The sequence below is a fragment of the Culex quinquefasciatus genome, chromosome 3 (assembly GCF_015732765.1).
Source record: "Culex quinquefasciatus strain JHB chromosome 3, VPISU_Cqui_1.0_pri_paternal, whole genome shotgun sequence".
In the NCBI taxonomy this organism is placed as follows: domain Eukaryota; kingdom Metazoa; phylum Arthropoda; class Insecta; order Diptera; family Culicidae; genus Culex; species Culex quinquefasciatus.
The window spans coordinates 114,915,367-115,492,082 of record NC_051863.1 but is presented as its reverse complement, the minus strand read 5'-3'; the positions used below and the strand labels follow the sequence as shown (position 1 = coordinate 115,492,082).

General features: G+C 37.5%; 29 protein-coding genes, 1 long non-coding RNA gene, 1 other non-coding gene and 2 pseudogenes across 54 annotated transcripts; 11 read left to right on the top strand and 22 right to left on the bottom strand.

Annotated features, from left to right (window-relative positions):
* Positions 1-25,446: 25,446 nt before the first annotated feature.
* Positions 25,447-30,040, top strand: LOC119770010 (probable serine/threonine-protein kinase kinX). Its single transcript, XM_038264038.1, has 3 exons — positions 25,447-26,305; positions 28,196-28,369; positions 28,457-30,040. Exons 1-3 carry the CDS (start codon positions 25,735-25,737, stop codon positions 29,767-29,769), a joined length of 2,058 nt encoding a protein of 685 aa, XP_038119966.1. The 5' UTR covers positions 25,447-25,734; the 3' UTR covers positions 29,770-30,040.
* Positions 30,041-32,365: 2,325 nt separating this feature from the next.
* LOC6040145 lies at positions 32,366-32,962 on the bottom strand (annotated as a pseudogene).
* Positions 32,963-36,155: 3,193 nt separating this feature from the next.
* On the top strand, positions 36,156-38,468 carry LOC119770311 (cell wall protein DAN4-like). Its single transcript, XM_038264960.1, has 2 exons — positions 36,156-37,690; positions 37,750-38,468. The coding sequence occupies exons 1-2, from the start codon at positions 36,185-36,187 to the stop codon at positions 38,455-38,457; spliced, it is 2,214 nt and encodes a 737-aa protein (XP_038120888.1). The 5' UTR covers positions 36,156-36,184; the 3' UTR covers positions 38,458-38,468.
* A 3,133-nt stretch (positions 38,469-41,601) lies between these two features.
* Positions 41,602-41,673, bottom strand: Trnap-agg. Its single transcript has one exon. It is a non-coding gene; the product is annotated as a tRNA-Pro (tRNA).
* A 17,230-nt stretch (positions 41,674-58,903) lies between these two features.
* LOC119769212 (uncharacterized protein K02A2.6-like) lies at positions 58,904-63,260 on the bottom strand. The gene is given in 4 exon segments (XM_038261131.1): positions 58,904-61,400; positions 61,403-62,406; positions 62,459-62,787; positions 62,838-63,260. Coding segments are annotated over 4 exon segments (3,756 nt in total). The 3' UTR covers positions 58,904-59,400.
* Positions 63,261-66,824: 3,564 nt separating this feature from the next.
* LOC119769211 (nicotinamide riboside kinase 1-like) lies at positions 66,825-67,130 on the bottom strand. Its single transcript, XM_038261130.1, has one exon. The coding sequence runs from the start codon at positions 67,128-67,130 to the stop codon at positions 66,825-66,827; it is 306 nt and encodes a 101-aa protein (XP_038117058.1).
* Positions 67,131-67,219: 89 nt separating this feature from the next.
* LOC6031311 (nicotinamide riboside kinase 2) lies at positions 67,220-67,636 on the bottom strand. The gene has a single exon (XM_001842076.2). It carries the CDS (start codon positions 67,634-67,636, stop codon positions 67,220-67,222), a length of 417 nt encoding a protein of 138 aa, XP_001842128.2.
* Positions 67,526-72,653, bottom strand: LOC6031310 (dolichol-phosphate mannose synthase subunit 2). Of its 3 annotated transcripts, none has more exons than XM_038262947.1 (4): positions 72,507-72,653; positions 72,282-72,434; positions 71,924-72,066; positions 67,526-67,660 (listed from the first exon to the last, which is right to left on the bottom strand). In XM_038262947.1, the coding sequence occupies exons 2-3, from the start codon at positions 72,394-72,396 to the stop codon at positions 71,936-71,938; spliced, it is 246 nt and encodes an 81-aa protein (XP_038118875.1). In that variant the 5' UTR covers positions 72,397-72,434; positions 72,507-72,653; the 3' UTR covers positions 67,526-67,660; positions 71,924-71,935. The 3 variants fall into 3 exon arrangements, with proteins under 3 accessions (XP_038118875.1, XP_038118874.1, XP_038118873.1); XM_038262946.1 differs by having other exon boundaries at positions 72,488-72,645; XM_038262945.1 differs by having other exon boundaries at positions 72,282-72,429; positions 72,488-72,642.
* On the top strand, positions 72,323-77,019 carry LOC119769210 (2-iminobutanoate/2-iminopropanoate deaminase-like). The gene is made up of 4 exons (XM_038261129.1): positions 72,323-72,455; positions 75,511-75,622; positions 75,681-75,806; positions 77,007-77,019. The coding sequence occupies exons 2-4, from the start codon at positions 75,558-75,560 to the stop codon at positions 77,017-77,019; spliced, it is 204 nt and encodes a 67-aa protein (XP_038117057.1). The 5' UTR covers positions 72,323-72,455; positions 75,511-75,557.
* Positions 77,020-77,360: 341 nt separating this feature from the next.
* Positions 77,361-78,090, top strand: LOC6031309 (annotated as a pseudogene).
* A 197-nt stretch (positions 78,091-78,287) lies between these two features.
* LOC6031308 (rutC family protein UK114) lies at positions 78,288-79,009 on the top strand. Its single transcript, XM_001842073.2, has 3 exons — positions 78,288-78,447; positions 78,513-78,742; positions 78,810-79,009. Exons 1-3 carry the CDS (start codon positions 78,383-78,385, stop codon positions 78,947-78,949), a joined length of 435 nt encoding a protein of 144 aa, XP_001842125.1. The 5' UTR covers positions 78,288-78,382; the 3' UTR covers positions 78,950-79,009.
* A 7,573-nt stretch (positions 79,010-86,582) lies between these two features.
* LOC119769209 (acidic leucine-rich nuclear phosphoprotein 32-related protein-like) lies at positions 86,583-100,045 on the bottom strand. Its single transcript, XM_038261128.1, has 3 exons — positions 100,017-100,045; positions 93,361-93,491; positions 86,583-87,356 (listed from the first exon to the last, which is right to left on the bottom strand). The coding sequence occupies exons 1-3, from the start codon at positions 100,043-100,045 to the stop codon at positions 86,605-86,607; spliced, it is 912 nt and encodes a 303-aa protein (XP_038117056.1). The 3' UTR covers positions 86,583-86,604.
* A 522-nt stretch (positions 100,046-100,567) lies between these two features.
* LOC6031306 lies at positions 100,568-164,734 on the bottom strand. 3 transcript variants are annotated; one of them, XM_038265509.1, is made up of 4 exons: positions 150,518-150,841; positions 144,712-145,160; positions 101,305-101,697; positions 100,568-101,244 (listed from the first exon to the last, which is right to left on the bottom strand). In XM_038265509.1, the coding sequence occupies exons 2-4, from the start codon at positions 144,836-144,838 to the stop codon at positions 101,081-101,083; spliced, it is 684 nt and encodes a 227-aa protein (XP_038121437.1). In that variant the 5' UTR covers positions 144,839-145,160; positions 150,518-150,841; the 3' UTR covers positions 100,568-101,080. The 3 variants fall into 3 exon arrangements, with proteins under 3 accessions (XP_038121437.1, XP_038121436.1, XP_038121435.1); XM_038265508.1 differs by lacking the exon at positions 150,518-150,841 and adding an exon at positions 164,531-164,734 and having other exon boundaries at positions 100,568-101,697; XM_038265507.1 differs by having other exon boundaries at positions 100,568-101,697; positions 150,518-150,855.
* A 30,258-nt stretch (positions 164,735-194,992) lies between these two features.
* On the bottom strand, positions 194,993-279,937 carry LOC6031304. Of its 6 annotated transcripts, none has more exons than XM_038264147.1 (9): positions 279,870-279,937; positions 278,883-279,157; positions 253,669-254,058; positions 245,033-245,170; positions 229,183-229,320; positions 222,226-222,370; positions 208,540-208,869; positions 207,805-208,245; positions 194,993-197,944 (listed from the first exon to the last, which is right to left on the bottom strand). In XM_038264147.1, exons 3-9 carry the CDS (start codon positions 253,871-253,873, stop codon positions 196,987-196,989), a joined length of 2,355 nt encoding a protein of 784 aa, XP_038120075.1. In that variant the 5' UTR covers positions 253,874-254,058; positions 278,883-279,157; positions 279,870-279,937; the 3' UTR covers positions 194,993-196,986. The 6 variants fall into 6 exon arrangements, with proteins under 6 accessions (XP_038120075.1, XP_038120073.1, XP_038120072.1 ...); XM_038264145.1 differs by having other exon boundaries at positions 279,260-279,930; XM_038264144.1 differs by having other exon boundaries at positions 278,883-279,483; positions 279,870-279,930.
* A 5,778-nt stretch (positions 279,938-285,715) lies between these two features.
* LOC6031303 (intraflagellar transport protein 172 homolog) lies at positions 285,716-291,388 on the bottom strand. Its single transcript, XM_001842070.2, is given in 4 exon segments — positions 285,716-286,656; positions 286,659-289,090; positions 289,208-291,249; positions 291,305-291,388. Coding segments are annotated over 4 exon segments (5,220 nt in total). The 5' UTR covers positions 291,344-291,388; the 3' UTR covers positions 285,716-285,949.
* A 2,751-nt stretch (positions 291,389-294,139) lies between these two features.
* Positions 294,140-299,851, bottom strand: LOC6031301 (regulation of nuclear pre-mRNA domain-containing protein 1B). Its single transcript, XM_001842069.2, has 4 exons — positions 299,486-299,851; positions 298,724-299,427; positions 294,753-294,896; positions 294,140-294,684 (listed from the first exon to the last, which is right to left on the bottom strand). The coding sequence occupies exons 1-4, from the start codon at positions 299,634-299,636 to the stop codon at positions 294,529-294,531; spliced, it is 1,155 nt and encodes a 384-aa protein (XP_001842121.2). The 5' UTR covers positions 299,637-299,851; the 3' UTR covers positions 294,140-294,528.
* Positions 299,852-302,505: 2,654 nt separating this feature from the next.
* LOC6031300 (C-type lectin domain family 4 member F) lies at positions 302,506-409,222 on the top strand. The gene is given in 9 exon segments (XM_038258851.1): positions 302,506-302,608; positions 308,347-308,686; positions 332,163-332,186; positions 338,647-338,919; positions 338,922-339,086; positions 343,456-343,470; positions 404,717-404,817; positions 404,928-405,036; positions 408,343-409,222. Coding segments are annotated over 8 exon segments (1,011 nt in total). The 5' UTR covers positions 302,506-302,608; positions 308,347-308,604; the 3' UTR covers positions 408,585-409,222.
* Positions 369,246-370,179, bottom strand: LOC6031299 (perlucin). Its single transcript, XM_038258852.1, has 2 exons — positions 370,080-370,179; positions 369,246-370,026 (listed from the first exon to the last, which is right to left on the bottom strand). Exons 1-2 carry the CDS (start codon positions 370,156-370,158, stop codon positions 369,617-369,619), a joined length of 489 nt encoding a protein of 162 aa, XP_038114780.1. The 5' UTR covers positions 370,159-370,179; the 3' UTR covers positions 369,246-369,616.
* LOC6031298 lies at positions 382,624-383,576 on the bottom strand. The gene is made up of 4 exons (XM_001842066.2): positions 383,478-383,576; positions 383,183-383,420; positions 382,986-383,122; positions 382,624-382,929 (listed from the first exon to the last, which is right to left on the bottom strand). Exons 1-4 carry the CDS (start codon positions 383,539-383,541, stop codon positions 382,640-382,642), a joined length of 729 nt encoding a protein of 242 aa, XP_001842118.2. The 5' UTR covers positions 383,542-383,576; the 3' UTR covers positions 382,624-382,639.
* Positions 409,215-417,331, bottom strand: LOC6031296 (chymotrypsinogen B). The gene is made up of 3 exons (XM_001842064.2): positions 416,565-417,331; positions 409,546-409,932; positions 409,215-409,488 (listed from the first exon to the last, which is right to left on the bottom strand). The coding sequence occupies exons 1-3, from the start codon at positions 417,244-417,246 to the stop codon at positions 409,235-409,237; spliced, it is 1,323 nt and encodes a 440-aa protein (XP_001842116.2). The 5' UTR covers positions 417,247-417,331; the 3' UTR covers positions 409,215-409,234.
* A 377-nt stretch (positions 417,332-417,708) lies between these two features.
* On the bottom strand, positions 417,709-419,151 carry LOC119765020 (perlucin-like). Its single transcript, XM_038263328.1, has 2 exons — positions 418,303-419,151; positions 417,709-418,244 (listed from the first exon to the last, which is right to left on the bottom strand). Exons 1-2 carry the CDS (start codon positions 418,382-418,384, stop codon positions 417,844-417,846), a joined length of 483 nt encoding a protein of 160 aa, XP_038119256.1. The 5' UTR covers positions 418,385-419,151; the 3' UTR covers positions 417,709-417,843.
* On the bottom strand, positions 418,640-419,119 carry LOC6031294 (perlucin). The gene has a single exon (XM_038261127.1). The coding sequence runs from the start codon at positions 419,117-419,119 to the stop codon at positions 418,640-418,642; it is 480 nt and encodes a 159-aa protein (XP_038117055.1).
* Positions 419,152-422,811: 3,660 nt separating the features above from the next.
* On the top strand, positions 422,812-424,801 carry LOC6031293 (C-type lectin mannose-binding isoform). Its single transcript, XM_038263261.1, has 3 exons — positions 422,812-422,974; positions 423,029-423,108; positions 423,166-424,801. The coding sequence occupies exons 1-3, from the start codon at positions 422,887-422,889 to the stop codon at positions 423,517-423,519; spliced, it is 522 nt and encodes a 173-aa protein (XP_038119189.1). The 5' UTR covers positions 422,812-422,886; the 3' UTR covers positions 423,520-424,801.
* Positions 424,265-424,746, top strand: LOC119769208 (CD209 antigen-like protein 2). Its single transcript, XM_038261125.1, has 2 exons — positions 424,265-424,269; positions 424,347-424,746. The coding sequence occupies exons 1-2, from the start codon at positions 424,265-424,267 to the stop codon at positions 424,744-424,746; spliced, it is 405 nt and encodes a 134-aa protein (XP_038117053.1).
* A 231-nt stretch (positions 424,802-425,032) lies between the features above and the next one.
* On the bottom strand, positions 425,033-433,350 carry LOC6049116 (elastase-1). Its single transcript, XM_038263259.1, has 3 exons — positions 433,155-433,350; positions 432,420-433,098; positions 425,033-425,537 (listed from the first exon to the last, which is right to left on the bottom strand). Exons 1-3 carry the CDS (start codon positions 433,317-433,319, stop codon positions 425,098-425,100), a joined length of 1,284 nt encoding a protein of 427 aa, XP_038119187.1. The 5' UTR covers positions 433,320-433,350; the 3' UTR covers positions 425,033-425,097.
* Positions 433,351-433,600: 250 nt separating this feature from the next.
* Positions 433,601-434,438, bottom strand: LOC119769742 (perlucin-like). The gene is made up of 3 exons (XM_038263260.1): positions 434,207-434,438; positions 433,958-434,143; positions 433,601-433,892 (listed from the first exon to the last, which is right to left on the bottom strand). The coding sequence occupies exons 1-3, from the start codon at positions 434,388-434,390 to the stop codon at positions 433,642-433,644; spliced, it is 621 nt and encodes a 206-aa protein (XP_038119188.1). The 5' UTR covers positions 434,391-434,438; the 3' UTR covers positions 433,601-433,641.
* Positions 434,439-439,891: 5,453 nt separating this feature from the next.
* Positions 439,892-440,750, top strand: LOC119769993. Its single transcript, XR_005278611.1, has 4 exons — positions 439,892-439,996; positions 440,054-440,177; positions 440,235-440,411; positions 440,471-440,750. It is a non-coding gene; the product is annotated as an uncharacterized LOC119769993 (long non-coding RNA).
* A 2,249-nt stretch (positions 440,751-442,999) lies between these two features.
* LOC6031287 (C-type lectin 37Da) lies at positions 443,000-443,739 on the bottom strand. Its single transcript, XM_038263507.1, has 2 exons — positions 443,561-443,739; positions 443,000-443,491 (listed from the first exon to the last, which is right to left on the bottom strand). The coding sequence occupies exons 1-2, from the start codon at positions 443,709-443,711 to the stop codon at positions 443,073-443,075; spliced, it is 570 nt and encodes a 189-aa protein (XP_038119435.1). The 5' UTR covers positions 443,712-443,739; the 3' UTR covers positions 443,000-443,072.
* A 5,626-nt stretch (positions 443,740-449,365) lies between these two features.
* LOC119769207 lies at positions 449,366-451,017 on the bottom strand. The gene is made up of 2 exons (XM_038261124.1): positions 450,832-451,017; positions 449,366-450,694 (listed from the first exon to the last, which is right to left on the bottom strand). Exons 1-2 carry the CDS (start codon positions 451,015-451,017, stop codon positions 449,366-449,368), a joined length of 1,515 nt encoding a protein of 504 aa, XP_038117052.1.
* Positions 451,018-453,207: 2,190 nt separating this feature from the next.
* On the bottom strand, positions 453,208-453,925 carry LOC6049115 (CD209 antigen). The gene is made up of 2 exons (XM_038263604.1): positions 453,745-453,925; positions 453,208-453,683 (listed from the first exon to the last, which is right to left on the bottom strand). The coding sequence occupies exons 1-2, from the start codon at positions 453,893-453,895 to the stop codon at positions 453,268-453,270; spliced, it is 567 nt and encodes a 188-aa protein (XP_038119532.1). The 5' UTR covers positions 453,896-453,925; the 3' UTR covers positions 453,208-453,267.
* A 428-nt stretch (positions 453,926-454,353) lies between these two features.
* LOC6031285 (mannose-binding protein C) lies at positions 454,354-455,016 on the top strand. Its single transcript, XM_038264545.1, has 2 exons — positions 454,354-454,451; positions 454,507-455,016. The coding sequence occupies exons 1-2, from the start codon at positions 454,358-454,360 to the stop codon at positions 454,941-454,943; spliced, it is 531 nt and encodes a 176-aa protein (XP_038120473.1). The 5' UTR covers positions 454,354-454,357; the 3' UTR covers positions 454,944-455,016.
* Positions 455,017-469,295: 14,279 nt separating this feature from the next.
* Positions 469,296-575,302, top strand: LOC6040986. 15 transcript variants are annotated; one of them, XM_038262491.1, is made up of 9 exons: positions 469,297-469,532; positions 485,478-485,724; positions 489,698-490,304; positions 529,665-530,182; positions 540,811-541,057; positions 568,510-568,840; positions 568,898-572,315; positions 572,386-572,626; positions 573,681-575,302. In XM_038262491.1, the coding sequence occupies exons 3-9, from the start codon at positions 490,228-490,230 to the stop codon at positions 573,871-573,873; spliced, it is 5,025 nt and encodes a 1,674-aa protein (XP_038118419.1). In that variant the 5' UTR covers positions 469,297-469,532; positions 485,478-485,724; positions 489,698-490,227; the 3' UTR covers positions 573,874-575,302. The 15 variants fall into 15 exon arrangements, with proteins under 15 accessions (XP_038118423.1, XP_038118419.1, XP_038118417.1 ...); XM_038262489.1 differs by lacking the exon at positions 485,478-485,724 and adding an exon at positions 469,689-469,876; XM_038262490.1 differs by having other exon boundaries at positions 469,297-469,540.
* Positions 472,152-472,709, bottom strand: LOC6049114 (perlucin). The gene is made up of 2 exons (XM_038262500.1): positions 472,625-472,709; positions 472,152-472,572 (listed from the first exon to the last, which is right to left on the bottom strand). Exons 1-2 carry the CDS (start codon positions 472,701-472,703, stop codon positions 472,163-472,165), a joined length of 489 nt encoding a protein of 162 aa, XP_038118428.1. The 5' UTR covers positions 472,704-472,709; the 3' UTR covers positions 472,152-472,162.
* Positions 575,303-576,716: the final 1,414 nt, after the last annotated feature.

Sequence of the window (576,716 nt, the reverse complement as noted above, 5' to 3'; positions counted from 1 at the left end):
TTATTATTAATAAAATATTTTTGGGTGTCCAATAACAATCGATGATTTTCAGCTCCTAAAAGCTGAACCATGTACACCAGGACAGCATGGGCTAAAATAACATCGGGTTCGGTTCGTATCGTTGGGGAATTCCCGCAGGGTCTCTTCGCCTTAACTGGCACAACCCCCACCTCATCTCATGTCATCTCATCTCTTAGATGTGTTCAATCTGCCACAGTGGCCTCAAAATCGGTTAATGAAATGCAACGACCAGGCGATGAAATGCAAGTCTTTTCCGCATCCCAGATCATCAGATCTTTTGACGCTGCTGCTGCTGCCAGGCCACATGATTAATGCAAATTGGACGGTTGGCTGAGGCTAAAAATAACCTCAACGCCCAACATAAACGATGAAGAGAAATGCGCCTGGCCAGGCCATCGCCATCAGCAGCCTGGTTCTCTTTCAAGTTCAGGCTCCAATCCGACAGTAAGGCGCCCAAGTGCAACTCATGTCCCCCCTCCTCTCCTCTCGCTTCATCGTGATTTTGCTGGTTAAACGACAGCAATTTAAATCAGAAACTACTAATGGGTACCTGGTTCGAAATTCAATCAGCAAACCTCTACAACAAAAATAAGGTGCGTGGGTTGAAATTTCAGTGCAATTTGTGTGAAAAGAGAAAAGAGCATTTTCAGCCCAAAATAATGCCCGATTCCGATCGGACAGCGATGGAGTAAATTTGCTCCAAAACGAGTGTCGTGGGTGGAATTGTAATGTCAGAAAGTCAGCGAAACCGACCAGGTTTATGCCGCACAAGGTAATGAACTCTGTTCGGACACTTGGCAGTAGTTTCGCATTTGTAATCACAGGAAATTTCGACGCTAAGCAAACTGCACATAAAACAAGCATTTAAATCATCTCAAATTCAGCGAGCATGCAAAATTCAGTTCTTTTTATCCGTTTCAAGCATTGCGAAACTGACTTGTAGGCAGTAGAAAGCCAACGGCTAAATATGTTGTTACGGAATGAAAAATTCTGATTTTAGACTAGAGTAGTTTAGTTCTACAAAATAGCTAAAACTGCACACGAATACACTTTTAAATAGAATAACTTTTATTCTATGACGATAAATTTCATACAATGCCAAAAACTAAAAAAAAAACTATGTTACCTAGGTTACCATGCAAGGATTTCATTCAAATTTTAGTAATAGTCACAACTTTTGAAATTCATAAAAGTAAATGTCTTCGCTTAAATTATCGCAGTTTGGTAAAAAAAAGCTGTGCAGCGCTGAAAAACCCAGTTTTAATTTTCAAAAAATCGTGTCTAGTAAAACTTCACCACTTTTTTATATATAAATTGACCGAGGAATCCGATAAAAATAATATCAAATATAGGCTTTTTGGTCCCCAGAACGTATTTTAAGTTTTTAATACGATTGTTCAAATATTAGGCTAGATTTTCAAAACTTCTAAGAAAGCTAAAATCTAAAAGTTGTAGGTATAAGTAATAAAATTTAAAAACACAAAATTGTCTTTGACACCAAATTTCTATAGGTTTTACTTCATTTTAATTCTGTATTTATCAAAATTTCATAGCTTTGCCATTTTTTGTCATCTAAAACTTACCATACATACACAAATAATGTTTTGTGCTCTAGTGTTAAAAAATTAAAGTTTATTTTTTAGAGTAGATATATATTAGGGTGGGTACGTTTTTCAAAAAGTTCTCAAATCCAGTTTTAGTATGGTTCCCCTTGTAGGGCATGCTTTCATGCCAAATATCAGCTCATTTGGTTGTAAACTGGCTGCGCGCATCAGGGTTAAAGTTTACATGGGAATTACTATGGGAAATTGGAACTTTTTGTTCAAACGCTCCTACAGGTCTGGGAAAATCACGCGCCAACTTCTGGTATGGTCAGGCCTGTGGGGAATGGTCTAGAGAACAATTTACCGAAGAGAGCAAATGGATTCGTTGTCCCTAGACCTGGCGCATCGGCAAACAATCCGATGTCTCCGGAATCAACGGTTTTCCCTCAAAAAGCATATAATTTTCCTTAGCATGCTATGAAAGCTTGATGAACACCGCGACGCCATACGTCAGACAGCTACCACGTGGTAGAGAAATGGCTGGAATATTCAATTGCAAACCTTTTTTTAACTAGAAATTGATTATTTCGAGCAATCCTGATATTATTTAGTCGAATTCAGAATCTTTGCATAGCAAATTTGTATTTTTTTGCAAATATTTCAACCACGTGGTAGCTGCCTGACGTATGGCGTCGAGGTGTTCATCAAGCTTTCATAGCATGCTAAGGAAAATTATATGCTTTTTGAGGGAAAACCGTTGATTCCGGAGACATCGGATTGTTTGCCGATGCGCCAGGTCTAGGGACAACGAATCCATATGCTCTCTTCGGTAAATTGTTCTCTAGACCATTCCCCATAGGCCTGACCATACCAGAAGTTGGCGCGTGATTTTCTCAGACCTGTAGGAGCGTTTGAACAAAAAGTTCCAATTTCCCATAGTAATTCCCATGTAAACTTTAACCCTGATGCGCGCAGCCAGTTTACAACCAAATGAGCTGATATTTGGCATGAAAGCATGCCCTACAAGGGGAACCATACTAAAACTGGATTTGAGAACTTTTGAAAAACGTACCCACCTAATATATATCTACTCTAAAAATAAACTTTAATTTTTTAACACTAGAGCACAAAACATTATTTGTGTATGTATGGTAAGTTTTAGATGACAAAAAATGGCAAAGCTATGAAATTTTGAGAAATACAGAATTAAAATGAAGTAAAACCTATAGAAATTTGGTGTCAAAGACAATTTTGTGTAAAACTGAACGCCCAATTTGATGGCGTACTCAACGTTCCGAAATAACACATTTTTCATCAACAACAAGTTGAACACAGTTTAAAATAACCATGCCAAATCGTGAAACATGTCATTTTATGGGAAATTCAATGTAATTCATGAGTCTGCAATAATCTAGATAGGTATTTTTTCGTTAGGGACCATCCATAAACCACGCGGACACTTTTTTTGAAAATCTGAACCTCCTCCCCCCCAACCCCTACTTCGTGGACATTTGTCCACACAAAATAAAAACATTTTTGTATGGAGCGTGGAAAATCGCGATTTTTTTAATTTTATTTATGAAAAACGCAATTTAAGTGATAGGGCTAGTACTAGTAATGGTCTAGGAGTATGGACAAACCAAAAAATTTGTAATAGGTTATGTAGTTTTGGTATAATTTGTAAAGGTTCCCAAAAGCCGGTTGGCACTGCCTTAATTTTTGAGGGTTGGGAAACAAGATTTTGCAGGGATTATATGGCAAAAAAGTGGACAATTTTTGTTGGACGATTCCTGACACATGTACGTATAAATATTGTGCATTTTATCCATTTTTAACATCAAAAACTTAGAGGTATTTAAAATGTCAAAAAAAAACGCGGAAAAAGGAATGTGAGCAATGAGAACTTTCATAAAACCCCTATTTTTTCAATTTGGATAAATTTATTTCAATATTTGAATTGATGAAAATCTGATTACTGCAAATTTTGCGTTCAACTAGACTCTAATGTTGATTGGTTTTAGTTAATTTCTTTGACATTTCTAATTTCTATATGCTGCTTCACAATAATATTTAAATTTGTAGGGCTACGGAACTTAAAATTAAAAAAAAAATAATTACAGGTTAATTAGTTCTAAACGATTGGATTGAACGATATCTTAACCACTAAAAACATTACATGTGCCTAATCCAGAATCAATGTTTAAATCATTTCAGAATGAATGACTAAATTATGTATACTACACTGATCTATTTGTTATCATCCTATTGAATTATAGTTCTATCACAAAATCATTATTTAAACCTTTGATGAAATATTGTGAGCAAAAAACCACTTAAAATTATAAAGCAATTGCAAAACCAGGTTGATGGATTTAAGAGCGAGTCCACGAACAGGGCATACCCCTTTGTATGGGACGTCGTTTGGACCTCACCAAACTGCCTGAAATTTTCAGGGGTTGTTTGTACATATAAAACTAGCATCTGGCCAAAATATGAGCACTCTAGGTCAACGGGAAGTGGGGCAAATCAGGACACAAAATTTGAAGGTTCAAAACGTCAAAATCGTAAAAGGCTGTAACTTGGGCAAAATTCAATTTAATTTCAAAATTCAAAATGCATCTGAAAGGGCTTAAAAAATGCAACAAAATGCAGGGTAGAGTATCCCAATTGGTTGAATTTAAATGGAGTTATTGGTATTTTAGTGAAAAAATACCACAATTTTCAAACTCAAATAAAAAAGTGTTCCATTCAGATATCAACTCGGTTCAACCTGCAGCTTGTAGGGGGCATCTGGGACTACCATCTGAGACTGAAAACGCTTTGGGTAAGGCAGTTCAACATATTAAATAGACACTTTTACTTTTAGTGATTTTTTTGGTTGTAAATTTTTGCTCGGGGGACCCCTTAGATCCTGTTTTCTGTTGATAATTTTATCATATTCGTGTTTCTGAGACAATTTCACAATAGAAACATGCATAAAAATGTTTATTTTCATCCATTTTAACCCTTTAAAAAAAGAAAGTTAAAAAAAATCTTCGATACACATTTATTGAAATTCAAGTTCGTTTCCAAGGATACTACATGACACCAGAAAAAAAGCAGCATCTCAATTTTTTTTAGCTTTCATTTTTTAAAGGGTTAAAATGGATGAAAATACACATTTGTATGCATGTTTCTATTGTGAAATTGTCTCAGAAACACGAATATGATAAAATTATCATCAGAAAATGGGATCTAAGGGGTCCCCCGAGCAAAAATTTACAGCCAAAAAAATCACTAAAAGTAAAAGTGTCTATTTAATATGTTGAACTGCCTTACCCAAAGCGTTCTCAGTCTCAGATGGTAGTCCCAGATGTCCCCTACAAGCTGCAGGTCGAACCGAGTTGATATCTGAATGGAACACTTTTTTATTTGAGTTTGAAAATTGTGGTATTTTTTCACTAAAATGCCAATAACAACGTTTAGATTCAACCAATTGGGATACTCTACCCTGCATTTTGTTGCATTTTTTAAGCCCTTTCAGATGCATTTTGAATTTTGAAATTAAATTGAATTTTGCCCAAGTTACAGCCTTTTTACGATTTTTGACGTTTTTGAACCTTCAAATTTTGTGTCCCGATTTGCCCCACTTCCCGTTGACCTAGAGTGCTCATATTTTGGCCAGATGCTAGTTTTATATGTACAAACAACCCCTGAAAATTTCAGGCAGATTGGTAAGGTCGATGCGAGATGGGTATGCTTTGCTCGTGGACTCGCTCTTAAATCATGCTCAAAAAATCAAATATTAATCTTATTCTTCAACATGTGTCCAAATTACCCCAAAAAAGGTGTCCATATTACCCCACAAGGTATGTCCAAATTTCCCTATAGGGGTGTTCATATTACCCCCACACAAAAATTAACCTTTTAATTTTTGCGATAAAAATGGGTTTTTCATCAAAATTTATCGAATTAAATGACATTTTTCCATGAAATATGATCTCTGTTATCCTTTGGTGTCATCCACTTTCCATACAGCCCGTGGCACAGCAACTTCCTTAGGGTGTCCAAATTACCCCACACTTCCCTACAATGTTTCGGGTCAGACACAAATTTCGATATTAAACAAAAATGTTTTGCATATATTCTTCACGAGTTAGGTTGTTGGTAATATTTTTCAAAGTTTATGTCTACTTAGTCAACCTTGTTGGCTTTGTCCAGAGTCGAGGGACATAAACAACAAAAAATATTTGCAATGGCCTTATTATAATTTTACGATATTTTTTTTTTTTTGGAAAATCGATTATTTGATTTTTTTTTCTTTTATTTGGTTGCTTTTAAATATATTTTTTCGAAGATCAGCAAATTTGTATAAGAATGACGATTGTTTTGGCTCGTACATTGCTAGAATAAGGGGATTTAAAAAAAAGATACATGTTTTCATGACAATTTTCAATTAGTGCACGAGCCACAACAAACGTCCAAAGGGGTTTTCTTTTGCAAAACTTAATGAACTTTCCGGAAAAATACACAGGATTGAGTTTAGCGGTTAAAATTCGGAAAATTGGTAAAAAATTGTCAAAATCATGATTTTCTCAAAAAAAAACGTTACTTAATCCAGTAGGTTCCTTCCTCGCATATTTTTATCAAAATATCTGAGATCCGGCATCAAAAAAAAGTTTATAAAAAAACTTAAGTACTTATAGCTATTGATAGGGTTATCAAATCTTCAATCTTTTGGGCTTGTTGGAAAGGTCTTTTGATTACCTATCCAACGATGGGTCGCATGACAGATCCGGACAACTTTTTCATCAACATATTCGAGATCCGGCCTCAAAAAAGTGTATAAATAACACTTCAGTGCTCATAACTTTTGATGGGGTTATCAGATCTTCATTCTTTTGAACGCATTGGAAAGGTCCTTCAAATACCTTTCTTACAATATAAAGCATGACGGATTTTCTTACAAAAACCACCCTTTTTTACAATATTTCAAACTACAGCCGAATCGTTTTTTTAGCATAACTTTTGAAGTACTTTTCTAAACTTCATAATATTAACTAGGGTCTTGTGGGACTCCAAGACGGATCAAATGAGACCAAAACGGTCCAAATCGGTTAGGCCAGTCCGGAGATAATCGTGTGCATATTTTTCGGTGCACGGACTTACAGACATACACACGCACAGACATTTGTTCAGAATTGTATTCTGAGTCAATTGGTATACGCGACGGTGGGTCTACGAGGTCGAATAAAGAAGTTCATTTTCAAGTGATTTTATAGCCTTTCCTCATTGAGGTGAGGAAGGCAAAACTTATTCTTTGAATTCAGATAACTCGTAAAGAATACATGTAAACTCCATATTAGGATGTAACAAAAATGACTTTTTGGTGAGAATTTAGGGATTTGTTCCGGTGGGCATATTGAGCCTAGATCCCAAATATGAGCTTGATAGGACGTAACAGGAACTGGCGCTCCGCCCTTACATTTAAAATGGGATTTAATTCATAAAAAAAGATTTTTTTCAAAAATGTCTATTTTCAAGGCACTTTGGTCACTAAAGCATTTATTTTCAACATCACTGGCATGTTGGACAGATCCTTGCGCATCTTTTGGTATATCTTTTGTAAACAACATTGATGTTTGGAGCACCCGGGAGCTCAGTACATAGGGGAAATTCTCGTATGTTTGGCAGGTTAAGCACTCGCTCCTAACTCCATCCAATTAGCTGATTTTCACTATTTAAACAACTAATTTTGCAAAACTTTTGATAGAAACTTACTTGCTCACTTCTCATTGAGCAGTTTATCACTCGATTTCAGTTGAAAACGCTTTTAATTAGCTTTAATTGAATGTCAAAGTTCTGACCTGCCAACATTAGAGGCACGCTGGAATTAGATGCTGTTCCCCTACCTTCAAAGTTTGTAATTTTTCGGAAAATTTCATATTGAATCTGGACAACACGCCTATGATGTTGAAAATAAACTCTTTATTGGTCTAAGTGCCTCAAAAATGGACATTTTTGAAAAAATCTTTTTTTACGGGTTAAATCTAGAGCGTCCAATTTCCCGTCCCGGGAAAAAAATTCCCGGGAATTCCCGGGATTTCCCGAAAAAAAATATTTCCCGTTTCCCGGGAAATTTGTAAATTTCCCGGGAATTCCCGAAATTCAAGCGGAAGTATACATTTTCTTAAATTTTTGGAACTATTTTTTGAAAATGCTCTGAAAAAATTATAAATGAACAAACTCAACATGATTTTGTTCAATTCAATGTATTGTTTGGTTTATATATAATTAATCAGATTATCAGAAATTATGATATCAGAATTATAACTGATAATATTAATTTTTGAAGCAACTAGGAAAAGATCTTGCTTAATAAGTATTAAATTATTACAATTAAGTAAGCATTAAACAGATTGATTTTATTTCATCAAAACAATAATAACTCCGTATCTCTAAATTATAATTGAGATTTGTTTACGTTTTTTGTTTACCATGATTAAATGAGATGAAAATCGAATTTGAGCAAAAAGAATTAATTCAATTGGTTGAATACCTAGCACTAAAGAAATTACAATTTGAAGTAAAAGAATTATGGAGCACTAGTGCAACTACAGGTTAGAGGGTTAAATGTGAAAAAATGTAGACTTTTTGTGGAATGATGTTAATTTATCGTATAATTTAAATCATGTTGCATAATAATACAAAACAAATCATTGAAAAATTACATTCTTTTGTTTGTTCTCAAAAAATGCAAAAATATATTCAAAGCAACCTTCAAATATTTGAAAACATTGGGTTGTTTGGAGTAAAAACAAAAACTAAAAAGTTTTACCATTTGTTCAAGAGCTGAAACGAGTATTGGTCATGAAAAACGTAATTTCTGCATGTTTTTTTTTCTCATTTCAATAAACTGGTCACAGAGGCAAATTTGAAATTCTTCATAAAAAAAATACCAAAATACATTTTCTTGTAGTTGAATGATTTTTTACATGCAGTCAAGCTGTTAATTGATATTCACACTTATTTAAAACATTATTGTTGATGTTCTATACAATTTTGTTGCATAATATTAATTAAAACCAAGATCATAACAATTTTCAATAAATTTAAAATTTCCCGGGAATTCCCGGGATTTCCCGGGAAATTGTCTGAAAATTTCCCGTTTCCCGGGAAATTTGTAACCCCGGGAAATTGGACGCTCTAGTTAAATCCCTTTTTAAATTGAAGGACGGAGTGCCAGCTCCTGTTACGTCCAATCAAGCTCATATTTTGGATTTGGGCTCAGTATGCCCACCGGAACAAACCCCTGAATGCCCGCCAAAAAGTCATTCTTGTTACACTCTACTCCATATGTTTACAAATTCATTTTTTTGTTTTTGTCTGCCCTGCAACTCTGCAACCTTGTACAACATTAGTGCACTCTAAAAAGTAACCCTGCAAAGTAAAACCACGTTATTTTTTTTTTGTTTTTAATGAAAATATGACCTTGCAGATTCGAAAAGAACATCAAATTTCTTATAAAATTACAATCTCTCAAATTTGTACGGTTAATTAACGGGAAAATACGTAAAATACATAAATACAAATATATTTCAGAATTTTCCGTTCGCCATCCCATCAAATAACTGGAAAGCGTGTTTTGGTTAAAATCCAGTAATATCAAAGGGGTTGTTCTGCCCCACCGTTACGAGATATGTAAAAATGGACCTTGCATTCGTGATCATAGACCAATATCTACCCTAAGAGGAAATATCAATGAGAATTTTTCGGGGTAACTTTTTCGAATTTTGTGTGCGTTGGCGGAGACTTACCCCTTTTTTAAGGGAGTGGTGATTTTCAATATTTATGATCGAACATGTTTGAAAATTGTTTTTGTTTGAATCATCTACATTATTTATGATCGTATTTTGTTGACAGATAAACCGAAGCTATTTTTAGCTTCAAAAAAGCATATCATCTGCATAGTTTCCTTGCATTCCGAACAAAGATCAAATCTTTCGCCCATTTGTATGCAAAATCGATGAACGTCGTAAAATCGCCACCGCAAACAAAAGTCGTACAAAGTAGACGACCTTTCTCCTAAACGACGACGCCCTGCGTGACGGGATTAAAATGCATCTCTTAACGATCACAGCATCTTTCTCTCTCTCTATCTCCAGTGAGTGTCAATCTGTCCGCGATGCGTGGACAACATTCTTCCTGTATGATATTAAATACCGTACAATCTCAGAGCTGATGACAGGTCGAGATTTATACAATTTTGTAGGTTGGAATCGTTTAGAAATCGACATTATCTGTTACTTTTAGTTTTTTGGTAGAATTTATTGAAGAAGGATCATACACAATCAGCAAATTCACCGTTGCTTGTCTTAATACCTAGTATCCTCAAAAGTAGGTTTATTCCAACCATCGAATTCAGAACCTCGGCTAAAAGTGTCGTCCCCGTTCAAACGCCCAGCGGCGTCGGTCGCGTCTCGTCTGTGTCATTAGGCAAAGAAGTTGTCGGTAATAAAATTAATCACCAACAAATCGCGCATCCACTCACGCACAGCACAGCAGAGCGAGAGAGAAATGGAAAGAGATCGTTGCGCTGGCAGAAGCCCTTGATTCGTTCCTTATTATGTAGTTTAAGTCTCGATCACACCTATCAGCAAATGGCCTGCAGCTAAACAGTCAAACTTGCTTCGGTGGAGGGTGGAGGAAGGGGCTTGTTTTTCACCCGATCTACCCTATTTAAGGTGAGACTGGGAGGTGTGCGTGTGGGTTACCTCTGGGAAGATTCTCCCGTTATCTTGCATGCAGTCAGCCAGGGTTAAGACCACGGGTCACGGTAGGTTTGCTATCGGATTTTAATCGAAAAATCATTGAAAACCATGAAAGTTTAAATGATTTAATAGTCTCAAGAACAGAACATTTCTCATACAATAATCCACAACCGAACCCACCGTGCCATGAAGATCCAAATGAGTAGAACTTGAAGCAGGACGGCGCCTGCCGCCACTCCCAGAGTCCCAGTAGTGGAGTGGTTGTTTTTGTTTGTTGCGTCGTCCGCTGCCAACTCGCTGAAGTGACCACCAACCTGCTGTCCGCGGAGTTGCCCTTTCCAGCAACTCCCCACAGTTCCATCCCAGATGTAGGGGCGCGGCGGCGGCAAACGAAGTGACCACATTCGGTTCGATTCGATCGCTTTGAATAAATTAATGGCCAGATGAATCTCGGGTGCTAACGGGATTTTTTTAATACAGGGAAAAACGTTCTTCTTCTCTGAGGTCCAACTAGAGCATAGACGGCAAAAGCAGCAGATCTTTAGCACCCGAGGATGAGCTCGGAATTGGCCAAGCCACAAACTGCAGAGATAGCATGTTGTTTACGGCACAAAGGCTATGCGAGTTCGATCTTCATCTTACTTTGATTAGCTTCAATTAGCAGCGATGTTCGTTAGAATCGTCATTAGAGTGGGAACGAGCTTTTTTTGTTGGGGGGATCTTTTCTACAAATTAGTGGCCGAAATTTGTCTGGCATAACAAAAATCTTCTATTACTAGCTTAGGATCTTCTTGATGAAGTTGCCAACTCCATTATCTCTTTCAGCTCATATTTTTTAATGTCGATAGCAAACCAAAAGAGACAAAAGCAAAACTAAAGCCCAGCTTTTACCTGTTTCCGCATTGCTGAGAAGCTACTCATTCATCACTCTTCCCTTTCACAAGCGAAAATTCCGCAACTGATAAGTTGTCGGACTAGACATCTACAGGTCAGTTGGACGTTATTTTTAGACACACTTGTTTTCTCTATTTGGCTCCGCTGGAAACCATTCCAGGAACCTTGTAAAAAAAACATCTATAGCCAGAAGCAATCAATAAAGGTTAAAAACAATAAATTATATCGCTGGTAACGAAACCGTGACCATCTGAGGACATCTCTAGGCAATCTCTAGGCAATCTCTGGGCCCAAATATCAAATAAGAGCTTGATTCAAAACAACGGTGGCTGTCCCTTATCATTTTTATTGGACAATGGACCTTATCGTTCAAGAATTTTGTTCATAAACTTTTTTGTTCGTAAACTCACGATAACTCGTGATGTTTATAAGCAAACCCCTGATTTTTATATTTTTTAATTGTCTTCTTTACAACTTTGTTGAAAGTAAAAAATAACCCTGTAAAGTAAGAAAATGTACAAAATTTTAAAATGACCAAGTTCGTTCTAAATGAAAAAATGATCCTACTGGACACTGTAGATTTGAAAAGTACATTAAATTTCAATTAAAATGACATTAAAATAAGAGTTGATTAACGAAAAATGGTAGAGGTTATAAAAGCTTTGTAGTGTTTTTTCGATGATAAATACGTTTTTTTCGGAATTCTGAGTATGCCATCAAATCGGACGTCTAATTTTACATATAAGTTCCTTAAACACCAAATTTCTATCTCGTCACCGTTTCAGGATGCAAATTATTGAAAAACACCTCTTTTTTCGCATGTTCCAAAATTGAAGGAGTCGTACCGCCCCTCCGTCACGAGATAACAAAAATGGACCTCGGATTCGTGATCGGGGACAAAAGTTAACCCTTAGGACAAAGTTTCACGCAAATCAATGAGGGGTCGGGGCAACTTTTCCAGATTTCGTGTGAGTTGGTAAAGAATTATTCGAATGTAACCAGTTTTATAAAAATATTGAAATTTTTAAAAACTTGGAAATCAATCTACAGAGCAATTTACGTCAATACAACATAAATTTATGAACAATGTTAGTCAAGATATTTCCATTTTGGTAAAATTAAACGTGGCTTTTAACACCTAGATCAAGGAAAAAGAGGAAATTCAACACAAATTCTCCCTTTTCTCGAGCTTGGGAGTTAAGGTGTTCAATATCCAAGAAAATGAAATGCTTCAACAGGCTCAAATAAATTCATTCACGGTTAGAAATTTGATAAACAGTTTTAGCACCGTTGCACTTGACAAGAAAATTATATTTAAATATTTCTGGGTTTTGGAAGCAAGTCACGTTTTATTTGCTAAATTGCAAAATCTCGACTTATTATGCACATAAATCTATACATTGCTACAGGAACTTGTTATAATCTCTTTATAGCAGTGTTTCCAACTGGTTTAATGAAGATGCAAAAGAAGTCCAATGATTTTAAAACCTTTTGCAAATCTTGAATCCTTACCTTGTACCTTCATTGACACTGCATTGATTTAAATATTTTTTGACATAGCGATGCCTCTGTGCTCTCTCGTACTAAGCATGCTGATTTTCCTATCTAGTTAGCATAAGAGAGCACAAAAGCATCGTTATGTGACTTTCTTTGATATGTAACAACAGCATTTAATTTTCACTTGGATTTCATCTTATAGAGTGGCTAAAAATACAGCTGACAAAAACTAAAATTCAAAATATTTATCGACGAAATCATATTTCCGTCGAATTGTGCAGAAAGGGAATTCGGTACGATACAAGTTTCTATATTATTTTAATGATGGAAAATTCCTTTCTTCATTTATATTTTTTATTCTTTTTGCATTTTTTACAGAAACATTTTTTTTTAGAGATAAAATTTTTTGTGAGTTTTTGCATTTGCTCAAACATGAAAAGTTAATTTACTATCCATTTATGTAAATTATTACATCGTTTCAAACATGAGCAGTTCTGGAATGGTTTTGAGCTGCTTTTTATTTTTAAAGCAACTTCATGTCTTTTTTTTAGTTTTTATTATATGAGCTGTTGTTGAAAATATAATAAAAATGTAGATTTTCCTCGTATTTTTATTTTATTTTTTATAAAGAAAACTGCACCCAAACGGCGGTCGCATGATTGTGATGCATGGCGGCATGAAAGTATATCAGAATCTGCATTAAAACTGTCCTTATGCATTTTTTGCGATATAGGGGTATGACATTTTTGCCCGTTACCGACAATTATCGACATTACCGACGGCTTTTTGGTTGTATTTCACAAAAAAAACCCTTTACAGAACGAGGATTGAACCACCAACTTCTGGATTATTGATCCGACACGCTACCACCGCGCCATGGACGCTTGATGAAATGCGTGTGAAAGAGCACCAACATATTCGTCTCTTTGGAGTGTTGCTCGGGGAAGGGTCAGCATTATATGTGTTGGTGAGAACTGCAGATCGCTGACATGTTTACTCGCGGGCAAAAATGATCTACGGGCTTGCTGCAAAAATGTTATAAAATGTTGCAGATTTAGAGATATATTTTTCCTTTGGGTGTGTACAAAAATGTCTGGAAGTTGCATCTTTAGTTTGTCCATATAATTTTACAAATTTGGCAACTTTCAATACAAAAATGATCTATGAAAATTCAAAAATTTGTATCTTGTGAAGGAATTTTTTGATCGATTTGGTGTCTTGATTTGCAAAAAAACACTATTTTTTAATTACTGATATGTTTTAGGGAACATCAAATGCCAACTTTTCAGAAATTTACAGAATGTGCAAAAAATCATTGAATGAGTCTTGAATTTGTTTAATCAATACTGATTTTTCAAAAAATCGAAATATTGGTCGAAAACAGTAGTTAAAATCTGGGTGCTGAAAAGACAGAATGCGTAACGTGATTTTCGAAAGCTCCCCACTGCTCCCCACTAATACATCTGCACTACAGCTGTAAACATAAACAAAGTAGAAGGCTATGTTCAAGCTCAAGCGTGACATATTTTTTGCTGCTGAAGTGAATTATTATAAAACATTTTGGATCTGTTGATGTTGATGTTTTAGATGAAAAATTAAGTGCTTCGCACTTTTTTCTTCGTAGACTAAACGATGGGCGGCCAAAAGAGGCCTTTTTTGTTTTCCACGTGATGAAAAATTGTGTCAAAAGGGGGTGGAATTTCGTGAATCAGAAGAGCAACCGAATGGAAGTTCCGAGATTATGTATCTTTGATGTGTAGTGATAATATCGGAGTATCCAATATTATTTGGAAAGTAGATAGTTATTGATAATTCGTCGCTAACATTTAAAAAAGCGTCATAAACATAGATTTTGTAGACATAGCGATTATAAAATTTTAGCGACGAATTATGCCAAACTCGATTTCAAACCTCTTATTAAGATGTTTTGACTACGAATACCTCAATAGTCATCGATTTTTTTTTATTCCTGACTAAATAAATTTTAGATCGATCACAATACTTGCCACTTCTTGGTATAATTATGCGAACAGTAAATTGGTTCCGCTTTGACAGTTCTAAATTGAGGCCGCTTTGCGGACAACTATTCTGCACCCAGGTTAAAATCGAATTTTCAATCGAAAAGTACTTAAGTGAAATTTTGATATAGTGTACCGTAAAACGGGGTGACTTTGATAGCTGGGGTGGCTTTGATAGGTTTGCGATTCTTCCGCAAAATGAAGAGTTCAATTAAAATACTTATGGAATGGTTAAGAATCATACTGACCATGGTAGAGAAATGTTTTTAAAGTACCTCAAGAAGTACTTTTCATAAAAATTTTAAATGTTTAAAAAGATAGTTGAATATAGTTAAGAAAATTATGGCGAAAGTCATTATTTTAAACTTCTCAAAGTGACATGATTTTCTCAATGAACATGGTTTTGAATCGGAAAACGGAATGCATTTTCGGATTCTTTGGACTAGGAGAAGATTAAATAAGTTTGTAAATAATAAACAATTTGTGTTTTTGAAACACAATTAAAAAAATCTCCAAATTTATGGACAACTTCAGTTGAACACATTTCATGTAAAATGTGAAAACTTGCGATTCGTGCTTTAAATTCAGTATAAAAAATGCAATATAAATCGATAATTTTATAAACAAAACTAGTTTTAACAAATTTCAGGCAAGATTCTGACTTTTTAACAATTTTACCTTAAATTCATTTGTTTTTTTTGTTAAAAAAGCTTAGCATTTTGTTACTGGTTGGGACATCGTACCCTCTGGGCCAGGAGGCCTTAGGACGCCCCAGCCGGTTGGTCTTAGAGCCACGGCTGACTGGGGTGGGCTCTGGGCCTCTTTTGCGCGCTGGCGGGACTAACTAAAGCAAAGAGCCTTATCATCAAGGTCGGCTCGAAACCGAATCAAAGACACAAGACCTAGGAATTACTTTTTAACTTTTGCCTTCCTCACTGAGGTAAGGCTATAATCCTGCTCTGAAAATGAACTTTTTATTAAAAGCTCCTAGACCCACCTTCATGTATACATATCGACTCAGAATCGAAAACTGAACAAATGTCTGTGTGTGTGTATGTGTGTGTGTATGTGTGTGTGTATGTGTGTGTGTATGTGTGTGTGTATGTATGTATATGACCAAAATTCTCACTGAGTTTTCTCAGCACTGGCTGAACCGATTTTGATCGAACCAGTTGCATTCGACTTGGTTAAAGGTCCCATACATCGCTATTGAATTGTAGGAAGTTTCGATAAGTAGTTCAAAAGTTATGTATAAAAACGTGTTTTCGCAAATATGGATCTCAATTATATGCACGTAAACGATGTCCGGATCCATCATCCGACCCATCGTTGGTTAGGTAATTGAAAGGCCTTTCCAATGAGTCCAAAACATTGAAGATCTGGCAACCCTGTCTCGAGTTATGACCACTTAAGTGATATTTATGTACTTTTTTGAAGCCGGATCTCACTTAAATGTATGTAAACTATGTCCGGATCCATCATCCAACCCATCGTTGGTTAGGTAATTTAAAGGCCTTTCCAATGAGTCCAAAACATTGAAGATCTGGCAACCCTGTCTCGAATTATGACCACTTAAGTGATATTTATGTACTTTTTTGAAGCCGGATCTCACCTAAATGTATGTAAACTATGTCCGGATCCATCATCCGACCCATCGTTGGTCAGTCAATTGAAAGGCCTTTCCAATGAGTCCAAAACATTGAAGATCTGGCAACCCTGTCTTGAGTTATGACCACTTAAGTGATATTTATGTACTTTTTTGAAGCCGGATCTCACTTAAATGTATGTAAACTATGTCCGGATCCATCATCCAACCCATCGTTGATTAGGTAATTTTAAGGCCTTTCCAATGAGTCCAAAACATTGAAGATCTGGCAACCCTGTCTCGAGTTATGACCACTTAAGTGATATTTATGTACTGTTTTGAAGCCGGATCTCACCTAAGTATGTAAACTATGTCCGGATCCATCATCCGACCCATCGTTAGTTAGGTAATTTAAAGGCCTTTCCAATGAGTCAAAATTATTGAAGATCTGGCAAGCCTGCCTCGAGCTATGACCACTTAAGTGATATTTATGTACTTTTTTGAAGCCGGATCTCACTTAAATGTATGTAAACTATGTCCGGATCCATCATCCAACCCATCGTTGGTTAGGTAATTTAAAGGCCTTTCCAATGAGTCCAGAACATTGAAAATCTGGCAACCCTGTCTTGAGTTATGACCACTTAAGTGATATTTATGTACTTTTTTGAAGCCGGATCTCACTTAAATGTATGTAAACTATGTCCGGATCCATCATCCGACCCATCGTTGATTAGTCAATTGAAAGGCCTTGCCAATGAGTCCAAAACATTGAAGATCTGGCAACCCTGTCTTAAGTTATGACCACTTAAGTGATATTTACGTACTTTTTTGAAGCCGGATCTCACTTAAATGTATGTAAACTATGTCCGGATCCATCATCCAACCCATCGTTGGTTAGGTAATTTAAAGGCCTTTCCAATGAGTCCAAAACATTGAAGATCTGGCAACCCTGTCTTGAGTTATGACCGTTTAAGTGATATTTATGCACTTTTTTGAAGCCGGATCTCACTTAAATGTATGTAAACTATGTCCGAATCCATCATCCAACCCATCATTGGTTAGGTAATTTAAAGGCCTTTCCAATGAGTCCAAAACATTGAAAATCTGGCAACCCTGTCTTGAGTTATGACCACTTAAGTGATATTTATGTACTTTTTTGAAGCCGGAAACTTAACTGTACGTAAACTATGTCCGGATCCATCATCCGACCCATCGTTGGTTAGTCAATTGAAAGGCCTTTCCAATGAGTCCAAAACATTGAAGATCTGGCAACCCTCTCTCGAGTTATTACCACATAAGTTATATCTGTGTTTTTTTCTGGAACTAAACAAAGCTGAAATGTGTGTCCAAACCACTCATATTACCCATTTTTGGTAAAAAGTGAGGAAGGCATCAACCACATAGGTGGATTAGGTTAGTTTTTGTATTTAAACTTACGGTGTGTGAGTGTGTGTGTGGTTAGTGCGGTGGGCCGGCCTTGCTGCTGTTGCTGCTGCTAGGAGTTGTACTCACTGCTTGCGCTGCTACGTGGTGCTGGTTGGCCGGTGAGGCACAGCGGGCCACCGGGCCAGACGTGGCCGTTCTCGGCCTACTCCTGGGGGGGGGGGCTCCCGTGCGCGTGCTCGATTTCGGATTCGCCTCCGAAACTCGTGCGGCGATCCTGGACACACGTGCTTCTCGAACTTGCTGGCGCTTCGGTAGAAACCCAGCTTCGTGGACTCCAACCACGTGCCAAACCACCGAAGTGCGCCGGTGGGCGGGTTGTCCTCTCCAGGATGGACACATCTTGGCCACCAGACTGGCGATCGTCCGGCAGCGATCTTAGCTGGCAATTACGGGTCCTTCGGGTCGAATTAACACGATTTGGGGAAACGATAAGGTTAGACATGTCACGTATCGCTGTTGGCTCTCAGCATATCCAAATTTTAACCACAATGCTACCTGGTGTGACGATTCTTGGTCCAATATGTCCTTTCCCAATAATTACCACAACGTGGTATCACTTTTGAGCTGACCGTGACCTTCGGTCAAATTCTTGCACTGTCTTTGTGTTGCTGGACGATCTGGCTTGTTTGACTGTACTTGTAGGAAAGATCGTATCAGTCGTTTTAATGGTCAATCTAACCCTCTCATCTACGTAATCGTATTCTCTTTTATTCCCTTTTGTGATTCTCTAGCTGTTCCATTTGCATGTAACGATCCCAATGGTCTCCATTGTATAGCACCACAACCGCTGGGTTAGTAGGTAAAGTGTGTGGACAGATATTGGGCCTACGGTTCGTTAAATGTGGTTTATTATTTATTTCCCTAACTGTGCTCTGTCTCAGTTACATTTAAACATTAATACAATAAATGAAAACAATACAAAACAAAAGCCTTATTCCCTACAAAATTAAATTAAAACTTCAAATTAATAGACGTGCTCCTATTTGCCATGGGCGAAGTAAAATGGCAAAATCGAGCGATTACCCGCAACGGTAACAATTTTCAGGTAACTTTTTTGAAAAAGTATCAGATATTCATTTTTAAAATTAATGCCCATGCTTGTCCACTCTTGAAACAAAATTGTTTTTTTTTATTTTCGATTCGATTTTTTTTTATTTTGGGATTCGAACCGGCGATTTCTGGATTGTAAGTCCAGTGCGCGGTCCGATTGATCCACACAGGCAGATAACCCACCTTTTTGTAATGTCGATAACTCAAAATCAAATTACAATTGGCAATTGCAAACCTTTTTTTACATCTGAGCTTCCATCCACCCGGGATTCAAACTGACGACCTTTGGATTGTGAGTCCAACTGCCTACACGGAGAAAAAAGAGTTCCCAAAATCGTGAACAAGCGTTCATGAATTTGGGAACCACGAACAAAGTGTTCAAATTTCATGGTACGTTTTTCAAAATCGTACCATGATATTTGAACACTTTGTTCGAGGTTCTCATTTTCATGAACGCTTGTTCACGATTTTGGGAACTCTTTTTTCTCCGTGTACCAGCGACTCCACCGAGGCAGGACCCATGGAGACGACTCCTACACCTGGACTGAGCTAACGACTTAACCTCTCGGTTAGACCGGAGCCAACACTTACTTCCCCGCCCGACGGAAGGCGTGATCAGACAAATCTCGTCTCGAAAAATGTCACCGGGACCGTCTGGAATTGAACCCAAGCCGATTGGGTGAGAGGCAACCCCTACACCACAGTTCTTAGCAACTAATTGTCCGATTTTCTATGTTAAAATATGAAATATTCGTGAAATTTTCTGATCTTTTCGAAAACAATATTCTCACTTTTTTTTTTTAAATCAAGAATGACATTTCAAAAGTGCGATATATTAAATTTTTTTCCCGGAAAAATACACCGAGCTTAATTAAACTTATTGTAAAAATGGTTTGTCCAAGTTTGCATCTAAAAATCGCACATCTGCAGAACATGCTTCAGCTCTGAACATGCCTGAAGGAAAGAATCATCACTCATGCTGGTCACGGGAGAAATCAGCGGAAATTAGCAACGCAAAATGGCAAGCACCAGGTAGCACCGACGAACTGAGGACCAACTCTCCGATACCTTTAGCTTGTGATCGAGCCAAGTCAAACTGCATAAGTTAAATAAAAGTGAAAATTTTGGAAATTTACGACTGCAGTGCCGAGTGCAAGAGAGAAAAAAAAAACAAGCAAAGGAAGGAAAAATCTTGGCGCAAGGAGACGAATAATAAAGAGTACCATTTGACGACGGCGCCGACATGTGACATCGATGCCTCGCTGGAGCGGAAAGAAGCGAACCTGGTTTTTTTTGTCGCTGTAACTCAAATCGGTAATTGGAAGGCTGCTGATTTTTCGATTCGCTAATGACCGGTGTGGAAGTTTTTTTGGTGCTTTCAATTGTTTGCGATACATTGTTGCAGCATTGCATTGTCAAGCAATGACATTTAAGTATCTGTGAGTATTAGTTTGATTTATTTTAAAAAAGCTTCACATCCTAAACTAAATTCGATTCAACTGCTAAGTGATTTGATCGAGTTCGTCACGATTCGCAAAAAAAAAGTCGTTTCTCCAATTCGCAAATTCTTCAATCGTATACGTTTGTAGATACCTACATGTTTCAAGAGTCCTCGTAAGCACAAGAACAAGTATCAATCGTACCCTCAACGTCCCACTCGCAGTCACCACAGCAGGTAGCGCGAAACGCTCTTCCCTCGAGACTAACTCAAGAGAAGCTGGCCATCCATTCCATTCTTCGGCGTGTTCTTAATAATGTGAGTGGGGTAAAAAGGGAGAGGGGGAAGATGCTCCCGCAGGGTTCTAATGCTGCTGGTTCTTGCGCCAAAAGTTTTCGCCAGCCTCCACATCTTCCCGCGGAGTGTGGTATGCGAGGGAAAGGAGCAAAAACACAACAAAGTAAACAAGTTTGATTCTCTGGAGAAAAAAGAAATTTGTTGTATCATCATGTTGCATTAATTTCATGTTTTCTACGACTAAAGATTTAAATTTTCTAACGTTACACATCATCTTAGCAACAATATTATAACCTGTAGAAATTTTTCTCACTGTTCCTGCAAATTATCCTGCAAGATGAACAATCGCTCGTACATCCATATTTTTTTTATATTTTGTTATGGAAAATTGTTTCTAACAACACAATTACTACCACATAATTAAGGCTTAGAATTCGATTTTCGATACATTTTATCGAAATGCGAGATTCCTAGATAGGGTACGTTATCCATTAGTGGACCCCTTTCCACTATTTCCGCCCTCTGAAGGGTTTTTGATGAAAAATTCAATAAAATTACAATTTCAAGCGTGTTTTAACTACGAATCTCTTATTTGGCAAGTTCAGCATAATTTAGATTATGTTGAAGTGTCAGAATAAGTGTTTTGAGTTCGACGTCTGAAATCAGCCTTGGCCACTACCATTTTCACAACAAAACAGCATTTCTATTTTATGATTGAATTAACCATGCAATCATTTTTTGATTGGTTATTCAACTTCAGTATGTCAAAATAATGCAAGTTTAAGGAACTTTACTTAAATAAAGCGAAGAAATGCTCATTTTCGAGCAAAAATTAGGGGGTCCAATATAGGACAACGAAAATCGTAACTTTTCCAAAAGTGGACCCCTGTTAATTTTGCCTTCAAAAATGAAGAAAACTGTGTATTTTAGCAAAAGTTTCTCTTGAACATACAATAAATGCTCTTAAACATACAATAAATGTTTTTGAAACGTTTTCTCTGATAACTGATGAAACAAAAAGTCAAAACTCCTCAATAGACTTCAGACTTCATTGTTTTGTACAAAGGGTTATGAGAAAGTGCTAAAAATATTGCAAAATTGTAAAAATGCGCTTCGGCTCTACTAGGGGGTCCGCTTATCGTTAAAATATTAGAAAGAATTCTTTCAAATTTTACAGTAAAAAAATGTAAATTTGGAAGGTGTTATTTTGGTAGGTTGAATATTACTTTTTTATGATTTAATTTTACCTTAATTAAGATTGAAAAAATTACATTACACTAGAAAAGTGGAGCAGTTCACTACGGAATCGGTCTTTTTTCTTTATTTTAATTTATGTATTTTTTAATCCGGCTGAAACTTTTTTGGTGCCTTCGGTATGCCCAAAGAAGCCATTTTGCATCATTAGTTTGTCCACATAATTTTCCATACAAATTTGGCAGCTGTCCATACAAAAATGATATGTGAAAATTCAAAAATCTGTATCTTTTGAAGGAATTTTTTGATCGATTTGGTGTCTTCGGAAAAGTTGTAGGTATGGATATAGACTACACTGGAAAAAAATGATACACGGTTAAAAAATTTTGTGATTTTTTATTTAACTTTTTGTCACTAAAACTTGATTTGCAAAAAAAACACTATTTTTTTATATGTTTTAGAGGACATTAAATGCCAACTTTTCAGAAATTTCCAGAATGGGCAAAAAAATCTTTGACCGAGTTATGATTTTTTGAACCAATACAGATTTTTTCAAAAAATCGAAATATTGGTCGCAAAAAGTTTTCAACTTCATTTTTTGATGTAAAATCGAATTTGCAATCAAAAAGTGCTTTAGTGAAATTTTGATAAAGTGCACCGTTTTCAAGTTATAACCATTTTTATGTAACTTTTTTGAAAATAGTCGCAGTTTTTCATTTTTTAAAATAAGTGCTTATGTTTGCCCACCCTTGAATAAAAATATTTTTGAAAAGCTGAGAAAATTCTCTATATTTTGCTTTGCGGACTTTGTTGATACGACCCTTAGTTGCTGAGATATTGCCATGCATAGGTTTAAAAACAAGAAATCCGAATTTCGGAAAATTTCACGAATGTTTCATATTTTAACATTGTAAATCGGACAATTAGTTGCTGAGATATCGACAATAGAAACATCAATTTTCTTGTTTTTAAACCTTTGCATGGCAATATCTCAGCAACTAAGGGTCGTATCAACGAAGTCCGAAAAAGCAAAACATAGAGAATTTTCTCAGCTTTTCAAAAATATTTTTTTCAAAAGTGGGCAAATATGGGCGCTATTTTTTAAGATATCAATAACTGCGACTATTTTGAAAAAAGTAATATAAAAATGGCTAAAACTTGAAAACGGTGCCTTTTATTAAAATTTCTTTCAAGTACTTTTTGATTGCAAATTCAATTTTACAACAAAAAATGAAATTGAAAAAAATTTGCGATCCATATTTCGATTTTTTGAAAAAAAAAATCATAGCTCGGTCAAAGATTTTTTGCACATTCTGGAAATTTCTGAAAAGTTGGCATTTGATGTCCTCTAAAACATATCAAAAAATAAAAAAATTAAAAATAGTGTTTTTTTGCATTTTTTTTTCAGTGTAGTCCATATCCATACCTGGGTAATTCTCCGCAAACTCACACAGCAGTTGCCCCGACCCCTCTTCGATTTGCGTGAAACTTTGTCCTAAGGGGTAACTTTTGTCGCTGATCACGAATCCGAGGTCCGTTTTTTGATATCTCGTGACGGAGGGGCGGTACGACCCCTTCCATTTTTGAACATGTGAAAAAAGAGGTGTTTTTCAATAATTTGCAGCCTGAAACGGTGATGAGATAGAAATTTGGTGTCAAAGGGACTTTTGTGTAAAATTAGACGCCCGATTTGATGGCGTACTCAGAATTCCGAATAAACGTATTTTTTATCGAAAAAAACACTAAAAAAGTTTTAAAAATTCTCCCATTTTCCGTTACTCGACTGTAAAAAATTTTGTAACATGTCATTTTATGGGAAATTTAATGTACTTTTCGAATCTACATTGTCCCAGAAGGGTCATTTTTTCATTTAGAACAAAATTTTTCATTTTAAAATTTCGTGTTTTTTCTAACTTTGCAGGGTTATTTTTTAGAGTGTAACAATGTTCCACAAAGTTGTAGAGCAGACAATTGCAAAAATTTTGATATATAGACATAAGGGGTTTGCTTATAACCATCACGAGTTATCGCGATTTTACGAAAAAAAGTTTTGAAAAAGTTGGTCGTCATCGATCATGGCCATTCATGGTCACCCGCGACAGACACGGACGACGAAACAAAGAGAAACGCAAAAATTAACTTTTTCAAAACTTTTTTTCGTAAAATCGCGATAACTCGTGATGTTTATAAGCAAACCACTTATGTCTATACATCAAAATTTTTGTAATTGTCTGCTCTACAACTTTGTAGAACATTGTTACACTCTAAAAATAACCCTGCAAAGTTAGAAAAACACGAAATTTTAAAATGAAAATTTTGTTCTAAATGAAAAATGACCCTTCTGGGACAATGTAGATTCGAAAAGTACATTAAATTTCCCATAAAATGACATGTTCCAAAATTTTTACAGTCGAGTAACGGAAAATGGGAGAATTTTAAAACTTTTTAGTGTTTTTTCGATGAAAATACGTTTTCGAATTCTGATTACGCCATCAAATCGGGCGTCTAATTTTACATAAAAGTCCCTTTGACACCAAATTTCTATCTCATCACCGTTTCAGGCTGCAAATTGTTGAAAAACACCTCTTTTTCGCATGTTCAAAAATGGAAGGTCGTACCGCCCCTCCGTCACGAGATATCAAAAAACGGACCTCGGATTCGTGATCAGGGACAAAAGTTACCCCTTAGGACAAAGTTTCACGCAAATCGAAGAGGGGTCGGGGCAACTTTTCCCGATTTCGTGTGAGTTGATAGAGAATTACCCACCTACAACTTTCCCGAAGACACCAAATCGATCAAAAAATTCTTTCAATAGATACAGATTTTTGAATTTTCACATATCATTTTTGTATGGACAGCTGCCAAATTTGTATGGAAAATTATATGGACAAACTAATGATGCAAAATGGCTTCTTTGGGCATACCGAAGGCACCGAAAAAGTTTCAGTCGGATTAAAAAATACAGAAAAAATCGAATGACCGAAATCTCAGAGAATTGCTCAGTGGTAAAATTAAACATTTTTTCTGACATAAAAGGTGTAGATTTAATTTTACCATGATTTTTTACTGTGTACTTGCACGTTTTCCCTATCGTAAAGTAAATTCTATCATATCGTCGCTGTCGTGCTAACTTGTCGTACGTATATTTTTGACCAAATTGAGTTAAGAACGCCATTTTGACCTTCACAGATCCCCAAAATTTGATGTCAAACCTGCCTCAGAAATCTACGCAATACTTAGTTCCCTGAGAATCCCTGCTAATCTATTCCACTGACCACGATCCTCAGGCCGTCGTAATCATGTGCTTCGGAAGAAGACGGAGCGAGAGCGCGAGTGTGATCTTCCAAACCCGACGAGTCCCGAGGTCAGCTGACCAGGGAGGTCGACCGAAAGAGCACGACCCTGCGGGCCGGCGGTTGCCGAGATTCTTTTCACACCATCTCTCTCTCTCTCTCTCTCTCTCTCGCTCTTTCCTCTCCAAGACTGGCGGGCGCGCGCACTGATTGCATAGAACTTTGGCCTGACGGGCGACCACGATCGGCGGGAAGAGACGAACCGCGCCAACTAGCAGCAGCAGCAGCAAACGGCCCCGAACTAAAGGAAGAGAAGGTGGACTAGAGCGAGAGAAGGAAAGCCAAAAGGCGAAAAGAAGGAAGGAAAGAAAAAAATATAACGGGTCATCGGCTTACGACCAACGGTGATATAAAATCGAGCTTCTTTCTCATTTTACATTCAGTCGGAGACATTAATTGGCTAAGTGCAGATCGTCGTCGATCACCCACCAGCGAGCGAGGACGAGGCAGGGCAAAACCAAAGCATAACACTTGTAACATAACTATAATTTTTTTTTGTTGCGGAAGATTTTGGGCGAAAGTGTGATAGTGTGACGACTGATAGTGTGTAGGAACTGAACAAAATTTTAAGTTTTTAGTGAATTATTTGTGCCAAAATCCGCCTTCGACGATCTCGGACACGGATCTCGAAGCAGAATCTGCTGGAAATGAAAGTTCTCTTAATTTGTGCGTTAGCCTGTGTGGCGTTGAGTGGGGTCCTGAGTGCCTCGATCATCCGGGTAGCCCGCGAAGATGTAGTGGTGCCGATTGTGGAAGAGCTCATCAAGGAGGAAATCGTGTCGGAACTGCGCAAGGATGAGATCCCGGTCGCCGTCGAGGAGCAGCCCGCCAAGGAACAAGAGATCGCCGTCCAGGAGGAAACGGTCGTCCCGGTCGAAAGCCAGCGGTCGGTTGCCGAAGTCGTGCAGGTCGCCGAACCGGTGGCCATCGTTGCCGACGAGAAGGTAGTGGCCGTTGAAGAACCGGTCGCCGTCGTTGCCGTCGAGCAGGTCGCCAGCGTCGATTCTCTGCGCAGCGTTGAGCCCGTTGTGGCGGTCGAAACCCCGGTTGCGGTCGTTGTCAACGAGGTCGCCGAAGCCGTCGTTCCGGAAGCTGTCGTGGAAAAGGAAGTCGCTCCGGTTGACTCGCTGCGCAGTGTGGAACCAGTGGTCGAGGTTGTCGAGCCCGCCGTCGCCGTCGTTTTGGAGGATGTCAAGAAGGAGGAACCCGTCGTTGAAGGTGAGCGGGGTTTGGAGTGATCTTGAAGTGCTACTTGTAATGGGTCGAATTAAAATAAAATTTCGCATTTTTCAACTTTAATTTCATACGGGAAAACTTTAATGAAATGAAATGAAATGTGAGAATTAGTGAAATTTTCTCCCATACACTGAAATAAAAAAATAGTACCAAATTCCTTTATTCTAGGATTTTGCCTCTTTTTCTTATTTAGCAATCGGGTTTTTTGTATTACTTAATAAGGAAAGGAGCCAAAATTCCTAGAATTTAGGAATTTGGTACTTTTATTTTTTTTCAGTGTAGCCTCAAAAATAAAAAAATGTGTAAGTGCAAATTCTACTGAAAAAAATGTACTAACTCAGTTGATTTTATTCTAGAACTAAGTGCATTAGGTTTTTAGAAAATTCACGCTACAACCTTACACGCTTTATAAAAAATGTTTTTCATATAGATTAGTTTAAAATAACTATTTTTAATGTAAAATAACAAAAGTGAACCAAAATTAACCATTTAAGGATATACGGTCAAGATTTTACTGTATATCTCTTAAAAATTGAACATTCATTTTATTTTTTCTTATTATTTCGTTATCAGTTTTTTTCAAGATATATTTAAAAAGAACTTTAAAATTGGGATGGAAAAAATAACTAATAAATGTTTGAGGCTCTTATCCAAAAACAAATCGTCAGAAAACTGAATCAAATTCGTTTTTTTTCTCCAAATCTTGCATATTATATTATTAGTGGAACAAATTTGCTGTTTTTAATGTGCTCTTCATGCAAATATGGGTAGAATAATGCCCTTAATCCCATCAAATATGTTGGTAAAGTATTTGGTATAAAATAAAAGAAATAATTTGATATCTTATTGCCATTTTTGAGACATCTCTTTTCCTTTGTTTTAGAGGAAAAGCTTCTCATGTTTTGTTTTTTTAAGTTTATTTTTTCACTCGTTTTGAATTTCTACGTTCAAGAAACTATTATAATAATTTTTTTCTGATTATTGCTGCATTTTTAAGCTCATTACAAATGAGAAATTCCGGGACAACAGATTGGAAAAAGATTCATCGATATTTTGCAAATTTGTGTCAAAGGCAAAAAGTGTCATTCCACTTGCTTTTATTTGAAAACCGTAATTTTGTTTTTTTTTTGCCCCCGCTCTCGACTTTAGCAAAAGCCGAAAGCCTACCAGCCTCAACTATTATTCGTTTTTTTTTGCTTATTTTGAGTTTTCAAGTATTTTCTGATTTTTTTTTAAGATTTTCATCAGTTTATGACAACATTTATTTTAATTTTTCAACCCCTCCCCTCAATATTTGCTTAAGGAAAGCAGGTTATTTTTTAACAAATTCCTCCAAATTGAAATATTAATGAAAAAAAAAACTATTAAAATCGATTGTAGACTTGTTTTTCATGAATTTTGAAATGTTTATTTTGGTATGTGTAGTAAAAAAATCACTAATAGACTTTTGCAAAAATATTTATGTTCCACAAATCGGAAAAAAACGAAAAAGTTCAGAAGAAATATCAATTTGATTTATTATCATTTTGCACCTCAATAGTTTTTGTAAAATCATTCATAAATTATTTCATCAGCTCAGAAAATTCTACTGATCGTTTTGCGTGAATTATTTTTTGGATCTCAAGCAGTTTTCAACTTTTTTTCAAGCAGTTTTCAACCAAAAATGTTGCAAAAAAGACATTTTTAAGACATTTGCTGACAAATTACTTGAGTTATAGTTTGAGATGATTTGTGATCAAATAATTCCTTTAAATAATTGTTTGCTCAAATATAATGCATGAGAAGAGCATGAGAGACAGAAATAATTGTTTGCTGAAATATAATGATTTCAAATATTAATTATAACCTTTTATTAAATTTCCCCTTCAACAGTCGTCGAAGGTGCCGTCCGCTCTGCCCTGCCCGTGGTCGCCGAAGAAGAGAAGCCCGCCGAAGTTGTTGCTGACGCCGTCGCCACCGCTGTTGTCGAGAGCGAGAAGCCCGTCGAGGTTGTCAAGGAGGAAACCGTCGTGCCCGCCGTGAAGACCGTTGCCGAAGTCATTCTGGGTAAGTTGAGTTTTATCGACTTTGGTCTGCTCTTGAGAGGGCGCCGGTTATGACTGAACTGACCTTGAATTTACTTTTTTCCCGCAGCTGAAGCCGCCGCCGCCAAGGAGGTCGAAACCGTCAAGGAAGTCGAAGCCGTTAAGGAGGTGGAAGCCGCTCCCGTTGCCTCGCTGAAGAGCGTCGAGCCGGTCGTGGCCGTTGAGGAGCCCGTTGCCGTGGTTGCCAATGTCGTCGCCGATGAGGAGGAGAAGAAGGAGGAACCCGCCGTCGAGGCCCTGCGCAGCGTCCCAATCAAGCCGTTCGTCGAGATGGTCGAGGAAGCCAAGGCCGCCCAAGCCGATGTTGTCGTGGAGAAGGCCGTCGAGGATAAGGTGGTCGCGCCGGTTGAGTCGCTGCGTTCTGCTGCCCCGGAAGTTGGCGTGGAGGAGCCCGTTGCCGTTGCCGTTGTTGAGAAGGAACAGGTTGTCGAGAAGGTCGAAGAGCCGGTTGCTGAGGTGAAGAGTGCCATCGCTGCCGATGAGGTTGCCCCGGTTATTGCGGTTGAGGAGGAGAAGGTCCCGGTGCCGGAGATTGCCGTTGAGGAGAAGGTTGTTGCCGTCGTTGAGTCGCTCCGATCTGCCCTGCCTGTGGCCGTTGTGGATGAGCCCAAGGCTGTGGTTACGGAAGAGAAGATCAACGAGGTCGTCCCGGCTGTGAAGGCTGTTGAAGCTGAGAAGGTCGTGGAAGAGTCGGTTGATGCCGTCAAGGCCGTGCCAGTTGTCGAGGAAGTTGCTCCGGTTAAGGAAGGTGAACAGGATGTTGAACGTTCCGCTGATGTGAAGCAGGATACTCCCACGACCGCTCGCCCGAATCTGATCCAGCAGATCATCCAGCCCGTGAACAACCTGATCCAGAACAGCCCACTGGGACCAATCTTGAACCGTGGATCGACCACCACCACCACCACCACTACCACTAACCCGCTGGCCGGTGAGAACGGTGAAGCTGCTGCCGATGAGCAGGCTCCCGCTCCGACCACCACCGCTCCCAACGTGTTCCAGCAGATCGGCCAGAACATCCAGAACCTGCTGAACCCGAACGCCCAGAACGCTCAGAGCGCCGAAGGAAGCACCACTGCCCGGCCAAACATCATCCAGCAGGTGCAGACCGCTGTCGGATCGGTGTTCAACCGCCCATCCAGCAACGCCGAACAGCAGCCCAGCCAGCAGCAGGGACCCATCCAGAGTCTGGTGAACAACGTGCAGAACTTCTTCCGGCCGTCGACCGCCGCTGCCCCTGCCTCGGAGGCTGCCACTCCAGCGTCGGCCGCTTCCCCGCCGGTCGAGGATGCTCCCATCGAGGAGCAACAGCCCGCTGACGAAAGCTCCGCGCCTGCCGAAGAACAGCAATCTGCCGTCTGATTAAGTCCAACCCTGCACACTCACTTTAGTTAGGGTCTCTGTACTGTTTAAGCCATATCACACACACAAACACACCCATGAAACACTCACACAGAGACCGAATCCTTTCTTTTGCTAAAGGAACACGTCTCTGGTGTGAGTTTTTTTAAAACGAAAAAAAAAATCATCAAGTCAAATCATTTCGCTTGTATCGTCACGCCACACAAATTCTACGCGATAAAATTCCTTTCTTCGCACCCTGCCAGTTTCGTCCAGTTTCCCCCATGCGGAATCGCCTTCGTCAAGTTCTTGCCCGCCCAGGCGGGCACATGAAAGTTTACGGCCGCGATCGCGGAAACAAGCTCGAACCGGGTGCAGACGGAAGGTTGGTTTTATCACACCTAAGTTATTTATTTTAAAATGAATCGAAAATATTTATTTAATTGTGATGCCCCAAAAAACGAGACGAAAACACACACTGACAGACAAGCGAACACAACACACACTACCGAGCTCTGCCAAGAGATCAAACATCAAACGAAACTAAACAAAAAGTGAAAATGTAAAATTTTTGTAAAAAAGCCGAAAAAAATAATAAAATAAATAATGAAATCAAACGTGGTCGGTGTTATTGCCTCTCCGAAAGACCTTCGAATCGCGTTGTTGTCGCAGGAAATTGAAATAATTGCAGGTTGTTAGCTGAAACTTCTGTTCTCCTTTTAGGCCCGCCAAGTGCCCATTATTTCCCCGCCCCTGACGCTCCTCCCCCTCTTTGGCCCGATCATCCTGCCTTGATTGTATAACAAACCTGTGCGCTTCGCGCACGTAATCAAACACTCTTACTCTGCTTCGTTTTCGTCTTCCCCGAGCGTTTTCCTTTTTCGCGCGATCGTCGTTTCTTCGTCGATTTTCCTCTTCTCTTTGCGATCGCGAAGAACCTGGTCGCTCGCTGTTCAAGGTCAAGTTCAACGAAAGTGCTGGCTGCTTGCTTGCCTGCTTGATTTGTCTTCTGCTTGCTTCTTCGTAGGTTTGTGCAATTGCACAACAATTGTGCGTGTTGGTCGGCCCTTCGGGGAACGACCATATGATCATGTCGCCGTCGTAAATTACAGCCCCGCACGCCAACGGATTCCCATTATTTTTGCCTTCTCCTGCCGGGATGGATCGCAATCCGGGGGGGAACAGGATAATGGCCATAAACATAAATTACGCCGGGCGCGATTTGCGATCGCAGGGCCGGCGAACCCGCTCTATGTTGAGGTTAGTTTGTGTGTTCGCATAAATATCAGGTAGGACGACGAAGGGAAGAGAGATTTTCCATTAGTTTAGAGTTATTGCGGTTCAAGTTCAGCCATCGAAGGAGCGAGCAGAGCCAATCTTCAAGAAGGTTGGGAATGGGTTAAGGAAACTTGCAGAAAAGGGCTTGATTGCTTCTGGTGATATTTTCCAGGAAGATGGCATGTTTATGATTGAGTTACATGTTGATATTAAAAGGGATCTAAGTTCATTGAACTTATGTGAGATTGCCATTATGTTGAAGCGAGTTGTGGTGCTGTGATTTCAAAAATGAAGTTATGTTTTAACATGCATATTTAAACTTGATCGATTTAACGAATCTTTTTTGCGGTTGACCTTACACAGGTAGGCCTGGCCATTGTAGAGACGGATGCTGAAAATGATTAACCCAGCATACTCCATGATACATTCGAAATAAGACACCTACACAGAAAAAAAAAATTCGGTAAATTTACATCATTTATGATGTACCAAAAGTGCACGTCATTAATGATGCGAAATTACATCAAATTCATTGTAAATTTAAATGCCATCCGATTTAATCGTGCCGAACAAATAGCGCTTCAGAAAATGTAAATTTCCGATGAAATCTACGTAAATTTACCGAAGCCAAATTTTTTTTTGCCCCGTTGAATCTAGAATCTGATGTAATTTTCAAACGTTTTTGTAAATCATGGTTCAAATAGATAAAATTCTACCTCATTTTGGACATAGTTTGACTGCCAATAATAAACCACATATTGATCAATAATAAAGTTAATATGTCTGTACTGCTAAACAACACAAAACGTTTGAAAATTACAACAAAGTATAGAATCAACGGAGCAGTGAACATTTCTTTTCAACAACAACAAAAACTTAACTGTCGACCTTACGCAAGGTTCTTAAAAAGGAGGTGATTTTACAATACGGAATGTACTCACCTGTAAATAACTTCGAAAAGGACGATCCGCGAATCCAGCTTCCAGCTCTGAGTTTGGCGAAGAGGACCAGCTGCGAGATAAGTAACGGGCAGAAATGGCCAAATTGGGCCAGATGCTGGCTGCTGGCGATAAGTCAACGCTGCCATGTACTGAAGGAGAAGCGACGAAAACGGACGCCCGGCGTGCCCAGCAGGATCAGGGAGTAACTTTTCCGAAAGCAAGGCTATAATCAGAACCATCTGCCGGAACCGTTTCGGCGCGTTGACATCGAGACCGAGTACTTTTTGAATGACTACACCCAGGTCGACCAGGAAACGTTCATTTCGCTGTGCTGGACAAATATCAAATCCTTTCTGAAGACGAATTCGGAACTATTCAAACAACGAAGTGGCGTCGACATCTTAACCATTAAAGTGTTTTTATATTTCCTTGTTTGATGGAATATTCTAGTTCCCACACAAGCAAGAAAGCATCCCCTTGCAGCTGTCCCCCGGAACAAGGCGACAACAACAACGACAGCCACCCAGCAGCATCCGCACCCAAGCAGAGAGCGCTTACTTCTTGACGGCCTGTCCGACCTTGGCCTTCTTGGTTCCGCGCACCTTCTTCATACGGTTCTTGCGTTCCTTGCGCTGCTTGCGGGTCATCTTCTTCTTCTCGTACAGTCCGTGGCGGCCCAGTCGGTGCTTGGGTTCGAACTTCTTGGCGTTGTCCAGGGTGTCGTAGATGAGCCCGAAGCCGGTCGACTTGCCGCCGCCAAAGTTGTTCTTGAAGCCGAACACGAACATCCGGGGTGACCTTGTACATGGCGGCCAGCTTGTCGCGGATCTTCATCTTCGAGACCGAGGCCAGACCCGGGTGCAGCAAGTCGCAGATCATCTGCTTGCGGCACAACAGCCGGTTGGTCATGAAACGGCGGGTACGAATCGTCGCGGTCGACATCTTGGCGGTCCTTTTTAGCAGACAGAGGAAAAATCCACACGTTCTGGCACGGCACTTTAGCGTAAAAGCTGAAACCTAGAATGACATTAAATTTAGTTGTAGGGAGATTAGGTAGCAATCTCGCGCGTAACTCACCAAGGTCGGCGCCTAAATGACAAGAGGTTCCAGCGAAAATCGGTTTGGATCGGTTGCCGGGCTGGCCAGTTTGAGATCAAAAACCTGGACTGCATTATGAATGACTGCAAAATTGAAAATTGCGGGTTTTGTTTACATTCAAAGCTTTGACGTTTACTCTCAATGACCTGCTGCGCTAGTAGACTGGTATGTGAGGAAATGTCGGATTTGTTGTCGGAGTCAGGGATGCCAGATAATCAAATTGCCGAAACAGCTGCAAAAAAACTGCAGACTGCCGTCTAAATAAAGAAAAAAGAAGAAATCATATGAATAATGAATATGCTTTTCCATCGAGTACGTAATGTTGATTTATCTGCACCTTGACGTTTATTTTCGTCTTTCTACAATCATTTTCAACTGAAACACTAAACCATTAAGTAGCTTTATAAGAATTGTGCAGGTTTGATTTTTTTCAAGGTTTTTCAAAACCTTGATATTAAGGAAAAAAAACAAACCATGGGTGAGAGATTGAAATAGGGTCAACCAAAACTTTCAAAATATTTTTTCTAATTCAATAAAGTTGACGATTCCAAGAATAATATTACAATATTTTTGCTTTTTGTCAGTACCTGGATACCCCAAACTAAAAAAGGATTCAAAAACACCGAAAAAACATTTAAAAAAAATTTCTTTTCAAAATAATAGAAACCACAAAATAACGAGTTTCTATCGGTATTGTTGTTTCTGATATTTGAAAAAAAAAAGTTCTTACTAAATGTACTTGTGTTTTCAAAAAAAAAGTTTTGTTTTTATATTTCGAAAATTGTGGTGACATTACATGTTGAACAATTCTTTTATAAGTTAAATGTGGCTAATGAAAAATCGTTGAGATCCAGAATTTCAACATTTCAATTGAAAAAAAAATGGAAAATGTTTTAAGCTTCCGTATAGTTAACCTGCAATCATTATTTTCAAAAACGAAACAACATTTATTTATTTCATCGAAAATTCACTTAAATTCAAATTATTTTTAATAAACCCAAACATGCTCAAATGATTTAAAGTGCAAAGGAATGCATATTTAATTAATTTCAGCTGAATGCTCTTAAATTTAATTTTTAACTTTTGAAAATATATTTTTGCTCCTGGTTTTCGAGTAAATTTTTTAATAATGGTGGAGGGTGGGTTGATCGACGAAAGCTTTGTAAAATATTTGCTGCAAACTTGATCGCGGGCCATACTTTGGGCACCCCTGATTTACATCTACGGATTCACCCTATTAAAAAGTTTTTTACGGAATTAACATAAGACTTTCAGACCATATTGCGAAATTAGGTCAATATCGAAGACATTTCTAATAAATTGAATTACCCTAATTAAAACCAGTAAAATAATTCCCTTCTGCAGTAACTCCGACAAATTCCAGCATATACCTTGAAAAGTTTATACCCTTGCCACTTGTCAAGTTGCACCTGGCAACACGACAAACATTTCAAAGAGCCACAATGAAGTGAAATAAAACAGTCTATCTCGCTCACATCTTTGAGAAAAGACATCTAAACAAGCGAGATGCATTTTTTTAGCCTGGGGATACGCCCAAGTGAAGTATTTGCGGTGAAATCGTTTGGTAAAAATGTAAGTCTAAAAGGGAAACAAAACAATATACAATAATTGTGAAAAAAAAGTCGCGTGAGAGCATCTGATCTGAAAACCCTCTTCCGGGATTCTAGGTGTCGGACCATCAAAGTGCTGTAAAGATGTTTATCCGCTTCCTGCAGCAGGGCAAGCTGGTCAACGTAGACAGCTCGTCGAGTACGCCAATCTTGAAAAAATCCGGAATATCCTGGGAGACTCGACCGTGTGATACGAGACGGATTCATACTTTAGAGTGGACATGAGTGAAGAGGTGATTGACCAGCCAAAGATGCAAATCGGAAACGGAACGTCCTCTACTTACCTGGTTCTGCAGAAAATGGTAGACACTGAGAAAAGGACTAAGAAACTCCGTTGCAATCAGGACCAAGGTGTTTCATTCAAGTACCATCATCAAGAAACTTCCGTGAATCCGAGATTGGCAGTCCGGATCAAATCTCACGTCGAAAGTGGTAGGTAACAAAATCAAAAATGTGTTCTGCAAAAGGAAAAATGAAAAAATACTCACCAAAATCAACAGCTGGAAGACGCCAATTTCCTTCCACTTCCACTTCCTTCCGAAAAGAATTCGCGATTAAGATATTCTCTAGGCGAAACGCGTTTTGGTTCAAATGTTCCGGTGAATGTCACCGGACTCTGGATTCAAAAAGTGTCCCCACCATCGATAAAGATTGCCAATTTCACCATAACAGTGGTCCGCCGTAAAGAAACTTACATTTACGAGCAACCGAACCGACCCGCGGCAGCACACAATTGTTTTGATTTTGCTAAGTGTCAAACACAAAAGTAAGGAAAAATTTAGGATTTTACAACATTTTAGCATTTACATGAAACGTTTTTAAATGTTTTTCACAGTTTACATGTTTTTCATCCATTCAAATTTGTGGGTTTTCGTTAACATTTTTTTCATTTACGTAAGATTCACCGGTTACGTACAATCTCATTTTACATGATGGGTGTTTAAATGACATTCAACCATTTACATCGGATTTCAAATTTACATAAAGCGATTTTACGTCCAAAACAATGTTTCCGTGTCGGGTAATTTTACACTTTTTTTTCTGTGTAGGGTAGTTGGATTCAATAAGATTTTATGCCAATTTTCAAAATAATTGTAAACAGGTTTGTGATGAAGTCTATAAAATCTATATAATTCTAGAGCTGACGCAGCCTTTGACGTACTTATCATCGAACCCAAAGGAAATTTTATCTTCAACTTGCCTCTACACCTCGCTCTACACCCCTTCTGACGGCCATCGACAGTAGCCGATAAGGCTTCCAACTTCCAATAACTGACCAAGGGAAGTTTTCTCTGCCGACCATCACGTTGAAGTTCAATGCTGACGTGAAGTACCATGCTGTTGACCATGTTATCACTTGTTTCTGTCTGTTTTTTTGATATCAACAAAGGTGTGACGAGAACATTTTGGCAGAATTTTGATGATTTGCGCCGCTGGTGAGCAGTCTGTTTAGATAGTTTGCGGAACTTGCACGTCAAGATTAGTAAAATGTGGTTAGGTTTGAGGCTTGTTGTGTTGCTAGTGGTTATTACAAGCGTGAAACACGTTTCCACGGCAGATGCCATTTGTGAACGAATAGATTTCAATGATTTCAGATCTTTGAAGATATATCAGTGCTCGGGCACATACAGAGAGATTTTGCGACTATCTGCCTATGGCTCGTCGTCCAAGTTCACCTCATACCGTCCAAACGTAGTGTACTACTTGTCTAATGTCGTTCCGGGCATCAGTTGTTGTGAAACAATTGAAAGTTTCTTCGTGAATGCCTTCACTGAGATTCGCATGATTTATCAGCTATCGTTCCGCACCACCTCTTCCCTAACCGTAAGACTGCTGGATTTAGATCAAAAGGATTCTCGAGGAAATCCGGCCGTGGCACAAATTTGGTCCACACAAACGGCCACCGCAACGTGGAGTTTATTTTTGGGACGAGTGGAAAAAGAAATCAAACGAGCACTGATACAGATCGAAGTTGATATGAGTACCGAGGGTAGCATTGCTATCGAGTACTTGACGGTGTTCAATCCACTGGTGCTGGAAGAGTTCTGCATGCAACTGGACGAGTTTTATGTTCCTCCTTCGACGACTAGCACCGCTCGACCTACCACCACAATTAGTCGAACTACCACGAGAAGGACTACCACGCGGAGAGCAACATCAACTACCACTACGGAAGTCCCAACAACAACAACCACAACAGAAGCTCCAACGACTACAACAACAACTACAACAGAAGCTCCAACAACGACGACAACAACAGAAGCTCCAACAACAACAACAACCACAAAAGCTCCTACAACGACTACAACAACAGAAACTCCAATAACGACGACAACACCAGAGGCTCCAATTACGACGACATCAACGGAAACTCCAACAACGACGACAACAACAGAAGCTTCAACAACGACAACAACAACAGAGGCTCAAATTACGACGACAACTCCTGTAGCTCCGACAACGACGACAACAATAGAAACTCCAAGGACTACAACAACAACAAAAGCTCCAACAACGACGACAACAACAACAGAGCCTCCAATGACGACGTCAACAATAACATCAACAACAAAAGCTGCAACAAGAACAACAGAAATTCCAACAACATTACGTACAACACCGACATCAACAACAACTGCAACCGAAACAAATACTACTCCAGTGTTTCCAACTACCTTGGAACCAATTTCGAGTATCTCAACAATTCTGGAATCAACAACTGGTGATTTCACCACTATAACGACATCAGTTCCTACAACATCGACACCTTCCCTCCCCGAGACAACTACAACACAGCTATCAACAACAGAAAGCACAACCGAATCAACCCAGGCACAGTCTACTCGGACCACATCGTCAACCCGACGTACCCGAACTACAACGCGAAGAACAACACCGACACCCGTTCCAGAAACATCGACAGTGGAACCAACGACAACCACCTCTACAACGGCAGAGCTGCATGAATCGACAACAACACCGCTGTTGACCACGGTAAGAGACGATTCCGCCTGTAAGATTACTCAAACTGATAAAGTTCTCCAATCATGCAGCCTACTGTGGAAGAAACAACAACCGTTGTTTACACGACGCAACAGCCTACTCGGACGAGCTCATCAACACGTCGTACGAAAACACCTACGACTACGTTGCCGACAACCAGCTGGACTTCTACGATTTCATTCAACAGTACGACTAGCCTGCAGGAAACAACGCTGACCACCGGTGGGCAACATGTTTCGACGACTTTGCCGCCTACGACAATGTGGATCGTAACGACTCCACAGCCTACTCAGCTGGGCACTGTTCGCCCATCGTTGCTGTTCTACCGAGATCCGGCAGCCTACAACGAATCCAAAGCCATCTGGAGTTCGCTGACCGGGATCTTTCTGATGCTGCTCGTTCTGTTTGCCGCATTGGGAGTGTACTGGTACGTAACCCGTCAACACACGGCTATCCCAATTGGCCGCGAGCTCGAACTCTCCGAAGTGCAACCAAGCGAAGATTTCTGCTCCAGAAGCATACACCAGCACGTAAATCCATTCGCACAGCGGAACTTCCAGCATCGACAGCTGATGCAACGAAGCCAGCAGCTGCGCCAGGAGGAGAGCATCCGTTCTACGACCAGCGATAACAGCAGCTACTTCCGGAACGCGCGCCGAAACACGAAGGAACCCATACTAAGCTCGGTCAGCCGACCCTTCTCGCTCGCGGAAGAGATCAAGAAGGCTCGTCTGAAGACTCGGTTGAATAAATTTTAGCGACCGTTGAACTAAACCCCGACTAATTCCTCAATCATCGCTCTCCATTAATCGGTAGCAAAAACGGTCATCCGATGCGGTCGTAAAGCACTGGAACCACCTCCAGGTGACAAATCGATTGTTTATGCAAATAACTTTCATCTCCGCTTTTGGGCGCTAAACGTGCCAAAATTATCGCCTCATCCGAAATGTCAGCGACAGAAATTGCCAGATCCCGGCAACGAAAGTGTGAAATTTGGCCATTTCTTCGTCGCACGGGGAAGATCCAAACGCTGAACTCCTTTCGCTTTCGATCGACGACGACGACGACGTCTTCGCCGACGGACAAATAAGTTATTCAATCCGTGAAATCGTTAAACAAACGATAAAAGTCAAACAAATGCGCTGCGACGGCCCCGTCTTGGGCACTTGATCGCGGCGATCGGTTCAGCTCTAGTTTAGGCCTAACGACGCGTTGTTCCGAGAATTGTGCGTCATGAGGGTGCGGACAATGATGGTCGGTTTTGGGAGTGCTTCTGGTATGGTGGCGTTGGATACGCACGCGTCTGGTTGAATGGTTTAGAACATTTCTAGATCAGTCGTAGTCTTCACTTCATAAACAATAAAACTGATTTCAAATATACAATTGTTTAAAGTACAATTGGTGAACACAGCGAAATTGTTAAATACTGTTGATTGGCAAAATGTTCAAATGTATGTAGCTATTTCAAACTAACTCGTTAGGGGTGGAATCGATATCATGAACATTTTTGTGTTGCTTTTAAAATTTCATCCAGAGATTTTTTTGGACCCCAAACCAAAAAGATATGCACAATGGTGTAAAGTCTCTATAATAAAACAAAAAAAAAAATGATATGTTGCTGACATTTTTTTTCCTTATAACTAGATATCACTATATTGAGAAGTTAACAAATTTATATTTTTGTTAAATCTGTTTTAAAACCAACATCATTTTTGTATAGAGGAGAAAAGCAACTCGCGACAAGGCTAGAAATTTTGACAGGTATGATTTTCATAAAATATTCGCCTCCTTTTCTCTCCCACAGAAAACTGAGGACAATAAAGGAGAAAAGCAACTCGCGACAAAATTTTGAGGCTAGGAATTTTGACAGGTATGATTTTCATAAAGTATTCGCCTCCTTTTCTCTCCCACAGAAAACCTGGGAACGAGGTAGCTGTCAAACTAGGCAAAAATGTTAAAGTCACTCACAAAATGACCTTTGAGTGATTTGAATTCATTTCTGACGTCACGATTTTCTCCTCTATAGGCAAGAAAACCGTGACGTAGCTAATGAACTCAAATCACTCAAAGTTCATTTTGTGAGTGCCATTTGAGTGGTTTGACAGGTGTCAAATCGGGACTTAGCATTTTTTTTTTTTGAATTTGAATTTGCTTCCGATTGCGCGAAACGTCATAATATAAGTTTTTTTTCCGTATTAGTGCCCGTGTGCTTGTCCGTGCTTCTGGCCGTGTTCGTGTACGTGCACCTGACCAAGTAGTTGCCTGTTCCTGGTCGTTCCCGTTCTCTAGACCGTGTCCTTTTCCGGACTCCTGCCCGTGTTCATGCCCGTGCTTCTGACGGTTTTCGTGTGACTTGCCGTGTAGGTGCCTGTTCCTGGCCATTCCCGTGGCCGTATCCTTGCCGTGTTCCTGGTCGTGTTTGTGTCCATGCGAAACGGACCAACCGGAACAAAATTATAATTTTAAATGCTAAGCGGAACTGACACCTGTCAAAAAGTTCATTCGGTTGTTTACCTTTGAGGTTAAGTTCCGCGCTTTTCTCCTTTATAGAGGAGAAAATCGTGATGAACTCAAATCACTCAAAGTTCATTTTGTGAGTGACTTTAACATTTTGGCCTAGTTTGACAGCTACATTATAGAGAAGAAAATCGTGACGTCAGAAATGAACTCAAATCACTCAAAGTTCATTTTGTGAGTGACTTTAACATTTTTGCCTAGTTTGACAGCTACCTCGTTCCCAGGTTTTCTGTGGGAGAGAAAAGGAGGTGAATACTTTATGAAAATCATACCTGTCAAAATTCCTAGCCTCAAAATTTTGTCGCGAGTTGCTTTTCTCATCACTTTTTGGTCACTAAAATGCAAATATCTCGGCTTTGCGTGGACATTAATTGAATGTTAAAAAAGCAAAATGATCTTCGTGCAATTTCCCATAAGTTGAATGCATTAGTTTCGGCTGCAAATTAATTTGGCTCGTTTTGGGGAGTGATTTTTGATTTTTTTTTTTTGCTGAAAAACACAATTTTTTTCTCCCTGAAACGCCCTGGCATGCCCAAACACAAGCTTTTACGGACTATGTCTGTACAGGAATTTGTTCAGGGGACATTTTACTATAACTTGAAGCCCATGGTGACCAAATTTGAATGACTTTGGTATGATTGTTACGTGCATTTCTGAAAAAAAAACACGAAAAAAAAAGTGTTACTATTCCATTTTATTATATTTGGTACAGTAAAATAGGCTTTTTCATCGTTCAAGAATGCCAGAAAAAGTAAGTTGTTCCACGACAAAATTGCACAAACATAATTTCTGCATTATTATATTTTTTTTACTTTATGTGTCAATGTTATTCCTAAACATTTGATCACAGAGATAAATTTGATAGTACTTCCTGATTAAAAAATTATTACTTCTCAAAAAAAAAAAAAAAAACTAACAGACAAATGATATTTATGGATTTGGAACGATTGAAAGATGAAAGACAGCAAATAAAATTAGAAACTATAACTATCGAGAAGATAGTATGGTGCTAGCTCCTACAAAATGGTACAGCGTTTTCAAATCTGGCCTAAAACGTGATTTACGAGCAAAAAAAAAGTTTAAAAAGTTGTAGAACACCATCCAAAGCATCGGAATATGAATCCGGTTTCAAATTAGCGTACAAACAACCATATTGCACCCTATATTGGACATGAGTTAAGATGATAATTTTAATCATTTCGGTAATATTTCAATAGACTTCAACATACCCTATAAGCATCATAATTAATGAATGGTTATTATTTGTTTTATAAATTATACTTTTTGATTACCAAAATATTTTTTTTAGTTTTTTCAGTACTGTTGTTAAACCTTTCATCTAAAGAATATTCCATGTTAAAATATAATTTGCAAAAAGATCATGTGGGCTCGTCCGGGATTTGAACCCGGGACCTCTCGCACCCTAAGCGAAAATCATACCCCTAGACCAACGAGCCCGTGTTGACGATATCTTACAACCATTTCATGCTGTTTCAAAAACGTTCGGATCACTTTTTCAAGACAAAAAAGAAAAAAAAAAAGACAAAACTACACCTTTGATTGCTCGGTGGCGGCTCAGATTCGGCGGATACACTTATCATCCGAGAGCATCCCCCTCCCCCTCTCATTAGATGATTAACTCCAGCGCAAAATTCAAGACGCAGTATCACTTCCTGTGTGATTCCCACTGATTGCGATCATATTTCTTAGCCAAGCTCAAAAAACACAGGCTGAAAAAAACAGACAATCCAATCCTTCTCCTCCAAAATCGCAGCTCTTCGTTTCCTGTGTGGAAATTGGGCATAAAAATTAAAACGCGATTTCCATCGAATCTCGCCGGTGTGCGACCAGGTAAATAAGTAAGGTGTGCGCGGTTATAATTAGGGGGGAGCTCGCAGCCTCAAAGAGCTGGGAGATTCTGGGAATTGTGTAAATTAATTCGCTTGTTTAGAATCGCGCCCCTTCTTTTATGGGGGGAGGGGGAACCATCGCCCAGAAATCATTCGTTTCACTTCGATGGCCTTCTTGGCGGACGAATTGCGCGAATCTTCTTCAACCTTGGTTGCTGTTTTTTTTTCTTCTCTCCGATTATTGCAAAACATCCGCCGGAGCCTACACGGAGCCTTTTCCGATACTTGCCAAAATTGCTTCGCACTTCTTGCAGGGGAGAAGAGCGATTGATCCACCTAGTTAAGGTATTTGAGTATTTTAGATGTTAAAAAAGGTATGAGTGTTTCTGTCCATTTAAGACAATTGAAGACAACAAAAGACAACTAAACACATTTGAAGACAACTGGAAACAATTGAAGACAACTGGAGACAATAGAAGACAGCTGAAAGTAATTCACGACAATTCAAGACGATTGAAGACAACTCGATGCCTCTGTGCTCTGATGTTCTAACTGACTTTTGGGCCAAAATGAGTTAATGATGACATCTTCTAGCTAATTAAATTCCCTACAAAACGCTTCCAAGAGATCTGAAAAATTCGTTTCCTACGCGGAGATATCGCCCTGCAACCATTTGTACTAACTGACATTTTCGAACGCATCATGGATGTGCTCTCTTATTTTTCATCATGGCTTGACCTTTTGAAAACACGCAAATCCATAAAAATACGATTATACTATAATATTATGGTAAATTGCCAGGTGTCCTTACTAATTTGAGCAATATTATGGAGCACTATTTTGGAAGGCAATTAGCACAAGTATGCACATTTGGATACGTGAAGAAGTTGTAAGTTAGACGAAGTGTGTCAAATAATTATTTAGTGGCAGAGTTTTATTTTAATTTGATGACCCCTGAGTTAAGCTAAGTGTGACATTGGTAGGTGAATGTTATTGTTACGTAGTTTTTGGATTGGACGACCCCTGCAGTTGTTCTAAGTGTGCACAACGACTTAAAAATGTGTTAAATTGGATATTTGGGTTGGGCTAAGTGTGATATTGGTGAATGGATGATGTTGTTACGTAGTTTTTTTATTGGATGACCCCTGCAGTTGTGCTAAGTGTTTTAAAAAATTCAAAAAAAAATTTAAATTGGATATTTCGGATAGGCTAAGTGTATGATCAGTTAGTGGGTGATGTTGTTACGTAGATTTTTTTTTGGATTGGATGACCCCTGCAATGTGCTAAGTGTGCACAACGACTTAAAAATGTTTTAAATTGGATATTTGGGTTAGGAGAAGTGTGAGATTAATTAGTGGTTGTTATTGTTACGTAGTTTTTTTTAATGAACGACCCCTGAAGTTGTGCTAAGTGGGTTAGGCTGAGTGTGAGACTGGTTAGTGGATGATGTTAAAGAATGTTACGGTGTAACGAATGTTACGGTGTAACGAATGATGCGGTGTAAAGAATCGAATGTTACGGTGTTAGGAATTTTACAGTGTAACGAAAGTTACGGTGTAATGAATTTTACTGTGAAACGTATGTTGCGGTGTAACGAATGTCACGGTGTTAGGAATTTTACGGTGTATCGAATGTTACGGTGTAAGGAATTTTACGGTGTAACGAAAGTTACGGTGTAATGAATTTTACGGTGAAACGTATGTTGCGGTGTAACGAATGTTACGGTGTAACGAATGTTACGGTGTAACGAATGTTACGGTGTAACGAATGATGCGGTGTAAAGAATGTTACGTAACAACAACATCCACTAACCAATTGCACACTTAACCTAACCCAACTATCCAACTCAAACACCCTTCAAGAAGTTGTGCACATTTAGCACAACTGCAGGGATCGTCCAAACCAAAAAAACACGTAACAACATCATTCACGTAGTTGTGCACACTTAGCACAACTGTAGGGGTCGTCCATGTTCAAAGACTAAGTATTGATTTTTTTTTGGAGCACTTTTGTTCTATTCGATACAAACTAAGAATTCATTGCAAGAGACACACTTGTTCTACACGCAAAGCCGACATTAGTCTTTTAAGACTTAAAATTAGGCTTTATCGAACCTAACCGTGTTAAGTCTTTTTAAGCCTAATGATGGGTTAGTCTTAAAAAGACTAGTTTCGTTTTAGTACGAAAAAGGCTAAATTTTAGGCTTAATTTTATCGTCAAAAAGCCTAAATTTTAGTCTTTTTCGAGAATGCGAGGGGATCAGAGCGGACATAATCCAAGATGGCGGAACTTGATTAAGACTTATTTTTAGGCCTAAAAAGACTTATTTATAGGTTTAAAAGACTACTTTCTAGGCTTTTGCTGGAAATGGGAGGGGTCAAAGCGGACATAATCCAAGATGGCGGAACTTGATTAAGACTTATTTTTAGGCCTAAATAGACTTATTTATAGGTTTAAAAGACTAATTTCTAGGCTTTTGCAGGAAATGGGAGGGGTCAAAGCGGACATAATCCAAGATGGCGGAACTTGATTAAGACTTATTTTTAGGCCTAAAAAGACTTATTTATAGGTTTAAAAGACTAATTTCTAGGCTTTTGCAGGAAATGGGAGGGGTCAAAGCGGACATAATCCAAGATGGCGGAACTTGATTAAGACTTATTTTTAGGCCTAAAAAGACTTATTTATAGGTTTAAAAGACTAATTTCTAGGCTTTTGCAGGAAATGGGAGGGGTCAAAGCGGACATAATCCAAGATGGCGGAACTTGATTAAGACTTATTTTTAGGCCTAAAAAGACTTATTTATAGGTTTAAAAGCCTAATTTCTAGGCTTTTGCAGGAAATGGAAGGGGTCAAAGCGGACATAATCCAAGATGGCGGAACTTGAATAAGACTTATTTTATGGCTGAAAACCCTAGGGAATCAAAATGGAGGGAATAAAGGGTGGAAAATAAAATATTGTTATATATTATTTAAATATTTTCAAAAATGTTTTTATTCGGTAATTCGGCAATTTCGGAATACGACAGATTCACGGATGCGTTCAGCTTTAACCTGAAAATAAAAATAAAAACATTTTTTTGAAGATGAGTTGTGAGAGTTTGATAGTTATTTAAAAATTGAGTGATTTCATTTAAGAGTTTATCAGTAGAAAATCTGACTATAATAATTTATAAATTTAGGGATTACGGAATTAAGGAATTTTGGAATTGAGGAATATAAGAATTTAAGAATTTAAGAATTTAAGAATTTAAGAATTTAAGAATTTAAGAATTTAAGAATTTAAGAATTTAAGAATTTAAGAATTTAAGAATTTAAGAATTTAAGAATTTAAGAATTTAAGAATTTAAGAATTTAAGAATTTAAGAATTTAAGAATTTAAGAATTTAAGAATTTAAGAATTTAAGAATTTAAGAATTTAAGAATTTAAGAATTTAAGAATTTAAGAATTTAAGAATTTAAGAATTTAAGAATTTAAGAATTTAAGAATTTAAGAATTTAAGAATTTAAGAATTTAAGAATTTAAGAATTTAAGAATTTAAGAATTTAAGAATTTAAGAATTTAAGAATTTAAGAATTTAAGAATTTAAGAATTTAAGAATTTAAGAATTTAAGAATTTAAGAATTTAAGAATTTAAGAATTTAAGAATTTAAGAATTTAAGAATTTAAGAATTTAAGAATTTAAGAATTTAAGAATTTAAGAATTTAAGAATTTAAGAATTTAAGAATTTAAGAATTTAAGAATTTAAGAATTTAAGAATTTAAGAATTTAAGAATTTAAGAATTTAAGAATTTAAGAATTTAAGAATTTAAGAATTTAAGAATTTAAGAATTTAAGAATTTAAGAATTTAAGAATTTAAGAATTTAAGAATTTAAGAATTTAAGAATTTAAGAATTTAAGAATTTAAGAATTTAAGAATTTAAGAATTTAAGAATTTAAGAATTTAAGAATTTAAGAATTTAAGAATTTAAGAATTTAAGAATTTAAGAATTTAAGAATTTAAGAATTTAAGAATTTAAGAATTTAAGAATTTAAGAATTTAAGAATTTAAGAATTTAAGAATTTAAGAATTTAAGAATTTAAGAATTTAAGAATTTAAGAATTTAAGAATTTAAGAATTTAAGAATTTAAGAATTTAAGAATTTAAGAATTTAAGAATTTAAGAATTTAAGAATTTAAGAATTTAAGAATTTAAGAATTTAAGAATTCAAGAATTCAAGAATTTAAGAATTTAAGAATTTAAGAATTTAAGAATTTAAGAATTTAAGAATTTAAGAATTTAAGAATTTAAGAATTTAAGAATTTAAGAATTTAAGAATTTAAGAATTTAAGAATTTAAGAATTTAAGAATTTAAGAATTTAAGAATTTAAGAATTTAAGAATTTAAGAATTTAAGAATTTAAGAATTTAAGAATTTAAGAATTTAAGAATTTAAGAATTTAAGAATTTAAGAATTTAAGAATTTAAGAATTTAAGAATTTAAGAATTTAAGAATTTAAGAATTTAAGAATTTAAGAATTTAAGAATTTAAGAATTTAAGAATTTAAGAATTTAAGAATTTAAGAATTTAAGAATTTAAGAATTTAAGAATTTAAGAATTTAAGAATTTAAGAATTTAAGAATTTAAGAATTTAAGAATTTAAGAATTTAAGAATTTAAGAATTTAAGAATTTAAGAATTTAAGAATTTAAGAATTTAAGAATTTAAGAATTTAAGAATTTAAGAATTTAAGAATTTAAGAATTTAAGAATTTAAGAATTTAAGAATTTAAGAATTTAAGAATTTAAGAATTTAAGAATTTAAGAATTTAAGAATTTAAGAATTTAAGAATTTAAGAATTTAAGAATTTAAGAATTTAAGAATTTAAGAATTTAAGAATTTAAGAATTTAAATTTAAGAATTTAAGAATTTAAGAATTTAAGAATTTAAGAATTTAAGAATTTAAGAATTTAAGAATTTAAGAATTTAAGAATTTAAGAATTTAAGAATTTAAGAATTTAAGAATTTAAGAATTTAAGAATTTAAGAATTTAAGAATTTAAGAATTTAAGAATTTAAGAATTTAAGAATTTAAGAATTTAAGAATTTAAGAATTTAAGAATTTAAGAATTTAAGAATTTAAGAATTTAAGAATTTAAGAATTTAAGAATTTAAGAATTTAAGAATTTAAGGATTTAAATTTTTAATTTTTTGAATTTTCGAATTTTTGAATTTTGGAATTTTTAAATTTTTGAATTTTTGAATTATTGAATTTTTGATTTGAATTTTTGAATTTATGAATTTTTGAGTTTTAGAATTTCAGAATTTTTGAATTTTTAAATTTTTGAATTTTTTTATTTTTGAATTTATGAATTTTTGATTTTTTGAATTTCTGAATTTTTGAATTTTCAAATTTTCTTATTTTTGAATTTCTGAAATTTTAACATTTTAAATTTTTGAATTTTTAATTTTTTTGATTTTTAAATTTTTTAATTTCTGAAATTTAAATTTTTGAATTTTTAAATTTTTTAATTTTTGATTTTTTTTAAATTGTTGAATTTCTGAATTTTTGATTGAATTTTTAAATTAATACATTTTTGAACACACACACACACACACACACACACACACACACACACACACACACACCACTCATACACACTCATTCACAAACACTAACACAACCACCACCACCATCACCATCATTTTCACCGTCAACGTCGGTGGTCCACTCCCGCCTCGTTGTCCTTTTTCGCTTCCACTTTGGAATTCAATCCCCGGCGGATTGATTCCGAGATTTTCTGTCCTCTTCCTCCAGCACTCAGAAACACAACGCCGTCCACAAAAAAAAAAGTTCCTTCCCTCCTCCATCCGCAAATAACACGGCTCAATTCACGCCTTCCCGTCCTCCTCCACCGTACCGAGGACCGGAATTTGGGAACCCGGTAAACAGCAGACATTATTGTTCGGCCGCTTACTCACTCCTGCCGAACCTTCCGGCAGGAAAAACACAAAAACTTACCTGCAAACTGGCCAAAATCCTGCCCCTGTCCGACGAACAGCAACCACCACCGGCAACTTTCAACTTTTTCTGATTTGACATGTCAAATCGTGAACCAAAGTTTTATAGTACAGAAAAGCCTTAAATTTAGTCTTTTTCTAAGTTTTGCACTAAGTTCTAAAAAAAGCCTAAAATTTAGGCCCGAAAAAAGACTAATTTTTAGGCCTTTTTCTGACAATACTGACCGAACTTCAAAAAAGGCTAAAAATAAGTCTTTAAAGACTAATGCCGGTTTTCCGTGTAACTGCAATCTACCATAACAGTTCTATGGTTTGTGTCCTGGATATCTTGCATTTCTGAAAAGGTCGTATGACATGATGGAAATAAAATAAACTGACTCAAAGTTTTTACGAAATCATTTTCTTCTGTTTGTAAGCGTAGAACTATTCGGTTTTCGTCATAGTTGGTCTTATTGAAGCTATTTCATGGATTATCATACTTATATTTATGAAACCTCACACTTCACTGAGTTTTTCTTCATTAAATTCAAGTTTTAACGATAGTTGCTCTCAAAAACTACAATTTTCACCATAAATTTAATGATAAACAAGTCTATTAAAAAAGTATTGTTGAGAAAAATGTTCCTTAACTAACAACAATTCAAAGTTAATACGCAAAAAACATTGAAACAACAAATAACTACTATTTTTACAATAAAATGACTCTGCGCACTTTTGTACCAAGTGCCACGTTGGAAGTATACACGACTCTGCCATCGAAGAAGCATTTCAGCTCAACTGCAAAATTTGCCCTGTGCACGTTTGTGCTAACTCATACAAATCACTGTTCAAGACACACTTGTGCTAATTGCAAGCATAATTTTTTTTCGTAAATTCTCTGCCAATTTTTTTTTTGCATTTCAAAAGTTTTCATATTTTACCATATCTTTAAGTTATGTCAGGAGCATACTTTAAAATTATTAGGACAATTGTTTGTCGACTAGTTTCCCAGAAACAGTTATTCAAAGTTAAAAAATCGATTTTCTCGTAACCACCAAAATGTCAGTTAGTATAAGAGAGCACACAAGCATCGAACTGAAGACTGTTGAAAACAGTTAAAAGTATGTCATGACAATTAAAGACAATGGCAGACATTTGAAAACGATTGAAGACAAATAAAGCACATTGAAGACAACTGAAAACAATTGAAGACGATTGAAGATATTGGAAAAAAGATTGAAGACAACTGAAGATAATTGAAGACAACTGAAGACAGTTGAAAACAATTGAAGTCAGTTAGACCCAAGCAACATACTTTGTCAGATAAACGTATTTCTTAACTAGTTGTATAGCCAATCAGCCTCGTTACCACAACTTGTTTTACAATTCCTGTGCATTGGAAAAATCGCACTTTTTTCTGTTGTATAAGTTGCTAGAAAAAAAGCAAGTTATCAGAGTAAGTTGTACAAATGTATTTGACAACACTGTGCTGGCTAACAAGAGATTCAACGAAAAAAAGGGGGCGTGGTTAACGGCTGTGCTGACAAATAAAAGCGCACACTAAAAAGGAAAGAAAGATTGAAAAAGTTGTATAACCGTTACCCAACTTACATTCAAACAAACAGTTCTTATTAGAATTTCAATCAACGACGAAGCCAATAAGAATAGTATCACTAACCATTTTGGTACGCTTGTTAATTTCTGCCCGATTTATTTAGATGAAAATAGAAATTGCATTTAAAAAACCATCCTTTCGCGCTCTCTACTGTGATTCTTGTGAAACGCTCTTCATGGCATACTATTAGATTTTCCTTTTTTGATGAACTTCGTCTTTTCCAAGATTCGATCCGATGACTTCGACGATTTGTTGTTATCTCCACGGCAGGTCCAGGCGCGCTTCCACAACTCTCCACGAGGCTTCATAGTAAACAAGCTGGCTTAAACGTCAATAAGAAGGCTGCTGTCAATTTTGTTATACAGCAGTGAGCTATACAACTTAACTCCAGAAAAGGCTGTAATTGGAAATTAAGTTGTGTCAAGTCAGTTTTTGTAAATCCATTATGTAACTTTGTTATAACAAACCGTTTCAACTGTCATTTCGATTATCTTACCACGGAGTAACATTGAAAATTGGTGTGATTTTAATTTGTTGTTTTCTCTATCATGAACCCTGTAAGCTGATATTTTTTGTAGCTTTTACCGGCGATATGTTTATTAATAATCGGTCAACAATTAAAATTATTGCAATCTTCGATAAATAAACATTATTGAAACTCTAAATACCTCACGTACAAATTAACACCACCTAACAACACGCAATGTCAAAGTGAATATGTTTGTTGATTATCAGTTATATAACCTATTCTCCAATAACATTTGTGTAACAAAGCGAGAAAATTAATTACAGCTCATAAAAGCGTTTTCGACTGAAATCAAGTGATAAATACCTCAAACGGAAGTGAGCAAGCAAGTTTCTATCGAAGGTGTTCCAAAATAAGTTGTTTAAACAGTGTAATTCAGCAGAGCAGTTCTCTAGGATTTCGGTCATTCGATTTTTTTTGTATTTCGATGTAAAATCAAATTTGCAATCAAAAGTCTTGATTTGAAAATTTCGAAAATATTTTTTTCGAAAAGATCGGAAAATTTCACAAATGTTTCATATGTTAACATTGAAAATCGGATCATAAGTTGCTGAGATATTGACGATAGAAAATGGTGGGTTGTTTGGGTGAGACTTAGAAAACTTCAATTTTCCTGTTTTTAAACCTATGCATTGCAATATCTTAGCAATTAAAGGTCGTATCAACAAAATTCGAAGAAGCAAAATATAGAGAATTTTCTCAGCTTTTCAAAAATATTTTTTTCAAAACTTGGCAAACATGTGCACTAATTTAAAAAAATGAAAAACCGCGACTATTTTCAAAAAAGTCATTTAAATATGGCTATAACTTGAAAACGGTGCACTTTATCAAAATTTCACTTAAGTACTTTTTGATTGCAAATTTGATTTTACATCGAAAAATGAAGTTGAAAAATTTAAACGACCAAAATTTCGATTTTTTAAAAAAATCAGTATTGATTAAAAAAATTATAACTCGGTCAATGATTTTTTGCACAACCTGGAAATTTCTGAAAAGTTGGCATTTGATGTCCTCTTAAACATATCAAAAAATAAAAAAAAAATTAAAAATAGTGTTTTTTTGTAAATTAAGTTTTAGTGATAAAAAGTTAAATAAAAAAAATCACCAAATTTTTTTTACCGTGTATTATTTTTTTCCAGTGTAGTACATATCCATACCTACAACTTTGCCGAAGACACCAAATCGATCAAAAAATTCCTTCAAAAGATACTGATTTTTGAATTTTCATGCATCATTTTTGTATGGACAGCTGCCAAATTTGTATGGAAAATTATATGGACAAACTAATGATGCAAAATGGCTTCTTTGGGCATACCGAAGGCACCAAAAAAGTTTCAGTCGGATTAAAAAATACAAAAATTAAAATTGAAGAAAAAAGACCGATTTCGTAGAGAATTGCTCAGCAAATTGGATGGAGTTAGGAGCGAGTTCTAAACCTCCCAAATAGGTGAGAATTTTCCCTATGTTGTGTTTTAAAGTTGGAAAAGAGTGAAGTTGACTGTGTTTCAACACTTTTGTGGCACAAAACACGATAGTTACATAAGTGAAACAAACTGTTATTTAAGTTATGTTCAGATTTTTCTCGTATGTTTATCAAAAACAATTGTCTTACTATTATTCAACAGTCGACAAGTTATGAGTGCTACTTGTGGCAGTAATTCAAAGCATTTGAAAACAGTTGAAGACATTTGAAAATGATTGAAGACAAATAAAGATAATTCAAAACAACTGAATATAATTGAAGACAACTAAAGACAGTTGAAGACATTTGAAAACGATTGAAGACAACTTATGGCAGCAGAAAGCAATTCAAGACAATTGAAGACGATTGAAGATATTTAAAAAAATATTGGAGACAACTGAAGACATTTGAGAGACAGCAAAATAGTTCAAACTGTCAAAATGCTTATCTGCCCCTTTCTTGTGCTTCTCTAGAGAAAATGAAATTAATGAAATTAAAAGAACTGAGGACAATAAAAGATAATTGAGGACAATTGGGTCCTAAAATGAAGCATAGATTGTTGATATTATTGTTTACAGCGATAAAACTTATTTTTCTGAGTACAATGACCCTTTGTACGACCACAAAAAGTTTAAAATGGGTTTTTTAATGAATTTTGAAAAATTAACCTCGCGGTCCTTCTTGACAGAAAAGCTCCTACTTGACAGCTCGTTCCAAGGAGACCATAGTTAATCCATTGAAAAAATGTTGTCTTGTCAAAAAAAAATTTTGCATTAAAATGAAAAATAGTGATCAGAAATGGTTTTTAATCGTGTTTTTTACCGTTGTACATAAAAATTGACATAGGGCTTTAGTACCGAATTGAAGACCACTGATTACGAAGGAAGACAATTGAATTAATTGAAGACAACTGGAGATAATTATAGGCAATTAACAAAAATTAAAGACATTAGAATTTTTAGAAGAAAAATTTTAGAAGAATAAAGACAATTCAGAACAATTGAAGTCAATTTGAAGACAAATGAAAAAAAATCGAAGAAACTTGGAGGCAATTGAATATTATTTATGATAACCTGACACAAGATTTTACAATTTAATTCCGAACGATCTCAAAACTTTCTCGGATGAGCGAAGCTTCCATTTGAAATCAAGATCAACGATCAAATAATCAGTATCATCTTCTTCTTGCTATCAATTCCGCACAAAACGTGAGCTAACGAACGAGAAACAAGATCAATAAGATAGCTCCCAGTCCAAGTCAGTGGCCATTGCCATGGTCCAGGGTCCAGACCAGGTGTACCGCGCCAGGGGACATGGGATGATGATGCGGGCTCGCCGCGCAAAGTGGCCACAGTTCGTTGGCAGCAGCAGGGAATCAACCGGCAGCAAACAAAAAAGAAAAGAAAAAAAAGACGGGGAAAAGTGGATGAGCAAGTGAGAGAAAGATGGAAAGAAAGAAGAAATGGAAGAAGGGAAACAGGCAATGGGTTGCGAAAAAATAACGACACGACGACGCACCGCACACAGTTCATTAACTTATTCCTATAAATCTCTGTCCGCGCAGAATCCCGCAAACTAACAGGGCAGAGCGGTTACCTCAGCGTTGAGTCGCGGAGTTAGAGTTATGTTTAGCTTGGGAATTGGGGCCGAGTGCATGGAGATTGTTAAGTTAGAACGATGAAATCGGACACTGGTTGCATTTTCGGAATGAACACGTTTTCAATTTAAATCGAGAATTGGAAGTAGTTATTTGTTGGTTTTGTAAAATGTATAATCTTGTATTAGATTAATAACACTTTTGCTTTTGCATATCAACTTATGAAAAGAATCTCTTAGTGGAGGTGACAATGGCTCTCGCGAAGAGATTGGGTCAAAGTGATTTTCCACGGCATTTGCAATATCACAGGATCTTAACTGAATCATGGAGAATGTCTTCGGTTGACTTATGATAGAAAATCAATTGCTCGCTTTCTATTTATTAAATTATTATTTGCTTTAGACTGATAACTGTTTTTAGAAATTAAGCAATTCCTCAAGAAATCCGGAAATGGATTAAATTTGATTTGTTTTATTTGGCTCAAACTTTGTGAGGGCCTTGCCTTTGAACAAAAAAACCATGGGAACCCAAAGATGGTTTCAGAAACTTCCATATAACTCGCGCTGCGGGGTCTAGTGGCAAACTATTGAGCACAAATTCAACACATTTAAAGCACTTTTACAACAAAAAATCGACGAAAATCTAGAGCGCGTTGACGGACGAACTAGCTGCTAATCCACAGACAACAGGACCTCGGACAAAGAAGCGGAAACAAATTGTTCAGAAAGTAACAAAGAAAAGCAAGTCGGTGTTGTATGGAAATATACATCCTCCAGTTTTGTTGCCTCTTCCAGTTCCCGTTCCGAAAATGATACAATCGTCGACATTGACAACATCATCAAATATGGGAGAACAACAAACATCAACTTTGCAAGCACTACTTCCCGTTCCAAAAGCTTCAACTTCTAAACAAACGCAAGAATCGTCCACATCAATGGATGCACCACATGCCCGACTTGCTGGCAGGTACAATATATGCAGATCTGGAAGACTACTTGCCGTTTTACTACTGACGAAGCAAAGGTTATGAAATATTGTACGATAAAATAGATCAAGCGCCATTTTGGGAAAGATGCAAAATATCTAAAAACAGTTTATTGTGGGATAAGCAATACATACAAAAATACTTCCATGATGTCATTCCGATGTAAACCTGCCAGATGATCTTCGGACGGTTTTGAGGCAGTTCAAAGTCGATTATGTATATCAAATTGAAAATAAGATTGTGCTGGACGAACAACTGAAATTCGATTTCGAAGTGGGCCACATGTTTTCCTCAGCTGAAGCAGGGAACAACTACGAGGCAAAAAGCTTAGCAAACTGCACTCGTACTCTAAAACTATTCCGAAGAAAGTAAACTTCTTAAATGAGTAGTTTCGAAGTTGTCATTAACAATCACGTTTATAGCGTTTTGAACCACTGTGGGCCAGTTTTCTTACGTCCGAAGTAGAGATGATGTCTGCAACTCAAATTTCGGTTCGTGGAAGCAGCAATATGCCGTGCGCTACTATTTAAGCCAACAGATCGCCTCTGGGGGATTTAGTGTCGATCTGACTTTCATTAGAGACGGTCCCCATGTTTTCATTGCTCACACACACATGCACACATCAATAGTAGAGCAATTCTCTACCATAACCGGAAATGGATTTTATTTGTATTTTTTGATTTGGCTCAAACTTTGTGGGGGCCTTCCCTGTGACCAAATAAGCTATTTTGTGTGATTGGTTCATCCATACAAGTCTCCATACAATTTTGGCTGCTGTCTATACAAAACTTTTTTTCACTAAAACTCAATTTCCCAAAATAAGTATTTTTTGATTTTCGAGATTTTTTGATATCTTTTAGGGGACAAAATCCGCAACTTTTGAGCCATAGAGAAACATCGTCAAAAAATCTGCCGCCGAGTTATGATTTTTTTTTTAAATAGTGATTTTTGGAAAAAATCGAAGTTTCATGCAAAAATAAGTTCGACATTTTTTTAATGCAAAATTGAATTTGCAATCGAAAATTACTCTACAGATTTTTTGATAAAGGGCTCTGTTTTCAAGATATAGCCACCGAAAGTTTGATTTTGTCGAAATATTTGCTTTTTTTCAATTTTTAAAAAAGTGACCTTGAGTGACCGCTTCTAAAAATATTTTTTTTAAAGTTCAGAAAATTTGCTAGGGTATTTTAACCATTAGTGGACCCCCTAGTAGAGCCGACGCGCATTTTTCACAATTTTTCAATATTTTAAGCACTTTTTCATAACCCTTTGTACAAAACAATGAAATCTGAAGTCTTTTGAACACTTTTCACTATTTGTTTCATCAGTAATTTGTTTTTGAGCAGAAAAATAGCCATTTGAAAAAAAAAGTTTTTTTGCCTGTTATGGACCCCCTTTTCCAATAGTGGACCCGGGTCCATAATCCGATTGTGGACCCGGGTCCACTATAGGAAAACTATTATTTTTATACCAAATTAAACCGATATTTGGTGTTTTGATGCATGGTGGAGGTCTTATGATAGATATAATGAATAAAAGATGGATTTTCTATCATAAACAAACATGTTTTGTTTACAAATTTGGCTTAATACAAAAAAAACTAACGGACATTTAAACACATTTATTTCCGAAAAAAAAACAAAGAAAACGTTTCAAGAACAACTGTAAACAATAAAATGATTAAAAAAAGTACCGTAAACCGGGGTGACTTTGATAGGATTTCAATTTGTTTTTGTAAGATTTTCCAACATGTAAGGTTTTTCTCAAGATTATTATTTTTAAAACATGTACTGGGGTAGGCCACACAAAGTCCATGCATTATTTTGGAAAAAAAGTTTTTGCAATAGTGTTTAGAAAAATAGTTACGTTAAAAATTCTTAGTTTAAATTCCGGGGTGACTTTGATAGTCATAGTTTTTCTTGTTAAAATCAATTTTAAGATGTTCAAACTTTATTTGTACGTTAAATGTACTATCACTAAAGTAGCTGATATAGTTTTAAACAAAAAAAAATCAATGTTTATATTTAGTTAACTAAGTGTACAAGCTGTTTAGCAAACTACATATAAATTTTAGGTAAAATTGTTAAAAAGTCGGAATCCTGCTTGAAATTTGTTAAAACTAGTTTTGTTTGTAAAATTATCTATTTATATTGCATTGTATACTGAATTCGAAGCACAAATCACAAGTTTTCACATTTTACATGAAATTTGTTCAACTGAGATTGCCTATAAATGTGGAGATTTTTTTAATTGTGTTTTAAAAACACATATTATTTATTATTTACAAACTTTTTTAACCTTCTCCTAGTGGAAAATTGTCCAAAGAATCCGAAAATGTATTCCGTTTTCCGATTCAAAATCATGTTCATTGAGAAAATCATGACACTTTGAGTAGTTTAAAATAATGACATTCATCAACATTTTCTTAACTATAGTTAACTAACTTTTTAAACTTTTCAAAATTTTATGAAAAGTTCTTTTCGTGGTACTTTGAACACTTCTCTACCACGATCAGTATGATTCTAAACCATTCCTAACGTATTTTAATTGTACTCTTCATTTTGCGGAAAAAACGCAAACCTATCAAAGTCACCCCGGCTATCAAAGTCACCCCGTTTTACGGTAATTTTGATGCACATTTTTCATATCAATTACATAAACAGTTGACCTAAACAAAACAATAGATTTGTTTACAGTTACTGATAAAACTACGCATGTTTATTTTCAAAAAATGTTTTGTTATTGATTTATTCTTATAAAATATCATTTCAAACAATGATTATGATGCTTCTTTTAAGTACAATTAACTATAGTTTGTTATTAGTTATGATTTCTTACGGCTTCATCATTTTTGATACTTTTAACATGAAAACAGCTATACACTCAACCCCCGGTGGTTGGTCACTTTTTCGTTTGACACTTTTTTAATTTGTACCCCGTTGGTTGGTCAAAGTCAAACTAAAAAGTGACGAACTGTCACATTTTACACGGCGCTCACGCACACTATCAAAACAAACGTTTGGTAGTTTGTGTGAACTCCGTGTAAAAGGGGTGTCAAACTAAAAAGTGACCCCGTTCGTTTGACAATGGTTGGTGTCAAACCATTGGGGTTTGAGTGTATTTATACTCATAATTGAAAAAAATATACAATTAGGTTGAGTACAACAAGCATTCATTGTGTGTTTAAGAGAAACTTTTGCTTAAATACACAGTTTTCTTCATTTTTGAAGGTTAAATTAACAGGGTGCCACTTTTGGAAAAGTTAGGATTTTCGTTGTCCTATATTGGACCCCCTAATTTTTGCTTGAAAATGAGCAGTTCTTCGCTTTATTTTAGTATAGTTCCTTAAACTTACATTATTTTGACTTACTGAAGTTAAATAACCAGTCAAAAATGATTGTATAGTTAATTCAATCATAAAATAGAAATGCTGTTTTGTTGTGAAAATGCTAGTGGCCATGTCTGATTTCAGATGTCGAACTCAAAACACTTATTTTGGCAAAAAGGACAATTCAATGTCAGTCAACATTGTTTTAAATGATGCTGAACATGCCAAATAACAGATTTGTAGACAACAACACGCTTGAAATTGGGTTTTTATTGATTTTTTCATCAAAGACCCTTCAGAGGGTCCACTATAGGAAAGGGGTCCACTAATGGATAACGTACCCTATAAAATTGTCTAAGAGACATTGAAGATTGGACCTCGGGATGCTGAGATAGAGCCGCTTTAAGAAAAAGAAACACGAAAATTGAAGTTTTCTAAGTCTCACCCAAACAGCCCACCATTTTCTAATGACGATATCTCAGCAATTAATGGTCCGATTTTCAATGTTAATACATGAAACATTCGTGAAATTTTCCGTCCTTTTGGAAAAATTATTTTGAATTTTTTTAAATCAAGACTAGCATTTTAAATGAGCGTAATATTCAATGTTTGGTCAATAATGCCTACAATAGGGTGGGTACGTTTTTCAAAAAGTTCTCGGATCAAGTTCTAGTATGGTTCCACTTGTAGGGCATGCCCATAGGGACTTTCATGCCAAATATCAGCTCATTTGGTTGTAAACTGGCTGCGCGCATCAGGGTTAAAGTTTACATGGAAATAACTATGGGAAATTGGAACTTTTTGTTCAAACGCTCCTACAGGTCTGGGAAAATCACGCGCCAACTTCTAAAACTTGATCCGAGAACTTTTTGAAAAACGTACCCTCCCTAACCTACAACTTTGCCGAAGACACATTGATCAGAAAATATACTCAAAAGTTACAGCTGTTTGAATATTTACATACCATTTTTGTATGGACAGCAGCCAAAATTGTATGGAGACTTGTATGGGTGAACCAATGACGCAAAATAGCTTATTTGGTCATAGGGAAGGCCCCCACAAAGTTTAAGTCAAATTAAAAAATACAAAAAATAAAAATGGTCGAAATCAGCCGATTTCGTAGAGACAACTAACGGACATTTAAACACATTTATTTCCGAAAAAAAAAACAAAGAAAACGTTTCAAGAACAACTGTAAACAATAAAATGATTAAAAAAAGTAATTTTGATGCACATTTTTCATATCAATTGTTGTGTACCCGGGGGCGCGAACCAAACGAGCGGCCACAAAGTCGCAAGAATAAACTAGACTTAGGCTTAACAAATAAGAACACGTTTATTCTGTAACAGCGACTAACAGTAATGATATGCAGAAAAACTAAAGGTACAATTACATCTCCGATCGCGCCTCTCTCGACCTGGGTGCTACCAAGGAGTACAGCGAGTCGCGAAATTGTTAGAACGGCTGGTGGTTCTGTGGGAACCCAACATATCCCCCTTTAAGCCCAAAGTCCCGGGGTGTAGCGATCCGGAGCTCTGCGGTCTCGTTCAGAACGGCGCGGGAAAGGTCGATCGTCTCCAGGTAGAACAGGTGAATCTCCACTCGGCAATGGCTGCGTCTCGATCTCGAAGTTGTCCAGCAGGATGTCCAGCGGAAGTGTGCCAGGTTGAGCTTCCGCCGATGTTGCGTTAGCGACGCGACGGCGTCGTATCTGGTTGGTGTGCACCTTGATTGGACGGTTGGATCCTTCGAGTTTGATGACGTAGTTCACTGCGCCGACCTTCTCGATTACTTGCCCTGGTGCCCACGTGAAATCGTTGCGACGGAACACGTGTGCGAAGATCAGGTCACCGGGCGCGAAACACCTTTCCACAGCTCCATGTTTCCGGTCGTAGTCAGCGTTCTGCTTCTCGTTCGCAGGAGTGGGCTTCGGCGGCATGGAGGAGCTCGTAGTAAATCGAATGTTGATTTAGGCCGACGACTCAGCATCAGCTCCGCAGGAGATTTACCACCGGGTGCTTGCGGGTTCGCAGTCGACCGGTACGCTTGAAGAAAAACTTGCAGAGTTTCCTCCAAATCCTCCCCTTCGTTGATCTTTTTGAGAGCTCGCTTCAGCGTGTCGACGAAGCGCTCAGCTTGACCGTTGGACGCCGGATGGTATGGAGCGGTCGTCACGTGCTGAATTCCGTTCTGCTTCAGGAACGTTCGGAACTCAGCGCTCGTAAACTGCGGACCGTTGTCCGAAACGAGAAGGTCCATACGACCAAAGCGAGCGATGCACTGCCGCAGCTTGAGAGTCGCCTTGGTGGAAGACGATGGGGTTGCGAAAATCTCCGGCCACTTTGAGTACGCATCCACTACGACGAAGAAGAAAACTCCATTCATCGGGCCAGCGTAATCGATGTGGACCCGCTCCCAAGTGCCGTTCGGGGTCGGCCAGGACTGGAGCGGTGCCTTGGTTGGAAGCTTGGCTGCAGCGGCGCACTTTGGGCAAGCGCGCACAAGGTCTTCGATGTCCGCGTCGATTCGGGGCCAGAACACGTAACAGCGCGCAAGCGACTTCATGCGCACAATTCCGGGATGCGCTTTGTGCAGCTGCTTGAGAATGCGCCTGCGGTATACTTCCGGTACGACGACGCGCTCACCCAGGAGAAGACATCCTTCGACCACGCTGAGAGCAAAACGGCGGCAGAAGAAAAGTTTCGCTTCGGGTTCAGCGATCATCGTGGAAGACTCGGGCCAGCCTTCGTGGTGGTACTTGATGACCGCTTGCAACGACTTCGACTCCTTCGTAGCATTCCGGATCAGGGCGTGCGTGACCGGGAAGTTGCTGACCGACGAGTCGATAAAAACTCCGAGTTCGTCATTCAACGAGATTGCGGCGATCACGAAGTCTTCGTCGTCTTCTCTGCTGTGCTGGCTGATGAGACGGGAGAGCACGTCCGCATAGCCAAACTGATCCGTAGCGATGTACTCGATACGGAAGTCGTAGGTGAGTAGTATGATGGCCCAACGCTGCAGTCGGTTCGCCGAGTGAACTGGGATGCCCTTGTGCGAGCCGAAGATTGAGAGAAGGGGCTTGTGATCGGTCTGCAGGGTAAAGTGTCTGCCATAGATCATGGAGTGGAACTTCATGACACCGAACACGAGTGCGAGACCTTCCTTCTCGATCTGTCCGTAGTTCTTCTCGGCGGGGGTGAGCGAACGGCTACGATGCTGCACGACCTTGATGGCTCCTGTTGGCAGGCGATGCATCAGGCAGGCACCGATTCCGGTGTTGGACGCGTCGGCAGCAACGATGATCTCGTGGCGAGGATCGAAATGCGTCAACAGGAGATCTGACGACAGGAGGCGCTTGAATTCCTCAAACGCGCGTTGGCAATCCTTGGTCCAGTTCCACTGTGCGTTGGCCTTGAGCAGCTGGTCCATCGGATGGCGCAAACGGTGCATCTCCGAAACGAACTTGGCGTAGTAGTTCACTGCGCCGAGGTACGAGCGCAGCTCTGAAACGTTCTTCGGAGGCGGCATCGTGGAGATCGCTTGGAGCTTGGCCGGATCGGGGCGGATACCTGAACTGTTGACTACGTGGCCCAGGTACTTGATCTCGTCCATGAAGAAACGACACTTGGAGAGCTGGAGGTGGAAACCGTAGTCGCGGATGCGCTCGAGCACCGCGTGCAGGTTGTGTAGATGCTCTTCCTCAGTGGCCCCGCCAACCAGAATGTCGTCCAAATAGACGCGAACTCCGGTCAGGCCAGCGGTCATGGAGTCCATGATCTTCTGGAAAGCGCCCGTGGCTGGACGCACGCCCGGTGCCAAACGGTTGAACTTGAAGAGCCCCGGTGCGTGTTGACCGTGAGGAGGTTCTTCGAATCTTCGTCCATTTCGATCTGTAAGTAGGCGTTGGAGAGATCAATTATGCTGAAATGGCGCATTCCAGCAAGGGATGCGAAGATGTCGTCCGGCACTGGCAGCGGGTAATCGTTCGGCTGGAGCGCGTTGTTGAGCCCGGTGGAGTAATCTCCACAGATCCGGATGCTGCCGTTCGCCTTCCGTACAGCCACAATCGGCGCGGCCCAGTCGGAGTGCTCGACGAACGAGATGATCCCCAGGTTCTCCAAACGCTTCAGCTCGTCCTGCAGCGGTTCGTAGGCGGTCTGCGCGACTGGCCGGCGCGGCACGTACACGGGCTGTTGATTCGGCTTCAGAAACAGCTTCACCTTCGTTTTCGTGCAGAGGCCCAGAGTGTCCAGAAAGACCTCCGGAAACTTGCGCTGCAGCTGGTGAACTTGATCCAGAACGCCGTCCGCGACAGTCACCCGGTTGCACACCGAAGATAGCGGGACAGACCACAAGTCGAAAGCGTCGATCAGGTCCAACCCGAGCAGGTTCAGGTTGCTGTTGGGTGCGACGTAACAGACGGTTGAGCGGCAGGAATCCTGCAGCGTCACGCTGCACTCGAACTCTGCCTCCAGCTTGACGTGGCCTCCAGACGCGCTAGTAGCTTCGTGACTTGTCGGGCGAGTTGCGGGAGATCCAAGAGCCAACCAATTATCGCGGCTGATCACCGTGATGTCCGAGGCCGTGTCGATTTGGAGCTTGATCGGCTTACCGTTGATCAGGATGCTGACAAACTTCCTTCTGCGACGGGTGCTGGTCTGGTCGCTCGAGACCTCCTTCACGCTGGAACGCTGCGGTTTCCCGGACGGCCTCGCGAACGCGCAGTAGCCGTCTTTGTGCCCGATTTGTTTACACTCTTTGCAGACGTGTTTTACAAAGGGCAGGCCTCCGTGTAGTGTACACCACCACATAGCCAGGGGATTTTGGCGTCTTCCTTGCGTCCGACTTCTGTTTTTGTTGTGGTTTGTCTTGCCGTTTCTGGTTTGACTTGCCACGATACTTGTCAGAAAGAGAGTTGACAACAGAAGTGGAGGAGTGTGCGGCGTTCTCGATCAGTGCTGTGTCCTGCTTCAGGTTGAGGAGCCGCTGACATTCGGTTGCGAGGGTGTCGACCGTAAGTGTAGCAGCATCCGTCTCGAGTTTGGACAGCAGTCTGGTGCGAATTTCGGAGTCCCGGTGCGAGCGTAGTCCGCAAACGAAGATCAGCGCCTTGAACTCGTTCTCCTTCAGGCTGCTCAGCTTGAAGTCCTCGCAGAGTCGATTCACCGCGCCAGCGTAGGCGATGAAGTCGTCCGACTCCGGCTTGATGAACTGCAGGCACTTGCAGCGCTTGTTGAACAGGGATGTTCGGCGGGAAAAATCTCCTTCAGCTTCGTCACGGACTCCTCGAAGTCGTTATCCTTCGGCTTTTTCGGCAGGATGAAGTTGGCGTATCTGCTGTGCGCCCGAGTGTCCAGCTTCCGCAGTAACAGTCTCACCTTGCTGGCATCATCGAGCTTGCAAGCATCCTGGGAGAAAGTGTCCGCGTACCGCGAGTACCAGACGTCGAACAGGCCGTCATCGCTATCCGGATCGTAATGAAACTCGACCATCGTGTTGGCCAACGACTCGAGTAGGAACTCCTTGTTGTCGTTGGTGTTGGCGTTGAGCTTCGGTGGCGCGATGATAGGCTTGGCCGTGACGGTCTTCACGAGGTCCTGAAGCGCCTTCTGCTGGGCTTGCTGCTCCTTCTGGAGGTCCTGGTTCTGGAGGCAGACCTCGGTCAGCTTCTCCAGGAGGCTCTTCAGATCCGGGTCGCTCATTGTCCGGTTGAGGTTAGGTTCGGCGGGTAACGTAGAGCCGGGTTCTTTTCCGCAAATTCCACGGGTTGCACAGGACACCAGAAATTTGCAGCGTCCTCGTCGCCAAAAATGTTGTGTACCCGGGGGCGCGAACCAAACGAGCGGCCACAAAGTCGCAAGAATAAACTAGACTTAGGCTTAACAAATAAGAACACGTTTATTCTGTAACAGCGACTAACAGTAATGATATGCAGAAAAACTAAAGGTACAATTACATCTCCGATCGCGCCTCTCTCGACCTGGGTGCTACCAAGGAGTACAGCGAGTCGCGAAATTGTTAGAACGGCTGGTGGTTCTGTGGGAACCCAACATCAATTACATAAACAGTTGACCTAAACAAAACAATAGATTTGTTTACAGTTACTGATAAAACTACGCATGTTTATTTTCAAAAAATGTTTTGTTATTGATTTATTCTTATAAAATATCATTTCAAACATTGATTATGATGCTTCTTTTAAGTACAATTAACTATAGTTTGTTATTGCTCAGTACAGTTTGAGTTCTTTGTCATGCAGGTTGTCTCCTGGCACCGGAATATAGAAATGATTTGGGACAATGTGGTTGGAACTAATTTGGCAGAATATTGGCCACAGCCTGGAGTAGCCGATGCCCTGAAGGAAGGTTTTCCCGGGGGGACATTTATCGAACCATACGATATTGGTATCAAAAATCACGGCGCACTATACGTCGCGGAATGACAATGTCCACTCAGGAAATGCAGATGACGACCCAACTGCTGCTACCCAGATTGTTGTGACTGTGACTTAAGGTGAGAACAAGATTGTCCGTTCGATGCAGTGGTGAACGCAGAACGCTGTGCCAGTTCGATGTTTCCATCAACTGTCAGTCTAACAATCTGCAGGGGTTGCTATGTTCAATAGAGTTATCTACGCGCGCATGTATTGCGTGTACGTACACGAAAGATTTCTAGGTTAAAATTTGTACCCGCCAGCAAAAACAAATGGTAAGCTAGTGTGCGTGACATCGGGCTTAGATAGCTCTATGGTCGATGACTGGCAGGCTATGATGACAGGCGCAAAATTTTGCGTTTGCGTTCAGGCCTGACGGACAATCTTGTTCTTACCTTTAGTACTCCACCTCGAAGTGGACACCGGGTGCTGCGATTCAGACTCACAAACGGCCCTTTTTAGTAGAGAGCCTATATGGAGAGGCGAAATGTCACTCTCAGGGTTCCAATCGAACTGTCAAATCGGGGTTCCAATCGAGCAACAAGATTATGTAAGAACAAGGTTGGAATCAATTTAAAATAATTTTGGCAAAAACAAGACTTATAGCAATCACAAGTATTGTAAAACTGTCGTTGATAATAATCTGGTAGTTTTTGTTATGTTTGTGCTAGTTCGGTACAAGAAAAGTGCCAGCACCAAAGAAAAACTACAAGTTTTTCAACCTTATATTTGAATGACTTTGGGTGTTTGAAATTTCTCCCAGAACATTTCATTTCCCTTTGTAGGTCCCTACTTTTTAGGGCCACCAAATTTCTCACGAAAGAGTTGTATCTTGAAAAATCTGAAAAGGATTTAAGATGGGTTAACCCTCTACCGCCCAAATTTTTATTTTTTGATTTTTTTTTATTTTTCCCTTGTTCAGAAGGTCATTTTGAGCAACTTTGATCTACGAAAAAATTTTATTCTCTTGTTTTATGTTTTTCTTGTTTTATTTCTAACATTTTAATTCGCATTTATATTGTTGAGCTTATGTTTTCTTTTTTAATTATATTTATTTAGATTTTCTTTTCCATGTACATTCATTCAGTTAAATAAATATTGAGTGTCCAATCACAATCGATGACTTTTCACCTCAATTTTAAATACTAGCAACTTTCATTTATTCATGAAATATTGTAGCTTTCGCTATTCAGTTATTTCAAATGTAGAAGGTCCTACATTTACAAAAGAGAAAAGGGAAACCTTAAAACTAACTTATAAACTATATAAAGAGCGGATAAATGCAGCTGAAGACTGCAATGATTTTTGTCGAAATGCATCAATTGCAAAAAGTGATTTCTGACAACCTGGGGGCAAATCAGGTAAGTCAGAAGTAAAAATATTGTATAAAATTGGACCCAAAATGCTTCCTTGAGGGACGCCAGCACGTACAGGTCGTTCATCAGATTTGCTATTCTGATAACATACCTGCAGAGTACGATCCGTCAAATAATTTTGAATAATTTTCACGATATAAATCGGAAAATTAAACCTTTTCAATTTCGCAATCAAACCCTTATGCCAAACACTGTCAAATGCTTTTTCTATATCAAGAAGAGCAGCGCCAGTAGAATAGCCCTCAGATTTGTTGCTTCGAATTAAATTTGAAACTCTCAACAACTGGTGAGTAGTTGAATGCCCAAGGCGAAAACCAAACTGCTCATCAGCGAAAATTGAATTTTCATTAATGTGCTTCATCATTCTATTAAGAATTATTCTTTCGAATAATTTACTAATTGATGAAAGCAAACTAATGGGCCGATAGCTTGAAGCTTCAGCAGGATTTTTATTCGGTTTCAAAATCGGAATTACTTTGGCATTTTTCCAACTACTTGGAAAATATGCCAAATCAAAACATTTGTTGATAATTTTGACCAAGCTACTCAAAGTTGCTTCCGGTATTTTTTAATTAAAATGTAAAAAATGCCATCCTCACCAGGGGCTTTCATATTAAATTTTTTTTTGATAATAGATTTTACTTCATTCAGATCCGTATTAAAAACTTCATCTGATGAATATTCTTGTTCGGCAATATTCTGAAATTCTATTGAAATTTGATCTTCAATAGGACTCAAAACATTTAAGTTGAAATTATGAGCACTCTCAAACTGCTGAGCAAGTTTTTGAGCTTTTTCCCCATTAGTTAATAGAATATTATCACCATCTTTTAAAGAAGGGATGGGTTTTTGAGGTTTCTTAAGAACCTTTGAAAGTTTCCAAAAAGGTTTGGAATAAGGTTTAATTTGTTCAACATCTCTTGCGAACTTTTCATTTCGCAGGAGAGTGAATCTATGGTCAATAACCTTTTGCAAATCTTTTTGAATTCGCTTCAGTGCAGGATCACGAGAACGTTGATACTGTCTTCGGCGAACATTTTCCAGACGAATCATAAGCTGAAGATCTTCATCAATAATGGGAGAATCAAATTTGACTTGGACTTTAGGAACAGCATAAACTTGCTCTAGAGAGACCACAAAAGACATGGGGGTCGTTAAAGTGGATCATTTAAACTAAAGGTTTCTTTAAAAATTCGAATTTCAATTACCTTTTTTACTTCTATTCAACGTCAGTCTTTCTCAATTTGTAAAAAATTGCACCATTCACATTTGAAATGTTTTATTTATTTAAAAATATTAGTCAAAATTTACAAGCGGTCGAAAATACTACTCGTCTTAGCCCTTGTATGAGTTTAAAAGTCAGTTATGTTTCAAGAATAAAAAGGAACCACAGTTACCACAACGCCTGTATTGTTGAAATTATCGTTAGTTTGCTCTGGCTCGTCCCTGCTCTCTGCTCACAGCAAATTCTTGACGCAGTTCAGCACGTAGTTGAAGATGTTCTCCTTGGCAATCTCTCCGTTGAGCATGAAAATGTCCGGCTGGTCCTTGAACTCCTTGAAATGCTTCTCGTACAGCGGCCAAACGCACATCTCAAAGTAGCCCACCACGTCCGGCGGATCGTACGTCCGTTCAATCCGCCTTGCGTAACACTTTTCGTACGGCAAATGAAGATGGAACTTGATGTTGCACAAATCCAACGTGAACGGATGGTTGAAGATGAGGAAGCCTTCGATCAGCAACACGTTCAGCTTGATGTTCATGTTTTGGAATGATTCATTTTTGGACTTTTTGATGAGGTTAGAGGTTCTTTGGTTTCCGGCAGTGGCCGCGCACGCCTCGTCGTATCGGTTCAGGTAATTGCTGAGGAAATGATCCGCGAAGATGTTGTCCTCGTCGGCCGCGGAATCGGGTTCGACCTGTTCGGCAATGTTGTTGTCTCCTCACTCTTACTCAGCTGGTGGCAGTTGTACAGGATGAACTTGTGGCCGAGGATCTTCATGATGTCGTGGCACATCTTGTCCATGTCGATCGACGACGGAATCTCCCAGTTGATGTGGTTCAGCTTCTCGACCACTTTGTGCTTGGGGCTGTCCACCGGCAGGAAGTAATCGTCTTGGGACAGCATCGTAACCTTGTTCAGGGTAATGTTCTCCTTAAAGATGATCTTGTTCAGGTTGTCGCTGAAGTAGCTGAGCAGCGATTTGGCCAGCGTGGTTTTACCGCCGTTGGTAACGCCGGAGATTCCGATCACCAGCCACGTCTCCATCGTGCATCGAGCCTCGAGGTGGACCTGCGAATGGAGAGTAACATAAGAAATTGTTCACTAAGATACTGTAGTGCTTTGATCAGCTTGATGCAAATGTCAAGAGAAAACTCTTCTCATCTAATTTGATTAGAAGTGTGCATATAAGCTCAAATCACGTTTGGTGGAATAGCTTAAGTAGGAAGAATGTTTAGTGTTAGGGCTGTCTATGGACAAGTTAGAAAACTGTATAACAACTTGGAAAACAAAACATACAACCCCTTAGGCGCTTATGCCGAAAAGGACAAGCAGAAGGTTGTGTTTTATAACAAGCGAATTGAAATATTGTGAAAAGTGACTAAATTTTCTTGCTTTTGGATTTCAAGCATTCACAACAGACAAATAGCGTTAATGGTAAGTAATAACTTTATTTTCTAGTTAAAAATTGCTAAATTGGGACTTTATAAAGCATTTATTCTAACGTGAGGGAAAGCCACGACGGCCGACTTTTCACGAACTAAGCGTAATTTTTTTTTGAGGAACGCATGCTTAAGGTACCTACCTACTTGAATCTTACGTTTCAAGCAGAGATGATGTCTGCAACGCAAGTTTTCTGTTGCGTGGTAGCAGCAGCATGCTGTGCGATACTATAAAGCTAACAGAAAGCCTCTGGAGGATTTAGTGTCCACAAGACTTGCATCATATACGGTCTTCATATTGATATTTTCGTAGCTCACCCACCCATGCACACATTAAAAAGTGTAGTTTGTGCACTAATTTGAAAGGAGTTCTTTGCCATGCAGGTTGCCTGGAGGCACACCGGAATATACAATGTTCTTTTGCACCTTAGTTAGTTAGTCACTCACTTGAAAAATGATCCCGAAAAATGTAAATAATTAGCAAGCACCATCAAAAAAGCAAACACGCTAAGTCTTTCGACGTTTCAATTTTGACTACCCATTTCAATCGAAGGCTGAAGAAAACGCGAGCGAGGAGCTAAGGCACATAAAGAACAAAGGGTGGCCGCCATCACCGCCAACATGCTGGTGCAGCGCTTGTTGGAGTGAGCAAGTGCTGCCAGGAAACTTTCGCTATAAATGCTACTTTTCATGAGTGTTTGCTTGAAATTTCATCAATTTTGGCAGCACTAAGCAGATTCAAAAGAGCGCTGGAAGAAAAAAAAGAACTAAGCTGAAAATAGAAAAATGGGCGTGGCCCAATGCAGTCGACTGATTAGAATGCATTTTTGAAATATTTTTTTAATGCTTGTAAAAGGAATAGCATAAATTTTAATAAAAGTGAAGAAATGTTCACAGTAAGTTGCTCTACTCGTTGGTTTACTTGGTTTTAGTGAATTTCAAGGAACAACCCAGATTATCCAGCATCATTCAAACACGACCGCTTATTAGGCTTAAAATTGGCATATTTCCCCTACATCGCCGCAATTTGGGCCGCTTTTTTGAAATTAAAAATTCTGAATCATTTTAACGTAGTTAAGGGGTCACAGTTAATTTCATTAAAACAGATTTTATTTCGAGAGCTTTGTGCAACATTCTTTGTCATATTGGTCATGTGTAACATAACCGCCTGCAAGATTAACCAAGATTTATTAAATTGACAAAAATAAATCACTCCAGTACCATGAATAATTAATTCCAAACCAATTATCCAACCTCAATTTCCTTCGGAAAAATTTCACTTCGGATGTTTTTTATATTTGAATGTCGAGCTTGAGTATAACTCCTTATCTAATCTAATCTAATCTAATCTAATCAGACCCTAGCGCAGCCAATCTTTCGAAGGGATCCTGGAGTGTGCCTTAGGTTAGATGACGCCTAGCACTCTTCTTGTCATTTATTAACATTTGTAGTGCGCCATTGCATCGGAATGCATTGAAACAACACAAGCGTTAAAGCGGCAAGGCCTACTGCGTAAAGCCGTATCGCAGAGATGACTCGTAATTGGGTTGAGTTTGAGCACTGGGTGTTCGAACAACAACACAATTCTGAATCGACAGGGGAGGAAGAAGCGTGGGGACACACCACCATACGCTCCGAGATTTGGTTGTATTCGTTGGGAGCACCATGCTAAGAAGGTTTGGTACTCCGGGACCCTCTGGGATGGGACATTGTATTTCCACGAATGCCCTGGACACTATTTGCCGTGGTTATAGCGCCACAACTCGCTCTCTGTAACAGTATTCCTAATTCCAATCCACGCTCACCAAGTCGTCATGGCCTAGTGGTTAGCATTTTTGCTTACCAATCCATAGGACGGGGGTTCGAACCCCGCCTAGAGCGACTATGATTATTCGTTCAATTTCAAATTTTATGTGTTCTTAACTTTCTCGTTGGGAGCAGATGGGCATCGAACCCAGATCCATTCGCTTACAAAGCGAACACCATAACCAGTCAGCCACAGCCGCTCCCAGCTTGAGTATAACTCCTTATCTACTCTAAAGTTGTTTTGATTTTAAAAATCCAAGGTGTCAGCAAAAATAGCAGTGATGAAAAATAGAAAAAAATGCATTGGGTAGTTTTTGAGGCAATCAACAATTTAAAATGGATTAAAATGGGGTCGCAGGATTCGAAATAGTGCGCTGTGTGTGTTTCTTTGCCCAGAACAGTGTTAGGGGCTGGGGGGCAGAATGGCCCGCCTAAGGAAAATGCACCAAAAACCATAGAAAAACATAAAAACTCATGATTTCAGTGTGGTAGGCTTATGCTTTGGGATGTTCCCTTCATTGTTGTATACTTGGTTGATGAAAATTTTTAGCTTAAAACTATTTTGGATGCAATTTAAAAAAAAAAGTTTTTCGACTACTTTTCCAGGGTGCGGGGCAGAATGAGCCACTTTAGAAAACAAGCTATTTCGTCTAATACAACGTTGGAGGGAGACAAGAAATGACTTAAGGGACCTTTCTAATATTCCATGAACTTGGTCACTTTTATAAAAATAGTCACTTAATAAAACAAACATTTTTGAAAATAGTGTAAATATGTTTAAAAAAGACATTTTTTTACAAATAAACTTTAAAACAAGTAAAAAATCAATTAATGTTGCATTAAACGTGCTACCAGGAGTGAAATAATCCATTTAGCTCAAATTTTGTAACTTTTGATTGTTTTATAAGGCAGGAAAAGGGTGGTCCATTCTGCCCCCAAGTGGATTTTAATTTAACAGTTCCACCACCAAGCCTCCAAATGATTTGAAGGGTCCGTTGTTGTTTGTTTACCTTGGTTGTAACATCTCGTTACATTCTAAGCATTGAAAAAACTTTTTCAAACGTTCCTAATTTTCAGAAAGCTTTTTTTAAAAACCTCTAAATAAACAACATTTGCGTGGTCTTGTCAATAGATTTTCATTTTTGTTCATGATTCGAAAAATACAATGAATTTAAACGTCGTTTTCGGTATGGTGATGTTATCTGACGTCCTTTAAAAGACCCTTGTCTTACAGCTGGTCTAAATCAATTCTTAAGCCCAAAACCAAGGTTGGTCCATTCTGCCCCCTCTGCCCCTATTCAATTTATATTAAGGTCTCTTTTAAGTCATTTTTCAAATTAGTTTCGTTAGCAAAAACATTGGTGGATTCAAAAAAGGATTGACCTCTAAATTTAAGATTTCAACTTTCGTTACTTTTTGCTTCAAAATTTAGATAAAATTCCTAGCTTAAAATCTGACATTGAACTACTAAATCAAGACATTTTTTTATATGATGGGTTCAATATGTCCCAATAATATCACGCAGCTCCGATCTTGGAACCCCGTTGGCGAACAGCTCCAGGTGCTGGTGTTAATCCCACCAAACCAGAGAGAACAATATGCTGATTTTGATTGAAGTCTTTTCTGGGTTTCTTCTCATTTCTACATATTTCGACTCCAATGCACAATCAAAGTTCTGATTTATCTTCAGGTTTCGATACACTAGGACACCCTGCTCGTTTTGAAGAAGTTGGTTTACCTTTTTCTCACATGAAATTTCATTAAATGGTTCCACAAGGTCGGTAAGGTCGCATTTCTCTTGAATGTTTTCATTAAGTTTAATTGGGTTGTCAAAAGAAAAGTGTTTTTAACAGAAACCACTAAATACATTTCGTAATGCCAGTTGCGGTCAGATTGGTTAAGAACGGCAATGTTTAAGCGTATTTAAATTCGTGGCATGATTCTACGACATTGAACATGTCGCATGTCACGGTTTAAAAGAATTCTTCTCCATAACACAGGTTTTCTGTACAACTAAAAATCAAACTAATCTTACTACTTACCCACAACACCTTTCTAGTAACACTGTTTCTACGTACAAACTTACTTGTTAATGGTATCAGTTCTGCTTGGCTCTCCTCAAGTGATACAGCGTAAATACCGACAGTCCTCCGATGAAGCACACTCCAAAAACAGCCGGAACCAAAAATGCAAACTTCCTATCCGGGAACAGCGAATGAATCCAGCTGGCTGCAAGTACAAATCAGCAAAGTCAAGTCAATTCGAGTGCCTGCTCCTCTCATTGAGCCAAATCAGCATTGTGTAACAGCACTTAGCGCGTTTTAGCCCTGAGTTGAACTAAGCAGAGAGAGATGACCTGCAGCATTTGATTACAATCGCTCAAGCCAATTTAGCCCCGCTTAGGGATGCTCCTCCGTACGAGAGATTAGACAGACAATGCTTACCGTCGCTAGAGTCAATCACCATGAACGGCAGTACGCCAACCCAGAAGAAGTAGTACGCAAAGACGGACAACGTGAGCGCCAAAATCAGCTTGCCCAGCAGCGCATTCGAGGCCATCCGCAGCAGGAGAGCGGGATTAGATTCTGTGAACTGAGCTAGAAGTGCGATTAAAACAGGTTGTCAGCGATGAAAAAAAAATAATGTTTACTCAAGCTTAGCAGACGAACCCTGGGGGACCACAAAAAACAACACTCTTGCACTTGACTTATCTGTCCTTGGAGAATCACGTCGTTTGCGGTGTTTCGCACAAAACAAAAAAAAACGGAACTCGGTGTGTATGTAAACAAAGTGCGAATGCCGACGACAGCTGCTGTCAGAATGAGAGATTCACAGGGTGTTTCGTGGTGGCGGCGTGCTGTGAGGGTTCGAGCAGCTGGCAAGTCGAGCAGTGATGCTCGACGAAAGTGGGCTGGATTTTGAAATGGACGTTGATTTGGGATTTATTTATATTTCTATAGTTTTAGAACTCTACCTTTGAAAATAAGTAAAAGTAATTCTCAAATCAGAATGCCTGACAATTTTTGTTACTGGTTTTGAGAGATTGATATGGTCGCTGTCGTGCTATCTTCTCTTGTGGTCAGCCAAACAAAACGTGTTTGTTGTTATTTATATAGAGGAGAAAACCAACTCGCGACAAAATTTTGAGGCTTGGAATGATTTTCATAAAGTATTCAACTCGCTCCCACTCGCTCCCACAGAAAAACTGGGGACAATGTAGCTGTAAAACTAGGCCAAAATGTTAGTCACTCACAAAATGAACGTTGAGTGATTAGAGTTCATTTCTGACGTCACGATTTTCTCCTCTATGGAGGAGAAATAAATGATACTCAAATCACTCAAAGTTCATTTTGTGAGTGACTTTAACATTTTGGCCTAGTTTGACAGCTACCTCGTTCCCAGGTTTTCTGTGGGTGAGAAAAGGAGGCGAATACTTTATGAAAACCATACCTGTCAAAATTCCTAGCCTCAAAATTTTGTCGCGAGTTGCTTTTCTCCTCTATAGGCAAGAAAACCGTGACGTAGCAAATGAACTCAAAGAACTCAGTATTCATTTTGTGAGTGCTATTGAGTGGTTTGACAAGTGTCAAATCGGGACTTAGCATTTTTTTAATTTGAATTTGATTTCGATTGCGCGAAACGTTATAACCCGGGTTTTTTTACGTATTAGTGCCCGTGTGCTTGCCCGTGCATCTGACCGTGTGCGTATACGTGCACCTGACCACGTAGTTGCCTATTCCTGGTCGTTCGCGTGGCCATGCTCTAGGCCGTGTCCTTGTCCGGACTCCTGCCCGTGTTCGTGCCTTTGCTTCTGGCCGTTTTTGTGTCCCTGGCTGTGTAGGTGCCTGTTCCTGTCCATTCCCGTGGCCGTGTTCTTGCCGTGTTCCTGGTCGTGTTTGTGTCCATGCGAAACGGAACAACCGGAACAAAATTATAATTTTAAATGCTAAGTCCCGGAACTGACACCTGTCAAAAAAGTTCATTCGGTGGTTTACCTTTGAGGTTAAGTTCCGAGCTTTTCTCCTTTTATAAAATAATTTTCATAAAGTATTCGCCTCCTTTTCTCTCCCACAGAAAACCTGGGAACGAGGTAGCTGTCAAACTAGGCCAAAATGTTAAAGTCACTCACAAAATGAACTTTGAGTGATTTGAGTTCATTTCTGACGTCACGATTTTTTCCTCTATAGAGGAGAAAATCGTGACGTCAGAAATGAACTCAAATCACTCAAAGTTCATTTTGTGAGTGACTTTAACATTTTGGCCTAGTTTGACAGCTACCTCGTTCCCAGGTTTTCTGTGGGAGAGAAAAGGAGGCGAATACTTTATGAAAATCATACCTGTCAAAATTCCTAGCCTCAAAATTTTGTCGCGAGTTGCTTTTCTCCTCTATAGAGAAAATCGTGACGTCAGAAATGAACTCACTCCTCTATAGAGGAGAAAATCGTGACGTCAGAAATGAACTCAAATCACTCAAAGTTCATTTTGTGAGTGACTTTAACATTTTTGCCTAGTTTGACAGCTACCCAGCCCGGGAGCATGTTGACAGCTCCCATACAAACTGAGCGTACCCCTTTTTGTGGGCCCAGTGGGCCTAAGATGGCGGCCTTTGATATCATCCAGCCAAACATTTGAAAATGGCGAATAGTTTAAATTAATATAGTTTTTGCCTTGTTTCGGGTTAAAACGACAAAATAAGCATTTTGAAATCATTTTCTTGAAAAACTTGTTAAAAGATACGCCACGTTAAAATATTTGTCTAGAACAGTTGGAGGAAGCGTGCCGTGAAAGCCGTCACGAAACAAAAGTTTCCCATGCAAATTTTTAGTTGCGTTTTTATTGGGCGGACTCCGACGAGGCCCATTTGCCATCTGTCCGTGGATACGCGCAACTCACGAAAACTGTCATGTTAGGGGACGGCTGCAGCTACCTCGTTCCCAGGTTTTCTGTGGGAGAGAAAAGGAGGCGAATACTTTATGCAATTCATACCTGTCAAAATTCCTAGCCTCAAAACTTTGTCGCGAGTTGCTTTTCTCCTCTATTGTTTAAGTCACTCACAAAATGAACTTTGAGTGATTTGATTTCATTTCTGACGTCACGACTTTCTCCTCTATTGTTTAAGTCACTCACAAAATGAACTTTGAACGATTTGAGTTCATTTCTGACGTCACGATTTTTTCCTCTATTGTGGGAGTACCACACCCAAATTTAAAGAACGAGGGGATAGTCCTCACGAAAAGAAACGTGAGAGTATAGTCCTCTCGTGTCTTCATTCGTTCATTGGAACAGTTCATCCTATTGAGTGGCTTATAAGGACAAATGACCGCCACTTAGTCACCGAACCATGGTGGCCCATACGGCAAAGGCACGGTTCATTATGCCGAAGGTCTTGGGTTCGAGTCTCGGTACCAGTACTTATTATTTTTTGATAGAAGAACTTTTTTTTGAAGATGAACCCATGACTAAAGTACTCTCGGTAATTTCGGGATTTATCCTCTCAGTCCGCACACAGTACCATGTTACTACCGAATCGTGCTCTTTTTCCTCTCGTATGCCGATGTCCAGTTCTGGGTGCAAGAGTTTTGACTGGCAGGCCTTTATCTTATTAAAATTGATAAGATTTCTCACTAATACTTGGACTTGGAAATTTGGACAAAATTACGGTGTCTTCAGTAGAATCTTAACCAGTTTAGGCGAAAGGTTTACAATTTCAACGATCCACGATGTCCAAGATCACTAGGAAAGTTGTTTATACCAGCAGGAATCCCAAACCTGTTTCCCATTTTAGGTAAGTGTTTAAACATATGTAATGTGGAAAAATACCAATTTGAAATTTTGTCTTGAAGTCAAGCCATCATCGCTGACCGGACCATCTACTGCTCGGGAGTGATTGGCATCGAGATGGACGAGCCAAAGGTTGTGCCCGGAGGGGTGGCGGCCCAAGCTGCCACGGCCTTGAAGTTTGAGGTTAAGTTCCGAGCTTTTCTCCTTTTATAAAATAATTTTCATAAAGTATTCGCCTCCTTTTCTCTCCCACAGAAAACCTGGGAACGAGGTAGCTGTCAAACTAGGCCAAAATGTTAAAGTCACTCACAAAATGAACTTTGAGTGATTTGAGTTCATTTCTGACGTCACGATTTTTTCCTCTATAGAGGAGAAAATCGTGACGTCAGAAATGAACTCAAATCACTCAAAGTTCATTTTGTGACTTTAACATTTTGGCCTAGTTTGACAGCTACCTCGTTCCCAGGTTTTCTGTGGGAGAGAAAAGGAGGCGAATACTTTATGAAAATCATACCTGTCAAAATTCCTAGCCTCAAAATTTTGTCGCGAGTTGCTTTTCTCCTCTATAGAGAAAATCGTGACGTCAGAAATGAACTCACTCCTCTATAGAGGAGAAAATCGTGACGTCAGAAATGAACTCAAATCACTCAAAGTTCATTTTGTGAGTGACTTTAACATTTTTGCCTAGTTTGACAGCTACCCAGCCCGGGAGCATGTTGACAGCTCCCATACAAACTGAGCGTACCCCTTTTTGTGGGCCCAGTGGGCCTAAGATGGCGGCCTTTGATATCATCCAGCCAAACATTTGAAAATGGCGAATAGTTTAAATTAATATAGTTTTTGCCTTGTTTCGGGTTAAAACGACAAAATAAGCATTTTGAAATCATTTTCTTGAAAAACTTGTTAAAAGATACGCCACGTTAAAATATTTGTCTAGAACAGTTGGAGGAAGCGTGCCGTGAAAGCCGTCACGAAACAAAAGTTTCCCATGCAAATTTTTAGTTGCGTTTTTATTGGGCGGACTCCGACGAGGCCCATTTGCCATCTGTCCGTGGATACGCGCAACTCACGAAAACTGTCATGTTAGGGGACGGCTGCAGCTACCTCGTTCCCAGGTTTTCTGTGGGAGAGAAAAGGAGGCGAATACTTTATGCAATTCATACCTGTCAAAATTCCTAGCCTCAAAACTTTGTCGCGAGTTGCTTTTCTCCTCTATTGTTTAAGTCACTCACAAAATGAACTTTGAGTGATTTGATTTCATTTCTGACGTCACGACTTTCTCCTCTATTGTTTAAGTCACTCACAAAATGAACTTTGAACGATTTGAGTTCATTTCTGACGTCACGATTTTTTCCTCTATTGTGGGAGTACCACACCCAAATTTAAAGAACGAGGGGATAGTCCTCACGAAAAGAAACGTGAGAGTATAGTCCTCTCGTGTCTTCATTCGTTCATTGGAACAGTTCATCCTATTGAGTGGCTTATAAGGACAAATGACCGCCACTTAGTCACCGAACCATGGTGGCCCATACGGCAAAGGCACGGTTCATTATGCCGAAGGTCTTGGGTTCGAGTCTCGGTACCAGTACTTATTATTTTTGATAGAAGAACTTTTTTGAAGATGAACCCATGACTAAAGTACTCTCGGTAATTTCGGGATTTATCCTCTCAGTCCGCACACAGTACCATGTTACTACCGAATCGTGCTCTTTTTCCTCTCGTATGCCGATGTCCAGTTCTGGGTGCAAGAGTTTTGACTGGCAGGCCTTTATCTTATTAAAATTGATAAGATTTCTCACTAATACTTGGACTTGGAAATTTGGACAAAATTACGGTGTCTTCAGTAGAATCTTAACCAGTTTAGGCGAAAGGTTTACAATTTCAACGATCCACGATGTCCAAGATCACTAGGAAAGTTGTTTATACCAGCAGGAATCCCAAACCTGTTTCCCATTTTAGGTAAGTGTTTAAACATATGTAATGTGGAAAAATACCAATTTGAAATTTTGTCTTGAAGTCAAGCCATCATCGCTGACCGGACCATCTACTGCTCGGGAGTGATTGGCATCGAGATGGACGAGCCAAAGGTTGTGCCCGGAGGGGTGGCGGCCCAAGCTGCCACGGCCTTGAAGTATCTCTCCGACCTGCTGGAGGATGCCGGTTCGGGCATTGATAAGGTTGTCAAAACAACCATTCTATTGACTGATATGCAAGATTACGACGCCGTCAATGTCGAGTACAAAAAAGGTAGAGGTCTGGTCTACTGGAAGTTCAAATCCTAACGATTCGCTTTATTTTACAGTATTTAGTAGCAATCATCCGGCCAGAACATGTGTCGCCGTGTCCAAGTTGCCTCTTGGTGCAGCCGTTGAAATCGAAGCAATTGCCATTCGTTGGGGACGTTGAGCATGTATCTGCATGAATTTAATTGGGTGCTTAAAGTTATGCAATAAATAATCCTCAGTCAATTTAGTTTCCATTTTCCTGATTGCCAATTGAATAAAATTCTAATGATACAGATAAGACAGCTTATCAATTTATTTGGGGTTTTCGATACAGATTTTTTTTTATATAAACAGCTGTCCAAAAGAGAGGAAGCGAGGTGGTAGCCGACTCTATTTCCAATTAAGCCTTGCTTGATTACTCGCACTCACACCGTCATGCGATCTCGACTTAGCAGTTTTGACACAGGCTCAAGAACAGCGACTTAGTCTTGCCTAAGCAGTACCGGCGTAAGGTTCGAATCTCACCACGCACCCTCACAATGTCGAAAGTTATTCGGAAGATCGTGTCGTGCAGCAAGTGCCCCAGACCTTTGGCCCCTTACAGGTCGGTAATCGGCACTCAGACGACTTAACTTTATAAACCTGTGACGTTCTCGCCTCACCTTCCAGCCAAGCCATCGTCGCCGACCGGACCGTGTACTGCTCGGGAATGATTGGAATTGAGCTGAACGAGCCGAAACTGGTTCCGGGAGGAGCGGCCGCCCAGGCGGCCACGGCCCTCAAACACCTCACCAATCTGCTTCGGGAGGCCAACTCGGGCATTGATAAGGTCGTCAAGACAACGGTTCTGCTGGCTGATATGCAAGACTACGCGGCCGTCAATGAAGAGTACAAAAAAGGTGCGACTTGATGGGGCTTCCCTCTGGGCTGTTATCAACTTTGTTTTTTTTTTTTTTTCGTTTACAGTTTTTGGTAGCAACTTCCCGGCCAGAACTTGCTACGCAGTGACGAAGCTGCCTCTTGGGGCTGCCGTCGAAATTGAAGCCATCGCCATCGTTGGGGACGTGGAGCACGTAGAATCGGTTGAGCTCGGTTTGAAACTGTGATTATGGGGGAAGTTTGTTAAGTGAATGGGAAAAGTTCTCAAATAAATATACTCGAAACTATTCGTTGTAGATTTACTTTTATTCAGTTTATAATGACATCTAGGTGAGAGAATAATGTTGCTGTAATACTGATTGTGTTTGATCGTTTTTAATATGTGCAGTATGGAATTGGCATTGATTACTTTTTAAATTTATTGTGATGATATTTTTGTTATTAAATATATCCGTATATGTATTATTGAATGTTATAATACTGATTACTTTCTACATTTTTATACTGATTTTTATACCAAACATTCGTTTGCCCTCATTAAGATTTTATATATTTATTTCACTTTTTTGATGTTGTTTCTAAACATATTTTTTTATATATGCATACATTTTCTTTTTAGAGTAAAATATGAATGTTGTGTTCTTATGTATTTAATCAAATCAATATGTTACTGATGAAATTCAATTTGAATGGTCATGAACAAATTAAGCATACGGTTACCCTACAGTTTGTTGCAGTTTTCGTTATTTCAAAGGAATCTTGAGAAAAATATGCTTATATTTTTTCAAAGTTTGTTCAGATATTGAATATATTACCAATAAATTCAGATTATTGAATATACAAAAATGATGTTAAGAGCTCGACAAATTACTTTGGACTTTGAATCCACTTTTTGAGAGGAATGTTTAGTTTATCAAATATTATTGAACCAAAAATTCAAAATGAAAAAAGTACCCCAATTTTCATGAAACGTTGAACAGCAGAAAAAGTCGGAAAGTCGGGAAAGTCGGGAAAAATCGGAAATTTGCCAAAATACATCAAAAATCGGGAAAAGAACACGGAAAGGAGTTCCATCTTAAATTTAACAATTTAAATTAGCTGGCGTCAAATTGGTGGGACAGTGATTTTTTGGTTAAATAAGCTAAAATTACAGGTAAATTCAACAACTTGGGATTGGTGAAACAGCTAACCCTGTTTGCTGATTTGCTATCCAAAACTGACAGCCCAAATCAAAATGACAGGAGAGATTTTACCAAAAATAGTGATGTTTCAGCACAATTTTGCCTACTTTTTACCGAAAAACTAGCTGGAACCGGCAGCATGGATTTTTTGACAGATCATCAGTTCGAGACCAACACAAAGCAAGAGAACGTCGCGTATCGTGTTTGATCCTGTTTATGCCGCTCAGTTCGCGGAGTTTTGTGACGATTCTGCGTTTGAAAGTCGAAAGTGCAAGTGCAAAAGTTGGAGATGGTGCGTGAGTGAATGGATTGAAAGCCAGGAAGACTTTCTGCGGGCTGAGATCTTAAGTTGATTAGATGAGAAGTTTTTTTTTGTGTTGAGGGAAAGAGGTTATAAATTGAGGCTCTAATTTTTGTTTGGACGATTGGTGGCATCCCTTTGTCGTGAACCCTTTGGCGGGGGAGGTGGAGGCTGGCGTTTGTCCACACTCCACTTTTTTTGTATGGACATCTGTCTACGTGAGGGGGAGGCTGCGGGTACAGAGTGTCTAGATATAGACTGGCCAATGTTAGACAGATCCGAACGAGTAGGGCACTTTATGCCTTTGAAGCACATAAAAAAATAGAGTTAAATAATATTAAATTACTTTAAATTAAGTGAATATTAATTTGAATTACATTTGGTTGAATTTAGAAAAAAGTAGAATCCAGTTAAATTAAGTTAAATTGATTAAATTTTGTTAAACTTAGTAAAATAGATAAATTTTATTAAATTTAGTTAAATTCTGATAGATTAAAAATCATGTTTAATTAAGAAAAGTTAAGTTTAGTATAATTAAACTGAACATAGTAAAAAAGAAATAAATTTATTCAAATGTGGTTTATCTAGAAATTTTTGTTAAATTTAATTAAACTAAGATACATTTTTTGAAACTTCGTTACATTTGGTAGAATTTAGTTCAATTGTTGTTAAAAGTTGTTTGGTAAAATTTAGTAAAATTAAGTTGAATTAAGTAAAATTTAGCTGAATTTGGAAAAATAAATTTAAATAAAGTTGAATTTAAATTAAGTTAATTTCTTTTAAATTCAGTTAAATTGAATTAAATTAAGTTAAATTAAGTTGAATTAAGTTAAATTAAGTTCAATTAAGTTAAATTAAGTTAAATTAAGTTAAATTTAGTTCAATTAAGTTAAATTAAGTTAAATTAAGTTAAATTAAGTTAAATTAAGTTAAATTAAGTTAAATTAAGTTTAATTAAGTTAAATTAAGTTAAATTAAGTTAAATTAAGTTAAATTCAGTTAAATTAAGTTAAATTTATTTAAATTTAGTTCAATTAAGTTAAATTAAGTAAAATTATGTTAAATTTAGTTGAATTAATTTAAATTAAGTTACAGTTAGTTAAATTAAGTTGAATTAAGTTGATTTGAGTGGAATTAAGTTCAATTAAGTTAAATTAAGTAAAATTATGTTAATTTTATTTTGTATTTTTGTATTTTTGTATTTTTGTATTATTGTATTACTGTATTTCCTTTTTTTAAATTTGTCAATAGAATATCGCAACAAAGCCGTACAATCAGGATGATCAACTATACCATAGTTTAAAAAGCCTGGAAACTATTGAAACATCCAAAAAACTTGCTGGACTACCAAAAAACGTACCATGAATAGCGGAAAATCTTGCTACACCAGCAAAACGTATTTTTGAAAATAAAAAACAACTTTACAGGCAGCAAGGGATTTTTAAAAATGATTTCGAAATTACCAGTTAAAACAGTCGAAAAATTAGCTGGACTTACCGAAAAACGAAGCAAGAACAAAAAAGACACGAGCTAAATCAGCCAAAAGGCTGGGTGGATAATGCGTGCTTTGCAGGCAGCAACGGAGGCTTTTGAAAGAAAACTTGTAGATATGGTGGAAAAATTAGCTATTCCAACCAAAACACCTACCAAGAAAAGTGGAAAAGTTAGCTAAACTAGCTAAAAAGACGTGTGAAAATACCTGGCTTCGCAGCCATCAATGGAAAATTTTGAGAATGATTCCAAAAAAACTAGTCGAAACAGCCTAAAAACTCGCTGGGCTAACTATAAAACTTCCTAGAATACCAAAAAATTTAGCTAAAATAGCAAACAGACCTTCTCAAAAGATACAGTTTTTGAGACTGACAGCATTTTTCCAGCTTGTAAATTAGTAAAATTTACTAATATTTTAGCTGGATTTATCATTTTTAGGACCTGGATTCAGCTGTCAGATCCAGGATTTTTTTTAGGATTTCCAGCTAAAAAAAATGGTGGTTGAAAAAACAGCCAATTTTTTTAGAATTTTTAACCAAAATTTAGCAAGATTCACGATAAACCTTCTTTCCGTGGAAGAAGACCTTTTTGATTTTTTTTTTCCAACTCGTGAATTGTTTTGAAAAATGTTGTACAATTTTTCAATAAAATTAACTCAATTCTTATTGTTTTACTTTCAATTGAAGGTTCCTTTTACAATTTTAATCTCTTTAAGAATGAAAAGGATATTTAAGACATTAAAATTCTAAAAAATATTGCATGCATTTGTCACAGTTTTTTTTTGTTCTGATTCATATGGTTTTTGTTTATTTTATATTTATCAAAACAGAGGTAACGTCTAACTTTAAACAACAACAAAGTTAATAAAAAACTGATATAAAAATTGTGCCTTTTTTAACTATTTTATCTTGATTTTCAGTTGTCGTAAAACTTAAATATTAAATTAAATCCAATCCAATGTTTTAAGCATTCGAAGATTCAAAATATAATTTAATTAACCCTCTACAACCGAAAAAATCCATTTTCAACCAGTTTTTGATCCTTAAAAAGCATTGGAAAGAAGAACTCTTAAAATTTTAGAAAATTTATGAGTTGTAAGTTTATCTTGTTTTATGTGACTTGGCCAATGTTTTAAAAATGACATTTTTTTAGGTGTCAACTTTGGCTGTGTATTTTATTAACATGTCCTATATTTCAAGTAAAACGAAGTATGCATTATTTTTTTTAATGTTCCAGACTATGCCTCTAAGCATTTTTTATAATCTGAATGATAATGGTGCCATTTTATAACAGAAAATGTGAAAAATGAGCAAAAAATTGGAAAAGTGACTGTAAAAGCATGAAAAAATTAGATAGGCAAAACTAAACCTGATAAATGCAAATTAAAATACTAAAAATAACACAAGAAACACATAAAACAAGAGAATTAAAGCTTTTCGTAGAACAAAAGTTGCTAAATTCAATTATCTTTAATTTTCAACCATTTCCAGCTGATAGAAGTTTAAAAAATTATAAGTTTGCCAATTTTGAAAATAAACATTGAAATTATTAACTTTGTTAATGGATCATCCGTAAACCACGTGGATACTTTTATGAGATTTTTTTACCACCCCCACCCCTACAAAAAAAATCTGTTCTGTATGGATCGTGGACAATTGCTATAACCCCCTCCCCAGGTGTCCACGTGGTTTATGGATGGTCCCTAAGCTTTCGGTTATTTTTCAAAGACAAATTGTTTCTACTCGAAATCAAAATAATGAGTGCATCTATTTTTAAAGTTTTTAACGAAAATGGTCAATTGTTTGTTTTCAAAGAGTATTTTTGTTTGAAGTCGTTCTTTAGATAAGAAATGCCTACTATCGGGAATTTGAAATGGGATATGAGTGGTCACCCTGATTGTTCAACGACTCATGAAAATTTTAGATGATAGATTAATTCATCACTAGGCTAAATTGCAAATTAGAGCTCATTCAAACCATTGATCGATTTGGTGTCTTCGGAAAAGTGTTAGGTATGGTTACGGACTACACTGGAAAAAAATGATACACGGTAAAAAAATGGGTGTTTTCAATTTAATTTTTTTTTACTTGAACTTGATTAGCAAAAAAACACTATTTTTATTTTTTTATATGTTTTAGAGGACATCAAATGCCAACTTGTCAGAAATTTCCAGGTTGTGCAAAAAATATTTGACCGACTTATGCATTTTTGAATTAATACAATTTTTTTTCAAAAAATCGAAATATTGGTCACACAAATTTTTCAATTTCATTTTTCGATGTAAAATCAAATTTGCAATTAAAAGGTACTTAAGTGAAATTTTGACAAAGTGCATCGTTTTCAAGTTAAATACATTTTGAAGTGACTTTTTTTACCCATTTTTTATAAAACATATTTTTGAAAAGCTCAAAAAATTCTCTATATTTTGATTTTTTAAACTTTGTTGTAGCAAAGGAAAATTGATGTTTTCTTAGTCTCACCCAAATATCCCACCATTTTCTATTGTCGATGTCTCAGCTACTAATGGTCCGATTTGCAATGTTAAAATATGAAACATTCGTAAAATTTTCCGATCTCTTTGAAAAAATATTTACAAAAATTTTAAAATTGCGTAATATTGAATTTTTTTTCAAAGGTAGGCAAACATGTGCACTAATTAAAAAAAATGAAATACTGTGAATATTTAAGCATTTATAAGCATAAGCATAGGTGCCCACCCGCAGTTGCTACTCCGTTATTGACCAGGACCTCCAGAAGTTACATCCACGAGCCGTGGAAGATGAATGGGTGCTATCTTTCCTCGCTTCGCAACTTCTCAAAGGCCCCTATCATGCTGATCAATACCGGCGCCGGCCACGACCAGTGGTAGAGTCACGGGGAAGTGGATGGGAATGTTAGTCCGATACTTGAGTGATAGAGACCGCCCAATCGACTGCTTCTCCGACAAAGTATCACATGAGTTTTGAGGGGGTTAGTAGACGGGTATGAGGTCAGGATTCACGAGTGGCAGTGATGTGACCATGAGCATTTTGTTTATCGGTTGAAAATTTTTAATCTTAGGCAGCCGGCTGCGGAAAGATACATAATTGATTATTTAAAAAGTGTTTTAATCGAACGCGTGCCAACCGAGCAGTAGTGCTATGGGCTGGACTTTTTAGTATATTTTTACTGTTTGTACAATTTAGATAACGCGAGCAAATAACAAAAATAGTAAATAAAAGACGCTTTACTCTTCATAAAATCGGTAATTTTATGAGTTAATACTAAAACTGCCAGTTGGAATAAATTATTATGATCAACGAATATAAACGAAAAGAAAACAGGACACCACGTAACCGAATGTAATGAAATTAAAACAATAACTTAAACGAACCAAACCGGCGGCGTGCCTTCCAATCAACGATGATAAAAGAAGGACTTATAAAACATCAAATAAAGAGAAACGAAACTAGCGACGCGAAGTGTTGTTACTCAATTGCATTTGCCGTAATAACATAAAAAAATTATTTTCTATCCCGACCGCCGCGTAACTCGTATTAACTTTTCTTGGCCTTGCGTGTTTGAAATGAATTATTAATCAATCATATTATTAAAACACAAAAACCTCGACGAACTCAACCGGTGAAATGAAATACTGTGAATATTTTCAAAAAAAGTCACCTAATAATGTATTTAACTTGAAAACGATGCACTTTATCAAAATTTCACTAAAGTACTTTTTGATTGCAAATTTGATTTTACATCGAAAAAAGAAGTTGAAATTTTTTTTGCGACCAGTATTAGTATTGATTCAAAAATGCATAACTCGGTCAAAATTTTTTTGCACAACCTGGAAATTTCTGAAAAATTGGCATTTGTTGTCCTCTAAAACACATCGAAAAATAAAAAAAATAGTGTTTTTTTTTGCTAATCAAGTTCAGATAACAAAAAGTTAAATAAAAAATCAGCAAATTTGTTTTAACGTGTATAATTTTTTCCAGTATAGTCCGTATCCATACCTACAACTTTGCCGAAGACACCAAATCGATCAAAAAATTCCTTTAAAAGAAACAGATTTTTGAATTTTCATACATCATTTTTGTTTGGAAAGCTACCAAATTTGTATGGAAAATTATATGGACAATCTAATGATTCATAATGGCTTCTATGAACAATTCGAAAGAACCACCAAAGTTTCAGCCGGATTAAAAAATACAACAAAAATCCAATGACCGAAATCTGAGAGAACTGCTCATGGGAAAAATCGTATAAAAGTATAATGAAAAGTAACTGTTTTGCCATTTTACCAGTGAATGGTGCCATAGTTATCCGATTCAAATCGGAAGCTTACTCGGAACTAAAATCGAAGCTAAAGTTATCCAGCAAAAAATCTAAAAAATATGGTTTCTTCGGGTGAGTTTTTCCATGTTTACTGAAGGTTCTACAACCGAGAAATGGTAAGAATTGGAAAAATATTGCACAACAAAACATTTTGTAGATTTTTTTCATACAATCTTCAAGCGATAAGAATGATAGGGTCTCATGGTCAGAATTAGCTTAAAGTCGAAATTTTGGCCTTGTGATGGGCCAATCTTTTATTTAAGGGGGTAGCCCGGATTTGGCTACCCTATTGTATAATTATTCTTCAAATAATTTATGTTTTACGAGCTTTTTCATTGGAGGTAGTCATGGTTTGCATGTATTATTTTTTAACGCTTATGAAGTGATGGAATGCAGCATGAAATCAAAAACTAATCAATAAATTGTTTCTCCTGAAAACACGTTAATTCGACTTAGCAACAATAAAGAATAATATTCCACTTGGCACGTAAAATCAACAGTTCTTGAGGTGTTAATTAGCTATCGTTACAAAATTCGGGCTAAACTCTGGCATCTTATTCAAATTAATGCTGTTCGTCGACTATACTTACTAATCTTTACCATTCATTTCTTCAACTTCCTCACCATTGGGTATCGACTCTGCCAGCAACTCATCGATGGCTGCATCCACATCACCATCTTCTCCATCATCTGCTTCATCTGGCTCGTCCCCTTCCCCTGGCCCTTCCTCCTCACTCCCCGATTCATCAAACCCATCCAGCGCCGTCATCGATGACATCTTTGCCTTGAATTCCCTCAGACTTATTTTCCTCCTCGGAAACTCGCCGTCCTCGTCACTGCCCTCGTCATCTTCCCGGTCCCGGGGTTGGTCAAACGAGTAAAACCTCGTCAGCATTCGGTTCAACCGCGCCGTCGAGGGCATTTTCTCCAGCATCCTTTCCACATCTTCGAATCCTTTCAGACTTTTCTCGCTGGAATTTTCCTCTTCAACGTGGCCTGCACCTTCACTTTCGTTGATGATGTTGCCTTCCGAATCGACGGACTCACCTGCCGGGGCGGCCTGTCCCTCGGGATCCTTTCGGTCCTCCAACCTCAACGGTGACGACGGGGCCTCGGGTTTGTCTTCTTGACCCGAAATCTTACTACGCAAAAACGCCTCTTCCGGTGATTGACGGTTGCTGTCTTCGTCTGTTTTTTCCTCAATAATACTGAGCTCGATGGAGTTGAGCTTGAATGTGAAGTGATGAATCCGGCTTCGCCGGCGTCGTTCCGCCGGGGTTAGGTCCGGGTCGTCATCGTCGTCGAAGTATTCACCCTCTTCGTCTTCGCCGAAGTTTAGTTCTGTGAGATATATAAATTGAATTGTAAATTTTACCTGTAGTGAAATCGCGACTAAAGTAACAAAATTATAATATAAAGTAGCAATAAAAACAGCAGAAATTGTTGGCCGAAAAAAAGCGACTTTCATAAGGTTTTTTTTTTTTTAAATTTATATTTATTCATTATATATTATATATTTATGTTTATAAGTGGATACAAACATTTAATATATTTGTTACATTTAACCTGGATACTTTCAATGTGATCCTTGTAAGTAAGGTTTTTGTCAAAACCAAGTCCAAGATATTTCACTTGATCCTCCCACTTTAAATTTACCTCATTCATCTTTATAATGTGATGACTTTTTGGTTTAAGAAAATCAGCCCTTGGTTTGTGAGGGAAAATAATAGGTCTATTCACGTACTGCAGAATTCTGCAATTCTGCACAAAAACGGCAGCAGAGCGTTTCCGTACTTTTCTGCAACAAAAGTAACTTTTCTCTCAGGTAGAACTTCTGCAGTGAAAGAGGTAGAAGTTACTGCAAAACCGTTCCCGTACTTTTCTGCAAGCTCTCTCTTCTCTTTCTTGTTGAAAAGTTACTGCAATTTGGTGTGATGGATGTTGAGTACACGCTTACATAAAAGTTGCAAATTGGGTGAAATCATGCATTTTATTATTAGTTGCAATAAATTTTATGTTTTATTATTACTAAATTGAAGTAATTTTTTTTAAGGGACGTTTGTATATTTTGAATTAATGGATTTTTGGGGTAGTTTTTTTTAAATGTCTGTTTTTATTGAGAACGATTTCAGGCTTAGTTCATTATCATATAGTGATTTTTTTAGTGTTAATATTTTAACTTGACAAAAAAAAAGATAACTAAAGTCAGTATTACAGCACGGCTAATACCTCAACCAAAAAATGTATTATAAAAACAAACTATTTTAAAAAACTTTTAAAAGACACATTTCTTTTGTGTTTAATAATTTCAAATAAACATTTGTTTAGGAATAATTTTTGATCTTCAATTGTTTTTGAATAGGCTAAATATGCGTGTTTAAATAATAAGTAAATTTAATTGGCAAATAATACATTGTACCTTAAACGGTACTACCAATTTGTATTCTTATATGAACCAAAAAATGTGATGTAGTTTTGTCGAATTCTTCTATTTTAAGAAATTTAAATTCTAAAATTCGGAAATTTTTAAATGCCGCCATCTTGAATCATAAAAAGTACAATTTTTATTGGAGTCATATTTTAGGTTAGAAGCTCAGATTAGAGGTTTTAGAGGCTGGAAATTTTGAAAATTTCTTCGGAAAATAGAGTACTAACTGTTTCTATTTTTTGAATATTTGAATTTTAAAATTTTTGATTCACAGAATTTTAAAACTTTACTTATTTTTGAAATTTTTTAGTATCTTTAATTTTCTTTAAATTGTAGCTTTTGAATTTTTTGTGTTCTGAGCTCTGAAGTATTCAAACTTTTGATTTTTTTTATTTAGAATTTCAAAATGTAAGAATTCTTAAGTTTAGGAACTTTTAAGTTAAAACCCTTTATTTTTTTTATTTTGAATTTTTAAAATTATGATTTTTTTGATATTTTAAACATCTTTTTGATAAATTTAATTTTTAATTATTTGTATTTTTCAAGCTTTGAACGAGGCTTTGAATTTGTGTTTTATTTATTTTTATTTTTCTGATATAAATATGAGCATTTTTAAATTTCTCAGATATCAGATTTTTTTTTAGGTTTCTCAATTTGAAAATATAAGTTTTTTTTTTTGTAAATATTTTTAATCATGAATTTCTAAATGTCCATGTCCATGTGTAAAACGTACCTGCATCTCTCACTATTTTTTACCTAATGTAAAAGTTTTGAAAAATTTCTAATGTATGATTTCTACCTAAGCATAATTAATTTCTAGTTACCTAATAAATGGTACACGCTATTAAATAAAATGTTAAGTTGAATAAAAAAAATAATGCCCCCGTTCTACAGGTAAACTCCTTTCAATTACTATTTTTCTGAATCCCTTTATTTTAATTTTTTGAAATAATTAAAAATCTTTAATACCCAATTTGAGTAAATCCACTCAACTGTGTACAATATTGCAAAAAGTACTGGAACGCGCTACCCAGGTAAATTTGTTGCTGCTTTTCTCCTTGCAGAACTTCTGCAAAAGAGAGAGATGAAGAGAGCGAGCTGAAAAGTACGGGAACGTGCTGCAAAAAAGTAACTTATGCTGGCTGCAGAATTCTGCAGAAGCTGCAGAAATTCTGCAATTCTGCAAGTACGGGAATAGACCTAATAAGTTGAGTTTTTGCAGCATTTGGAGTAATTTTCCATTCTTTCAAATAAGAATTGAAAATATCCAAGCATTTTTGTAATCTTCTTGTGATGACACGAAGGTTTCTGCCTTTGGCGGAGATGCTTGTGTCATCAGCAAAAAGTGATTTCTGACATCCTGGGGGCAAATCAGGCAAGTCAGAAGTAAAAATATTGTATAAAATTGGACCCAAAATGCTTCCTTGAGGGACGCCAGCACGTACAGGTAGTTGATCAGATTGGCTATTCTGATAACATACCTGCAGAGTACGATCCGTCAAATAATTTTGAATAATTTTCACGATATAAATCGGAAAATTAAACCTTTTCAATTTCGCAATCAAACCTTTATGCCAAACACTGTCAAATGCTTTTTCTATGTCTAGAAGAGCAGCGCCAGTAGAATAGCCCTCAGATTTGTTGCTTCGAATTAAATTTGAAACTCTCAACAACTGATGAGTAGTTGAATGCCCAAGGCGAAATCCAAACTGCTCATCAGCGAAAATTGAATTTTCATTAATGTGCGTCATCATTCTATTAAGAATTATTCTTTCGAATAATTTACTAATAGATGAAAGCAAACTAATGGGCCGATAGCTTGAGGCTTCAGCAGGATTTTTATCCGGTTTCAAAATCGGAATTACTTTGGCATTTTTCCAACTACTGGGAAAATATGCCAAATCAAAACATTTGTTGAAAATTTTGACCAAGCTACTTAAAGTTGCTTCTGGTAATTTTTAATTAAAATGTAAAAATGCCATCCTCACCAGGGGCTTTCATATTTTTAAATTTTTGATAATAGATTTTATTTCATTCAGATCCGTATTAAAAACTTCATCTGATGAAAATTCTTGTTCAACAATATTCTGAAATTCTATTGAAATTTGATCTTCAATAGGACTCAAAACATTCAAGTTGAAATTATGAGCACTCTCAAACTGCTGAGCAAGTTTTGAGCTTTTTCCCCATTAGTTAATAGAATATTATCACCATCTTTTAAAGAAGGGATGGGTTTTGAGGTTTCTTAAGAACCTTTGAAAGTTTCCAAAAAGGTTTGGAATAAGGTTTAATTTGTTCGACATCTCTTGCGAACTTTTCATTTCGCAGGAGAGTGAATCTGTGGTCAATAACCTTTTGCAAATCTTTTTGAATTCGCTTCAGTGCAGGATCACGAGAACGTTGATACTGTCTTCGGCGAACATTTTTCAGACGAATCAGAAGCTGAAGATCGTCATCAATAACGGGAGAATCAAATTTGACTTGGACTTTAGGATTAGCAATATTCCTAGCATCCAAAATTGCATTAGTTAAAGATTCCAAGGCTGAATCAATATCAGCTTTGGTTTCTAAAACAAAATCATGATTTAAATTATTCTCAATATGATGCTGATACCTGTCCCAATTAGCTTTGTGGTAATTAAACACAGAACTATTGGGTCTGGTAACTGCTTCATGAGAAAGTGAAAAAGTTACTGGAAGATGATCAGAATCAAAATCAGCATGAGTCACTAAAGGACCACAATACTGACTTTGATTTGTCAACACCAAATCAATAGTAGATGGATTTCTAACAGAAGAAAAGCAAGTTGGCCCATTCGGGTATAAAACAGAATAAAGACCAGAAGTGCAATCTCTGAATAGAATTTTACCATTGGAATTTACTTTTGAATTATTCCAAGATTGGTGTTTGGCATTAAAATCACCGATGATCAAAAATCGAGATCTATGACAAGTAAGTTTATTCAAATCCCCTTTGAAATAATTTTTATTTTCCCCAGTGCACTGGAAAGGCAAATATGCAGCTGCAATCATAATTTTCCCAAAAGAAGTTTCAAGTTCAATGCCCAAACTTTCAATAACTTTTAACTTAAAGTCACGTAAAGTGCTATAAGTCATACTACGGTGGATAACTATTGCAACTCCACCGCCATTTCGATTCATTCGGTTATTAGTTATAACTTTATAATCTGGATCACTTTTCAAATAAGTGCCATTTTTAAAAATGTTTCGGTTATAACAGCAACATGCACGTTATGAACTCGTAAAAGTTGAAAAATTCATTTTCTTTCGCTTTTAAAGAGCGAGCATTAAAATTCATAATATTGATGGAATTACTTAGATCCATGATTAAACTTCAGGGTAAGAACAACATCATTCGCAAATTTTAATCCAATCTGGATTGCTTCCATCATGGATGTAGCATTACTCATTGTTTGAATCAAACCAAACAGTGAGTTTTGCAAAAAGTCATTTTTCAAACGTAACATCGCCGAGATCAGAAGATCCCAAAGCGTTGCCAGCAGAAAAATTTTCAAATGAGATTTGAGGTACCTGCCCAATTTCAGAAAGATTGGTAGAGGATTTAAAATTCGTGGATGAACCCGAAACGACGTTAGCATAAGAAATGCCATTGTTGTTACCTAACTTTTCCACGGTAGGGGTATTTCTAGAATTGTTCGAGTGAGACAGCACGAACGTTTGATTTAAAGATGCAGGTACAACCTGACTTTGAGAAAATTTCGGTTTGGATTTCGGCTGATGCTTAGCACGAGAATCCAAAACCTTTTTTCTGATGGGGCAATCCCAGAAATTTGATTTGTGATTTCCACCACAATTTGCACATTTAAATTGGGTGACTTCTTTCACGAGACAATTGTCCTTGTCGTGAGAAGAATCCCCGCAAACCATGCATTTTGGAACCATGGCGCAATGATCAGTACCGTGACCGAATGCCTGGCAACGCCGGCACTGGGTCAGATTCTGGCAATTACCGCCATGTTTCTTAAAATGCTTCCACTTTACCCGTACATGGAACAAAAACTGTACTTTGTCCAAAAGTTTCAAATTGTTGATTTCATTTCTGTTGAAATGAATCAGATAAAATTGTGAAGTCAAACCAAAGCGAGAAATATTCCCGTTTGATTTTTTCTTCATTGGTATTACTTGGGATGGGACAAAGCCAAGCAATACCTCAAGTTCGTTTTTGATCTCATCCACCGACAAGTCGTTGGAGAGACCTTTCAAGACCGCCTTGAATGGCCGAGCATTCTTGGTCTCATACGTGTAGAAATTGTGTTTGGAATTGGAGGATTGACCTCACATTCAGAATCAGAATCAGACCTCAGAAGAGGCTGTTTTCTTTTTCTGTTTCCGTTAACCGGTTTAGCGTTCAAACGCTTCACCGACGTAACGACCAAATCTTCAGAAGATTTGCGTTTACCTTTGTTTTGACGCATTTTGCAAGCAAAGTTCTCTTAAAAAGATGGCTTCGTTTGTAAAATACAACAAAATTTCAGGTGGGGTTAGTCTTGAAAAGACTGTTTAGAATTTTGGAAAATAACTCAGGTAGTCTTTAAAAAAACTGTGAATTTTGTTTTGAAATAACACTGAGCTTAGGTAGTAAAAAATACCGCAGCTCTAGTGTCCGTTCACCACGAAGGTTCACAAGACACTGACTTCCATAAGGTTAATTATTGATGTTGCAAAGTAAAGAATCAATAATCAAACGCACATCAATTAACACTTTTCGGCAAAATTGATCCATTGAAATCTACCCCGTTACAAAGCCCAATTTCACATTTCATTAGCTCGGCATGGTAACGATCAGTCAGTCAGTGTCAACCCGTCCCACGTGGCGGCGTTGGATCATGAAAAAGCAATTTTCAATTAAGTTTTCATTGAGCTTATCATTCTCACGTGTGTCTTCTGCGTCGTTGGTTGGCGGCTCCCCATGAGACGAGCTCCCGGCAGTACCGTCATCAGCTTCACCGCCTTCCGGTTTCCGCTGCTGGCACGTGGGTAACACGCTAGCAGCACCGGTACCGGAGCTGTTGCGCGACACCCAGCGCCCCGGTAGTAATTAGACGATCCGTTGGGCCAAAGAGGGGGCAAGGGACGAAAAGAAAATTTAATTAAACTATTTATTATTCACTGGTGCCAATTACTTTGGCTTTTCGACCGTTGTTCAGGTGTGGCATGAAGAATAGAGTTAAACGCTACAGGCAGTTAGAGAAGGAGAGAAGAAAGATAGTGAAAATGAAGAACTTAATATATATATTACAATCCACAGATACAAAATTTCTAGAGTTTTTTTTTATATATAGTTTAAAGGTTTTTTTTATAAACTCCAGATTTGGTTTTATCATGATTTGTATAGTACACAACAATCTAGAAATGGCATAAGATTTAGGGTTTTAAAAATCCACATGGCAAAAAATGTGACAGCAGAGCAATTCTCTACGAAATCGGTCTTTTTTCTTCAATTTTAATTTTTGTATTTTTTAATCCGACTGAAACTTTTTTGGTGCCTTCGGTATGCCCAAAGAAGCCATTTTGCATCATTAGCTTGTCCATATAATTTTCCATACAAATTTGGCAGCTGTCCATACAAAAATGATGTATGAAAATTTAAAAATATGTATCTTTTGAAGGAATTTTTTGATCGATTTGGTGTCTTCGGCAAAGTTGTAGGTATGGATACGGACTACACTGGAAAAAAATGATACACGGTAAAAAAAATTTGGTGATTTTTTTATTTAACTTTTTATCACTAAAATTTGATTTGCAAAAAAACACTATTTTTAATTTTTTTTTATTTTTTGATTTGTTTAAGAGGACATAAAATGCCAACTTTTCAGAAATTTTCAGGTTGTGCAAAAAATCATTGACCGAGTTATGAATTTTTGAATCAATACTGATTTTTCCAAAAAATCGAAATATTGGTCGCAAAATTTTTTCAACTTCATTTTTCGATGTAAAATCAAATTTGCAATCAAAAAGTACTTCAGTAAAATTTTGATAAAGTGCACCGTTTTCAAGTTAAATCCATATTTAGGTAACTTTTTTGTAAATTGTGGCAGTTTTTCATTTTTTTAAATTAGTGCACATGTTTGCACACTTTTGGAAACAATATTTTTGAAAAGCTGAGAAAATTCTCTATATTTTGCTTCTTCGGACTTTGTTGATACGACCTTTAGTTGCTGAGATATGCAATGCAAAGGTTTAAAAACAGGAAAATTGATGTTTTCTAAGTCTCACCCAAACAGCCCACCATTTTTTAATGTCGATATCTCAGCAACTAATGGTCCGATTTTCAATGTTTATATATGAAACATTTGTGAAATTTTTCAATCTTTTCGAAAACATTATTTTCAAAATTTTCAAATCAAGACTAACATTTTAAAAGGGCGTAATATTGAATGTTGTGCACTAATTTAAAAAAATGAAAAACTACGACTATTTACCAAAAAGTTACCTAAATATGGATTTAACTTGAAAACGGTGCACTTTATCAAAATTTTACTGAAGTACTTTTTGATTGCAAATTTGATTTTACATCGAAAAATGAAGTTGAAAAAATTTTGCGACCAATATTTCGATTTTTTGAAAAAATTAGTATTGATTAAAAAATTCATAACTCGTACAATGATTTTTTGCACAACCTGGAAATTTCTGAAATGTTGGCATTTTATGTCCTCTAAAACATATCAAAAAATAAAAAAAAATTTAAAATAGTGTTTTTTTGCAAATCAAATTTTAGTGATAAAAAGTTAAATAAAAAAATCACCAATTTTTTTTACCGTGTATCATTTTTTTCCAGTGTAGTCCGTATCCATACCTACAACTTTGCCAAAGACACCAAATCGATCAAAAAATTCCTTCAAAAGATACAGATTTTTGAATTTTCATACATCATTTTTGTATGGACAGCTGCCAAATTTGTATGGAAAATTATATGGACAAACTAATGATGCAAAATGGCTTCTTTGGGCATACCGAAGGCACCAAAAAAGTTTCAGTCGGATTAAAAAATACAAAAAAAATCGAATGACCGAAATCCTAGAGAACTGCTCAGCATTTCAAAAGGATAAGCTTGTTACTTTCTAGTTTGATTTTAAGTGTTCCAACACAAATCTAGTCCTTAAATAGGCTCAATCTTTTTTCAGGCAATATAAGCTTATTAATGCATAATACTTACCATTATCACAAACTTGATATACAGATACCATGGATTTTATTGTTATACGCCATTGAAAAGTAATTGAAAAATCTAAATTTATAAAACCTCTCAAGTTCGGCACAAATTGTTCATTTTTCCAATAACAAAATATAACAAAAGAAAAAAAACATAACGTCATCAAGATTATAAAAATATAAATTACGAGTCATAATTTCCACATTTCAATGAAAAAGTGTTTGAAAAAGCATTTTACGTCAGTCCAGTTGTTTTGCATTCATTAGTTTTCAAAAAATCTAAGTAAAGTAGCCCGGGCAATTTTGCGCACCTTACAAACATCGTTCTGGTTTCTGGCCTCGGGGTGCAGTATTTTTGACCAGTAGTTTTAATTTTCAATAGCTTCAATTTTTTTAAACTGTCATATTTAAATATGGAAAAATTAAAATAAAATAACAATAATAATAATATTGAATGTTTGGTCCTCTTGAATTGTTAGTCTTGGTTTAAAAATAATGAAAGTATTTTTTTCGAAAAGCTCAGAAAATTTCACGAGTGTTTCATGTTTTAATATTGAAAATCGGACCATTCGTTGCTAAGATATTGACATTAGAAAATGGTGGGTTGTTTGGGTGAGACTTAGAAAACATCAATTTTCTTGTTTTTAAACCTTTGCATGGCAATATCTCAGCAACTGAGGTTCGTATCAACAAAGTTAAAAAAAGCAAAATATAGAGAATTTTCTCAGCTTTTCAAAGATATTTTTTTCAAAAGTGGGCAAACATGTGCACTAATTTTTTAAAATGAAAAACTGCGACTATTTTCAAAAAAGTCACCAGAAAATGGCTATAACTTGAAAACGGTGAACTTTATCAAAATTTCACTTAAGTACTTTTTGATTGCAAGTTTGATTTTACATCGAAAAATGAAGTTGAAAAATTTTTGCGACCAATTTTTCGATTTTTTGAAAAAATCAGTAGTGATTCAAAAATGTATAACTCTGTCAAAGATTTTTTGCACAACCTGGAAATTTCTGAAAAATTGGCATTTGATGTCCTCTAAAACATATAAAAATATTTAAAAAAAATAAAAATAGTGTTTTTTGCAAATCAAGTTTTAGTGACAAAAAGTTAAATGAAAAATCACCAAAAATTTTTTTGACGTGCATCTTTTTTTTCTAATGTAGTCCATATCCATACCAACAACTTTGCCGAAGACACCAAATCTATCAAAAAATTCCTTGAAAAGATACAGATTTTTAATTTCACATATCATTTTTGTATGGACAGCTGCCAAATTTGTATAGAAAATTATATGAACGAACTAATGATGCAAAATGGCTTCTTTGGGCATAAGAAGGCACCAAAAAAGTTTCAGTCGGATTAAAAAATACAATAATTAAAATTTAAGAAAAAAGACCGATTTGGAAGAGAATTGCTCATGGGAATTTATGTTTTATGTTTTAGACCAGTTTTGAGCATCTTTTGACAGACGCAAGGTAGCAGATTACTTTCTTCGGGAAAGTTTTAGAGAATTTTCTCAATTTTAACGCTATTGTGTTGGTTTGAAAAAATTAGCGGAAAATAAAAATGATAAAAATCAAAAAATAAATAGAAGGTTTTCCCAAATAAATTCCCTTGCAAAATTAAAATGTAATGCACTAAGAGTGGACGCAACCAATTATTGGCCTAAAAGCAACAGAAAAAAACATGTTCTGAAAAATCGACCTTCTCGAGCCATCCGAATACCCATAGACCCATTCACCAACCAATTAAGGCCAGAAAAGGCTGGTACGCACTTTCGTCCCGGTTTACTCTACTGACCAAAAAAAATATTTTCGCGAAAAAAAAACTTTTTGCAGGAAAATGCATTTCAAATTGTTTTCAGTTGATTTTAATTTTTAGAAAAAAAACGTTACTTTATCCGCCTTTAGGTGGTTGGTGCCTTCCTCGCATATTTTAATCAAAATATCTGAGATCCGGCCTAAAAAAAAGTTAATCAAAAACACTAAACTTATAACTTTTGATAGGGTTGTTAGATCTTCAATATTTTGGGCTTGTTGAAAAGATGATTACTGCTGCATAAGGTTTACTAATAGCAGAAATGCGATGTGTACCAGCGATGTACCGTGAAGTGGAACCAAAAATCAAATCCCAGTGATCACTATAAGTTACTCTGTGCCCCTGCTCTATTTTAATAAAAAAAATTAGAAGCCTAAAATCAGCCTAACATATATTTAAAAAAAATGCAAGCAAAACATGTACTCTATTTTTAACTAACAGTTTTTATGACAGTTCGGAAAACCCCCATATAACCTGGAAAGGCTTTATGGCCTACTTAAAACCTAAAACGTCAAAAGGGGCAGACATGCATCGGAACCAAGAGCTCTTCTTAATGACATTCAGCTTGTTCTAAATGGCATTTTCGTGTAAAGTTATGTTATGCTTCACGCAGAAAAATAAGGCATATTTGAATCAACAAAACGTTTTGTTGATTTGAAAATCAAGATTTTTGTTGAATCAACGCTAAACGTCAAAGCAACTTTTTCAAAACCTTATAAGATTTTTGTGGAATTAAGAAAATCAAGGTTTGTTTCAGGATTCCTTTGTGGACCATCATTCAGTGAGGTACTCCTGGATTTTAGCTCCTGAAAAGTGCTTAAAAAGTGCAAAAATGCCTCAGGGCAAGAAAAAGAGGCGGTCCTCACCAGCAGGATCGGCAGATTTGAAGAAGCTAAAGAATGCCGAAGCGCTACCTGCAAAGCCAGACAGTTTGAGTGAGGACGCTCAAAAATTGTCTGGAAACCAGTTCGCTACCCTCCCTGTGGACGTGAGCGAGAAGGAAGAATTTGAACGACGGGAAAAGTTGCCACCCATTTTTGTGAAAACATCGTCATCGGATTCGGTGCGAAAGTGGCTGACCGGGTTTATCAAATCTGGTGCTTTACGAGCTTCCATTCGCTTGTGTGCTGATGGACTCAACATTCTGCTACCTACCAAAAAGTATTACAACTACGTTCGGGATTTCCTGAACAACACAAAGATTGAATACTACAGCCATGACGATCCAGGTAAACGCTCCATGAAACAGGTCCTCCGTGGCCTGTACGACATGTATGTGAGTGTGCTGAAAGAAGAGCTCAAAACTCTTAAGTTGAACGTGATCGAAGTCTTCAAGATGACGAGACACAACAAGGACATCAAGTATCGTGATCAACTGTACCTGGTTCATTTCGAGAAAGGATCGACAACGCCGTCTGAGCTGAAAGCAGTTCGGGCAATTTTCAACATCATCGTGACTTGGGAACGTTATCACCGAGAACATCGAAGTCAAATGCTTCAATTGCGGTGGCGACCATTCGACCAAGAATCGAAGCTGCCCAAAACGAGCTGAGTTTGTGAAAATTCAACAACAAGCGACGACGAGGCACCAACCAAATCGTCGCAAAACACCACCAACTTTCACGGACGTAGATTTTCCTGCTTTGGCGTCACCAGGAGCAGGATCTACTCGAGTGGTTCCAAATCTGCAGCCATTGCCGTTGAATCTGCAGCAAAGAGTTACAGAGCATACAGCACCTCCAGGCTTCAGTCAGCATCCGAGGGAAAACCAACCAACATCAACGGGTGAAGGCAGTAGTGACCTGTTTTCACCACAAGAACTTCTGAACATTTTCATCGAGATGACAACAACTCTGCGTGGGTGCAAAACTCGCCAGGAACAAGTAAGAACTCTTGGAGCATTCATCTTAAAATGCAGTTCGTAGTTTACTCGTTCTAGTGATTTTAAATATTTCAATGGATTTTTTTTTTTTTAGTTTTAGGTTAGGATTAGCTGTTAAAGTGATTTTTTTCTTTTTTACCCAAATGTATTCAATTCAATGCAATAATGTAAAACAATTTGAAGCAAATAAATAAATGTGATCAGTTAATAATAAAACGAAAAATACAACAAAGATGAAGAGCATAAGGCCATACCACTTATCATGTAAAAGAAATGTAATTATTATAAGAATGTTCAATAAAGACATATTTAATTTCAAAAAATTAAAAAAAAGGTTTGTTTCAACGCAAAATAGGCGTTGATTATATTCAACAAAAATTTTATTGAATCAAACCTCGTACAGGCTGATTCTACAAAATATTTTTCTGCGTGTTGTTACCCGTTGTAAATGACATGTTTTTAATATGGATAATGTGTAAAAAAAAACATTGGTTCATTGGATAAAATGATTTTACCTATCATTTCATGTGAATTTTCTCAGAAGAAGAACTTCTTAAAAGCTCTTTGAGTGCACTTAATGATTCTTACCAGTGTTGCGTTCCTTACGCGCTCACGCACTCGTGAGCGCTCACTTTTCGCTCATTCGTGAGGAGGAGCGCTACGCGAGCCAGCTCACGTTTGCTCCACGCTCGCGCTCGCGCTCATTTCGTTCTTGGCCTACTTTCAGGGGCTAGAAATTTGTTGCATTAGCACAAGGTGCAATCATATTAGCAAAAGAAATCCAAAGTTTCTATCTTTCAAGGGTTGATTCACGGCCATGACTTGAACTACCCTGAGGTTTTGAATGATGAGTATCTAAACTTGTCCGAAGAACACGATGGTGATATAAAAAAATAGGGAGTCGATCAAAACCACGTTTTAAAAACATGAATTGTAACATTAAAAACTTGAGATTTCTTTTAACTATCGATAACGAAGGTCGAGTTCATAAGAGCACTCAGTTTACATGGAATGGCTCATAGCACAATTACGACGAATTAATGTCTTGCGTTTTTTAAAGTAAGAATAAACATAGTTGGATTTGAAGCATGAGTTTTTAATAGCTGACAAAAATACTTACCCCGGCAGAAACGAATATTCGAACAAGTTCTGAAAAAGTGTGGTAGGAATTTGCTATGCATTGCTAAGGATGTGATTTATCATGAGATAAATAAATCGTGAGAGAGATAATTTACAACATTAAGATTTATTAGTATGATCTCATCTTTATTTACAATATATTGCACTTGCTTTTCACGTTATCGTCATACAAAATGTATCGACAGTTGAGTGATACTGAACTGAGAAGTTGAATATTAGTTCAAAAAAAAAAGTTTAAAACCGAACAAACTCAACCATTTGGATATGATGATCTGTATTTACAAAAAGCTAAACTGTTTCTTACAAACTATCTAGAGGCATGTTTAAAATTGTTCTAAGGAAATCGGGGTTTAAAAATATCTTCTGCTTTCAAAAATTTGTACAAAAATGTTGCAGCAATTCTTAAGAATATTGATTTTCTGTTCATTTCGTGTGTTGCATCCGCTACCAGATGAGGGAGGTGTTTTTTGTGAGTTTTGTGCGTTTTTTCTTGCGCAAATGTTGGTTTTGTATTAATTTTAAGGGGGAAGGATTGTTGTTGTTGATTTTTGTTCGTGGGGGGTGTTTGTGCTGTGATCGGTGCCCTGCTTAGTGCCCTACTCACGCTGCATCCCGCTGCTTGGCCTCGACGACGGTCGCGGCGGAATCGGCGGTCTCGGACTCGGTGGCGCCTCCGTCCGACGAGGACAGCAAGCTGTTCATGGTGGCTTCCGGCGTCGGCGGACACTTGGGGTCATTGTCCAGTATTCGCTCGATTTCCGGTTCTGGCGAAGAGGTCAAGCTATCAATTGAGTGTGTCGGAGTGAGTGAGTGCGGTTGGTTACCTTCCAAGTTGAGAATTTCGATCGTGCCGTCCTCGGAGGACGTGATCCGGGTGGTCATTTCGTTGGCGCAATCCGCGATTCCGGTTTCCGCGTCCCGGATGAGGTCCTCCGTTTCCTTCATGATGTCGTCCGCCATCTTGTCCGCTTCGTCGCCGAAGCTTTGCGCCTTTGTAAGCATGTTGTTTTTCATGTTTTCCATGTTTTCGTCCAAACTTGCTTGCTTGTCTTTGAGGGGGATGATCTTAAATTCCGAGCTGTCATTGCCGTTTATCTGCGGATGTTCACTGTCGTTCATGTGATCCGAGTCTTCTTTGGTGGATTTTTTGCCTCCCAAGACGCCTTCGATTTCGCTGGCCACGTTTTGAACTGCTCCTTTCACCTGCTCGCCAACGTCTGGAAATGGGAGAAAACGAACATGGTTTTATTTTGGAAAAATGATACAATTTGATTAATTCTCTAGAATTTCGTATCTTTTTTGATATTTTTATTTTTATATATATCAGCAATTCCCCACGAAAACAGCATGATTCGAAAAAAACGTTCTCCGATCGGGCTCAAAATTTTTCTGGGGGATCCTTGGTCGAAATAATTAGACCCGTATTTTTTTGTTTGGCCATTAGGGTGACCTACGCCGTGTTAGGGTGGTTCAAAAAATGGCAATTTTCGTCGATTTTCGCAAAAACCACTTTTTTTTTTAAAAATCATTTCTCCGCGCCATTTCATCCAATTTTAGCTGTCCTAGACGCAAACGAAAAGTATGATTTTTTGGTTATGATTTTTTCGACATAAAAACTGAGTTTTTCGACGCGCCGCGCGCAAAAACGGGAAAATGAGGAAAACGGGTAAAAATCAACTTTTTTCACTAAAACTGTGATAACTTGAAAATTTCAGCGATGACCTTTACATGTCTGGGTACCAAAATTTTTGTAATCCAAAGTCTTTGGTCCTGAGACCTTGAAATCGGCAAATGAAATTTTCATAGGACCTTTTCAAATATTCAGCTAGTTTATTTGGATCTCAACATATTTTTCCTTAAATGCCCAACTAATAACCTTTCTTTTGAATTGTGGCGCTCCAAAAATGGTTCAGCCGTTCCGGAGATATGATTTTTTTTTTAAATGTGGTTTTTGCGAAAATCGACGAAAACGCAATTTTTTGGACCACTCTATTTCGGATAGAAACACCCTAATCGCCAAACAAAAAAATACGGGTCTATTTATTTGGGCCAAAGAACCTCCACTCCAAATTTGAGCCAAATCGGAGCACTTTTGATTTGGAGACTTCCTGTTTGACGTGGAATGGCTGTATATAGTTCAACCCTCTTATGCACACATTTTCTTCGAAAGTTTTTTTTTTCTGAGTTCAGGAGGTGATTTTGAGAAAGTTTTGTTCTTAGAAAAACTTTACTTCTCTTGTTTTAAGTCTTCTTGTTTTATTTTTAGATTTTAATTTGCATTTATGTATCGTGTTTAATTTATGTTTGTTTTGATAGTATTTGGCTTATTTTACCAACTTTTGTCATTACCTTTTTTCTACCTAGTGTTTTCATGTTTTTAAAGCCACTTTTTTAATTTTTTTTTGCTTGTGTTTCTCATTTTCAACTATTCAACGATACCGTTATCATTAGAATTGTAAAAAATGTCAAAAACACAGCCAAATTTGACCCCAGAAAAGTTACATTTTTTAAAACATTGGCAAAGTCACATCAAACAAGTCAAACATCTAAACAGTCAATTTTGTTAAATTTCAAGATTTCAAGATTTTTTGCTTTTTAAAGATCAAAAATTCGTTGAGATTCGAAGCTCACCTAGAGGCGGGATTGGGTTGTAAGAATTTGGGATTGGGAAGATTTTTGAAAAAAATATAAATTACAGTCTAGACTCGATATTTCGATGTTTATATAATCCGAAGTCCAACTATCCGAAGGTTTGTATAGGATTTTCTTGTTTTCAACATTAAAGTTGAATTGGGTGATGACGTTTAGGTCAGTTTTAATGGTTGATTCAGGTTGATTACGTATTAAATGATCAAATGCATTTTCTCAAAATTTCTTTATCGCTTTTTTGGTCATGACTTTGGAACGAAACATTCAAAACAATTCTAAAAAATTCTAGGCAACATTATATCGACGTCGTCGTGCTATCTTGTCGCACCCGCCATTTTGACGTTCCGAGAAAAACGCGTTTTAATGTTTGACCTTGAATATTCAAAAACGAGAGCACGCAATGTAAACAATAACAAACACGTTTTGTTTGGCTCACCATTATGTGCATTGTCCCGAAGTTTGGTTGAAGTTGGTTGCTGGAGTCCCGAGTTATAATTACAAATGTTTACGGTAGTCTAGCTTGTACGTGCGACAAACGCATCCTGACTTTCCTGGCCTGAAATCCCTTTGGCCTTTTGTCGCACTTACATCAATTTTCATAGAGTGACAAGATAGCACGACAAGATTGTAACTACTTTCATATGTAAAGTGACAAAAATGCACGGAATTTTTTCGGTTTTTGTTGAATATCTCAGGATTGAAATAGAATTTTGGGGATCTGTGAAGGTCAAAAGGTGAGGCATTGTGAGCTGCACAAAATGGTGTTCTTAACTCAATTTGGCCCAAAATGCACGTACGACAAGTTAGCACGATGGCGACGATATGCAAAATCAAATTTGCAATTATGGATGAATTTCCATTTTTCAAGTTATGGGCTCTTGGAAGTTTTATTTTCCATTAAATTCTCAGGTTTTTGGAATTTAAAAATATTTTATTTAAAAAAAGCAAAACAGTTCCACTAAGTGACTTCAACAGCTAGTATAATCTCATTAAATCTCAGAATTACGTGATATTTTGGCTTTTGTCGTTGCATTGCAATAAAAAATACTCCAATGTTCTCATCACACAAATGGAAAAACACATTAAATGCACCCCCGCACAGACCTAAGACCGACCCACGTGCGCTGCTTTTCGGTGCATTTCCGGTTGGTTTGGCCAGTCACAGTTGCCCATCAGGTTACCCCGGGTCGCACTCTCGTGAGGTTTCCAATCGTGAGATTGGCCTGTGGTTTGTGGGAAAGGAGGGCAAAAAATGAAAAAAAAGGGAAAAAACTGGGCCATGTTTTGACCAGCAGGCCAAACGACCAGACGGGGAAGCCATAAATAACATCCTTCCTGGGAGGGGATTTTTCCAGCGCAAACACTGTGCTGCATTTTACGTCCAGCTCTTGACTCGTTGCAACGTAAATTACATTAATTAACATTTAAGTGTTTTTTGTGAAGGGTTCGGTGCTGGGTGGTGGATTTGAGGCGGGAAAACTCGTCTGTTGCAATCTTGGGCTAGGGTCAGCTGATTGTTGTTGGTCTATATTGGTCATAAGTTTGATTGTTAATCCAACATTATTTGTTTCGTATTCGAACTAATGAGCATTTGTTTTATGAACAACTTTAACGTTTCGTGTTTATACCTTATCTTACTTTTTTAATAAATCTTTTAAAATTTGTTTAAAAAACTTTATATGATTTTTTTTTTAATTACGTCAAGTACCAACTTGCCAACAGTTCTTTACACTACTTTGTACTCTTTTGTAAGAGCCTACCCTTTCACAACACCGTGTCCATTCAATCTCTACAAATGGTAAACATCAACAACAGTCAGTCACTGGTCGGAAAAGCGCCACTGAGTTTCTGTCTTTTTTCCCTTAAAACGTACAAAAGCAACTAGAGGGAAAAAAAATATGTAGGTCGATATGAACGTATCTATGTACAACAGTCCCGACTCGGGAAAGCATGCAACTGGCGGAAAATGTTTTTCCTTTCTGACTTTGGTTTGTTTGACAGAGGAGGAAAAGTGAGACAGTTTCCCCATCCTGATGTTGGTTTCTATTCTTGAGGTTTCTATTTTCCCGTTAGCGGAATAACGCTGAATTTTAAACATTTCGCAGAAAATATTCATTTGCGAATAACTCTTTCTTTCCGTGCAATTCCACCCACGACATTCCGCCGAGCAGAGCAGGCGGTGCACGTGTCGAATGCACGTGGCGGAATCCAGCTCTCGGGTCTATTCACAGCTTTTCACGTGGTTTAGTTCTATTAGAAGGGGGTGGAAGCATGTAAACAGGAATCAAAAGGCATTAGTGCACCTTTTCCACATTAGGCTCGCGGTAACGGAACCATCGCCGTCATCAACATTAACGAATACACTGAAGGAAAAATTGTTTCAAGATTTCTTATTTTAATTTTTACCATTACTTCAACAGAGATCTAAAAGTAGTTGATATTTTCCTATTTATGACAAATTATATAATCATAAATCTACGTGCTCCAAAAAATCTAATTGCACTCTCATTTAACGCCAAACAAAATGGATTTGAAGTTGTCAACAAGAGTTCTTCAAGGCCCCCCTCATCAGCCGGGCACGGTATAGGTGCTTGGGGGCAACAAATTATGAAAGCGCGAAAAAGTGCACTCCAGAAGCAAGGTTTTCCTTTCTCCGGTGTATTGAAAGGATGCTGTTCGTGAATTGGTAGCACTAACCCTTACGTTAACAGAAAAGTTATTCAAAATAAGAAGAAAAAACGAGAAGAGTAAATATAACAGATGGGTCATTCCATCTGAAGCGGAACAGCACTTGAAAATTACCATCTCCGATTCTGCCCAAATTTGGCAGAGCTGTTGAGACTATCAAAACATGCAAAAATCCCGAATTTCATCCAAATCGGACCACCCCCTCCATTTTTGTAACCTCCCAAAAAATCGACTTTTTGGCGATTTTTGAGCGAAACCCCTGTCTTCAAACGGCGATTACTCAGGAACCACAAATCTTAGAGGGTCGGTCTTAGACTCAATTTTGAAGGAAATCGGACGTAGAATCCATTTCTTTGATACAAATTTAGATTAAAATATGTTTTCAACCTGTATTGCGCAATTGAAAACTTTAAATGGCCGTATCTCAAAACAGCCCTCACCATCGTATTCCCCGTCCGATTTTACATAAGAATCACTTATCGACAGAAAGGAATATGTTTCGTTCCAGAGATATCGAATTTTAAAGTTTTGAGTATTTGAGATTACCTAAATTAGCTACACTCGCCGCCTCTGCTAGAAGCACTAAGTCGTGCTGATGAATAATTACTACCTGGCGTTCTGTAAGATGAATTATTTTTATAATTTTATACGATTTTGAGATAATCAATACCTTGAACACTCTATTTTTTGTTTAAGGAATATTTATTGGGTGATTTTCAATGCACTGATCTTCATGATCTCAGTATCATTAAACCTTATTAAGTAAATTTAAACTTTGAATATTTATTTGCAAATGCTACAGAGTTTTTACAATACAATTTTCAAAAAAAAATCTCTTATTTTTATATTTTTCCTTGTTCCTCATTTCTTCCCACTTTATCAAATTATTTCTTTTATTTAAAGTACTGTATACTATTTTTTAATTTAAGATTATACAGCAGTTTCCTACAGTGGTGTACATTCAATATTTGCTAATGATTATTTGGGATGAAATCTTAGTTTGTTTGGCTGACCATTATGTACATTGTCCCGAAGTTTGGTTGAAGTTGGTTGCTGGAGTCCCGAGTCATAATTACAAATGTTTACGGTAGTCTAACTTGTATGTGCGTCAAACGCGTTCTGACCTGAAATCCCTTTGGCCAGTTGTCGCACTTTCATCAATTTTCAGGGAGTGACAAAAAAGCACGACAAGATTGAAACTGCTTTCATAAGTAAAGTGACAAAAATGCACAGAGTTTTTTTTTCGGATTTTGTTGAATATCTCAGGATTGAAATCGAATTTTGAAGTTAACGTCATGATTCGAATTCCAGGACGCTTCGAAACCCGGACACCTCATTTGATGAATTCTAACATCAACTTTCATTTAAAGTTATTTTGAACGCTGTAGTTAATGCCAAAACAGTTACATAAAATAAAATTATAAGTTAATAAAAAATGTGAAACATTTCACTGGAATATTTCATAGGCGTCTGAAGCACCGTGAAAGCAATGCAGAAATTTATGGTTTTGATTTCTTTGAATTCTAGCAATTTTGAGACCTAAAAAATGCCATACTCTAACATTTCCGTCCAAATTTGTACGATTCATAAGCAAAATCAAGTGTCCGTCATTTTAATTTTAAAATTCTGATGAAACATTGCTAGAAAAGACATATTTTGCATGCATTATCTTAAAAATAACTGTTTATACAGCAATTCCCCACGAAAACATCATGATTCGAAAAAAAAGTTCTCCGTTCGGGCTAAAAAAATTTCTGGGGGATCCTTGGCCGAAATAATTAGACCCGTATTTTTTTGTTTGGCCATTAGGGTGACCTACGCCGTGTTAGGGTGGTTCGAAAAATGGAAATTTTCGAAAAAAACCATTTTTTTTTTTTTTCAAAAAATCATATCTCCGCACCATTTTATTCGATAATAGCTGTCCTAGACTCAAAAGAAAGGTGATTAGTTTGGCTATTTGGAAAAAAAATAGCAAGAAGTTTCAAAAATCTTGTTTAACATTTGAAAAGGTTATATGAAAACATAAAATGCTGCTTTCAAGGTCTCGGGACCAAAGAGCCTATGTCTGAAAATATTTTTATCGGATTCCTCGGAAAATTTCACATATGAGCAATTCTCTACGAAATCGGTCTTTTTTCTTCAATTTAAATTTTTATATTTTTTAATCCGGCTGAAACTTTTTTGGTGCCTTCGGTATGCCCAAAGAAGCCATTTTGCATCATTAGTTTGTCCATATAATTTTCCATACAAATTTGGCAGCTGTCCATACAAAAATGATGTATGAAAATTCAAAAATCTGTATCTTTTGAAGGAATTTTTTGATCGATTTGGTGTCTTCGGCAAAGTTGTAGGTATGGATACGGACTACACTGGAAAAAAATGATACACGGTAAAAAAAAATTTGGTGATTTTTTTATTTAACTTTTTATTACTAAAATTTGATTTGCAAAAAAACACTATTTTTAATTTTTTTTATTTTTTTATATGTTTTAGAGGACATAAAATGCCAACTTTTCAGAAATTTCCAGGTTGTGCAAAAAATCATTGACCGAGTTATGAATTTTTTAATCAATTAAAATTTTGATAAAGTGCACCGTTTTCAAGTTAAATCCATATTTAGGTGACTTTTTTGAAAATTGTGGCAGTTTTTCATTTTTTTAAATTAGTGCACATGTTTGCACACTTTTGGAAAAAATATTTTTGAAAAGCTGAGAAAATTCTCTATATTTTGCTTCTTCGACTTTGTTGATACGACCTTTAGTTGCTGAGATATTGCAATGCAAAGGTTTAAAAACAGAAAATTGATGTTTTCTGTCTCACTCAAACAGCCCACCATTTTTTAATGTCGATATCTCAGCAACTAATGGTCCGATTTTCAATGTTAATATATGAAACATTTGTGAAATTTTCCGATCTTTTCGAAAAAAATATTTTCAAAATTTTCAAATCAAGACTAACATTTTAAAAGGGCGTAATATTGAATGTTTGGCCCTTTTGAAATGTTAGTCTTGAATTGAAAATTTTGAAAATAATGTTTTCGAAAAGATCGAAAAATTTCACAAATGTTTCATATATTATCATTGAAAATCGGACCATTAGTTGCTGAGATATCGACATTAAAAAATGGTGGGCTGTTTGGGTGAGACTTAGAAAACATCAATTTTCCTGTTTTTAAACCTTTGCATTGCAATATCTCAGCAACTAAAGGTCGTATCAACAAAGTCCGAAGAAGCAAAATATAGAGAATTTTCTCAGCTTTTCAAAAATATTTTTTTCCAAAAGTGTGCAAACATGTGCACTAATTTAAAAAAATGAAAAACTGCCACAATTTTCAAAAAAGTCACCTAAATATGGATTTAACTTGAAAACGGTGCACTTTATCAAAATTTTACTGAAGTACTTTTTGATTGCAAATTTGATTTTACATCGAAAAATGAAGTTGAAAAAATTTTGCGACCAATATTTCGATTTTTTGAAAAAATCAGTATTGATTAAAAAATTCATAACTCGGTCAATGATTTTTGCACAACCTGGAAATTTCTGAAAAGTTGGCATTTTATGTCCTCTAAAACATATAAAAATAAAAAAATTAAAAATAGTGTTTTTGCAAATCAAATTTTAGTGATAAAAGTTAAATAAAAATCACCAAATTTTTTTACCGTGTATCATTTTTTCCAGTGTAGTCCGTATCCATACCTACAACTTTGCCGAAGACACCAAATCGATCAAAAATTCCTTCAAAAGATACAGATTTTTGAATTTTCATACATCATTTTGTATGGACAGCTGCCAAATTTGTATGGAAAATTATATGGACAAACTAATGATGCAAAATGGCTTCTTTGGGCATACCGAAGGCACCAAAAAAGTTTCAGTCGGATAAAAAAATACAAAAAAAATCGAATGACCGAAATCCTAGAGAACTGCTCATATCATATCAAATCATATCATAACATATCAAAAAATGGTTAAGTTATGTTTTCGATACTCTGAGATACGGTTTTTTGAAAATAAAAACTGGGTTTTTCGACGCGCCACGCGCAAAAATGGGAAAATGACGAAAACGGGGAAAAATCGACTTTTTTCACTAAAACTTTTAATTTTCAAAAAATCGCATCTCAGAGTATCGAAAACTACCAACTAATTGCATGATTTTTTTGCCAGCTATAACAAAACTGACATGCTACTTAGCATCCGGATTTCGAATCATGACGTTACTTATGTTTACTTAAAGAATCGAGCCAGGGGATAACACTTGAGATTTTTCAGAATTTTAAAACATTCTTGTCACCTTTGACACCTTGCCATAATTTGCCCGTTAGAGTTATCGTCAATTTTCCAAAAAAAAAATGTTGAAATTTTTCCGTGTTCCGGACTATTTGAACGCTTATCTGACCATATTTTGTAAGTATTTTTCCGTATTAAAAGAATTTTAAAACTGTATAATGAGGCAAGTAAGAAGTCAACAAGAAAATCGTTAAAATATAGTTTTTTAGAGTATTAGTGATTTCAATCCAAAATCTTCAACAAATTACGACAATTTTGAAACAATTCGGCTGAAAATTTTACCAAAGCCAAATTTAGACCAAAAAAAAAGCCAACTTTGATTGAAAACTTTAAAAAACGTCTATCTATGAAGGTAGCAATACCAGGGGATGCGCATGCTTTGTTTCAAGTTTACGATTAGTTTTCTTTGACATCTCGTTCCATGGAAGTGCAGTCGAATCCTCGCAAAAGTTTATATTTTTCACTTTAAAAAAGTGATTAGGAATAGTTTTTCAACATGCCTTTGATTGTTGTTTGCCACAATTAATATTTGGCATTAGGATTCTTTTCTTAAACCCTGATTTTATTTAAGAAAATAAAAAAGGATAGTTAAAAATTTGGCTAAACCCCGGCAAACTTTTCAAAAGTAGAAGAGGCTCATTAGAGGCTAAATGTTCCAACCCCGGTTGGTTATTCGCACCACGAAAGAAATTTTCATGGTTTTCTTCGGGCCTTTTGTGCTCGAAAACTGTTGTTAGGAATCTCCCGTCTAGAGAACGTCGAGTGAAAGCATTTTTCCGGGCTGTTGTTCTAGGATTTGCGGTGCAGCATTTTCTTCTACCACGGTGATGGAAAGTCAACTTTTCGTGTCAAGAAATTACGATGATGGCGGAGAGGTGTTTACGCGGCTATTTTGAGTTATTGCAGCTCATTTCAGGGTGGGAGGGGTTTTGCGGTAATTTGTTGACCCACTTTGCTTGTGGGTCAAAATTGTGGCGATGGCATTGAAAGAAGGAAACGACGGGTTGTGGAATGCTTTAACGAGCTTTTGATAAACTAAGGTAAACACGGCATAATTACTTTTTTTTTTCATTTTTCAAGAAAAGTTATACATTGACAGATATTTTAAACTAAAAGTATTCAAAAATATTTATAATTTAAAATCAATATTACCTTAATGGAACTACCTAAAGCACCAAATTACTCAACTAAGTGCTTTCAATAACAAAAGAGCATTACACTCCTAGGCCTAATCCAAACACGGACTGCCACAACCAGAGCTCATCATCGATACAATGTCAGAAGTTGTTTGTCAGTTCCATGTCAACCACCCACACCCCACCCAAATCGTACCCCAAGGCAGGACCTTGAACCATAAACTTATCTCTATCCCCTTCAGACCAGAGTGTATTGATTCCATCAGATCGATAAGGCTCAACAACATCAACGAACCAAAACAGACATCAACCTGTCTTCGAGTTTCACCCCTCCTCATCACCCCAGAAAAACATAACCTCTACTAACAACCCACGTGGGAAATTGGCCCCGAAAGGGGTGAGTTGCGATGCCCGACCGTTCGTTAGCCCCAAAATTAATCAATAATATTTGATCAGGTGTTTCAATTTCCGCTCTCGTCACGCTAGCTTCTGTTGGGTACTCTTTTTTATTGTTTGGTTTGTTGTTGTTTTTCTAGGAAAATTACGCTTTTCCTAAAGTGGAGTCCAAACTTGTTGCATGTATTTTAGATAACACGCAATGTTCCAAATAATGTTCTATTTTTGACCTACCATAGAAGGAATCACGAGAATCCAAATGAATAAATCACTCCAGAATGAAAAAAAAAAACTAAATAATCTCCATTAATCTCACTTAACTCACCCGCTTCGTGCACACATTCAACAAGTATTTTCAATTTCATACTCATAAATAAACTCAACCCCGGAATGCCCGTAAATTTCGGAGTTCAGCAGCGGTCCTCCGAGGATTCCGTCTCTCCCACCCATCGCCGTCGCCGCTCAAATTATTTAATTATTAAAATTGATGACACTCAACTGCCTCAACTGCAACCCAACCCACGTGTCAGTCCCAGCCCAGAAGGCGGCTGGCGAAAGGATATTCAACTCCGGGGTTGGTTTTGTTTTTGTGCCCCGTTGTTGTGCGGCCTAAAGGCCCGGTTATGAATAATGCAACATGCAAACCCCTCAATCGCCATCCATTAGAGAAACGATAAATTTGGTGGGATAGAGCTGCCGACGGTGCCGCCGCCGCCGCCGTCAGATTGAGTTTGGGGTTGACCTGGGAAATCAATTACAATTTGAATTTCGCAACAACAACGACGCGATGCCACGGCACAATGCAACAGTTACACGTTTTGGGGCCGGGATTTTTGGTAGAGTTACGCCGTGACTAGGTTATGGAATTTCGCAGTGTCAGCAGGTGTTTTCGAATTGAGTCAACATTTTCTGGAAATCCAAAGTGAAATACCGTGCCTTGTTGTTTTTGGAATAGACTTTTTAGATGCAATTTTTTTAGTTGACTGCTGGGAACAGCAATACCAATTTTTTTTGAGGGAGATCTGTCAAATTCGAAGCGATGGATTTTTTTCAAAATTATAATATCAAATTAAAAAAAAAAGCTTTTTAATCACATTAAAGTATAATTCGATTATCAAATTTTTGAATTTTTTAAGTATTTTCATTATCCGGTAATTCTTCGCCAACTCACACAGCAGTTACCCCGATCCTTCATCGATTTGCGTAAAACTTTTTCCAAAGGGGTAACGTTTGTCCCTGATCCGAGGTCCGTTTTCTGATATCTCGTGATGGAGGGGCGGTACGACCCTTTCATTTTTGAAAAAGCGAAAAAAGAGATATTTTTCAATAATTTGCAGCCTGAAACGGTGATGAGATAGAAATTTGGTGTCAAAGGGAATTTTATATAAAATTGGACGCCCGATTTGATGGTGTACTAAGAATTCCAAAAGATCCTAGTTTTCATTAAAAAAACACTAGAAAAGCTTTAAAAACTCTGCCATTTTAGGATAAATTTAATGTTCTTTTCGAAAGCACCTTAACCCAGAAGGGTATTTTTTCCATCCAGAACAAAATTTTTATTTTAAAATTTCATGTTTTTTTTCTAACTTTGCAGAGTTATTTTTAAGAGTGTAACAATGTTTAACAAAGTTGTAGAGCAGACAAGTACAAAAATTTTGATATATAAACATTAAGGGTTTACTTATAAACATTACGAGTTATAGCAATTTTCCGAAAAAAGTTTTGAAAAAGTTACTTTATGCGTTTCTCTTTGTTTCGTTGTCCGTGTTTGTCGCGGGTGGGGGGGGGGGAGGTGAATTGGACGAGCTTTCCGGTTAAAATATTTGCGAGAATGAAAAATCATGTTTGCATATAGAAAATGCAAAAAACCAACCTATTTTTTCGACATTTTATTTTTTTAACCGCTGTATCTTCCCAAGGATTGGACATAGGACAATGGTCAATATGGAGACTTTTATGTAAAATTGTCTGGATAATCGTTTCCCATTATCGTTTTATTTTTAATTTTGACGTTTAGACCACTTTTCAAAAAAAAAAAACAGTTTTAATGATTTTTTTTGTATTTTTTAAGGAGCGACAAAACATCTTGCATTTTTCATCAGTCTTTTTGTAACATTTTAGCCTACCTTAAAATTTGACTTTAAAGCTTAAAAATAAAAAGGTGCAGGTGGTTATGTTCTACATGACCAATATGACAAAGAACTTTGTACAAAACTCCTTAAAAAATATTCTATTTTATTTTATATTTTTAAAACATTGCCTATGTATTAAATCCTAAATAATTTATTCCTATAAAATGTATTCAATCTTTGGCACCTCTGTGGAAATAAATTGCCAAAACAAGTATGGTTCGGAAAATGTCCAATCAAAATGGTAATTTTCATGTCCAGTATCAAAAACCATGAATTTTGGTACCCATATTGCCCCAAGTCGAATAGTTCGATTAATGTCCCCCCGGTAGAACCTTCCCGAGGGCAATTGCCACTCCGGGTGTGGCCAATCCGGTCAAAATTGTCATTTTCATTACCAGTTTCAAAAACCATAAATGTGGATTCCCATATTGCCCCAAGTCGTATGGTTCGATTAATGTCCCCCCGGTAGAACCTTCCCGAGGGCACTGGCCACTCCAGGTGTGGCCAATCCAGTCAAAATGCCCATTTTCATTATCAGTTTCAAAAACCATGAATTTTGATACCTATATTGCCCCAAGTCGTATAGTTCGATTAATGTCCCCCCGGTAGAACCTTCCCGAGGGCACTGGCCACTCCGGGTGTGGCCAATCCGGTTAAAATGGCCATTTTCATTACCAGTTTCAATAACCATAAATGTGGATTCCCATATTGCCCCAAGTCGTATGGTTCGATTAATGTCCCCCCGGTAGAACCTTCCCGAGGGCACTGGCCACTCCGGGTGTGGCCAATCCAGTCAAAATGGCCATTTTCATTATCAGTTTCAAAAACCATGAATTTTGATACCTATATTGCCCCAAGTCGTATAGTTCGATTAATGTCCCCCCGGTAGAACCTTCCCGAGGGCACTGGCCACTCCGGGTGTGGCCAATCCGGTTAAAATGGCCATTTTCAATACAAGTTTAAAAAACCATGAATTTTGATACCCATATTGCCCCAAGTCGTATGGTTCGATTAATGCCCCCCCGGTAGAACCTTCCCGAGGGCACTGGCCACTCCGGGTGTGGCCAATCCAGTCAAAATGCCCATTTTCATTACCAGTTTCAATAACCATGAATTTTGATACCCATATTGCCCCAAGTCGTATGGTTCGATTAATGTCCCCCCGGTAGAACCTTCCCGAGGGCACTGGCCACTCCGGGTGTGGCCAATCCAGTCAAAATTGCCATTTTCATTATCAGTTTCAAAAACCATGAATTTTGATACCCATATTGCCCCAAGTCGTATGGTTCGATTAATGTCCCCCTGGTAGAACCTTCCCGAGGGCACTGGCCACTCCGGGTGTGGCCAATATCCTATAAATGTGGTCCCAAGCCCATTGCCCCAAATTATTCTGGTCCGGTGACCGTCCTTACAATCTTCATAAGAACAGAATTCCTCCCAATTTAGTGCACAAACTGTGTCTTTCAATGTGTGTGTGTGTGTGTGAGCAATAAAATTACCACCGTGGATCCGCTTTTGTCGAAACCTCGTAAGGCACTGATTTTTCTGAGGCTATCTGTTAGCTTAAATAGTTCGCATGAAATGTGGCAACATGGTGCAAATTTTGCCTCCTCTCCTGTTTACGTGGAACTGTCACGCGAGAATGTTGCACCACTGTTGCCACATTTCATGCGAACTATTTAAGCTAACAGATAGCCTCAGAAAAAAACAGTGCCTTACGAGGTTTCGACAAAAGCGGATCCACGGTGGTAATTTTATTGCTCACACACACACACACACGCACACATTGAAAGACACAGTTTGTGCACTAAATTGGGAGGAATTCTGTTCTTATGAAGATTGTAAGGACGGTCACCGGACCAGAATAATTTGGGGCAATGGGCTTGGGACCACATTTATAGGATATTGGCCACACCGGAGTGGCCAGTGCCCTCGGGAAGGTTCTACCAGGGGGACATTAATCGAACCATACGACTTGGGGCATGGGTATCAAAATTCATGGTTTTGAAACTGATAATGAAAATGGCAATTGACTGGATTGGCCACACCGGAGTGGCCAGTGCCCTCGGAAGGTTCTAGGGGACATTAATCGAACCATACGACTTGGGGCAATATGGAATCCACATTCATGGTTTTTGAAACTGGTAATGAAAATGGCCATTTTGACTGGATTGGCCACACCGGAGTGGCCAAACCATGAATTTTGATACCCATATTGCCCTAAGTCGTATGGTTCGATTAATGTCCCCCCGGTAGAACCTTCCCGAGGGCACTGGCCACTCCGGGTGTGGCCAATCCGGTCAAAATGGCCATTTTCATTACCAGTCTAAAAAACCATGAATTTTGATACCCATATTGCCCTAAGTCGTATGGTTCCGTAAATGTTCTCCCGGTAGAACCTTCCCGAGGGCAATGGCCACTCCGGGTGTGGTCAGTCCTGCCAAAATGGCCATTTTCATTACCAGTATCAAAAACCATGAATTTTGATACCCATATTGCCCAAATTTGTATGGTTCCGTAAATGTCCTCCCGGTAGAACCTTCCCTCAGGGCAATGGCCACTCCGGGTGTGGCCAATCCTGCCAAAATGGCCATTTTCATCACCAGTATCAAAAACCATGAATTTTGATACGCATATTGCCCCAAGTCGTATGGTTCCGTAAATCTCCTCCCGGTAGAACCTTCCATCAGGGCACTGGCCGCTCCGGGTGTGGCCAATTCTGCCAAAATGGCCATTTTCATCACCAGTATCAAAAACCATGAATTTTGATACCCATATTGCCCAAATTTGTATGGTTCCGTAAATGTCCTCCCGGTAGAACCTTCCCTCAGGGGAATGGCCACTCCGGGTGTGGCCAATCCTGCCAAAATGGTAATTTTCATTACCAGTATCAAAAACCATGAATTTTGATACCCATATTGCCCAAATTTGTATGGTTCCGTAAATGTCCTCCCGGTAGAACCTTCCCTCAGGGCAATGGCCACTCCGGGTGTGGCCAATCCTGCCAAAATGGCCATTTTCATTACCAGTATCAAAAACCATGAATTTTTATACCCACACCCAAAGTTAAAGAACGAGGGGATAGTCCTCACGAAAAGAAACGTGAGTAAAGTGCTATATTGCGAGAGTATAGTCCTCTCGCGTGTTCATTCGTTCATTGGAACAGTTCATCCTATGAGTGGCTTATATGGACAAACGACCGCCACTTAGTCACCGAACCATGGTGGCCCATACGGCAAAGGCACGGTTCAATATGCCGAAGGTCTTGGGTTCGAATCTCGGTACCGGTACTTTTTTTTTGATAGATGAACTTTTTTGGAAAATGAACCATGAGTAAAGTACTCTCGGTAATTTCGGGATTTATCCTCTCCGTCCGCACACAGTACCATTTTACTACCGAATCGTGCTCTTTATCCTCTCGTATGCCGATGCCCAGTTCTGGGTGCATATTGCCCAAATTTGTATGGTTCCGTAAATGTCCTCCCGGTAGAACCTTCCCTCAGGGCAACAGCCACTCCGGGTGTGGCCAATCCTGCCAAAATGGCCATTTTCATTACCAGTATCAAAAACCATGAATTTTGATACCCATATTGCCCAAATTTGTATGGTTCCGTAAATGTCCTCCCGGTAGAACCTTCCCTCAGGGCACTGGCCACACCGGGTGTGGCCGATATCCTACCAAATTGTTCCCAACAATTTCGGTATTCCGGTGACCGTTCTGGCTACCGTCAATAACTTCTTGGACCTCCTCTCAAGTTCGTGCACCACCTGCGTGTGTGTGTGTGTGAGCAATAAAATTCCCAACGTTAGGTCCGTCTTTGATGAAAGTCTGATGGACACTAAATCCTCCAGAGGCTAACTTTTAGCTTAAATAGTTTTCACGGCATCTACGCAACAGAAACAGAATGTCACGCCGAGGGCTTGCGACGGTAACGCTACATTTTCGAAAAATTTTGCATTGACACCGCAGATAGAGCTTTAAGGGCTAAGAGAACCAGCTGGGAGTTTTTTCAGTAAAATTAAAATATCTCGAAAACGATACATTTTCTCAACAAACCGACCCGACATTTTGTAGCCAGCATTCTTACGCACCTACTGGTTAAATATGAGCTTGATTGGTTAAGTCTAGCCTGAGTGGTTGTCTTTTTAGTAAAAGGTACTAAAACACGTTGAAAAATGCCTTATTTTCCTCCCAACTTTTTTAAGAAATGAAAGCCTTTATGGAAAATCTAAGCTCGACAGTTTGTAGTCGAGAAAATTACCTGCAATTTGATATATATAAAGCCATACTTTAGTTGTAAAATAATTGAGTGGTTATCTTTTCCCCAAAAAATATCTGAAACATAAACAAATTCGCGCAGATTTCTACTCTCTCATTTTTTCTCAAGCTCGCGTGCTGACAGTTCGTTTGCAGTGGTGCCAGAATATTTTCTTTATATTTTTCAAAGACTTTTTAAATCATTATATTTTTTTAATGATTTTAGAAATTTCAGGTAGGTTTTTTCTGAAGCTATAGTTAGTTGGTGGTTGATCTTCGGTCTGTTGAGAAGTTCTAGGATATCTACCAACTCTACGGAGTTCAGAGTTGAAGGTCAACCTGATCATTAGTTGCTTATTTCAATAACTATGAAGTTGGAACATCTTCAGGTAGCTTCAGTGAGTTACACTGGGTAGATCTATGGCCTGTTGAATAGCTATAGGACATCTACCAACTCTACGGAGTTCAGAGATGAAGGTCAACCTGATCAATAGTTGCTTTGATCAATGACTATGAAGTTGGAAAATCTTCAGGTAGCTTCAGTAAATTATAGTGGGTAGATCTATGGTCTGCTGAGAAGTTCTAGGACATCTACCAACTCTATGGAGTTCACAGATGAAGGTCAGCATGATCAATGGTTGCTTATATCAATAACTGTGAAGTTGGAACATCTTCAGGTAGCTTCAGTGAGTTACACTGGGTAGATCTATGGTCTGTTGAATAGCTCTAGTATATCTACCAACTTACGGAGTTCACAGATGAAGGTCAACCTGATCAATGGCTGCTTATATCAATGACTATGAAGTTGGCACATCTTCAAATAGCTTTATTGAGTTACACTGGATAGATCTATGATCTGTTGAGAAGTTCTAGGACATCTACCAACTCTATGGAGTTCAGCAATGAAGGTCAACCTGATCAATGGTTGCTTGTATCAATAACTGTGAAGTTGGAATATCTTCAGGTAGCTTCAGTGAGTTACACTGAGTATATCTATGAACTGTTGAGAAGTTCTATGACATCTACCAACTCTATGAAGTTCTGTTGAGAAGTTCTAGGACATCTACCAACTCTATGGAGTTCAGCGATGAAGGTCAACCTGTTCAATGGTTGCTTATATCAAAAACTGTGAAGTTGGAACATCTTCAGGTAGCTTCAGTGAGTTACACTGGGTAGATCTATGGTCTGTTGAGAAGTTCTAGGACATCTACCAACTCTATGGAGTTCACAGATGAAGGTCAACATGATCAATGGCTGCTTATATCAATGACTATGAAGTTGGCACATCTTCAGGTAGCTTCATTGAGTTACACTGGATAGATCTATGATCTGTTGAGAAGTTCTAGGACATCTACCAACTCTATGGAGTTCAGCAATGAAGGTCAACCTGATCAAGGGTTGCTTGTATCAATAACTGTGAAGTTGGAACATCTTCAGGTAGCTTCAGTGAGTTACACTGAGTAGATCTATGAACTGTTGAGAAGTTCTATGACATCTACCAACTCTATGGAGTTCTGTTGAGAAGTTCTAGGACATCTACCAACTCTATGGAGTTCAGCGATGAAGGTCAACCTGTTCAATGGTTGCTTATATCAAAAACTGTGAAGTTGGAACATCTTCAGGTAGCTTCAGTGAGTTACACTGAGTAGATCTATGGTCTGTTGAGAAGTTCTAGGACATCTACTAACTCTATGGAGTTCACAGATGAAGGTCAACATGATCAATGGTTGCTTATATCAATAACTGTGAAGTTGGAACATCTTCAGGTAGCTTCAGTGAGTTACACTGGGTAGATCTATGGTCTGTTGAGAAGTTCTAGGACATCTACCAACTCTATGGAGTTCACAGATAAAGGTCAACATGATCAATAGCTGCTTATATCAATGACTATGAAGTTGGCACATCTTCAGGTAGCTTCATTGAGTTACACTGGATAGATCTATGATCTGTTGAGAAGTTCTAGGACATCTACCAACTCTATGGAGTTCAGCAATGAAGGTCAACCTGATCAATGGTTGCTTGTATCAATAACTGTGAAGTTGGAACATCTTCAGGTAGCTTCAGTGAGTTACACTGAGTAGATCTATGAACTGTTGATAAGTTCTATGACATCTACCAACTCTATGGAGTTCTGTTGAGAAGTTCTAGGACATCTACCAACTCTATGGAGTTCAGCGATGAAGGTCAACCTGTTCAATGGTTGCTTATATCAAAAACTGTGAAGTTGGAACATCTTCAGGTAGCTTCAGTGAGTTACACTGAGTAGATCTATGGTCTGTTGAGAAGTTCTAGGACATCTACCAACTCTATGGAGTTCAGAGATGGAGGTCAACCTGATCAATAACTGTGAAGTTGGAACATCTTCAGGTAGCTTCAGTGAGTAGATCTATGGTCTGTTGAGAAGTTCTAGGACATCTACCAACTTTCTATAGTTCAGAAATGAAGGTCAACTTGATCAATGGTTGCTTATATCAATAACTGTGAAGTTGGAACATCTTCAGGTAACTTCAGTGAGTTACACTGAGTAGATCTATGGTCTGTTGAGAAGTTCTAGGACATCTACCAACTCTATGGAGTTCAGAGATGGAGGTCAACCTGATCAATAACTGTGAAGTTGGAACATCTTCAGGTAGCTTCAGTGAGTAGATCTATGGTCTGTTGAGAAGTTCTAGGACATCTACCAACTTTCTATAGTTCAGAAATGAAGGTCAACTTGATCAATGGTTGCTTATATCAATAACTGTGAAGTTGGAACATCTTCAGGTAACTTCAGTGAGTTACACTAGGTAGATCTATGGCCTGTTGAATAGCTATAGGACATCTACCAACTCTACGGAGTTCAGAGTTGAAGGTCAACCTGATCAATAGTTGCTTATATCAATAACTGTGAAGTTTAAACATCTTCAGGTAGCTTCAGAGAATAGATCTATGGTCTGTTGAGAAGTTCTAGCACATCTACCAACTCTATGGAGTTCAGAGATGAAGGTCAACCTGATCAATGGTTGCTTATATCAATAACTGTGAAGTTGGAACATCTTCAGGTAGCTTCAGTGAGTTACACTGGGTAGATCTATGATCTGTTGAGAAGTTCTAGGACATCTACCAACTCTACGGAGTTCAGAGATGAAGGTCAACCTTATCAATGGCTGCTTATATCAATGGTCAATATCTATGATCTATGGTCTGTTGAATAGCTCTAGGACATCTACCAACTCAATGGAGTTCTGAGATGACATTCTTTACAAAATCGACCGACATTATAAAATTTTGATTTTCATATTTTTGTATTTTATAAATATTATGAGGAAACTCAGAAAAATTATATAGCACCTTCAGAAAATCAGCATTTTTGAATAAACTTTTTCCCACTTCTACAGATGCCTCTTTTGTTCATTTATTTTTATGAAAAAAAAAATATATTAAAAAATGCAGTTTTCAGATTTATTTTTTAAATAATTATTTTATGATAGTTAAGTTATGTATTTTTTTAAGAGTTTTACTATTATTTCAAAACTCTCTTTATCATAACTTACAAATTTGCTCAAGACACTATATCAATAAAACAATTCCTTCTAGAGATCGGCAGCAAATGACCAAGAAAGTTAAAATACCTCAAATAAACTAACAAACAACGACATCCTTTCCAAGATACGGATTTTTGAATATATACAAACAATTTTTGAACGGACAGATATCAAAATTGATGCAAAATACTTTCGCTTTTTTGCATAAGGAAGCCACCTATACATTTTTGGCCATTATTTAGATTTTTTCGTTTATTTCTCTTTTTTCGAGAAATCTGAAATAACTCAGGGGGGCACTGTTGATTCCCAAAATCCACGGGTAAGCGTGAAGTTTCAATGTTAAAGTATCTCGTATATCATGAGTTTTAGTAATTTGCATGCTCTTGCAAAAATAAAAATAAATAATAGGATTTTATTTTATTATTATTATCTGGAATCATTTTTGGTGGGAAAAAGATAGTTTATCTTCAAACTATGTATATAAAATGATAATTGGGGAAATTTTTGTATGTTTGGATGGTTAAAGACTCAAAATGAATTCCGTCTAAATTATTGCAAATGTTCTGATAGAAACATGCTTGGTCACTTTCCATAAGCTATTTACTATCAGATATTGAATTTCAACATTTCAATGAAACAACCATTGGAAATGGCATTATACACCCGAACAGTGGATATGCAATCATTAGTCATCCAAAAATGTATGATTTGACGAAAACAACCTAATTGTTAAAATAAAAGCTTTTTTTCTTTTTGTACATTGAAAATTTAACAAAATTCCAAAGATTTTTTAATTAATCCTAGCATGCCAACAATTATTCTAAACGCAGGAGAATGTATATTAAATTGATTTCATTTGATTTCACTTGAAATTCCATTACAAATTTGAACTTTTTAGAAATAATATTTTTTGCCCCTTTTCAAATTTAAGAACATCTAGAAAATCTAGAAATTGAATGAGAAATTTATGAGAAATTGTTGAAATTGAAAAATATTTATAGTTTGAAATATTTATGAAATTCGAATCATTTAGTAAAATTGGATAAATTATAATTAGGCAGAAGCAATTATTTTTTGAAACTTATGTCTTTCGACTCTGAACAAAGTCGAGAGGGGGGGGGGGGGGTAAATTTTTTGCATTTAAAAAATGAAAAAAGTGTTTTAAAATGCATTGAACACCTGTCAAGTTATTTTGCAATCATATGTTCCCAAAATATCTAAGCATTGACGAAAATTTTATTCTTGAAAGAAAAAAAAGTTTTTGCGGTGCTGAACATTGTAATTTCATAAAAGTTCAACATATTTTTAAACGAGCTCAAACAAGCTAAATATGATAATCAATGCAGAAAGGGCATTTTAGATTGTTTTGTGTTGATTAGTGCTCTATTTTCATAAAAAAATCAGTTTCATGAAAAAAAAAATTATTTGCTTATATATTGAAGAAATTGAAATAATCAAGAAATATAAATAATTTAATGAAATTTAAGGACATTTCAAGGAATTGACGAAATTTGAGAAAATTAAATATATCATAAAATACAGGTAATTCATAAAACTCATGATATTAAAAAAATTAACCTAAAAAATTCAAGAAAATTTTAGCAATAAAAAAGGTAATTCAAGCGTACATTATAAAGAGGAATTATTTTTTTTTAGTTCTAATATTTCTAATAATAAAAAAAAATATAAACAAATAAATGATACATTTCAAAACCAATTTAGATATCCAAGAAATTCAGGAAATTTCAACATAAAGTAATTTAATAAAATGAATAAAAAATAGAATTTCAATGAAATCCAATAAAATTAGGAAGCTTCAAAGTAAAATTTTGAAAAATGCAAGAAACAAAAAAATTAAATAATGAAATTTAAGTTTAAGAAGCTTGAAGAAATCAAGAAATTAAAAATTATATATTAAATTCTAAAAACTCAAGAATTTCTAGAAAATTAAACATTCTTGATAAAAAATAAGAAATTTAGGCCGTTTCAAATATTTTTCAAAGTTTATGTCGCCCCCCCTCCCCCCTTCAAAATTACTCTGAAAAATTAGGGGGCAAAACTAATATTTTTCCAATAAACTTCAATAAACTTCAAAATAAATGATACATTTCAAAACCAATTTAGATATCCAAGAAATTCAGGAAATTTCAACATAAAGTAATTTAATAAAATGAATAAAAAATAGAATTTCAATGAAATCCAATAAAATTAGGAAGCTTCAAAGTAAAATTTTGAAAAATGCAAGAAACAAAAAAATTAAATAATGAAATTTAAGTTTAAGAAGCTTGAAGAAATCAAGAAATTAAAAATTATATATTAAATTCTAAAAACTCAAGAATTTCTAGAAAATTAAACATTCTTGATAAAAAATAAGAAATTTAGGCCGTTTCAAATATTTTTCAAAGTTTATGTCGCCCCCCCTCCCCCCTTCAAAATTACTCTGAAAAATTAGGGGGCAAAACTAATATTTTTCCAATAAACTTCAAAATTTCCATGAAAATAGAAGTCTAATCAACTGAAAACAATCTAAAATGCATTTTTCTGCATTGATAATCAAATTCAACATAATTGGGCTTGTTTAAAAATGTTTTGAATTTTTATGAAATTCCAATGAACAGCACCGCAAAATATTTATTTTTCGCAAAAAATAAAATTTTCGTCAATACTTAGATATTTTGGAAACTAATGATGGCAAAACAACTGGACAGGTGTATAATGCATTTTAAAACAGTTTTTTTTATCAAAATGTTGAAACCATGGCTCGTAATTTAAATTTTTATTCTTTATTATTTTTTTGCGGCTTATGAATTGATCTCAGTTAAAAGGTTCTCCAAATCTCTGAATTACAAATGTAACATCCTTGAACAAAACTGCTTAATTCTAATAAAAACACTAATTGAATTTAAATAAAAATGTTGCCTTATTTTTCTGCGTGTTTGATAAGTTGTTCGAAATATATCTTTGATCTCTAATCCAGCCCACAATAATAAATAATTGAAAAATATTTTTCTACCTCATTGAGTAACTGTATAAAAAAATCAAATTCTTCAGACTATTTGGGAAACATGTTGCAATCATTTTAATAAATATTTTCCAACCAAAAACTGTGGAGGCCATCATGATAAAAATGTAGTTCTTGAACAATGTTTGATTTTTTTCAGTATTTACGTATTTTTGTAACAATTTATAGTACTTGAAAAGCGCGATAAAAAATGCATTCTAGAACAATGCTTTGTAATTAGTTATAGTACTTGAATACAAAACTCTTCAGTTTTTTTCAGTAATACGTATCTAATACTTGATGAAAAAGTTTGCAACTAAACATTGTGGGGATCGTCACGATAAAAATCTAATTCTGGATCAGTACATTATTTTTGTTGTATCTTATGTATTTTTGTAGTATTTGATTGTTTCAAAAAAATATGTTTCTAACACTTCGATGCCTCTGTGTTCTCTTATGCTAACAAGATTCGAAAACCTGCAAGCTTGGAACAAGTGAGCACAGAGATATCGACAAATTGAAACATTTTGCAATCAAAAACTTTGGCGGTCATTGCTATAAAAATCAAGTTCTCGAACAATGTAGATTTTCACTGTATTTACGTATTTTTGTAAAATTTTGCCGGGACCGTGGTATAGGGGCAAACGTGGTTGCCTCTCACTCAGTCAGCCACAATTCAGACCCCCCCCCCCTTCTTCCTCTTCACAAATATGAGTAATATTGCAGGAATATACGCACTTACATCAAAACAAGATTTTTCAAAGTTGAAAAATTATTTTACTTTAAAACTCATTAAAAATTGTGGAGAAAGCGTTGAATTGCCAAAATGTCATAATAATTTTCCAAATCACGAAAAATCTAAAGTCTCTATATTCAATTTTTTTAAATTAAAAATAACAGTTTATGAAAATATTCCTAAAATTGCATAAGTCCAAAAATCCACAGTAAAATTCCAAAAAGCCTGGTAATGTTTCTTATCAAAATAATTTTTCAAAATGTTGAAAAATATTCAACTGGCTGAGAGCAAAAATTTCGCAAAGTCCTGAAAATCTAAAAAATTCTACCAAAAATCTTGTCGTGATACGGATCCCGAAAATTTTCTAAGTGCCGGAACGATTTTTCTAGGGGGTATATCAATAATTATTAAAAACCAACTTTCGAATTTCAAAATTTCAATGAAGAAGTTTTGTTAGGGACATTATTTTAGGAACAAACTGATGTTTTTTGTAAAAATCGGACAAAAATGTCCTGTAATTTCGTCGATTTTTCCGAAATTTTGGTTCAAAGCAAAAATAAACATCAAAATAATTTATCATGTTTCCAAACTCCCGAACATTTTCTAAGTCCCAAACAAATGCTTTTTCTGTAAAAAGTAAAGAATTAAAAAATATACGCAAAAATTTCAAAGTCCAGCATAAATAAAATCAAACTTTAAAATATCAGCTCATGAAAATTATTCTAAGTATCGGAAATTGAAAATTCGGTCAGTGACTGCAAATTTTGCTAAGTCCAGCATAAATTTGAAACAAAGTCAAAATAATCATTTCATGATGTTCGGGTAAAATTTTTGAAAAAAATTAATTTTCGAAATTTTTGCTAAGTCCAAAAAACTACCACTAACAGCTCAATATCAACTGTAGATAATGCAGTATGATCATGGAATATACTTTCCATGATACGCAGTCGGTTTCAAAAGTCGTCATAACTCGAGGAGTTTACAACAAGATGCAAATAAACAAGCCAAGATAGTTCGAAGTTATCGCAACCAACCCACTTTCCGCCCGGGAAATTAAATTGTTAAATATGCAATAAACTGTAGTAGGATTTGAAAACTTTTTTTTATTAAAAAAAATTACTGACATTTTGACAGTTTCGCAGGTTTGAATTTGATTGATTGGTTGTTTATTTGATCATTTTTTCTTGAACAAGAAAAGCCACTATACAATTGTAAAAAATGTACAAATATAAAACAAATATCTGTGGCAGAAGACAAATAACTCTAAAAAAGTAAAGAACTTAACCCTTTCAGGCCTGAATTTTTCTGAGCTGTGTTAATCTACAATTTTGGTACCAGTAGTTCATTTTTTCCATGAGTAAACAGAAACAGGCAAAAAAAAGTTACATTTCATCATTGGACGTTCTGGGTCCTCCAAAGTGTCCTGGAATATAGATCTTGGAGTCTAACGCCGTAACAACACGATTCTACCAAGTTTCCGATTATGGTTCATATTCAGTGATGTCCCTGGGACCCTTTGGCAACACTATGAGCTATGTGGATCACTTTTGGGATGTTCTGGGTCCTCCAAAGTGTCCTGGAATACAGATCTTGGAGTCTACCGCCGTAACAACACGATTCTACCAAGTTTCCGATCATGGTTCATATTCAGTGATGTCCCTGGGACTCTTTGGCAACACTAGGAGCTATGTGGATCACTTTTGGGATGTTCTGGGTCCTCCAAAGTGTCCTAGAATACAGATCTTGGAGTCTACCGCCGTAACAACACGATTCTACCAAGTTTCCGATTATGGTTCATATTCAGTGATGTCCCTGGGACCCTTTGGCAACACTATGAGCTATGTGGATCACTTTTGGGATGTTCTGGGTCCTCCAAAGTGTCCTGGAATACAGATCTTGGAGTCTACCGCCGTAACAACACGATTCTACCAAGTTTCCGATCATGGTTCATATTCAGTGATGTCCCTGGGACTCTTTGGCAACACTATGAGCTATGTGGATCACTTTTGGGATGTTCTGGGTCCTCCAAAGTGTCCTAGAATACAGATCTTGGAGTCTACCGCCGTAACAACACGATTATACCAAGTTTCCGATCATGGTTCATATTCAGTGATGTCCCTGGGACCCTTTGGCAACACTATGAGCTATGTGGGTCACTTTTGGGATGATCTGGGTCCTCCAAAGTGTCCTGCAATACAGATCTTGGAGTCTACCGCCGTAACAACACGATTCTACCAAGTTTCCGATCATGGATCATATTCAGTGATGTCCCTGGGACCCTTTGGCAACACTTTGCGCTATGTGGATCACTTTTGGGATGGTCTGGGTCCTCCAAAGTGTCCTGGAATACAGATCTTGGAGTCTACCGCCGTAACAACACGATTGTACCAAGTTTCTGATCATGGTTCATATTCAGTGATGTCCCTGGGACCCTTTGGCAACACTATGAGCTATGTGGATCACTTTTGGGATGTTCTGGGTCCTCGAAAGTGTCCTGGAATACAGATCTTGGAGTCTACCGCCGTAACAACACGATTCTACCAAGTTTCCGATCATGGTTCATATTCAGTGATATCCCTGAGACCCTTTGGCAACACTATGAGCTATGTGGATCACTTTTGGGATGTTCTGGGTCCTCCAAAGTGTCCTGGAATTCAGATCTTGGAGTATACCTCCGTAACAACACAATTGTACCAAGTTACCGATCATGGTTCATATTCAGTGATGTCCTTAGAACCCTTTGGAAACACTCTGAGCTATGTGGAACACTTTTGGGATGTTCTGGGTCCTCCAAAGTGTCCTAGAATACAGATCTTGGAGTCTACCGCCGTAACAACACGATTCTACCAAGTTTCCGATTATGGTTCATATTCAGTGATGTCCCTGGGCAACACCATGAGCTATGTGGATCACTTTTGGGATGATCTGGGTCCTCCAAAGTGTCCTAGAACACAGATCTTGGAGTCTACCGCCGTAACAACACGATTCTACCAAGTTTCCGATTATGGTTCATATTCAGTGATATCCCTGGGACCCTTTGGCAACACTATGAGCTATGTGGATCACTTTTGAGATGGTCTGGGTCCTCCAAAGTGTCCTGGAATTCAGATCTTGGAGTATACCTCCGTAACAACACGATTGTACCAAGTTTCCGATCATGGTTCATATTCAGTGATGTCCCTAGAACCCTTTGGAAACACTCTAAGCTATGTGGATCACTTTTGGGATGTTCTGGGTCCTCCAAAGTGTCCTGGAATACAGATCTTGGAGTCTACCGCCGTAACAACACGATTCTACCAAGTTTCCGATTATGGTTCATATTCAGTGATGTCCCTGGGACCCTTTGGCAACACTATGAGCTATGTGGATCACTTTTGGGATGTTCTGGGTCCTCCAAAGTGTCCTGGAATACAGATCTTGGAGTCTACCGCCGTAACAACACGATTCTACCAAGTTTTCAATTATGGTTCATATTCAGTGATGTCCCTGGGAGCCATTGGAAACACTATGAGCTATGTGGATCACTTTTGGGATGATCTGGGTCCTCCAAAGTGTCCTGGAATACAGTTCTTGGAGTCTAGTAATGCTAAAGGATGCCAGCTCCTGGCGGGTTTCGCTTTGTAAGCGAAAGGATGGCTTGAATCCAATCTGGCGAGGCAAAAGGGGTAGGTGGCGTTCGAGGGAGGATTTTGACTGCAGCGTTAGTTGAATTTGTTCAAGTCATAAACCTGCCAAAACCCAACACATTCAATCTCTCGAACGATCTGTGGGCGGCTGAATCTGAGCGTTGAAAAACTCCGTAGCAATACACGGAGAAATGCCTCAACTGCAACATTCTACTCGCTAACATAGTCTCAGGCAAAATTCGAGCTGAAAATTGGGCTATATGATCGGTATCGAACTCTATATGGGTCAAAAATATACGAGGTTTCCCCTCAATCTCACTTATCTCCACGTCCGCGGATTGGTTTCTCGTGTTCGTCAAAGGATCCCAGGGACATCACTGAATATGAACCATGATCGGAAACTTAGTAGAATCATGTTGTTACGGTGGGAAAATCCAAGATCTGTATTCCAGGACACTTTGGAGGACCCAGAACATCCCAAAAGTGACCCACATAGCTCATAGTGTTTCCAACGGTTCCAGGGACATCACTGAATATGAACCATAATCGGAAACTTGGTAGAATCGTGTTGTTACGGCGGTAGACTCCAAGATCTGTATTCCTGGACACTTTGGATGACCCAGAACATCCCAAAAGTGATCCACATAGCTCAGAGTGTTTCCAAAAGGTTCTAGGGACATCACTGAATATGAACCATGATCGGAAACTTGGTACAATCGTGTTGTTACGGAGGTATACTCCAAGATCTGTATTCCAGGACACTTTGAAGGACCCAGAACATCCCAAAAGTGATCCACATAGCTCATAGTGTTTCCAACGGGTCCCAGGGACATCACTGAATATGAACCATAATCGGAAACTTGGTAGAATCTTGTTGTTACGGCGGTAGACTCCAAGATCTGTATTCCAGGACACTTTGGAGGACCCAGATCATCCCAAAAGTGATCCACATAGCTTCGAGTGTTGCCAAAGGATCCCAAAGACATCACTGAATACGAACCATAATCGGAAACTTGGTAGAATCGTGTTGTTATGGCGGTAGACTCCAAGATCTGTATTCCAGAACACTTTGGAGGACCCAGAACATCCCAAAAGTGATCCACATAGCTCATAGTGTTGCCAAAGGGTCCCAGGGACATCACTGAATATGAACCATGATCGGAAACTTGGTAGAATCGTGTTGTTACGGCGGTAGACTCCAAGATCTGTATTCCAGGACATTTTGGAGGACCCAGAACATCCCAAAAGTGATCCACATAGCTCATAGTGTTGCCAAAGGATCCCAAAGACATCACTGAATACGAACCATAATCGGAAACTTGGTAGAATCGTGTTGTTACGGCGGTAGACTCCAAGATCTGTATTCCAGGACACTTTGGAGGACCCAGAACATCCCAAAAGTGATCCACATAGCTCATAGTGTTGCCAAAGGGTCCCAGGGACATCACTGAATATGAACCTTAATCGGAAACTTGGTAGAATCGTGTTGTTACGGCGGTAGACTCCAAGATCTGTATTCTAGGACACTTTGGAGGAACCAGATCACCCCAAAAGTGACCCACATAGCTCAGAGGGTTGCCAAAGGGTCCCAGGGACATCACTGAATATGAACCATGATCAGAAACTTGGCAGAATCGTGTTGTTACGGCGGTAGACTCCAAGATCTGTATTCCAGGACACTTTGGAGGACCCAGATCATCCCAAAAGAGATCCAAAGGGATCGAAGTGGCCCCAAATGGTCGTGAGGATGTGACTGGTAATAACTAAACTTCATTTGCCTTGAAAAATCGTTGTAAACCTGAATTATCTTCAACATTTTCTGAAGTTTCCAAATTTCAGGTTTTCAGGATGTTCTAGGTTGTCAAAAAGGCCATTAACAACCACTCAAACATTTTTTCCTAGGTAGAGAAACTCATAAATTACAACTTTGCTGAACAATGTTATATGTTTTGAGCACTGTGTGATTTTATACAACCGAATTTCGGTATGGGTCATATATGACCCATCAGGCCTGAAAGGGTTAAACAATCCTAAATAATATTTGAAAAACTTTTTTTCAATTTCCAATTATTTTTCAAAAAATTGTTCTTGTTAAAAAGTGTACAAAAATCTCGTAGAAACCAACAAAAAAAACAGTCACAAATGCCTGAGAAATATTTTTGTAAAATTTTGTAGTACTTGAGTACAAAACTCTTCAGATTATTTAAGAAATATGTATCAAATACTTGATGAAACATTTTGCAACTAGAAACTGTGGGGGTAATCACGATTACAGTTGAATTCTAGATCAATGTTTGAATTTTGCTGTATTTTACGAATTTTTGTAATATTTTGTAGTGTTTGAATACAAAACTCTTCAAATTGCATTTGAAAAATGTTTCCAACGCTTGATGAAACATTATGCAACTTAAAACATCGGGGGTCATTGCTATAAAAATCAAGTTCTCGAACAATGTACGATTTTTTGAAGAATTTACATATTTTTGTAATAATTTATAGTACTGGAATACAAAAATCTTCACAATGTTCTTGAAATAATAATTGAAGATTTTTACATCAGAAGTAATATGGAATCAACGGCATAATTATTGGTATCACGTTCATGCGACGCAAAAGTATGCCTATCGCCTTGCTGGCAGCACGGTGCACACGGCGAGAGAGAATAGAGAGAGAAAGCAACGCACGGGGAGAGCGAAATCTAGCAAGCGCAAAACGACAAAAATCGGAGCTCGGTCTTTCTCTTAGCCCTTAAGACAAAGTCCTTTGTCAAAAAAATCTCCTAAGTGGCATGTATTTTTCTTTCAGTGTATTTTTTCCAAAAATCCCGTCCAATTTCGTACAAGTTTGTAGGATACAATAATTTTTAAATGAAAAAAAAAAACAAAAATATTCAAATAACTTACGCCTTTCTCTAATGTTATTTTTAAGAACAATTGGCTCCATATACACAAAAATGGCTTATATAGGCCTAGGATAACATGTCTACAAAGTTTCATTTAAATCGGAGACGGTCGGGTGCAAAAGTTCCAGAATAATTCCTGATTTGAGCTGGAATTGCTCCTAAATGAAAAAAATACCCGTCTGGGTCGATTTAGAGACGAAAACTACATTTAATTTCCGTTAAAATAACATGCTCCAATTTTTTTATAGTTAAGTTACGGAAAATGGCAGAGTTTTTTAAATTTTTTTAGGCTCATTTAAAAAACGTTTGTTCGGAATGTTGAGTACGCCTAATCGGGCGTACAATTTTAAATTTAAGTCCCTTTGACACCAAATTTCTATTTCAACACCTTTTCAGGCTGCAAATTATTGAAAAACATCTCTTTTTTCGCATGTTCAAAAATGATAGGGGTCATACCGCCCCTCCGTCACGACTTAAAAAAAATGACTTCGGATTGGTGATCAGGGACAAAAGTAACCCGGCAACTTTTCCCGATTTCATGTCAGTTGGTAGAGAATTACCCAAATAAAAATTATGTCTTTTGGACCTTTGAAAAAACTGTAGCAACCATAAATAAATTTATTTATTCATTTTCACACTTCGTATCAAATTCGAGTTCATTGACCTGAGAGCAGTGTTGGTATTCTCTCGCTTTTGCGAGAAAAAAATCCTCTCTCTTGAGTTCTCGCCGCGAGTCCCGAGCTGCCGAGAGAAACTCACCGATTGCCCGTGCTCTCCTCCGCTCGCGAACGGGCTTTCTCGTGGCCAGAATTTCCCCGCTCGCGAGAAGTTGAACGTGTTAGAAACGAACAAATAACAACACAGCTGAGCTCCCTCCGTGTACGCACGAGAGCATGCAGCTAGTGCTCAGTGCTCCATCGTTTTTTCGATTTTTTTCGCCGTAATTGATTGTGGTTACCCGCGAGTTTGCTTCTCCAGCATGCCAAAGGCCGGCCGTGGCCGTGGCAGTTCGAGTGCGGCCTCGAAAAACCCGCGAAGTTCGTCTACCGGCCGTGTGCAAAAAGGTAAACAAACCAACGCCGTGTCGGCCGCCATCGCGCAGGGGAGCGTCAGCGCTGAAGGCATCGACAAAAAGTTACTACATCCTGGATATGTCCCAAGATCACCAGTGCGAACCCGTTCCGGTACTTCCGGTGCCACGACCAGTGGCACATCAACATCCGCCAACATCCCCATCAGGAACGAGTTCCAGATGCTGAGCGACGACGAAGAAAATAACAACTCTGACGGTAGCAGCACTACCGACGACGACGACGACGATGATGGTCGTGCACGGAAAAAAGTGCCGACGTCAAAAAAGAACAACTCTCCAGCGGAACGTAGACCACCTCCAATTTTTGTTTTGGACACGTTGGCGGACGATGTTGACGAGTTGCTGGAAGGCCTCGGATATTGTCTGAAAATCGGTAAGTCGGCAGTGCAAGTGATCACACTGACCAAAAAGAATTTCGACCTGGTGTTTGAAGAATTGAAGCGTAGCAACTTCAACTTCTACACATTCAACCCCGAGAAGCCCCCTGTTAAGGTCGTCTTACAGGGTTATCAAGACCGTCCGATCTCCGACCTGAAGGGTCACCTTTCGGACGCCGGAATAAAACCGCGGGAGATTAAAGTGCTCTCGCGCAAGACAACGGTAACAGGTACACACACTGTACCTGTTGTACTTCGACCGCGGCACCGTCAAGATCCAAGACCTGCGGCGGACTAAAACGTTGGACGGTTTTTGGGTAAACTGGCGGTTTTACACCAAGAACCCGACGGACGTAGCGCAATGCCACCGTTGCCAGAAATTCGGCCACGGCTCGCGGAACTGCAACCTCCGGCCCCGCTGCGTGAAGTGCGGTGAGTCACACCTCTCGGAGGCGTGCGCACTGCCACGAAAGGCGGACTTGGGGGACAAGGCAGAACAAACCAAGCCGCGCGTAAAGTGCGCGAACTGTGACGGCAACCATACCGGCAATTACCGCGGATGCGTCGCGCGCAAGGTCTACCTCGAGGAGCAGGAAAAGAGAAAAAAGAAAGCGTCCCACCCTCCTCAGCGAAGTACGAGCGCAGCCGTTCCTGCAGCTGGACAGCGTACGGTTCCAGCGGAAAACTCAGCGTTCCCTCCTGGTTGGGGGCGTTCGTTCGCCAGCGTGGTCGCTGCCGGTAGCGGCAGTACGGCCCAGCAAGAAGTCACCGGGGAAGATCTCTTCACCCTGCCGGAGTTCTTTGCTCTCGCGGGAAGATGATGACGCGGTTTCGGAGCTGCCGGAACAAGGCAGAACAATTCCTGGCCCTTGGGGAACTGATGATCAAACACATCTACAAAGGATAAATTTTCTGTGATCTAGTATTAAGCTTTCTCTTCCTCTATCCCCTTTCCTTTGCAATTTCTGTAAGTTTTTTTAATAGTTTTTTCTTACTCTTGCTAGTGCCTTAGTTAAAGAAATAATTGTTCCTAGATGGATTATGATGCAACACACAGCTGTAAGGAACTCCAAAACTCTGTTATGCACTTCAAAATAACTCATTGTATCTTGATTATTCACCAATAAAACCGAATTGAAAATTGAATTGAAATAACAACACAGCTGTTGATGTTACACCTCTATACCATCGCTTGGTTCGCATTCATAAGCCTGATAATCTAATTGCTAGCTTGGGACGAACGGCTAGCACGAGGCGAACGCGAGCGCTCGCTCAAAGGTTGGTTGATTTACAGCGAGAATGCGAACTAAAATACGAGCGCTAGCGAGAAGAAAAAAGTACTACAAGTTCGCTCCCTCGCTCGCGAGCGAGAAATGCTTTCCATCTTCTCGCTCGAATTTCAACACTGCCTAGGAGTCAAATTCGAGTGGTTGATTGCTTATTAGGGGAAATATACCCATTCTAATCACTCTAAACCGGTAGACCAATTCTCATCACTTTTGCAGTTTTCCGCTTTTAAATAAACATTTTTGGATACGCCAATAATGAAAAGTTGCTTGCTCACTTTATGAAAGCTGTAATTCATGATCAAAGTGCTGATAGGCCGATAATAGAAATACCCAACTTTCCATTATTGGCGTATCCAAAAATGTTTATAATCAAATTACAAAAAAAAAACCAACATTTCACCACCACATTTTCCCAAATTTCATTAGAGAAATAATCTGCCTTTAGTTGAAGATTCGGCATATTATGCCAAGTCAATTATTTCGAGAAAAAAGCGTTTTTGTGATCGTCATCCTTTCTTCTCCAAAGCAGGCACAGTAGGCTATGGAATTTCTAACTTTTTACTGTTAAGAGATAGAGCTTTGGTGTCTTCGGCAAAGTTGCAGGGCTGAAAATTTCCACAAAATTTGTCCAAGACGCCAAAACTCTATCTTTGCGTTGAATACCAGTTTTGGAACCTTTTTCATAAATCCCTGTCAAAAACCAGTGTTTTGACTAAAACTATGTTGAACTTTGATTTTAGACGATTACAATGTTCAGAAGAGTTGTCAGTAATATCAAAACAAACAACTATGTCGAAGATGCCAAATATATAGGAGCTATGTGTGATGAGTTATAGCAAGATTTGGTGATAATTCAGCTAGTTTTCGAGCTCGGTATACAAAGCCTCGGGCAAATTTGGCAAAAACCCATACAATGTTCTTCAAATATGACTATTCCACTACAAAATGTCGGGTGAATCATTCGTCCGAAGGTTTACGGTCATAGATTTCCGAGCATTTCAATTTATTTTATTTTTGATGACTATTTAAATGCATTTAGGAGTCTTTTAAGGCACATAAGCCATTTTTGCGATTTATTCGGACACACGAGGCGTGTAGGCCAGACTTGTGAAATTTTTGATGTATTGGAAGTCTATCTTTGGTACCTATTGGCTAATAAATTATATGAATGTTTGAAATAATTTACTGTCTTTGCAACACCAACGTTATGACGTTGTCTAGATGTCTAGATTCGCCGATTAACTCTTTTGGAAGGATTTTTTTTTTTTCAAAGATATTCACAAAAATACACTGGATAGCCTCAAAAATAGACTTCCAATACATCAAAACTTTCACAAGAGTCTGGCCTACACGCCTCGTGTGTCCGAATAAACCGCAAAAATGGCTTATGTGAAAACTAGCTAAATTATCATCAAATCTTGCTTTAACTCATCACACATAGCTCCTATAAATTTGGCGTCTTCGACATAGTTGTTTGTTTTGATATTACTGACAACTCTTCTGAACATTGTAATCGTCTAAAATCAAAGTTCAACATAGTTTTAATCAAAAAACTGGTTTTTGGCAGGGATTTATGGAAAAGGTTCCAAAACTGGTATTCAACGCAAAGATAGAGCTTTGGCGTCTTCGACAAAGTTTGTGGAAATTTTCAGCCCTATAACTTTGCCCAAGACACCAAAGCTCTATCTCTTAACAGTCAAAAGTTAGAAATTACATAGCCTACTGTGATGAGTATTTTGAAAAACAAATTTCATCAAAAGTAGGCCATGACAACGCTGAACAAAGTTGTAGAACATGTCAACGCACGAAAATGCTAACTTTTTGCTATAATCAATTAAGTTCGTCAAAACAGCCTTTTGAACCACTGTGCAATTGCTAAATTGAATAATTTTCAATCCCCTCTAGTATCAAAGACAGTCATCAAACCAAGAAAGTGTGGCCAATGTCAACGGGACAAGAAGATGCTAATTCCGGCACATCTTTTATGTATATCGAGACCGTGACCACCGGCTGCTAGTGGGCGGGACCTTCTGGCGGAACAGATCGAACCAACATGGCAAACCAATCCAATTCGGTTTTGGAAATGGGATGAAAAAAAAACGTCGACGGTGATGGCGATTGTTTTGTCCCTTCGAAGTCTTCTGGGTGGGAAATTCCGACACCCTCTGAGGTAAATTTGATGATGCGATGAAATTTCGTCCAGGACGATTGTTTGGTTGGGAATTGTTTTTTTGTTTTCTTTGTGTGAAGTTTAAGGTGGGGCAAATGATGAAATTTCGAAAATTGGAACTATTACTCTAAACCAGATACGACAAAATTGATGAAAACACTTGCACAAGCCCGTCTGCTTCGAGGCACCTTTCACTGAAAAACACCCAAATTTCCATTTGTTATTCATTGCTAAGCTGACAGTATAATTCGAGGAGGCTCCAACAGTCAAGGTTGGTTTTCAAGCGGCGAGGGGCGAAAAATGCTATTTATTGTAAAAATTAGCATATCTTTCCACGCCAGCAGCTGGCCGCGATAAGACTAATAAGAAAATCAGAATCGATAAAATTGTATACTGCGTTGAGACGCCTGTTGGTATGCAAATTGCTAGACTCCAGGGCCAGAAGTAATTTTGGCAAACGGTCGGGGGTCTCTAAAACTTTCCATTTCCCATTCCAAAAAAAAGCTTAACGTATCAAAGGTGTTCTCCCTCTTTTGTGTTAGTGAAATTTTGATTGATTGAGGTCTTTGTGGGGGAAATTTCATGCGTCTTTGTCGTGGTTCATTATGTACCTTTAATAGAGCCGTCCACCCCCCTTCTACAAAGGTCAATGTTTCTTTATTTTTAGTCACCTTCCATTCGCACGAACCCAAGGTTTTATTATCGCAAAATGTCCGGCTAGTCGAGAAACCAGTCGGGTGGAATTGAGGGTCCCGGGGAAAGACCGATATAACGCGCCCCACACAGCGCCATAAACCGCTTGACCGCCTTTGCCCCAAACCAACTAACCCCGTACAAATTGGGGGGTGCGAGACTGTGGTCAAGTTGGACACGTTAAATATATTCATTTTGGGCACGAGAAGGGTTTTTCCCCTCTCCGCAATTTCCACTTCATTACACGTGGACTTCCGCTCGTCGTTTGGAGCTCCCTTTTATGCTACCAGCGAGAAAAAGGTTTTATTCTTGGATTTTGGTTTATTCTGAGACGTCTGAGTTTGAACTTTGTTCCAAAATTATAGTTCATTTTGTTATTGTTTTACTTGAGTTACATTGTTTCAACGTTCAGACAACCACTTAAACACGCAGCAAAAAGTTGTTTGATGAAGTAAAAAACAAACACACAAAAATGGTTAGTAAATATTTGAAAATCTGTAACTTTGAAGGAATTTTCTGAGCAATTTGGTGTCTTCGGCCAAGTTTAGATTGATTAGAACTGTTCAGAAAAAGAGAACACTGAAACGTGCCGATTTTAAATATCGGCATTTTTTCCCACAATTTTAGCTTTTCATTTTCGAGATTTTTTGATATGTTTAAGGGGACCAAAACACGCAACTTTTGAGCCATTGAGAAGTATGGTCAAAAAAATTTGCCGACGCGTTATGAATTTTAGAAAAATTGGTGACTTAAAAAAATTGAAATTTCAAACAGATTTTTTTTTTAACGTAATTTTTAATGTTATTTTGAATTTGCAATCGAAAAATATTTTAGAGATTTTTTAATAAACTGCCTCGTTTTCAAGATATAGCAACCGAAAGTTTGGTTTCAGTGAAATATTTGCATTTTTTCGATTTAAAAAATAGTGACCAAGACTAAAATTTCAAAAGGGCCAAACATTCAATATTAAGCCCTTTTGAATTGTTAGTCTTGATTAAAAAAATTAAAATATTGTTTTAGAAAAGATCATCGAAAAATTTCAAGAATGTTTCAATCTTCAATGACTCTTAGAAAATTTCATAGCAATTTTTTGAACTTAAAAAAACTATTTTCAGAATTGGTGGCTCATGGTCATTACAAAACTAAAATCAAAATCAAACTTCCGGTGGCAATATCTTGAGAGCGAGGCACTGTACCAAAAAATCTGTAAAGTATTTTTCGATTGCAAATTCAAATTTACATAAAAAATGAAGTCAAAAAAATTTTATGCATAAAATTTCAATGTTTCCAAAAATCATCTTTTTTAAAAAAAAGTTCATAAATCGGCGGCAAAATTTTTGACCATACTTTTCTTTAGCTCAAAAGTTGCAGGATTGTGTTCCCTTAAACCAGGGGTGCTCAAAGTTTTTGGATGCTGGGCCAAATGTGAAGCTCAAATTAGCTTGCGGGCCAAATATTGATAGTTTAAAAAATGACTTTAATTTATTTTAATTTAAAAGAATTTAAAATACATCACCACTTGATGTTTATTTTGTTAATTTCTGTTATTTTTGAACACTTTCGTTATTATTATTTTCCAGCAATTAGGTCGATGCATATATTTAAAATGTTTTTGTCCCTTGAATCTGGCCATGGTCGAAGGTAGGCAAAAAAAGTAAAATAAATATAAAAATTTAAATTATAACATTTTCAACATTTCAATAAAAAAATCGCAAGAAAATGTTTCATACACTCGTACAGTTGATTTGAAATCAAAATTTTCAAAAAATGTAAGATTCGACGAAAAAAAAATTATGCAGAAAATCTTGTTGTAATTTTTATTTAATTTGTTGAGGTTCAACATGATTATTAAATTAATATGAAATACTTTCAGTTTTGCTATTAGGCTGTTGAAAATATTTTTCAAAGTTTATGTTGCCTCCTTCAAAATTGGTTCGAAAAATCAGGGGCAATATTTTTTTTTAGAAGTCTAAAGAAATTCCTTCAAAATTACAGATTTTTGAATATTTACGTACCATTTTTGTATGGATAGTTGTCGAAAAAATGATGCAAGCAGCTAGTTGAAAAAAAAAATGATTCTTCATTTGCAACAGGAGTGTTATAAAAGAGTTCTTTATTACAATTTATGTGTTATCAAGGATCTGACACGCTTTCAGTTTCCTGAAGTCACCGCCAGAGGCGCTGTCAATATTGTTTAAAAGTAGTTTTTGAAAAGGCCGTATGAAATTCATACTAATTATTTTTCCATTTTTTTGTAGGTTTTCACTATCTTTTGCTTTAATATTTGAGATTATTAGGAATATTACGTAATTTTTTCCTCGTTTGAAATTTATTAGAGTATTTGATCAGAATATTGCAAAGTTCTACTAGACCATACAATCAATACATACAACACAGTACACTAAAATAAAAATTAAATAGATTCAATTTCCTTGAAACAAAATAAATCACGTTTGATTCTTCCTTGGTTAGCGCTTTTAGAATACTTAAAGTCCTTCAAAAAAATTTTTAAATAGTTTTAAATACATCAAAGTACTGATATGCAAACATTAGGTGCTCGATGAAATTAAATGCTGTGCTCCTAGTTCAAATCTGCAATTAAATCTTTCAGAAGATAAATATGAACTTAAAAAGTTTCAATTTGTGTAAATTATGACCGATGCGCAGCATACGACCTTTTCAAAACGCCACGCGCAAAAAACTTGGTTCGATCTTGGTTCGATTTTGACTCCACTCGCTTTGCATGTGGATGACAGTCGTGACGTAGCCGTGGGTATTAAACATTTGAAAATTTTTCAACTGAACTGTTTTGCAGAAAACTCGCCATCCAAAATTGTTACATTTTTAGAAATTTATGACTCATCTTGCAGCGCAGCCTTGTTGGATGTTGTCGGAAAAAGGCTGAACTGATTATGGTATTAAAAATAAATATTCAAAGCAATTTCACTTATCGCCCATTTGGCTCACATTTTAAAACCATTAAAAAATAATTCCAACCATCTTCTCAAACCTCTTTGGAAACCACTTTGAGTGCCAAAAAACCGTCAGCACAATCTCTAAACTCCCCGATGTGTAATAAACTGTTTACTGCTACCACGGTTCCATCAGTACCCAGTGTTGTACTTTCCTTCAACCACTAAAACGAAACCAACAGCATTCTTCGGAACCCATAAAACTCGTTACAAACAGCAAAGTGCGCCAGCTGGTGCTCCTCGAGCAGCTCACTCGCAACCAATTATGGTCACCGTAATTGAATTCTTTTCCCCAGAAATCACTCAGTACTGTGGGGCGACCTTGAACTATACCACGCTTCATCGTGTTTCGTCACGTTATTGATTTCAACCGCGAATCGGCATTTTTCGACCCAAAATTGGGTGAAGCTTTTTGAAAGGAACCCCTTTTGTTGACCACCCTTAATTATTCATGATTGTACAGCGTTCCATCATGGGGGGTTTTTCCTCTCTTCTATCCTTTAAATAACCCAATTGGGAAGTGGTTTGGAGAGATTTTCCCCAAAATCACTCACCGCAGACCACCAATGAATCCATCCTGGAGGAGCATGATTTGGCAGGATAGAAATAGAAGTTGGAAAAAACATACACAAAAGAAACGAACTTTCCGCTGACGAGGAAAAACTTTTCGCGTTTTCTCCCACACACACACACACACACCCACACAAGTGGGCACGAATACACTCTCATGCATCGTTAGTTTTAATGGTTTTAATTGGCTTTTCCCTTTCCAGCTCACACACAGCTTAGCACAACTTTATGTTTTCAACGTTCGTCCGTCACGAAAGAAATTGATTACTCCAAGGTTTTTCTTTCGCCAAAGTGAGCAGCAGAGGCCAAGTTGGGTCGGTAATTAGAGGGGCAAAAGGCAGAGGAAAACTTCGCATAAGCTGGGTTCTATTTTTAAGGGGTTGGAAAACCCGATGAGTGATGGCTAGGTGAGAGTGACTTGGTGGCGATTTGTGTAGCTTACTTTTGAAAACGAATGAAATGAAGATTCAGTTGGGTGTAAGCTGGACACAGACCATTTTTATTTGACATTCAACTCGTCCAAAAAACTCTGCTGAGTTGAAAATGATTTTTAATTTTGGAGAAAGTCACTTTTTATTCTACGAAATTGGGTATATCTCTGCTTATATTAAACTAAAATTGGTACTTTTTCACGGAAATTGTTCAGAAAACTGTTCTCTACAGTGTAATTGATACGAAAATGTTTAAAAATATTATAGTGTTGTATGGCAGAGAAATGAAAAAAATACTGATGGGAACGTAATAGGTAATAAATAGCTTTTAAATGAAATACACTAATTTTAGCAATGTTTTATGCTCGAATTTGTATCCGGGCAATCAGTTGCTGTATTTTCATGACAAATTGTACAAAGAAAAGATTTTTATTCGATCGTTTTGAGCTATTTTGAGGTTCCAAGCTTGGATTTTGGGAAGAACTGGTAAATTTGGATTGGAAACTTTTTATCCGAGGTCAAATATGAGCAATTCTCTACGAAATTGGTCTTTTTTCTTCAATTTTAATTTTTGTATTTTTAATCCGAATGAAACTTTTTTGGTGCCTTCGGTATGCCCAAAGAAGCCATTTTGCATCATTAGTTTGTCCATATAATTTTCCATACAAATTTCGCAGCTGTCCATACAAAATTGATGTATGAAAATTCAAAAATCTGTATCTTTTGAAGGAATTTTTTGATCGATTTGGTGTCTTCGGCAAAATTGTAGGTATGAATACGGACTACACTGGAAAAAAGTGATACACGGTAAAAAAAATTTGGTGATTGTTTTATTTAACTTTTTATCACTAAAATTCGATTTGAAAAAATTCACTATTTTAAATTTTTTTTTATTTTTTTTATATGTTTTAGAGGACATAAAATACCAACTTTTCAAAAATTTCCATGTTGTGCAAAAAATCATTGACCGAGTTATGAATTTTCTAATCAATACTGATTTTTTCAATAAATCGAAATATTGGGCGCAAAATTTTTTCAACTTCATATTTCGATGTTATATCAAATTTGCAATCAAAAAGTACTTCAGTAAAATTTTGATAAAGTGCACCGTTTTCAAGTTAAATCCATATTTAGGTGACTTTTTTTTAAATAGTCGCAGTTTTTCATTTTTTTAAATTAGTGCACATGTTTGCACACTTTTGAAAAAAATATGTTTGAAAAGCTGAGAAAATTCTCTATATTTTGCTTCTTCGGACTTTGTTGTACGACCTTTAGTTGCTGAGATATTGCAATGCAAAGGTTTAAAAACAGGAAAATTGATGTTTTCTTAGTCTCACCCAAACAGCCCACCATTTTTTAATGTCGATATCTCAGCAACTAATGGTCCGATTTTCAATGTTAATACATGAAACATTTGTGAAATTTTCCGATCTTTTCGAAAACATTATTTTCAAAATTTTCAAATCGAGATTAACATTTCAAAAGGGCGTAATATTGAATGTTTGGCCCTTTTAAAATGTTAGTCTTGATTTGAAAATTTTGAAAATAATGTTTTCGAAAAGATCGAAAAATTTGTTCATATATTAACATTGAAAATCGGACCATTAGTTGCTGAGACATCGACATTAAAAAATGGTGGGCTGTTTGGGTGAGACTTAGAAAACATCAATTTTCCTGTTTTTAAACCTTTGCATTGCAATATCTCAGCAACTAAAGGTCGTATCAACAAAGTCCGAAGAAGCAAAATATAGAGAATTTTCTCAGCTTTTCAAACATATTTTTTCAAAAGTGTGCAAACATGTGCACTAATTTAAAAAAATGAAAAACCGCGACTATTTTCAAAAAAGTCACCTAAATATGGATTTAACTTGAAAACGGTGCACTTTATCAAAATTTTACTGAAGTACTTTTTGATTGCAAATTTGATATAACATCGAAATATGAAGTTGAAAAAAAATTGCGACCAATATTTCGATTTATTGAAAAAATCAGTATTGATTAAAAAAATTCATAACTCGGTCAATGATTTTTTGCACAACCTGGAAATTTCTGAAAAGTTGGCATTTTATGTCCTCTAAAACATATCAAAAAATAAAAAAAATTGAAAATAGTGTTTTTTTGCAAATCAAGTTTTAGTGATAAAAAGTTAAATAAAAAAATCACCAATTTTTTTTACCGTGCATCATTTTTTTCCAGTGTAGTCCATATCCATACCTACAACTTTGCCGAAGATACCAAATCGATCAAAAAATTCCTTCAAAAGATACAGATTTTTGAATTTTTTTACGTTTTTTTTAATGAATTAACAAATTGCTAATTGATTTTTAGAGTTTAACTACTTTTTCCAAAGACTTCTAAGCACTATTTAAAACTTTGCCGAAAACACCAAAGGAAAATTATTTTAATTTTTTATTATTTTTAAAATATTTAAGAAATCTCAAATATAGATTTTTTAAATATTTCTAAACAATTTTTGTATGAACAGCTGCCAAATTTAATGAAAACTCTTGAGATATTTTATAATAATTTTTCACAAACCATCGTTCGAAAAAAGGGAAAAACAAAGTCAATGTACAGCTCATTAATGATTTTTTATTTTTTTTTATTATTGAAATAATGTACCAAACATTGTCAAAACAATTTATGTTTAGAGTATGAGTTTAAATATGATTTTCTTGCAGAAAAACATTGTTGAAATAACGTAAATCTATTCTAGTTGATGAAACTTGGCAAAAAAAAATCATAGATGAGTTTAGAAAAGATTTAAATACAGCATCATACGCTTAATATCGCTTTGACTTATAAAATTATCCGACCTTAAAGATTTTGTTTTTTTGTTTTTCTTCTACCATAGCTTCCAGTACTGTTTGTTCATAATGTAACGTAACGAAGTTTGGGAAAAATAGATTATGCTGACTTGAAATTTGGCTGCTACCAAAAAATACCAAGCAAAATCTTTTAAAAATTGATGATTTACCAAAAAAATTTAGAGCTGCTAAAAATGTGTCAACTAAATTTCCTTGAATGATTTTCTTTCTTTTATAACCAACACTCACCTTCCACAGCAATAACCAAACTTTTCCATTGGTCTCATGTCAGTCCCACTTGACTTTCCTTCTCACAAACTTTTCAAAACTCATTCAATTGTAATTTAACTTTGATTGCTTTCCCAGGTCCCTTCAACACACACTTTCTTCCCAAACCCACCCAATGCAAATTTCCTCCCCGTTTTTTTCCTCCCGTTATCGTTATTGTGTTTACTACCGTTTCGAATTTCCCGCCGGATTTCCCCCAAACTCACCGTGTATTGCCGACTCGCCCGCGTGCAGAACGTCGTTGGCGGTCTTGGTGGCCGTTTCCTTCGCGGACTCGACGATCCCGCCGGGGCCACCGCCGTTGATTAGGGGCGAACTGCTGGCGCAACCCATTTTCCGGGTGTCCTTCTTTCTCGCTCTCGTTTTTCCTCTCCAAGTTTCGAGTTTCACTTTTTTCCCCGGCGAAAGGCGGACGCTGCGGGAAACTTGCTCGTTCCGCCGACGGGTGGTCGGTCCTGGCGAACGTCGTCGGTAATTGTCTAATTTAAGCACTTTTAAACTCACTCTTCAACGCGGGGCTTTTTTCTTCTTTTTTATGCTGATGCACACAACTTGGTAAATCACTTTGAGGGTGTCCCGTTTCTTGGGTGAAAAACGAAGGTTCTAATTTATGGCTAATATCTGTTCGAGCTCGTTGTCCCAAGTTTGCTGAACCCTGAAAAATGAGATCGTCCCAAAAGAGACAGAGAAAAGAGAAAAAATCAATACAAAATAATCAATTTAAATTGAGAAATTGGCGCTCCTTTCTATAAATACAACAAACGAGGGAAAACACCGAACTAACCTACAATCAAATCAATTGTTGATTAGTCCAACCAGGGAATCACCTGCGGGGCGGTGGTGAGAAAAGGAGGAACCAGATTTTATCGCCGTGGCCATTACCGCGTGAGTCACCTGCCCCGTGGTGTGTTGTGAATGAACCATCATCATCAATGGATTTTTCCCGCGTTCATTTCCCGGAAAACTAATGAATGGTGCAGCGCGACCATTGGAAAACAGGTTGCTCGTTTGGAAAATGCATTGTAAAAGTAGATTGGAGTGTGGGCGGGCAGAACTAATTAGCTTAACGTGGGAAAATTCCATGGAAAATTACCGAACAGTTGTAAGCTGTAGTGATTGAGTGTTTATCAGAGCAAACAAATCAATAGTTGTTTGATTACCCTTGGCTTCATGGAAAATGATTAAATATTTTCAAATGGTCAATTAAAAAAATATATTTGACAGATATATTTTTTAAATAAACTTATGATTTAGTGTGGAACTTGAACACTGAATTTGATAAAATTGTAACAAATAATTTCTAAAAAGGAACAGTTCTCTCAGATTTCGATCATTCGTTTTTTTTTTCAATCCGAATGAAACTTTTTTGGTGCCTTCGGTATGCCCAAAGTAGCCATTTTTCATCATTAGTTTGTTCATATAATTTTCCATACAAATTTGGCAGCTGGCCATACAAAAATGATGTATGAAAATGCAAAGATCTGTATCTTTTGAATGATTTTTTTTTAGCTTTTTGTAACTAAAACTTATTTTTTTCATATTCTGATCTGTTTTAGGAGACATCAAATGCAAACTTTTCAGAAATTACCAGGTTCTGCAAAAAAATCATTGACCAAGTTATGAGTTTTTGAATCAGTAATGATTTTTTCAAAAAATCGAAATAATGGTCGCAAAAATTTTTTAACTTTATTTTTCGATGTGAAATCAAATTTGGAATCAAGTAGTACTTAAGAGAATTTTTGATAAAGTGCACCGTTTTCAAGTTAAATCCATTTTCAGGTGACTTTTTTGAAAATAGTCGAAGTTTTTCATTTTTTTTAATTAGTGCACACTTTAAAAAGAAAAAAAATATAAGCTGAGAAAATTCTCTTGATTTAGCTTTATTGAACTTTGTTGAAACGACCCTTAGTTGCTGAGATATTGCCATGCAAAGGTTAAAAAACAAGAAAATTGATGTTTTCTAAGTCTCACACAAACAACCATCGCCATTTTCTAATGTCGATATCTCAGCAACTAATGGTCCGATTTACAATGTTAAAATATGAAACATTCGTGAAATTTTCCTATCATTCCAGAAAAAATATTTTTCAAAAATTTTAAATCAAGACAAACATTTTAAAAGGGCCAAACATTCAATATAACGCCCTTTTAAAAGGTTAGCATTTTAAAAGGGCGTTAAGCGAAAAGTAAAGTTGAAAAAAGTTTGCAACTAATATTTGGGTAATTCTCCGCCAACTCACACAGCAGTTGCCCCGACCCCTCTTCGATTTGCGTGAAACTTTGTCCTAAGGGGTAACTTTTGTCCCTGATCACGAATCCGAGGTCCGTTTTTTGATATCTCGTGACGGAGGGCGGTACGACCCTTCCATTTTTGCACATGCGAAAAAAGAGGTGTTTTTCAATAATTTGCAGCCTGAAACGGTGATGAGATAGAAATTTGGTGTCAAAGGGACTTTTATGTAAAATTAGACGCCCGATTTGATGGCGTACTCAGAATTCCGAAAAAACGTATTTTTCATCGAAAAAAACACTAAAAAAGTTTTAAAAATTCTCCCATTTTCCGTTACTTGACTGTAAAAAATTTTGGAACATGTCATTTTATGGGAAATTTAATGTACTTTTCGAATCTACATTGTCCCAGAAGGGTCATTTTTTCATTTAGAACAAAATTTTTCATTTTAAAATTTCGTGTTTTTTCTAACTTTGCAGGGTTATTTTTTAGAGTGTAACAATGTTCTACAAAGTTGTAGAGCAGACAATTACAAAAATTTTGATATATATACATAAGGGGTTTGCTTATAAACATCACAAGTTATCACGATTTTACGAAAAAAAGTTTTAAAAAAGTTGGTCGTCATCGATCATGGCCGTTCATGGTCACCCGCGACAGACACGGACGACGAAACAAAGAGAAACGCAAAAAGTAACTTTTTCAAAACTTTTTTTCGTAAAATCGCGATAACTTGTGGGCAACTTTTCCCGATTTCGTGTGAGTTGGTAGAGAATTACCCATTTCGATTTTTTGAAAAAATAGTATTGATGCAAAAATTCATTACTCGGTCAATGATTTTTTGCACAACCTGGAAATTTCTGAAAAGTTGGCATTTGATATCTCCTAAAACAGACCAGAAAATGAAAAAATAAATAAAAATAGTGTTTTTTTGTAAATCAAGTTTAAGTGACAAAAAGTTAAATCAAAAATCATAATTTTTTTACCGTGTATAATTTTTTTCAGTGTAGTCCTTATCCATACCTGAAACTTTGCCGAAGACACCAAATCGCTCAAAAAATTCCTTCAAAAGATGCAGATCTATGCATTTTCATACATCATTTTTGTATGGACAGCTGCCATATTTGTATGAAAATTATATGGACAAACTAATGATGCAAAATGGCTTCTTTGGGCATACCGAAGGCACCAAAAAAGTTTCAGTTGGATTAAAAATTACAAAAAATTAAATTGATGAAAAAAGACCGTTTTCGTAGAGAATTGCTCAAAGGAAAAACGATTTGATAAAACTTAATTCATAATTTGTTTCGATCTTTGCAGCTTTGCAATTTTTTATATTTTTTATTGAAACATATTTTTTTTATTTTTTAGACAAACAAAAACAGGCAGAGTTCACGGAATCGCTATAAACCAGCCAATCACAAAGTATGTAAAATTGTTGTTTTGATTAATATAATAAAGTCAATTAAGAAACAGAATTATTTGTTATTTTATTTTATTTTTCTTTAAAACCATAATTTAGAATTGCAAAATCATTTATTTCATGATTAAAATTCAACCTGAATATAGTTTTATGTAATATGTTGTGAGCACCTCCATTGGAACTAGAAACATTGCATTTAACAAAAAATGCTCAACGAACTGTGATCTTAAGAATTTCCATAAATAGTTTACCAACATTTTCACTAAACAACGCTGTTTCAAGAGGGTGACATTGACCTAAAAAACTTGATGAATTTCCCGAAAAAATGACGTGTCGGAAATTGTTATCACCAAGCGGTTTTTTTTTTCAATTTATATTTATAAAATCTAAATCTTTTCCCTGCTCCACAAGTCAAAACGTGTTGTGTTATCTTAAGCATCTGTGATAATTTTGAGCAAAAATTGTTGAGATTAACTCATCGGTACCCGAGCCTAAAGCTGGTGAAAAATAGTTTTTCATACAGAAATTACTTGTTAAAATTGTTGATAACTTTGCAGGATCTGATTCAACAGCTTTTGTATGTTCTACCAAGTTGTACAGAATTGATTTTGGTATAAAAATCTCACGTTAAAGATGATTTGGATGGAGGTAGTGCACCGTATAGACCAAACCATAAGAAAATTGGATTTTCTTTACATTTTTTTTTTTATTTTTCGCATCTCAACGGGTAAATGTTGACCGATTTTGCTCATATTTGGCCTAGAGTCCTAAAATAGCTAAAGGAACAAGATTCAGTTTGTGAGGCGAGGTTTTGAGAAGTCATATATTCCTAGTGTCCAATCACAATTGGTGAATTTACAAAAAAAATCAAATCAAAAAATCAAATTATTCGCTCTACAGCATTGCCTTGGCGTTCTCGATTGCGAGATTCCTACTCGAAACTAGGTGTCCGAAGAAGGCTTGATTGTTGAGGCAATTGCAAACCTCTTTTTACACCTTAGCTTCCATCCACCCGGGATTCGAACTGACGACCTTTGGATTTTTAGTCCAACTGTCTACCAGCGACTCCACCGAGGCAGGACCCAAACAGCAAAAAATCCGATGGTAAAATCGCATGCAAAAGCATGCACATCACCTTCGTCAAAATAAACACTTAATATTACACACTGCATGTACAAATTTTGCAAACCAACGGGATTCAAACCCAGTACCAACAGTAAGGACTGGCGCCTTAGCCCTCTCGGCCGTCAGACCGATAAAAAGGTGTAAGGATAAACGCATATATGAGCTTGAAATTTCGGTCAAGTAGGTTTCCCATACTGATGAGCTACATATTTCAGAGTGTAATATTACACAGAATTTCATAAAATAATGCAAAATTTATTTTACACCCAGGCCTTTTACTCGCAGCTGGATTACTACTTTATTTGCTGTGCAGGGAGACGACTCCTACACCTGGACTGAGCTATCGACCTAACCTTTTAGACCGGGGCCAACATTTACTTCCCCATCCGACGGAAGGCGTGGTCAGACCAATCTCGACTGGGATCGAACCCAAGCCGACTGGGTGAGAGGCAACCACGCTAACCCCCAAACCACGGTTCCCGGATAAACATTTTTAAAAATTACAATAACTCTTCTAGAATACATGCAAATTCTCAATTTTCACGAACCACCATTTTTGTTTTTTTCTTTTTCTACAACTTTGTAGGATATCGTAACACTCTAGAGAAAAGCCCTGCAATGTATCAAATAACACACAATTTCAACGTAAATATTATTGTATTTAATGTAAACATGGCCCATCAGGAATTTTGCAGAGTTTTAAAAACAATAAAATTTTCATTTAAATTGCATGTCTCACAATGTTCAAAAGGCGAGTACCGGAAATGGCAGAGGTTACAAAACTATGTTTTATCATTATTTATGATTAAATCATACTTATTTCGATATTTTCAGTACGCCATCAAACTGGGCTTAAATTTTTGCATTGCATGTTACTTTGAATTCAAATTTCGAACAAAAAAAATATGAATTTTATAAATCAAAACAAATGGATGCTGTTTTAACCACCACAAGATATCAAATAAAAAATTCTTAAAGTTGGAACACATCTAGTTACATATTGATTATCTTTCAAAATCGTTCCTTTCTGATTTTTTAAGTTAAAGTTTTAAGTAAACACAGATTTGCAAAAAAAAAAAAACAAACCACTTTGATGTTAACATCAATATAAAAGTCCTACAAATAGTATCTAATTAAAACCGAAATCGTATTTGAACAACATACAAATTCCATAATCAGCAGATCCATAAAATTCAAATCGAATTAAAGCCAATCTAATTTCGCAGAAGCTTACCTTCTCGGAAAATACCACAACAGGCAGTCCTATAGAACTACAGGAGACTTGGCTCAACCAAGGTCTGCAATTCCAGCTTGAACTTGAGTAAGCAGCACTAATTAACACCACATCAGAGCACAAAAAAAAACAATCTCACTGAACACCACAAACAACAAGGCTCTAATGCCCACAAACGGCCCTGAAAAACTGTCCAACCTCAATTATCACCTGCTGAGGCCACTCGATTCCGTTTGGAGCTCGAAGTCCAGTTACTTTTTTCAATTGTGCGGCCACCGTCTAGATTCGCGGTCACAACAAAACTGACCAAAGTCCACGCCAGGCTCGCCGACTATACGCGGCGTTCCAATTCCTTGTTCGGCGTGTGCACGAGGCGGAACTTTGATCCTTAGTACCTCAACATCCCTCCGCATTTACTCTCCCCTCCCCCTTTTGATGTTGAACTCAACGCTTGTCCTGGTACAGGAGGGGGGGGGGCATTAAACATGCCACACGTAGCCATAACAGCTAACGGCTCCAAAACAGGAGCGCGAGCAACTACGACGACGACGAGGAGGTCCTTTCGTGTTCTAGCTTAGTAGTAGCGAGTTACGACACACGGCACCAGTCCACTACAAACAAATCAAATAATTAGTTCGTGTGGGGCTCGCGAGGAGTCTACAACGGCTGGGAAACGGCTACTGGAAATTACATTGGGGGAATGGACTTTCGACAAATCGACGTCGTCGTGCTATCTTGTCGCACCTGCAATTTCGACGTTCCATTACTGACCATTAAATGCATTGTCCCGAAGTTTGGTTTAAGTTGGTTGCTGGAGTCCCGAGTTATAATTACAAATGTTTGCGGTAGTCTAACTTGTACGTGCGTCAAACGCGTTCTGACCTGAAATCCCTTTGGCCAGTTGTCACACTTACATCAGTGACAAGATAGCACGACAAGATTGAAACTACTTTCATATGTAAAGTGAAAAAAAATGCACGGAGTTTTTTCGGATTTCGTTTAATACCTCAGATTGAAATCAAATTTTGGGGTGAGCTGCAAAAAATGGCGTTCTTAACTCAATTTGACCCAAAATGCACGTACGACAAGTTAGTACGACGGCGTCGAAATGGTATTGGTTTTGACTTTGAATAATTTTAAAGCAGTTTGAAAACAATGTAAAAACATACAATTTTTGAATGAAAAAATAGGAAATAGTACCATAATTAACACTTGTTCGTAGGGTTTGCTTAGCCCACATTTCTATGATCATTTTTATCAACAAATCTCAAAAAAATGTAAAGGTTATCAAAATATATGTCAGGATAGTATCGCAAAATTTCAAACTTTTAAGCTTATCAGAATAGTCTTTAAAATACTCACCCAACGGTGAACAAGCAACTCCTTATGCTTTGACATCAAAATTTGTGTGAAAAATGATATATGAAAATTCAAAAATCTGTATCTTTTGAAGGAATTTTTTTATCGATTTGGTGTCTTCGGCAAAGTTGTAGGTATGGATAAGGACTACACTGACAAAGATGATACACGGTAAAAAAAAATTGGTGGTTTTAAATTTATTTTTTAATCACTAACACTTGATTTGTAAGAAAAAAACACTTTTTTTTATATGTTTCAGGGGACATAAAATGCCAACTTTTCAGAATTTTCCAGGTTGTGCAAAAAAATCTTTGACCGAGTTATGCATTTTTGAATCAGTACTGATTTTTTCAAAAAAAAAATCGAAATATTGGTTGCAAAAATTTTTCAACTTCATTTTTCGATGTAAAATCAAATTTTCAATCAAAAAGTACTTGAGTGAAATTTTTATAAAGCACACCGTTTTCAAGTTAAACCAATTTTTATGTAAATTTTTGAAAATAGTCGCAGCTTTCCATTTTTTTAAACAAGTGCAATGTTTGCCCACGTTTGAAAAAATATTTTAGAAGTGCTGAGAAAATTCTCTATTTTTTGCTTTATTGAACTTTGTTGATACGAAATTTAGTTGCTGAGATATTGCCATGCAAAGGCTTAAAAATCAGGAAAATTGAAACAAACAACCCACCATTTTCTAACGTCGATATCTCAGCAACTAATGGTCCGATTTACAATGATAAAATATGAAACATTCGTGAAATTTTCCGATCTTTTCGAAAAGATTATTTTCAAATCAAGACTAATATTTTAAAAGGGCCAAACTTTCAATATTACGCCCTTCTAAAATGTTAGTTTTATTCAAAAATTAAAAAAAAAATAAATATTTTTTTCGAAGGGATCGGGAATTTTTATGAATGTTTCATATTTAAACATTGAAAATTGGACCATTAGTTCCTGAGACATCGACGTTAGAAAATGGTTGGTTGTTTGGGTGAGACTCAGAAAACATCAATTTTCCTGCTTTTTAAGCATTTGCATGGCTATATTTTAGCAACTTAATGTCGTATCAACAAAGTTCAATAAAGCAAAAAATAGAGAATTTTTTCAGCTTTTCAAAAATATATTTTCAAACGTGGGCAAACATTGCACTTGTTTAAAAAAATGAAAAACTGCGACTATTTTCAAAAAAGTTACCTATACATGGCTTTAACTTGAAAACGGTGCACTTTATAAAAATTTCACTAGAGTACTTTTTGATTGATAATTTGATTTTACATCGAAAAATGAAGTTGAAAAATTTTTGCGACCTATATTTCGATTTTTTGAAAAAATCCGTACTTGGTCAAAGATTGTTTGCACAACCTGGAAATTTCTGAAAAGTTCGCATTTGATGTCTCCTAAAACATACAAAAAATTAAAAATTAAAAATAGTGTTTTTTTTTGCAAATCAAGTTTTAGTGCCATAAAGTTAAATTTAAATCACCATTTTTTTTACCGTGCATCATTTTTTTCAGTGTAGTCCTTATTCATACCTATAACTTTGCCGAAGACATCGATCAAAAAATTCCTTCAAAAGATACAGATTTTTTAATTTTCGTATATGAGCAGTTCTCTCAGATTTCGGTCATTCCATTTTTTTTTTGTATTTTTTAATCCGACTGAAACTTTTTTGGTGCCTCCGGTATGCCCAAAGAAACCATTTTGCATCATATAATTGTCCATACAAATTTGGCAGCTGTCCATACAAAAATGATTTATGAAAATTCAAAAATCTGTTTCTTTTGAAGGAATTTTTTGATCGTTTTGGGCGTAATATTGAATTTTTGGCCCTTTTAAAATGTTAGTCTTGATTTAACATTTTGGAAAGTATTTTTTTTCGAAAAGATCGGAAAATTTCACGAATGTTTCATATTTTAACATTGTGAATCGGACCATTAGTTGCTGAGATATCGACATTAGAAAATGGTGGGTTGTTTGGGTGAGACTTAGAAAACAACAATTTTCCTGTTTTTAAACACTTGCATGGCAATATCTCAGCAACTAAGGGTCGTACCAACAAAGTTCAAAAATGCAAAATATAGAGAATTTTCTCAGATTTCCAAAATTATTTTTTTCAAAAGTGAGAAAACTAGTGCACTAACATTCAAAAATGAAAAACTGCGATTATTTTCAAAAAAGTCACACCAGTATTTCGATTTTTTGAAAAAATTAGTATTGATTAAAAATTTATAAACTGCTCAAAAAATTTTACACAACTTGGAAATTTATGAAAAGTTGGCATTTGCATTTAACACTAGTTCAGTTGTTTTGCAATCATTAGTTTTCAAAAAATCTAAGATCTGACAAAAACAAAAATTGTATCGAAAAAAAAGATTTTGCATCGAAAATTTTCAAAAAATCTTAAGATTTTTTAATAAACCCAATCAAGCTAAAAATGATTTAAAACGCAGGAGAATGTATTTTAATTTGATTTCAGCTGGTTGCACTTGAATTTTCATTGAAATTTTGAAGTTTATTGTAAAAATATTTTTTTTGCCCGCTGATTTTTCGGGCCAATTTTGAAGGCCCCCTGACAAAAACTTTTAAAAATATTTGTACCAGCCTAAAAAATATGAAAAAAAGTATTTTTTTGCAAATCAAGTTTTAGTGACAAAAAGTTTAATGAAAAATCACCAAAAGTTTTTTTAACGTGTATCATTTTTTTTCAGTGTAGTCCATATCCATACCTACAACTTTGCCGAGGACACCAAATCGATCAAAAAAATCCTCCAAAAGATACAGATTTTTGAATTTTCATGCATCATTTTCAGCACTTAAATGGATGCTGAAAAGTTGAACTTTTCATGAATAATTGAATTAGTAATCCACTCCAAGGGTGCTATTCGGAATTGCAAAAAACGTTGTGTGGAACTCGTTGCAAAACTTGATTTTTTCATCACTCGTCGTATTTATCCAACTCGGTGAATTTCGTTGGATAATGTTCGACTCGTGCTGAAAAATTCTATTTTTGCAACTTGTTGCATAAACTACTATTTGAATTTATGAAAATTGCCGATGTACAGTACCGTAAAAAGTGTTTTTTTCTTGTTTTCGTTAAATCTCACATTTTTTGAAAACTAATGATTGCAAAACAGCTGAACTAGTGTAAAATGCATTTTTTAAACAGTCTTGTTATTAAAATTTTACCACTTTTCTTGTATAATGCCACTTTTGCAGTCTTAATTGAGGTAAAATTACATCATTAAAGAAGTAATTTTCAACCTCCCAGAATTACACCTTCCAAATATATACTATTTTTTACAGTGAGACAGTGCTTCCATTTGAGCTAAAACGGAAAATTTTAAGTTTTGAGGGGCGATTTTATAAATGCTGCAAAATTGTTCAACAAACAAGATTGCACTTTGTACTGGAATTTTTTTAGCACAATATGTTGATCTACCCCACTATATTGTTATTACAATTTGTTAGCACTACGAACATTCAAGATTTTAAAAATACGGAAAGCAAAACACTCGAATTTGATCTAGATTGCAAACCAAAATTCATGCCTTCAGCAATCCTCACCACAATGAACATGCTCCTACTATCGAGAAATTCTGTGTTGCCCACAGTCAGCATGTAACGGCATTTCCACCACTCATGTTGCATGATTATTACTCCATTAGTGTTTGGTATACACACACACACATTTTCCAGCACGTAGTGTTTGGTGGTGAAAAACATGCACCTCGTGCCCTCTCATGAACGAGCAGCCATACGAGTTCGTTTCGGTTAGGCACTTGAACCGAGCAGAAACGCCGCAGCACGGGACGGCACAATCCATGTCTAAACCAGAGCTCCTCGTATTAGTGCCGGAGTGTGGTTGGTTGGTTCTAATCTAGGACATGACCGACGACGGCACTGGAAATCACTTTCTCCAAGTGGAGCTTAATGTGGAAAATTTCAAAATGGGAGCTCGCTCGACTGGTGGGGTTGACTCTATCGTTGGTGCATAGTCATAGCAGTAATCGTTTTTGGAAAGTGAATATCTGGGCATTTCTTGAGTGGAACTATGGTGGAGTTTGTACAAATATGGTGAATTTTCTTTTGAGGGTCTATGAAATTTTTTTGATCTGATTTTTACAAGCTTAATAAACTCTTAATCATATTTTACAAAAAAAAAACTCGATAATTTTCAAAAAACAGAAAAAAACTACCTCCTGAGTCTTTCTCAACATCATCTTTGTTCCATGTTTGATGATTATTTTGATATTTCATCTCGATTCTCACATTTATATTGTTGTACCAAATGCTTCTGCTTTTGTGCAAATTGAAACGCGTAACAGTTGGTGAAACAAGTCTCGTTGAGGTGTACCTGTTTTTATTATTATGCTTCCTGAATATATATTTTGGGACGCTTGTTAAAGGAAGTCATATTTTTGAATATTCAGCAGATCGTTTTCGGGGAGAACATAAATTGTTGCATGCCGTTGACGGCATCCATCAATCTGAATATTCAATAACAGGCTTTATCCCTCCCTAAAAGTACGTAATAATGGTGCACATAAAATGTGCAATTTGTGGCTTCCTGCACTTCATGATAATTTATAACTTCATTCTGTGCTGCTTCATCAAAAACATTGAGTGAAAATTGAGCTTGGCACCTTTTGTCTTCTTTCCTAGAACAACATTTTTCCATATTCGCGAAAAATCAAAACGGAAGAAAAACTAAAAAAAGTCACCATTCGCGAGGCACACAAAAAAAACCAACGCGAAACGAACGTTGAAACTTGTTTTCCATGTCAGATTTTCGGGGTGCTTCCTTCCTTTGCGCTGCAAAACGAAACTAATGAATGCATTAGCTTTAATGGTCAAAGTTCACTTTCGAGCTTTTCGTTGTACGCTTCGGGAAAGTTCGAAAAAAGATGGAGGCAACTTTTCGTTGTCGTTTTATTTTTGAACTTGAACGTGACTGTGGTGGAAAAGCGGAGGATTGTGTAATTTGCGTTAAAAGCTGTTATTAGATGTAAATAATTGCACTGTTCTTTGCTAAATGAGATCGCAAGTTTTGTTTGCGGCAGATCGGATGGTGTTCTCGTGTTTGAATTTTTTATAAGTAGTTATTCACGATGAATTGTTTAAAATTACATATAAAAAAATGCTTTCACAATTTCTCTGATCCATCAATGTATAACAAAATGTTTTATACCCGAGCATGGGTAAATGACAAAGAACATACGCAATAATACTTTTCCCTGGTATCGTTACCAAATTTTGGTATTCCTGGACCCTTTAAAATTTGTCTTAAGGATTATGCAAGAACAAAATGTGGTATCATACTAATTTAAGGTATTGTATTGATATTGCAAAATTGCAGAATTTGTCAATGGTCGAACACCACATTTTGGTATTATTTTGGTATTAAAGTGTTTTATAAAATTCCTCTGAAACTATGCGAAAATTTTGACCAATTTTGACAAAATAATTAATTTTGCGCTAAAATGATGCCTCAAAACCAATGCTTTCATTGAAAACCGGAAATTTCAAACTTGTTTTTAAAATTTTTTGATATACCCCCTAAAGAAATGACTTGAAATTGTGGAAAAGGTATTTTGGTATTATTTTGGTATTGAAGTGTTTCATCAAATTGCTCTGAAACTATGGCATTTTTTTATAAATTTAGACGAGATAATTAATTTTGTGAGTTCAATTTGTTGGGTGGTGACGCGCGGTCAATTATGTGGCATTGTGAGTGAAAAGAAGAGAATTTTATTTCGTGTTTCATCCTGATTGGCTTGCTCAAGTCCTTCCTACATCATCGTTGATCGGGAGGCACGACGTCGTGTGAATTGTTGCATTAAAATAAGTTTAAGTATTACTGTAAATGACTGTAAAAAAGTCCTTCCTATATCATCAATGTCGTCTGGGTAATCGTGATGAAAAATTACATTTATTCAGTATTTAAATACCTGTGCGCGAGTGTTTTGGTGTGCTAACTAGAAAGACCTTCCCATAGCATCGTTGCTCGGAAGGCTCGCCGACGGGTTTGTTATGAAAGTCCTCCCCATAGCATCGTAGCTCGGGAGGCATCGAAAAGCCAATACCTTATCCTACTAACCAAAAAAAAAATAATCACGTGATGCTTGAAGGAGATGCTGTGGATTCAACGGTCTGAAGCGGTATCAACAAGTATATAGCGAAAAACTATGTGCTTGATGAGTCTGCAACTTCAACAATCGGACTAACATTCCTCCCTTTGGTTGAACTGCAGGCTTCATGGGAGGGCGCCGGTATTGACTAATAAAGTCGGGGTCTTCAGGGGTTAAACAGTGAACGGATGGTTGGCTCCCACTGATCATTTTTGATTCATTGTTTAACTTCAGCTGATCTGTCAATAACGGAGTAGCAGCTCATTGGCAGTCAACCATGCTCATGCTCATGCTCATGCTCAAATTTGGACGAGATAATTAATTTTGTGCTAAAATTACTTGAAACTCAAAAATGTTAAAGCTGATTTTCCTTTTTATTTGATTTACCCATAAAGTTTTTTTTTAAATCGTTGAAATTTCTCTAAGTCAGGATAATCAAATACTTTGAAAAACGAGTCAATAGGGTGGAATCGAAAATTAGTTTCTTCAGCAACACATTTTTTGGGTACCTTTTAGGGTCCCAAACAACCTCTCAAAATTTGGGAGCGATTGGTTAAGCCCACGATTGGCGCAAAGCTAATGAAATTTGTATGAAAATTACTATGGGGAAACTTGAATTTTCACATTTTTTAAATTACAAAATTCATGTTTTATTATTTTATGAAACTAACACCGTAGAAATATAGCCCTCAATGTCCTTAACAACTCTCTCGAAGACAGAATTGTGCTAACTTGCTTCTAACAAAAGTTACAGAGCGTTCAAGAGAGTCATTTCGGAATACTCGGTAAAAATCATACTTTTTGCCAACACTGCCAAGTCAAGTGGAAAATTTCGTAAACTATAATATATTTGAGGAATTGGGGTGCATTTTAACTAAATAATGTCTTCTGAACATTTCTTCATATCGATTTTACGTAAGGCTCATCAAAATATAATAACAATCGTATTTATTTTGTATTTCATGGTTCCTTCGGCAATGTTGGCAGAAGATGTGAGTTTCACTGATTATTTCAATACACTACTTTTGAAAACTCTGTTTCTTTTTTGTGACGCACTTTAGCACCAAACTGTCTTTGGGAGAGTTGTTCAGGACATCTAGGGCTATACTTCTACAGTGCTAGTTTCATAAAATAATAAAACATGATTTTTGTAAATTCAAAATTGTGAAAATTCAAGTTTCCCCATAGTAATTTCCATACAAATTTCATTCGCTTTGTGCCAATCGTGGGCTTAACCAATCGCTCCCAAATTTTGGGAGGTTGTTTGGGACCCTAAAAGGTACCGTAAACCGGGGTGACTTTGATAGGATTTCAATTTGTTTTTAGAACATTTTCCAACAGGTAAGGTTTTTCTCAAGATTATTATTTTTAAAACATGTACTGGGGTAGGCCACACGAAGTCCATGCACTATTTTGCAAAAAAAGTTTTTTCAATAGTGTTTAGAAAAATAGTTACGTTAAAAATTCTTGATTTTAATTCCGGGGTGACTTTGATAGTCATAGTTTTTCTTGTTAAAATCATATTTAAGATGTTCAAACTTTATTTGTACGTTAAATGTACCATCACTAAAGTAGCTGATATAGTTTGTAAGAAAAAAAATCAATGTTTATATTAAGTTAACTAAGTTTATAAGCTTTTTAACAAAATACATATAAATTTTAGGTAAAATTGTTAAAAAGTCTGAATTTTGCCTGAATATTGTTAAAAATTGTTTTGTTTATCGATTTATATTGCATTTTATACTGAATTCGGAGCACGAATCACAAGTTTTCACATTTTACATGAAATTTGTTCAACTGAATTTGCCTATAAATTTGGAGATTTTTTTAAATTGTGTTTCAAAAACACATATTATTTATTATTTACAAACTTATTTAACCTTCTCCTAGTGGAAAATTGTCCAAAGAATCCGAAAATGCATTCCGTTTTCCGATTAAAAATCATGTTCATTGAGAAAATCATGACACTTTGAGAAGTTTAAAATAATGACTTTCATCCACATTTTCTTAACTATAGTTAACTAACTTTATAAGCTTTTTAAAAATTTATGAAAAGTTCTTCATGAGGTACTTTGAACACTTCTCTACCACGGTCAGTAGGTTTCTGAACCATTCCTTACGTATTTTAATTGTACTCTTCATTTTGCGGAAAAATCGCAAACCTATCAAAGTCACCCCGGCTATCTAAGTCACCCCGTTTTACGGTACCCAAAAAAACGTGTTGCTGATTGGATTTTTGTCATTTTAAATTTTTCAATATAACTAGATTCCACCCTAACGAGTCAATCGACAGATTATCGAATTTTGGTGAATTTCAATCCAGTTTCATTTTAATAACATTTATTTTTCAATTTTGTTATTTTTCAGAAGCTTCAAGAACTTCAAGCACAAGTTTTCAAGTTGTATGTTGTATGTTTTATGTTTTATGTTTTATGTTTTATGTTTTATGTTTTATGTTTTATGTTTTATGTTTTATGTTTTATGTTTTATGTTTTATGTTTTATGTTTTATGTTTTATGTTTTATGTTTTATGTTTTATGTTTTATGTTTTATGTTTTATGTTTTATGTTTTATGTTTTATGTTTTATGTTTTATGTTTTATGTTTTATGTTTTATGTTTTATGTTTTATGTTTTATGTTTTATGTTTATGTTTTATGTTTTATGTTTTATGTTTTATGTTTTATGTTTTATGTTTTATGTTTTATGTTTTATGTTTTATGTTTTATGTTTTATGTTTTATGTTTTATGTTTTATGTTTTATGTTTTATGTTTTATGTTTTATGTTTTATGTTTTATGTTTTATGTTTTATGTTTTATGTTTTATGTTTTATGTTTTATGTTTTATGTTTTATGTTTTATGTTTTATGTTTTATGTTTTATGTTTTATGTTTTATGTTTTATGTTTTATGTTTTATGTTTTATGTTTTATGTTTTATGTTTTATGTTTTATGTTTTATGTTTTATGTTTTATGTTTTATGTTTTATGTTTTATGTTTTATGTTTTATGTTTTATGTTTATGTTTTATGTTTTATGTTTTATGTTTTATGTTTTATGTTTTATGTTTTATGTTTTATGTTTTATGTTTATGTTTTATGTTTTATGTTTTATGTTTTATGTTTTATGTTTTATGTTTTATGTTTTATGTTTTATGTTTTATGTTTTATGTTTTATGTTTTATGTTTTATGTTTATGTTTTATGTTTTATGTTTATGTTTTATGTTTTATGTTTTATGTTTATGTTTATGTTTTATGTTTTATGTTTTATGTTTTATGTTTTATGTTTTATGTTTTATGTTTTATGTTTTATGTTTTATGTTTTATGTTTTATGTTTGATGTTTTATGTTTTATGTTTTATGTTTTATGTTTTATGTTTTATGTTTTATGTTTGATGTTTTATGTTTTATGTTTTATGTTTTATGTTTTATGTTTTATGTTTTATGTTTTATGTTTTATGTTTTATGTTTTATGTTTTTTTCTGCTTTTGCGTTTTTTAGTTTTTTAGTTTTTGTTTTTTTGTTTTTTTTTTGTGTTTTGATTTTTTTTGTTTTCTGATTTTTTTTTTGTTTTTTAGGGCGATGAAAATATTTTAAAATGTTTTTGTCCCTTGTCTCTGGCCGGAATTGAGGGGGGAAAGGGCAAAAAAATATAAATATTAAAATAACATGCCATAATTTCAACATTTGCATGGAAAAAGTGTTTTAAAATATATTTTACACTAGTTCAGTTGTTTTTCAATAAAAGTTTTCAAAAAATGTAAAATTTGACGAAAACAAAAATTTTAGCGAAAAAAAAACTTTAGCGATAGTAGACATCGAAAATTTTCAAAAATTCAAAAGATTTTTAAATCAACCCAAACATGCTAAAAATGATTTTAAACGCAGGGGAATTCATTTTGAATTGATTTTAACTAATTGCGCTTAAATTTTCATAAAAATATTGAAGTTTTTTGAAAAAAAAAATTTCCCCCTGATTTTTCGGGCTAAAATTGAAGGGGGGGGGACAAAAACTTTAAATAAAACTTGTACTAGCCTTAGTTTTTATTTTTTTTTTATTTATATGAGTGATTGATTTTTCAGCTCCCTTTCAAAATACTCCAGATTGTTTTCAGCGTTTGGGTCAGAGGCCGTGTTACACTCCATACAAAATTTTTTTATTGAAAGTTTTATTACGAGGGAGGGGGGGGTCGAAAAATCTGATTTTTTGCGTTACGACTATGATAATTTTGCGATTAATTCCTACCTGTTACACGCCACGGATAAAACTGCTAAGAATAGTGTTGATCAAAATGCCACTTCAAGTGTACTATTTCATCGCTGGATTGAAAGTAAATGTTGATAATCCGTGACTGCTTGCGGTGAAATTTGTAATTTGTATTCGTCTCTGCGACACCTATCGATCCAGTGACAGTCAGAAAAAAACTAACTTAATCCACCTATGTGGTTGATGCCTTCCACACTTGTTACCAACAATGGGTAATATGAGTGGTTTGGACACATATTTCAGCTATTTTTTTTAGGTCCAGAAAAATAAGTACACAGATATAACTTAATTTGTCATAACTCGAGACAGGGTTGCCAGATCTTCAATTATGTGGACTCGTTGGAAAGTTCTTTCGATTACCTAACCAACGATGGGTCGGATGATGGATCCGGACATAGTTTACATACATTTAAGTGAGATCCGGCTTCAAAAAAGTACATAAATATCGCTTAAGTGGTCATAACTCGAGACAGGGTTGCCAGATCTTCAATTATGTGGACCCGTTGGAAAAGTCTCTCGATTACCTAAACACCGATGGGTCGGATGATGGACCCGGACATCGTTTACATGCATTTAAGTGAGAATCGGCTTCAAAAAAGTACATAAATATCACTTAAGTGGTCATAACTCGAGACAGGGTTGCCAGATCTTCAATTATGTGGACCCGTTGGAAAAGTCTCTCGATTACCTAACCAACGATGGGTCGGATGATGGACCCGGACATCGTTTACATACATTTAAGTGAGATCCGGCTTCAAAAAAGTACATAAATATCACTTAAGTCGCCATAACTCGAGACATGGTTGCCAGATCTTCAATGTTGTGGACTCGTTGGAAAGGTCTCTCGATTACCTAACCAATGATGGGTCGGATGATTGATCCGGACATCGTTTACATGCATTTAAGTGAGATCCGGCTTCAAAAAAGTACATAAATATCACTTAAGTGGTCATAACTTGAAACAGGGTTGCCAGATCTTCAATTATGTGGACCCGTTGGAAAAGTCTCTCGATTACCTAACTAACGATGGGTCGGATGATGGACCCGGACATCGTTTACATACATTTAAGTGAGATCCGGCTTCAAAAAAGTACATCAATATCACTTAAGTCGTCATAACTCGAGACATGGTTGCCAGATCTTCAATTATGTGGACTCGTTGGAAAGGTCTCTCGATTACCTAACCAACGATGGGTCGGATGATGGATCCGGACATCGTTTACATGCATTTAAGTGAGATCCGGCTTCAAAAAAGTACATAAATATCACTTAAGTGGTCATAACTCGAGACAGGGTTGCCAGATCTTCGATGTTGTGGACTCGTTGGAAAGGTCTTTTGATTACCTAACCAACGATGAGTTGGATGATGGTGCCGGACATCGTTTACATACATTTAAGTGAGATCCGGCTTCAAAAAAGTACATACATATCACTTATGTGGTCATAACTCGAGACAGGGTTGCCAGATCTTCGATGTTGTGGACTCGTTGGAAAGGTTTCTCAATTACCTGACCAACGATGGGTCGGATGATGGATCCGGACATCGTTTACATGCATTTAAGTGAGATCCGGCTTCAAAAAGTACTTAAATATCACTTAAGTGGTCATAACTCGAGACAGGGTTGCCAGATCTTCAATTATGTGCATTCGTTGGAAAGATCTCTCAATTATCTAACCAACGAAGGGTTGGATGATGGATCCGGACATCGTTTACATACATTTAAGTGAGATCCGGCTTCAAAAAAGTACATACAAATCACTTAAGTGGTCATAACTCGAGACAGGGTTGCCAGATCTTCGATGTTGTGGACTCGTTGGAAAGGTCTTTTGATTACCTAACCAACGATGGGTCGGATGATGGATCTGGACATCGTTTACATGCATATAATTGAGATCCGGATATATGTGAAAACACATTTTTATACATTACTTTTTAACTACTTATCGAAACTTCAAACAATTCAATAGCGATGTATGGGACCCTAAACCAAGTCGAATGCAACTGGTTCGATCAAAATCGGTTCAGCCAGTGCTGAGAAAACTTGGCAAGATTTTTGAACACATACATACATACACACACACACATACACACACACACACATACACACACACACATACACACACACACACATACACACACACACACACACATACACACACACAGACATTTGTTCAGTTTTCGATTCTGAGTCGATATGTATATATGAAGGTGGGTCTTCGAGCTTTTAATAAAAAGTTCATTTTTAGAGCAGGATTATAGCCTTACCTCAGTGAGGAAGGCAAAACGAGATCAAAGAATCCGCAGAGGGGCTTTTTCCAGGCAATCGTTATTCGCTTGAAAAGATTTGATATTACATAGTGCAAATTCCTAATTCAATGATCAATGACGTCACGTCATGTAATGCCTTAAACTTCCGAAAATAGTGTCCCATTTTTCATTACCACTTAAAACTATCGTGCCATATTTTTAAACAACACTTTGTAACGCACTTTCATGTCACTTTCCCGTCACACCACACCGGTCCAGAATCTCAGCCATTTCCCAGGAAATTATTGCGCCATTTAGGTTTGTTTCAGCACTCTCCCTTCGTTCAAGCCAAAAAATGGGGCCCAGAAAAACTAAAGCCTCGGGGGGAAAAATTCCAGCCGATTTTCTTCAGCGAAAGCTTTCGCCGTAGTCCGCCGTCGACGACGTTTTCGCATCACTGTTTTTTTTTCGCACGTTCCCACTCGACTCGAAAGAATTCGCCACCTAACCGGAAGGAACCGACCAGACCACACACACACACACAACCCACTGCCGGGGCCAGCGGACTCGGGACATAAATTGATGCCAACAAATGGGCGCCAAACATTCAACCGATTACGTAGTCGAAGAGGATTCGGGCAGACGCCGAGGAGAGCCGGCCCTCAAAATAGAAACCTTTCGAAGTCAAATTTGCTTGAATTTTTTTGTTCGACTGCGAAAGAGAGCGAAAACCGAAACGGAGCTTTCGAGTGCCGAACTTTTTTGCTTGGATTTTCGACTGGGACCGGGTCGGGTTACCGTGGTACTGGTTGAATGTTTTGTACTACTTTTCAGCTGATGTGCCCTTTCTGGTAGGTATTTTGGTTTGCGAGCATAAACAACCGAAGCCTATTTCCAACGTTGTTTGTGGCGGTTGTAAGTATAGGCACAAACATGTTGGCAAACTTTGTCGGAATGTCATCGCAAGCCGAATCCCGGGTGAAACTATTTCGAGCCGAGTTGCAGTGTTACAGTTACAGAGTTACAGTGTTACAGTTTAGAAATAGCGAGTAAATCGTCTTACAGTAATGAGGAAATTCACTAACCTCGATACCTAGAACTTGAAAAAAAAACTAACAGTAATTTTTTTATGCAAATAAAACTAAACAAGAAGATATAAAACTGTTACACAATCAGCATCAAGATAATTCCGTCATTATTTAACAAAATGTCCTATTAAATAATGTATTGTACGAATTTTCGGACAACATATGATTTTTGTATCCCATTTCTCAAAGGCAGAGGAAATTGAATTTTGAATTTGTTTTTTTTTCCATTTTCCTATGGGCTAAAAATTGTATTTGAATTCCTCTAATAGTGAAGTTAAACTAAAAACTGCGCACGCCATTTTCACTCTACTATTTAAAGCGCTGATTTATGGCCCTTGAGTTGGCATTTCACGATACACACACAGCAACAGCAACAGCAGCGACTGCGACGACGTAGTCAAAGTTTCAACAACCCTTAATAATGGCACATTCGTGCGGAAAAATAATTAAATTAAAAGCTACCGGCTAGAACCGGGACGCTCTCGCAACAGTTTTGCCACCGAAAATAGCAGCTTTTCTATCTCTTAGAATGGCTTTGTTACTGTTGTTTTAACAACCGGTTTATTTATTGTCAACGAGCAAAGAGCACATTTTCAAAGTTTTATCTTAAACATCGTTAAAGGTAGCTCGATTTTCGGCAAAAATCGTTCAAACGGTTCAAAATGCTTGAATCATCCTTTCGTGCTCAGCATGTTATAGCAATTTAAAAGTCTGAGCGCCCACGTGTTCGGTGGGTGGCAATCGATCCTCCCCCCATCTCTTGAAAATCCCAAGAGGCGAGCAGAGGGAGGATTTATGTGCGATCCAGTAATTGCAAATCCATTCAGCGCAGCAGGGTTACGCCCCATCGAATAGCATTCTTCTCTCGGGAGGGGACCAATGTGGATGGCCAGGTTTGAATTTTGACAAAGATAGAAATAGATTTGAGTTGGGAAACATTTACTCAGCAATTTATGGAGAGAGTTTTTTTTTCTTTTTAAAGAGACACAATTAAAACGTTATAAATCAACTGAATTATTGAAAAACTAACTTCCACCTTGTTGCAAAAGAATTTAAGAAAAGTTTGAAAGAGTGACATAAAGGATCGTTAAAAATCCATTTCTACGAGCTGGGAAGAATTCAAGGGTTGGTAAAAGTGCATGTTAGAAGCCATGTTTTTCAAACGTTGGAAATACAACTTTGAAAAAAAAACTTCTTCAATCTCAAAGAAAACTTAAAAACTGTATGAATCAGTTGCAGAAAAAGTTTGATTTTATCATTTCGACGTCGTCGTGCTATCTTGTCCAACCCGCCATTTCGACGTTTCGAGAAAAACGCGTTTTAATGTTTGACCTTGAATAAACGAAAACGAAAGCACGCAATGTAAACAATAACAAACACGTTTTGTTTGGCTGACCATTCTGTGCATTGTCCCGAAGTTTGGTTAAAGTTGGTTACTAGAGTCCCGAGTTATAATTTCAAATGTTTACGATAGTCTAACTTGTACAAAAAGCACGGAGCTTTTTTGGTTTTTATTGAATATCTCAGGATTCAATTCGAATTCTGGGAATCTGTGAAGGTCAAAAGGTGAGGCATTGTGAGCTGCACATAATGGCATTCTTAACTCAATTTGGCCCAAAATGCACGTACGACAAGTTAGCACGACGGCAAAGATTTATAGCATTGAAAGTATTCACCATCAAACTATAAAAATTTATTTTCTCGAAAAATATACTTAATGGTCAATGTCACAAGATATCACACAAAAAGCAAAATTGAGGCAAACATCATTAAAAATATTAGCTTCGGCCGTACTCATCGCGGATAACTGTTCCGGAAATACTGTTCCGGGAACACTGTTCCCTCAAACTCGGACTGAATTGCATGATTTTTTTTTTGAAAATCAAAAGCACCGATTTGACGAGGTGTATAAAACAGTAGGGTAGGGTAGTCATCAATGAGACACTTTCGGTTTTTAAACTTCAACGATTTTTGTATTTTTTTTATTAGCACGTGAGCAACTCTCTACGAAATCGGCCGATTTCGACCATTTTTATTTTTTGGATTTTTTTATTTGACTTAAACTTTGTGGGGGCCTTCCCTATGACCAAATAAGCTATTTTGCGTCATTGGTCACCGTCACCCATACAAGTCTCCATACAATTTTGGCTGCTGTCCATACAAAAATGGTATGTAATATTCAAACAGCTGTAACTTTTGAGTGAATTTTCTGATCACTCTTCGGCAAAGTTGTAGGTATTGTTGAGGACTTTTGAGAAAAAAATAGGTACACGGAAAAAAAATTGCAGATTTTCTTATCAACTTTTTTTATTCACTTAAACTCAATTTCCCAAAATACGTATTTTTTGTTTTTTGGATTTTTTTTATATGTTTTAGGGGACAAAAATCCGCAACTTTTGAGCCATAGAGAAACATGGTTAAAAAATCTGCAGCCGAGTTATGAATTTTTGGAAAAAATCGAAGTTTCATGCAAAAACAAGTTTGACATTATTTTTTAATGCAAAATTGAATTTGCAATCGAAAAGTACTTCACGGATTTTTTGATAAAGGGCTCCGTTTTCAAGATATAGCTACCGAAAGTTTGATTTTAGCGAAATATTTGCAGTTTTTCAATTTTTAAAAATAGTGACCATGAGTGACCATTTCCAAAAATATTCTTTTTGAGAAGTTCAGAAAATTTGCTATAAAATTGTCTAAGAGACATTGAAGATTGGACCTCGCGTTGCTGAGATAGAGCCGCTTTAAGAAAAAGAAACACGACAATTGAAGTTTTCTTAATCTCACCAAAACAACCCACCATTTTCTAATGACCATATCTCAGCAAATAATGGTCCGATTTTCAATGTTAACACATGAAAAATTCGTGAAATATTCAGATCTTTTCGAAAAAAATATTTTGAAAATTTTAAAATCAAGACTAGCATTTTAAATGGGCGTAATATTCAATGTTTTGCCCTTTTAAAATGTTGTTTTTTTCCAAAAATCACTATTTTTTCAAAAATTCATAACTCGGCGGCAGATTTTTTGACCATGTTTCTCTATGGCTCAAAAGTTGAGAATTTTTGTCCGCTAAAACATATCAAAAAATCTCGAAAATCAAAAAAATATGTATTTTGGGAAATTGAGTTTGAGTGAAATGGATTAAAAAATCAGCAATTTTTTTTCCTTGTACCTATTTTTTTCTCAAAAGTCCTCAACAATACCTACAACTTTGTCGAAGACACCAAATTGATCAGAAAATTCACTCAAAAGTTACAGCTGTTTGAATATTTACATACCATTTTTGTATGGACAGCAGCCAAAATTGTATGGAAGCTTGTATGGGTGAACCAATGACGCAAAATAGCGTATTTGGTCATAGGGAAAGCCCTCACAAAGTTTGAGCCAAATAAAAAAATACAAATAAAATCCATTTCCGGTTTTGGTAGAGAATTGCTCACGTTTTAAAGAGCTTTTTGTTGCATTTTCTTTCTTTTAATTTGTTCTAACATTGACCAAAACATGAGATCAATCTGACGTCTACAGCCAGAGTTATTCAACTGTGTCTCATTGTAGACGCACTTGGCAGGAACACTGAGACACTCTACAAAAATCAATACTCTATCTATCAATCTAGTAAAATATCATGTTTTAATATTGTTCCGTTGTAGGTGACTTGCTGTTAACATTTTCAGGCAAGTTTGACAGCATGAAACTTCAATTAACAAAAGTTATACTAAAAAGTATTTAAATTTTGTAAAATCCATATTTTTTACCAAATAACTTTTCATTTTTGGTTAAATAACGTTAAAACTATATAAATATGCCAAAAATCACTTTCAATTCATGTTTTGAAAGATTTCCATAGATTTTGAAAAGTTTAATGATGAAAAATCAAAGTGTCTCATTGTTACCCATGGGTCGAAAAGAGTGGGGAACAATGAGACAGCCCTGGATTCTGGGTATATTCTAAATTTTGGTCAAACCTAATGAAAGGACATTGCAGCCCAACTCAATCCCTATGGAACGTCGAAAGAAATTTGAAGAAATATCAGTTTAGGTGTAAATGGCAGCCAACGAGCGAAAAAGTATTTTTTGTCCATAATTTACTTTTACACCCCAGAATCAAACATGTATGAATAACTATGCAAGGGAGCTTCCATAACCAAAGTCACTATTATGGCAGACGTGTATCTAGTAGATACACCTTTTTCCCAAATATGAGCCTGATTGGTTGAAACTACGACTTGTGAGAGCCATTTTATCATTGATGACTACTCTACCCTACGTTTCAAATTTACAAGGCTTACACTTAATTTAGTTTTATTTAATTATAATTATACAGCAATTCCTCATGCAAACAGCACGGCCGATTCTCCACCGTTGTAACGTCACGCTACATATTCGCACGTAGAATGGCAATCGAAACGTTAAATTCTTAGCCAAATGTTGATTCTTATGGCAAATTTAACGTATTTTCAGAATCTGTAAAAATATTGAGGTTTTTTGTTTGAAATTTTCCAGTAACAGCAAAAAAAACTGAAAAAAGAAACGTCTAACCGTTGTAACGTTTCGGCAAAATGTGTCATAAAAGTTTCAAAAATCTAGCCTAATATTTGAAAAGGTCGTATAAAACTTTAAAATACCGTTTTGACGATGCCTAGACCAAAAAGCCTATGAACGTCTGGAAGTATTTATATTGGAAAATTTTACAAAAAAAAAACGTCATTAATCCTATTTCATGATAATAGAAGAAGAACTTTGCCGGGACCCGTGTTGTAAGGGTAAGCGTGGTTGCCTCTCACCCAGTCGGCCTGGGTTCGATCCCAGAAGGTCTCGGTGGCATTTTTCGAGACGAGATTTGTCTGATCACGCCTTTCGCCGGATGGGGCCTCGGTCTAACCTACGATTAGGTCGTTAGCTCAGTTCACACGGATAGAAATCCTGTACGCAATTCCGGTAACACTGCACGCCATGGTGGAAGGCAATCATTATTGAAATTGAATGTACCTAATAGTAGTTTATGCAACAAGTTGCAAAAAGAGGATTTTTTCAGCACGAGTCGTACATTTATCCAACGAGGTTCACCGAGTTGGATAAATACGAAGAGTGCTGAAAAAATCAAGTTTTGCAACGAGTTCCATACAACATTTTTTGCAATTCCGAAAAACACCCATTGAATAAAATTTTATGTCAAATTTTCATGTATTTTGTCAATAAATCGTTTGAATCAAAAAATGTTGAAAAGTGTTACTTTTCGAAACAAGTGCTGAAAAGTTCAACTTTTCAGCACCCATTTCAGTGCTGAAAAGTAGAACTTTTCAGCATTTATTTTGAAAAGTGTTGCTATTCGATTCTGTTATTTTTGGTACAGAAAAGTAGGCTATTTCGTCGTTCAAGAATGACAGGAAAAGTAAGTAATTTCACGACGGAATTGCAAAAAAATGTTTTTACGTGGAAAGGTAGTTAAGGGGGTCCCTTTTCGATATCTGTGACTTAGAAAATATTTCACCTAGGGATTTTCGATTTTTTGTCATTTTCAGTTTTTTAACTGTATAAATGGAGGCGCACGATACTTTTGGTTACTTTGCGGTTGCACAGCACCTCCCAAATGCTTTTAATTGCAATGGATACTGATCAAAGGGGTCGTTCATGAAATATTTCACAATATTTAAGGCCCCACCCACCCTTACAACCCCCGCCCCCCTCCCCCCCCTCTCATCAACCTAATTTATTTAACAAAGATAATAACATTATTTTTAGTATGAGGCGTCCATAAAGTATGGCACACTAAAATCTGCAAAAATCAACCCCCTCCCCCCTATGCCACGCATTGTCACGCTTGCTATCCCCCCCCCCCTGAAAAGATCGGCACGTTTTGAACCTTAATTTGTTTTTTTTTTATATTTTTACTTTCTTTTAGTTCAATCAATACCTTGTATCATGTTTGATTTAGGAGTTAAGTTTATGAAACATCAAATAACTTTTTTGTAAATATTTTAAGCCTGAATTTTAATTTATTTTTTCCAGTACCCTTGGTATTCTTACACAGTGAGTTGCATATGCCTAGCTTGACTAATTTCAGCACATCCGATTAGCAGAAAAAATCGAAATTTACGGTTGATTTGGCTGACGAGTGTTAGGTAGTGCGATTCTCGGCATACTGCAAAATAAGTTCATTGGGTTTTTACTGGTAAGGTACAACAAATGAATTATAAAAAAAAAAAAAAACATTTGAAAACTAAGGCTTAAATCAATAAAATTGTTCGCTCAACAGCATTGCCTTGACATTGTCGATTGGTATACGAAGGCTTGATTGTTGAGGCAATTGCAAACCTCTTTTTACACCTTAGCTTCCATCCACCCCGGGATTCGAACTGACGACCTTTGGATTATTAGTCCAACTGCCTACAAGCGACTCCACCGAGGCAGGTCTCTGGGAGACGACTCCTACACCTGGACTGAGCTAACGACATAACCTCTAGGTTAGACCGGGACCAACATTTACTTCCCCGTCCGACGGAAGGCGTGATCAGACAAATCTCGTCTCAAAATATGCCACTGGGACCATCTGGGATCGAACCCAGGCCGACTGGATGAGAGGCAACCACGCTTACCCCTACACCAAGGGTGTAAAATATTTACAAAAAAAGTTATTCGATGTTTAATAAACTTAACTCATACATCAAACATGATAAAAGGCATTAAGAAACAGAGTTGTTAATGATAGATATTATATACTTAAATCATTAGTCATTATTTACTTGAATCATCAATCGTGATTTCAAAAATAACAAAAATTAAAAACATATCCTATATAAAAATGATAAGCAATTAAATTGAACTCAGAATAAAACAACAATTAAAAATGTACAAAAAAAACAAGTTTAGGGTATAAAACGTGTCGTACTTTTCAAAGGAAGGGGGGAGGAGGCGTAGGCAGCGTGTCTATTTGTGGCATAGAAGAAAGGGGGTTATTTTTTGATCATTTTAGTGTGCCATACTTGATGGATGACAACTCATACTAAAAATAATGTGGTGATGAGGGGAAGAGGGGGGGGGGGTTGTAAGGGTGGGTGGGGCCTTAAATATTTTGAAATATTTCATGGACGACCCCTTTGATCAGTATCCATTGAAATTAAAAGCATTTGGGAGGTGCTGTGCAACCGCAAAGTAACCAAAAGTACCGTGCGCCTCCATTTATACAGTTAAAAAACTGAAAATGACAAAAAATCGAAAAGCCCTAGGTGAAATATTTTCTAGGTCACAGATATCGAAAAGAGACCCCCTTAGCTACCTTTCCACGAAAAAACATTTTAGGTACATTCAATTTCAATAATAATTGCCTTCCGCCATGGCGTGCACTGTGTTGTTGAATTCGACAACATTGAAATATTTCCAAAATCGTCGACATTTTTATCGATTTCACTGCAAATGTCTTTTGTTTATCATTTGTGTTCGTTCACTCGACTTGGCACCACCGGCGGCCATGGGCAGCTTCAACGACATGGGCTTCAAGGACGAGGTGGCGGAAACTCACCGACGGCTTCTTCTTCTAGCCTAATTCTCTCCATGGTTGCCTTGGATGGTTGTTTGAAGGGTTTGCAGTTTCTTCTTGTTTTTTCGTTGAACTGATTTAAAAACTTTTTGGACAAACACTTCCTTTTATATGCTTTTCATTGCTAAGAGAACTTAACAACCAATTTAAGTTCAGAAAACCAGTACTCTATGCTGTAACTATTTCAAAAAACTCCTGTACTTTTTTTCGAAATCATGTCTTTCTTGCTACATGGGCTCTATATACTAGCAGCCCAGAACGGATCTTCAAATCCAATCTTCAAGTCGTTGTATCTATTATAGTCCTATGGGAATCCACAAAGTGAATACAATTCCGGTACAAAGAATTGCCTTCGAGTTTTTCCTCATGGAAAAATAATGTCAAGCACGTCCGCGATGTAATAGTGGCAGAGGGTTTTCCCTGCTGCTGCAAAACTGGGAAAGCGACGAGACCAGTTCCGACAAGATGCTTCTCGTCAAGTTGCTTCTGCTGTATGCATAATAATGTTGCATGAAGTGAGATATGGCTTTTCTTGGGAATGCTCCCGACTACAGTAAATATCCGATAGAAGGACATTGTTGGTTAGATATAGTTAAATTAAGCTGAAAAGGGAGACAGGGTTGTCAAATCTTATAAAAAAAAAAATTCAAGCCAGTGAGAGATAACTGTGCAAGGGAAGGTTAGATGGTTTCAAAGAAGCTCGTTGAATACATCAAAGTCATAAGTAACAGAAAAATATTCCCTTTTCAAATTTCATGCAAAGTTCCTCAACAACTATTAACAAACTGACAAGTTTAACTGACGTCTAGGATATTTCACCGGAGTGCACAAGTGAGTTTTATCTGCCCATGCTTGTCAAATGTGTGGAACACAGGAAACTATATTCCCAGCCAGCTCGTCCACGTCAGGCACTGCGACACATGTCCCGCTCGTGTTCATGAAAAGAGCCATTTGATATGACGGACGGCCCGTTGCGGTCGGGAAAATGTCCCGGGAAAATTCTTCCGGCACATGAAGTTCTGGCTTATTGTCTCTCCCCATGTTGCACTGCGTAACTGACGGTTACAGTAATGGTTGTTACTTTTTTTCTTGTTTTTGCTCACATTTCCCGGTCCTTGCGGAACAGGCGTGATGGGGAAGAGATTGATTCCGCCGTAAAATGACTGCATGATGTATGGGTGTTCAAATTAGGCCATGGTTGATGGATGTACTTGGCAACGGCTGGTGAGAATCAGAGTTCAGCACTTTTGGTTTTGGCTAGGTACAAAGAAAATTGTGCAAATTGGTAATACTTCACAAAAAAAACATGACCAGACCTAAAAAAACGACTTCTAAAACTTGATACTCACTAAGATCTATCTAAGAATCAAAAGCCCTCTCCTGTACGTGCCGCTGACCCACACGGGGCACCAGCAATGATTTGACTTCTAAGCTCGTGACGCCGTGCTCCATGCTAAAAGTCACGTGGCGCCCATTTGTGACCGGTTAAGCCCATTAAGCCAATAACGGAGAGCCGGAACGTGGCGAATGTGTGTTTGGTGTATTAAAAGCCACCTGGAACCGCGGTCAGTGAAATTCTTACATGCAACCAGTAGTGGTGCGGTCCAACGCCGAGGGGTTAATCTCTTCCTGTCCTGGAGCTGGATATTATCGATTGCCCGCGCGACTCAACCTTCGAAAGGGCTTACACTTAAGAGGGAGTTGGCGAGTGGAAAGGGGAGGGAAGGGGTCCTTCCAGGTATTTGCAACAGCAAAAGGTTAAAATCATTGCATACACAATCAACCGGAACGATTATTACCGAGCCACGCGAGAATGGTACCAAGGGTAGTTGTTTACATTATTGGTGCCCTAATCAAGGTAAAAAGCGTGAGAAAACCCGTTGAGCACATGCAAAGTTTGATGTGGTAAACAATGAACGGAATACTAATGGCAAGACGCTTCTGGAAAGGAAACAATATAATTAGGATCGCGGGGGGAAATTTCAGGATTGATTTTTCTTGAACAAACCAGTTTTATTTAGCTTCTTACATGAAAACAAATAAATTAAAAACGTTGCGTAATCCACCTCAAGGTTTTATAAAAAATCGATCAAACGGTCACATGATTGGTCCGGAAATACAGTATGTAAAAAAGTATTTACACCCCTTGGGCACAATGCACATTTCTGGAGTTTTGCCTTCCTCACGCTACTGAGGAAAGGCTATAAAATCACTCGAAAAATAAACATCTCAATTAGACCTCCTAGACCCACCTTCATGTATACCTATTGACTCAGAATCAAATTCTGAGCAAATGTCTGTGTGTGTGGTGGGATGTTGATCAAAAAATTGTCACTCGATTATCTCGACATTGGCTGAACCGATTTTGTCCGTTTTGGCCTCATTCGATCCGTCCTGGGGTTCCATAAGTCGCTATTAAAAATGATAAAGTAAAGTTAAGTACTTCAAAAGTTATGCTAAAAAATGAGTTTAACAAAAGTCCGGAAGATTTAAAAAGGGTGGTTTTTGTAAGAAAACCCGCCATGCTATACATTTTTAGAAAGGTATTTAAAAGACCTTTCCAACGCGTCCAAGATTGAAGATCTGACAACCCTATCAAAAGTTATAAGCACTTAAGTGTTATTTATACGCTTTTTGGAGGCCGGATCTTATATATGTAGATAAAAACGTTATCCGGAACTCTCATGCGACCTATTGTTGGATAGGTATTCAAAAGACCTTTCCAACGCGTCGAAGACATTGAAGATCTGACAACCCTATCAAAAGCTATAAGCACTTCAGAGTTACTTATGCACTTTTTGGAGGCCGGATCTCAGATATTTTGATGGAAACTTTGTCCGGATCTCTCATGCAACCTATTGCAGGTTGGGTATTCAAAAGACCTTTCTCACGCGTCCAAAACATTGAAGATCTGACAACCCTATCAAAGGTTATAAGCACTTAAGTGTTATTTACGCACTTTTTGCATTTTAGATAGCAACTTTTAAATGTGAGGAAGGCGCTAAATACCTAAAGGTGGATTAAGTAACGTTTTTTAAAAGGTCCAATAAACCAAATTTTCAGTTTTTGCTTCTTTGGTGTTTTTTAATACCCCTGACTCAAGGCGGTTTCAAAAACACTCAATCTAATCTAATCTAATCTAATCTAATCAGACCCTAGCGCAGCCAATCTTTCGAAGGGATCCTGGAGAGTGCCTTAGGTTAGATGACGCCTAGCACTCTTCTTGTCATTTATTAACATTTGTAGTGCGCCATTGCATTAGAATGCATTGAAACATCACAAGCGTTAAAGCGGCCAGGCCTACTGCGTAAAGCCGTATCGCAGAGATGACTCGTAATTGGGTTGAGTTTGAGCACTGAGTGTTCGAACAACAACACAATTCTGAGTCGACAGGAGGAAGAAGCGTGGGGACACACCACCATACGCTCCGAGATTTGGTTGTATTCGTTGGGAGCACCATGCTAAGAAGGTTTGGTACTCCGGGACCCTCTGGGATGGGACATTGTATTTCCACGAATGCCCAGGACACTATATGCCGTGGTTATAGCACCACAACTCGCTCTCTGTAACAGTATTCCTAATTCCAGTCCAAGCTCATTAAGTCGTCATGGCCTAGTGGTTAGCATTTTTGCTTACCAATCCAAAGGACGGGGGATCGAACCCCGCCCCGAGCGACTTTGATTTTTCGTTCAATTTCAAATTTATGTGATCTTAACTTTCTCGTTGGGAGCAGATGGGCATCGAACCCAGAACCATTCGCTTACAAAGCGAACACCGTAACCAGTCAGCCACGGCCGCTCCAAGGCGGTTTCAAAAACACTCAAAAACAAAAACTGGAAATTTGGTTTATTGGACCTTTGAAAAAAAAACTCCAGATTTGGTGATCAAACATCTAAACAATTTAAAGTTTCACAGAAACCTGGTTTGACAGAAAACATGGGTTTTAAAGAAAACCAAGATGTTTGGGTATCAAAAGATCGGAATTTTTCGCCCTTTCCGATGCCACATAGGTTGACTTGTGAATCGTGGACCTGTTCGGATGCCGGCGGATTTTCCGGCGTCGTAATTTTGGGTTGGTACGAAATTCCAACAAAAAATCTATTCTATCGATACAAAGACACCAAAAACGGTGTTATACCCACTCCAAAATGTTTTTTTAGCAATTCTATGTTAATACATTTAGTTAAATTAAAAGTTTGCAAAATTAAGTATAGATAAGTTTTAAATAGAATTTCCAGAGTTATATAAACTTTTATACTAAGTAGTTAGTAAACTTTATATTCATTCCCAATTTTTTGTTTAATCAGTCAAGGATACCTATTTGCAGTTGGAAGACTGGATTTATGGTGATTTGTCAACAAATAACTTTATTTATGTTTAATTTTCGAAAGGCGTACAAACTTTTTTTGCACCTTTTTTATTTTTGTAATAGTATTTTTAATATAACTTTTTATAGAAATCATCTTTTTATGAGCTTTTCAAAACAAAATGTTTGGCATGAGTTTCTGAACAAAACGTAGTACTAGGTTTCTGTAAAATTTTAAATTAATTACATGTTTCATCACAAAATGTGCATAGTGCTCAAGGGGTGTAAATGACACATTCTCCGGCAATGTGCACCTCGGGATGAATTTTTGAAAAGCGTGTATGAGCTATTTGGATATTTTTCCTCGATTTTAGACTACTTGAAGCTTCAAAAATCATGGTTTTCATTAATTGATCATTTGAATGTCATTTTGTACAAGTTGGTTAAGTTTTGCATCAATTCGTGATAAAATCATCGATTTAAAACATTTTTCTAAAAACTCCTGGTTTTCAGCGAAATAAAATCCAAAAATTATTCTTTTGATTGCATTTTGTAGGTTTTTAGATGTACTTAACGGAAATGTCATGGATTTGCAGTTTATCTTAAGTTAAGTATTTTTTCGAACTAGTGTATGTTTAGGGTAGAGTAGTCATCAATGAGACACGGGGAACAATGATAAAATGGCTCTCACAAGTCGTAGTTTCAACCAATCAGGCTCATATTTGGGGGAAAGGTGTGTCTACTATATACACGTCTGCCATATTAGTGGCTTTGGTTATGGACGCTCCCTTGAAAAGTTATTCATAAATGTTTGATTCTGGGGTGTAAAAGTAAATTATGGACAACAAATACTTTTTCGCTGGTAGGCTGCCATTTACACCAAAACTAATATTTCTTCAAATTTCTTTCGACGTTCCATAGGGATTGAGTTGGACTACAATGTCCTTTCATTAGATTTGACCAAAATTTAGAATATACCCAGAATCCAGGGCTGTCTCATTGTTCCCCACTCATTACAGCCCATGGGTAACAATGAGACACTTTGATTTTTCTTCAATAAACTTTTCAAACTCGATGGAAATCTTTCAAAACATGAATTAAAAGTGAGTTTTGGCATATTTATAGAGTTTAAACTTCATTTAACCAAAAATACAAAGTTAAAAAAAAAAACGTAACTATTGGCACTACGCCCCCCGGGGCATGGCCTTCCTCTAACGTGGGATTTCTGCTCCAGCGCCTCTGACGAGACAGGAGAAACCGGGACCGACGTTTTACTTCACCATCCGATAGAAGCTCAGTGGATAAGGCAGGAATCGAACCCGCGTCTCATAGCATCATCGGGATCGGCAGCCGAAGCCGCTACCCCTGCGCCACGAGACCCACAAAAAAAAAAATACAATACAAAGTTATTTGGTATTAATATATGGATTTTACAAAATTGAAATACTTTTTAGTGTAACTTTTGTTATTAAAGGTTTCATGTTGGCAAAATTGCTCTAAAATGTTCAAGGCTAGTCACCTGCAATGGAACAATACAAAAACATGATGTTTTGCTAGAAAAATGTGGATTTTCGTAGAGTGTCTCATTGTTCCCCAGCTGTCTCATTGTTCCTGCCAAGTGCGTCTACAATGAGACAGTTGAATAACTCTGGCTGTAGATGTCGGATCGATCTCATATTTTTGTCAATGTTAGAACACATTAAAAGAATGATAATGCAACTAAAAGCTCATTAAAACCTGCTGATGAAAAAATTAGAAAAATCGTTGAAAGTTGAAAACCAAAAGTGTCTCATTGATGACTACCCTACCCTACCATTTTATTGCGTTGCAACGTCACGAAAAAGGGACAGTTGTTTATGCCAACAGAAAACTAAACATTCAATCATTTTGATATTTTGAATGCTCTTTGTACTTGGAAAGAGCTTTCAAATGCAACCTAGAGCGACTAAATTGCTAGATCCAAAGTTACAACAGGTTTAAGTTTGCGTTGCAACGTCACGAAATTTTAAATCATATTGGTCACATGGCAAAAAAGGTGTATGCGTAGTTGGTTTTTGAAGATAAAAGGGTACTAAATATTATATATTTGTTATATAATGTTTCCGAGCATATTTACAGAAGAATTGTAAATGGGTCATTCACAAATTCCGTTACTTAAGTTTGTATGCAACTCGAATAAAAGTAGGTATTTTATGAAACTTGTTGAACAAATCAAAATAGACCGATAGACCAGGAGTAAAAATTCTAAAACTTTCTTAAAAGTAATCACGTGGTAACTGAATGGCCCCTTTATGATAAACTGATTTACCTGAGGGTTCATTCTAATACAACGCAACGATTTTTTTATCCCACACCCTTACGTAGGCCAAATTACATGAAAATTCACTAAACAATAAAAATCGCGTGATTCGATTGTTTTTTTTACAAACTTTTGTCACTTTATTGTTGGACGAACCCTTACCTAAATAAGTTGTATGCATCGTTTAGTTGTTCGCAATTAATTATGTTATGTTGCGCAGGCAAACAGTTTTATTATTTCCTCAAATTTTATTTAAAAAGCACAAAAGTCAACAAAATAAGTTACGTTGTTTGCAGATCACCCCTTAGGGGCCATCAACAAACGATATGGGCACTTTATTCATAAATTTCAGCCCTCCTGAAAACTTGAAGCTCCCCCTTCCATTCTAAAACTTCCACGTGTTTTGTAAATTGCTCAAAACCATTAAAATATTAAGGGAGCGTTCTTGCATTACGTAACAAAACATTTATATTTTCAGACATACATTACATTTTTTACATACATTATTTTGTATAAATCTTGGACCCCCCCCCCCTTGATATTACCCCGTTACGTAATGCATGGACGTCCCATTACATGGATAGAGGAGAGGAGAGGGGGGGGGGGGGGTCCTTCGTGATAATGGAATAATACAAATATTTATTTTTACTTTGAAACGCATTGTAAAACTGTGTAAATCGTACTGCTACTGTGAAAGCGATATTGGGGGAGGGGGGGAGGGGGTCTTACATGGGCGGGCCAGTCAATTCACATGTCCTTGTACTGTGTATTAATGTCTTAAAATAAAATCTTAACCTAAAGTTGTTCAAACTAACAAAAACTATGATTTATTTTGAAACTAAAATTTCGTGACGTTGCAACGCAACGAAAACCCCTGTTTTCAAAAACAAAGCCTTGCAACGTCACGAAATGTAAGTGGTCTTTAAAAATCGAGGTTTGATTTTTTCGTAAAACTAATGATTGCATTCGATTTGTTGGTCAATTTTACATTAAAAATGGAAGGAGAACTCAAAATTTGCCGTTTAACAGAGCAGAGTTAATGGCAAAACATAAATTGGGTCAGGATTGAGAAAAAGTCACGCGTTGCAACGTCACGCTACATATTCCCCTCTCAAAAATAGAATATTTACCTAAAATAATGTTTCAACACTGATTCTTATACACTAAAACCCCCGATTACGCTCAGGCGTTACGCTTTGTATTTCGTCGATTTCTCTGAAACGACGCAACATTTTTGCAATCTTTTTAAAGCAATTTATACGTCTTGTGCAGATCTACAAATTGATTTCAAAAGATTGTAGAAACATTACACTGTTTTCGAGAAATCAACCTAACAAAAAGCGTAACGCCTGAGCGTAATCGGGGGTTTCAGTGTAGAAAATTTAATGCCCTTTCCGAATCTGTAATAACTTATATACCTTTTTTATGTATTTTTTGAGTTACAGCCGAAATACTAAAAAAAGAAAAGTCAAAGCGTTGCAACGTCACGGCGGAATGTGTCAAATACTTTTTTTACATACTGTAGTTTTTAACCAAAATATTTAGGTCTAGCCTCGAAAAAGTTAACATGAATTAATACTTAATTGCTGATAAATATTGATACGTCATCAGTCATTATGGTTCATAAGAAAGATCTTTTCTCGGGTGAGTTTTCAAGAAGCCGTAAGAGCCACCGTGAACTCCGACACAAATCTTCCCAGTTAACTCAATCCGAATTCTGAAACGGAATCAAATTAGAATCGTATACAAATTCCGTTTCAAATGCAACAACCGGTTCCGTGTTCGAACCGGTTGTTGCGTTTGAAACGGAATTTGTATACGATTCTAATTAGATTCCGTTTCAGAATTCGGATTGATTTGACTGGCTTCGTGTTTACCCAAATTGAAACATATTTTGATTTATTTTTAGTTTAGGGCTCTTGTAGGACATGTAACAAACTCAAGCATTGGAATTGGTTTTTTGTAAGTAGTTTAACTTCAAATACCGGTGCTAAAAAAGCTTTGTATACCAATTTCGACATTTTGAAAACTAATCCGAACTTAGATCTTTTGAGCTATTCTACTTATCGTTAAGTAGAATGATTCATCCTGGTCTCAAAAAAGTGTTTCATTAACACCTAAACTCCCAAGCTGGAGAAAAACGTGGAAATTCCCCCTTTTTCTCGAGCATGAGAGTTTAGGTGTAAACGTAAACACTTGAGTGTAGAGGTGGGCAAAACCGCTCTTTTTTAGGAGCCGCTCATTTTCGTCCATTCATTAAAAAGAGCCGCTCTTTTGAACGGTGCTTTTGCTCCTTTTCATAATTTGGATGAAATAGATTTTTTATAAAGAATCGTGTGATTTATAAGTTTTTCACATTGGACTTTTATAATTTATATGATAAAACTGAAAACGAGAAGATGCCCTTGAAAATCATAGGTCTTGGTGGCCTCTATGTCAAGACTTTTACTCGAACCTTTACATTCGAGTAATTTAATGGCATCCAAACATAAATCTAGGTTGCTGGAAAGATTGTTAATAATTAATAATCAGCCGAACAATATTTTTTGTTTTCATTTCGTTTAGAAAATTATATACATTTGGATTAATTTTTATAAGCATTGAAATATTTCAAATTGCATTTTCAATACTCAAAAACAAATTTTATGCTACTTTTTTTTGGAAATTCAAAAAAATAAATTTAAAGCAAAAATCATGCCATCTTGAAACGGTTCTTCCAAAAGACCGGAGTTTAAAAAGAACCGCGGTGCTCACTGATTTTGAAGGGGGAGGGACAATTCAAAAAATGAAGGAGGTCATACTTCCCCCGAATTCTTAGGTTTCACAAAAAATAAAAAGATGTTATGGCAATAGCAACAGCCAAAGGAACTTGCAATTTTGAATCACATTTTGTGTTTACTTAAATGAATACATTTTAATCGATTTAATGCTTATATTAATCTAGGTCGTTCAAAGTTTAATAAAATACAAAAAATTTTGTAAAATCAAGCATTCTCACTACTCAGATTTACACTAACATATCAACTACTGCTAGGTCTGACAAAATTTCAAGAACATGATGCCAATTAAAATAATAAAGAAGAGTTATGTTTACTCAGCGTCATAACCTTCAAGCGTATGTTTTCATTACTACCTTACATAATATTGATTTCCTATGCAGAAAGGATCTTCCGAAAAATTTCACCATAACTCACATAATCATAATCAATCAACCATTGTTTAGGATGTCCTACATGGTTCCTTATCAACGGGACAATCAATGACATATCTCACTTACTCCGTTGAGTTGGTTGCTGACAGGTGATTAATCTTGTTAACAAAATGGTACACATTTCTCATAGTTTCTATAGAAATCTTTCCTTTTGTTTCCTTATCCACTCACATAACAGCAAGCTAGTTTCTTGGACCTTCTCACTAATGTGTTTAAGGATGAGAAATAGGCGTCGTGGTCCATTCCAACCACAAGCTTCTAGGAATCCTGCACCTCAATTTCCAAGTGTTCCGCAACTTCAACTTGATTGAAATGCAAAACCATGAACGCCTCCCCACGAAATCTATTTCGCTCCAGATTTAGACGCACGACCGACGTTGTTACAAATTCCGTGACAGGGATTTATTGGCCGTATCGCAAAATCTGTCAGACGAGGACCACTGATTAATGCGTTTCCTTACACGTGCGTGCCTTTGGAACAGAGCGACGTATGTGGGTTTTGTATTATGTGTCAGCAAAAGCGCGTGTTGAGTCACTGTTGGCCTTCCATCTTTTTGTGTTTTCTGGAGGTTTAGCAAGGCTGTGATATTTCAACTAAATCGAGGTAAATTTTTCAAATTTTACATCAAAAGGACATTTAATGAATCATTGCTCTCTTTCTCAGCTTCTCTTCTCCTTTTTTAATATTGACAACAACAGACACGTGTGTACAAGATTGCTAAACTTTTGTGTAAAAGACTCGCTGACGATATAATTGTGACAGCTTTCTTTTTTCTATATTGAACGGTGTGATGTTTGTTTTGCTTGTTTTTGCCTAACTTTCTAAATAACAGTCAATATACTTGTTTTTAAACACTATGATGTGTACGAAAATACACCCATCGATAGGCAGGCGAGTGCTAAATTTAACAAATGAAACGTGTTATTTTCTGACGGGGTCGAGGGGTATTCCTTGTTTTATTACTTTGAGTTGAGAGTAAATATAATTACGGCACACGTGAGGGTTGGGATCGGACTAGACACACTCAGCTGGACACCGTTTGCACCGTTCACTCACCTAGAAGCACTAACGACAATCCTTCCCTTCTTCGTTTAGAACAAATTGATTTAATTTACAGTTTAGTCAGAATGTAATCATTCACTTGAGTGTGGGGTTGACTTTTTGGGCGCATTAAGTTTTTTTCTGTATTTCTATGAAACAAGGCAACTTTGAAATATTTTAATTATCTTCGCTTTTACTTCAGAACCCAGAAATGTTATGTTGTTATCCAAAACTAGAAAAATGAACGTTCAAAATCAAATCTTATCACTGCTTCAACAGATTCCAAAAATCTCTTACAAAAATTTGCTGATCGATTAGTTCATAAGTTGTCCATCTTTTGATCAGTATTGTCAATTATGTATTTCAAAAAAACCTTTTCGGTCAAAATATTTGTGTTATCAAAACTCCCAAAAATACAAATGCCAACATCTTTAGTTGGCAGATCAAATAAAACTACTAATAAACGGCAACTTATTTTTTAATTAAAAATATATTTTAACACAATAAATAAAATCCAAATAAAAAAATACCCCGATTTAGCTCAATTTAGGCCTGGTAAGATGTGGACATAAAATGTATTAACCCTAGCCACCCCTAGGGTGGTCAAAAATGCGCTTTTGCTCAAGGGTCCTGATTTTCGGTTCAATGAACAGAAACCACTCACTCATCGCCTATCCATTCGTCGCCTATTCTAACCCGCTAGCATTCACGAGCAAATTATACTCGCAAGCAGTCAGCGAGTGGCCCGAACTGTTCACTCAGCGAACAAATACATCGTGAAATTTTTTGCCTACTCCGTCGCTCGACGACACTCACACACTACCATGCTCAGTGAAGAGCCATTCTCACAAAACGCCAGCGCGGCAGTCTTTTTGTTTTCCCGCCCTCAGTTTGCCATCAATTTGATTTTTTCTTGATGGATGTTTCTTTGAATGGTGTCTATAATGTTATGAAATCAAAATAAATGCACAATTTAATTGATAACATTGATTTTAGGCAACCTAAATCAATGAGTCTAACGCAGCGCATCAGAGAAAAAATGTTTTCAGTTCAGAGTGATCGGTGACGTTCGGCCTGCCTGAGCCGTTCGGAGACTGAGCCGATCAGAGAGAGAAGGAGAGTAGAAAAGAGAGTGTTCGGGAGCGAATGGTTTCAAAGTGACAAACAGTAGGGATTCATCAGGGCAGTATCGCGTCGCCTGCTATTTGTGCTCGCGAATAGAGTGGTTGATTTTGAGCAATCAGGACCCTTGCTTTTGATGATTTAAAAAAAATATGTTTCTGGAACGGTTGAACCCATCTTAGCTCGACGCGTCGCAAGCTTTCAAAGAAAAATGAGTGTACTTAAATACCAGACAAAAATCTGTATATAAGTGTGTAAGAAAAAATGCAAATTTGAAAATTACCATCTCCGATTCTGCTCAAATTTGGCAGAGCTGTTAAGACTATCAAAACATGCAAAAATCCCGAATTTCATCCAAATCGGACCACCCCCTCCATTTTTGTACCCTCCCAAAAAATCGACTTTTTGGCGATTTTTGAGCGAAACCCCTATCTTCAAACGACGATAACTCAGGAACCACAAATCTTAGAGGGTCGATCTTAGACTCAATTTTGAAGGAAATTGGACGTAGAATCCATTTCCGTGATCAAAATTTAGATTAAAATAATTTGTCTACCTGTATTTCGCAATTGAAAACTTTAATTGGCCGTATCTCAAAACAGCCCTATTTATTTTTTGAATTTGACCTCACCATCGTATTCCCCGTCCAATTTTACATAAGAATCACTTATCGACAGAAAGGAATATGTTTCGTTCCAGAGATATCGAATTTTAAAGATTTTAGTTTTTGAGATTACCTACATTAGCTTCATTTGCCGCATATGCTAGAAGCACTCAGAAGCGCTGTTCAATAACTGCTACCTGGTTATTTATTGAATTAAGATTTCATCCCAAATAATCATTAGCAAATAAGGCAAAAATGTACACCACTGTAGGAAACTGCTGTATACGGTAAATTTGTGTGCTAGCCCACAGTACAAAGCAAGAACGACACGCAATACAGGGCAGAATGGAATTCCCGCAGAGCTAGCAGGAAATTGTAATTGATCTTGTAACTTAAGAAAAAGTTTACGATACATTATCGTGTTAAAAATTATGAATTAATATGAATAAAACTCTCGTGAAGCATGATTAAGGAGGAGGATTACTGGAAAGTATAAAACTGGAAAAAGGTAAGAAAATCACAACGATTAATCTGATTTATTATCTAGTTGTGTTCATTTCGACACCGTCCGAACAATAATCTTTTTTTTGTTTGTCAATCATTTCGAAATCTTGGAAGACGATACAGCTGCTATCCACATGTATCAGAAGTATATGGTATTGCTTTTGAAATTAAATGTACCAGAATTGAAAAAAAAAAAATCATCAATTATTCTGATGAAACACATTATAAAAATCGGTTTAATATGATCAATCTTTCAAACCCTAAGGCAGAATTTGGGGTTTTTGCTGAATGGCACTATTTCGCTACCGCACATGGCAAAAGCTCTAGAACCCATGAAAATTATTTCATCTACTACAGCCAGCTCTACATTTGTTCTCGTTTCAAATAAAAGAAGAAATAAAAGAAATAATTTGAGAAAGTGGGAAGAAATGAGGAATTAGAAAAAAAATTAAAATAATAGAATAATGATAAATTTTTGAAAATTGTATTGTAAAAATTCTGTAGCATTTGCAAATAAATATTAAAAGTTCAAATTTTACTTAATATGGTTCAATGACACTGAGATCAGGAAAAATAGTGCATTAAAAATTACCCAATAAATATTCCTTAAACAAAAAATAGATTGTTCAAGGTATTGATTATCTGAAAAAAATAATTCATCTTACAGAACACCAGGTAGTTATTATTGATCAGCACGACTGAGTGCTTCTAGCAGATGCGGCGAGTGTAGCTAATTTAGGTAATCTCAAATACTCAAAACTTTAAAATTCGATATCTCTGGAACGAAACATATTCCTTTCTGTCGATAAGTGATTCTTATGTAAAATTGGACGGGGAATACGATGGTGAGGTCAAATTTAAAAAATAAATAATGCTGTTTTGAGATACGGCCATTTAAAGTTTTCAATTGCGCAATACAGGTAGAAAACATATTTTAATCTAAATTTTGATCGCGGAAATGGATTCTACGTCCAATTTCCTTCAAAATTGAGTCTAAGATCGACCCTCTAAGATTTGTGGTTCCTGAGTTATCGTCGATTGGAGATAGGGGTTTCGCTCAAAAATCGCCAAAAAGTCGATTTTTTGGGAGGGTACAAAAATGGAGGGGGTGGTCCGATTTGGATGAAATTCGGGATTTTTGCATGTTTTGATAGTCTTAACAGCTCTGCCAAATTTGAGCAGAATCGGAGATGGTAATTTTCAAATGGTGTTCCGCTTCAGGTGGAATGACCCATATGCTGATTTGAATGCCTCGTAATGCTGAAAATACGAATTACCGGATGATTTACGTAAAAATTTATCAAAATCCGATTGGTTATTTTCGAAAAATCATGTCTTGGAATCGAAAATCGAAAGAAGATTTTGACAACTTCAAAAAATTCCTAAAATTGTATTTTTTTATACTAGAAAAAATAAATACAGTGAAACCTGTTTTAAGCGGTGACGTTACGCTTTTTATTTCGTAGATTTTTCTTAAACTATACAATATTTTTGCAAGCTTCCAAAAGCGTTTTGTTGATCTGAAAAAAAAACCTCCAAATTGCTTTTAAAAGATTGCAAAAGTGTTGCGTCGTGCCTGAGAAATCGACAAATTAGAAAAACGTAACGCATCGCGAAAAAAGAGGCTTCTCTGTACCGTAAACCGGGGTGACATTGATAAAATTTCAATTATTTTTTGAAATATTTTCCGACTGGTAAGGTTTGTCTTAAGATTACTATTACACAGTAAAAAATAATGTAAATTTGGAAGCTGTAATTTTGGATAGTTGAATATTAACTCGTACGAAATTTTACCTCAATTTAGACTGAAAAAATGACATTACACCAGAAAAGAGGTAAAATTACACATTTCCAGCGGTATAATTACACCTTTTTTCTGACATAAAAGATGTAGGGGGACAGGGGGTAATATGCACCCCCTAAGGGAAAACTGTGATTTCTCATCCATTACAGCATTTCTGTGAAAGAATTTCGTTAGATGTTCATAAATAACTATTATTTAACGTCATCCAAGTGAAAAAAGTCTTTGAAAACCTCAAAATTGTTTAAAAATAGCAGATTTCTAAAAATGTTTTTGATTCATTTCAAACAACCATGCGGGGCAATATGCACCGCAACATTGGGGCAAAATGCACTACAACAACAGAGCAAAATGCACCACAACATGGGGCAAAATGCACCGGGTAAAAGCAGTTTTCACTAGTCACCACTAGATGACACCGCTGTTTTTACAAAGGAGCTTCACAGCGGTGCATTTTGCCCCGACCACGTTTTTTGCAGAAAATTTAATTAAAAATGCATTTTTTGATGTTTTTGGACTCATCTATCTACAGAATAATGAAGATTATGGCAAAACAAATATGCCTCAACACTTACAATAACAATAAATGCTTTTTATATTGTTCAAAAATCATAATGAATGTTCAATGAAAATTAGATGAAAACACAACAATTTAAAGTTTTGCAAATAACTTAAGCTGTTTTTAAACCACGATGCTCAAATTTTTCCAGCATGGTTTAGCAGTGTTAAGCTTACAATTTCTATGATTTTTTCCCCGGAAAATTCTTCCAAATACCGAGAAAAGCAGGGGGTGCATTTTGCCGCGGGGGTGCATATTACCCCCTCTCCCCCTAAATAACCCTTCCCAGATGTAATATTACCATGATTTTTTTTCTGTGTAGTCCACACATGGTGCATGCACTATTCTTGATAAAAAAAATTTCAATAGTGTTTAAAAAAATAGTTGCATTGAAAATTCTTATTTTGAATTCCGGGGTGACTTTGATAGTCATATTTATTCTTGTACAAATAAAATTTAATGTGTTCAAATTTTAACTTTACGTCAAATGATGTTTATAAAATTATTGAATCATATTACACTCTTAACTGAAATCGAAGCCAGAATCAAAAATGTTCACATCTAATGTGACATTTGTTCTACTGAAAATGCCTATAAATTGGGAGATTTTTTTGAATTATGTGTCAATAACACGTTATATCAATTATTTAAAAACTTATTTTACCTTCTCCTAGTGAAAAATTGTTTAAAGAATTCGAAAATGCACTCCATTTTTCGATTCGAAATCATGTTCGTTGAAAAAATTATGACGCTTTCAGAATATTAAAATAATGCTATTTATCAACATTTTCTTAATTATAGTTTACTCACTTTTTAAACTTTTCAAAATTTTATGAAAACTCCTTCTAAGATTACTTTGAACACTCCTCTACCACAGTAAGAGTGATTCCAAACCATTCCGTACGAATTTAATTTGTACTCTTCATTTTGTGGAAAAATCTCAAATATATCAAAGTTCCCCGGCTTTCAAAGTCACCCCGTTTTACGGTAGCTTTAAAATAGGCAATAAGCTGTAAAATGATATTTTTCTGCATAAGTCGTCCAATTTCAATGTTTTGAATACAGCATTTTTTTGCAGTTAAATTGGGGTACTAATTTTCGATACAAGTACAGAAAAGCGGATTTTTTTTTATTTTTTTAAGTAGGCCATTTCGACATTACAAAATGACATAAAACGTAATTATTTTAAAACCGGAATTGGAAAAATTTATAACTGCATTGTTATTGTATGTTAAAACCAAAGTTTAAGTATTGAAAAGATTAGTAGGGGAACAGCATCTATTTCCACCGTTCATGTAATGTTGTCATATCAGCACATTGACATTCAATTACAGCTCGTTAAAAGCTTTTTCAACTGAAATCGAGTTATAAATGTCACAATAGGAAGTTTGCAAGCAAATTTCTATCAGAAGTTTGGCAAAAATAGTTGTTTTTGAACAACTATTTTTGCCAAATAGTGAATATTAGATGGAATATTGGATGGAATTAGGAGCGAGTGCTTAACCTGCCAAACCATTTACCACAATTCGAAAAAAAACTTTAAACCTGATAAGAATATTATTTCAATGTTTACTCAGAAACCTGTGTAAACTACAGTTGAATTTGCATGTAAGGTAAGATTCGGTAAACAAATTACTTCTTAGTCAATTAGGTAAATCTTCAATGTCATTTAATGCTATTTCAAAAAAGGAATGAATGTGTGAATTGTGACAAAAATATTTTACCCTAAAAATACGGTGTTTAGGCCAAAACATTGTTGTTTTCGTCGACTGGTCTTGTTCAAGTTTTGCGTTCTTTTTCTTCGATTCAAGGCCGAGAAAATAAATTGCAAATGGTGAAACATAGTTTTTTTGACAGATCATACGATAGCAAGTTATAAACAACACTTTTTTTTTTGTAAATGCTCAGTTCTGGTTCACAAAATCTGACCTTTCAAATTTCCATTCTTTTGCCACCCTAAACCCAGCTGATGTAGATCAAGTGTCCCCAGTGTGCCCTGTCATCATTGTCCCGTGGCCGCCCCGTTTACTTCCCAGCTCCTGTTTGATGGAAACGAAGGGGAAATAAAAGAAAACGCTAGCAAAATCAACACACCTCACAATGTTGGCCGAGGTAATAAAACACCGATAAAAGTTATCTGTTTACATAGTTTTTCCTCGACCGGGCATCCCCGATATATTTAGATATATTTCTACTCTGTTTTTCCTACAACTGAAGGGTCCTCACGAACAAATCCACAAAAAAAGTTTTGTGTTTTGTGACAACAGTTTTCCATTTGAAAAGTTCGCCTCACCTCCCTTCCACCACCCACCTGAGGCGTGCTTTTGGCCATGTTGTGTGTGTTTCCATTATTAGACTCTAAACGACGACAGCTCGATGACGTGGAATTTCGTTTTTCAGACATCTTCACCTCGAGAATCCTAATGACTTTTTGCTGACTTTTTATTTGGGATCGATGAGGGGCCACTAACACACACACGCACAAATTGTAATGTATAAATAACTTTTCGAAAGGTTGTTCGTTTATTCTTAACAGTTTAAGTTTGGTTTTGTTCCAGCCTTCGGTTTGAGCACTTTTATTTTAGATACAGCTTTTTGGAAGGTTAATACCTTTCCGGGACTAAATCTAAGGGTTTACTAAACGACTACTCTGTACGACTAATGACTAATCCATCATTCATCAACTCACTCAAACCATTCATTCAAGCTGCTGTGCAAGTTAATTAAAGTCCATCTTTTAGTAAGCAGTTGTAATCCCTTGTGAACATCTCAATCCCCATATCTCAGTAATATCACATGGCCCAATGATATCAGCCCTCCACCCACATTCCCAAAGCAAATGGAAGCAAATTGGTGAAACTGAGCAGGTCACATTCTAAGTACCGTAAGAGGGAGGAAAACCACCACCCCCCGAACCAACACGAGTAGATGAAAAAGAGCCTTTTGTTCAAATATGACTTCATATGCGGTCCGATGTTAGGGCTTGACCGCACGAGCCGGCCACCGCCACCTAGCCATGTAGATACTAATGATTTGGGGGCAAAAAGTTGGTCAACCATTATTAAGGCCTGCGGTACCATTCGGAGTGGTGGCAATGGCAAAGTGGCTCGACCACACACATGTTGCTGGGCTTGGATTTGAGGTTAGAGGAGATAGCCCGAGCAGAAATTGGCCACTTTGGTTCTAAATTAGAAAGAACCGCGGTAATTTTCAAAAAAAATATTTGAGATTCATGTCATTTCACTTATTCTTACCAATCAGTTTTGAAAATATTTTCTATGATTTATAAATTAGAAAATAAATCCTCTACGTCTACGCGATAATGGTCATTTTCAGAAGCTAATAATTTATTAACAAAAAATCCTAGAATTATGGCGTCTGCGGGAAAGTTGTTCTAAATTTAATGAAGGTCCTACATCTGAGGATTTATAAAGATTGGACGACTACTGCGCCCCCCACAGGTAATAACATTTCTGGAGTAAATTTTTAAAAGGTCCAATAAACCAAATTTCCAGTGTGTTTTTGAAACCGTCTTGAGTCAGGGGTATTAAAAAACACCCAAAAAGCAAAAACTGAAAATTTGGTTTATTGGTCTTTTTTAAAAAAAAAACTCCGGATTTCGACGATTTTTCCCATACAAACTTCAAGCTATTAGAAGGAGGGGTTCCCGTGGTCAGAATGAGCTCAAATTTGGAATTTAGCCTTGTGATGGGCCAATCTTTGATTTCATGGGGTAGCCCCGAGAAAGCCCGGATTTTGTCGCTGAGTCGAATAGTTTGCGATCGGCTTTGTTTTACTCAGTTATAAAACTGCTTAAAATCTATGATATCAAGAATGTTTTGCAACTTTGTTGATAACACGACATCAAAGACACATTTACAAGCTATTTTCATCATGCCAAATACAAATTAACGGCAAACTCCGGTAGTGCAGACCAGAAGAGCGCCGAGCTGGTATTTTGTTAGACTCTCTCCTCTCTGAACGTATTCGTGTGTGACTCGCGTCGACGGACGGAGTGGGCAAAGAAATTCACGAAGTATTTGTGTCGCTGGGAGAAGCGATTGAGCAAGTCGCTGGCAGCCTGAGTGTAGTATTCGCTCGTGACTGGTTGCGAGCTCCAGTCGGCAAAGATTGGCTCAGCGATGAGTGAGTGATTTCAGAGTGAAAATCAGGACCCTTAGTACTAAGCTTGCTGGGATTCCTAGTTAGTATAAAAGAGCACAGAGGTACCGATTTGATTTTGCCATTTTACAAGTGAATTTTGTTTTTTTTTTACAAAATACTGTATTTCAAACCATTATTATGTAATGAAATTGTTTTTTTTTTCTCAAAAATATTGATCATTGATTTTAAACATGATTGAAAGAGATTCTTTTCTAGAGACAGCTATTAGTGACAAAATTCAGGAGGTCAAATAGAACAAAAGCAGTAAAATATTAAATGCAAATTGTCTCAAAAAATAACATGGTTTAATTTAAAATTTTGTTTGCCAAAAAAAGTCTCACCTTGTTGCTAATGTATTTCTAGTTGTTCTTGAAATTTAGAAGAAACTTAAGAACGAGTTTTTCACCAATGTGTAACAGGTCGTATCGATGTGCTCCGATTTGGATGAAACTTTCAGCGTTTGTTTGTCTATACATGAGATGAACTCATGCCAAATATGAGCCCTCTATGACAAAAGGAAGTGGGGTAAAACGAGCTTCGAAGTTTGAGATCCAAAAAACCTAAAAAATCTTAAAATTGCTCGTATTTCCGTAAAACTTCATCAATTCCAACTTTCGTAGATGCATTTGAAAGGTCTTTTGAAGCACTTCAAAATGGGCCGTCGATATCCAGAATCGGTTTGACTTTTTCTCATAGCTTTTGCAAATTACTGTTAAAAATTGATTTTTTTAATCAATTTTTAAAAGTAATTTGCAAAAGCTATGAGAAAAAGTCAAACCTATCCTGGATGTCTGTGGCACATTTTGAAGTGCTTCAAAAGACCTTTCAAATGCATCTACGAAAGTTGGAATTGATGAAGTTTTACGGAAATGCGAGCAATTTTAGGATTTTTTAGGTTTTTTGGACCTCAAACTTCGAAGCCCGTTTAACCCCACATCCCTTTGTCGTAGAGGGCTCATATTTGGCATGAGTTCATCTCATGTATAAACAAACGCTGAAAAAATCAAATCGAAGCACCTCATTGTGTTGGTGCTCTCTTTATTGAATTTACGAGCCATGGTTTCAATATTTGAATCAACAAAGTGTTTAAAAATGCATTTTACACCTGCCCAGTTGTTTTGCAATCATTTGTTTCCAAAATACCTAAGTATCGACGAAAATTGATTTTTTTTTTTTTGCAAAAAAAACAGTTTTTGCGGTGCTGTACATTGGAATTTCATGAAAATTCAAAATACTTTTAATCCAGCCCAAACATGCTTTATATGATAATAAATGCAGAAAAATACTGTTTAGATTGTTTTAAGTTGATTTGACTTCTATTTTCATTAAAGACACTAGTGGTTGGTACTAGCAATGGTGGCCGACAGCTATAAAGTCAACTTCGTTTTTATTTTTAAGTGTACCTTTATTCACATATTTTACAAAATTGAAATGTTTTACTATTGATGATTTTAAAGACACGTCAATAATTCTTCGTATTTCTTAGAATTAGTGAAGTTTATTAAAATATTTTGTTCTGCTCTTTGATGTTTAGACTCATTTTGAGATATTTTTCATACCTCTAAAATATTTGCTGCGATTTTTATTTTCAATATAATTAAATTGCTTTTTTAAAGCTTTTTTTCCAGCAAAACTTTATCACTGAAAAGTTTTTTTCTGAAAAAATAAATTATTTTTGCTTATCTAATATGTATAACCAATTTGAAACAAAATCCACAAAAAGTAATAATTTAATTAGAAGTCAAATCAGCCAAAACTTTAAGAAATTTTAATTAAGAGAACATAGAACTATTTTGAAAAGTCGTCGCGGGCCGGATGAAATGCCTTCCCGGGCCGGACGTTGGGCAGGCCTGAACTACAGTCATCCCTCATTTTTGGAACAGTTTACAGATCGGCTGATGTTCAAAAAATCTTAGAAAATCGATAATTGAACTAAATGATTGGCTTTTACCTTCATTTGAAAGCTTTTCTTGTGATCTTTCGAATGCTGTATCGAACAACTGCAAGTTTTAACTTTTTTTTATCATTTTTTTTTTTTGAAGAAAAACTGTGACCCTTGAAATCTACGAATTCGGAACACTTTTTCATACGGATTTAAACAAACTTTGGTTCTCTCCATGAGTACATAATTTTTACAAAATAATGACTTCACGCAATAAAACCAAAAAAAAACAATCTTAGTTATGTTTTATGAATGGTAAAAATATCAGTTAAATTCAGGTGTGGGAGGTACAACAACATCCCACAATTATGGAACAGGCAATTTGGAGGCAGTGTTTTGCTGCTTCGAATGAAATAGTCTTGAGATGCATTTTTTGTTTTAAGTACTACTTTTACTAGTAAAATAGCAAGAAAATGTCCCAATACAAGTCCAAAAATAATAGGGTCGACAGAATCGATGCAATTGGCATGCTATTGACAAATTATCACTAAAGTGTTCCGAATATGTGGGATTACTTTATTATCAACCTTTCGCCAACTACGAAATATCAGAGCTTCAATCGCGTTCACGATCAGATCTTCAATCACCCATCGGTAAACGTTTTTGGAACACTTTGAAGAATACAATTTGGAGTTATGTGCAAACATTATGCATCTGAATCAATTCTCTCAACTTGTTTCGATAATCATAAGTTGAGTATTTACCAGAACTTGGTCAGCCAAAATAAATCTTCTAAATACGATTTAAATGTTCTTTTATTATTTCTTTTGGAAAACCACAATACTGCATGGAAACCCCATAATGGACATATCTGGCTTATCCGCCCAAATGATCACCTCAAACGCTCATCCGCTTGTCGTACGTATGACATGTGACAACCAGATGAAAAAGTTAGCCCAAATTTGGCCAAACTCCCAACTGGTTTGCCTTGTGAAATGTCCATCAGTGAAAGCGACAAAAACTAACAGAAAGTTTTTCTTTTCACTTCCCGTTCTTTTTTTTTCGCCCTTTCCCAAGAGGAAAACAATCGTTACACGAATCGTTGACATTCTCCCTCCCCGAAGCGGATTGTTGGCCGCAATCTTTCGCTGATTTGGCATTAATACTATTTTCCCAACGGTTGCAGTTTTGACACACGAGCTGACCTCGCCAGCACTCAAAAGCCATGGCCCAGACCGAGGGGAAAGTTTCCACAATCCGCTTATGTCCGGCAAAATGTGTGTTTCTCTTTCTTCGTCTCTGTTGACCTATTGAACGGAAAAGTGCATGTGGCAGATTTATTTCCTCTCCCCCCGTCGAATTCACCCTTTCGTCTGAATGGAAAAGGGGGCAATCCGTTGGTCGATTCAGCGTGGCCGGATTTATTTTTATGGGCAGCTTTTATGGTACATAAATCCGAGCTGCTTCTGCACGAGCTGGCTGCGGAATTTGGAAATCTCTGCCGGTGAACACGTTTCTGATGGTGGCCGTTAGGGGTGATGAAAGGACTCGTTGGGGAATTGAAAGGAGATTTTTCTTCGATCTGCCCTGAGCTGGCTTATATATCTATTAAATAGGAATAAGCTCTTGAAGACTCGTACGCGATGTGTTGCAATGACTCTGAAGCCTTCGAAAAAAACTGTATTGCTGATTACGGCAAGCAACTGAAAGATTCATTGCTGATTACAGGCGTGTACAATAATCTGATGTTTAAGGAGCACAAGTCCGGAATAGGACCTTGTTAGAATGGGAGTTTTGTCTCGTTTGTCAAATCGACAGGATCTGTTCAGTAATTTTGTCTGCAATGGTTGTTACGTTAAAACAGAATTATTTTTGATTGATTAGATTACGTCTGTTACGTTAAAACAGAATTATTTTTGATTGATTAGATATTGGTTCACCCCACTGACGTTATTTGAAAAGTTATCGTAATTTTGCCATCTTTTACTATATTTTTCCCATGTCTAACTGTTCTAAAATTTATATTGAACAGTCCAACAAGATAAAAATGTTCACACTAACAATTCTACTTGAAGGCGATATCTAAAGAAAATGTCCAAAACACCCTCATCCAAACCAGCAGAAGATAAAAATCTCCCCCCAGAAAAGCGCCCGTAATCTGTTCACCTTAAAATTAACAAATAACGTGCCACCGTTCAACCCTTGTCACAGCAGCAGCAGCAGCTTTTAACTCACACCGTCGTCTGTGGTCCATGTCACAGCAGCAGCATTCTTCTTTCATTCACACACACGACTGCCTGCTAATGATATTAATACCGTCATCATCATCACCACCCACACCTTCGCCTTTTTCACTTAGTTTAGTCCCTGTCCCAGCGGAGGTGGCACCATCATCGTGGCCATTGTCTCCACCAGGTGGTCCTCCTTCAGGAGGCAGCCCACAATAGTCGACCTCTTTGTCAGCCTCGGAGTTTCTTCACTTTCAACACTGCTGCTACCACCGGCTCCAGCTCCAGCTGCATTGTAGATAACCGTGTCATACCGCTGAATGGAGCCATTGTGATCTGCGACATGCCGTCCCGACGTTTTAGCAAGCCCCTCATCCTCGTCCTCGTCCTCCGTCGATCCACTTATCAGCCGTTGTTCTGCCGAATCGATGGCACAGCTTTTGAGGGGTGCCTCTTCCGGGAGCAGCTTCTCCTGACTTCCCGCGAGATTGGCCATGGCCGGTGAGATGTCTGCCACCACGCTGAACTTGTTTGACCCCAACCCCACAACCTCCGGTTCCGACCTCAACTTCGCCTCCAACGATTCATCCCCGCCACCGCACACACTGTTGAACTTGCTAAAGTTCTTGCTCCGTCGTTCGTGGATCACCTCAATCGAGTCGTAACACTCGTCGTCCTTTGCGTGGTAGAAATTAGGATAACGACTTCCAGTCCCCCCACCAGATTGACCACCACCATGCTCACCACTGCTAATAACGTAAATCTGATCGAATTCGTTGCTCAGTTTTTTGCTCTTAATTTTCGGCTTCGGCTTGCGGAAGCTCTTCGTCGAGTTGCTTCGATACAGGAAGCGATTTGTCTTCTCGTTGGCCGCCGACTGACCATCGCCGTCCAGGACCAGCGAGTCGGGACGAACTGCGGCGGTGGGAAGGACTTCGGAGGTAGCAGCGGGGGACATTTTACGTGGCGGTGGCGGAGGATCCTCCTGCTCCGGGCTGTCCTCTTCGGGCACACACGGTTCTAAGCTCGATTGACAGGATAGGTTGCGGATCGGGGCCGGCTCCGAACAGATGGACAGTTGGCTCCTGGAAGAGAGTGGTGAGAGAGAAGAAGATTTGGTCAATTGGGGCTCAAGTTCAAAAATTACAAATCATTTAATAATTTTGATTCAAAATTTACAAGTCATCCCGGTTAAGCTTTTAGAATCGAGAAGTTTTTAAAGAACGTGATTTGAAGCTTTTATTTTAAAAACTAAAAACTAAAAACTAAAAACTAAAAACTAAAAACTAAAAACTAAAAACTAAAAACTAAAAACTAAAAACTAAAAACTAAAAACTAAAAACTAAAAACTAAAAACTAAAAACTAAAAACTAAAAACTAAAAACTAAAAACTAAAACTAAAAACTAAAACTAAAAAAAAACTAAAAACTAAAAACTAAAAACTAAAAACTAAAAACTAAAAACTAAAAACTAAAAACTAAAAACTAAAAACTAAAAACTAAAAACTAAAAACTAAAAACTAAAAACTAAAAACTAAAAACTAAAAACTAAAAACTAAAAACTAAAAACTAAAACTAAAACTAAAAACTAAAAACTAAAAACTAAAAACTAAAAACTAAAAACTAAAAACTAAAAACTAAAAACTAAAAACTAAAAACTAAAAACTAAAAACTAAAAACTAAAAACTAAAAACTAAAAACTAAAAACTAAAAACTAAAAACTAAAAACTAAAAACTAAAAACTAAAAACTAAAACTAAAAACTAAAAACTAAAAACTAAAACTAAAAACTAAAAACTAAAGACTAAAAACTAAAACTAAAAACTAAAAACTAAAAACTAAAACTAAAAACTAAAAACTAAAAACTAAAAACTAAAAACTAAAAACTAAAAACTAAAAACTAAAAATTAAAAACTAAAAACTAAAAACTAAAAACTAAAAACTAAAAACTAAAAACTAAAAAATAAAAACTAAAAACTAAAAACTAAAAAAGAAAATCATGGGAAATTGATAGTCGAATATAATGATTTGCAATTACTTTAATTTTATGAATGCTCTTCATGAATGATGAATCGAATGCAAATTTTAACTTTTAGTTTTATGTTTTTGAATAAAAAACATTGATTCTTGAAATCCACAAATTCAGAACACCTTTTTCTTTTAAATGTAAACAACCTGTGGCGAGAGTGTAATTTTTTTACAAAATAATGATTCCAAGCATTGGAACTAACAAAACTCAAGCTTTGTTATGCTTATAAGAATTTTATGACACCTTCTTGCTGAACTTATCAGTTAAATTCAAGTTATCAACAATTGTGGGAGAACCTTGATAAATCTATCAACATGTCTTAATCTTAATTAACTTCAAATGTCTTCATTTGTCTTCAATCATCATCATTTCGATCTTGTCGTTTGTCTCTTTTCCACGTTCCGAAAAAAACGCGTTTTAATGTTTGACCTTGAATAAACAAAAAATAGAGCACACAATTCAAACAATTACAAACACGTTTTGTTTGGATGACAATTCTGTGTTTTGTCCTGAAGTTTGGTTGAATTTGGTTGCCTAAGTTAAAAGTTATAATTACAAATGTTTACAGTAGTCGGGTGTGAACGTGTGTCAAACGAGATCTGACCTGAAATCCCTTTGACCAGTTGTCGCACTTACAGCCATTTTCAGGGTGTGTCAAGATAGCACGACGAAATTGAAACTTGTTTCATATAAAAAGTGACAAAAATGCACGGAGTTTTTTTGGGTTTTTATTGAATATTTTAGGAGCGAATCGAATTTTGGGGATCTGTGGCGTTCTTAACTCAATTTGGCCCAGATAGCACGACAATGAAGATTTGTTATATTTTCAGGTTATAATAAAGTTCTCCGTTACTCTTAAATCAAAACAGTGGAAATGTACGAAAAGCAATCTACAATTCACGTCTAAGCAAATGCTGCCTGTTGAGTCCAGTTTCGATATAAAAATAACCACCCATTTCGTGCTGTAACTCCTTCTCCCACACATCGTCCTAAAGTTTGCATGCAAACCACGCCCCAAACCAAAGCTCAAATGGTTTCAGCTCCATCAGTTATTGCACTCCTCAGCAATTGATTTTTATCAAGATTTCCTTCGGACAAAAGAAAACCGACCCGTCGAGGAAATCAGCAGGATTCCACACACCTTCGCCTCAACTTTTGCACTCAATTTCCCCGACTTTTGACCTCCCGCGTCGTTTGAAAACCTGGACGGCAAACGATGCTTTCATGACACTAATGACGGCGTTTCGTTTGGCGGTTAGTCACCCTGCTACACGTTATGCATGGGGCCACATTTCAGGGGTCGAAACAGGAAATCATCGTTACCATCGTGCCGTCGGTTGTCGTCGACCTAGTCTCACTTTAGTGTGTACGAGTGACACATGCGAGCGCCACATTTCGAAAAGTGCGTAAATCCTTAGGCGATTAGAGACGCCGGACTCGCCGGCGAACAAAGAACTGGGCTCGACTTTCTGGTCACGCAACAGTGCCATTGACCGCCAAATTGAGGTGGCAAAGAAATGTCCTGTGGGTTGATGGAAAGTTCACTTAATTTTACTTTTTCGGGGGTGGACTTGAGACGTGGTAATTAGATTTCGTTTCATTTGTTTTGTTTGTTTTCATTAGCCATGTTGAGTTTTATAGAGTTGGACGTTGCAGATGTACAAAGAACAAATGATCAAATAATCAAATCTCGGGTGAGTTTTCAAAAAGCCGTAAAAGCCACTCCGACCTCTGACACTAATTTTCGTTTTTCTCGAAAATGAAACAAAATTTCATTTATTTCAAGTATGGGGCACTTGAAGGACGTGTAGATGAACAATCTCGAGCATTTTTGATGTTGGTTTTTCGTAAGTAGGTCGAATACCGATGCAAAAAGGACTTTGTTTTCCAATGGCTGTTACGGCTTTTTGAAAACTAATCCGAGAAATGACAAAATGACCAAATGACCATGTTCGGCACGACGCCGAAGGGTTTGCCCGGATTTATGCAACTGTCGCCCAGTGTGCGTGAGTCCAGCCCTGCGTCGCTGTCAGCGACGGCGCTGCCAACGTGACAGCACAAAACGACGCAACGGACGAAAACGGCGCGAGCCGAAGCGCGCGCAAACGAACGAGAGAGAGAGACAGAGTGGAAAGTTTTCACTCCCGTTTGAGACGTGATCGAGTAAAGTTCGCAGTTTGTAAATACGATCGGAAATACAAGTTTTTTGTAGTAGAAAAGGAAATTTCCAAGTGTTTTGATCACACCCCGAAGAAAGACGGTAAGAAATTCCATACAGTCCACCTGCAGAATCAAAGTTGGGGTATTTAGCCTCAACAGACCAAATGACAAATTATTAAATCTAGAGTTTTTTTTAATGTGCAATAAATTCAAAAAAACTCTAGAACCAAATAATCATATAATCAAATAACCAAATAAATAATACAATAAAAAACAACTAAACAAATCAACTAAAACTTTATGTTCTTTTCAGTCCTTCCCAAACTTCTGCGTCCGACGTTGATGTATGATTTCCAGTCTTACAGTGATAATATCGTCAGACGCATATCTTTATGAAAGTCATAAATCTACGACAATAAACACACTCATCTAGTGAACTACTCGAACCAAAGACCCCTCCGTATCCACATTAAGCCAATCTCCGTCGTTAACAGTCTGTATGAGGCACACCACTTGGACCCAATCTTGCAGACAAATCGTGCCAAGAAACAAAAAAAAAATGCTAACCTAAAAGAGAGATTTATTATTCGACGACGACAATAACTGCAACATGAGTATAGTGTGTGGGTGTGTATGTGCCAAGTGACCACTCGAGCTTTTTTGGAAAAGTGGAATGAATGTTGCCGTTGGGCATGATATGGCAATATGCTAATAAGAATCCAGAAGTCGTGCCATAGTAGTGCCCGGATGGAGGCACTCCAATAGAAGACACATGTATGTGCGGCGTGTCTTCATCCTGGTATTCTGGTTTCAATCTTTCTCAGGGATGTGGGTGGTTGTCAGGCAGGAATATTTCCATTCCCAATTGGATTTGGTCACATTCCGTATCCAGAAAGGCTCGTGCACCATACTTGTACAAAAGCAAACACAATCGTGTACATATTTGGTAAGAGTTGACAGGCTAAGAAGCTAAAGAAGCCTTAGGATTAGAAATGTCTCAGCAACGATGCTAGATCGGGCAATATGTGTCATTTTAGTTGTATGGAATTTAAACATGAGAATACTCAGAAATTTAATATGCATTGAACTTGAAAAAACCTTGGCAATCCTCTAAAATGATGAATACATCATAATTTCTTATTAGATGTCATAATCAAGGGTTATGATTGCTCAAAACAGATTCTTTCACTCGTAAGCATATTTTGGTCATATTTTGAGTTTAAATGATAATTTTAAATGGAAACCCAAAATATGACCAAAAATAGATTTTTCGACACTTTGGCTCAATTCTAAGGGCAGATTCAGATTCAGCGGGAAAGATTACATGGAAAAACATATATTTGGAAATTTTTCGAATTTCGTTAGGGTGGTCCCATATGGTTTTCCTTGGAAAATTAGACTTTTTCAAATAAAGATAACTCGAGTTTAAAGAAAAACATCCCTTAGATTTTTTTAGTGTTTGTAGTGCTAGATCTCCTCTTTCAAATGCAACTTGGTGCTTTAAATTTGGCCTGTGCCTTTTCGAGATATTTAAGTTATAATTTTGCATCATTTTTACATTAAAATGGCTGTAACTTTTGACCCTTAAGTCTAAATTGACCTGTCAAATAATCAAAATGTTTGTTTTTTAGAGCTCTAAAAGTGCTTCCCATATCACTTTTCTCTAAAACTTAACCCTGAATTGCCACGTTCAAAACACTGATTTTTGAAGGTTTGCACATATGCTTTCTATAAATTTGGTCGTAGAAGGCGTAGATTACGAGATAAAATGTTGCTGTCTTCGACAAAGTTGCTTGGATTGGCAAGCCCTACAACTTTTTAGAAGACAAAAAAATCCCATAAATATTTCTGAAAAGTAAGATTTTTAAAATCACCCTAATAGTGAACCACCCTAATTTTCAACCAAACCAAAAGTTGCCCCTTTCCATTTTCAACAACTCTTCAGAAGACACCACTGCTCCAAAACTTTACCATTTTTCAGAAAATCCATTTTCCACTTAATTTTGCGATCTGGACCACTGTGCATTGGTCATAATATGTAGTTTTTAAGAAAAAAAAATAAACAAAAATTGTACAGCCTTACTTTTTCTGGGTGGTCTCTCAAGTCTAGAAATTGGGATATTCAGGAATTTGCCAAAATCCGCCAAAAATCGGGAAAAAGTCGGTTTTTTTTTCAAAAAGTCGGAACAAGTTGGAAATCCCAAACATAATTGTTTTAAAATTATTTTTAACTCTTAAATAATTTTGTAATATTTTTAACATTCATCAAATTAAATTCACTAAAAATCTTTTTCAGTAACTTACTGTAAAATTTAAGGTTTTTGTCTCACTTTTTCAATCTATCTGAGATTGAAGATAAACCTAATAAATAAGACTAGTGATTCTTCACCGCAAAACAATTAAATTTCGTGACATACAATTTCAAAACATTTGATTTTTTATGCTTAGCATATAACAATCAAAACATATTTCGCTGGATCTTTTCGTACAACATTGTAATAAACAATATCTTCAAAAAATGTCAACTGTTTGAATAAAAATGTATGTATTTTTTTTTTTCGAAATTCGCGATATTCGCGGCCAAGGGCGAGTATCCCGGTTTACGTGGCTTCCGGTTATTTTACAAAGAATAATTGTTTATGTTTCTACACGGAGGTTCCCAAAATCGTGAACAAGCGTTCATGAAAATGGGACAAAGTGTTCAAATCCCATGGTACGATTTCCAAAAACGTACCTTGGGATTTGAACACTTTGGTTTGGTGGTATGTATTCCTTTGTTATTAACTGTTGCTCAGGTTTGTCGCTTCAACAATGAGTGAATTGGATATATTTGAAATATTTTCCTAAACTTATGTGCACATATCATTAAAATCATTATTTTAAACCATCACTACCGTAAGGAAAACTTACATGAAATTTTTATCTGATTACTTAAAGAGGGTCCACGAGCAAAACATACCCATCTCGCATCGACCTCACCAATCTGCCTGAAATTTTCAGGGGTTGTTTGTACATATAAAACTAGCATCTGGCCAAAATATGAGCACTCTAGGTCAACGGGAAGTGGGGCAAATCGGGACACAAAGTTTGAAGGTTCAAAAACGTCAAAAATCGTAAAAAGGCTGTAACTTGGGCAACATTCAATTTAATTTCAAAATTCAAAATGCATCTGAAAGGACTTAAAAAATGCAACAAAATGCAGGGTAGAGCATCCCAATTGGAGGAATCTGAATAGAGTTATTGGCATTTTAGTGAAAAAATAGCACAATTTTCAAACTCAAATAAAAAAATGTTCCATCCAGATATCAACTCGGTTCGACCTGCAGCTTATAGGGGACATCTGGGATTACCATCTGAGACTGAGAACGCTTTGGGTAAGGCAGTTAAACATATTAAATAGACACTTTTACTTTTAGTGAATTTTTTGATTGTAAATTTTTGCTCAGGGGACCCCTTAGATCCCATTTTCTGATGATAATTTTATCATATTCGTGTTCCTGAGACAATTTCACAATAGAAACATGCATAAAAATGTTTATTTTCATCCATTTTACCCCTTTAAAAAATTAAAGTTTAAAAAAATAGAGATGCTGCTTTTTTTCTGCTGTCATCTAGTATCCTTGGAAACGAACTTGAATTTCAATAAATGTGAATCGAAGATTTTTTTTAACTTTCATTTTTTAAAGGGTTAAAATGGATGAAAATAAACATTTTTATGCATGTTTCTATTGTGAAATTGTCTCAGGAACACGAATATGATAAAATTATCATCAGAAAATGGGATCTAAGGGGAGCAAAAAGCAAAAATTTACAATCAAAAAATTCACTAAAAGTAAAAGTGTCTATTTAATATGTTAAACTGCCTTACCCAAAGCGTTTTCAGTCTCAGATGGTAATCCCAGATGTCCCCTACAAGCTGCAGGTCGAACCGAGTTGATATCTGGATGGAACACTTTTATTTGAGTTTGAAAAATTATATTTTTCACTAAAATGCCAATTCAGATTCCTCCAATTGGGATGCTCTCTGCATTTTGTTGCATTTGTTAAGCCCTTTCAGATGCATTTGAATTTTGAAATTAAATTGAATGTTGCCCAAGTTACAACTTTACAATTTTTACGTTTTGAACCTTCAAACTTTGTGTCCCGATTTTCCGTTGACCTAGAAGTGCTCATATTTTGGCCATATGCTAGTTTTATATGTACAAACAACCCCTGAAAATTTCAGGCAGATTGGTGAGGTCCAAACGACGTCCCATACAAAGGGGTATGCTCTGTTCGTGGACTCGCTCTTAAGCTGCTCTATTGTAACGATACTAACAAAGAACAATGTGCTCAACAAGCCAAACTCTTCCAAAACTTCCACAACTTTGTGATTGATGAATATTAAAACGTTACTGCTGAAAAAATCTGAGAAGACTTGCAACAAATATAGCATATCGATACCCGTGTGCTCTCTTGTACTATCTAGATAGGAACCCCAGCAAGCTTGGTACAAGAGAGCACACGGGCATCGATATGTAGATTATGTAGCGCAACAGCCACTCTTTCACAAAAACATATGAATAATTTTAAATTTTATTTTTGAGCAAACAACAGTTTGAACAAGACAATTCAAGAAAAATAACATTTTAAAGATCACATAAAAAATCTCTTGTTAAAAAATAGGTAAAATTCCATCTTTTAGCCTGTAACGTAACGTTACGCTTCTGTTTGCAGTGTGTAAACTTTACACAAAGGGGCAGGTAAAGGGCTCCAACCTGCAATACACACCAACATAAAGCTCTTTCCCATTGCTCCCGGATAATGGAATACGAAATCAGTGCATTGTATGATTTCCATGTGTGCGGTGTATTGTACCTACCGAAGGCATTCGGAAGTTTTACCACAGAATGAAAAGTTAAAATATTTCACCATGCTATTTACACTGATCAATTATGGTGCCAGTATGTCCTACGGTCACAGGTCCCTGTGGTTTTTGTGTGCTTTTCGAATTTGTAATTACGGTTGGTGAAACTTGTGACTCTGTTGGTTTGGTGATTTTGCGCCAGTATTGTCCCAACAATTGAAAGCCACAAATGTGTTAACGAATCACCATGTCAAAAGGGCGAAACCTGCGATCCTGCCGTTTCGGGAAAATCAACATTCAAAATTTTGCAATTTCGATCAATTCCTATTTCCACAAAAGAGCATGAAACCATCAATTTTGTCAAAACGTAATAGAAAATAGCAATAATTTCATCATAGAGAGCAATTTGAAATTAATTGAGGTGTTTTTGCTATTAAAAATTGAGAAAAAAGAAATTACGCCTTTTTGAAGAGCGTGCCTACATATTCGCCCCACCGTATTCGCCACCCACTCAACCAAAACAACGGTTTAGCCCGTCAGGTTACGCCACAAAGCAGAAGTAAACAACAGATTTGCCCATTTGTTTTTTGTTCATTTTTCGAGGTTTTAAAGAAAAAAGTGGTGAAACAACTATTTTATCATTGTGAAAAGTTACAGTCAGTGATAATACAGTGATATTTGCAACCTAAGTGATAAAAAAATGGTCTGGAAAGCCTTCATAAGGAGTCCGATTCAGGCCAATTCTCGTTGAGCCAGGATACACCGTAAGTAGCAAGTTGGTTTGACGATGTGGTCTATATTAAAGTGAGGAAGACATGGCACCTGACGACTAGGCCACCCCACGACACCATGCTGCCTTCTCAATCTTTACTTAGCTTCAATGGTGACGGAGGCGATGATTTTGTACGGCATTCCTTCTAAACCTCCCTACACTAACTTTTTGTCCTGCAACTGCTCGACCCAGCATCCCCGGATGTTCCAAGAACCGGTAAATTATGGACCTGCATATCTAGATTGTGAAACCAGATCAGATCCGATACTACAATAATTGAAATTAAAAAGTTATGTATTTAGTATCATACAAATCTGTGTTTGTTGTGAAATTGTGGTCAGAAACATCAGAAATCTACATTTTGATCCATTTTGAGGATTGTCAGGTTAAAATTTACAAAATTATAGCGAAAATTTTGTGTTTCTAAATATACGTCGGAACTTGCAGAAAACACTACATTCGCCCCTCGTGATTGGGTGAAAACACAAGGGCGGAAATTCAATTTGGGTTGTTTTGATTGATGTTGTTGATTAGCCCTTTTGTTTTTTGCTTGTAAAACTACGTATTTTCGGAATTTTGAGATGATGGAGGGTGTTTTAGAATCAGTTTTGTTCGCTTTACATGATTCTGACAAAAACTCAGTTTGTTTACATCTGAGGGTTTCGCCCTTTTGAAAAGTTGTTACTGAATTGTCCCGAAGTTTGGTTGAAGTTGGTTGCTGGAGTTCCGAGTTATAATTACAAATGTTTACGGTAGTCTAACTTGTACGTGCGTCAAACGCGTTCTGACCTAAAATCCCTTTGGCCAGTTGTCGCACTTACATCAGTGACAATATAGCACAACAAGATTGAAACTAAATCGAATCGAATTTTGGGGATCTGTGAAGGTCAAAAGGTGAGGCATTGTGAGCTGCACAAAATAGCGTTCTTAACTCAATTTGGCCCAAAATGCACGTACGACAAGTTAGCACGACAGCGACGAATTTAGCTGCAACATTTCAGATGTTGGCTTCTTGGTTGAGCAGTAGTTGTTGGATCCTTACCATTTATCGGATGTGGGATCTTGATTATATTAAGAACAATATTCCCGAAAATGATGAAGATCCTCATACCGCACAAAACAAAACACTCAATCACTCACCGGCACTCCCGCTCGACCGACGGCGTCTGGGCCATCTGGCCGTCCTTGGCCTTCCGGGGCGTCGTCATCGCCAGCAATGACCGCTCCGGGCTGTTTACCTCGACCGTGGAGGCCGCACCCCGCGAATCGACGCTGGGCGTTTTGCTAATGGTGGAGGCACGCCGGCTTTTGTTCAGCTTCGACGTGGACGCATTCGAAATGGTCGACGAGCGCCGACTTGCGGCAAACGGGTTCTGCTGCTGTACCTGTTGCTGATGGGCACCCTGGCCAGGTTTGGGACTGCCCGGGTCCTCCTTTTCGATTTTGGTCTGCCGCGACAGGACATGCTTTCGGGCGGTGTCCGAGCGCTTCGTCCGGTCACGCAGCTTGTGCACGATGGGGATGTCCGTCGGGCAGCCGTAGTGCATCATCGAGCCGTGCGAACCGGTCTGGTTGAGAGTTCTGGAGAAGATTGACACAAAATGAGATTTCCATCGGATCAGTGGAAATGTGTGCTTTGGTGAGGTCGAAACACAGGGTGGCTGCTCAATTTGTTTTTAAAATCAATTGAAATTGTGACATTGCCACACTTTATCTAAAAAAAAAAGAATTTAAAATACTTAATTTTGACTGCAAATGGTTGAACAATTGTTATTACTGTTATTTAACAAATTTGATAAAATGTCAGAAAACTCAAACTAAAAAAAAAAACAAACAGCCACCCTGCCGTTCCGAAACATTTCACGGCTCATTTACTTGGGAAAGGGTTCCGGCTCGTCGAAGGATTGCGCGTGCCGATGGATGTGCAACATCCCCGGATGCAGCAGACTGCTGCCACCGTTGGTTTCTCGCGTTGACCGATGGACCATGCTGCTGACACGCGATCCCCGGTGAGTTCTCACGACGGACCGAACCCCGGCCGGCGAACCCACGCCCGAGGCCGCCTGCTGGTGGTGGTTGTGGAGGTGCTGATGGTGATGGCTGCCCGGTTCCTCGAGCTTGTCACCTGTCAAATTGGGCACCGAACCACTCCGGGACACGCGGCGGCTTTCGCACGGCGACGAGGGACGAGTTGCCTTGGGTGTTCTGGAACGAAAGAACGAAATCCAATTGGACTAAGTTTAGTTGCGAGGTGCTAAAAATAATCGCCATGACTAGCTAAGAGGAAGAGAGAGACAGCCATGATTGATTCGTTTTCACGCAAGAAGTGTGTTTCAACACAAAGTACGAGAAAATGAAAGCTCACATGAACATGATGAATCACTTTTTCGAAGCATGTATCAAAAGGATAATATTCATTGCAATTCGATCAATCACAGTGGTTGCGTACGTCATCCGCTTTCGCGGGATGTTATTTTTGGAGTGTTGTTGCGAAATGGTACCAATTTGTACCCATACCCATTTAAAAATAACCATAGGGGAAAGTGGGGCAAGTGTAACAAGGTAAAGAAATGCTCGTTATAACCGATTAAAAACGTTAAAAAATCTGGCGGTATTTTTTTATAATCATTTAATTCCAGGTCTTGACTGAGACTTCGGAAGAACTAGTTTTTCAAAATTCCCGTTTTTGAATGCAAAAAAAAATGATTTTAATTTTTTTTGATTTTTAGTACGTTCTACACAACTAGTGGGGCAAGACGAACAACCCGTTGGAGCAAGAAGAACATTGCAAGCTACAACATGTTAATTTGCTTACAATTGAACTGTTATCACTTAGATACATCAGATCAGAATGTATTTGAAATGTTTTTTTCATTTTTTGATTAAAAATCATATTTTACTGAAAATTTGATCGTTTTTACGAAAAAAAATATAACTTAGATGACAAATAGTAAATATCCATAATAAACACAGTAAAATATGTTGTTGCTGCAATTCGTATTTTTTTCCATACTAAAAATCCATAGGGTACGCTTGCCTCACCTGAACATGATTTTTTAAAAGCTCTCAACAAAAATAACCAAAAGTTAATTCATACTTTATAATAGGTGCAAGTCATTGGTAGGGACACTGATCTAGGAAAAATAGCATTTTGATAAAATGAGCCTTAAAACGAACCCTAAGCCGTATATTTAAAATAAACATCTTTAAATCTTATGCCAAGTGGCGTTTACGTCGATTTGCCGGTTATGTGGTAGTAGAATCAGCTAATTGCATTGCTAGCAACAATTATACTGCGATTGTTCCTCTTGCCCCATTTGGTCGTCTTGCCCCACCTTCCCCTATGATAATTTTCCAATTTTACTAATAAACATTTAGTTACCTGTTTTATTTCAACAACATAGAATATGGGCCCAAGAGATTACTGGTTCCACGCAAATCATTGTTTGTGATACATCTTCATCGAAAAGCCAGAAACCATAATCCGATGCTTATTTTGACCACACAGAAAAAAATGATGGTAATATTCATCAGGAAACAGTGACAGATTTTGTATCGAAAAAAATGAGTATTTTTACATCAGAAATTGATGAATAATGGATATCAGTTTTTGATAAATATTCATCAGGCTCATATTTTTGACCTTTGTCCTTTGACATTCCTTCAGGACGTGGGTGGTTCATTATTGACGAACCGACCTGCTTGAATCACGTGGCATCATCTGAAACAACAAAGACCCGGTAGACCGAACGTTTGGGTTAGAGTGAATGGAACGGTGCTCACCAGTTCGCATTCCTTATGCGCATCGAGCAGTTTCGGAGTGCTCTACCGGTCTTTGGAGTTTCTGCAGCTCTTGGTGGTGGTTGACTTGACTCGCGTGCATCATCTGGAACAGCAAAGGACCCGGTAGAACGAACGGGTGGAGATGGAGCGAATGGAACGGTACTCACCTGTTCACATTCCAATTTCGCATTGAGCATGTTTCAGACAGCTCGACCGATCTTTGAAGATTCTGCAAATTCGGCTTTCTGCAAGCCTTCTCCTGCCGTTGATTCTTCTCCTTTGTAGACGTGCTGCTTGTAAAACTTCTTCTGCCTTGGCGCCGGACAGCTTTCAGCTTCGGCCAACTTGCGGAGGTGTAGTTGATTGAAGAACGTGAGCGAATTTGACGGAACGGCACGGCATGTGCGCTTTGGCGATTTGTCGGTCAGCTGCATTTCGGTCTGCCGTTCGATCATCTCGTTTCTTGCACCGTTGACGGCTGGAGATGTTTGACCGAAGCATGATCGTAGATCTGCTTGCATGAACGAGCTGGCTAGCGGGTATCCGAAACAACAGTGGGGCTTGGTATTGTTGTCCTTACGCATGTGGCTGAGGCGAGCTTTCTTGGCGGGTTTCGTAGATGGGACTTTTTTACGGCGGCTTGCGTGGGTAGAAACGCGATGCGCGGCACTCTCGCGGGAGTTGCCGTGGGTGACTTGCGGATTTTTCGACCGAGGAAGAAATGCGACGTATCTTCCGTTGTGAGTTTGAGTGGGAGTGGAGGAGCTTTGTTTGGTAGGATGGCTTGCGTTTGGTTTGGCAGCTTCGAGCTCCAAAATGGGTTGAGGAGCTACTAGTAAAGTTCGAGCGGTGGTGGAGAAGCAGCACAACGTGGACGCTTCGTCGGACTTGGTGGGAATCTTGCCAGTTACTGTCCATCCGAAATGAGTTTCGACAAGTAACGGAAGTCCGTCACCGATTGGCTTGCGTTGTCCGGTGTGAAGTTCATGGTAGAATTCTCCACCAATCAGGATGTCGATCGCTCCTGGCCTGTGGAAGTGAGGATCAGCTAGTCGGACATCGGGCATGTTCCAATGAGCGATGTCTACTGCGCTTCTTGGGAGGTTGACCATGGGCGGTTTCATGATCAAGAAATCGAGGGTGGTGGAGAATTGGCTTGTTAGCGACTTGACTGTGGTGGTGATTTGTTGGTCGATCTTCTTGGCAGATTCTCCTAGTCCAGCTACGGTGACATCCACGTTCTTTCTGCGAATGTTGAGCAAGTCCGCCAGGTTGTTCGAGACGAAGTTGGACATCGATGCCGAATCTAGAAGCGCTCTGACTAGGAGTTCTCTCCCGTGGTGATCGGTGATTAGAAGGTTTACTGTTTCCAAAAGAACCGTATCTTGCTTCGCTACGATTGGAAGGCTGGTTTCAGAGGAATTTGCTAATCCAACGGTTCCAATGGTTGTAGGCGGGTTGTGTTGAGGAGCTGTGGAATTGGAAGCCACAGCTGCGTCTTGAGTGTGGTCCGGTGCACCTGGGTCGTGCAGCAGCGTGTGGTGCTTCGCTTGGCATATTCTGCAGGAGAACTTCGATCTGCAGGCACGCGCTTGGTGATTTTGGCGGAAGCAATTCCAGCACAGGCTTCGTTGGATGACCAGCTCGCGACGCTGGATCACTGCAAGCTTAGTAAATGCTGGACATTCGTATAACAGGTGCTGCTTCGAGCATGACGGACACTGCGGTGTGTACGCCCTTGTTTCCGATGTGGCTGCGTTCGCGATGAACTTAACTGATTGGAATTTCTTCTGACTAGCGCCGGCCACCTTGACATTGCCGGTTTGACGGTGCTGCAAGTCACTTGCGAAGGACTTCAGCATGCGAACGTGGTTGTTCAGGAACTCTATCAACTCCTCGTAGGTCACCACCTCCTTCTTGCTCGAGTCCTGTTCCCAAGCACGTAGGGTAGCGTAATCCAGTTTGTCGCTGAGAATAAATACGAGCGGTGTATCCCACTGGTTGCTCGGCTCTCCAAGCTTCTCCAGGGCTTTGACATGTCGCTGGAAGTCGTCAACCAACGTGTTCAAATCTTGTGCTGATTCGCCTTCCATTGATGGCAACTCGTACAGTCTTCGGAATAGGGTTTTTTCTCAGCGAGCGTTTGTTGTCGTACTTCTTTAAGAGTTCTTCCCAGGTCGGCGCGTACTTATCTGCTTGAATCTCAACAGTCTCGAATTGTTTTCTGGCGGGATCCTCTAACGATTGTAGCAGGTATTGTAGCTTGTTGACTACGGGAATGTCCTCGTTGATGTGAATCATGGAAACAAAGTTGTCTCGGAATGAAATCCATCTTGATTCGTCTCCATTGAACTTGGATAGATCAATCTTGGGCAGTCTGTGATGGAATGTTGACGGTCCTTGTGAATGAGTAAAGCTGGAGTTCAACGAAGTATCCGCATGCGCTGTGTGGTGATCCGCCTTGGAGAGCAGGAAACCTTTGGCCTCACAAAAAGTATCCTCGAATTCGCACCGCACCGCTAGATGTGCTTTGAAGGCTTCCGGTTTGTCCAGCTGCTCGATTTCTGACTGCACGGAAAGGAATTCCTTGTAGGTCCTGTTCAACGTCTCTAGTCGCACCGGTATTTGGATAGCATGCTTTTCGTGATCGTATACAGCCACAAATTTCTCAAACACCTCTCGTGTAGCCACAAGTCGCTCTCGCTTCTGCAGCAGATCAGCCAGCTTTTTATCTGCCTTGGTTGTCATCTCAACACTCCACTCTACTCACTCACCAAACGAAACGAAACGCGAAACGATTGCGGCGGAATACCACTTACCGTCGCGCGTGCGTGGTACTCTACGCGTACGCGAACGAGAACGACCGAAAGGGACACAAATCGAAACGTGTTTCCAGCTGTGGTGTGCCCTTTTCGCGATCCGCGAATCCGCTAAACGCCACCACCCAAACGCAAAGTCTCGAGTTTCCTCCTAGACAGATTTTTGTTGAAATTTATCCAACCACCAAAACTTGGCGTGCCCACTTTTGTTTGCGTCACTGTAAGTGCATTCGTTGAGTACTTGCCCACTTTTGCTTTACTTGCCCACTTTTCGCTCTCTGTGCCTCTCTCAGTGAATCAAGAGCACAGCGCGTAGAATTTGAGCTGCGTTTGTCGCTAATTCGTAGAATTATGCTCTTTTGCCTTATGCTTTCACTTTGCCAAACATGCGATTTTGTCATGCAATTCATCCACCATTTGCAACCAGCCAAATTAGTGCAAATGTGGGAACCCGTCAACGGTAGTAGTACTAGATCGAGTGCCTCACCTTTTGTGGTCAAGTTCCATTGACCACTTACCAACACCGCTACAGCGCTATCCGTCCGCACTACAGGTCCCAGGTTCGACGTCGTCCTCCGATCCGGCTCGAAGGACCAAATGTTCGGGCCGGGCTCGAACTTGCGCCGGACGTTGGAGGTTTTGCTTCCCACCTTCGTTGGTGGCACCTGAAGACCTCGGAGACAGGTAACACTTTAGCACCGTACACTATGGGCACTCGCACTTCGCACTTTCCACCGTGAAAGTGTCGATGTTGCCTCAAGAGCACTTCAACGATCACACTCAGTCCGCTGGACTTGTTTCAGCGGCACTAGAGACAGATCTCTACGCGGCGAATCTTCACGATTTTGGTTCAAATTGTCGAACGATTTCGGATCAGAAATAAACTCGATTTTAATTACTGCACGACTTGTGTATTGGACTTTGGCGATGGAAATAAAGAATAAGAAGAACGCGACGTTGCTGCTTGCGAAGTGTATTTTGTACTGCTTGTGGTTCTCGTATTGATCTTCTGTCTAGGCTACTTTTTACCAATTCTGCTTCACACGGTAGAGATACAGAATCTCCCAACTGAGAGATATCAGCGAGGATGATGATACCGTGTGGTAGAGCAACTTCGGTATTTGCATGCAATTATTTTTTGTGTGTTTAGTTCATAAGTAAATTCAATTAACTAACCCTAAATGTGTGTGTGTGTGTTTGTGTCTTCGAATGCATTCTGTGTAAATTGTGTGCTAAAACTAATCTGGACTATTTACAACTGTACAACACCTTCATGGTCAGTTCAGATCTGACCATGTAATATTACTCAAAAAGAGGGATTGTTTAAACTACCAAATTTTCAACCTTCCAAAATTCAACTTTTTTTGCTGTGCACACGGACCATTGAAGATTTTGAATTTTTGTAATTGTTACAAGAATTATTCAAATGTGGACTGTTTTGTGTTACGAATCGAATCGTCATTCAAAATAATCCTGGAAAAGTACAAAATGCTCTACGACCCGTCGGAACCGCGGTTCTACCGACCTCCGGAGGCCATTTCTTGAACAGCATTAAATAGTTTTCATCGGATTATGGTACACAAAAAAAAAGTTGAATTTTGGAATGTTGAAAATTTGGTAGGTTGAGTATTACCTCTTGTGTAAATGTGTAAAAATGTGAACCTGATTAATATTCATCAAAAACTGACGAAAATTCATCATTTTCTGGGGTAAAATTAATCATTTTTTGAAACAAAATCTGAATGTTACCATCATTTTTTTTTCTGTGTGCCTGGTGCAAAAAGAAGAGCAGTTCTCTGCCAAAACCGGAAATGGATTATATCAATATTTTTTGAATTGGCTCAATCTTTTTGAATGCTTTCCCTGCGACCAAAGAAGCCATTTTGGGTCATTGGTTTACCCGTGCAAGCTCAAGTAACATTTTTTTCCAGGAGTTCTACAGGAGATCTTCAAGATAGCTACAGCATAGCAGTTTGGACCGCGGTAGGATAAAACTCTCTTCAAGTACTCTTCCAAACTCCTGAAGAAGTTTTGAAGAGAATTTTATCCTACCGCGGTCCAAACTGCTATGCTGTAGCTATCTTGAAGAGCTCTTGTAGAACTCCTGGAAAAAATGTTACTTGGGAGGCTCCATACAATTCTTGAAGCTATCCATACAAAAATGGTAGGTAAATATTCGAAAATTGTTAGTTCACAGAAGATTTTTTTTTTTAAGAAGACACAAATTGCAACTATTGAGCCTTATAACAGCATCTAGACAAAATTTGGCACTGAGTTATGATATTTGGAAATAAAATGTAGTTTTTTTTTTTTTGTTAAAAAGAAATTTTAATCGAACTTTTTTCTTCGACTTCATTTTTTAATTTTAATTTTTATTTGAAATCGAAAAGTTCTTTTCAGATTTTTTGATTAAGAGCACCGGTTTCAAGATATAGCGACTTTAAGATTGTTTTAAACTGAAAATTTTCAGTTAGGCATTTGCTAATATTTTCAAAGCTCAAAGTTTCAGAAAATATCAAAAAAATCGACTAAAAGAAAGAAAGAAACAAGAAAATTTATTTTTTGAAATCTCATCAAAACAGCTTTTACTTTTCAAGTAAATTAATGGTCCTGCTCTCAATGTTAAAAAAAAATCGACACATGCAACATTCTCTGATCCATTCGATTTTTTGTTTTAAATTTGAAAAGGTCAAATATTTAATATTACGCCATTTTGAATGTAAGAGTTGATTCTAAATTTTTAAATATAGGTATTGTTTTTGCAAAGATCTGAAAACTTAACAAATGTTTAATTATTTTAAATTAAAAAAGGACCATTAATTTATACAAAAAAGGCTTCTATTTTCATATTTTTTTTATTCGTTTTCAGCAACCAGAGGTCCAATCTTCTATGTCTCATCAGAAATTTATTGGAAATTTTTTTGAACTTTTCGAAATAAAAATATATTTTTAGAAATGGACAAACATGGACATCGACACCATTCTCAAACACCGAAAAACTGAAATTGATCAGTTAAAATTCAACATTAAGTCGCTATATCGTCGCTTGTGTGCTATCTTGTGACATGTCTGCAGTGAAAAGATAAGACGTGTCACAAGTTACCACAGAAGCGACGGAATACTAAAAATAGTGCACTTTATCAAAAATCTAACTTTTCGATTTCAAATATGATTCAACATTAATAACTGATTTCAAATATGATTTAACATTAATAAGTAAAAAGGCACATTCTTCAAAAAAAAAACGTTACTTAATCCACCTTAAGGTGGTTGGTGCCTTCCTCGCATTCATGTTGTTTTAGGTGGTATTTACAAATTAATTTTAGAGTTTTTTTTTATTTTTTTATTAATTTGTTTTTTTTATTATTGATTTTACTTGAACAGCAATTCTTTTATAACCAACTCTTCAAAATAAAGGTGAAAAGTCTCATGGGTTATATATTTCAGTGTTCGTGTAAATCTTTGTCGAGACAAAATGATGCAGCAACATAATTGATACAGATTTTTTCCAGAAGAGACGCAGACACTGCTTAAGCGATGTGGCAACCGGGCGATACGCATGCAAGGGGGTGTGGCTGCCAATCCCCCGCGTGGTCAAAAAGTCAAAAAAGCAAAAAGACCCGGCCTTAGAGGTTATGCAAAAATCACCCTTTTTTGTAGCTACAAAAAAACTTTTTCTTGGTATAACTTTAAAAGTACTTCACTAAACAGAATAAAATTTAATAGGGTCTTAGGGGACCCCAAAACGAACAGAATAAGGCGGATCCAGCCAAAATCGGTACAGCCAGTTCTGAGATAATCGTGTGGAAAAAAAATCATGTCTACACACATCCCCACAGACACTTTTTCAGGAGTTTGGAAGAGTACTTGAAGAGAGTTTTATCCTACCGCGGTCCAAACTGCTATGCTGCTATCTTGAAGAGCTCTTGTAGAACTCCTGGAAAAAAATGTTACTTGTATATCCCCAAAAAAAATAATATAATGATTTAGGGAAATTGATTTTTTATGAAAACAAAAATTTAAAAACACCAATATTTTATAATTGCTTTTTACTTTTGAATATTTTGAACTGAACTTTTTCATGTCAGAATTGTCACACGCACTATGGTACGTGAACGGTATTCACCTTTACTGATTATTTCAATTTCGATCAAACCATTATTACTTTACAACCGATTGCAATAAATCTTTTGCACTCAAATTTGATGAAAACGTGTTTCACCTCTCCCGCCCCTCATAGCAGTTATTGGGTCGCCCTCTGTAACCCGACATTTTCCCAAATCCTCCCCCATCTTGGAAGATTCATTAACCCATCCCACCACCGGCGTCACCCCCAACGGGGTCATCATCATCAACGCAGGCCCAGAGGGCAAACCCCTTTCCACGCGCTGTCGCCAGCCATTATCGTCATCGTCAACAATTAATTTGTACGATTATTGTTTGCTCCGAAGATGCTTCAGCGTCTCACGATGTCTTGGGCAAACCATTCGACCAAAATAAGGACAAAGAACGGAGTCGGAGGACAGTTTGCTCTTCACCAACTTATCGGGTTGTTTTTTTTTTTTTTTTGTTTTATTACCTATTTATTTGCCATCGCTCTTCAAACTGGGTTGTCGAAAACCGTAAACAGCCAAAGGGTAGCAGGTTGATTACAAGTAAACAGAACGTGATCGTCGTTTGCAATTATTTGAGCAACGACGCTCAATTAAACGATTAGAAGTTTTTGTTATAGTTGGACCTTGGTCTGCTGGATAAGGAGTAAGTTGTAAAACAACTGAACTGTGAGTCTTTACCCTCTATTTTAGTTCGTATAGTCTGTTCAATCCTGGGATATGGGTCTTGTAAATAGTAGAGCAGTTCTCTCAGATTTCGGTCATTCGATTTTTTTTGTATTTTTTAATCCAGCTGAAACTTTTCTGGTGCCTTCGGTATGCCCAAAGAAGCCATTTTGCATCATAATTTTGTGCATATAATTTTCCATACAAATTTGGCAGCTATCCATACAAAAATGATATATGTAAATTCAAAAATCTGTATCTAATGAAGGAATATTTTGAATACTTTGTCTTCGGCAAAGTTGTAGGTATGGATAAGGGCTACACTGAAAAAATGATACACGGTAAAAAAAATTGGTGATAAAACATGCTTTTCAAAAATAAAGTATTTTTATTATTTTTTTCATTTTCTGATATGTTTTAGATGACATCAAATGTCAACTTTTCAGAAATTTCCAGAATGGACAAAAAGTCTCGGTCTGCTGATCGACCGCAAGCTGAGCTTCTCGGAGCATGTCTCTTCCACAACAGCTAAGGCGTTCGCGTTGCTTGGATTTCTGCGTCGCAACACTGCTGAGTTCGAGAACATCAATGCCCTTAAAACGCTCTACATCACCATGATTCGAAGCATCTTGGAGTACGCTGTGCAGGTGTGGGCGCCGCACCACGCTAATCAACGTGATCGCTTGAGAAAGTTCAGCGCCGTTTCACTCTTTATGCCCTTCGCCGTCTGCCTTGGAGGAACGGCGTTTGGCGGTCGAGCTACAGCGACAGATGCACCTTGCTGGAAATGGTGTCACTAGAAAAGCGGCGAACCTTTCTTCAACGGATGTTCGTCTTCGATGTTCTGACCGGTCGCATCGACTGCCCGCAACTCCGAGAAGAAATCACGGTGCATAGACCAACGCGGACGCTGAGGAACCAGCCCCTTCTGAGGATTCCCTTCCATCGTACTCTATATGGATACAACCGACCAATTGACCGCTGCTGCCGAATTTTCAACTCCGTATCTGACGAGTACGAGCCTAGCATGACCAGAGAACGTTTCAAACGAAAAATTCTAGCTCTTTGATGCGATGTGATTTTTTTTTATGTTATTTGACTGTTTAATTTTATGTTAGTTTTTAAGATATTCAGTCTGTGCGACTCTGGTCGAAGACGGTGAACAATAAACAAAAGTCTTTGACTGAGTTTTGATTTTTTGAATCAATACTAATTTAAAAAAATCGAAATATTGGTCGCAAAACATTTTTCGATGCAAAATCGCATTTGCAATCAAAAAGTACTTCAGGGAAATTTTGATAAAATGCACCGTTTTTAAGTTATAGCCTATTTTAGGTAACTGTTTTGAAAATAGTTGCAGTTATTCGTATTTTAAAATAAGTGCCCATGTTTGCCCACATTTGAAATTTTTTTTTTTTGAAAAGCTTAGAAAATTCTCTATATTTTGCTTTTTTGAACTTTGTTGATACGACCCTTAGTTGCTGAGATATTACCATGCAAAGGATTAAAAACAGGAAAATTTATGTTTTCTAAGTCTCACCAAAACAACCCACCATTTTTTTTGATGTTAATATCTCAGCAACTAATGGTCCGATTTTCAATGTTAGAATTTGAAACATTTGTGAAATTTTCCGATCTTTTCGAAAACGATACATTCATTTTTTTTTATAAATCAGGTTAACATTTCAAAAGAGCCAATAATTAAATACTACGCCCTTTTAAAATGTTAGTCTTGGTTTCAAAAAAATACTGTTAATTTTATCGATATGGATAGATCAAGTTCGTCACATTCCACAAATTTTACTTAAATGTTGAAAAAATCTATATAAACTACCCTTTGTTGGTAATTTCTAGGGTAGTCTATAATGAATGAAAAGATCTGTTAGATCTGATCTCAAAGGGTCTGTGAAGAAGTTTGTATCCTGAAGAGAAAACCATCATGTTAAAGAAATTGACAATTTTCAGACATGAATAATGTTTACACACAAGACGATGATTCTAGTCAGAAACTTCTGTACTGTACTGTTTTCGTGTAGTTTTTGCCACAGTTTATGTTGTCTAGTTTTCGCACTCTACGTTACATGTAAACACACACATATTTGTAAATAACAGAACACAAACAGGACGAAAAGGTCAGTGAACTTGTCCTGATCGTACATTTTCTTGTAAGAAAACCACCTCAGAACAGTCTCATTCCTTGACAGACCTCAGAACAGTTCAGCTCAGTACAGTTTCTGTAAAATACAGCCAAGTTTACGCGAATAAAGTCGTTTTGTTATAACCAGTTTTGTTATCTGTAATTTGAGTGTTTTAATTTGTATTTACCGGGAAAGAAAGTGCGACAGGATCAACAGACGTTCTTATGTGCGCAAACAAATAAGAAAAGCTAAACTTTAAAAAAAAATCTCAAGCCTTCACATGAACCTTAAACGTTTGCACGTTTCGTCAATATTATTCCTTCAGCCGGGTACGAGAGTTGCCTCTGCTTTTCGGGGCGTGTGATACTCATGCAAATTTATTGCGTGATTTGACACAAAATGGCCCCCCTTGTCTGGATCGTTTTGTTACACGACACCGCACGCATCCCCTCCTTTTGGAGTCCCCCTGCCGGGCCAGGAACACTCGAAACGCTCGAGCAGAAAGAATAAGTATTATCAGGATCAACGATAAGCACCGAGAATTTCTCACTTTAAAAATACCCACCATAAATCAGGAGCTTGCGGTGACACGCGCAGTCAAGGGTGGCAAGCCATCCGTGTGACACTTTTGTGTTGCTTGCCACCGACTGACTGACTTGTCCCCGCTGGGAAGTGAATTTGGGCAGGTTGGTTTACTGAAGGACAAATGAGTCACTTTAACTTTTGACTTCATTACAATTTGAACAGCCGAATTTCCAAAAGACATTCGTAACCTCGACAACTCCAAATTTGCAGTAGTTTTATTTTAAACTCACCAACGTTATATCACCAACCATCGCTGATGAAAGTTCAAATAAGATGAAAATTTTCTTCACTAAAAGTACACAATTTCTCACCCTCTCTGTAAGACAGCGCAACGTGCAACGTGTCATCATTACACTATTTAAGCTCTCTCTCTTTCTTCCCTTTTGGGGGCGAGCATTTCCGTGTCAAGGAATTTTCCCGCCCACTTCATCATGAACGAACATCCTCATCCTTCTGTCTTGCAGTATGCCATGCTAACGAAGGAAGCCAGACATTAGAGAGACGCTTGCTCAGATGAAGTTATGAACGGCATGTCGTCCTTTCTTCCTCTACTATGATGGTGGCCACGTGGGTGACTGGCAGCGAAAGTGCTAATGAACGCAAACGCCCAGGATGCAACACACTCGTAATGCAATCATCGAAAGTGGGTGGGAGGTGGTGGTGATGGTGAAGGTTGGGAGTCGGTTTGCCAGATGTCAGGATTTCACGCGAGACGAGACAAGACTAGACTTTCATCTACTTTCAGGGGGGTTTTCCACGTTCTGGTGGTACCCGGCATTACACGAGATCATATAAATATGTATGCAAATTGTATTGCTTGAGGCCACCTGGTTTTAGTTGAGCATGACTTGTTTGACGATGAATCTTGTTATGGCAACCTATGCCTCATATTATCTAAATTAAGCACAATTAAAGTAGCAAACTCATCGTGATAAGCGAAAACAAAATTTGATCTCAATCAAAAATCTATGCAAAATTTCTATTTAAAATGTTTAACACTTTATTTTAGACGAACATTTTTTTTGCAGCATTTCTCAATCCCGGATATAAACAAAATCCAGCCGAAAATCTCTCTCGCCAAATAAATAACACCACCTTTCTCCTGACTTCTGGTCGACAAAGGATCCGGAATGGGAAATGTCTGCAGCTGAGCTGTAAGTGTTTTTCGTGTAAATCGTGCTTGAGCTTTCCGTGACAAGCCACAGCACTACTGTGCCCGCCACAAGTACATAACCGCACAAGAACCTGACTCGATGAGATCTTCCTCAAAGTTGGTTGGCTGACACATTGATTCAATCTAGAGTCAACAGAGGGAGAGCCAAGATAAGACCACTACATCCAAAACGTGAAAATTACGCATGTTCCGTCGAAGAACACAACAATTACGGTCCGGCTTTTCGTGTCATTCACCGGAAATGACTTGAGCTTGTTAAATGGCCGCTGGCATGACAGACTTACCCAAGCGCTCGGGAGAAGTGAACCAAGGCCGCCGTCAGTGCCTTCCGATCTGGGACCTGCTCCACGGCCGGTGACGTTCGGAACACCCCCAGATGTTGCTCCCAGCGGGCCGTCTGGGCCGTACTGGGACCGTTGGCGATGCCTGCTGGAGAAGGGGAAGAAAAACAGAAAAAAAACGAGAATCGATTTGAGTTTTATTGCAGCTTACGGGATTCGGAGAGGAAAAGTGAAAATTGATGGTTGCATCAATATTGAAAGAGCCAACATTATTGGATTCCCTGGTGCTTTCGTGAATGGGTGTTTGTACCAAGAATGCAATTGGAATGATGGTTGGAAAATATACATCTGTCTCGTTTTGATCAATTTCATTGGAGTGCTTTCTTTTATTGAATTATTCAATTTTTGATCCGTATTTTGATATCTTCATAGAACTTTTTACTTACACTGGAATAGATTGTAAAATGATGAATTTGTCTAAAAAATGACGAACATAGACAAACAGACTAAACAATCACATAGCCCAAAAACACTAGAAACAAGGATCCCCAACTTTCTTAATGACACAAAATCGATCTAATTATTATATTGGTCAAAACCGTGTCTAATTTGAGTTAATCGGAAAAATGCCCGACCCCTCTTCGATTTGCGTGAAACTTTGTCCCAAGAGGTATTTTTTCCCCCTGATCACACATCCGAGCTCCCTTTTTTGAAAAAAATCTAGTGGCAGAGGGGTGATATGACCCCTTCCATTTTTGAATATATATTCTTGAAGTGTCCCAATTTCGTTGAATTTGGTTGCCGGATTCTCGAGTGATCATTAAAAATGTTAACAGTAGAGCAATTAATCAACCAAGAAAATTCTATTTTTGCTATTCAAAATAGTCGAACTTACGGGCCTAATAATTATATCGAAATTTCTCATATCAAAAATCTAGGTGCAAAATCCTTGGTTGATGTGCTCCGTTATTTTCAAAAATTTTAAGTCTAGACCAACTTTTCAAAAGGGCGTAATATTGAATGTTTGGCCCATCTGATTAAAAAAAATGGATCTTGATGAAAAGGGAAAAAAAATGTTTTCGAAATAATCGGAAAATTTCACAAATGTTTAATTTTTCCAATCTGAAATCTCAAAAAAAATATTTTCAAAAATTGTCATTCATGATCACTATTTTTGTTCAATTCAAAACAATTCGGTTTTATTGGTTAATAATCAAGATACAGTGAGTTCTTTTACAGTGCATAACAGAGATTTGGAGTTCCTTTCAGCTGTGTGTTGCATCATAATACTTTTGGAACAATTATTTCTTCAACTAAGGCACTAGCAAGAGTAACAAAAATTAAAAAAAAAAACTTGCAAAAATTGCAGAGGATAGGGGATAGAAGTAGAGAAAGCTTATATCTAAATCACAGATTTTTTATCCATTGTAGATGTGCTTAATCATCAGCTCCCCGAGGGCCAGAAATTGCTCCGCCTTGTTACGGCAGCTCCGAAACCGCGTCATCATCTCCCGCTCATTATGTTTTGTTCACTTTGAACACGACACTTGTTGAGTCCCTCATAATCTCATAAGTGACAAGTAGGATGCCAACAATACGGGACCTTTTTTCCAAAATCTAGAGTAGACAGGCTAAATATTGTTCATCCTTGAGATATTTTAGAACTCTTGGCAAAATATAAATAAAATCGGTCAAAATATGCCCAGGCAAAGGTTGTGTTGTTGTTATTACACAGCAAAAAATCCGATGGTAAAATCGCATGCAAAAGCATGCACATCACCTTTGTGAGCAAAAGCATGTAGGGTAGAGTAGTCATCAATGAGACACGGGGAACAATGATAAAATGGCTCTCACATAGTTTCAATCAATCAGGCTCATATTTGGGGGAAAGGTGTGTCTACTAGATACACATCTGCCATATTAGTGGCTTTGGTTATGGACGCTCCCTTGAAAAGTTATTCATAAATGTTTGATTCTGGGGTGTAAAAGTAAATTATGGACAAATAATACTTTTTCGCTCGTAGGCTGCCATTTACACCAAAACTAATATTTCTCCAAATTTCTTTCGACGTTCCGTAGGGATTGAGTTGGGCTACAATGTCCTTTCATTAGGTTTGGCCAAAATTTAGAATATACCCAGAATCCAGGGCTGTCTCATTGTTCCCCACTCATGTCAACCCATGGGTAACAATGAGACACTTCGATTTTTCTTAATTAAACTTTTCAAAATCTATGGAAATCTTTCAAAACATGAATTGAAAGTGATTTTTGGCATATTTATAGAGTTTTAACCTCATTTAACCAAAAATACAAAGTTATTTTATATAATTATATGGATTTTACAAAATTTAAATACTTTTTAGTATAACTTTTGTTAATTAAACTTTCATGTTGGCAAAATTGCTCTAAAATGTTCAAGGCAAGTTACCTGCTATGGAACAATACAAAAACATGAAGTTTTATTAGAAAAGTATTGATTTTTATAGAGTGTCTCATTGTTCCCTAGCTGTCTCATTGTTCCTGCCAAGTGCGTCTACAATGAGACAGTTGAATAACTCTGACTGTAGATGTCGGATCGATCTCATATTTTGGTTAATGTTAGAACACACTAAAAGAAAGAAAATGTAACAAAAAGCTCATTGAAACATGCTGATGAAAAAAATAGAAAAATCGTTGAAAGTTGAAAACCAAAAATGTCTCATTGATGACTACCCAACCCTAATATTGTATGAGAAAACGTGTACACAAAAAGCGTGTACAAAAGAAAAATAAATAAATTTTGCCAAAAAAATCCCAAAAATAACATCAATATCCAGATTATCAAGTCCGCGCCCCAACCGTCTCGGCTATCACACAATCTTGTAACCTTCTTGTACTGTGTTCAACGCCGATGTAACAGTAGGTTTCCCGTACGTCGTATAAGGTAGGGTAGTCATCAATGAGACACTTTTGGTTTTCAACTTTCAACGATTTTTCAAAATTTTTCATCAGCATGTTTTAATGAGCTTTTTGTTGCATTTTCTTTCTTTTAGTGTGTTCAAACATTGACCAAAATATGAGATCGATACGACATCTACAGCCAGAGTTATTCAACTGTCTCATTGTAGACGCACTTGGCAGGAACAATGAGACAGCTGGGGAACAATGAGACACTCTACGAAAGTCAATACTTTTCTAGTAAAACATCATGTTTTTGTATTGTTCCATTGCAGGTGACTTGCCTTGAACATTTTAGAGCAATTTTGCCAACATGAAACTTTAATTAACAAAAGTTATACTAAAAAGTATTTAAATTTTGTAAAATCCATATATTTATACGAAATAACATTGTATGTCTGGTTAAATGAAGTTAAGACTCTATAAATATGCCAAAAATCACTTTCAATTCATGTTTTGAAAGATTTACATGGATTTTAAAATGTTTAATGAAGAAAAATCAAAGTGTCTCATTGTTACCCATTGACTTACATGAGTGGGGAACAATGAGACAGCCCTGGATTCTGGGTATATTCTAAATTTTGGTCAAATCTAATGAAAGGACATTGTAGCCCAACTCAATCCCTATGGAACGTCGAAAGAAATTTGAAGAAATATTATTTTTGGTGTAAATGGCAGCCTACGAGCGAAAAAGTATTTTTTGTCCATAATTTACTTTTACAACCCAGAATCAAACATTTATGAATAACTTTTCAAGGGAGCGTCCATAACCAAAGCCACTATTATGGCAGACGTGTATCCCGTAGACACACCTTTCCTCCAAATATGAGCCTGATTGGTTGAAACTACGACTTCTGAGAGCCATTTTATCATTGTTCCCCGTGTCTCATTGATGACTACTCTACCCTACTGAAATAACTGTATACGATGTATGGGGAACGTACAGGTACATCGGTGTTGATCCAACTTAATTCACAGCGACGAAATAGCCGAGATGGTTGGGACGCGGACTTGGTAATCTGGATATGACTCTCACCAGATTGATGTTAGTTTTGGGGTGTGCAAAATTTATTTATTTTTATTTTGTACATCCTTTTTGTGTACACGTTTTCTCATACAATATTTCATGCTTTTGCCCACAAAGGTGATGTGCATGCTCTTGCATGCAATTTTACACAGAAATGTCTTCGAAAGTTACAGATTTTCGAATATTTACGAATCATTTTGTATGCACCGAATACCTATATTTTACACTTAGAATTTTTAGCGTCCGCCTCAGGATTCGAACCGGCGACCTCTGGATTGTGAGTCCAGTGCGCGGTCCGATTGATCCACACAGGCAGACACGCGTTCTGACCTGAAATCCCTTAGACAATATATCGCCCTTGCAGCAATTTTCAGGGTGTGTCAAGATAGAACGACAAGTTTGGAACTTCTTTCAGATGAAAAGTTACAAAAATGCTGAAATTTTTTTCGTTTTTTTATTGAAGATCTCAGGATTGAAATCGAATTTTGGGGATCTGTGAAGGTCAAAAGGTAAGGAATTGTAAGCTGCACAAAATGGCGTACTAAACTCAATTTGGATCAAAATGCACGTGCGACAAGATGGCACGACAACGACGACATGAAACTATACGATTAGGCATACAGCCATGAAAAATGTTCAAGCTATGTTTGTCTATGTCTTCAAACGAAAGGTATCAAAAAAGTGACAAAAACTGTCAATTTACCCTACTCATTTTAAAAGCAAGTCCAAGGAAAACTTTCTGACTATCTGACATCAACCAACCAGAGGCACAAGAGTCGTCTTTGAATGAGAGGTTGCCACTCGGTTCCGGCAAACTTTCACTCTTTCATGCCAGAGTTTCAACCCATAAATTGGTATGTTTCACGCTGCTCCACTGGAAGCAGTGATGATAACTGAATTAGTTCTGTAAGCCGGTGGGGTGCCGTCAAACGACAGTTAGTCAAAGTTTTTAATTGTGTTGAAAACAGCTCGCAAAACTTGCTGCTAATGTTAATGAAGTAAAGGTGTAATATTTTGACAAAGAAAAGAACAGATAAAAGGTTGAGTTGTTTTTAAAGACACTTCTCCTTCACCAAACAAAACATATTGTAATTCACAAAAAGCACAACCAGCATACAGCTTTGATCACAATCACTAATTATGAATTCATTTTCCCAAATTATTCCGAAAGCTTTTTTACGCTCGAAATACTCTTTAACCTTTTTCCCAACCCAAAAGCCCCCGGGAACAGGGAGCAACCGAAAAAAAAAGACAGCAAACCACACAGCACATTTCAACAAAAAGGTTACTTTTTCCCGGCAGCAGCAGCAGACTTGGCAGCGGAAACTCTTGGCTTTCGAGTGCAGACGGTCCAGAAAATTAAAACATCCCAAGTGCCTCCGGGGCAGCACAGTCGCAAGCAAAGGTTGCTCGAGACTGAAAACAGACAAAGCAAAGTCAGCAGCGCTGAGGAGGACGACATTTTATGTACATCATACTTTCATGAAATGTGTGCACAGTTAAAAAAATACCAGTATAAAATTTTAATTTGAATAGTTTTGCATTAAATTATGTCCATGTTTTATTCTTTTTTACTTGAAAACCTTAATAAAGTTTGAAAAAAAATTAAAAACAGTGCAGCAAGGTTGGCGCTTGAAGGCTGCTGTGCTGGTGACACACTCTGTGAAATGCACGATGTTGTAAAATTATGGATAAAATGTAACGAACGGCAATTCATGCCCACGTGAACAAAGTCGGAGGAAAAAATGTTGGTTTCAGTGAACTATAACGCATGGTTCTCAATCTGTGTACAAAAACATCAAAGTTTTTACTAAACAATTCAAATATAATTGAATTGTATAACATTCCAAATATGTATCCACAAGAGGTTGGAAGTCAAGCTGTTGATTTACGGCAACCGAGTAGGAGCTGACAGGTTAACTGATAACCAAACTAGATATTTTGAATTTGGTGTCAGTTAATGTTTAAATTTTTTCAAGGTATAATAGTTTTGGACTACTTGAACAAGCTCCAACCGACAGAATTGATTTTTAGTGAAAATCCAGCGAAATCATAAAATTTTATACTTTGGTTATAAATGCTGTGGCATCATCTTAAGCAACCCCGGCCAGGTAAAACCATGAAACAAAACCGACAGAGACATAAACTTTACAAATTCAACTCAAAACTAGCTACAAAGTGCACCAGAGTGAACTTATTCTGTTTTACTTTGCATTTAGTTTATACAAAGGCAGAATCATGCTTGACTGCTTGCAAACTGTCTACTTGCAGCATTTTGTAAACCGGGATAATCTCTTACACCCAAAATTCAGAATCGAGATAATCGTTCTCTCAAAATTTATTGAGGGCTCAGTGCCAAAATCGATAGAATAATGGTACCAACTCACACCATCATAACAAATGAGTTCATTCGTTAGTTGAATCAATAAATCTCCAACAAGTGTCATACATCGACTTCTGACTTCTCCTTGGTCACCAAGCTGTGGTGGCCGAGGCAGCTAAGTCATTGGATTGGTTTGTCAAAGGTCTCTGGTTCGATTCCCGTTGTCGACACTTTTGGTTTTTTGTTTGACGGATGAACTTTTTTTGCAAATGAACCTCGAGAGAATAGTTCTATCGCCCATCTCGAGCTGTGTTCTCTGCGTCCGTGAATGGTACCACTATTCTCTCGACTCGAGACCATCATTCTCTCGGACTAGCGCTGCCAGTTTTGGGTGTAGAAATCAACTCAAAAGTTGTGTTGGGATGTAAAATACTGCGTCTGACTTAAGTTTCTTGAATAGAATAGAAGTCTCTTTCAAACTACTCAAACTGCAATCATCGTTTTTGTGGCAACAAAGCAAACAAGTAATTCAAAAGCCAAAAAGGTTGGCCGGGAACATGCTCCTCCAGAGTCTAGACATCTTTGGGTAGAAGGCAGACATGCATCGGTACTGAGAGCTCTTCCTTAGACTCTTTAAGGGTCGCATCACCTAAGGATAAAAGAAGGCACTTACTCGTGGACCGGCGGGATGCATTATTTCGGCTGCTGCTGTTTCGCGCGTTTCCACTGAGCTTGAACCGGGCCGGGACCACCTTGGCTGCGGAATCTCGAGCCTCGAACGTCATCACGCAGGATGCCACCACAATGAAACCTGTTGAGATGGGAAGAAAGAAAAGTTAATTAAAAAAGACCAATTAATAAAACCCCTCCCCCTCCCCCTCTTGGACGATTTTCATACAAAACAAATATTTTGTATGGAGCGTGGACAATCACTGAACCTCCTCCCCCCCCCCCTAAGGTGTCCACGTGCTTTGTGGATGGCCCCATCCCATTTTTTTCAAATTTTCCTTTTTGAATAGGACGAAAGCACAAAAAATTGGGAAAAACCAGGCAGAACCGATTTTTGAATTCAATAGCAATAGTATTTAATTTTATTTATCACAAAATATTTACCTAAATTCAAGAAAATGCATATTAAAAAAGCCTTTTTTTAGATTCAAACATAAATTTGTATCTCAAAATAAAGGAGAAATTTCTATCTAATAATTGCTAAGCAATTCCTTACGAAATCAGCCGATTTCGACCATTTTTACTTTTTATATTTTTTTAATTGGCTCAATCTTTGTATGAGCCTTTCCTATGACCAAAACAGCCATTTTGTATCGATGGCTTATACAATTTTAACAGCTAAATATTCGAAAATCTGTAAATTTTGAAAAAAAAATCTGATCAATTTCGTGTCTTCGGCAAAATTGTAGGTCACAAAACAAGCATTTTCCCAAAATCAGTAGTTTCTCATTTTGCCTTCCTCACTGAGGTAAGGCTATAATCCTGCTCGAAAAAGTAACTTTTGAAAAACAGCTCGTAGACCTATATTCATGTATACCTATCGACTCAGAATCGAAAACTGAACAAATGTCTGTGTGTGTGTGTGTATGTGTGTGCGTATTCCCCTTGGTGCTCAAAATTCTTGCCAAGTTTTCTCGGCACTGGCTGATCCGATTTGAGTCAAACAAGTTGCATTCGGTCCGGTTTGGTGCCCCATACTGCACTATTGAATTGTTTGAAGATCCGATAAGTAGTTCAAAAGTTACGTATAAAAAAGTGTCAAAAATGCGAATCGGGTGCTGGAATTTTGATGCCGGATCTCACTTAAATGCATTTAAACTATGTCCAGATCCATCATCCAACCCATCGTTGGTTAGGTAATCGAAAGACCTTTCCAATGATTCTAAAACATTGAAGATCTGGCAACCCTGTCTCAAGTTATGACCACTTAAGTGATATTTATGTACTTTTTTGAAGCCGGATCTCACTTAAATGTATGTAAACTATGTACGGATCCATCATACGACCCATTGTTGGTTAGGTAATCAAAAGACCTTTCCAATGAGTTCAAAACATTGAAGATCTGGCAACCCTGTCTCGAGTTATGACCACTTAAGTGATATTTATGCACTTTTTTGAAGCCGGATCTCACCTAAATGCATGTAAACGATGTCCGGAACCATCATCCAACCCATCGTTGGTTAGGTAATCGAGAGACCTTTCTAACGAGTCCACATCACTCAAGATCTGGCAACCCTGTCTCGAGTTATGACCACTTAAATGATATTTATGTACTTTTTTGAAGCCGGATCTCACTTAAATGCATGTAAACGATGTCCGGATCCATCATCTGACCCATCGTTGGTTAGGTAATCGAGAGACCTTTCTAACGAGTCCACATCATTAAAGATCTGGCAACCCTGTCTCGAGTTATGACCACTTAAATGATATTTATGTACTTTTTTGAAGCCGGATCTCACTTAAATGCATGTAAACGATGTCCGGATCCATCATCTGACCCATCGTTGGTTAGGTTATTGAGAGACCTTTCTAACGAGTCCACATCATTGAAGATCTGGCAACCCTGTCTCGAGTTATGACCACTTAAGTGATATTTATGTACTTTTTTGAAGCCGGGTCTCACTTAAATGCATGTAAACTATATCCGGATCCATCATCCGACCCATTGTTGGTTAGGTAATCGAAAAACCTTTCCAACGAGTCCACATTATTGAAAATCTGGCAACTCTGTCTCGAGTTATGACCACTTAAGTGATATTTATGTACTTTTTGAAGACGGATCTCACCTAAATGCATGTAAACGATGTCCGGAACCATCATCCAACCCATCGTTGGTTAGGTAATCGAGATACCTTTCTAACGAGTCCACATCATTGAAGATCTGGCAACCCTGTCTCGAGTTATGACCACTTAAGTGATATTTATGCACTTTTTTGAAGCCGGATCTCACTTAAATGCATGTAAACGATGTCCGGATCCATCATCTGACCCATCGTTGGTTAGTTTATTGAGAGACCTTTCAAACGAGTCCACATCATTGAAGATCTGGCGACCCTGTCTCGAGTTATGACCACTTAAGTGATATTTATGTACTTTTTTGAAGCCGGGTCTCACTTAAATGCATGTAAACGATGTCCGGATCCATCATCCAACCCATTGTTGGTTAGGTAATCGAAAATCCTTTCTAACGAGTCCATAAAATTGATGATCTGACAACTCTGTCTCGTGTTCTGACCACTTAAGTTATATCTGTGTACTTATTTTTCGGGACCTAAAAAAAATAGCTGAAATATGTGTCTAAACCACTCATATTACCCATTGTTGGTAAAAAGTGAGGAAGGCATCAACCACATAGGTGGATTAAGTTAGTTTTTGTTTTTTTTTTTTGTATGGTTTGAGGGACAACAACCGCATTTTATTACCCAAAGAGCCAAAATTTGCAATATAAAGCCACTTCAAGCATAATTTTTTACTTAAAAATTTCCGTTGCTCTTTTTTTATATAGTGTTCATAATTGAGCAATTCCAGGTCAAAACAGGTATTTTTTAGGCAATTTTTTCTTGACCCTCTCCGATTTCAATTAAACTTTGTAGACATGTAAGCCTACGCTTATGCAAGCCAAAAATGTATTTTTGATTTTTGTATTTTTTAAGTGAGTTGTTTCATCCTGCCTTTATCGTGAGTCTTTTCGTAACATCTCAGGCTTTTTTCACAAAAATTTTGAACAAAAAAAAATCTCACCTTAAAATTTGACATTTAAGCTTAAAAATCAGAAAATTTCATAAAAGTGGCCTGTTTTTTTTTTCTTTCAGGGTATTTTTTTCGTAAAGCCCGTAAAATTTCCTACATGTTTGTCTTTGGTCACTTTTTGATACGATTCAACGGCTTCGAAATACAGAAATATTTAAATTACGAAATAAAAAAAAACATTTAAAACACTCACGCCCTTCTCGAATGCCATTATCGAGTAAAACTGGCTCCATATACAACAAAATGTCTTTTATAAGCGTAGGATAACATGGCTACAAAGTTTCATTGAAATCGGAGAGGGTCCGGTTTAACCGATTCACTATTTGGCATGAAATGGCTCAATTGTAAATTCATGAAAATATATATATATTTTTTTGGAAGCTCAGAATGTTTTCAATAAAATTGCCTAATAGACATTGACGATTGGACCTCTGGTGTCCCTGAATACACCGAATAAAAGAAAAAGAAACAATAAAATTGAAGTTTCTTCAAAACTATCCACATTTTTTAATGCCAATATCTCAGTAACTAATGGTTCAATTTCAATGTTAAAAATGAAACATTGTGAAATGTTGTAATCTTTTCAAAAATATATATTAAAAATTTTGGAATCAAGACTGACAAATGTGCGTAATATTGAATGTTTAGACATTTTGAATTGTAAGTCTTGAATCTGAAATTGTAATGACAATTCAATTGAAAAATTTCTGAATTTTACGAAAAAAAATATTATCAGGAATTGCCGAAAATATGTATTTTTATGTTTAAAAAAACGTTTCTTTATCCACCATTAGGTGGGTGGTGCCTTCCTCACATTTACAAAGTAATAATGAAAATAAGTTTATGAAAAAATATATACCTGATACAGACTTTTCCAGAAAACATGCAGACTCTCATTTGAAGCAATGTGGCAAACGGGCGTTTCGCATCTGGCGCAACTCTCGCACGTAAACAAAAAGACCCGGCCTTTTGAGGTTATGCAAAAAATCACCTTTTTTTGTATCTACAAAAATCTTTTCCTAGGCATAACTCTTTAAATACCTTACTAAGCAAACTAAAATTTAATAGGGTCTTAGGGGACCCCGAAACGAACAGAGTAAGGCGGATCCGGCCAAAATCGGTTCAGTCAGTTCTGAGATAATCGTGTGGAAAAAAAATCATGTCTACACACATCCCCACAGACATTTGTTCAGAATTTGATTCTGAGTTGATAGGTATACGTGAAGGTATATCTACACCCAAAATTCAGAATCGAGATAATCGTTCTCTCAAAATTTATTGAGGGCTCAGTGCCAAAATCGATAGAATAATGGTACCAACTCACACCATCATAACAAATGAGTTCATTCGTTAGTTGAATCAATAAATCTCCAACAAGTGTCATACATCGACTTCTGACTTCTCCTTGGTCACCAAGCTGTGGTGGCCGAGGCAGCTAAGTCATTGGATTGGTTTGTCAAAGGTCTCTGGTTCGATTCCCGTTGTTGACACTTTTGGTGTTTTGTTTGACGGATGAACTTTTTTTGCAAATGAACCTCGAGAGAATAGTTGTATCGCCCATCTCGAGCTGTGTTCTCTGCGTCCGTGAATGGTACTACTATTCTCTCGACTCGAGACCATCATTCTCTCGGACTAGCGATGCCAGTTTTGGGTGTAGGAGGTGTATTTAAGAAGTTCATTTTTCGAGTGATTTTATAGCCTTGCCTCAGTGAGGTGAGGAAGGCAAAAATATAATTCGGTTGCAATTTTTATTGCATGCATTGAAGTGCTGAACAAAATAATTTTTAGCAAGATTTTTTTTTTGTGAAAAATGAGCTGATTTAAATATTGGAAAAAAAATTTCCCTGTGTCATTTTTTCTGGCTAAAGGACTCAACACCTACAACTTTGCCGAAGACACCAAATCGATCAGAAAATGTCTTGAAAAGGTACAGAAACCAACAACACAAAATGGCTTCTTTGGTCCTAGGGAAAAACCTCACAAAGTTTGAACCAAATCAAAAAAATATAAACTGAATTCATTTCCGGTTTTGGTACAGAATTGCTCTTCTGTAATTTCATGATTCAGCTATTTTCATCATATCCTCGGATAAAAACTATGTGAAATATTTGCAAAAAAAAAATGAAAACAAAATTAATTTATATGATGGGTCCAAACAACTTGAACATATCTGTCATATCCATCAATAAGTTCCATAAATGTTGTTCAAATTCCCAACGGTCCTGCATTCGGCTGGTAGCTCCAATACTCACCATCCACTGGAAGCCACTTAAAGTCCCCTAAATTGAGTGGATTTCTTCCCACCCAGAGCGCTGAGCCATGTTTCGAGTCGCAAACTTATTCTGGCCTTTCACCCTCCCACAACTTGGGCTTGTTGGCCATTCTTTTTGCCAACATCCAGACCCAGAATAAGAGAGGAGGGAAAAGTTGAGAAAAAGTGCAAAAGTTCACGTAAAGAATTTCCTGTATTAAAAGTTTTCCTCCTCTGGCAAAAAAAGTGTAATATCAAGGGTAAATGGATTGCTGCTGGGCGCATGCCGGAGCTTATAGTCGTTTTTTTTTGTATTCTGAACAGGCGAAAATGGTGGATGAATTTGAAGGATGATGCTCTGTTTGAATAATGTATTATACAAGTTCAGAGGGTTGCATCCAGAAGGCCTTAATTTTATTGGAGAAGCTTAATACACTTTTTCGCAAACAAAGAGAGAGCTTTTACAGCAGTTTTTTATTGGTTTAAAAAGGAAAATAAAATCAGCACTAAATCGTCATCACGTTTATCACTTTATTTGCCAAATCCTCTCAAATAAAAACCAACCAACCAACGAAATAAACATTTCAAAACCATCATCATGAACCATTTGAAGCTCGACAATTAAATTCACGATCAAAAAAAAAAACGAGAAAAAAGGTAGTTTCAGTTTACCGTCATTTTATGATGATTTCCTTTCATCATCAAAACATCAGAGAGTGGGTGGGTGGGTCGAATTACATCCCCACTCATCGTCACCACCACCCACTTCCTCTCACGAGCCCAATTAGCAGCAACGGTTCTCGAACTAAAGTAATTAAAAAGTCGTGAAAAAAAACTTCCTCGTCCTTAACCGGGAAGCGTTGAGCGGGCGCAATGGGAACCGGGCATTAAAATGAATTATGTGTTTGTTCAATTTTGGCTGACCGAAATTGTTGACACTTGGCTGCCCCCGAACGGTGCGTTTCCAAGCCACCAAATGACTGGGTATGCAGAGTGCAAGCTGCCATTATCGAGTTTCGAAAAAAGACAGTGAATGACGGGATGCAAGAAGGGACTTGGTTATCAATTACACTACTCGACAAAATAAAACTTGTGTCAAGGGATTAACGATATCTCATCCGTTCCTGAGAGAAAAGGCATCCCCGAATCCGATGCAATCGACAGAATTTGATTTTATGTCCACGCGGACTGACGAGAAGTTGGTACATTTTTTAACATAAAAAATCGAACAATTTAAAAAAAACCATGCGTCTCCTCCCACATTGTTTTGGTAACCGAGAAATGATATTTTAATCGGACTATTTTGGTGAAATCTGACACAAATTTTATCATCACAAATATTTTGTATGGAGCGTGGACAATCGCTGAACCTCCTTCCCCCCCCCCCCCTAAGGTGGTCACGTGCTTTATGGATGGCCCCATCCCATTTTTTTTAAATTTTCCTTTTTGAATAGGACGAAAGCACAAAAAATTGAGAAAAACCAGGCAGAACCGATTTTTGAATTAAATAACAATAGTACAGTCGACTCTCTGGTTGTCAATATCAAAGGGACCGTCGAGGAAGAGAATCATCAGTTTACAGAACGTTGCAAAATGAAGACTCGATTGAAAATATGTTTTTCTTTGTACCCAGCTATGGGAGAGAATCATGGCAACGTCCAGCACACAAAAACAAACTAATGTCAAAGACCCTTCAAGGCTTCGTTTCGCAAAGAAAAATGTCTATGCAAGCCATGAGATAGTGACAATATTGACAACCGGAAGAGATTTTTAAAGCAAACAGAATCCAAGGAACCGTCGAGGAAGAGATCCTTCAAGCAAGAGAAAATATCGAGGAATAAAGCCAATCGAAGTATGCAGTTTGAAGGGACTGAAAAATTCATCGATAGATGGAGCAATATTGATATCGAGAAGATCGACAGCCAGAGAGTCGACTGTATTTAATTTTATTTATCATAAAACATTTACCTAAATTCAAGAAAATGCATATAAAAAAAGCATTTTTTTAGATTCAAACATAAATTTGTATCTCAAAATAAAGGAGAAATTTCTATTTAATAATTGCTAAGCGATTCCTTACAAAATCGGCCGATTTCGACCATTTTGATTTTTTATATTTTTTTAATTGGCTCAATATTTGTATGAGCCTTTCCTATGACCAAAACAGCCATTTTGTGTCGATGGCTCACCCATACAAATCATAACTCTTCTGTACAAGTCAGGGCTGCAGAGTCGGGTTAATTCAAGCGACTTTGAATACATTGGAGACATTGGAGACAACTCCGACTCTGAATGCAGGATATGACGTCAACGCCGACTTCAGCTCTCCAAAAATACCCGACTTCACAGATTCAGACTCCAAGTGAAAGTTGCTAAAAATAAGCTGAATCCGATGCCGTCTCCGAGGTCTCACTCCAGCTCGAACTTCAACGTCAGCTCCGACTTTCTGCCTCTGTGAAAATAATAACAGTTTTTGTTATTCACATTTCAAAAATTCTCAATAAATAAATCAATTCCCTTAGAGAATATAACAAAAAAAATCAAAAGTTCAATTTATCAGATTAATTTAAGCTTAAGGACTCCATTTCATGGTTAAATAAATGACCGCGATTAAATTGGTCAAAATTATTCCATAGTTCTAGCCAATTTTAGTAAAGTCCCTTAGGGGCCCAAGTAGCAAGAAAAACATCGCCTTTTATTTTTTTTTTGTTGAACAATTGCTGCACAAGCGTTTTCATACGTTAATTATTGAACAAGTGTCATAACAATTGGTAAATTGTTAAAATTTTGATCAAAAAACCAGTGCTGTTAAACGTTTAAATTAACGACGTTTAACTTAACGGAATCGTTAAAAGTTAACCTAAACGTGAACGCGAACGGAGCCTACGTTGATCTTAACGAGAACGCGAACGGAACACGTTAATTAACGCCGTTAATTAACGTCGTTAATTAACGCGTTAATCCTTCTGAGGCCCCGACTTTGAAGGCCTGTATCTCCCAAATGGTAACATCTAGCGGGTTACTTCCAGTTGCATTTTACGGACATTAACTGTGACTATGAGTTCCCGGTGAGGTTATTTGTCCAAAGTTACCACCGGTTCCGGCAACCCGGAACATCCGTCAAGCATGTTTTTTTAAAGCTTTTGTCATTCAATCGACATTTGAGCCAATGTTATGAAACGTTGTTTGCAGTACATAGGTACACTGTCTACCTTGGGCAGTTCAGGGCATCTGTGGCCACTCCGGAACCGATTCCATGGTACCATGCAAATGGTTCCGATGATTGTGATATTCAAAAGTCGACATGTTGCTTATCAAATTTAGTGGAATGAAACTCATTAATCAGCTATTATCATGCCGGTGTCCTTTGACCCGATCGGACCACTCCGGAACCGGTTACCGGAGACCGGAGGAAGTGTAGTGAGTATAGGAAAAGTCCTTTCATGCGACATATCAAACTTCATGAAATTGAAAATTATGTCCACTTAGAAGCATGTCGATGCCTTATGATTCAATATGTAGATTTTTTATTTTATTCAGGAAATATACACTTACACTTTTGTATTGGTTCCGGTTGACCAGCCTTTAAACTCCAGTGCGCTTGCAGTTTGTAGGCTACAAGATGGTACGCAGTTGGAGTCCCATTGCACTGCATCCAAGTAGGCCAAGTAGCCAGCTGAATTGTTTAGGTTTGACACTCTCATCTCGCCGGTTACCATGGAAACCCAATCAAAGAGCCAGTAGTTGCTGTTTATTACGTCAATTGTCAAATTTGCCTGATTTTTAGTTCAATGCCTCCTAGATTGCGTTACGGAACCACTTCCGAATGTTCTGTCAATGATTTTAAAACCAGCCAACCAATACAAGTACAGTATGTAAAAAAAGTATTTACACCCCTTGGGCACTATGCACATTTTGTGATGAAACATGTAAACAATTTAATGTTGACATAAACCTAGTACTACGTTTTGTTCAGAAACTCATGCCGAACATTTTGCTGCAAAAAGCTCATGAAAAGATGTTTTCTATAAAAATTTATATAACAAATACTATTACAAAAATAAAAAAGGTGCAAAAAAAGTTTGTACACCTTTCGAAAAATTAACATAAATAAAGTTATTTGTTGACAAATCACCATAAATCCAGTCTCCCAACTCCAAATAGGCATCCTTGACTGATTAAAAATAATTTGGATTGAATATAAAGTTTACTAATTACTTAGTATAAAAGTTTATATAACTCTGGAAATTCTATATAAAACTTATCTAAACTTAATTTTGCAAACTTTCAATTTAACTAAATGTCAATATATTACCATAGAATTGCTAAATAAACATTCTGGAGTGGGTATAACACCGTTTTGGGGGTCTTTGTATCGCTAGAATAGATTTTTCGTTGGAATTTCGTACCAACCCGGAATTACGTCGTCGGAAAATCCGCCGGCATTCGAACCGGTCCACAATTAACAAGTCAACCTATGTAGCATCGGAAAGGGCATAAAATTTCCGATCTTTTGATACCCAGACATCTAGGTTTTCTATAAAACCCACGTTTTTAAATACCTAGGCAAAAACGTTGTTATGGTTTCGTTTGAGCAATCTGCTAAAAATGTATGGAATTTCGTAATTTTTGTTCTCGTGGATCAAACTTACTTTTTGCCCAGGTATTTAAAAACCTGGGTTTTATAGAAAACCTAGATGTATGGGTATTAAAAGATCGGAAATTTTATGCCCTTTCCGATGCCACATAGGTTTACTTGTGAATTGTGGACCGGTTCGGATGCCGGCGGATTTTTCGACGACGTAATTCCGGGTTGGTACGAAATTCCAACGAAAAATCTATTCTAGCGATACAAAGACCCCCAAAACGGTGTTATACCCACTCCAGAATGTTTATTTAGCAATTCTATGGTAATATATTGACATTTAGTTAAAGTGAAAGTTTGCAAAATTAAGTTTAGATAAGTTTTATTTAGAATTTCCAGAGTTATATAAACTTTTATACTAAGTAATTAGTAAACTGTATATTCAATCCAAATTATTTTTTTATCAGTCAAGGAAGCCTATTTGGATTTGGGAGACTGGATTTATGGTGATTTGTCAACAAATAACTTTATTTATGTTAATTTTTCGAAAGGTGTACAAACTTTTTTTGCACCTTTTTTATTTTTGTAATAGTATTTGTTATATAAATTTTTATAGAAAACATCTTTTCATGAGCTTTTTGCAGCAAAATGTTCGGCATGAGTTTCTGAACAAAACGTAGTACTAGGTTTATGTCAACATTAACTTGTTTACATGTTTCATCACAAAATGTGCATAGTGCCCAAGGGGTGTAAATACTTTTTTTACATACTGTATATAGCCACAAAGTAACACAGAGCGAGCAGTCCAAATAAATGTCATTTTATTTTTTGGCTCCATAAGGTTTGCTGGTAGCAGGCGTGCGATGTACCTGCGATGGGGGAAGCACTGTGGCCTCCAATGGCCGATTCCGGAAGGATCAACCCTGTTGACGTCAGTTTGGCCTTCATTGGTTATAATTTTCAATTTCATGAAGTTTGATATGTCGCATGAAAGGACTTTTCCTATACTCACTACACTTCCTCCGGTCACCGGTAACCGGTTCCGGATTGGTCCGATCGGGTCAAAGGATACCGACATGATAATAGCTGATTAATGAGTTTCATTTCACTAAATTTGATAAGCAACATGTCGACTTTTGAACATCACAATCATCGGAACCATTTGCGTGGTACCATGGAATCGGTTCCGGAGTGGCCACAGATGCCCTGAACTGCCCAAGGTAGACAGTGTACCTATGTACTGCAAACAACGTTTCATAACATTGGCTCAAATGTCGATTGAATGACAAAAGCTTTAAAAAAACATGCTTGACGGATGTTCCGGGTTGCCGGAACCGGTGATAATTTTGGACAAATAACCTCACCGGGAACTCATAGTCACAGTTAATGTCCGTAAAATGCAACTGGAAGTAACCCGCTAGATGTTACCATTTGGGAGATACAGGCCTTCAAAGTCGGGGCCTCAGAAGGATTAACGCGTTAATTAACGACGTTAATTAACGGCGTTAATTAACGTGTTCCGTTCGCGTTCTCGTTAAGATCAACGTAGGCTCCGTTCGCGTTCTCGTTAATTTTAACGATTAACGGACGCGTTAACGTTAATTAACGTTTAACAGCACTGCAAAAAACCATTGTTAAACATGGTTGTGTAACATAAATGCCAAATCTAGCACCGGATTACGAAAAGTTCATTTCGAAGTTTATTCTGACTTAAATGAAACATGCTTGTAGAACTCGGAGAGCAAAATGACATTTGCAGACATGATGTTTCATTTCAGTTCGATGATAACATAGTAGATTTGACCTTTGGCTTCGGCTGGGATTTCTCGTAAACAAGTTGTTTATGTGTAGTTTGCCTTCGTGTTATAAAAATCGAGAAAGAACATGTTGACAAAACAAGCACAGATAGTTCTAAAAATAGAAACAGCTTATGTTCAAGGGAAGTTTTAGCAAACTGTTAGTGTACTTGGTAAAAGCTAGATGACCGCAGACCTCTAATTGACGTTTAGGCCTGCTCATCCAACATAACCCCTCGCGGAAAGATGCAGACGCGCGCCCGGATTTGACATTTGGAGTGATCGAGGGTTCGATACTTGCCGTGAGGATTCTTCATCAAAAAGGAAAACTGAAAATGCAGCCACCGGGGGAACCAGCAGCAGAGTATATAGCAGCAAGCGATGTTGATTAGTTTTCAAAAAATTGAAAAATAGCATAATAATAATAAGCATAATAATAAAATAAAATGATTTGTTTTGGTTGATATTTTTATTATTCATCGTATCCCTGTCAAAACTGATAAATCACAAAACTAGTAGTTAAAGTATCGTAAAGTGACATTACACAAAAATAAAGTTTAAAATAAAGAAAAATATGTTTAAAGCGAAAACATGGGACGTATATTATGAAAAGCCTCTTTAAATTTCTTGTCTGCCACGATATGTTCTTGGACGGTTCTCAAAACGTTTTCCTAACTCACTTCTGAATCGTAAAGGCAGGATGTTGTTAAACGGTTCTAACAACGTTCACCTGACCCAATTCAGAATCTTATAGTCAAGAGTTCTTATGACATGTTTAGCAAACGTTCTCTATGCAAGGATGATTTGCATTTGCAAAACTAACTTAAACCACGCACATTTCTGACGGATGAAGAGATGTTCAACAACAGAAAAACGTGCGCTTTTTCCAGCGTTCAAGAGTCTTCAGGGACGTTGGGAAAACATAGTAAACGAGTTCAACAAGCAGTTCGGAAATCTCTTGGCGAATAAAGTGTGCTACTTGGGGGGTATATCAAATAATTTAAAAAAAAAAACAACTTTCAAAATTTCTTCTTTTTAGATTAATTTTAGCTTGAGGACCTCATTTCATGGCTAAAATAATGACCCCGACGAAAATGGTCAAAATTATCCCATAGTTCTATCCAATATTAGCGAAGTCCTTTATAGGGTATATTAAATAATTAAAAAATCAACTTTCAAATTTTCAACTTTTTAGAATAATTTAAGCTTAAGGACCCCATTTCATGGCCAAAATAACACGCAGAAAAATAAGGCATATTTGAATCAACAAAACGTTTTGTTGATTTGAAAATCAATTTTTTTTGTTGAATCAACGCTAAACGCCAAAGCAGCTTTTTCAAAACAACAAAAGACTTTTGTGGAATCGATAAAATCAAGATTTGTTTCAACGAAAAATCGGCGTTGATTATATTCAACAAAAATTTTGTTGATTCAAACCTCGTACAGGCTGATTCTACAAAACTTTTTTGCGTGAATGACCCCGACGAAATTGGACAAAATTATACCAAAGATCTAAACATATTTAACAAAAGAAAAAGTTATAACAGATTGTATTATGGACACATAAAAATTATTCCATTTATGCAATTTATGATAATTTTATTTCTAAGTCAGAATACCAAACGAATACAAATCTTGTTATTAGGAGAGTTTTTGAAATGTATAAAATTTCCTCTTGTTAGCGTGTTATTAAACATTTTAAATATAATATCACTTCAATACCAAATCTTGTTATTTTATCAGAAACTGTTATTATTTTATCTTCTTGAACTTGAAATTCAGGATGAAATAATAACACTTTTTGTTATTTTCAAAGGAATTATTGTTGAAATATTATTAATTTTGTTATTTCCGTCTGCCCGGGAAGAACTATGGAATAATGTTGACCAATTTCATCAGGGTCATTTATTTGTGGTGCTTAAGCTAAAATTAATCCGATAAAATTAAATTTTGAAAGATGTTTTTTTTTTTTAATTTTGTAATATTCCCTAATCTAATCAGACCCTAGCGCAGCCAATCTTTCGAAGGGATCCTGGAGAGTGCCTTAGGTTAGATGACGCCTAGCACTCTTCTTGTCATTTATTAACGTTTGTAGTGCGCCATTGCATTAGAAATGCATTGAAACATCACAAGCGTTAAAGCGGCCAGGCCTACTGCGTAAAGCCGTATCGCAGAGATGACTCGTAATTGGGTTGAGTTTGAGCACTGAGTGTTCGAACAACAACACAATTCTGAATCGACAGGGGAGGAAGAAGCGTGGGGACACACCACCATACGCTCCGAGATTTTGGTTGTATTCGATGGGAGCACCATGCTAAGAATGTTTGGTACTCCGGGACCCTCTGGGATGGGACATTGTATTTCCACGAATGCCCTGGACATTATTTGCCGTGGTTATAGCGCCACAACTCGCTCTCTGTAACAGTATTCCTAATTCCAGTCTACGCTCACCAAGTCGTCATGGCGTAGTGGTTAGCATTTTTGCTTACCAATCCAAAGGACGGGGGATCGAACCGCGCCTCGAGCGACTTTGATTTTTCATTCATATTCATCATTTCAGATTTCTATGTTCTTAACATTCTCGTTGGGAGCAGATGGGCATCGAACCCAGAACCATTCGCTTATAAAGCGAACACCGTAACCAGTCAGCCACGGCCGCTCCTACTTTAATTTTGTAATATTCCCTAAGAGAATAAATTTAAATATTGACAATTTTTGAAATGTTATTATTTACACAGAGCCAGGAAGTTGGAGCTGACGTTGAAATTCGAGCTGGAGTGAGACCTCGGAGACGGCATCGGATTCAGCTAATTTTCAGCAACTTTTACCCGACTCTGCAGCCCTGACTAGTACAGAGGAGTTATGGCAACTGCAGGTTACTGCAGGTTTATTTGCAAATTGCAAATAATCCAAAACAATAACTTTTTTTGTTATGGAGGCATACCAGTTCAAAAACAATTTTTGTTATTATCCTGCTCCACCTCTCCGCACAAAATAACAAATCTTGTTATTCGTTCATGATTCCTTCTGTGTTATTCACAGCTAAAAAAGTAGTAATCCAGCTGCGTGTAAAAGGCCTGGGTGTAAAATAAACTTTGCATTATTTTATGAAATTCTGTGTAATATTACACCCTGAAATATGTAGCCCATCAGTATGGGAAACCTACTTAACCGAAATGTCAAGCTCATATATGCGTTTATCCTTACAGCTTTTCATCTGTCTGATGGCCGAGTGGGCTAAGGCGCCAGTCCTTACTGTTGGTGCTGGGTTTGAATCCCGTCGGTTACAACTTTTTTTTTGTGTTTGCAAAAATTGTACATGCAGTGTGTAATATTATGTGTTTATTTTGACGAAGGTGATGTGCACGCTTTTGCATGCGATTTTGTCATCGGATTTTTTGCTGTGTTGGTTTGTTATTGCAATAACAACATAATAACAGTTTAAGTTATTCTTTGAACAAATCTTTGTTATTGATTTTTGTTATTTTAACAACTAATCCGATCATCCAAATAACATATTTCGATCTTCTCACAATATCAAAAACTGACCTTCCCAAGTTATTCCCGTCTGCTCGGGTATCAATAAAATTACAATTTGAAAAAAAATATGAAACCGGAATCATACTTGTCAAAAAAGGTGAAGGTGATTACGTTACGCACAATGTCACTACAAAGAACTTTGAACAAAAAAAAACCTCTACAAAAGATGGTTTAAATAGGAACATTTCATTTGAAATACATCTTTAGATTAAATTGCATTCATCATCCCAAGCTTCAAGGTGGTTGCCAGCTGCCACTTCCGAAGCCACTTGACTGCTCATATATATATTGTACAGAGTTTTGCTGGTTTATTTATCAGTTTATTAAATGTAAACTTGCATTTTCTTCTTTATTTCCATGCTACTGTACCGAAGGAAGAACGCACCGAGAATATCCCAGAAGGGACCAACCCTAGAACGGGACCCGATTTTCACGGTGCAGCAAGTGCAGAGGGCACCGGGATCTTTTGCACTCTAAAGATGGCTAACATGTTATGAATACAAATTAGGGGGGAATAATCCTCGGATAATATCACAAAGAAGAAGAAACTGTTTAAGCTTCAAACATCTTCAAAAAGTTCTGCAAAACTCACCGCCAACGCCCATGATGATGGGTCCGACGTAGGACAGGTTGTTCAGGTGCAGTCCACGGTGCTCGTTCTTGACGCGAACCGTCGTGGTGCTGTTGCTCTTAACGTCCGACAGCGATGGGAAGTTGTTGGCGTAGTATCCTGTGAGGGGAAAGCATCGAAACGAAACGAGAAGAAAAATCACGTGAATCATCAAAATTACTGTTATTACTGGACCGGTTCACTACAGTATCTTGCTAGCTTTTCAGAAATGATGGAAGTGCGGTACTTAAGGGCTAAGAGAACCAGCTGGGAGTTTTTTCAGTAAAATTGAAATATCTCGAAAACGATACATTTTCTCAACAAACCGACCCGACATTTTGTAGCCAACATTCTTACGCACCTACTGGTTAAATATGAGCTTGATTGGTTAAGTCTAGCCTGAGTGGTTATCTTTTTAGTAAAAGGTACTAAAACACCTTGAAAATTGCCTCATTTTCCTCCCAACTTTTATAAAAAATGCAAGAGTTTTTGAAAAATCCAAGCTCGACAGTTTGTAGTCGAGACAATTACCTGCAATTTGATATATATAAAGCCATACTTTAGTTGTAAAATAATTGAGTGGTTATCTTTTTCCCAAAAAAAATCGAAAACATAAACAAATTCGCGCAGAATTCTACTCTCTCATTTTGTCTCGAGCTCGCGTGCTGACAGTTCGTTTGCAGTGGTGCCAGAATATTTTCTTTATATTTTTCAAAGACTTTTTAAAACTTTATAATTTTTTTATGAATTTAGAAATATCAGGTAGGTTTTTTTTCTGAGGTTACAGTGAGTTGGTGGTATATATACGGTCTGTTGAATAGCTCTAGGACATCTACCAACTCTACGGAGTTCAGATATGAAGGTCAACCTGATCAATGGCTGCTTATATCAATGACTATGAAGTTAGAATAACTTCGGATAGCTTCAGTGAGCTACACTGGGTAGATTTATGGTCTATTGAGAAGTTCTAGGACATCTACCAACTCTACGGAGTTCAGATATGAAGGTCAACCTGATCAATGGCTGCTTATATCAATGACTATGAAGTTGGATCATCTTCAGGTAGCTTCAGTGAGTTACAGTGGGTAGATCCATGGTCTGTTGAATAGCTCTAGGACATCTTCCAACTCTACGGAGTTCAGATATGAAGGTCAACCTGATCAATGGCTGCTTATATCAATAACTATGAAGTTGGAACATCTTCAGGTAGCTTCAGTGAGCTACACTAGGTAGATTTATGGTCTATTGAGAAGTTCTAGGACATCTACCAACTCTACGGAGTTCAGATATGAAGGTCAACCTGATCAATGGCTGCTTATATCAATAACTATGAAGTTGGATCATCTTCAGGTAGCTTCAGTGAGCTACACTAGGTAGATTTATGGTCTATTGAGAAGTTCTAGGACATCTACCAACTCTACGGAGTTCAGATATGAAGGTCAACCTGATCAATGGCTGCTTATATCAATAACTATGAAGTTGGAACATCTTCAGGTAGCTTCAGTGAGTTACAGTGGGTAGATCCATGGTCTGTTGAATAGCTCTAGGACATCTACCAACTCTACGAAGTTCAGATATGAAGGTCAACCTGATCAATGGCTGCTTATATCAATAACTATGAAGTTGGAACATCTTCAGGTAGCTTCAGTGAGTTACAGTGGGTAGATCCATGGTCTGTTGAATAGCTCTAGGACATCTACCAACTCTACGGAGTTCAGATATGAAGGTCAACCTGATCAATGGCTGCTTATATCAATGACTATGAAGTTGGAACATCTTCAGGTAGCTTCAGTGAGTTACAGTGGGTAGATCCATGGTCTGTTGAATAGCTCTAGGACATCTTCCAACTCTACGGAGTTCAGATATGAAGGTCAACCTGATCAATGGCTGCTTATATCAATAACTATGAAGTTGGAACATCTTCAGGTAGCTTCAGTGAGTTACAGTGGGTAGATCAATGGTCTGTTGAATAGCTCTAGGGCATCTTCCAACTCTACGGAGTTCAGATATGAAGGTCAACCTTATCAATGGCTGCTTATATCAATAACTATGAAGTTGGATCATCTTCAGGTAGCTTTAGTGAGTTACAGTGGGTAGATCCATGGTCTGTTGAATAGATCTAGGACATCTACCAACTCTACGGAGTTCAGATATGAAGGTCAACCTGATCAATGGCTGCTTATATCAATAACTATGAAGTTGGAACATCTTCAGGTAGCTTCAGTGAGTTACAGTGGGTAGATCCATGGTCTGTTGAATAGCTCTAGGACATCTACCAACTCTACGGAGTTCAGATATGAAGGTCAACCTGATCAATGGCTGCTTATATCAATAACTATGAAGTTGGAACATCTTCAGGTAGCTTCAGTGAGTTACAGTGGGTAGATGAAGGCCAACCTGATCAAAACGAAGTTGACTTTATAGCTGTCGGCCACCATTGCTAGTACCAACCACTAGTGTCTTCCTTTTTATCTACAAGGACTTCGCCGCCCTGGGCTCCTAAGTGTATGAAAGTATGGCACGGAGCGATGGCGCCGAATACCCATATTTACACAAAGAATTTTAGAGCGCCCGCCGTGGGATTCGAACCGGCGATCTCTTGATTGTGAGTCCAGTGCGCGGTCCGATTGATCCACACGGGCGGAACTGCTGGCTGGCTGCTTATATCAATAACTATGAAGTTGGAACACCTTCAGGTAGCTTCAGTGACCTACACTGGGTAGATTTATGGTCTATTGCGAAGTTCTAGGACATCTACCAACTCTCTGTTGAGAAGTTCTAGAACAACTGCTAACTTTTCGGAATTCAGAGATGAAGATCAACCAGATCAATGACTTCCTTTATCAAGGAGTATGAAGGTGGAATGTTTCAGGTAGCTTTAGTAAGTTTTATTGGGAAGATCTGTATTCTATTGAGAAGGTTTAGGTCATAGTTCTGAAAAAGTATCGAAAATTTGCGGCTCACTGCAATGAAAAATAAATAAACCTTGAACCGTAGTAAAATGTTTTACACTCGTAAATGTTGTATTGTTATGTTGTACAATAATTTTGATTATGTATAAGAGCAATTCTTTACAAAATCGACTGATATTATAAAGTTGTGATTTTCATTTTTTTTTGTATTTACTGAACATTGCGAAAATTTGACCAAAAAGGCATTTTGTATCTTATTAAGCCGTTGCAAATATTTTTTGAAGTTTTTGTCCCTCGACTCTGGCCAAAGTCGGTACAAACAAATAAAAAAAATTGAAAAAAAAAATAAATTGCAAGCCATGGTTATAACATTTGAATGAAGAATGTGTTTTAAAATGCATTTTACGCCTGCCCATATGTTTTGCAATCCTTAGTTTTCAAAATATCATAGTATTAGCGATTTTTTTTGTTGAATGTTTTGTTTTGCAAAAAATAATTATTTTATGTAAGTTTAGTATTTATTTTTGGGTTTTACAATTTTACTATACTCTCTTTTCATAACTTACAACTTTGCTCGAGACTTTGTATCATTTAAATAATTCCTACCGAGATAGGCAGAAAATGACCAGGAAATTTAAAATTACCTCAAATAAACCAACAAACAACGACATCCTTTCCAAGATACGGATTTTCAAATATATACATTCCATTTTGAACGGACAATTCATGCAAAATGATTTCGATTTTGAGAAATTCTCTACCAAAACCAGAAATGGATTTTATTTTAATTTTTTGATTTGGCCAAAACTTTGTGGGGACTTTCCCTGTGACCAAAGATGCTATTTTGTGTCATTGGTTCACCCATACAAGTCTCCATAAAATTTTGGCAGCGTCCATACAGAAACGGTACGTAAATTCAAAAATCTGTAACTTTTGAGTGAATTTTCAGATCGATTTTGTGTCTTCGTCAAAGTTGTAGTTGTTGTTGAGGACTATTGAAGAAAAAATAGTTACAAGGAAAATAAAAATTGGCAGTAAAAAACTCAATTTCCCAAATTATATATTTTTTGATTTTAGAGAATTTTGATATATTTTAGGGGATAAAAACCGCAACTTCATGGTCACATGAAAAAAATTAGAAAAATCGAAATTCTTGAATTTTTGATCAATTGCAAAAAAATATTTTAAATTTTTTGAATCAACACTAAAGTTTTAAAAGAGCCAGCCAATGTTTTTGAATAGATCGGAAAATGTCACGAATGTTTCATGTTTTAACATTGAAAATCGGAAAATTGGTTGCTGAGATATCGACATTCGAAAATGATGGGTTGTTTGGTTAGCGGCTTCGGCTGCCGATCCCTAAGTTGCTATGGGGTGCGGGTTCGATTCCCGCCTTATCCTTCTGGTCTTCTATCGGATGGGGAAGTAAAACGTCGGTCCATTTGCGTAAAAGAGGTTTTGGGTGACTCACCACACATAACCTTCGGACGCCTAGAAATGAGTAGAAACTTGCAACAGAGCCCACAAAAGACCCGGGGGTCGTTAAAGTGGATTGCTTTGCTTTTTACTCATGATCACTGTTTTTAAAAATCGAGAAACTTCAAATATTTCGCTAAAATCAAACTTTCGGTGGCTATATTGAAAACGGAGCCCTTTATAAAAAAATTGTGATGTACTTTTTGATTGCGAATTCAATTTTACATAATGAATTAGGTCATTTTTTTTGTATAAAATTCGATTTTTTCTAAAAATCACTATTTTCCAAAAGTGTATAACTCGGCGGCAATTTTTTTAACCATACTTCTCTATGACTCAAAAGTTGCAGTTTTTGTCTCCTAAAACATATCAATTCTCGAAAATCTAAAAATAAATTTTTTGGGACATTTAATTTTTGTGAAAAAAAATCGGTGATTTTTTCCGTGTATCAATTTTTTTCTCAATAATCATCAACAATACCTACAACTTTGCCGAAGATCAGAAAATTCACTCAAAAGTTACAGATTTTTAAATATTAGTACAGACAGCAGCCAAAATTGTATGGGGTCTTGCATGGGAGAACCAATGACACAAAATAGCATCTTTGGTCATAGCGAAGGTCTCCACAAAGTTTGAGCCAAATAAAAAAATACAAAAAAGGTCGAAATTGGCTGATTTCGTAGAAAATAACTCTTTTTGGGATAAGGAAGCCAACTATAAATTTTCAGCCATTATTTAGATTTGCCCGATATTTCACTGATATTATCGAGAAATTTGAAAAAAAATCAAATATTTCTTAATATGGTGTTCGAAATATATCTTTGATCTCTAATATAGCCCACAATAATAAATAGTTGAAAAATATGTTTATACCTCAGTGAGTTAAACTTTATAGAAAAGAATAAAAAAATCTTTACTTGGGAAATACGTTGCAAACATTTAAAAAATATATTCCAACCAAAAATTGTGGAGTTAATTACGATAAAAATCGAGATCTTGAACAATGTTTGGTCTTTTACTGTATTTTCGTATTTTGGAACAATTTATAGTACTTCAATATCGCGATAAAAATTGAGTTCTAGAACAATGTTTTGTAATAAGTTATAGTACTCGAATACAAAACTCACAGTTTTTTTCAGGAATATTTATCTAATACTTGCTGACACATTTTGCAACTAAAAACTGTGGGGTTCGTCACCATAAAAGATGAATTCTAGAAAATGTTTGATTTTTGTTGTATTTTATGTATTTTTGTAATATTTTTTATTATTTGATTATTTTAAAAATGCGTTTCCAACACTTGTTGAAACATTTTGCAATCAAAAACATTGGCGGTCATTGCTTTAAAAATCAGGTTCTCGAACAATGTACATATTTTGTATTACTTGAATACAACACTTTTCAGAATATTTTAGAAATATGTTGCAAACATTTGAAAAATAAGCTACAATAAAAAATGTGGAGATCATCATATTGTAGGGTTGTTTAGAATTGTCGAATTGTAGAATGATATTTGATTGTTTTCTGTATTTACGCATATTTTTAATAATTTGTAGTACTTGAATACAAAACTCTTCACATAATTTCAGAAATATATTTCCAATACTTGATGAAACATTTTGCAATTGATTTTTTGGGGGTCGTCACGATAAAAGTCGAATTGTTGCACAATGTTTGAATTTTGTTATATTTTTGTAATTTTTTGTAATATTTTGTAGTACTTGATATCAAAACTCTTCAGATTTTTTTAAATATGATGCCCAAATTTGAAGAAACATGTTTCAATTAAAGATCATTGCGATAAAATGTTAGTACTAGAACAATTTCGGATTTTTATGTATTTTACGTATTTTTGCTATAATTTAAATTATTTCAGTACAAAACTCTTCAGATTGTTTTAAAAATATGTTTCCAACACTAGATGAAACATTTTGCAACCAAAAACTGTTGGGCTCATAAAGATAAATTCGAGTTCGAGATCAATTTTTGATTTTTAACTCTATTCTGCGTTTTTTTTTTGTAATATTTTGTTGAACTTGATTACAACACTCTTCAATTTATTTTAGGAATTTGTTTCTGACACTTGAGGAAACATTTTGAATCCAAAAACTTTTGGAGTCATTGCCATACAAATCAGGTTTTCGAACAATGTACGATTTTTACTGTATTTACGTATTTTTGTAATATTTTGTAGTACTTGATTACAAAACTATTCAGATTATTTTAGAAATATGTTGCAAACATTTGAAGAAACATGCTCAAATAAAAATGTGGAAATCATCGCGATAAAAATTGAGTTCAAGAACACTGTTTTGTAATAATTTATAGCACTTGAATAAAAACTCATCAGTTTTTTTAGAAACATGTATCTAATACTTGGTGAAACATTTTGCAACTAAAAGCTATGGGGTCGTCACGTTAAAAGTCGAATTCTAGAACAATGTTTAATTTTTATTATATTTTACGTATTTTTGTAATATTTTGTAGTATTTGAATACAAAACAGTTTGCTTTTGAAATATGTTTCCAACACTTGATGAAACATTAGGCAACCAAAAACTTTGGGGGTCATTGCTATAAAAATCAATCACACATACAGTACGTACTTTAGGATTTTCACTGTTTTTACGTATTTTTGTAAAATTTCGCCGAGACCGTGGTGTAGGGATAAGCGTGGTTGCCTCTCACCCAGTCGGCCTTGGTTCGATCCCAGATGACATCTCGGTCACGCCTTCCGTTGGACGGGGAAGTAAATGTTGGCCCCGGTCTAACTTGGAGGTAAGGTCGTTAGCTCAGTCCAGGTGTAGAATTCGTCTCCGTGGGTCCCGTCTCGATGGAGTCGCTGGTAGGCTGTTGAACTCATAATACAAAGGTTGTAAGTTCGAATTCCGGGGTAGGTGGAAGCTAAGGTGTAAAAAGCGGTTTGCAATTGCCTCAACAACCAAGCCTTTTGACACCTAGTTTCGAGTAGGAATCTCGCAATCGAGAACGTCAAGACAATGTGAGGAGCGAACAATTTATTTATTTTTGTAAAATTTTGTAGTGCTTGAATACAAAACTCTTCACATTATTTTACAAATATGTTTCTAACACTTGAGAAAATATTTTTCATACAAAAACATTGAGGGTCATCACTATAAAAATCAGGTTCTCGAACAATGTACATTTTTAACTGTATTTACGTATTTTTGTAAAATGTTGTAGTACTTGAATACAAAATTCTTCAGATTATTTCAGAAATATGTATCTAATACTTGAGGAAACATATTGCCACTAGAAACTGTTGGGGCCGTCACGATAAGAGTTGAATTCTAGAACAATGTTTGAATTTTACTGTATTTTACGTATTTTGTAATATTTTGTAGTATTTGAATACAAAACTCTTCAGATTGCTTTTGAAATATGTTTCCAACGCTTGATGGAACATAATGCAAACAAAAACATTGGGAATCATTGCTATAAAAATCAGGTTCTTGAACAATGTACGTTTTTTACTGTATTTACGTATTTTTGTAAAATGTTGTAGTACTTGAATACAAAACTCTTCAGATTATTTCAGAAATATGTATCTAACACTTGAGGAATCATTTTGCCATTAGAAACTGTGGGGGCCGTCACGATAACAGTTGAATTCTAGAACAATGTTTGAATTTTACTGTATTTTACGTATTTTGTAATATTTTGTAGTATTTGAATACAAAACTCTTCAGATTGCTTTTGAAATATGTTTCCAACGCTTGATGAAACATTATGCAAACAAAAACTTTGGGGTCATTGCTATTAAAATCAAGTTCTCGAACAATGCACGATTTTTGAAGTATTTAAATATTTTTGTAATAATTTATAGTACTGGAATACAAAAATCTTCACAATGTTCTTGAAATAATAATTGAAGATTTTACATCCGAAGTAATATGGAATCAACGGCATAATTATTGGTATCACGTTCATGCGGCACAAAAATATGCCTAACGCCATGCTGGCAGCACGGTGCAGACGGCGAGAGAGAATAGAGAGAGAGAGCAGCGCGCGGGGAGAGCGATATGTAGCAAGCACAAAACGACAAAAATCGGAGCTCGGTCTTTCACTTAGCCCTTAAGCTACCATTAGTGTGGATATTTGTTGGTTAGGTGAAGTGGACTTTGGACTTTTTGACGAGAGTTTGTGCTTATAAACGTAAACGTCCATTTCTATGAATAAATGTATCTAAGAAAGAATAAAGCACACTCACCAACGGTGGCCATTCCGCCACCGACCATCATCAGCACGATGCCGAGGACGAGGGCCCGGCAGGCGTGCCACAGGCACCGGGATGTCATCTTGCCGCGCACAACCTGCACGTTCCAGGTCGCACCGGAAGCCGGATGGGCACGCCGCAGCGGCCCCAGGGACGTTTTTCGACGGCTCTGCCATTGCGACCCGCCGCGGACATGCATAGCCCACCTGGCACCACCTCGACCACCCCTGCCAGCTAGTTTTTCTTCCGATGCAACAACTGGCGCTTCTGTCACGAGGCCGGGAACGAGGTGTCATGCGGAAGGACTCTAGAGGACGGACACCCGCCGGCACCGGAAACCCCAGCCGGCACGGGTAACACACTGCCGTGCCAGAAGGATGGTATCTGGGAAAAAGGGAGAGAAAAACGCAGTCAGTTGTGAATTCAGCTGTTGCATTTTCAATCGAGGATGGAAAAACAGAGAAAAACCGATCGGCAATTTCGCAATAAACCGGCCTGTTGAACGGAACAGGTTCAGTCAATTGGATTTCATATTGAACGTGTTTTTAGTGCTTTCTCAGCGATGCGGAACAATGAGCAATGATGGAACTTGCAGTTTTTATGAAGCATGAGAGTTTTTATAGGTCTTAAACTATATATGGAATTTCACATTTCAAAATTGCACAAAAATGTTATAAAAAATAGTGTATCCCTTTCACTCAAATAACAGTTTACAGAAGGTGTGAAAATTACCATTCCGTTGCGAAATTACTTACTTTTTCTGTCTTTCTAGAATTACGAAACGGGCTACGTTTAATCCTAAAAAGTACTGAAATAGTAGTTTATGCAACAAGGTGCAAAAAGTACGACATGAGTCGTAAATTTAACCAAAGAGGTTGACCGAGTTAGATAAATACGATGGGTACCGGAAAAATTAAGTGTTGCAACGAGTTGCATCATCTTGTTTCAATTTAAAAAACGACAATTGAATGGGATTTCAATCGCCCATATATTTAATCAATTCATCGTTAAAATTAAAACAATATTGAAAAGTAATCATTTTCAGCCCTTTTTTGAAAACTATTACTTTTCGATTTAGTTTTTATGAAGAAAAGTAAGCCATTCGAGTTGCAACATAGTAGTTTATGCAACAAGTTCCAAAAAGAGAATATTACTAGATTTACAGGCGTCGACATTTAGGTTTCGTTTTTAGTTTCTTTTCAATTCATGTTTTTTTTTCAATTATTTGCAGCCTGATAAGGTGGTAAGATGGCAATTTGGTGTCAAAGGGACTTTTATGTAATCGGGCATCCAGATTTGATGGATTACTCAAAATTCCGGAAAAAACGTATTTTTCCTCGAAAAACACTAAAAAGTTTTTAAAAACTCTGCCATTTCCGTATCTTTACTGTTAACATTTTTGGAACATATCATTTTTTTTCATTTTGAAATTTCGTGATTTTCTAACTCTGCCGGGTTATTTTTTAGAGTGTTCTCCCTTGATGTTCTACAAAGATGTTTACAAAAAAATGATATATAAACATAAGGGGTTTGCTAATAACCATCTCGAGTTATCACGATTTTACGAAAACAAACTTTCGAAAATAGTAGTTTATGCAACCAGTTGCAAAATGAAGATTTTTTCAGCACGAGTCGTACAATTCAAGTACAATTATCCAACGAGGTTTACCGAGTTGGATAAATATGACGAGTGCTGAAAAAATCGTGTTTTGCAACGAATTGCTTACAACATTTTTTGCAATTCCGAAAACCGCTTAATGAATGGAATTTTATGGCAAACATCCATGTGTTTAGTGAATTCCCCGCTCACAACAAAAAAAAAATATTGAAAAATGGTACTTTTCGATACTAGTGTTGAAAAGTTCAACTTTTCAGCACCCATTTCAGTGCTGAAAAGTTCTGTTATTTTTGGTAGTTCAAAGTAGGCCGTTTCATTTCTCCAGAAGGACAGGAAAAGTTGACAGTTTCACAGCGGGATTGCAAAAACTACTATTTTGGCATCCATTTGAGTGCTTGTATCGAAAATTTTTACTATTTGATACTGTTATTGAGGTTTTGCAGCGCGACTGCGTTTCAAATGTAGGTGGCGCCAAAATGAGGTTACTTGCCTAAAATCGTATGCCTTTCTGCCGATTAAAGAACAAAATCGATTATTTCTTATGATTCCCTGCATCAATCTTCATGAAACTGGTTGCAAAAGACGAGAAAATTTTTTTTGCTTTAAAATAATGAACATCATTTTTTGGGCGCGCAAAAAATTGTGACCTTTTTCTTTAAAAAACAGGTTTTGGAACACGAAAAAATTAGTTTCCCCGTATATATCAATGAAATAAACAGATATATAATTGATAACAGATGTGTTAACGTATATTCAACAATTTTTATTGATTTTTGACAGACTTTCTTGCCAAATAGCCCAAATTACTATCCTTTTCTAAATTTACAGTTTTCTCATAGAAAAATCAAACAAATATTGGAAAGTTGTACACCAAATTGTTGGAAATAATTTTTCTCATCCGAATCCGGCATAAGTTTTATAAAAATTTTGATTATGATGGAAAAAACACATTTTTTCAAAAAAAACATAGGTTTACGCTATTTGTTCATAGGTGGCGACATGTGTATTTTAGCTTTGCTGCAAATCCTCTATGGAAGTTGAAACTTATCAGGTCGGCAAATAACATTCAAACGAAGAAAAAAATGTTTCAATGAAAAAATTAAGACACATTTTCCGGAATTGCAAAAATGATTGAAACCCAACTTGATTTTCCCAGAATCATCGTAAGGCTTCATCCATAAATTACGTCACGCTAAAATCAGCCAAAATTTGTATTGAAGATAGTAGTGTCCATTAGAGTCGTCCAAATCCGGGCTTTCTCGGGGCTACCCGCTGAAATCATAGGTTGACCCATCATTAGACTAAATTTCAAATTTGAGCTCGCTCTGACCACGGGAACCCCTTCCTCTAATCGCTTGAAGTTTGTATGGGAAAAATCGTCAAAATGTATGGAGATAAGCAACCATTTCAGTTGTTTACCTGTGGAAGGCGCCAAATTCGTCCAATCTTTTCTTTCTCAATTCTCAGATGTAGAACCTTCATAAAATGTTGAACATTTTTTCCGAAGACACCATATTTTTAGGTTTTTTTTGCCGAAAAATAGCCCCTTAGAGCCATCTCCGCAAAAACGATCCTTTTCAGAAGCTAATAACTTTTCGAAAAAAAAAATCCAAAAAATATGGTGTCCTCGGAAAAGAGTTCAAAATTAATGAAGGTTCTACATCTGAGAATTGATATGACTATTGCGCCTTCTACAGGTGAAACCCTGAAACAGTTGCCTTCTCCATACAATATGACGATTTTTCCCATACAAACTTTAAGCGATTAGAGGGAGGGGTTAACGTGGTCAGAATGAGCTCAAATTTGGAAATTTAGCCTAGTGATGGGTCAATCAATCTCAATACCCTGATTAGAGGGTGACGAGCGGGAATTCCCGGGAAATCGACCATTTTTGGACCTCTCGATTCCCGGGAAATTTGGTCGAGAGTCCCGGGAAATTTTATACTTATAATAATCGAAGCAAAATGTTAGAGTTGAATTTTGCGGTTCTGTTTGATTTGTGGGCCTTATCGACAGTTCAGATATTTTGTGGTTTTGAGTGAGGCATTTTTTTATTCAGAGTTGGGTGATTTAGACGAAGTGCTGTTTAAAGTATAAGAACCAGTTTGTGAAAGGTAGACCACGCACCTTGAAGCTTTCTTTTGTTTGTGTCGATGTTTTTAAGGCACAGTGGAAATTTTTAATGCAGTTGGAGATTTAAAAAGCGTTTTTGTGTTATTGCGTTGTTAGGGTTTTGTATAGGAAGGACGACGGTGTATACGAAACGGAAAAACGTGAGAAATTGTGAATTGTGATCGAAGGTTGTTGCTGTTGTGCTGATTTTCCGGTGACGCAAGGTAGTGCTGCGAATGTCGCTTTATCTCTGAGTCTTTAGAGAGGAACGACTCAAATTGGAAGAGTAGCATTATCAAGGAACTTGGTGAGGACTTTCCAATTACATTTTATTTTATTATATATTATATTTGTATTACGTATTTTATATAACACCATACTTGACACACCCTACACAACACCATTGCAATCATAAATCAGAGCGTTTGGTACGGTATGTCCACGCATCCTTCCTCCCCTGTAGATTCTGTGAAATGTGATCCGTTCTCAGAATCCTCTCTGCAGTAAACACAACGCAGTAGGGATTGCCGCTTTGATTTTTGTAATACATTTTCGGGTGTTCTCGGATGTACTGCATTTATTAATAATGACAAGAAAAGTGCTTGGGGCGTAATCTTATCACAAGACTTTCCTGCATGCTTTCATCGGACTGGCTGCGTTTGTGTTAGATTAGATTAGATTAGATTAGATTAGATTATAATAATCGAAGCAAAATGTTATAAACTAATCATAATTATTTGCTTATATTGGCAATCAGCGGCGAGAAATATTAAACTTACCTAGGACAGAAAGAGGAAAGACAGAATTGAAGATCGCGACAACAGTTTTTTCAAACCTTTTGTCACATGGTGGATAGATCCAGACAGGGCGCTGGCAGTTAAGGGGAAAGGAGGTGAAGAAGCTAAGGGCCATTCATTCTAAGTGTAATATTTGATTGAACTAGCTTTTTAGGGGTCTTCCATTAACCGACACAGTAGGTATCGGAGAATGTCCCACATAGTTGACACACGATAATTTCTTTTCGTGTTTCGTCATCTATGAGACGACTAATCAGAAAAACATTTGATAAATTCGAAATGGTTTAGAACATTGGCTGTTAACATGTCGTACGTTCCAATAACTATAATTGAGAGAAACCCAAAAAATGTGAACCCCAAAATTAACCTAAAGCATACTTAGTAGTTACATCCCAAAAATGAAATATAAAGTTTTTTTTTATTTTTGTTTTCTTATTTGTTACAGGGAAAACTCTTTTCAAAATGTTCAATTTCCATATCCTCTCTCAAGCATAGCAATTTCATTTTTGATGTCAATAAGTCATTTTGTGTTTCACATCAACCTCAATATTAGAATATATTTTGGAAAAAAAAACTCTGGCAATTTGTAAAGATTGCTCAATCTTTGTTAAGGTCCGCCAATTGTGAACATCCGGGTTTTCCTGATAATTGTAAATATTTCTTCAATGAGTATTTTCAGTTGACCTTAAACAAGAAAAAATCAACTTCAAATTGTTGTTTTGAGTTGTTATGTATCTTATTGCGATACTGGGAATTTTATATTCACAATTTTTTACTTCACAAAAATATAATAACAAGTGCATGCAACAACTTTTGAAAAATCACTGTGTGCGAATTAAGACTCGTAAACACTTTAAACTACAATGTTGTGTCCCAAAAAGCTCAAAAAACGATCTTGTATTTGCAGATTAAGAAAAAAAATGTAAAGGTTGAAATAGTTCCTTGAAGTAATGAGGCTACTTAAATAAACGTTTCTTTTAATAAGTATGAATTAATTGTAACTGAATTTATTGAAAAGAAATAAATTTATGACTTTTCCTTTTTAAATAATTGGCACTATTGGCAGTTAAAAAAAACTCCCGGGTCCCGGGAATTCCCGGGAAATTGCCAAATTCAATTCTCGATTCCCGGGAAATTCAAAATCTCGAGAATCGTCACCCTCTAACCCTGACTCAAGGCTTTTTCAAAACACCCAAAAAGCAAAAACTGGAAATTTGTTTATTGGACTTTTAAAAAAAAACCTCCAGATACATTCTTAAGTTATCTAAAAATTGAAAACAATCTTGGAACATGTATATTTGTGTGTTGTCATTTTATTAATTTTGTATCTGTAAATATGTATTTTTTATCTTTTTGAAGGAGAGGCAATAATGCATATTTTATTGAAATTTTCTGAGATAAGATATATATTTCAAAATTAATATTTTTAATTTAGACTAACTCATGATTAAAATCGAGTTTAAAGGATCTGTAAAGGACGAAAGGTGAGGCATTGAAATTAAACAAAATGCGACACATGCGACAAATTCGCATGATCACAACGAAATCTTGAATCGTTGCACAATTTAACAGGTATCACAACCCTTATGAAAAAAAAATTGTGCAATTGTTAGTGTAGAAAATGTAGATAGATAAAATGATTCTATCTCATCTAATGAAAATATACTAAAATGGACTTACAAATCTCTACTCTTGTCGTTATCCGTATATTTCATTTATTTTTTGAGTCAGTGATATTTCCTTGTATTTGCCTTCCTCACCTCACTGAGGCAAGGCTATAAAATCACTCAAAAATTGAACTTTTTAAATAAGCCTTCTAGATATACCTTTACGTATACATATCGGCTCAGAATCAAATTCTGAGCAAATGTCTGTGCGTGTGGATGGACGTAGAATTTTTTTTCTCACTCACTTTTCTCGGAACTGGCCCGACCGATTTTCTCCGGATCTATGTTTTTAGATTCGCCTTCAGGTCCTTTAAGTCTTTTTTTAATTTCATCCGGTTTGGTGCAGTACTTCAAAAGTTATGTTAGAAAACCTGTTTTGGTTGATACTAAAAAGGGTCATTATTTACATAATTTGAAAGCTCCGGCGGATAGCTGTCGGAACTTTCCACTCAGTGCAAGTCGTGCACGCATACAAACACTGCAGTGCTTTCAAATGAATAATAAAAATTAATCATAGATGGCAGCACTCAGATGTATAGTGTCTTTACTAAGTAAGCGTTAGCCAAAGCTTTCAGGAGGAAGGCAGCAACCACCTTCTGGTGGATTAAGTAACGTTTTTTTATTCAAAATGATATAGGGTATTTTAACCATTAGTGGACCCCCTAGTAGAGCCGAAGCACATTTTTTACAAATTTTCAATATTTTAAGCACTTTTTCATAACCTTTTGTACAAAACAATTAAATCTGAAGTCTTTTGAACAATTTTGACTATTTGTTTCATCAGTTACTTGTTTTTGAGCAGAAAAATAGTCATCTGAAAAAAAAAATTTTTTTGCCTGTTATGGACCCCCTTTTCCTATAGTGGACCCGGGTCCATAATCCGATTGTGGACCCGGGTCCACTATAGGCAAACTGTTATTTTTATATCAAATATAACCGATATTTGATGTTTTGATGCATGGTGTAGGTCTAATGATAGATATACTGAATAAAAGATGGATTTTGCTCACTTTTCATCATAAACAAAAATGTTTTGTTAACAAATTTGGCTTTAAACATCAAAAAAACCTTACTATCTGAAACACACATTTATTTCCGAAAAAGATCAGAGATAACGATTCAAAAACCACTGCAATCATAAAAATAATAAAAAAAAGTAATCTTGATGCAAATTTTTCCATATTAATTACATAAATGGTTGACCGAAACTAAACATTAGATTTGTTTACAGTTGTTGATAAAACTACGCATGTTTATTTAAAAAAATGTTTTTTTTTATTGATTTATTATTATTATAAAATATCATTTCAAACTGCAATTATGACGCTTCAGTTAAGTACAATTAACTATAGTTTTGATTAATTATAAATTCTTACGGCTTCAGCTTTTTTGGTACTATTAACATGAAAACAGCTAGATTTATACTCATAATTGAAAAAAATATGCGTTTAGGTTGATAAAAATAAGCATTTATTGTATGTTTCAGAGAAACTTTTGCTTGGATACACAGTTTTCTTCATTTTTGAAAGTTAAATTAACAGGGGTCCACTTTTGGAAAAGTTTTAATTTTAGTTGTCCTTATTGGACCCCCCTAATTTATGCTCGAAAATGGCAGTTCTTCGCTATATTTTAGTAAAGATCCTTTAACTTACATTATTTCGACTTGCTGAAGTTAAATAATCAGTCAAAAAATGATTGGATGGTTAATTCAATCATTAAATATAAATGCAGATTTGATGTGAAAATGCTAGTGGCCATGGCTGATTTCAGATGTCGAACTCAAAACACTTATTTTGGTAAAAAGGACAATTCAATGTCAGTCAACATTGTTTTAAATGATGCTGAACATGCCAAATAAAAGATTTGTAGACAACAACACGCTTGAAATTGTGATTTTATTGAATTTTTCATCAAAAACCCTTCAGAGGGTCCACTATAGGAAAGGGGTCCACTAATGGATAACGTACCCTATTTTGAACAGTTCAACGTGGAATAGAATTGAATCTATGCGTTGTCCACATCTTCATCAGGTTTGAGAAAATCTCAGTTTCAACAACAACAAAAATGCGGTGCAGCCCGGACTTGATTAGCCAAAAACCTGTGAAAAATATCTATTCGGATAGTCAAACCTTCAAACATTCGAATCAAGAACAAAAATATTGTTTTTCGTTGCACAGTGGGCGAAATCAGACCCCAAAGCTTATTGAACGCGGCTGGTTCCTTGGTACGAAAACTAGTGTCTCTTATGAAAAAAAAAATCCGTTTGATGATGGTTTCATCCACGAAATGCACTTGCGAGTTCAATCTTTACGATGAAAATATTTTCAGATTTTTAAAATCTGATTCAACAATTTTTACCAAAATGGGGTTGCAGATCTCTAATTTGATGTTTATAGTAAGAAAATTAAGAAACCTGCAATTTTAATTTTTTTGCTAAAAATTTGATTAAGGAATGTTCCAAACAAACCTTCGGAGAATCAAATTTTGAATAATGCAGGCTTAGGATAATCGTAGCTTTGGATAATCGAGTATGGACTGTACAATTGATTCTCCAACATTCGTTATAATATTAAAACAAAATAACTGGGAATTTAAAAAAGCGGTGCATTTGTTCTCTTTAATTAGTTAATTTTTATTTTAAAAAAATAAGGCAAAGCTAAATAAAACGAATTTAAACGTGTGAAGCAAACAACACCCCAACAATAAAGTTCATTTAAACCACTACCCCAACAATTCCACCTTCTGCGGTAAGGGCTCTCGTCAGAATCGTTTTGTGCCTCCAACCGCCTCCGTATCGCAATTTTGGATGGGCTTCCGCACTCATTTCCGGTCGAAATGGTCGACTGATGGCAATCGCAATAGAGCTAAACTGTACAACATCAGCAAGAGAGAAAAAAAAAGATCATTTCGAGGGCGGTTGCGTGCTCGGCCAGCCATCCCGATTCTGCAATTAATTCCATTCCGGTTCGTTCGCAAAGGGGGTGGGTGAGAGGTTAGGTTTTAGTGGATTTGCGGTTCTGCGGGCGAATCTCGCAGAGAATTTGGCCAACTGTTGTCCGCCCGAGCTTGATTAGTGCCATTTGTGGGAAAAGTTGTGTAATTGACACTAATTTCTGGAAATTGAAACGGCCAATATTAGATCTAATGACTGTTGATAATGAGGAGAATTAAGTTTCATACTTCACGTTTTTTTCTAATCGATGTTAGTGCTATTTTAACGATGCGATATTTATATGATTTTTTTTTTAATCTCGTCAAATTTAAAACCAATTATAATAAAACTAAGTCCAATTTTGACAAAATGTATAACATCATAGTCGTTCAATTAAATATTCACAATTAATCTCACAGGATTGCCTGCCAATCACCCAAGCAATACTGCTGCAGCTAGTAAATTGTAAATGTACATCTGATAGGAGCAAAATTCTATTCAGTTTCCGGAATTGATTGCTCTCTTCAGCTTATCAGACCTAAAATCTATGCTCTGCCTGATGCATGCAGGTATAAGTGAAGGCTTGTTCAAACAGAATCCACGTGAACCGGAAGATGAGTATACTCGTCTCGGTTTTCGTTCCGAACTTGATTAGTTTTCTGGATCCCTCTTCATCCACTTGTGGCTCACAGGGTAGCTAATTTTCATTTAAAAAAAATGACTGTTGGTCAACTGTCTTTCTTCTAATTCAACTGACTAAAGATTATTTATTTCTATGTTTCAAATTCTCACTCAAGGGCCACCGTGAACCACCCTATGCGCAGGAATTTACTGTGTTCCTGGAAGTAGATGTCATCATCATCATGGGTGGTTTATGGTGATATGCACGTAGTGTTATGTTACGATGACAGCACAGTATCCTATCCATAAATCATGTATGTGAAATTTGTGAACAAGTATGTAAATAAGTTATGGGCTAATTTGGAGACGGATGATGGGTCCTAGTGCAAGGGATAAATAATTAAATTGTAATTAAATTTTTGATGCAAAAATTTTTGATGGATTGATATCATAGGAACTATTGTACAATATAAAATTATTACTTTTTCGGTTCAAGCCCCATATTATTATTACCAATAGATAGCATAACGTTACTACCCAGAGAAAATTACAGAAAATGTAGGGGAGGAAATATTAAAAGTAATATTGCAATATAATGTTTTTTAAATAAATTTTCTCCGCTTATTTATGATAGTCACTCACCTCTTACTCTTAAACATTGATACAAATGAAAAAAAAAACTTATGCAATAATTAATCTCCCTAGTCTTGTAACTATAAGCGTTAAATAATATAATTTAATTAAAAAGACATAAAAAAATCTAACTTATCCGAGCCTTTCCTTTCTCGCATAATAAATGTTTTTTTTTTCAAAAATTGAAAATTGAAATTTTATTTATTTTTGATAAATAATCTATGGGTCATTCCAGGTCAACTGGATACACTTATGGACTCGACCTTCACCGAATTGGACCAAACTTGGAGGGAACGTTCTTCTACCGATAGTTGACAGAAATTGGTGCTGATTGGACCATCGCTTTATTTTTGGGTCCACCCTCTTTTTAGCATAGCATAGCATTGGTGTCTACCCGTAGCTGCTACTTCGTTATTGAAGGGAAATGCTTCATTTATAAAAATGATTTTATATCATAAGCCATTAAACATATTCGACAGCGTGCCTTCCGATCATCGATGATAGAATAGAAAGGACTTAATCCAGCAATACGACTTGCTAATCTCAAATAAATAGGTACGTTTTTAACAACAACCCTTTGTTCTTTATTTGCCTTCGCTTCTCGCTCGGTTTTCTTCAGCCTTCGATTGGAATGGGTATTCAAAATTCAAACGTCAGAAGACTTGACGCGTTTGTTTTTTTGATGGTGCTTGCTAATTATTTACATTTTTCGGGATTATTTTTCAAGTGAATGACTAACTAATGTGCAAAAGAACATGTTGTCGGTAGTTGGAAGCGATTTCATATCTTAAGCGCTTTGAAATCGTTAGCGAAAGTGAAAAGATATTTATCAAACACCTATCTTCGTCATATGGAGAGTTTGATGCTCGATTAAAGCTCCAAAATACTATTTAGGCTATAAACTTACCAGCAACCGCACCGCCTCGAGTAAGCACGCAAATTAATGCCATTTACTGGCCAAAAAGATCAAATTTAATGCACTTTTGACCATAATTTCTATTTTGCGAGATCATTTCTCATCATTTTGGTGGCACACACATTTACACGCAAGATGAGAGCTTAACTGCCTAACGAATGTCGCCATCAATATCTTTTCACTTGCGCTAACGATTTCAAAGCGCTTAAGATATAAAATTGCTTCCAACTACCGGCAACATGTTCTTTTGCACATTAGTTAGCCACTCATTTAAAAAATGATCTCGAAAAATGTAAATAGTTAGCAAGCACCATCAAAAAAACAAACGCGCCAAGTCTTCTGACGTTTGAATTTTGAATACCCATTCCAATCGAAGGCTGAAGAAAACCGAGCGAGAAGCGAAGGCAAATAAAGAACAAAGGGTGGCCACCAACACCACCAACATGCTGGTGCAGCGCTTGTTGGAGTGAGCAAGTGCTGCCAGGAAACTTTCGCTATACATGCTACTTTTCGTGAGTGTTTGCCTGAAATTTCATCAATTTTGGCAGCACTAAGCAGACCCAAAAGAGCGCTGGAAGAAAAAAAGAACTTAGCTGAAAATAGAAAAATGGGCGTGGCCCAATGCACTCGACTAATTAGAATGCATTTAAATGCTTGTAAAAAGAACAGCATAACTTTTAATAAAAGTGAAAATAAACAGAAATATTCACAAAAAGTTGCTCTACTCGTTGATGTACTTGGTTTTAGTGAATTTCAAGGAACAATCCAGATTATCCAGCATTACTCAAACACGACTGCTTATTAGGCTTAAAATGGGCATATTTCCCCTACATTGATAATTATGTAAAATTATCTGGGAAACACGATGGTGATAAAATAAAAAAATGTAAGAAATTGGTCAAAACTGAATTTTATTAACCTCTCAAAATAAGTATTCAGCATAAACTCACATGAATAAATTACAACCGATCTTGGTGCGCTTCGCTCCTTAAGAAAATTTTGTATTTTTTTAATTTGCAGAAAGTTTACTTAAATTCAATCCTGTCGATTGCAGAATGTTCAGGGAGCTCAAATCTATCATACCTTGACGAAACTGAAGCGTTTACTGACATCAACTTGAAAAAATATGCGAATTCCTTGGCATGAAATTTTAATAAATATTGTACCGGAATGACTTCAGGCGTCTAACTGAAATTAGTTTTATTGTGATTGAAAGAAAATTGTCTACATCCTCAATTTATACATTGAGGATGTAGACAATTCGTACTTGTAGATTTTAATTTAAAAAAATATCAATTATTTTTATTTTTTAAAGTTAGCTGTAGATTAAATGAAACTTTTTTTCAATTATCGCTCTAACGTTCCGCGCAGAATGTTAAAACTGGTACATTTTTTTCAATACACAGACTGTATTTGATGTTATTTTTGCATGCAGCAAATTATTAGTATTTTTATAACAAAACATTTCTTAATTAGACATAATTTATGTAAGTGTTGATAAATATTTTCTTTAATTATCTAACGATATAGGCTGGGCCGAATTTCTAGCTATATTTTAACTATTGTCTTACTTGAATTCAGAAAAATATTCGTACATGTAGTCAATAACTAGCAGTTGTTAGCGATATTTTTATTGAATTTGCAGTAAATTTTGTAATAATGCCTCACAAATTAATGCTGAGTGTTTTTATTTTCGCATTTAATCTGCCTAAAAATTTAACGTTTTGTACTAATTTGTTTTTTTTTTGCATGAAGTTGTTAAGTTACTGTTAAAAGCATCAAAACAAAACTTTTTTTTAACTGTTGTTATAAAACATGTAAAGTTTGAATAATGTTCTAAAAAAATACGTTGCATTAAACTAAAAATAATGAAAAGCATATTACAAATTTTGTTAAACATATTTAAAAAAGATGTTTAATTTAACATGAATTCCTGAAAAATAGAAATCGAGCAAAATTTTCACCAAGTTTTAAGCTTATATTTTTATTATGTTGTATAAAATTAAGTGTTGTATCCACTTACCATCACTGTGAAATCATCCGATAAGTCATCATCATCTACAATGGTCTCAGGTTAAGTTATTTTTCTTGTGGTTGGAAACAGAATTTTCACTAAAGTGAACCTTTTGCTGCAAATAGACATGTGAAATGTATTAGTAATTTAATACAATTCAATTCAATTAGTGTTTATTAGTAAATAATCAATTTACAATTTCGTGTTTCTTATAACCTAATAGAGTTTTGGAGTTCCTTTCAACTATGATTTGAACTATAATTCATTTTGATGTAATTGGATATTCTAACAATGGATTTGACATTAATTTAATACAAAATTCCTAATTTCGGCTATAAACTGAAAAAAGGAACGTAAATAAATGAAATTATATTGAGGAAAGAAGAAATATCATTTGCATTTGATTCAATTTATTCAACGTACTTTGATTCCTGAAAAAAATATTTTGAGTTTTACTTACCAGGTTATTGAGCAGTCGTATTTGCAACTAAACTTTCAAGATAATAATTATCTTCTTTTATATATTTTATATATTTTTATTTTTTTTTATATTTTACTTCATCTCTATTTTTATGTTGTTTATGTTGCTTACACATGGCATTTCTATGTATTTAATAATTGATGATTCTGGAAAAAAAATAATGGTTCATTAAGATTTTATCCGTCGTAAGCACGAAGCTTTTTAATGATTCAGTTTTCTAATAAGAATCACATTAGATAAATTATTGTGCAAAAATAAACCCATACTTACTTGGATTAACCAACATTTTGTTAAATTTGCTCGAGCTGCTCTATCCGTGAAGAGTCGGCCCGCATTTCCCTTCTATTGCCCTCTCGTTCCATCAAACATTCTTCTAACAAGTTCAACTCACTCGCATTGGAGGTCCTCATGGCAAATCGTCCTCTTGCTCTTCATAGTTTATCATCTGCAAAGAAATCATCAACAAACCTACTCACCAATTCCACCTCCCCAGTTGCAACACTTTGATGTGCCACTTCAACATTAGCTAAATAGTGTAAGTTTCACCTTTCACATCCTCTCACTTCATAATTAACAACACAAACTCAACAAATCGACCGCTCTCGTTCGAATCCTGACTTCAAATGACAGACGTAAACAAACCCAAGTTCATCTTTTAAATATTCAACCAAATGTAAATTATATTCAACCAACAAAATTTTTGATTTTCCTAAAACCAAAGCTAACAGTCGAGCACGTTCATTCGAGTTCGGGAAATCTGTTAGCTTTTTGCCTCTAGCATTTTCAACAAACAGGTTATTAACCTTCCTACGGTATTGGGGTCTTTTTCGGCCTTTTTGAAAATTAAATTTGCCTTAACTTTTGCTATATACATGCTAAAGCCTTGAAATTTTCTGACATTAAATTTATAGTATAAATACACATTTCACAAAACAAACAAACCTTGGACGACCCCTAGGGGAGCGTCCATAAAAAAAGTTACTTTAAAGGTATTGGGGTCCTTTTCGACCCCAAACTTTAAAAATGTCAAAAATCCAGTTTTTGACCGATTCCGGTTCTTTTGGTCACAAATGAAAGCTTAGAACGTCCTTTCTGAAACCGACCTGGAAACCCGGATTTGGTCACTGTGGCCACCGGGAATCTGCTACAACCGAAAAATGGCCTTTTTGAGACCCCAACTTTGACGACCTGTATCTCCGGCAAATGTCAACCAATCAGGATGCTCTGGGTTGCATTGGACAGGTATTGACCTGTACTTTGACCACAAATATTAATATCAGGGCCAGGTGACCTACCGGTTCCGGAAATCCGGAACATCCGAAAAGTTCATGTTTTACTGTTTTTCACATATATGTGATACCAATACTCTCATGATAGTTGAAATTGATCCATAAAACTTACTAAAAACACAATACACGATTGCCAGAACCACTCTGGAGTGTTGGTGGCCACTTCCGGGTAACCTGGAACCGGTTCCCGGGTACCCGATGAACGGCCAACTTGACTTTTTTGGTGAAAACCCATCATATTGCACATCAAACTCCATGAAATTGAAAGATATGTCCATTTTTGGTAATACCGTTGTTCGCTGAGCCATCCTGGCCAATCTGGAACCGGTTACCGGTGACCCCTTGGGGACACTTCCGGAATATGAGAGAAACCCTATCATCCGACATATCAAACTTCATGGAATTGAAAGGTATGTCAATCTACGGTCATGCCGTTGTTCACTGACCCATTCTGGCCAATCTGGAGCCGGTTACCGGTGGCCCCTCGAGGACACTTCCGGAATATGAGAGAAACCCTATCATCCGACATATCAAACTTCATGAAATTGAAAGATATGTCAATCTTCGGTCATGCCGTTGTTCCCTGATCTATTCTTGCCATTCTGGAACTGGTTCCCGGTGGCCCCTTGGGGACATTCCCGGAATATGAGAGAAACCCTATCATCCGACATATCAAACTTCATGAAATTGAAAGATATGTCAATCTACGGTCATGCCGTTGTTCCTTGATTCATTCTGGCCATTCTGGAACGTTCCCGGTGGCCCCTTGGGGACATTCCCGGAATATGAGAGAAACCCTATCATCCGACATATCAAACTTCATAAAATTGAAAGGTATGTCAATCTACGGTCATGCCGATGATCACCGCCCATTCGGCCATCATGGAACCGGTTACCGGTGGCCCCTTGGGGACACTTCCAGAATATGAGACAAACCCTATCATCCGACATATCAAACTTCATGAAAATAAAAGATATGTCAATCTACGGTCATGCCATTGATCGCTTATCCATTCTGGCAATTCTAGAACTGGTTCTCGGTGGCCCCTTGGGGACATTACTGGAATATGAGAGAAACCGTATCATCCGACATATCAAGCTTCATGAAATTGAAAGATATGTCAATCTACGGTTATGCTATTGTTAGCTGACCCATCCTGGCCAATTTGGAACCGGTTACCAGTGGCCCCTTGGGGACACTTCTGGAATATGAAAGTAACCCTATCATCCGACATATCAAACTTCATGAAATTGAAAACTACGTCAACCTACGGTCATGCAATTGTTCGCTGACCTTTGGTTGACATATCCATGAATTTCATGAAGTTTGATTCGTCGGATAGTAGGGTTTCTCTCATTTTCCGGAAGTGTCACAAAGGCCACCGGAACCTGTTCCAGAATTGCCGGAATGCATAAGCGAAAACTGGCATGACCGTTTATTGACACATTTTCCAATTTCATGAAGTGTTATATATGTCGGATGATGGGGTTTCTCTCATATTCCGAGTGTCCCAAGGGGCTACCGGTAACCAGTTCCAGAATGGCCAGAATGGGTCAGCGAACAACGGCATGACCGTAACTTGACATATCTATCAATGTCATAAAGTTTGATATGTCGGATAATAGATTTCTCTCATATTCGGGATTGTCCCAAGGGGCCACCGGAACCATTCCAAAATGGTTTAGCGAACAACGGCATGACCGTAACATGACATATCTAACAATTTCATGAAGTTTGATATGTCGGATGATAGGGTTTATCTCATATTCCGGAAGTGTTCAAGGGCCACCGGTAACCGGTTCCAGATTGGCCGGAATGGATCAGCGAGCAACGGCATGACCGTAGATTGACATATCTTTCAATTTCATGAAGTTTGATATGTCGGATGATACGGTTTCTCTCATATTCCGAAATGTCCCCAAGGGACCACTGGTAACCGGCTCCAGATTGGCCAGGATGGGTCAGTGAACAACGGCATGACCGTAGATTGACATATCTTTCAATTTTATTAAGTTTGATATGTCGGATGATAGGGTTTCTCTCATATTCCGGGAATGTCCCCAAGGGGCCACCGGGAACTAGTTCCAGAATAGTCAGAATGGATCAGGGAACAACGGCATGACCGAAGATTGACATATCTTTCAATTTCATGAAGTTTGATATGTCGGATGATAGGGTTTCTCTCATATTCCGGAAGTGTCCCCAAGGGGCCACCGGGAACCGGTTCCAGATTGGCCAGAATGGATCAGCGAGCAACGGCATGACCGTAGATTGACATATCTTTCAATTTCATGAAGTTTGATATGTCGGATGATAGGGTTTCTCTCATATTCCGGGATTGTCCCCAAGGGGCCACCGGGAACCATTTCCAAAATGGATTAGCGAACAACGGCATGACCGTAACATGACATATCTAACAATTTCATTAAGTTTGATATGTCGGATGATAGAGTTTATCTCATATTCCGGAAGTGTTCCAAGGGGCCACCGGTAACCGGTTCCAGATTGGCCGGAATGGATCAGCGAGCAACGGCATGACCGTAGATTGACATATCTTTCAATTTCATGAAGTTTGATATGTCGGATGATACGGTTTCTCTCATATTCCGGAAATGTCCCCAAGGGACCACTGGTAACCGGCTCCATATTGGCCAGGATGGGTCAGTGAACAACGGCATGACCGTAGATTGACATATCTTTCAATTTTATTAAGTTTGATATGTCGGATGATAGGGTTTCTCTCATATTCCGGGAATGTCCCCAAGGGGCCACCGGGAACCAGTTCCAGAATGGTCAGAATGGATCAGGGAACAACGGCATGACCGAAGATTGACATATCTTTCAATTTCATGAAGTTTGATATGTCGGATGATAGGGTTTCTCTTATATTCCGGAAGTGTCCCCAAGGGGCCACCGGGAACCGGTTCCAGATTGGCCAGAATGGATCAGCGAGCAACGGCATGACCGTAGATTGACATATCTTTCAATTTCATGAAGTTTGATATGTCGGATGATAGGGTTTCTCTCATATTCCGGGAATGTCCCCAAGGGGCCACCGGGAACCAGTTCCAGAATGGCCAGAATGGATCAGGGAACAACGGTATTACCAAAAATGGACATATCTTTTAATTTCATGAAGTTTGATATGCAACATGATGGGTTTTCACCAAAAAAGTCAAGTTGGCCGTTCATCGGGTACCCGGGAACCGGTTCCAGGTTACCCGGAAGTGGCCACCAACACTCCAGAGTGGTTCTGGCAATCGTGTATTGTGTTTTTAGTTAGTTTTATGGATCAATTTCAACTATCATGAGAGTATTGGTATCACATATATGTGAAAAACAGTAAAACATGAACTTTTCGGATGTTCCGGATTTCCGGAACCGGTAGGTCACCTCGCCCTGATATTAATATTTGTGGTCAAAGTACAGGTAAATACCTGTCCAATGCAACCCAGAGCATCCTGATTGGTTGAAATTTGCCGGAGATACAGGTCGTCAAAGTTGGGGTCTCAAAAAAGTCATTTTTCGGTTGTAGCCGATTCCCGGTGGCCACAGTGACCAAATCCGGGTTTCCAGGTCGGTTTCGGAAAGGGGACGTTTTAAGCTTTCATTTGTGACCAAAAGAACCGGAATCGGTCAAAAACTGGATTTTTGACCATTTTTTTAAGTTTGGGGTCGAAAAGGACCCCAATACCTTATGTGTGATTTTTTTTTAATACCAAGGGAAGGTTAAATTAATACTAAATTTTAGTTATTCTAACGGAATATTGGCAGTAACAAGTACGTTTTTGTTAAAATTAACGAAAGTAAAATCAACAATTTTAATTGTTAAAATTTCTGGGCACGGTCTCTCCGTGTAATATTAAAAAATGGGGAAAAAACAAACCACACCCATCTTTTAGCTATCTAAGTTTACTCCGGCCTATGATTTCTGGATTTATCGACTCCAATCGAGACCCATTTCTGTTTTTATTCCTTCCAATCTTTGTTCAATCCTCAGCGCTGCCGTAAATAAACACAACCCGTTGGACAATCCATTCTCTTCGCACATAAACATGGATCCCATTTACGAAAGCCCCGAAATCTCAATTTATCTTGTTCAGGCTAATATTTTTCAGGTGTTTGACTGTTTTATTTTTTTTCGAAACCTTTAGCTTTACTTTTCACATTTTCCCCTCCGTGAGCCTCCCGAGAAGCGGCACTCAATTTTCATATTTCCATTATGTTCAATCCAATTCCGACGCACCAGCGCGAACCGGGGCGAGCGAGGGCCCAACCGGTAATCCAAGGATTTACGCCGGATGCTCCGGAGCAAGCCGGCACGGGCTGCGAGGGAATGCTGCCGGTGGCGCCTGGTGAAGCCACGTCGTGGCAGTAATGTTGGCTGGGGGTGGTTCTGGAAATAGTTTTGCATCATTTTACTAACAAATTTAGTGAAAAACAACATATTTGATTTTTAAACATAGAATAACTTAACTAAGAGAAACTAAAACCACAGAACCACCCTAAGCGTCACATTTTCACCTCGTTGTCTGAAATCATATATAAGAATAACCGTGATGCTGGGGGTGGTATTTCACGCCACGATTTTCATAAACGTAAATTTTCCACACCCCAACGGGTGTGTTCATATATTCGGCTCGGCTGGGTCTGATAACCATAATTTGTGAAAATATCGACAAAGCTGAGGGAAAAAGCGAACCTTATTTATTTGACTGAATTCAATTACAGATTTTAACAGCAGATTACGTCCATTTTTTAACACAGAACGATGCCAGAAGTTTTCAATTCAGCTCATTATGTTTTGTTCACTTTGAACATGACACTTGTTGAGTCCCTCATAATCTTATAAGTGACAAGTAGGATGCCAACAATATGGGACCCTTTTTCCAAAATCTAGTGAAGACAGGCTGAATAATGTTCATCCTTGAGATATTTTAGAACTCTGGTCTAAATATAATTAAAATCCGTCAAAATATGCCCAGGCATAGGTTGTGTTGTTATTATTATATTTATATCTGGCAGTGCGTGGCCTAATGGTTACGCTGTCCGCTTTGTAAGCGGATGATTCTGGGTTCGATTCCCATCTGATGCAACCTTCCATCGGATGAGGAAGTAAAATGTCGGTCCCGGCCTTGGTTGTTAGGCCGTTAAGTCATTCCAGGTGTAGGAGTCGTCTCCATGCCATAAGTACAAACAACACACCGAACCAAGCCTACTCCGGTGGAATCGCTGGCGGCGGTTGGACTCGCAATCCAAAGGTCGTCAGTTCAAACACTGGGGTGGAAGGTTCCTTGGAGTAGAAAGAGGTTTGGGTGCTCTCCCCATTCAAGCCTTCGGACTCCTAGGTTCGAGCAGAAACTTGCAATAGAGACCACAAAAGACCCGGGGGTTGTTAATGTGGATGGTTTGATTTTTGATCTGGCAGCTTAAACTTTCATGGTCATTCGCTGCTCTAAAGGCGACTTTTGTATGGAAAAATCGGAAAAATGTATAGAAACCCCAATTTTCTTACGATTTTGTCTGCAGTGTGCGCTACTTTCATTGAAATATTCCCACAAATGAGATTCTGGTTAGAAATTTAATGCCCTTCGACTTTATCCAACATAAAAAGCTGAAATACTCGGTCCTGAAAAAGTCAAGGGCTTTATCTCTCAAACTTATGACAGCAAAAATAACATCTTTAAATCTAAATTAAACTCTTTCTTTAAACAAATAATAGCAGATTGCTTTTTTTTAATAAAGGCTATTTCCATTTTAAATTCAAATTTCGGGTCTAAATATAAAAGTTTTCAAGCAAGAGGTATCTCCAAATAATGATTAAAATATAAATATCAGTTTGTAAAATTTCAATTCAATGAATTCTTGAAAGTTTTTATTTCCAAAATATGTGATATTTTATAGGAAACCTAGATGTTTACAAATTAATATAACACCCTGGATGCCAACACGAAGAAAAAAGATTGCCCAAAATCGTGAACAAGCGTGCATGAAAATGGGAACCTCGAACAAAGTGTTCAAATCCCATGGTACGATTTTGAAAAACGTACCATGAAATTTGAACACTTTGTTCGAGGTTCCCATTTTCATGAACGCTTGTTCACGATTTTGGGTACTCTTTTTTCTCCGTGTATGAATGTTATATCCACTCCAAAATGTTTAATTAGCAATTGTATGGTATTAAATATATTGTCATTTGATTGAATTGAAGGTTTACAAAAATGAGATAAGATTAATTTATATCACATTTCCAATGTGTTATGTGTGTGCCTTCTTTTTTGACCTTTTTTTTTGCAGAATTCACCTTTTCATGAGGTTTTTGTGACTTAATGAGCATGAGTTTCTGAGCTAATCGTAGTGTGGTCCGAAAAATGGCCATCTTCGACATTTTTCGCAAAAACGACTTTTTTCTCCGCGCCATTTAATCCGATTTTAGCTGTCTGAGACGCAAAGGAAAGGTGATTAGTTTGGCTATTTGGAAAAAATAGAAAGAAGTTTCAAAAGTCTAGCTTGACATTTGAAAAGGTCTTATGAAAACTTAAAATGCTGTTTTGAAGGTCTCGGGACCAAAGAGCCTATGTCTGAAAAATATTTTTAATTGATTCCTCGGAAAATTTTATGAAGACATGTTATCAATACTCTGAGATACGATTTTTTGAAAATAAAAACAACTTGAAAATTTCAGCGATGACCTATACATGTTAGGGAACCAAAAGTTGCGTATTTAAATTGCGAAAATTTTGGTACCCTAACATGTATAGGTCACCTCTTAAATTTTCAAGTTATCGCTGTTTTAGTGAAAAAAGACGATTTTTTCCCGTTTTCGTCATTTTCCCATTTTTGCACGTGGTGCGTCGAAATCCCCAGTTTTTATTTTCAAAAAATCGTATCTTAAAATATTGAAAACATAACTACACAATTTTTTAAAGTATTATGTATAATTATCCGAGGAATCAGGTAAAAATATTTTCAGACATAGGTCCCGAAACCTTCAAAACAACATTTTAAGTTTTCATACGATCTTTTGAAATGTTTAGCTAGATTTTTGAAACTTCTTACTATTTTTCCCAATAAGCCAACCTAATCACCTTTCTTTTGCGTCTAACACAGCTAAAATCGGATAAAATGGCGCGGAGATATAAAAAAAGTGGTTTTTGCAAAAATCGACGAAAATTGCCATTTTTTGGACCACCCTAACACGGCGTAGGTCACCCTAACGGCCAAACAAAAAAATACGGGTCTGATTATTTCGGCCAAGGAACCTCCAGAAAAATTTGGGCCCGATCGGAGAACTTTTTTTCGAATTGTGCTGTTTTCGTGAGGAAATGCTGAAAACGTGTATAATGCCCAAAGATGATGATAGATCGAACGGTGAAACTGTCTTTAGATGAAAGGTCGAAAGGATAAAAGTTCAAATTTTGTATAATCAATCTGTAAGTTATATTTCTTTATACTTTTCAAAATATTTTTCATTAAACAGTCTAAAAAATTAAAAAAAGAATTTTATCCATTTTGCCTTTTATCTTTAAACTTGAACAGTTCTTTAATTTTGCTTTTGAAATGTGTCGTATGTTTATAATCCCTTTTTTGATTAAAACATTTTCAAAAAGGCTATTCTTTTTTCAATATGCTTTTTAAGTTATCGAATTCCCTTAAACCAGGGTAGTTCTGTGAATAACCTTTTTTTGTTTTTTTTTATGATAAATTCCGGCATCATAATTAGAAAAAAATGAATGAAAAATAATTCTTCTTTTTGCATTGTTTCATCAGAACCAGTTTTTGAATAAATTTCAAACGAAAAGGTTTTTTAAAACTATCATATTATGCTTTGTTTCAGAAATGGGTAACTTTTAAAAGATTTCTAAAGCATACAATTCAATGTAGATATTGTATACTAAACATGACTTAGTGAATTGTAATGAAAAATAAATCACGATTTATAAAACGCTTTATCAAACAACATGTAGAAAACAATTTTTTGATTGATGCATTCTGAATCAAGATTTTAATGGTTTTAAAAAACAAATATGGCCGCCAAATTATCGGCCAGGAATGATACCTTTTTAAAGCCTTAAGCAAAAAAAGCAAAGCAATCCACTTTAACGACCCCCGGGTCTTTTGTGGGCTCTTTTGCAAGTTTCTGCTCATTTCTAGGCGTCCGAAGGTTATGTGTGGTGAGTCACCCAACATCTTTTTTACGCAGCCTTAAGCAAGTCATTTAAATAATGCTTAGTAATGTAACAAAAATCACTTTCAGGAGGGGGTGTATTTTTTAAATGGTGCCCTTTATTAATTTGAGGATGCATTTATGGGTTTTGACCAAAAATGGCTATGCATATAAAAGGAATACGAAACGTGTATGCAAAGTTTTAAGCAAATAGAGGAATACCGTCAAAAAATGATACACCTCTCGGAATGTTTTAATACAGCAATTCCATTTGAAAAGAGCCTAAACCGAAAAAAAGTTCTCCGATCGGGCTCAAAATTTTTCTGGGGGTTCCTTGGCCAAAATAATTAGACCCGTATTTTTTTGTTTGGCCATTAGGGTGACCTACATCTTGCTACGGTGGTTCGAAAAAAGACAATGAAAATGAAAAATTCAGCAATGACCTATACATGTCTGGGTATCAAAATTTTCATAATTGAAAGACGCAACTTTTGGTACCCAGACATGTATATGTAGGTCATCGCTGAATTTTTTAAGTTATCGCAGTTTTAGTGAAAAAAGTTGATTTTTTGCCGATTTCGTCATTTTCCTGTTTTTGCGCGTGGCGCGTCGAAAAACCCAGTTTTTATTTTCAAAAAATCATATCTTGGAAACGTACGTTTCGACATCGCCAATTTTTTTAATGTTATGTGAAATTTTCCGAGGAATCCGATAAAAATATTTTCAGACATAGGCTTTTTGGTCCAGACACGGTCAAAACACCATTTTAAGTTTTCATACAACTTTTTCAATAGTTAAGCTAGATTTTTGGAACTTCTTACTATTTTTATCAAATAGCCAAACTTATCACCTTTCTTTTGCGTCTAAGACAGCTAAAATCGGATGAAATGGAGCGGAGATATGATTTTTCAAAAAAAGTGATTTTTGCGAAAAATGACGAAAATTGCCATTTTTCGAACCACCGTAGCAAGATGTAGGTCACCCTAATGGCCAAACAAAAAAATACGGGTCTAATTATTTTGGCCGAGGAACCCCCAGAAAAAATTTGAGCCCGATTTTAGAGCTTTTTTCGGTTTAGGCTCTTTTCAAATGGAATTTCTGAATAATAAAAACAATTTAACGTAACACTTTTAACGTATAATTGTTCATAGATAGCTTAATAGATTCTTAGATAACATTTTCCCAAAATATGGTGAAATTTTATTAACTGTACTTAAAATGAATATCGTTTAAAAATTTACTGAATCACCCCCCTTAGAGCGTGCAACATTGGGTAAAATGAAACTAAAATGATGCTCAAATATTCAAATACAAAAAGATAAGGTCAAAACAAGTATCTAACAGTGTCTCTTGTTCGTGGGAATCGACATGTTAGACAGCTGCCAAAATGACAGATTTGTTCTAGGAAGGCGATTTTTCAGCTAAGTCATTTACAGATGCATCATACACTACCCGTTTACTTAGAACTTAGTTTCATAGAGAAGAATCTGAGAAATAGTAAAATCCGTGAAAAAAACCACTTGTCCCAATCTCACCCCAGACCCAATGTCACCCCCACTGATAATACGGATAATTAATAGTCACCAAAAGTTCCACACATCATCCTGCTAAGATCTAAACGGGTCTAAGGCATAATGTACGGAAATTATTCAATAATTGGAAAACACGTTTGAAGTCGTTACCGGCTAAATGCACAAATTTTAAGATACTTTTGCTGTCTATAAAAAACATATTCGGCAATCAGTAACGCCCTGGAAATAATTTTCATCTTTCTTTTTTGTACTTTAATTCGGATGTTGAATTTTCCTGTATACATCGCAGCGCCATTGGATATAATGCTCTCATTTTTTTCCATTAGCTAATTTCTCTCAAATGAAACTGGTAATACCGCCAAATCGTTTGATGCTTGATTTTCCATCCTCTCGTTTTTGAAACTCAGCATACTCATTCTGAAACTCACCTGTCTAATTACTTTCCAGCAGGCGTTCCTGCACTGCTCGTATATCCTGCCAAGGTGCGCTGGCAAAGTAATCCCTCTAAATAGCCTCCCAGCGACACCAAACACACAGCAAACGCCACATTTCCAATCCCAGGACTGCTTTACAATAGCTTAATTTTACATCCTTTTTTCCCACGTAAAAGCTTCACAAACACATTTGGATTTTTCGTGCTCTATTTACTTTTTGCGCTTTGTAATTTTCACTTGAAAAATCACACACACTCATACCCACCCACCTAGATTAGAATTTTCCACATTATCTCACACAAGCCCATCAACATCATCATCATCATAAACCATCAGACAGACAGATCCTCGCCGAAGGACGACTCACTCACTTTTATCTCGCCTCACTGAAAAGCTCTTCGCTTTTCCATTAACGGACCACCTCTCCTGCTGCAGCAACAGCATCAGCATGGGAAATGCTTGTTTTCCCTCGGCTTTTCCTTTCCTTTAATTGTGCGAATCCGACAACGACGGGCTCCACATGCTTTGGGATTTACCTTTTTCTTTTTATTCTTTCAGTTGAGCCTCTTCATCCCACACCCACACAATAATCACTCTAAAGAAGCAACAACAAAAAATAAAAGGATCCTCACGCAAACATTAAAAGAAACTGTTGCTTCACCGGATCCCTCCCAGCATCCAGCGAGGTTTTTCCTCTTTGTTTGTCGGCCTTTAAAGAGTTTTCCGTGCTTTTGCTTTACATCCTTCGCACCACACAACACAGTGGCAATTCCATCACACAGTGAAAGCTAATAAATTCGCCTCCCCTCTAAAACCCAACAATAAAGCTCACCGACACACAACTTTGATGAACAAATTTCACTTTCCCTTGTTTTTCCTCAAAGATTTTCCCAGAGCGCTTTACTCTGGGCTTTCCCGTTTTTTTCCCCACACCCCTTCCACTCCAGAATTTATTTTTAAACCACACACTCGTGAACGCACCCCGTCGATCGAGCTTCAAGATCCCGGAGAGCTTTTCCAGGCAAGAGGGAACCGATTCTCGCGACCGCACGCTGATAACTAAAGTCTGCTGCGAGCAGCATCTCAGCAGCATCCTTACTAGGCTGATAAGGGGATGATGATGCTCTTTTGCTCTCTCCGAAAATGAGAAAATGAGAAATTTAGATTGGGCGAAGACCTGGAGAGTGGTCTCAACAGGTATCTTGTAAAATGTTTGATTTATCATTTAGTAGCGGAATTGTTTTTAAAACAATCAAGATGGACTAATAATAATGAAACTGTCAAAATCTCAATTTTGAGAAACATAAAAATAGGAACGAAGTCTTCATTTTTTTTAGTTTTGTCTGACTTGAGTATAAATCTCTACATAGTGCTTATTTATCATTTTTTTAAATTGTACCGAGAAGCAAACAAACATGTGTCAACAGATGGAGCATTAGGGATATTTGACATGTTTGAAAAAATAAATCAGGGCAATTCTGCCGAAAATGAACAAAATAATTGGAAGTTAATTAAATGTTGGCATTTTTTGTAAGTCAACTGGGGCGATTAAGGACACATGTGTTGAATTGGGACAGAAGTTTTAGAAATGTTGGAGCATAATATTTTGATATTTTCGAGTGATTATGAATGTGTGCATTCATTTCCAAATTAGAAGCTTTCATGTGCTCTTAAACGTGCTATCCGTATTCAGACTGTAGTCCTGATTCGCCCCAGCTGACGGTACTTTTTCTATTGCCAAAGAAGACATTTTGCATCATTAGTTTTTTCATCCATTTGTCCATACGAAAAGGATATTTAATAACCCGATTTAATCCCACCTGGAGTGAGATAGAGCCTTTCTTTCTAAAGAATATAACAATGGTAGAACTTGTTTCAGTTCAAAACACCGACTTTGTTCATTTATAACAGGGGTGCCGAAAGTTATTTAATAACGGGCCAAATTTAAAGCTCACATGAGCTAGCGGGCCAAAGGTGAAAAACAGATTATTTAAATGAAACTAAATTACGTTGTCTTGATCTACAAAACTGAAAAATAAATTTATTACCTGATTTTTTTAAATTACTTAATTTTTTAAAACATTTTTGGCATTAAAATATTAGAGAACAACAAATTGCATTTTTTCAACCGTTTTGTTAAGAAAAGTCTCTAATCAATTGGTTCAAATTTAGAAGAATCAACAAAACTAAATAAAATCTGAAAAATATCATCCAAAAGCTTATCATTGCCCCACCAAACATTGAAATCAGGTTAGGCCGCTGACAATATTTTTGTAAGATGTTAATTACCACGATCTTGTCAAGGTTAAGGGGTGGTTAAAGAAAATCAAAATTTCATTCATATTATTAAAATGGAATAAGGTGCTGAATTGAATGTTCTTGTATTTTCATTAAACTTTTAAGGCCCTTGAAATTATCTCTAAAGTGTATGTCCCTCGACTCTGGCCAAAGTCGAGGAGGGGGCCAAAAATACAAAAATACATAAATTTAAATAACAGGCCATGCTATTCAAATTTTAATGAAAAAAAGAATTTTTAAATGCATTCTACACCTGTCCAGTTGTATTGCAATCAATAGTTTTCCAAGTAGTTTTCAAACTATCAAAGTATTGACGAACTTTTTATTTTCAGCCGAAGGATTTTTTAACTATCAATCCTCCAATTTAAAAAAAACTAATAAATTTTTGGTCAAATATTTCAGATTCCAAATGTCCAACTGAGTACGAATTCCGAGCTGAAAGGTTTTTAAGTGCAAAATAAGTGTTAGGCTGGATGGAAGCGCTTTTGCTTTAAAATTAGTATGAAATACCTATTTTGTAGCTTATTTATTAGTTTTCTTCAATCAAATTTAAACGTTTTATAACTCATTTCCAAAAATGTTTACTAAATATTTTGAGGAATTTACTATTCTCAATCACATTTAAACTTTCAATAATATAGAATATAGATATTTGTGTCGTATAAATCATTTCTTTTATATTAACAGAAAATGAAAAAGGTTCACAAAAAAGCTAAAACCAAACAAAAATCAACAAAAATCTTGATTTTCAAATCAATAAAATGTTTTATTGATTCAAATATGGCTTATTATTCTGGCAAAATAATAAAAATGCATCTTCAGAAATATATAACAGATTGATTTCACGATAATTTCATGTTTTAACCTTTAAAACCACTCACTTACTCACGTCACTCAAACATTATGCTATTTTTCCTATGTCTTTTTGTTAAAAATAATATACTGCAATTTTATTTCATCATGATTTCTATCTGTAGCCAAAAATTCATAATTATTTTTTTAAATGAACCAAACCATGTGTTTTTTTATTCAAGGATGGTAAAAATATTATTTATAATTTTTGTCCCTCGCTTTGGTCAAGGTCGAGGGGAGGGCAAATATTAAATTTCCAAAATTGGGTGGGCAAAAAATCATTGAACAAAATTGAAGATTCGATTGTAAATTTATCAAAATACATTGTGTAATGCTTATTCATGTATTTTAAATCAAATAACTACTTTTTAATTTTTCAACAAACTTTGAATTTTCTGACCACAGATCGGTACGAAACTTTAAAATTTGAAAAAAGTAGGGTTTTTGTCCTTATTTCGCCCTAGTACCTAATTTTGGTCTACCAAACTTAATTCAACGAAATTGTGTATCTCATTAAATCTGGCAGAAATCTGCCACTTTATAATGATTCGTGCTATCATTATCTTCATTTTGGTGAGCAAATATAATTCACTTTTCCCTCTTGAATTAGAAATAATGCTAATACAGCTATACATTTGAAAAGAGCCTAAACCGAAAAAAAAGTTCTCCGATCGGGCTCAAAATTTTTCGGGGGTTCCTTGGCCAAAATAATTAGACCCGTATTTTTTTTTTTGTTTGGCCATTAGGGTGACCTACATCTTGCAAAAGTGGTTCGAAAAATGACAATTTTCGTCAATTTTAGCAAAAACCACTTTTTTTTTTTAAATCATATCTCCGCGTCATTTCATCCAATTTTAGCTGTCTTAGACGCAAAAAAAAGGTGAACTAATTGAAAAAAAATAGTAAGAAGTTAAAAAAATCTAGCTTAACATTTGAAAAGGTCGTATGAAAACCTAAAATGGCGTTTTGACCGTGTCTGGACCAAAGAGCCTATGTCTGATAATATTTTTATCGGATTCCTCGGAAAATTTCACAACACGTTGTAAAAATTGGCGATGTCGAACCGTACGTTTCCGAGATATGTTTTTTTTGAAAATAAAAACTAAGATTTTCGACGCGCCACGTGCAAAAACATGGAAAATGACGAAATCGGCAAAAAATCAACGTTTTTCCCTAAAACTGCGATAACTTAAAAATTTAATCGATGATTTATGCATGTTAGGGTACCAAAATTTTCGTAATTCAAATACGCAACTTTTGGTACCCTAACATGTTAGGTCATCGCTGTTTTTTTTTAAGTTATCGCAGTTGTTTTTTTTTGCCGATTTCGTCATTTTTCTGTTTTAGCGCGTGGCGCGTCGAAGAACTAAGTTTTTATTTTCAAAAACTCATATCTCGGAAACGTACGGTTCGACATCGCCAATTGTTTCATAATTTATGTGAAATTTTCCGAGGAATTCGATAAAAATATTTTCAGACATAGGCTCTTTGGTCCAGACATGGTCAAAACGCCATTTTAAGTTTTCATACGACTTTTTCAAATGTTAAGCTAGGTTTTGGAAACTTCTTACTAATTTTCTCAAATAGCAAAACTAATCACCTTTTTTTGCGTCTAAGAAAGCTAAAATCGGATGAATTTTTTGAACCACCCTAGCAAGATGTAGGTCACTCTAATGGCCAAACAAAAACTACGGGTCTAATTATTTTGGCCAAGGAACCCCCAGAAAAATGTTGAGCCCGATCGGAGAACTTTTTTTCGGTTTAGGCTCTTTTCACTTTTTTCTTCGCAAATTGCTACTTGCCCATTAGGTCCAAAATTTTCACCACTTTTGCTTACCGCTTCGTGACACTCAGCGTCACAGTGTTTATCGCTCAGCACACGAATGAGAGCCGTCCCTTGAATCTCCAACCACCGGCAATATGTTTTTATTGGAGGGTTGCACATCCCGTTGCAAAAACAATCACTAAACTGTCACCAAATCAATAAAATAACTGATTGAAGTTACTTCATGTATTATAAGCAAAGCTGCCTACAGCAGCCTTTGAGAATACATCAAACTAAAAGTGCGCTTGGCCCAAAATGGGGACAAATACCCCATGGCCTTTTGAAAACAGAGATTTTTTGAAAAATGACGAAAATTGAAAAACTTTGAAGGGGTGGTCCAATTTGGTTCGAAATCGTTATTCTTGGAGAGCGTTCTTTTGTTACGTAATGCAAAAAAATGGATTTTTATACCCCCTCCCCAACCCCCCGTAACAAAATTTTCATACAAATTTAAAAAAAAAATTATGGAGCGTAACACGTAATCTAATCTAATCTAATCTAATCTAATCTAATCGAACACAAGCGCAGCCAGTCCGAAGAAAGCATCCGGGAAGAACTTATGGTTAGATTACGCCTCAAGTTCTTTCTTGTCATTATTAATGATTGCAGTACTTTCGAGAACCCCCGAAATGTATTACACTCACTAAAGCGGCCCGGCCTACTGCGTTGCATTAACCGCAAGAGACAGATTCTATGAACGGAACCCACATTTCATGGAATCATCAGGGGAAGAAGAAGAAGTGAGGACATACCGTACTAACCACTTCGAGTTATTTATAGAATATGGTGTGTAGTGTGTGTAGGGGAATTGTTGGGAAAGGGATTGTTGTATTATATAGTAAATGACCTTGTGACATTATTTCACCACTACGGATTAATTCACTCAAGGCTTGTCAACCCCTCGGTGGCCGAGTGGCTAAAGCATCTGACCACCAACCCAAAGGTGTGAGTTCGAATCCCACCTGATTCCATGCGTTTTTTGTTCATATTCAAAGTTCAATTATAGTCGAATAATTTCAAGGAGACCGGTCGGGAAACGAACCCGGAACTTTCCGCTTATGAGGCGGGAGTCGTAGCCATTAAGCCACGGGCCGGTCTCACTATGGAGCGTAACACGTAACACGTAACAAAAGAACGCTCACATACATATTTTGTTAGAACCAATATTTAGCTCCACCTAATTTGAGCTTGATCAGAAAAAGTCGATGTTGCCGAAATGACCCATATACAAAATTAAAACATTGTTTCTGATTTTTTTCAGTACAACTTATTACGTTCAGTTATTGCCACGTTGCCCAACGCATTCCTCGCAGCTTCCTCATTACACCCCATAAAAGATCCACAGCTTTAGCTTTTCCTCTACTCGGCAACAGGTGCCATGCGCTCTCACTCTCTGTCGTGTGAAAAATGCTCAACTCTCTCATTCTCTGAGAGTGCTCCATGTCTTCGGAGAAAACCACAGCCCCTGCCCTCAACTAAAAATACCAACCATGTGTACAACGCCTTCCTGTTTGTTGTTATCAGCTTTTCCTCTCCAGTTGACGGTAGCCGTACGAACGTCCGTTTTGTTCTCCAACTCGAGCCGTCGCTTTCCACGACGGAGCAGGCAAAAAAGACAATGTTGTGTCGGTTGTGTTCAGCATCCTGAATGCTGCGCTCACATGGGAGGATCCTTTGGGAGGATGTGTGGCGGACGGGAATAACCGGGACAGGACGTTGACTCCGGGTTCCGTTTATGTGTTAGGACATTTCCACCCAGCTGATTATGAGTCAACATTGCTGGGCATGAGGGTAGATTGCTCTACTAAGGACAATTGATGGACAAGAATTTCTCAATGGACAATTAAAATACATGTCAGAGAAATCATTTTATTTAAGTGACTGTTCAAAGATACAATAGATTATTTCAAAACAAACTTACCAACTAGAATAAAAAAAATAAGGTTAGACATTTTGACAGGTCACCTCCTTTCTTTCACTCAGACAAAAATATTTCTGACATCTGTCAAACTGGATACCTGCAAACCACCTGTCAGAATTTCTAACCTTAAAATCGTTTTCGAGTGGCTTTTCCCTTATTGATGATTTAACCAGACAAGAAATTGGCTGGTCCGCACCACTTCTCGATAAACTCGATGACGCTGGGAATGTCCGTTTGGGGTGCCATTCTGGCCGCCACCGTTAGCTTGCTCCATGCGTCCCGATTGGCCAGCCGGTGCGTCCGTTGGAATACCACCGGTTGGCGTCCCATAACCGGATAGCCACTCACCAAACAAGCCTGGTCCGAAATGCCCAAACTGGACTCGTACAGGTTCCGATCGTCGGTCGGCAGTACCTGGTCGACCTTCTGGTCCATACTGACGGCCAACACCCATTCACGGATTTCCTCGTGCAAGTTGAGTTCGTTCTTCAGGTGCAACTCAGCCGGTATCGGGACCGAGCTAGGAAAATCCGTGGACGAGAGGTCAGAGTGGTCGACCAGGTTGCCGGAACCTTCCTCAATCGCTTCGCAAACGTCCAGATAGTGGTTCAGAATGACAAACGCTTCCGACTCGCGTCCCAAGCCGCGCAAATCCATCCCCGCTTCGTAGTAACCCTTGTCAACCGGAACCACATCCGTGTGGCGAAGCATCGCAACGGAGATCTTGACCGCGATCGACTGCAGAGCGGGTGCCTGACGACATGCTGCCCGAGTGCAGTAGTAGTGCGAGATCATCAGCAGCTGCTCGAAACGATCGATCACGTCAGCTTCGGCTTGGTCCGATCCGCGCAACGCTTGCACCAAGTTCAGCAAAAGTTCCGAAGGTTCTTCCAAATCTGAACTCCGTCCGGCTCACGCAAAGCAAAGCACTCCAGTGCGATGCGGTTGTAGATGTTGAAGTTTTGGGCCACCGGAGGGACTCCGTGTTCAAGGTAAAGATTCAACGCTGCTACACAATCCCGGTCCCGTATCAGTTGGGCTGCGTACTGAGCCAGATACTTTTGCAGTACCGGAACACTGTGCTGCTTCGCCTTGTCGATGCAGCGTGTCCACTGGCCCTGCTCGGCCAACAGATCCAACGCTCCCATTATGTCAATATCCGCCAGCTGCTCTACATTTCCTTGGTTCCGCAGGCGAGACTTTTGCTGTGTCTCCACGTACGCTACCAACTGGGGATCGATCTCCTTTGCCAGTCGGCGAGCTTTGCTCCAGTTGTCCGTCTTTATGAAAACGTCAACCGCCTCGCGAGGCATCTCCGCTGCCAAGTACAGCTGGGCAGCCGGTCCAATCTGGTTGATCTCGATCAGCCGTGGTCCAAGATCGCGAGCGATGTCCATCGCCTCTGGACCTTCAAGAAATTGGTTACAGATTTCAGCTGCTCGCAGCAAAGCTCGTCCTACCGTAGCTTCATCTGCGTTTCCATCGGTGATCTGCAGCAGACATTCCGTCGCCTTCTTAAACTCCTCCGCTCTTGCATACTCCGAAGCCTTCTGAAGCAGATATCTCGAATCATTCGATCCACTGCCACGATTTGCTCTCGCGTACAACTTCTGAATCTCTGCGAGCGCACCCGGAACGTACTCCTTGGCAATTCTCAACGCATCGCTCAGCATGTTATACTCTTTGTAGTGTTCCAGGATCAAGTCCGGACGATCTGCCCGGATCATTAGAGCTTCATAATCCGGATAATTCCTAGACTCCAGCGCTGACGCTGCCTGACTCAGCAGTACCTCCTTGACCGCTTCCGGCAGATACTTTTCCGCCACCCGAAGTGCCGACTTCCAGTCACCACTGTGCGTGTGCATCATGATCGCTTCCTTCGGTTTGTTCGCCAGCAAGAACTCCGCTTCCGCCTCCGTAAACTTCCCATCGTCCTCCAAGGCCATCGCAATCTTCAAGTGCACTTCATCAGCCGGCTTACCGCTAGCCTTGCAAAGATCCAGCGCGAAATCAAACTGTCCAGCTTCACAAGCATATGCGATCGAGTTATCGATCAGGTTCATCTTGGTGAGCAGTCTAGCGGCTCCCTCGATCGGAAGGGATTTTGCCCACATGAACGCAACCTGGTTCGAGGCTCCTTCGCCTCCCTTCTGCTTAGCCACGCGGTGCGCTTCCTCCCACTTGTTGGCCGTACAGTACATATGGACGGCTGCCTTCCAATCTCCAGCAGCTAAAAAGTGTACTTCAGCGTTCTTAAGACGGCCCTTGGTCTCCAACTGCCTCGCCAGTGATGCATGAGTTTGTTCCAGCATGTTCTTATGGTATCGCTCCACCAGACGGATCATTGAATCGTACATCTCCAGCTCCTTGTACATGTTGATAGCAATGTCTGGCTCATTTATCGTCAACAGAACCTTTTCAGCATCCCGGTACTTCCCTTCTCCTTCAAGTCCCTTTGCCAGCTCTATAAACATGTCCTTCACATCTTCCGACTCCAAAAACTTGTCCGCAATATCAAACGCCTTCTCCCATTGACCGTGTTTGTTCAGCAAGTTAACCGCTTCCTTGTACATCTCCGCCCGAATCAACAACTCTTCCGCGGTCTTTACATCCCCAATCAGACACAGATGCTCAGCCAGCTCGACCGCATACTTCCTGATCTCCTCCGGATCATCGACGACTTTCGCGATCTGAACCGCTTTGCGCCACTGCTTCGCTCCAACGGATGCTTCCAGCGCTTTGACCGTGCAACCTGCTTCGATGTAGTGACTGATCGACGCATCCAGCTGTCGCTTCGACACCAACCAATCACCCCATTCCTCCTCCAGAGAGATCACCTCGTCCGGCGAAACAAAGCGGGCCAAATCGATCGCCCTTGCGTATGCTCCTCCCTTCCGGTACAGACTGATGGCCTGCTCCTGCTGACCCGTTTTGTGAGCCAACTCTGCAGCGAGTTCGAACAATTCCGCTTTTACCAGAGAGGCCGACACTCGAGTCACGATGTTCTCATTGGATAGTAGATGCGGCGTCTTGAGTGCCAGCTTCGCCGCCTTCACCGGCTTGTTTGCCTTCATGTACAGCGTCATTGCTTTGTCCTTCTCGCCGCGTTCTTCCAGCACTTCGCCAGCCTTCTCTTCCTGGTTGGTGTTCAGCAGGAACTCCATCTGCTGCTCCTTTAGCTCGGCCAGCCCGTGGTAGCCGCGACGTTCCGCCAGCTTGATGGCATCGTCCCAGCGGCGTAGCTTCTTATACATGTCCAGCGCCGCTTCGATGTCACCCTGCTCGATGTAGATGCGCTCCGCTGACCTGTTAAGCATAACCTCAATTATATTCATTCAAGGTTAATCAAAGATCCATCAACCACCATGTAACGATTGACTTTTGAAGTTTAGTTAACAAGGCAATTTTGGATTCTGAACTCACCTCAAATCCCCACCGAGCAGCGCCATCCTTGCCCTCACCTCCGGACAGTTCATTCCGGGACTTCCCGTGCTTTCCTCGTACTTTTCCGCAATCTTGATCATCTCCCCGATGTAGAACGTCTTCGAAGCGTTTTCAAGCGCGGCAAAGCACCGTTGCGCTACCCTTAAATTCTGCTGTGCCAGTGCGATGTTCGCCAAATTGTGCCACATGGCCTTCGCGGCCGGTTTGTCCCCGAGCGATTCCAGATAGAAGATGGCCCTACCAAAGTCACTATCGTTGACGGCCGTTCCAAACTCGACCAGACCTTCGTCCAGGTTGTACACGTGCTCGGATGCTCCCTCCCGGGTGTGCACCTCGGTTTTGCCCTCCTCGCGGAGTACGTCGAATACGTCACCTCGAACCGGCATGATGGTCACGTGCTCCGGGAGGTCGATGTTGTACCAGACGGCGAGGTTGGAGTCGCTCTGGGCAACGGCTACGTCGCTGGAGGGAACCCACTGGACGAATGCTACCTTCGCTAGGAGGGTTTGCTTCTTGCCGGATGCGATATCTACCAGCAGAAGACGCATCTTCTTGTCCCGAAAGAGGAGTTTGTGGCCGGTTTCGCTCAGTTCCAGCCAGTCAATCTTGGAGTCGTGAGTTATCTGAGAGATCGTCGACTGAAGGATTAGATCTACCACGCAAACCGTTTTCATGTCCAGAAGATATGCGAGTTTCTTATTATTTTTGGAATTTCCACGCTCGTTCAGACGAACTGAAATGACGTGGGGATTAACGAATTCCGTCCTTACAGATCCGAGAATGTAGTTGTGACCGTACTCGATCAGCGAGAGTTCTCCAGCGTTGAAGATCAGCGCAACGGTTGGGTTTTCAAAGTAGAAGCGTTCATGACGACCCGTTGCGATCCACGGAATCTCGCTGGTCATGGCGCGGATAAGATCACACAGGATTAGGGAATCTTCCGTTCTGGCGACCAGATAGTTGTCTTTGCCCATGATGCGAACGTCATCGATCTCCAACCCTAGCTGCGACTCCACGATCATGGTATTTGAAGGTTCGTGCAGGGATTTGAGCAGAACCTGACTTGGAGCCACGAACGTCAACTCAAACTTGTCCTGCCAGATGGTTCGACGCAGTACGGATTCATAAGCCAGTACCGCCCCGCAGAGCGACCCAACGGTCAACCTTGATCCGTCCTTTCTCCACGCGATCGCCGTTACCGAGTACAGATTTGGAATACTCTTGCATAACGCTTCCGTCCACGTGTTCTGCCGCGGACTCCACGAAAAGATACGAATCCGGTCAAAGCTTCCCACAGCCACAGCCTGTCCGTTCGGACTGGAGGCCGCAATGGTGAACTCACGCTCCGTATCGTCCCTCGTGTAGTCAAAGTTTCGCGACAACCGACCCATGCTGTCATAGAAGCAAACCTTCTTGTCACATCCCGCCACCAGTATTCCACTTTGTGGCCAGGCCAGCGACATCGGTGCCACCGGATGCTGCAAAATCCTCCCAGACGACTCACCCGGCTCCTCAATGATAAAGAACTTGATCACCGATCCGTCCTCATGGCCGGACAACAGTCCCGTCCCTCTAGCGTTCGGCGCCAACGAGACCACAAAGCTCTCCGCCGCGTACAACGTCTTGGATTTGTTGTTCTTACAGTGCAGTGATCGCACCTTCCCATCCTCTAACCCGGCGATGATCATCCCACCCGCCAACCATGTAACGCACGTCACGGCACAGCCCTGCGGAAACTTGTTACAAATCACCTTCTTCTCGTTCCACGACTCGCCCAGCTTGTACACGTACACGATGCTATCGCTCTGGGCCACCGCCAGTCGGCTCGAGTCCGGACTGAACGCGATCCCCCGGATCACGTACGAGCTCTTGCCCGCGTTCGGATCGGCCGGTTTCGTCGAGAACTTGTCCCGCCGCTCGCCGTTTTCGTCAAACAGCAGGATGGTCCGGTCGGCGGTGGCCACCGCCAGCTTCTGGTTGTTCGGAGACCAGCACAGCCCGGCCACGCGGTACAGGTAGTCCTGTTGGAAAGTTTGGTTTGTTGAACAACGCTTAATCTAGTGTTTCCTTACGTACCTGAGCTTCAACGACCGTTTTCATAAACTTTAACTGCATCTTTAGATTTAGAATAGTTTATTGCGACTTTCTTTTTTAAAAATTTGATTTCAAATATCGATTTTTCACCCGTTTGTTTAGGGAACCTGGAAACCTCACCGGGTTGTTGGGGGTTACCGTTGCCATGGTTTCGAAGCTTGGCCAAAACAAAAGTCGTAAAAAACAATGTCAACAGGTGGACTGTTTACCGACAAAGGCACATGTTATCAAACAGGTGTCCTGAAACAGCAACAGGTAACACGTGGATAGAGCGGAGCATGGCAACAGGTCATCATGGGAACGAGGTCATGGAAGCATAACAACATAGTTTGTTGTTGTAAATCAACCTGAGCGATAATTGTTTCCCATTTCAGCACTACTGCTGAGGAGTGTATAACTCATGTACCCATCCAAAATCAAGAAGTTTGATACGTCGCATGACTGGTAAACACTGTTTCCTAATGCGGTTCCGGATGTGGTCACCGGAGATCGGCGGAACCGGTTCCGATGGGTCTTATGGTATTTAATATTATTCTAGGATAGTTTTGCGTGACTATTCATGGTAGAAGAAAGCTTATCAGTTCACAATTGGAATAATCTGACACTTTTTCCAAAAATCCGGATCTTCCGGTGGCCTGTACTCCGGCCATCGGTCCGTGCAGAACGATTTTTCATCGGATTATTGTTTCTGGTGCAAAAACGAAGCTATTGGTGTACAGCAATCGATGGTTTGCGCGAAATCTTGTTGCGGTAATTTTTTGGGTCCTTTTTTTCCCACTGTGTAATGGCTTCTTTAGAAAATAAAACAAATTGAGAAAAAAACATTATAAAATAAATAAAAAGTCTCACCCAAACAACCCACAATTTTCTAATGTCGATATCTCAGCAACTAATGGTCCGATTTAATATGTTAAAATATGAAAAATTCGTGAATTTTTCCGATCTTTTCGAAAACCATATTTTCAAAATTTTTAAATCAAGACTAACAATTCAAATAGAGTGAATTTTCCTGTTTTTAAAACTTTGCATGGCAATATCTCAGCAACTAAGGATCGTATCAACAAAGTGCAAAAAAGCAAAATATAGAGAATTTTCTCAGCTTTTCAAAAATATTTTTTTCTAAAATGATCAAACATGTGCACTTATTTAAAAAAAATGAAAAACTGCAACTGTGTGTGTGTGTGTGTGTGTGTGTGTGTGCAACCAACCAAACGGGACCACGCGGTCGCTTCTTACAAATTGAGTTGTTTCCATGTATTTTTAGATCTACATTCTATACATGCAAATAACTCGCATAGGCATTAGGAAGGTGTTAGCTCTGCCGAGCTTCGGTGTCCCATTTCTACGCTAGCTAGCCGAGCGCGAGGTACCTCAGCTTGAATCGACAAGCCCCGCCCTGAAGAACGTTTGCGTCAATCGGATTCAAACGTTATTTAGAACTTCCGAACCCTTGTCAAATGGACAAGGACCCAGCGCGTATATAGTTGATAGTAACAGTATTCCTAATTCCAGTCGCGATGGCCGAGTGGTTAGCATTTTTGCTTACCAATCCAAAGGACGGGGAATCGAACCCCAACTCGAGCGACTCTGATTTTTCGTTCATGTTCAGATTTTCAAGATTTATATTTCCTATACTTTCTCGTTTGAAGCAGATGGGAATCGAACCCAGGACCATTCGCATAACGAACCCCGTAACCAGTTAGCTACGGCTGCTCCTTGGGAACGCTCTACCGGCGTAGTCTTGAATAATGTGTGTGTATGTCAGAATAAATGAAGAATGGTTGTTTTATAAAAAGAACGAGCTCACCAGTGGACAAATTGTTCAAAACCAGCTTCTCTTCAATCGTCTTCGTCTTCGTCGAACGAGGGCGGGTACACGCTCAAGGAGGCCTGTTCCCGCTTGCCACCGCCCACTCGTAATCCGCTCCGTCCACCTTTTGTAGCATTTTTCACGCTTTCGTTAGCGGGATGTTGACCTTGACGAGGACCGAGCACCATTCTGGTCTTCGGGAAAGGTTCGACAGCTACCGAGTTCCATGCCAGTTCCGCAACCAATCCGGAACAGGCCACGTTCTCCATTGAACCGTCCTCCTCCAGCACCACCACCACCACCGCGATCCATCCAAATTATCCCATTTTTCCGCCGAACACTCGTTTGAAAAACTTAACTTTCCAAGTAATTTTCACAATCTTGCATGAAAAATTATTGGAGCCCGAGAAAAACTGTAACAGCGAAAAGTTTTCGCGTCTGCACTCCCCGATTGCTAAGATCGATCTTAAAAAAAAAAAAAATGAAAAACTGCAACTATTTTCAAAAAAGTTACCTAAAAATTGATAATATTTTGATTTTTGAAAAAATCAGCATTGATTCAAAAATGTATAACTCGGTCAAAGATTTTTTGCACAACCTGGACATTTCTGAAAAGTTAACTTTGGCCAATTTGTATTCGATGTCCCCTAAAACATGTAAAAAAATAAAAATAATGGTTTTTTGTAAATCAAGTTTTAGTGAAAAAAGTGACATTAAAAATCACCAATTTTTTTACCGTGTATCATTTTTTTCAGTGTAGTTCTTATCTTAATCTACAACTTTGCCGAAGACACCAAAACGATCAATTAATTCCTTCAAAATAAACCGATTTTTTTTAATTTTCATGCATCATTTTTGTAGGGACACCAAAAAAGTTTTAGCCGGATTAAAAAATACAAAGTAAAATTTAAAAAATATCAATTTCATTTGTGAGTCTCCCACAGTAACAAGCAAGAGGTCAGCAGAACGAAAATATAGAAACGATATGGAAATAAAACACAATAAGGTTAATTGGTGCTCGTAAATCACATTACATTTATTAATTGCAACTTGGATGTGACAAACCAACATTTGCTTTTGTTTACTTTCTTTGTCGCGTTATTCTACAAACTATAAAATCATGTGTCATTTCGCAATGGTTATTTCCGGCAAAAAAGTCACATTTTTCACACTAGCATTACCTCAAACAAAGGTAAACAGTGCAGAAAAAAAACATGACTCCCATCAAAATATACAGTTAAGCACACAATTTATCTTCAAAATAAGAATGCCTAACATCAGGTGAATAAGAATGGTACAATTGATAGCTCCGAACTCAACCCTTTCCATTTTTGTGTTGTTTCTTGCTGCGTCAAACGTGAAACGTTTTCCAGTGTGCGAGATCTTCTCGAGCCGGTTAGTGGTGATGAATGTTGAACAGGTCGCCGGCGGACGGCAGCGGCGCCAACCCGCCCGTCACGTCCGGCAGGGCCGTCAGGTCGGGCAAGTTGTTCATGTGGTTGCGCACCTCGCGCTGCACCTCTTTGATTTTCGATAGCTTCGATGTGTACTCCTGGAGTGGGTGGGGGGGGGACGATTAGAGTTTAACTTTGTTATTCAAAAGTGTATGAAATTTATTACCTCCAATCGCTGTTCTGCCTGCGCCAGCAGTTCCTGCTGCTCCCGCTGAAAATCCTTCAGCATCGTCGTCAGCTTCTTGCGGTCGTCCATCTCGGAGGCGAGCCGGGCATTGTAGTCGTTCAGGATCTTTATGGCATCGTTGACCTGGAAATTGAGGGTTTGAAAATGTGTCAGTAATCCTGATGGGTCAGCGTTAAATAGATGTTTATACTTTTTATAAACACTAAATGTTGGGAAACTGTTAAGTAACTTGAAAGTTATCCTTTTAATGTTTGATGGTAAATATTTTCATAACCATGAATGAAGAAATCAAACTTTTCGAAACAATCGTTTCGTATACTATAGCTAAACAAACGCTCCAAGTTTCAACTAGTTTGGTAAAACCAGTTAAAAGAAACAGTAAATAATGTAAACAAAAATCAGAAAAGCACGTGCCACAATAGATTAGAAAAGCAACTCGCGACGAAATTTTGAGGCTAGGAATTTTGACAGGTATGATTTTCATAAAGTATTCGCCTCCTTTTCTCTCCCACAGAAAACTGGGGACAATGTAGGGGAGAGTGGGGAGACTTGATCCCCTTTTTTTGTATCGCACGTAACTCTGTCAATTTCTCACAAAACTATGAACTTTTTGCATGAATTGAAAGCTTAAACATTCAACTATGTTTGGCTGATAAGGGTATTTCATCAGATAAACTCTTTGAATCATGCCAAGCGTTTTTAAAAAAAAATAATTAAGCCGGCATTTTCAAACTGTTAGGGGTAATTTGATCCCTCTTTTAACATTTTTAAGAAATCTTAAGCAAAATGTTTCTTATTCATCCAAACCTGGGTGATGAATAGAGAGAATGCGTAACGTGATTTTCGAATGATCCCACTTTGTTTACATCTACAAAGTAGCTTTTGTCTTGTTTTCGACAATTTTTGGTGGAAGATTGTGTATGTTTTAAAATTTCGATCGGTTAGAAGAGGTTTTTGACGAAGAACTGCGGCGAGAGTGTCATTCTGCGATGTCGCAGATATATTCCCTGGCTGATTCTGGAATCCTGCAGCTCTTCCTGATCCAGCAAAAAAAAAAAAAAAAAAACATTGCTAATTCTAGCGAAGCTGATCCAACAAGCACAACTCCAGGTCCTCAAAAGCCAAACATTTTTCATTCTAACAAAAATAAAAAATATACAATTTTTAATGATCGATAACAATACTCTCTCCTTTTGGCAAACAGTAAATTGGTTCCACTTTGACAGTTCAAAATTAGGCCGTTTTACGAACCACTATTCAGCACCCAGATCCAAACTGTTAATTTTCTATAAGTTACTGCAATTTCACATTAAACCTATACGTTTGTGTTCAAAATATAACAAGTTTAGCATGCAATATATTCAAAAAACTTAAAATTTTCCATTTTAGACCAAAATTGAGCATGTTTACAAAATTTGTTTACAATTTTTGTTTACAAAACTTTTAAAAAATGGTTCAAACTCCAGTAAGTTATGTACAACTCTACTTCAGGAAGCTATGTACGAAAACCCAGCCCAATTATTTAATCTTGAGGCTGATTCCAGTGACTGTAAAAACGCAGGGATCAAGTCTCCTTAAACGTACATTTTTAAACAATTGATTGTAAAAATAGTATGACGATAAATTTAACGTTAAATGCGTAAAAGTTTTGGAGTTGATATGTTTATCAAACAATTAATGTATAAGAAATATTTTTTTGAATAATTTTTGAGTGTTTTCTATACTTATCAAAACAAAGAAAAAAGATCTCTTGGAAGATTTTTGCAACACATTTTAGAAATATTTTTTTTATTCATAACTTTTTTTGTTACTAGGTCCTTTTAGGTGCTGTGACCAGGTTGGGACCGAGGATCGTTAAATAACTAATATGTAACAAAAAAAAACAACTCTTTAAACTCCATACTTGGAGATCATGTTACTGACGAGGGTTACTTGGTCCAAGCGGATGGACTCAAAATTCTGCTACCTACCAGAAAGGATTACAACTACGTTCGGGATTTCTTGAACAACACCAAGATTGAATACTACAGCCATGACGATCCAGCCCCATGAAACAGGTCCTCCGTGGCCTGTACGACATGGATGCGAGTGTGCTGAAAGAAGAGCTCAAAACTCTTAAGTTGAACGTGATCGAAGTCTTCAAGATGACGAGACACAACAAGGACATCAAGTATCGTGATCAACTGTACCTGCTTCATCTCGAGAAAGGATCGACAACGCCGTCTGAGCTGAAAGCAGTTCGGGCAATTTTCAACATCATCGTGTCTTGGGAACGTTATCGTCCAGTGCACCGTGACGTGACACAGTGTTCAAACTGTTTGCAGTTTGGACATGGTGGAAGGAACTGTTTCATCAAGAGTCGTTGTGCAACCTGCGGAGGTGAGCACAAAACTCAAGCTTGCGAAACAATCAAAGAGAACATCGAAGCGAAATGCTTCAACTGTGGTGGCGACCATTCGACCAAGAATCGAAGCTGCCCAAAACGAGCTGAGTTTGTGAAAATTCGGCAGCAAGCGACGACGAGGCACCAACCAAAGCGTCACAAAACACCACCAACTTTCACGGACGAGGATTTTCCTGCTTTGGCGTCACCTGGAGCGGGATCTGTTCGAGTGGTTCCAAATCTGCAGCCATTGCCGTTGAATCAGCGACAAAAAGTTGCAGAGAACACAACACCTCCTGGCTTCAGACAGCAACCGAGGGAAAACCAGCCAACATCGACGGATGAAGGCAGTAGTGACCTGTTTTCTCCACAAGAACTTCTGAACATTTTCATCGAGATGAAAACAACACTGCGTGGGTGCAAAACTCGTGCAGAACAAGTAAGAACGCTTGGAGGATTTATCTTGAAATACAGTTCTTAGTTTACTCGTTCGATTGATTTTGAAAAATTCAAAGATGTTTTTTATTTTAGTTTTAAGTTAGGATTAGTTGTTAAACTATTTTTTCTTTTTTACCCAAATGTATTCAATTCAATGCAAAAATGTAAAACAATTTGAATTTAATAAATGAACAATAACAATAAAACGAAAAACACAACAAAGATGAAGAGCATTTACCCATACCACTTAGAATGTAAATAAAATGTAAGTTCAATAAAGACATATTTAATTTCAATTTCAACATGCGGAAAGAGTCGATATGTATACGTGAAGGTGGGTCTAGGACGTGAAATTAAGAAGTTCATTTTTCGAGTGATTTAATACAGCCTTTCCTCAGTAAGGTGAAGAAGGCGAAAACTTTCTTCTGAACTTACTAGCATATTTTGGTGCATATTTGAAATGAGTTTAGTGCAAAATATTGTGTGGTGCTGACTAATATTCCGTGGGACCTTTGCTTGTTTATTTCGGAACAATTTCTTTTTTGTTTCAATTTATAAAAGGATCAAGCTGCTCGAATTCAAGTGCTGGAAACAATGAACGTTCAAACTTGCAACAACAAAACATTTCAAAAAAGTTCAAAAAAAGCTTGCTCCGAATTTGAATGGGACACAAAGAAAGAATTAACAGACTCAAAAAAAAAAAAGATTGACATCGCTAAGAAAAATGGGTTTGTTAGATGCTGAAGGACATGTCTGACCGTTGTAATCGACGGTGCTTGGAATAAGCGAAGTTACGGAAAAGAGTATTTGGCACACCCACAGTAAAGTCCACTTTTCAAACATGATGCCCAAACTCAAGTCACTTTGCTGCATGTTCGGGTTTCATTAGAATGGATTACTGGTCAGCCAGCAACAAAGCAGTAAGGAATAAGGGCAAGGGTATTAGACATGTCTTTTATAACGAGTCCTCTGAATTCGCTTTAAACTTTGTGGCCTCGATAAACGAAAGCATGAAAGTGTACTTGAAATTCACGTCCGTGTTAGGGAATGTAGTTTTGTTGTTGGGGCAGAGCTCGTCAAGCGAATAATGAATGTTTCTCGGGAGTGACACATAGAACTAGAATCCTACCTTCACCGCCAGCCGCATCGCCGCCTCCTTATCCTCGAGCTTGGCCAGCGCCGACAGCTCCGAAACCTCCGGTGGCAGGTTCGCGATCCGCTCGCGCACCGCCGCATCGCTCGAGGCCGAGTTTTCCAGCTCCTGGATGACCCGAATCAGCTCCTCCGGCTCGGGCGGATCGCCGTCCGGCTGGTGCGGACTCAGCGTCACGTGCGTTTCGACCTTGCCGTTCACCTCGATGGTCACTTCGCTCTTGACGGGCTTCTTCTCGACGGGGGCGGCGCTGCTGCCGGAGTTGGCCGTCGCCGAACTGCTCGAGCTGCTCGACGAACTCTTGGACTTTTTCTTATGACCGTGGCCGTTGGAATCGCCTCCCTCCTGCTTCCGCTTTTCACGCTTTTCCTCGCCGTTTTTCTTGCTCGGAGTGGCGGCGGTGGCCGTGGCAGCCGCAGCCGGACTCTTTTCCCTTTGGTTCAATGCGGCCGAATATTCTTTGATTTTGGGCTCGTCGTACACGCCACGCTCGCCCCAGATGTTCAGGATCCGGTTCAAGCTGTGAATCGTCTTCTCTTCCGGTCCAGACCCGGCGATCAACTTGAACGCCTTCAGCAGCACATTCTCGTACTCCTTGCCAAACTCCGGGCCCTTCTTTTTGCTGTTCTGGATCACGTCGTTGGCCAGGTACATGAAGGTCAGCTTCTTCGACGAGGACACTGCCGAAACGAGAAATCAGGTTAGGTACCGGAAGTCGGTGACAAAAACTGGACTTACCCCTATGCAGCTCCTTCAGCCAGGTTTTCACGATGATCGAGTGGTGCTTCCGGTGGTGGATCAGCCACAACGAAAGCGTCTGGATACTTTGTTGGCTCGGGTTCAGCTCCGACAGCTTCTTCACCAGACCGGATTCGGTGAAGGAGGACATTTTACCCCAACAGCGTGCTCCCAACCAAAATCACCGAAATTCACACCCAAATTATCCCGAGATGCACCGAAAGCTCACTTTTTACATCAAATTCACCTGAAATTTACGAAATTTTCATCCCTCGCGCACGAAATAATCGAAAAACTGATGGCCAAACGATGGCAACCGAATCAAAACATTCGCGGCAGCGGCCTTGGCTGGCTGGCTGTCAAACGCGCGGAGAAAAGTCACAACAAAACGTGCGATGACAGTTTCAAGGCACAGCGCTGTCGGCGAACGGTTGGCAGATGGGAAGCGTTTGCTGTAGTGCGGGTTGCTTGCATTTGGGGAGTTTTGAAATCTATTTCAGAGGAAATAGAGTTATCTACGTGCGCATGTATTGCGTGTAGGGGAGAGTGGGGAGACTTGATCCCCGGGGAGACTTGATCCCAAGCCTGTATCTCGTCAGCATGTGGTTAAAACAATTAGCTTTGTTCTAGAAAGTTGTGCGAAATTGACTAAAACTCATTGTAGAAAACATAGAAAACGAAACTAAACGAAACTATTGGCACTACGCCCCCCGGGGCATGGCCTTCCTCTAACGTGGGATTTCTGCTCCAGCGCCTCTGACGAGACAGGAGAAACCGGGACCGACGTTTTACTTCACCATCCGATAGAAGCTCAGTGGATAAGGCGGTAGAAAGCATAGAAAAAAAAAATAAAAATGTTTAGATTGAGTTACACACATTTTTCTAAAAAGTGCTGCAAAAGACTTCCAAGAGATCTTTTTTCTTTGTTTTGATAAGTATAGAAAACACTCAAAAATTATTCAAAAAAATATTTTTTATACATGAATTGTTTGATAAACATATCAACTCCAAAACCCTTACGCATTTGACGTTAAATTTATCGTCATACTATTTTTACAATTAATTGTTTAAAAAAGTGCGTTGAGGGAGACTTGATCCCTGCATTTTTACAGTCACTGGAATCAGCCTCAAGATTAAATAATTGGACTGGGTTTTCGTACATAGTTTCCTTTAGTATAGTTGTGCATAACTTACTGCAGTTTGAACCATTTTTCAAAAGTTTTGTAAACAAAAATTACCAGCTTTTATAAACAAGCCAATTTTTGTCTAAAAAAAGAAAATTTTAAGTTTTTAAATATTCTGCATGCTAAACTTGTTATATTTTGAACACAAACGTACAGGTGTAATGTGAAATTGCTGTATCTCATAGAAAATTAAAAGTTTGGATTGATAAGAAACATTTTGTTTAAGATTTCTTCAAAATGTTGAAAGGTGGATCAAATTACCCCAAACATTTTGAAAATGCCGGTTTAAAATATTTTTTTAAAACGCTTGGCATGATTCGAAGAGTTCATCTGATAAAATACCCTTATTAGCCAAACATAGTTGAATGTTTAAGTTTTCAATTCATGCTAAAAGATCATAGTTTTGTGAGAAATTGACAGAGTTATGTGCTATACAAAAAAAGGGGATCAAGTCTCCCCACTCTTCCCTAATATTGAAAAAAAAAAATTCAAAATATTCAGGTTAATAATTGAAAGCCAAGTCCCTCAGTAACTCCATTGCGTTCCATTCATGCGACACAGCCTCTCAATGGTCATGTGTTGAGAGATGATTTGGTTAGTTGGAGTCCATTAAACACCGCAACTTCACATTCTCTCATGAGACCTACAAAGAAGCCACCAACCAACCAACCAGTCCTACCTTTGTTGGCGATTGTAAAATTAGCGTTGCGCGTCCCATCTGAAGCTCTGTTGCTTTTTTTTTTACATACCATTGCAACCACCTTTTAAGTGTAACGTACATACAAACATCTCGTGGGAGACCAAATTCTCAGCGGTGGTGTGATTTGCAATGTTTTGGCTAACAGCGCATGTGAAGAGTGAACACCTGAACAGGTATGGTGAGACGTGTGGTTTCTAGATCAAAACGGTTGTTGATTGCTCTTCATTTTATTTGGAGTTCTCTTCGCTGAACTAGAAGGTTTCCCAAGTCACCGTACAGTGGTTCCAAACTATGAATTATTCACAAGGAATGCTTCTTTCTAACACCCACATTTGATTTATGATTTTTTTTTGTATTTTTGTAGTTTTGTATTTTTGTATTTTTGTCTTTTTGTATTTTTGTATTTTTATATTTTTGTATTTTTGTATTTTTGTATTTTTGTATATTTGTATATTTGTATTTTTGTATTTTTGTATTTTTGTATTTTTGTATTTTTGTATTTTTGTATTTTTGTATTTTTGTATTTTTGTATTTTTGTATTTTTGTATTTTTGTATTTTTGTATTTTTGTATTTTTGTATTTTGTATTTTGTATTTTTGTATTTTTGTATTTTTGTATTTTTGTATTTTGTATTTTTGTATTTTTGTATTTTTGTATTTTTGTATTTTTGTATTTTTGTATTTTTGTATTTTTGTATTTTTGTATTTTTGTATTTTTGTATTTTTGTATTTTTGTATTTTTGTATTTTTGTATTTTTGTATTTTTGTATTTTTGTATTTTTGTATTTTTGTATTAATGGAAGAATTATTAAAATATAATTTATGAAACATAGAAATCTTTACCTAACTTTACAGCCAACAGCACTGTCGTTTCACGCGCGCACAAGTCTTTTCCCCAGCACACGTGTTCAGCTTTCAGAACGCGCCAGAAGCTTGATGCGTATAAGCTCACGCGCATGCACGTAAAAGGCTTCACCATCAACATGTTTCGCGTGCCAAAGCCAACTCCAAAAGCCTACTTGGATGTTTCTGCTTGATCTCCAAACATCTCAACTGAGTGCGGCAAGAGAGCCGCCTGCAACTCGTCGTCGTCTCCGTCACAGCCTCCTGCTCAACTCGGAGCTTTATTCAAAATCGAAAGTGAATCGATCGCAGTCTGAATTCGACCTTCTTTAGCACAGCATCGTGCCGCCGCGCTCTTTGGCTCTCCCGCGAAACGCTGCTGGACTCGTCGACGATCGTGAGTTTCTTCGTTTGTTGTTGTTGTTGTTGTTGTTTTTGGTGCTGATCTGTGTTGTTGTGATGTGAAGTGAAGCAATATCCGCGTGAGGCCGCGATCTGTTTTTGGCGCGTACGTGTGTGTGAGTGTGTGTGTCTGCGTCCCTCGCTCTCTCTCTTCTCGTTCTCTCTCTCTCGCTGGGTCCTCTGAGACTGCTGGTAGATTGTGCAACACTTTCGCAGTCACAGTGGCCGCTCAGCACTCTCTTTCTCCCCCTGGTGGAGACCTCGTCGGAGGTGGTGTTTGGAGCGATCCTCGGGGGTCCGGGCGGGTCGTGGGCAGTACGGGCGGTTTTGCATTCAACGTGCTGGTCACCACCAGACAGAAGAGAGGTATTTCGTGGTGGTCGGTAATGGTCAGACGTCAGAGCTACTGGACTGGTTAGATAAAGGTGATATGGAACCATCCATAAACCACGTGGTTATAAAATTTCAAACATTGTCCCCCCTTTCAGTAACTTTTATGCTTGTATGGACTTTTTTCTTTGATAGAATTTTCCATGTCTAAAATAAATCACGTAAGTTATCGATGGCCCTCAAACCAAATAACATAAAAAATATCTTTATGGTAAAAAAAATATTCAAATTCACAAAACCACGATAGTTTGACATCGATTGTTGTCAAACCATCGGGGTTTGACATCTATTTTGACAGCCATTTTACACGGCGTTTACACCAGGGGTGCTCAAAGTTTTTGGAGGCCGGGCCAAATTTGAAGCTCAAATGAGCTTGCGGGCCAAATTTTCAAAAATGGTTTTAAAAAAATAAATTGCGCTATTTTAATTTAAAAGATTTAATTTCTGTTATTTAAAAAAAGTCAATTCAAAATAATAGAAACCACAAAATAACGGTTTTCTATCGGTATTGTTTATTTTATTGTTTCAGGTATTTGAAAAAAAAAGTTTTTAGCCGAAATTTTCAAAAAAAAAAAGTTTTCTTTTTATGTATCGAAAATGGTTACATTACATGTTGAACAATTCTTCTAACGGCGTAATTATATCTATAAGTAAAGTGTGGCTAATGAAAAATCTTTGAAAGACAGAATTTCAACATTTCAGTGAAAAAAATTGTAAGAAAATGATTTTAGCTTCCGTATAGTTAAACTGCAATCATTTAAAAAAAATAAGATTCGACAAAATAAACCAATCTAGCGAAAAAACATTTATTTATTTTATCGAAAATTCACTAAAATTCAAATTATTTTTAGTAAACCCCAACATGCTCGAATGCAAAGGAATGTATATTTAATAAATTTCAGCTGATTGCATTTAAGTTTAATTTTTTAATGTTTTTTGAAAATATTTTTTTGCTCCGAAAGCTTTGTAAAATATTTGCAACAAACTTGATCGTCCGTTTGTCTGCCTAAATCAGTTGGTAGTGAATCAGATTCGTTATCTACGTTCGAATCCTGAAGTGCAATGTAAATTTGAGGGTCAGTTCATAAAAGGGTCATTATGGCTTGCAAATTAATGAAGAAAACTTATATTTTTGCAACCATTACAGAATTCTAAGTCAAACTTGAACGTTTTTTTTAAATATTTCCAAAAATGTTTGATGAACATTTTGACGATATTTACTAGTTCCACGTACATTGAAACGTGTGAAATTGTTTTAATTATAAAATTTTTTGAGCAAATTATTTGTATCCTAAAGTGGGGATCACAATATAAATAATAGGTTTTTTTAATTAACAAAAAATAAAAAAAGCATATAAAAGTTTAAAATAAACCTTATTTTTGAAAAAGTATAAAATCACTTTACAAGTGGTCTACGGGTCATTTTAAATGATCATTCAAAATGGGTCCGCGGGCCACAAAATATCACCTCGCGGGCCACGTTTAGCCCGCGGGCCATACTTTGGTCACCCCTGGTTTACACAAACACACTTCTAAACTTATGTTTTGATAGTGTGCATGAATACTGTTAATCACTTTTATATTAACCATCGGAGATCATAACTAAACTGAAGTTTGTACCCCGTTGGTTTGACAAAGTCAAACTAAAAAGTGACGAACTGTCACTTTTTACATGGAACTTACACATACTATGAAGCCAAAATATTGTTTGCATGCGTGTAAAGAGAATGTCAAACCATCGCCGTCGTGCCAGCTTGTCGTACGTGCATTTTGGGCCAAATTGAGTTAAGAACGCCATGTAGGAGCGGCCGTGGCTGACTGGTTACGGTGTTCGCTTTCTAAGCGAATGGTCCTGGGTTCGATTCCCATCTGCTCCCAACGAGAAAGTGTAGGAAATATTAATCTTGAAACTCTGAACATGAACGAAAAATCAAAGTCGCCCGAGTCGGGGTTCGATCCCCCGTCCTTTGGGTTGGTAAGCAAAAATGCTAACCACTAGGCCATCACGGCTTGGTGAGCGACGTCTGGAATTAGGAATACTGTTACTATCAAACTATATACGCGCTGGGTCCTTGTCCATTTGACAAGGGTTCGGAAGTTCTAAATAACGTTTGAACCCGATTGGTGCAAACGTTCTTCAGGGCGGGGCTTGTCGATAAAAGCTGAGGGACCTCGCGCTCGGCTAGCCAGCGTAGAAATGGGTCACCAAAGCTCGGCAGAGCTAACACCTTCCAAATGCCTATGCGAGTTATTTGCATGTATAGAATGTAGATCTAAAAATACATGGAAACAACTCAATTTGTAAGAAGCGACCGCGTGGTCCCGTTTGGTTGGTTGCACACACACACACACACACACAATTGAGTTAAGAACGCCATTTTGTGCAGCTCACACTGTCTCGCCATTTGACCTTCACAGATCCCCACAATTTGATTTCAATCATGAGACATTCAATAAAAACCGAAAAAACTACGTGCATTTTTGTCACTTTACATATGAGCAATTCTCTGAGATTTCGGTCATTCGATTTTTTTGTATTTTTTAATCCGTCTGAAACTTTTTTGGAGCCTTCAGTATGCCCAAAGAAGCCATTTTGCATCATTAGTTTGTCCATATAATTTTCCATACAAATTTGGCAGCTGTCCACAAAAAAATGATATGTGAAAAATCAAAAATATGTATCTTTTGAAGGAATTTTTTGATCGATTTGGTGTCTTCGGCAAAATTGTAGGTATGGATATGGACTACACTGGAAAAAAATGATACACGGTAAAAAAAATCTGGTGATTTTTTATTTAACTTTTTTAACACTAAAACTTGGTTTGCAAAAAAAAAACACTATTTTTAATTTTTTTTTATTTTTTGATATGTTTTAGAGGACATAAAATGCCAATTTTTCAGAAATTTGCAGAATGGGCAAAAAATCTTTGGCAAAAATCTTTGAATGTTTTATGATTTTTTGAAGCAATACAGATTTTTTCAAAAAATCGAAGCAAATGTCTGTGGGATGTGTGTAGACACGACTCATATTTCAAAAGAGCATTCATTGTATTTTTGACATTTTTAGTAGAAGTTGACGTTAAAAATTTAAAATATATTGCACAAAAATATGAAAAAAATTTAACACATTGTTGTAATAGTTGTAATAGTAACATCACAAAAAAAATGCGACATTGTTATTAGGTGGAAATCGGAACTGTTTTGACTGTTTAGGACAGGCCTGCCCAACGTCCGGCCCGTGAAGCCAATTCATCCGGCAAGCGATGGCTTTTCATAATGACCTATGGGCTGGTCATACGGCTGATAATAAAAATTTTTATAAATAAACTTAGTGTCTGAATTATTTTTAGAAGCTTCAGATCAAATTTTTACATTCTATAAAAAACATAATTACACACATTTTTTGATTTCTTTATTTTTTTGTGATAAATTTGTTACCAGTTTTAGAACCTTTTCATAAATCCCTACCAAAAAACAGTTTTTGACTAAAACTGTGTTGAACTTTGATTTTAGACGATTAAAATGTTCAGAAGAGTTGTCAGTAGTATCAAAACAAACAACGAAGACGCCAAATTGAAAGGAGCTATATGTGATGAGTTATGGTATGATTTCGTGATAATTTAGCTAGTTTTTGAGCTTGGTATACAAAGCGTCGGGCAAATTTGGGCAAAACCCATACAAGGCTTCAAGTATGACTGTTTCATTACAAAATGTCGGGTGAATCATTCGTCCGAAGGTTTACGGTCATTGATTTCCGAGCATATTTATTTATTTTATTTTTGATGACTATTTGAATGAATTTAGGACACTTGTAAAGCACATAAGCCATTTTTGCGATTAAGTCGGACACACGAGGCGTGTAGGCCAGACTCTTGTGAAAATTTTGATGATATTGAATAAACGCGTTTTGATATTGAATAAACAAAAAATAGAGCTCACAATGGAAACAATAACAAACATGTTTTGTTTGGTTGTATTTGGTTGCCGGTGTCCCGAGATATAATTAAAACTGTTTACAGTAGTCGGGCATGTACGTGTGTCAAACGAGTTCTGACTAAAATCCCTTTAGCCGGTAAATGCGACATTTACGGCAATTTACACGTGCTTTTGAACTAATCGTTAGGGTGGCTCGAAATTCAGAACAGCCATTTTTTTTGTCACAGTCAGGTTTGAGAGAGAACAACCGCCTAAAATGTATCGACAAATTAAAAGTGAAGTACAAAAAGAATGGTATCAATTATTTCTACTCTCAAGTCAAGTCTTTCCACGTTCAAAGCTGGCAGGGGTTGTAAAAAAGTAGCACATTAAATTAATTTTAAGCATTTCTAGATTAAATTTTCAAAACAATCTATCCGTCATGGGTTTCCTATGCCGATAGGATCTTCAAAAAAATTTAAAAATTTAATCTAGATTTGAAAAGGGATCTTTCGGAGTTTCTCCTTAAAGATGATGTTCTCCGTTTGATCGATAGTGAACTAAGGCTAATCTTTCAATACTTTCCGATTCATTCAACCGTCACCGTGGTCCACGGCTGACCAGGCATCCAAAAATCACAGCCCCGGTTCGATCCAACGGCAAAAGTCCACTTTTGTGGTGTGCAAAATCAAACACTTTTGCCGTATAGGAAAAAAAGGCCAACACACCGCCGGGGCTAAAAATATTAATTATCATAGTAGTCGTATGAATGGACATTGATGCATGGAAATACTATGCACAGTCAAAGCCTACTCTCCAACTGCAGGCCGCCACTACTGCAGCTGCACTACGGCCTCACAACGGCTACCGTGACAACCTCGAGATCTCGCCGCCACCTCCGATCACACCGGCGGCGCCTCCACGCCTCCTTCGACGATGGACGGTTGCCCCTGGTTTCAGTTGAGTCTGCACATGGCCGTTGTCTCGCGGTATTTGTGCGCTGTACGTGTCGACCTGACCGATCAGGTCTGGCCAGATCTCGGCAGGTCGCCGTCACAGTCTTTGGAACAGCCAGAGTCAGAAGGAGCTGTGCGAGCGCAATTCTACACCACATCCAATTCAATTTGAACTGTTGAATTCGTCCACGTTGTGAAGATCCGTCCTGGGGGTGCCTGCACACAAACACACACACACACTCTCCACGCGGTTCAGCGGTCCTTGGCGGAACTTGTCGTGCACCGTTCCTCCACCTGGCCCTCGTGACCTCGAACTTCTGCTCCTGTAACGCGCGTGGACTGCTTCCGCCGAACCAGTTTCAAGTGATTTAACTTTAGCGTGTTAATAGGGTTACGTGCCCAAAAATGTGTGAGGAAAACAGTTCGAGGTTAGGCTCCCAAAAGTGATTGTTGTTGATCTGTTTTCTTTCAGCCACGTAGCGAAAGGTTCAAATTAGTCGCGAAAATCGAAGAGTGTGAAAAATCGTGTAATAATCGTGATCGATCGGAAGAGTGACGAAGCGCGGGACGGGAAACAACTTTTTGCTGCCACTACGGTTGTTGTTGCTGAAACAGTCCCAAGGAAAAATCCGTTGCGAAAACGAATGGATATCGAAAAAGTCACCATTTGCATACTTGTGCGCGCACGTATTACTAGCAGCCAAAACGCACACCAATACAAGGTTTTAAAATGGCCCGTCTACTAGTTCTGCTGCTGTGCATTTCCATGACAACAACCCAGAAGCCAGGCAACTTCAACTTCAAAGAGAAAGGTAAGTGAATGCCCCTATTATTTGGTGCAGAAAACTGGGAGAGAGAGCAAAAATAAAAATTGCACCTCGAACAGCTGGTTTCGTACGAGTTACGTAACGACACATACGACAATCCAATGGGAGTACAAAGCATCCTGCTGGACAAGGGGACCCTGGGGTAGGGTGAGAGCATCTACTGTTGACCAGACTCGCATTTTTGGGCAATGAAAACCTTTGCATTCTAAACTATGTAACAGTTCAAACAAATACATTTAAAACTGAGGTGAAATAATTTGATGGAAATAACTTGTACTACTCCGCCCTTTCAATGGCCAGGCCTACTGCGTACAGTTAACCGCTAAAATTAATCGTTGAAATTGCTGTCGCGTTATTGTAATTTGTGCACCGTTTGTAACAATGTTTACAATGATTTTTTTTAACCATAACGAAGACACATCAGGGGTCCGCAGTAAGTTTGTTTTTATTGTTTCTTTGATAAAACATTGATACTCAACTGACTGAACCTTAAAGATAAGAAAGGTTTAATATGAAATGTGAATAGTTTAAAACCTATTTGCCAAGGTGGCTATTGAATTTTCAAATTCTAATTTAAAAATTATTCTATGATTAAATGATGACTCTTTTGGGGAACGAAAATTAAATTTTGGAAATATTTTTTTATGATGATTTAAAATCATTTCGTTGCTGTCGTGCTAACTTGTCGTACGTGTATTTTGGGCCAAATTGAGCTAAGAACGCCGTTTTGTGCAGCTTACAATGCCTCACCTTTTGACCTTCACAGATCCCCAAAATTCGTTTCCAATCCTGAGATATTCAATAAAAACCGGAAAAAACTCCGTGCATTGTTGTCACTCTTCATATGAAAGAAGTGTCAATCTTGTCGTGCTATCTTGACACAGCCTGAAAATTGATGAAAGTGCGACAACTGGCCAAACTGATTTAAGGTCGGAACGCGTTTGACACAGAATGTTCAACCACAAGAAACGTGTTTGTTATTGTATTTATTGCGTGCTCTTGTTTTTATTTATTCAAGGTCAAACATTAAACGCGTTTTTTCTCGAAACGTCAAAATGCGACACGACGGCGTCGATTTAAATAAATTCTTGCTTTGGGATTTATTATCTACAACATTTTTTTAATAAATAAATTTCATACACTTTCATTATAACCAGCGAAGCAATTGTATTGTGTAGTATTGTAGTATTAAAAGGTATATTTTTTTTGGTAAATTTCGTTATAATTTTATTTTTAATGTAAAATATCGAAAATTTTGATTCAATTGCCTTTGTAAAAACTATTTAATACAAATACATAAAGTGTGATCAAATGTATTAAGTTGAAAACCTAATTAAAATCGTGAGTTTTTTTTCGATTTAACCAACAAAATCGTTTGATATCGATACTCTTTAAAACACATTTAAAATAATTATGCTTGTACTGATTGTGGCAAAATTGTTTTCAAAAAGTTTTTTTGTAATATATAATTGACGACTATTCAAGCACATAATAGTTCCATGGGTTTACCATAGTACCTTAATAATGATCCTATTTCCCCCCGGGGTAACTATGCCATGAATTTTAGAAACAGTGTTACCGTAATCTGGGGTGAATCGGGAATACAGTCTGAATAGGGACAGCAGTTTTTAGAGCAGTTTTTAAATTTGAAAATGGATGTACACATTTTGTTGGCCTGAGTCTGTTCTAACCGAAACCAACCAGAAAAATCAAAATATTCTGCTCCAACATGGTTTAAAATGCTGTCCCAATTCGCCCCATGTGTCTCGATTGACCCCAGTTTACGGTATTTAAAAAAACGAAAATATTGTCAAACAAATTACCAAAACTCATTTTTGATGTAAAATCTTATTTGCGTTCGAAAATGACTTATTATTTTTTTAAATAAATTGCCTCGATTTCAATTTATGGGCGTCAAAGGCTGTCTCTTTGAGTTTAAATTCTATGATAAATTAGTTTTTTAATTGCTTTATAAAAACCAATTATGTAAAAAACAAGTCCAATATTTTGAAATGTCCAAGATAAGTGTTTTTAAACCTTTCAAAAGATTACTTTTGAGTCTTAAAATTTAGAATTTATTTTTAATCAAAAATAGTAGTAAGTTTTACAAAAAATATCATATCATTAAAGTGCCTTGAGTTTTCAAACGGTTCAATTAACACCCAAAAATATGAAGTATTTTTTGGATGTAAATTCGTATTTGTATCAAAAATAAGTTTAATGATTTGACAATATTTTCGATTTTTCCAAAAATCATTTTTTTCCAAAAAATCATATCTTTATACCAGATTTGAATAATTGTAAAAGATTTCCTTTAATTTTGTTATAATGGTAGTTCATCTATTAGAGAATAAAAACTAAAATAAAAGAAAAAACATCATAGAAGTTTTAGAAGAAACCAAATATATCAGAAAATCCCTTAGGACCATCCATAATCCACGTGGACACCTAAAAGGGGGGAGCATGTGGGGGAGGGGGGGGTCAACGATTGTCCACGCTCCATACAAAAAATATTTGTTTTGTATAGGAATTGTCCAAGAGGGTGGTCTGAGATTTAAAAAAGTGTCCACGTTGTTTATGGATAGTACCCTTCTCATGATACTTATTTTCGAACATTCACAAGCCCATTTTGTATGACCAACAACATTGTATGTAGACTTCTATGGAAAATCTAATGATGCAAGGGATAAGGACATAAGGAATTCATTGATAAAGTTTAAGTTTCATTTAAATCTAAAAATACAAAATTAAAAAAAGGAGAAATTTTGGAGAATTTGAGATTTGAAGCATGTTAAAAAAGACAGTTTTTTTCGTGAAACCTTTACACACTTTTACATAAAATTAGGATAATGTTACCTATTTTTTGCAAGTACAACCAACTAAGACTATCTTGGGGTTTCACATCCAAAAATGATTAGGATTCTTATTATCTCGTATCAATACCAGAACTACTACACCTATATTGTAGTATGCTTCCAATCTTGTCCACCAACACATTGCCATCACAGGCTAGCATTGACCCAGTTGTCCTTCCAGTTCTGAGAAACAAAAGTGGTATCCCTCCTCTGCACACCTTGTCCACGTTGACATTTGAGTCCCAACCTTTCGATCGCGGTATTGGTAAGGACCTCCTAAGCGACTGCAATGCGGCAGCTTGCATGTCTCAACTACATCTCCACCAGTGAGTCGCACAACCACCCCCTACGACGAGGAGGGATCAACTGTGACCATACCTTGGAACCGTACAGTTTTCTGAATTCCAGGTCAAGCTGATTATGATGTGTGTTTACATAATCAGTCGTGTCTCGCGGGCCGACCCAAGAAACCAATACCTTCTCCGGGTGACCATACACACTCTCTCTCTCTCTTGAGTTGAATAGTTTTGCCTTTATGGTGTCTGACTTGTCACGCATGTATCTACGCCACCCTCTTTTGGCACGAACCCCACAAGCTGATCTCCTACGTCATCACGCCGTGGAGATTTGTGACGTAGCGGTCACTTTGGAATGACCGGTTGTAGCGGGCAAAACCCGACAACAATCTCTTTTCTTTTAGAGTTGGTGACGTTGGTGGCGGCGATTTCGACGAAACTTCAAAAAAGGTTAACTTGATGACCTTGGGAGGTAGTGACTGTGTGTGATAGTTGCATGGGTTCGAGCGCCAACAACACTCGGCCCGGTCAGTTTGAGTGTTTCTTTTTATTGATCTATACACACGAGCTGGACAATTGCGGAACCGGAACCGGTTATCGTAGTTGCAAATCAGTCTTGGAGATTTGATTATTTGCAGAAACAAATAACAACATTTCTGATCACTTTTTTCATTTTAATGCAATTTCTTTTTGACAAGACAACATTTTTTTTATGGATCAACTATGGTCCCCTTAGAACGAGCTGCTTAGTAGAGCTTTTCTGTCAAGAAGGATCGCGAGGTTGATTTTTCAAAATTGATTTAAAAATTCATTTTAAACTCTTTGTGGTCCTTTGTACAATGACTCAGAAAAATAAGCTTTATCGCTGTAAACAATAATATCAACAATTTAAGCTTAATTTTACGACCCAATTATCAAAGAAACCACTCCGAAAAAACATTGATTCAATGGCTGGTTTTGGCTAAAGTTTTAAGATTTTTAGATATTCAGATAATTTGATATTTAGATGTTTTTAGATTTTTAGATTTTTAGATTTTTAGGTTTTTTAGATATTTAGATTTTTAGATTTTTAGATTTTCAGATTTTTAGATTTTTAGATTTTTAGATTTTTAGATTTTTAGATTTTTAGATTTTTAGATTTTTAGATTTTTAGATTTTTAGATTTTTAGATTTTTAGATTTTTAGATTTTTAGATTTTTAGATTTTTAGATTTTTAGATTTTTAGATTTTAAGATTTTAAGATTTTTAGATTTTTAGATTTTTAGATTTTTAGATTTTTAGATTTTTAAATTTTTAGATTTTTAGATTTTTAGATTTTTAGATTTTTAGATTTTTAGATTTTTAGATTTTTAGATTTTTAGATTTTTAGATTTTTAGATTTTTAGATTTTTAGATTTTTAGATTTTTAGATCCTTAGATTTTTAGATTTTTAGATTTTTAGATTTTTAGATTTTTAGATTTTTAGATTTTTAGATTTTTAGATTTTTAGATTTTCAGATTTTTAGATTTTTAGATTTTTAGATTTTTAGATTTTTAGATTTTTAGATTTTTAGTTTTTTAGATCCTTAGATTTTTAGATTTTCTAATTTTTAGGTTTTTTGATTTTCAGATTTTCAAAAATGTCAAAAGTGCTTTATTTGATCAAATATACAAACATAAATTCCATAAATACCGTAAAACGGGGTGACTTTGATAGCCGGGGTGACTTTGATAGGTTTGCGATTTTTCCGCAAAATGAAGAGTACAATTAAAATACGTAAGGAATGGTTTAGAAACATACACAGAAAAAAAAAGTTGAATTTTGGAATGTTGAAAATTTGGTAGGTTGAATATTACCTCTTTATTTGTGTAATATTACATAAAAAATGTGTAAAAATGTGAACCTGATGAATATTCATCAAAAACTGATGAAAATTCATCATTTTCTGGGGTAAATTTATCATTTATTTTGCCACAAAATCTGTCACCATTTCCTGATGAATATTACCATCATTTTTTTCTGTGAACATGATTTTCAATCGGAAAACGGAATGCATTTTCGGATTCTTTTAACAATTTTCCACTAGGAGAAGGTTAAATAAATTTGTAAATAATAAATAATATGTGTTTTTGAAACACCATTTAAAAAAAATCTCCAAATTTATAAGCAATTTCAGTTAAATAAATTTCATCTAAAATGTGAAAACTTGTGATTCGTGCTTCAAATTCTGTAAAAAAATGCAAAATAAATTGATAATTTTATAAACAAAACCAGTTTTAACAAATTTAAGGCGAAATTTCGACTTTTTAACAATTTTACCTTAAATTTATATGTATTTTGCTTAAAAGCTTATACACTTAGTTAACTAAATATAAACATTGTTTTTTTTCTTCTTAAAAACTATATCAGCTACTTTAGTGATGGCACATTTAGGGTACAAATAAAGTTTGAACATCTTAAATATGATTTTAACAAGAAAAACTATGACTATCAAAGTCACCCCGGAATTAAAACTAAGAATTTTTAACGTAACTATTTTTTTAAACATTATTGAAAAAACTTTTATTCCGAAATAGTGCATGGACTTTGTGTAGTCTACCCCAGTACATGTTTTAAAAACCAACTTAATCCACCTATGTGGTTGGTGCCTTCCTCACTCTTTTCCAACAATGGGTGACATGTGATATGATGGGTTTGGACACAAATTTCGTCTGATTTCGTTAAGTTCCGGAATACAAAAAACACACATATCACTCAAGGGCTCATAAGTGGCATCTTGAGTGGTCATAGCTTGAGACAGGGTTGCTAGATCTACAATGTTTCAGACACGTTGGAAAGGTCTTTTGATTACCTTACCAACGATGGGTCGGATGATGGATCCGGACATTGTTTACATACATTTAAGTGAGATCCGGCTACAAAAAAAAGTACATAAATATCACTTAAGTGGTCAGAACTCGAGACAGGGTTACCAGATCTTCAATATTTTAGACTCGTTGGAAGGGTCTTTCGATTACCTAACCAATGATGGGTTGGATGGTAGATCCGGACATTGTTTACATATATTTAAGTGAGATCCGGCTACAATAAAGTACATTAATGTCACTTAAGTGGTCATAGCTGGAGACAGGGTTACCAGATCTTCAATATTTTAGACTCGTCGGAAAGATCTTTTTATTACCTTACCAACGATGGGTCGGATGATGGATCCGGACATTGTTTACATACATTTAATTGAGATCCGGCTACAAAAAAAGTAAATAAATGTCACTTAAGTGGTCATAGCTTGAGACAGGGTTGCCGGATCTTCAATGTTTTAGACTTTTTGGAAAGGTCTTTCGATTACCTTACCAACGATTGGTCGGATGATGGATCCGGACGTTGTTTGCATGCATTTAAGTGAGATCCGGCTACAAAAAAAGTACATAAATATCACTTAAGTGGTCAGAACTCGAGACAGGGTTGCCAGATTATTAATGTTTTGGACTCATTGGAAAGGTCTTTCAATTACCTAACTAACGATGTATAACATGATGATGTTTGGTTCAGTTTACTGCCATTTATTCAACTTCCGAAAATATGTGAAAACACATTTTTATACATAACTTTTGAACTAGTTATCGAAACTTCAAACAATTCAATAGCACCGTATGGGACCCTAAACCAAGTCGAATGCGACTGGTTTGGTCAAAATCGTTTCAGCCAGTGCTGAGAAAACTGCGTGACATTATTGGTCACATACACACACACATACACACACACATACACACACACACATACACACACACATACACACACATACACACACACATACACACAGACATTTGTTCAGTTTTCGATTCTGAGTCGATATGTATACATCAAGGTGGGTTTTCGAGCTTTAAATAAAAAGTTCAATTTTAGAGCAGGATTATAGCCTTACCTCAGTGAGGAAGGCAAAATAACAATCTTGAGAAAAACCTTACCTGTTGGAAAATATGCTAAAAACAAATTGAAATCCTATCAAAGTCACCCCGGTTTACGGTACATGATTTTCCAATGAAGATTTAAATTTAGGCACTTTTTTTGCGTTTGAATTTTATAATTTTTTTTGAAATAGACAAAAATTAGCAATGAGTTAGTAAGGGTTGATTATTTGAATTTTTTTTTTTTTAACTTTATTAGGCATTTTGATTTTATAATTTTTGTAATTTGAGAACTTGGGATTTAAAAGAATTCAAAAATTGGATTTGATGAGTTAGATTTTTACCAATTATTATATAAGAAATATTTATTAAATGGTTCGTGTTTTGAAAATTCTCTTTTCAAAAAATTCTCCACAAAAATTAAAGTTAGAAATTCCGACCATATCTTCAACTTTTGCTTTTCGGCTTTTCAACCCTCATGCAAAAGTCAAAACCATGAAAATTCCACGGCCACGCACGCACACGCCGGCTCTGCCTCGTTCAAAGTCACCCCGTGCGCAGGCAGATATTTTCCGAATTTGCCTCACCACAATTGCCATATTGTGCAACCGCACACAACTCCAAAACGGACACGGCAATGCCGCACCGTAACGCATGGATCACCGAACACGTGTGTTTGGGCCATAGCTGTCAACCGTGAAATGGAAAACAATGTTTCTCTGTGTGACACGATCTTGATTAGGGATTTGCATGGTTGGATCACCTAATTCTCCAAAACGGACCCACGAATGCGTGAAGATCATCATTTTCAGAAATAAAAAATCGTTTTGAGGCCTTCACAACTACCTTAAGACCTTTGCGATCGTCTGATAAACGAAAAACTTGTTTCTCGCGTCGACCCACAGCTAGAATTTCAATAGATCCAATTACACAGCCTCCGACAAGTGTTGTTCAGAGCATCCGTGGCTTCCACCGTACAGACGTCTACAGAAACTTGCTGATATTTCGCAATCACCTTCGGAGATCTGCTCGTCTTTCGGTTCCCGGAGTTGCAGCTGCGGCTGCTGCCGTTGTTTTTTGTTCCATCCGACAAAGAGACCCCCGTGGCTTGGACGTTGATACCCACCACCGTTGTAGAAGTTGTTGTTGTTGTTCAGCGCTCATTAAAATATCTGCTGCTGGTCAACGGCAGCATCGCAGGGTCTGTTGTGTTTGACAATCGAAGTTCATGTTGGAGGTCTGTCTCCGCGGGTCATACAATAAGCAGCGCTTTGCTACATGTTGACAATAATGACACCACCACCGTGGAGCATGGCGCGAGTGTACTGGGTTGGCAAACAAATTAAAAGGGACAGTGTTGTCGTCCTTGGGTTAAGATTGTCGAGTGGTACAAGAAGACTTTCGTTAGCTAGTTAGAAACTTTGTTAAACATCTTTAGTAAAGAATAAAACGGAGCAAATTGAGTGCAAACAAAACCGATCACAAAATGAAATGGCATACGAGTCGATCGATTTCAGCATTCGTCCAGCTTCCGAATTAGGCTCCTGCATCCAAAACAGCTTACCAACTCTATAATTAGGCTCCTTTTTGGTGCAAGTCTAAACAAAGTTTCAACTTTAATGATCTGCGGCTCTGGGTGGTTTTGGCGTCAACGATCAATGATTCTTTCCAATTTGGGAGCGTATGTTGCTCAAACTTGCTAACCCTTTAGGGTGGATTGTATTACTTTCTTTTGCCTAGTCTTTCGTTCTGTTTTCTACTTTCGGTTCGGTGGTTTCGTTAGTTGAGAATATAAATCATCTAAAAATTTGGCAAGATTCCAATCAGCTTTAGAAAAGTTCGTCCAAAAAGCAAACTAGCTTTGCCAAACGAGTTCCCTCGCATATTAGGACTGGTTACTTTGCTAGTGCTTTAATATTAGTTTAGAAATGAAAGTGTTGGGTCGCGGACCCTATTCTCCAAATAGAAAAAAAAATCTCGAAAAAAAATTGCGGAATTCTAGAGAATTACTCAACAACCAATTCAGGCTCTGAAAGGCATCATTCCCAGTCGGCCATGTTTGTTTTAGAAAAATCATTCAAATCTTGATTTACAATGTACCAATAAGAAAAAAAGAAATTTTTAGGATCAATTTTTCACTAGGAGAAAGTAAAATAAGGTTGTATATAATAAATATTATGTGGTTTTGAAAAATAATTTGAAAAAATCTCCACAATTATAGGAATTTTTAGTTGAACAAATTTCACATAAAATGTGAAAACTTTTGATTCGTGCTTCGATTTCAGTTGAAATGCAAGATTAATCGATAATTTTATAAACGAAACTAGTTTTAACGAATTTCATGCAAAATGCTGTCTTTTTAGCAATTTTGCCTAAAATGTATAAGCTTTTGTTAAAAAGCGTATAAACTCAGTTAACTAATAATAAACATTGATTTTTCCTGGAAAACTATAATTGCAACTTTAGTGATGGTACATTAAAGTTCATTGATGTTTATTGAGTGAAATTAAAACAGAGACAGAGTTTTTTGGGCCGTCAACATAAACTTTAAAAATAACGTAAAATAAAATTCAAAGTTTAAATGGAACTAGAAATCTAATCAACTGAAAATCATTTTAAATGCAATTTTCTGCATTTATGATCGTATGCGTCATGTTTTTGCTCGTTTAAAACAATGTGGCATGTTTGTAAAATTCCAATGCACAGTACCACAAAAAGTTTTTCAAAAAAAAAAAAATATCTTCTGAGAAAGGGGAAATCAATTGAGGGATGCTCCAATTTGCTGCAAATTTGAAGATTCAACCCAAGTCAACAGTTCCTTATTTTTAAATAAATTAGTCCCAATGACCTGCCACCAATATGTCAATACTATTTTGACTAAAAACATACGGATCTTTGAGTTTTGTCATGAAACATAATATGCATTATTTTTCGTCATTATAAGGTTTACTATTTAACTTTTTTTTGCAACTTGCATTGTTGATCATATCAATAATCTGCTGGTGAAATTTGATCATACAAATAAAAAAAAAAAAGATTTTTAAATTGAAATTGAATTTTTAAATTTAATTGTATTATAAGTACGATCTATGTCAGGGGAGACCAAAGGTGTCTTTTTATGGCCCGCGGATCCTTTTTGAATGATCATTTAATATGGCCCCTTAACGAGCATGAGCATGAGCATGAGAGATCACCCATGGTTGCCCCTCCGTTGCTGAACAGAACCGTAATATCCTTTCAGCACTACTGATCATAGGCTTCGACGATCTAGTGGTGTTTCCCTTATCAACAGCATGTATTAATGCGCCGAAAAGATAAAACACCATGATTGCTAAAACTAGATCAGTTGCGAATAGGTAACAGTCATTGGCCACCAACGGCGCCCGCCATGTCAGTTTGTAGACCTCGATTTTAAGGGACGGGAATGTTAGTTAGCGCAGGTTGCTACTAGGGCAGCTGATTTACTCTGTGCTTACACCCCACGAGCGCCAGGAACCTGAAAACTTGTTAGTAGGATAGGGTGTTTGGTCAGGATTCACCATAGAAGATGATGATGCGACCCAAAATCATAGTGTTTGTTGAAAGGTATTATATATTATTCTCAAGGCAAGCAATCGGATGCGGCGGATGAGACTTTTCCCGTTTATTGGTTGTTAAATTTTAAATGAAATGGTTTAATCTTAGACAGCCGACTGTGGAAAGATAGAACCAAAATCATTTATAATTATGGAATGAAGGATTAAACAGTGTAACTTTTAAATTGAGATGTTTAAACGAATTTTAAATGATTGATGTTTAGTGAGGTACTGATTAACGAAGCGAACGACGAGTTACGATGTGTATCGTTTTATTCTCAAGGCAAACAATCGGGTGCTGCTGTAGAGACTGTTTTAATTTAGCCTGTTGGATTTTTAAAATTTGCTTTAGATCCTTTCTTAGACAGCCGGCTGTGGAAAGATTGAATCATGGTGAAAGAGAATAAGATGACAAATAACAAAATTAAACTCAAAACATCAAAAGCATTGATTGTTCTGAGGTGTATCCCGATTAGCTTTTTATATATTAAATAAAATATCAAGATTTTGTAACGCAAAGTAATGTGTCCAACAGAAAGCTTTTTTGTGTTTAATCAAGATCAAGAAAAGAAACTAGTGACGCGACGCGTTGTTACTCCAATTGGGATTTACCTAAGAACATTAAAAAATATATATTCTTCCCGTATTGACTCCTCTTGACCGTGCGTGTTTGTAATGAAATTACTATTTTATTAAAACACAAAAACCTCGACGAACTCATCCGGCGGCGTGCTTTCCGATTCACGGTGATAAAGGAAAGACTGATTTCATAACAGCTAGTGAGACAAAACGCTAAAATTACTATCATTCCAGCAGAGCAACCGCGTGGTCCCGCTGACCTTATTCTACTCGGTTGTTATGTTTTACGCAATTATTTTTTTATTTTTACACACACACACACACACACACACACACACACACACACACACACACACACACACACACACACACACACACACACACACACACACACACACACACACACACACACACACACACACACACACACACACACACACACACACACACACACACACACACACACACACACACACACTTTCATACATAAAACAACACAGAACGTGCTCACCGGAGTCCACCAAAAAATGCTCATTGTTGTCCGTTGTCGCCAAGCCCAGCATCGCTCTTAGCATGCTACGCAGTTGCCCTCCTTGCTAGGTTAATGATGTATCCTACTCTCCGAGCAACAGATGAGCGTTGACCGTTGACCACTTCTTATCATTTAACACTCTTGTGCCTGCTAAGAGGCTGCCTCCGCTCCCGGTCTCGTTTCCTCACAAACAAATGCAGCAGCTAACATAAGCACCTAGAAGGAAGCTGCCTCTTCATGCGGCAGTTGGTCGCATCCCTCCACAGTACTTAAAAACCAGCACAATCCCCCCTCACTGCACACCTATTTTAGCACTCACAACCAACACGATTGAGTTGACGTTTTGTGTCATCGTCAAACCACTTGAATCGAACGCGACTGGACATGGACAAGCCACATAACTCAAATCAATTTAAAACGTAAACCTAAAATTCTTAAAACACCACTCAATTGGCAGAGTTCGTCGTGCACCAATGAGTATTTTAATTAAAATGTCCGAAGCTCGTTTTGTTTATGTTTACATTTACATCGCATCACCTCGGAAGACGTCAAAACAACGGCGTGTTTCTCTCCCCCCTTTGCCGCGCGCGAAGTCAGCCTTCCTTTCCACGATGACAGCCGTCACACGCAAACCAAACCGATTCTGGAACGAACACTACAAAGAAGAAGCAGGCACTCAAACAACGTTTTTTCATGAAAAAAACCCAAAAACTTCGAAGAAAATCCGTAAACTTTCTTTTTTCTCGGAACACCAACAACCAACACTTTCAAAAAAACACCACCGAGCCACACGAAATGCGCAACTACACTTAATAAACATGAATTATCCACCAGCAAAACAGCATCCAAACCGTACTGTAACGGGCTAACGTTGCCTCTCCATCATTTAATATGGCCCCTTAACGATTTATAAAGTGAGTTCTTGTTTTTCAAAATGAAAATTAATTTTAAGCGTTTTTTTCTCAAATATAAAAATATTAATTTATCCATATTTTTATTCCTATTTTACGACACAAATATTTTGTTCAAAAATCATTCTAATTGAAACGATTGCACACATTTCAATGTGAGTGAAACTAGTAAATATCGTTAAAACTTTCATCAAACGTTTTTGGAAATGTTTTTGAAACGTTCAAATTTGTCTTAGGTAGAAAACTGCAATAAAAGCAAACATTAAATATGTAAAAATAATAACTTTAAAGTAATAATGACCCTTTTAATCAACTGAGCCTCACACTCACTTTGCACTTAGAAACCTTCCACCTCGCGATTCGAATTCATGACAGTTGGATAACGAAGCTGATTGACTACCATCTGATTCAAGCAGAAAAAATGTTGAAATTTGAGGATAAGGCTGTTGCAAATATTTTACAAAGCTTTTGTCACTCCAACTCTCTCCCCACCCATCAAAATCGGTTTGAAAAAAAAAGACAAACAATATTAAAAAAAAAACTTCAAAATTTCAATGAAATATAATATGAAAATTAAATAACGTTATTTTTAATTGAAATAGAAAACAGATGTATTTTTTCTAATAAGTCTAATAGAACCAAATTTCCAGTTTTTGCCATTTGGGTGTTTTTGAAACCGCCTTGAGGCAGGGGTATTTAAAAATACAAAAAAGTAAAAATTTGATTTATTGAACCTTTTCAAAAAAAAAAAAAAAAAAACTCCAGACTTATTAGAAATAATACACCTGTTTTCTATTCAAATTAAAAATACGTAATTTAATTTTCATATTATATTTTGTGCATTTGGCCCGCAAGCTCTTTTGAGCTTAAAATATGGCCTGGCATTCAAAAACTTTGAGCACCCCTGATCTATGTACCATGATTAATATACGGTAGCAGCAAACACTATTCAAACCATCATCAACAACAATAATTTTGTCACGTCAAATTGATCACTTGACCTTTTCCGGATCGTGCCATCATGAACAATCCGCTAAACTTATTCTGGAATGCAGTGAAAAACAACAAAAATGCTGAAAAAATCCAACGATTCTCACTCGAGACAAAAACAACAAAACCATCCAAAAATTCCGAAACTGGATCGCTGAAGGTCGTCCACTATTAGAGATTGAACGCCGGAGAACGCTTCAGCGAACAACCCTCCGCCAAACCGAGTGGAGGTGAGCCTCCAAAACTGGTCCACTGCCAAGAATCAACTTTCACCGAGGTGTCAAAAGTATGCGCCTGTAAGAAATTACCTCCGAGCAAAGCGGTCGGAACCTGTGCGGAAAAGGGGCTTGAATCTGTAAAGTGCATTCACTTACGTGCACGGAAAAAAGAACGCAATATTTTTCCGTGTATATTGGTGCAAGATATCACGATTGTTTGAATGAAAATTTTCAGTGTATAATTCGCGAAGGAGCTGCAGGCCATCTGCGTCTAATCCGGTAATTGTTGGGAAAAGCTAAACAGGGCCAACTTTGATTTTCCCTCGGAGACCCACCGCTGAGACTTTCACGAGTCTAGTTCCAGCTTTAATTGAATTTTCGTTAGAGCAACCGATGCGGAAGTGTGCAACAATGCAATGCTGTTATGAAACTGCAATGTCTTGGCCGGTCTGTGTACGCGGCAAGTAAGACCTTCACGGCGCAAAGGTCCCTGGAACTTTGGCGTAGGTGGTGGACGAAGGCAGTAGCGGTCGACTTTCATCTTGTAGCCAATCTGACCAATATTAATAGTTTTTACCTTCGGCAATGAATTGGAGCAGTGAAAGGTATAACCGGCTTTGGGGATTTCACTGGTCCTAAAGTTGCTGACGCCGAGCTAGGACAAATATTTCTCTATTTTAATTGGGTTCATGGCGGTCATGTCTAAAGTTGTGTGATGAGTTGAAACTCTTGAAAACCACGTGAAAATTTACTTCTTACTTCTTACTTCTTACTTCTTACTTCTTACTTCTTACTTCTTACTTCTTACTTCTTACTTCTTACTTCTTACTTCTTACTTCTTACTTCTTACTTCTTACTTCTTACTTCTTACTTCTTACTTCTTACTTCTTACTTCTTACTTCTTACTTCTTACTTCTTACTTCTTACTTCTTACTTCTTACTTCTTACTTCTTACTTCTTACTTCTTACTTCTTACTTCTTACTTCTTACTTCTTACTTCTTAATTCTTACTTCTTACTTCTTACTTCTTACTTCTTACTTCTTACTTCTTACTTCTTACTTCTTACTTCTTACTTCTTACTTCTTACTTCTTACTTCTTACTTCTTACTTCTTACTTCTTACTTCTTACTTCTTACTTCTTACTTCTTACTTCTTACTTCTTACTTCTTACTTCTTACTTCTTACTTCTTACTTCTTATTTCTTACTTCTTACTTCTTCGGTTGGTATTTTTGTCTTCAGTCAAATTTTATTTTTTTTTTAAAATGTTTATTTCGTGTTTTTTGGTCGCATTTTCTAAGATATTCTGAAGATTTCTCAAGATATATTGCAATTCAAAGGAAAACACCCTACCAAAGCATTCTACTTGAGCAACAAGCACCTGGTATCAGGTGTGCCAAATGCGTTCTGGAAATTCTCCCCCAAAATTAACCACTGTTTAGTAGCAACAACTAGCAATCAAAGCTCAACGCCATTTAATCTAACCTCTACTTTGGCCACAGATTGCTGCGGCTGTGTGCTAATGTTCAAAGCACCATACGCCGAAGCTTTTGGCCGGGGTAATTCGGTAATTGGATTTAATGATCGTCGATTTTTGAGCTTTTTTCTGGCTCGTGCTTCGATTATTATTACCGCGGTGTGTTGTTGGAGGTTGCTGACTTCTCTTCATGGTTTCTTTTAGGTCTGGACAAAGTTTTCTTTCATTTTTAATTAATATTTATAAATATTTATATTTTTTTCAAACCAGGACATTTTTTCAAGTTGTTCTAGTTTGTCTGTAATTTGATTAAAAACCGAGTTTGACTGCACAAAATTTTATAAAGATCATAAATTACTTGTGAGCAAATCATAGTCTCATGTCAATTTCATTAACAACAACTTCTCACCCCAGCGTGATTTATTGCAGCGCCACTAACCACACTCGTTTTAGAATCAATTTTCCGTTTGGCTAATTTTCCCACCAGCCACGATGAGAGCCGAACGAAACTTAAATTCATAAAACATAAAGCCCACATAAAGACCAACCGAACCGGTAAAGTGGGATCATCAACGGTTGAAATATTTTACGGTGAGTAATTTCACGTGTGAAAACGAAATTATTTACTCAACCAACCGCATCGAGCGGTCTCTGGTTAGGGTAAGTGGGCGGAAGTTCGAGCAGTTCTTATTTTGAGCTTAAAGATCTTCATCTCATGACGACAGTGTGTGCAGTTACCCCAAGTGCAATGTACTAAGATGTAAGTTCTAGCCATGCAAGCCACGCTCAGTACTTCTTCAAGTTGCCTAACTTAAGGTCGTTGAGATGTTTAGTACCGGTCGAAGTAAACACATGCGCGATGGTTAAACGCGATCAGCGGGAGATTTATTGATTCCGCGGCCGCAAATGATGATTGTGGTCGTGTTTTTCTTCTTCTTCTTCTAGACTGAAGTGATAAATTGAAACATTCTTGTGCCTTGGCAAAAGGTCATGGTTGTCACTTAAATTAATCAATCTAGTAGTTTTTCTACGGAGCAGGTGGACGCAGGATTTCTTTTGTTTTTTTTTCTGAATATTAAATAACTTACACACAAACAAATGAATTTCCCGTAGTTTTGTTTTTGTTGACATAATACCGTAAACCGGGGTGACATTGATAGGATTTCAATTTGTTTTTGGAATATTTTCCAACAGTTATGGTTTTTCTCAAGATTATTATTTTTAAAACATGTACTTTGGTAGGCCACACAAAGTCCATGCACTTTTTTGGGAAAAAGTTTTTTCAATAGTGTTTAGAAAAATAGTTACGTTAAAAATTCTTAAATTAAATTCCGGGGTGACTTTGATAGTCATAGTGTTTCTTGTTAAAATCATATTTTAGATGTTCAAACTTCATTTCTTCGAAAAATGTACCATTACTTAAGTAGCTGATAAAGTTTAAAAAAAAAAAACACAATGTTTGTATTTAGTTAACTAAGTTTATAAGCTTTTTAACAAAATACAAACAAATTTTAGGTAAAATTGTTAAAATGTTGAAATTTTGCCTAAAATTTGTTAAAACTAGTTTTGTTTATGAAATTATCGATTTATATTGCATTTAAAACTGAATTCAAAGCACAAATCACAAATTTTCACATTTTACATGAAATTTGTTCAACTAAAATTGCCTATAAATTTGGAGATTTTTTTTAAATTGTGTTTCAAAAACACGTATTATTTATTACTTACAAACTTATTTAACCTTCTCCTAGTAGAAAATTGTTCAAAGAATCCGAAAATGCGTTTTCCGATTCAAAATAGTGTTCATTGAAAAAATCATGACACTTAGAGAAGTTAAAAATTATGACTTTCATCGACATTTTCTTAACTATAGTAAACTAACTTTTAAAACTTTTCAAAATTTTATGAAAAGTTCTTTTTGAGGTACTTTGAACTCTTTTCTACCACGGTCAGTATGATTCTAAACAATTCCGTACGTATCTTAATTGTACTCTTCATTTTGCGGAAAAATCTCAAACCTATCAAAGTCACCCCGGCTATCAAAGTCACCCCGTTTTACGGTACTTTGAATTTTCTTTGAATATTTATAATATATAATATACAATATAGTAAAAATTAAAGTTGTAATTTGCAATAAAATATTCATGAGTTAAAATAAAATACATAAGAAACTTTGAGGGCATTGATAATTTTCAAAAAATGTCTTAAGTTGGTGAAAAATCATTTTTTAAATGCAAAAATACAATTTTTAATCGGTAATAACTTTTCAGCGAACGACTGGACAACGCGTACCATAGGTACTTCAAGTACCGTAGGTATAAAATAGACCCACCAAGTGGTCCTTTAGCCTCTTGTTCAGTAACTCCGATACCCTGGCCTCCCCGCGGCGCTGGCCGGGATACTAGTAACCATTGGAGAGATCGGGTAACCAACCCCGGTGGGAACTTTGGTAGTATGCTGACAGGGTAAGGGGGGCTCCACCCTCTTCGGAGGATGTAGCTGTACCGTTAGGCTTCGAGACAAAAGTCCCCGTTACGGTGTCGAGAGAAAACCGCAGCTGGGTCCCGGAAGCTGCAAGGTGGCAGCCCCACCCCGAGACTAGGTATTCGCAGCCCTGGTTAGGCGGCATACCGAAGCGAAACACCAACTCAGAAAAAGAAGAAATTCAGGACGGATAAATCGGCATCAGACCAGGCGATGTAAAAAGGACAACGATTGGAAACTCGGTACTTGGAACGTTCGAACTCTCCAAGATCCTGCACGTGCTGGCCTTCTTGCCCGGGAGCTGTACAAGCTGAACGTGCATGTGGCCGCCATCCAGGAAGTTCGATGGCCCGGTCATGGAGAGCGAGAATTCACGGCGGTGGACCCCATCGCCAACACCTCTTTCAAGTACCACATCTACTACAGTGGCGGCGAAAAGGCGATGCACGGAGTTGGTTTTGTAGTGATTGGGGATCAGAAGAACCGAGTCATCAAGTGGAAGGTGGTGAATGACCGGATCTGCGTGTTGAGAATAAAGGGCAAATTCTTCAACTACAGCCTGATCAACATCTACGCGCCGACAAACGACAAACCCGATGACGATAAAGACGCTTTCTACGAGCGTCTCGACAAGACCTATGGAGAGTGCCCAAGACACGACGTGAAGATAGTCATCGGAGACGCAAACGCGCAGGTCGGAAGGGAAGCCTTCTTCCATCCGGTCATCGGCAAGGAGAGCCTTCATCCTCGCACGAATGACAACGGCCTACGTTTGGTCAATTTCGCCGCAGCCAGAGGAATGGCTATCTGTAGCACCTTCTTTGCGCGCAAGAACATTCGGAAGCACACCTGGCGCCACCCAAAAGGCGAATCGTGCACTCAAATCGATCACGTTTTGGTGGATGGTCGACACTTCTCGGACTTGATGGACGTCCGATCGTACAGAGGACCGAACATCGACTCTGATCACTTCCTGGTAGCGTGCAAGATCCGAGCTAGGCTGTCGAACGTGTTGACCCCGCGGACTGCGAGGATAGCGCGGTTGAACGTCCAGCGCCTCGCGAGCAGCGACGTTGCTGCAGAGTACAGTCGGAAGCTCGACGAGCGGATCAACGAGGACGCGCCTACAGGTAACCTGGATGAGCAATGGGAGCCCTCCAGAGCATCGTCAACACAACGGCTACCGAAGTGATCGGCACGACCAGAGGACGCAAACCCAAAGGGTGGTTCGATGCGGAGTGCCAGCGAGTGACGGACGAGAAGAACGAGGCCAGAAAGCGTATGCTGGTGAAGGGTACGCGCCGAAACTGTGAGCGATACAGTGAGCTGCGAAGAGCTGAGAAACGAACCCACCGCCGAAAAGAACGGGAGTACGACGAGAGAGTACTTGCCGAAGCTCAAGCACAGTACAACGCGAATGATAAGCGGAGGTTTTATGCAACTGTCAACGGTGTAAGAAAGAAAGCGACGCCTTCCCTGTTATGTGCAACGACAGGGAAGGTAACCTGTTGACAGATAAGACAGCGGTAGCGGCCAGGTGGAAGGAGCACTTCCAACAGCTGTTGAACGGTGAGACGCGAGAGGGAATCGTCGAGGACAGGATGAACGTTGAGGATGATGGAATAGCTGTGGACCCGCCTATGTTGGAGGACGTGGAAAAAGCCGTAAAGGAGCTCAAGAACGCGAAATCCGCGGGAAAGGACGGACTTCCGGCCGAACTTTTCAAGCACGGGAGCGCGCGGATGATCGAGATTCTGCACCAAATCGTCCAGCGAATTTGGTGCGAAGAACAGCTTCCGACCGACTGGTTAGACGGGCTCATCACCCCAATCTACAAGAAAGGGCAAAGACTCGATTGTTCCAACTATCGAGGCATCACAATCCTCAACTCAGCGTACAAAGTACTATCCCGAATCCTGTGGAGCAAGCTGAGACCCTTGACCGAGACCTTTGTCGGCGAATACCAGTGCGGTTTTCGAGCGGGTCGGTCAACGACGGATCAGATGTTCACTCTGCGACAAATCCTCGACAAGTTCCGGGAGTACAACCTGCAAACACACCATTTGTTCATCGACTTCAAGGCGGCGTACGATTCAGTCAAAAGAAACGAACTTTGGAAAATTATGCTAGAACACGGCTTTCCGGCGAAGCTAATTAGACTGATTCGTGCAACGCTCGACGGAGCAAAATCAAGCGTGCGAATAGCTAACGAGACATCTGAAGCTTTCGTTACGTTGGATGGATTGAAGCAGGGCGATGCTCTCTCGAACTTACTGTTCATCATAGCGTTGGAGGGTGCTGCTCGAAGGGCAGGCGTGCAAAGAAACGGAACACTCATCACTAAATCGCACATGCTGCTTGGATACGCTGACGACATCGACATCATTGGTATCGACCGTCGGTCAGTGGAGGAGGCGTTCGTCCCTTTCAAGCGGGAAGCTGCGAAGATCGGACTGACCATCAACACTGCCAAGACCAAGTATCTGGTTGCTGGCAGAGCGCGTGGCAGTGCAGGTGATGGTGTTTCGGAGGTGGAAATAGATGGAGAAAGATATGAGGTGGTGGATGAATTTGTATATCTTGGTACACTTGTGACGTGCGACAACGATGTGAGCTGCGAAGTGAAACGGCGGATTAGTGCTGCAAACAGGGCCTTCTACGGTCTTCGTAGCCAGCTAAGGTCCCGCAGCCTAAGGACGCCTACGAAAATCACGCTGTACAGGACCTTGATACTCCCTGTAGCTCTTTACGGTCACGAGTCGTGGACACTAAAGGAGGCTGACCAGAGAGCACTTGGGGTCTTCGAGCGGAGAATCCTGCGTACTATCTTCGGCGGCAAGCAAGTAGGAGACCGGTGGCGCAGGCGCATGAACTTCGAGCTGTACCAAGACTACAAACATGCTGATATCGTAAAAGTCATCAAGTACGACAGGCTGAAGTGGGCTGGACATGTAGCCAGAATGTCGGACGAGCGGGCGGCTAAAACGATATTCAGCAGCGAACCCGGACGGGGTCGTCGGCTTCGTGGAAGGCCTCGTACGCGTTGGCTGTGTGCAGTCGACGAAGATGCAAGAGCGGCCAACATTGTGGGCGACTGGAGACGAGCGGCCCAAGATCGAGCATCCTGGAAATCTTTGATTAGTTCAGCGTTGGGTCGATAGACCTGTTGCTGATAAAGTAAAGTAAAGTAAGTAAGTAATAACTTTTCAGGATCAAGTTTTACAGCTTTGATATGTTCTACAAAGTTATAGCGCATTAAATTTCCAATGAGAACCTCTCTTTTGGGATTATTTGGAGGAAAGTAGGGTACCGTGCAAACCAAACCGTATGATAATTTGATTTTTCCTTCGATTTTTCATACATTTTCCCGATTTTTCTTTACAAACTTAACCTTTGAATATTAATTCGTAAATGTTGACCGATGTTGCTCATATTTGGCTCAGAATCCTAAAATAGCTCATTTTCATTTTTTTCAATGTATGTAACAACAATTGGTTTTTTGTAATACTATTTTTTTGCAAAGCAACGGAATTTTCGAAAAAATGCCTTTTTATTTTTGTCTAAAAAGTGTCCATTCTCGTCCATTTTTGAATATTTTAAAAGGTAAGAAAATTTTCTTAAATAATATTTTTGTGGACATTGCAATGAATTAAAATTACAAAACATAAGTTTTTCTAAGTGCTTAGGGCCGAGTATATGCCCTCAATTTTTAATCGATGTTTTCTTGGAAATTGATGAATATAACATAAGTTTTTCTAAGTGCTAAGGGCCGAGTATATGCCCTCAACTTTTAATCGATGTTTTCTTGGAAAAATTGATCCTATTCTTAATGTTACAAAAGTTAAACTCGTGTGACATTTACTCAGCCTCTTGAAAAAAATATTTTTAGACTAAAAAAAATCGCGACTCACATTTTAAAAGCGGTAAAACAAGATTCAAGTCCTTTTGAAATGTAAGTCGAGATTATAAAAATCAAAAAATAATGCTCTAAAAGATTGAGAAAATAAGACATGAGTTCAATCGCTGTGGATTAATAGTTTCTAAAATATCATCGAAGGAAAAGAAAAAAAAACATTTTTCTTAACTTTTGTCCTCAGCAACCAAAGGTCGGTAAAGAAAATTGTAGAAAATTTTCTCAGGATTTCATTTTTTTTTTCTGAAATGCAAAAGAATGGACTCTATTGAAAAATATATTTTTTTTTTGATTCTTTTTTTAAATGGCTTTATCCCGAAAACGGTGCATTTTCATAAAATTTTGATTCCAAACACAATTTTACATCCAAAAATGATTTTCGGATTTTTTTTTCAGGGGAATTTTCAAGACCTTTTAAAAATCACTATCACTACACTTGGTGCGAAACAAAATGTCAAAAAAAAGAAAGCATATATATAAAAAACCAATAGGGTAAAGTTTGTCAAAATCTTTTGTGATAAAAAAAAGTGTAAAAATGGGACCCTGATGAAAATTCATTAGAAAATGTTGAACAAAAACTGTCACCAATCTTTGATGAATATAACAGTGGACTCTCTCGTTGTCGATATTGAAGGGACCGTCGAGAGCGGGAGTTATCAATTTATAAAACGATAAATCAAAACAATCTACTTGAATGGACTGACAAATTTATTGACAGCGAGAGCAATATTGATATCGAGAAGATCGACACTGTACTATCATTTTTTCTGTGCATGACCTAAAACTTTGCAGAAGATACCAAGTCGATCAGAAAATCTCTACAGATTTTCTAATATGTACCAAGCACGTTTCTATGGACAGCTCCCGACTTTGTATGGAGAAACCAATGCTGCAAATTGGCTGAATGGACCTAAGGATTTTTTTAAAAGCCTAACTAAAAACCTTTCTTTTGAAATGTGGCGCTTTAGAATTGGTCTGGAGATATCATTTTTTGAAAAAATGAGGTTTTTGCGAATTTTTTTTATTTTTTTATATTTTTTTGAGAAATTTAAATTTTCCCAACCCAGTTTGGCAAGTCGCAATAGTGCGATCGATAGCAATAATTTTGTGCGAAGTTCAAGTTAGTGAGAATTGCGCTTAATTATATTGGCCAAGGAACTTTCATGCCAAATTGATTGATTTGGACACTTCCTGTTTGACGAGGAATCGCTGATGTTTTCTTAGCACTCTTTTGTAAAAAAATGCGAAAATACAAACTAAATATAGTTAAGCTTAAAATTCACACTTTTATTTCTAGTTAATGAAGAGAGCATTTCAGCATTAAGTTACAGCTTCGAAAATAAAAGTTTTTTTTGTTGAACAATTGGAAAAGGGGCTTTAAGCCTTGTTAAATGGCATTTTATCTCCCAAAGAATAAAAACATTATCAATTCGCTCGAAAACTTGTGATCCGATCACGATTAGATCGTAAAAAATACACACACACACTAATAGTATTGTGCTGTCTAAGATTGGGATCACATTACCTCTCGAGCAAACGACTCGAATCGACAGCGCCGACTGGACCCCAAGACTTGCTACTGATTATGACACAAAACCCTTACAAAAACAGTCATCAGTACAGTTGTACACAGTTGTAGTTCATTTGTTTCAAAAGCACACTCCTTCTACTCCAAGCAAGAGCACCGTTTTTAAGTGCCGGTCGAAAAGGTGTTTGTTTTTTATTAAGCTGTTAATTTTCGTTTCAGGTTTCAAGAGCAATCATGCCTACGGTGAGTAGCACACGAACTCTTGGAAGATTTGCAATCTGTTTAAAAGTAGTTTTACTAAAGTAGAAGAAGAAGAAGAAGAAGTACACAATGCTTTGCCAAATGCTTACAGTAGTGCTTACTAACCTAAACATTGAGGCTTGCTATTTTAGTCCGCACTCTCGCTCTCTCTCTTACTTCTTTTGTGCGACATGCTAATCGACTCAATTTGGGGCTTATGTGATCAATCGATCGACCAAAAGATGACCCAGTTTTGATATCACTCTATCGCCCCTCCCAAAAATGTTTAGGCCCACCTCTCACGATTGATTCCAAATATTTGAATGTTTGGAGAAAACGTGAACCCGCGCCGTTTCGTATCATCATAATTTGGTCCATTAAGGAGCGATTTTAGTCGCCATTTAAAATGCCTGATTTCAGCCATTTCATCGGAAACGTTTAAAGTGCCATAAACGTAATCGAGATTTCCATCCGGGCAAAACTTTCTTCCGGGTATCCCCTCAACCAATTTGGTTGGGAGTGGGACGAATTCCGACAACGATAACACTTTGAAAACTCTGATAAAATTAGGTTTACAAAACGTTGTCTTCTTTTTCACAGTGCACTTTCCAAAAGAGATGATCCGGCCAGAGATTGCAAGGTTGAATCGGTTACGAAACGTGTGGACCATCCGAGACTTTGCAGACTGCTGGCGCTGGTTTGGCCGGGGCTTGCACACCCACCCCAGGTGGACCAGAGTTCGGAGTCGACGGTTGGCGTGTGAGATTCGGTGGAGAGCGATTATGCATTTTATATGACACGAATAAGCACACAGCTTATTATCGATACACTTTCTCGGCTTTTGATTCACACACCTTCATTTGCATTAGGGGTGCGCTTGTGTTGGGTGGCCTTGCAGGGGAAGAAAGGAAGGGATGGCGGGGGTGATTTAGGATTCGTTAGCGATGTTCGAAATTGCATAAATTTTGCTCAGAACTATCATGTTATTTTTTCGATCTTCAATTTAGCAAATTCAAAATTTTTTGGTATTTTTCAGTTTAAATTTTAAAATTTTCAATATTTTTTTGTTATGTTTGCCATGAATGTCTATCATTCCTTACTCAACAAATCTTGACTTGTTTTTGAGTAGGTCCTATAAACATATAAAAGACAATAGCTTATAGGACCTTTTAAATAAACTCTGGAAATTATCTAGACTTTAATAAAAGGAAAAATTGATCAATAGAAATCGTAGAAATCACGTCCTAACTTAAAATTGACTTGACTTAATACATAAATTGGAGAGTATTGTGCCTCAGTTGATGAATAGTTGAAGAATATAATTCTCTTTGGTATATTTTTGCAAAAATATCCATAATGCATAATTATCTAACTAGTTTGGGTTTATTCATATTTTACGTCCAGTGATTTTGGAGATTGCAGTCGATTATTTTTTAATTTTTCTCGTGTTCAGGTGTTCATTTTGACAAACTTTTGTTTTACAAAAACTTTAGTTGGTTTTTTTTGGTATTTTTTCCATTTTTAGTATTTTTATTTGCATTTATCTTGCTTAATGTTTGTTTGTTTCTTATGGTATTTGACTTAATGTATCACCTACCTATTATTACCTTTCGTTTTTTGTTTTTTTCATGTTTTTAAATGCATTTTTTCTTTTTTTTGCATGTTATTAACATTTTTTACTACATCATCAGTATAATTGAAGTTGTAAAAATGCGTTGAGGCATAGACTACAAAAAATACTGCATACTTATTTTCAAATAAAATGAGAAAATTTTGAGAAAAAAATACTGCCAAAGTTGACCCCAGAAAAATATCATTTTTAAATGGGAAAAATATCATTTTTTTGGGCAAAGTCACATGAAATAATAAAAATTTTCAACCCTAAAATTTCCAGTTTTCCTTTCCAATACTTTAAAAAAAATAAAAATCACTTAAAAAATTGATTTTTGGTTAATATAAATATTTTTTTGGGTTGGGTTTTAGAGGGTAACTGTAAATTTTGAATGGATTTTCACCGTTGATGTTTTTTAAATTAATAACAACAATAATATAATTACCCACTCTCATAAAAACTTCTGAAACTGTATTTTGGTACAGAGCAATTCTCTACGAAATCGGTCTTTTTTCTTCAATTTTAATTTTTTTATTTTTTAATCCGACTGAAACTTTTTTGGTGCCTTCGGTATGCCCAAAGAAGCCATTTTGCATAATTAGTTTGTCCATATATTTTTCCATACAAATTTGGCAGCTGTCCATACAAAAATGATGCATGAAAATTCAAAAATCTGTATCTTTTGAAGGAATTTTTGATCGATTTGGTGTCTTGGGCAAAGTTGTAGGTATGGATACGGACTACACTAGAAAAAAATGATAAATGGTAAAAAAAAATTGGTGATTTTTTTATTTCACTTTTTATCACTAAAACTTGATTTGCAAAAAAACACTATTTTGATTTTTTTTATTTTTTGATATGTTTTAGAGGACATAAAATGCCAACTTTTCAGAAATTTCCAGGTTGTACAAAAAATCATTGACCGAGTTACGAATTTTCTAATCAATACTATTTTTTAAAAAAATCGAAATATTGGTCACAATATTTTTTCAACTTCATTTTTCGATGTTAAATCAAATTTGCAATCAAAAAGTACTCAAGTGAAATTTTGATAAAGTGCACCGTTTTCAAGTTAAATCCATTTTTAGGTGACTTTTTTAAAAATAGTCGCAGTTTTTCATTTTTTTAAATTAGTGCACATGTTTGCCCACCCTTGGAAAAAAATATTTTTGAAAAGCTGAGAAAATTCTCTATATTTTGCCTCCTCGGACTTTGTTGATACGACCTTTATTTGCTAAGATATTGCAATGCAAAGGTTTAAAAACAGGAAAATTGATGTTTTCTAAGTCTCATCCAAACAGCACACCATTTTTCAATGTCGATATCTCAGCAACTAATGGTCCGATTTTCAATGTTAATATATGAAACCTTTGTGAAATTTTCCGATCTTTTCGAAAACAATATTTTCAAAAATTTTAAACCAAGACTAACATTTTAAAAGGGCGTAATATTGAATGTTTGGCCCTTTTGAAATGTTAGTCTTGCTATGAAAATTTAAAAATATTGTTTTCGAAAAGATTGGAAAATTTCACAAATGTTTCATATTTTAACATTGAAAATCGGACCATTAGTTGCTGAGATATCGACATTGAAAAATGGTGGGCTGTTTGGGTAAGACTTAGAAAACATCAATTTTCCTGTTTTTAAACCTTTGCATTGCAATATCTCAGCAACTAAAGGTCGTATCAACAAAGTCCGCAGAAGCAAAATATAGAGAATTTTCTCAGCTTTTCAAAATATTTGTTTCAAAATGGGCAAACATGTGCACTAATTTTAAAAATGAAAAACTGCGAATATTTTCAAAAAAGTCACTTAAATATGGATTTAACTTGAAAACGGTGCACTTTTTCAAAATTTCACTAAAGTACTTTTTGATTGCAAATTTGATTTTACATCGAAAAATGAAGTTGAGTAATTTTCGATTTTTTGAAAAAATCAGTATTGATTAAAAAATTCATAACTCGGTCAATGATTTTTTGCACAACCTGTAAATTTCTGAAAAGTTGGCATTTTATGTTCTCTTAAACATATCAAAAAATAAAAAAGTGTTTTTTTGTAAATCAAGTTTTAGTAATCAAAAGTTAAATAAAAAAGTCACCAAATTTTTTTACCGTGTATCATTTTTTTCCAGTGTAGTCCGTATCCATACCTACAACTTTGCCGAAGACACCAAATCGATCAAAAAATTCCTTCAAAAGATACAGATTTTTGAATTTTTATACATCATTTTTGTATGGACAGCTGCCAAATTTGTATGGAAAATTATATGGACAAACTAATGATACAAAATGGCTCCTTTGGGCATACCGAAGGCACCAAAAAAGTTTCAGTCAGATTAAAAAATACAAAAAAAAAATCGAATGACCGAAATCCTAGAGAACTGCTCTACATTCAAAAGCCATTCGTTATTTTGGTCTCATTTTGCAAATTATTAAAAAAAGTATAGATAGTAGGGTGTCCCAATAAATTGCGATGTTGCGGAAACCTTCGGGCTCTCCCAGATTTCGATGGGGTTCTGCCTAAGGAACCATATTTACATACTACGAAAAACTTCGTTTAGAACTCGCGGTTTGCAATTTATTAAGTACAATTTTGAGAAAAATAATATTGGTGCTACTGTTTTAAAATGCTTTTCATATTAGTGGAAGTTATGTCATAAAGTCAAATTTATTAAAATAGTTGATTCTGCATGACAATAACTGTAATAAAAATTATGCAAATGTTTCCTGATTTGAAGCCAAAAAAGTGATGTAATTGATAAAATTAAGTTTATATGAAAATATAAAATTCGACATTTTTATTTAACTAAAATGGCTGCAACTTGGCACTGACGTAACAAAATTAATTATTAAGACTAACTATTTTAAAAACAAATGTGTTCAGTATGAAGTTTACTACCAGGTGATGTTTTTAATGTTGGGTGCAATTTTTTCGAGTGAAATTTGTAAATATATTTTCGTTTTTTGAACATTAACATGTTGCCAATGCAAAATTACGAATATGATTAATATGATTAATTATGGTCGGACCTCAAGCTATGATTTCAAGTGGAATACGAAGCAATGTAAACTCGTTGTATGTATGTTTTTTTTTTTGTACAAACAACCCCTGAAAATTTCAGGCCGATTGGTGAGGACCAAACGACGTCCCATACACGCTCTTAATGTTTTAGAAGAAAAAATTAAAAATGACGAATAAAGTCGTGGTTTTACACCAGTTTAGTTGCTTTGCAATCATTGGTTTTCAAAGTATCTAAAAATTGACGAAATATTTTTTTTCTCGCAAGAAAATCTTGTCGATTACTGTACATAGGAATTTCACAACAAAATCCTTATATTTTAAAATTAGCCCAAATATGCTAAAAGTTTTACGAAAAAATATGTTTTTTGCCTCCTGATTATTCGGACCAACTTTAAGGGCGACATAATCTTTGAAATATATTTGCAGTGGCTTAGCTCAGTTTCGAAAATTCGACCCATTCAATATTGAAATGTATCTCAAAATCTTCACTTTGATATCAGATTTTACAAGTCAAACTGAACAATATATGAAAAATTGATCATCCCTACCGAGACATTCAAAACCGATAATCGTTTTCGTTATAATGTGTATCATAGCCGTGTGCGGAGCGAAGAGAGCGAACCATGTGTATGTTTTGATGCTGGTGTGAGCTCGATGCTAGACCAGACCAGAGGCTGGATCAGTAATGACGGCTGTGAGCTATGACCAATTTGATGAACCGGTTCGTTTGATAATGTGCAGCCACACAGGCACACTGAACAACGCATAACGATATCCCAATTTATATGGTTTAATACAGCAGGCCAAATCAGTTGAATGTGTGAAGTAATATTTCTGCCTTTGAAGGGTTTAGCAGTAGGCTTCGAAGTAATGTACTAGTTTAGTTTAAGGTAGAATGATAAATAGAGTGGTTAAAATTTGATTTTTCATTTTGAATTGCAGGACGAAATTGCATGGATGTACTGAGACTACACCATACATTTGAGCTCGAGTAGCCAAATACAGTTTTCTTAAGCTTGTGTGTGGAAAAAGTCACTTTTTTTAAGGTTGGAACTTTCTGAAGCTTTATACAGGCTCAATTATATCTGTCTAAAATAAAGTGGCATTCAGAGGTTTGTGCAGAACTTAAAAAAGCTTATTTAGAAGTTTATTTGAGGTGATCAACACACAAAACTAATATTGACTTGAAAACCTCAGAAAGAAGTTATAAAATGGAAATTTGCGACACTCATACGTATTCAAATTCAACCTAATTAAAATTTTACGAGCTATTGATGCGCGAATCGGTGTGACGCATCAATGTTTATAAATGAATTATCATAATACTACAGATCTGGACCAAATGCCAACTAAAGCATTCAATTCGCCAGGTGTATTCAGGTTTTGTAGCTCGCTCGTAAATCAAATTCTTCAAACAGTTTGGCACGCTTCCTTGCCGTGACTTTACTGCCAAACCACGATAAATTTGCACGAGTCTGTGAATCCCAAAATAAATTCGGTTACGAAACACCATGTGCCATTTTTGTCGGCTTCTTTCAAACTTGTATGGCGAGGACGAGTCGTTGACAAGTCCGCTGACGATGGGTTTTATGGTTCATTTATGACTATTCAGTTTGTAGCAGCGGTCAGAGCCTATCCTAAGGTCACACTTTCGCTTAAATGTCACCATCGGTACTGCCCACTTATTTCTGCACTAAGCTATTCCGTCAACTGTCCCACCTCAAAGTGACCTGCAGACCTTACCAAAACTCGCTACATACCACTTTTTCTCTTCTTCTCTATCCTTCTCCTCTTTCCCATTTCCTCCCCGCACCGCACCACCCCCATCAGACGTAGATCCCCAGGTGCTCGAAATCCAGCGCCAGAATCTGATCACCCAGAAGATCCTGCAGCGCTACCTCGAGCGTCGACTCCACCCCGAGCGTAAGCCCCAGATCCACGTGCCATCGGTGGACGAAATCCTGGCCAAATCGCTGGCCAGCGGGTCCGTGCGGGACACCCGGACGAGCCAGAACGAAAGCATGAGCTCCGGCCAGGGTTCCTCCAGCAGTAGTAGTAGTCGGTACAGCCTGTTTGACGAGTACAGCGGAGGTCAGCTGGACAGCGAAACCGGGAGGATCCGACCGAGGAGGAGTTTGACCGGGATCTGGACCAGTACGACGATCTGGGCGGCTCGCTGGACAACGACCACATCGATGTGGAGTCGCTGCAGTCCGGTGAATCGGAGCACGTGGATTCGTTCTACCGGGACAAGTCCTACCGGCAGAGAGGTAATTATTGTGTGATGGTGTGATGAATTAATTGAGTTTGGTTTTTTTGAAATGATTGCCTGAATGTCTCAAGTCACTTGGAGGTCGGTTGACTTTTGTTTTAACTAATTGGGATTGGTTGAGGTTCTGGTGTGTTTGTTTTGGATATTCTTTAGCGCATGATTCAAATGGAGTTTAACCTGTTCGGATTTTTTTGAAACATGATTACATGAATATTTTGTTGTTCTGAGTTAAATCTTGAGAATCCTATTGTTGTCTTATTTTACTATGATGATCTAGAAATATGAAAGTTGGCAGCAAGAGCTTTTGCCGGATGTATGTTTACTTCTTCCACACAAACCACACAAACAGGTAGTTATCAAGATATCAGATTGATATATCCTAATACGTATCAAGATCCTATCACTGATTCTCAACAATACCTTTAATTTATAAAATAAAACTAAACTCATCAGCTAGATGGATTAAGAACATAAAACGTTGAAATTATTGATCGTCACTAACTAACGACTTCCTCCAAAGTATCCAATCTTCTGAATATGTTGTCCTCCACATAATCTAGCCATGATCGCTCTTAATTGGCCCCTGCCAAACAACACAAGATGCGTGATGTGATTTTCTGTCACCGTGGCTGAACTCCACACCACGACAGAGGCCCGAACTCAATTTAGCACGATGTTGATCTTGGCGTCCACAGCACTGACATTGACCTCAAAGTGAGCCCAATGGGAACCCGAAGCGCGATCGGTGTTCAGGAAAGTCGTCAGCACATTCCATAATATGCTAATACGGCGAAGTTCTGTTTATGCTCCCCCTTTCAGTTGGTTTGCTCAAAGCTGTCATGCTCTGGTAAAGCGCCGTTCTTTTGTCTGGCAGCGACAGTTCGATTGATTAAAATTACACAGTCGGGGCCCCAGCAGACTCGGATCCTCGGATCGTGCCGGGTCCCCAAGTTCACACATCAGGTCTTTGTGAATGCATGCGCCACAACCGTTTAGCGAGAGTCGAAGCCCATTGACCATAACGATCCTTCAAGGTGTTCGAAACGGTATGCGGTCGCCGGAATTGGAAATTTGTTTAATATGATCCAATGTGATCGATCCGGCTCGGTCAATCGATCAGACATCGCTGCCGATCACCGCGCACCAGCATCGACGGTAGATCGATTGATCGATCGTGAGTTTGCCGCATTCATATTGGCAAGGTGAGTACTGGTCACGGAACGTGCCTCCGATTTGAATGTTTACCTTGGCGGAGCGTAGGAGGAATGTGATCTATTTTATTGGTTAGAATCAGAAGTTATTGGTTTGTGTGTTCTAAACGAGACATTAACAGACATATTGAGCCTTCGGTTGGGAGTCCCATTATGTTCAGACAATATAGTGGAGGACCTCTGTTGACAGTAGCCAACAAAATCATACGAGACGTTGTCCGAACGAAACTTGATCTACAACTCCACTTCCGGATCCCACAAATGCAGCAAGTGGACAACCTTGACCAACCGATCCAGTCTGGTTTCAGCATGCATGCAACTCACACAGGAAGGTGTCTATTTGCGTGAAATTACGCCGGCCGTAGAAATTCAACTCCATTCCACAGAGTTGGTCACCGGCCACTCGCTCCAAGGAAGGAAATGCAACACCACCTGGTGGTCTGCCTTGCACAAATCGCGGACTCTGCACATGCTCACAAGTTGATACAGTTACAGGAACTGGCCGATTTCGCCAATTCATCACGCGATGAGGGTGAGGTTAGGATTAGCCTTGCGTGGGCTTGAACACTCGACATTAGAGTTAAGGTTTATGAGTCAACCGCTAAAGAGCTACGGCATTGAAAGTGAAAGTAATTGCGCTGTGGAGTTAAGCTGGAGACCATGTTGCTGTTGTTGCGCTGATCGGAACGATGTTAAATAATATAGTGATCAATGCTCGTTTAGCTGGAAGTACTATACTTAGACAGAAGTTCCGCGATGATGTAGGTTAAGCGATTAGCAACGCGTTGGTGCAGTGACTTGATATTTCGGTATCAATTGAATTTTGCAACGTAAACAATAATAATAATAAAATCATTCCTTAAAAAAACGGTTTTAAACAAGATCGTAGAAACAAGAAACAAGAAACAAGAAACAAGAAACAAGAAACAAGAAACAAGAAACAAGAAACAAGAAACAAGAAACAAGAAACAAGAAACAAGAAACAAGAAACAAGAAACAAGAAACAAGAAACAAGAAACAAGAAACAAGAAACAAGAAACAAGAAACAAGAAACAAGAAACAAGAAACAAGAAACAAGAAACAAGAAACAAGAAACAAGAAACAAGAAACAAGAAACAAGAAACAAGAAACAAGAAACAAGAAACAAGAAACAAGAAACAAGAAACAAGAAACAAGAAACAAGAAACAAGAAACAAGAAACAAGAAACAAGAAACAAGAAACAAGAAACAAGAAACAAGAAACAAGAAACAAGAAACAAGAAACAAGAAACAAGAAACAAGAAACAAGAAACAAGAAACAAGAAACAAGAAACAAGAAACAAGAAACAAGAAACAAGAAACAAGAAACAAGAAACAAGAAACAAGAAACAAGAAACAAGAAACAAGAAACAAGAAACAAGAAACAAGAAACAAGAAACAAGAAACAAGACAACAAGACAACAAGACAACAAGACAACAAGAAACAAGAAACAAGAAACAAGAAACAAGAAACAAGAAACAAGAAACAAGAAACAAGAAACAAGAAACAAGAAACAAGAAACAAGAAACAAGAAACAAGAAACAAGAAACAAGAAACAAGAAACAAGAAACAAGAAACAAGAAACAAGAAACAAGAAACAAGAAACAAGAAACAAGAAACAAGAAACAAGAAACAAGAAACAAGAAACAAGAAACAAGAAACAAGAAACAAGAAACAAGAAACAAGAAACAAGAAACAAGAAACAAGAAACAAGAAACAAGAAACAAGAAACAAGAAACAAGAAACAAGAAACAAGAAACAAGAAACAAGAAACAAGAAACAAGAAACAAGAAACAAGAAACAAGAAACAAGAAACAAGAAACAAGAAACAAGAAACAAGAAACAAGAAACAAGAAACAAGAAACAAGAAACAAGAAACAAGAAACAAGAAACAAGACAACAGACAACAGACAACAAGACAACAGACAACAGACAACAAGACAACAAGACAACAGACAACAAGACAACAAGACAACAAGACAACAAGACAACAAGACAACAAGACAACAAGACAACAAGACAACAAGACAACAAGACAACAAGACAACAAGACAACAAGACAACAAGACAACAAGACAACAAGACAACAAGACAACAAGACAACAAGACAACAAGACAACAAGACAACAAGACAACAAGACAACAAGACAACAAGACAACAAGACAACAAGACAACAAGACAACAAGACAACAAGACAACAAGACAACAAGACAACAAGACAACAAGACAACAAGACAACAAGACAACAAGACAACAAGACAAAAATATTATACATTCTACAAATTATTTTTGGTCTTCAGGCAATTGATCGCTAGTTTGAAAACAACGCAATCACATTCCATGAAAACCTCCCAGAATGAACGATGAAATAACATTACCACATCGGAGCTAATGTTACCCAACGGTAATAAGTTGTCTCACTTAAACCTACTTTGATTCCATCAGATTGATTAATTGATCTAGCTATGCGATCAAGTCGTTCGGAATCTTTATTGAGACATTTTTTCTAATTACTTTTTCCTTCACAAGTTTAATCTAACGTTAAGTTAGGCCCTCCTGGTTGAATACTGGTTGAACAGGCATATCTTTTGTGAAAGATCCCGGCAGCTGCATACCGTCGCCTACTTTGATTGGTATCGCTGCAAATGCATCTCGACTGAATGCAACTAGGAGGAGAGAAACTGCCGTTCGCTCGATTGCCTCAGTTCGACCTTTCCGTTAAATCGATTGGACACTTTAAACTTTACTAAATTAATGTAATTGAAACTTGGCTCTTCCTGATGACGACGATGATGGCCGCCGTCCACAAGTTATGGTACTAGAGCAGAGCAATTTCTCAACCCCTCTCGTGGCGGTTCAAGAGTGGTATCATTTTTCATTCGTTAAGTCTCGAATTGCTAGGTTGGGGTCAGTGCTTTTAATATTTTATTACCTACCGCTGCCGGACTGCCTTGCCGACTAGTGGCCGGTACTAACCGGTCTTACATAAGAGTTAGGAGGTTTTGCTCTCTCCTTGTTGCAGCACAATATCTGAATTAAATTTGCTTGCCACTAAACACTGAAGCTGCTGGCTGCACTCCTCAAAGGAATCAGATTCTAATAATAACCTATAATTTTTTTCTCCTTTTCTTTACAGCATCGGCTCTCTCAGGTACGTACCAACTGCAAGTCGAGGAAAACATCACCAATTGGGAAAAATCAAAACACTTCCTAGTGTCTTCCATCACCTTGGCAATTCAATTATTTTAATTTTATAGAGATCAGTAAACTGCAGAATAATTAATTTTGCATATTTAATCTATTTTATGTTGTGTGGTTCTTTTATGTCTAAATTGCACATCTTCTTACTTACCCTAACTAAAGTTATGTTCTGTTCCAAATATTTAAGTTATATTTCCTCAAGGAATTCAATGATCGATGATATTTTTTATATCAATTTATTAATAAGTTGGAAGTTAAAATATTTTTACAAGCTTAATTGAGCATGAGAGGCCACCTATGGTTGTCCTTCTCCGTTGCTGAACAGGACAGTAATATCCTATCAGCACAACCGGTCGTACGCTTCAACGATCAAATAATGTTTCCCTTATCAACAGCATGCATGAATGCGCTGAAAATATAAAACATCACGATCGTCAAAACTAGAGCCGTTGCTAATAGGAAACAGTCGTTGGCCATCAACGACGCCCGCCATGTCAGTTTGTAGATCTCGAGGGGATGGAACGGGAATGATAGCACAGGCTGCTACCAAGGGTGGGTTCTATACGATATCCACACCCCCGCGTGTGCCGGAAAACTACTTCTACTTGGGATTTTGTTAGTTGGAAAGGGTAATGGCCAGGATTCATCATAGAGGCCATTATTTTTACAAGCTAAATTTTTCTCAAACCACTTTATCCACATTGTTTGTTTTAGAAATAATTACAGAATATATCTTTTTAACTAAAAAAAAACCATCCGCAAAAAAAAAATTTGTTGTACAAAACAATGCACCATTTCTCTGTAGACCTTTCTCAGAAACCTTTGTATTTTTTAAAAGATTTTTTTGTTGTATTTTTCGGCCTGTGCTTTTTTTGAACAATTGTTTTATATTTTTTCATGTTTCATAAACATATTTTATAGAAACATTGAAGAAAAAACCATCAAAGTCCAAGGTCTATTTTCCTTTACCGCGTGACGGTATCATTAGTTCGTTCATGCAAATCTTCATACAATTTTGGCAGCTGCTTCTTTTGAAATATTGTAAAAAAATCTGATCGATAATGTTTTAAAACTGTAACTATTTTTTCCTGAGAATATCAATATCTACAATTTTGCCGAAAATACCAAATCGATCAGAGATTTAGTCCTCAAGATACAGATTTTTGAACATTTTAACAGATTTTTTTTTATGGACAGATGCCAAAATTGCATCAACACTTAAAAAAGGGTCAAAAATCTAGAGCTATGTATTTCTGACAATGTTCTATCAATTTTAAGAGCAAATAATAAACCATAATTTTGATGTTTGCATGCAATGTTTACAAGTTATCAGAAAATGAACAAGTTTCATTATTTCAGAAAATTTGCTGAACCTCAAAAAAAAAATCTAAAAACACACGATTTGGTGCAAAATGTTGCAAAAAACTGGCCATCAATGCCAATAATTTGAACTTTTTTAGATATCTTTTTTGTAAAATTCTGATAACTCTTAACGAACACCTTTTTTTGGATAGTTCTACAATTTTGAAGAAAATTGGTACACTCTAAAACGTAACCCTACAAAGTGTCAAAAACTAGTAAAACAAATATTTAAATACTATCAAAAAGCTAAATGAAACTGAAATCGCTCAAAATAAGTCATCAGTTGTTCAAACAACTTTTCGAAAAAAAAAATAGTTAAGGTATCCCCAACACATCCCATCAAACAGAATAAAGTTTAATCTGGGAAAATGCAAAAAATGGCACAAAATCACTCTGACGCAATCTCACCCAGAGATAATTTCCTCGGCACTGACTGTATCACTTATTTCTTAATTCGTTAGAAATATCCATTTAAGAGGCAGTATTTGTAAATATTGCTCGGTTTGTTCCAGAGGTCGTATCGAGGTGCTCCGATTTGGATGAAACTTTCAGCGTTTGTTTGTCTATACATAAGATGAACTCATGCCAAATATGAGCCCTCTACGACAAAGGGAAGTGGGGTAAAACGGGCTTTGAAGTTTGAGGTCGAGAAAACATAAAAAATCTTAAAATTGCTCCCATTTCCGTAAAACTTGATCAATTCCAACTCTCTTAGATGCATTCGAAAGGTCCTTTGAAACACTTCAAAACGGGTTATAGAAATCCAGGATTGGTTTAACTTTTTCTCATAACTTTTGCAAATTACTGTTAAAAATTGATTTTTTTAAAACCTTAATATCTTTTTCCAACAGTCCCCAAAACCCATACTCCCATAGGTGAAAAGATAGGTAATTTTATGGACCATAAGTTTACGGTATTAATTTTTTGGCCAATCGCAGTTTTTTCATAGTTTTTCGATTTTTCTATAACAAACATTTTACACCGTTAGCTTTTGCGCTGTAGGCCTCCATAGCGGCACTTTTTGGTCTCAATTGTGTCATATTCGGAATCCTCGGAAAATTTCACCTAAGTCTGAAGTATTGGAGTTTCACCTCGATACGACCTGTAACACATTGGTGAAAAACTCGCTCTTAAATTTAAAAGAATGCATGTTGTTTGGGTGCAATTTCATTCCCCCCAAATATTAACGTCCTCTGTTGAATAATTTCACCATATTTAATTATAATTGCAATTGGATCACCGTTTGGCCCAACACCTTCTCCGGAGGTGAGAACAATCCCATTAAATAGGGCATTCCCATTCATCGGAACTACAATTTGCGATACAAAATTAACTTTGCGCTAATTCATTATTCAAATGAAAATTCAGCTCGCTGGCTCGACAATCACAATCAACAGTGTGGGCTGTGTGAAGTTGCATTTATTTTTAACCCATTAAACTTTAATCACAACGACTGTGTTTTATCTGTTCAATTAAAAACGATTCCTGATCTGTGTACCACTACGTACCACCATTAAATCAAACCACTCTCACTCGATGACCTCTCCGCCCGCGCTCGCCGTGCTTCTCGACCTCCGGACAAAAGTGCTGAAAAATATTTGCACTGAAATTAATTAAACATGAGCAATTAATTTAGCTGCACTTTTGCTGCCGAGCCGGCGGAGAGAGAGAGAGCAAGAGGTGGCACTTAATGAAAGCGAGCTCACCTTTATTTGGCAAGAGCAAATTAAGGGAAAATTGTCGAACGAGCATAAATTGTGTCGTCCCCCATCGGGCCGGGACAGTCCGGGTGGTGTAAAATAGTCGGGGGGGGGGGTTGGAAAACAGGGCACAACACGGTCGGTGATAATAAAGTGATAAAAACATCGACATTTTATGCATCATCAACGGGCGCCTTCCAGTTATGACGAAATGATTTGATGTAGAACTCGGCAAAATGTCAAACTGCCAGTGGACACGGATCGTTGCGTTTATTGAAAATGGTGGGAAAAAAGGAAACCGGATCTAGAAAAACTCTGTAGGCGATGGGTCAATTCGTTAAGATCCCTCCCCGTTTAAACATAGTACCGTAGGGTTGTTCTACTATGTTTGATTATAAACTTTTTCGTTCATACAAGTCTTCAAACAATTTTGACAGCTCTCTTTTCGAAAAATCATACCAAAAATCAAATTATTTGCTCTACAGCATTGCCTTGGCATTCTCGATTGCGAGATTCCTACTCGAAACTAGGTGTCCGAAGGCTTGATTGTTGAGGCAATTGCAAACCTCTTTTTACACCTAAGCTTCCATCCACCCCGAGATTCCAACTGACGACCTTTGGATTGTTAGTCCAGCTGCCTACCAGCGACTCCACCGAGACAGGATCTAGGGACACGACTCCTACACCTGGACTGAGCTATCGACCTAACCTCTAAGCTATACCGGGGCCAACCAATCCAATCTCGTCTCGGAAAAAGCTACCGGGACCTTCTGGAATCGTACCCAAGCCGACTGGGTGAGAGGCAACCACGCTTACCCCTACACCACGAGTCCCGGTAACTCTCTCCTTTTGGAAATAATATGTAAATTTTCGAAATTTGGTAATTTGTAAATGGGCCATCCATAAACCACGTGAACATTTTGTTTTAATCCTATACCTTTCCGCGGTAAATTTTTCCATACAATATGCAATGCGTGTCATTCTCGAGCGACGAAACTGCCTAGTTTTCTTTACCAAAAATATCAGAATGGAAAATTAATACCCTTCAACACCAGTGCCAAAAAGTTCAACTTTTCAGCACTGAAATGGGTGCTGAAATATTCAAAAAGTAACATTTTTCAATATTTTTTTGTTTTGATCGGTCCATCCAAAAAGCGTTATTCAAAATTGCAAAAAATGTTGTAAGCAACTAGTTGCAAAACTAGATTTTTTCAACACTCGTACTATTTATCCGACTCGGTAAACCTCGTTGGAAAAATGTACGACTCGTGCTGAAAAAATCTTCTTTTTGCAACTTGTTGCATAAACTTTTATTTTTTTATGGAACGTGGAATATCACAAAATCCCACAAAATCAAATTTGCAATCAAAAAGTACTCCAGCGAAATTTTGATAAAGTACACCGTTTTCAAGTTAAAGCCATTTTTAGGTAACTTTTTTGAAAATAGTCGCGGTTTTTCATTTTTTTAAATAAGTGCCCATATTAGCCCACTTTTGAAAAAAAAACATTTTTGAAAAGCTGAGAAAATTCTCTATATTTTGCACTATTGAACTTTGTTGATACGACTCTTAGTTGCTGAGATATTGCCATGCAAAGGTTAAAAAACAGGAAAATTGTTGTTTTCTAAGTCTCACTCAAACAACCCACCATTTTCTAATGTCGATATCTCAGCAACTAATGGCCCGACTTACAATGTTAAAATATGAAACATTCGTGAAATTTTCAGATCTTTTCGAAAACAATATTTTCAAAAATATTAAATCAAGACTACCATTTCAAAAGGGCGTAAACATAAAATATAAAAAAAAATTAAAAATAGTGTTTTTTGCAAATCAAGTTTTAGTGACAAAAAGAGAAAACAAATATTACCAAAAATCTTTCTACTGTGTATCATTTTTTTTCAGTGTAGTCCATATCCATACCTACAACTTTGCCGAAGACACCAAATCGATCAAAAAATTTCTTCAAAAGATAGAGATTTTTGAATTTTCATATATCATTTTTGTATGGACAGCTGCCAAATTTGTATGGAAAATCATATGAACGAACTAATGATGCAAAATGGCTTCTTTGGGCATACCGAAGGCACCGTAAAAGTTTTAGCCGGATTAAAAGATACAAAAAATAAAATTAAAGAAAAAAGACCTATTCCGTATAGGACTGCTCAGTAACAGTAACCAAAATCGGGAATATTACATCTGATTGAGGTTTTGCAGCGCGACTGTGTTTCAAATGTAGGTGGCGCCAAAATGAGGTTACTTACCAAAAATCGTATTCTTTTCTACTGGATTGAAGAACAAAATCGCTTATTTCTCATGATTCCCTGCATCAATTTTAATAAAACTGGTTGCTAAAGACGAGAAAAATTTTTTGCTTTAAAATAATGAACATCAATTTTTGGGCGCGCAAAAATTTGTGAACTTTTTCTTCAAATTACATGTTTTGGAATACGAAAAAAGGAGTTTCCCCGTATATATCAATATATCAATACAGCAGTTCCATATGAAAGTTAAAGAAAAAAAATAAAAGTGCTTCGATTTGGCTCAATTTTTTTCTGGGGGTTCCTTGGCCAAAATAATTAGACCCGTATTTTTTTGTTTGGTCATTAGGGTGGCCTACGTCGTGTTAGGGTGGTCCGAAAAATGGCCATTTTCGTCGATTTTCACAAAAACCACTTTTTTCAAAAAATCATAACTTCGCTCCATTCCAACCGATTTTAGCTGTCTAGGGCGCAAATGAAAGATGATAAGTTGGACTTTCAAGAAAAAATAATGTGGAGTTTCAAAAATCTAGCCTAACATTTGAAAAAGTCTAATGAAAACATCAAATGCCGTTTTGACGGTGTCTTGACCAAAGAGCCTATATCTGAAAATATTTTTAACGGATTCCTCGGACAATTTTACATAACATATCAAAAATTGGGCGAGGTTCATTAACAGGATTCAGAGATATGATTTTTTGAAAATAAAATCCGGGTTTTTCGACGCGCCGCGCGCGAAAACGAGAAATTGACGAAATCGGCAAAAAATCAACTTTTTTCACTAAAACTGTGATAACTAGAAAATTTCAGCGATGACCTATAGATGTTAGGGTACCAAAATTTTCGCAATTGAAATACGCAACTTTATATAATTATATAGTTGATAACAAATGTGCTAACGTACACCCTACTGGCAGTCGCATGATTGTGATGCATGGCGGCATGAAAGTATATCAGAATTTGCATGAAATCTGTCCTCATGCATTTTTTGCGATATAGGAGTATGACTTTTTGCCCGTTACCGACAATTATCGACATTTCCGACGGCTTTTTGGTTGTATTTCACAAAAAAAAACACTTTGCAGAACGAGAATTGATCCACCAACTTCTTGGGTATTGATCCAACACGCTACCACCGCGCCATGGACGCTTGATGAAAAGTGAGTGAAAGAGCACCAACATATGCTTCTCTTTGGAGTGTTGCTCGGGGACGGGCCAGCATTATATGTATTGGTGAGAACTGCAGATCGCTGAAATTTTTACAAGCGGGCAAAAATGATCTACAGGCTTGCTGCAACAAATGTCATAAAATGTGACATTTTCTGCAGCAAATCCAATGTTGCAGATTTTGAGATATATTTTTCCTTTGGGTGTATATTCAACAATTTTTATTGAGTCCAAATTACTGTCTTTTTCTAAATTTACAGTTTTCTCATAGAAAAATCAAACTTATATTGGAATGTTGTACACCAAATTGTTGGAAATAATTTTTCTCATCCAAATCCGACATAAGTTTTATAAAAATGTTGGTTATGAAAGAAAAAATACATTTTTTGCAAAAAATCATAGGTTTACGCTATTTGTTCATAGGTGGCGACATGTGTCTTTCAGCTTTGCTGCAAATCCTCTATAGATTTTGTGTCAGAATGAATTTTTAATATTGTCTCTTAAATGATGTAATTTCACATGTTTACAGGTGTAATTTTATTTATTTCACATAGAGGTGTGGAGGTGGAATTCCATTGAATAAAATGTAATTGTATGATAATTAGCCCTCTTGGATACAAAAAATTTTAAAGAATAATTGTTCGGAGTTTCAAAAATCAAGCCTGATATTTGAAATACTTGTATGAAAACTAAAACGCTATTTTGGATTTCTCGATACCAAGAACATATGCTTGAAAATATTTTTCATCGGATTCCTCGGAATATTTGACATAATATATCTTATAATGGTGGAGTTTCATCAACACGATATCGAGATACGATTTTTTGAAAACAAAATGTGTGGTTTTCGACGCACCGCGCGCAAAGACCGGAAAATGGCAAAAACGGGAAAATAGTAGTTTATGCAACAAGTTGCAAAAAGAGGATTTTTTCAGCACGAGTCGTACAGTTATCCAACGAGGTTTCCCGAGTTGGATGAATACCAAGAGTGCTGAAAAAATCAAGTTTTGCAACGAGTTCCATACAACATTTTTGCAATTCCAAAAAACACACACTGAGTGAAATTTCATGTCAAATTTTCATGTATTTTGTTAATAAATCGTTTAAATCAAAAAAATGTTGAAAAGTGTTACTTTTCGAAACAAGTGCTGAAAATTTCAACTTTTCAGCACCCATTTGAGTGCTGAAAAGTAGAACTTTTCAGCATTTATTTTGAAAAGTGTTGCTATTCGATTCTGTTATTTTTGGTACAGAAAAGTAGGCTATTTCGTCGTTCAAGAATGACAGGAAAAGTAAGTAGTTTCACCCCAGAGAACAGATGTATATCATTGAACAAATAGCATTGAAAAACGTGTGTAAAAATTCAAACCAAAATACGTTGAAAAGAGCTAGGGTATGCACCATCCGCCTAGATAGCGCCACTTCCAAAATCATGATGACCTACAGTAGCAGAACGTTGAACTATCTAATCACTGCTTAAACATTCCGTACGAACGACATCAGACCAATGTCTGACTGTCCTTCATCAGAGGGTTGCAAAATTACGCGCCAAAGAAGGTAAACAAAACGAAATCGGACATAACATGTGTAAAGGGACTATTTTAAGTTGTCGCTTGAATCATCATTTTTGAATGAATTTTCTGTTATGTTTTCGTTAATATTAATGCATTTTAGCATTATTTTTTGTGAAATGGAATTTTAAAGAAGTGATTTTATATTTAAGCGAGGTTAACATTTATTTTCTTTCGAAATTATTGAGCCTTTTTCATTGTTAAGTCAAGTATTCTCAGCCGCGACGGTGGCGCCGCCAAGCGTATCCTGCACACACTAATTTATTTGATGCAAGATTGTATGCAACACATTTTTTAGTGCAACAGTGTTTACACACAAGTTAGAGCCTAGATGTACATCTGTTCTCTGTGGTTTCACGACGGAATTGCAAAAAGTAATTTTTCATCACTCAAACTGCGAAATTTGAGAGATGGTTTTTTTTGCATAGTGTTTTTTCGTAATTGAACCCCGTTTCTCTTTTTTCGAAAAAATGTGAAAAAACATGATCGTTGGCCACACAGAAAAAAAATATGGTAATATTCATCAGGGAATGGTGACAGGAACTGGAAGAATTTTCATCAGTATCTGGTGAATTTACATCAGGTTCACATTTTCAAACAATTTTAGGTCATATTACTCAAAAAAGAGGTAATATTCAACCAACAAAATTTTCAACACCCTTCTGGAGTCAGCCCTGAGATATTCCATAAAAACCGAAAAAACTCCTTGCATTTTTGTCACTTTCAATCTTGTTGTGCTACCTTGACACAGTCTGAAAATTGATGTAAGTGCGATATGTTGCCTAAGGGATTTCAGGTCAGAACGCGTTTGACACACGAACAAACCCGACTACCGTAAACATTAGTAATTGTAGATCGGGACTCCACCAACCATATTCAACCGAACGTCGGGACAAAGCACAGAATGGTCAACCAAACTAAACGTGTTTGTTATTGTTTACATTACGTACTCTCGTTTTTGTTTATTCAAGGTCAAACATTAAAACGCGTTTTTCTCGGAACGTCAAAAAGTGACGTACACCAAGATGGCACAAAAGCGCCGATATAATTTGACTCGGTATTGAAAATAATTGGGATCTTTTATTCTTTACCGACATTCTTTCGACTCAACGCCCACTCTGAGGCTCAGGGGCTCCAGTCGGAATTCCTCGCACTGTCCTAACCTTCAGGGACCGTGGCACATCATCTCATTAGCACGTCAAGTGAAAGCAATCACACGCACCAGCTCAAAACCACCCTGAGATATTCTGAACGAGCAGTCGGACTTGTGGCTCCGTTGCCCGCGGAGCCGCCTCCCGACTGTATTAAATTGAAAATTTTATTAATCATTAGCAGTCGGTACTAACGCGGCAAAATAACGACGTCCTTGACATTTCGGGGCCAGCCAGAGTGCGCAACAAGCCGGGGCGCTTCATCATTTTATCTCCATCAAATCGCCAGGGAAACCGGTCCCCGCGGGAGAGATATGAATTTAGACTTCCCTACGTGGGATGGTGGGACCATCCCTGGAGGGTATATTTGTTAGGGGACGCGGGACAATTATGGGTCTTCTACATTACTCTTTCATTAGAGATCAAGATGTAATTAAAATGTTTGCACCACCCTAATCCTCAATTTATTTATGATTACACAGAGCGCAGATTGCGAACAAATCAGCCCTAATTGAGCAAACTCACACCTGAGAGCGCCCCCAACCGACGACGCCGTTGGTGACAACCTGTTTCGAAACGGTTGTTGCGTTGCGTGTGCCCCCTTAATGAGTGACATTCCGAGGAAGTCCGAGTTCGTCTGGCAGCCTTAAGGGCACGCCATGTCCAGCGCCATGTTCGTACACGTGTTGAACGGATGGACACCGGCGACAGCTGCTGGCTATTGGCCATTAACTGGACACTGAGTTAAACGGGAAGATTAACAGACAGTTGCTAGTATAGCAAACAGCAAGCAAGGGCTTGTAGTTGATAAAGTTCAAGGTCGTACTGGAGAAGGCGCGTAGCTACGGAAGACCGGTTATCAGTCGGGACTTGGTTTATTTAACTTATGAAAAATTCGATGAGGAATCTGAATTTAGCGCTCAAAGGGTGATGAACTTTAAATGTCACTGTTTCAAAAATGAACCTTACTTTATACATACAGAAAAGAAAAGAAAATTTCTAGAACAACCACCTCAAACCAAAAGCCGACACCCAAGGTCGAGCAAGCAGCACGCACACAGAAAGCCGTTAACCACCTCGTCCATTAAAGCGATTCGATCGGAAACTGGTGGTGTACGCAGAAATTACATCTGACCTTTTGGGGGCCAACCCGTGCCGCAGGTACCCTGGCCGTGTCGGCCGGAGGAAAAAGAGAAAGAATCGAACATGAAAATTAACACCATTATTTCTTGCTCAAATGCAAACCAATTGGCACGCTACCATGGACTGGGGTTTTTGTGCGTGGTTTTTTTCTCAATTTTTTTGTATGTGCAAAATAAAATCTACCTGTCAGCCAGTCAGTCACCTCGATTTACAGTATCTGTTAGATGACAAAAATGCCATATTTTATGCTATAATAGAGACGTCGAAAAAAAAAGTGATGACAATGTTTTATGAACTGTTGAAAAAATGTGTTTTTTTTTTCAAAATCATAGAAAACAAAAAACTTGAAAATCGGCACAGTTTAATATTTTTATCACATTTAGGGAAATTATGTCGAATAATATTAATACTAGATTACTTTTTCAAAACAACCAATGAGCCATGGTTTTCCTATGTACATAGGACCTTGAAAAAGTAAGCGAGAATTAACACAGTACATGAACATATGGAAAACAGACAGACAAACAGATTATGTGACAAGAAATTGTGTTGTTTTACATCAACAACTGGTAGAACTTTTACTCTGTTGAATAAAACATTTTTAGTAAAAAATTTTACACATTACTTTAGGGTAATTCTCCGCCAACTCACACAGCAGTTGCCGTAAAATCGCGATAACTCGTGATGTTTATAGGCAAACCCCTTATGTCTATATATCAAAATTTTTGTAATTGTCTGTTCTACAACTTTGTAGAACATTGTTATACTCCAAAAAAATTACCCTGCAAAGTTAGAAAAAACACGAAATTTTAAAATGAAAAATTATGTTCCAAATGAAACAAATGACCCTTCTGGGTCAATGTCGATTCGAAAAGTACATTAAATTTCCCATAAAATGACATGTTCTAAATTTTTTTACAGTCAAGTAACGGAAAATGGGAAAACTTTTCAAACTTTTTTAGTGTTTTTTTCGATGAAAAATACATTTTTTTCGGAATTCTGAGTACGCAATCAAATTGGGCGTCTAATTTTACATAAAAGTCCCTTTGGCACCAAATTTCTATCTCATCACCGTTTCAGGCTGCAAATTATTGAAAAACACCTCTTTTTTGCATGTTCAAAAATGTGATCGTGATCAGGGACAAAAGTTACCCCTTAGGACAAAGTTTCACGCAAATTGAAGAGGGGTCGGGGCAACTTTTCCCGATTTCGTGTGAGTTGGTAGAGAATTACCCTTTAGCAAAATAACTCAAAAAAGAGGTAATATTCAAGCATCCAAATTTTGTTTTTGCGTAATCACTAGGGTGGTCAAAATCCGGGCTTTCTCGGGGCTACCCCTGAAATCAAAGATTGACCCATGACTAGGCTAAATTCCGAATTTACAGCATCCGTCACGGTTCGGTTTTTTTTTTTTATCAATTACACCGTCTTTTCAGACTGAATTTACTTACTAAACAGGACCCAGAGCAGATGGGTAATATTTCTACTTTTTCAGACAACATTATTTGCAATGTTTTCAAAAGTAAGGCTTGACTCTTCGAAAGATCTTAAAAAAACTGTCCTTTGAAAAGATAGGATTGAGTTTAACCCTCTACTGACCAAATTTTTTTCGAACATTTTTATTTTTCCCGTGTTCAGGAGGTAATTTTGAGCAACTTTTATTTAACGAGAAACTTTACTTCTCTTGTTTTATGTTTTTTTTTGTTTCGCTTTTAGTATTTTAATTTGCATTTATCTTGTTTAGTTTATGTTTGTTTTTGGTAGGTTTTAGCCTATTCTACTACCTCCTATGATTACATTTTGCCTGTCTAATTTTTTCATGTTTTTACAGTCACTTTTTCAACTTTTGCCTGTTTTTAAAAATTTTTGCTATAAAATGGCATCATTATCATATAAGTTGTTAAAAAAATGCGCAAAGAGTGGGACACTACAAAAACTACTGCATACTTCTTTTTACTGAAAATATAGGAAGTGTTAGTAAAAAAACAGCCAAAGTTGACCCTTAAAAAATAAATTTTTATAAACATTGGCAAAGACTTTTAACAAGTTAAACTTCTAACCCATTTTTTTATTTTACGAGTTCTTCTTTCCAATGCTTTTTAAAGATCGAAGATTTGTTGAAATATTAATTTTTGGCGATTTTTTTAGATCGAAGCCCGACTAAAAGCGGGGTTGGGTTGTAAGGGTTAAAATTTGGAAAACATATTTAAAATATAGTTGATCCTAGGGCGTCTAATTTTCCCAGGTTGTGATTCCCTGGAAAACTATAAAAATCCCGAGAATTCAATTTTAATATGTAAAAAAAACAGAAAAAATGATACAAGTCAATGCAAAATTCTAGATAACTGACGAATTTCATTTTTAAACACGGCTTGTCTAAAGGTTATTTTTATCGAACTTGAATGAACCTCGCTAATTCAGAATGATGAAAGAAAATCAAAAAATATCCTAATTTTAGTGAGATATTTGACACTTTTTCGAATTTTTGGCTAATATTTATGGCATAAAAATTTCAAAATGAGATAAAATCAATTTTCACCGATAGATAATTTTGGAAAACAGTTTCCCTGACTCAGGACAGTCCCCCCAACAAGCTCCAGGTTGAATTAGCAAGGTTCATTCAAGTTCGATAAAAATAACCTTTAGACAAGCCGTGTAAAATTAACCAATTCTGGAGTTTTTTTTTTTAAAAGGTCCAATAAACCAAATTTTCAGTTTTTGCTTTTTGGGTGTTTTTAATACCCCTGACTCAAGGCGGTTTCAAAAACACCCAAAAAGCAAAAACTGGAAATTTAATTTCTGGGACCTTTTAAAAAAAATAAAATTCCAGAAGTTATCTTTAAGTCACTGCCGCCAACTGGGGAAGCACACAATTACAGTTTGAACAGGTACAGAATCTTCCTGTTTTAACCGAAATAAAAAAAATAACATTTGTAATAATTTGGCATAAACAGCTGTCTTAATTTGTTGCATTTGCTACAGAAACCGGTGTTTGATGATTGTTTTGAAATTTAAAATTATAAATATAACTTCATAATTCTCAGTATTTTTAAAAATATATAAAAATAAAAAAAAACATATTTAAAGATTTTGGCATTTTAAAGATCTGTGAAATAACATTTAATTTTTTTTCTTATTAGGCCGTTGCAAATATTTTTCAAAATTTTATCACCCTGTACTTTGTTCTAGCAATCAGGAGGAAATACAGTTTTTCGCAAAAATTGACACGTAACCTTATGTGTGGGACAAACTGGCCTTGCTTTTTTCTCAGCTTGCTGTTTTGCATGTGGGACATTTATGCCAACACGGGCAGTTAGTTTGCGGAAAGTTACAACCGTTACAATGCACTTTTTTTTATTCCCCTTACATTAACCATGGTCAGTCTTGAAATGTAAAAACTTGTAAAAAATATATTTTTAGCCAATTTAAGAAGTATTTTATTTAAAATAATCAAAAACGTTTAATTTCGATTCATGAGTGCCTCCATTCACAAGGTTAATCTAATATCTATGTCGATTTGATCAAGCAGCAAATCCAATTAGCTCCCTTTAAAGTATATATTGCTAGAGGTCAACGGTCAAAGGCAACAATACAACTCGATTACCAATGTAGATTGAACCCCCGTGGAATGTTATCCCACCAAATTAGATTACGCCACGTGTGCAAAATTGCCCAACAATGCGCTTTATTATTGCTATTATTATTTCATTCGGTTCACAGTGACACACTGACGGATGGACCCATTGATTGATTCACAATTAGGTCCTAGGCGACAACTATCGCAATTATTGAGCCATCTGATGGTATCTCTCTGTAGCACCAGCAACAGCAGTTCATCGAGCAGACAACAGTGGCGTGGGAATCCAGCTCCCTCCACAACCCGCTCAATCCCAATAACTTGGACCGCCTCACTAGACCGTTACTAATTGCAGTATTACACACCACAGAGGCAACGAATATTACTTTTCAAGGGGGTGGTGGAGGGGGGGATTGGAGACGGATTTTGCACTCAACCAACCGAGATTGAATCGAAAATTGTGCAATCATCTGATTTATTGGACGCCAATCGGGCTCATCGTAGCACGTCGACATCGATCGATGCAATATTTTGAACATCCGTTGGGAGGGGGCGTCTGGAACCCTTTTGCGTTGAAAGTGCTTTTAAAGTTGTCTTCAAGTTTTGGTTGAAGCTTTCCCATTCTGAGCATTTTTGCCATTATTTTAGTAGTATTTTCGAAAACATGACAATAGGCTTGATTCAATCCAACCGAATTCATTCAGAACAGTAATAAACCTAATTAGTCGATTGTTGATTTGCCATTTTTACCATTCAGAAGAGTGACCATCATTCTACTTCCTTACAAACACATAAATATTCACCGACTGATCAAGAGCACATAATTATTTTACGACCCTAGCAGGACACGACGATGACGACCCAGAGATTCTTCAACATTGACGACGACACCGAAATACCTTCGACCTTTGCCAAACCGGACCGCTGCTGACTGCGAAGAACAAACCCCGCGTGATATGGTTCATATAATTAAACCATTGATCAATCTTCCAAGTGTCCGCGGGCCATGGCTGCGCGATGTCAGCCCCTTCATTAATCACAACCCGGGACTCCGGTCCCGCTTCTTGTGCTGTATTATAGTTGTACATTTTTTTTGTATAGATTAGCCTTAAGTAGTTTGGTCTCTACACTTAACACACTACCACACACACACCGGTTAACACACTCGTGTACAGACTTTTGCATGTGTATTTTCCCCCCCTCTCCTTTGCACCACCCACTTGTAACTAAAATCCCCGACACCTTAACAACACCACCCCCGACGTCCCTCCGGTGGTGACCTCCAGCCTAATTCTTCTTTTTCTTCTTCTCTCTCTCTTCCCTCTCCGACTGCGTCTTCCCGTTTCTCCACAGAGGACTACAACTCGGTGCTGGGCAGATCGGCGCTGGAATTTGACGACCGTCGCCCGGAGGAGAGCGTCCTGGGCCAGATCACGAACGAGCTGCGGCTGGCGGCCGAAGCTAATCGCGCGGATGAAATCCGACCCAGCCGGGTCAAACGGCAAGCGATTAACAATCGGACGAACCGGCGGAGTCGCACCACGGCGCGGGAGCAAAGCATTACGAATCGGATCGATTCGAGGTATTACATTTCAGATGACTATTTAGATTACACGACGACGCCACGGTTGGCCAAGAACTTGCGGGACAATTACGCGGAGTACAGACTGCTATCGAAGAGCAAGATCCAAACGGCAAACGAGATCAAAACGAGCCGCCCGAGGAATAACGCAGGTCAGAGCACGTTGACGAGGAACACGGCTAGAAATAGGAACAGAAGTTCACTCAAGTCGTTGGCGTACAAGCCTCAGTACAACGCCAATACGAGGCGGCCATCGTTCACTCTGTCGGCTTACAACGGAAACAACAAGGCTCCGGTTCGGGGAACTTCGCGACGTGGAGGTAGCAGCAGAGTGTACAAGGACGAAGAACCACAGCGGGTGAACCGATTCGGACACACCAACACTGCCAACGATTGGCGCCGGAAGACGGTTAGTTTGGGCAGCACCAGTCTGCAGCCGAGCACTCCGGCCTTGACCGTCACGTTCTACCTGCCAACTGACACTACCGTCTCGTTGATCACCAACTCGCGCACGGAAATCAGCCTGATCAAAACTACGACCACGAGCATCGAAGAGATCTGCACTACTTGCTTCTCGCTGACGCAGGGTCCAAACGGAGTCCCCGTACATGTCCTGAACAAAGAAATCACCTCATTCAACAACGATGGACTGTTCGAGATCACCAAGTTCATTTTGAGCTCAACAGCTACTACTACGGTATCGGTTTCCCAAAACACCTTCCGCGGGCGTCAAACGGCCTATTCCGCAACCATCTCAACCACCCTCTACGAAGCTAGCCCGTTCGTCCAAACCAAAGGCAACACTCAAAACAGTGCCGTCCTCTCGAACGCCCCACTAGCAAACATCCTCCTCTCACAACTCCTCCTCGGAAACCTCGGCGTCGGCGAACCCAACTTCGCACCTCGCCCAACCGAGTTCATCCCCGATCCCAACCGCTACCAGCTGATCGTGACGACCGCCGTCGAGTACAAGACCCACGTCAAGGAAGTCGTCACCACCCTCACCCAAACCAAATCCATCGTGCTCCCCATCACCTTCCAAGGCCGGGAAATCCTAACCACCGTGTACGACAGCGATGTCACCCCAACCGTGATAACCTCCTTCATTACGGAGACCCTCACCGTCCCTACGACCTCCACGATCCGCATCCAACCCACCACCGACGACCTCCAGAACAAGCTTAGCCTGCTCCTGCCTCTCCTCGAGGAACGCGAACGCCGCAACCAACTCCTTGCGGCAGCAGCCGCGGCAGAACCCGCCCTGCCCGTACTCCCCATCTCCTCAACCCCACCCCCAACCAACAACCTGCTCTCCAGCGCGTCAATCTCCAAGGTCTACGTGTCCGGACAACACCCGGGCGAGTTCAGCGTATCGTTCACCACGATTCTCAACACGTAGGCGCGAGCGCCAGAGTCAATTTCTTAGGGTAACCCCGCAAAGCATCACCCACCACCAAACAACACTCACAACCCCACCCCTCTCCCACTTCTTCTTTCAGGTAGAACACCAATTAGGATCTAGTTGTAGGAGGCAACTGCCAGCACTCTCTTCCAAAACCTGCCAATTTTTCAATTTAGTCAAAAAAAAGAGAGCGCGATTGAGGACTGTCTGCTGCGAAATACTCGACCAACGAAGGATGTGCTAACTTTCTAGTTTAAAAAATTACAGCCTGAAGCCGTGTAGCCGTGCCCCGTTACCCCCGAGATGCGTAGATTAGAGATGTAAGAGACGTAGGACTTTTGTAGGACGATTTTTTATGTTTTATTTGTAACGAATAAATCGACATTTTATTAGGGTCGTGCGTGAATTATTTGAAAGAAATGTCTTTGCACGATGGGCGGTAAGTTTGGTATCGTTCCAATTGGCGGTAAGTGGATTTTAATTATTTATGTTTATTATGTTTGTAAGAGCGGTAAATCATTCGAAATTTTAATAACTTTTGCTACCCTGATACTAACTTTTTAAATATTATGTGTTGCTGACGCTACTAACTATTTTTCAACTAATAATATATGTATACGATAATTTTAAAAATCATTTCCTGTCCTTGGGGTGGTCCATATATATGTCCATATATGTAAATCGGTAAATTTTGTTAGTCGTGGTATATCATGGGTCATGTTAATATTTTAAAAATCTCTTTTTGTGGATTATTTAAATTTTTATGTTTAAATCTGGTGTCATTTGGTCTAACATTAACTGGGATATAGTAGTTTGAAGATAACAAGTTCATAAAAGGGGTGTCACGATATCTCATCCAAATCGGCTCGCTTGTCAAGTGATTCTTGTGTGACGTAGGTTGATTTTCAAAAAGATTTTGATAAAAATATTTTAAAGTCTGTGTTTTTTTTTCATTAAATAATACACAGGTATTCTTGTAATTTTTGAACCTAAAATTTACAAATTTGACTTTGTCATGCGCACGAGTTATGTCTTTAAAGAATTCTCCATAAAATTCTGCCATAGTTTCCCTGTCATTTTTTTCCTTCAAGAATAGAAGTCTTCAGAACGACCCTTAGTTGCTGAGATATTGCCATGCAAAGCTTTAATGGCCTATCTACAATCACTTAGCTTAGAAAATTTCACTTAGCTTAGGAATTTGAATCAATGGAAATGAATCTGAGTTTCTACAATGAAAAAGTAATCAAATTAGAAACTGACGTTTGGTTTGGAAAATTTCAAAATCTACGGTAAGTTGACGTTTCCTTATCAAAGGTAAACAAACAACTGCATAGCAAAGTATATCAGCCCAGCAAGTTTTCTAAGTTGATTGTGGATGACGAACGTAAGTTGCAGACTTTCCTAAGTAACTACTTTACTTAGATGTTCTAAGCTAAGTGATTGTAGATAGGCCATAACAACCTGAAAATTGATGTTTTCCAAGTCTCACCCAAACAACGCACCATTTTCTAATGTCAATATCTCAGCAACTGTTGATCCGATTTTCAATGTTAAAATATGAAATTTTCTTGAAATTTTCTGATCTTTTCGAAAAAAAATATTTTCAATTTTTTTAAACCATGACTAACATTTTAAAAGGTCGTAATACTGAATGTTTGGCCTTTTTGAAATGTTTGTCTTGATTTAAAAATTTTAAAAGTATTTTTTTTAAGATCGGAAAATTTTACGAATGTTTCATATTTTAACGTTGCTGAGATACGTTAGAAAATTGTGGGTAGTTTGGGTTATACTTGGAAAACATCAATTTTCAGGTTTTTAAAGCTTTGCATGGCAATATCTCAGCAACTAAGGGTCGTATCAACAAAGTTCAAAAGCAAAAATAATGAATTTTCTCAGCTCTTTAAAAATATGTTTTTCAAAAGTGGGCAAACATGTGCACTAATTAAAAAAAAAACTGGGACTATTTTCAAAAAAGTCACCTGAAAATGGATTTAACTTGAAAACGGTGCACTTCATCAAAATTTCACTGAAGTACTTTTTGATTGCAAATTCAATTTTATAACGAAAAATAAAGTTGAAAATTTTTTGCGACCAATATTTCGATTTTTTGAAAGAAAATCATTATTGATTCAAAAATTCATAACTCGGTCAATGAATTTTTGCACAACCAGGAAATTTCTGAAAAGTTGGCATTTTATGTCCTCTAAAACATATCAAAAAATAAAAATAGTGTTTTTTGCAAATCAACTTTTAGTGACAAAAAGTTAAATAAAATATCACCAAATTTTTTTTACCGTATATCGTACATCGTATACCGTACATCACCAGTGTAGTGGTTAACCACACCTAGAACTTTGCCGAAGACACCAAATCGATCAAAAAATTCCTTCAAAAGATACAGATTTTTTAATATTCATACATCATTTTTGTATGGAAAATAAAAAAAAAATTATGGACAGCTGCCAAATTTGTATGGAAAATCATATGAACAAACTAATGATGCAAAATGGCTTCTTTGGGCATACCGAAGGCACCAAAAAAGTTTCAGCCGGATTAAAAAATATAAAAATTAAAATTGAAGAAAAAATACCGTTTTCGTAGAGAACTGCTCACTAATATTCTACTGTTCTGAATGCATGTTGATCTAGCACAGGCCTGCCAAACCTTTTTGGCTCAATTTTCAAATTTTTGATCGTCAAAATTACAATTGCTCATTTTTTCATGGAAAATTTGATGGAATCGGTTCACAGATGACCAGTAAACATAACCTTGATAAACGTTTGAAAATATTTCTAATTATTTTATTGTTAAATTGCACCTCAGTGTAATTTACTTTGATATTTAATTCTCACAATCCACAAGATTTTAAATAGTAATTTTGGAACTCATTTTTGGAGTTAATGTTTATCAAAATGTTTAATAAAATGTAGATTATTGATTGAAAATCTCCAGCATAATAAGCTGTGGTTTAAACATGCCATGGATAATACAATATGAAGTTTGAAGCATGCTATAAATCAGAAGTGCCCAACCTTTTGGCCCTTGCGGGCCAGATCTGATATTTCTGAAGCAGTGGCGGGCCGGGATTGATATTTGATAAAAGTTGAAAAAAAAAACATAAAAAAATAAAAACATAAAAGAACTAGCGTTGCAAATATGATTCATAAATCTTGATTTTAAGAATGAAAAAACAAAGATAACATTAAAAATGTGTTTATTTGACTTATTTTATTTTTTGTTTGTTTGAAATTGTATAGATATTGTAGGGGAACTATACCCTTTCTCAGCCTATTTCTATTATCGGCCTATCAGCACTTTGATCATGAATTACAGCTTTCATAAAGTGTTTTTGACTTTTCCAAAGTAATAAATAGTTCAAATAAAAGTGAGCAAGCAACTCTTCATTGTTGATAAATCTGAAAATGTTGATTTTCCAGCGGAAAACGGCAAAAGTGATGAGAATTGGTCGTACGGCTTAGTGTGATTAAAATGGGTATATTTCCCCTATTTGACGATTGCAATTATATACCTTGATTTTTTTTTATAAAACAATCATTAAAATTTCAATGATTGCTGCAATTTTTTGAAGATATGATAAGTTTCTTAATATTTTTAAAATATTTGCAGGAATCTATTTCCAGTATGATTAATTTGATTTTTTTAAGCTTTTTTTTAAACTTTATCACTAAAAAGTTGTTCTGGAATAATACATAAGTTTTGCTAACTTATTTATTAAAAAAAATCAATTTGAAGTAAACAAAGTTAATACTGAAAGAAATAACATTTAGTTTCTTTTTGTAAATTTTAAGACAATAATCCAAACATTCAATATTACGCCCATTTGAAATGTTAGTCTAGATTTTAAATTTTTGAAAATATTTTTTTCGAAAAGATCGGAAAATTTCACGAATGTTTCATGTTTTAACATTGTAAATCGGACCAATAGTTGCTGAGATATCGACATTAGAAAATGTTGGGTTGTTTGGGTGAGACTTGGAAAACATCTATTTTCCTGTTTTTTAGCCTTTGCATAGCAATATCTCAGCAACTATGGGTCGCATCAACAAAGTTCAATAAAGCAAAATATAGAGAATATTCTCAGCTTTTCAAAAATATTTTTTTCAAAGGTGGGCAAACATGGGCTTTAATTATAAAAAATGAAAAACTGCGACAATTTTCAAAAAAGTTACCTAAAAATGGCTATAACTTGAAAACGGTGCACTTTATCAAAAATTCACTCAAGTACTTTTTGATTGCAAATTCGATTTTACATCGAAAAATGAAGTTGAAAAATTTTTGCGACCGATATTTCGATTTTTTGAAAAAAATCAGTATTGATTCAAAAAATCATAACTCGGTCAAAGATTTTTTGCCCATTCTGGAAATTTCTGAAAAGTTGGCATTTTATGTCCTCTAAAACATATCAAAAAATAAAAAAAAAATAAAAATAGTGTTTTTTTGCAAATCAAGTTTTAGTGACAAAAATTTAAATAAAAAATCACCAAAATTTTTTTTATCGTGTAGCATTTTTTTTCAGTGTAGTCCATATCCATACTTACAACTTTGTCGAAGACACCAACTCGATCAAAAAATTCCTTCAAAAGATACAGATTTTTGAATTTTCACATATCATTTTTGTATGAACAGCTGCCAAATTTGTATGGAAAATTATATGGACAAACTAATGATGCAAAATGGCTTTTTTGGGCATACCGAACGCACCAAAAAAGTTTCAGCCGGATTAAAAAGTACAAAAATTAAAATTAAAGAAAAAAGACCGATTCCGTAGAGAACTGCTCTATTGACTCATTTTGTCGAGAAATGTTTGACATAGCTAATGAGACAATTTTGGGCCAAATTGAGTTAAGAACGCCATTTTGTGCACTACCTACAACCTTTTAACCTTCACTAAATGGCGTTCTCTACTCAATTTAGCAAAAAATGCAAGTGTGGCAAGATAGCACGATCACGACGATTTGCCTAGATGTCATCAGTTAAAAAGTAAGGACCTTGAGAAAATCTCATTTCTCAAAAAATAGAACTTTCAGAAGTTATATCTCAGCAATCAGTTGAATATTTTTTTGCTGTTCCGGAAAACACACATTCAATTGGATTTTTGTTATATGTATGAAAAACAAATGAATACAAAAGCATTAACTTAATGAGTCTTGATAATTTTAATCACTTCGCTGAAAAAAACGGTTTATTGATTTGACTCTCCTCAAAAGCTTGCCCTGATTGCCACCTAAAAAAATAGCTCATACACCCAAAACTGGCAGCGCTAGTCCGAGAGAATGATGGTCTCGAGTCGAGAGAATAGTGGTACCATTCACGGACGCAGAGAACACAGCTCGAGATGGGCGATAGAACTATTCTCTCGAGGTTCTTTTGCAAAAAAAGTTCATCCGTCAAACAAAAAACCAAAAGTGTCGACAACGGGAATCGAACCAGAGACCTTTGACAAATCAATCCAATGGCTTAGCTGCCTCGGCCACCACAGCTTGGTGACCATGGAGAAGTCAGAAGTCGATGTATGACACTTGTTGGAGATTTATTGATTCAACTAACGAATGAACTCATTTGTTATGATGGTGTGAGTTGGTACCATTATTCTATCGATTTTGGCACTGAGCCCTCAATAAATTTTGAGAGAACGATTATCTCGACTCTGAATTTTGGGTGTAACATCTTTCAAACATTCCAGCAGGTATTTTTAATCGACTCCACAAACAAAAAATATCAACTTTCGGACAACTTTCAGGCATGCAAGACTATGTCCATCCTGCGACGATTGAGGAGTTCAACAGTCTTGGATGACATTTAAAACTGGTTCAGCCAGACGCGGCAGGAATTTTTAATCCTGGCTATAATAGTGGTCCGGTCCGGATGATTGACTAGCAGGTAGAAGAATCAAAGAACAAAGAATCGGTTTGCGAAACAGGTTCGGGTTCTGAATCTGGTTTATTTTGTTTTGATGGAATGTTTTTTTTTGCCAGCGAGTTTAATGAAGATTCCATGGGTTTGAAAAGTCACAGTCTATTTATTACACGGAATAGATCATAACAAAGAGTTGAGCAATCTAGTATGCTTAATGTGTTTGATCCAGAGTTGCTCGAAAAGTAAGATTAAAATTATTAAAGTAAAATTTTCAGCGGAGGAATAAAATGAATCTCATTGGTTTCAACACTTTTATATGAAGCAAATTAGGAACATTTTTGAGAACTCCTGCAGCTAAGTCATTTGAGTAGCTTCGGAAAAAACACAGACCTTGAGCTATCCGTCTCGAATCAGCCTCTGCGTGCACTGCTAGCCAGTGCTCGGTAGCGTTTTTTTCTGGACAAAAGTTGACTCCGGACCAAAGGAATGTAAGTAGGGTAGAGTAATCATCAATGAGACACGGGGAACAATTATAAAATGGCTCTCACAAGACGTAGTTTCAACCAATCAGGCTCATATTTGGGGGAAAGGTGTGTCTACTAGATACACGTCTGCCATAATAGTGGCTTTGGTTATGGACGCTCCCTTGCAAAGTTATTCATACATGTTTGATTCTGGGGTGTAAAAGTAAATTATGACTAAAAATTACATTTTCGCTCATAGACTGCCATTAACACAAAAACTAATATTTCTCCAAATTTCTTTCGTTATTTCACAGGGCATTAGTTGGGCTATAATGTCCTTTCATTAGGTTTGGCCAAAATTAAAAATATACCCAGAATCCAGGGCTGTCTCATTGTTCCTCACTCCTTTCAGCCCATGGGTAACAATGAGATACTTTGATTTTTCTTCATTAAACTTTTCAAAATCTATGGAAATCTTTCAAAACATGAATTGGAAGTGAATTTTGGCATATTTAGTGAGTTTGAACTTCATTTAACCAAAAATATAAAGTAATTTGGTAAAATATATGGATTTTACAAAATTTAAATATGTTTAGTATAACTGTTGTTATTTGAAGTTTCATGTTGACAAAATTGCTTGAAAATTTTCAAAGCAAGTCATCTGCAATGGAACAATACAAAACATGATGTTTTACTAGCAAACTATTGATTTTCATATAGTGTCTCATTGTTCCCCAGCTGTCTCATTGTTCCTGCCAAGTGCGTCGTCAATGAGACAGTTGAATAACTCTGGCTGTAGAGGTCGGATCGATCTCATATTTTGGTAAATGTTAGAACACATTAAAAGAAAGAAAATGCAACAAAAATCTCTTTAAAACATGCTAATGAAAAAAATACAAAAATCGTTGAAGTTTAAAAACCAAAAGTGTCTCATTGATGACTACCCTACCCTACATTGCTGCTAGCATCAATCGTCACTACTTTGACTATGGTTGGTTAGTGCTTCTTGTCTGAATGTAAGCTATTGAGCGTTACCAGAGTACCATAATCTGGGGTGAATCGGGACTTCAGTCTGAATAGGGACAGTAGTTTTTAGAGCAATTGAAGCACATTTTGTTGGTCTGAGACTGTTCTAACCGAAACCAACCAGAAAAATTAAAACATTGTGCTCCAAAATGGTTATAACTGCTGTCCCAATTCGCCATATGTGTCCCGATTGACCCCAGTTTACGGTATGATGTTTCCGTTTCAAATTGCTGAAGTCGTCCTAAGAAAAGGATGTAAATTCATCCAAGTGTCTTATAGGGACACCCTTGAAGAATCTCGGGACTACAAGTAAACTTTAGGACAGATTGATTAATGAATAAATACAACAGTTACTCAACTTTTCTTTAACAAACTTCCTTGCTTAAATTCTAAATAAATATTTCATTAAGAATTTCAAAGAATTGATAAATACATGATACAAATTGTACCTAAATTTTGAAATTTGGTGTTGATTGGCACTGACCGCACATTTGACACGGTCGTGCCCGAGGTCTTTGTGTGGATTCGTTGAGCCGAGGTTCGTCGTTCTTCCACCGACCGTGTCGTCGCCGCTTGATCTGTGCATCACGAGCTGCACTCTGCAAAACTGACCAGACGTCGTCTTCTCGGTTGGTGGGCTTGCGCTCCTCTCAAAGCAGAAGAGGAGGAGTTGTTCTCCGGTGTGGTGACGTAAAGTTCGCGTGCACTCGCTGGAAAAAGAGGTTTGCTATCTGGAAACTTTCAGTTTCGATTCAATAGGCTTGAGGAGGTGTTTCTGTTTCCAGATTATTTTATCGCTGTTATTTTGATGTCAAGCTATCACAATTATCCTAATTAGACTTATTTTTAATACTCAACATATCAATCAATACTTTGTTTAAAGCTTTCAGGTTTATTTCCGCAATGCACAGCAATTTCAACAAATTTTTGATTAGGTTTAACAAATGACGCTCTAAAGCAAAATGGTCAACTTATGATGATCTATATCTGCGGTATTTATTTTATTTCTGCACAAACTGACCTTGACTAAGCCTCAAATAAGCAAAACAAAACTCAACCAAACCACCTGTTTAGATATCGCCAAAGCACGCGACTCTGCGCGCCCCGCTCTTAATGGGATCAACCTGCATCTCCGCGGTTGATTCGCAATCTCAATTGAAAACAAACACCACGATTCGGCTCAAAGGAGAGATCGCCACCACATGATTATAACAACAAGCGAATGCCGAATGGCACACGTTAATCACACGTCGTCGTTGCCACAATTCAACCCTGTAACTCACCCCAATTGAATGCATGCATAACTTGGCACGAAAACAAACAAAAAAAAGGCAGAACATGCAGAGAGAAACGCTTTTTGTCGGAGTTGGCGGAGTTTGTTGTCTCAACGCAACCGCTGATGCTGCGTGTTGCACAGTGGGACACTTTAAAGTGGGAAAAAACTTTTTTTTAAGTTTTATGTTGCAAAGTTCTATTTTGTGTTGTATTTGTAAGTAACAGTTTAACTTATCATAAAAAAAAACAAAAATGTTATGGTCATGAACCTCGGACAAAAACTTTATCGAAAACTAAGCTTATTTATTTCATTTATATCACTTTATTATGTTGCTTTAACTGCAGTTGTTATCCTGAGCTGAGATATACACTACCTTTCAACGACTGATTTGATCGAAATGTGGAGAGAGTTTATTGGTACTAAAGTGAACGAATTGGACAAAGAGGGGGAAAAAATTGTAAAAATAACCTTCGAAATAGCTAATAGATGTGGGATAGTTAGAGGAAACGCCATCTAGGCATATTTGAAATTCACACTTTCAACAAAGTCTCACTTGTTCACAAATGTAACGCTGCTTCCACCCACAAGGTGCATCATTCCAGCGCACTCCACCCCAGCGCCCAATCTCCATGCAATCCTCGGCTCCTCCGGCATTGTCAGGCTGGGTTGGGTAGAAATTTTCATACCCGGTATCAAATCCTACCGGAACGTTAGTTGAAATCCAAATGAAATTCCCCTCGCTGCCCTGATCGGTTCCCGCAATCCACCAGGGCCCGGTTTTGTTACTTGAGGCCCCGATCGCAGCTTCCAACAGCTTACTGTCCGCTTCGGAACTCACGGTGGCCAACCGGTGCCCGTTCCACTGGCAGCGTCTCCAGGCTTCCATGAAAGTCACTCCGACGTTGTTGTACACCCGGTACGATTTTTGCTGACAGGTACTCCGTGTAGCTAGAATGATTTGAGTTTTAAATATTTTTCCTTGGAGAAATAGTCAACTTTACCGTTTATCGGAGATGCCGCTGCCACAAACGCGCCACAAGCTATCAGTGAGAAGGTTTTTAGCCAGACTTTTGCAAGCATTTTGGTTATCTGATTGGACTTGCAACTAGTTCTGTTATCATTCTGCGTCTGCTATTTATATCAAGGGCAGTATCACAAGTATCCGTCCAGTTACTAGGGTGTCTAGACTGTTGAAAGAAACATTTTTATTTATTCATTACTTTTTATTTATTTTCTGAAGTATCTGTGACATATGAGTTTCTCCACCGATTCTGTTCATGTTTGGCATGTAGTTTTCCAATTTTTCATATTGACGTCACTTTTTTGGTAACCCTAATTATTACTCAAACAATGTTTTTATACCGGAAAGATACCTTATATAATCAGGATACAACGATTAAGTAACGTTCTTGTGATGCTGACAATGCAATCAGCAGTAAAATGAATAAATAACAAAAATAAGTGAGGTTCCATGTTAAATCAAATCATCTATTAAGAGACGATTTGTCATGCATGGTCTCTTAAAAGCCATTTAATTGATAGCAAAGAACTTTTCACGTGTAATTCGTCGCCATTGTGTTAACTTGTCCACGGGCCAAATTGAGGAGTAATGGATCTTGAACAGAACACTGACTGAGGAGCAGTGGGATGTGCTGTACGTGGAACCACTAACACTACGAACGCCATGAAGGCCACAATGGATTTGGTGCCGAGGGATAATAGTCAGATTTGTCCGCACTGCGAACCGGCGCTCAAGGGAAGCTATACGTGGCCAATAGATCCGGACGGATGAACCCGCTATCAGATGCTGCACAAGGTCAAGATCTAGCGTGTTCCCTTCGTCGTTCGCTGTGAGTTGCTGATTGCCTGCTTCTCTTCTGATGGTTCGACTGAGGGGGCATGCTTATTAATTTCTCGTCGATCAATACCTTTAGTGACGTGATGGGGACAAGGTCGTCTATACGAAGTGTTCCTACACCCGTTACAAATTTTCGGTGCTTGGCGAGGGGAGAGGGATCCTATTTTTTCTATGAACTTGGATTTGTAGCACTAAAATTCGTACAAAAAACTTATGCACGCGCTCACATTCGATTACAGGACCAAGTTGCCTGCGGGTATGGAGATCATACTTACATACATGCCATTTTAAGAGAAATTTAATGTTCATTTAAGAACTCCAATAACTCAGTCATGTATTCTTTTCATTCTGAATAAAAAATTTCATCTTCAAATTACGTTTTTTAAACTTTGCAAGGTTGCTTTAAAGAATTTAACGTCATGATTTGAAATCCGGACACTTAGTAGCACATCATTTGTGTTATATAAAAAAGGATAGGACATAGGACAATGGTTAATATAGAGACTTTTATGTAAAATCGTCCCGACCGTGTGGATCAATCGGACCGCGCACTAAACTCACAATCCAGAGGTCGCCGGTTCGAATCCCGCGGCGGGCGCTCTAAAATTCTTTGTGTAAATATGGGTATTCGGCGCCGTCGCTCCGTGCCATACTTTCATACACTTAGAAGCCCAGAGCGGGCGAAGTCCTTGTAGATAAAAGGAAGACACTAGTGGTTGGTACTAGCAATGGTGGCCGACAACATTAAAGTCAACTTTTTTCGTTTTATGTAAAAATTTGTCTGGGGAATTGATTCCCACTATCGTTTTGCCTTCCTCACTGAGGTAAGGCTATAATCCTGCTCTGAAAATGAACTTTTTATTAAAAGCTCCTAGACCCACCTTCATGTATACATATCGACTCAGAATCGAAAACTGGACAAATGTCTGTGTGTGTGTATGTGTGTGTGTATGTATGTATGTGACCAAAATTCTCACTGAGTTTTCTCAACACTGGCTGAACCGATTTTTATCGAACCAGTTGCATTTGACTTGGTTTAGGGTCCCATACATCGCTATTGAATTGTTTGAAGTTTCGATAAGTAGTTCAAAAGTTATGTATAAAAATGTGTTTTCACAAATATCCGGATCTCAATTATATGCATGTAAACGATGTCCGGCCGATCGTTGGTTAGGTAATTGAAAGGCCTTTCCAATGAGTCCAAAACATTGAAGATCTGGCAACCCTGTCTCGAGTTATGACCACTTAGGTGATATTTATGTACAATTTTGAAGCCGGATCTCACTTAAATGTACGTAAACTATGTCCGGATCCATCATCCGACCCATCGTTGGTTAGGTCATTGAAAGGCCTTTCCAATGAGTCCAAAACATTGAAGATCTGGCAACCCTGTCTCGAGTTATGACCACTTAAGTTATATCTATGTTTTTTCTGGATCCAAAAAAGGTGAAATGTGTGTCCAAACCACTCTTATTACCCATTTTTGGTAAAAAGTGGGGAAGGCATCAACCACATAGGTGGATTAGGTTAGTTTTTTTTTATTTAACGTTTAGACCACTTATCAAAAAACAGTCTTAGTAAATGATTTTGGTATTTTTTTAGGAGAGACATACCATCCTGCATTTTTTGTGAGTCTTTTTGTAACATTTTAGGCTATTTCCTCAAAAATTTTGAACGAAAAAAAGTCGTGTCTTCACCTTAAAATTTTACTTTTAACCCTAAAAATTGGACAATCTCATAAAAGTGGCGTGTATTTTTCAGTAAGCCCGTCCAATTTCCTATAAGTTTGCATTTGACCACTTTTTGATACGATGGCTTTATCATCATGTAATAAGTTAGAAATATAGAAATATGATAAGGATGTAGTATAAACAGTCAATTTTAAGAGAATACATGCAAAATATGTCTTTTATATCTATTTACCAACAGAATTTTAAAAATAAAATAACTTGTTGTGCTTTGAATTCCGGACAATCGTTTTGCTTATGAATCACACAAATTTGGACTGAAATTAGCTGTAAATAAGCTGTTAACATCAAAATAATCGTTTTTTTTTTTGTATAAAAAATTGCTAGAATTTTAGGAAACCAGAATAATGAATTTCTGCGTTGCCTTCTCGGTTCTTAAGATGCATCTGAAATATTTCAGTGAAATGTTTCACATTTTTGGCAAACTCATACCCAGTCAACTCAATCGGAATGCTGAAAAGGAACTCAATTCGAATCGTTAACGTGTTCCATTTCAAACGCAACAACCGGTACGTACACGGAATCGGTTGTTGCGTTTGAAATGAAATACTAAAACGATTCGAATTGAATTCCGTTTCAGAATTCCGATTGAGTTGACTGGGTAGCCGTGTTGTTAAACTTACAATGTTGGTGGATTTTTTTAAACGTTTCATCGGTAAAGTTTCTCGTGCCATGTTGGTAAAAAGTTTGGTGAGGATTGACACTTCATCGCGTCAGCCTGACATGTGTCATTAAATTTTTGCGATGAAATATTTCCAGAAAAATCCATCAATATTGTAAGTTTAACAATGCAACTCATATTTTTATTTAATTGTTTTGGCAATAACTATTGCGCCCAAACAGATTTAAGATTAAAGTTGATGTTAGAATTCATCAAATAATACAGTTTTTACAAATATAATGAGAATTTATATCCAAATAATTGATGAAACAAGAAGAGGTGTCCGGGTTTCGAAGCGTCCGGAAATTCGAAGCATGTTACCAATGTCCCACAATTTTGAAAAAGGATATAGACAAAAAAACAAAACAAAAATTCCCGCAATATAGGAGTGCACAAGCCACAATATAAGGCCATATATTATATATATTTGAAATTAGCTGTACATTCTTGTAAAGTTCTGCAAACCAGTGAAAAATGCACATAAATCCCTATGTAAAAACATCAAAAAAAAATTTTTGTCTACAGCTTTGTAGAACCATGGTACTTTTACCCTGTAAAGTTACAAAAAAACACGTATTTTTATTCATTTTTTGATCTCAGTTAAAAAAATACTCCAGTTTTTTTATGAAAAAAAAAAATTGAATGGGAAAACATACCGAAAAAATCATGTAAGGTTTTTTTTCAAAAATTGCTTTCCCTTCGATAAAAAATGTAACACACCAAAACCAAACCCACCGTGCATTAAGTTGCACGAGTTCCATCTCGGCAGTGACGTCGCATCACGCGAGAGAGCGCGTCCGGCAAAAAAAGCTCTCTCAGCTCTCTCTCCCACATTGGATTGCGCGCGCGCGCGCTCATGCACCGTCGGAAAGCTCGCGAGTCTTCCCCGTGCGCACCAGCGTCAGTTGAGCTTTGCCAGTCAATCACGTACGATCTTCTTCTGCTTCGGGACTTGCGCGTGCGGGTGTGTAAGGATCGCGTAATGCATAATCGGTTTGGCGCGTAGACAGAAGAAAGACGTCGTTTTGTAGTGTAAAGTGTCATTTTTTTAAAGGTTGTGGTGACCACGACTTAGTGGTTTCTAGTTTTAGTTCAAGTTCTGTATATAGAGTCACCAAAGGCTTTCAATACCTGCATCATGATGTACCGATCGTGGCAGTTGAAGGCATGCAGCATATTCCTGATCCTGCAGCTGTGCGGCCAGTTCCCGACGACCGGCAGTGCAAATCCTAAATCCCTCAGCAGCGGAAACAATCACGGTGAATATCCTTGCGTAGAAGTCTCAACCATAAGATTTGAACCACATCAGTGACCCACATTAGTCTCATTTGCGTTGTTTTTGTTCGGCCTCCATCAAAAGGAGGTGACATTGACGAGGGGACACCTCCTCCTCTCCTGCCTCGGGGTCAGGTTAGGGTTAGGGGGTTAGGAGGACCCACCACAAACTCAACTGTGTACTTTATTAGCATCGAGAGCATACACACACACACACACACGTGGTTACATAAGTGATCAAAACCTGTCGCGCAGTTGTGAGATAATCGGACGGCCTCGCGGCTTGGCGCGCGCGCGCTGGAATAGGAGTAGACCAAAGTGAATAGTAAACAGATTGGAGGCCGGAGGCTGCGCGCTTGCAGGCTGGTTGGATGGCTGGCCAAAAGTGACTTTCTGTCGAGGTCGACCGCCACCGTTGGGGTTGGGGAGGAAAATATTGGTTTAATTATTCGGAGCGCACAGAAACCAAACCACGATCAGGGTATTCATTTGAGGCGATTCCATTTTTTTTCGGGGTCGATCGCGCGGTGGCACTAATTTTATGCAGATCCCACATATTAAGGGGGGCTGCTGCCGGTGGTGCCGAGGCCAGTAAACACTTTGATCGTTATGAGATGATGATCGCAATGGTCACGTATTGTGTGGTGTGTCCTATTTTGGGACTGCAGGGGCTGGGGAAGGGTGCGTGTGTGTTTTGGGTGGGTTTATCGATTGACGGATTACAGTTGGGTGGCGAGAAAATATAAGCGGTTCACACGGTGCAGATCACATGCCATTACTTATTATATTTATTATTATAGTTCAACGCCTCTACTAACTAGGGACCTACATAGGGAAATGAAATGTTCTGGGAGAAATTTCAAACAACCAAGGTCATTCAAATTTAAGGTTGGAAAACTTGTAGTTTTTCTTTGGTGCTGGCACTTTTATTGTACCGAACAAGCATAAACATAACAAAAACTACCAGATTGTTATCAACAACAGTTTTACAATACTTGTGATTGTTATAAGTCTCGTTTTTTTGTCAAAATTATTTTAAATTGATTCCGACCTTGTTCTGGCATGATCTTGTTGCTCGATTGGAACCCCGATTTGACAGTTCGATTGGAACCCTGAGAGTGACATTTCGCCTCTCCATATAGGCTCTCTACTACTAACTAGATAAGAATCCCAACAAACCTTGTAGTAAGATCACATACATTATCGGATTATTGAAAAGTTGCAACTCCATTTCCTAAATTCCTAGGCATAGTTTGTGTTTCTATAACATTACCAAAAATGTTCAGGTGAAGAACAAGATTGTGATTTTATAGATTTATTATATAAGCGTTTATCTCGTCTAAAATGCGGGTTATTCTCTACCAACTCACACACCAGTTGCCCCGACCCTCTTCGATTCGCGGGAAACATTGTCCTAAGCGATAATTTTGGTCCTTGATCAACAATCCGAAGACCACAAATTTGTTTCCCACAATTCCCAGCAATTTCTCACGAAAACAGCATGAAAAAAAAAGTGTTCAGATCGAGCTCAAAATTGAACGAAATAATTAAACCCATATTTTTCTTTTGTTTTGCCATTATGGTAACCAACGCCAACGTGTGAGGGTCGACCACCCTGACCATGTTCGTCAATTTTCGCAAACATATTGTTTTTCTTCAAGAACAATTTATTTAGCAAAAGTTGCCTTCTTTTTTTTGGGTTTTTTGCCTACTCCCCAGGGTTATCAGATCTGATAAGACAAAGTGCACACCAACCAAAGCAGTTGTTGTCTTCTTATTTCCAAATTGACAAACTTACGGACCAAATCCTGCAACAATCTGATTGCAATAGTAGGCAAACTTTGCTGTATATTATTTTGTGGACATTAATATGTAACTGTGCCAATTTTGAGCAAAATCGGTTTAGGTTTAAGGTTAGCTATAGATCGTTAAAGTCGGTGATAAAAAATCTTTTCATGCAAAAACGTCTTCTTTAAATCGCTAATAACTCGTCAGGGATAATTCGAATCGTTTTTCGGTCTTGGACAAAATTGTTTGTCATCAAATTTTACAATATAATCTCACAATTGACAATGACCCGACAGATTTAACGCCACCTTTTGGCATAATTATGACATTTTTGTCTTTTTCCATACATTTTTTAGATTTTTCCATACAAACTTCAAATACCCTGAACTCTTAATCAATTTGGCTCAAAATTGGCACAGTTACTTATTTTTACCTAAAGATTCGAGCCAGAAATTTTCCAAAATTTTCAATTTTTCTTGTTAGAAGCTCTGGTGATATTCTAGACTACAATTTGATTCAGATCAAGTATGTATGTATGTATGTATGTATGCATGATCCCCATACCCGCAGGCAACTTGGTCCTGGAACACATGTGAGCGCTAGGTGAACAATTCGATCATCTTTTACTCCGTAATCTGTACACCCACGTGCATAAGTTTTTTTGCACGAATTTTAATGCTACAAATACCGGCACATAGATCAAAATGGTTTCCCTCTTCCCGCCCCAAGCGCCGGAAATTTGTAGCGGGTGTAGGGACACTTTGCATAGACGCCCTTGCTCCCATCACGTCACTGAGGGTATGGAGCGACGAGAAATTAATAAGCATGCCCCCCTAGTCGAACCTTCATTAGAGAAGCAGGCAATCCACAACTCACAGCGAACGGCCAAGGGAACACCCTACCGCGTATATAGTAAGATTGGCGTGGTTAGTAGGGTGGGTACGTTTTTCAAAAAGTTCTCGGATCAAGTTTTAGTATAGTTCCCCTTGTAGAGCATGCCCATAGGGACTTTCATGCCAAATATCAGCTCATTTGGTTGTAAACTGGCTGCGCGCATCAGGGTTAAAGTTTACATGGGAATTACTATGGGAAATTGGAACTTTTTGTTCAAACGCTCCTACAGGTCTGGGAAAATCACGCGCCAACTTCTGGTATAGTCAGGCCTATGGGGAATGGTCTGGAGAACACTTTTCCCGAAGAGAGCATATGGATTCGTTGTCCCTAGACCTGGCGCATCGGCAAACAATCCGATGACGGTAGACTAGTCACTGATCCTCCTTGAGGCTATCCGGATATTATCCGAGGTCAAAATCACCGACCTCTATCTTGTTACGGTGGTAGAACCATCGGACGTATCTCCCGGGATCTTACAGAAGACCCAGAACATCACCACATATCGGTAAACTAGCCCCTGAACCTCCCTGAGTCTATCTGGATATGATCTGAGGTCAAAAACCTCCGACCTCTATCTTGTTACGGCGGTAGACCCATCGGCCGTAACTCCCGGGACTCTTCAGAAGACCTAGAACATCACCACATATCGGTAGACTAGTCACTGATCCTCCTTGAGGCTATCTGGATATGATCTGAGGTCAAAAATCACTGACCTCTATCTTGTTACGGCGGTAGACCCACCGGCCGTAACTCCCGGGACTCTACAGACGACCTAGAACATCACCACATATCGGTAGACTCGTCCCCGGACCTCCCTGAGGCTATCCGGATATGATCTGAGATCAAAAACCACTGACCTCTATCTTGTTACGGCGGTAGACCCATCGGCCGTAACTCCCGGGACTCTACAGAAGACCTAGAACATCACCACATATCGGTAGACTAGTCTTTGAACCTCCTTGAGGCTATCTGGATATGATCTGAGGTCAAAAATCACTGACCTCTATTTTGTTACGGCGGTAGACCCATCGGTCGTAACTCCCGGGACTCTTCAGAGGACCCAGAACATCACCACATATCGGTAGACTAGTCCCTGAACCTCTCTGAGGCTATCCGGATATGATCTGAGGTCAAAAACCAAAGTCACAATCGCCTACCTCATACTTGTACGGCGGTGAACACATAGGCCTTAACTTGAGGAAGTTTCGGATGACCTAGAACATCGTAAACCATGTAAATTTGGTGTAGCTGTATAGCTGACTTCATAACGATTCCAAAACACTATAAATTTGTATAGTTAAGATGATTTTTTACAAAAATATATGCCATGTCTCCCATACAGTATGTAAAAAAAGTATTTACACCCCTTGGGCACTATGCACATTTTGTGATGAAACATGTAAAAAATTTAAAGTTTGACAGGAACATAGTACTACGTTTTGTTCAGAAACTCATGCCAAACATTTTGCTACAAAGCTCATGAAAAGATGATTTCTATAAAAAGTTATATAACAAATACTATTACGAAAATAAAAAGGTGCAAAAAAGTTTGTACACCTTTCGAAAAATTAACATAAATAATGTTATTTATTGAAAAATCACCATAAATCCAGTCTCCCAACTCCAAATAGGCATTCTTGTCTGATTAAAAAAATAATTTGGATTGAATATAAAGTTTACTAACTACTTAGTATAAAACTTTATATAACTCTAGAAATTCTATATAAAACTTATCTAAACTCAATTTTGCAAATTTTTAATTCAACTAAATGTCAATACATTACCATAGAATTGCTAAATAAACATTTTGGAGTGGGTATAACACCGTTTTGGGGGTATTAGTATTGATAGAATAGATTTTTCGTTGGAATTTCGTACCAACCCGGAATTACGTCGTAGGAAAATCCGCCGGCATCCGAACCGGTACACGATTCACAAGTCAACCTATGTGGAATCGGAAAGGGCATAAAATTTCCGATCTTTTGATCCCCAAACATCTAGGTTTTCTATAAAATCCACGTTTTTAAATACCTAGGCAAAAACGTTGTTATGGTTTCGTTTGAGCAACCTACCAAAAATGTATGGAATTTCGTAATTTTTGTTCTCGTGGGTCAAACTTACTTTTTGCCCAGGTATTTAAAAACGTAGGTTTTAAAGAAAACCTAGATGTTTGGGTATCAATAGATCGGAAATTTTATGCCCTTTCCGTTTCCACATAGGTTGACTTGTGAATCGTGTACCGGTTCGGATGCCGGCGGATTTTCCTACGACGTAATTCCGGGTTGGTACGAAATTCCAACGAAAAATCTTTTCTATCGATACTAATACCCCCAAAACGGTGTTATACCCACTCCAAAATGTTTATTTAGCAATTCTATGGTAATATATTGACATTTAGTTGAATTAAAAGTTTGCAAAATTGAGTTTAGATAAGTTTTATATAGAATTTCTAGAGTTATATAAACTTTTATTCTAAGTAATTAGTAAACTTTATATTTAATCCAAATTATTTTTTTAATCAGTCGAGGATGCCTATTTGGAGTTGGGAGACTGGATTTATGGTGATTTGTCAACAAATAACTTTACTTATGTTAATCTTTCGAAAGGTGTAAAAACTTTTTTTGCACCTTTTTTATTTTCGTAATAGTATTTGTTATATAACTTTTTATAGAAATCATCTTTTCATGAGCTTATTGTAGCAAAATGTTTGGCATGAGTTTCTGAACAAAATGTAGTACTAGGTTCCTGTCAAACTTTAATTTTTTTACATGTTTCATCACAAAATGTGCATAGTGCCCAAGGGGTGTAAATACTTTTTTTACATACTGTATAGCCAAAATCCCATAAGCTCTGTACCTCGCATATGCGTGTTTCGCATAAGAAACCCCCATATGAGTTGCATATGCGAGGTTTAACTGTTTACCAAAAATGAAAAACATTTCACTGGTGTCCGAATCACCAGGAAGGCAAAGCAGAAATTTATGGTTTCGATTTCCTTATATTCTAAAATTTTTTTAGATAAAATATCGATTGTTTTGATGTTAACAGCTTATTTGAGACCTTAAGAATGCCATTCACTAAAATTTCAGTCCATATTTGTGCGATTCATAAGCAAAATCGAGTGTCCGGAATTCGAAGCAAAAGTGTCCGGATTTCGAATCAGCTTTATCAGTGCCCGGGATTTGAAGCACAACAAGACATTTTAAATTTAAAATTCAAAGACAAATTCAAATTTAAAGAAAATACATATTTTGCATGCATTCTCTTAAAACTGATTGGTTACATCACATCCTGTTGATGTTTCTACTTTCCAACTTATTACATGATTTTTTGCCAGCTATAACAAACATGATATGCTACTAAGTGTCCGGATTTCGAACCATGACGATATTTGAACGGGAAGATTCCCGTTCCACTCTATAGACGCTTGTATTTAGATTTCCTAGCTTTTCTTCTACAGCTATTAAGAAAAAAAAAATCAAATTATTCGCTCTACAGCATTGCCTTGGCGTTCCCGATTACGGGATTCCTACTCGAAACTTGATGTCCGAAGGCTTGATTGTTGAGGCAATTGCAAACCTCTTTTTACACCTTAGCTTCCATCCACCCCGGGATTCGAACTGACGACCTTTGGATTGTGAGTCCAACTGCCTACCAGCGACTCCACCGAGGCAGGACCCAGGGAGACGACTCCTACACCTGGACTGAGCTATCGACCTAACCTTTTAGTTTAGACCGGGGCCAACATTTACTTCCCCATCCGACGGAAGGCGTGATCAGACAAATCTCGTCTCAGAATTTGCCACCGGGACCTTCTGGGATCGAACCCACGCCGACTGGGTGAGAGGCAATCACGCTTACCCCTACACCACAGTCCCGACTCAGCTATTAAGAAGTATTGCCTTTTACAAGACCAGATACCAGAGAGTTTTTTTTAAACCCCGAGATATGCAATTGTAAAATATTTGTCGGATATGTAGAGCTGTTTTTTTATTTTTCTGAAATTTTCAACTCTAACTTTTCCGATTTTTTAATTAACCATGGGGCAATTATAACAAAGCTCATTTTTACCCAGAGTTGCAAATCAAGCGACATTTTTTGAAACTAACAATCCATAAATGTCACGGCCACTCAGACAGACCTCAAAAATTATGTTGACAACCAGTAAACAGCAAATCCACCGTGAAATGAAGTCAATCATAGCCAAAAGCGCCAAAACGATTCATCAGTTCCTTGATAATTCGTCTCCAAGCTTGCCCATCTTGCATCATAATGACAGACTGTACCATTTATGGCCTTCTCATTCACATGCGAAAAAAAAGGAAGCTGACATTTCGCTCGTACTTCACTCAACATCCAAATCACACTCGACTCATCAATTCGTCATTCCATCGCGTCTCGTAGTGCGAGGTCACCGGCGTATGATGATGATCCTTCCAGCCGCAGATCTTGACCACGGGGGTAGAGGTTAGCTTATCACGTGATGGTCATCGCTGGCTAAAGACTTCAACGATGCGACTTGGGATATGCGTAGCATATCGTGATCGTTTGAGTACCTCCACACTTTGCCTCGAATGGCTTAATTCACGTATGAACCCGTAATGTTCCCCCGCACGGTTAAAAGATCAAGATTGTTGGAAGCATTAAAAAGGCATTATATTTGTCTTGCACTTCTTGTCTTACGGTTGCAAGACGAGAGAGATGGCTTTTTCGGATGGTTTATTGGCAGTTGACACTTGGACTGTGTGTGGGGGCTTTCTTTGGGTTATGACGATGGGAAGAGCTGTTCTTTTTTGACAGAAATGGCGCTCGCACAGTTGCGTAATCTTCAAGAGTCCTTGATGGATTTTTGTTCAAAGTTGCGCCGCAGGATTGGCAAGTGTTTACTCACTTAAAGGAGAGGTAACTGGTATTTCTTGTTTTTTTGGCCATCTTTAAAGATGGGGTGGTCTTCGGATCATATCGTGATCGCACCGTCGCTGGAAGTTATGTGATTCCTCACACTCGCACACGTGAGCATGATAAATGTCAAGTGGGAGTGCAATCGCAACGCAATTAAAATCATATTTCAGTTGCGGTCGCGCGGACGTGGAGTTGCGCGCACTTTCTGGGAGGCCTGCTGTTGAAGTTGATCATGCGCCAGCAGGTCGGCATTCGTCAACGGTTTTGGATGTTAATTAGAAGGGTGATGAATGGGAGCCTATTTGTGACTGTGATTGCATTGAGATGTTAAACTAACTGCCATCATTAGTTACATAAATAAATTTTATGAAATTTTGCATTTATTTTGTTGAATACAAAGACATTTAAAAAACTACCTAACCTAACCTACCTCACCTACTTCCGCTCCCGTTCGGCATCCTCCATCAGGTGGTTCACGATCGTGGTGAACGTCTCGGACAGGTGCCTCTGGACGGCGGGTTTGGTTTTGTTCAGAATCTCGTGCGGCATCTTATTGATGGCCTCGTTGGTCACCTGGTCGGGCTTGCCGCGCAGCGCATTCGTGAGGGCAAAGTTGGCATCGCCGTCGAACATCACTTTGAACTCGGTCGGCAGAAAACGGACCGTTTTGGCACCCTTCTTACCGATGAGGAAGTAGTGCAAGCGCACGAGCACTTTGACGTTGGCTGAAATTTGTGGTGTTTGGTAAAGTGTGAAATTTCATTAAAATTGATGAACTTACTCAACTCCAAAGTCGCATCACCAGCGCCATCAACTGGGGGAAGCATCTTCAAGTTTGACTTCATGGTGTATTTGCCCTTAAGGTGAATAGAATCCAACTTAGTTACAAGACTTATTTGGTGGTCTGATGTGTGAACACTAAAATAAAATTGTACGTTAAAATAATCTTCCCTATTTTAAACAAAACATAACCCTCACGTCAGTTTATCCACGTGGAACGCTTTCAACCCGCTAACCGTCACATTCTCAAACACTGCACTAAAGTTCGAATCTCCCGTAACCTCCAGCCGCTCGATGAAGGCCGGGTCCAGGCGTGGAACGGTGAAACCTTCCGGAAACTCCCCCTTTGCGATCTTAGGGCGCATCCTTTCCGCAACAGCCAGAACGCATCGTTCAGCGTTTGGGATTCCTTTCTTGCATTCGTTGATTAGGGTTGCTGGAATAAGCTTTGAATTCATAACTTGTATTTTTTTCACTTGATACTTCAACTCACGCTTCATGCAGGAAATTCCTGCGAATCCCAGAATCAAAAGCACTACCACATTTGACAACTCCATGTTCACATATGAAGCTTCGCAATTACTTCACCGATCCAGAGTATCCAAATAACTGCTAGTGCTGGTACGAAGAAACTTGGTTTTAATAGAAGGTCAGGGCCAAAATGACGTAATTTTATCACTGTTTTAGATTTATTTGCTTTCCAGAATGTTCTGAGAACCCATAACACTTGGTTTATCGAGCAAACAAGCTGGAGAGCTATCAAATGGGAAATGTGAACTTGTTTTAATTACCTTTGAAATGCTGGGTCATTTGAGAACTTTGTCTTGGGTTCCATAGGATAAGATGAAATTGAGAATGATCTCTAAATTAAGCATAATCACATCGTTGAATGTTGAGCTTTAAAAAAAAAAACATTATTTTTTCCATAATTCCATATTAGTAGTTTTTTGCCAATCCGTCGTGAAACTTTCTTTTCCTGTAATTCTTCAACAAAACTGGATGCAAAAAAGTGGAACTTTTCAGCACTTGTTTTGAAAAGTAATATTTTTCAACATTATTTTGCTTTAAACGGTTGGCTAAATACAAGGACGAAAAACGAAACTATTGGCACTACGCCCCCCGGGGCATGGCCTTCCTCTAACGTGGGATTTCTGCTCCAGCGCCTCTGACGAGACAGGAGAAACCGGGACCGACGTTTTACTTCACCATCCGATAGAAGCTCAGTGGATAAGGCGGGAATCGAACCCGCGTCTCATAGCATCATCGGGATCGGCAGCCGAAGCCGCTACCCCTGCGCCACGAGACCCCAATACAAGGACATTTGAATTAAAATTTCATTCAAAGGGTATTTTTCAGAACTGCAAAAATTGTTAAATGGAATACGCTGCAAATTTTATTTTTTCAGCACTCCTCGTATTTATACAACTCAGTAAACCCCGTTAGGTTAATGTACGACTCGTGCTGAAAAAATATTGTTTTTGAAACTTGTTTCATAATAGACTATGATGATACAAGTTGCAAAAAAAGTGTATTAACCTCTAGAATTTTTCAATTTATTGCAAGTTTTCTTTTTTTTATTAAACTTTGTCCATGCACTTCCTACGTCAAAATTTCTATCAAAATTAGTGATTTTGGAAAAAATAATGAAAATACTGCGATACAAAATTTCAAAATTTGTGATCTAAAATTACTTTTAATTTATTGATGAACTGCACCGATTCCGATCTGCTGCAACCTTCCATCGGATGAGGAAGTAAAATGTCGGTCCCGGCCTTGGTTGTTAGGCCGGTAAGTCATTCCAGGTATAGGAGTCGTCTCCATGCCATAAGTACAAACAACACACCAAACCAAGCCTACTCAGGTGGAATCGCTGGCGGCGGTTGGACTCGCAATCCAAAGGTCGTCAGTTCAAACACTGGGATGGAAGGTTCCTTGGAGTAAAAGAGGTTTGGGTGCTCTCCCCATTCAAGCCTTCGGACTCCTAGGTTCGAGCAGAAACTTGCAATAGAGACCACAATAGACCCGGGGGTCGTTAATGTGGATGGTTTGATTTTTTTTTTGCACCGCATATAAGTTTAATTTTTTCCAGTTTGTTTTTACTTGTTCACTGTTTTGGCTGTATCTCAGCAACCAGCATTATTGCGATCAGGGTTACCAGGTCAAAATTTGAAAAATCTGGCAAGGTTGCGATTGAAAATCTGGAAAAATCTGGCAGACAAAATTAACCATTCTGATGGTAGAGGGAGGGGAGGTATGAATTAATTCAAATGTTAAAATTTCGATTCAAACGGTTTAACTGATTTTATAGCCTCAAAAATTATGTCCCGTTAAGAAAAACACATTTTTTATTTTGGTTTCATATGTACTCGTTCGTTGAAATAAAATGTTCAAAATGGGCATAAAGTGAAAAATCTGTTGTTTAGAATAGTGCTCTACACATCCTGATACTTTTTGGTAACGATTATCCCATTCCTTGCGAAGTTATGGAAATCGTCATTAATCAATGATGCCAACTAGGACGTCAATGATTGTTCCACAAAATTATATAACTTTTGAGACACATTTGATTTAGATCAAAAATTCCTTCAGTGGCTTCATGAAGGCAACAACTGGCACATACTGAAAACATCATTGAAAAAGTATGAATTATTTGTAACAAAATTCATTGAAAAGAAATAAATTTATAACTTTTCTTTTTAAATTATTGGTTTAAAAAAATCCCGGGTCCCGAGAATTCCCGGGAAATGGTAAAATCCCACTCTCGATTCCTGGGAAATTGAAAATCTCGAGAATCGTCACCCTCTACTAAAGGATAAACGATATTTACCAGTAATTCTAATACATTGCTAATGGGCCAATTTTGAACATTTCTCAAGATTTACAAGCATGGCATGCTTACTCGGTCCTAACCAGCTCCCAATACTCAGAAGAACATATGTAGTTAAAATAATTTTATGAAAAAAGCATGGCCTACACTAATTTGCAAACATGTGTCTAAGAGGCCAGGTTCTGGTTTCTAAATGTTATTTTGGCTGGTGAAACCGAATCTAATTTAAATTCCTGCAAATTTCAAAGTTTTGGAGCTACGCCCTTTTGGAATGTTATTTGCGGTAATTCGTTGTTATTTTAACCGCAAACCAACATTTATATATATTCTTTTAAAATTTCTATAAGACCTTCTTTTCAAAAAAAATCTTAATTTCTGCATACATTCGGTAACTTTTCAAAAAATCAGTAAAATTCTGTTTTTTTTTCATTGCCATGATTTTCGTTCAAAGATATAAATTTGGCACCCCTATCCATATTTTGACAAAATTCCATCTACAAGTTTATTAGATTAGTGCCCTACACATGCTGATTCCTTTTGGTAACAATTATCCCATTCCTTGCAAAGTTATGGAAATTGCCATTATCTAATGATTGCCAACTAGGACGTCAATGATTGTACCAGAAAGTTATATAAATTTTGAAACACATTTGATTAAGACCAAAAATTCTTTCAGTGGCTTCAAGAGCGCAACCACCGGCACATGCTGATTCATTTTGGTGCAAAAATTAGTTAAATTGAATTCAATACAAAGCATTTTAGAGTGATGATCAATTTTCTTCTAAAATGATCAACGGCTGCACCTTTAGGCTTGTTAGCCCCCAACAAATTACAAAACGATATATTTCGATAGAATGTTAAAAAAACAATAGCAGTGTGAATTTTTGGTACATTTAGATTTCGAGGTGTTCTAGATATCGTGTCGTAAGTCGCTTTTTGACGTTGCGCGAAAAAACATGTTTTTATGTTTGACTTTAAACGAAACAAAAACTAGTGCACACAATGTAAACGGTAACAATTACGTTTTGTTTTGTTTTATCGTTCTGTGCATTGTCCTGAATTTGTATTGAATTTGATTGACTGAGACTGAAGTTATAATAAAAATTTAAAACGGTAAATGTGACAAAACAGCCTCTGAATATAATTCCCATTAAAACTTGCCGCCAATTTGGATCCTAAAACTAATCTTAGATTATTGATATTCTTGTTCACAACAAGAAAGCTTATTTTTTCTGAAAAATTGGTTTTAAAATCAATTTTGAAAAAATATTTAGCGGTTCTTCTTGACAAAAGTCTCCTACTTCATTGTATAATGTTGTCTTGTAAAATTTAAATTTTTTGCATAAAAACAAAATAAAAATAAATAAAAGTGATTAAAATGGGCTATACGCGTGTTTATTTTACCAATGTACATAAGAAAATAATGTAGAGGTTTTGGACCCTTTTCAGGAGTCAAATAGCACGATCTGGTTGGAACAAAAGGAACAAAAGTATATAATATTATGAGTGTTGGTTGAATTCGAATTTTGGGGATCTGTGAAGGTCGGGAGAATGCTGAATTGAATGCTGTACATAATTGCGTCCTAAACTCAATTTAGCTTAAAATACACGTGTGACAATATAGCACGATCACGAGGCCTCCAGGGGCCTCTTAAAACGTGTTCCTTTTTCGACTAGGGCTATGAGTGGATACAGTTCATTTACTGAGCAGGAGCTCCCTTCAAATTCTGTTAAAAACCGTGAAGGTCAAGTCCACAAGTGTACTTGGTTGACGTAAAATAACCCATATGCATCAAGGTACATTGCCACCCGACAAAAAAAAATCAAGTCATAAAAACTTGCCCAAAAAAACCGACACAATCAGGTTCAACCTTTGTTGGTCAGTTTGGAATGCGTTCACGGATTTGAACAAACGAAAAAAAAACAATCGATTGAACCAGTCCTGTGTCAACACTTGATTGTCGGTGACCAAGATCGTGCATTTTTGGACTGACCAGCCAATAAGTGGCACGTTAAACCAGACCGTGACATTGACATGTCAGCAGGATTGTGGGGCTCACGTTCGAAGTATTTTGACAATTTGGTTGGTTATAATGCAGCCCGAAATATTCAGATATGGTTCCACCTTGCGGGTGTGTCAAGTGAAACTTTACTTCTCATTGCTCAAAGTAAAAAAAACTTCGAGACATTCTGTAAACTGCAATCAAACTTGAACGGGTTTAATAGACTAAATTTGAGTACTTTATTTGTTGCGAAAGCATGAAACCAATCGGTGCAAATTTAATTATTACATTGCGCGGTTTTTGTAGTGGCCCTGTTTAAACCTTCGCGTTCGATTGAGAAAATCACTTTCAATCACCCTTTTGCCAGGTTGAAGGTGTCGATCGAATTAATTGCAGTCTTTACCCTTGTCCATTCGGAAGGGGTGAGAGGAGCTATAGGTGCTTTTTAGAGTTCTTTTTTTAATGATTGTTTTGTCTGTAGTGCTAAGTGAAGTATGCACTAGGTCATTGACGTGATTACAATGACCATTTTGAAAGAGGTTTTATGAAATGGTATCGTTAAGCAGGACTCCAGCTAGGCAGCGCACGTGTAAATTATACCTCTCAGCTTGACAAAATTATAGTCAATTAATGTAAACTGGATCACCTGGCCGTAATGGTAACTACCCACGCAGGCAACACTTTAGCAAACTTTTTTTCGCCTTTTTTGGACCAAAGTTTAATTTCCTTGTGGTCATATTAGGTGACCAATGGACAAAATGGATCAACAAAATTAGGTAGATATTTCCTTGTATCTGTGACTTAAGCAAGAGTTCCTTGTTTTTCTTTTTTGTTAAGGTTTTTTTTACTTAAAATTAAACTGACTCTTTTTGTAGCTACTTTTCATGTTTCGAATATTTATCAAATATTTTAATTTAACAATACTGTTCGTTGTGAAAATTCTCTAACCTTTTATCAAAAACGGCTGTAATTTACATAAATAAAATTTTCAAGACAACCATATTTTATCTGAGTTACAGCCAAAAGCTTTTTTTAATTGTTGTCTTTAAAGTGCACAATCTCTTCACTGTCCTATTTCAATAATGTTAACCCTCTACAACCCAATCCCGCATCTAGTCGGGCCATGATCTCAAAATTCGCTAAAATCGATTTTTCAACCAATTTTTGATCTTTAAAATGCACTTAAAGAAGAACGCTTAAAATAAAAGCAAATTTCAGGGTTGAAAGTGTGAATTATTCTTTGTAATTTGTCAATGTTTTTTGAAAATTTTAAAATTTTGTATTTTAATGTATTATTTTCTGGGGTCAACTTTGTAAAAATGTTGTCCCAGACTATGCCTCCACGAATTTTTACACATATTAAATGATAATGATATCATTCTATAGTAAAAATGTGAAAACAAGCAAAACAACAAAAAGTGACTGTAAACATAAAATAATAGATAGGCAAAAGGTAACGATAGAAGGTGGCACGAAAAGCCAAATACTATCAGAAACAAAGATAAACTAACCAAGATAAATGCAATTAAAAATACTAAAATTGAAACAACAAAAACATAAAACAAGAGAAATAAACATTTTCGTACAACAATTTTCGAATTTTCGAAAACAAATATGAAGTAACAGGGATTTGAAAGTGAAAAATGTCTGCAAAACTGCTGGATTGAAAAAAAATACCAAGCCGGTAAAGACAGCTCGGTCAAAAATCAGCATAAAAGAACATTTATAACCCTAAAAATAATGTATACACCATTGTGAGTTTTTTTTTTCATTTTGCCCAAATGCCTCAGAAATGATATTGGAAATGAAAATTAACATAACTCAGTTTATGGTATTAAATCTGTAATAATATTTTAAAACCGATATTACGCGCAAGCAAGGTTATTATGTCAAAATTCGAAAAACCTTTAAAAATGTGGAAAAATCTGGCAGACAAAAATCAAACAATTCTGAATGGTGAAGAGAGGAAGGTTATTAATTAATTCAAAAGTTTTTAGAATTCAAATGGTTTAACTGATTTTATAGCATAAACAATGTTGAATTTATTGTTTAAACACTTCCTTTTTTATTAAATAAATTCGATAATTTAATCAAAAAGATGCTCAAAATGAGTAAAAAGTGAAAAATCTCGCTAAATCTCTCAAAATCTGGCACAGAGATGGGTGAATCTTTAATCTGGCTGACACTTGAAAAATCTGGCATTCCCGGATTTATCTGGAAACGTGGCAATCCTGCGCGCAAGCGTTACGTGAAAAAATACTATTCCAGAAACCGTGAATTGTGTTCATGAATATGAAAATCTCGAAGCAATTGTTTCGTCTTTAAGGTGCAAGTGCAGTTACTCTTGAATATATTAACATGTAATTTTTGATTTTATGAAATTCACGATTTTGTCTACATTTTCGTAATTTTTCCCATATAAACGTCAACACTCAACAGTTACCATTGAACATAACCAGATTTAACTTAAAACTATCAAATAAGGCTGCTGCTAATATTTTTTGAAGTTTGTCCCTCGGCTCTGACCCAAGTCGAGGAATACAAAAATGGAAATTTAAGCCTAGATTTCAACATTTGGATGTAAAAAGTGTTTTAAAATGTATTTTACACGCGCCCAGTTGCTTTCCAATCATAAGTTTTGATAATATCGAAGTATCGACGGAATTTTTTTTTCGCGGAAAAAAACTTTTTGTCGGACTGTACATTTTAAATGTTTTCAAAGGAGTTCAAACATGCTATATATCGTCGCCATCGTGCTAACTTGTCGTACGTGCATTTTGGGCCAAATTGAGTTAAAAACGCCATTTTGTGCAGCTCACAATGCCTCATTTTTTGACCTTCACAGATCCCCAAAATTCGATTTCAATCCTGAGATATTCAACAAAAACCGAAAAAACTCCGTGCATTTTTGTCACTTTACATATGAAAGTAGTTTCAATCTCGTGCTATCTTGTCACTCCATGAAAATTGATGTAAGTGCGACAAAAGGCCAAGGGGATTTCAGGCCAGGAAAGTCAGGATGCGTTTGTCGCACGTACAAGCTAGACTACCGTAAACATTTGTAATTATAACTCGGGACTCCAGCAACCAACTTCAACCAAACTTTGGGACAATGCACAGAATGGTGAGCCAAACAAAACGTGTTTGTTATTGTTTACATTGCGTGCTCTCGTTTTTGAATATTCAAGGTCAAACATTAAAACGCGTTTTTCTCGAAACGTCAAAATGGCGGGTGCGACAAGATAGCACGACGACGTCGATATGATTATAAACGCAGGAAAATGCATTTTAACTGGTCTTCAGTTGATTAAACTTTAATTTTTATTAAAATTTTGAAGTTTTTCGAAAAAAAAAATTTTTTTGCCCCTGATTATTCAGGCCGAATTTGAAGGGGGGGCGACATACACAGAAAAAAATCAATTCTCGAAACCGTGAAGTCAGCTCACGATTATGAGAACCACGAAGGAATATATTCACGTTTATGGTGCAAATGCACCATACTCATGAATAAATTCCTTCGTGGATCTCACATTCGTGAACTTAATTCACGATTACGGGAATTGATTTTTTTCTGTGTAAACTTTGAAAAATATGTGCAACAGCCTAACTCAATTAAAGAAATAAAAAATAGTGTCACCTAGATTCACTTTACCTTTCTTTTTTCTTGTTACCCTAGTGTTATTCAGTTCCATTGATATTTTTTCGAGAATTCTGTTGTCAGAATGCAGCCTCAAAATCTGCCAAAATATCAATATTCAACTAGATTTCTTCAGTTTTCCATGGTGATTAATTTATCGCCTTTTTGCAACGATTAATCTTGCCGTCAATAAAACTCGAACCTTGCCGGTCTACACACGGTAATCTTCTCACAACCAACCAAACCAGTCAATGGAATGCAATCCTCACCAGCACTTCCTTTCACTATCGTCGCGACTTCCTCCAGGCGATGCGCGTCTTCGAAGCACCTTAAGATTTTTTTCTCATCAGGTGCTGCTAAGCCTCTTCGCGACCGGTCAAACAAATTACCTCTCCGATCAACCTTGTCCGCTGCCTTGTAGGTCTCTCTTAATCTATCCGTTCAATGGGTGTTAAACCGCAGCAGCCGCGATGACCTTCACCTTAATGCGTCTTCATTTTAACGCAACCTCACGCCAACTTAAGTTCTCGATCGGATGTCCAACCTACCCGAGCTATGCGGACAATGTGATAATGGAAGACTTTATTCAAATTAGGCGCGTACAGCTTGTTTCATTACAAACCTGACGGTGTAAATAAAAATTGCTGACAAAGGTTACCTGGGCAGTGTTGCCAACTTGGCGGTTTTCGAGCGTAAGACATTTCCAGTCAAGCGATTCAAACGAAATTTTCATTCGCCATTATCATAATTATGCGGTTTGATAACGACATTATTCAACGCGTAACGTTCAGCAACGCACATTACTGACACAAATATTTCGGGGCTAGTGTGTCTTATCGTCTGTCAAATTTTCCTTTTTTCCCCCACCCCCTGTTTGTTCAACATCACCAGACCGGTGAAGGCGTAAGCAATAATTGAGAAAAAAATTCAATTCGTCTTGCCTGGTGCGCGCTCATCAATGGGTAATTTAGAAGCGGATTGGAACGCCCCGTGCCGTTAAAAATTTCTCATAACCAATCAAATTCAAATTTGGCTGATGAGTGCGAGCGCGTGGTTATCGGGTGGGTTTTTAACAAAATGAAACCATTCGCCTCTAATGGGCACCGTTTAGGCAGGTCAGGTGGAATGTGTGTGCTATTGGTAGTTAAAAATTAAGCTTGGTTACGAAATGGCCTTTCTCTGTTATAATGTTGGTGAGTTTTGTTTGAGATAAGGCTTTTTTTTCCTTTTTTTTTGTTGTTGTTAAATTTTGTGATCATTCGTTAATTGAATCAATATATTTCCAAAAAGTGCCATACATCGACTTCTGACCACTCATCAACAAGCTGTGGTGGAAGAGGCAGTTTAGTCATAGGGTTAGTGTGTCAAAAGTTGACACTTTTTATTTTATATTGGATGAACTTTTTTTGCGAATGAACCTCGTGGGAATAATTATCTCGCCCATCTCGAGCTGTGTTCTCTGTGTCCGTAAATGGTACCACTATTCTATCGGCTTGAAGCCATATTTTTTTCTGACAAGCGCTGGCCAGTTTTGGGTGAATGCTCATCAGATCAGCTGAAAATTAACAATAAATCAGTAAGAATTGATAAGTTCGCTGTTGAACCCCTAAAGATTTTTACTTTATTTGTCAACCGGTGCTCTGCTGCTTCAATCTAGTCCGTCCCATAAGTATTTTTTTTGATTTTGAGATAAACTCGACAAATGTCTTGTTATAACATCTACTTTAAACTTTTTTTTTTAATAAAAAACAAGGGGTTTCCAGCATCGTGTCAGACTGGTCACTAATCCGGAATTACTTGGAATTTGAGCAAGTAATTCTGTAATTCCGGATTTACTGAGTAATTCCAGAGTAATCCTGGTAATTCCTAATAATCCCAGTAATCCTGGTAATTCCGTGATTCTTGTTTGTGAAAACAAACTTCAGAAAATAATAAAAAATAACTGTTAAACAGATAATTTCGATAAACCTTTTATAATTATATTTATTGCCTATTAATTTTCATGTATGAAACCAAAGTTACAGCTAGTACGGGATCATTCGGATTTTGAGTAAGTAATTCAGTAATTCCAGAATTACTCCGCAATTCTGCAGTAATTCCTGTAATTCTGGAATTACCTAGAAATTCCGTAGTGATTCGAGTAATTCCATAGTTACTCAGTAATTCGTGTATTTCCCATTAACCCAAGTAACCACTAGTAATTCTTTAAAGGTAAATCGGCAGAATGCATTTTGCTTTTCCTTGATGCTTTTTATGGTTGTAAGAAGTACAGAGCGGATTCGAAATGTCCGCCAATTTGGATGCTCTCTAATTCAAATGTATTCGGATGAAAAACACTCAAACGTCAAATACAGTTGTCAAACTGACGTTGATGTTTACCACATTATTCGATGATTTCCAAGTAGGGCGTCCAATTTTCCCGGGTTTTGAGTTTACCGGAAAACGGAAAAAAATTTTTTTATCCCGGGAAATTTTTGAAAACGTCGTAAAATCTATGTTTTCTTTAGATTAGTTATGTTTTTAAAATCAAACTACTAGCTCAATACTATTAAAATCAATCTAAACAGGGATAGCACTTTAAGATAGTTTTGAAGATTTTTTTTGTTCTTTGTTGTGCTTTGAATTTTAAATGCAATCAAACGCCAAAATCAGTTTTCAAAATGATGTTGATATTTACCCACTTGTTCGAGGATTTCCAAGCAGGACGTCTAATTTTTCCAGGTTTTGAGTTTCCCGGAAAACGGGAAAAATATTTATTTATTCCCGGAATGTTTTTAGTTTTTGAAAAAGTAATAAAATCTATGTTTTCTTTATATTTGTTATGTTTTTCAAGCTTTAAATTACTATTAATATCAATCTAAACAAGGATAGCAGTTTTTAGATAGCTTAACATTCCAACGCCCAAGGCTCCAAAAAAGTTGGAACGGTAACTTCAACTCGCTGGTTCTCGGGCATTACTCAACCAATCGGGACGATTCTTGTTTCCAGTGATTTGTAAGAATGTCTAGATGATCCTAAAATTGTGCAGAACTTAATTCGATCAAATCTGTAATTTTTGCGATCAAAAACATCGTTCTACCTTTTTTAAAAGGACTGCCACCGCGGAATTTTTGGCGATTTTTTTTTACATGCGAAAAAAAAAATGGAACGATGTTTTTGATCGCAGATTTGATCGAATTAAGTTCTGCACAATTTAAGGATCATCTAGACATTCTTACAAATCACTGAAAAGAAGAATCATCTTGATTGGTTGAGTTATGCCCGAGAACCAGCGAGTTGAAGTTACCGTTCCAACTTTTTTGGAGCCTTGGGCGTTGGAATGTTAAGCTATCTAAAAACTGCTATCCTTGTTTAGATTGATATTAATAGTAATTTAAAGCTTGAAAAACATAACAAATATAAAGAAAACATAGATTTTATTACTTTTTCAAAAACTGTTGGACATGCGTTGGGCGTTCCAGTGTTAAACAATTTTTTGCTGTTCTCTGTTGTGCTTTGATTTTTTTATGCACCACATTTCTAATTCAAATTAAATAAGTATCTTATAAATATTCATTTTTGATGCTTGAAAATTGGTTTAAGATGTCTAAAAACAAAAATGACAACAAATAAAATGGTACCAATTTATGTAAAATTTTAGAAAAGTTTAAACTTATTAATTGTAATACTAATGTAATTTCCAGGCCAAATTATGATTTTTGTTTAATTTCGGAAATTCCCCGTACAACATATAAAAATCCCGGGAATTTTGTGCCGGAAATTCCCGGGATGGACGTACTATTGCCTAGCACGTGGTTTTGTGCATTTGACAGCTGTCATTCGATCCAATTCTCAATAAGCTAGGCAGTAATTCCAAGTTATTTTTATAAATTTGAGCAATTCTGCGTGGTTTCTGGAAATCCCAAGTAATTCTGGGAAATCAAAGTAATTCATGACATATTGCCAGTAATCCTGGTAATTCCATTTAGACTGGTCAGTAATCCTTGATGCTGGAAACCCCTTGATAAAAAAGTTATGTTTGTTCTGAAAATTTCAAAATAAAAATGACTATAGTGCTATCCCATATGGGTCATTCCATCTGAAGCGGAACAGCATTTGAAAATTACCCTCTCCGATCCTGCTCAAATTTGGCACAGCTGTCAAAACATGCAAGAATCCCGAATTTCATCCAAATCGGACCACCCCCTCCATTTTTGTACCTCCCCAAAAAATCGACTTTTTGACGATTGTTGAGCAAACCTCCTAGATTCAAACAACGATAACTCATGAACCACAAATCTTAAAGGATCGGTCTTAGACTCAAATTCAAAGGAAATTGGACGTAGAATCCATTCCCGTGATCGAAATGTTGATTAATTTATTGTTTCTACCTGTATTGCGCAATTGAAAACTTTAAACGGCCGTATCTCAAAACACCCCAACTTATTTTTTTTTATTTGACCTCACCATCGTGTTCTCCGGCCAATTCTACATAAGAATCACTTATCGACAGAAATGAATATGTTTCGTTCCAGAGATATCGAATTTTAAAATTTTGTGTTTTCGAGATTACCTACATCAGCTTTATTCGCCGCATATGCTTGAAGCACACAGGCGGGCTGATCAATAATCAGTTCAACAAAAAATCAAATGTTTCTTGTCTCTGAGACGAGTATATGTGTTCCTAGTAGAATTTTGCCTGCTGAATCCGAATCCGGGTCCAGAATTGCTCCAAATGGTTCCAATTTTGAGATACACCCGTTTGAAATGTTAATTTAGGCCAAAATTAGCTACTTTGTCGGCTATTTTACAAAAGAACTATTGAATAAACAACTAAACCAATACAAAAATTCATAATTTAGCAGCAGATTTTTTGACCATATTTATCTATGGCTCAAAAGTTGGGGTTTTTTGTCCTCTAAAACATATAAAAATCTCGAAAATCAAAATATACGTTTTTTGGGAATTTCAGTTTTTGTGAAAAAAAAGTTAATAAAAAATTCGGCAATTTTTCCGTGTACCTATTTTTTTCTCAATAGTCTTCAAGAATACCTAAAACTTTGCCGAAGACGCCAAATTGATCAGAAAATTTACTCAAAAGTTCCAGCTGTTTAAATTTTTACGTACCATTTTTGTATGGACAGCTGCCAAAATTGTATGGAGACTTGCACGGGTGAACCAATGGCACAAAAAAGCTTTTTTGGTCATAGGGAAGGCCCCCACAAAGTTTGAGAAAAATAAAAAATTCAACAAATAAAAATGGTCGTTATCGGCCGATTTCAAAGAGAATTGCTCATAAAATAGTTTTTTTTTAAATCATCGAAAATACAATTTTTACTCAAAAACTTGATCTTTTCGAAAAAATCTAATGATGGGAATGGATTCAGCAGACAAAAATACATTAAAAATGATCAATTAGACTGACGAGACATCGACATTTAGTCATCTCAAAGTCATAATTTAGCATTAAATAGATTTTTTTTTAAATCATCGAAAATACAATTTTTACTCAAAAACTTGACCATTTCGAAAAAATCTAATGATGGGAATGGATTCAGCAGACAAAAATACATTAAAAATGATCAATTAGACTGACGAGACATCGACATTTAGTCATCTCAAAGTCATACTTTAGCATTAAATAAATTTTATTTTGAAAAAATCATCGAATATTCAATTTTCACTCAAAAAGCTGACCTTTTTGAAAAAAATCCAATGATGGGAATGGATTCAGCAGACAAAAAAACTTCAAAAATGATCAATTAGACTGACGAGACATCGACATTTAGTAATCTCTGAGTCATACTTTAGCATAAAATAGATTTTATTTTGAAAAAAATCATCGAAAATTCAATTTTTACTTAAAAAGCTGACCTTTTTGAAAAAATCTAATGATAGGAATGGATTCAGCCGACAAAATTACATGAAATATGATCAATTAGATTACCGAGACATACTTATTTAACGTTCTGCAAAGCATTTTTGATTTTTATTATTGCTATCCCACACAGTAAAAAATAATGTAAATTTGGAAGCTGTAATTTCGGAAGGTTGAATATTACCTCTTTTACGATGTAATTTTGCCTCAATTTAGACTGAAAAAGTGACATTACACCAGAAAAGTGGTCAAATTACACATTTCCAGAGGTAAAATTACACCTTTTTTCTGACATAAAAAATGTACCCCTTCCCAGATGTAATAATACCATGATTTGTTTTCTGTGCAGTATAATTTGGCTTGCATGCAAGTTGGAAAAACTTGAATGAGAACCAACTGAAAATATAATTTTAAAATGGCTTTAAATATGCGTAGAATCAATCAAATTTTAAAAACCAGGGGTGTTTCAGAAAGGAGAAAACGTGAACTATAAGATACATGTATTGGTTTAGTTGTTTATTCAATAGTTCTTTTGTAAAATAGTCGACAAAGTAGCTAATTTTGGCCTAAACTAACATTTCAAACGGGTGTATCTCAAAATTGGGACCATTTGGAGCAATTCTGGACCCGGATTCGGATTCAGCAGGCAAAATTCTACAAGGAACACATATACGCGTCTCAGAGACAAAATCTTGTTGGACTGTGTAATGAATTTTGATCAAACTTGACACTTTTTATTAACTTAAACTCTAACTTACATACACCCAGAACCTGGGCATCGACATACGAGAGAATAAAGAGCACGATTCGGTAGTAAAATGGTACTGTGTGCGGACTGAGAGGATCAATCCCGAAATAACCGAGAGTACTTTACTCATGGGTTCATCTTCAAAAAAAGTTCATCTATCAAAAAAAAAGTACCGGTATCGAGACTCCAACCCAAGACCATCAGCATATTGAACCGTGCCTTTGCCGTATAGGCCACCAAGGTTCGGTGACAAAGTGGCGGTCATGTGTCCATATAAGCCACTTAATAGGATGAACTGTTCCAATGAACGAATGAACACGCGAGAGGACTATACTCTCGCAATATAGCACTTTCCTCACGTTTCTTTTCGTGAGGGCTATCCTCTCGTTCTTTAACTTTGGGTGTAGAATCAATTGAAAGTGAATACGTTTTGATAAACAAATATAATTAGTTAGTTTTTAAATAAAACATAAAAGTAACCTTCCCTATTGTCAATTTGACGAAATCATTTCAATTTGCTCACTATTAGCGCCAGGCGACGCCTGCGGCGCCATTTGATTTTGCTTTGACCGATTTTACGAAAAAAAAGTCAAACTTTGAAGGCAAAACATGTGCAAGGATCTGGCATACACTCTTGGTATGTTAAAATGAAACGCTTCAATGTCCAAAGTGCCACAGAATTATTTGTTTAAAACACTTTAAAATCCCATTTAAAACTCAAATGCAAAGCACTAGCTCCTGTAAAGTCCAAACAAGTTCACTTTTGAGATATGAGCTCAGTACGCCTACCGGAACAAGCCCCTGAATGTCCGCCAAAAAGCATATTTTGTTACATACTAGTACGCATGGTTGCTTAAAATGATTCCATACATTTTTTTCTAAAAACTTTGAATTTTATTTATTGGCAGGAAATTAACTAAAAATCAATTCTGTCGATTGGACCAAATTATAATATCTTGACAAATCTAAAGCGTTTACTGATATTAACTGCAAGAATGTCGAGTTGTTTTATTGTCATGAATTGCTTATCCTGCATTTGAAAGCTTTTCACTTGATCTTTCGATTGGTGAAATTGGCCCACAAATATGTGATTTGCATGGCTTTAATAAAAAAGAATCTTCAGCCCCGTTAAAAAGTGCAATGATATGCTTGGTAAACCAACTGTTATTACTTGAAATTTTCTAGAGAGTCCAGCTTCAACCGATCATTAGAGATGCAAAACACCCGATCACTTGTTGTTTGATTTTCCCATCGTCCCACCCACCCAACACAACATAACCGCAACACAACGCCCAGCTTTCATGCGTGACAAGCTTGGCCGAAAAGCTCCATCAATCACGCGCGCTTTTTGGTTCCACCTGAGCTGGTGAGACTTTTGCTGCTGCGGAATGTGCCGGATCGGATTCGATCCGTGTGTCTGTTTGTGTGTGTGTGTGCGCGATTTGTTTTCAAACAAAACTCTCAAAACCGTGGAAAAGAGGAAGAAAAACAGCGTTTTTTTTCCTTCTGCTTGGTTCCACCACCCTCACTACGAAGGTGTGAAATCGACACTCGGCGGCCAAGATTTTGTTTCATAATTTTTCCTTCATTGTGCAGATTTTCTTTCACGCACTTGAATTGACGCTGGGAGGGGGAGGGGTTCATGTTACACATGCTACCTTCAGAAGGTGCGCTATTGGTAATTTTACAACAGGTGACCTTAATTACCCACGGCGGCCAAAGCCACAGACATGCGGGCATGCCGTTTTATGAAGTGAACGTTTTTGGTCATTTGTTGGTGGATTTTATGGCGGACTCGTGCAAAAGTGCGCCCAAATAGGCGCCGTTAACGGCACTCTTTCCGTGTTGTGTGCAAGGTGGGAAAGTGTCGAGACTTTGGCAGAGAATAAATCACTTATTGGGCAGTGTTTACGACCAACATGTCATACTCAGTCAATGTGAACAGAAAAACTATTTGTAAACTACGACTATCTTGTCACATCTTCATCTTCTGATCGAAAAGACATAAGTTCGAAACAAGAGTATTTAATTCTGATATTATTTTAAATTTATCAAAATATATTTACATAATTTTGTTCTCAAGTCAAGCAGAAAAACATAAATATTGAATAAATTGAAAACCCTACATAAATAATTAAAAAAAAATAAAAAAAAACAATAACAAATTTGAATTTGATGTATTTGATGAATATAAAATACTTTGAAATAAGTTTGACTCAAGACTTTTCCTCAAACAAGTTTTTTTTTAGAATGGAAAAATTCAGGGCTGCGGAGTCGGGTTATATTTCAACCGACTCCGACTCCGACTCCGGCTCTGGCTTTCCACAAATTGTTGACTCCGGCTCTGACTCCGACTCCGGCCTACCAACTCTAGCCAACTCCGACTCCAGCTTTCCAAAATTGGTTGACTCCGGCTCCAACTCCGACTCCGATAGCTAATCTGTATTTCAAATATAAAAAACGCATTTTCAGCACAACAAATTTCTAAGTAAATTTGAATTTTGTTTTTTGAAAAATTGGAACATTTATAAACTACTTTAAATTTTCATTTATTTTTTTAAGTTAATAAGCTAGCTACACTAATTTTCAATTGTTTTTTTTTCAGCAAGTTTTCATTTACTGAAAATTTCAGTAATGCAGATTTCAGTAAATTTAGCTGAATTCAGTAATGAAAAATTGGTGTGCAGTAACTATCAAAGTTACCCTGGTTTTGAAATAAACAATTTTCAAAGTAACAATTTTTTAAAGCTTTTTTGAATTTATCTGAGAAGACGTACGTGTGTGATCCAGCTCAGTACACACTTTAAACATACAAATCATGAGAAAATTCTAATATTTGAAAAATAAATTAAATTATATCAATTATATCACCCTGGTTTCAGGCATTTAAAAAAAATAGACTTGTTCAACGATTTTATTTAAGGATCAACAATTTAAGAGTTTTGTAGAGAAATTGTAAACATTGGGGTAATCGATATATCTAATAAATTCAATAACTCGTGTATGCAAAGTTGCATATGCGAAGCATAAGAGAGCCGGTTTAACTGTATTTCAAAATTAGTTGCAACTTATTTTCGATATTTTTTGTCAGCTTGAAATGTTTTCAGCACGACACTTTGATTTGTTTTTATTTACATACAAAATGAGCATGTTGCGTTCCAAGTAGAAGATTGATATAATAGTTGATAATGTTTAAAAAATATAATTATTTTTGTTAAATACTGATAGTGAGCTTTTCAATCACAATTAAAATGCTTCAAAAACATCATGGTATCTGATCTGATCTGATCTTGAACCAAAAAATAAATTAAACAAAAAAATGTCAACGCAATTCAATAAATAAATTTAAAATATACAAAGGGGAATTAAACTGAATCCTAACAAATATTGAAAGAGTTCGTAAATTAAATTAATTTTTTTTGACAACTCCGACTCCGGGTCTATCATAAATTTACGACTCCGGCTCCGACTCCGACTCCAGCTAATACAATTTAGCCGACTCCGACTCCAACTCCAGGTCCCCAAAAAGACCCGACGACTCCGCTTTGTAGAGCAATTCCAGCTCAAATTAGGATTTTTTCTGGTACTTTTGTACCCGACCCTCTCCGATTTCAATGAAACTTTGTAGACATGTTATCCTAGGCCTATATAAGTCATTTTTGTGTATATGGAGCCAATAGTACTCGAGAATAACATTTGAAAAGGGCGTAAGTTATTTAAATATTTTTGTATTTTACAATTCAAAAATTAATGTAAATCGAAGCCGTTGCATCGTATCAAAAAGTGGTCAAAAACAAACTTGTAGGAAATTGGACGGGCTTTCTGATAAAAATACACTGAAACAAAAATACACGCCACTTTTATGTCATTTTTCAATTTTTAAGTTAAAAAGTTAAATTTGAAGGTGATGTCACGATTCTTTTTCGCTCAAAATTTTTGAGGAAATACCTTAAGATGTTACCAAAAGACTGATGAAAAATGCAGGATGGTATGTCTCTCCTAAAAAAATACAAAAATCATTTACTAAAACTGTTTTTTTGAAAAGTGGTCTAAACGTCAAAATTTTTAAAAACCGGTAGTGGGAATCGATTCCCCAGATAATTTTACATAAAAGTCTTCATATTGACCATTGTCCTATGTCCAATCCTTGGGAAGATACAGCGGTTTTAAAAATAAAAATGTTGAAAAAACGGGATTTTTGGTGGTTTTTGGCATTTTCTATATGACAGACTTGGTTTTTCAGTCTCGTAAATATTTTTACCGGATAGCTCGTCCAATTTCCCATAAGTTTGCCTTTGACAGCTTTTAGATTTATATCGTTTTTATATTTACACCCAAAACTGGCAGCGCTAGTCCGAGAGAATGATGGTCTCGAGTCGAGAGAATAGTGGTACCATTCACGGACGCAGAGAACACAGCTCGAGATGGGCGATAGAACTATTCTCTCGAGGTTCATTTGCAAAAAAAGTTCATCCGTCAAACAAAAAACCAAAAGTGTCGACAACGGGAATCAAACCAGAGACCTTTGACAAACCAATCCAATGACTTAGCTGCCTCGGCCACCACAGCTTGGTGACCAAGGAGAAGTCAGAAGTCGATGTATGACACTTGTTGGAGATTTATTGATTCAACTAACGAATGAACTCATTTGTTATGATGGTGTGAGTTGGTACCATTATTCTATCGATTTTGGCACTGAGCCCTCAATAAATTTTGAGAGAACGATTATCTCGACTCTGAATTTTGGGTGTACGTAATCAAATTTACTATCCTGGTTTCTACCACACTGAAAAAAAATAATCTATTTTCAGTTATAAGCAATGTAATTAAGCTTATATCTGTAAGCCCTTACATCCAATTGAAATGCTGTCAAAAGCAAACTTATGGGAAATTGGACGAGCTTTCCGTTAAAAATATTTACGAGACTGAAAAACCAAGTCTGTCATATAGAAATTGTCCAAAACCACCAAAAATCCCGTTTTTTCAACATTTTTATTTTTAAACCGCTGTATCTTCCCAAGGATTGGACATAGGACAATGGTCAATGGTTTATAAATTTTGACGTTTAGACCACTTTTCAAAAACACAGTTTTAGTAAATGATGTTTGTATTTTTTTAGGAGAGACATACCAACAAGCTTCCCATGCGCCAGTGCCAACGCACACCGCGGGTTTGGTTTTCTAGCTTTGGTACGTGCCTGAACCCATTTGTGTATTGGTATCTTGGTACATCGTACCAGCGCACCACGACACTCTCGGCTCGCCCCATCGGTTTTGTGTCTGGCACTCACCCATGGCATGAACCCAGCGTGCCGTGGTACGTGTCGTGGTATTGAACCCGTTTTGTACCGCCAGCGCGTACCACGGCACGTTCCTCGGCTCGTAACGAGTGAAGCACCTTGGCTCATATACCGGGTTCATGCCATGGGTGAGTGCCAGACACAAAACCGACGCGGCGAACCGAGAGTGTCGTGGTGCGCTGGTACGATGAACCAAAATACCCTCGGTTCGTGTGAGTCGGGTACGGGTGTAAACCGAACAAAGCAGGCGCAAAGCAAACCCGAGGTACGAGTGTACCGCGTGTACCGCACGGTGCAGGGAAGCTTGCATACCAACCTGCATTTTTTGTCAGCCTTTTAGTAACATTTTAGGCTATTTCCTCAAAAATTTTGAACGAAAAAAAATCGTGACATCACCTTCAAATTTAAGTTTTAGACTTAAAAATCAAAAAATCAAAAAAAAAGATGTGGCGTGTATTTTTGTTTCAGTGTATTTTTTTCAGAAAGCCCGTCCGATTTCCTACAAGTTTGCCTTTGACCACTTTTTGATACGACGCAACGGCTTCGAGATACAGTAATTTTTAAATTACAGAACACAAAAATATTTAAATACCTTACGCCCTTCTCAAATGTTATTCTCGAGTACTATTTGCTCCATATGCACAAAAATGACTTATATAGGCCTAGGATAACATGTCTACAAAGTTTCATTGAAATCGGAGAGGGTCGGGTACAAAAGTATCAGAAAAATTCCTGATTTGAGCTGGAATTGCTCTATAAGACTTTTCTGGACACTAGGTTAAAATATCTCAATGAGTCTTTTTAATTGGCGAATTTTCTGAGTGTTTTAGTAGTGCTTTGAATTCTCGTATTTGTTGTTTTGTTGTTGTTTTTTTGTTTTTAAATAAAGGACCATGTGAAAATAAATCAAACCTAATTGAATAAATAATTTTGAGCAATGAAACTTAGACGCGCCCTTTAGACTTTAATATTGGTTCCAAAGAAATTAAGCAAGCAAGTTACACCTGTTGAATAACCATCATCTTTCGCCTGACATTCAGCTCCAAATCAATAAGTCCATTTATCTGTCCAGCTCCGAGTTGTTTACTTCATCGTCCAGAAGAACCAAAGAACCGTCATTACTCTCCGTCTTCGAAGAAGCTATAAATTTGAATACAATCGACCGTTTGGTTGGTGTAGCAATCAGTGCGCCCTCCTGGGCCAATCCAATGCAACAATTGAAGAAGTTTGAATTGGCTAATAGATGACCAAACCATTTTACTTAGTTGCTAGCAAAAGCCCTTCATCACACGTTGTTCACATTGTGCAATCGAAACCTTGAAAATAATCCCGTTTTTCTTTCCACATTTTCCCTCCCGTAGATTGTCCCAACTGCGTCGAGGATTCGAGCGTCCCAAATCGGTGGACCATGCCCCTGCTGAAGCTGGGAGAGAAGCGGTACTATCTTAGCATTTTCTTCAAGGTGAGCCTCATTCCCGAGTGCAGTACAGTTTTCAATTGTGAATTCATACTTTTTCGAGTGAAAGGACCCCCAAAATATATTGGCTTAAACATCGACCCCCTCTCTTCCAGGCTAACTGGTTCAAAGCCCTGCAGTACTGCCGGTATCATGGAATGCAGCTCGCCAGCATCCAGTCCCAGGAGGAGAACGATCGTCTCGAGAAATACGTCAAGGATTATGGTAATTGTGTATATTTATTGAAAGTGACTTCTGAGTTGCATTGTATGGCTATACTAGGGAGCGATTATAGTGAGTCGCGTGCCGCGCGGTACAAGAATGTGCCACCCTTACACAATCTTATTGCAACGGCAATTAGTACTACTCCCATCAGGTGTTGGTAACTATGAATGGCTCGTGGATTCAATTAGCCGTTGTAACAATTTGTTAAATTGCACGCGAATGCGAGTTGAGTATTGTTTATGGTTCCTGTTGGACGTGAAATGCAATGGGAAGTTAATGGAGTTCACTCTAAGTGGAAGTGATTCAAGTTCTCATAACAAAAAACATGAGTTCATATAGTCCTATTGAGCCCAAAAAACATGAGTTCATATAGTCCTATATAGTCTTTGTGTGGGCTCTCCTCATATTCAAAATTGTGCATCATTGGATGATCCATGTAAGTCTCCTGACAATTTAGGCATTTTGTTTAACTTTTCAAGAATTTCCTTGATTGGTTTGGTCTCTTGGGCAAAGTTGTAGGTATCGATGAAGACTATTCAGACAAAAGGTACAAGCATGCACGGATACAAATTTGTGATTTCTAATTAATTTTTTTTGACAAAAGATTAATATCCCAAAATTCGTATTTTTTTTATTTTTTGCATTTTTTATATATTTTAAAGAACAAAACCCTGCATTTTTTGAGCCATTCAGAAGTATGGACCAAATTTTGCTAACGAGTTATAATTGTTTTAAATTGTGATTTTTGTTTAAAAAAATTAATCACATGATACAAAAAAATGCTGACCTAATTTTTTTAGTAAAATCGAATTGGCAATCGAGAAGTACTTACATTTTTATAACTAAATACATCGTTTTCAAAATATAGCCATTTATAGTTATTTTTTTCCGATAAAAATATTTTTTTCGAAAAGTTCAGAAAAGTTCCTACATTACTTATTTTCTCTAAGAAACATTGACGATTGGACCACTGGTTGCTGAGTTACAGCGGATAAAAGAAAAAGAAACTGGAAAAATTAAGTTTTGCTAAGTCTGACCCTCTTCCCCCTTTATTTTCTAATGTCGATATCTCAGCAACTAAAGGTCCGATTTTCTATTTTTAAAAATGACACATTCGTAAAATTTTCCGATCCATTCAATAATTTTTTTTCAAATATTTCGAATCAAGACTAACATTTCAAAAGGTCCAAACATTCAATATTTACCCTTATAAAATGTTATTCTTGATTAATTTCTTTCAAAAATAATATTTGAGAACTTTAATTTTTCTGTTTCTTTTTCTTTTATCCACTAGATCTCAGCAGCCAGTGTACAAAGCTTGCTGAGTTTTATATCTAGTTAGCATAAGAGAGCACAGAGGCATCTTCTCAGACAAAATTGTAGGAATTTTTTTGAACTTTTCGAAAAAAAAAAAAACTTTCAAGAACACTATTTTAAAAAATAAAAAAAAAAGGAATTTATCGGACAAAATTTAACATTGAACGACTAAATTTTGAAAACTATGTACATTATCAAAGAAATTGTAACGAAGTTTTTGATTGCAAATTCGATTTTACATAAAAAAATGAAATTAAATAATTTTTAGTACAACATTTTTTTTTACAAAATTTACTGTTTAAAAAACATAACTCGTCGGCAACATTGTGGTCCATACTTCTGAATGATTTAAAAGATGCAGGGTTTTGTCACTTAAAAAAATAAAAAATACGAATTTTGGGAAAAAGAATTTTTGTGAATAAATTTAAATTTAATTAAAAAATCACCAAAATAATTGGTAAGTACCTTTTTTCTGAATAATCTTCATTAATACCTACCTTAATCATAAAATTCCTTGAACAGTTACTGATTTTTGAATATTTACGTACCATTTTTGTATGAACAGCTGCCAAAATTGTAAGAAGATTTGTATGGGTGAAGGCTCCCACAAAGTTTAAGCCAAATAAAAAAAATAAGTAAAATCCATTTCCGGGTTTGGTGGAGAATTGCTAAGATTAAAATTAAAAAAAAAAACTTTTTCTTTCGAAGGGATTTTCAGATCGGTTAGTTTAAAAAAGGTTTTAGCCCATAATGGAGGCAAACATTTTCATAATATTGGTACTAGTACGTACAGGTACTAGTTTGGGTCATTGCTGGAATTTTCAAGTTAATATAGTTTTAGTGAAAAAAGTTGTTCCCGTTTTCGAAATTTTCGCGGAAAAACCAAGTTTTTACTTTCAAAAAATCAAATCTCCCATTGTTGAGTGTTTCACGTAACAACATCCGAGAAATCTCTATGGATCAGAAACCGTCAAAACGGCATTTTAATGTTTCATACGACCTTTTCAAATGTTCGACTGGAATTATCGGTCTCCAAACTATTTTTCCTTGAAAGGCTAACTAATCACCTTTCTTTTGCTTCCAAGACAAGTAAAATCGGCTAAAATTGCGTAAACCTATATTTTTTGAAAAAAAAGTGATTTCTGCGAAAATGTACGAAAATGATAATTTTTCGGACCACCCTAACACGGTATAGGTCACTCTAATGGCCAAACAAAAAATTACGGGTCTAAGATTTAAATTTGCATCCATTTTTACCTTAAAATGGCCGTTACTTTTAACCCTTATATTGAAATTGACCTGTTAAAAATTAAAAAAAAATATGTTTTTTAGAGCTCCAAAAGTGCCCTCAACTTGCCCTCAACAACACTTTTCTTTAAAACGACATATATTGTAAAAACGTTACTTAATCTACCTTGAGGTGGTTGGTGCCTTCGTCACATTCATGTTGTAGTTTTGGTTGGTTTTACACATAAATTTAAGAGTTTTTTTTATTTTTTTTATTAATTTTTTTTTATAATTGTTGTTTTTAGTAGACTTTTTCATGTCATAACTTTAAAAGTACTTCATTAAACAGAATAAAATTTAATAGGGTCTTAGGGGACCCCAAAACGAACAGAATAAGGCAGATTCGGCCAAAGTCGGTTCAGCCAGTTCTGAGAAAATCGTGTGGAAAAAAATCATGTCTACACACTTCCCCATCCCCACAGACATTTGTTTAGAATTTGATTCTGAGTCGATAGATATACGTGAAGGTATATCTAGGAGGTGTATTTGAGAAGTTCATTATTCGAGTGATTTTATAGCCTAGCCTCAGTGAGGTGAGGAAGGCAAAAATATTTGCAACGGCCTTAAAATTTATTTTCCAAAAACCTTGAATTGACATGGAATGTGCATGACCATAAATATCTCAAAAACTAAATTGCGAAATTCAAGAGAATAACTGTGTTCATGATTTAATTTATTCTAACCCACCGTCCCCATTTGCAGGCCTAGCCGCCGAGCACTTCTGGACGTCCGGCACCGATCTGGCCGAGGAGGGCAGCTTCTTCTGGATCTCGAACGGGCGGCCGCTCTCCTTCACCAACTGGAACGCCGGCGAGCCGAACAACTTCCGCTACGAAAACGGCGAGGAGGAACACTGCCTGGAGCTGTGGAACCGGGACGGGAAGGGCCTCAAGTGGAACGACACCCCGTGCAGCTTCGAGACGTACTTTATCTGTGAGGTTTAAGGCGGGGAGGGATCGCTGATGGTGGGGCTGTTTTTTTTTGTATTGTTGGAAATTTTTGCGTGTGTCCCCATTTTTAGGTCGAAACTTTTTTTTTAAATACTCATCGTTGTTAGTTTGGTTAGCATTCTAAGACTTACATCGAACATTACTAATTCAATGATTGCATTGCCATGATTCCATCAGACCATCAGCACCTTTGAAAGCCCCGATCATTGAATTTGTTTTCGTATTTGTTTAAGTGTTCAAACAGTCTGAGCCAATTTCAAAGAAACAAGTCTGTTCAAATCTTTTAATTTGTAAGAAGTTTACACCTAACTTAAAGTACCATATCGTGTAACGTGTTGTGACAAAAGTATGTTTTAAAGGAACAAAAGTTACAAAACATCTACCATTAAAAAGAAAGAAATTATTTATCTAGCAAGAATCGTAAGCTCAAACAAAGAATATTCCTCTCTTACAGAATGTTACGGCAGTGAAGAGAGTAGCATGTAGCGACTAGTGGAGCAAGTTTTAGTTTTGTATAGCGTTAAGGGAAATGAGAATTGATTGTAAATATCCTTTACTGTCTTTTGTGTTGCCGGCCAGAGTGTAATAAAGAGATTAAGTCATCAATTAAACAAACATAAAAAGTAATTCTTCGAAAGCTCGTTTTACTTCCAAACTTCACACAGCACTTGTCGCTTTCCCTTGCAGTTTGCATCAATCCAGAAGGCTTGCTTGTTGCCCAACACGGCCACACAATGCTCATTGTTGTTTACGTTGTTGGGCTCATTTTGGCGCCAATGTGTGAATGTGATCCCCCTCCCACTGAACTGCCACTTAAAGTCCCGGCTAACCCCCAAATCGTTCGCCCCAATCCAGTACTGCTTCAGCCGGGCAACTCCGTTGGCATCGGGTTCCATTCCTGAAAAAAATTGAAACCCTTTGAAACGATTCTTGAACCAATCTCAAACTTTCAAACCTCCTTTCGCCACAATTTCCTTAACCTTGGCCTGATCCTGACCGGACCGAATTTCAGCCAGGTGTTGACCAATCGATCGGCAGTAGTCGCCAGCTTGGAACCAGTTCATCTTCTGCTCCAGCCCAAAATCCGTAGCATGGAAGTACTTTTGCTTGCCGCCTCCTCCAACAACCGCAGGACGTTCCGTGACCGGTTGCAGGCCACAATTTGTCACGATAAAGTCCTGGAAGGCAGAAACCTTCGTGAATCCCGTGTAGTCCTTGGTGCTGCACAGGTTGGTGTTCGAATCCCGGGCCGCGGTGAACGACACCACCCCGATCAGGAACCACTGGCCGTTGCGGTTGACGAACATGCCGCCGCCACTGTCGCCGTTGCACACGTTGGTGCCTAGAAGGGGTTTATGAAATGTATTAAATTTAATTTAACTTTATGTTATCTGTCTCTGTATGGAGAAAAATAAGTTCCTAGAACCGTGAACAAGCGTTCATAAAATTTGGAATCATGAACAAAATGATCAATTTCATCGCACGTTTTTGGTTACAAATTTCATATTAACGAATTTGGAAAATTGCTTTTTACGCGGTGGCGTTACGCTTTTTGCTTCATAGATTCCTCTTAAACCATACAATATGTTTGCAAGCTTCAAAAAGCGTGTTGTAGATCTGAACAAAACCTACAAACGAGCAACTCTCTACGAAATCGGCCGATTTCGACCATTTTTATTTTTTGTATTTTTTTGATTTGACTCAAACTTTGTGGGGGCCTTCCCTATGACTAAATAAGCTATTTTGCGTCATTGGTTCACCCATACAAGTCTCCATTACAATTTTGGCTGCTGTCCATACAAAAATGGTATGTAAATATTCAAACAGCTATAACTTTTGAGTGCATTTTCTGATCAATTTGGTGTCTTCGGCAAAGTTGTAGGTATTGTTGAGGACTTTTGAGAAAAAAATAGGTAAATTGAAAAAAAAAATTGCATATTTTTTTATCAACTATTTTTTTCACTAAAACTCAATTTCCCAAAATACGTATTTTTTGATTTTTGAGATTTTTTTATATGTTTTAGGGGACAAAAATCCGCAACTTTTGAGCCATAGAGAAACATGGTCAAAAAATCTGCAGCCGAGTTATGATTTTTTTTAAAAATAGTGATTTTTGGAAAAAACGAAGTTTCATGCAAAAACAACTTTGACATTATTTTTTAATGCAAAATTGAATTTGCAATCGAAAAGTACCATACAGATTTTTTGATAAAGGGCTCCGTTTTCAAGATATAGCCATCGAAAGTTTGATTTTAGCGAAATATTTGCAGTTTTTCAATTTTTAAAAATAGTGACCATAAGTGACCATTTCTGAATTTTTTTTAAGTTCAGAAAATTTGCTATAAAATTGTCTAAGAAATATTGAAGATTGGACCTCGGGTTTCTGAGATAGAACCGCTTTAAAAAAAAAGAAACACGAAATTGAAGTTTTCTTAACACTCAAACGCTCGGGTAGTCATTTGACCCCTATTTTTTTTTCTTAAAAATCTCATAACTTTTGGTAGAATTGACCAAATTGGATGCTTCTGGTTGCAAAAGATCCAGATTTGTCTATATTTTGAACTGTCAGATGGGGGACAAATATGGTCCACTTTTACCGGAGATATTCCGGATTCCGTTGGGGTACCTCGGCCATCCTATTTGGGGTTTTGGTCAATAGAACAAAATCCATTTCACAGAAAAATGCCGGAAATGATGCAAAACTTCAAGGCATCCTTCTAATACATCATCCAGCAAAAATAATTGACATGGTTAAGTCATACGGGGCACTGGAACTGGTTCCATTTGGGCACCAATCGACATCAGCTCAGTGAACCGTTTTCGGTTGGAACCTGTTTCGGTGCCCGAAGGTCTTGGCCATGCCATGTGTCTATGCAGGATGATGTATTAGAATGATGCCTTGAAGTTTTGCATCATTTCCGGCATTTTTCTGTGCAATGGTTTTTGTTCTACTGACCAAAACTCCAAATAGGAGGGTCGAGGTACCCCAACGGAATCCGGAATATCTCCGGTAAAAGTGGACCATATTTGTCCCCCATCTGACAGTTCAAAATATAGACAAATCTGGATCTTTTGCAACCGGAAGCATCCAATTTGGTCAATTCTACCAAAAGTCATGAGATTTTTAAGAAAAAAAATAGGGGTCAAATGACTACCCGAGCGTTTGAGTGTTAATCTCACCAAAATAACCCACCATTTTCTAATGACGATACCTCAGCAACTAATGGTCCGATTATCAATGTTAATACATGAAAAATTCGTGAAATTTTCCGATCTTTTCGAAAAAAATACTTTTTAAATCAAAACTAATTTTTTAAAAGGGCCAAACATTGAATATTTCGCCCATCTTGATTTAAAAAATTTCAAAATATTTTTTTCGAAAGGATCGGAAAATTTCACGAATTTTTCATGTATTAACATTGAAAATTGGACCATTAGCTGCTGAGATATGGTCATTAGAAAATGGTGGGTTGTTTTGGTGATATTAAGAAAACTTCAATGTTCGTGTTTCTTTTTCTTAAAGCGGCTCTATCTCAGCAACCCGAGGTCCAATCTTTAATATCTATTAAACAATTTTATAGAAAATTTTCTGAACTTTTCAAAAAATATATTTTTAGAAATGGTCACTCATGGTATTTTTAAAAGTTGAAAAACTGCAAATATTTCGCTAAAATCAAACTTTCGGTGGCTATATCTTGAAAACGGAGCCCTTCATCAAAAAATCTGTAAAGTACTATTCGATTGCAAATTCAATTTTGCATTAAAAAATAATGTCAAAGTTGATTTTGCATGAAACTTCGTTGTTTTCCAAAAATAACTATTTTTTCAAAAATTTATAACTCAGCGGCAGATTTTTTGACCATGTTTCTCTATGGCTCAAAAGTTGCGGATTTTTGTCCCCTAAAACATATCAAAAAATCTCGAAAATCAAAAAATACGTATTTTGGGAAATTGAGTTTAAGTGAAAAAAAAGTTGATAAAAAATCTGCCATTTTTTTTCCGTGTACCTATTTTTTCTCTAAAGTCCTCAACAATACCTACAACTTTGCCGAAGACACCAAATTGATCAGAAAATTCACTCAAATGTTACAGCTGTTTGAATATTTACATACCATTTTTGTATGGACAGCAGCAAATTTTTTTTTACCATTTTCCGTTACTCGACTGTAAAATTTTTTGGAACATGTCATTTTATGGGAAATTTAATGTACTTTTCGAATCTACATTGTCCCAGAAGGGTCATTTTTTCATTTAAAACAAAATTTTTCATTTTAAAATTTCATGTTTTTTCTAACTTTGCAGGGTTATTTTTTAGAGTGTAACAATGTTCTACAAAGTTGTTATAGTAAGTAATGTTATAAACATCACGAGTTATCGCGATTTTACGAAAAAAAAACTTTTGAAAAACTTATGTCTATATATCATTTTTTTTTTTGTAATTGTCTGCTCTACAACTTTGTAGAACATTGTTACACTCTAAAAAATAACCCTGCAAAGTTAGAAAAAACACAAAATTTTAAAATGTAAAATTTTGTTCTAAATGAAAAAATGACCCTTCTGGGACAATGTAGATTCGAAAAGTACATTAAATTTCCCATAAAATGACATGTTTCAAAATTTTTTACAGTCGAGTAACGGAAAATGGGAGAATTTTTAAAACTTTTTTAGTGTTTTTTTCGATGAAAAATACGTTTATTCGGAATTCTGAGTACGCCATCAAATCGGGCGTCTAATTTTACACAAAAATCCCTTTGACACCAAATTTCTATCTCATCACCGTTTCAGGCTGCAAATTATTGAAAAACACCTCTTTTTTCACATGTTCAAAAATGGAAGGGGTCGTACCGCCCCTCCGTCACGAGATATCAAAAAACGGACCTCGGATTCGTGATCAGGCACAAAAGTTACCCCTTAGGACAAAGTTTCACGCAAATCGAAGAGGGGTCGGGGCAACTGCTGTGTGAGTTGGCGGAGGATTACCCATATATTTAAATGATCCCAAACAAGCTGAATTAAAATAATAAATGCAGGAAAATGCATTTGACACATTCCGCCGTGACGTTGCAACGCTTTGACTTTTCTTTTTCCAGTATTTCGGCTGTAACTAAAAAAATACATTGAAAAGGTACATAATGTTATTACAGATTCGGAAAGTACATTAAATTTCCTATAAGAAACAATGTTGAAACATTATTTTAAGCGAATATTCTATTTTTGAGAGGGGAATATGTAGCGTGACGTTGCAACGCGTGACTTTTTCTCAATCCTGACCCAATTTATGTTTCGCCATTATCTCTGCTCTGTTTAATGGCAAATTTGGAGTTCTTCTTCCATTTTTAGTGTAAAATTGGCCAACAAATCGAATGCAATCATTAGTTTTTGGAAAAAAATTAAACCTCGATTTTTAAAGACCATTTACATTTCGTGACGTTGCAACGCTCTGTTTTTGAAAACAGGGTTTTTCGTTGCGTTGCACTTTGCGTCACGAAATTTTAGTTTCAAAATAATTTATAGTTTTTGTTAGTTTGAGCAACTGTAGGTTATGATTTTATTATAAGACATTAATAGACAGTACAAGGACATGTGAATTGATTGGCCCGCCCATGTTAGACCCCCCTCCCCCTATACCGCTTTCACAGTAGCAGTACGATATACGAAGTTTTCCAAGCATTTTCAAAGCAAAAAAAAATATTTGTATTATTCCATTATCACGAAGGACAGCCCCCCCCCCCCACTCCCACCTCCTCTATCCATGTTATGGGGCGTCCATGCATTACGTAACGCCGGGGGAGGGTGCGGGGTTCGAGGATTTATACAAAAAATGTATCGGAAATGTATTACCAGGGGTGGAGGGGGTCTAAAAATATAATTGTTTTGTTACGTAATGCAAGAACGCTCCCTTAATATTTTAATCGTTTTGGGAAGCTTCAAGTTTTCAGGAGGGCAGAAATGTATAACTAAAGTGCACATATTGTTTCTTGATGGCCCCTAAGGGGTGATCTGCAAACAACGTAACTTATTTTGTTGACTTCTGTGCTTTTAAAATTAAATTTGAGGAAATAATTAAACTGTTTACCTGCGCAGCATAACATTTTTAATTGCGAACAAATAAATGTTGCATAAAACTTATTTAGGTAAGGGTTCGTCCAACAACAAAGTGACAAAAGTTTGTAAAAAAACAATCGAATCACGTGATTACTATTGTTTGGTGAATTACACCGTAATTTGGCCTACATAAAGATGTGCGATAAAAAAATCTTTGCGTTGTATTTGTATGAACCCTTACATAAATCAGTTTATCATAAAGGGGCCATCCAGTAACCACGTGATTATTTTTTTGAAAGTTTTAGATTTTTTCCCATTGTGAACATCGGTCTATTTTGATTTACTCAACAAGTTTTATAAAATACCTACTTTTTTCGAGTTGCTGCAAACCTAAGTGACGGAATTTGTGAATGACCCATTTACAATTTGTCTGTAAATAGGCTTGGAAACATTATATAAAACCTATATAATATTTATTATCCTTTGATTTCCAACAATCAACTACGCATACACCTTTTTTGCCATGTGACCAATATGATTTAAAATTTCGTGACGTTGCAACGCAAACTTAAACCTGTTGTAACTTTGGATCTAGACAACCAATTTAGTCGCTCTTGGTTGCATTTGAAAGCTCTTTCCAAGTACAAAGAGCATCCGAAATATCAAAATGATTGAATGTTTAGTTTTCTGTTGACATAAACAACTGTCCCTTTTTCGTGACGTTGCAACGCAATAAAATGGTAAACTTACACTAGTTTGAAGAAATACTTGACTTAAGATAAACTGCAAATCCATGACATTTCCGTTTAGTACATTTAAAAACCTACAAAATGCAATCAAAAGAATAATTTTTGGATTTTATTTCGCTGAAAACCAGGAGTTTTTAGAAAAATGTTTTAAAACGATGTTTTTATCACGAATTGATACATAACTTAACCAACTTGTACATAATGAGATTCAAAAGTTCAATCAATGAAAACCATGATTTTTAAAGCTTCAAGTAGTCTAGAATCGAGGAAAAATACAAATAGCTCATACACGCTTTTCAAAATTTCATCCTAAGGTGTACATTGCCGGAGAATGTGTCATTTCAATTTGTTTTCAGTTGATTAGACTTCTATTACCATCAAAATGTTGATGCTTTTGTGATTTTTTTTTCTGGCTGATTATGATAGGTTGGGGGAGGCGAAATAAACTTTAGATAAACAGATGTAGAGAATCACAAATTTCCATAATGTAGATAATTTATTAAATCCACCATAAACACGACTTTCAATCACTTCTGAAAGTTTCATGAAGATATTTCATGATTATACTGAGTACGAGACGATTTAAGCTCAAAATTTTGCCATGCGCAAAGCGAACTGTCAAATTTTGTAAGTGTTTTTCTCTGAACACCGAGTTGATTTACGGATGCCACGATATCTCGAGATGGGATGGACCAAATTGGCTGACATTTTGGGTGAAAACTCGCAAGAGATATTCCGTGTGCATGACGAAGCCCGATTTTTAAATTTTGTATTTAAAAAAAATACAAAAATCAAAAACTGGCGATTTTTTTAATGAAAAACTTTAAATTATTTTTAACTTTTTTCAAATGAACTTTTTGAAAACTGGCCTTCGTCATGCACACGGGACCGGTTTAACGAGGCTTCATCAAAATTGAGCCGATTTGATCAAAACAGTGTTGAGATTGTTTGGCCCCGTTTTTTTTTTAAATTCCTAACTTCAAATTACTATCCCGGCAATGATTCTACCAAATAACTTCATATTTATTGTGTTAATAGATGAAAATGTATATTTTAATGCCCTGAAAACAGATTTGAACAAATGTTTTAGTGTGTGCTCAAAAAAATCTCTGACATTTTTGCCGATGTATGTAACCCCTTAGACTTCGATGTTATGCCACTAGTATGATTGTATACATACCATTCTTGAATCCCGCGCAGAACATCCCGTCGTACAGGGTGCGCTCGAACAGTTCCGGGTTGCTCTCCAAACATTTGGTGTGCCCGACAACCGGCAACGTCGTTCCCTGCAGCGCATCCGACAATGCATCAAACTGCGTATAACCCCATCCGACGACCGTTCCACGGATAGAGCCATCGTTGTAATTGATCCCCGGGGGCTGCGGAAACACGCAGATCGGCTGGACGTAATCGGTAAACCTGGCCTGGGTCGCCAATCGTACGATGGCCAGATCATATTTGCTGGTTTTGGTCTGAAAGTCCTCGCACACAATCACCTGCTGTACGGCATGCTCCTGGACGGTGTCCCCGTACAGGTTCAGCTTGAACTTGCCCAGCTGGACGAACAAAGTGGCCGGGCTCGTGACCAGCCCGTTGACCGGATCCGTCACGCAGTGGGCCGCCGTGATGACACTCAACTCGTTCACCAGCGATCCTCCACAGATGTAGGACTTTTGAAATCCGGTCGTCATGAAAATACCCGCATGCCACGGGAACTCACCCGGGTTTGTCGTGTACCCGTGGGTTACCAGCTGCTGCAGTTTGATCTGCCGGCGGCCACAGCTCGGCGGTGCAACGTTGGCGTTACATTGCACACAGATGATGACAAATAAGATCGATTTTAGAACAAACGCTGAATTCATCTCGTTGTTTCAGCACTGCTAGTTGATGACTGAGTAAACATCTTCAGCATCCGTCTTAGCGGGACACACGTCATTCAGGCCCAAAACAACGAAACCAGTTTTGGACAGCTGCGAAATTTATCATCTGATTAGAGAAGCGGAAGGCAGTTTGGAGGATCAAAAAAAGGCAGTCATAAGTGGTGAATCCCAAAAACGAGCAACTAAAATGAATAACACCATCATGAAGATTTTGTATAAATTCAGGCGTTTGACCCTTCACTCTTGACTCGCGTTGGAAGCAGTAATATAATATTAAAATTTTTAGTCAATAATCAAGTTCAACTAATTTGATATATTTTTTAATTGGAAATCAGTCTATAGCTCGATGGCTAAATGGGAATCCAAGTGAACTTAGTACATAAGAGCACAGAGACATGAAGCTTCAATCAATAATTTTATTGTAAACACAAATTGAGTCGTGATTTTAACAATATTTTATAATTTGAGTTTATTAAAGTAATCAGGTCTTGAAAATGATTTTATTGAATTCAAACTGAAGACAACATTTTAGCCCAAAAAATGAAATAACTCAAAAAATCTTCACCGCACCATCAAACTCTAATCTTCACAAATATAATAGAGCGGCGTGCAACAGTTGACATCGTTCCAGGTCCACTTCCCGTACCGTCCAACTTCGATGCACCGATCGTACACATTGTCCGGCTGGCCAAGGTGCCAGTTGGTGTACCCTGCTACCTTGGCATTATTTCTCGACACCCAAACCCAGTTCTTGTTATCACCGTTCGTGTCAATCCCGGCGATGTAATAGATGGACTTTCGAGGAACCTTGTCCAGCGTTTCCTGCAGCAGGTTCGCTTCTTCCTGCGAGGTTACCGTTGCCAACCGCTGGCCATACCGGAGGCACGCATTCCACGCACCGAGAAAGTCCACGTGCTTATCGTAATGCACGTAGTATCGTTTCACCAGGTTTGGACCTGGGTCCATAATTTCGAATGAATCTGAAAACGTTAAAATCATGACGGATTTTGTTTATTGATTTATGAAATACCTACTCACAATCGATATTGTTGAGGACCGAGGCACAAATAGATAACTTAATAATGAAACAAAATAAAATTACTGAAGTTTTTGAAACCATTCTTCACACGTTGTAATCAAGCTGTTTCTCAGTCAAATAATCTCAACAAAATGATTTCGTGTGCCTTTGTTCTATTATGTTTGTGATCGTTCCAGCGTTTTTCGAAGGACTGTTCGTTCGGGTGTTGATAATGACAAAAGTTCAAGATTATTCGGATGGCTTAAACTTGACCTTATTTTCACCAGTTGAATGGACGTCATCTTTTAAAATAACACAATAGCTAAGAAAACACTCCAACTTATTATATCAAAATGACTAAACTTCTTCATCATTTCCGCACAAATTTTCCACCTCTTCGCAAATGTAATGCAAATGCGTGCAACAGCTGATATCGTTCCAAGTAATTCCCCCGAACCGGCCAATCTCCAGACATCGTTCGCCGTGAAGATCCGGCAGTCCCGTGTACCAGTTCGAGTATCCAGTGATCTCCGTATTCGACGGAAACCACACCCACTTCCCATTATATCCCGTATCGTACCCAGCGACGTAGAAGATCGACGTTCGGGCCGTTTTGGCAATGGCCTGCTTCAGCAACCGGGCGTCGTCCTCCGAAGTAATGGTGGCCAACCGTTGGCCAAAACTGTGACAGGCGCTCCATGCTCCCAGAAAGTCCACGTACCGGTCGTAGTACACGTGGTAGCTTTTGCGTCGGCGGTCACAGGAATCAACTGAGTTTATTACAAATGTACAAACTATTACGATCAACAGTATTTTGACGTTAATTTTCGGAACCATTTTGACGACGCGAAGAACGCCGATAGACTAGCTTAGTGTGATGAGTCCCAAATTTATTCTTATCTCGCTTCTACGAAAATCGAAGGTTAGCGTTCTTTATTCGAATTACTACAAAGACATCCGTCATTGTTGAATCGGCTGTCGTATATTAACAAAATATATTAGGGTGAAACGGGAAGGCACCACCTTTTCTGGTCTGATACAAAAAAAGTTTTCACGTAGTTTGTAAACGACCCCTTTGGACTTTCATTATCACTCTAACGCTCTGGTAGTAATATTCACCCTATATCTTATAACTTTTGGTACAATTGACCAAATTAGATGCTTTCGGTTGCAAAACATCCAGATTTGTCTATATTTTTAACTGTCAGAAGGGATAAAAATGTGTCCAATTTTACCGGAAATATTCCAGATTCCGTTGAGGTACCTCGGTCCTCATGTGTGGGTCAAGACCTGGAATAAGATGATTATCAAAAAATCCGACAGATTTGTTTACGTTTTTAATGGGTTTAAACATGCATTTCCTTAGCTCGTCACACTTTCCCTACTTTTTGAACTACTGTTCATATTCAGACTGTAGTCGAGACTCGCCCCAGCTAATAATTTCATCGATTGTACATTTGAAAAAATAATAAATTGAAGTTTTCATGTGTTGGGTGAAAATGTATTTTTTTTTTTTTGTAAAAATTAATATTTTTTTAATAAGTTATGCTTGTACTTGTCAGTATAAGCCAGAGGTGGCCAGAGTATGGCCCGCGGGCCAAATGTGGCCCGCGAGGTGATTTTTTTGTGGCTCGCGGACCCATTTTGAATGATCATTGAAACACCCAAAGGAAAAATATATCTCAAAATCTGCAACATTGGATTTGCTGCAGAAAATGTCATATTTTGTAACATTTTTTGCAGCAAGCCCGTAGATCATTTTTGCCCGCGTGTAAAAATTTCAGAGATCTGCAGTTCTCACCAACACATATAAAGCTGGCCCGTCCCCGAGCAACACTCCAAAGAGAAGCATATGTTGGTGCTCTTTCACTCACTTTTCATCAAGCGTCCATGGCGCGGTGGTAGCGTGTCGGATCAATAACCAAGAAGTTGGTGGTTCAATCCTCGTTCTACTAAGTGTTTTTTTTTTGTGAAATACAACCAAAAAGTCGTCGGTAATGTCGATAATTGTCGGTAACGGGCAAAAATGTCATACTCCTATATCGCAAAAAAATGCATGAGGACAGATTTCATGCAGATTCTGATATACTTTCATGCCGCCATGCATCACAATCATGCGACTGCCAGTTGGGTGAAATGACTCTTTGGACCACCTGTAAGTTATTTTTTGCAATTCCACTGTGAAACTGTTAACTTTTCCTGCCCTTCTGGAGAAACGAAACGGCCTACTTTTCCCTACCAAAAATAACATAATGGAAAATTAATACCTTTCAATGACAGTGCTGAAAAGTTCTACTTTTCAGCACTGAAATGGGTGCTGAAAAGTTGAACTTTACAGCACTAGTATCGAAATGTAACATTTATCAATATTGTTTTGTTTTGAACGATGAATTCACTAAACACATGAATGTTTGTCACAAAATTCCATTAAATAAGCGTTTTTCGGAATTGCAAAAAATGTTGTAAGGAACTCGTTGCAAAACTTGATTTTTTCAGCACTCGTTGTATTTATCCAACTCGGTAAACCTCGTTGTACAACTCGTGCTGAAAAAATCTTCTTTTTGCAACTTGTTGCATAAACTACTATTAAAACACTTAAAATTATGGTTTATTGAACATTTTAAGTTTTAGTTCATATGTTAATATTTATAACAAATATTTTGTTGAAAATTTCAACTTATTGAAACAATTTCACATGTAATTGAAAACAATAAATTCGTGAGAAAATTCATATTTTTTTGGAAATGAGTTATTAAACGTTCAAATTTGACTAATGTGAAAAACTGCAAAGACAGCAAAAATATAGTTATTCCACATTAGATATTAGTTGATGAGTTACAAAGCAAAATTTTTATAAAAAGAACCCAAACTTTTTTTAAACTTATAAACCGTCCACCTCGGGATTCGAACTCATGGCATTTGGGTTACGAATTGAGTACGTAACATCTGATTCAGGCTGACCGAAACTCTTTTTGTAACGATTTATAATTTAGTTGCAATTTATTTCAAAATTAAATTAACTCATTTTCATAAATATGCATAAACTCATTTAAAATATTTTTTATAGAAAAAGGTTATGCAAAAATCAAGGTAAATATACAAGTTAAAGAACATTTTTCTCATTCATATGATTTGTTCTACAACGTATGTCTATAGTCACCATCAAGTCACCATAAAATATCAATCATCCTTTACCCAAAACCATGCTGTAGAGTTGTTTTTTTACAACCTTATTGTGTAACGTTATCTGTTGGGTAAAGTATGTAAATTTTAATGTTTTTGCCATTTTTTATTTTTTTTATTTCATAAATTGAATAAAACTGTAGAAAGAAAAATCATTTTTTGTTCTCTTATATTTAAATGACGAATATGTTCAAAAAAATTCTTCCAATTAAATGAATTTTACAATTTTTCTAGTTTCAAATATCATTTTTTTATTACACAATTTGTTTACATTTGGGCCGCAAGCATATATGAGCTTAAAATTTGGTCCGCCAGTCTAAAACTTTGAGCACCCTTGGTATAAGCTGTGCATAGTATGTATGATGATTATTTTTTGGACACCATTGGTCTAAATAGTGTAGAAACTTGTTTATTCTTTTATTTTTATTCATTTTAATATGTCGACGTGCTATCTTGTCAAATGTCGCTTTTTGACGTTCCGAGCAAAACACATTTTAATGTGTGAGCTTAAATAAACAAATATTAGGGCACGCCATGTTAACAATAACATACACGTTTTGATCGGTGTTGCTGAAAACACAATCCAGAGGTCGCTGGTTCGAATCCCGAGGCGGACGCAAAACATTCTAAGTGTAAAATATAGGTATTCGGTGCCCTCTCCCCGTGCCATACCTTCACACTTAGGAGACCCGGGAGGCGGAGTCTTGTCGCAAAAAGAACGATACACACCTGTGGATCCGTTGACGAAACCGCAAGGTTTAAGAGGGCCACATTATAAGGTGTTACGTCGATTCCGTTTTTGTTGAAAACATGCATTGCCCCGAAGTTTGGTTGAATTTGGTTGCCTGAATTCCTAGTTATAATTAAAAATGTTTACAGTAGTCACTAACACAACATTCAGGGTGTGTCAAGATAGCGCAACATGATTGAAACTACCTCAGGATTGAAATCGAATTTTTGGGATCTATGAAGGTCGAAAAGTGAGGCATTGAGAGCTGCACAAAATGGCGTTCTTTACTCAATTTGGTCCAAAATGCACGTGCAACAATATAGCACAACAACGACGTTGTGGAATACTGTAACTCACAAGCGATTTTCGTGTCTCGTGAATACTTGTAGAGATTGATTTGTTTCATTCGGATCACTGTATAAATGTGCTGATAAGGTTCCGGTGTATGTTTTCAAATATGTTTGATTTGATTTAAACTTTGCTTGTAACAATTTTGATAACTCCTGATACATTAATACACTTAAAGCTATGTACAAGTATTGCCTTTCATGAAATCATCTCGCTTTAGCTCTAATTGGGGAATCCCATTGGAAAAATACTACTATCATCTGTAAAGCACGGCTGTTCGGCTGTTTACTTCAACTCAGTCTTGAGCTGTGTTCGTGGAGGTTCAACCATAATTAAAGAAGTCATGAATTCATTGCAAATTGAAACACTACTTTTGATAAGTTTAGTAAGTTTTACTGCGTCAGAAATACTCGCTGGTCAAACTGTAAAGGGTTAGTTAATCAACTAGTCAATTTTATTCGTGTGGTTAAAATGAATTATTACAGATATTCTAACAAAGCACAAATGTCTATGCCCTTGTGGAAAAGATTGGGATGCAACCAAAGGATTTGTCGTTCCGTTTGAGGTAAGCTTCAGCACCTACAAGATGATCAAAATGGCTAAACATGTGGTTTATTCCCAGGAAGGCAATTGGTTCGAAGCAGTGTCCTACTGCGCTAGCCAGGGAATGTCGATGCTGCAACTGCGGGACAAGTTCGACAGCCAGGATCTGAAGCAATGGCTCGACGACCACGGGTACGGAGCGGGGCAAAACTTTTGGATCGGCGCCAACGACTTGGCCAAACCGGGGCTGTTTCGGTGGGGGCTTACGGCTAACGAGGTGACCTTCAGCAAGTGGGCCCGCGGTGAACCCAACTTTATGACCGTCCGGGGAGAAACCGAACACTGCGTCGAGCTGAATCCCAACACCATGGAGTGGAACGATTCGGGATGTTCGAAGCGGCTGCACTTTATTTGTGAAACATTCTCGAATTAGATTTGCTTTAATAAAAAGCTTTTATTGACTAAAAACTAATCTTCACATATGTAGTGTTGAGCTACGTGGCAGGAGATATCGTTCCAGGTCCACTTGGCAAAACGTCCAACTTCCAGGCAACGCTCTTCCACAATGTCCGGTTGGCCAGCGTTCCAGTTGGTGTAACCGGTAAGTTTGGTAAAGTCGTGTGAAACCCAAAACCAGCTCCTGTTGTCATCTCCCAGCTTCATGCCACCAATGTAGTAGATAGACTTCCGATGTACCTTGTTCAAGGTTTCCTCCAGCAAGGCTGCGTCCTCAGCAGATGTGACCGTTGCCAGTCGTTGGCCATTCCGGAGACAGGCGTTCCAAGCCCCAAGAAAGTCCACTCTTTGGTCGTGATAAACGTGGTAGCGTTTCACTGGACTTGGTTTGAATCCACCATTTCCGCAGACACTGTCACCAGGAAATACGATTCGTTTTGCCTCAAGATCATTGGAGTCGAGTTCAGATGCACAGAAACTTAACGAGAGAATGAAACTTAGCAATACTAGCATTTTTGAAGCCATACACTACTAGTTCAGTTGATACTCGTTGGTAGAATAATCTCATCAGATTAGAATTCTTTCTTTTTGCCTTTTTTACTTTGATCTGGGTGTACAATACAGGAAGCTCTATAGTTTCATTGATGTCACCTTTAACCTTTAACTATATAAACTCACGATAGTGTTCAATTGAAGTATAAAACAACCTTCTAGTGATAGCAATGCAGTACAACGCAGTGTTCTAAGCGCATCTAAAATGACCACATCTAGAATCTTGAAAATTGTTCTGTTACTTTTATACAGTTCAATAACCATCACCTCAGGGCAGTCAAAAAAGCAGTACCACGTGTATTACGACAGGCTCGTGAATTTCTACGGCGCGGTAAGTGCCTGTCACAGCTATGGTCAGCGGTTGGCCACCGTAACCTCGGCGGAGGACACCAGCCGTCTGCAGCAGGCCATCGCCAAAACGAGCCGTTCCGGGCTCTTTTTCACCGCTGGCTACGATTCTGGGCACAACGGAGAGTGGGTTTGGTTCCCGAATGCAACGAAAATTTCCACCACCGGGTACAGCAATTGGCACTCGAGCCAACCGGATAACCACGAGGAGCGCTGTCTGGAGGTGGGCCGCTTCCCCGGGACCATGTGGAACGACATCTCTTGCTCGGCGGCGCTGTTTTATATTTGCGAGGAGCAAGATTGAGACTGTTTGAGACTTTGTTTATGTGTTTTGTTTCACAGTAAAAATTAATCATGAATTTGTGTTTGTTTGTTATTTTTTCACATTAAATGTGAAAAAATAACAAACAAACACAAATTCATGATTATTAGATTATTTTATTAGAAGCCCAGGTATTGTCCCAATTTTAAGAAAATAATTGTATCATTGTGATCCAGCACGAGTTTCCAATAAAAATCGGGATTTATTGTTACAATCAAATCATAACAAAATTGGGTTTGCAAATAGAACAAATTCAGAACTCCCTTAGTTGATGTGTAGCATTAAAATCCTTTTTTTATTTATTCATTTTTTTAATTATAATTACAAATAAATTCACCACCGACTAACATATTCACAAATGTATCGCTGCCTCCAATCGCACGGCACATCGTTCCAAACCACTCCTCCCCAGCGTCCAATCTCCAAGCAGTTTTCGTTCCCACCGGCATTATCCGGCTGCCCGGGGGAGTAGTTGAGGTATCCACTCAGATACCCCACCGGCGTGTTGGTGGAAATCCACAGGAAATTGCCCTCACTGCCCAGATCCGTCCCACCGATGTACCACGGTCCCTTGGGATTGCTGGACTTGGCGATCGCCTTCTCCAGCAGCTCGTTGTCTTCCTCCGACGTAACCGTTGCCAACCGGTGGCCGTAGCTCTGGCAGAGTCGCCATGCCTCCAGAAATGTGACCTCCTTGTTGTTGTGCACAAAGTATTGCTTTTTGAGCTTTGCGGGTTGACCAAGATCGGAGCAGGGTGTGCCGAATGATGGATCTAAAAAAATCGCTGTATTACTTAAGCTCATAAAAAATATTAAAAGAAAAGAAATTAACCTTCATCAATTATTGGCGTACAAAATGTAACTTTTACAAGACAACTGACAAATACAAACAAATAACCATACATTGAAAGTCGCAGTATCATTTTTAAAGCACTTGCTTCTTGAACGGACTCAAAATAAATGATTATAGGAAAATGCAAAGAAGTCATCACGTCTTTATACAGCCTGTTCGGCCGCAAAAATGTGAATCCCCTTAAAAAGTCTGTGAGGGCTGGTTGGTCGTGCTATCTTGTCGCATGCCGATCGCTTTATGATTTTTGAAACAAAAACTCGTTTGATAGTGTTTGTCCATAATTTGACAAATATAAGAGAATACAATGTAAACAACAACAAGCACCAAATTTTATAGGATTTTTGCCACAGATCTCGAAAATTCGATTTCAATGATGAGATATTCAACAAAAAAAGAAAATACTCCTTGCATTTTCGTCACTCTTCATATGAATTTAGTTTCAATCTTGTCGTGCTATCTTGACGCGACAACTGGCCAAAGGAATTTTGTTCAGAGCACGTTTGACACACGCACATGCCCGACTGCTGTAAACACTTTTTATTATTTTATTTCGAAACTTCGGGATAATGCACAGAATGGTCAGCCAAACAAAACGTGTCTGTTATCGTTTACATTGCGTGCTCTAGTTTTGTTTATTCAATCTCAAACATAACCTTCAACGCGTTGTTCTCGGAACGTCAAAAAGCGACGTGCGCAAGATAGCCCGGAAGTAACAAATCGACACTGTCGTGCTACAAAAACGGGGGCACGCAATGTAAACAATAACAAACACGTTTTGTTTGGTTGATCGTTCTGTGCATCGTCCCGAGGTTTGAATGAATTTGGTTGCTGGAATCCACAGTTAAAATTAAAAATGTTTACGTTAGTCACGCTGGTACTTGTGTCAAACGCGTTCTGACCTGAAATCCCTCTGGCCAATTGTCTCACTTACATCAAGTTTCAGGGTCTGTCAAGATAGCACGACAAGATTGACAAGATTTTTCGGTTGTTATTGAATATCTCAGGATTAAAATCGAATTTTGGGGATTTGTTAAGGTCAAAATAAATGTACATTAAGGTGGCATTTTGATGTGATTGTGCTATTGAAGTTTTGAGGAAAAATGTTGACCTTAAATAAATAAAAACAAGAGCACGCAATTTAAACAAAAACAAGCCCGTTTTATTTGAATGACCGTTCTGTGCATTGTCCCGAAATTGGGTTGGATTTGGTTGCCGAAGTCAAGAGTTATCAGCAATTCCATTTGAAAAGAGCCTAAACCGTAAAAAGTTCTCCGATTGGGCTCAAAATTTGTTTGAGGGTTCCTTGGCCAAAATAATTGGACCCGTATTTTTTGTTTGGCCATTAGGATGCCCTACATCGTGCTAGGGTGGTTCAAAAAATGGCAATTTTCGTAATTTTTCGCAAAAACCACTTTTTTCTACGCGACATTCATCTGATTTTAGCTGTCTTAGACGCAAAAGAAAAGACATTAGTTTGGCTTTTTGAGAAAAATAGTAAAAAAAATCAAAAATCTTGCTAAATATTTGAAAAAGTCGTATGAAAACATAAAATGGCATTTTGACCGTGTCTGGACCAAAGAGCCTATGTCTGAAAATATTTTTATCGGATTCCTCGGAAAATTTCACATAACATATCGAAAAATTGGTGATGTCGAACCGTACGTTTCCGAGATATGATTTTTGCAAATAAAAACTGAGTTTATCGACGCAGCATAGAAAAACAGCCCTTTTGCTGGAATATTTTCCCGTCATTTATAATATTTTTCTTGGTTTTTGTATAGTAAAATAAATATTCACATTAATTTCCCGGTGGCCAAAAGAGTCAGGAGTAGAAATAATTATATTGAACACGGATCCTATCTTTCCGCAGCCGGCTGCCTAAGATTTGATCTTAACTAAATATTCGCGTCGGGATAAGCTTTAAAATTACCAAAAACTTAAATTAAAAAAAAAAACAGTCTCAACAGCAGCATCTTTTTTATTGCCTTGAGAATAATATAACACTCCATAAAAGTTCTAACATATGACATATAAATAAACGGGAAGTGTCTCTACAGCAGCATCCGATTGCTTGCCTTGAGATTAATGCCACACCATCTAAACTCATTTATGCCAATGGTCGTATCGCTTGCTTAGAGCGACTCCCAGACCTTTACCCTACACAAATACCAACTCCACGCGACGCTTACGCAGCCCAGTTGTTTAAATTCGATCAAATTTGGTCAAACGGTCAATTTGGTCGAGTTCCACAATAGGCCACGGTGGGTAAGAAGGGGATTATTATGCAACTTGCATGCACCTCGGAAATTCCTCCTGGAGGTTGTTGGGGAGACTATTCTGAGTCAGAAAAATCGATTTCCAAAATATTCTGTCGGTGAAAACTGATTTTATCTCGATTTGAAGATAAAAAACCTATTATATCACCTAAAACCTCAAAAATACGTTTAAAATCTCGGTTTAACTCTGGACAAAGATGTCAATTTTCATCCAAGTATCAATTCTTAGTTCCCAAAATATATTCCTGACATAGTACACCATAAATCGGTCCATTACTTGAGTCCCAGCGTCATGCGAATGTGTAAAATAGTGTTTTTTCTTAAAAAATATTTTCAAATTGGTCTGGTAAATAAACTGTCATGTCTGAATTCCAAAACTAACGTTGTAGCATTGTTGCAAACAAAATGAAGAACAATTTTGCAGAAAAAAGAATGAAATTTTATCCATTTTCAGTAAAGTTATGTCCATTTTAGTGGGAAAATTGTTGCCAATTTTCGAAATTCTTCGATATTTAACTCATTCCTATTATTAACAGCTACTACGATCATACTCAGTAGGATGTAACAAAAATTAATTTTTGGCGGGCATTCAGGGGCTGGTTCCGGTGGGCATACTGAGCTCAAATCTCAAATATGAGCTTGATTGAACTTAATTGGAGCTGTCGCTTTGCATTTCAAATTTAAATGGGATTTAACCAGTAAAAAACATGGTTTTTCAAAAATGTAGATTTTTAGGCACTTTAGCCACCAAAGCGTTTATCTTCAACATCATTGGCATGTAGGACATTTCCTTGCGCATGTTTTGGTATATATAACATTGAATTGAAGCACTCTGGAGCTTAGGCCTTCAATGTCTTGATTTTTGTTTCAAAAAAACAGCTCAGCAGAAAAGATAGGCGACGCGCCATTTCATTTTGCTCAAAACTTCAATGTTATTATACCAAAACATGCGCAAGGATCTGTCCTACATGCCAATGATGTTGAAGATAAACGCTTTAGTGACCAATGTGCCTAAAAATCTACATTTTTGAAAAACCTTGTTTTTTACTAGTAAAATCTCATTTAAAATTAAAATGCAAAGCGACAGCTCCAATTAAGTTCAATCAAGCTCATATTTGAGATTTGAGCTCAGTATGCCCACCGGAACCAGCCCCTGAATGCCCGCCAAAAATTAATTTTTGTTACATCCTACTGAGTATGATCGTAGTAGCTGTTAATAACAGGAATGAGTTAAATAACGAAGAATTTCGAAAATTGGCAACAATTTTCCCACTAAAATGGTCATAACGTTACTGAAAATGGATAAAATTTCATTCTTTTTTCTGCAAAATTGTTCTTCATTTTGTTTGCAACAATGCTACAACGTTAGTTTTGGAATTCAGACATGACAGTTTATTTACCAGACCAATTTGAAAATATTTTTTAAGAAAAAACACTATTTTACACATTCTCATGACGTCTATGTCAGGAATATATTTTGGGAAGTAAGAATTGATATTTGGATGAAAATTGATATCTTTGTTCAAGGTTAGACCGAGATTTTAGACGTATTTTTGAGGTTTTAGGTGAAATATTAGGTTTTTTAACTTCAAATGGAGATAAAATCAGTTTTCACCGACAGAATATTTTGGAAATCGATTTTTCTGACTCAGAATAGTCTCCCCAACAACCTCCAGGAGGAATTTCCGAGGTGCATGCAAGTTGCATAATAATCCCCTTCTTACCCACCGTGAGGGTTGGGAAAAAGAGCCTGCGGTTTCGCTAACTTTTTTTAAGTAAGTCAAGCATCAACATTTCCCGTGCTCCGAATCCTTTTTCCTCTCCCGGTGAATGGTGGAGATGGGAGCGGCCGGCAATGGATGGCTTTCATGGTGCTCCTGTTCGAGTAGAATTGGTTTTAATTCCCTTTAATCATTTTCTAAGCAACCTGGGCTGGACAATCATCACATATACATGAAGAAATCCAGTCTGCAACCCGCTAAGATCACCATCTCCATGCGAATGCGAATGCGAATGCGAATGCGAATAAAAACTGAGTTTATCGACGCGTCACGCGCTAAAACAGGAAAATTACGAAATCGGAAAAAATCAACTTTTTTCACAAAAACTGCGATAACTTCAAAATTTCAGCTATCTATACAGCAATTCCATTTGAAAAGAGCCTAAACCAAAAAAAAAGTTCTCCGATCGGGCTCAAAATTTTTCTGGGGGTTCCTTGGCCAAAATAATTAGACCCGTATTTTTTTGTTTGGCCATTAGGGTGGCCTACATCGTGCTAGGGTGGTTCAAAAATGGCAATTTTCGTCATTTTCGCAAAAACCACTTTTTCTAAAATCATATCTCGCGCCATTTCATCCGATTTTAGCTTTCTTAGACGCAAAGAAAGGTGATGAGTTTGGCTATTTGGGAAAAATAGTAAAGTTCCAAAATCTAGCTTAACTATTGAAAAAGTCGTATGAAAACTTAAAATGGCGTTTTGACCGTGTCTGGACCAAAGAGCCTATGTCTGAAAAATTTTTATCGGATTCCTCGAAAATTTCACATAACTTATCAAAAATTGGCGATGTCGAACCGTACGTTTCGAGATATGATTTTTGAAAAAAACTGCGTTTTCGACGCGCCACGCGCAAAAACGGGAAAATGACGAAATCGGCAAAAATCAACTTTTTCCACTAAAACTGCGATAACTTTAAAATTTCAGCGATGACCTATAGATGTTATGGTACCAAAAGTTGCGTCTCTCAATTACGAAAATTTTGGTACCCAGACATGTATAGGTCATCGCTGAAATTTTAAAGTTATCGCAGTTTTAGTGAAAAAGTTGATTTTTGCCGATTTCGTCATTTTCCGTTTTTGCGCGTGGCGCGTCGAAAAACGCAGTTTTCAAAAATCGTATCTCCAAAACGTACGGTTCGACATCGCCAATTTTTGATATGTTATGTGAAATTTTCCGAGGAATCCGATAAAATATTTTCAGACATAGGCTTTTGGTCCAGACACGGTCAAAACGCCATTTTAAGTTTTCATTTTTCAATAGTTAAGCTAGATTTTGGAACTTTACTATTTTTCCCAAATAGCCAAACTCATCACCTTTCTTTGCGTCTAAGACAGCTAAAATCGGATGAAATGGCGCGGAGATATGATTTTAGAAAAAGTGGTTTTGCGAAAAATGACGAAAATTGCCATTTTGAACCACCTAGCACGATGTAGGCCACCCTAATGGCCAAACAAAAAAATACGGGTCTAATTATTTTGGCCAAGGAACCCCCAGAAAAATTTTGAGCCCGATCGGAGAACTTTTTTTTTGGTTTAGGCTCTTTTCAAATGGAATTGCTGTATACATGTTAGGATACCAAAAGTTGCGCATTTTAAATACAAAAATATTGGTACCCTAACATGCATTGGTCATCGCTGAAATTTTGAAGTTATCGCAGTTGTAGTGAAAAAAGTTTATGTTATGCCTATTTCGTCATTTTTCTGTTTTTGTGCGTGGCAAGTCGAAAAACTCAGTTTTTATTTTCAAAAAATGATATTTCGGGAACGTACGGTTCGACATCGCCAATTTTTTGATATGTTGTATGATATTTTCCGAGAAATCCGATTAAAATATTTTCAGACATAGGCTTTTCGGTCCAGACACGGTCAAAATGCCATTTTATGTTTTTATACGACTTTTTCAAATGTTTAGCAAGATTTTTGTTTTTTTGCTATTTTTCTCAAAAAGCCAAACTAATGTCTTTTCTTTTGCCTCTAAGACAGCTAAAATCAGATGAATGTCGCGGAGATATGATTTTTTGAAAAGAAGTGGTTTTTGCAAAAAAAATACCACCCTAGCACGATGTAGGTCACCCAAATGGCCAAACAAAAAAAAAATACGGGTCCAATTATTTTGGCCAAGGACCCCCACCAAAATTTTGAGCCCGATCTGATAACTTTTTTTTGGTTTAGGCTCTTGTCAAATGAGATTGCTGTATAAATCAAAATTTTAACATTAGACGTGCATGCGAGAGTGACAAAACAACCCTGACTATAATTCCCGTTGAATAGTTGTCGCACTTGCAGGGAGCGTCAAGACAACATGATCTGATCGGAACTACATTTGAGTAACAACATTGCAAGGAGTTTTTGTTGAAAATGTTGGGAAACTGTGAATTTGAAAAAGTGCTTCGTTGGAAGCTTCTCGAAATCGCTTTATTACACAGAAAAAAAAATCATGGTAATAATACAACATTAACATTATGTCAGAAAAAAGGTGTAATTTTACCTCTGGAAATGAGTATTTTTTCCGGTGTAATGTCACTTTTTCAGTTTAAATAGAGGTAAAATTACACCATAAAAGAGGTAAAATTCAACCTTCAAAAATTACAGCTTCCAAATTTACATTATTTTTTTCTGTGTAACTCATTTTAGTTCCAAATCGTCGTGCGACAAGACAGTACGATCACGACGATTTGCTCAATTTTGCACAAAAGTCACTTGCGACAAGATAGGAAAATTGTTTATCTGTGTGCTTCCATATGACTTACCAGAATTATTCCTTATCCATCGCTTATACTTGGCAACATCCACAAACGCCGTGTAGTCCGTTGAGCTGCACCGATTCTCATCCTGTTCCTGGGCTGCGGTGAACGACACAATCCCCAGCAAAAACCAGCTTCCCCGCACGTTCCGGAACAACCCCCCTCCGCTGTCCCCGTTGCAAGCGTTAGTCCCATTCCGATAACCCGCACAAAACATCTCCTCCGTAAGGCTACCACCGAACGCGCCCAAATTGCTGCTCCGACAGAGCTCCTGGGTCACGATCGGAGCTCCGGCGGCCTTCAGTGAGTTGGACACCGCGCTCTGCTCCGTGTAACCCCATCCGACGATGGTTCCGACCACGCGATCGTTAGCCAACGAAAACGTCGGCAGACAAGCCGGTTGAACGAACTTTCCGTACCGGACGGGGCCCTTCGTGATCAGCAGGGCCACATCGTGACCGTGGTTGTCCCCGGTGAATCCCTCATGCACGATGATCGAACTCAGCCCGTACTCTTGCTCCGAATCGCTCCGGACATTTAGCAGGTGTTTGCCCAGCTGGACGACCAGCTCGTCGATGGATCTGGCCACCCTCCGGCCTGGAACGGCCACGCAGTGGGCGGAAGTGATGACGACACTTTGGCCAACCAGGGTGCCACCGCAGATGTAGTGCTTCAGGGGAAGCACCTGAAATGAGTAAACAGAAAATAAAATAATACAAATCAATGCATTACACCACCAACCTGATAGATGGCCGCATGCCACGGGTAATCCCCCGGCTGAACGTTGTGGCCGGCGGTGATAAGAGAGCGCGTTTTGTCCTGCCGCACACCACACCGCTGATCGCCGGAGGCTGTGAAGATGCTGCAGCACAGAACTAAAGTCAAGAGTGCGGTTCGACGCAGCATCTTCGACTCACTACGGCAGGGACGGAGAGAAAGAGCAATCTTATTGGGAGGAGTTTGTTGGGTTTCAATTATGTACGAGCGGGGATTTTTTTTTTGCAGTCTTGGCTACAGTAAGCGTGACTTAAATGATTTTCAGTTGATACTTTGAAGGCAATTCGAAGCCAATTTACTGATTTATTGCACGTAGATATTCTTGGGGTACGGGTTTGGAATTCCTTGTGGTTTGTAAAAAGGCCCCAAATTTGATCAGTCATCATAAAAAAAAACAAGATTTCTCCGAGTAATGTTCCATATATTTGGAATTTATTGAAGTTTCCACCCCTTATTGATACAGTGGGGGTAGTTTTGGGTTATCTTCACAGATGTAGAAATTTATCATATTGCAGTCCACGTCATTCCAGGAAGCGGATCCCGCCCCGTTAATTTGCAAACAATTTTCGATGCTTCCCACGTTATCCGGTTGACCTACGGCCCAGTTCGGTTGCACAATTCGCCTATTCGAGTTAATCCAGATCCAGCTACCTTCACGGCCTAAGTCAGTGCCAGCCATGTAAAATCCATCGCTGGAATATTCTGTGGTAATAAATGTGAATCAAGTAAATAAGCACAACGTTAAGCCCTATTTTAAGGTCCCATACTTAATTGCAGCAACAGTTGATCCGACTGCTTTTCACTGTCTATGGAAGCCAGCCGTTTGTCCTCGTCTATGCAGAATTGAGCAGCCTGCCAGAAAGTCGCCCTTCGATAGCGAAGATAGAATGTTTTGTTGACCGGAGTAGGGCTGCCATAAGCTAATGCCGACAGGGCTTCCACATCGATTCCAACTGGTATCATAAAATAATGGCTCTTGTTAGAAGAATCAATTGATAAATTATTTTTGGAATTACCCCTTCTTGCTTCAGCTTCACGTAGTTCCACTTCTGTTACGTTGTAAAACTCGGTAGTTGAACCCACTTCATAGAAAGCTGTCGATGATTCTACTTGCTCATCCAACTGAGTTGCATCAGGAACTTTCGTTGTACAGTATACCAGCGGAAATACAACAAAAATTATACAAACTTTGAAAATCATGTCAACAGATCATTGGCTATCTTGAAACTGATGTTCCAGGAGGGTCATTCATTCCTTTTATGCTACTGAAGAATGTCTGCACTTTTCATATGGGCCTATACATTTAAAATTACTTTTTCGATATTCTTTATAATATGCATCAATTGATATAAACAAGCTTTATGACCTAATATTAAAATAATCCTAACTGAACTGTTCTTAAAACATCTTTGGCCCTTTTAAAATGAAACCCACCCAACCTTTTGCCAAACTCATCACTTTCAACGACGTAATTACAGCCTCTTTAATTGGTCCCGAAATTTCGTTCGACCCAGGCGCATTCACACATTTCATTCACTCACAATACCCGTTCCACGCATACTGAAGTAAACCGTTGAAATAAGGTCCAGTTATGCTTTTCACCGCGGAACCGGTTCCCACTTTCGGCAATGACCTCAGGATGCGTTTTGCTGCCGGCTTTTGCGTGCTTGTTCCTTAATATTCGCGAATTCGGGTCAATCACCTTCATATTTCTGATTCTGTTAAGTCGAGGACTCAGATTGAGTATGATTATTGCTAATTCGATGAATTTTCATTAGTTGTATGATATTTTGGGGATAATGGTTTGATTTGTTTTGGAACTCTTTGCCAAAGTTTTAAAAACGTATTCAACTATTGCCACATTTTTTTAACAGTTTAAAATAAAGAAGAAATCTGGAAATAAACTGAACAATCTGCAAGCCTATTTTCCCAAAAGAAATGAAAACAATAATAAAGGTTTTTAAACATGGCACAGGTAGTATTTTGTAAAGTTATCTATCTTTAGTTAAGTCCTTAGTTATTGGCAATCAAAGTTTTCAACTGAACTATGAAAATTTTTGAGGCAAACTAGAAACCCTGATCATAAGAGAGGAATGGTAAAGTAAAAAAATGACTAAAACAAGACAATATTATTTAAAAGACGAGCTATCCTTTTTTGCCTTTTTTCTAATAATTTTTCTTATTAAAATTAAAGTCCAAAATGGTGATAAAAAGACAGATTTGCAAAACAATAGCCAGGAACACCAAAATTATCCTGTAAAAATCAAATTTTAGGGTGATTTTTGGAAATACAGTAGATGTTCGGTAACTGGGCGTTGTTTAACTGGGCTGCTTTTTAACTGGGCGCTCGATAACTGGGACGTAGCCCAGTTAAAAAGCAGACAAACGTCAAAAAACCAAAACAAACCAAAATTACCGAGGGGTTAACCCCTTCCCGCCCAGAGAAAAATCGAGATTTTTTACGATTTTCTTTGCGTTTTTTTAAAGACTTGATCAAATTAGATGAAATTTGAATTGCATGCAATAAACATTGCATTCAATAAACATGTAGTGAGTATTAGATTCTAACAGTGAAATCTTGTCGTTAAGAAGCTATAGGAGGAAAGGGGGTAATATGCACCCCTTTTGGGTAAACTATGATTTCTAAACCATAACAGCATTTCTGTGTAAGAATTTTAATAAATGTTCTAAAACAACTGTTCGTCGAAAAAGTCTTGAAACACTTAAAGTTGTTTAAAAATAGCAAATTTCTAAAATCATATCAATCAACACTTACAATATCAATAAATGCTTTTTATATTGTCCAAAAAACATATTGAAAGTTCCTACGATGCTCATTTTTTTCCAGCATGGTTTTAAAATGTTAAGCTTCCAATTTCTATGATTTTTTCTCTGAAAATTCCCCCCCCCCCCCTCTCCACCTAATTTTATTTATTTGCTCGTTGTGATCTGACTTATTCAATTATTTTTTCCTTCGGCTATGGGTTAGGTCGAGGGGAAGAGGCAAAAAATAAAAAAGGGATAGTCATCAGTGAGACAAGCCCTCTGCAATAAGAGTCTGCTATAGGAGTTGGCTTATGAACGCTCACTTGCAAAGTTATTCATAAATGTTTGATTCTGGGTAGCACCTAAAAGTAAATTATGTTGTCCATACCTAAGATTTCTTAAAAACTTTAAACTTTTCGTCAGGGTATTAGTTACTCTACCTCCAATAACTAGCGTTCATAATTATTCATCATCAAACTATTCAAAATCTATGGTAATCTTTCGAAACGTTAATTAAAACTGATTGCTGGTGCATTAATAGAGTTTAAACATCAATTAACCAAAGATATAAAAGATGTTTGGTATAAATGTAAAGATCTGTATAATTTAAATACATTTAAGGGGTTACATGCATGTAGGAAATTACAAAATTTTATATTACAGAATATTTGTTAAATCCACTCACTTCGATGATGATTAATCACTCCTGAAAGTTTCATGAAGATATTTCATGATTAAACTGAGTAAGAGATGATTTAAGCTCTAAATTTTGCCATGCGCAAAGCGAGCTGTAAAACTTTGTTGGCGTTTTTCTCTAAACCTCGAGTTGATTTACGGGTGCCACGATATCTCGAGATGGGATGGACCAAATTGGCTGAAATTTGAGGTGAAGACTCTCAAGGTATATCCCTAGGTGTATCCCGTATGCATGACAAAGCCGAATTTGTAAAATTTTCTTTTTCAAAAATACAAAAATCATAGACTAACGGTATGTTATATGAAAAACACAGAAATATTTTTATCTTTTTTTTAAATAAACTTTTTGATAATTGGCCTTCGTCATGCACACGGAATCGGTTTAACGAGTCTTCACCAAAATTTTGAGCCAATTTGGTCAAGATAGTGTTGAGATATCGTGGCACCCGTTTTTTGAAACTGCTAACTTGAAATTGCTATATCTCGGCAATGATGCTACCAAATATCTTCAAATTTGTTTTGTTAGTAGGTTTTTTTATTTTAATGCCTTGAAAAAAGAATTTCAGTAAAGTTGGAGTGTGAGCTCATACTAACCTCTGAAATTTTTGCTGATATACATGTATATAACCCCTTAAATACAACTTTTTTAACTAAATGTTCAAGTTGATAAAATTGCTTTTAAATATTCCAGGCAAGTCACCTGCAATGGAACATCACAAAATCATGTTTTTTGACCACCGATTTACTCTCCTGCGAAATGAAAAGTTCGCGAGAGATGTTGAAAAAAATAAACCTTATTCCAAACCTTTTTGGAAACATTCAAAGTTTCTTGAGAAACCTCAAAACCAACCCCTTCTTTAAAAGATGGTGATAACATTCTATTAACTAATGGGGAGAAAGCTTAAAAACTTGCTCAGCAGTTTGAGAGTGTTCATAATTTCAACTTAAATGTTTTGAGTCCTATTGAAGATCAAATTTAAATAGAGTTTCAGAATATTGTTGAGCAAGAATTTCCACCAGATGACGTGTTTAATATGGATCCGATTGAAATAAAATCTTTTATCACAAAATTTAAAATTATGAAAGCCCCTGGTGAGGTTGGCATTTTTTACATTGTAATTTAAAAAAAATGATCTCAGCAGTTGGAAAAATGCCAAAATAATTCCGATTTTGAAACCGGACAAAGATCCTGCCGAAGCTTCAAGCTATCGCCCCATTAGTTTGGTTTCATCTATTAGTTGGCGAAAGTATGCTGCAAATTTGATATTAGATGATACAATATAACCAATGTATCATTTACCTTTTTTTCCTACAACTAAAATAATTCCTTCAAACCAAAACGCCGAAATTGAGGAATTTGAAAGAAGATCTTAAGGTGAAGCCGTTGATCATTTTCGAAGAAAATCGATCATTACCCTAAAATTCTCTGTATTGAATTCAATTAAACAAATTTCTGCACCAAAATGAATCAGCATGTGCCGGTCGTTGACTTCTTGAAGCCACTGAAAGAATTTTTGGCCTAAATCAAATGTGTTTCAAAATTTATATAATTTTGTGGTATAATCATTGGCGTCCTAGTTGGCAATCATTGATTAATGACGATTTCCATAACTTTGCAAGAAATGGGATAATCGTTACCAAATGAAATCAGTATGTGTAGGGCACTATTCTAAACAACTTATAGAAAGAATTTTGTCAAAATATTGATAGAGACGCAAAATTTATATCTATGAACAAAAAATCATGGCAATGATGGAAGTCTTCACGCGTATTAAAATTTGGTTAAAAAACGTTACTTAATCCACCTTTAGGTGGTTGGTGCCTTCCTCATATTCATAAAGTCAATACATTCAGTAAAAATAGCAACATTCCCCCTTAACATGTTTAACAAATCAACTTTATTACTCATTTCTTTTGATATGGTTCGCAGACCATCAATATTTCTGGCTCATCGGCAAGGTCTGATAAAAAAAACCTATCCAACGATAGTTCGCATGGAAGATTCAGACAATATTTTTATCACAATATCTGAAATCAAACCTCTAAAAAGTGTATAAATAACACTTGAGTGCCAATAACTTTTAATAGGGTTGTCAGATCCTTGATGTTTTAGGCTCATTTGAAAGGTCTTTCGATTATCTAACTAACGATGGGTCGCATGATGGACCCGGACATCATTTTTACTGAAAAATCTGAGATCCGGCCTCCAAAAAGTGTATAAATAACACTTAAGTGTCAATAACTTTTGATAGGTTTGTCAGATCCTTGATGTTTTAGGCTCATTTGAAAGGTCTTTCGATTATCTAACTAACGATGGGTCGCATAATGGACCCGGACATCATTTTCATTGAAATATCTGAGATCCGGCCTCCAAAAAGTGTATAAATAACACTTAAGTGCTAATAACTTTTGATAGGATTGTCAGATCCTTGATGTTTTAGGCTCATTTGAAAGGTCTTTCGATTATCTAACTAACGATGGGTCGCATGATAGACCCGGACATCATTTTTACTGAAATATCTGAGATCCGGCCTCCAAAAAGTGTATAAATAACACTTAAGTGCCAATAACATTTAATAGGATTGTCAGATCCTTGATGTTTTAGGCTCATTGGAAAGGTCTTTTTAATACCTTTATGAAAATGTATAACATGACAGGGTTTCTTACAAAAACCACTCTTTTTACAATCTTCCGGACATACGCCAAAATCGTTTTTTTAACATAACTTTTGAAGTACTTTACTAAACATCATAATTTTCAATAGGGACTTATGGGACCCCAAGACGAATCGAATGAGACCAAAACGGTCCAAATCGGTTAAGCCAGTGCTGAGATAATCGAGTGCATATTTTTTGGTGCACAGACCCACATCCCTACACACACACACACACACAGACATTTGCTCAGAATTTGATTCTGAGTCGATAGATATACGTGAAGGTGGGTCTACGAGGTCAAATTAAGAAGTTCATTTTTCGAGTGATTTTATAGCCTTTCCTCAGTAAGGTGAGGAAGGCAAAAAGTTTGAACTCTTCTAAGTAAGCTCAATGCGGCCTGACCAACTTCTCGTCTTTGAGTACCGTAAAATGGGTGGAGAGACCAGTTTGCACGATTCGTCACGATTGAACTTGCCCGAATCAATTTCTTTTGGCGACCGATGCGTTTATCGGCATGCCCAAATCTCATGCTTGGATTCATTTCGGTATAAAAGGAGAGGATTGTTTTTGGGCTAATTTAGTTGCTGCAGTTAACCGCGGAAAATGTTGCTGAAACTTGCTTCTTTAGCTTTTTATGTCTTGAGTTTGGTGAGCTTGAGTTTGGCTGATGCAAAAATTGATCATGAGGTATTTGATAAACCATTAGGTTATGTGTTTATATTTAAACTGTTTTTTTTATTTAAGGTAAACATTGCTGACAATCAAAATGTAACAGATTCTGCGTTTGGAACAGCGAGAACGGAAGTGATAATTTTCCAAAATGGAACATATTTAAAAACTGATGTTAAAAGTGGAGAGTCGGGAAAAGGTTTTGTTTTTATTTTTGAAGATAAATGTGCGTTTGAGTAACCAGCATAAATTACAGCGGTTTTAGCTGGTATCGACAAGGAAGCGTTGCAGACAATTGCTGGCTTGAAAATCTACGTCATTAACTATGGTGCCGTAACGTTCTGGCAGGCTGCCCTTAGATGTATCGACCAAGGGTTAAAGCTGGCATCGGTTGATAATTTCATAAATACGAATACACTCTCGATACTTCTTCGTAAGTAGAACCAAATTTCTTCTTATCTCCTAACTTCATTTGAATAATTTTGAATTAAGCTGGATCGAGAGCCATATTTTGGGTGGCTGGCACGGATGAGGGCAACGAAGGCCAATGGATTTGGCTCAATCTACAGAAGAGAATCTTGTTCTACACTAACTGGGCCGCTGGCCAGCCAGATAATGGCGGAGGAGCTGGACCTGAAAACTGCCTGGAAATCAACAGATTTGGTGGCTTCACCTGGAACGATGCGCCCTGCTCGGGTGCAATCTTGAATAATTACATTTGTGAATTTTAGATGGAGTCTGTTTTATTTTCACCAATAAATGGACAATCGAAGTTTGCATCTTTGGAATTTTATATCACAACCCCGTTGCAAATATTTTTAATTACTCGAGTCGATTTCGTTACATTTTGACTTGTTCAACCGGTTTCCTCACAATAAAAAAATATCTGGTTTGGGCAATATATAAGCTTCAAATCAAAACTGAAAAGTTACTTCTGCACGAAGAACAGACTTATTCAGTGAATACCATGTTTCGTTCAACCCTGATCCTGACCTCGATCTTGGTCATGGGTAATTCTCTACCAACTCACACGAAATCGGGAAAAGTTGCCCCGACCCCTCTTCGATTTGCGTGAAACTTTGTCCTAAGGGGTAACTTTTGTCCCTGATCACGAATCCGAGGTCCGTTTTTTGATATCTCGTGACGGAGGGGCGGTACGACCCCTTCCATTTTTGAACATGCGAAAAAAGAGGTGTTTTTCAACAATTTGCAGCCTGAAACGGTGATGAGATAGAAATTTGGTGTCAAAGGGACTTTTATGTAAAATTAGACGCCCGATTTGATGGCGTACTCAGAATTCCGAAAAAACGTATTTTTCATCGAAAAAAACACTAAAAAAGTTTTAAAAATTCTCCCATTTTCCATTACTCGACTGTAAAAATTTTGGAACATGTCATTTTATGGGAAATTTAATGTACTTTTCGAATCTACATTGTCCCAGAAGGGTCATTTTTTCATTTAGAACAAAATTTTTCATTTTAAAATTTCGTGTTTTCTAACTTTGCAGGGTTATTTTTAGAGTGTAACAATGTTCTACAAAGTTGTAGAGCAGACAATTACAAAAATTTTGATGTATAGACATAAGGGTTTGCTTGTAAACATCACGAGTTATCACGATTTTACGAAAAAAAGTTTTGAAAAAGTTACTTTTTGCGTTTCTCTTTGTTTCGTCGTCCGTGTCTGTCGCGGGTGACCATGAATGGCCATGATCGATGACGACCAACTTTTTCAAAACTTTTTTTCGTAAAATCGCGATAACTCGTGATGGTTATAAGCAAACCCCTTATGTCTATATATCAAAATTTTTGCAATTGTTTGCTCTACAACTTTGTGGAACATTGTTACACTCTAAAAATAACCCTGCAAAGTTAGAAAAACACGAAATGAAAAAAATGAAAAATGAAAATGTAAAGTACATTAAATTTCCCATAAAATGACATGTTCCAAAATTTTACAGTCGAGTAACGGAAAATGGGAGAATTTTAAAACTTTTTAGTGTTTTTCGATAAAAATACGTTTATTCGAATTCTGAGTACGCCATCAAATCGGGCGTCTAATTTTACACAAAAGTCCCTTTGACCAATTTTCTATCTCATCACCGTTTCAGGCTGCAAATTATTGAAAACACCTCTTTCACATGTTCAAAATGGAAGGGTCGTACCGCCCTCCGTCACGAGATATCAAAAATCGGATTCGTGATCAGGGACAAAAGTTACCCCTTAGGACAAAGTTTCACGCAAATCGAAGAGGGGTCGGGGCAACTGCTGTGTGAGTTGGCGGAGAATTACCCTCATATGTTTGGCAAAATCAAGCGAGAATTTAGAAGAAAAAAATCAAGGTTAGCATAAACGTTGTAATCAGTGGCCTTCCAAGTATCCAAAAACTAATTTCGTTTCCAGAGAGAAGATTGTCAAGCCCAGTAGAAACCTTTGAGTATCAGAAGGCATATCAATTTTATTGCCTACGCACATCGGTAATTAAATATTCTTATTTTGAAAAAAAAAAATAGCAATACAATTACAAAACATCCCCCTCTCTTAGATTTCCTTCCTCGAAGCTTGGCGCAAGTGCCTGGACAACGGAGCGCAATTCGCCACCATCGAGTCGGCCGCCGAGGATCTTCTGTTCACCCAGGGACTGTCGAGAATCATTACGGTTCAGGCCTGGATCGGGGCCACCGATTTGGGCCAGCCGGGTTCGTTCGTGTGGTTCGAGAGTGCGCGGCCGCTGGTGAGCAGCTGGAACGATTTCAACGTGCCGTGGTCATCTGGCCAGCCGGCAACTACCGGAGGGGCGTGTGTTTATGCCTCGTTGGAGCTAAACCGGCAGGCCACGTGGCGATCGGTTCCGTGTGACTCCTTGGGTAATGGGTGTTACGCTTGTCAGACGATTAATTATGTTAGACTTTTGAAGAGTTGAGTAATGCGATTCTAACTGTATGTGACATTTGCAATATTTTCCTCTACCACAAAACATTGGCAAAGCATTAATAATGATTTCTTTCAAGCAATCCGCAAACCATTCCCTTTATCAATTGATCTTTATTATAAAACATTGATTACAAATACTATTTTTCACATGACTTTCGTTGAACCTATGTCAAAATATCCTGGCACATGTAGCAGTATTCATTGTTACACGGTATATCGTTCCACTGGACTCTTCCGCCCTTCACGATACCAACCAAACAATTCTCATTTCCGGCATTATTATTGGGCTCTCCGGTTTCCCACGCTTCAAAATTGTTCCAGCCCGGTATCACACGTTTGTTCACCAACCACACAAACGAACCTTCCTTGCCCATGTCGGTTCCGCTGGTATAAACCTGTTCACGGTAACTTCCCAGCGCAGCCTCAAAAGCCAAATTATCCTCGAGGGACTCAATCGTGGCCAGTTCTAGCTTTCGGTCGATACATTTACGCCATGCCGAGAAGAAATTTTGCTTAACGTCACAGATAAAAGTGTAATTTTTACCCCTGTTGAGAAAATCTTCTGGGTCGGGATTCAGCGATTCTGAAATGGGATTAAACGTTACTAAGCACCTCATTTAAAAAAAAAAAACATCAAGAAAATCACACTTACCAACTGGATGGGCAGGCTTAACATGTTTTTCACTTTCTCCAGAGTCGCCAGATTTTCCGCTATCTTCTGGGATGACAGCCTCACTAGCTTCTTCTGCGTAGATCCCACTAAAGAGAACCACAGCCGCTAAAAACAGTGCTGACCGACGCATTCTGACCACCGGTCTCAGCCGTCCAAGAACAGTTCTCCTTTGTGTGCATCCTTTTTATACGCTCTCGCCAAAAACATTACGGAAACAAGTTATGCAAGATGCAATTTTTGCAATGAAACCGGTTTAATGCATTTTGAATTTGTTTCGCTAATAACTTCCAGTGCCCAAAAGAAAATTGAGGGCTTGCGTTCATTGATTTGGCAGGAAACTGGTTTGGGGATAAAAGGTCAATAGCCAACAGAGGATAATGGGATATTTTTGTGATTCTCAATTCGAATTTCGAATTCGAACTTTTTCGTTACAACGGTGACAACGGTAAAAAAATCGCTTTAAATTTTTTTTGGTTATTTTGATTTTTTTCTGTACGGTTTTTTATTGGATCGATATTAAAAAAAAAAACATTGTTATAAAATAATTGTTGAGAAAATTCTTTCCTTTTTCCTCATTGTACCTAGTGTTACAAAAATGATAAATCATATACTTTTAAAGTTAAGAAAATGAACAGTGTTTAAATCATCAAACTAAAGCTGAAGAGCCACAGCTTACCACTTATTATGTAAACCAAATGTAATTATTATAAAAAAGATTCAATAAAGTATATTTAATTCAAAAAAAAATTCTTTCCTGAAAAAAAGATATTAATTTTCAATATTTGTTTTGACCCTCTAGAGCCCTGTACAATGTACAATGTACATGTACATTAGGGTGTCCAAAATATGGTACTTCTTTCAAAACCTCGTTACACAAGCTGAACATTGCGCCTGGAGCATTTTCAGAACTCAGGGTCAAATATGAGCAAAATTGGTCAATATTTACCCATTGCACAGTGGTCCGGATCGCAAAATTAAGTGGAAAATGGATTTTCCGAAAAATTGTGAAGTTTTGGAGCTTTGGTGTCTTTAAAAGAGTTGTTGCAAATTGAAAAGGGCAACTTTTGGTATGGTTGAAAATTAGGGTGGTCCAAGATTAGAGTAGCTTTCAAAATCTAACTTTTCAGGAATATTTTTGTCTTCAAGAAAGATGTTGAACTTGCCAATCCAAGCAACTTTGTCGAAGACATCAACATTTTATCTCGTAATCGCCTTCTACGACCAAATTTATAGAAAGCATCTGAGCAAACCATAAAACCAGTATTTTAAACGTGGCAATTCAGGGTTAAATTTTAGAGAAAAGTGATATTTAGGGCACTTTTAGAGCTCAGAAATATAAACATTATTATTTTTTGACAAGTTAGTTTGGACTTAAGGGTCAATAGTTACAGCAATGGGTTTCCCATGCAAATTAGACTTTTTAAAATGCAGGTATCTCGAGTTTAAAGAAAACACCCTTAAGATTTTTCAGCGTTTGTAGTGCTGGATCTCCTCTTCCAAATGCAACCTGGCACTTCAAATTTGACCTACGCCTTTTTGAGATATTTGAGTTTTAAATTTGCCTCTTTTTTACCTTAAAATGGCTGTAACTTTTGACCCTTAAGTCTAAATTGACTTGTCAAAAAATAAAAATGTTTGTATTTTGGAGCTCTAAAAGTACCCCCAATATCACTTTACTCTCAAACTTAACCCTGAATTGCCACGTTTGAAAAACTGTTTTTTTTAAGGTTTGCTCAGATGCATGCTATAAATTTGGTCGTACAAGGCATAGACGAAGTTGACTTTGTAGCTGTCGGCCACCATTGCTAGTACCAACCACTAGGGGAAATTCTCGTATATTTGGCAGGTTAAGCTCTCGCTCCTAACTCCATCCAATTTGCTGATTGTCACTATTTAAACAACTTATTTTGAAAAAACTGTTGATAGAAACTTGCTTGCTCACTTTTTATAGAGCTATTTATCACTCGATTTCAGTAGAAAACGCTTTTAATTAGCTTGAATTGAATGTCAAAGTTCTGACCTGCCAACATTAGAGGCACGCTGGAATTAGATGCTGTTCCCCTAGTGTGGTGGGTCTCGTGGCGCAGGGGTAGCGGCTTCGGCTGCCGATCCACTGAGCTTCTATCGGATGGTGAAGTAAAACGTCGGTCCCGGTTTCTCCTGTCTCGTCAGAGGCGCTGGAGCAGAAATCCCACGTTAGAAGAAGGCCATGCCCCGGGGGGCGTAGTGCCAATAGTTTCGTTTTTCCCCTAGTGTCTTCCTTTTAACTACAAGGACTTCGCCACCCTGGGCTCCTAAGTGTTTGAGTACGGCACGGAGCGACGGTGCTGGATACCCATATTTACACAAAGAATTTCTAGAGCGCCCACCACGAGATTCGAACCAGCAACCTCTGGATTGTTAGTCCAGTGCGCGGTCCGATTGATCCACACGGGCGGGACAAGGCATAGATTATGAGATAAAATGTTGGTGTCTTGGACAAAGTTGCTTGAATTGGCAAGCTCAACAAATTCTAGAAGACAAAAAAAATCCCAAAAATATTCCTGAAAAATTAGATTTTGATAATCACCCTAATCTTGATACACCCTAATTTACAAACAAACTTCTGAAGACACCAAAGCTCCAAAACATCACAATTTTTCGCAAAATCCATTTTCCACTTAATTTTGCGATCTGGACCACTGTGCATTGGTACTCGGTACAAAAAATTCGGAAAAAGCATGAAAAACTTATTTTTCTTCAGGGTGCGATACTTCCACTCAAATATTTGCAAAAGTGAGAGTTTCATTGAAAATTTAATGATCTACAACTTTGTCTAACATACCAAAGCTGACAAACTAGAGCGTCCAATTTCCCGGGTTTCACAATTCCCGGGAAACGGGAAATTTTCAACAAAATTCCCGGGAAATTTGAAATTTAGCAAAAATTATTCTAATCCTGTTTTTGATTGATCTTTTGCAACAAAATTGTATAGAACAGCATCTTTAATGGTCAAAATGAATGAGGATCAATTAATGGCTTGACTGCTTGTAAAAAATCATGCAACTTTGAGAAAATATATAAACTTTCTAATTTTTAAATCTTTCAAATCGTCCCAAATGAAAGAAAATTTTATTAGTATTTTTGTTGAGAAGGATTTTTTTTTAAATCAAAGTGTTTGGACAGTGAAAATCTATGCTCCACAACCATAAATTTGCTTTTAAATTTGTCTCAGTGACCATACAAATAAAATTAAAAAAAAAAAAACAAAAAAATCAACTTGTGAATAAATAAATAATCATTGAATTTACCTTAAAAATCTTATTTCTAGCGCTTTTTAACTTGAAACACTATTTTTTAACTTGAAAATTAGATACAAAGTTGCTTTCAATGGTTTTTCATGGTTTTATGATATGATTTTAGTTATATGGTTTTCAGCCTAGTAAATCAATTAGATTTAAAAAAAATTGAGTATTCCAAAGTGGTTGAAATTCAACGATATTTTTTCACCGGGAAATCCCGGGAATTCCCAGGAAATTTTTTCCCGGGACGGGAAATTGGACGCTCTAATCAATATAGATTGAGATCAAAGGACACATCTAAAATGATTTTTCCGGCTTAATCCGAATCTGCTTTAGTTTTGCCTTCCTCACCTTAATGAATAAAGGGTGTAAAATCACTCGAATAATAAACTACAGTGCTTGTTTGGCAACTGGGCGCTCGATAACTGGGCAGTAGCCCAGTTAAAAAGCAGACAAATGTCAAAAACAAAAAAACAAAATGACTGAGGGGTGAATGGATGCAAAGGTCATGTTCAGTAAATTAAAAAATAGTAGTTTATGAAACAAGTTGCAATAAGCTTTTTTCAACACGAGTCGTTCATTTATCTAACGAGTTTTTTTTAGTTTGTACCCCGTTGGTTGGTCAAAGTCAAACTAAAAAGATACGAACTGTCACTTTTTACAAGGCGCTCACGCAGTAATGTACATTATCAAAACAAACGTACACATGTGTATGAACTCAGTGTAAAAGGGGTGTCAAACTAAAAAGTGACCCCGTTCGTTTGACAACAGTTGGTGTCAAACCATCGGGGGTTGAGTGTATTTGAATTTAGTTTTATGTCAAACAGCCATGTGAACGTTAATTCACCGTTCAAAACAAAAAAAAATGTGAAAAATGTTACTTTTCGATACAAGTGTTAAAAATTCAACTTTTCAGCACCCATTTCAGTGCGGAAAAGTAGAACTTTTTAGCACTGGTATTGAAAGGTATTAATTTTCCATTCTGTTATTTTTGGTAGGGAAAAGTAGGCCGTTTCGTTTCTCCAGAAGGACAGGAAAAGTTGACAGTTTCATAGCGGAATTACCAAAAAAGAAACTTCAAACTTTTATTTTATTTCAAGTCACTATTAAAGAAATATGAAATGCAAGCATTGTAAATAAATTTGAGTAGCCTTTATTTTTATATTTCATCAGGAAACTGTTATACATCGGTGGTCCCTTCGTAATTTATCGTTTCGCCCAGTTAGCGAGCAGCATTCGGTGACTGGTCTACGTTCTCAGCATCCTCAGCTTATTTACCGAACAAGTACTGACCTCCTAGACCTCCTAGACCCACCTTGCCGTATACATATCGACTCAGAGTCAAAGATCTGAGCAAATGTCTGTGTGGGCGTAAGTAGGGATGTGGACAACCAATTATCACTCGCTTATCTCGGGACTGGCTGAACGGATTTTGACCGATTGGTCTGATTCGATCCGTCTTGGGTTCCCAAAAGACTCTTTTCAAAATCAACAAGTTTAGTAATTGTAATTGTAATTTGTAATTTATTGGAAACGATAGCCTGTTAGTATAATACTTTTTATCAGGTTAAGGAAGGACGTTGTGATGATTACTTTAGATCCAAAATAAACGAAACAAATTAACACCTAGATCTAGTTTTGTAGATGACTTCTCAAAGAACTTTTGAATGCTGATAAAGTTGGTTTGACCTTAACTTCTGTTGGTAGATTGTTCCAGCTTGAGATCCCAGCAATTAGCACACTTTTCCTACTTGACGTCGTGTGCTGCGGGACAATCAGCGATCGCGTTCGTTGCTGCTGGCCGTGGACAAGGTGATCCAGAATGTACTCCGGCAGGTCGTTGTTATAGCCCCGCCGCATAAAGCAGCAGGTCCGGAAGTGGTAGTTCGCAGGCAAGTCGTGTCCGAGGATGGTGTGCCGTACATCTGCTGTAGTGTCACGGCGTCGCAGGTTGTACACGAAGCGTACTGCGGACTTGTAGCACCGGTGCAGTTGGTTCTTGAGCGCTACCGACAGTCCGTGATAGTACACGATGTCACAGTAAGTGAAAAACGGCACCACTACCGCCTGCACCAGCTTGCGCCGTGTTGGCCTCGAAAGCACACCAGCAAAACGGCGGAAAGTTCTCAGCGTGTTGTAGGATTTTGTACGACGCTGTTTACCTGATGCTCCCAGGTCATCCAACTGTCCATTTCCAGCCCAAGGTTGGTGACTTTGTCTGTGATCGGCACCACTTCCCCACAGAACAAGATGTTCGTCCGGGGCACAACTTCAGCAGCTCGGCGAAAAATAATAGCTTGCGTTTTTTTCGGATTCGGGTACAGGTGGTTCCGTGAAGCCCAACTTGCGATGGTAGCCAAATCCACGTTGATCGCAGCGATCAGTCGGTCGACTTCGGCGATTTCCCCCGAAATGTAGATTTGCAAGTCGTCAGCGTAGAGCTGGTACTTACATTTGAGGGAGGCTGGCAAACTGTTTATATAAAGGCTGAAGAGAAGTGCGCTTAGACAGGACCCTGGGGAGTACCATCTGTAACCTCTCGCACCGCAGATAGCGCACTGCCGTGCCGGACCGATTGCTTCCTTCCTCGCAGAAACGACGAAACCAACTCACAAGCAGGCCCGGAGAACTGAAATTCTCGGTTGAGTTTGGCTGCCAGCAGGTGATGGTCGACACAGTTGAAGGCCAGCGAAAAATCCACCAGCACCATAGCCGTGCAGCGACCCGCGTCCAGGTTGCCGTAGATGTCGTGGGTGACCTTTGCCAAAGCAGTTGTTGTTCCGTAGCCCTTTCTGTAGCCGGATTGGTTGCGCGCTAGTAGGCGGTTGTTTGGGTTATCCAAGTGTTCGGTGATCTGGTTGAGCAGGATCTTTTCTAGCACTTTGGAAACGGCAGGCAGAACACTGATAGGGCGGTAGTCTTTTGGCAGAGCTGGGTTGGACGTTTTCGGGATGGGGGTCACGATCGCCGTTTTCCACAGCGCAGGGAAAGTCCGAGAGTCGATGATGGCGTTGAACAGATGGCAGAGTACTGGCAGAATGAACGGGCACAGCATCTTGAGGAACGAGATAGGGATACCATCTGTTCCGGTTGCGTTCGTGTCGATCTCGAAGATCTTCCTGCAGATTTCCTCCACGCTGGTATGGCGAAAACTGAACCCGTTTGCACCGTGATCAATCGCTGTTCTGTGATTAGGTGCTCTTGGTGCGCTTCGTTGGGTTGCAGCAGGTCCCAGTCGACGGTGACCGTCCGAAAAGAAGTTGTTCAACTCGTCCGCGCTGATATCTGCTGACGATGAGCACTGCTTTGTTGAGTTGTGGATACCATCTCGCTTCAGATTCGACCACAGTTTCTTTGCCGGGAGATCGTGCGAAAAGTTGAGCTCTGCATATCGCTTTTTCGCTGCGAAGATCAAAGAGCTCGCGCGGTCTCGTTTGCGCTCGAAATCAAGCCACTGGACGTCGCCTCTTGTTCTGTTCGGGTTGCGTGCGTAGAGCTTGAGAGCCAGATTTCTCAACTCAACGGCTTCTTTGATCTGCTGGGTGATCCACGGCGTCCGTTCGTCTCGAATGGTAACGGTTCGCTCAGGAGCGTGCGCGTCCAGCAAGGAGGTCAGCTCCGAGTTCAACACCGTAGCCTTCTCGTTTATGTCCGCCGACCCAAAAAGTCGTCGAAGATCCTTGGCCTGGAAGTCCGCCTGCAGCTGCAGCTGGTCGATGTTACGAAAATTTCGTGCACGAATCGTCCGTTGACACGTGCGATGTACCCGAATGTCGGCAACCAGATAAACGACTTCGTGATCGGAGATATTGCTGACCGACGTTGCTTTCGCCTTTTTGATGTGCAGGGGACCATCCGTAATCAAAGGTCAATCGTGGTTGACGATGTATCGGTGATTCGAGTAGGACCGGTGTGGAGAACTGTGAGATTGAAGGCAGCGTGAATACGGTGGAGGGCGGTTAGATTCACTGACGGCGAGCCTGCCGCCACATTGATGTTGAAGTCTCCGACTATGTACGTCCTGTCGAAGCCAAAATCCAGCATGTCGAGCAGGACCTTCTCGTAGTGCTGGCTGAAGTTTGGATTTGTACACGACGGGTTGTACAGCACGGCTACCCCAATACTCAGCTCGTTGACCTTGATCTGGACCACCATATACTCAACCCTCGAAGCAATCGGAGATGCGACGTCGTGGGTAGATTTGATGACTGTTGTTGCTTTGAGGCCATGGCGTACATAGAGTCCCACTCCTCCACAGGCCTTCGACCCACGCCCGCGTCCGGCGGGGAGAGAGTGCCGGTTTAGTTTAGTACTTCTAAAAAGTTATGTTAAAAAACAAGGTTGACTAGAGTTTTTATTTTCATAAAACTATTTTGATTAGACCCTTTTCGTTACTGGGACCTGGTTAGGACCGAGTTGGCTTTTGTAATTACATTTTTCTTAAAGCTAAGAGTAATTACAGAGGATCTTGTGTGTAAATGTAAGTGGGAGGGGAGCCGATTTCCCGCGGCCTACTCGGAGTTTGTAGGGGAAGGGATTGATGTTAAAAGACAATGAGTCCAAAAGTTTGATGATCAAACAACCCTACCAATAGTTTGGACTATATTAAGTTATAGTTAGAGAACATTCTGAGGGTGGACATTTTTATTATACCAAATAAATTCTTGCTTACCATTTCATTAGGGCATATAACTTTTTTAACTAAAAGTGTATCCCTTTCACACCTTATGTAAACTGTAATTTGAGTGAAAGGGATACACTATTGTTTACAAAAGTTATATGCCCTTTTGAAATGTTAGGCTCCAATTGTTTAAACGTGAGAAAGGCACGGTGAATCAAGTGGTCTCAATGTTGAGCTACACTTTTTTTCAAATGGTATTTACAATTCAGAGGCTGAATCACCGGAGTCGGTAGAACCTTTTTTTTTTTTTTTGAAAACCAGGAGTCGGAGCTGGAAAATTATGAAAAGCTGAAATTGGAGTCGGAGTTCGAGTTGCCTAATCTTCAGAAGCCGGAGTCGGAATCGACTTATTTTTAACAAATTTGAATGAGATGGGGTTGGAGTCAGAGTCGCTACATTTCAGGAGCCGGTAATAAAATCAAAGTTGAAAACAAAAAAAAAAACACTTTTTCTGAAACCGGAGTTTGAGTTGAGGATGGGGAAGTATGCCACTCTTATGGGAAATTGCCTTGACGGAGATTTTGTGACAAATACTAAAACGCGTTTTTCTCGGAATACTTGATTTGGCATAACGTCATGATTCGAAATCAAGACACTTAGTAGCATATCATTTTTGTTATAGCTGACAAAAAATCATGTAATAAGTTGGAAATATAGAAATATCATTAGGATGTAGTATAAACAGTCAGTTTCAAGAAAATGCATGCAAAATATGTCTTTTCTAACATTTTTTCATCAGAATTTTTAAATTAAAATGACTTGTTGTGCTTCGAATCCCGGACACTGATGAAAGCTGATTCGAAATCCGGACACTTTTGCTTCGAATTCCGGACACTCGATTTTACTTATGAATCGCATGAATTTGGACTGAAATGTTAGTGAATGGCATTCTTTAGGTCTCAAATAAGCTGTTAACATCAAAACAATCGATAGTTTATATAAAACTTTGCTAGAATTTGAGGAAATCGAAACCATTAATTTCTGCTTTGGCCTCCCGGTGCTTCGAACACCTATGAAATATTTCAAGTGAAATGTTTCGCATTTTTGGTAAACTTATAATTTTGTTGTACTTAATTGTTTCGGCAATAACTACACCGTTCAAACAAACTTTAAATGAAAGTTGATGTTGGAATTCATCAAATAACACAGTTTTGACATTCATAATGCGAACTTATATCCAAATAATTAATAAAACAAGATTAAGTGTCCGGGTTTCGAAGCGTCCGGGAATTCGAATCATGACGTTAATAGCCGAATTTTCAATTATGGGCAGAGTGGGAGTCGTCTCCCCCGTATAAGTACAAACAACACAACAAACCAAGTCTGCTCCCGTGGCAACGCTGGCGGTGGTTGGATTCGCAATCCAAAGGTCGTCAATTCGAGTAGAAAGAAGTTTGGGTGCTCTCCCCATTCAAGCCTTTGGATACCTAGGTTCGAGCAGAAACTTGCAATAGAAACCAAAAAAGACGTGGGGATCGTCAATGTGGATGGTTTGTTTTTGAAAGGTTTGAGAAAATGGCTTGTTACGATTTTTAATTTAGTTTTTCCTTTTGTCAATATTTTTATCGATTCTTTACCGATTATACCAATTAGAGCAAGTAATGAACTAAATATTACAAACTGTTTCATTGAATTATAATGTCTCATAAATAAAATGTCCATTGTTTTTTTCCAACTCAAGCTTTATTGTTTAAATCTGTCTTAACAATCACAAATGACAACACTTATAAAATTAATTCCTGACACATGTAACAGTATGCGTTTCCACATGGAATATCATTCCAATAGAGAACACCATCTCTGTTGAAACCGACGAGGCAATCTTCTGGTCCTTGATTATTCGGTTCACCGTTGTCCCACGCTGAAAACTGATTCCAGCCCGGTATCTGACGCTGATTGACCAACCACATCCACGATCCTTCTTTGCCCAAATCCGTTCCGCTGGTCAGTACATAGTCAGTGTAGGATCCTACAGCAGCCAGAAAGGCCAAATTATCTTCGGCAGACTCAATTGTTGCCAGTTCTTGGTTAATGTCCATGCATTTACGCCATGCGGTAATGTAATTCACTTTGTTGTCACAGAAAAGTGAGTATTTTTTGCTCTTGTGCAGGAAATCAACCGGGTATGGATGGAGATAATCTGAAATTTGAAAAAAAAGGTTTTTAGACTAAACCCCTTTTGGAAGTATTCAATCACTTACCAAGTACATCAGCTGGATTCAGAGCTTTGCCATCATCTCCTGGACTGACCGATTTGCTGCTTTCTCCGGAAGTAACATTCTTGCTAGCTTCCTCTGCGGTGATCCCACTAAACAGCACCACCGCTGCTAAAAACAGTGCCGATCGATACATTCTGGCCACTGGTTGCAGTCGTCCAAGAACGGTTCTCCTTGGTGCGAATCCTTTTTATACGCTTTCTCCACCAGTTCCACCGGGTGCGAGTTATGCAAGATGCAATTTTTCGGTGGAACCGGTTTAATGCATTTGACCTCTTTTCGTGGAAGACTACTGGTTCCGAAAAAGAAATTCAGACCTTGTGTTCGGTAATGATGGAGAAACCTGTCCAGTGAAATGGGTCAACAATTAGGAAGAAACGAGTTTTTTTTTATGTAAATACCTTGATTTACGCCGAAAAATTAAGAATTATTTAAGGTTGGAGGGTGTTTCACATGGATCATTCCAGCTCAAACGGATTTTCATAAAATTGGAACTACCTCCTCTTTTAGGCTCCAAAAAATATGACTTTTGTGCCATGTATATAAAGCCGCTGATCTGAACAAAAACATATTCTTATCATTCACTATTGGAGGTGAGATGGACCGATTGAATGTTTGTTTTGTTGTTTTCCTTTGCATTTTCATACAATTTTCTGTCGCTCAAGAAACGGATCAAGAAGATCGTCATGTTGGTATGTATGACAATAATGCTAAAATGGATTGTTTGTGATTTTCATGCAAATTTAGTTCCTGCCATAAACGAGTATCTCAACCAAACCAAAGTGTACACACTGCACTGTGAAAAAACCGTAGACTTCTTCACGGCATGGCGATCCTGCAACGATCTCGGCGAAGAACTAGCCACGATAGAGTCATCGCGTGACAATAAAGCACTGGCAAGTGCTCTTGAATCTTCGGACAATCTGGCTTACACAAGTGGAACGGACGCGGGCAAAGAAGGATCCTACGTTTGGCTGGTCAACAAACGACCCATTCCCGGTCAATGGAACAACTTTACCGCCTGGAACCCTGGAGAACCAAACAACTCGGAGACCAAGGAACATTGCTTGGTGGTTAAAAATCTGCCCGATGGAAGTGCCGGCTGGAATGATGTTCCCTGTGACGTAAGCCTTTGCTACGTTTGCCAGAGGTTTGAAATTCCAGATGGAGCAGAAGTTTATTAATTAAATTGTCCTGGTCTGGCCTTTGATCTTAATTAAATAAAACAAAACAATTAAGAATTATTAATTAAAAAAACATGATGCTTTTACAATGAAATCTTCGAAATACATACGACTAAAATATCACGGGGTCATTGTGGTTCAAACATCTCACGTGAGACCGGTTTTCAGAATAAAAATTCATACCGTACTTCTAACCGTTAATTCTTCTTGCTAGCCGTTCACATAAGAACCAGTATTTTGCATCATACTTTTGATTCCAACGAGTTTGATGGATTACTGGTAGCAGTTTGATTCCAATCGTGAGAAGAAAAAGGTACTGGTGGCATATAATGATATATAAGGATGTAACAAAACGGGTCAATTTTGCGGCCATTTCAGGGCATGATCCCCTAGGTTTATTGAGCCCGAATCCCAAATATGAGATTTTCCAAAAATTTTCATTTTTCTTGTCACACTAATACAGCAATTCCCCACGAAAGCATGATTCGAAAAAAAAGTTCTCCGATCGGGCTCAAAAATTTTCTGGGGGAGCCTTGGCCGAAAAAATTAGACCCGTATTTATTTTGTTTGGCCATTAGGGTGACCTATGCCGTGTTAGGGTGGTCCGAAAAATGGCAATTTTCGTGGATTTTTGCAAAAAAAAACCCTTTTTCAAAAAATCATATCTCCGCGCCATTTCATCCGATTTGAGCTGTCTTAAGCGCAACAGAAAAGTGATTAGTTTGGCTATGTGGAAAAAATAGTAAGAAGTTCCAAAAATCTAGCTTAACATTTGAAAAGGTCGTATGAAAACTTAAAATGCTGTTTTGAAGGTCTCGGGACCAAAGAGCTTATGTCTGAAAATATTTTTATCAGATTCCTCGGGAAATTTTACATAGCATGTAAAAAAATTGTGAAGTTATGCTTTCAATACAGAGTTACAGAGATACGATTTTCAATTTCAATTTTCGGTTTTATTGGTGAATGATCAAGATACAATAAGTTCTTTTGAGGTACATAACAGAGTTTTGGAGTTCCTTACAGCTGTGTGTTACATCAGAATCCATTTTGTAACAGTTATTGCATGTAAACAAAGGTGTCACCAAGAGTAAGAAAAAAAATAAAAAAAACCTTACTAAAATTGCAAGGGAAAGGGGATAGAAATAGAAAAAGCTTAAAACTAGATCACAGTTTTTTATCCTTTATAGATGTGCTTGATCATCAGCTCCCCGAGGGCCAGAAATTGCTCCGCCTTATTACGGCAGCTCCGAAACCGCGTCATCATCTCCCCTGCGAGAGCAAAGAACTCTGGCAGGGTAAAGAGATCTTCTCCGGTAACTTCTTTCTGGGCCGTATTGCCACTGCCGGCAGCGACCACGCTGGCGAACGATCGCCCCATCCAGGAGGGAACGCTGAGTTGTCCGCTGGAACCGTACGATGACCAGCTGCCGGCACGGTTTCGCTCGTACTTCGCTGAGGAGGGTGGGACGCTGCTGCTTTCTTCTTCCTCTTTTCCTGCTCCTCGAGGTAGTTTTCCGTGCGCTGCATCCACGGTAGTTGCTGGTATGGTTACCTCCGCAGTTGGCGCACTTGATGCGCGCCTTCGTTTGCTCTGCCTTGTCCCCCAAGTCCGCTTTGCACGGCAGTGCACACGCCTCAGAGAGGTGTGATTCACCGCACTTCACACAGCGGGGCGGGAGGTTGCAGTTCCGCGAGCCGTGGCCGAATTTCTGGCAACGGTGGCATTATGCTGCGTCCGACGGGTTCTTTGAGTTGAACCACCAGTTTACCCAAAACCCGTCCAACGCCTTAGTTCGCCGCAGGTCTTGAATTTGACGGTGCCGCGGTCGAAGTACAACAGGTACAGGGTGTGTGTATCTGTTACCGTTGTCTTGCGCGAGAGCACTTTTATGTCCCGCGGCGTTATGCCAGCACCCGAGAGGTCCTTCTTGAGGTCGGAGATCGGGCGGTCTTGGTACCCCTGCAAAACGACCTTAACGGCAGTCTTCTGCACGGGGTCGAATGTGTAAAACTTGAAGTTTTGACGCTTCAATTTCTCCACAACCAGGTCGAAATTCTCGTGGGTCTCGTGGCGCAGGGGTAGCGGCTTCGGCTGCCGATCCCGATGATGCTATGAGACGCGGGTTCGATTCCCGCCTTATCCACTGAGCTTCTATCGGATGGTGAAGTAAAAACGTCGGTCCCGGTTTCTCCTGTCTCGTCAGAGGCGCTGGAGCAGAAATCCCACGTTAGAGTAAGGCCATGCCCCGGGGGGCGTAGTGCCAATAGTTTCGTTTTTTAGTTTCGTTTTTTCAGGTCGAAGTTCTTTTCGTCAAATGTGTAAACTTGCACTGACGACTTACCAATTTTCAGACAATATCCGAGGCCTTCCAGCAACGGCGAAAAATTTCGAAAAAAAACGATAGAGCACAGAGCACTTGACTGCTGCTTGCTCTCGTGCGTACACGGAGGTGAGATACGATTTTTTGAAATAAAAACTGGGGTTTTCGACGCGCCACACGCAAAAATGGGAAAAAGACGAAAACGGGAAAAAATCGACTTTTTCCACTAAAACTGCGATAACTTCAAAATTTCAGCGATGACCTAGGGTACGTTATCCATTAGTGGACCCCTTTCCTATAGTGGACCCTCTGGAGGGTTTATGATGAAAAATTCAATAAAATCACAATTTCAAGCGTGTTGTTGCCCACAAATCTTTTATTTGACATGTTCAGCATCATTTATATCAATGTTGACTGATATTGAATTGTCCTTTTTACCAAAATAAGTGTTTTGAGTTTGACATCAGAAATCAGCCATGGCCACTAGCATTTTCACAACAAAACTGCATTTATATTTTATGATTAAATTAACTATTCAATCATTTTTTGACTGATTATTTAACTTCAGCAAGTCGAAATAATGTAATTTTAAGGAATTTTACTAAAATAAAGCGAAGAACTGCTCATTTTCGAGTAAAAATTAGGGGTGTCCAATATAGGACAACGAAAATCCAAACTTTTCCAAAAGTGGACCCCTGTTAATTAAACCTTCAAAAGTGAAGAAAACTTTGTATTTAAGCAAAAGTTTCTGTTAAACATACAATAAATTCTTGTTGCAATCAACATAATTGCATATTTTTTCAATTATGAGTATAAATATAGCTGTTTCATGTTAAAAGTACCAAAAAAGCTGAAGCCGTAAAAAAATTATAATTAATCAATACTATAGTCATTTAAACTCAACTGAAGCATCATAATTGCAGTTTGAAATGATATTTTATAATAATAAATCAAGAACAACACATTTTTTTTTAAATAAACATGCGTGGTTTTCTCAGCAACTGTAAACAAATCTATTGTTTAGTTTCGGTCAACCATTTATGTAAATAATATGAAAAATGTGCATCAAAATTACATTTTTTTTATTATTTTTATGTTTACAGTGATTTTTGAAAGTTTTCTCTGACCTTTTTCGGAAATAAATGTGTTTAAATGTCTGTTAGGTTTTTTGTTGTTTAAAGCCAAATTTGTTTAAAAAACATATTTGTTTATGATGAAAAGTGAGCAAAATCCATCTTTTATTCATTATATATATCATTTGACCTACACCATGCATCAAAACATCAAATATCGGTTAAATTTGGTATAAAAATAACAGTTTGCCTATAGTGGACCCGGGTCCACAATCGGATTATGGACCTGGGCCCATTATAGGAAAAGGGGGTCCATAACAGGCAAAAATAACTTTTTTTCAAATGGCAATTTTTCTGCTCAAAAACAAATAAACTGATGAAACAAATAGTAAAAATTGTTAAAAAGACTTCAGTTTTCATTGTTTTGTAAAAAGGGTTATGAAAAAGTGCTAAAAATATTGAAAATTTGTGAAAAATGTGCTTCGGCTCTACTAGGGGGTACACTAATGGTTAAAATACCCTATACATGTTAGGATGCCAAAATTTTAGTGAAAAAGTCAATTTTTTCCCGGTTTCGTAATTTTCCCATTTCTGCGCGTGGCGCGTCGAAAACCCCAGTTTTTATTTTCAAAAAATCGTAATTCAAAGTATTGAAAACATAACTTCACCATTTTTGGATATGTTATGTAAAATTTTCCGAAGTATCTAATAAAAATATTTTTAGATATAGGCTCTTTGGTCCCGAGACCTTCGAAACAGCATTTCAAGTTTTCATAGAAACTTTTCAAATGTTAAGCTACATTTTTGGAATTTCATACTATTTTTCCCAAATAGCCAAACTAATCACCTTTCATTTGCGTCTGAAACAGGTAAAATCGGATGAAATGGAACGGAGTTATGATTTTTCGAAAAAAGTGGTTTTTGTGAAAAATGACGAAAATTGCCATTTTTCGGACCACCCTAACACGGCGTACGTCACCCTAATGGCCAAACAAAAAATACGGGTCTTATTATTTCGGCCAAGGAACCACCTGAAAAACTTAAAGCCCATTCGGAGAACTTTTTTTCGAATCATGCTGTTTTCGTGGGGAATTGCTGAATACACAGGCCATGACTTCCGGGAGTTCTTGGATGACCCATAACAATCCAATTTGGCACAGAGTGTTCATTAAGGTTAACTGAAGCGGTTAACGGTTACACAATTTAGTCACACGAAATTTTGGTTTGACATCGTAGACAGTAACCTGTCAAACAATGTGCTTTGTCAAAATTAATTGAAATTTGAACATTTTTTCCATGGTTCCCAATTTTATGAACGCTTTGTGGTATGAATGACGCAAAATATTTTAAATCAAGAATTATAAATCGGAGATAGAAAGTTGTGTTTAAACATTCTGATAAAGAATATGTTCAATTAAAATTATTCTATACGTGATAATTGCGTTATTTAGAAAAAATATGTATCTTATATTAAATACCATGAGAGAAGACGCATATAATTACGCGTATAATTTTATTCAGTGTAGGCCTTATCTGAACCTACAACTTTGCAGAAGACACCAAATCGATCAAAAAATTCCTTCAAAAGATATCTTTTGAAGGAATTTTTTGATCGATTTTGTGTCTTCGGCAAAGTTGTTGGTTCAGATAAGGACTACACTGAAAAAAATAATACACGGTAAAATTTTGTTTGGTGATTTTTAATTTCACTTTTTGTCACTAAAACTTGATTTGCTGAAAACACTATTTTTATTTTTGTTATTTTTTATACGTTTTAGGGGACATGGAATGCCAACTTTTCAGAAATTTTCATGTTGTGCGAAAAAACTTTGACTACGTTATAAATTTTTTGAATCAATACTGATTTTTTCAACGAATCGAATCATTGGTCGCAAAAAAATTGTCAACATCATTTTTCCATGTAATATCGAATCTGCAATAAAAAGTACTTCAGCGCATTTTTGATAAAATGCACCAATTTCAAGTTGTAACAATTTTTGGGTTTCTTTTCTAAAAAAAAAGTCGCAGTTATTCAGTTTTTAAGAAAATTCTCTTTATTTTGCATTTTTGAACTTTGTTGATTCGACCCTTATTTGCTGAGATATTGCCATGCAAAGCATAGCATAGCATAGCATTGGTGTCTACCCGTAGCTGCTACTTCGTTATTGACCAGGACCCCCAATCATTGCTCCGTGGACCACAGATGAAAAGTAGGAACCAATCATCACCCCTTCGCAATTTTCAAAGGTCCCTATCGTGCTGATCAATACCGACGCCGGCCACGACCAGTGGTAAGACACGGGGAAGTGGATGGGAATGTTAGTCCGATACTTGAGTGATGGGACCGCCAAATCGACTGCGTCTCCGACAAAGTATCACATGAGTTTTGAGGGGTTAGTAAGATGGGTCAGGATTCACCGTGGTAGGTGATGCGACCATAAGTAATTTGTTTATCAGTTGTAAATTTATAGGTCTTAGGCAGCCGGCTGCTGTAAGACACACAATCAATGATTTAGAAATAGTTTTAATTCGAACGCGGTGCCAAATTATCATTCATTCCCCCGTCGGCGTGCCTTCCGAGCAACGACGCTGTGAGAAGGGCTTGTCCCTCCTTTTACTATTAAAGCAATATATTAAATTGTATTTTTTTGTGTTTTCCGACTAAATTATATGAAAATTTTAAAGTGAGGTTTACAATGATTTCATCGTGTTGCAGGATTTTATGAAAAAATGTTCCGAAAATAGTGATCTACGAGACCGACAAAATTACGAACAATAGTAACTGAAAATTTCGTTTCGAGCAGTTAATAATAAAGTGACACTATCACGAATGGTACATTTTTAAGCCAAAGTCGTTATGGGTAGTTTTATCTTTTACGTTATATTTATAATCATCGGAAAAATAAGATCAGAGTAAGAGGAGAACGAATCCGTAAAAACGACGCATGAACTCGAGTTAGACATTCTCGTTTAACGACCGGTATATTATTATTTACGCGACTTGAAAGAAGGAAAGAAAAAAAGAAGAGGGAAAGTGGGGGAAAATATGTAAAATATAAGATACATACAAAGATAAATTAAAGTAAAAAGATAGATTGAAATAAATAAATAAGTTAAAATAGATACATTACAATAATTTGGTCAATAAAAAATTAATAAAATTAAATCCATTCATGCTTCCATCCATACATGAGCCAAATGATAGAGTTCACTAAATTGTGGAAACTCACAAATGACTCTTCACAACTTATCATGCACCCGCATCACTCAACTCACATATACATGTCAACATAGAGCAGACTCACCCAGACTTCCTCTCTAGTTATAAGACACTTTTAAATCACCAAGGTATGCTTTTCCGCCTAATAAACCAACGTTTGGTGTTAGTGGTGTTAGTAATTTAAGTTATCAAACTAAAAACTGTAAAGCAAAAAGTATAACACAAATTTAAAACTCTATTCTCGAAGGGTAAAATAGACTTACCTTATGGTACGTACACAAACATGGTGAAAAACGAACGAGCCTACCTTAAAATACTTATGTCACACTAGCCCGATGTTTTCCATCGCAAAGCCTAACCACAGCAAAAGCAAGCTAGATTGAGAGCAGGCTCTCTGTGTACACGTACAAAGCCGAAAACCGCCAGAACGATTGAAGTACACCAACATACAGCCTCAGCCCCGTCCGTGTGTGGAAAGGCCGACGGGTACACACGAAGATGTGCACCAATATCAAGTAACGCATCCGACACACAGCACTGCACCGACGCCGGCTCTCCCGAACACAAACACAGCAGTTGAGAGCAGCTACGACTTCCACCGCTCGCCACCACACTCAACCCACAATCCCCCTCCCCTCCCCACTCACCAAGCACATCGGTCAGCCGTACGCAACGGAAGCTTTTGAAGCCTCGCTCTCCCAAAAAGCTCTTCTCAGCACGCACACCCTAACACGTTCGACAGGTGATGTGCTTCAAAACGCCCGTCACCACACCAACACACAACCGGCGTCTGCTGCGCTGCACAACAAACCTCAACACCAACTCGTCACAGCAGCAGCCTATTGAGAACCATCCGCTCTCTCTCCGATATTGATCACCAGACACCCTCCATATACATCCTTTGTCGAAAATTCCACACATTATTCACTCGTTTTCAGCCGACTTATCCCAACACTTATTTTTGCCTTCAATTCTTCCAAATTCCATTCTTGTGCCACCCTAAAATTTATGCTTTGCACTGTCTGCACGCACACAACAATAGTGGGCTCACAAGCTCCTTCCTGCCCTGGCGCACACCAATACATGCGTAATGCTATGCTAACTGCTTTCGATTCCAGCAATGTCGTACCAGGAACCAAAATAAAATCACTTCTAAAATGCACAAAAATGACAGAATTATATTGAAACTCCATCTTTCCCGAATGGACTCGCAACTCCTTCGACGATTGTTACACTTTTTGACCCGAAACACGGGTTGAAACAACGAAAAAATCGAAAAGAATCGAGCGCGATTTCCAGCAAGACTGCGTCCGGTCAGTGTTGCCAGACCCCCCCCCCCCCCCCTTATTTGCTGAGATATTGCCATGCAAAGGTTTAAAATCAAGAAAATTCATGTTTTTTCATCCAAACAATCCACCATTTACAGAGGTCGATATCTCAACAACTAATGGCTCGATTTTCAAAGTTAAACTATGAAACATTCGTGAAATTTTCCGATCGTATCGAAAACAATAATTTTTTTTAAATCAAGCCTTGCATTTCAAAAAGGCCAATCATTCAATATTACGTCAAAAAATTGAATAATATGAAAAATAGTGTTCTGCAAATCAAGTTTTAGTGACGATCAAAAAAATCCTTCAAAAGATACAGATTTTTGAACATTCATGCAACATTTTTGTAAAATTATATGGACAAACTAATGATGCAAATTGACTTCTTTGCACCCAGAACTGGACATCGGCATATGAGAGGATAAAGAGCACGATTCGGTAGTAAAATTGTACTGTGTGCGGACTGAGAAGATAAATCCCGAAACTACCGAGAGTACTTTACTCATGGGTTCATCTTCAAAAAAACTTCATCTATCAAAAAATAAAAAGTACCGGTACCGAGACTCGTACCCAAGACCTTCGGCATATTGCACCGTGCCTTTGCCGTATGGGCCACCATGGTTCGGTGACTAAGTGACGGTCATTTGTCCATATAAGCCACTCAATAGGATGAACTGTTCCAATGAACGAATGAACACGCGAGAGGACTATACTCTCGCAAAATAGCACTTTCCTCACGTTTCTTTTCGTGAGGACTATCCCCTCGTTCTTTAACTTTGGGTGTGGGCATACCGAAGGCACCGCAAAAGTTTCAGCCGGATTAAAAAAATACACCCAAAGGAAAATATATATCAAAATCTGCAACAGTGGATTTGCTGCAGAAAATGTTACAAGTTTTGAAAAAGTTGGTCGTCATCGATCATGGCCGTTCATGGTCACCCGCGACCAGTGTTGCGTTCCTCACGCGCTCACGCGCTCGTGAGCGCTCACTTTTCGCTCATTCGTGAGGAGGAGCGCTGCGCGAGCTAGCTCACGTTTGCTCCGAATTTTTCAGCTCGCGTTTGCTCCACGCTCGCGCTCGCGCTCATATTTCGCTCACGGAGCGCTCATTTTGGACGTGTCGATATTTAACGTTTTTGAGAAAGTTTTTTTTTCAATTCTAGATGGATTTTTTGCATAAGGTGCAGTAGGGCTGTGGAAATATGACTTTGTGAACAAATTTTATGATATATGAATTGGAATAGCTTATTTTCATCAATCATGTTTCTAAATAAAAGGTTGGATTCGCAAGGGTCAAATATTTTTTTAGACATACAGTCGAATGTATAAATATTTTAGAATTCAAAGGCCTTATTGTAGCAGAGAGGGGCGGAGGGGTATTGACGCCTAAATAAAAGGGCCTGTAAACCTTCGAAAAACTAACAAAACATTGAATTGATTCAAGAGGATTTATGGTTTATGTACCTAATCAGTATTTTGACTACATTTCCAGATTGCGGGTCAGAATGAGCTACCATTAAAAAAAAGTTATTCCGTTTATTCAATCTTTCAGTGATTCAGTGATAAGAAACGGCTAATCATTTTTATAAGGTAGGTCTTTATTTGGCAAACATTTTAGAAAATAGGGTAACCTTTTTGAAACAGTTCTATTTTAAATATGTGCCTCAAAATTCCTAAAGGTTGAAATAACCCTTTTGACTCAAATCAAATAAATTGTCAATATTTTTCACCACGAAAAGGTTGGCTCTTCTTCCAACAAGTGGATTTTATTCAACACTTTCGCAACCAAACCTCTGAAAATATTCAATTACAAGTTGTATATGATTTTTTTTAACAAGGATGATTGTAACTGTTTAAAAGATTATTTAAAAATAAATAAAATATACATAAATTGTCAGTATTTTTGTACATAACAACAATACAATATGGTCCAATATGGATTTGATTTGTGAACAAACAGTGCATCTCTTTACGTCAATGAATGTTTACATTATGAAATTAGTTTTTTGTTCCATGTTCGAAAAATGTCTAGATTTTAAATAGAACGTAAATTTCGGTTCGCTGATCAAATCCATTTCATTGCCTACTTTTGTTTGTTCGACCACTTTCTTGTTTGTTTTTGCTGCCTGTGCTGAGATAGTTCTAGAAACTTCGTTTCAAACAGGCAGATGCTTCAACAGGAAAAAAACAACTACCTACTTTGGCTCACCAGCTCACGTGAGCGCAAAACGCTCCGGTGAGCGTGAGCGAGCACGAGCTACCTGATAAAAACTCACGCTCCAGCTGGAGCAAGCAAGCCATCCGTGAGCGCTCGCTCATTCGCAACCAAGCTTCCCTGCACCGTGCGGTACACGCGGTTCACTCGTACCTCGGGTTTGCTTTGCGCCTGCTTTGTTCGGTTTACACCCGTACCCGACTCACACGAACCGAGGGTATTTTGGTTCATCGTACCAGCGCACCACGACACTCTCGGTTCGCCGCGTCGGTTTTGTGTCTGGCACTCACCCATGGCATGAACCCGGTATATGAGCCAAGGTGCTTCACTCGTTACGAGCCGAGGTACGTGCCGTGGTACGCGCTGGCGGTACAAAACGGGTTCAATACCAAGACACGTACCACGGCACGCTGTGTTCATGCCATGGGTGAGTGCCAGACACAAAACCGATGGGGCGAGCCGAGAGTGTCGTGGTGCGCTGGTACGATGTACCAAGATACCAATACACAAATGGGTTCAGGCACGTACCGAAGCTAGAAAACCAAACCCGCGGTGTGCGGTGGCACTGGCGCATGGGAAGCTTGTTCGCAACCCTGCCCGCGACAGTCACGGACGACGAAACAAAGAGAAACGCAAAAAGTAACTTTTTCAAAACTTTTTTTTCGTAAAATCGCGATAACTCGTGATGTTTATAAGCAAATCCCTTATGTCTATAAATCAATTTTTTTGTAATTGTCTGCTCTACAACTTTGTAGAACATTGTTACACTCTAAAAAATTACACTGCAAAGTTAGAAAAAACACGAAATTTTAAAATGAAAAATTTTGTTCTAAATGAAAAAATGACCCTTCTGGGTCAATGTAGATTCGAAAAGAACATTAAATTTCCCATAAAATGACATGCTCCAAAATTTTTTACAGTCGAGTAGCGGAAAATGGGAGAATTTTTAAAACTTTTTTAGTGTTTTTTTCGATGAAAAATACGTTTATTCGGAATTCTGAGTACGCCATCAAATCGAGCGTCTAATTTTACATAAAAGTCCCTTTGATACCAATCTCATCACCGTTTCAGGCTGCAAATTATTTAAAAACACCTCTTTTTTCGCATGTTCAAAAATGGAAGGGGTCGTACCGCCCCTCCGTCACGAGATATCAAAAAACGGACCTCGGATTCGTGAACAGGGACAAAAGTGACCCCTTAGGACAAAGTTTCACGCAAATCGAATTTTCGTGTGAGTTGGTAGAGAATTACCCATATTTCTTTAACATTTGATTAGCAGAAATTTTCGAAAAAAGTATTTTTAACCAATACTTTGAATTTTTATTTAGTACCAGGCGTCTCCATTAGCATGAAAAAAAAATCACCGATACAATATATTGAAACGAACATAATCTTAATCAGGAAGGTGAAACATAATGTTCTACTTATAAATCTCCCATGGAAATTCTCTATCTTTTAAATTTTACTTCCGCCAAACCGTACGCTTGTTCACGATTTTGGGATGACATTTTTCTTCATGCGTGTTTTAAAACTCGCTCGAAAATCTAAAATAGAATTGACAAAAAGAAAAATTTTGTGGCACGAGTCCAACGAGGTTTACCAAGTTGGATAAATATGACGAGTGCTGAAAAAATCAAGTTTGCAAGTTGCTTACAACATTTTTTGTAATTCTGAAAAAAGCTTTTTTGCAATTCCGTCGTGAAATTACTTACTTTTCCTGTCATTCCTGAACGACGAAATAGCCTACTTTTCTGTATAAAAAATAACAGAATCGAATAGCAACACTTTTCAAAATAAATGCTGAAAGGTTCTACTTTTCAGCACTCAAATGGGTGCTGAAAAGTTGAACTTTTCAGCACTTGTTTTGAAAAGTAACACTTTTCAACATTTTTTTGATTTAAACGATTTATTGACAAAATACATGAAAATTTGACATAAAATTTTACTCAGTGTGTGTTTTTTGGAATTGCAAAAAATGTTGTATGGAACTCGTTGCAAAACTTGATTTTTCAGCACTCTTCGTAGTTATCCAACTCGGTGAACCTCGTTGGATAAATGCACGACTCGTGCTGAAAAAATCCTCTTTTTGCAACTTGTTGCATAAACTACTATTTAAATAGAGTTTTATGTCAATCATCCATGTGTTAAATATTGAAAAATGTTACTTTTCGATGCTGGTGCTGAAAAGTTTAACTTTTCAGCAACCATTTCATTGCTGAAAAGTTGTTAGCACTGGTATTGGTAGGTATTAATCTGGGTGATGAATAGAAAGAATGAGTAACGCAATTTTCGAATGATTCCACTTTGTTTACATCCACAAAGATGGAGGCTGTTCAAGCACGAGCATGACTTTTTTCTTACTTGTAAATGAGCTGTTTTATAATCAGTGGTATGGGTTTTATTTTGTCTAGTTTTTGACTTTTTTGCTGTAAAACTGTGTGTGTTTGCAAGTTTTGATCGTTTAGAAGTTGTTTTTCTTTTTACGAGTGACGACGAACTGCTGCGAGAGTGTCATTCTGCGTTGTCGCAGATAAATTCCCTGGCTGATTTTGGAATCCTGCAGCCCTTCCTGGTCCAGTAAAAAAACATCGCTAATTTTAGCGAAGCTGATCCAACAAACAGAGAAGATTTTTTAATTAAACCAGTTTAATTTAATCAGCAAACGAAATCAAACAATTAAGACAGCTTCTGGATGGATAAAACCGCATCGACTCCATAAACAACTTCCATTCATTATTATAAAAACTAACTTAATCCACCTACTCAACCACATGCCTTCCTCACTTTTTACCAACAATGGGTAATATGAGTGGTTTGGACACATATTTCAGTTATTTTTTAGGTCCAGAAAAATAAGTACACAGATATAACTTAAGTTGTCATAACTCGAGACAGGGTTGCCCGATTTACAATTATGTGGACTCGTTGGAAAGGTCTCTCGATTACCTAACCAACGATGGGTCGGATGATGGATCCGGACATCGTTTACATGCATTTAAGTGAGATCCGGATATATGTGAAAACACATTTTTATACATAACTTTTGAACTACTTATCGAAATTTCAAACAATTCAATAGCGATGTATAGGACCCTAAACCAAGTCGAATGCAACTGGTTCGATCAAAATCGGTTCAGCCAGTGCTGAGAAAACTTGGCAAGATTTTTGAACACATACATACATACACACACACACATACACACACACACACACACACACACACACACACACAGACATTTGTTCAGTTTTCGATTCTGAGTCGATATGTATATATGAAGGTGGGTCTTCGAGCTTTGAATAAAAAGTTCATTTTTAGAGCAGGATTATAGCCTTACCTCAGTGAGGAAGGCAAAAAAGTGACGATCTCACCTTCAACATTCTTAAAATTTCTTGACTTCAACTCCAGGTCTTCAAAAGCCATAAATTTGTCATGCTTGTAAAAGAAAAAAAAAAATAACTACCCCATGAACAGTAAATTGGTTCTACTTTGACAGTTCAAAATTGAGGCCGTTTTGCGAACCACTATTCAGCACCCAGATATTAATTTTCCATTTTGTTATTTTTGGTAGAGAAAAGTATGCCGTTTCGGAAAGGTGAGTTTTTTACGACGGAATTGCAAAAAGCATATTTCTACAACATCATTCAGTGTGTATGCATTACTCTCTACCCGAAAATTAAAACAATAACAAAGTGTGCCATTAAACTGTTAAAAAAAAAACAAATTATTTATGTGGAATGACTATGTGTTTTCTAAAAAGTAATGGTTATTGACTTCTTGTACCACAAAATATAACAGAACGCCTCAACCTTCTATCTGTAAAGGTCTTCGCACTTCACTCACACCAACCAGCCAAGGATTTGTACTAAAAGAGTCCCACCATATCATATGATTGTCAAATTTTCCCGCCCAACGCGTTTTCCAGTTTACACGAGTTTTCCTCTCTTTCTCACACATGCCAACACTCACACGTACACATCGCGTACGTCAACAACGCGTTCACAAAAGCATGAATGAAACCGTAGTCCTTTTTTGTTTACTCCGAGAGAGGGAGAGTGGAAAATTTCTCTTATCACCAATGAAAAGGGGGGCTGGTAGGGTGGAAAACTGCCAGCATGGCAGGTTCCCCAGAGCGAGAGAGAGAGGAGGCAAATTTGGTTGCCGTCGGGGTCGGAAAATTCTTCAGAAGCCGAACAACCTTCCGAGAGGTCAGTCGTGTGCCCGGGAAATTCGTCGCCCTTCCGTCGCGCTGGAACCCACCGGATAAGAAGAGGGTGGGGGAGGAGGTGGAGAACTTTTGCTTGATTGCTTCCCCTGAGCACTAGAACAGGACCACACGCCTCGCTAAGTGGGGTGGGGTTCTGATCGGATTTTTTTTCCCCGTCAGTTTTTTCCGTTCCAGTTTGATTTTCGCGGCCGTCGCGGGTGAAGGTTTGTGTGTGAGTGTGGTTTTTGTGCACTTTAATTAGTGAAGGAAAAGAATGGGGTGCACTTTTGTGGGGATGCGATTTTGCGACCATTTTCAATGGGGGTTTCCCCCTTTAGGGTGTGGAAAATGTCATCACGTTTCGTTTGGAATTTGGGCAGGATTTGTGGTGCACGCTCCACCGAGAGGAGCCTTGAACCAGTGAAGTTGTCAGGAAAAATGTGACGAATGAAAATTTCCCCGGATACATGCCGCACACATCTGGGTGCAGCAGCTGCAGGCGAAAAAAGTGCAATGATCCAATCGGAAAAAGGATAAACAACCGGATAAGCTGACGTACCAACCCCATGTACGGTGAAAATTTCCCATAATTTATTCATGATGGGTTGGAGAGGAAAAAAAATGGGTGGGGATGTTTGTGGAAAATTCAACGTCTTAAAGAAAAATTGAGCAACGGATTTTCAACCAAAGAAAATTTGTGGAAAATATGTAACTATCTGTACTTAGTCCTATTAGTCTCACAATCAACCAACAACAACTGATGAGGTGGTAAACTGTCAGGCTCCAAAAAAAAAAGATTCCAAGATGCTTCATTTGGGACATAAATCGTTGGATGTGAAACTGCTGCTGCTGGTGCTGCCACTACTAGAGGAATATCCATGTAGCAAAAGGAACAAAAAGTGTGCGCTTCGTATGGTTCAGCTGGAAAAAGGAGTGTAGAAGCTGGCAAAACAGACAGCATGAATTGCAGTGGTGCCAGTTTTAATAGAAATGAGGAAAACGCAAACACATTTGAAACATAATTACTTTTGACGTTTAGTAAATATCATTTAAAACTTAGCAAAGTATTCAACACTGATTCACAATAGTTCAAATACGATTGCACAGTTTTAAAAAGTTATGAACTGCGCCTACTCGCATATAGGTCCCATATGCATTTTCATCGTTTTTGAGTTATTATTGGTTCAAAATCGTGTACTCTTTCAGAAAAGTACAGTAAACTGGGGTGAGATTGATAGCCCGGGGTGACATTGATAGAAATTTTGTATTGGCCACTAATTTTGATACAATCAATATAACAGTCACATTTTTGCACATATGTTCGGTAATACGGTAGCCCTTAGTGCTAATATACTCAGAATTCTCAAAAATGTTGAGCTATGAATTTGACGGGCATTTGAAAAACCTATCAAAGTCACCCCGGGCTATCAATGTCACTCCAGTTTACGGTACATTGTTCTAAAAATCGATAGGAAATCCAGTTTTTACAAACGTCAAATGTGTTTTTCTCAGCTTGCTGTTTTTGCATATCGGACATTTATGCGAACATGAGCAGTATATGGGTCATTCCAGGTCAACTGGGTACACTTTTGGACTCGACCTCCACCGATTTGGACCAAACTTGGAGGGAACGTTCATCTATAGAAAATTAACAAAAATCCCAAGATTTTCTAAAAAACTTTTTTTTCTTGTAATCATAGCTTTGCAACTATTTGAGCAAAAGACTTTCTACAGGATGCATTTTGTAGAAAATTGTCCAAGGAGTTCGATAAATATCAATGTTTAACCCTTAAATGCCTCCTAATATTATATTTAAACGTTATAAGGATTAAAATTCAGTCTTGACCAATTTCTTATATTTTTTTGTTTTATTTTATCACCATCGTGTTCCCCGGACAATTTTATGTAATAATTAATGTAGACCTTAAACTACAATAAACTATTGACGAAAAACAGCGATTTTACTGAAAAAAGTTTGATGTTGCGCAGCGCTCTGTCCTATGAACTCAAATCCTAAATAAGTTTCTCACGTATAAAAACCGAACTATGCTAGATTCATCCCTTTTTGTTGATAAGTACCACTAGCGTGCCCAGCTCTTTGAGGAAGGTTGGGCAATAATAAGGACGTTTTGAGAAATACATCATTTGTGGACAACCCATGACCAAATTTAGAACAAATTTCTGAGAATGGTGGGGCAGTTGCCCCATGTTGCCCCACCCTGTGCACGCTAGTGATAAGTACACCATGTACTTCCGAGTGCTGCGCAAAATTAAACTTTTTTGAGTAAAATCGCTGTTTCTCGCTAATAGTTTATTTTAGTTTGAGGTCTACATTGATTATTACATGAAATTGTCCAGGGAACGCAATGGTGATTAAGTAAAACAAATAAAAATATAAGGAATTGGTCAAAACTGATTTGTAATACTTAGAACGTTAAAATATAATATAAGAAGGCATTTTAGGGATAAAATTTTATTTTTATCGAATTCGAATTTTATTCGAATTTTCTATAAAATGTAACTTGTAAAAAGCCTTTTGCTTAAATAGTTGCAAAATTATGATTAAAAGAATTTTTTTTATTCGAGAAAATCTTGAAAAAAGAGGGCGGTGCCAAAAATAGAGGGATGTTCCAATCAGCACCAAACTTGGTATTTCTGTTAACTAACGATAGATGGATGTTCCCTCCAAGTTTGGTCGAAATCGGTGAAGGTTGAGTCCAAAAGTGTACCCAGTTGACCTGGAATGACACATATGTGTTTTCATTTATTTTAAATTTTGACCCCTAAAATTTAAAAATTATTTGAATTTGACAAAAATTGTATTTACAATTAGTCTTATTCGAAATTTTCACTTTTAACAAGGTCTCACTTGTTCACAAATGTAACGCTGCTTCCACCCACAAGGTGCATCATTCCAGCGAACTCCACCCCAGCGTCCAATCTCCATGCAATCCTCGGCTCCTCCGGCATTGTCAGGCTGGTCTGGGTAGAAATTTTCATACCCGGTTCCAAATCCTACCGGAATGTTAGTTGAAATCCAAATGAAATTTCCCTCGCTGCCCTGATCAGTTCCGGCAATCCACCAGGGCCCTGTTTTAACACTTGAGGCCCCGATCGCAGCTTCCAACAGCTTACTGTCCGCTTCGGAACTCACGGTGGCCAACCGGTGCCCGTTCCACTGGCAACGTCTCCAGGCTTCCATGAAAGTCACTCCGACGTTGTTGTACACCCGGTACGATTTGTGCACACAGGAATCCCGTGTAGCTTGAATGATTTGAGTTTTAATTATTTTTCTCGGAAACATAGTTAGCTTTACCGTTTATCGGAGATGCTGCTGTCACAAGCCCGCCACAAGCTATCAGCATGAATGTTTTCAGCAAGACTTTTGCAAACATTTTGGTTATGTCATTGGACTTGCAACTAGTTCTGTTATCATTCCACTCCTGCTATTTATATCAAGGGCTGTGATGCACAAGGTATCCGTCTAGTAACTAGGGTGCCCAAAATTTATTGAAAAAATTCAACGATACCTTTAACATGGTTGATTTTTATTTGCTGTTATTAGCTGTTTTCCTATAAATACCTAAATAAATAAATTGGCGTTCTCGATTGCGAGATTCCTACTCGAAACTAGGTGTCCGAAGGCTTAATTGTTGAAGCAGTTGCCCCCCTTATTACATCTTAGCTTCCATCTACCCCGGCATACAAACTGACTGCCTACAAGCGACTCCACCGGGACAGGACCCAGGAAGACGACTCCTACACCTGGACTGAGCAAACGACCTAAGGCTTCATCTATAAAGTACGTCACGCTAAATTTACTAAATTTACCCCCCCCCCCCTCCCCCCTTTGTCACGCTTTTCCTATACTTATAACATGCAATGTCACACTTGCTCAGACCCCCTCCCCCTAGAGCGTGACATACTTTATGGATGACGCCTAACCTCTAGGTTAGACTGGGGCCAACATTTACTGATCAGACAGTTCTCGCCTCAAAAAATGCCATCGGGGCCGTCTGGGATCGAACCCAGGCCGACTGGGTGAGAAGCAACCACGCTTACCTTTACAACACGGGTCCCGGCCCGGCTGTCAATTTCTAGGTATCGTATTTAAAAGACCAAACATCATCAAAACATAATTGATTTTAATTATTTTGTTTCTCTACTTCATATGTATCGGAGGGTAAAAAGAGTAGAGTATAAGCAGTGCAATTAAAGGATGACGAGTGGGAATTCCTGCGCGCAATTTGATTCGCGTCCCTTACCAAATGCGTATGAAAATAAAAGTTTTCTTGCAGATTCATCAAAAAAGACTTCAGAAAAAGACACCAAAAGAAGACTTTAGAACAGGGGTGCTCAAAGTTTTTGAATGACGGGCCAAATTTGAAGCTAACATGAGCTTGCGGGCCATATGAGGAAAAAAATGATTTTTTATATTTCAATCTATAAAAGTCAAAGAACAAAATATTAGATAAACAAATAAACAGTTTTTACAAAAAAGCCACCAATGAGTTGATTAAATTTTATTAAAATCATCAAATCCCAAAAAATACCAGTATAAATATTATTCATCTGCTTTTCATTGCAACTTTCCTGGATCAACAATCGTGATTTCACAGAAAGAATAAAAGTTTTAAAGTTGTGTTAAAATTGATTTTTTTCATTTTTTTTTTAAAATAAATTTTGGAATGGGTGATACAAATTTGTTAAAGTATGTAATTTATTTTATAAATAATGTCTTAATTATACATAATTGTTTAAGGATTTTTCAAAAAATATTTCTTCAATTTTAATAAAAATTTAATAAATATTTGAAGAAAATTTTCATAATTCACTCTTTTTAATCACATTTAAACGTGTTACGGTAAGATAGATTTTAAACACAATATTTGTTTCATGTAATCGGGATCAAAGTATGGGTTTTCCACACTTCGATCCCGATTATACAATTAGTTGTATATTAACGAAATCTAAAAAGGTTCACAAAATAGGCATAAACTTATCCATAATTTCTGAGAATTATAAAATCACTTAAATATGCATCAAAGGTCCATTTTACATGATCATTCAAAATGGGTCTGCGGGCCACAAAAATGAAATCAGTTTCCAAAATCATGATCAAGCGTAAACGTACCATAAAAATTCGTTCGTTTTAACAGACGATTCATAGATCAAAACTTTAGCGATGTTTTTAAACTACTGAATCCGATAAAAAAAACTTTGACTTAAATTTATTTAAAAGCATTGTTTAGTTTACATTTCTTTCAAAGTATTGGCAATATATCAAAAAATTGTCGACTTCCAGAATATTCTTCCGAGAATTGTCAACTTTCTAAACTCAATAAAGATATTTTTTATGATTTTTAAAGTATTTACTTCTTAAAAGCATGAAGTCTTGGATACCCTAGTTGCAACTTAAGCAATGTTTTCTCACTATCTTAAACAATCAGGAAGCAAAGATGAAGTAACGTCCTCGTGATGTCTACACATAAAGTCAGCAGTAGAATGAACAAATAATTGGAATACGTAATGTCTGCGGGGTGACATCTTTTATCAAGAAATAATTTGCCATTCTTGATACCGTATACCATGTACCATATATTCAGGGGTGCCCAACATTTTGGCCCTGCGGGCCAGATCTGATTTTCCTGAAGTGGTGGCGGGCCGGAACTAATGTTTGATAAAAGTTGAAAATTCAAAAAAACCTAACATTATATTCATCAGATCATTATAAAATAATCAAATAACAAAATGTATTGCAAACAGCGATGGAATGATCATCAAAATGACCTGTCACTTTTTGCAGATGGGCAATGTGTGTAAACAAAACGAAATAAAAGCATTAAGTGGTGCTTACAAGGAAATTCACAAAAATTTATCAACAGATTTTTTTTCTTGGAGAATTTCGGGAGCGCAAAAGCGTGATTTGCCTCTTCTCTCTTTCGCGGGTGAAGAAAGTTCGCTAGCGAAAATGATTTTTTTGCGAATATTCCATCCCTGATTGCAAATAGGTTCATTTATCTGGATTGTAAGAAAAAAATATATATTATAAAATGATTTGAAATACACACAAAATTTAAAAATTTATTCTTAAAATTTCTTCAAAAAATTGAAATTCATTTAATTTTTTTTGCTATTTTGAGACATTTTTTAACATTTCAAAAATATTTGCAGTGAACTTCGTTATCTGTATAAATAATTTGCCTTTATACGCTTATTCTTGACAATATTTATTACTTAAAAGTTGTCTAAAAACCGCATTATTTTTTTCTTACTCAATTTATACAAATATCAATTTGAATAAAATGACTCAGAACAGAAAAACTAAAATTTGAAGTTAACACATTGAAAATTGTAAGAAATTCAATATTAGAATTATTCTGTACAACAATCCAAGTTTGTTATAGTATATTTCACAATGTAACGACATTGATAATTATGTTTTCTTTTCCTTGTTTTCAGTTTAATTATTGATTCTAAAAACATCAATAAAGAAATGATAAAAACTAAATTGAAACATAAAAAATGTTTGAATTTGAAATAAAAACATTTCTAAAGCACATAATAACAGCTTAATTTTCTTAATTAAATTTTTGTGAAAATATCTTCAGCTATTTTTTTTAAGCTAGACCAAGATCTAGACTCTAAATTTATTTACCGAATATTTCATTAAAAGCCTTAAGGGCCATTGATAGAACTATTTTGATATGCCGTTGCGGGCCGGATTAAATGGCTTCACGGGTCGGATCCGGCCCGCGGGCCGTACGTTGGACAGGCCTGCCGTATATCGTCCAATTAATTGCGAATAACTTGTCACGTAGAAATGTCCATTGATAATTTTCTATCATTTTCCGTACCCAGTTATTTTTTTTTTAAACCTTGCTTAACCCTGCACAATCCAATCAGCATTGGGCTTCAGAATGAAAGTAACTTAAAAATAGTTTTTCATAACGTCAGGATCCATCATCCAACCCATCGTTGATTAGGCAATCAAAAAACCTTTCCAATGAGTACAATCAGTTAAAGATCGGGCAACCCTGTCTCAAGTAATGACCACGTAAGTCATGTTTATGTACGTTTACCGTCATATTACCCATTTTTCGTAAAGAGTGGGGAAGGCACCAACCACACGAAGAATAAAGTGTTCCCAAAATCGTGAACAAGCGTTCATGAAAATGGGAACCTCGAACAAAGTGTTCAAATCCCATGGTACGATTTTGAAAAACGTACCATGAAATTTTAACACTTTGTTCGTGGTTCCCATTTTCATGAACGCTTGTTAACGATTTTGGGAACTCTTTTTTCTCCGTGCACATAGGTAAATTAGTTAGTTTTCTAAAAACTTTTTTAAAATCGCTTTTTCAAAAACCCCGTTTTTAGCCACACAAGAAACTACAAAAAATAATCCAGAAAAAAACCAATGCAAAAATCATACCCATGCAAAGCTCTTTATGTATGTTTCAAATTTTATGTGCACCACAGTCGTTTTGAAACCAATAATATCAAATTCACGTTCAGTTCTCTGGCAACACTACCACGCAGAGCCCATTGCCAGCCAGCCAGAGCAATGTTCGGAAAATGTGTCGAAGATATTTACACATAAAACACAAAACTGACAGCATACGCGAGAGAGAGAGAGAGAATGAGTATGTGAAGCTCAGCTGAGCTGAACCGACGAGAGAAACTGCACAGCACTTTTCGCATTTTCCACACGCAATTTCTACCTCGACAAAGAGAGGCATTCTCACACTAACACAGAAATTGTATCCGGCGCGCGCCTGAATGTATACGTTCCGGTTGGGGATTTTTGACAGCCAGCCAACCAGGCAGGACGGACGGTGTATTGTCAAACAAACCGATACAAAGTTCAAATACCTGTCTGTCGGTGAAAGGGAGAGGGAGAGAGAGGGGGTTGAGGCAAAATCAATGACAGCATTTTTGAGCGTCCTTCCGTTGGGGCTGGCAGGTCACGCATGGCCGCGTTTGACGTCCGACCTTCGTCTTAAAAACGTGGGACCATTTTGTTTGGAGCTTCCATCCACCCCCGCAGACTGTTAAAATTACAAATTGCCGCACCAAGAAAAGGGATCGTACCGGTAAAAATCGGACTGATTAATTGGAGGCGGCGGAGTTTCGTTCCATTTAACGAGTTCGCAAACATTTCGCGGTTTCAAAAGCTTTATGTCCTGTGTAATTAACAGACACGGTGAGGCAGAGCGGACGGTACGGTTGATGTGTTTATTGGAGGGAACCTCTTTTTGGGGAAATAAAATTGAACAAGCGCTGAGGAGGGGGTTTAAGAGAAAGCAATTGTATTTGCGATAAAAGTGTAATTAAATTTAATTATATATGATAAAACAAGATTCATTGACATTGCAAACAAAAAGGTGATTGAAATATAATAAAACACTAAGAATTTTTTGATTGAACTGAGTGCCGACTGGGAGCCGGGACCCATGGCGTAGGGGTACCCGTGGTTGCCTCTCACCCAGTCGGCCCTGGATTCGACCCCAAAAGGGCCCCGGTGGCGTTTTTTGACACGAAATTTTCAGTTTTTGCTTTTTGGGTGTTTTTGAAACCGCCTCGAGTCAGGGGTATTAAAAAACACCCAAAAAGCAAAAACTTAAAATTTGGTTTATTGGACCTTTTCAAAAAAAACTCCAGAGGTCTAAAAAGAGGTTTGCAATTGCCTCAACAATCAAACCTTTGGACACCTAGTTTCGAGTAGGAATCTCTCTCAATCGATAACGCCTAGGCAATGTTCTGTAGAGCGGACATTTTTGTTTACTAGGTGCAAAGCCTTTTTAATATGATAATGACGACCTACAGAACGAAACTCTCAATCATTCCCAAAATTGATCAAGAATTGCCAATTATGCTCGTGGCTTATGTTTAACTTAAACGAACGAACGATTTAAAATCTATTACCAGCTAGCTATCGTATCCAAACAATGTTTAACAGTGATATGAAAAATCCTCTGGGACTAGTATTGATCTTAAAGGATACTCTATGACCAAAGGAACAACAAAGCATCATTAGTTTACAAATGAAGTCTATTCTTATGCAAAAATGCATTTACCTAATTTACTTTGGCCATGGCTGATTTTATTTCAAGTGTTTATCCCCCTCCCCCTCTTTCTTCAAAAATTTCAGAAAAAAAGACAGAAAGCAAACAACATAATCAGTGCCATCAGTCAACTGGGGTGAAACGGGACCGCTGTTTTAGCCTTTATTAAGCTCAATTTTTGATTTGTTTTATTAGTTTCAGATAGAGCAGACAAAGAACATCAAAAAATAGTTCAACGTTTTCCAAATTTCAAGCTTTCAAGTACTCTAAAATCTGTTGTCTTTGTTCGAACAGTTGCCCCGATTCGCCCCAGCTGACGGTGTGGGAAATTCTAATTTTGATTTTAAAAAAAAAAACAATTGATTACAATGTATATTGTACACTATTTCAATTACATTTGAAAACGTTTAGTTTTAAAATTTCAATAAAATAGGGCACTTTTAGTATTTTTAGTTGCAAATTTTAATTTGTTTTACCACAATTCGGAAAAGAAATGAAACTCCAGAAAAATATTTTCATTAATTCAATGATATTTAGAAATTTTCAGCAATAGCATAACTCTAAGCATTTTGTGATACTTTTTGCTACAAAATTTTGAAAGTTGACTCTGACTCTGGGCCAAACACATTTAATAAATAACATTTGTATTATCCTTATAAACATCATAAAAATTGCCTTAAAACCATTTATTTGTAAATATTTAAAAAACGGTTCTGGGCGCAGAAAACAACAAAAAGATTTGAAAATCTACTTCTTCAGAATGAAATTTCAGATTCCTTTTCTGCCAAAATCGGTCCGAAAAATCAGGGGGCAAAGAAAATTTGTTTTCAAAAAACTTCAAAATGTTAATTAAAAAAAAAAGTCTAATGAACTGAACATAATTTGAAATGCATTTTCCTGCGTTTAATTTCATAATTTGCTTATTTCAGATCTATCAACAATTTTTTTTTCTTTTTAGCGAAATTCCATTGTACACTACTGCGAAAAGTTTTTTTTTTCAACAGAAATGAAATTTCGCCAATACTTTAATATTTTTGAAAATTAAAGATCGTAATACATCTTATTTGCAAATCAATTAGGCAAATGCAAATATTTTTCAAAGTTTTTGTCCCTCGGCTCTGGCTGAGGTCGAGGAGGGGGGCATTGTCTCATCATTTGAATGCAAAAAGTGTTTTTGATTAATTTAACACTAGTTCAGTTGTTTTGCAATCATAAATTTTCAAAAAAAGTAAGATTTGACGAAAACTAAAAATTTTACGAAAAGAACTTTAGAAAAATGTGTAAATCAACCCAAACATGCTAAAATTATCTTAAACGCTGGGGAAAGCATTTGAAATCAATTTCAGCTGATTGCACTTAAGAGCGAGTTTTTCACCAATGTGAAACAGGTCGTATCGAGGTGCTCCGATTTGGATGAAACTTTCAGTTTTTTTTTTTTTTAATTTATATTTATTCAAATTTCTTTTCCATGTACATTCATTCAGTTAAAATATTATTGAGTGTCCAATCACAAACGATGACTTTTCACCTCAATTTTAAATACTAGCAACTTTCATTTATTCATGAAATATTGTAGCTTTCGCTATTCAGTGATTTCAAATGTAGGAGGTCCTACATGTACAAAAGGGAAAAGGGATACCTTAAAACTAACTTATAAACTATATAAAGAGCGGATCAATGCAGCTGAAGACTGCAATGATTTTTGTCGAAATGCATCAATTATCTTATTGGACATAACATCCAAAGTGTCAACTTCGGCTAATTGATGAAGTTCACTGGTGCTGAACCAGGGAGGAAGTTTCAGAATCATTTTCAGAATTTTGTTCTGAATCCTCTGAAGTTTTTTCTTCCTGGTTAAGCAACAGCTTGTCCAGATCGGCACAGCATAAAGCATGGCAGGTCTGAAAATTTGTTTATAAATTAACAGTTTATTCTTGAGACAAAGTCTAGAATTCCTGTTTATAAGTGGATACAAACATTTAATATATTTGTTACATTTAACCTGGATACTTTCAATGTGATCCTTGTAAGTAAGGTTTTTGTCAAAACCAAGTCCAAGATATTTCACTTGATCCTCCCACTTTAAATTTACCTCATTCATCTTTATAATGTGATGACTTTTGGTTTAAGAAAATCAGCCCTTGGTTTGTGAGGGAAAATAATAAGTTGAGTTTTGCAGCATTTGGAGTAATTTTCCATTCTTTCAAATAAGAATTGAAAATATCCAAGCTTTTGTAATCTTCTTGTGATGACACGAAGGCTTCTGCCTTTGGCGGAGATGCTTGTGTCATCAGCAAAAGTGATTTCTGACATCCTGGGGCAAATCAGGCAAGTCAGAAGTAAAAATATTGTATAAAATTGGACCCAAAATGCTTCCTTGAGGGACGCCAGCACGTACAGGTAGTTGATCAGATTTGCTATTCTGATAACATACCTGCAGAGTACGATCCGTCAAATAATTTTGAATAATTTTCACGATATAAATCGGAAAATTAAACCTTTTCAATTTCGCAATCAAACCTTTATGCCAAACACTGTCAAATGCTTTTTCTATGTCTAGAAGAGCAGCGCCAGTAGAATAGCCCTCAGATTTGTTGCTTCGAATTAAATTTGAAACTCTCAACAACTGATGAGTAGTTGAATGCCCAAGGCGAAATCCAAACTGCTCATCAGCGAAAATTGAATTTTCATTAATGTGCGTCATCATTCTATTAAGAATTATTCTTTCGAATAATTTACTAATAGATGAAAGCAAACTAATGGGCCGATAGCTTGAGGCTTCAGCAGGATTTTTATCCGGTTTCAAAATCGGAATTACTTTGGCATTTTTCCAACTACTGGGAAAATATGCCAAATCAAAACATTTGTTGAAAATTTTGACCAAGCAACTTAAAGTTGCTTCTGGTAATTTTTAATTAAAATGTAAAAATGCCATCCTCACCAGGGGCTTTCATATTTTTAAATTTTTGATAATAGATTTTATTTCATTCAGATCCGTATTAAAAACTTCATCTGATGAAAATTCTTGTTCAACAATATTCTGAAATTCTATTGAAATTTGATTTTCAATAGGACTCAAAACATTCAAGTTGAAATTATGAGCACTCTCAAACTGCTGAGCAAGTTTTGAGCTTTTTCTCCATTAGTTAATAGAATATTATCACCATCTTTTAAAGAAGGGATGGGTTTTGAGGTTTCTTAAGAACCTTTGAAAGTTTCCAAAAGGTTTGGAATAAGGTTTAATTTGTTCGACATCTCTTGCGAACTTTTCATTTCGCAGGAGAGTGAATCTGTGGTCAATAACCTTTTGCAAATCTTTTGAATTCGCTTCAGTGCAGGATCACGAGAACGTTGATACTGTCTTCGGCGAACATTTTTCAGACGAATCAGAAGCTGAAGATCGTCATCAATAATGGGAGAATCAAATTTGACTTGGACTTTAGGAATAGCAATATTCCTAGCATCCAAAATTGCATTAGTTAAAGATTCCAAGGCTGAATCAATATCAGCTTTGGTTTCTAAAACAAAATCATGATTTAAATTATTCTCAATATGATGCTGATACCTGTCCCAATTAGCTTTGTGGTAATTAAACACAGAACTATTGGGTCTGGTAACTGCTTCATGAGAAAGTGAAAAAGTTACTGGAAGATGATCAGAATCAAAATCAGCATGAGTCACTAAAGGACCACAATACTGACTTTGATTTGTCAACACCAAATCAATTGTTGATGGATTTCTAACAGAAGAAAAGCAAGTTGGCCCATTCGGGTATAAAACCGAATAAAGACCAGAAGTGCAATCTCTGAATAGAATTTTACCATTGGAATTTACTTTTGAATTATTCCAAGATTGGTGTTTGGCATTAAAATCACCGATGATCAAAAATCGAGATCTATGCCGAGTAAGTTTATTCAAATCCCCTTTGAAATAATTTTTATTTTCCCCAGTGCATTGGAATGGCAAATATGCAGCTGCAATCATAATTTTCCCAAAAGAAGTTTCAAGTTCAATGCCCAAACTTTCAATAACTTTTAACTTAAAGTCACGTAACGTGCTATAAGTCATACTACGGTGGATAACTATTGCAACTCCACCGCCATTTCGATTCATTCGGTTATTAGTTATAACTTTATAATCTGGATCACTTTTCAAATAAGTGCCAGTTTTTAAAAATGTTTCGGTTATAACAGCAACATGCACGTTATGAACTCGTAAAAGTTGAAAAATTCATTTTCTTTCGCTTTTAAAGAGCGAGCATTAAAATTCATAATATTGATGGAATTACTTAGATCCATGATTAAACTTCAGGGTAAGAACAACATCATTCGCAAATTTTAATCCAATCTGGATAGCTTCCATCATGGATGTAGCATTACTCATTGTTTGAATCAAACCAAACAGTGAGTTTTGCAAAAAGTCATTTTTCAAACGTAACATCGCCGAGATCAGAAGATCCCAAAGCGTTGCCAGCAGAAAAATTTTCAAATGAGATTTGAGGTACCTGCCCAATTTCAGAAAGATTGGTAGAGGATTTAAAATTCGTGGATGAACCCGAAACGACGTTAGCATAAGAAATGCCATTGTTGTTACCTAACTTTTCCACGGTAGGGGTATTTCTAGAATTGTTCGAGTGAGACAGCACGAACGTTTGATTTAAAGATGCAGGTACAACCTGACTTTGAGAAAATTTCGGTTTGGATTTCGGCTGATGCTTAGCACGAGAATCCAAAACCTTTTTCTGATGGGGCAATCCCAGAAATTTGATTTGTGATTTCCACCACAATTTGCACATTTAAATTGGGTGACTTCTTTCACGGGACAATTGTCCTTGTCGTGAGAAGAATCCCCGCAAACCATGCATTTTGGAACCATGGCGCAATGATCAGTACCGTGACCGAATGCCTGGCAACGCCGGCACTGGGTCAGATTCTGGCCATTACCGCCATGTTTCTTAAAATGCTCCCACTTTACCCGTACATGGAACAAAAACTGAACTTTGTCCAAAAGTTTCAAATTGTTGATTTCATTTCTGTTGAAATGAATCAGATAAAATTGTGAAGTCAAACCAAAGCGAGAAATATTCCCGTTTGATTTTTTCTTCATTGGTATTACTTGGGATGGGGCAAAGCCAAGCAACACCTTAAGTTCGTTTTTGATCTCATCCACCGACAAGTCGTTGGAGAGACCTTTCAGGACCGCCTTGAATGGGCGAGCATTCTTGGTCTCATACGTGTAGAAATTGTGTTTGTGGTTTTTCAAATAACCAACAAAAGTTTGGTGATCTTGTAAAGATTCCGTCAACAAGCGACATTCTCCTCTTCGACCAAGCTGGAACGAAACTTTCAAATTGCAAGTTTCCTTGCAATTCTTCAGTTGCGTTCGAAAGCTGGCCAAATCGGAGACGGAAGTCACTACAATTGGCGGAGCCTTTACTCGTTTCTCGACGGCAGAAGGCTCAGTACGAGGAGAAGGTTCCTTGTCTTCAGTTTCGGATAAAACACCGAAACTGTTTGTCAATGGAATTGGAGGATTGACCTCACATTCAGAATCAGAATCAGACCTCAGAAGAGGCTGTTTTCTTTTTCTGTTTCCGTTAGCCGGTTTAGCGTTCAAACGCTTCACCGACGTAACGACCAAATCTTCAGAAGATTTGCGTTTACCTTTGTTTTGACGCATTTTGCAAGCAAAGTTCTCTTAAAAAGATGGCTTCGTTTGTAAAATACAACAAAATTTCAGGCGGGGTTAGTCTTGAAAAGACTGTTTAGAATTTTGGAAAGTAACTCAGGTAGTCTTTAAAAAGACTGTGAATTTTGTTTTGAAATAACTCTGAGCTTAGGTAGTAAAAAATACCGCAGCTCTAGTGTCCGTTCACCACGAAGGTTCGCAAGACACTGAAACTTTCAGCGTTTGTTTGTCTATATATGAGATGAACTCATGCCAAATATGAGCCCTCTACGACAAAGGGAAGTGGGGTAAAACGGGCATTGAAATTTCTGGTCCAAAAAACATTAAAAAAAATCTGAAAATTGCCTGTTTTACCCATAATCTGACAAAATGCTAAAAATATTTAAATTAATTTTAAATGGCATTTTTTACAATCAAATTCATAACTCCAACAACTCAAACTTACGTGAAATTTTCCGAGGAATCTGAATATGTCAAAATTGAGACCAAAATGCCGTCTTGTTGGCCTACAGGGCGAAAGTTAACGTTGAAAAATATGTGTTAGACAAAAATCGTAAATCTATGAGAAAAACTGCAATTGGCCAAAAAGTTTTTACTGTAGGCTTATAGCCCATGAAATACCCTAACTTTTGACCTAAGAAAGTATGGGTGTTGTTGTAAAAAGTTATTGAGGTTTTTTAAAAATCCATTTTAACAGTAATTAGCAAAATCGGAGCACCTCGATACAACCTCTTGAACAAACCGAGCAGAATCTACAAATACTGCCTCTTAAATTTCCATTGAAGTTTTGAAGTTTTTTGAAAAATATATTTCGGGCCAACTTTGAAGGGGAGGGGAGGGATTACAAAAAACTTTAAATTAAATTTGTACCAGCCTTATTCAAAAAAGATTAAGGCGCAAAAATCACGTGTAAAAAAACCTTTCTTGTACTACATTTATTTATTCAGATTTTCTTTTCTCTAGACATGAAAATTGTGAGTTTCCGATCACAATATGTAATTTCTTTGCAAGGATTTGTTGCTTGTAATTTGTGGTTTTATCGGATACGGCAACTTGTTAATTAACACCTATATTTTGAAAATTGGTATCAAATAAGTTTACTCCGCAAGGATTCAAAAAGTTTCTGAACAATCATTATGAAATCCATCCCACGAATGTCACCACAAAAAAAAACTTCCACCAAGATCAGACAGTCTAGCAAACACAATCTTTCGACAGGAAATCTTGTCTCACTGGCCCAGCGGCCCCTAATATTACACGAGCCACTGCAAAGCGGCGCGAATCGCCGGAAGTAATGTGCGATAAACACTTCACCAGCTGGAACCGCCCGGTCGGTGGGATGGGGGAGCAGGGCGCAAAGAACTCAAGATTAAGGAAATAAATAAATGTGTGGACGTTTCCTTCCAATTTCAGCCTGAATGCCCACTTTTCACACCTCTTAAGTTTCGCGTAGACAAAAGGACGAGAGAGAGGGAGAGAAACTGTCGATGAGTCTTTGGATTTTTATTTGCGTTTCGCTTTGGCATTGAAGTTTGAGTATGTGTGAGTGTGGGTGGGATTGTTTGTGTGTTGCTCATTCACACAGGAAGTGTGCTGGCTGTTCAGGAACTGACTGTTTGTCGGTTGGAAAAACAGAACGTGAAAGCAAGAAAAATGAACGGTATTCGGCACAAGTATTCTTCAAGATTATTTTCTTACAGGAACACAGTAAAAAAATAATTTTGTTGTTGCGGAGGTATTTCTCATGATTATGATTTCTTATGGTTATCCTGACAAACTCTTATCAAATGAAATCTATCGAAAAACTTCTGAACCAATAGTTGCAAAGTTATCCGCAAAGAGGTAGGGGAAGGTGGGACAAGACGACCATATGGGGCAAGAGGAACAATCGCTCGAAAGGCCGTAATTTTTACAATTTTGATTATTTCCAGTATGAGGAATTGTTGCTAGCAATGCAATTAACTGATTCTACTACCACATATCCGCCAAAACGACGTACACGCAACGGGGCGTAAGATTTAATTAAGTTTTTCTCTAAACCTTTGTTTTCTTATAACATTTGGAAAGTACAAAATAAGGCTTAGGGTTCGTTTTAAGGCTCATTTTATCAAAATGCTATTTTTCCTAGATCAGTAGTGTCCCTACCAATGACTTGCACTTATTATAAAGTATCATTTAACTTTTAGTTATTTTTGTTGAGAGTTTTAAAAAAATCTTGTTCAGGTGGGGCAAGTGTACCATATGGATTTTTAGTATGGAAAAAATTACGAATTGCTGCAACAACATATTTTATTGGGAAAAAATACATAAAAATACTTAAAACTGAAAAACAATTGTTTAAAAAAAATGTCCATGCAAATTATAGTGTTATTTTTAAAATTTCCTATTTTTCATCTGAGTAATATTTTTTTCGTAAAAACGATCAATTTTTTAGTAAAATATTATTATTTAATCTAAAAATGAAAGAAACGTTTCAAATACATTCTAATCTGATGTATCTAAGTGATAACAGTTCACTTGTTAGCAAATTGACATGTTGTTACATGAATTGTTCCTCTTGCCCCAACGGGTTGTTCGTCTTGCCCCACTAGTTGAGAAGAACGTACGGAAAATCAAAATTTTTAAAATCAATTTTTTACATTAAAAAACAGGATTTTTTTCAAACTTTTTCTATCAAAGTCTTAGTCAAGACCTGGAATAAGATGATTATGAAAATTCGACAGATTTTTTAACGTTTTTGATGGGTTATAACGAGCATTTCCTTAGCTTGTTACACTTGCCCCACTTTCCCCTAGTCTCATTATTTTTATTATTTTCGCAAACTAAACCTGCATGTAAAATGATTGAAAAAACTAAAAAAATTCAAATCGGATGATGCAATTACAAAAATAAAAGAATGATACTTTATAATATTTTTAATTTATTTTTCAAAAGATTTCGCCAAGTATCCGGACCGAGTAAAATTCAATATTTAAAGAAACTACACAGTAAAAAAAATCATGGTAAAATTTCATCTATAAATGAGTACATCTTTTATGTCCGAAAAAAGCTTTAATTTTACCTCTAATAATGTGTAAATTTAAATCTGGCAGACGCTAGGAAAAAAATATATGTAATCTCAAAAAAATATCAAACCGGCGATAGTTATATCTAGCTTACCAAGTCCGCGCCCCATCCCGCACGGCCAACTCGTATCGTATATGTATTAGGGTGGGTACGGATTTTGAAAAGTTCTCAGGGGCTTTTTGACATGTGGCGTCGCGGTGTTCATCAAACATTCATAGCATGCTAAGGAAAATTTGATGCTTTCCTGGGGAAAACCGTTGGTTCCGAAAACTCCGGATGTATTGCCATTGAGCTCGATGGGGATTGACCGAATCGACATGGTCTCTTAGGGAAAGTTGTTCTCCAGACGATTCCGCTCATTTCTGGCCATCCTAGAAGTTTCTACATGTTTTCCCTAAGCCTGTAGGAGCAAATGAACGAAAAATTAAAATTTCCCATAGTAATTTCCATGTAAACTTGAACTCGCTTGAGACAAGCCAGTTTTCAACCAAATAAGCTGAAATTTGGCGTGATAGTCCCTATGGGTATGCCCTACAAGGGGAACCACACCAGAACTTGATCTGAGAACTTTTCAAAATCCGTACCCACCCTAATATGTATCCTATATGCAGTAAATACAGTATACAATGCACGGAACACATAGAGCTACATTGGCTTTGATCGTCCAGTTTTCACAGCGTCGAGATGGCCGTGAAGGTTGGGGCGCGGATTCAGTAAGCTAGATATAATTATTGCCGGATTGATATTTTTTTAGGATTACAGATATTTTTTCCTAGCGTCTGCCAGATGTAAATTTACATATTATTAGAGGTAAAATTAAAGTTTTTTCTGACATAAAAGATGTACTCCTTTTTAGATGAAATTTTACCATGATTTTTTTTACTGTGTATGATGGATACAGAAAACCTCTAAGAATTTTTTTTTTCGAAAATCTTTCTTATATACCAGCGATTCTCAACCTTCTTCTAGGCCGGTACCCCCTGCCATGTAAATCAAGTAGGCCCGGTACCCCCGTTGAGAATCGCTGTTATATACGATAGAAATATATTAAGAGCGAGTTTTTCACCAATGTGTAACAGGTCGTATCGAGGTGCTCCGATTTGGATGAAACTTTCCGCGTTTGTTTGTCTATACATGAGATGAACTCATGCCAAATATGAGCCCTCTACGACAAAGGGAAGTGGGGTAAAACGGGCTTTGAAGTTTGAGGTCCAAAAAACCTAAAAAATCTTAAAATTGCTCGCATTTTCGTAAAACTTCATCAATTCCAACTCTCTTTGATGCATTCGAAAGGTCTTTTGAAGTTCTTCAAAATGTGCCATAGACATCCAGGATTGGTTCGACTTTTTCTCTTAGCTTTTGCAAATTACTGTCAAAAATTGATTTTTTTAAAACCTTAATATCTTTTTGCAACAGCCTCCAACACCCATACTCCCATAGGTCAAAAGATAGGTAATAACATGGACTATAAGCCTACGGTGTTAACTTTTGGCCAATCGCAGTTTTCTCATAGTTTTTCGATTTTTCTGGAACAAACATTTTACAACGTTAGTTTTTGCCCTGTAGGCCGCCATAGCGGCACTTTTTGGTCTCAATTTTGTCATATTCGGAATCCTCGAACAATTTCACGTAAGTTAGAAGTATTGGAGTTGTAAATTTGATTGGAAAAATTGCCATTTAGAATGAAATAAAATATTTTTTAACAATTTGTTGGATTAGGGGTAAAACAGGTTTTCGCCTACTTGATACAGCATTTGACGTATTGATCATAGGGTAAATAAGATCTATTTCTTTTTTCAAAAATGTTTTATTTAATTATTTTTTAAATCAAATTTACAACTCCAATACTACTAACTTACGTGAAATTGTCCGAGGATTCCGAATATGACAAAATTGAGACCAAAAAGTGCCGCTATGGCGGCCTACAGGGCAAAAACTAACGTTGTAAAATGTTTGTTCCAGAAAAATCGAAAAACTATGAGAAAAACTGCGATTGGCCAAAAAGTTAACACCGTCCATGTTATTACCTATCTTTTGACCTATGGGAGTATGGGTGTTGGAGGCTGTTGCAAAAAGATATTAAGGTTTTAAAAAAATCAATTTTTGACAGTAATTTGCAAAAGCTAAGAGAAAAAGTCGAACCAATCCTGGATGTCTATGGCACATTTTGAAGTGCTTCAAAAGACCTTTCGAATGCATCAAAGAGAGTTGGAATTGATGAAGTTTTACGGAAATGCGAGCAATTTTAAGATTTTTTAGGTTTTTTGGACCTCAAACTTCAAAGCCCGTTTTACCCCACTTCCCTTTGTCGTAGAGGGCTCATATTTGGCATGAGTTCATCTCATGTATAGACAAACAAACACGGAAAGTTTCATCCAAATCGGAGCACCTCGATACGACCTCTAGAACAAACCGAGCAATATTTACAAATACTGCCTCTTAAAGAAACATATCCACTTAGCAAAAAAAAACTAAGAAATTCATGCGACCAATCCAAGAAGCATTTCGAAAGTAAAGCAAACACTAAACCTGTGCCCTTTTGTTTCGTTACGACGGTGTTTCAACAGGAAAGCGATTTATATGGAAAGCGCAGAGTGACCGTGTTCGGAAAATTGAAAAAAAACGTACGAAAACGTGAAAATCATGGTGATATCGAGGAAATGCACAGCGTGTGAACGAGGGGGAACCAGAAACCACAAACAGGAGAGAAAAAATCCCATCGTCTGAAAAGTGATAGAAGATAAACACTCAAATCCACAAACATTTCGACGAAAGCCGGGATATAAAATTTCATCTTCGGCGGTGGCGATAAATGAAAAGAAAATCGCTGTAAATTTATTTCGTGAGCCTTATTGGAAAAAGCTGAACCAGGAAGGCAGCAGCAGCCGGAAAAAAATACAGTGAAATCCGTTGAAGAAAGGAAGAAAAAACGAATCCACCGCCGTTGCGTGGGAAGGGTCGTGAAAATGAGCATCTCAACTGAAGGATAAATAGCTCCGCTTTCTTTTTGAGAGGGGGAGAGTGAAAATCTCAGCGCAAGTGCCGCGAGTCCGTGAGGGAAGTGGTATTTAATATCGGAATATTTCAACAAGACAACATGGCTGACCTGCAGGCGACCATCGAGTTCGCCGTTGAGCTGTACAAGTTCTACAACGTGGACCTGTTCCAGCGGGGGTAAGTGGCTTATTTTTACAAATCTTTGTTGCAATAAATATAACTAACTTTTGAATTCTAAAAAAAAACTAATTTTAAGTTCAAACAAACTGTAAACCAGCTTTATCATTTACCAGCATTAGCAGAATTCTCAAAGAGAAATCAAAACCCAACATCATCAGCTAGTGGCTCCCCTCCCCAGATTACAAACTAAACCCTTCATATACAGCTCGATATATCAGCTAGTTTTGCTTCCAGCAGATGTCAACCCTCTTGTTTCCAGCAATATTCCATCCACCTGTTGACAGTTAATCAGTGGATAGTGCATCAGTCCTCTGGCAAAGGACGACAAATTGACCTGCACAACTTGGAGACACGGTTGGTTCTCTCTACGTATAGTTAGTTAGTGTGTGTGTGTTTGTGGACACGGCCAACGAATCTAATCACAAATTGGATAAAACGGCCCGGAACGCATCAGGACTATAATACAATAAGCCGCTGCACGTGGTAGAGCAGGACCACTTGTACAATTGTTGGCCGGTGGATTAAGGGATGTGGGCGAACTGAGCAACTAGTGCGGTCTGGAGCACACACACACACACACACACACTATGCAGTAATAAGTGAAGTGGCCTTTGACGCTTCTGGGAAATGGGCTCCGGAAATTGATGACCTGTCAAATGATGTGCTGAAATGATTGCGGAAAGTGTCAGTTTTGATGACCTGATTATGCTTGATTTAGATTACTCTTCTTATCAAATCCGCAAAGTAAAGGATCCCTTATGATCCGTTTTCTATAGAGCAATTCCAGCTCAAATCAGGAATTTTTCTGGTACTTTTGTACCCGACCCTCTCCGATTTCAATGAAAGTTTTTAGACATGTTATCCTAGGCCTATATAAGCCATTTTTGTGTATATGGAGCCAATAGTACTCGAAAATAACATTTGAGAAGGGCGAAAGGTATTTCAATATTTTTGTATTTTGCAATTTAAAAATTACTGTGTCTCGTAGCCATTGCGTCGTATCAAAAAGTGGTCCAAGACAAACTTGTAGGAAATAGGATGGGCTTTCTGAAAAAAATACACTGAAACAAAAATACACGCCACTTCTATGAGATTTTTTGATTTTTAAGTCTAAAACTTAAATTTAAAGGTGTTGTCACGATTTTTTTTCGTTCAAAATTTTTGAGGAAATAGCCTAAGATGTTACCAAAAGACTGACGAAAAATGCAGGATGGTATGTCTCTCCTAAAAAAATACAAAAATCATTTACTAAAACTGTTTTTTTGAAAAGTGGTCTAAACGTCAAAATTTAAAAAAAAACCCACAGTGAGAATCGATTCCCCAGACAATTATACATAAAAGTCTCCATATTGACCATTGTCCTATGTCCAATCCTTGGGAAGATACAGCGGTTTTAAAAATAAAAATGATGAAAAAATGGGTTTTTTTGTGGTTTTTGGCAATTTTTTATGACAGACTTGGTTTTTCAGTCTCGTAAATATTTTTACCGGAAAGCTCGTCCAATTTCCCATAAGTTTGCCTTTGACAGCTTTTTGATTTGACTCTTTTTGATATTTACGTAAGCTAATTTATTATCCAGGTTTCTACCACACTGAAAAAAATATTCTCTTTTCAGTTATTAACAATGTAATTAAGCTTATAACTGTAAGCCCTTTTATCCAATTGAAATGCTGTCAAAGGCAAACTTATGGGAAATTGGACGAGCTTTCCGGTAAAAATATTTACGAGACTGAAAAACCAAGTCTGTCATATAGAAATTGCCAAAAACCACCAAAAAACCCATTTTTTCATCATTTTTATTTTTAAAACCGCTGTATCTTCCCAAGGATTGGACATAGGACAATGGTCAATATGGAGACTTTTATGTATAATTGTCTGGGGAACCGATTCCCACTATGGGTTTTTTAAAATTTTGACGTTTAGACCACTTTTCAAAAAAACAGTTTTAGTAAATGATTTTTGTATTTTTTTAGGAGAGACATACCATCCTGCATTTTTCGTCAGTCTTTTGGTAACATCTTAGGCTATTTCCTCAAAAATTTTGAACGAAAAAAAATCGTGACAACACCTTTAAATTTAAGTTTTAGACTTAAAAATCAAAAAATCTCATAGAAGTGGCGTGTATTTTTGTTTCAGTGTATTTTTTTCAGAAAGCCCATCCAATTTCCTACAAGTTTGTCTTGGACCACTTTTTGATACGACGCAATGGCTTCGAGACACAGTAATTTTTAAATTGCAAAATACAAAAATATTGAAATACCTTTCGCCCTTCTCAAATGTTATTTTCGAGTACTATTGGCTCCATATACACAAAAATGGCTTATATAGGCCTAGGATAACATGTCTAAAAACTTTCATTGAAATCGGAGAGGGTCGGGTACAAAAGTACCAGAAAAATTCCTGATTTGAGCTGGAATTGCTCTATAAACCATCAAAAACAACACAGCAAAAAAGGCGTCTACTATAAAGTTAATTAACCTCTCCTTCCTCCCCCTATGTCATGCACGCTTCGTTACTCTTCTTATCAAATCTTGTCGTGCCATATTGACACACTATAAGAACTGCTGTAAGTGCGACAACTGGCCAAAGGGATTTCAGGATCAGAACGCGTTAGACACACGTAGATGCTCGACTACCAAAAACATTTGTAATTATAACTCGGGACTGCCAAACCTGAGGACAATGCACAGAATAGTCGACCAATCAAATACGAGTTTGTTATTGTTTACATTGCGTGCTCTCGGTTTTTGTTTATTCAAGAGGAAACAATGGTGAAACCCAAAAAAATGAGCTCAATATTGAAGGCTAGCTTTTTGGGCTATAATGCTTGAAAATTCTAGTTGAGGCACTCGAAATTAAGGGTTTACATACATGTAAATCGGCAAAAATGTTAGAGGTTGATTGAGCACACATTTGAACATATGTTTTAAATTTGTTTTAGGGGCATTAAAATAAACATTTTCAACTTCTATAACAAATTTGAAGCCATTTGGTTGTACCGTTGCCGAGATATAGCTATTTGAAGTTAGCAGTTTCAAAAAACGGGTACCACAATATCTCAACACTGCTCTGACCAAATCGGCTCAAAACTTTGGTGAAGAATCGTCAAACTATTCCCGTGTGCATGACGAAGGTCGATTTTCAAAAAGTTTATTTTAAAAACAGATAAAAATACTTTAATGTTTTTCTTATAAAATATCGACAGTATTTCATTTTTGTATTAAAAAAAGCAGAATATAAAAATCGGGCTATTTCATGCACACGGATGTCTTGAGAATCTTCACCTCAAATTTCAGCCAGTTTGGTCCATCCCATCTCGAGATATCGTGGCACCCATAAATCAACTCGGTGTTTAGAGAAAAACGCTCACAAAGTTTGACAGTCCGCTTTGCGCATAGTAAAATTTTTGATCTTAAATCGTCTTAAATTTGGATTTGGAACATGTCATTTTAAGGGAAATTTAATGTACTTTTCGAATCTACATTGACACAGAAGGGTCATTTTTTCTTTCAGAACAGTTTTTTTTTTAATTTAAAATTTCGTGTTTTTTCTAACTTTGCAGGGTTAGTTTTTAGAGTGTAACAATATTCTACAAAGTTGTCGAGCAGACAATTATAAAAATTTTGATATCTCAACATAAGGAATAAAAACATCAAGAGTTATCGCGATTTTATGAAAAAAAAAATTGGAAAAGTTATTTTTTGCATTTCTCTATGTTTCGTCATTCGTGTCTGTCGCGGGTGACCATGAGTGGCCATGATCAACGACGACCAACTTTTTCAAAACTTTTTTTCGTAAAATGGCGATAACTCGTGATGTTTATTTGCAAACCCTTTATGTTTATTTATCATTATATTTTTGTAATTGTCTGCTCTATAACTTTGTAGAACATTGATATACTCTAAAAAACCCTGCAAAGTTAGAAAAAAACACGAAATTTTAAAATGAAAAATTGTGTTCTAAATGAAAAACTGACCCTCTGGGTCAATGAAGATTCGAAAAAAACATATAATTTCCCATAAAAAGACATTTTTCAAAAAATGTACAGTCAAGTAACGGAAAATTGGAGAGTTTTTAAAACCTTTTCAGTGTTTTGCCTTTCTTACTAAAGAAAGGTATAGGTTTTACTTTAAGCCAGGACGTCATTTTCATCTTCGTAAATATGTCGATTCAGCATGAATTTTAATCGGAAAAATCGCCAAAAAATCACACTGCATCGATTTTCGACGCTCTATAGATTCACCTTGACAGAACTCGTCTATCTCAAACCCTCGAATTTTGAGAAAATAAATTCCGTGGAGGTCGAGTGATGTTCGTATGTGGTAAAATTTTGCAAAATTTTGTGTCGCGCCGTTCTCAGCTCCCATAAATCCGATTTTGATTCTTCTAAATGCAGATGAAAGCTAGTGTGCTGAACCTGGGCGAGTTGCCGCCCAAATTTCGAAATATCCATCTGTTTTCGGATGTGGCCAGACTTTTCCAGAAAATACACAGTTTTCAAATGAAAATATGGTCAAAATTTGTCATTTTCATGTCTTTTATTTATCTCAAAAAATGTATTTTTCGAGCTCTACAACCTCCCAAATTTTCATCCCGATTCATAATTTGGTTTTCGAGTTAGAGCCGTTTGATTAACCTACCATAAACAAAAAAATCCCTAAAAAAAGGTAAAAGCCCACCTGGTGACCTTCGCCAACATTTTTCGTTTCTAATTTTATTCGAAATTTATTTCTACATTCATAGTACAGACCATGAGTGAGCATCTGAAACAAATTTGACATCTATCGGCAATCCGGATCAATTTTTAGAACGATTTACTTTTTGCCTTTCTTACTAAAGAAAGGTATAGGTTTTACTTTAAGCCAGGACGTCATTTTCATCTTCGTAAATATGTCGATTCAGCATGAATTTTAATCGGAAAAATCGCCAAAAAATCACACTGCATCGATTTTTGACGCTTCGTCGCCAAGTCGACAAGTTGTCAAGTTGAGCTTCGAATACTGGCGCAAGAATGCTGGCGCATATATGTTTTGTTCGACTTATACTCGTTTGTAGTAGCTTGTCTACCGATGTTTCGTTTAACATGAAAGATATCGTAGCTTCTCGTTTTTTTTTTGTCCTGTCCGTTTTGCATATCTGTCCAATGTTTATGCTAAAACTTTTGTGACATATTACATTCATCCTGCTACAATCAATTTGTTTCCCGTTTGCTCCTTAAACCGCTTAAAAGTAGATTCCATTTTTTCGTGATTTCATAAGTTAATTGAACAGGGTGCAATTTGGCGCCCTCAGCAGGGCCCAAGAGAAACATTGCATTGCTCTATAACTTGTTCCGTTTTGATGATTCTTTCCTCTTTCTAGATGTTGCTACGTTTCTGGGTCGCTGTTCATTTTATGCATCGCTAGCATACAATGACCGGTGTAATGGTATATCAGGGTCCGGTCTGAGTTAGAAGTAAATATTTTATGTTCGCTGCGATAATTAAATTTATTGTGGCTGGAGTGGCTATTTATTGCCAAATCATCAAAAATTAAACCTGCAGTAGGGGTGAAATTAGGTCAAAATTGATTTTTAATGGACTTTGCAATTTCTCAGTCTTTTCAATGAAACTTGATCCTGTTTGAAGGGTTTTGTAGGAGACAACTCAAATAACGTTTTCTGAAAATGTCGCATTCTTTATATGTATGGTTAAACATATTCTTTTGGTGAAAATTGCGTTTTTTATTTCTTTTGGAAAACATATCATTTATAATACTTTGCTTTCGTCATATTTTTTTGTGCTGACGTTATAAATAAACAAAGTCGATGTTATGAATTGAAAGAAGTTCTATCATTGTTATATTCTTTAGTAAGAAAGGCTCTATCTCACCCCAGGTGGGATTAAATCGGGTTTTTTCGATGAAAAATAGGTTTTTTCAGAATTCTCAGCACGAGTACGAAATTATTTTCGGGCGTCTAATTTTACATAAAAGTCCCTTTGACACCAAATTTCTATCTCATCACCGTTTCAGGCTGCAAATTATTGAAAAACACCTCTTTTTTCGCATGTTAAAAAATGGAAGGGGTCGTACCGCCCCTCCGTCACGAGATATCAAAAAACGGACCTCGGATTCGTGATCAGGGACAAAAGTTACCCCTTAGGACAAAGTTTCACGCAAATCGAAGAGGGGTCGAGGCAACTGCTGTGTGAGTTGGCGGAGAATCACCCAACTCAAATCAGAAAAAAACTAACCTCGTCATCCCACGTGGCTGATGGCTTCCTAACTATTTTGAAAGTTTTTGTTTAAATAATTTTGTTCGGCGGGTATTGGATTGGAAGCACACACAATGTTGCACATATTTTTTGAAATTTTAAAAAGAAATCAATTATGTGAACATCAATCAGGGAATCACAAGAATTTCACCGCTTTCGTTGGCGTCTATGCTTTTAACCTTTAAACAATTTAAAAAAAATAAAAATAAAAATAAACTTTAGCAACAGGGAATATCTCTGTTTGAAACAAAATGTTTAGGTGACGCAAAGTTTGGTGTTGAAGATTAAAACTTTCGACACTGTTTTGAAATAATGCTGTTAAGCTATACTTTTCAGCACTCAAAAGTTTGCTTGAACTTTTTAAAAACTTCATCATCCCGGTACGAGAATGAACTCCACTGGATTGGGAATCCAGCACGCCCCGGAAATGAAAAGTAGTTTTTTGGTCCTATTTCCAGCCTAATCATCGATTTTCACTATTCAAACAACGTATTTTGCTAAAATGTTGATGCCCGCTTCCTACTAAGCTATTTTTCACAAGATTTCTGAGCTGTAACTGAATGACAAAGTGCCAGATGGAAAACTCTATTTGCCCATAGTCATTTATTGGAAAAAATATACGATTTACCATTATTTTCTCACCCTAATGATTTTCTAATTCAAAAACTTTTAATTTTTCACTTCGCTTATGATTGCGACCGGATTGCAAGTTAATGGTGTTTTCGGAATCCGACGATCCTCACAACTTTTCCCATAACGATTTGTCGATTACATCACGACAATCCCGAAACGAACTTTTGCCTTTGCCCCACTTGAAAATCCAGCTGTGCCACTCCTGATCCACTACTGTCTTTTTTTTTTTTTTGGTGGATCGATAGAGCAGATAGGCCATCCCGTTCCGGGGCTAAGGATAAAAGAAAAGTTTGAACACGACTCATGACGTGTCAGCAAGTTATCTATTATTTGTGCGCCCGAAGCTAGACTCGAATGTTTTCACACCTCCTCCCCCTGAACCACGCGGCAGATTTGGGGTCGAAAGTTCCGGGTTTTGGTGCTGGGCTAGAGGCCAGAGGACGAGTGGATCAATTTGAAATTTGCATTTAGTGAATGAAAAAGCCCACCAATGCGCGTTGGAGGATTTTCACACGTGGACTAGCTAAACTGTGGAAATTATTTGAAAAGGAGAGGCGCAGGGGGAAGGGGAGAGAGGACACTTATCCTGCTGGATAATGACCCTCCTGTCTAGCGCGCAAAGCGATTTGAAATGGGATTTTGGCATCAGAAACGCGTTGTGGTGAAGTCTGCCAGATTCTGTGTCGGAGCCATAAATCATCCAGCGAGAGAGGGGGATCCACATGACTTTTTGGAGAGTCCATGTGCGTATATCTGCGCTGTTCCCGTGGTGTCAAACGATTATGTGGCTGGAGGAGGTTTTCAAATGGTCGAATATTCGAATTGTTTGTAATTGCGCACTCTAGAAAATTAAAAAATAAACTTTTCTTAGCTTCAGTTTTAACTCGTTCTACCAACATTCGCATTCATCAAATGTTAGTCTAGTTAGATGGAGAGCTTCAATAGGGAACGATTTTGGTGGTGTTTGCCTAACGCGACAATAGCTGGAACAATTGGCTTCCCGAATTTATTTCACGCATCTGTGCGTTGGTCTAAATTGCCCCTGGTTAACCAGGATCGATATGGGATGATAATGCTAGTATATGGTAGTGAATTTTTGCTCAAATTATGTATGAGCTAAATTTGCTCTTTGGACTTGGATTAGAACCAACATAATTTAAGTTCGCCATGAGAAACAAAACTATTATTTGAATGTTATCTTCTATTTAATAATGTAGAATAAATATCGTCAACTGGTGCGAATATAAACTACAATCTGATTTAAAACAGTGTACTTTCTTCTCAATTTCAATTCAATTCGGAAGGACCACCCACTCGATCTTAAATTTTGGGTGTGCAATAAACCAGAATAACCTGTTTTCAAGCAAGGGTCCTGATTGCTTCAAAAAGACTCATTGATCACAAATCGAACGTGACGAAAAACTGCTCTGACCGTTTCCTACCATTTGTCACTTCCACACCAATCGCTATTGAATACTTTTTCTTCGCTCTCCCTCTCACTCTAATCGTGTAGTAAAGTGAATGGCTCAGAGAAACCGATTGCTTTCTATCGCTCAAAGCTGACTCGAAATAGTCGGTGACCGGCTTGGTTTTGAAACTGCTTAATAACAACTCATGTTATCAAGAATGTTTTTCAATTTTGTTGATAAAACAACATCAAATACAAACTGACAGCATTCTATGGTAGTGCAGGCCAAGTGAGCGCCTCGCTGGTATTTTTTAGATTTTCTCCTCTCTGAACATATTTGTTTGTGACTCGGATCGACGGACGGAGTAGGCAAAAAATTCACCAAGTATTTGTTTCACTATGTGAAGTGATTGGCCATGGCGCTGGCAGCTAGCGAGTCGTGTTCACTCGTGAATGGTCGCACGCTCCAGTCTGCAAAGATACGTTTGGCGATGAGTGGGTGATTTCTGATCTATGAGCCGACAACCATGGCACTTGGTGCTGAGATAACAAAAAAAATCAAAAAAATCAAACCATCCACATTAACAACCCCCGGGTCTTTAGTGGTCTCTATTGCAAGTTTCTGCTCGAACCTAGGAGTCCGAAGGCTTGAATGGGGAGAGCACCCAAACCTCTTTCTACTCCAAGGAACCTTCCACCCCAGTGTTTAAACTGACGACCTTTGGATTGCGGGTCCAACCGTCGCCAGCGATTCCACCGAAGTAGGCTTGGTTTGGTGTGTTGTTTGTACTTATGGCATGGAGACGACTCCTACATCTGGAATGACTTAACGGCCTAACAAAACCAAGGCCGGGACCGACATTTTACTTCCTCATCCGATGGAAGGTTGCAGCAGATGGGAATCGAACCCAGAATCATCCGCTTACAATGCGGACAGCGTAACCATTCGGCCACGCACTTCCAGAGATAACATGGCAAGAATTTTGACTTCCACAAATATCCGCTCACACATTCATACACATACAAAAAAAAATACATACGCACAGACATTTGTTCAGTTTTCGATTCTGAGTCGATGGGTATACATGAGGGTGGATTTACGACGTTTTTGTTTAATAAAAAGTTTATTTTTAGACCAGGATTATAGCCAAACCTAAGTGAGGAAGACAAACTGGTTGGAGGACCGAAAAAAAACAGCCTAACATCTGAAAAGGGTAATTCTCTACCAACTTACACAAAATCGGTAAAAGTTGCCTCCAGAGTTCCCAAATGAACCGGTTAGGCTAGGTTCACCTATAAACTTGGTTCGGCTTAAGCCTCAATTTGTGGTTCCTGGTTCAGTGAACCATGAATCATGGCTTAAGCCAGGCTAACCAGGCTAATGAGAACCATAGGAATAATGCACTGTGTAACAAATATTAGAGTGTAGCAATGTTGCAATGTAACATTCATTATACCGTAACATCCGTTACACCGTAATATGATTACACCGTAACATTGTTACACCACAACATTCGTTACACCGTAACATTGTTACACCGTAACATTTTTACACAGTAACATTATTACACCGTAACATTGTTACACCATAACATTGTTACACTGTAACACTGTAACATTGTTACACCGTAACATTGTTACACCGTAACATTGCTACACCGTAACATTGTTACACCGTAACATTGTTACACCGTAACGTTATTACACCGTAACATTCGTTATACCGTAGTTTGGTTACACCGTAACATTGTTATACCGTAGCAGTGTTACTACGTAACATTGTTACACCGCACCATTCGTTACACCGTACCATTCGTTACACCGTAGTTTGGTTACACCGCAACATGGTTACACCGCAACATTCGTTGCATCGTAGTTACGGTGTAACAATGTTACGGTGTAACAATGTTACGGTGTAACAATGTTACGGTGTAACAATGTTACGGTGTAACAATGTTACGGTGTAACAATGTTACGGTGTAACAATGTTACGGTGTAACAATGTTACGGTGTAACAATGTTACGGTGTAACAATGTTACGGTGTAACAATGTTACGGTGTAACAATGTTACGGTGTAACAATGTTACGGTGTAACAATGTTACGGTGTAACAATGTTACGGTGTAACAATGTTACGGTGTAACAATGTTACGGTGTAACAATGTTACGGTGTAACAATGTTACGGTGTAACAATGTTACGGTGTAACAATGTTACGGTGTAACAATGTTACGGTGTAACAATGTTACGGTGTAACAATGTTACGGTGTAATGAATGTTGCGGTGTAACAATGTTACGGTGTAACGAATGTTGTGGTGTAACAATGTTACGGTGTAATCATACTACGGTGTAGCGAATGTTACGGTTTGAGCATACTACGGTGTAACAAAGCTTGCCGTTTAGCCTAACATTCTTTGATCAGGTTCAAGCCAGGTTCAAGCCAATGGTTCATTTTGGCTAGCCTCGCCTGGTTTGAACCAAATGAACCATGGCTCACGGCACTCAGTTAGCCTGAGCCGACGGTGCTTGCCGACGTGTGGTGTGAACCTGAACCAAAAAAATGAACCTAGCCTAGCCGATGGCTTAGGCTCGTGGGAACACTGGTTGCCTCTTTGTCCTAAGGGGTAGCTTTTGTCCCTGATCACGAATCCGAGGTCCGTTTATTGATATCTCGCGAAGAAGGGGCGGTACGACCCCTTCATTTTTGAACATGCGAAAAAAGACGCAGCCTGAAAAGGTGATGAGATAGACATTTGGTGTCAAAGGGATTTTTATGTAAAATTGGACGCCCGATTTGATGGAGTACTCAGAATTCCGGAAAAAACGTATTTTTTATCGAAAAAAAACACTAAAAAGTATTTAAAACTCAGCAATTTTCGCCATTTTAAATGTAATTATAGGGAGTTACCCCTTAGGACAAAGTTTCACGCAAATTGAAGAGGGGTCGGGGCAACTGCTGTATAAGTTCGCGGAGAATTACCCATAGAGCAATTCCATGTCAAATAGGGAATCGGTTGTACCCGACCCTCTCCGATTTCAATGAAACGTTGTAGACATGTTATCTTACGCTTATATAAGCCATTTTTGTGTATTTGGAGCCAGTTTCACTCGATATCAACACTTGAGAAGGGTGTAAGTGTTTTAAATATTTTGTAGGAAATTTGACGGACTTTCCGAAAAAAATACACTGAAAGAAAAAAACACTCCACTTTGATTGGATTTTTTTATTTTAAAGTTTAAAAGTCAAATTTTAGGGTTAACCCGCGATTTTTTTTCGTTCAATATTTTTGTGAAAATAGCCTTAGTTGTCACAAAAAGACTCACGAAAAATGCAGGATGGAACAACTCACCTAAAAAAATGCAAAAAACGTTTACAGAAACTGTTTTTTCTTTTTTTCAAGAGTGCTCAAAACATCAAAATATTCAAAAACCAAACACGAGAGTCAATTCTCCAGATAATTGTACATAAAAGTCTCCATATTGACCATTGTCCTAAGTCCAATACTCATGAAATTACAGCGGGTTTAAAAATAAAAACATTGAAAAACTAGGTTTTTTGATGGTTTTTGGCAATTTCTTTATGACAGACTTGATTTTTCAGCCTCGAAATTATTTTTACCGGAAAGCTCGTCCAATTTCCGATAAGATTGTCTTTGACCACTTTTCAAAATAACAGTTTTTTTTTGATGATTTAAGATAATTTACTATCCAGATTACTATACTACACTGAAAAAATATTATGTTTTCAGTTATGAGCAATGTAATTAGGGAGTGTTCTTTTATTACGTAACGCAGTAAGGGGAGGGGGGAGGGAGAGTCGGCGTCTGTTACGAAATGTTACGAAAATTGGGGAAGGGGGTGTGATGAAAAATTATGTTTCGTAACGCAAAATTTTCATATAAGCATTCTCAAAAAAATGCAAAAAGACCTTGTGTTACGCGTTACAGGGGGTAGGGGGGTGCTCAACTGTTACGATTTGTTACGAAGGGGAGGGGGAGGAGGGAGGTCAAAAATCCAAAATTTGGCGTTACGTAAAAAAGAACGCTCCCTTAGCTTATATCTGTAAGCCCAAACATCCAATTGAAATGTGGTCAAACACAAACTTATGGGAAATTGGACGAGCTTTCCGGTAAAAATAATTTCAAGACTGAAAAATCAAGTCTGTCCTATAGAAATTGCCGAAAACCATCAAAAAACCTATTTTTTCAACATTTTTATTTTTAAAACTGCTGTAACTTCTCAAGGATTTGACTTACGACAATGGTTGATATGGAGACTTTAATGTAAAATTGTCTGGAGAATCGACTCTCGTGTTCGGTTTTTGAAAATTTTGAAGTTTTGAGCACTTTTGAAAAAAACAGTTTCAGTAAATGATTTTTGTATTTTTTTGGGTGAGTTGCTCCATTCTGCATTTTTCGTGAGTCTTTTTGTAACATCTTAGGCTATTTTCACAAAAAAATTTAATGAAAAAAAAAATCGCGGGCTCACCTTAAAATTTGACTTTAAAACTTAAAAATCAAAAAACTCTAAAAGTGGAATGTTTTTTTTCAGTGTATTTTTTTCGGAAAGCCCGTCAAATTTCCTACAAGTTTGTCTTTGACCACTTTTTGATACGATGCAACGGCTTCGAGATACAGCAATATTTAAATTACGAAATACAATAATATTTAAAACACTTACGCCCTTCTCAAATGTCATTATCGAGTGAAATTGGCTCCATATACACAAAAATGGCTCATGTAAGCGTAGGATAACATGTCCACAAAGTTTCGTTGAAATCGGAGAGTGTCGAGAAAAAGTACCTAAAAAAATCCTGTTTTGGGCTCAAACATTGCGGAAGAGTTCATTTACAGGATTCCGAGTAATGATTTTTGTTTTCGCAAGGAGTGGCTGTAAATTGAAGAAATAAATTAATGTTATTAGTTACTTGATAACAATAAAAATGTAAAACCTACCATTGTTTGCAAATTTTATTGCAATTAATAGTGCACGAGATGGGAGGGACCGATGAACCACTGTTAATTAGTCCAACCTTCCAGTTTTGTTAGCTAACTTTCCCCCAATCCGTGCCGAGAACGCACGTTTCCCTAATGACGGCTTGCGTACCTCATAAGAAAAAGGCAGCCTGGAGGTAAATCAACCGGTGTCAATTCCGTGCTCAAACACCATTTGTACGCAAAACAACCGTAACTTTTCGGTTGCCACGATTTGTTTTACTTTAACTCTTTTTACCATGCGGGACAATTCCCACTTCCGGTGTTTTTGCACCGACTATTTGTCTTCTTACCCAACTTGTTTGAGTTTCCCACATATTTGTGCCCACTAGTGCAACCTTGTTTACAGTAGAACGTCAATGATTTGATAACGGGTTGATTTAATACTAAGACAACCTTGTAATCAGCTGTTTTGTTTAACTCTTACGTTTGACTGTCAAAATATCCTGGTACAGATTAGGAAGAGTTCAACCTGAACAGTTTCAAACGAGAAGGTTTCCACAGTATTCAGTTTTCTTTGTGTGTAGTCAGAAGACGTATTGCATTAACTCGTACCTTCTAATTAGACAATTTAGGTAATAATTTGGCGTGAATGTCTTCTGCAACTTCTCACACACACACGCCACAATCCATTAGTGTCTCGGGCAAAGGAAGTCCCCTCGCGTGTGGAAAACAGGAACCATTGTCGGTCGAAAAACAGCCGGAAAATCCCCCCTTTCCGTTTTGCACTGCATACTAACAAGCTTATTTAGGCACGCGGCTCTAAATTTTACCCCTCCCCCACCGCACTTGAAAAACATTCCGACCTTCACCTTCCCAGAGGTGGTATCTTCCAGTCAATTTATGTGGGACAGTAAGCGCCCACTAGTTTGACAACAGTTGTTGAGAGACGTACGAGGTTATACACTTTTTAGTATGACTATTATATGATAATAATATGTTTGTTCAGTATGAGGCAGGTGTCAAAACATCGGGTTATTACTGTTTGTGTGTGTGTGTGGCACGGCAGGGCGGACAGGAAGTCGTTTCAAATGTTCCATGTTGTAGCGGTTTCCCGTTGCGCAACATGTCGCGAGGGCGACGTCTGCCGTGAGTGTTGATTGCCCAGGAAGGAACTGGAACTGTGTCCGGAATCGAAATTAGCCTAATGACTAGTGCTGGTGCTAAACAGGTGAACCTTTTTCGGCTGAAATGAATAGCCGAACACTTCCGCCATCTGGGGCTAATTGTTTGAATATTTAACTCCAGAATGATGGAAGAATTATATGGCTAGAATTACTCCTCTTCTTAAAAAAACTATTTATTTTTTAAAAGCTCGCTATATTTTGACAATTGTTTATATAAATTTAAATAATGGTTAATTTTGCCTTCCTCACTGAGGTAAGGCTATAATCCTGCTCTAAAAATGAACTTTTTATTAAAAGCTCGAAGACCCACCTTCATGTATACATATCGACTCAGAATCGAAAACTGAACAAATGTCTGTGTGTGTATGTGTGTGTGTATGTATGTATGTGACCAATATTCTCACTGAGTTTTCTCAGCACTGGCTGAACCGATTTTGACCAAACCAGTTGCAATCGACTTGGTATAGGGTCCCATACATCGCTATTGAATTGTTTGAAGTTTCGTTAACTAGTTCAAAAGTTATGTATAAAAATGTGTTTTCACATATATCCGGATCTCATTTATATGCAAGTAAACGATGTCCGGATCCATCATCCGACCCATCGTTGGTTAGATAATCGAGAGACCTTTCCAATGAGTCCACAACATTGAAGATCTGGCAACCCTGTCTCGAGTTATGACCACTTAAGTGATATTTATGTACTTTTTTGAAGCCGGATCTCAATTAAATGTATGCAAACAATGTCCGGATCCATCAACCGACCCATCGTTGGTTAGGCAATCGAGAGACCTTTCCAACGAGTCCACAACATTGAAATCTGGCAACCCTGTCTTGAGTTATGACCACTTAAGTTATATCTGGGAACTTATTTTTCTGGATTTAAAAAATTGCTGAAATATGTGTCCAAACCACTCATATTACCCGTGGTAAAAAGTGAGGAAGGCATCAACCATATAGGTGGATTAAGTTAGTTTTTTTTGTAATCCTATTAATATAACAAGAGCAGTTCTTTAAAAAAAATAAACAAATGAGTGGAGAAGTATGATTTCGAACATATATCAAAAAAGTTTATGTAGACACATTTTTGTTTCTATAATATTTTTGGGAGTTTTTGCATAACATTTCTTGAACAAAAAACACTGTGCTCAGATAAAAATGTTGTTTGACCTATTGTCCTTCTGACATTTTGTCGACTTTTGACCATTCGTTTATTCGAACTTTTGTCTTATGACATGCAATCATTACTTTTTTGATTGATGCATTCTGAATCAAGATTTTCATGTTTTTCTCAAACAAAAATGGCCGTCAAATAGCCGACCGGGAAACAAACCTTTCAGAGCCTTAAACAAACAGGTTTTATGGTAGTTCTGGCTTTCATGACTTTCTTAGAAAATAAAATGTTACTAGGGTAGTGACAATTATTCTCCCTGTTCAATAATCCACCTCTCACGACAAATCGAGTCCATTTTACTCTCGAGCATCTATTCCACATTTAACAAAATAATAAATAAAATCAAATATGTAAGAATGTACGATGCGTTGCTGAGAGGAAAATCTCAAATATATGTATTTTTCCACGTTCCAGTTCATTTATGCAAATTAGAATCAAATTTCAATTTCATCTAGGGCTGAAGAGAAAACAAATCATGGATAAAAACGAACCTGGAAAACAATGTCCTCCAGGTCTCCAGCCCTAGTGTCCCCTTTCGAAAGCTTTTCGTCCTGATTGCTCGAGTGAGCAACGGGCACGAGCCGGCAGTCAGTCAGGAGGGCTCCCATTTCTCATTGTATCGTTCTTGGAGGACGAGTTTTCGACAGCGAGGCCTCGGCCTCTTCGCCGCCCATCCTTATCTTCATCAGAAAGCGAGAGGCGGAGGAGTGCCCTCTATGTGTCACCAACAGGAGCAGCACCCTGGCATGAATAAAGTTTCATCTTAAGTGGAGCATCATCATTTCAAACGGTGGGGCGAGAGAGGGTCCTTGGCACGAGTAGTGCGGGACGATCGGAGAAATGCTACTACTCTTCTGACAGGCCCTTTATCAAAACTATGTCCCTCTTCCCGTTGAGCTTCAGGTTTGCCGCCCACCACCCTTTTCGGTTCCCTAGAAGTGCACCTTTCGTCCTAGAAATCAGATCATGCTCGGGAAAGAATAAATGTTCGGTAGGGTGGCCCTAATGAACAGTTGATATTATATGAGCTCACAAGTTTTGTTAGTTTATTTTGGAAAAAGTCACGCAGTCGTTCGGAATATGTCGAGAGCAAAAACGAGTGATTGGTTGATCACTGCTCACGGCTGAACAAAGCTCATTAAAAGCATGGCCTGCTCCGTTTGTCCCGACTTCCCCACAAACGTAAACTCAGTAAGTATCCAAGGCAATCATAATGTTGAGTAAATTAAAATTTAAAAAAAAATGATGGGACAAAGGCAATTAAATCAATAAATAAAATACAGACGTTGCAGATAATTTGACTTTTGAGTGACGAATATAATTTGAAATTCGCTCGGTGAGTTGAACATTACATTTTAAATTTTGTGTAATTTTATTTTAAGCAAAATCTAGTAAAACTTTTCCTAAGAAACTAAAATTATACTATTTTTTCCGGACCGCTCTGTTGTTTTATGTACTACACTCGTTCACTACAACAATCGGGCTACAGCAGCACATCGTTGTCGGCATTATACAAAAGAGGAAAAATGAAACATGAGCGCACACAAATAGACAAGTTCCTCGTTCGTTGGTGTTTCGGTGTTTGCTTTTTTCACGTTTTCCCTCAGCCAGGACCTGCTCAACAATGGATCGGCCAGCCTCTTTGCTCGCAGGGTATATATTGTGTTGTCGCTCGAGCATCGTTGTCGTCGTCGTATCCTTTAATAATGGAAAGAATGGCGGTGATTATGATTACTGCCAACACTCTTTTCACTACGGTTTGGTGCACACACAATCACACACGAGCTTCATCATACACAAAACATGATGGATCATCACGGTGTGACGGAACTGGTTCAGTAGTGTTCATTGTTTGTGGGGAAGATTGTTTGGAGAAATGTGTCATTCTTTAATTAATAAATGACACATATTTACCACACCGCATTCTTTAGGAATATGATTTTCTATGCATTAATTTCTTGAGATACGGTGCCATTTTTTTGCACATAGCTCTCTTAATTTATCACAAAACCATTAACTTTTCACATGAGCTTGAACTATCAACTATGGTTGGCTGATAAGAGTTTTTCATTAGATGAGTTCTTTGAATCATGCCAAGCATTAAAAAAAATATTTTAACCCGCAACCCTTCAACAATTAAAAAAAAAATCTTAAGCAACGTGTTTCTAATTCATCCAAACTATTGATTTTCTGTAAGTTACGGCAATTCCACATAAAACCTATACATTTGCGTTCAAAATCTAATAAGTTTCGCAAAAAATATATTTAAAAACAAAGAATATTCTTATTTAGACCAAAAATGAGAATATTTACAATAGTATAAACAATTTTTCTCTGATGCACTACGTTATACAGTCATCCCACATATTCGGAACACCCACAAATTCGGAACACTTTTGTGATAATTTGTCAATAGCATGCCAAATGCATCTTTTCTGTCGAACCTACTTTTTTAGGACCTTTATTTGGACATTCTCTTGCTATTTCAGTGGTAAAAGTAGTACTTTTTAAACAAAAAACTGCATTTCAAGACGATTTTATTCCGAGCAGCAGAACACTGCCTCCAAATTGCCTGTTCCATAATTGTGGTTTGTTATTGTGCCTCTCGCAATTGTGAAACACCTCAATTTAATGATATTTTCAGAAAAAAAGTTATCAGATCATTCTAAAACATTAATAAGCTTGAGTTTCATTGGTTTCAGTGTGTGAAGTCATTATTTTTGAAGGTAAATGCAAATCATTACGTTCAATTATCGATTTGTTATGATTTTTTGAACATTGGCCGATCTGGAAACTATTCTGAATATGATTTCATAACATTATAGACACCATTCAAAGAAACTTCCACCAAGAAAAAATCAAATTGATGGCAAACTGAGGGGGTGAAGACAAAAAGACGGCCGCGCTGGCATTTTGTGAGAATGGCTCTTCGCTGAGCATGGTAGTGTGTGAGTGTCGTCGAGCGACGGAATAAGCTAATATTTTCACAATGTATTTGTTCGCTGAGTGAATAGTTCGGGCCACTCGCTGGCTGCTTGCGAGTCTCATTCGCTCATGATTGCTAGCGGGTTGGAATAGGCGACGACTGGATAGGCGATGAGTGAGTGGTTTCTGTTCATTGAACCGAAAATCAGGACCCTTGATTACGAGGTGACCTTGACAGTAAAAGTTTTTCTTTTTTTAATTAGATTTAATGTGTTTAAATGTTATATTTACATTTAATGTACCATCACTTAGGTCCAGCGATGGAAAGATAATCATCAAAAGAAAATCATTGGACGTTCATCAAGAGAAAAAATCCGAAAGGAGCTTAGCTCTCCTCTTTCGCGCACGAAAGATCGGTAAAAGGAATCTAAAAAAAATCATCATCTTGATTATTCGGCGGAACAACTTTTTCACTACTACACTAGCAAGTGTAACGTCACACGTCGAAAAATTACCTGTCACATGGTGGGCAATGTGTGTAAACAATGTGAAATAAATATTTTTAAGTGGTGCTGACAAGGAAATTCACAAAAAATCATCAGCAGATTGATTTTCTTGGAGAAGTTCGGGAGCGATTTTCTTTGGCGTGATTTGCCTTTTCTCTCTTTCGTGGGTGAATAAAGTTCGCAACGAAAATGATTTTTTTTGCGATTATTCCATACCTGCTTTGGTTGCAATGGGTGCAATGATTGCAACTCATAAATTTTAAGAATGTTTTTGTGAAAGAAAGAATTTAGCCTAAATTTCTTTAAAACTAGTTTTTTTTTATGAAATAATTTATTTATATTGCATTTCAAACTGAATTCGAAGCAAGAATAAAAAAACTAACACTTCACATTTTCATTTTATTGAAAATGCCTTTATAAAGTTGAATATTTTTTCAAATTGTGTTTAAAACAGTAAAAACTCTAATTTACAAATAAATATTGGGTAATTCTTTACCAACTCACACGAAATCGGGAAAAGTTGCCCCGACCCCTCTTCGATTTGCGTAAAATCTTGTCCTAAGGGGTAATTTTTGTCCCTGATCACGAATCCGAGGTCCGTTTTTTGATATCTCGTGACGGAGGGGCGGTACGACCCCTTCCATTTTTGAACATGCGAAAAAAGAGGTGTTTTTCAACAATTTGCAGCCTGAAACGGTGATGAGATAGAAATTTGGTATCAAAGGGACTTTTATGTAAAATTAGACGCCCGATTTGATGGCGTACTCAGAATTCCGAATAAATGTATTTTTCATCGAAAAAAAAACACTAAAAAAGTTTTAAAATTCTCCCATTTTCCGTTACTCGACTGTAAAATTTTTTGGAACATGTCATTTTATGGGAAATTTAATGTTCTTTTCGAATCTACATTGTCCCAGAAGGGTCATTTTTTCATTTAGAACAAAATTTTTCTTTTTAAAATTTCGTGTTTTTTCTAACTTTGCAGGGTTGTTTTTTAGAGTGTAACAATGTTCTACAAAGTTGTAGAGCAGACAATTACAAAAATTTTGATTTATAAACATAAGGGATTTGCTTATAACCATCACGAGTTATCGCGATTTTACGAAAAAAAGTTTTGAAAAAGTTACTTTTTGCGTTTCTCTATGTTTCGTCGTCCGTGTCTGTCGCGGGTGACCATGAATGGCCATGATCGATGACGACCAACTTTTTCAAAACTTTTTTTCGTAAAATCGCGATAACTCGTGATGTTTATAAGCAAACCCCTTATGTCTATATATCAAATTTTTTGTAATTGTCTGCTCTACAACTTTGTAGAACATTATTACACTCTAAAAAATAACCCTGCAAAGTTAGAAAAAACACGAAATTTTAAAATGAAAAATTTTGTTCTAAATGAAAAAATTACCCTTCTGGGACAATGTAGATTCGAAAAGAACATTAAATTTCCCATAAAATGACATGTTCCAAAAATTTTTACAGTCGAGTAACGGAAAATGGGAGAATTTTTAAAACTTTTTTAGTGTTTTTTTCGATGAAAAATACGTTTTTTCGAAATTCTGAGTACGCCATCAAATCGGGCGTCTAATTTTACACAAAAGTCCCTTTGACACCAAATTTCTATCTCATCACCGTTTCAGGCTGCAAATTATTGAACACCTCTTTTTTCACATGTTCAAAAATGGAAGGGGTCGTACCGCCCCTCCGTCACGAGATATCGAAAAACGGACCTCGGATTCGTGATCAAGGACAAAAGTTACCCCTTAGGACAAAGTTTCACGCAAATCGAAGAGGGGTCGGGGCAACTGCTGTGTGAGTTGGCGGAGAATTACCCTATTATCTTCTCCTGGTGGAAAATTGTATAAAGAATTCGAAAATGCATTCCATTTTTCGATTTGAACTCGTTTTTATTAAGAAAAACAAGACACTTTGAGAACATCAACATCAAACATCAAATTGAATGTGTATTCTTCATTATGTGGAAAAATCTAAAACCTATCAAAGTCATCCCGGCTATCAAAGTCACGGTACGGTTTACGGTACTGGAAAATGGCTAGAAATCTGAAGATAGATTTGAATCCTGCTTCATCAACACATAGAACCTAAATTATTATGAATCAAATCTGTTTCCATAAAATTAACAAAATTTCTCAAAAATACTGCCAGCCACTTTTCATATTTCAAATCATTTCCATTGAGAAAATAACCCCATTTTGCTTCATTTTAGCAATTTTTTGACAACCAAATTAAGGAAATTTCAAAGTATGTTGAAAAGTGCTTCTCAAGGTATTTTGAACATTTATCTACCAAGCCTACCCAAATGAGAGATTAGTGTACATAGTTTGCTTGCACCTTCCGAATCCACATGCATACCATCTAAGATTTTTTTCATTCGTTCATTAAACATTGCCCGCCCGTGTGGATCAATCGGACCGCGCACTGGACTCACAATCCAGAGGTTGCTGGTTCGAATCCCACAGCGGGCACTCTAAAAATTCTAAGTGTGAATATGGGTATCCGGCGCCGTCGCTCCGTGCCATACTTTCATACACTTAGGAGCCCAGGGCGGCGAAGTCCTTGTAGTTAGAAGGAAAGACACTAGTGGCTGGTACTAGCAATAAAATAATGCAATATTTATTTTACACCCAGGCCTTTTCGACATTATTCTCCCCCCAGTAATTGCTTCATTCTTACCTTCAGTATAAGGTCAGCTTTGTTTGCCACCACCGCCCAGCGCGTAAAACTTAGAAAATTCATTTTAATTTCCGGTCCGACGAGCTGTTTACTTTGCTGTCCCCTAAACTCAATTAAGCTGAAAACTCGCCGCCATCACAAACAAATCGGAACTGGCAGTGGGTGGGTCTGGGACTCCCAATTATTTTTCCTTCTGTTCACCTTCGGAACCAGCTGGGCCAGATCGATCTGATATTTGTCCCTCTCTTGCAAAAGTGTACGCGGGGTGGTGATGGGGGGATTGTTGACTGTGGGTTGTTTTCAACGAATCAGCATGAGGCAACGACGGGAGTCGTGTCAGGAGCACGGTGAGACACAGAAAAGCAACAATTCACCTTCAGCGTTTTTTTTTCCGCAAAGTTTTTCATCTTACTTTTTCCAATTTCATCCAACTGGAAAGGCGTTTGTACCGAGTTGTATTTCGAAGAAGAAAAGTAAATTCTTGTGGAAGGTTTGACAAAAAAATGACAAGAAATTCTGAAAAGAAAAATGATTTCACCATGATGTAACAATGCAAAAAAGTTTCACAAGAGCCTGAACTTTAATTTGATGTGCTTTATGAGGAAGTCTGCGGAAGTAAGGCCCTTTTACTTGACACAAGAAAACCTTGGAGAAATGTCATCACAGTTTGTGGCTGTTTTGTCTTTCTCACTGAGGGAAGGCCATAAATGACGTGAACACAACACAACACAAGGTAAATAGTAAAAACGTTACTTAATCCACCCTTAGGTGGTTGGTGCCTTCCTCTCATTCAAAGGGTAATGCTATCCAACAGAGTTCCCAAATGAACCGGTTAGGCTAGGTTTACCTATAAACTTGGTTCGGCTTAAGCCTCAATTTGTGGTTCAATCTTGGTTCAGTGAACCATGAACCATGGCTTAAGCCAGGCTAACCAGGCTAATGAGAACCATAGGAATAATGCACCGTGTAACAAATATTAGAGTGTAGCAATGTTACAACGTAACATTCATTATACCGTAACATTAGCCTGTCCCATTTTGAGGTCATGTCGAGGAATTTCAGGTGCTCACTTCTTAAATGATAGGTTATGATGCTAGGAACAATGTTTTCTTAGACAAGAAAAAATAATAAAATACTTTCTCGCACCCCCTAGTCGATTTATTGAAAAAAGTCACTTTTTTGAACAAACTTTTTAAAATCGCTTCTAATCAATACAAAAACTGTTTCGATCAGGTGTGTATTATCTTCAAACGATGATTTTGTCCATAAAATAAGATGCAATATCAATATTGGACCAAAATTTAAGTTTTTGGACTCTCCCAGGCGGATTTGTGTCGAAAAAATCGCATTTTTTCGAAACTTTTTTCAGAAATGTTCATTTAATTTAGGGAAGCTTATTTTTCCCAGTAAAACCAATGCATGCAGCTTGTAGGAAATTTCATGGCAAACATTTTTTTCTCTGAGAAAATCCAATTTCGACACTCTAGAGCCGAGATATTTGAGTTTTAGTGAGGAAAAAAGTGCCAATTTTCAAAATTTCTCAGAATTCAGAAGCAAGGCCTACTAATCACACGATGTAGCAAGCATATGTCTCAAAGGTCAGGGTATGCTTTTTTATAGTAATTTTGGCCGCTGAATCCAAATATGAAATCAAATTTCGTGTAAACAGTGATGTTTTGGAGTTACACCCTTTTGGAATGTTATTTGCGTGTTTAAGAGGCAGTTTTTGTAAATATTGCTCGGTTTGTTCTAGAGGTCGTATCGAGGTGCTCCGATTTGGATGAAACATTCAGCGTTTGTTTGTCTATACATGAGATGAACTCATGCCAAATATGAGTCCTCTACGACAAAGGAAAGTGGGGTAAAACGGGCATTGAAGTTTGAGGTCCCTTTTAGTAAAACTTCATCAATTCCAACTCTCTTAGATGCATTCGAAAGGTCTTTTGAAGCACTTCAAAATGAGCCATAAACATCCAGGATTGGTTTAACATTTTCTCAAAGCTTTTGCAAATTACTGTTAATTTTTTTTTAACCTCAATATCTTTTTGCAACAGCCAGGAACACCCATACTCTTTTAGTTCAAATAGGGAATTTCATGGACTATAAGCCTACGGTAATAACCTTTTGGCCAATCGCAGTTTTTCTCATATTTTTTCGATTTTTCGATAACAAACATTTTACAACGTTAGTTATTGTCCTGTAGGCATCCATAGCGGCACTTTTTAGTCTCACTTTTGTCATATTCGAAATCCTCAGAAAATTCAAATTCATGCCCGTTTTACCCCACTTTCCTTTGTCGTAGAGGACTCATATTTGGCATGAGTTCATCTGATGTATAGACAAACTAACGCTGAAAGTTTCATCCAAATCGGAGCACCTCGATACGACCTCTAGAACAAACCGAGCAATATTTACAAAAACTGCCTCTTAAACACGCAAATAACATTCCAAAAGGGTGTAACTCCAAAACATCACTGTTTACACGAAATTTGATTTCATATTTGGATTCAGCGGCCAAAATTACTATAAAAAGCATACCCTGACCTTTGAGACATATGCTTGCTACATCGTGTGATTAGTAGGCCTTGCTTCTGAATTCTGAGAAATTTTGAAAATTGGCACTTTTTTCCTCACTAAAACTCAAATATCTCGGCTCTAGAGTGTCGAAATTGGATTTTCTCAGAGGGAAAAATGTTTGCCATGAAATTTCCTACAAGCTGCATGCATTGGTTTTACTGGGAAAAATAAGCTTCCCTAAATTAAATGAACATTTCTGAAAAAAGTTTCGAAAAAATGCGATTTTTTCGAAACAAATCCGTCTGGGAGAGCCCAAAAACTTAAATTTTGTTCCAATATTGATATTACATCTTATTCTATGGACAAAAACCTATCGTTTGAAGATAATACACACCTGATCGAAACAGTTTTTGTATTGATTCCAAGCGATTTTAGAAAATTTGTTCAAAAAAGTGACTTTTTTCAATAGATCGACTAGGGGGTGCGAGAAAGTATTTTATTATTTTTTCTTGTCTAAGAAAACATTGTTCCTAGCATCATAATCTATCATTTAAGAAGTGAGCACCTGAAATTCCTCGACATGACCTCAAAATGGGACAGGCTACCGTAACATCCATTACACCGTAATATGATTACACCGTAACATTGTTACACCGTAACATTGTTACACCGTAACATTTTTACACAGTAACATTATTACACCGTAACATTGTTACACCATAACATTGTTACACTGTAACACTGTAACATTGTTACACCGAAACATTGTTACACCGAAACATTGTTACACCGTAACATTGCTACACCGTAACAATGTTACACCGTAACATTGTTATAACGTAACATTGTTACACCGTAACATTGTTACACCGTAACGTTGTTACACCGTAACATTCGTTACACCGTAGTTTGGTTACACCATAACATTGTTATACCGTAGCAGTGTTACTACGTAACATTGTTACACCGCACCATTCGTTACACCGTACCATTCGTTACACCGTAGTTTGGTTACACCGCAACATGGTTACACCGCAACATGGTTACACCGCAACATTCGTTGCATCGTAGTTACGGTATAACAATGTTACGGTGTAATCATATTACGGTGTAACAATGTTACGGTGTAACAATTTAACGGTGTAACAATGTTACGGTGTAACAATGTTATGGTGTAACAATGTTACGGTGTAACAATGTTACGGTGTAACAATGTTACGGTGTAATGATTGTGCGGTGTAACAATGTTACGGTGTAACGAATGTTGTGGTGTAACAATGTTACGGTGTAATCATACTACGGTGTAGCGAATGTTACGGTTTGAGCATACTACGGTGTAACAAAGCTTGCCGTTTAGCCTAACATTCTTTGATCAGGTTCAAGCCAGGTTCAAGCCAATGGTTCATTTTGGCTAGCCTCGCCTGGTTTGAATCAAATGAACCATGGCTCACGGCACTCAGTGAGCCTGAGCCGACGGTGCTTGCCGACGTGTGGTGTGAACCTGAACCAAAAAAATGAACCTAGCCTAGCCGATGGCTTAGGCTCGTGGGAACACTGCTATCCAAAATAGACACGCTCGTGGGAAGGTCTTTAAATTACCTTTCCAAAGATAGGTCGCATGATATATTTGGAATACGTTTTCATCTAAATATCTGAGAACTAGCCTCCAAAAAGTGTATAAATAACTCTTAAGTGCTTATAACTTTTCATAGGGTTGTCAGATCTTCAATGTTTTGGACGCGTTGGAAAGGTCTTTTGATTACCTGTTCAACGACGGGTTGCATGATAGATTCGGACAACGTTTTCATCGTGATATCTGAGATCCGGCTTCCAAAAAGTGCATAAATAACACTTAATTGCTAATAACTTTTGATATGGTTGTCAGATCTTCAATGTATTGGTCGCGTTGGAAAGGTCTTTTAAATACCTTTCTAAAAATGAATAACATGCTGGGGTTTCTTACAAAAACCACCCTTTTTACAATCTTCCGGACTTTAGTCAAAATCGTTTTTTTAGCATAACTTTTGAAGTACTTTACTAAACTTCATAATTTTCAATAGGGACTTATGGGACCCCAAGACGAATCGAATGAGACCAAAACGGTCCAAATCGGTTAAGCCAGTGCTGAGATAATCGAGTGCATATTTTTTGGTGCACAGACCCACATCCCTACACACACACACACACACACACACACACACACACACACACACACAGACATTTGCTCAGAATTCGATTCTGAGTCGATAGGTCTAATTGAGAAGTTCAGTTTTCGAGTGATTTTATAGCCTTTCCTCAGTAAGGTGAGGAAGGCAAAAACTATTTTTTGACGCAGGTAAAGTAATAATTTCAATAAACCTAAATATCTTGTTTTCAACATCTCAATCAGCAAAAATGCACCTCAAAACCACCTCCGGAAACCCGAATTATCTCCGGTGGTATGGAACCATTTTTCAAAACTGATCCTGAAAATAGGATAATTTCCCGTCGAATGTCAAATGTAACTGGATAGATCGAAATTGGTCCATTTTTCACAAAGATACAGCATTGAAAACTTCCGTGACGTTACAGCGCAAGCAGAACTTTCTTATTGTAAAAATCTGAGTTGTAACGTCACGAAATGTAAAGCGTGTGCAAAAAACAACTAATTTTTTTTTCAAAAACCGTTATGTACAGATTCGCTGGTAAAACAGAAACCAAAACGTCAAATCCTAAACCCAATGTTTATTCTTATAGGAAATTTAACGTACTTTCAGAACATGTAAAAATGGCACTTGTTTTCTTCAAAATAAGGGTCCTGATTGCCTCAAAGAGACTCATTTACTCGTGAATCGCAAATCGAACGCTACAAAAAACTGTTCTGACCGTTTGTCACTTCCACTCCAATCGCTACCGAATACTTTCTCTTCGCTCTCCCTCTCACTCCAATCGGGAAGTACAGCGAATGGCTCAAATAGGCTGAATGCGCCATATCGCTCAAGGCTGACTCGAAATATTCTGCGATCGGCTTGGTTTTTATCATTTATTAAACTGCTTCAAATCAGTGTTATCACAAACGTTGTGCAATTATATTGATAACACAACATCTTTTGACAGCAATTTTCCCCATGCCAAATATAAATTAACGGCAAACCGTGATAGTGCAGCCAAGTGAGCGCCGCGCTAGTATCTTGTTTTATACTCTCCTCTTTGAACAAATTCGCTTGTGACTGGGAGCTAGCGAGTCGTGTTCGCTCGCGAATGGTCACGCTCTCCTGTGATTATGAAAAGATGAGGTTTGTTTTGTTGTAGCGAGTTGGTGTCTTCTAGACATTTGTAGAGCTCATAAAAAATAAGAGAATGAATAGTTATAGCCAAAATACACATCTTACAGAATATCATTATTTTAAAACCTTTTTTTTTTTTGCTTATGACTTTTGATAGAATTGATCAAAATTAATTTTTATTATTGATATTGTTTTTGAGGCTAGATCCAACACGGACTCCATAAAAATCGCAAGTTTTCTGCGCACTTGATTATTTCTGGATCTTAAGTATAATCCGTTTTTGGTAAGTAGTGAGAAGGTCCAACCACATAGTTGGATTAAGATGCTGACATAATTTATTTTTCTCTTCCAAGGAATACATTCAATAAAACATTTCGTGTTAGTAATTAATTTGCACTGTTGAATGCAATTAATTATTCATACAGTCATAACCCGATTGTTCAACACCCACCGCACGGTTCGTACAATCTATACAACACTGGCACAAAAAAGCTGCATCATCCATCTTTTTAAATCGCGAAATAAAAGCCCGAAATTATCCTAACTGCAATTTGAGACGATAAGCACACGCCATTAGCTGTCAGTTTCGGCTTGCTCTCGAGCTGCTGTCACTTGTTTATTTTTTTTTTCTTCATACCCTCAAGAATGTATGTCAGCATGGAGTTTCCATCTTTCATTACATAATAATGCCTCGTATATGTCCTTTTACTTTCCCTCAAGTCCTGCTGCTTGAGAACAGGATCTTTCGCGGTTCTTTTATTTTTTGTAGACTATCATAAATTTCCTTGCATATCCCGCGAGCATGTGTGCATATGTGAGTGAGTGTGTGTGTGTGTGTGTGTGTGTGTGCGCTCTGGAAGCAAACATGGCACAATATGTCTTTATCGGGGGTAAAATGTACCAGAAGAAAAACGGTACATCCTTTTTGAGAAATTTGGCGCTTCCTCCTCCGTTCATATCCTCACTTGCGTTTTTTTAACGACCCACTTGGTCGATTCAAGTTGGTACTCGATGACAGAAACGAAAATTCGAACCTTCTGAGAAGCCTTTAACTGATGCGAGAAGATTTTTAGGAAAAACAGCAAAATTGTCCCAGATTTTTTTTTTAACTTCTCAATAGCATCCGAACGGGCATAACAAACCCCTTTCCTAATTTGATAAAATCTTTGTCATTAAATGCCAGAAAACAGCACAGAAAGATTATGTTTAAATTAAGATTTGCACTGAATCTCTTTTGGACGACAGTGATTTTTTTAGCATTTTACAGGTGAAACTACCTGATGTCATAATTTTGGTTTAAATTATTTGGTTTGGGTGTACAAATTATCATAAACTCGATTCAGTTCTGATAGTATTTCAATTATCTCCAGTTAGTAATTTTCATTGAAGTAATTTGAATTTTTGCATAAAAAAATACGGAAAAATACAAAAAAAAAGAATTCCAACTTGAAAGTGGATAGCAAACACGGCCAGGAAGTAATTAGCATAACTTTTTTTTTATCACCAGAGTCTTTTTTTTGTCCTGCCAGCACGGAGAAATTCTTGTCCGCACTTGGCCTCATTCTGACCTAGGAAAATATTCACTTTGATCTCGTCTCCGGAAGGCAACGCCACTTTCAGAACGTGCCCATGGAACGTAACTTTGTTAGTGATTTAAATGATATTCAACTAAAAAAAATCGTTTTGAAAATATTTTTTTATATTTTTCATACTTTTTGTGATGTTTAGCGATTCACTCCTTTAAATTGACCTCTTCCATTTTCTAAAACGTTCATTCATTTCTCAGAAAAGTTGCTTTCTCTCTCTCTCTCTATCTTTAATAATTCACCCAAGTGCGCTATCAAATTTTCATATGCTATACAAAATCACGTTTCTTGCTCTACAACGCCCAGCAACAGCCATTTATATAGCTCCCATTTTCCGGCATGTTATTGCTGTGGCTAACATTTCCACCCGCACTTTCACCCCAATATTCCCGCAGTCATGCCACGTGGAAGTCTTTCCCGGACTTTTTTTGTTGTTGTTGGCATGCCGAGCCAAGTGAATACAATATTAATGGCCTGTGCGTGTTCAATTGAAACTGGTTCAGCGTGTCATTCGCGGGTCTGCTTTATTCAGTAGGAGATCTACGAGGAGGAATTCTTGGCAAAATATAAAACGTCATTGAACACAGCAACACTTGGAACAGAAAAAAATAAAGAAAATGAGAAATAAAGTAACAAAGTTACACAAAAACAGAAACAAAGAAATTAACAAATAAAAAAGGTAAAAAGGAGAAACAATGGATAACAGTTCGATACATAAATAATAGAAACAGAATCTCAAAGAAACTATGATTCTAAATTAATTAAAAAAAAGAACAACAGTTAACATACTCAATTAAAATGCAATTACAAACAATGGATACCAAGGAAAAAAGCAAAGACGAAAAGGAAAGCTATGATTAAAGGAGTGAATCAATACATAAAAAGAAAAAATGAAACAGAAAACGAAGAACAAGAAAATTATTTAAAAAAAAAAAAAATATGAACAGAGAAAATTACTAAATAAAGCAGCAACTAAATAACATAACAGAGAAACGAAAGGTTACTGAACTGGCTGAGTATTGAAGGAATTCAAAATCAAAGGAATGATAATAGAGAAACAGAAAAAAATTATTAACAGTGATACTGATAAAAACATAGGCTGAACAAACTAGATATATTTTTTACAAAAAAAAAAGAAATTGTTGAACAGATAACAAGACAGTGAAATTGCTAAAGCATGAAACTATAGATAAAATAAGTGGTGAAAATAAAGAAAACAGAAACAAAATAAAACTATGAAAAAGATAAGAATAAAAGCAGATCGTTTACAGAGAAACATTAACAAAAGAAAAAGTCAATAAAAATTAAATGAGCAGAAATATTATAAAGAAACGAATAGATAGATAAGCAGATGATCACAGAAAAATTTGAATTTTTTTTTAGAAACAGACGAATAAAACTACAAAAAAAAAACATAATATCAAAGAATTCCCAACAGGGATACAACTCGGCAGCAACATTCAAAATAGAGATAAAAATAGCAGCCCCTTCAGCAAACCGCAAAAACTTTTTGCCACTGCTGCAAATCGAAATGAAATAAGTTTTCCATTGACAGGCGGAATCTTTTATTGGCCTGTTTTCCATTTGGCGGAAGCCAAACCGTTCCGCTTGCTCTCGGATGCCCTCTCTCTCTCTCTCTCTCTCTCTTTATCTCTCTATCTAGGGCATTTGCAAACAAAGTTTCATTTGAGTCGTTTGATTTCAGTTTTCCGTACTCAGCGAGCATAACATTGCGAAATATTAAACAGGAAGTTGATTCGTCGTTGATGTGGCTCAACATTTTTTTTTTTTTTTTTTTGAAGCATTAAAATATTATTTACCAGCAGACAGTACAAACTTAGTGTTTCTTGTAATATACTGTGAAAAAAATGAATATTGTCAAACAGCTTAAATAACAAATATTTCTTTAAACAGCCCCTATGAAAAAGATAATGGAGTGAGAATATTAATTTCTACATCCATCCCTACACGCAGACACGCTCAGACATTTGCTCAGAATGCAGTTCTAAGTCGATATGTGTAGTGCATTGTACAAACATTGTGTACGTGTACGTCGATAAAAAAAATATTAAAAAATATTTTTTGGGAGATTTTAAAGTTTCTTCTCAAATGGTTAGAAATTGATAAACGGTGCACATCAACCAGAGCTTTCGCACCCAAATTGTTGTGACAGACATTTTCAAAACTACGGCTACGATCGAAATAGCTTTTTAATCATCCCGAAAAGTACTGACCACAAAGTAATTTACAACAAAGTTTGACTAATTTGACAATCCTGTTGTTGCTGGATTGGGTCCGTAAGTTTGACTATTTTTGAAAAACAACAACTTCTTTCGTTGCTGTGTACCCTTAAAAGCACAAACTTGCATACACATACAATTTTACAGCAAAAAAGTAAAAAACTAGACAAAATAAAACACATACCACTGATTATAAAACAGCTCAATTACAAGTAAGAAAAAAGTCATGCTCGTGCTTGAACAGCCTCCAACTTTGTAGATGTACACAAATTGGGATCATTCGAAAATCACTCATTCTCATTCTCTCTACTCATCGCCCAGGTTAGGACCGAGTCGGCTTTTGTAATTATTTTTTTTCTTAAAGCTAAGAGTAATTACAGAGGATCTTGTATGTAAATGTTAGCGGGAGGGCACCACCCAGATGTTTATTACCAAATTGCAGCAAATGGTGATGGTTTGAAAATTTGGTTTAAAGGGAATTTTTTGTAAAATTGGACGCTCGTTTTGAATTCCGAAAAAGCGTTTTTCATTTAAAAAAAACGTTACATAATTCACCTTTAGGTGGTTGGTGCCTTCCTCTCATTTATATAGTGATTCCAACCCGCCTAAAGTGTCCACATGGTTTATGGATCTCCCCTAACGTGATCGCAGCACCTAAGAGGTCCTAATAAAAATAACAGACTACCTACAGACTTTTTGTCAAGATTATACAGACACCGCCTTTCAGGAAAATGGCATCCCTCTACAAAGCTTTTTTCGTGGCGATCAGACGGGATCATTTGAGGTTATGTAAATTCAGACTATTTTTTAAACTGCTTGTAATTTTAGATAGGTAAGTCAGATCTTGGAAATTCTTAATCCACAAAAAAGGTCTTCTCATATGCTTTCTAAAAATATATAACATGTGAGGGTTTCATTAAAAAAACACTCTTTTTACCATAATTTTTATTTAATATGAAACAGTTTTTTAACATAACTTTTTAAATACATGATAAAACTGCATGAATTTAAATAGCAACGTAGGGGACGTTAAGACGGATCGATTAAAACCATTCCGGCCAAAATCGGTTGAGCCTGTGACGAGATATTCCAGTGACATTGATTTGGTACACATGTCTACATACAGCCAAACACACAGACATTTGCTCAGCTGGTGATTCTGAGTCGATATGTACAAATGAAGGTAGGTCTAGGAGGTCTAACTAAAAAGTTCGTTTTTTGAGTGATTCAGTAAGGTGAGGAAGGCAAAAACAAAAATAGTTTTGAAAAATCTGCCATTATTCGTTACTCAACATTAAAATTGTTTAGCATTTGACATATTATGGGATATTTCATGTTCTTTCGAATCTGCAATAACCCAACAGGGTCATTTTATCATTCAGTACATACATTTTCATTGTCTTCTCTTTTTCTGTATGTTCAAAAATGAAAGGATTCGTACCGACCCACCGTCACGAGCTATCGAAAAATGTGCCCAAGATTCTTGATCAGGGACAGTTGCCGTTCAAGAGCCAAACGACATGCGACACCTAGTGTTGGGAGCAGAACAGAGCGAAGAATGTCGATTGAAATTTCCGCCCTTTGAGGTTATGTATGCGAATTCTGTTTTGTTAAATTCCAGCGTTCAAAACAACTTTTGAGCAAAAATTCGAGCTGATACTTTGTTATCTTTTGATGCTGTATCATTTTAAACGATATTATTTTTTTCAAAATTATTTTTTTTCAATTTTTTTTATTGCGTTAATTTATAGAGGGCAAAAAGTTTACACTCGTACTACTTGAATTTTTTCTCAAAAGTTGTTCTAAGAGCTGTAAATTCAATTTTAAGTTTGCATTCCTATGTAACCGAACAGCGAAAATTGAATCGTCATTCTTCGATGCTTTGCGCCATCTGTCGGATTTTTTGAGCTTTTAATCGCGAATAGTTACTCCTTAGGACAAAGTTTCACGTAAATCGAAGAGGGGTCGGGGCAACTTTCTCCGATTTCAAGTGAGTTGGAGGAGAATTACCCATAGATTTGTCAGATCTTCAATCTTTTGGGCGCGTTTGAAATGAATGGAATGGCTTTTTTGAAAAAAAAAGGTCCTATAAGCTATTGTGTTTCATATGTTTATAGGACCTTTTCAAGAAAACTTCAAGAAAAACCACCCTGTAAAAATCGCTTCAGTCAGTGCCGAGATAACGAGTGCAAATCTAGCAAAACAATGTAAATGGGCCAATGTCAAAGTGTAAACAAAGAGTCTTTTCTGCTCAACTCTACTATTTGTTTACACTTCGACATCGGCCTATTTGCATTGTTTTTCTTTTAAAAAATGTTATACACAAACATATTGTAGGTGAGTGAACTAGTCGATAGCTATCATTTCTGTAGTAACTTTTCAGTAGGACGAAAACTCGATTGTAAACAAGCAGTGTATTCCTTTTGCCCAAGTGAAAGTTTACGTCAAGTGTGAGTGGGAAAGGCTGCTTGTTTACAATCAAGGTTTTCCCATTTTGAAAAGCCTTGGCTTCACAGCAACTTCACAGAAAGTTTAACTCCATGTTGCAGATTTGACAGCTCGATAGCGACCGTCGCTATAGTTTGTGAGTTTTCTTCATTTATCTAGTGACTGCCAACAAGAGCACTCTCTTTGTAGCACTTCATTTCTTTTCCTCGTTCACGCACGCTCACCGAAGATCATTTAGTTTTCTCAGTAAACCGCAATAGACAAATCCAGCGAAAGCTCAACGCTGCTTTTTGATGGTGAGAGATTTGACAGCTCCCATACTAAATGTCTCGATTTTCATACTTTTTGTTAATTTTCTTTTAAAATAAAATACTTAACATATAAAAATTATATATTTTTGGTGCCCAAAATTCCTGCTGAATCGAATGGTGTACTTATCTCGATTGCTAATTTTTCGAACAGTTTTTATTTTAATAATATTCTAGACACATTTTGTGCACCTAATCAATCAATACTTTTATCATAAATAATCATTTTATTGCTTAAAAATTGAGTTTTCCTGAGCTCCTATATTCAAATACATGGAAGCTGTCATTTCTAACACCATTGGCCACCTAGCGGCCATTTCAAACTGGATTCGTCTATGAAGAAACGCGACAGGGACACTGGGAACCGGCCACGCATTACGTCCCGTTAAACTGCGTTGGTAAATTTTGTTTTGTGGCGGCATTTGTGGCTGGGCTCTGTTGAGGGAGGTTGATTGTGAATGCGGGAATGAAAGAGAAAAAGAGAATTTCGCGACGGAAGAAAGAGCATGGGTTATGATAATTTTTGTTGCTGAAAACTGATAGTTTGATATTTTCACAACGCACACAATTACACATACAAATGTTTGCTTGGAATTTGATTTGGAGTCGAAATGCATACGTGATAGTGGATGTAGGAAGTCTAATAAAGAAATTTGTTGAAGAATTAAGTTATGATTTAAATGATCGTTATCTAAATATTCTTACATTGTTGTTGGCTGAAAAACTAAAGGATATATCAATGTGTCATTGTCAGTACAGCAGCTGGACACACTTTTTACCTTTTTTTCCGCTTCTTTTCAAAACATAATCCAACGCATCACACAGTTCCACAAAGTGGACCATTTCCTAACGACCGCCCGCGCGCAGTTTCATCATTTCCGGTAATCTCTTCCGAGTGCAACTTTGTGTCCAATTCAAACTCACCTTTTGTGTGTGAGTGTATGTGTGGGGGACCACATTTGACCACAAAGGTTGCCGGACTTTTTTTTCTGTAGATGACCCCAGCCGGATTGCATTGTGTTCCGTTGCATACTAAATTTGGATTAAAAATTGCACCGGAAATGGGTGTGGGGAGACGGTTGGAGCATGTGGGAGGAAAAAAAAGTGCGCCTCGAAAATGGCTGCAGAACAAATCCCGGACTGGAAATTTGGTGGCGGCGCAGCCGGGGATAAAATTGCACATCTGCCATGCAGCTTTTTGGAGGAGGTTTGACTTTTGGGCTTTCGGGACTGCGGGATGAATCCTGTCGCTTGGAAAAGTGCGAAAGGAAGGTAAGTGTTCTTTGATTAGAACATGTTTTCATTTGAAATGTTTGTAATTTGAAAATGTATTTTGAAAATACTGCAAAACACGGTTTAGAGTGTCATGGCTAAAAATTTCTGTTTAATTTGTTGGTAATCCCAATAAAAAAAACCTTAACCATATCCACCCACACACCCCGTCACCTATAGACAGACACACAGACACAGACAGATCCGGAGCAATTTATGTATGCAGCCAGCATCGAAGAGAGTCTCTCGTAAGAAACGGGAAGAACCGCCCGCCAGGTGAATGGGAATGCGTTTTTGAAATTCATCTCGGCAATGCGGATGAAATTTGGAAACTGCCGGCGACACGCGGTGAATTCGTTTCGATTTTGCAACTTCTGGAAACTTCGCTCTGCTTGGGGACTTTTATGTGAACGAACAGAATGATACTACCGGAATTGCACCACTCTAATAATGGAGTCTTGCCACGTGAACGATCTTTAGCTTTTGGGATTGCGATTTATTTCTTGGGAAAATCGATAAATTTTTATGGGTAAGTCGCATACCCTTTTAAAACTTAATCTTTTTTAAGGTTGAATAAATTGCTTAGAATGCTATGTTGAATATCCTTCAATTACCTGTTTTTTAGATTTTTCAATTATACCAACGGCAAGATACAAAATAAAGTCAACAGAATTTCACCCTCAAAAATTCCGTTGAGCACTTCCGCTTTAAAGCGGAAGCAAACATGTCTGGAATGTCGACTGCATTATTAACAACACATGAGGAAATCGTTCCGAACCCCGCCCTCACCCACCCGCAGCATTCCACCATACCATACCCTCCCAACGACTTCCGGTTGGTCGCGCACCGTAATCCGTATCGATATGCAATTTTAAACAGCGCTCGACAATTTGCCCAGTCGTCCGTGGGCCTGGGCCGGACTGTCGCAACTGTCGGACCGTATCGGCTGGCAAAATCTATTGACATGTCGGTTGGTTTGCGCCCGTTTCGCGCACCAGTTGGTCGGATTTTTTTTTCTCTCTCTCTCTCTGCCGGTGGGATTTTGTGACAAGGATGGGGGAGGAGAAGGGAGCATTTAGGACAACTGCCAAGACTTCCTGTTTTCGGCCCCTTTTGTGGAACCATCGTCGTCGCGGTATCTAGTCCGATGACAATCGCTTCGTACATTATTCAGATGCTGTACAGCTGCCAATGAGCCTGAAGGAGCACATTGGTTGCACAGAGTAATTACTTTTGATTGTGGAGTACTCTTGTGTTTGATATCCGAGATTCGAACTACTTGAAAACAGGTCTTGGCGATCTCTATTGAAACATTTCTACTCGACTTAAGGAGTCCAAAGGCCGCCCAAATGAGTGATATTAGGATTACGCTGCGGTTTCATCAAGGTATGGTAGATTTGGGCTCCATGGACAAGCTCCAATCGATAGAATAAAAATTTTGCGAATATTTATCCTGCCAATAATTAAATTGTGAATTTCGCAGCAACCTAACCAAGCATGAGCACCCCCTTTTTTCTGCTAGGTCCAAACTTCTCACGAAGTTGACGCCGATGACGCGGTTTTGAAGCTGACAGTACAAGTCGAATCAATTCCTGGCCCTTGGGGAGCTGATGATCAAGCACATCTATAATTGATTAAATTTTTCTGTGATCTAGTGTTATGCTTTCTCTATATCTATTCTTTTCCCTTTGCACTTTCTGTTTTACACATTTTATGTTTGTTATTGTTATTTTACTGAATTTTAAAATTATTTGAAAATAAGGAGCCATCCACAAACCACGCGAACACTTTAGGGGGAGGGGGTTATAGCGGTCGTCCACTCCATACAGAAAAGATTTTGACAATTGTCCATGAAGATAGGAGGAGGGGGGAGATTTCAAAAAAAGTGTCCACGTGGTTTATGAATAGCTAAACGGCTTTGCTTTTTTATGATAGATTTTTAATTAGCAATATACCGTAAACTGGGGTCAATCGGGACAAATGGGGTGAATTGGGACAGCAGTTTTAACCATATTGGAGCACAACATTTTGATTTTTCTGGTTGGTTTCGGTCAAAACAGACTCAGACCAACAAAATGTGCACATCCATTTCCAAATTTGAAAACTTTAAGTGCTCTAAAAACTGCTGTCCCTATTCATAGAGAGCCTGGAGCTTATAAGAGAACGGACATCTCAAACCAAAAGTACCAATCGAAGCACGAGAACTGTCAAACTGAGGTACCAATCGAGCAAAAGACAAAGGATGCTGCTCCAGTTTTCGCCCACCTACTGGTTCTAATCTATATTTAACTAACTTATACCATTTTAAAGTGGGTGATTCATAAAAAATCAAATTATTCGCTCTATAGCATTTCCTTGGCAATCTCGAATGCGAGATTCCTACTCGAAATTAAGTGTCCGAAGGCTTTGTTTGTGATTGTTGAGGCAATTGCAACCCCTTTTTACACCTTAGCTTCTATCCACCCCGGGATTCAAACTGACGACTTTTGGATTGTGATTCCAACTGCCTACCAGCAAATCCACCGAAGCAGGGCCCAGGGAGACGACTCCTACACCTGGACTAAGCAATCGACCTAACCCTTTAGGGGCCAACATTAAAGTAAATTTTACTTCGTCATCCGACGGAAGGCGTGATCAGACAAATCTCGTCTCGAAAAATGCCCACGAGACCATCGGGGATCAAACCCAAGCCGACTATGCAATGAAAAGTGCTTAGAAATATATTTTGGATATTTTAGGTTATTCTTAAACGTAACTAAGTCGAATGATCTTTATTATTATTCAATAAACAGATACTCAATGTTTATCTTTAAACTCAATTGTAACTTTGTGCCCTCATCTAATGTGAAAAAAAAACAGATTTAGTTATACTTTGGCTTGGTATGAACCTGTTTTGGTTTTAGTTAGAATAGTTAAACACAATTAAATTAGTAGACAACCCATGACTACTGTCATCAAAGAAGGAAAATTTAGGTTGGATCACAGAAATCTGGAACTTGTTTAAATTAAAACCTTGTAAGAACTTAAAGTTAAAGAGTTTATCAACGGTTTGAACTAAAATCATAAATTCTCATTGAATTTTCATCAAATTTCTTAGAATTCCACTATAAAGAGGGGCGATTCCCAGCTGTCAAAATAGTTAGCACGAAACCCGGATTTTATATGGAGGTTTTTAAAAAAGTGAAAATTTGACCATTTTCTGGGCTAATTTCACCGTATTTTTTCTGTGGGGTTGCAAGCATACCAAACTAAACCAATAAACGCGTTTAGTTGATTTTTTTTTAAATAAAAGTGTTTCAAAAGCGTATTTCGGTTCAGTTTGCTTAACAACCCCACAGAAAAAATCCGGTGAAATTTGCCCGGAAATTCGTCAAATTTTCACTTTTCTGAAATTCTCCATATAAAATCCGGGTTTTGTGCTAACTAACTATTTTAACAGCTTGAAAACCCGACTTACCTTAGTAATCTACATACCTTGATTTTGACATTAGCGATCTCGCTTGCGCAGGTTTTCGCCAAGAAGAAGTAAAAGAAAACTTCTTCACTTTTTGAAACCCCGTGTCATGTCCGTTCGTCCGTGGTAGTACCACAGATGTGCATCTAGAATCGAACTTGTGTGTAAACAATGTTGCACTAAAAAATGCGTTGCATACAATCTTGCATCAAAGAAATTAGAGTGTGCATGGCTAAAAAAAACGAAAGAATTTTTTTTTTAAGCGGCGGCTAAAAATAGTTCCAATACACATGTTACACATGTTGCCCATAAATGCACGTGCGACAAGATAGCATGACAGCGACGATAAGCAATATGCATACAAAGTGGTCAGAGCGAACTTCAATTGAACATGTAGTGGTTTCACTTCTATTTTAAAGGAGAGTAGTGCAAGAAATCCATTTTGGATCACCCAACAATAAATAGAGAAAACAAAAACAAAAAAAAGTTTTCCAATTTCATAATTACATTTTGAGCTATTTGTAACCCACCTCCCTTCTCTTACTCTATTTGCAGATTGTATCAAGTGCGTTGTTCGTTGCGAGTATCGCCCCGGTTGCCGGTTCAGGTGGAAACATGCCTTCCGGACGCTTCGACCACGGGAGTGCCTTCGGCCGTTGTCGCTGCCACGGCTGCTGCTTCTGCATCAGCTCCTCCAAATTCCATGACCTCGGCGGCCGGTTCAGGCACGGGTTCTACCTCTGCCGTGACCGGCACCACCACCACCAGCAATGCCCCTGGGTCTGTGTCGAGCAGTGCCAACACGCCCATCTCGACCAATTCCTCGAGCGGGTGCCAGCCAGGGTTGGGGACGACCCCCAGCAGTAGTAGTGGCATTGGCGGCAGTGGCAGCGCTGGCGGGGGTTCCCAGGGGACCAACGGGTCGCCGAGCGCGGCCACCACCGGCTCGGGGACGACGGGCTCCACGGCCACCATTATCGACGACTGTGGCGCTTCGCGGGTGTTCCAGATTCTGTACCGCAACGAAGAAGTGTCGCTGCGTGACGTCATCATGTTCCGGGCGCATTTACTAGGTAATGAAATTTGCATAACTCGCGTCTTCTCCAAGGCCTTGAGAGCGCCATGTTAGTCAATCTACTAGTTTATAGTTGTTCTACATCCGACCGTAATGAGTGGAATGCACACGAGAAATCCTATGAATCCCAATATCATCCTCACCATCGCACACAGCTATATTTCTGCACAGCATCCTAGCTCAATTTATCAGCAGTGTGTAGGAACGTGTACGTTCCGACTGTTATTGCTCCCACTCTGGGATAAGGGGAAAATATACACACCACATACAGAACCCACCCCGGGCAGACGGTAATAACAAAATTCATGCCATTTCAATAACAAATACTGTTAAATAACAACAATTGTTATCGAATATTCTAGCAAAAATCATTTGTGTATAAGAGTTTAATAACAGTTTATGTTATCATAACAAAATTTGATATTGGTCTTCTATTGGTTAAAATCCAAAACAACTTGGGAATAACATTTTTTGTTATGGAAGAATAACTCCAATTATTATTGGGATGATCGGATTAGTTGTTAAAATAACATATATAATAACAAAGATTTGTTCGAAGAATAACTGAAAATGATATTAGTCTGTAATTACAATAACAATCCAATAACAAAAAAATCATAACGGCGAATAACAAAACGTGTTATAAATAACATAAAATATTATTGGCCTAGTATTTTCAAATATCAAAAAATGTTATTCCCACGTTATTTCCGTCTGCTCGGGACGAACGACGAACGCCCATGAATGAACGCAAGAACATGCGCATATTCAATTAGGGTAATCCACCAATTGATTACCGGGCTCCAAACCGTCAATTATGCGGTAGAAAGGCAAAATTGCAAATTTTGATCGAAAGTTGACGAAAAATTGAAGAGGAAATACCATTTCTAATTTTATACTTTGTCAATAGAATTATGTTTGCGAGACTCTGCTAAACTTAAGTTCAAAATGAAAAGTAAAAAACCAAGACGAAAAAGATACAAACATACAGAATGCAGAATTTATCAAGCAAAAATCAATAGTTCCTAGCTTAGCATCGCTGTTCCTATTATTTCACTTTCACGCACAGACAGCCTCATCGATTTTGCTCGCCAAATTCTAAATGACCTCCGGAATCTTCACACACACAAGCCCCGTTTCCTGCGAAGCTTCATCCTGGCCACCCATGACTGGTGCCGATATCTACGATGCCATAACTAGCAATCCGGCGGACCAATATCAAGCGCTACAACCTCCTCCTGCTTCTGGCCCGGGGCATGAATCTGCATAATCTCACATATGAACACGCAGGGCATTATCCGGCTTCAGTGCTTCTGTTCAATGGTCGTCCTGTATTTTAGCTTGGTCCTTAATTTTTTGGAGACGATCTTGAGTTTTTATGGAAATTTGTTGAAAGCTGTTAATATTCTACCAAAAATTCAGAAATAACACATTATTCTTCAAGAAGTCGCAATAGCAACCAACCGTTCTGAGCGAGGCACGACTGTACTGACAAAAAAGGTCTCTGATGGAGTCAATCCACGCGATAAACTGCACAAATAGGTACACCAGAAAGGCGACAGACTGAGTCGAACACAATTGACTTTCTTTGTGGAAAAGTTGGCTACTTTCCACATAAAAGTCTTAGTCTTGACACAATCGCCTTTTCTGATTTCTCTATATATTTTTTTGGTTATTATTCACAAATAAAAATAGTTTTGAATAAATGTTTTTTTTTCTACTAAATCTACAAAATTACATTGAAACCAAGTATGTTAAAGTTGAGCTCACGTCTCGCTGGTGATTACATGTGGCGTAATTTCAGGCACGCGATACAACGTAATTAGGGTAGTTTACGATAAGTTCAACATGGTATAGCCATGCTGGGTGCGGCTCCATCCTGGCGGCATCGTATGAAGGATTTTTTTCTAAAGGAATTTCACCATGATTGAAAAAAATGGAGCGTGAAATGCGTGTTTTAACATTAGTTCAATGAATTTTTAAAAGTTGAAGCATTAAACGCTGCACGAAATTGTGTCCTCAAAACAATTTCGTTAGAAACAAACATGCAAAGATAACAACATTCTCTACGACTTTCATAATCTGACCTTCTAATAAATGGGCTCAATTGTCATGATTTGTGCTTCGAATCTCATTCTGTATTTTTTTCTGTTTTTCATTTTTTCTGTTTTTCTTTTTTTCTGTTTTTCTGTTTTTCTGTTTTTCTGTTTTTCTGTTTTTCTGTTTTTCTGTATTTCTGTTTTTCTGTTTTTCTGTTTTTCTGTATTTCTGTATTTCTGTTTTTCTGTTTTTCTGTTTTTCTGTTTTTCTGTTTTTCTGTTTTTCTGTTTTTTTGTTTTTCTGTTTTTCTGTTTTTCTGTTTTTCTGTTTTTCTGTTTTTCTGTTTTTCTGTTTTTGAGCAATTCCAGCCCAAAACAGGAATTTTTTAGGTGCTTTTTTCTCGACCCTCTCCGATTTCAATGAAACTTTGTAGATATGTTATTCTAGGCATATATAAGCCATTTTTGTTTATATGGAGTCAGTTACACTCGATAATGACATTTGAGAAGGGCGTAAGTGTTTTAAATATTTTTGTATTTTGTAATTTTAAAATTTCTGTATCTTGAAGCCATTGCATCGTATCAAAAAGTGGTCTGAGACAAACTTGTAGGAAATTTGACGGGCTTTTCGAAAAAATACACTGAAAGAAAAAAACACTCTACTTTTACGAGATTTTTCGATTTTAACGTTTAAAATTCAATTTTGAGGAGGAGCCCACGATTTTTTTTCGCTCAATATTTTTGTGAAAATAGCCTAAGATGTTACAAAAAGACTCACGAAAAATGCAGGATGGAGCAACTCACCTAAAAAACTACAAAAATCATTTACTGAAACTGTTTTTTTGAAAAGTGCTCTAAACGTCAAAATTTTCAAAAACTGAATACGGAAATCGATTCTCTAGACTATTTTACATAAAAGTCTCCATATTGACCACTGTCCAAAGTCCAATCCTTGTGAAGTTACAGCGGTTTTAAAAATGAAAATAAAAAAAATAGGTTTTTTGATGGTTTTTGGCAATTTCTATAGGACCGACTTAATTTTTCAGTCTCGAAAATATTTTTACCGGAAAGCTCGTCCAATTTCCCATAAGTTTGTCTTTGACCACATTTCAATTGGATGTATGGGCTTACATATATAATAGAGTGTAACAAAAATGACTTTTTGGCGGGCATTCAAGGGTTTGTTCCGGTGGGCATACTAAGCCCAAATCCAAAATATGAGCTTGATTGGACGTAACAGGAGCTGGCGCTCCGCCCTTCAATTTTAAATGGGATTTAACCCGTAAAAAAAGATTTTTTCAAAAATGTCACTTTTTGAGGCATTTTGGCCACCAATGCGTTTATCAAAAACATCACTGGCGTGTAGGCCAGATCCTTGCGCATCTATTGGTATATATAACATTGACATTTGGAGCACCCTGGAGCTCGATACAGGCCTTCAAAGTTTGTCATTTTTTCGAAAAATCGGCCCCGGCAAAATCAAATGGCGTCTAGGGCGTCGCGAGGCGCGACGCATATCTTTTTTGCCGGAACCGATTTTTCGAAAAAATGCCAAACTTTGAAGGCCTGTATCGAGCTCCAGGGTGCCAAATGTCAATGTTATATATACCAAAAGATGTGCAAGGATCTGGCCACGCCAGTGATGTTTTGGTAAACGCATTGGTGGCAAAATGCCTCAAAAGTGACATTTTTGAAAAATCTTTTTTTACGGGTTAAATCCCATTTAAAATTGAAGGGCGGAGCGCCAGCTCTTGTTACGTCCAATCAAGCTCATATTTTGGATTTGGGCTTAGTATGCCCACCGGAACAAACCCTTGAATGCCCGCCAAAAAGTCATTTTTGTTACATCCTAATATATAAGCTAATTTACTATCCAGTTACTATACTACACTGAAAAAATATTATGTTTTCAGTTATGAGCAATGTAATTAGCTTATATCTGTAAGCCCATACATCCAATTGAAATGTGGTCAAAGACAAACTTATGGGAAATTGGACGAGCTTTCCGGTAAAAATATTTTCGAGACTGAAAAATCAAGTCGGTCTTATAGAAATTGCCAAAAATCATCAAAAAACCTATTTTAACAACATTTTCATTTTTAAAACCGCTGTAACTTCACAAGGATTGGACTTAGGACAGTGGTCAATATGAAGACTTTTATGTAAAATTGTCTGGAGAATCGATTTCCGTATTCAGTTTTTGAAAATTTTGACGTTTAGAGCACTTTTCAAAAAAACAGTTTCAGTAAATGATTTTTGTATTTTTTTAGGTGAGTTGCTCCATCCTGCATTTTTCGTGAGTCTTTTTGTAACATCTTAGGCTATTTTCACAAAAATATTGAACGAAAAAAAATCGTGGGCTCACCTTCAAATTTGACTTTTAAACTTGAAAATCAAAAACTCTCATAAAAGTGGAGTGTTTTTTTCTTTCAGTGTATTTTTTCCGGAAAACCCGTCAAATTTCCTACAAGTTTGTCTTTGACCACTTTTTGATACGATGCAACGGCTTCGAGATACAGCAATATTTAAATTACAAAATACAAAAATATTTAAAACACTTCCGCCCTTCTCAAATGTCATTATCGAGTGTAACTGACTCCATATACACAAAAATGGCTTATATATGCCTAGGATTACATGTCTACAAAGTTTCATTGAAATCGGAGAGGGTCGGGTACAACCGATTCCCTATTTGACATGGAATTGCTCTTTTCTGTTTTTCTGTTTTTCTGTTTTTCTGTTTTCATGGTAAAAGTTGGATATAATTATTTCGCTGCACATGTTCAGCTCAAATAAGACATGTAAATTTATCGTCAAAATAAGAACTCCCCTTCCAAAAAAAAACATATCACTCAACACTTTGTCAACAGCTCGTTTCCGACGCCACTTCCTGTTTGGAGTGCGCGTCTTTGTTGCCCAAATATACATATAAAAAGCGTCCTTTTCCCTGCGAAAATGGCGACGGCGACGCGACGCTCCCTTCAAGAGAAGGAAAGAACCATCTTCTAATGTAACCGCACAACGACCACATCCGGTTTGCTTTTCTTGTTGCTTTCCTTACCATCCTTTTGTCGTCCATCAGATATCGTCGTCGTTCCTTAGCGGCGGCACAGCCACGGAGCTACGAGGAAAAGTGGCGCTTTTTAGAGTGCCATTAGACGCCAATTGCAGCGAGTGCTTTTTAATAGCACTTGGCCAACCGTCCTACCACAATATCGAGGGGAAAGAAGCATTGAATGGTCCAGGTACAACGCATGGGGGCTGTCCATAAATGGCTAGGTTTGTTTTATCTTTGAAATTAAGGTTCCGTAAATTTAACTTGCAATGGAAATTCCAAAAAATAACATTTTTCAACGAAACTTAGAAAAACCTTAGAAATTCCTAAATACAGAAATTCATCAGAACACTTTCGATCGATTGATCAATCACAGCCAAACTCCACAAACAAGAGAAGAGAAGAAAAAAACAATCCTATTCATTTTATTATCACCCGACAATCGAAATTCCAGAAAATTTCATTTTTTTTTTTTCATGCTGAGGCTGACCAACCTCAAATACCTAACCTTACAAAAAAGATTCGCAAAAACGAGCGATGAAAAACATCCCGACCTTCTTCGTGCACAGAATGGTAGAAGGATAGAACGTGCATTTTTTCTCTAGTGAGTTGTTTGTGATCGAACTAAGATAAATGTTTCAAGTTGTCGGGACAATCCACGGGAAATACGGTGGATTCAGGTCGTTGCAGAGAACCCAGACATTGCTGAGTGTTTGCTGAACTGCTTGAGCCTGATAAACGGCATACTTTACTGCACTTCAGGTTGAAAATTTGAGTTTTGAGCAGTTTTTTGAGACATCTGTTGGTTTGAAAATCTTATTTAATTTTTTTAAGTGAAATTGATTTTGCAATCAGTGCGTGGCCGAATGGTTACGCTGTCCGCTTTGTAAGCGGATGATTCTGGGTTCGATTCCCATCTGCTGCAACCTTCCATCGGATGAGGAAGTAAAATGTCGGTCCCGGCCTTGGTTGTTAGGCCGTCAAGTCATTCCAGGTGTAGGAGTTGTCTCCATGCCAAAAGTACAAACAACACACCAAACCAAGCCTACTCCGGTGGAATCGCTGGCGGCGGTTGGACTCGCAATCCAAAGGTCGTCAGTTCAAACACTGGGGTGGAAGGTTCCTTGGAGTAAAAAGAGGTTTGGGTGCTCTCCCCATTCAAGCCTTCGGACTCCTAGGTTCGAGCAGAAACTTGCAATAGAGACCACAAAAGACCCGGGGGTCGTTAATGTGGATGGTTTGATTTTTTTTTTATTTTGCAATCAAAATCACTTTTGAAACTTTGGAAAAATAAAACGAAAGTATATTGTATCACAACTCAACATTTTTGCAGCTGGTGTCAGTAAACGCTTCAGAATCGTCAATGTATGATAGATTGATGCTCCCTGAACACGCTCCAATCGACAGAATAAAATTTCAGTGATTTCCCTGCCAATAAATAAAATTCAAAGTTTCGGGTATAAAAGCTATAGCATCAGCTAAAGCAACCATAGTCAATCCCATATTGTTTACTACCTCTACAGATAAATAAGGGTGCGCGTGGTTGCTTACACTCAGGAATCTATTTTCGAGATGTATTAAGCTTTTGTTCAAAAACATTTTAAAACAGCCCACAGAAGAGTATTAGCTATATTTCATACATTGGACGATCCAAAAATGGTGGAATTTCGCAAAAACCACATATTTTCAAAATCCGCGCGATTTCAACCGATTTCCTTGACGCAAATAAGTAAATAAATTAATATGTGATTGGGCTTTTAGAGAAAAATGATTTGAGTTTCTAAAATCTAGCATGATATTTAAGAAGGTCATATGAAAACTTAAAATGCGGTTTTGGGGTTATCGGATTACTCGAACAATTTACAAAACATATCTACAACTGGCAAAGTTTAATTAACAGGACTTTGAGATTGAAAATTGTGTTTATCTGCAAAATCTACGAAAATTACCATTATTGAACCTCCTTTACAAGACCGAAGGTCACCCTAATGGCAAAAAAAAACTAACGGGTCCAATTCGGTCAACTTTTTTTTTAAAGTGCGATTTTCGTAGGGATTTGCTGTAGACCGAAATATATATATATTTTTTTTTTCAAAGAATGATTTAATGGGTGTTTATGACCACCCTATTTTTGGTAGAATCACTGTAATCGTCAAACAAAAAAATACAGGTCTAATAAATTTGGCCAAAGAACAGGATTGCCTGTTAAATAACCGAATGCATTTTCCTATGGCCGCCATGCTGGCCATCTTAGATTAAAAGATTTACAAATCACTTCAGAGTATTTGTGGAGGAAATATGGCTCTGAGCTGAACGACAGAAAACAAGACAACGAGACATTTGTTTTTTTTTTTTTTTTCGATTGTTTGAAGTGAATTTTTCCGAGGACTTCGGAAAATCGAGTCTGAACTGTAGCGTTTTTAAATAACACAGCTTAAGGTGAAACGGAAAGGCAGCGCCAAATTGAAACCACGACTCGAGTTTTTGGAAACTCCTGTAAGGAAAATACCGTTAAAGTTCTGTCTTTTGAAGACGATAAATAAAACGATAGCAAGCAATGTATCAAGTTCAGAAATTGATTTCAGTTGAACAGGAGTTTTGTAAAAAATGCCGTCCCCAAAACAAACAAACCACGGCTCGAGATGCACCTTTAAGGAAAATGTCGTAATTTATGAAGTTCTGTTTTTTTTTTGCATATGCTAGATAGGTCGATAGCAAGCAACCTGTCGAATTCAAAAACTGATTTAAGTTGAACAGAAGTTGTCCAAGAACCGGCGTCCCGTTTCACCTTAACGTAGCATGAATTTCTTTCAAAGATATAAATTTTATTCTTGCTGTAATTTGGTTTTACAAAATTCCTTCTTAATGTTGTTGAGAAATGTGATACTTATTGATGATTATTTTCTTATTCCTTGTAAAGTTACAAGGACATCGTTATCAATATATGATTGTCAACCAGGACTTCAATAAATATATCACAAAATAATATAAATTGTGTTACACATTTGCTTTCGATCTAAAATTCTTTCACTTTGGGGGAGAGTACAACCAGGCCATGTTGATGAATTTTGATGCTGATATTCTTTAATTTGAATTAAATAAAGAGCATTTAAAAATGAAGATCAATTATTTTTCAAAATGATGGAAAGCTTCACAAAAAAAAACTTCAAAGAAAGCATGAGCTTGCATCGAATATTAGATTGTTACATTTAATCCATGGAGGCGCTTGGTTTCTTAGAACGATTCCATAGCATTTCTTGACCAATTCGAAAAAGGCATTAAGACTGCTGAAACTATTCTGTCGATTCCCCGGTTTCAGGAACATTTAAAAACTATACTTTCTAGCTTTTAACGCTGCGATTCAAATGTAACTATTGTCTGGGAAGTGCAAAATAGTCCAATTAGTTAAATACTTATGTGCCCTTTTCAAATGTTACTTCAGCTTTATTTCCAAGATTTAAGTTCTAATTTTAACCAATTCTAACAGACCATAACTGAAAATTCACAGTTATTGGCTATGACTTCAAAAATGTCAAGCTGTGTAATCATTCCCCCTATTAATCAGGCACGCCACAAAATTAACACGTTTTAAACCAGCCATAGATCCCGTGCCAATTTAATTTGGTTACGGTTGAATTCACCACAACAATGCAAACATTATAAATCAGAGAACGTGGGAAAATTTATCGCTTTTCGAGAGCTATTTCTCCCCATCAAAACGAGGGTTGAAATAATAAAAAAAAAAACAGTAGGTACAGCAATTTACAGCAACAATCCTAACGAGGATAAAAAGCTCAGCAAAAAAAAAAAACAAAATTCAAAATCTGAACCGAAACCCGGTAAGTTATGGACCCCGTGGGTGGTGGAGCCTACATTTCCCCACCGGGCCTAGACGCACCACAATGTGTCAAACCAAAACAGGCAGTAATGCGAAAGAAGGATGCGATAACGAACTTCGGGTTGAAGATTTGAATTCACACCATTTTCCTGCTTCGTATTTTTGGGTGATGTTTATGTGGCCATAAATTTCGAACTTATTCGCCTTGTTTGATTCCTACAAATACAAAATGATACCCCAAGATTTGAATCTGGTAGTACAATCCATCAAGGCAAATTGGAATCTACACTCTTGTTTTGGCACTGCCAAACAAGATATGTCTTGGGTTAAAAATGTCGTGCAATCAATTTTAAAGGGAAATGGATTGGCCCAAATCTTCAACAAGCAAAGCCAAAACGGTACGGTTACAGTTGTACACGACACTTTTAATTACGAAACTCATCAGTTATTTAAATAGTCACACCGCACTACTGATGGTGTGTGGAGGTGGTTACCGATCTCTCGAGCATCGATTTTCTCCTACGCCCGCTCTCTAAAGCATCTCACTCAGTACCACTCCTACGCAATTCGGTTAGACAACTCTGGGGGTACAAATTCCTTTTATATTGCACAACATGTGTTGAGAACACAGGAGGACGGGGACAGGTTGTGCAAAACGGGGGTTTGAGCTGAACCCTTAACCACAACACCAATTACTTCATGTTATGTGTAAAACTTTCATGCAGCTCTGGAGAAGATTCCTGCAGCACTCTGGAATTACCGAGCGATGGGGTGGCATTGTCCTTCAGGCAAGCTTTGAGATACAGTAATTTTTAAATTACGAAACACAAAAATATTTAAATAAATTTCGTCATTCTCAAATGTCATTTTCGAGTGCAATTGGCTCCATGTACTCAAAAATGGCTTATATATCCCTAGGATAACATGTCAAAAGTACCAGAAAAAATCCTGTTTTGAGCTGGAATTGGTCTATATGTTTCTATGACCTTTCAGGAAGTTTTGAGTGTCACATGATTTCATACGGATTTCGGTGTATGGATCGCATTTAAAGTGCCATGCCTCTCCATTGAAATGAGCTCACAATACAATTTGCTGGAGACGCATGGTGCTTTATTTTCAGTTAATGTACCAATAAGTTTAAAGCTGTCAGAAATAAATGAATGAACAACAACAACAACAACAATGTACTGAAAGTAGCTTTTTGACAAAACTCAGCTTTCGATTCGTATTCGATAAAGTTACTCCCCGAAACCGTGCCCACAACAACGGGACAACGGGAAAAGGAATTAACCTTTGCCCTTTCCGTTCGATTTGCGTCGCTACAGCGTGTTTGCGGTTGTATTTCCCACACTTTCTGGTGCTGTAAGTGTGAGTGTGTACTAGCAGCTTCCACATCAAAAGTTGATCCCTGTGCAGTTTTCCCTCCCTTCGTCTTTCCAGAACGATGAATTCATTTGAATACAAATTTTAAAGCGCCTTATCCATTTTTCAATTTGCCATCTCTTTTCCATTTGAATTGTGTGTGTGCGTTCGCTCGAGAAAGAGAGAAAGAGTGAAAATTCCCGTCCTTCTCATCTGTCATCGTCGTCGTCGTCGGAATAAATGAATGAAGTTGTCCCAGATAGTCTACATTTTTAACCCGATTCCATCGTATTTTTCCCTTCTTCTTTTTCTTCTTCTTTCCTGCCCCACAGTCGACAGCCGACATCTGAAGGAATCTATCGAACGGGCGGAATTCTCGTTGAATCTGGAGCTCTGGTTCGGCGAGCAGACAACGGGCAACGTGCTGAGCCTGGCCTCGACCCGGACACTGCAGCTCAACTTTCACCCGGGCCGGGGCCTGCACTACCATCTGCCGGTGCTGTTCGACTACTTCCATCTGGCGGCGGTCAGCGTCGGAATCCATGCCAGCCTGGTGGCGCTGCACCAGCCCTACATCAAGTAAGTGGGGTGGACATTTAAAGACTGGTGAAAAAAATTATTTTATGAAATATATTATTAACTTAAATGTTCATGTTAATATTTTTGTAAAAAGCACAAAATTGAGTTTTCATATGCAATTTTGAAAATTAACATTGAGCACAGTAACCTCTTCAAAACCAGGAAATGGATTTCAATAATATTTTTTGATTTGGCCATTGACCTATGACCTAGCCTATGACCAAAGAAGCCATTTAGTGTCATTAGTTCACCCATATAAAACTCCATACATTTTTGGCAGCTGTTCATACAAAAATGGTACGTAAAATTCGAAAAACTGTAACTTTTGAAGGAAATTTCTGATCGACTTAGTGTTTTTGACAAAGTTTATGAGTACTATTCAGACAAAGTAGGTACAAGGAAAAAATGCCAATTTTAAATCAACTTTATTCACAAACCGGGACCGTGGTTTAGGGGTAAGCGTGATTGCCTCTCACCCCTCTCGGGCGGGGAAGTAAATGTTGGCCCTAGTCTAACTTACAGGTTAGGTCTTTAGCTCAGTCCAGCTTGTCAGGGTCGTCAGTTCGAATCCCGGGGTGGATGGAAGCTAAGGTGTAAAAAGAGGTTTGCAATTACCTCAACAATCAAGCCTTCGGAGTTTCGAGTAGGCATTGCATTTGTCTTGTTTAGTGTATGTTCATCTCTATCGGTATTATTCTATCAACTCTTATCAATACCTTTTTGAAAAAAATCGCTTGTTTTTCACTTTTTCTACGATAAAATAATACCACTATCATTTAAATTTTAGAAAAATGCTTAAATGCATAGCCTGGGAAACCTACAACAAATTCTACATACTTATTTTTACATAAAAAATAGAAAATGTTAGTTGAAAATCCAGCCTAAGTTAACCCAAGAAAAAAAAACACATTTTTAAACAAATTCGGCAAAGTCACATTAAGTCACACTTCACAACCTTAAAATGTTTTTAATTTTAATTTTTTTTTTTTTTTTTCTTTCCAATGCATTTCAAAGATCAAAAATTGGCTGAACATAAATTTTTAGTAATGTTTTAGATCGAAGTCTGCCTAGAGGCAGTGGTGGATGGTTTACTGAATCCCGTTTTTATTTTTATTTTTAATAGTTTCCATTCTGAAAATATTTTTTTTTTCGAAAAGCGCAGAAAATTTGCAATAAAATAGCCTAAAAGACATTAAAGATAAGACCTATACTTCAAAAGGGTCAAACATTCAGTATTACGCCCATTGGAAATAATAGTCCTGATTCCAAAATTTTCATATTATTTTTTTTCGAAAGCATCGTAAAATTTTACAACTGTTCATTTTTTTAACATTGAAAATTGGACAATTAGTTGCAGAGATGTTGCATTAAAAAAGTGCAAAAATAATTTCAGCATTGGACAATAATGGACATTTTTCAAAAATCTAATTACGGGAATTTTTCAGTTAAAATTGAACTTTAAGTGCACCGTTTTCACACTTTATAAAAAAAATCTTTAAAGTTCGAAGTTCGATTTCAAATTTGATTTTACATTTGAAAAAACTGAAGCCAGAAATTTGTTTGATTAAAATTTATTTATTTCTAAATAACACAAAAATTTAAAAATAATCATAGCCTGGCGGCAACTTTCCCAATGGTTCGAACTTCTGTATGGTTCAAAAGTTGTTTTTTTTAAAGGATAAAACATATATAAAAAATATCAATAACTTAAAATTACGGATTTTGGGAACTTATTTTTCGTAAACAAAAAATCAAATCAAATCCGCAAAAAAAATATCTGTGTACTTATCGTTTCCCCGATAGTCCTCATTGCCGAGGACCCCAAATCGTTTAGATAATTCCTACAAAAGTTATAAACATCTGCCAAAACTGTATGGATACTTGTATGGCTGCAATGTGAGTTCTAAACGATTTTTAGGATTTTTTCGTAGTATGAAATTATTGTATCTGAGGCAAAAACCTATTAAAATCAATAGCGTGACCAGGCTCTGACAGAAGAGGGGAGGGTGGGGGGACACGCATGGGAATATTTTTGATTACAGTGTTTGTGAATGACCCCTCGGACAAATCTAGAACAAATTTCAGTCAAAGTTGGGGCAGGGCCCCCCTCCCCCTGATACCACCAGTGATCCAAATAAAAAAATATATAAATATAAAAATCACGAAATAATTTGCGAAAATCTAGATTTTACTGAGAACAACTCTGTTGTGAATTTTTTACAATTGAAAATTAAAAAAAATGTTTAGTAATTTAAAACTTTCAAAAGAAAACATGCAAAATCATTTTAATAACTGGACTTTCAACACTTACTCGCACAGCTGTTGCTTAGAATTCTCTTGTATGTTAATTAATCTTTGTCCTAAGGAATTGTTTAGACCATTAGCTTGTTCTTTTTCAGTTAGACTTTTGTCCACGATGGCATTACCAAACCATCAATCATTCCAAGTCCATCGAGCCAACTACACCATAAACGGATCAATTTGGATCCCATTTTATGAAGTCAAATCGCGAACGACACATGTCATCGTCGTCGTCGTCATCAAACGCGAAATGCTTCGTTTCGTTATTCCCTGCAGGGCAATACCAATTATCCTCGGGTAAACACAATCTGTATCAAAATCTATTTGGAATAGAATTTGCTCTCATATCCTTCTATTCTCATACTGGATTTCATGTTAGCGCAGCCTTTCGTCGCTTCACGTGCCCTAACATAGGACGGTGGGAATGTTAGGAACAATTGCTTGAAGAAAAAAAAGAACCTCTATTTGGACATGTTTTATCAATTTTTCGATCACGACGATTTATCATTCGACCGGAGATCTGTGGCAGATTGCGAACCGCAACGGCAGCAGCCGGTTGAGTCCTGGCGATGGCATCGGACACTGAGGGAAAGGTTAGAAATCAATCAACCTACTCTTGTGTGTGTGAGTGTGAGTGTTTGGGCTCTTTGGCCACCTCCGGAATCTGCACGGTCGTCGCCGGAATGTTTGCCCGACAGGCGGTCGACGGCGCGGGATGGACAGCCGGTTTCGGGATGAGAGCGTGGGCGCTCTGTTCCGGAAGGTTCAGCTAGCCGTTATGACTTATGAGTTACTTCGTCACGGATCAGGAGCGTGGAGGGCACGGTGGGTTTGATTGAACTGTGAGATGGGTTTGAAAATATATTTGAAAACAATGGGAACAACGTCATACATTTTCAAGCAGCAATAAACCTGGTTTTTGTTCCAGAATTTTCCAAATCATTGGTAAAAACTATACTTAATCCAACTTAAGATGGTTGGTGCCTTCCTCACATTAAAATAGTTTTTTCACTATCAAACGTCTGTTTAAAGATGGTGAAAAACTAAAAAGTAACCCCGTTCCTTTGCCAACAATTGGTGTCAAACCATCGGGGATTCAATGTAATAACATAAAAAAGAATAAAAGATTTTCTAAAAAATTAACTTGTATGCACTGAAAAAAAAACAGCGCCGCAAGATAACTCTTTAAAGATCCAGAGTTATGACAATTTCCGTAAAACCCGATTTAATATCACCAGAGATGAAATAGAGCCTTTCTTACAAAATGATGAAACTCCGACAAATGGGTGCAATTATTTTTTCAAAAACATAAGGATACCACCCAGTGACAATTTGACCTAAAGCTTCGAATCTTTTTAGGCTTAACCTCGAATGCCATTTTTTTATTTCAGAGGTACATAATAGGTCGCAAGATAATTGCCTATGATTAAGTAAAACACATTGGATTTACACTTTTGGAAAAAAAAAAATAAAGGGTACACAGTCTTTAATGCTAGTCTATGATTAACCTAAAAAATATGTATCGATATTGCACCTTGTCGATCTATTATGAGAAGCCAGAAAGAACACTTTCACGCGCAGCGCAAATGTGCTGGCGTTGAAGCTTCGACTTGACGACTTGTCGATCTTTCGAGCGCGAACGAGCCGGGACTTCGAATTTGATGTTCAGTATATGATTCTGTATACAACCAAAAATTTAATAGGAAAAAATAGGGTAAAAATAAGACGTATAACACTAATATGGCTCTATCTCTGGAAATATTTTTTTTTGAAAAGCTTAAAATTTTGGGCCCAAGCAGTTTATGGCGCATGTTTTCGAATGGCTTTACCCGAGCAGACGGAAATAACTTGGGAAGGTCAGTTTTTGATACTGTGAGAAGATCGAAATATGTTATTGGGATGATCGGATTAGTTGTTAAAATAACAAAAATCAATAACAAAGATTTGTTCGAAGAATAACTTAAACTGTTATTATGTTGTTATTGCAATAACAAACCAATAACACAGAAGGAATCATGAAGGAATAACAAGATTTGTTATTTTGTGCGGAGAGGTGGAGCAGCATAATAACAAAAATGTTATTGAACTGGTATGTCTCCATAACAAAAAAGTTATTGTTTTGGTTTATTTGTAATTTGCAAATAAACCTGCAGTTGCCATAACTCCTCTGTACTAGTCAGGGCTGCAGAGTCGGGTACCTCCAAGCGACTTTGAATCCATACTTGAAGACAACTCCGACTCTGGATGCAGGATATGACGTCAACGACGACTTCAACTCTCTAAAAATACCCGACTTCACAGATTCCGACTCCAAGTAAAAGTTGCTGAAAATTTTCTGAATCTGATGAAGTCTGCAAGGTCTCACTCCAGCTCGAACTTCAACGTCAGCTCCGACTTCCTGGCTCTGTGAAAATAATAACAGACCCGCACTATAAAAATTCTCAATAAATAAATCAATTCCGTTAGGGAATATAACAAAATTTAAAAAAAAAATGAACTCTCAAAAGTTAATTTTATCGGATTAATTTTAGCTTGAAACCCCATTTCATGGTGAAATAAATGACCCCGATAAAATTGGTCAAAATTATTTCATAGTTCTAGCCAATTTTAATAAAATCCCTTAGGAGGTATGTCAAATAATAAAAAAAACAACTTTCGAAATTTCAACTTTTTAGAATAGTTTAAGCTTAAGGACCCCATTTCATGGCCAAAATAATGACCCTGACGAAATTGGTCAAAATTATCCCATAGTTCTAACCATTTTAAACAAAGTCCTTTAGGGGGTATATCAAATAACTAAAAAAATCAACTTTCAAAATTTCAACTTTTTAGAATAATTTTAGCTTAAGGACCCCATTTCATGACCAAAATAATGACCCTGACGAAATTGGTCAAAATTATCCCATAGTTCTAACCATTGTAAACAAAGTCCTTTAGGAGGTATATCAAATAATTAAAAATATCAACTTTCATAATTTCAACTTTTCAGAATAATTTTAGCTTAAGGACCCCATTTCATAGCCAAAATAATGACCCCGACGAAATTGGTCAAAATTATCCCATAGTTCTAGCCAATTTTAGCAAAGTCCCTTAGGGGGTATATCAAATAATTTAAAAAATCAACTTCCAAAATTTCAACTTTTTAGAATAATTTAAGCTTAAGGACCCCATTTCATGGCAAAAACGAAACGAAATTAGACAAAATTATCCCAAAGATCAAAACATATTTAACAAAAGAAAAAATAATAACAGATTGTGTTATGGACACTTAGAAACTTTTCCATTTGTGCGATTTATGGCATTTTTTTTTCTAAGTCAGTATACCGAACGAATAACAAATTTTGTTATTAGAAGAGTTTTTGAAATGTATAACATTTCCTCTTATTAGCGTGTTTTTAAACATTTTCAATATAATATCACTTCAATACCAAATTTTGTTATTTTTTCAGAAACTGTTATTATTTTTTCTTCTTGAAGTTGAACTTCAGGATAAAATAATAACACTCTTTGTTATTTTAACAGGATTTGTTATTAAAATATTATTAATTTTGTTATTACCGTCTGCCCGGGTTTTATTTCAAACTGAATTCTTTTAATTTGATAGTTTTATCTGTAAAATTGTCTAAAAAATACCTCTAAAAATGGCTTTGACCACATTTACTGCTCGAAAATTGTGAATCGAAAAATAAAATGTTCGTCTCCCACCCCACGGCTACAAATCTGAAATATAAAAATTGTGGGTTTTACGAGCGGTTTTCCAATGATGGAAGACACAATTTTTTAAGAGCGGATACAGACATCGTACAAGAATTTCAGAAAAAGACCTCTCAAAACTCAGGCTTTGAGTTCTGGTTTTTGGGCCAAAATTCAATCGAAAGAGCGCATCAAAACCTTCAAATAAGAAATAGGATTTTTTCCTGGGACGATTCCCCGCCGAGCATGATTTTTTTAAGATTTCTGAGAAAAGCGTTTTTCCGAAAGCAAACCTTAAACCTTTCTTTTGTAAGAAAGGCAAAAAGTCTGAGCAAAAAATGTTCGCGTGTAGTGGACCCTTAATACAGAAGTAAACGTGTAGCTTTTTGTTTATTATCATCGAATCTGCTAGATAACGCTGTCGCTTAAAAAATATTGTTTTAATGAATGTTCCAATTACTTCAAGAAAATCCACCGCGGTTAACCGCAATCAAATTAACAATACAAATAAGATGTACATCTGTTGCTTTTACTCAATATTTTGTAAGATTATTCCTGTAAAATAACTTCAGATCGAATTTTGTTAAATTACTTCCCTACGTTAGATCAGTTTTTGTAAGACAACTTTCAACAAGATAACTTCAGCTCGATTTCTGCAGGATCACTTCAGTTCGATTTTTTGCAAGATACCTTTTTTGTACAGATGTAATCTTGCAGCAATGTTTTTTTTTTCCTAAAATCGTCGAGTCTACAAGATAGGAGAGTTCTTATTACTTACTTCAAGATAACTTCAGCTCGATTTCTGGAAGATAACCTAAGATAAGTTTTTGTAAGTTAAATTTCTGAATACAAATGATATGCTGTTTTTGTAAAAAGAATAAAAAAAATGTTACTGAAGTTATCTTGCAGAAATCGAGCTTGTGGATTCAATGATTTTAGAAAAAAAAGCATCGCTGCAATAATATCTCTGTACAGAAAAGTACTTTTTAAAATATTTCAAGATATTAATAATTTCGAGAAAAATTAGAATCCTGCGCTCCAATTAATCGCCGCAGAAAGATATCGTCGCAATGGGAAAACCCTGGGAGACCTAGAAAGGTCGGAGAGTAGGCTTAGACATTTTTGCCTTCCTCACCTCACTGAGGAAAGGCTATAAAATCACTCGGAAATTAAACTTCTTAATTTGACGTCCTAGACCCACCTTCATGTATACCTATCGACTCAGAATCAAATTCTTAGCAAATGTCTGTGTGTGTGGTGGGATGTTGATCAAAAAATTGTCACTCGATTATCTTGACATTGGCTGAACCGATTTTGTCCGTTTTGGCGTCATTCGGTCTGTTTTGGGGTCCCATAAGTTGCTATTAAAAATTATGCAGTTTAGTAAAGTACTTCAAAAGTTATGCTAAAAAAACGATTTTAACAAAAGTCCGGAAGATTGTAAAAAGGGTGGGTTTTGTAAGAAAACCCGTCATGCTATACATTTTCAGAAAGGTATTTAAAAGGCCTTTCCAACGCGTCCAAGACATTGAAGATCTGACAAATCTATCAAAAGTTATAAGCGCTTAAGTGTTATTTATACGCTTTTGGAGGCCGGATCTCAGATATGTTGATAAAAAGCTGTCCGGATCTCTCATGCGACCTATCGTTGGATAGGTATTCAAAAGAGCTTTCAACGCGTCCAAAACATTGAAGATCTGACAATCCTATCAAAAGTTACAAGCACTTAAGTATTATTTACGCACTTTTTGCATTTTGGATAGCACCCTTTAAATGTGAGGAAGGCGCCAACCACATAAGGGTGGATTAAGTAACGTTTTTTTCAAATATTTGTTGACTGTCAATCTTAGATTTTTGAAGGAACTTTGTCTGCTGGCTGACGATTGCTTGTTGGTTTCCAGTGGTGGAATCTATGGTTCTGAGACTTTTGCGGCCGGCTTGATGGTACCGGGTACCGGGTAAGATGGCCACACAGCGTTGGCTCCGTCGGATTCCCCAACTTTGGAGATCTTTGTGTCCATGCATAGGCTAATCCGGGCATGCCCAGAATGGACACTTCCTGATGGTTAAGGTCAACGACCTGAGGGCTGCTTCCTTGATTTTGATGACGCTAAACGGCACGTCTCGTGACGAGTAAAAATGGGAAAATGACCAGCAATTTACCGAAACACGGTTCCACCAAAGACTAAAGAAAAAGAGTACTTGAGTACTTCTCTCTGGTTCTACGCAAACTATCAAAAGAATCTCACGAAAAATCTCTGCACAGACCAATAGCCGGGAAACTGGCCACCGAAATATCCAGTTTTGTGAAGAATTTAGTTTCCATTTTGATTCTATTTATTTGATCATGAACTCTCAAGTATACAAAAACAAAACAAAAATCCATTAGACTGGAACATCGGAACCGGTTCCACCATCTTCGGTGGCACCATCCAGAACCATATTTAAGAAAAAAGCGTAAACTGGTCATGCGACGCGTCGCTACGTATAAAACCTGATGATTTCGAATGGAGAGTCTCTTTAGTGTATAAATTCGTCTCATGGGCCGGTTCCCATTTTCCCCGGTGGTCACATCCGGAATCCGTTTTTGGCAAACAGAAAAGTATAAAGCGTAAAAAAGTCTTTATCACACCCCTCTAACTGCGTTACATAATAAAATAATTAATAAATTAATTATGTTGCAAAGGAAGCCTCAGGATGGATATACAAATTTAAATTAAACATGACCCCTGCAATAGAAGGAAGAAGATAAATTTTAAATATTAAATATCATTTCCATTTAAAACGCTCGCCTCCAAAAAAGACTTTCAAAACGAAAAAAATAAGTATAAACAATTGAGCTGAACTGACAGCAATGTAAAGTAGAAATCAAAACGGTTGCTGCGATAATTCGAAAAATTCCTTGCGCTCCTATATTTGAGACCCCTTTAAGATAATCACAAAAACTGATTATTTCTCAATACGCGCAATAAGTTCATTCAAATAAAACATCCGAATTGTGGCCAACTTTGTCCAAGAGTCAATTTACATAATCAATACTGAAAACCATAAGGTTGAAGATTTGAAGGCACTGGCTATTGCACTGTTGGCCAAAATGAGCCAATAACTGTTTTTTTAACATTAGCAAAGCCACATGAAACGAGGCAATCCAACAAAATTCAAAAATAAGATTTGTTTGTTAATTTGATTTTGGTTAACCGCGGTGGATTTTCTTTGAAATCGGCGTCGAACTGTCAAACATTGATCGCGGTAGATCACGGTGGATACTTTTACACAGTTTTTTTGTGTAACACCGACCAACAAAATTCCTGCGCAGACTCAATTCCAAGAAAGCATGAACTTTGGGGTCCCCAGAATCACGTGCCTTTTTAATTAAATAAAAGCGCTAATTCTCCATACAAACTTTGGAGAAAACCAATTCGGCACTGACAAACTATTTAAAAAAAATCAAAATGCTCGTGATTCTGGGGACCCCAAACTTTATGCTTCCCCTCGAGTTGAGCCGGCGCTGTCACTTTTGTTATTTTTTGTAGGTTAGTGTAATCAATTTGGTAGGTGCTTCACTGGGTGATGAATAGAGAGAATGCGTAACGTGATTTTCGAATGGTCCCACTTTGTTTACATCCACAAAGTAGGAGGCTGTTCAAGCACAAGCATGACTTTTTTCTTACTGGAAAATGAGCTGTTTTATAATCAGTAGCTTGTGTTTCATTTTTTCTAATATTTTACATATTTTACTGGAAAATTGTGTGTGTTTTCAAATATCGATCGGTTACAAGAGGTTTCTCTTTTTTACGGGTGACGAAGAACTGCGGCGAGAGTGTCATTCTGCGATGTTGCAGATAAATTCCCTGGATGATTTTTCAGCGAAAACTGATCCAAAAAACAGAGAAGATTTTCAGTAAACCAGGTTTTCAAACGGAATCAAGCAATAAAGACAACTTTTGGATGGATAAAACCGCATCGACTCCATTAACAACTTCCATTCATAATTATAAGAAATGATGATCTCGCCTGTAACTTTCTTAAGATTTCTTGACTTAAACTCCAGGTTCTCAAAAGCCACACATTTTTTTCATTCTTCAAAAAAAAACAAACAATTTTTAATGATCGATAACAATACTCTCTACTTTTGGCGAACAGTAAATTGATTCCACTTTGACAGTTCCAAATTGAGGCCTTTTTGCGAACCACTATTCCGCACACAGGTGCTTCGGTGGATTTTTGACAGTTCGAATTATTTCATGAAAATACACCGCGGTTAACCAAAATCAAATTAACAATACAACTAAGGACTTTTTAAGTCTAAAGTATTTAATATAAATGGTTGTTTTTTGGACTTGCCACAACCAAAAGCAAGGTTTCAACAAAATAACAAATAAAATAGGAAATATAATTTTTGAACCCACCGCGTGCAGCCCAGTACAGAGGTTTAGAAGTCTAAGCTCTCGCTCTTCGGATCGGGTCGGGCGGCGTTCAAAGTCAGCAGCGGTTAGTGTATGATGATGTAATATTATATTTTGTTTGATTTATGCTTGATGGAAGCCGTGAAGGATGGCCTGTGAGCTTTTGCATGGGCTGAGTGGGGGAGAGGCTGAGAAGAACGCTATCATGGATATGGGTTTTGGGAGGTAGATGATCCGTGAAATAAAGTTCAATGTTTTATCATGTACCGTGTGCTGGGCTTGTAAAGAACATTTTTGGTCCACATTCAGGGTTTTATAGCGTTGGGAAGTTATAAAATTTCAAAATACAGAAAAATGTATTTAATTAAAAATATTTTTCTATAACAGTAACTTAAATAGTTCCTCTAATCGTGAAAGTATTCCGCCCGAAAAGAATTTAATATAAATTTCTAACAAAATAAATTAAAACACTCCCTCGGGGTGGGTTTAGGAGCACAACGGTCCCATCAGGTATCGGATATAGGAGAACGAATGAAGACGACCCGGGCGCGGCCCAGTCAATGTCAACAGTCTCTATCAAAATTTAATCAACGTCGAACGAAAGTAGCTACTGCTGGATAGAAGCTCTGCGAGGAAGGCACTTGTCAATACACAATGTTCTGACTCTACAACGGGGTGAACCTTTTTCGCTGCTCTGACTTCCAGGAAAGTCGAGCTTTCAAGCGCCTTTTCTTTATTCTTCTTGCTTCTGGGAGGGAGGGAAATGGGAAAACAACATCCAAGGATCGTTAACCCCAAGTGAACGGTGAAATTTTCACAGAGTGATGCTTAATTTTCTCCAAACTCCAAACTGCTTTTTTGGCTGGTGCAGCGTGGGTTTTGGAAGGGGATTTTGTTGAGATTGGGTGTTTTTCTCCAAATTTTAAACCCTTTTGAGAGGGAGCTTAATGCTACGCCGTGACAAACAGTGATTCGAAATTAGATAGAAACGAATAGAAATGCAAAACCAAATCTGAAAATCTGACAACCCTGTCACAAGTTATGATCACTTGAGCGATAATTTTTTTGTCGATAATTTTCTGAGGAAATTTCTTAAAAATTCTCGAAAAATGTCAATTGAGGATGATGCCTGATTGCTAATTGAGCAATTCTCTCAGATGTCGATCGTTTGATTTTTATTGTATTTTTTTAATCCGGCTGAAACTTTTTTGGGGCCTTCAATATGCCCAAAGAAGTCATTTTGCATCATTTGTTTGTCCATATAATTTTCCATACAAATTTGGCAGCTGTCCATACCAAAATGATGTATGAAAATTCAAAAATCTGTATCTTTTGAAGGAATTTTTTGATTGATTTGGTGTCTTCGGCAAAGTTGTAGGTATGGATATGGCCTACACTGAAAAAAATGATAAAGGGTAAAAAATTTATGGTGATTTTTAATTTTACTTTTTGTCACTAAAACTTGATGTGTGTGTGTGTGTGTGTGTGTGTGTGTGCAACCAACCAAACGGGACCACGCGGTCGCTTCTTACAAATTGAGTTGTTTCCATGTATTTTTAGATCTTCATTCTATACATACAAATAACTCGCATAGGCATTTGGAAGGTGTTAGCTCTGCCGAGCTTTGGTGACCCATTTCTACGCTGGCTAGCCGAGCGCGAGGTCCCTCAGCTTTTATCGACAAGCCCCGCCCTGAAGAACGTTTGCACCAATCGGGTTCAAACGTTATTTAGAACTTCCGAACCCTTGTCAAATGGACAAGGACCCAGCGCGTATATAGTTTGATAGTAACAGTATTCCTAATTCCAGGCGTTGTTCACCAAGCCGTGATGGCCTTGTGGTTAGCATTTTTGCTTACCAATCCAAAGGACGGGGGTTCGAACCCCGACTCGGGCGACTTTGATTTTTCGTTCATGTTCAGTGTTTCAAGATTAATATTTCCTATACTTTCCCGTTGGGAGCAGATGGGAATCGAACCCAGGACCATTCGCTTAGAAAGCGAACACCGTAACCAGTCAGCCACGGCCGCTCCTTTTTTGTCACTAAAATTTGATTTGCAAAAAACACCATTTTTTTTGTGATATGTTTTAGAGGACATCAAATGCCAACTTTTCAGATATTTCCAGAATGGGCAAAACATCTTTGACCGAGTTATGAATTTTTGAATCAATCAGGGTTGCGAATGAGCGAGCGAGCCAGGAGCCGTGCTCGTTCGTTCATGAGCATGAGGACTTAACAGGTAGCTCGTGCTCGCTCATGCTCATCGCATGCGCTCGCGCTCAATGAGCGCTCATCAGTAAAGTAGGTAGATTTGTAGTATTGTTGATGAATTTGGCACAGGTCAATTCGATTGCCACTTTTAGCTTAGCTTAGCTTGGTTGACCGTACTCTAGCCGAGCATAAAGCTCGCAATAGCTAGGTTGGCGCCGATAAGGAAAATAAATGCGTCAGGAATGTGCCGAATGACACATCACCATTCATTTGTCCTTTTGGTCGACTCCTCACGATCAACGGGGGGAGGTGGGGAGGGATTTGATGATTGGATATCCTATAGAGATGCCTAAGAACTTAGACGACCTCCAAGATATCCGGATTTGGAAGGGGAAAGTGTTTGATGGGATACTTCACCGACGAATGAAGTAGTGGGCGTTGGTAAATAATGAGAAAATTGAAATGCAATAATATAATAAGGAAGAAATTAGAACGCTCTCACCAAATTCATTTCTGGGATCATCCAACCAGCTCCCAACTCCGATGTAAATCTCTTTCGTAGGCCACGTAGCCTCCCCCAGTTCGGTCAGCAGTTGACGCTGTTGACGCCATCCACATCCGGCATCCGCAAACCACCGACGTCGTCCAAGAAAATATCAGCAGAAGCACTTTCAAAACTTGGTCCTTTCCCTTCCACTTCCATGGAATCTCCTGCGATAACGGATGTAGAATCCAGCTGGTCCACCGCAGTAACGACTGCCGCCGTCACCGTCGAACTGGTTTCCAGCTTCCGCAGGCGTTTGGCCCTGATTTTTCCAGAATGAGCTCCTTCTCAGATTGTTCCGCTTATGAAACTTTCACTACTGACGCCATTTTTATTCCATAGCTTTTCTAACAATTTCTTCTTATGAATTTGAAAAAAAAATATTTATATTCCATAAACATGAATTTTTTAAAAAAACGAGACAGCTCGAAAAATGAACGCGCCTGCACGCCCCGACTACTACGATCCCAGGCCAATTCGATTGCCACTTTTGAAGATAATTTCATCGCGAAAAAGGGACATGAATTCATCTGTGGAGTCGGAGTCGGAGTCGGAGCCGGAGTCGGTGGAGTCGGGTCTTTTTGGGGACCTGGAGTCGGAGTCGTCAAAACTCGAACAGATGGAGTCGGAGTCGGAGCCGGAGTCGGCTAAATTTTAAGAGCTGGAGTCGGAGTCGGAGTCGGAGCCGAAGATTTCTGATAACCCGGAGTCGGAGTCGGAGCCGGAGTCATCTTAAATTCACCAAAAAATATGATTTTTAAATGTTCTGTATTTCCTATAGAACAGCTTAATTTAAAAAAATAATTTATATTTTTAATTGATTTATCAGATGCCATTATGTTTTTGAAGCCTTTTATTGTGATTGAAAAGCTCTAATTGTGTTATTACATTATAATCACACCCAAAAGAAAAATAAATCTCAAAATCTGCAACAGTGGATTGCTACAGAAAATGTCACATTTTACAACATTTTTTGCAGCAAGCCCGTAGATTATTTTTGCCCGCGTGTAAACATTTCAGATTTTAGGTAAACTATTTTGATATCGTTGCAAATTATCGTTGAACAAATCTCAAGAATTCAGTACAAAAATAAACTAATAAAAAATGTATAGAACAAAATATAGGATTTTAATTTATTTTTCAAACATTAAAAAAAAAACAAAATCTATATATTATTAACTGGTATGAATTTTCTCATACTGTATGTCCCACGCCAATATGACGGAAGGTGATAATCATTACATGTCATTGTACCTTAAAAAAATGAAATATTTGTGACCTAGAAAATATTTTACTTGTGGATATATGTTTTTTATTATATTTTAAGTTTTTTCATATATTTTGATGGAGGCGCAAGATCATTCATAAAGCTTCGTTTGAGGTTTCACGAAGTATCGTGAGCCTCCTTTTTGAAGTATATAAAATTTTAAAATTAAAATAAATTAAAAATTTCCAGGGTCAAATATTTTCCATGTCACAGATATTTGAAAAGGAAATCTTAAGAGTCCTTTCCACGAAGAAATTGTTTAGATACATTGATTTGCAATAATAAGCTCCTTTAGCCAAGGCGTGATGTCCATGTACGTCTTAAAAAAAAAAAAACAAAAAAAAATGTTTCGATTAAAATTGTCATTTAAAAAACAATGTGCCTGTCACTGTGCTTCTTACAAATGTCAGTCTGAAAGTGAGCAAATTGAATTTTATTGTTCAAAAGATCATTAAGGCCAGGTTTCTTTTAGTTATTCATTCAATAATAACAATTTAATATTTAAATTTATTAGCTTTGAAAAAAATATTTTCAAATTTGAGGTTAAGCAAATAAATCCAAATTTACTTACAAAACTGTTCTTCTCAAAATGTCTCTAAAACTGAAGATATTTTTGGATTTCTGTTTCCATAACGTATAAAATTTGTAACCAAGAAACTTTTTTTCCTTTTATTTACTTTACTTTACTTTTACTTAACTTATTTTTCTTGAGAAAAACATGACGCTTAGAGAGTATTTAAATAATCCTATTTATCAATATATTAAAAATAATTAACTAATAATAGTTAACTAACTTTTGAAACATTCAAAAATATGTGGAGTTGGAGTCGGAGTTGGAGCCAACCATTTGTTGAAAGCTGGAGTCGGAGTCGGAGTCGGAGTCGGCTAAAGTTGGTAGACCGGAGTCGGAGTCGGAGTCGGAGCCAACCATTTGTTGAAAGCCGGAGCCGGAGTCGGAGTCGGAGTCGGCTAATCTGAGAAAGCCGGAGTCGGAGTTGGAGTCGGAGTCGTTTGAAATATGACCCGACTCCGCAGCCCTGCTATTAAGTACCTTTTTTATTGTAATATCAAATATTTATAAAACTCATTCGCAACAGTAATACAATGTCTAATCTCAACCTCTCCTCATCAAACTTCATCGCCCTTGATCAGCGCCCAAGTTCACTTCCACGCCGGCATATCGAGCTTATGTAAATTCCAATCTTATTAATTTCAATTTGCAAATCCGTTCTCGACCTCCTCCACTGCATGAGGGGCCCCAATGCGCTTGCGTCGTTCGGTGCCAAAATTTACCCGCTGATAAAGTTAACTCCACGATTCTGCCACACGGTACTTTGAGTAAAATGGGATTATTTTTTGTCATTTGCCACCGGCGGCAAACCCCATCAGGGCCAGACTACGAGAACCAAAATCGACTTCATTAGTGTCGCGCTCACGCGGGCTGTTTATGTGTCTGGGGTTGCGGGTCCTGGCGATGGCACTTCTCCGGCGGCGGCGATGATGACGCGCTCGCCGGTGACGCTATACCTGAGCCTGAACCTGGTTGAACTGTTCGGAGGGGTGGGAGTAAGAGAAGGGATGTCGTCATCATCACATCCCTGGTATTGCAGAAAAGTTTGTGTTCATAGGAAAAAACGATCAGCATTTGTTAAAGGCACAAATTTCAATTAAAAAAAAAATTATCCACGTAATTTGTGGTAGGCCCCTTATATCTAAGCAATAAAATGTTTAACCCTTTTAAATTATTAAGCATGGTTGATGATAGGAGTGTATGCTACAAGTTTTAAAACCAAATACATTTAGAACGAATTGTACATTTATACCAGATTTGCCAAGTTGAATAAATACGAAAAGTTCTGAAAATATCGTGTTTGCCAAAGATATTTAAACTTTTGGTGCTATTCAAAAAAAGAATAACAATTTTGTAAAATATGCTTCACACTGTTGAGTGAATTCATTTTTTGCTCTAAGTACTCATCTCCAACACGTGTCGGAATAAGGAACGGTGAGGCAAGGTGGGTGGACTCTGGTGAAAAAGTCACTTACCACTCTAGTTTGATTATCATCGACACGTTCGTTATCATCAATAGCACCGACACGATGACGACGACAAAGCTGATTCTATATTTACCTGAGCATGACACTCTAGGCAGCTCTAGGTCGGTGTGTGGTGGGCGTGGGAACGGACCATCCGCAACACTTGGATTCTAGCGCTCACTTCCGCACGACGTTACATAACTTCCCACAGGTCGTAAACCTTCCCTGACAAACAGTTTGTTTGGGTATTGCTGCAGTCGTTCCGAAATCCGAACTCATCTGACTTCATTGCCAATAAAATAATAAAAAAAAAGAAAAAGACAACACCATTCCATCCGAAATCGTCGTCGTCTCTTCCTTCGTTCCCGTTTTTTTCTGGTCCCGTTTCTTGACCTAAATACGTCGGACACGGCAATCTTTCGGCACCAATAATTTTTATAAACCCAACTCCGCTGGGACCTCCCGGCCATGACTGTTGATCGGCTTTGATGGCCGGCCTTTTCGTCCCTTGGCTTTGCGCGTCGTTACGCCCAATTTATGCCCGTTACGAGTGGCCGTGGCGGGTTGGCTCTGCGTCAACGTGCGTACTATCGAGTAGTAGTACATTGGGGATAACACGTGTGATCCAGGGGGCAGTGTGGGTTCAAATGGGTTGCCAAATAGCTCTTCAACTCCATGGAATCTGCTTTTTCAGCGTTTAAGAAAAAAAATGAGTTTTGAGAGACAATATTATAAATTCTAAACATTCTTCAGAGTGAACAAATCTCTTCGATATATTCATCAAAGTCGGTGCCTAAACACGAATATGCTTATGATTTTTTTTTTTTTTTTTTGAAAAAACCAAAAATTGTCAAGTGAATCAAAATGTCAAAAATCAAATAGGATTGATTTTACGGGTTGAATCCCAATGAAATAGATGATAAAATATCATGAAATCATACCAAAGTCTTGTGCATGTGCTTGAAGTTCTTGAAGCTTCTGAAAAATAAAAAAGATGTAAAAATAAGTGTTATTAAAATGAAACTGGATTAAAATTCACCAAAATTCAATAATCTGTTGATTGACTAGTTTTTTCAAAATAATTGGTTATCCCGACTTTTAGTCGGGTTAGTGGGTATATCAAAAACTTTGAAAATTAGCTTTAATATTTTTGGGTTTCAAGTCATTTTAGCGCAAAATTAATTATTTTGTCTAAATTGGTCAAAATTTTCCAATCGTTTCAGAGAAATTTGATAAAACACTTTAAATACCAAAATAAGTCCAAAATGTGGTGTCCAACCATTGACAAAATCTGCAATTTTGAAATATAAAAACAATACCTTGAATTGGTATGATACCAAATTTGGGTCTTGCATAATCCTTAAGACAAATTTTGAAGGGTCCAGGAATACCAACATTTGGTATTGATATCAGATAAAGGTATTATTACACATTTCCCTTGTTATTTACCCATGCTCGGGGAACTCGCTCGATAACTCACTTACTCCCTCATTCATACACTCACAAGAAGCAAACCAAAATGTCAGTTCACTGCTAGCATGTGACTGCAAGTCTACTGTGTCTATTCAACCACTGTCGCCTGATTCGTGACGGTCGGCTGCTGGTAGAGGGTGACGAGCGGGAATTCCCGGGAAAAATTTCCCGGGAAATCTGCCATTTTTGGACCTCTGGATTCCTGGGAAATTTGGTCGAGACTCTCGGGAAATTTTATACTTACAAATATCGAACCAAAATCAATTATTTAATCAGAAAAATTCAAAATGGTTAAGAACATTGGATGTTCAATGCTCGATTTTCAAAATGGAATAAACCAATGCTTCTCTAATCTTCTTATTCTAAAAGTGTAAATTTTAACTTTTAAAAATTCCAATAACTATAATTGAGAGTAACCAAAAATGTCGACCCCAAAATTTACCTTGTAACATTCTTAGCAGTTACACACCAGGAATGAAATATTCATTATTTTTAAGAAGGAAAACCTTTTCAAGATAAGTCTTGTTTTTTTTTATTCTAAGTAAGTCAATTTCGCTGTATCGAGGTAATTTTCTTTTTTGATGTCAATAAGTAATTTTGTGTTTTGCATATTAAATTATATTTTGGGAATAACAATCAGGCATTCTTTGTAAAGTTAGTGTCTGCTAATTTTGAACATTTACAGTTGATCTTAAGAAGGAAAAAATCAACTTAAAGTTTTTACTTTGTGTCGTTATTTATCATATTGCAAAAATACGATATTGCATAAATGGAAAATTATATATTAGTTATTTTTCACTATCAAAAAATCTAATAATAAGTTCAACAACAAGTTTGTGCAACTTTTGAAAAATCACTCAGTGCGAATGAAGATTCGTAAACATTTTAAACTGCAATTTTGAGTCCCAAAAAGGCCCTAGGAACGATTTTTTATTTGTAGATTGAGATAAAAAATCAAAATGAAGAATTAGTTCCTCAAAACAATGAGGTTTCTTAGTTTTACATTTCATTGGATTAGTATGAATTAATTGTATCTGAATTCATTAAAAAGAAACGTTTTTTACCTTTCTTTTTAAGTTATTGATACTATTGGCTAGTTACAAAAATTCCCGGGTCCCGGGAATTCCCGGGAAATGGCAAAACTCAACTCTCGATTCCCGGGAAATTGAAAATCTCGAGAGTCGTCACCCTCTAGCTGCTGGAGAATGAGAGACGTGAAAAAAATTGCTACACTCACTCAATTCGTTTCATATGACTGACTCGTAAAATCCTCTTTAAACACTATTTTGACTATTTTCAAACAATTGAATGATGGTAGACTGTGCAAAACACTTAAAACAACCATAACTTATATTCAAAATAACATTTCCAAGCATAAATACGAACATTTTGTGTAAAAACTTGTTTCTTTATGTGTGTGCATTAGGGTGCCCAGAAAAATTGACCCCCTGCTCCACAAGCGGAAAACGGTTTTTTGGGTTATTTTAAGCATCTGTGTAAATTTTGAGCGAATTTGGTTGCGATTAACCCATTGATACCCGAGCCTAAAGTTGGTGAAAAAACAGTTTTTCATACAAAAATGACTTTTTTAAATCGCTAATAACTTTTCAGGATCGAGTTTTACAGCTTTGGTATGTTCTACAAAGTTGTAGAGCATTAAATTTTCAATGGGAATCTCACATTTGGGAATAATTTGATGGAATTAGCGCAATCTGCAGACCAAACCGTAAGATAATTGGGTTTTCCATATATTTTTTCGATTTTTCCCATACAAACTTCACCTTCGAGTATCAATGGGTAAATGTTGACCGATTTTGCTCATATTTGGCCCAGAGTCCTAAAATTGCTCAAGGAACAATATTCGGCTTGTGGAGCGAGGTTTTGAGGAAAAGTCCCATATTCTGGGCACCCTAGTGTGCATGCAACGTCGAATGAGCGTTGGTCGACTACTGCCTCGTATGCAGCTGCTCAATGAGCTAGGGCACTCACGACTGCATCGGGTTTGTTTATGTCACGGTTTTGCGGTTCAGTGAATGGATCTCAAAAATTCGTGTCAGAGTCGCCGATTTTCGCGTCATGACCCCTGACATTTTCAGCTCTGCTCACTCACACCAACCTACCCAGTGAGTAGTTGAACTCACTCACATTTGTTCGCTCGCTTACTTACTTCACTTATTCACTCACTCTCTCACTCACTCATTTAGTCACTCACTCACTCATTTAGTCACTCACTCACTCATTTAGTCACTCACTCACTCACTAACTCACTCGCTCATTTACATACTCACTCACTCATTCTTTTACTCACTCACTCAGATCTACTAATTCACTCATATCTTCTCACCCAACCAGATCTACCCACTCACTCACACCAACCCACTCACTCACATTTGATCACTCACTCACTTACTCTCAAATTCTCTGACTTTTGTGATAATATTGCATAAGTTTCAAAACTCATAAGGGCAATGCAAAATTTATTTCGAGTTTTGGTTTCCCCGTCCAACATTTCGAGAAAAATCTAGCTTTCATTTAAAAAACATGTAAAATCGATTGTAAGCTGTTTAAAATACATTGTGTAATGTAAATTTTTGATTTTTTTTAAATCTTTTTACAACATTGGAATTTTGGGTACCACGGATCTGAAAAGTACGTGAAACCGCAGAATTTTATTTTTGCATAAATTTATTTTGATATTTTGCAAACTAGTGTCAGTAGCACAACTGTAATTATATATAATTCATGTTGTGATACTTTAGGCTTAGGCTAATATAAATTTTATCTAAGGTTTTGTCACCCCCCTTCGAAGTCGACCCGAAAAATCTGGAAACAAAAAACTTTTTTTTTCAAAAAACTACAATTTTTTAATGGAATTTTAAGTGCAATCAACTGAAATCAATTTAAAATACATGCGTTTGAAATCATTTTTAGCATGTTTAGGTTTATTCAAAAAATGTTTTTAATTTTATTGAATTTTTGATTTACAAAACGCAAAAAGTTTTTTTTCGCAAAAAAAATATATTTCGTAAAATCATACATTTTTTAAAAATTAATGATTGCATATCAACTGTGCGGGTGTACTTTGCATTTTACAATTGTTTAATCATTGAAAAGTTGAAATGCTGGCCTGTTATTTCGGCCAGAGTCAAGGGACAAAAACTTTGAAAAATATTTGCATCGGCCCTATAGATTTAAAAAATTAGGATTGAAATTTTGAAAAAAAAACAATCTGATAGAACTATTGTTTTCCTTATCGACAATAACTCATTTAATGAAACTCCTTTAAAGGAAGTTAATCAAACAGAATCATCTCAAACTTAGAAAGCTTTGACTTTTACGAAACATTTTATTTTTATTATAATTCTCGTAACAATCTCGTAATATGGGTACCAAACAAATAAAAAATTTAAATAGTTTTTCACTACATTAGATTTTCAATTCTAAGAGACTCAAATTTTCGAAAAAATTAGTTTTTTTAATAAACAAACTTACACAAAATAACCATACTTTTTTAAAATAATGAATTTTATAATTAGTAAACAACGCAAAATGTTGTACAGTCCAGACTCGATTATCCGAAGCCATGATTATCCGAAGTTCGATTATCCGAAGGCTTGTATGGGACTTCGGATAATCGAATCACGCACATTTTTTTTTCTTTTTCTTGTTTTAAACGTCAAATTCGAGTTCTGCGACCCCATTTTAGTCAAATTTGAATAGTTGATTGCTTATTAAATAATAAAATGCATTTTATCAATATTTCGTCACCGCCATATTGGCCGCCATCTTGGATTAAAAAAATGTAAATAACTTTAGCGTAGTTTAGGGGTCACACTCAAGCTCGACAATCAAAAATAAGATAGCGAAAAAAAAAATCGGGATTCGATTATCCGAAGTGAAATTTTTCCGAGACCTTCGGATAATCGAGTCTGGACTGTATAAATTTTCAGTACAAAAGTGTAAAAAAACTCACATTTTCACCAAATACTGTTTATTTTCATTATTCGCAATATGGGTGTCAAACGACTCCACATTAGAATTTTCAGTGTAAAATACTCAAATTTTCACAAAATAGCGTACTTTTTAAAATACTCTAAATTTCATAATTTGCAAAATGGGTATCGAACGACTCCAAATTTTGTATAGATTTACACAACATTAGAGTTTTCAATGTAAAATTTAAAATACTCAAATTATTCCAAAATACAGTTTTTTTTTTTTTCAAAATACTGGGCTGGGCAGACCGAACCTCTCTGGAACCAGAAATAATAAGATCTGTAATCCACTTTACCCAGACCACCCCGCTGAAACCAAATATTCCCAACAGGGGGATGACTTCTTCTTCCTGCGGATGCGACGATGATCCGTTGGTCATGATGGTGGCATTAGTGGACCTAGCAAAAGTGAGCTATTTTTAGACGCTCTCCCGAAAAAGAGCGTGTGTGAATTTTATGGCGATTAGATAACCCAAATATACTGGCAATAACGATTAGGTCCCCCCCCCCCCCATAATCTGCATCCATCCAGGCTCGGTGGTTCCGATCAAAGATTCAATCTCAATTGGGGGGGGGGGAGAAAGAGGGTTCATGATCCATTCCCTGATATGGTTTGCTATTTTTGGGGGAAGATAATGAGTTCACCGAATGATGGTTTGTTTATATTTAGCGGGAAAAGTTTTGCCTCACATTCTGGTGGGGTGGTAAATTAATTCTAATTGATGCTACAGGTTCCACAAAGTGTGATAATTATCATGAAATGAGATTGTTTTGTACATAAATTTAATCGAAGATTCGAATTTTTTTGCTCTCTTTTTTCACTCATGAAATTTTATGTCCTAAAAAACCATTTAAAATTTATCAAACGGCAAGGAAAAGCATTATGCATTATGTACAAAGCTGGTAAGGTCTGCCCCCAAAAAGCACATAAATTCTCTCTGCATCCTAGTTTTTGGCCTCTAGGTCAAGATTTATTCGTTGTTGTCCTTCCTTCCTTCGGTTGCACAATGCTAGTCGCTCTGCTTATCCTGTCTGTGTATCAAACTATGTGTGCCGTCCTCTGTTCACGTGCTTTTGCTTTCTACCGCTAACTCTACGTCGTTCAGCATCCACGTGTTCGGCACGAGTCACGTTCTGAGAAAATAAGCGGAATGGAACGCTGTTTCCTGTTTCGTTAGGGAAAAATATAGTCTGATAATTGATTCTACGTGTTCATAAAACTATACTTCTGTTGGGTCTTCTCTCCGCTTGATGGGTGTGTCTCTGTTGTGTGACTATCGTCCATGTTCGTTCAGCTTTCATCAGAGCACACACTCACAGTTGAAATCAAAAAAGTACGGCGAAATATGAGAGCTTTTTTCCAAACTTAACATTGTACTCCTAACCTCAAATTTAAATTAAATAAAAAGCTAACTTAATCCACTTATGAGGTTGGTGCCTTCCTCACTCTATACCAACAATGTGTGATTCGATGGGTTTGGACATAAATTTAATCTAGTTTTTCTTAAAATCCGCAATAATTTTTTTCAATTTCAATTCGGTTTTATTTGTGAATAATCAATTTACAATGAGTTCATTTAGGTACACAAGAGAGTTTTGGTGTTTCTTTCAGCTGTGATTTACATCGTAATTCAATCGAAAAATTATTACTTATAACTATGGAATAGACAAGAGTAAGAAAAAGTTTTCAAAAAACTTACAGAAAGTGCAATGGGAAAAGGATAGATAGAGAGAAAGCTTAAAACTAGATCACAGACAAAAATAATATCAATTATAGATGTGCTTGATCATCAGCTCCCCGAGGGCCAGAAATTGCTCCGCCTTGTTACGGCAGCTCCGAAACCACGTCATCATCTCCCCGCGAGAGCAAAGAACTCCGGCAGGGTAAAGAGATCTTCCCGGTGACTCCTTGCTGGGCCGCATCGCCGCTACCGGCAGCGACCACGCTGGCAAACGAACGCCCCCATCCAGGAGGGATCGCTGGGATGACGGCTGGAACCGTACGCTGCCCAACTGCAGGAACGGCTGCGCTCGTACTTCGCTGAGGAGAGTGGGACGCTGCTGCTTTCTTCTTCCTCTTTTCCTGCTCCTCGAGGTAAGTCTTGCGCGCGACGCATCCGCGGTAGTTACCGGTATGGTTGCCTTCACAATTCGCGCACTTTACGCGCGGCTTAGTTTGTTCTGCGTTTTCCCCCAAGTCCACCTTTCGTGGCAGTGCGCACGCCTCCGAGAGTTGTGACTCACCGCACTTCACGCAGCGGGGCCGGAGGTTGCAGTTCCGCGAGCCGTGGCCGAATTTCTGGCAACGGTGGCATTGCGCTACGTCTGTCGGATTCTTGGTGTAAAACCGCCAGTTTACCCAAAAACCGTCCAGTGACTTAGTCCGCCGCAGATCTTGGATCTTGACGGTGCCGCGGTCGAAGTACAACAGGTACAGGGTGTGTGTACCTGTGACTGTTGTCTTTCGCGAGAGCACTTTTATCTCCCGTGGCTTTATTCCGGCGTTCGAGAGGTGTCGCTTCAGGTCGGCGATCGGACGGTCTTGGTAACCCTGCAAGACGACCTTAACAGGGGGCTTCTCTGGGTCGTATGTGTAGAAGTTGAAGTTGCTACGCTTCAGTTCTTCAAGCACCAGGTCGAAATCTTTTCTGTTCAGTGTAATCACTTGCACTGCCGACTTACCGATTTTCAGACAATATCTGAGGCCTTCCAGCAACTCGTCAACATCGTCCGCCAACGTGTCCAAAACAAAAATTGGAGGTGGTCTTCGTTCCGTTGGAGAATTGTTCTTTTTTGACGTCGGCACTTTTTTCCGTGCACGACCATCATCATCGTCGTCGTCGTCGGTAGTGCTGCTACCGTCGGTGTTGTTGTTTTCTTCGTCGTCGCTCAGCATCTGGAACTCGTTCCTGATGGGGATGTTGGCGGATGTTGATGTGCCACTGGTCGTGGCACCGGAAGTACCGGAACGGGTTCGCACTGGTGATCTCGGAACATACCCGGGATGTAGTAACTTTTTGTCGATTCCATCTGCGCTCACGCTCCCCTGCGCGATGGCGGCCGACACGGCGTTGGTTTGTTTACCTTTTTGCACACGGCCGGTAGACGAACTTCGCGGGTTTTCGAGGCCGCACTCGAACTGCCACGGCCACGACCGGCCTTTGGCATGCTGCAGGAGCAAACTCGCGGCTAATCACGGTAAACTACGGCGAAAAAAATCGAAAAAACGATGGAGCACTGAGCACTTGACTGCTGCTTGCTCTCGTGCGTACACGGAGGTGAATCCGCAATAATAAAGTACTCAAATATCACATAAGTGGAAATAATTCGAGACAGGGTCGCCAGATCTTCAATGTTTTGGACTCGTTGAAAAGGTTTTTTGATTACCTTACCAACGATGTATTGCATGATGGCATTTGAGTCGATTTCTGGCCACTTGTCTATCATACGGATAAATATAAAAAACACATTTTTAAACATAACTTCAAAATAGAAGCATAAAAATTGATTCACCCAATGCTGGGAACACTCATTGAGAATTTTGGTCACATACACACAGACATTTGTTCAGGTCTCGATTCTGAGTCGATAGGTATACATGAAGGTGGATCTACGAGCTTTCTGTGAAAAGTTCATTTTTAGAGCAGGATTATAGCCTTACGTCAGCGAGGAAGGCAAAAGAAAACATTTACTTTTTTTTCCTGAACCTACATCCCATGTTGGAATGAAAATTCGAGGAGCCGAAAACATTTTCATTTTCCATGATTTGGTATGGAGAAGTTTTTTTCTTAGTTACAGCATGGAAGCGTTCATAATTTTGACTAAAGGACGTAAAACTTGAACAATTGAAAAAACTTGTTTTAGACAAAATCACAAACAAAGCAAAATTTATGCAGGCTGACGTTTCTGCAAACAAACCAAGCTGGCAAACAGCCATAAAGTGTGTGTTTGCTTGGTTGTCATAGTTTAATACCTCCTTAAGTGATTTAAAAGAAACACGGTGAAAAAAGTGTTCCAGAAATCATGAAGTTCGAGTCATGAACTTGTGAATAACTTGACAGCCTAACAACCTAACAGCCTGCTGCTTTTTTTGCATATGGGAAATATATGCGAACATGGGCAAATTATGTGATATATCAGTAGGGTAGAGTAGTCATCAATGAGACACGGGGAACAATGATAAAATGGCTCTCACAAGTCGTAGTTTCAACCAATCAGGCTCATATTTGGGGGAAAGGTGTGTCTACTTGATACACGTCTGCCATAATAGTGGCTTTGGTTATGGACGCTCCGTTGCAAAGTTATTCATAAATGTTTGATTCTGGAGTGTAAAAGTAAATTATGGACAAAAATTACATTTTCGCTCATAGGCTGCCAATAACACAAAAAACTAATTTTTCTTCAGATTTCTTTCGACTATTCATAGGGAATGAGTTGGGCTACAATGTCCTTTCATCAGTGTTGACCAAAATTAAGAATATACCCAGAATCCAGGGCTGTCTCATTGTTCCCCACTCTTTTCAGTCCATGGGTAACAATGAGACACTTTGATTTTTCTTCATTAAACTTTTCAAAATCTTTGGAAATCTTTCAAAACATGAATTTAAAGTGATTTTTGGCATATTTATTGAGTTTAAACTTCATTTAACCAAAAATATAAAGTTATTTGGTATGAATATATGGATTTTACAACATTTAGATACTTTTTAGTATAACTTTTGTTAATTAAAGTTTCAAGTTGGCAAAATTGCTTTAAAATGTTCAAGCCAAGTCACCTGCAATGATACAATACAAAAACATGATGTTTAGCTCGAAAAGTTTTGATTTTTATAGAGTGTCTCATTGTTCCCCACCTGTCTCATTGTTCCTGCCAAGTGCGTCTACAATGAGACAGTTGAATACCTCTGGCTGTAGACATCAGATCGATCTCATATTTTGATCAATGCTAGAACACTTTAATTGAAAGAAAATGTAACAAAAAGCTCATTAAAAAATGCAGATGATAAAAATACAAAAATCATTGAAAGTTGAAAACCAAAAATGTCTCATTGATGACTACGCTACCCTATACTTTTAAAGATTTTATGAGTTTCTTTCATGGCAAAAACAACAGTTTGAAATCCAGGGACCGTCACAAATCGTTTACCGTCATTCGAGTGACAATGGGTTTGAAGGATGAGGTTGAGTCATACAAATTTCAGCATTTTTGCATGACCCAATCTCACCCCAGACCCATTGTATCCCCTAATGACAGTATGTAAGAAGTGTATCGTTTTTTTTTTATTTACACAGATCATTTATTTTTACCGTACTTATCGGGATTCTATGGCATGTGAAAAGACCGCACCATGTAATGAAACGCGTTTCACGTTTCCTCAACATCTTTCCTACAACTTGCTCGATTGGAAGAACAATATTATCTTTTTCTATCGGGCCGGATTATTTTCTCTTCAAACTCTGAAGCCCAATCAAACGAATGGTCCAATAAAGGCTTAATTATTTCCCTCACTCCTTTCTCTCCGCAGTGCTCCCAAATCGACCAAACCGTGGATCGGCGGCTCCAAGCTCAACTGCCGCGGGGGCAACTCGCCCGGCCCGCTGGAGGCCATCTTTTTCGGGCCCCAGGTTGGCGGGGCGGCCAAGTGCAGCGGCGGTTCCGCGGGTCGCCTCATGCACGCCCGCAACGTCCACCGGGATATCTGTGCCTTGCTGCTGGGTGCGCTGGAGTCGCTGCGGCTGGCGCTGCAGGAGTTTTGCACCGTGCTGCCCCACCAGTGGGCTGCCCTGACCGGGTCGACCCCGCTCTCCAACTTGGACACCGAGCAAAGACTGAAGAAGTTGTCCGATTCGGCCAAGGTGGGTTCGTTTGAAGGTTTGAGGTTTTTTTCTTGTTCTAACTCTGTTTGATTGTAGCTAATGGACACCGAGGATGACCTGGCGGCGCGGGCCAACTCGGACATCGCTCAGCTGTGCGCCGAATGTATCCTGTACTGGAGACGGGTCCTATCGGCGGCGAATCAACCCACGGTGCACAGCTTGCTGGCGAAGAAGCATCACACGTTGCGGGTGAGACGCTTTGCGGAAGGTTTCTTCGTGATCGAGAACCCACGGCACGCGGCCAGTGGCTGTTACGACTCAAACTACCAGAACTACGTGTCGATCTGCGAAATGGCACGTAGGTCGCGGTATCTCTCGTCGTTACCACCGCTGCCGGTGCACTGTACACCGTTAGACGGAGACGCGAACTCACTGCCGTTGATCTTTGAAGATCGATACACGGACGGGAACGAATACGGAAAACGAAGATCGGGTAGCGAACCTCACCTCAACGGTCACAACGGAACGCTTGGAAAGGTGAAAATCCACCATCAACCGACGAACAAGATAGCTCCGATCCTCAACGCGAAAGAGTGTTCGTGTGGAATCTCGTCCTGTTATATTGATCCGATGCCAAAGATGTGCAACAACTACATGGGACTGATGACGACACGATACGCCCTCGGAGGAGACATCTTGCAAGCCAGCTTGTCGATCACTCCGGCCGCAGCCGCTTCCCAAAACGGTCTTTGCGCGAAAACCTTGTCCCGCCACTCGGTCACGACGCTGGTCGATCCAGGATGTCAGTGGGATCAGTTCAAGGCAGTTTATAATCCTGGTACAACAGTAACTGGTGGCACCCTTCCAACTCGGCACAGCAAGTCATTGGATCAGCTCGAAATCCAGAACAACACTTCCTCGTTGCCCCGCCAGCACGTGCACAATGTCAATTACAATTACAACAACAACAACCAGAAGCAAATCATTTACCACCAGCCGGGAAACGCGATCATTCAAACCATTCCGGCAAAGCCAAAGAAGAACCCAGTTCAAGCGGAAGATCTGTTGAAGAACATCAACGAGTTCAGAGAGAAATACAAAAATCCGGGAGATCCACGCAAGACTACCAACTCCAACAGTTCTAACAGCACCAGTATCTACGAGATGAAGGACGGAACCTGTCAGCTGGTTAAGGATCACCATCCCAACAAGGTTCAAACTCTGAACCGGATGCCAAAACAGGTCAACGGATATGCCGTCCCAAGGACCGACTACAATCACGAGCTAAAGCAGTCACGCAACATGGACACCAATAGCCAGCAAACCCCAAAACCAAACACGACCTGCTACTACAACTCACTCCCCAAGAACGCCGGCATGGGACTTTCGATACCACCGAGAAACTCCTATCCTCCGATCCGTAGTAAAAAACAGCAATCAACCGGATCCCTCAACACGACAAAGCCAGACTCCAACACGATTCCCCGCAGCAACTCGTCCCAGATGTTGCGAATCCAGAACGGAACCCCAAACGCAACCAACAGCAACACGCTGCCACACCGGCCGGTCGAGTTTGCCCGGATTCGCGTAACCGACTTCAAGCAGATCGTACAGAACCAGCAGCAGCAGCAACGGCGCAACAGCAAGGGAACCAACGGAACCAACGAATCCAGCAGTACGGAGAGTGGTGCGGAAAACACACCCAAGACGCAGCAACGAAACAGCAAACAGCGCCGACTTCTCTCCTCAGCCAGCGTACCGTTCAAGCTGGAAAACCTCGAGCTTGAACAAGCCAGCGGTCCTCCCGGGTTCAGCGAAAGCCTTCCGAACCTCGCTCCTCCACCGGCCTTTAGCAATTCGCCACTTCCACCGATGCGGCTTCGACGAAGACACTCCAGCAGTGAGTCGACCTCGTCGCTGAGTGAACAGTCCGGCTGGGTATCGAGCAGACGGAGTAGCGGTCCCTCCAGTCCCGATACGTTGATGAACGACCGCCGGGTTGTGAACGGAGCTCAGCTGCGGAAGAAACTGTTGAAGCTGCTGAACGAACAACCCCGTTTGCTGGACCGCAAAGGCAGCAATCAATCGAATATGAGCGAATTCCTGGTTCGGAGCAACCAGAGCTCGATGAAGTCCAGGTCCAACACGGATAATATCAAGAGTTCTGTTCAGATTGAAAACTGGAACAACTTGGAAAAGGAGTGGACGGAACCGCGGTCGATACAAAAAGGTTCCGATCACAAAAAGGGTTCGCAACACTTTACAACGATAGCCCGTCCTCAGAAGCGTAACACCAAAAAGGAAAAGTCAAAATCGGACTTTGACCTAGCGACCATTTCGGACTACGTCTTTGATGACCTTCGTCTGCTTCCTCCGCAGCAATTCCGAGATGCACCACCACCTCCGGACGAGTTCCGGGATCCTCCTTCATTCATTGAAATTACTCCGAAGGAAGTTCCGATCACGGCGGAACCGCCACTGCCTCAACAACCCCAACCAACCCTAGCCCCAATGATCCCGCAGCAAAAACCAATCCCAGCAATGGTCATCAAACAGCAACAGCAAATCATTCATCCATCATCCCAGCAGTACCAGGTTCTTCCCGTACACCAGCAGATAATCCAGCAGCCCCAATACAGCAAACCCATCCTCAAGCAGCACATTGTCAAAAAGTACGAAGTACGCGCCATCGACAACCCCCTCTACCACATCTACGAAGTGGTCAAAACTCCTCGTCCCGTTTTAAAATCCCAAAGTTCCAGCGAACTGGCCGCCATTGCCAAGTGCGCCGAAACCCTGAACAATCCAAACGCAACCAACAACGTGACCCTGAATCACAACGGAACCTCGCACCACGCACCTCAACCAACCCAGCAAAACCATCCGATCCCGCCGGAACGCAAGTCCTCGGTCCGGGATATGGAACGTCTCGTCGCCCAACGGGACAAGCGCGAGGAGGACGAAACCAAGAAGCGGATCGATCCACCCATGCAGCTGCTCGAGTTTGAGAAGTGCCGCGAGGAGTTCCGCAAGCAGATCAACTACTCCGGTTCGATCTACTCGGACTTCCAGAAGCTCGCTTCCGAAATGCCCTACTTTCACATCAGCGATGAGTTCCGAGCGTTCTCGACCGCCGGATTGCACTTGGTGATCTGCGTTCACGGACTGGACGGCAATTCGGCCGATTTGAGGCTGGTGCGAACGTACCTCGAGCTTGGCTTACCAGGCGCTCATCTGGAGTTCCTCATGTCCGAACGCAACCAGGGCGACACCTTTTCCGACTTTGAAACCATGACCGATCGGCTGGTGGCGGAAGTTCTGTACCACATCGAGACGTACCAGCTGAACCCCACGCGAATCTCGTTCGTAGCGCACTCGCTGGGCACCATCATCGTACGATCGGCGCTGGCACGACCCCAGATGCGACCACTTCTGACAAGACTGCACACCTTCCTATCGCTGTCGGGACCCCACCTCGGAACGCTCTACAACTCCAGCGGGCTGGTCAACATGGGTAAGTGCCAACAACCACGCTTAAAATCAAACCCGTAACTCATACACCCTTCCTATCTTCTACCCACCAGGAATGTGGTTCATGCAAAAGTGGAAAAAGAGCGGCTCGCTGCTGCAGCTGTGCCTGCGGGATGCGCCCGACCTGCGGCAGAGTTTCCTCTTTCGGCTGAGCCAGCGCAGCACGCTGCACCACTTCAAGAACGTGCTGCTGTGCGGGTCCTCGCAGGATCGCTACGTGCCGCCGCACTCGGCCCGGCTCGAGCTGTGCAAGGCGGCCGTCCGGGATCAGTCGAATCTGGGCGTGGTGTACCGGTGAGTTTCGAATGAAGGCCGTTTTTGAGACTTGGAGCTGGAAGTTTGGGCAAAGGGGTTAGAAGCGAATCCGAAGACCATCTTGAATGACCTGGAGTCCCCTCGGACATTTGACATTTGACATTTTGACAGAATTGGTCACAATCTGGAGTGTTCAGTGCCCTCAAAGATGTTCCGTTGAAGGGACATTTACCGACCCATCCGAGTTTTTGGCAATATTGTCATCAAACTGCATGTTTTTCGAAAATGGTCATGGAAATTGACAATTCTACAGAATTGGCCACAACTTAGAGAGTCCTGTGCCCTCAGGGAAGTTTCGTTGGGAAGTAGAGTCGCAACCAGGACTTCTTGAGACACGACGTTCCGGACGCAGCACCATCGCTGCCGATCATTAACCTCCCAACCACTCACTGACCTCATGTCCGCTTCAAATGTTCACTCTCAACTGTCCACAGCGTAAACATGAACACGCGCCTCTTTTCATTCGCTGTCAAATCAAAGTACACGCTTCAGTAAGGAATAGTCTGTTTCGGATTATTATTACCCGGTCAATATAGAGATCCTAAATAGGGAGACTGGTCTAAGCTTGCTAAATCGATCTGGCAACGTATGTTTTGAGCTTGGCAACACTGATAAGTTTTGCTGGGCGTAAAGGCAAATGCTCGTTTGGATACGTCAAACTCGCGACTGTTTTGGTACGTCAAATTCACTTCGTCCTGTCTCCCTATTTAGGATTTCTAGGTCAATATAGTTATATTGTTTACATTATTTTGAAGGCCGAAGACCCTACAAGGGGGACATTTATCGACATTTCCGAGCTTTTGGCAAAATCTATGGATATTAAACTTCTTAGTTTTTGAAACTGGGTATGAAAATTGACATTTTAACACAATTGGCCACAACCTGAAGTGACCAGTACCCTCAAGAATGTTCCGTTTGGGGGACATTGATACAAGTTTGGTTAACACTGCTATCAAATTTAATGCTTATTGAAACCGGTGTCCCCAGGTTTGATCCGATGGAAGTAATCAACATATCTCCTCTTTCCTTTCAGTGAGATGGTCCACAACATAATCGCCCCGATGCTGGCCCGGCCCGACCTCACCCTGGCCCGTTTTGACGTGCACCACGCGCTCCCCCACACGGCCAACGCCCTCATCGGCCGGGCCGCCCACATTGCCGTGCTGGACTCGGAGCTGTTCATCGAAAAGTTCATGCTGGTGGCGGGCCTCAAGTACTTTAGCTAGCTGGTTGATCCAAAGATGATCCACGTGCGAGCAACCTTTGTCCTTTACTGAGGTGATTTAAATGTAAACCCACAACGTTGAGTAGTAGAGATTGAACACATTTTTACTCAATGCCAATTCGGAAATGACTGATACAGAGCCTAAGTTACAACTGGTTTGCAAACTCTTTCTCTTTAATGATAACAAAAAAAAAACTACCAAAAAAAGTAATCAATCGGTACAGGGTCATGAAAAACTTCAAAAATTCTATCGTATATGTGTTGATTGTTATGTGTTATGAAACCGGAGGAGAATGTTGGACTTGTTCTCGAAACAATACAAACAAAAAGAAACAAATCTTCACTGCCGGATGTTGATTCAATCGTTATTAGGAAAAGTTAGTTTTTTTATTTGTCAAATCTCTCTCTATCTCGGTAATTTTATACTATCGCTTTTACTCGGTTATTTTGTACAACTTTCATAGTCTGTCTCTGTGTTAGTGCGTAAACAAAAAATAATCAAATATATTTTATGAATGAGACTGATTTAATCTTAACCACAAAAATAAAGTGAAAGATAAAAAGAACAAAAACCAAATCGTAGCTGTGTAACAATGAAGTAATATTACCAAAACCAAAAAAAAAAGAAAAAGAAAATCTTTCAGTAATTTAATCAAACCAAACATTGGGAATCAATATACGGAGACAGAGTACGAGTAGTGCGAAGGAGCAAAACGGAAAAAAAACATTTTACGACCGTAGCTAGTGTAGAAATTTTAAGTGCAAGTACAGGGATCGAAAGCATTAAACTAAATTGCGCTGGTGTGGGATTCTATAGCAGCGAGACGAGGCAAAAAAAGAGGGAGTAAAAGCACACTGACCAACAACCAACTAAAAAAAAAAGGAAAATCTGTAGAATTCTCACTCTTCAACTCATCATCGATACTCTCGTGCAGAGGTGCACACTTTTAGGATCCCTCGCTATACACAACTTCCTAAGAATTCAACAACTTTCTTTACTAGAAAACACACAGGCACTATAATCAAACAGAATGGTTGAAACTGATGGTCATAGGTTGGTTTAACTCGCGCTCGATGGAATTGTTCAATGTAGATTTGCAAAATTTGGGATTCCCTCATACTACCAATTTCTCCGTCTTTTAGATGACACTTTCCTTTACTTTTGTTCACCTGTAACTATGCCAATACCAATTTTATTCAAATGTTGTGTCAAAGACACATAAAAATAAAAAAATCGGTTGTTTACCAAAAAAAATACATTTGATATATGTTTTGTTAGGCATTTTAAATAGTACCGAATTTCAAAATGCCGGGACCCGTGGTGTAGGGGTAAGCGTGGTTGCCCCTCACCCAGTCGGCCTGAGTTTGATCCCAGAAGGTCGCGGTGGCATTTTTCGAGACGAGATTTGTCTAATCACGCCTTCCGTCGGACGGGAAGTAAATGTTGGCCCCGGACTAACCTAAAAAAGGTTAGGTCGTCAGCTCAGTCCAGGTGCAAGAGTCGTCTTCCTGGGTCCTGCCTCGGTGGAGTCACTGGTAGGCAGTTGGACTAACAATCCAAAGGTCATCAGTTCGAATCCCGGGGTGGATGGAAGCTAAGGTGTAAAAAGAGGTTTGCCTCAACAATCAAGCCTTCGGACACTTAGTTTCGAGTAGGAATCTCGCAATCGAGAACGCCAAGGCAATGCTGTAGAGCGAATAATTTGATTTTTAGAATATCAAAAACAGAACCAATTTAATATTTTTGAGACAAGGCGGGAATGTTCAAGGTAAACACCTCCTTTCCACTCGCTACAAAACTAATTAATTTATTCAATTAGTTATACATAAATAACGCCAAATTTTTCCGCTGAAATTCAGTTAAGTTTTACTGAATTTGCATCAACTGAAATTTCAGTAAAGATTCAGTAATTTAGATTTTTGTTTTGTGAATTCACAATTAACTGACATTTGCCACTTTGACAGATAGTCTTCTGAAATTTCATTTAAATGGTTGCCAAAACAACTAAAATTTCAGCAAAAGGATCGTCAAATTATTTTGATGAAAATTCAGTAATTTTCTTGTGTCAGTTTGACAGATAATTTCTGAAGTTTTTTTTTTTTTTTTGAAAAGGTTCAATAACCCAAATTTCCAGTTTTTGCTTTTTGGGTGTTTTAAATACCCCTGACTCAAGGCGGTTTCAAAAACACCCAAAAGCAAAAACTGAAATTTGGTTTATTGGATCTTTTCAAAAAAACTCCTGAGTTGGTTTTCTAATGCTAATGCTCTTATTTAATCACATTTTTGACAAAAATACTTTATATTTCTGTATAAGCCCGAGAAACTAAAACATCTTTTGTCCCTATTTTGGGGGATATTGCAAGGGATATTGCTTCTAGCATACGACCTTCTTTGTGCATATTTTCGGCGTGCGCGTTCTCTCCACAGCATCCAAACAATAAGTCATAAGTGACATTTCAGTCTAGCAGATGTGCAGTTACTGATTTTTCAGCAATGTTTTTGTTCATTGTCGAATTTCTGCAAAAAAGATGATTACTGAATCGCATTCAGTTAATTATTATACTGAAATGCGCCGGTGCTTCCACTTGCTCAGATTGTTCATGATTCTTCTGATCGATTGCCAAGCGACAGCACAGGCATCTGTCAAAACCTGCATAGAGGTTTCTACGTGCACATGTATTGCGTGTACGTACACGAAAAAGATTGAGGTTAAATTTTGTCCGGCCAGCAAAATCAGATGGTGCGCTAGTGTGCGTACGCGAAATGTCATAAAGCCCTATTGTTGGGGGCGAGGCAACCCTCTGGCACCACTGTAAATGGCTAGAACGTTTGACAGTCACCAA

What these genes read in the sequence shown, in the direction of transcription:
- LOC119770010 (XM_038264038.1), top strand. Translation starts at nt 25,735, where the DNA reads ATGAAAGTTCTCTTAATTTGTGCGTTAGCCTGTGTGGCGTTGAGTGGG. An exon ending in GGAGGAACCCGTCGTTGAAG is followed by an intron (nt 26,306 to 28,195) that starts GTGAGCGGGGTT and finishes CCCCTTCAACAG; the next exon opens with TCGTCGAAGGTGCCGTCCGC. An exon ending in CGTTGCCGAAGTCATTCTGG is followed by an intron (nt 28,370 to 28,456) that starts GTAAGTTGAGTT and finishes TTTTTCCCGCAG; the next exon opens with CTGAAGCCGCCGCCGCCAAG.
- LOC119770311 (XM_038264960.1), top strand. Translation starts at nt 36,185, where the DNA reads ATGTGGTTAGGTTTGAGGCTTGTTGTGTTGCTAGTGGTTATTACAAGC. An exon ending in CAACACCGCTGTTGACCACG is followed by an intron (nt 37,691 to 37,749) that starts GTAAGAGACGAT and finishes CCAATCATGCAG; the next exon opens with CCTACTGTGGAAGAAACAAC.
- LOC119769211 (XM_038261130.1), bottom strand. Translation starts at nt 67,130, where the DNA reads ATGAACATCAAGCTGAACGTGTTGCTGATCGAAGGCTTCCTCATCTTC.
- LOC6031311 (XM_001842076.2), bottom strand. Translation starts at nt 67,636, where the DNA reads ATGGAGACGTGGCTGGTGATCGGAATCTCCGGCGTTACCAACGGCGGT.
- LOC6031310 (XM_038262947.1), bottom strand. Translation starts at nt 72,396, where the DNA reads ATGGCCTCGAATGCGCTGCTGGGCAAGCTGATTTTGGCGCTCACGTTG. An exon ending in GGTGATTGACTCTAGCGACG is followed by an intron (nt 72,067 to 72,281) that starts GTAAGCATTGTC and finishes TTGTACTTGCAG; the next exon opens with CCAGCTGGATTCATTCGCTG.
- LOC119769210 (XM_038261129.1), top strand. Translation starts at nt 75,558, where the DNA reads ATGTCCAAGATCACTAGGAAAGTTGTTTATACCAGCAGGAATCCCAAA. An exon ending in AAACCTGTTTCCCATTTTAG is followed by an intron (nt 75,623 to 75,680) that starts GTAAGTGTTTAA and finishes TTTGTCTTGAAG; the next exon opens with TCAAGCCATCATCGCTGACC.
- LOC6031308 (XM_001842073.2), top strand. Translation starts at nt 78,383, where the DNA reads ATGTCGAAAGTTATTCGGAAGATCGTGTCGTGCAGCAAGTGCCCCAGA. An exon ending in AGACCTTTGGCCCCTTACAG is followed by an intron (nt 78,448 to 78,512) that starts GTCGGTAATCGG and finishes CTCACCTTCCAG; the next exon opens with CCAAGCCATCGTCGCCGACC. An exon ending in CAATGAAGAGTACAAAAAAG is followed by an intron (nt 78,743 to 78,809) that starts GTGCGACTTGAT and finishes TTTCGTTTACAG; the next exon opens with TTTTTGGTAGCAACTTCCCG.
- LOC119769209 (XM_038261128.1), bottom strand. Translation starts at nt 100,045, where the DNA reads ATGAGCGCGAGCGCGAGCGTGGAGCAAAC. An exon ending in AGCGCGAGCGTGGAGCAAAC is followed by an intron (nt 93,492 to 100,016) that starts GTGAGCTGGCTC and finishes GTCGCGCAACAG; the next exon opens with CTCCGGTACCGGTGCTGCTA. An exon ending in CAACGACGCAGAAGACACAC is followed by an intron (nt 87,357 to 93,360) that starts GTGAGAATGATA and finishes TATATCTCACAG; the next exon opens with AACTAAACTTCGGCGAAGAC.
- LOC6031306 (XM_038265508.1), bottom strand. Translation starts at nt 144,838, where the DNA reads ATGGGTTGCGCCAGCAGTTCGCCCCTAATCAACGGCGGTGGCCCCGGC. An exon ending in GGGCGAGTCGGCAATACACG is followed by an intron (nt 101,698 to 144,711) that starts GTGAGTTTGGGG and finishes TCCCATTTCCAG; the next exon opens with ACGTTGGCGAGCAGGTGAAA.
- LOC6031304 (XM_038264147.1), bottom strand. Translation starts at nt 253,873, where the DNA reads ATGCATGTCCGCGGCGGGTCGCAATGGCAGAGCCGTCGAAAAACGTCC. An exon ending in CACTTCTCCCGAGCGCTTGG is followed by an intron (nt 208,870 to 222,225) that starts GTAAGTCTGTCA and finishes CTTTCGTTCCAG; the next exon opens with AACACCCAAGGCAACTCGTC. An exon ending in GAGCCGGAACCCTTTCCCAA is followed by an intron (nt 208,246 to 208,539) that starts GTAAATGAGCCG and finishes AATCTTCTCCAG; the next exon opens with AACTCTCAACCAGACCGGTT.
- LOC6031301 (XM_001842069.2), bottom strand. Translation starts at nt 299,636, where the DNA reads ATGTCCTCCTTCACCGAATCCGGTCTGGTGAAGAAGCTGTCGGAGCTG. An exon ending in CGATGCGGCTGGCGGTGAAG is followed by an intron (nt 294,897 to 298,723) that starts GTAGGATTCTAG and finishes CTCAATTTCCAG; the next exon opens with GTCAACGATGCCATAAAGAT. An exon ending in AGGCAGAACAGCGATTGGAG is followed by an intron (nt 294,685 to 294,752) that starts GTAATAAATTTC and finishes CACCCACTCCAG; the next exon opens with GAGTACACATCGAAGCTATC.
- LOC6031299 (XM_038258852.1), bottom strand. Translation starts at nt 370,158, where the DNA reads ATGCTTGCAAAAGTCTGGCTAAAAACCTTCTCACTGATAGCTTGTGGC. An exon ending in AGCGGCATCTCCGATAAACG is followed by an intron (nt 370,027 to 370,079) that starts GTAAAGTTGACT and finishes AAATCATTCTAG; the next exon opens with CTACACGGAGTACCTGTCAG.
- LOC6031298 (XM_001842066.2), bottom strand. Translation starts at nt 383,541, where the DNA reads ATGGAGTTGTCAAATGTGGTAGTGCTTTTGATTCTGGGATTCGCAGGA. An exon ending in AGGAATTTCCTGCATGAAGC is followed by an intron (nt 383,421 to 383,477) that starts GTGAGTTGAAGT and finishes AGCTTATTCCAG; the next exon opens with CAACCCTAATCAACGAATGC. An exon ending in TTCCACGTGGATAAACTGAC is followed by an intron (nt 383,123 to 383,182) that starts GTGAGGGTTATG and finishes ATTTTATTTTAG; the next exon opens with TGTTCACACATCAGACCACC.
- LOC6031296 (XM_001842064.2), bottom strand. Translation starts at nt 417,246, where the DNA reads ATGAATTCAGCGTTTGTTCTAAAATCGATCTTATTTGTCATCATCTGT. An exon ending in CTGCGCGGGATTCAAGAATG is followed by an intron (nt 409,933 to 416,564) that starts GTATGTATACAA and finishes AACCCCTTCTAG; the next exon opens with GCACCAACGTGTGCAACGGC. An exon ending in GGAAATTGTGGCGAAAGGAG is followed by an intron (nt 409,489 to 409,545) that starts GTTTGAAAGTTT and finishes AATTTTTTTCAG; the next exon opens with GAATGGAACCCGATGCCAAC.
- LOC119765020 (XM_038263328.1), bottom strand. Translation starts at nt 418,384, where the DNA reads ATGGTTTCAAAAACTTCAGTAATTTTATTTTGTTTCATTATTAAGTTA. An exon ending in GGTCCTCAACAATATCGATT is followed by an intron (nt 418,245 to 418,302) that starts GTGAGTAGGTAT and finishes TAACGTTTTCAG; the next exon opens with ATTCATTCGAAATTATGGAC.
- LOC6031294 (XM_038261127.1), bottom strand. Translation starts at nt 419,119, where the DNA reads ATGGTTCCGAAAATTAACGTCAAAATACTGTTGATCGTAATAGTTTGT.
- LOC6031293 (XM_038263261.1), top strand. Translation starts at nt 422,887, where the DNA reads ATGAATTCATTGCAAATTGAAACACTACTTTTGATAAGTTTAGTAAGT. An exon ending in CGCTGGTCAAACTGTAAAGG is followed by an intron (nt 422,975 to 423,028) that starts GTTAGTTAATCA and finishes GAATTATTACAG; the next exon opens with ATATTCTAACAAAGCACAAA. An exon ending in GATTTGTCGTTCCGTTTGAG is followed by an intron (nt 423,109 to 423,165) that starts GTAAGCTTCAGC and finishes GTTTATTCCCAG; the next exon opens with GAAGGCAATTGGTTCGAAGC.
- LOC6049116 (XM_038263259.1), bottom strand. Translation starts at nt 433,319, where the DNA reads ATGCTGCGTCGAACCGCACTCTTGACTTTAGTTCTGTGCTGCAGCATC. An exon ending in GGCATGCGGCCATCTATCAG is followed by an intron (nt 433,099 to 433,154) that starts GTTGGTGGTGTA and finishes TACTCATTTCAG; the next exon opens with GTGCTTCCCCTGAAGCACTA. An exon ending in ATGGATAAGGAATAATTCTG is followed by an intron (nt 425,538 to 432,419) that starts GTAAGTCATATG and finishes CGATTTTTTTAG; the next exon opens with ATCCATCATTCGGCACACCC.
- LOC119769742 (XM_038263260.1), bottom strand. Translation starts at nt 434,390, where the DNA reads ATGATTTTCAAAGTTTGTATAATTTTTGTTGTATTTCCGCTGGTATAC. An exon ending in TGAAGCTGAAGCAAGAAGGG is followed by an intron (nt 434,144 to 434,206) that starts GTAATTCCAAAA and finishes TTATGATACCAG; the next exon opens with TTGGAATCGATGTGGAAGCC. An exon ending in TCAACTGTTGCTGCAATTAA is followed by an intron (nt 433,893 to 433,957) that starts GTATGGGACCTT and finishes TTATTACCACAG; the next exon opens with AATATTCCAGCGATGGATTT.
- LOC6031287 (XM_038263507.1), bottom strand. Translation starts at nt 443,711, where the DNA reads ATGCGTCGGTCAGCACTGTTTTTAGCGGCTGTGGTTCTCTTTAGTGGG. An exon ending in TAAGCCTGCCCATCCAGTTG is followed by an intron (nt 443,492 to 443,560) that starts GTAAGTGTGATT and finishes ATCCCATTTCAG; the next exon opens with AATCGCTGAATCCCGACCCA.
- LOC119769207 (XM_038261124.1), bottom strand. Translation starts at nt 451,017, where the DNA reads ATGGTGGTCCAGATCAAGGTCAACGAGCTGAGTATTGGGGTAGCCGTG. An exon ending in TGGCGGCAGGCTCGCCGTCA is followed by an intron (nt 450,695 to 450,831) that starts GTGAATCTAACC and finishes CACATCAAAAAG; the next exon opens with GCGAAAGCAACGTCGGTCAG.
- LOC6049115 (XM_038263604.1), bottom strand. Translation starts at nt 453,895, where the DNA reads ATGTATCGATCGGCACTGTTTTTAGCAGCGGTGGTGCTGTTTAGTGGG. An exon ending in GAATCCAGCTGATGTACTTG is followed by an intron (nt 453,684 to 453,744) that starts GTAAGTGATTGA and finishes TTCAAATTTCAG; the next exon opens with ATTATCTCCATCCATACCCG.
- LOC6031285 (XM_038264545.1), top strand. Translation starts at nt 454,358, where the DNA reads ATGGACCGATTGAATGTTTGTTTTGTTGTTTTCCTTTGCATTTTCATA. An exon ending in TCAAGAAGATCGTCATGTTG is followed by an intron (nt 454,452 to 454,506) that starts GTATGTATGACA and finishes ATGCAAATTTAG; the next exon opens with TTCCTGCCATAAACGAGTAT.
- LOC6049114 (XM_038262500.1), bottom strand. Translation starts at nt 472,703, where the DNA reads ATGTTTGCAAAAGTCTTGCTGAAAACATTCATGCTGATAGCTTGTGGC. An exon ending in AGCAGCATCTCCGATAAACG is followed by an intron (nt 472,573 to 472,624) that starts GTAAAGCTAACT and finishes AAATCATTCAAG; the next exon opens with CTACACGGGATTCCTGTGTG.
- LOC6040986 (XM_038262495.1), top strand. Translation starts at nt 490,228, where the DNA reads ATGGCTGACCTGCAGGCGACCATCGAGTTCGCCGTTGAGCTGTACAAG. An exon ending in AGTTGTCCGATTCGGCCAAG is followed by an intron (nt 568,841 to 568,897) that starts GTGGGTTCGTTT and finishes GTTTGATTGTAG; the next exon opens with CTAATGGACACCGAGGATGA. An exon ending in CAGCGGGCTGGTCAACATGG is followed by an intron (nt 572,316 to 572,385) that starts GTAAGTGCCAAC and finishes TCTACCCACCAG; the next exon opens with GAATGTGGTTCATGCAAAAG.